General features: G+C 37.1%; 9 protein-coding genes across 16 annotated transcripts in view; 5 read left to right on the top strand and 4 right to left on the bottom strand.

Annotated features, from left to right (window-relative positions):
* Window positions 1-156013, top strand: part of LOC148065100 (protein sidekick-2-like) — a 190917-nt gene extending 34904 nt beyond the window's left edge. The window contains exons 1-46 of one of the 3 annotated variants that reach the window (XM_087808746.1): window positions 10058-10114; window positions 72429-72591; window positions 78004-78110; window positions 78234-78381; window positions 82555-82688; window positions 89796-89907; window positions 90260-90450; window positions 91871-91954; window positions 92065-92259; window positions 92515-92631; window positions 92790-92957; window positions 93993-94095; window positions 95805-95981; window positions 96232-96368; window positions 98349-98496; window positions 101346-101486; window positions 101826-102007; window positions 108598-108713; window positions 111031-111226; window positions 111334-111432; window positions 111533-111724; window positions 113625-113746; window positions 113837-113946; window positions 115919-116069; window positions 118200-118437; window positions 118511-118626; window positions 119285-119474; window positions 120090-120188; window positions 120558-120752; window positions 121033-121228; window positions 121294-121397; window positions 121483-121553; window positions 123234-123369; window positions 123447-123503; window positions 123966-124067; window positions 126053-126168; window positions 126234-126420; window positions 132068-132205; window positions 132770-132952; window positions 134523-134648; window positions 134718-134882; window positions 134974-135114; window positions 139759-139903; window positions 145558-145687; window positions 147200-147316; window positions 154411-156013. In XM_087808746.1, the coding sequence (XP_087664872.1) occupies window positions 10066-10114; window positions 72429-72591; window positions 78004-78110; window positions 78234-78381; window positions 82555-82688; window positions 89796-89907; window positions 90260-90450; window positions 91871-91954; window positions 92065-92259; window positions 92515-92631; window positions 92790-92957; window positions 93993-94095; window positions 95805-95981; window positions 96232-96368; window positions 98349-98496; window positions 101346-101486; window positions 101826-102007; window positions 108598-108713; window positions 111031-111226; window positions 111334-111432; window positions 111533-111724; window positions 113625-113746; window positions 113837-113946; window positions 115919-116069; window positions 118200-118437; window positions 118511-118626; window positions 119285-119474; window positions 120090-120188; window positions 120558-120752; window positions 121033-121228; window positions 121294-121397; window positions 121483-121553; window positions 123234-123369; window positions 123447-123503; window positions 123966-124067; window positions 126053-126168; window positions 126234-126420; window positions 132068-132205; window positions 132770-132952; window positions 134523-134648; window positions 134718-134882; window positions 134974-135114; window positions 139759-139903; window positions 145558-145687; window positions 147200-147316; window positions 154411-154827 (6711 nt within the window). In that variant the 5' untranslated portion in view covers window positions 10058-10065 and the 3' untranslated portion in view covers window positions 154828-156013. Of the gene's footprint in view, window positions 1-10057; window positions 10115-72428; window positions 72592-78003; window positions 78111-78233; window positions 78382-82554; window positions 82689-89795; window positions 89908-90259; window positions 90451-91870; window positions 91955-92064; window positions 92260-92514; window positions 92632-92789; window positions 92958-93992; window positions 94096-95804; window positions 95982-96231; window positions 96369-98348; window positions 98497-101345; window positions 101487-101825; window positions 102008-108597; window positions 108714-111030; window positions 111227-111333; window positions 111433-111532; window positions 111725-113624; window positions 113747-113836; window positions 113947-115918; window positions 116070-118199; window positions 118438-118510; window positions 118627-119284; window positions 119475-120089; window positions 120189-120557; window positions 120753-121032; window positions 121229-121293; window positions 121398-121482; window positions 121554-123233; window positions 123370-123446; window positions 123504-123965; window positions 124068-126052; window positions 126169-126233; window positions 126421-132067; window positions 132206-132769; window positions 132953-134522; window positions 134649-134717; window positions 134883-134973; window positions 135115-139758; window positions 139904-145557; window positions 145688-147199; window positions 147317-154410 lie in introns of those variants that run through there. The other 2 variants (XM_087808745.1, XM_087808747.1) reach the window with 2 other exon arrangements.
* An 8927-nt stretch (window positions 156014-164940) lies between these two features.
* On the top strand, window positions 164941-179575 carry LOC148065099 (cdc42 effector protein 4-like). Its single transcript, XM_087809978.1, has 2 exons — window positions 164941-165161; window positions 177291-179575. Exon 2 carries the CDS (start codon window positions 177385-177387, stop codon window positions 178429-178431), a length of 1047 nt encoding a protein of 348 aa, XP_087666104.1. The 5' UTR covers window positions 164941-165161; window positions 177291-177384; the 3' UTR covers window positions 178432-179575.
* Window positions 179576-211322: 31747 nt separating this feature from the next.
* LOC148065098 (peripheral myelin protein 22-like) lies at window positions 211323-213606 on the top strand. Its single transcript, XM_087809970.1, has 5 exons — window positions 211323-211484; window positions 212104-212193; window positions 212273-212366; window positions 212444-212584; window positions 212669-213606. Exons 2-5 carry the CDS (start codon window positions 212116-212118, stop codon window positions 212824-212826), a joined length of 471 nt encoding a protein of 156 aa, XP_087666096.1. The 5' UTR covers window positions 211323-211484; window positions 212104-212115; the 3' UTR covers window positions 212827-213606.
* A 2101-nt stretch (window positions 213607-215707) lies between these two features.
* hs3st3b1a (heparan sulfate (glucosamine) 3-O-sulfotransferase 3B1a) lies at window positions 215708-253171 on the bottom strand. 2 transcript variants are annotated; one of them, XR_015713425.1, is made up of 3 exons: window positions 252606-253171; window positions 234848-237437; window positions 215708-215763 (listed from the first exon to the last, which is right to left on the bottom strand). XR_015713425.1 is itself a non-coding variant. In XM_087809533.1 (2 exons), exons 1-2 carry the CDS (start codon window positions 253055-253057, stop codon window positions 236819-236821), a joined length of 1071 nt encoding a protein of 356 aa, XP_087665659.1. In that variant the 5' UTR covers window positions 253058-253171; the 3' UTR covers window positions 234686-236818. The 2 variants fall into 2 exon arrangements, 1 of the variants encoding a protein (XP_087665659.1); XM_087809533.1 differs by lacking the exon at window positions 215708-215763 and having other exon boundaries at window positions 234686-237437.
* Window positions 253172-272339: 19168 nt separating this feature from the next.
* Window positions 272340-310133, top strand: arhgap44a (Rho GTPase activating protein 44a). 5 transcript variants are annotated; one of them, XM_087808754.1, is made up of 23 exons: window positions 272343-272628; window positions 288415-288454; window positions 289912-290031; window positions 290096-290172; window positions 290249-290360; window positions 290442-290518; window positions 290586-290700; window positions 291723-291791; window positions 291862-291943; window positions 293220-293347; window positions 293483-293594; window positions 294999-295080; window positions 295140-295220; window positions 295290-295403; window positions 295469-295560; window positions 297291-297474; window positions 298866-298883; window positions 298986-299174; window positions 299978-300484; window positions 302141-302286; window positions 303628-304023; window positions 304597-304648; window positions 306595-306733. In XM_087808754.1, the coding sequence occupies exons 1-22, from the start codon at window positions 272576-272578 to the stop codon at window positions 304602-304604; spliced, it is 2802 nt and encodes a 933-aa protein (XP_087664880.1). In that variant the 5' UTR covers window positions 272343-272575; the 3' UTR covers window positions 304605-304648; window positions 306595-306733. The 5 variants fall into 5 exon arrangements, with proteins under 5 accessions (XP_087664881.1, XP_087664878.1, XP_087664877.1 ...); XM_087808752.1 differs by lacking the exon at window positions 304597-304648 and having other exon boundaries at window positions 272342-272628; window positions 290099-290172; window positions 306595-310133; XM_087808751.1 differs by lacking the exon at window positions 304597-304648 and having other exon boundaries at window positions 272342-272628; window positions 306595-310133.
* Window positions 310134-313075: 2942 nt separating this feature from the next.
* On the bottom strand, window positions 313076-316093 carry rnf222 (ring finger protein 222). Its single transcript, XM_087808674.1, has one exon. It carries the CDS (start codon window positions 314029-314031, stop codon window positions 313423-313425), a length of 609 nt encoding a protein of 202 aa, XP_087664800.1. The 5' UTR covers window positions 314032-316093; the 3' UTR covers window positions 313076-313422.
* Window positions 316094-316594: 501 nt separating this feature from the next.
* ndel1b (nudE neurodevelopment protein 1-like 1b) lies at window positions 316595-325657 on the top strand. Its single transcript, XM_087808673.1, has 9 exons — window positions 316595-316730; window positions 318493-318589; window positions 322015-322168; window positions 322616-322764; window positions 322832-322968; window positions 323056-323223; window positions 323291-323382; window positions 323463-323596; window positions 324693-325657. The coding sequence occupies exons 2-9, from the start codon at window positions 318504-318506 to the stop codon at window positions 324781-324783; spliced, it is 1011 nt and encodes a 336-aa protein (XP_087664799.1). The 5' UTR covers window positions 316595-316730; window positions 318493-318503; the 3' UTR covers window positions 324784-325657.
* Window positions 325658-325677: 20 nt separating this feature from the next.
* On the bottom strand, window positions 325678-504701 carry LOC148065093 (medium-chain acyl-CoA ligase ACSF2, mitochondrial-like). The gene is made up of 16 exons (XM_087808672.1): window positions 504643-504701; window positions 504371-504583; window positions 502631-502759; window positions 502483-502536; window positions 501327-501445; window positions 501103-501265; window positions 499799-499894; window positions 499583-499734; window positions 499429-499520; window positions 499292-499368; window positions 328611-328712; window positions 328400-328551; window positions 326789-326930; window positions 326559-326669; window positions 326424-326492; window positions 325678-325759 (listed from the first exon to the last, which is right to left on the bottom strand). The coding sequence occupies exons 1-16, from the start codon at window positions 504697-504699 to the stop codon at window positions 325709-325711; spliced, it is 1779 nt and encodes a 592-aa protein (XP_087664798.1). The 5' UTR covers window positions 504700-504701; the 3' UTR covers window positions 325678-325708.
* Window positions 504702-515626: 10925 nt separating this feature from the next.
* Window positions 515627-528968, bottom strand: metrnla (meteorin like, glial cell differentiation regulator a). Its single transcript, XM_087809161.1, has 4 exons — window positions 528631-528968; window positions 524479-524870; window positions 519092-519151; window positions 515627-517926 (listed from the first exon to the last, which is right to left on the bottom strand). The coding sequence occupies exons 1-4, from the start codon at window positions 528726-528728 to the stop codon at window positions 517613-517615; spliced, it is 864 nt and encodes a 287-aa protein (XP_087665287.1). The 5' UTR covers window positions 528729-528968; the 3' UTR covers window positions 515627-517612.
* Between the last annotated feature and the right edge of the window lie 47748 nt (window positions 528969-576716).

Below are 576716 nucleotides of genomic sequence, written 5' to 3'. Positions count from 1 at the left end.
TTTGGAATACTATGAAGATGACGACCACTGTGTTCCAGTCACATTAAATTAAAATGAACATAAAAGCGCTTTACAAACACAAATTACTTACTTTTTGCCTACTACAGATTACTTTGGGAATAATCCCAACCTTTAGTCGACATCATGGTGAGTAGACCATTTGTGAAATTTGAATTTTGGGGTGAACAATCACGTTAAGTTTTGCACCCTTTCAAGACTAATGAAAAGCAAGCTAACACCATTTTGGGCTCACAGCATCACCCTAATCTTGAATTACTCCAAAAACATGTGCATTTGTTAACAAGAAATGTTGTTTTTTCTTTCATGGAAGCTTCAAACAGTTCGGTCAAATGGAACCAAATGCAACTGCGATCGCGAGTGATCAGGGTGCACCAAGTGGTGAAGTTTCGTAGTAAAAAGCACTTTAAAATACCAAGCGACGTTAATGTCAAGTATACTTTCTTTGCTGAAGGCATTTTTATTTGTGTCATCCTACTACTACTAGTACTGCGTACTACTAACATTGTTATTACCAACAACACTAATAAGGGTTGCCATGTCAAGACAATTTCAAACCGAATGATTAATGGTGTTTCTATATTTTCTTGCCATATGACGCTTATATCCTTTATGATCCTAAGAAAGAGTCTCGGAAGAATAAGTGAATGAATGAAAGGTCAGTTTCACGTTCAACAATACGACTTTCTTCGCGACGCATCGGTGCTTCTTTCTGAATAGAAGTTTATCAATCTTCAAGTCCGCTTCAAAGAAGCGCTTTCTATCTCCTCTTTAGAAGCTTCAAATCCGATAATTCAATTGCCACAAAGTGCTATGTCTTTTGCCCGAGAGAGCCCCGCGGTCCCTGTCCACGTTTATCGATCACCATCACGGGGTAGTAATTTGCCCGGACTTGCAGGGACATGATTAAAGATCGGCGAGCTGAGCATGATGGCTCAAGTAGGTGCCGAGGTGTCATGTTGATGAACACGCCGGCGACACACATACATATAGAAGCGACTATAAACACGAGGTTGGGCGCAGGGGAAGCTCAGGGGAGAGAGAGAGACCATCTATGTGTTCCTCGTCACAGACGTCAATGGATTTAAATCTCCCGAGCTAACCTTTTAAAGCTCTCGGATCCTCATGGCCGGCCCTGCCGTAATTGATTGTGTTCGGTCTAATGGGATTAAGAGGAAGCGGTGGCCTTGGGCTGGACGTCGTGGCAGCGGCGAAAGTGGATTGGAAGCAGAGGAAAAAAAAAAACGAAGAGGAAGTTCGGAAACGGAAGGTGTGGTCAAGAGGGGACAAGGCCGCCGACGGTGCGAAGCCGAAAGATTGAAATAAAAAAAAGGCGGAGCGAAGAGGGAGGATGAAAACCGGGTGAATAGATAGCTCCGGGTCTGTTTCTCCGTCCATTCCTAATTAGCTGTGCGAGAGAAAAGCACGGGGCTGATGGTATCCCCATGTGGAAAGCTTGTTAGCGTAAGAGATGCTATCTGGCGGCTATTGGTTTTGGCTGTGTTTTGCTCAGCGGGTGAGTCACTGTGTCTGTGGCGTGCAGTGAGATGAAAGAGGGCGAAAAAAAATAAAAATTAAAGCCAAGGTGGGGAAGGGCCCATCCTCCCCTGTCTTATCGCCCCGGATTAAGCTTGTCCCGTTCGAACTTATCCGCCGCCGCTTCGGCTTCATCCCTTTCACCGGGGCTTGTTTGGATGTGTCAGTCTTTTTAGCAGCCCCCCCTTTTTTCTTCTCCAAATTATTTTTAACTTCTCCACTCGGGGCGAGATGAAAGCGGAAGTTTTGTGTGGGAAGAATGCTGAGGGACGTGGCCCCGTGATTGGTATTTCTTATGAAGCGTCTGTTCGGGCTGCCTTGAATCCCCGCCGGTCAACGATGCAGCTCATGTCTCCATCGAGAGTGTGTTCAGACAAGCCCAGAGCTGTCAACACCAGCCTCTCTCCTCTGTAACACACAGCGGCACCTACCGCTCACGTGGACGTTCCTTATAGCCGGGGAGCCGCTTCATAGCCGGCCGGGTTAACAGGGTCCGTCAGCCCTGGATTGCTATTCACAGGACCGGCCAGCCAGATCATGCCACAGATCCAGGTTTTGTCTCTGGTGAATAGAGAGGCTGCCCACCGCTCTTTCATACTCAGCCACATTGACACTCAGAATGTGCCAGGTCAGGGTAACTGTTGCCATTTGGGTGGGCGGCTCGAGGCATTACGCCAATTTCCTGTTGTGATTATTGTCAAAGGAATAGATGTGCTGGTTCACGCGTGTGTGTGTGTGTGTGTGTATGTGCGGCAAAATAAAAGACGAGGAAAGAATACAACAGGATGACTTTTTTTGGAACGCATTAGAGTGTTTAGTAGACCTTTTATGCAAACATTTTGGTCTGAATATCAGTAAAACTTTCAGGAACCTTGGACAGTAAACTGCATTCTGATTTCCTAGGATTGCACGATCTGTGGTTAACTGACAGATAGAAGGTTACTGATTCACCGAGGTAACATTTGTCCTTCGCATGGGTTGGCCCCGGGCACTCCGGTTTCCTCCCACCCTCCGAAAAACCTACAGAGTGACAGTAATCTTTATTGTCCGTAGGTGTGTTTGAATAGGTTTTTTTTCTCCGTTGACTTGACTGGCTGGTAACCTGGTCAGGACTTCTGCCCTAAATCAAATCTGGCCTTCCAAGTCATTTTTTTGTGGCCCCGACAGAGGGTTTACCCTAAATAAGATTAATGCTTATATTGGGTGTTGTGTTTAAGATAAGAAACAAATATTACTGATGTCTACAATCACAACAGTAAAAGTCATGTCAAAGAAAAGACATTTGTTTAGGAAAGGATATCAGATAAAAACATAATTCAGATAAATCGAGACACCAAAAATGAAGAGACAAGGAACTTCCTGTTACAGTGAGTTTTGATAAATATACATTTTATCTCTAAGAACAACCTTTTTTTTTCTCTTTAATTTCACAGTCTAACTGGAGACAATAAAGTTCACCATTATCTTAACCAGCTTTTCATTCCCATCGCTGCTCAAAAGTTACTCACTGGAATGAGGTTTTCTTTGATTAGATAAAAACTACATTAACACAACTGTATCTACTACTCGCACTACAGTACCGCTTTGGTTTCTGCACATAAATAGTGGGAATAGCAGTCGAGCTAATCAGAGAAAAGGAGGAAATGAAAAGGTAATGAGTCGTAATGACTATTTTTATCTCAGTGACGAAACTTGCATTTAAAAGAAGGAAACAATTGCAGAAGTGGCTGCTTGAGGTAAAAATGTTTTTTGGCTTTTGTATCCTTAATTAGTTTGTAATTCAAACCCTTAATGACTAATATGTAACTATATATTAAGTAGTAGTAGTGTAAGAAAATATTGACACAGCGATATCTGCCAATGTTGGTTTTTTCACGATACTGTATGGATATTCCACAGCACTGATTATTAAATAATGATTTACTTTTATGGGTTACAGGCTAATAAAGTGTATTAAAGTAAATTAATTAGATTTGTTTTCATTTATAATTAACATGCAAATATTACGAGCGTTTGTTCATTTTTGTGTAGCAATTTAACTTCCGGCCGCTAGATGGCAGCAGGCATTACTTTGTACACAACAAAAGGAGCAATGAAATCATGCGAGATCCCGGTGATGGACTGAGGACGAGAGGATACAGTCCACTTAAGCAGTTTTTAAAGCTGATGTTTGGACATGTTTTGGTTTCAAAACAAATGAAAACAGTTACGACTTCATCAAGAGTCATGTGGTCTGTAAAACTCGCAACACCAAGTTAAGCTGAACAATACTACAAATATATCCTGGTTACTACACTATCACAATATATAGCATCTTTCATAAAAGTCGCAGGAAAAGTCAGACTCAAAAAGGAAACAAGTTGCCTCAATCTGGAAACAATAACGCAAATTACTATTCCAATGTTCTCTGTGTTTTTCAACCAAATTACTTGTAACTTGTACTTGTATTTACTAAATATTAAATCATCAAAACTATGGCTTGTCATTAATTAATATTTGATTTTGTGTGCTGAGATGTTTTACTGTAATATAAATTTCCTCATTGACGTCTCCTCAAACTTTAATATTCATGTCAGGAATTTATTTCCATTGAAATATCTTCACAACTGCTGATGAATGAAATATGACCTTCAGAAAACTGGATTATCAACACACGTTTATGAAATCTAGTAAGCTTTGTTTGATGTTCTACGACAAAACGAGAGTTTATTGTTAATTAAAAACTATCAAATGAAAATATATTTAATTGCCAAGGACATTTTCATTTTGATGTTATTCAATAACTGACAATTTGTTTTATATAAATGTACACAAAAAAAATAAACGTTGCCATTTTTCCATATCATTTCCAGTTTTTCTTTCAACAACAACAAAAAAGAATGAAAGAAATAGCATTGTCTGGCCTCAAATTATCCTTTTCCCAAATAAAATACATTTAATTTCCCTTATTTGATTTTGTCTACTCAGATGTTTAACTCTTTTTTTTCTTAAGATAAATAAAAAACATTTAATAGAATAAAGTTGCTGTTCAAAGTTCAAGAATAAAATACTTTTAGATGAAAAGAATAATTGTCACCCTGAACTAGCTTTCGCTTGAGACAACAGGTGAAGCGTTTCCATGGCTACCGTGACCAGAGGTCACCATGAAATGAATGATTCCGTGCGGCGGATCAGGAAATCTCGCTCTGTAACCTTCAGGTATTGATTTTTCTTTTTTTTTCTTCATTTTTTTTACCAACGCTTCTACGCTCCACTTTTGTCGAGATGACAGGTGTGATAACGGCGCCACATGTGTGCGGCAGATGTTGGAAGTAGCCGAGAGCCATGACGGTGACGGAGAGAACCATCCGTCTGCCCGTTAGTGGTACCGTTGAGAATTCTCAGAGTTGTGTCGTCCCCCCACAATGGCCAGATGTTGCCTCAGATAACTCTGACGCCGCTCTCCCCACATCACACATTAACCATCCATTTCCCTCGCGCCCTTAAATCTCTATAATTCCCCGTTGAGGTTTGAGGAATATATAGTTTTCCGACTATAAATTCGTCCACGTTGGTGGCGAAGCTTCAGAAGTCTCCAAACGCTTCCGTCGCGCCGACCTGGACCACCGAACTTTGTCGTAAACTGATTCAAATGATACGTATTTTTTACTCACGCTCCTGTTGACTAAAGGTTGGGATTATTTTCAGATTAATGTGTTTCCTTATTGGAGTTAGAGGCCAAAATGTATCTCCATGCGAATGTAGCAACTAGCGCTAAGTTTTTATCGTCTTCATCTTCGTCCAAAAAGACAAACTTAAAAACCTCCAAATTCCTCCATATTGCTCGACTGTAACGTCCATCTTGTATTGAAGCCTAGACATGAGAAACTGTTAGGAATCTTTTTTTTTTAAGTCTATATTTTACGCTTTTTTTGTAGAAGAAGCTTAAAGGCTAGCATGCTACAATTACAGGAAGCACTCCAGTGTAGACAGTAGACGACATAACCACTGAGGTATTCGGATGTCTTTACTTGTGTCATTTTTGGACGAAGATAAAGGAAAAAAATGTATGTTTACTTTAACGTAGCAACTGATGCTCACTTGTCTTCATCTTCATCCAGAAAAAAAAACACTTGAAAAACTTAAGCAAGACTATATTTTAAGTTCCTTTTGTAAAAAAAAATTATCAGTCTGTGAGTCTCTTTTTACGTCTTTCCTCTTTGAAACGCATTGCAAGGGAGCTAGCCTAGGCAGCTAGCCTAGCAACGTCCACTAAAAACAAGCTCCGGTGGCTAAAATATAGACTTGGAAAAACAAAATTACGAACAATTCCTAATGTCGAGGCTTCAATACAAGAGGCACGTCACAGACGAGCAGTTTGGAGATATTTTTATGTTTTAAAGTGTCATTTTTGGTCGAAGATAAAGCTGGCCTAGCAGCTAGCCTAGCAACTTCCATTAAAAAACAAGCCTTGAATATAGACTTTTTCAATTATTTTGGAATAATTCCTCATGTCAAGGCTTTAATACAAAATGGACGTTACAGACGAGCAGTATGGAGGTGTTTTTATGTTTTTAAGTGTCATTTATGGTCGAAGATAAAGCTGGCCTAGCAGCTAGCCTAGCAATTTCCACTAAAAAAAAAACAAGCCTTAAAGATAGACTTGTTCAATTATCTCATGTCAAGGCTTTAATACAAAAAGGACGTTACAGACGAGCAGTATGGAGGTGTTTTTTTTATTATATTTTTAAGTGATTTTAGGAGGAAGAGAAAGACAGCTGAGCTCTAGTTGCTACATTAAAATTAACAAACATTTTTGCCCATAACTCCAATAAGGAACATAAAATAAATCCCAACATTTAGTCGATATAGTTTGAATTTTGGCCGACCTTTAATGACCGTTATCTCGCGACAACTCCATAAAGTTTAAAAACTAAATTATACAAGGTAGTTATCATCTAATTATATCCTTGTTTTCCACTGTAAAAACCTTGTCTCACGATCTGCAGTCTATATACGACGACCTGACATAAAAACGACATCTGGAAAAGGAAATCGTTTTCAAGTCGCTAATGTCTCCAGCCCCGGATTCCGTGGCTGCACGATATGCAAATTCCCAGCGACTTTTCGCCATAACTTTTACAGTGATTGCCGAAGCGTCTGCGTGGAGTTAATGACTTCTCCGTCTCTCCCGGTTGGAGTGCAACACCCACATGCAAAAAAAACAAAACAATGGCAGCACAATGACATGCAAAATAATTCTTCCATGCTGAATTATTCCCACATGAATTGTTTACATCGTTACAGCAACGATACTCGAGTCTAACCTGCTTTGGATTAATAGGCGGAAAGTTTTTTCTTATTGCCTCGTGTGGAGCGACGAGCCTCTTGAGATCAGTCTGCACGAGTGTCTACTCTTCACACTTAGTCGTGTCTTTTGGAGACGGAACTAGGAGATGCCGTGACCTCGTCTGACCTGCTTCGTATCCGTTTGAATGCAGCTTTATTCCTCCAGACTTCACTTCCTGCACTGCTTCATGGCTTAAGAGCATCATGTTCAACTGGATTTATTTATCTATTTATTACGGTTTGCTTACATTTCTTGGATGCTGAAAAACACGCTGATGGATTTTCCTGACTGGGATGTATTTTGTAATCTAGATTTCATCATTGACGTCTCCCTCAAACTTTAATATTCATGTCAGGAATTAATTTCCATCCGAATATCTGCGCAACCGCTGATGAATGAAGTATGACTGTTAGAGAACTGGATTATTTACATACGTCAATATATATTATAACAAGCATTTCTCAATGATATGTTACAAAAAATATGTTTTAATTGTTCATTAAAAAGCTCCCGAATGCAATGATTATTAATTTTCTTGTTTTGAACCAAGTACAATTCTACAATTTATATATATATATCTTGAACTAGTCACAAAAACACGTTTATGTCTTTGGTATTAATAAATGACTTAATCCATTCTGCAGGTTTCCCATGATATTCTCTCGGAAGAAAGTTAAACTTAAAAAGAAATGCAGTTAAAAACATTCTTTTAGCCTTAAATCATTGTTTCCCCAATTTATTTTTTATGCCATTTTGTTTAGTTTGCCCTCTTTTATCTATGTAACTACCAATACAACTTTTTAAAATCTATATAATTGTTTAATTTAAATGTTATAAATATACAGAATTTATATATATATATATATATATATATATATATATATTATATAGAATGTTGCTTTTATTCAAAATTTTCTTAATTAAAAAACTGTCTTTGAAGAAAATTATTTTAGATTGAAGAGTAACTAATGTGAAAACCAAACTCTCCTGACTTACAAATGTTGAAGTCTTCTTCTCCAAGATGCAGGAAGTCCCTCATCATGACCATGGTTTGAACTTATTACTTTTATAAAGCCCCTCCCTTGTCTGAAATCTCAGCGAACAAAAGGTTACGAGAGCGGAGTCCACTATGACGAAATAACGTCTTCACTCCTCCTGGAGCTAGCTGTAATCACACCCAGCTTTGTTTGTACAAAGAGTCCCATGGAGGTGGAGACTTCCGGGATTAATGACACGCGGTGAGAAACACTGATGCTAATAACGGGAGAGTTGCCGTGACTATGGTAAACAAAATGTTCTCAGTTGGCGGGGCTTAAACATATTTTCTATTGTCAATATTTCAATGAAAAGAGAGTTTTGTACAAACAGACACCGATGTTACAATAGAGTCCAACATCTATTTAAGACTCACTTGAATCAACACTTTAAACCATTTAAACAACTGATTTTTGTATTTAATGAAGTAAAAAAATGTTTATAGAGCATATTTATGTAATATTTCCGTATGTTATTGTGTAAAACCACCTTTTAAATGGTGGTTTTACATCAAGAATGTGTCGACAACTGACTCAGATCGTCACATGGTAGATGTTTCAATGTCAAGTGGTGTTAAATGGAGAGTTTAATGGAAAAGAACCCCTCCAGGTACATCCTTCATCCGGAGAGCGGAGAGCGCTAGCGCCTTTTTTTTCTATCCCTAAATCAAAGAAGGCGAGAGACAACCGGGTGGATTTTAGCGTCGTCCAAAGCGTCACCTGCATGGAAACGGGTCACGATGACTGTCGAGTGTGCCTGCGAGGAACAACACAACCCTCTGAACGACGATGAGTCACAGCAACTTTTTCCATCTGATCAAAACACAAACAAGCCTCTTCATTCCGTCCCATCGCTTCCGAGTATGCTTTTGTAGTTCCTGGCGAATAATTAAAGTGCTCTTGTCCTGCGTCTCCGCGATGGCGTCCGGGTTTAATAGGACGCTAAAGAGCTTGTTGTTCGAGGATAGAAAAAAAAAAAAAAAAAAGTCTTTTCCTCTATTTGATGAGATTATTATCAGTAAATAATCCCCGTCTACCTGTTTACCCCGCTATCTCGTTGGCGGCAGCCTATTCCCATCTGGGCGTGTTTTTTTTTTCCAAGCTGGTGTCTCGCTGACAAATACAAACACTGGTGGTGTTTGCGGTCCGGCCGGGTGTCAACAGCAGTGATGTCACTGATACGCCGTGTAACAAACACAACACGGCGTTGGATTAACAAGGGCCGCGGGGGTTGCCGGTGAAGTGCAGGACTGTGGATTAACAGATTAGATTAACATGATGCTGCTGTAAAAGCAAGGGTTTTGTGGTGAATGAGATTCTTGTTCGTGAGTGAAGGGAGGTTTAGTATGAGCCTCACTATTTTTGGCCCAAATCGACAAAATGACATCAGTTACCACTCAGTTAGTCCTGAAAGAGCATCATGGGTAGAACACAAACAATAGTACTAACGTAAATCTCCATAAAAACACAATGCTGTCTGGAAGTTTAGGCTAGTAAGGTTCAGCAAAGGTCAACTTTGTAGCGATTTGTTTACACTGAAGAAAAGGAACATATTTGAAGACATGGGTTGGACATGGGTGGACTTTAAAGACCCAATATGTAATCATTGAAAATATTAAAAAGGGTAAAAAGACAGCTGAACGACTATTTTGGTCAAGACATACTCTAATAATTTGAGGTATATATGCATCTCAACGGGTTCTATGTTGAAAATGAGTTGTTTATTATTTTAATTTATACTCGACACAACAGGTAGATTTGGCCAAAAATACCTCCCCAGGCTTTTTAAACTTCTGATGAATCTGTTAGAATCCCACATGGTACATTTCTGAACTTTTCACATAATAAGAAATGCAATTCATAGGTAAATATTAAACAAAAAATTCTACCCACCCACTGTCAATTTGGGTTGGGATTATTTTCAGAGTATAAAGCGGATATTTATGTTTATTTCAATGTATCTCATGGAGGTCAGTTGTCTTTATCTTCGTCCAAAAAGACACTTATAAACATCCAAATACCTCCAAACTGCTCGTCTGTAACATCTTGTATTGAACCAAAAGTGTTTCCTGTTTGTGTAACATGTTAGCATTTTAGCTACAAACAAACTGAAAATATATACTTTTTTCAGTTTCAGAACCATTTTTAATGTCGAGGCTTCAATACAAGAGGGACGTTACAGACGAGCAGTATGGAGGTATTTGGATGTTTTTAAGTTTGTCTTTTTGAAAATTGAGTTACCGTTGCTACATCAGAATGAACATATGTTTTTATACCTCTTAAGGAAAGGATTACTCCAGAAAATGGGCATTTCCAGAAGAAAATGAAGTGTGAATCTTGAATCTGCAAACTGAACTGCTTGAATGTATTAGTATTCAAAGTAAAAATGTGTGGTAACAGTTGAAATGAAGGCATACAGGAAAAAGACTGATGTGAAAACGTTGAAATAAAGTGAAAAAGGTTGAGAAGAATAAAAAAGAAGAAAAGGAAAGAAATCAAATGTAGAAGAAGTAGAAGTAAAATAAGTATTAGTAGTAGTTGGAATAGAAGAAGTAGTAGAATTAGTTGTAGCAGTAGAGTAGTTGGAGAAGCAGTAGTTTGAGAAGAATAAGCAGAAGAATTAGTAGTAGAAGTAGTCGTATAATTAGTAGAAGTAGTCGTAGAATTAGTATAACAAGTAGAATGAGTAGTAGTAGAAGTAGTAGTGGGAGTAGAATAATTATTAGAAGTAGAATAAGTAGTCAAATTAGTAGTAGAAGGAGAAGTAGTAGAATTAGTAGGAGAAGTAGATGGAGGAGAAGTAGTAGAATTAGTTGTAGATGTACAGTAGTTGTAGAAATAGTAGTGGGAGAATACTAAGTAGTAGAATTAGTTGTATAAATATAAGTAGTCATAGATTTAGTAGAAGTTGTAGAATTAGTAGTAGAAATAGAATGAGTAGTAGTAGAAGTAGTAGTGGGAGTAGAAGAATTAGTAGAATAAGAAGTAGAATAAGAAGTAGTAGTAGAATAATAAGTAGTAGAAGTAGAATGAGTAGTAGTAGAACTAGTAGTGGGAGTAGAAGAATTAGTAGAATAAGAAGTAGAATAAGAAGTAGTAGTAGAATAATAAGTAGTAGAAGTAGAATGAGTAGAAGTAGAAGTAGTAGTGGGAGTAGAAGAAGTAGTTGAATTAGTAGTAGAATAATCAGTAGAAGTAGTAGTACCTAGTAAAATAAGTATTAGAAGTATAATTAGTAAAAGAAGCAGTAGGATTAGTAGTAGAATTAATAGTAGAAGTAGTCATAGAATTATTAGAAGTAGTCTAAAAGTACAAGTGAAATTAGTAGTAAAAGTAGTCATACTTACTTACTTACAAGTTTCTGGGTGTAGTAGATGCTTTCAGCATTCACATAATAACTTAAAGAGAATGTAGTCGTACAAAGACTGGATGGAACGATGGTTGTTCTTAGTGTTGTCGAGCTAAGAAGTTTGAGTAACTCTCACCTCGAAGAAACTGTATTCCATTCAGTCTTCAATGACATTTTAGGAACATCTCTCAATCCCGTGGTCATCTGGACCCCCTGCTGTGTCCATTTAAAAAAAAAAAGCCCAGCCGTCCCTAATTGTACATCAGGAGTCGCGACTGTTTCCCCCCCTGAACGGATGAAGCCGTTTTCGCCGTCGTGCATCTCGCAGACAGCTGTCTCTCCACATGTCACCGTAATCCTTCCGACGCCGTCAACATACAGACGGGCATACATCGAGGAGGGGGAACCGTTGAGGTGCTGGATTACCCCGTGGTGTGACGAGACCCCCGTCTCTCGACAGCTCCTGGGGGGGTCGGATTAGAGGCTTGTAATCTGACTGAGAGGTGACACGTGTCAACCACGGAGAGTCACGTCTGGTGTAAATCGAATCGGACGGCGTAATCCAGCGTAAACTGGTGCCACTTGATTCCTGGTCCCGGGGTCCGCCATCCAGACCCGAGCCCCCCTTTGGGGCTTTTTTTTCCCCCCTGACATTACCACAAACCCCCCCCTGGGCCTGGGATTCCTGTCACATCCAAAACCTTTGGCACAACCTCATATTTTTTTCATTAACGCAAACCCAGCGGCGCCTTTTTCTTTTTTTTTCTTCTTCTTCTTCTCCCTCCTCATCTTCATCAGCGTGCCAATCATCACAAAGCTGTCAGTCAGGATCTGAGCTAAGCTGAGATCCAGACACACTTGAGAGACGCACTTGAAGTTGCACCATTTTTTTTTTTTTACCCCCCTTTACCTCTCAAAGTTTTCAGTGGAAATTGTTTTTCTTTTTTTTCATCTAATTTGCAACATTTCCACACATTAGATGGAGGCTGTACATGCGGAACAGAGTACACATGGCCGGGGAATTGAGAAGTGCAAATAATTCCCTCATGTGGAAAGGCTGCAATTAACTGGGGATGTCAGCCTTTGTAAAATATAATTGAGTTCAGGACGAAATGAACGTCTCTAATCCGGCCGACAGAGCGCTGTCAATCAGCCTTCCCCCCCAAAAAAAACTGTCATGTTTGTTGGCGTCTGGCGCTTTAGAGATTTTTTTTTTTTTTTTTTTTTGTTGGACTAATGCTCCGGCAGCAGCTTCCCATTAATACGTTGGTGACTTTGAGAATAAACAGCTTCACCTTTGGAGACGCCGGACATCTGTTTTTTTTTTTGTTTTTTTTTTGTCTTTCTCCGGAGCTCTTGATATCGCACTCGGGCCATGGAGCCCGAACACCTGTGTGATTACATTTCCTTCATTACTGAGGTGAAGATGGAAGTCTCTGGTGTGTGATATCAATGAAGGATGAAACTATTAGAATAGCAGTGGATCACCTTTTGCTGTTAAGGGTCAAGTAAACATTGGATATGAGCTTTTTTTTTTGGAAAGTTATACTGTTGCTGTTATTAGAGAGATTTTTCCTTAAGCCTGTCAGAGCTGGTTCTTTGGATACTTGAAATCTTATCTGGAAATAAAGTAAGTAAGTAAGTAATTTATATTTATAGAGTGCTTTTTCTAGACCAGGGTCACAAAGCGCTTAAACAATCAAAACAATACACAATAAATATATACTTTAAAAGTCAAGATAACACCAAGAACAACACAGGAGTTCCAGAAAATCAAGGAAAAACCTGTACATCTAAAAAAGGTCTTAAGATGTTTCTTAAAGGAGTCAGTAGATCATCAAACGCAAAGAGAGAGGAAGATCGTTCCAAAGCTTAGGAGCAACAGCCTGGAAGGATTTCTCTCCTCTGGTCCTGAACCGTGTTCAGGAACCATCAGTAGATTCTGATCCACAGACCTCAGAGCCCGAGCTGGGGTGTAAGGCTGGATCAGATCACTGATGTAAGTTCTGACCATGAATAGATCTGAAAGTAAGAACCAGAATTTTAAAGTTGATCCTGTAAGAAACTGGAAGCCAGTGAAGAGTTTTAAGGATCAGAGAAATTTAAGTTCTTCTACTAGAGCGGGTCAGAATTATTCGCCTTGTTTAAGCACCAAAATAAACTGTTACAATAGTCGAAAAAGGGAAGACACAAACGCATGCATTATAAGCTTCAGATCGTGTTGTGACATCATCCGAAGTGTGAAAGTCCTCTTTTTATGGGGCCAGATTTGGCCCCCGGTCCCGAGTTTGACTGGTGGTCGTCCAGTATTTTGTGTGTCCCACGTTCGACAATCCCCCGGATATTTTGTCATTAGCGAGTGTTTCAGTGTGTGAATATAAAACTATATAAACGAGTGAGTGTCGCATGAATCATAGAGTTTGTAGCACAAAATGCTCCGATGTTGGGGGAAAGAAAAGCGCATTAAAAAGTGTAATTATGCCGTAATGTTGAAAACATGCGCCGACAATTAAATTAAATCAGATTATACATTATTCAGGCGCCGCAGAATGTTGCTTGGTTCTGTTTTTCTATTGCTCATTCTCTGTGTCGAATTATTTCTTTGGTTCTGTACTTACACCACTATAAAAATCCCATGTTGTGTTTACAACACTTGTAATAAAAGTTTCTAATACTGATTTATTTTTAGAAAAAAAACAACTATTTATCTAAAGATTTCACTAAAATTATTGCTTGTTGAATTATTTAATATTGCAATATAAAATAGTAATTTTAGAGAATATTAAGTTCTTAATAGAAGAACTATAACAAGTTATTTAAATAAAAAGTGGTAATAATTAAATCAACTTTGAAATGATAATGAAAATAAAAGGAAAAGGAACAATTATTTACTTTCAAATGTATTTAAAAATCAATAAATTCTACTTGCTTTACATTTTTAAACTTTTTCTTTAGATTTCTTTATAAAATAAATACAGAAATAAAAAACATTTAAATAAAAAAAAAATTGTATCAATTCTTCCTTTTGACTTCATTGACTCATTAAACTTCACTAAAATTAAATATAAAATAAATATGAAAAAAAAAAATCTTATATCTTTTAACATTTTTCAATCCCAAAAAAAGTGTACTTGAATTGGATATGAATTTAAGTGTTCTTTTTTTTACTACATTTTAAAATTTAGATGGACAATAAAATAAAAAAATATTAAAGTTTCCATCGTAAGTAAGTCATATTTGAAGAGAGCTTTTCCAGACCAGGTTCACAAAGCGCTTAAACAATTAAAACACTACCCGATAAAATATATACTTTAAAAGTAAGTAAGTAAGTAAGTAATATTTATTTATATAGCGCTTTTCCAGACCAGGGTCACAAAGCGCTTAAACAATCAAAACAAAACTCAAAAAAGTACATACTTTAAAGATCAAGATAATACTGAGAACAACACAGGAGTTCCAGAAAATCAAGGAAAAGCTGAACAAATAGAAACGTCTTGAGATGTTTCTCAAGAACCTGAATTTAAAAGTTGATCCTGAAAGAAACTGGCAGCCAGTGAGGAGATTTAAGTATCGGAGAAATGTAAGTTCTTCTACTAGAGCAGGTCAGAGTTTTGTAGCAGCTGCAGGCGAGACAGATCCTTCTTGTTTAGACATGAAAACCACTATAAGTTAAGAAAAGTTGTCTACTATTTTACAATATCAATAATGCAAAAATAAGTGTTCAAGAGCGTATCCCAGCTACGTAGGGTATCCCGTAAGAATTCCCCCGTTATTAAACTCGCACAACGACTTTGACTCACAGCACAGAGGTCATTGAAGAAAGTAAAACCCTCGCTACCAATTTCCAGGAGGGAACAGCCTGAGATTAGATCCCGGACTCTCGCACAACACCTGAGAGCGATGCTTTGACGTTCCCACCGTTAAAAAAAAAAAAGGAAAAAAATTGCTTCCTAACGTCCTCTGTAAGGTCATCAATCCGGAAAGACTCGCTAACGTTTCAGTCAAAGCTCAGCAGGGCGTTGAGATACCTGACCTTTTACGTCGTCGCACGAGCTCCCGCCTGAAGAAGAGAAGAAACCACGGCAACAAATTGCAGGATTTAATTGCCGGCGTGTTGTAAACACTCTTGACTAGTCGGACTTGTCACTCACTCTGACCTAATTACCAGCGCCTGAAGTTGAAGTTTTCTCCACTCGGAGATTATTCTCCCGCCGTCCGTTCGCTTCCATCGACAGATGCCGGCGAGGACGAGCCGCCAGGGAAAATATTCGCATGAATGGTTCCTTTTTTTTTAAAAGTTTTTTTAGTTTTTTTTTTTAAAAGTGCTTAGCGAGGAGAGGGATTTGATAATACTTCTTTGACTGTTGTTGTTTTTTTTCCTTTTGGTCCCGCAACACAATCAAAGTAAATAAACGGTGACATTGAAGTGTTCAGTGAGTGTTCGCAATTCCAGCTGAGTCCGTCACACCTCGAGGTCGTCGTTTAGATAAAGAAACTACTTTAAAAAAAAGGTTCCTCATTATATAAAAAAAAAAAAGGATCGTCCTTGGAAGACATGGAGCTAACAGATCGAAGTACCGCAGTAGAGAAGTTGAATTGATGTGATTTGATGGGAAATCATTTGAAAGAATTTAATAAAAAATGTAACTGGGGGTATATTTTTGAAGATTGTCAATCAAAAGTGTGTACTTGAATTTACTAAACTTTAAAAACTTTTTTTTTTATGTTAAATAGTTCCCTTCGAATGTATTTTTTTTTTTATAATCATCAATAAATAGTGTTTATTTATGAACTAAACTTTAAAAACAATTTATAAAAGATGATGTAAATAAAGGGAATTTTCTTTTTAAATGTTAAATAGTTCCCTTCAAAAGTATTTGAAAGCCTTTTTATTAATAAATTCTTATAATTACCGATTCCGAAAATGACTTTTAAACTTCTTTTTTTTTTTATTTATTTTGATAACTCTACAGTTTGAGGTCATGGATGACGAAAAGTGGAATATAAATAAAACATATTATTCTTTTTTTTATTTTTTTTTTATTATTATTTAACAATCAATAAATGGTATGTTTTTGCATGTTTTAAACTTTTTGTGAGAATATTTCTTTCAAATTAATGCATAAATAAAGCAAATTTAAATACAATAAAATTATAAAAAGCATTGATTAGTTGATTTTTCTCAAATAACTTAAATAAAAATAAATAACTGAAACAAGGACTATTGAAGGCTTCATTTTAATTAAATTTATTATAAATTAACTTAACTTTGAAATTATGATGAAAATAAAAGGGACATCACTTTTTAATGTTAAATAGTTCCCTTCAAATGTATTTAAATATCAGTAAATAGTGGTATTTACTAACTTAAAGTTTAAAACAATCATAAAAATAGAATAAATAAAATAAAAGGAAAAGGTTTTTTTTAAATGTTAAATACTTCTCGTCAAATGTAAATGCTATATGTTTTAGAATTGTATCAATTTTTGTGAGGACATTTTTTTAATAAATAAATGCAAAAATAAAACAAATTTATCTCGAAAATTGTATCAATAATTTTTTCTTTTGACCCTCGAGCTTTGCTTTGTCCGAAAAAAACATAACACTTTTCTCCAAGAATTTTACTAAAAACAAGAACTATCAAAGGCACTCGTATGACTCATTATTTTGGTTTAATTGTGATAAAAAGTTCAGGCAAAAAAAAAAAAAAATCAATATTAATCTAATAAAAAATACATCTTGGCTTAACTAAGTAACTTTAAAATGAATTTTGCGCTTACCCATGATCCTTTGCTGCACCCACTCCTCCCCTTGCTTACCTCACGATTATGACTTTTGTGTTTTCTCTTGATAGATAAGCTCGGAATGTCATTCAACAACAACACGAAAAAAAAAAAGATATTTGTGGAACTGTTTATAACCTGCAGGGAGAAAATTGAACGAGCAAATCATTTCTCCCAGAGTTTGGAGTACCTCGGCGAAACATAAGTCGCGTCTCTGTCGAGGGAAATGATGGGAAAACAAGATGTCTGTGCTTGTGAAGTTCATTGAAGGAAGTTAATGTCGCCTCATGGGAGTAACATAATTATACGTCGGAGCAAATTCGATTTGGCAGCGCTTCTGTTTGAACACGAGAAGTTGATAAAAAAAAAAGTTGAGGAATGTCTTACCTTGAGATTCAAAGAAGTTATTTTACTGCGTCTGACTTTTTATGCATGAAAATGAAAAGATCCAGCTGCAGTTTCTCCAAAAATCAATTAACTTTTTTCTCTTATGATGTTATTGGTTCTCGCTCGCACAACACTCGCTCTGCCCTTTTTAGCTTTTTCAACAAAATACATGTATTAGCGACACAAGACTTTAAGCAACCCTCAGGTTTACTCCAGGAACTCCAGTTTCCTCCCATAGTTCAAAAGCATCTCGACGTGGATTTTTTCGTAGGTTTACGAGAACATGAAGGTTTTTTCTTCTTCTGTGTATGTTGCACCTTTCCAGGGTGTCCCCTACCCTCTCGCCATAATCTGATAGTTCACCCAAAACTCACTCATTTTTTAAGGTTTGGGATTACAGTAATCTGTTCCTGTTTAGAGATATGGACAAAAATGTATGTTTACTTTAATGTAGCAACTAATGCCCAGTTGTCTTTGTCCACATCTTTGTCCAAAAAGACACATTTAAAAACCTCTGAATACCTCCAATGCGACATTGTATGCAATTTATTTACATGTAAATGTGGCATGAACTTCAAGGCTTTGAGGCGCTAAACTTTTAAAACATTTTTTAAAATCAGATCACTGATGTAAGGAGGAGTCTGACCATGAATAGAATTTTAAAATTGATCCTGAAAGAAACTGGCAAAGTGAAGAGTTTTAAGGATCGGGGGAAATGTGAGTTCTTCTACTAGAGCAGGTCAGAATTCTCGCTGCAGAGTTTTGTATTAACTGCAGGCGAGACAGATCCTTCTTGTTTAGAGACGAAAATAAACTGTTACAATAGTCTAAACGAAAAGAAACAAACGCATGGATTATAAGCTTCAGATCGTGTTGTGACATCATTTTTCTAAGTTTAGAGATTTTTCTCAGTTGAAGGAAACCATTTGCGGCCCTTAAGCAGATTCCAATCGGCCCTTGAGGTACATTACAAACTATTATTCAACCAGAGTCAAAAGGAAATTGACACAAAGATTGTGTTGACGCTTATTCTTTGTTTCCGTCTGTGAATAATCCAGCAGTTCTGCGTTGAATGGTTTGATTGTATTAGGATTATATAGACTATTAATGGACGCCGCTATAGGGTCTCATGCAAACATGGTTGTCTTGTCTATAAGTGAGAAAACCTGCTGAGGAAATACATTTTGATCAGATAAAATTAGGGGAAAAAAAAAACGTGAGCTCAGCACAAAACACATCATTTATGTCGGTTACAGACTCTCATTCGTTGAAGCTTTAGTCGCTTTTTCTTGTTTTAGTTTTGAGATTTAATGTAAAATCCTTGCATTGAGATGAATGTTGAGGCCATATTGCACGTCTTCATTTCTCAAAGGTCCTCGAAAAAAAAAAAAAGCCGCCGAAATCTCATTTTCTTGCTCTCTCACCCACCATATGTTTGTTTAGTTCCCTGTCCGACACATCAAAATAACATACTGTGAATATTCATCTGAATATATTCACTTGCTTTTTTTATCAACTGCCTGCAGGGCTGTTTATGAATTCAAATTACCCTTAAAAAAAAAAGAAAAATGAAATGCAAATAGACGTTAGAGCAATGCCCTGATGTACTGCGAAGAATACCTTTGTAAGTCAAGGGAGGGGAGATGAGAGAAGGTTTCTGGGGGATGTTTGATCCCCTTGACTGAGATCCAGATCCACGGGCGAGTGGTCCACACAACACATGAAAGGACAACATGAAGTGGGAGTTGTTTTTTTTACACAAAAGATTCCACTATTATCTGGACTGTAATCGACTGTACCCCCCTTTAGAATGCTTGTTAACCGCAGGATACAAAACAAAAAAAAACTCCAAATAACAGTGTTTCTGGTCCGGGCTGGTGCTGCCAGCTTAAATCAACAGCTTGTAAACCGAATCCTGTGGCATACAGTCAAGTTTACAGTGTTCAGTGGAGCTTTGCCACTATCAACCAGCAGGCAGAGCGACACACGCTGACCCCGGGGCCCCCCCGACAAAACCTGGCGCCCGCTAACTTCATCACAGGCACGCGTCCAGTTTTTTTGTTCGGCGGGGGGTTGGGAGGAAATGTTTGTTTAACGGTTGTTGTTTTTTGATGTCGAGCGTGTTCTAATCACACTCGGTGGCACAAATGTTGAAATAAAAGCTGTTGTGACGACGCTGTTTTTTTTTTTAGCTTGTTTATCTTACAACTATAGTAACAGGAACTCACTCGGACATGGAGTGAATCTTCAAATGCGTTATGGATCCAGATTGTAATTTTAAAGATGTTTTAATTGAATGAATAAATTGTATTATTATCAAACCTTCACCAGTGACAAATACACGGGGAAGTGAAGTATTGTGTTGAGTTGAGATGTTCATCGTTCAACAATAGTTTTTCATTAGTAGCAAGTTTAAGCCTAGTGTTTTTTCTAATGTGTTTTTTCTCACTATTTAATAAAAATGTGATCATATCGTGAATGAATATGTTTAAAGTAAAACCAGCAAAAGTTAAGCCATTTATTTAAAAATAAATTAAATAAATAAATAATTCACTATAGTTAGTCAAATATATAGAAGGTTGCTTCTATTAACATGTATTTATAAGTATTATGTTAATTACAATAATTGAAATTATTTTGAAAAAAATTAAAATCCAAAAATCAAGGTATTTATATGAAACCAACATTTTATTATTCAATTAAATTTTGTCGCATAAAAAACCTTTCTTGGAAAAGGTGGCAAAAAAACAGTAAAAGTTAATCCATTTATTTAAAAATAAATCATGTGTTATTCAAATATATAGGAAGGTACTTCTACTGATCATGCAACGTGTTTTTATAATGATTATAGTAATTACAAATACTGAAATTAGTTTAAAAAAAAAATCCAATTCAAGTTTTTTACATGAAACCAACATTTTATTAGTAAAGTATGAGGAGTTTAAAAATGAGGTTTATCTTAAAAGGTTATTGTTAAGATAAGGGTAAAACGTTAAACCTTGTGAAAAATACTATGTTTAAGTTTTCCTGAGAGTTGAAAAGTGAAAATTTGACACATTTTTTGACAAAATGATTTACTTTAGATTGGAATAAATGTTGAACCACAGCTTACTTTAATCCAAGCTTAAATAGAAAAAAAAAGCGAAAGTGAAGGCATTAATTTAAAAAAAATTAATCCAAATAAATAGGAAGACACTTTTATAAATATATAAATATAAATATTTCTATTGAAATATGTTATCATTAAAATATAAAAAATAATGAAATTGAATGGGTTTTTTTAAGACGACATTTTATTGGGAAAATACAAGAATAAAAACAGGTTTATCATGAGATGGTATTGTTAATATAAGGGTCTTGTTTTGATGAGATTTCTTTGGAGAGAAAAAAGGGTAGATTTTGACTCATTTTAAAGTACTTACTCCAGGTTGTAACAAATTTTGAACCACAGGCTACTTAAAACTACACCAACTTGAACTACAGGTCAATATTTAAACGTATAAAAGTCATTGTTGAAGTCACTATTTAGATTCTTCCACGTATGACTTGACCAGACTTTGAAAATCTTACAAGGACATCACGAGATCCAGAGACAACACAAGGGATACCACATATGCACTTTGTTCTTGTTTTATGAATCTATCGTCTGTGTTGCTGTGTGCTGGTAAAACAAATAAAAAAACTATCTCCAGAGGGAACAATAAAGTACTATCTATCTATCTATCTATCTATCTAAATATCAAGGTATTTGTTTTGGGGCCGTCGGGTCACCTTGAATATGTTATGTGAATACGACCGACAGTGTTTTGTTTTCTGCGGGTAAGAGATGAAATACAGTTTTTTTTCTTATTTTGTCATAAAGCATTTCAGCCTCCACAGCTCGGCAGCATTGATTTAATCAAGCTCAAGTTCTTCGTGGACATCATGACACCGACGTCTATTTCTGTGCTCACCTCCGCGGCAGGTGATTCATCCCGGCGAGGATGAGTGAGAAAACACGAACTCGTCGGTCGAATTAGAGGATTCGCGGGCGACAAACAATCTCTTTAGATTCTGCAAACTGACCAGATGGAGCGTTCCAGTCGTTGGAGAATAAACTGTTGACTGAAGCGCTGATGAGATCAAGTCAACGTCGCCGGGTAAAAAAAAAAAAAAAAGAGTCAACAAGATTAGGCTTTGTTCCGAGATGTACGGTGGAGGAATAACCTAAAGGATGAGAGGAAATATCGTCTTCGTTTATTTCCACACGTCCTCCATCCTTCAGTCTCGGATGTAATAAAATAGGGATTATGATAGAGAGGCTCGCATATGGTCTGAGCTGCTCCCCATCCTAGCCGGGGATGCAATCCCACCCCAGCCCACCCCGAAACCGCCTGTCCCGCCTCTTATCAGATGGCGAGCATGTGCGGCACTATAATGCCACATTCCAGCACTATCTGTACCCGTCTTTCACCCCTTATCCCCGACTTCAGATCAACTTTTTTTTTATCGGTAAAATCTTTTTATTCACTTATCCTCCGCCAAGATTTTGTTCTTCTTTCTTTTTCGGAGGGTGGGTTTAAGAACGGACTTTTAGAGCGATTACAAAAGGAGTGGAAGTAGAACAACAACAATGTACGGATTACAGGCAGGATTTGTGTGATATTCACTCTCATCCTTTTATCAGATTGTGTGGCGGAGGCAGTGTGACCAAAGAGGAGAGGATTCATTACAGGCCCCCGTCCAAAGCTGCTCGGGATTCCATCAAGAATCACCTCCTGGTCCAGATGATTCTTTTCAATTGGATGGTTGGATAAAACCTGTGCTGTGTCTCAAATCATGCACTTCTCCAAGCGCACTGCTTTCAATTTCACTGTAAGACAGTGCACTTACTTTCGCCTCACTCAAATTTAAACAGGGTAGTACAGTCTCAAATCAAACACTGACGCTACACACTTACCGGAAATGACTCGACAGCTTCTTCTTCTACTACTTTTAAACGCTGATTGTAACCAGCCTTTATTGCCGACACTTGACGGTGATTTTCGCCAAATGAAACAAGTTATTAAGTTGTGTTTTTTTTGTTATTTTTGTTGTTTTGTGGTAATATTAATGTTTTCCCGAGACATTTGCGCCGGTATCTGCTCCAAAGACGCGTCGTCAGTGACGTAGCTTCCGTTTAGCGTCATCTACGTCGCTAAGATGGCGGCCGTTAAGGGAGGAAAGTGTGCACCAATTGAGTGGTCATTGCGCACTACATTTTAATACACTGCTCATTGTGTACCTCAAAATATTCAGAAGTGCTGTGTCTCAAATCACATACTTCTCTTAGTGCACTGGCGGTTAGTATGCATCAGGAAAGTGTACGTACGAACTAGTACGCAGATTCTCGACAGTACGTCTCAAATCAAACACTGCCGCTACCACTAACCGGACATGACGCGACAGCTTCTTCTTCTACTACTATTTAATGATGTAGGAACATTATCGTCGACACCTGCTGGCAGCACGTTTTGCAAGTTTGGATCTAGAAATACTCAGTTTTGTGGCCATTTAAATACACCACTTAAGTGTGCATGAGCACTAAATTTTGCATACTAAGTGTTGAGACGCACTTATGCACTAAAAAGTTGAAGTACGCAATTATGCGATTTGAGATACAGCTCAGGCGACATTGTATCGTGTAGCATATTCTGAAATGAATATCAAGCTTTGTAAGCAAGTTATTAACTATTAAAGTGCTCGTCTAAGAGGCTGGAATCAGAGGACTTACTGAACGTTGCAAGAGTCAAGGCGAGATGTGACGAAAGCATGAATAAAACACTCAAAATCCTTGAAAGACCTTTTCTTTCTTTTTTTTTGCTGGATGAAAGACAAAAGTTTGGCGGCTGACTTGATCTGAAGATAAAGAAACGAGTCCCAGACTTTGACAGTTGATCGGTCGCCGGTTTTGACCAAAAGCTTTGTTGAATATTGAACCGTGATAAGTCAAGAAAGACAACCTAGAACCTTTGATTAAAACAAGATTTGTACCCAAAAGTGAAGAAATCCATGCAGGAAAACACTTTTAAGATGAATTCAAGTAGCAAGACAGTAGATGTGACCTGAAAGTTTTCTTTCGTTGACACAAAGTAGTTTGAAAGAACCAAAAAAAATAGAATAATGACGGCGGCTGATAAAATAATCGTTGGAAAAATGTCATCAAATCACTTTAATTAAGACGATTTGGAAGAAAAAAAACGTTCACACCTGAATTAATTCCAATTAAAAATGGCAAAAATGTTTGTTTACAGAAGAAAAGAAGAGACTTTTCTGAGCATATCCAAGAGTAGATAAGCTCCTTTTTTCCAGCAGAAAACACTCACTGGATGAGATTTAATTAAGAAGGTCTCTGTTCAAAACTACCTTTAATGGAAATGCTTTCAAAACTTTTTTTCAAGGAATATCTGTTATATTCTATTTAGGGCTTGGTATCTATTGAAAATGATACTGGTACCTTCACTTCAATGTTGGTTCCTGAATGATACTTTTCCAGATGCAAATTTTATGAGATCAGTTCTTACAAAAAGAAAATGACATCAAACATAGTAAAGATCTTAAGTACAATTTTAAAATTTTGGTTAATTTTGAAAGTTTTCTGAACAGTACAAATAAATAACAAATTATGTCGAGTGCAAAAGACCACTGGCTAACAAGTGACACTATAATCTGATGTTTACCGTCTTTGCCACCCATCAGTTTTTGTTTCAGTTTTAATTTCAAAACTAACCGATACAGAAAGCTTGTTTCGTTCCTCGGTACTACTGGGGCATTTTAGTCGGTGCCTCAAACGAACCAAAGTTCGATACCCAGCCTTAATTCTATCACGACTTGTCCGTCCCGCCCTGCAGGGCCAAACCCTGGAGCCATTGAGGACCAAGAAGTTTCTAAACACATTTGTATTATTGGAAGCATAACAAGTCTGAATATGCGTAGGACCCGCGGGTAGAATCCATCAATCAAGAGTTTGTGTTTCAAGAAGTTGTGTGTACACTATGAAGATCTAGTGCCAAGTTGTACCGGGAAAAGCAGCAGCAGACATGGCTGTACCCGGTGGAGTTGGAATGCAAATTGTTTACTACTCGGTGTGGAAGCGACTGACGGCAGTGGGACTGACAGGAAGTGAGAGTGAGAGGCCAACACAAGGATTGGAGGAGGCAGCAGAGAGAGTGAGAGCCTCTTGCTGGATTTTGAGTAGGAGGTAGGAGTGGAGATGGCAGTCAGGAGGTAGTGAGCGGTGGGTGGACCTGCTGACAGTCGAGGGAATTGAGGGTTCAAGCAATCAATGACTTTTGAACGACGTCTGAAGACACACATTTGGAGCCTTTTTTTGGGAAGGGGTTTTGACCTATTATTTGATTTTGGTCATAAAGCCGCACAGTTCTTTACCCATGTGTTGCCTCTGGGTCAAGGTGAACCAGTTGCCCGAAATAAAAATGTGTTTGTGGTATCCCTCCACCTCCTCTATGGCTTCCAGAAATACATTTGCAGTGGCGGAAGTTGCTCACCTTTAACCAGAGACAACACAAGGGATACCACAAACACATTTGTTTCACATTAGTTTATTCACAAACTTATAAATATGTTCTCGTTCACCAAGCTGATGATCTTTATTTGTAAAGATAGATTTATATTGAATATTTTAATACGCTATTTCACGCTATTCAGAAAAAATGTAAAGGAATTATGAGCTTGTTTCTATAATAAAACGATCAGCGTCAAAACACAAGTCTTTTTCCACGAGAGTCACAGACGTTCTTGTGAAACAACATCATATCAGTTTGCAAAATGAAAGCGGCTGAAGTTTCCCTCATGTGATCATGTGATCGGAGCGATCTCCTTGAAAAACACACTTATATAAATATACCTTCACTTGATTTGTTCATTTGTTATTTAACGCTTTTATTTTATAAATGAAATAAGAGTTTGCGCTTGTGTTGCTACACACTGACATTCATATGAAGCTCAGACGATCAGACCATCTTCATCATCATTATCCCTAATCAGCACTTTAAGTTAATGATTTAAACTTTTATTCTTGTTAAACTCTATTTTAGGATGTTTCAAATAAGCCCCTGATCGTCTGTAAATAATGTATTCGCGTTAATATTCCTGAATGTGAAATATTAACTTTTTCACCAGAGCTCGTCGGCACTCATTTAAATTTAAGTATCTGATCCATGTCAGAAATGTTTTAAATGAACGAATATAAACTGTTAATCCAGTTTAAATTCATGTTTTCATTCATTTTTTTCTGATTGCGGAGAGAAAAATCAAGGACTCTGGTTCATTTTAATATGATTGAAATATGTAAATGAGGCAGTGGAAAGGGACGAAAAAGTCTGCGATTAATTCTACGTCGATTAGGATGAATGAAGTAAAAGTGCTTGTATTTGTGCGTACATTCATACCTCTTTAGATTTTTGTACATTCACCATTTTCTAGATTTAAAAGAACGACTGTTTTTAGTAGAAGTTCCAAGAACTTCTTTGTACATGAGGCCCCTGGACTCTCCCCTTGATTTGGTTCTAAACTGTAAATAGTGGATTTTAGTTTTGTGACACTAGCTGCCGAGGGAAAAAAAAAAAAAGTAAGTAAGTAAGTAAGTAATATTTATTTATATAGCGCTTTTCGAGACCAGGGTCACAAAGCGCTTAGACAATCAAAACAATACTCAAAAAAGTACATACTTTAAAGGTCAAGATAATACTGAGAACAACACAGGAGTTCGAGAAATTCAAGGAAAAGCCTGAACAAATAGAAACGTCTTAAGATGTTTCTTAAAGGAGTCAGTAGATCCATCAAGCGCAAAGAGAGAGGAAGATTGTTCCAAAGCTTAGGAGCAACAGCCTGAAAAGATTTCTCTCCTCTGGTCCTGAACCGTGTTCAGGAACCATAAGTAGATTCTGATCCACAGACCTCAGAGCCCGAGCTGGGGTGTAAGGCTGGATCAGATCAGTGATGTAAGGAGGAGCCTGACCATGAATAGATCTGAAAGTAAGAACCAGAATTTTAAAGTTGATCCTGAAAGAAACTGGAAGCCTCTTTTCTTTCTCCGTATGAATCAGTTTCTGTTTTTTCCTCCTTCTGTGTTTTACACACAGAGATATATTGGCCCTGGCCGGCAGAGGAACATGGCGTTCCCTGCTGAATTGATGTCCCCGGCGCGAGTGAAGGAAACAGTGCTACCATCAACCAGACAAGGATCCTGTCACTTGTCACACTCTGACACACCTTCTCCCAGTTCTGTCCACCCACTCCTTTCCCCTCTTCATCCCTTCCTTGTCTCGCTCCAGATAGCCACAGCATGCTTGCCATGCACAAAGTGAAGACATCATTTACACTTGATTCCCCTTTTGGACCGAGTCGGGGGGATGGGGGGGGGGGCATGATGGACGAAGGGATGTGAACCGGCACAGATGAGAAGATGCCAAGACAATTATGAGTTTAAAAAAAACAACATCTCTTTCTTCAAAGAGAAAGCTATATATATATTTCTTTTTTTGTGAGATGGCTATTCTTCCCAATGCGAGACTGTAAATACCTTGTTTCTGTCGTCGTCGCGGCCACAATGGAGGCCGTGATGAGGAGCACATGCAATTGCTCTCTCTTAATAAAATCTCACAGTTCCCATTACATGCACAATGGTTCCCTTGCCTGTCTGCTGATTGAGTTCCTGCTATCGAGGAGCTATAATAGCAGTGGCCGAGCAACTCCCCCCTCTCTTCGCTGCCATTTCCAGCTTCCTCTCTCCTTTTTACCATCCTTTCTTTCTACCAACAATCTTTCGATTGTTTACCCCTCCTGTCTGAACATGCGACATTTTCCCTCCCACGCCGGGGGCGGACCAGGTTTCTTTGGTTGATATCGATCTGATCGATAAGCGGCTACTTTTAGAAAACGTTCCCCCCCTATCCTGTCGATGTAAGACACACCTTTAGCCGGGGCGGGCGATGAAAAGCGGGTGTTGCTAGACAGCCCATTGAAGGAGAAGAGCCCAGGGATTTTTTTCAGAGCGAGGGATGAAGTCATGCCGCGTCTTAGAACAAGGAAAAGGGCAAACTTGTTTTCGCCATGCCTTTAGAGACGTCGATACCATTTTAACCGATGCCTCGATCACGACAAGGTGCTCATTGAGCATCGGTTGCTCAAAGTAAACGTTAATCATCTGCTTTATAATGTGAACGTTTTGGATAATAACATGTTTGCAGGAAAACAGAAGGGCTATCGAGCAGACACCCCTGTAATGTGGACGTGAGGGTACATTTCGAAGTGGTACTCACTCAAACAGTCGGACAGGATGGAAAAAGAAAAAAAGCCAAGGATGTAGGATTATCCTGAAAAATCTTTAGCTATTTTTTTATTTATTGTGTCCCTTCTTACATCTGCTGCTCATGGCAACTAGCAAATAAATGGACATTGTAACACTCCAGTACTGTTGGTTCTACAACACAATTCCCAAACTATGGAATTTGAAACAACCAGTTGGTCAAAAAGACAAGAGTTTAATTGTCCAACTGACAAAGAATTTTGGGTGTTTTGAATGGCGACACTTTTTACCAGATATGAACATAAAAAAACACGCAAGAACAAGCAGGACGTACAGTACAAACTAGCTTCGCACTAAGGGCTGTCTATACACCTTGTACATACAGTTGTAGCTCTTTTTTAAGCACACAAAACACTCACACTTTACTGCATATTCTTATGTTTAAGTTATTAAAATAAATTTGCACATTTGCTACAGAAGTATTTTGAAAACATATTTATTGCATAAGTAATTTAGTGGACGAGATTTATTCAATGATTATTTAGTGTAGCATGTTGCGCTGTTAAGCTAGCGCCTTAGCATTTCAAGTTTTCTTCATAGTTATATTTTCGTAATGAGGGGAAAGGGAATAAAAAAAAAATTAATTACAGCAAGAATAATTAAGGTTGTCATTTATATTATTATAGACAACATGTTTTTTTTCAAATCAATTTGTTACTTTTTGAAGCTTTTACAGTGAATTAAATTCAGCTTTACTTTGACAGAAACTGACCTCTCTCCCGACCTTTTGTAGAAAAAAATTAAAGTGTTAAAATCCAGCGTTGCTATAAAAGGCAAATTAAAGCACGAGCATGTGGGCGGGTGTTTTTTTTTGTGGTTTCACACTTCCAACTATGTTTGACACGGAAGGTCAGTGTGGATCAAGCTTAATTCAAATGTGTTATTGTTAATGAAATATTCATTGAAACACCGACGTGCGATTGAAAAAAAAAAATGACATCGAGTCATTTTGGCGAGTGTTGCAGATTTCGATAATTGGCTTTGACTTCACCTTCAATTTATTTAAAGACAAGAACAGAATCTTACCTCAGATAGTTGAGCGCTAAAAGCAAAACAATAAGTTGATTCATTTGACTTGTTTTTCTGTTTTTTATTGGCAGGATAAAACATTTATTTTAATATATATTTATTCAAGTGAATTATGGAGTATCTTTTATGTATTTATTAGACTTTTTATTCATGGTGATGACATACTTCTGTCTTACTTGCTTAAAAAAATGAATTAAATAAAAGCAGAAAAGCGATTTATAATCAGAAAATAAATAAATGTAAATTATAGTCAGTCTATAATCGACCTATAATAGATCTGTAATAATTAAAAGTAAAATTATAACAATAAAATATTACAATCATTTTTGTATCAGGAGTTAAAAGTAAAACTGCCAGTCTTTCCAGGGTGTCCCCTGCCTCTGCCAAAAAAAAAAATCATAATCCTCTAAACTTCTAGTCGAGAAGTTTAATTTTTTGCTTTAACGGCCAGAATAAGTGAAGAAAGAAGCACATTGTATGACCTCAAGATTTAAAAGTATGAATAAATCCATCAAATATTGGCCAAATATAAGTCAAACACAAGTCAATGTTCAAAAGTCCAACAAAAAGTGTCGAGAAGAAGTTCAGTTTTGAGGCAATTAGGGGGTTTAAAATCTTTCTAAGAGGCTTCATTTACACAAAGCAACGTTGAGTACTTCACAAAAAGTGGAGACAAAAGCAGATACTCAAATACCGACTCCTGAATTATTGAACCGTGTCCTTTACTTGGCATCATCTCTCGGTTTCTTCGCAATGAAATGAGCACAAAAAAAATAATTCTTTCAAGTCCAATAAGCTAAGTAACATATCAGTCATTTCAAGGTATTTTAAGTGGGAAATTGAAAATAAAACATATTTTTTTGGTGGTTCATCAATTATCGAAAAAAAAAAACCCTATGGTGGCGACAGAGTCTTGACCCGACGCCCACGTTTCCCTGCCAGCCCCGGGTAAACATAGATGCCCTTCTTCGCAGGTGGTTACCCATTAGAGACCTTTTGATTAGCTGTTTACAAGATGTGAGCCAGGTGAACGGGGGAGACCACCTGCCGCGGTGAGACGCTCGCAAAAGGTCAGCAGCTGGCGGTTTCGTCGCCCATTTGCATCACGCATTCCCCTTTTAGCAGCAACGACACCCTGGGTCGAGCAGGGAGCTGGGGGGGGGCGGGGGGGTAAAGAAGCATGTATCCTCTGGCTGGCATCCCGCAAGGGGGGACATGGATGTGTGAAAAAAGAGAAGACATCCAGGATTTGTAAACAAGTTTCTTTTTTTTTTCTTTCCCCAAGTACAAACACACACACACATGTGGTTGAGACTCACATAAACATCGTTTTGTGCTCCACGCCAGATAAGAGAGTGGCTTCCATATATCACTTCTCCTGGCACGGGTGTCTTTAGATTCCCACAGACTTGGCAGAGGGTGATAGCGGGGAGGAAAAAGAAATGGAGGGGGGGAAAAAAATAGACGTTTCCGTCTCCGTCCAATCTTCCCCGTTTGACTTTAACAAACTCTCCGGTGCACGGGGGTCGAAGAGGCCGTTCTGGAGCCACTGATGACGCTCCTTATAGACGCCGCGGGAAGCCTCCTCCCGATGCACATTTGATTTTTTCCCGAGTTACTCGCTCCGATTTGCCTCGGTCGGTTGACTCGTGGAAGTGTGCTGGGAGTGATACAGAGATGATGAGTGTCAGATCAGTCGGGGGGCCGCTCTATATTGCCCGCCGCCCCCCTTTCCCCCCCACGATCCAAGTTTCCTCTCGCTCATGAGTGCGTCGTTATGACAGGCAACAACAGGGAGGGGGGGGTCCGGCACCGAACACCGCCGCCGCCGTAGACAGCTCCTGCTGATAGTGATGCCACTGTTCATCGCGATAGATGAGGTGGAATAGAGTCAGAGTGACATCGACACTATTTTTCTGTTTTGGAACCTGTCAACGCTCCGAACGTCATGTTTGATTTAGGTCTAATGAAGGAGTTTCTCTTCATTCTACGCCTTAATTTGCCAACTTTCAATCCCTCGGAACAACCCCGTAAGCAACGGTGGCCTGAACAGCTACCTTTGTGCTTTGACGCCCAGCCATCCACAGCTGTCGACCACTTTAATCAAAGCAACGGGCATATCATTTAAAAGCAGTAGGTAGTATTGGGTGTGTACTGGCAATAGTCTGAACACGATATGTATCGTGATACACGGGAGGAAAGATATGATATATAGTAAGTAAGTAAGTAAGTAATATTTATTTATATAGCGCTTTTCGAGACCAGGGTCACAAAGCGCTTAAACAATCAAAACAATACTCAAAAAAGTACATACTTTAAAGATCAAGATAATACTGAGAACAACACAGGAGTTCGAGAAATTCAAGGAAAAGCCTGAACAAATAGAAACGTCTTAAGATGTTTCTTAAAAGAGTCAGTAGATCCATCAAGCGCAAAGAGAGAGGAAGATCGTTCCAAAGCTTATAGTGATACTGCTCTGCCGCCCAGCCGGCCACAGCTGTCAACCAATTTCGACAAAGCAACAGACATATTATTTAAAAGCGGTATGTAGTATTGGGGGTGTACTGGCAATAATCTGAACACGATATGTATCGCAATACACAGGCGGGAGATATGATATATTGTGATACTGCAGTAACAAGGATATATTTGTAGTGTTGTCGAGCACTTGTCATATTTTATTTTAAAGTTTAAAAGTCTGAACTTTGGCCACAAGTCAGAACCCAGATTTAATGGTGACATCATCAGGAAGAAGAAGCAGAAGTGTCATTAAAACCTGAACAGAGACTATGTCAGATAAGGGGCTTTGCCATTTTTGACGTGCCACTAATTTTCGACCCTTCACCAAATAGATTGACCTACTGTTTTTGAATGTTACTTGAGATGGTTTGAAGGTCTCCTGTGGTCAGAAACCAACACTGGAAACGGGTGCAAGTAGTGCAACCAAAGACACAAATTGGATTCTGCGGAAGCTGATGCTAAACTTATTTTTATTGGGCGTTATATAGGATAAAGTTTTCAGACAATGTGACAAAAGACATATTGTATGCAGTAGTTCAGGGGTCTCAAACTTGACTGGAAGGGGGGCCACCAGAGGTCAATACTCGTGGAGAGTGGGCCGCAGGTTCCAGTCCGTGGTGTCTGATTTTATTCCTGCATTATAAAAAAAATTTGGAATGTACTTCCTAGTCTATAAATAAAGATTTGAGGCTTGTGGATGTGGTAAAGGTGCAACTACAGAGACATTTATAGAGTTTTTTAGCTCCAAAGTTTGAAAAATTGGACAACCCCAGTAGGTTATATTTTTATATCAACCTGGATTTTTGTGAATACGACCCAAGTAAGTCATAAAAAAGTGTTGTTTTTTTCATGAACCAGGTCAGACCTTGATTCGTCATTATGTCTTTGAAGTTCTAATGAGCCATCATTTTAATTTCCTTCATTCTTCTGATGGCAAAATAGGCAACAATGAGTGTCTTTCACCCACTTTTTTTTTTAATAACGCCATGGAAAAAGATGGAAATCATTGTGTAAACGCGGAAGCTTGATATGCTCCTGGATTAAATTAGAGTGGATTACGGGAATAGTGGACGAAGATTGGTGGGAAAAGATCACCTAGATTGAAGAGGGATTTCTAACACTTCTGAATGAGATATGGGCACGCGTGTACTGATTAGACGTGGAGAAGAAAAAAAAAATGGGTCAATTGTTCTGTAGGTTTAGCGGGTGATTAAGAAGATTACGTTCCACCAGTGAACAACAATGGGCGGAAAGCATTCCGGCTGTACCCGTGAGCCCGTTGATCCCCCCCGTTTTCTCTGGCGTTCTGACTTTCATGTTCGGAGCAACGGGCCCGGAGTAGGGAGGCCGGGGCTCGTCAGATTTCCTGCTTCCACAGAACACAACAAAGCGCCGAACGACTCGCCTCGTTCCCTCGACCGCGGGCTGTTTATTTTGATAAAGGTTTAGCGCATTTCTGCCCACCTCGTCCTCCCCTTCTTTTTTTTTCAGCGCCGAGTGATTAGAGAGGGTCACTGAGAGCCAAACTGGTGGACAGGTATTGATCGATAGAAACCCGGTGGGTTCCTGGAGAAGTGGGAGGGTTTTTTTTTGTTTTTTTGACGTAGTCTTCTGTGCTAATGAAAGAGTGGCGAAGTCAGCTGCTTCCCTTTGATCCCCGCCAGAGTAAAATAGTGTTTCTTATGGCTGCAGAAAGGTCAGCGCTGTCTACTTCACAGTCCGTCTGTCTGTCGGAGATACCGCTGGGGAAGATAACCCGTCCTCCGCAGCCGGGGCTGAATTCCTTATTCAACTGCAGGGGTTTTTTTTTTGGTTCTTTTGTCCGTCAACGACTGTTTATCTCCCGAGTTTTAAATCACGGAGACCTTTGTCGTGTGACAAATGTCAGTCTTGTCATCGTCAAAGTGAGATCTCTGGAATGTCAAGATGTAACCAGTCGTGGTTTTGAAGTCACAATATAGACAGAGCAGCGTCGACGACCCATAGAAAGTACCGTTTATTTTTTTTTAATTATTAGTGCACGAATGCTCCTTCCATGATGCAACACAAATAGACTCAGGGACTCATTCATTCGTTGTGCTATTAGATTGTTTAATTTTGAATTTGGGGGCAGAAGTGGAAAGAAAAGATGATTCAAGTTAATCTTTGTATCCTTTTCATTAAGGTTATTTGCTTCGATCTTTATATTTTTGCTTTGTTCTTTTATTTTCTATATAATATAATTAATATTACTATTTCTTCTATGTTTTTCTAAAATTCCCAAAGGAGATCTCCACAGGGATCAATAGAGTTTATCCATCCATCCATCCATCCACCACTATTAACATCCTTTTTAAATGTAATCACAATCTCAATCACAATTTCATGTTTATTTTAAATAGAAATCCATCTCAATATGAACAGTTTCTGTAGTATTTAGTGCGAGAAAGTCACCAAAAAGCAAACCTATATTTTTGTCTGCTTCTCATTTTGCTGCTGCTTTTTAAGAACTTGACCTTCAAGGTTTTCCTGGAATGTTTGAAAAAAGCTAAAATGCTCTCACAGCCACCCTTTCCAGGATTGAGCTGCACAATAACACACACAACTATCTGGCAACAAATCCTGCCTACAAAGTTCAAATTTTAAAGTCTAGTCTACGCAGTTGGTAATTGAAAACATATCATTTTACCCTTTTTTTGTCACGTTTTTTTCCCCCATTTGTCTAAAAATGATAGTCCTGCTCCACTGACTGGAGGATCTTCACAATCACAGTTAGGAACAAGTCGAAGTAAAAAACCAATTTAAAATGAAAACAGTAATAAAGTTCTTGAATTATTCAAGTTGGTTTTCTTTCTTTTTTTTTCAAGGGAGCTGATGAGATGGAAGCTTTTGATACAGCCCAGAAGCCGTCATAAAAGTTTTAGGTGTTGAGAGAGTAATTGACGGGTTTTTTTTTTTGTTTTTTTTTCTTCCTCTCTCTCTCTCTCTCTCTCTGGTTGGCAGTCAGTCCTACATATGCTTTTGCCAAGTGGGCCCTCAAAGTTTCTGCAGCCAATTTCTTCCTGTATCACACTTCCATACACACTGGCCAACACATGCAACACATCTTTTTATTAAGTATTCCACCTGCAGCTTCTAGATTCAAGGATTCCAGACATGTGGCGAAGTAAAAATTGGATTAAAGGAACAAGTTCTTTTTCTGGATGTTGAGCAGCTGGTGAAGCCAACTATACTAATGTCGGAAATGTCTTAAAAGAAGAAAACAATTTTAAGACTGAAAGTATGATTTCAACGGAAATCGAATTAAATTAAATTTTATTTAAAGTGTCTACGTCTGTTTAAGTAAGACAATATTGGATAAAAGAGAAAATAGTTCTAAGCAACTCAACAATGAATCACAGTGGCAGTAGTGAGAAAACTTCCTTTTAGAAGGCAGAAACCTTGAGCAGAACCAGACTCAGTGTTGATGGCCTTATGCATCAGATCCTACCATATCAAACCACTTAATTTTTTAAAGGTTTAATTGTTAAAATCTCACAAAAAAACATCCTTATGGTATGTCCTCATTTTTACATTGATAACTAGAGAAATTAGTTCAAAAATATTGACTTTTTAAACCTATTCTTTGTGGTTTTTAAAACATTGCTTTTTATTTAATTAATCTACAGTATATTTATTTTTGTTTATTTATTATTCATACTAGTTTTTATATATGTATTTGTAAGCTGTTTTTGTTTTAAATATATTTAAAAAAGTGTATGACTTTATTATTTTTCCAATGCAAGTATGTAATATTTACTTGTTTCTTATCTTGATGGCACAAACTATTTCCTTGGTTCATCCCTTCATGTGATCCACAAAGTCAAAGAATACCGAAAAGGTAAAAAACAGTCCCAACAGATTGCTAGCAAAAAGCACAGCTGAAAAAATGACTCTTTTAGGCGAAAGTAAAAAATCAATAGAAATAAAACAGATTTAGATCAATTGGAAGGCGAGGATTTCTGTTATACAGACAATAGTAGCATCTAAAGGACACTTTCATTGTGAAATAACAGGATTTATTTAATCTTGAAAAGCTCACCTGAGCTGTTTTGAGTACAATTGTTGCAGTGAATTATGGTATATCTAGTAGCTGGAAGATGTACACAGTTAAGTACCTGAGGCTGGATGGAACTTCATGTGATATTAACTCATCTGATATCACATATAAAGAGTTTAAAAACAATACAATGTCGGACCAAATGCTATAAAAGCGAAGAGAAAACCAACCAACAACAACCCTGCTGTATTTTCTCCTCCCTGCTGCCTTGCGAGGCCGATTAGCGGAAGGTTGAACGGCGACTCCTTTGATTTGCACGGCACTCACCTCTTGCCAATTCGGGCTCCAACCGAGGAGCACCTCCAAGCACCGTGACACACATTTGCAAAACTCTCTTGCACAGAAATTTGAGAGGGAGTTATTAAAGCGTTGTCGATCGCCGCTGGCAGACAGTGTCGCTTCCCTCTGATAGCTGTCTAGGAGCGTCCCGCGAGTGAGGCCACACTGAGTGACAGCTCGACGGATGCATGTCTCAACTCTGGCGCGCATTAAGAATCATGTTGAGATTCATACTGGGATGGATATTCTTTAAAGTGGTGTTTGGATATGCAAGTTATTAGCCATGAAACTAGACAGTGGGTATTAATTGGAGCCTGCTACAACTTTATTTGGGAAGCTACTACCTGTTCGGTTTACTGATGGATTATTTAGTAAAGAACCAAACAACTCTAACCAGTGTTCATTAAGCAATAGTTCATAACCAATCGTTTGTGAACGATAGTCCGTATTTTGGACGAACATTAAGTGATTGTAGTGTTTTTAACCTGATGAATGTTACTGTGCCCTTGTTGATTCTGGGGTCTCCTTTAATTTTCACCCATTAGGTTGCCAGAATTCTACAGGGCCTTTCAGGCAGAAACCTTACGAAAACTTATGGTAAATGCTTTTTAATTTAAAGCGAAAAACACCAACCACCTAGTGGCACTTTATTTATGCGCCCACTTTAATGTCCGAGTCAATTATTTCATTGTACTTTATGAATCTGATTTAAGTTTATTTCACGCATTCTCTCACATCACTATGTTCCAAAACACCTTTGCGATCCCTTTCGTAACTTCTTTGAATAGTGTTTTTTAATAGTGAACTATAAGCTGAACTAGTACATTTTAAAATTGTAACTCTGTATCTGCAAATAAGACTTTACCTACGACTTCATCTTTTCGCATTTCCAACAAGGAGTTGCCACGAGCGTCAGCCACTCCTTTAACCAATCCTCCCTATGTGCACATTTATCGTACGTACCTTGTTTATTTTCGTCCCCTTTTTCCTACTACCCATCATTTCAAATGCCTTGTGTCCAAACCATCAGGCCACCTTTCACTCCGACATACCCCTTGACAGTCTTCTCCACTTGTTGCCATCTCTTCCTCACCTCCCTTGATCTCTGTCACTCGCTCTAAAGGATTCAAGACACTCTAGTGTAGCCATTTCCTCTGTTGTTTCCGCGAATCACTTGCCTTCAGCCAACCTCTCACTAAGTCCCTCTACTGCCTTTCATACCTCTTTTTATCAAAGGTACCAATCGGGAAAGTATTTTGGTTCTGTATCGACGAACGGTGCTGCTTGTAGGCCTCCTTCATCTTACCCTTAGCTTTCTTCTACGGCCGATTGTTCGGCTTGTTGTCCTCTGAAGCGCAACCAAACTTCACAATCTCAAGGTTTTTCCTTCATCCTTTGCTACTTCTCATATGTGGTCTGGTTTGAACGGTTTGGGCTTTGGTTTGACCCAAAGGGTTGCAGAATTTTTGTAGTGTACAAAAAGTTTCTTCTCGGTCTTCGGAGGATCGTGTTGCTACACATCTTGTCTGTCTCTTCTGCTATGCTGCTTTTACCAAAAGCTCAGTTGGAATATCCGCGAGCATCAAAGGGTTTTTTCTGAGCTTGTCAATACAGTCAAGTCAGTCACAAAAAAATTCATTAATAAATCAGCGTCGACTCTGGAAGATTTCGACTTCCTCGGCTTCCCGCACACTTTTATATGCTCAATTTGATGTACTTTTTTAGGTGCTGGGTGGATGTATTTTATCGAGCTAGTTACTACAGAACGTAAACTGGGTATTACCGCTGTGTGGTAAAAATCTGCCCATGAGAGAAATGAAAGTTTTTTAATATACCTTCTTCTCCTTTTCCTTCCCCACGCGTTCCTTTCCCATCACTCATTCTGCCTTTCCTGTTGCCCGCGAATGTATACGGAGACAGAGGAACATTGTTTTTTATATTCATTATCCAGAGATTTTACCTCGCTCCCTCCAAGCCTCGTGTTATTCCTCTATTTTACCTCTCAGTCTGATACAACTTCCTGAGGCAGCTGCTGTTATCTCGCGGACTTTCAACAGCCTGTCACATCCACTCGCTGCTCCTTTCTTCACCAAAAAAACTGTCTCCCACTACCTGGCTGGGTGTACTCCTTACAGTTCCCCCGGATCCTGCGGGGAGGCACAGCGGGCGATGTCAAACCCGGACGTCCATCAGAAAAAAAAAGACCCAATAGAAGGGAAAACCTTGTGAAAAGGAGAGAGAGAGTGACAGAGGAGGGTGCCACTGCGCACTAAGGTTATTTATTTTTTCTTTCTGTTTCTAAAGCCGACTTTTATCGATTCCTCCGACCTGACACAGAGCCACAGTAGAACCTTCCATGGACCCATAGATTGTAATTGATTGCCTTGAGGCTCCCTTGTCCTGTAAATATTTGCAAGGCTTTATCGATTCCATTAGTAGCTGGCAACAGTACATGGTATGTGACAGTGGTATGGATGGTTGCTAAGCCTCAGATTAAAGGGGCTGCTGGAAGGCGAGTGGTTTTTTTTCCCCCCCTTCTTTCTTTACTGCACTTTAAAGTCTTCCTTTACACATGTATTGTTGTATATGACCCGTCCTTGTGTTGATTATAAGGCTTCCACTTGATTTGTGTGCCACTTTGTTAAACAAGGCCGCTCGCAGAAGATGAAGTTGCTCACCCGCCCTCTTACGTCCCTCACGCATTTATACTGCTTAACTCAATTGAAATCCCTGTATACTGCCGTTTGGCTACAATAATTGTTATTCCAAGTATGACTCACGTCTAATGCTTTGTTGCGATGAGACCTTTTGTTAAGGCGATACGTTAATCCTACATTGGAAGCCTGTAAAACCCCAAAATGGAAAGCATTGAGAACTTTAAATTACGTCAAATTATGCTACTGAGCTCGGCAAGAAGCCCTTTGTCTTCATTTGGAAGGTTTTACAGGAGGTATTTGTATGGGTTTGGAAAAAAATAACTTGTTGGGTATCAAAGAGATTCTGGCTGGACCTTAAGGTAAAAGTTAAAGACAGAATAAACAATTGAAAAGGTGAAAGATGGCAACACATTATTAGTAGGAAGACAATGTATAGCAAGGGTGATAGCCTGGGTTACAAGCTGAATATCAGTCAAGTTAAGTGTCATTGGGGTAATGCAAGTCACTAGCTTGACGTACATACTCAGAACGTTCTCAGAAAGTTCTTCACTGAAGGTACTAGGCAATTACCCAAACCACCGTCAACTATACGAGAACCCTACAAGGAGGGACGACAGGTACTAAAGAACAAAGTTAGAAGGGACTTTAAAAGTATCAGATGGGTTATATGAGCGGTTGAGCCTGGAAATATATAGACAGTAATTAACCGAATGAGGTCTAAAAAAAGGGGTGGAACACTGTCTTTAAACAAAATCCTCACTAAGGTAAAATGAATCATGAAGTAATGTAATGCTATTGAATCATAACAATAATGCACCTGATTTTTTATTTTTATTTTTGAAAATACTTTAGATCTGGGAAACCTGCTTTAGTAGCTTATGACCCGTACAGGTAGTTTAACATAATTCGTTACAATAAAGCGTAAGTGTTAGATGCCCCTTTTTTGCCATAGTCTACGATATCAACGATTAAAATAATGTGAATTAGAATGATTGCCTTCCACTCTGCCATGAGGAGAAGCACAATACAATCCATTTTAGAAAACAACATAATTTACAATAATTTGTGATCGTTTTGGTGCCATTATTGCACGTTTAGTTGCATTTCTTCACTTTTTGAGTAATTATTGATGGATAATGTCTCAAGATTATAACCTCTAATTACAGTTTATGTTGAGTGCATTTTAAGAGCCAAACAGTTAATAGTCATTAAGGCCAACAGCATCAATTAAACAGCCTCTGAAAACTACCAAAGTGCTCAGTTTAGATTGCAAATATTCATACATTATTGTGCTTTGGTAATCATTAAAAAACACATTAATATTTCAAAGCAACAAAAGAAAAACTAGTATTTATTAAGGTTATGTATTGGAAAAGTCTGCGGATGTGATACGTTTTACGATACAGGGGCAAAGAGACGATATATTGCCTAGTACTTTCCTTACTGTCAGAATTTACAGACCATGTGACTCTTGACAAAGTCTTAACTGCTTTCATATGTTTTGAAACCAAAATAAGTCCAAACATCAGCTTTAAAAGCTGCTGAAGTCGACTGTATCCTCCCATCCTCAGTCTCCGTCAGGATGTTCCTTAGAGGCTAAAGACGTAATAACTGCTGCCCCCGGAGGATTAATTGCAACCCAGAAATGAACACGCCGTGAATACATGTTAGTGGTAAATAAAAAAGAAATTGTATAAATATTTTATTTCACACACTTAATTGAACTTACAAGCTTAAAATAACTTAAAAGTATATATAAATGTATAAGGCAAAAATATATTCAAAAAATAAATATAGTAAAGTATAATATCGATACAGTATGTTGGAAAAGCATATATCGCAATATCAATATCTTATTAAACCCCTAGTATTCATATCGGTTTGTGGTAAAATAATCAAAGAACTGAATATACTGCATGTAGCGTTCACAACCCTTGTATGAGTTTAAATTATATGAATTATGTATCGTTACGCTTGGTCGATGCCCACAGGGGTCCAGCGGATGAAGGCTAAGTTATAGCAACTAATCCGGGCAGGCAAGGGTAGAGTGGTTAAAAAGCACATGCAACGGCAACTACGTTAACCCCTTACCTGCTCAAACGCCCCCCACCCCTCAACTTGTGTGGTGAAAACAAAGACTATTTTCAGGGCGGGCCATACACGGCAGAGTAGGGGAAAAGCTGCTGAAGCTCCGCAAGCCCCTAAAAGCCTTCATGACTTTTTAATCGGTGGCTCAGGGCTCTGCGTCCGGTGGTTGGAGAGTGGACCCCACTGTCAGAGCTCCGCTGCATGGAGGGATCAAATCCCCCCCTGCCGAAAGTTTCAGGCCTGTCAAAGCAGTCAGGCATAGACTGGGTAGATGGGTGGCATCTGAGGATGAGGGAGGGCGAAGGGGGAAGCAGGCCTTGGAGCGGGAAAATACTGTTTTGCAGAATGCAGTTTGTTGCAGGGGAAATGTGAGGCTGCAGGGTGAGGGAATAACCCTGCCCCAAAAATAGCAACATCCAGATGAGAGGGAGGTTTTCCAGATGCAAGAGGAATATGTTAGGGGCACCACCATGTTTGGAAGTGATGGATCGTTCCGGCATAGATTGCTTGGGGTGGGTGGTGGATTTTTTACTGTGGCGCTGAAAAGGTTTTGTGATGAATAATAGTCATGAGTGAGCGGGTCATTGTCAAAACCTTTCGAGTGGAGATTGAATCAGCAAGGGTAAGGTTTCACAATGAGCTCCAGCTATGAAGATCGCCCTTTTGGGTCGTATCGGATGGAAAGTGAGTTGATGGAGGCGGGCGGTCGCGATAGATGGAGCCGGCACTCGCTTCCTGGAGCGGCGTTCCTCTCGGGGGGGGAATGGGCCCCTGGAGAGCCCCTGTGTTCCTCCCACACACTGTGCAGAGATCAGAGAGCCATGCAGATGCGTTTAATGATCATTTTCGTACATGCATACGCACCGTTGTATACATACGTCGAGGCTGTTTGCAGAGCAAACCCGCCACGAGTGTAGCGCGCCGAGCTAATGACGCCCTGTTGACCCATCACTAATGATTTCCCTCAACTCGAGCGAGAACATGATGAGCTTTGATCTGCTTGTCAAAAGAACCTGAGAAGTACACGCGCATCGCTTTAATCTGACACGGTATACAAACATCCGACTTCCCGGGGAAACTGGTAGACATCCGTAATTATACAAGGCAGAGACGGCACATCTGCATTTACAGTATCAGAACATGTGTCATGTCCTCAGTTTAGATTCGACATTTATTCGTACATCATAGTGCTTTGGTTAACCTAACAAAACTTTAATATTTAAAAGCCACAAAAGAAAAACTAGTATTTATTAGGGTTATGTATTGGCAACGTCTGGGGATATGATACGTTTTAGGATACAGGGGCAAAGATATGATATATTGTGAAACTGTAGTAACAAGGATATATTTGTAGTATTTTCGAGTACTTTCCTCTGGTGTTTCAGAATTTACAGACCACATGACTCTTGACAAAGTTGTAACTACTTTCATTTGTTTTGAAACATAAATATGTCCAAACATCAGCTTTAAAAGCTGCTGGAGTCAATTGTATCCTCTCGTCCTCAGCCAGAATCTTGCGGTATTTTATTGTTTCTTAAGATGCGCAGGGGCGTAACTACTGCTGGCAACTAGCCGCCATAAGCTGAATTGATATTGAAAAAAACAAAAATTGTTTTTTTTAGTTAATGAGAAACTTTTGGTTGAATAACTCAAAAACTGGTGATCAGATTTCAATTTTACAACTCTGAAAATGTGTTTAAAGAAACAAGTATCAGACGCTTAAAATAAGGAGCTTCTCCGATTTACCATCTGGATCCACTGATCTTTTGAAGTTTCAAGATGCAGCGTGAGCCCCTTCTTAATCCTCTGCCTACTCCGTAGCGACCACATGACTCTTGATGAAGTCTTAACTGCTTTCATTTGTTTTGAAATCAAAATAAGTCCAAACATCAGCTTTAAAAGCTGCTGCAGTCAATTGTATCCTCTTGTCCTCAGCCAGAATCTTGCAGTAGTTTATTGTTCTTTTACATGCGGAGGGCATAACTACTGCTGTCATCTGGCCGCCATAAGTTGAATTGCAATTGAAGAAACAAACAAATGATTTTTGTAGCTGCTGCTGGAGTCAACTGTATCCTCTCGTCCCCAGTCATCGCCAGGATCTTTTTGGTATTTCAATGTTCCTTTAGCTGCTACCATCTGAGGGATCAAGAAAGTTATACATCTCTATCGATCCAGCGGACAGAAGTGTAATCCATTTAGAAATAAAAACCGAATGTTGTAAATAAAATAAATGATATTTTATTTCTTGCTAACTTTATTGACCTATAAACCATCAAAGAACTGGATGTTTCCCTCAGCAAGGCTTACCAAACCATGACGCAGATTAACCATGTCATTAACGTTAAAGAAGCCTTAATAAATAATACAGATGATATATTACACCCCAGACTTGTAATCCACTGCATTATATGTGTATTAAAGCACATTACTAAGTATGGCAGGGAGAGAGCGGTAAAGTGCTTCTAATAAAATTCTCAAGTGCCTACGGGCACTTCAAAGCCGGTGGAGAAGATCTCCGAGCAGTATCTGCTCTGTGTCTTGCTAATGGGACTGATGTAAATATGTTCATTTGTGGGTCTTCTCTCCAATTTAGCACCACTCATAATGCAGATGGAGATTATCCAGGGATTATGAAGCTCCAGAAAGACAGTATTTCATGTGTATTTATTCGCAGCTTATGGATGTAGTAATATGGAATTAGGTCCCATCTCGGGTGCGATTTTCTGGCTCGCTGTCAAGCTTGTCGTTCACTGATCTCCGTTTTTTGAAAGAGTGGGAATTTATGATGCAAATCGCAGGCTCTAAATGGCAGTGGAGGACCGCGATAGCCTCTCATCCTCAGTCACTTGAAACAGCGGTCCATTTTTGGAAATGATTTCAATTGCAAGCCAGCGACTGTCGACGTGGGCTCTCAGGAGGTCCTCGGTATCGTACCGACAATTGTTCCTTTTTTTTTTTAAAGTTAAGAGTGGGAACGTTTTTGATGAAAAAAATAAAAATGGAATACATTAACTTTGATGGAAAATTGTGTTTCCATTTAAATGTATGTAATTTCCAACGATAACCTCCCGGATATACCTGACCATTATGTGAAGGCAAAAAAAAAAAAAAATTGCTTAGGTTGTAATTTCTTTTCCAAAGTGCTTTTGCATATGGATAAGACCATGTCACGAAAAAACAGAGATAACCTTGGGGTTTTAGGGATTACAAACCCGGTCACAGAGCTTCTCTTTGTTACGCCACAGACTTATTTGAGTGTTCGAGGCGAGAGTCCAAGTTGGGACGGGGTCAATTTTGGCCTTTAACAAGAGCCTCCCTAATCTTTGCTCTCGTCTCGCGAAAAAAAAAGAAGGAAAACAGCAGTGACAGCGACGTGCGCTCTGGTACCGGTTCAAGAATATAATTAAGAAAACATCACCAGCCTCATATTCTAGATGGCTTTGTTGGCACGCAGCACCGGGCGGCTGTCGGTGCCAGTCCAGCGAGCGCCGCTGACCGCCGGAGCAAGACGGCGGGCAATTTTGATGTCCAAACGACGGAGAACTTCACGTGGCCGCGGTATTAATCATTCACGAACGGATGGCTGGACTTTTTTTTTTTGTTGTTGAAAGGTGCCTATTATGTTTATTTAAAAATAAATCACTCTGTCAAACCAGATCGCTCAATTATCACACTAGTTATGGAAAAAAAAGGATAATCAAATTTCTTTATAAATCTTTACAATAGATGATTGATCCATTTCTTTTGGCCCTCTTTTACGAAATGTATTTTTCAAAGATCGAAATCACTTTGAATTTAAGTGTTGTGGAGTGCCTGCCATTATTACAATTACTTACCTTTATATACCTTTTAATATGCATTTATTTTATTCTTGAAAATCTTTCTCCTTCCAAACTCTAGCTATAAACTTTCCCGTGGAATCAAGCTAACACACAATTTGATTTGTTAGCTTCTTTTTTGATGGTTAGATAGTGTCCGTTAAAATTTACCTTAAAAGCCCTGTAACGATTTTAAGTAAATGTTAAATTACGGTATTGTTTCCTTGAATAAAGTTGGAACTGAATGGTTGACATGCTAGCTAGCTCCAAGTCTACCCATGATGCCTTGTATCCTTTATAGGGCAGCTAAGACTTCCGAGCTTGATGACGTTCAGTGACAAACCTCAATGCTTGACCAATTAAAACAGAGTCGGCGTGGTTGTAGTAAACAAGATTTTATCTCCAGATAAACGGAAAGCGTTTTCAGTGGGTGGGGCTTAAACAAATTTTCGAACAAAAAATACACAGAGGTTGATTGAGAACTTGGGTAAAATGTCCGTAGGTATAAGTGTGTGTGTGAATGGTTGTGTGTGACAGTCTGGCGTCCTGTCCAGGGTGTCCCAAGCCTCTTGCCCAATGAAACTGGGATAGGTTCCAGTCTTCCCTCGATCCCCCATAAGGGATAAAGACGTAGAAAATAAATGAATATTTCAATGAAAAGAAAGTTATTGATACATACTGATGATACAATAAAGATCCAGGATCAATTTAAAAGACACTTAAATCAACCCAGTAGTTTCCATTTACACCACAATTATGATACTTTATAGATTTGTCTTTTACACATTTTTGCCTATAATATATTATATTATATATTTATAATTCTTTTTTTACCTGACCAATAAAAGCTTCTTGACTTAAGGCCAAATTTACTTTCTTAGAAATGTTCTTTTTTTTTTTTTCAAAATAAAACACCATACAAACATTATTAATCACTTAAAAAATATATATGTACATAATTCTTTTTTTTTCTACCCATCCTGGTATGAAATAACTTAAGTACAAGTGTCTAGTCTAATGGTTGAGTATCTACTTCAAAGCTTATGAAATAGATCCAGAATTAAATAAAAATATACATATATTTTTATCTCATATCAAATTGTGGATGTCTTCATGACAGGAAAACAATGTTTTGACATGAATACAGAAATGTGACTCAATCTGTCCGTCACAGGGTGGCAAAGATGAATTCATCTGCTCTATATAGAAATACACTCTGGGCGTGTGTGCGTCGACGTCTTCCACTCTTTGTGAACAGAAGCACAAAAGCTTTCCTTATTGAAAACATAGCCAGCCCGCGAGCGAGATAAGGTGGAGAGTCAAACTCTTTTACCTTAAAAAATGAATTCATACCCGTCTCTATCCACATCAAAAAAGAAAACACACCGACTTCAGTCTCTCGGCTTTTTTTTTCCTCCTGGTAGTCGGGCTTTACTTCAAACAGAGGCAGGAATACAACACTGAAACATTTATCAAACACACCAGTCAAACACTTTTGTCGTTACGTTTCACCGTCATCTTGATAAGTTGTCACGTATTATCTGCACTCAGACGCTGTACTTGGGAGATTGTCCACCAGACACTTTTGTCGTCTTTTTTAAAAACGCTTGATAGACAATCAGATTTACTTGTCTGCGCCGACTGAAACAAGATGTTCGAGTGATTTAATCTTTCTTAAAGGGCAGGACTCTCTTTTTTTTATATATATATAGTATGCAGATCCGGACTGATGGACCGACTCCTCCATCAGCCTCAAAGGGCACATCTTAAAGAGCGACCTCGAATGGACCGGCCTCGACCCGGGTCATATTAAATTCACTCGCTCGGAACCTAATAAAGCTGCTGTCTTTTCCCCCTTAACTTAAGATGGATGAACTTTTAAATAGGTCTTTTTTTCCCTTACATAAAGTGAATGTTCTAAATATCCTTTTTACTCCTTATCTTTCCAGAGTGTTCCCCTTATCTTTTCTCTATCCACTGGCCTATTATAGGAACTGGGCAAACAAATGAAGGCAATGCTAAAATATGCAGTTCATCAAATGTCCACTAGAGGCTTGCTTCAGAAACACTGGAAGTCACTTAGAAACATCAGTTTAAAAAAACACACAAGTGTCACTATCAACACACACATTACGGGGTATTCATGATTTGAATTTAATTGTATCCCCCCCCCTTTATCTGTGAATTTGCATAAAAAGGGGCGTGGTTTGCTTCTCAACAAGTAGTAAAATAACTTAACTTTCATCGACCAATCATCGGCCCGCCCTAACTCCACCTCTTGACCAGATAATAGCAAAACTACGCTTCCAAAATGGCCGCCACAGGTGACTTCAGAGTCACTTTGTTCAAATCTTATTCAACCTATTAATACAACAAAATACAGACAACTTTGGTTTTCCTGGGTACAAGGTAACGATTTGTTAGCGCGCCATTTAAAAAAAATTAAACAAAATTTAATGGAATCTCCAAATTTGGGAAGTGCCAGGAGCTATACCGCATTTAACCCTTAGAAAACGGGTTCAATTATAAACGTGTTTTTAGTAGTTACTGCAGATGAGTTAACTCAGACGGAACTGATGAAAATCTGTGAATATAATGTAAAAAATATACTTCAAGAGTTTATTGAGAAGCATCATAAATAAAAGTTTTAATAAAAAAAAGTTTCACAATAGAAATGATTCTCTACCTAAACTTTTTATTAACTTTATAGTAATAAAAAAGCAATCTTTTTATGCGCAAGATCAATTGTTTTCTTGCTCCACCGTCATGGTTTTTCTGAAGGAAAATGGGCCGCAAAACAATCATAAATATCGAGAAGGATTGATCAATCCGTGTATAAAAATATAATAAAAAATACTTGTTCCGTTAGTTTCACTTTTCTACCTCAGTACTTCACAAACAGACTTTGGTCTGTGTAGAATCTTTATGGGTCAAGACCGTGGCCTTGTGGGCTGTAGGGTGGGTGGCTCCGCGGACACATCTAAGAAACAAATATCGAAGAGGTTATGTTGGTGGTTATGGCACCGTCTTAAAAGCCGAAAACTCGCTGCTGTGGCATGGCTTTTGGGGGGAGAAAATAGCGGTCAGAGGGCTCCTCTGTAATGTTCTTGAAAGAGCCTGTGATGGGACAAGCTCCATTCTGTCGGCTCTCACACTCCGGAGGTCTCAATTAGGAACAAGGACTCGCTGCTTCCATGAGCCGCTTTGATCACGAAGGTGACGACTTGCTGAGGAAAATCCCAGAATAAGGGAATGAGACAGAGTGCCTTATAGAGTGCTAGAAAAAAAAAAGGCTCTTGTTTTTCATGAATATATGGGTATTAAGCGTACTTCTATAGTAGGAATCAAAAGCTTTCTAGAAAATTGCATTTCAGATCCAGTGAGAAACAGGAAGTCCTCGACTTATAAGACACGTTGTTACAACTATTTGACAACCTCAAGTTAATCCGAAGGGAATTACAATTAGTGGTGGAATTCAGGCAGAATTATGAGCAGGCAGTTGCTACAGTACGCTGGACTTGGACTATCATCGAAAAACTAGCACTTGGTTCAGCCTTCAAGGACATGTTCTTAAGGCGTTTTTGGCACAATACACACAACGACAACTGTAAAAGCTTTAGGGATCAGTCCTTGGCTGGTATGCTGGGGTAACATGACCTCCTTCAATGAATACCGCAGACCAGGGGTCCCCAACCTTTTTTGTGCCGCGGACCTACAATAGCATCGCGTACAGAAAAATACAATTAAAATGCTGAGTCGGCAAGAGCTCTGGACTGGTTACAACAAGATTGTTATACATTTGATTGTATTCAGATGATGTGTTCTGTTCGTGTGCGTCTCCTAGCTTTTAGACTTAATTTGCAGTTTTTGTGTATTACAAATTTTAATAGTCATTAGTCACACACTAAAGTTATTACAAAGTGCGGCCCTCCAACGTTATCCATGTGGCCCGAATGAGGTCAAAAATAGTACTATAAAACTGACCGATGAAAGGTCTTTGAGAAAAATAAATAAAAATCTTTATTTATTAATTTTTTTTGCTAATGTTTTTAATTTTCAGAAAAAAAGAGCTTTTCTATCACAAATTAAAAATGGAATTTATATTAAATTAAATATTTAAAATAATTTTACCTTATACTTAATTTTAAATTTAAGAAATGTACTTCTTTTTGATCATTGAATAAAAATGCCTAATAAAATTGAATAATATAAAATCAGATTTACAATAAAGCTTATTTAAGAATTTCCCTTTATTTATTCTTTTTTGTTTGTTCTTTTTGCCTGGCGGCCCCTTATAAACAGTCACAGTATATCACGTGTATATCACCTGTTTTTGGCAGTATTAATAAATAGAACAAGCCATTCAACAGCACTGTATCAATAGCTTTTAATAATATTTTATTTTCATCATAGTTATTTTATTGTTTACATTCAAATAAAGTGTGTATAATATAAAATGATTCCTTTTTTTGTATTTACAATTTACATGCAAATATTTTTGTTGCAATTAAACTCCCAGTCGCTAGATGGCAGTAGTCATTAGTCTAGTCCACAGATAGAGGGTCAATGAAATCCTGCGAGATGACTGAGGACGAGAGGATACAGTGGACTCCAGCAGCTCTAAAAGTGGATGTTTGGACATATTTTACAAACTGAATTTTCATGTGAAAACTTTCATCCAAGGTGTTTTTTTTCAAAGTGTTATAAGTATTTTATGTGTTGCGGATCGGTACCGGTCCCCGGGCCAGGGGTTTGGGAGTCACTGGGCTGGAAAAATGCTTGCGACGTGTCAGTCAGAGAAGCCGAGATTACTTCCTGCCACATTCCTTATTTCAAGATCATTAATCATAATCATTCTCTTCTACACGCCTGGAATGAAGATGACTTTTGAAGTGACTCACTGAATTGCGTAGAGAAAAACAAAACAAAAAACTCTCCTTCAAACATCATTGAAAAAACATCAAGTATTGACTCAATTTCAAGAATGTTCCTTTTTTTTTTTAAACTTTTATTCTTGAGCATCTGAAATAGTTTTCGCGAAATCTGCAAATTTATATGGAAGCTTGAAGTTTGTGGTATTTCAACACGGAGGTCGTTTAAAAAAAAAAAGAAAAAAGGAGCCTTTTCACCTTCCATGGTTTCAAAGAAAAAAAAGCTTAAAAGTTTAAAAGAAGTTCTCCGCACGATTCTTCAAGAAACCCGAAGGGCTGTTGTCTCTTCATGAGCGAGTGCCAATCTGACTAACTCGCTGCTGAGTGCTCCTTATCATTCTAGGAGTGTCCTCTGGCTCCCTCGGCAGCTCCCACGTTTCAAAGCTCATACATGTGGGTCAACTGGAAAATTTAAAAAATGGTCCAAAAAAAAATGCCTGTTAGTGATTGTGGCTTTATATTGCAAAAAAAAGACTGATGACCGAAGTATCTTCTCTCTCACCCAGTGGCAGCCAACCATGACCTTCTTCTGGATAAGCAGGAGGAAATGAATATATGAATATTTTCATTTGCTTCTACTCTCCGCCACTTATGCCGGCAAAATAGTCCACCGTATATGCAATTAAATCCGTCTGAATTGAAAAAGCCGGTTTCTTGCTTAATGGTGCATTAATACCGGCGACGGTGTTTGTCTCCTGCAAAAGGTCAGTTAAGTAGCAACATCGGGGGGGAAATGAAGCCGGGGCTCTCCGACTGAGCCTGAAGGAAGGGGAGCTGAGGGAGTGACAGCCATGCCATATAAATGTAAAGAAGGGAAGATGATTTCTGCCATTAGTATTTACTCCGAGCTCCCACCATTCACACGTGTGAGGCTGATAAGAATCACAATCACCGGCTTTTCCACATGCCAGCATTAGCATAGCACGTGTCCTGGCACCTCGGAAAATACTCAAAACGGAGTGGAAGTCGTGGCGAAAACGACTCCAAACCAGTGTTTTTTCGACAAATTCCCGACCTTTTATGTGATGGTTAATGGAATTTGCTCGACAACTGTCAATGTTCTGTGCCAGCCAGCCTTACTTGGCCTTACTTAGCCTCACTTAGGCTCACTTAATATTCCTTAGACTTAATGCATCATAGATGGGAAATTACAGATCAAATCTGTTGGGTGAAAAATAATAAAAGTTGATTCAACAGTCAGATAGAAGCAGGTAGCTGAAGAGAATATACATTAGGGAACCAAAAATAGATGGAAAAGAGGGAAAATCTTTACTAATTGTTTTACAAAAAGGTGGAATTTCTAGACAGAGCTTGCAAAATTAATTTGTGCATTCTAGTCATTCCTGTCCTAGTGACCTTGGAAATATTGCAGATGGTTTTGAAAAATGACGAATTATACTCCAGAAATACATGACATCCAAATTAGAGAGTTAAGAGGGAGGTTTGGACTGTGTATGGAACGGCAGGGAAGTCTCATGGTAAGACACAAAGCTCCTTTTCCAAAACAACCCCAAAACTGAAACACCGTCAAATAGAACCGTGTCAAAAATTTTCATTGGGTTTGCATAAAGTCTTCAATACAATGATACATACTGTAATCCGGAAGTTGAAATTGAACCTTTGAGCAAATGGATCAAGGAAAGATCAACCAATGCAACGCATTCTTTTTATTGAACCACTGATGGGCAATCAGGGCAAAGGCAGTGAACAGTTGGAACATCTATCAACACTGTACGTAGAATCTAGAGTTTTGTATCCACCTCTTTATGTTTTTGGACTGTGGGAGGAAACTGGAGTTATCCTCATGCAAACCTCTGTTATGTGGTGTTGAGAACAAGACACACTCTCTCAAACTGGTGGCAGTAATATCACTCCATAGACGTCCGCCATGATGCAAGTAAGTAAGTAAGTCATTTGTATTTATATAGAGCTTTTCCAGACCAGGGTCACAAGCGCTTAAAAAATCAAAACAATGCTCCAAAAATATATACAGTGACTCAAGTCGTAAATCCCACCCTGTGATGATACAATCCCGCCCACGGCGTGTCGGCTCAGTCGGTGCAGAGTCATGTGAGTGTTTGTAAACAAGTCACCCACCAGGTAATGTTCATATACAAGACACTCCGGATTATAAGGCGCACTTATATTTGTCGTTTTTTGAGGAAATTAAAGGCTTATAGTGCGGAAAATACGGTTCTTTACTTTAAATCTGGTAGTTGAGAATGTTTTTTTAAATCACTACTTGATGAGTTACATCTGCTTCATACTGGAGCTTTTCAATAGCAAGTTGTACATTAAACACCTGGGAAAAGCATACAAATCTTCATGGAACAAATCAGTAAAAACAATACCGCCGACGCACATGTTGAGATCAACTCTGCGTCTGTGCCGATTAGAATCCTTGCATATCTTTTTTCTAGACTTGATTAAAAGTCAGTGGTCTGAGCAATGATCGCACACCCACTGGCATGAATTGGCACCGGGTACCGCCAGATGAATCCACCCCCCACATCTATATGATAATGACGGAACCTGGTTGATACCTGAACGCTATTCCTTCGGCGTCAAAAATCATACACTGATGGAAGTCCTCGATAGATTCAGTTGCGTCTCCATCAAGATCCTCATGAATCATCTCCCCAGCTATACCATCGACTAATTAGGATCTAATTATCCGCGCCAGTGTAAACAATCAAGGCAGATGGCACAGCGCGCAGTATTAACTCTAATGACCCAGGGCTCCAAGGAATTAACATTTCTGCGCGTTTGTTTATTTTCATCCATTAGACTTTGCCCTACTTTCAGATTTCACTTAGGCCACTTTCCAACCTTCTCATGCCTTGAGACTTAGCGCCGCCGCCGCCGCCTTGCGCCGAACGCTCGGCTGATTATTTTTCCCGTTTGCACTTTCGTCTCTTTCGCTTATCTGTTTTCATTTTGAAATATCAATTATCCTTTTGAGACTATCAAGAGTAAATGTGTTACTATTTTTCCCTCAACCTGCTACCATCCTTGCTCTCCCGGGTGAGCTACAAATGAAAGTCAGGAAGATGTTTTCTCCGGCACGGAGCCTCATTTCTGCCTCCAAATTGTCCAAGCCATCTGTTACATTTGGAAAAGAACGCTGTGAAGCCTGTCACGCACATACACAACAATGTTGTAAAAAAACTTTTGGCTCTATTCCCATGTTTTCTTCGCAAGAGGTCTTGTTCCCTTCGGGCGACTAAAAATTATATATCTTTAGAAAGTAAATAATCACCATCGGAGCTGGCGGCACGTACATTGATCTGTTTGCGCCAATTATATCCACAGATCCAGGCAGAGAAAGGAAATTCCGAGCCCTTTACATAAGCAGTCTCTGCGGGTTCGCTTTCATTACTCCGTCCACATCTCTCATACGTTTGATTCGTGTTGTTACGGCTCCTTATAGCGCTCGTAATTGAGCTAAGAACTCTACACAGAAGACCATTGTGGTGCCGTGCAGTCACAACTAATGATGTCATTGTTCACACTGAAACGGATTTATTGCTAAGGCGTCAAACACGTATGAACTTGGTGTCATGAACCAATTCTCTAAATGTACATTTCTCAATCTGAATGTAGCCAAAAGATTTTTTGATCCTTTATAAATATGAGTAAAATAAACTTTACTGAATTAGTAGGTGCTTTGGTATCAATATCATACATTGGTTTATTTTGTCCTTGAACATTTTTCAAGACAGCGTTGTCTTTGTCAAATGATCATGTTTTCTGTGTTGCGTGGGTTTACTTCAGGAACTCCTGTTTCCTCCCACAGTCCAAAAACATACAGAGGTTCATTGATAACTTTGGGGAAATTGTCCATAGGTATGAGAGTGTGTGTGAATGGTTGTCTGTCTTTGTGTGCCTGGCAACAGACTGGCGTCCTGTCCAGGGTGTCCCCTGCCTCTAGCCCTATGATACTGGGATAGGCTCCAGTCTCCCCCGCCACCCTGGTAAGGGATAAAGTGGTAGACAATGAATGAATTAATGTTATTTCTTTCTGCCATGAAAGACCATAGTTGGAGGTTGAAACAGGTGTTAATCTACCGTCGGTGAAAAATGGGGGCCGGAAGTACTACTGTGGTTCGGGGGGTGAGAATGGAGTTGGCTTTTTTTTTTTTACTAGTGATGGTTATCGGCACCAGTTATGAAGGTTCAATGAAGTAGTGTCAATATTTTGCCAGCCACCAGTCATCGACACGACTTCCAATTAAAGAAAGAAGAAAAAACACGCAAAAATGATGACTGTGTGTATATATATGTATATATATATATATATATATATATATATATATATATATAGCAGAGCCAGTAGAAACACAACACAACAGAGTAGTATCGAGTTTAGTCAAGTAGGGCTGGAACTGTGTAGTAGAAAAATCGCCAGACAAGCAGTTACGGCTCAGACAAGGTCAGGTATTCAACCATTGAATGGTGTCAGAACTGAGATAGAAGCTGAAATGTGTTTTTTATAGCATATGTTAGATCGGGTTACTAAGTACTAAGAAATGGTAAAGGAAAAAGTTCTTGAAGTTATATTCAAATTTTCTTGGCGATCCAACCGATTCAACTTCCGCTTGACAAACAGCTTCCAGAAACATAGCATCTGAAAGAGTATAACTTCATTACCATCAATAGATTGTTTACTTGTTATTTATCTTTATTATTTAACTGTATTTGTTATTCCTGGTAAGGCAACCGGATCAGGCGTTCACATTTTGATTTTTTTTTCATTCCAAACACGCTGGATTTATTCGTAAAGGTTTTTAAGTGAATCATTTTTCTTTCCATAAGATTGGTAAATGTGAACACAGTTGGTGAATTCAAGTTTTTTTTTCTTCAAATGTGACTTTTTCTCAAGCAAACTCTGCATATTGTAATATGTTTCAGTAGTTTAGGATAACTAACATCATGGTCTCCAGGGTTCAATAATAACCATTTTAGATAAATCGTACAATTAATGCACTGATTCATCTTTAACTTTGATCAATTTCTCCGCGACTGAAAGTTTTGGAAGCCGTTTAGAGCGAGGTTGGCTGACATTTAACAGCGTTGCGTTGAAAGCCCCAGTGGTGATTAATTTATCATTCCAATCTGGCAGCCGAGCACTTTTTGTTGTCGAACAAAACACAGGCGTCCGCCAAGTTTAATCCATGACCCGCAATCTAAACAAGTCTGGTTGCGATTCTTGAAATTTAAAAACGAGTATTTGTATTGATTTCTTTAAAAAGAGTTAGACGTGGAATTATTCATGGGAGAAGGAAGAAGCCCTAAAGCCATCCTATGAAAAAAAAACAAAAGTTGAACACATGATGAATATATATTGTAAAAGTTGAATTGCTGAGGGTGTAGTTATCGGAGAAGGTAATGTGACATCAGGAGCAGAAAGAAAGGAGACAATGGAACCATATAATAGTGAGATTAAATTAATAAATTTAAGCTGACAAAACTGATGAATAGTATTCATCTTAAAATTCCAGTCCAGAAAAAATAACGAAGGTAGGTCAGCGAACAAAAGAATGAAAGGGAATGCAAATATCTTCCAGAACGCTAAAACACAATAGAAAACAATGAAGAAAAATGACTTGCGCTAAAACTTGGCCACAGAACCAAAGTGACCAAAAAACAAATTCCAGAGAAGAGAGCCCAGACAAGCATGCTGGGAAGGTTGACGGTAACTGGGCCAGGACTTGCCGGTGATTGAGGGGATGAGGTGCGGCTGTGATTGCAACCAAGCCACACCTGACACAGGAAGTTGCTACACAAAATAAAATACATGGCTCAAATGTTCATCAGATTTTGTAATTTTTCCACAACATTTAATCTAAATAACGTGCAAGGGGCAGATGGTAGTGGTTAGTGCCTTTGCTGTGCAGGGAGATTTTGCGTCATTTTGCTGCTTTTGTGGGTTTTCTCCCAAGTTCTAAAAAACATACATAGGTTAAATGAGTTAAGATCTCATAGTTGTGATTGGTCATTTGTTATAGTGTGCCTTGCCCTTACCCTTTGTAGCTGGGATTAGCTCAATCCCCAGAATACAGGAATTGATATAGAAATCCAGAGAAGTAGTAGGGCTGAATTTGCGATACGATCGCCATATAAAAAAAATGGATTATTTTAATCGCAAAGGTTGCAATTTAAGTTAATTTAATTTCCGGGCTATCATTAAGTTTCGTGACCTACGAGCAGTGCCGAGCAAAACAAGCAAGAACCATAGAACCAAAGTGTTTTTAATATTTTTATAATAAATATAATTTATATCGGTTCGTAAATTTTCGTGTGCAGGAGTTTTTAAAGTATTTGCAGTGAATATATATACGTTTGTTTACAACTAAATAAGTAACTTAATAAACCTAAATTGATTTCAATGTATGCATAATTTCCCTTTATCTTAGAATTGGCTTTATAACTTTATCTTAACAAAATTACAAAGAAATATAGTTTACTGTAAATTGAAATATTTATTGTAATAGAGAAAAAAAAAATTGCATGTTTAATCGCGATCGAAATATTTAATTTAATCGCATCTAGATTATTTACAATAATCAAGTCAAGTAATGATTTTTCCCCAAGCTAGCCGGGGTTTTTACAGTGTAGGCTTTATCAGTTATTTACATCGTTTTTTTAGGCCCTTCTTACATAGAATATAATAGAAAACGTTTATTCATCACCAGAGGGGAAACACACTTTTACAACAGCAGCAGCAGGACAATGAAAATAAAGTGCATGGAAAAAAAGAAATAGTAAAGAGATAATAAAATAAAATAAAATAAAACGATCTTAAAAATATACAAATTATTTACAGTATTAGAAAATTAGCACTATTAACAGAATAAAATAAAGTTAAAATAAGATAAAAACACACGAGAAGAGTTGGACGCATGTTCTGAATTCCCCCCAAAAAAAGACACTTGACCAGGCCTCTTTAAGATGTAAAATACATACACAAAGTTGTACTAGACAGCCCCAAAAATGAGGACATTGTCCATGTGAAAGAGAACGTATGGTTACCCTTCTTTCGATAATATACTCTTGGTCAATCTCTAACCTAATAGGTATTAACTATCCTTCATACCATGTTGCAAGTACCAAGTTCATGAGCGATAAATTACCTTTTTATTGGCATGAACATGCGTCCAACTATGTAAGAAGGGCCTAAAAAAAACGATGTTATTTACATCGTTTTTTTTAAAAACCGATGTTATTTACATCGTTTTTTTAGGCCCTTCTTACATAGTTGGACGCATGTTCTGAATTCCCCCCAAAAAAGACACTTGACCAGGCCTCTTTAGGATGTAAAATACGTACACAAAGTTGTACTAGACAGCCCCAAAAAAGAGGACATGTCCATGTGAAAGAGGACGTATGGTTACCCTTCTTTCGATAATGTACTTTTGGTCAATCTCTAACCTAATAGGTATTAACTATCCTTCATCCCATGTTGCAAGTACCAAGTTCATGAGCGATAAATTACCTTTTTATTGGCATGAACATGCGTCCAACTATGTAAGAAGGGCCTAAAAAAAACGATGTTATTTACATCGTTTTTTTTAAAAACCGATGTTATTTACATCGTTTTTTTAGGCCCTTCTTACATAGTTGGACGCATGTTCTGAATTCCCCCCAAAAGAGACACTTGACCAGGCCTCTTTAAGATGTAAAATACGTACACAAAGTTGTACTAGACAGCCCCAAAAAAGAGGACATTGTCCATGTGAAAGAGGACGTATGGTTACCCTTCTTTCGATAATATACTCTTGGTCAATCTCTAACCTAATAGGTATTAACCATCCTTCATCCCATGTTGCAAGTACCAAGTTCATGAGCGATAAATTACCTTTTTATTGGCATGTTCTCAATTCCCCCAAAAAAAGACACTTGACCAGGCCTCTTTAAGATGTAAAATACATACACAAAGTTGTACTAGACAGCCCCAAAAAAGAGGACATGTCCATGTGAAAGAGGACGTATGGTTACCCTTCTTTCGATAATATACTCTTGGTCAATCTCTAACCTAATAGGTATTAACTATCCTTCATCCCATGTTGCAAGTACCAAGTTCATGAGCGATAAATTACCTTTGTATTGGCATGAACATGCGTCCAACTATGTAAGAAGGGCCTAAAAAAACGATGTTATTTACATCGTTTTTTTTAAAAAACCAATGTTATTTACATCGTTTTTTTTTAAAACCGATGTTATTTACATCGTTTTTTTAGGCCCTTCTTACATAGTTGGACACATGTTATGAATTCCCCCCAAAAAAGACACTTGACCAGGCCTCTTTAAGATGTAAAATACATACACAAAGTTGTACTAGACAGCCCCAAAAATGAGGACATTGTCCATGTGAAAGAGGACGTATGGTTACCCTTCTTTCGATAATATACTCTTGGTCAATCTCTAACCTAATAGGTATTAACTATCCTTCATCCCATGTTGCAAGTACCAAGTTCATGAGCGATAAATTACCTTTTTATTGGCATGTATTCTACTGGTGGTTCATGATCTAACTACCGTCCATGGGAAATCTGGCCCCTTAACAAGAAGCAGTGACCTTCTTAGTCGCGTCAGTTTTCTCATCATCGTGTGATCAAAAAAAAGCCAAAATGTGCTACGTCTTCCGGCATCACTCAGCGACTCTAGAGCTTGACTTGGAGACTCGACACTGCGGAAAAGGGGGGCTTGTAAACGGAGGCAGTGGGTTGCGCGAGGTCTCATTAATCGACGGCGGGGCCCGACGAAAACCCTCTGTTCCTCTGTGTGTCGTGTTTCCCTGCCAGGAGCCGGACTTGCTAATTAGGCTCCTGGATATCACAGACACGTCCCTTGGTGCCGCCACACAATATAGAGCTCGCCACTTTTTCCAGGAGTTGAAAGGGGTCGATGGAGAGACACGGATAAAGATGGAGGGGGAAAAAAAAACAACATTTCGACTGAGATCTCAGACGGTGGTGACACGGAGAAATGCTGTGCGAGAAAAATAAATGACAACTGATAAAAGTGCAGCTCTAAAGAGGAGAGAGTACAGCGGCGGCAATCAAGGCCACCTTGATATACTCTAAAAAAAATACATCTTTGAGGACGAATAGAGACGTTTTGGTCGGTGAAGATGTTGTCAGAGCAGGTGATACGGGGGCCAAGGCAGCCGCAGACGCATGACTTCCAAACAAAAAAAAGATCATGTTCACGATGCGAACCATGAATGCCCGATGCGTGTCCAAGATAATTCAATCCGCTGCCCATTGACTATCCGTCGTCACTCCTAATTAAATCTCCATTTGTTGGCGCCACTATACCGCCTCTAATTGTGTCGCCTTGGCATCACGGAGACGCACACCTGAAACGCGCACACAATGCCGTCTAGTTTGCTGACATGTCGCTGTCGCACATTACGCCTCAATTAATCACATCAATTACGCATCAATTAACCCGTGACCGGCCATTAAAAGTGGCAGCAAGGCGCCTTTTTTTTTTTTTTTCTTGTCTTCAATAACGCCGACCAGAGCAAAACATGCATTCAGAAAACTACTGCTATTGTCTAGAACGGAACATTGGACTGAGCTCCTCCACCTGAATAATCTTACAGGATGTTGTTTTTCTCTTCCTTGAAGCTTCAAAAAGTTAACTTTATGGAAATGAATGCAACTGACGCCACTTCATCAGGGGTGTCCATCCTTTTTTTTGGAGAAGGGCCACGGTTTTCTGACATGAAAAACTGTGCGTACAGTGACTTCCAAGATAAATCTCATTAACCAAATGTGTTGTCTCTGGGTCAAGGTGACCCGAGAAACAAATGTGTTTATGGTATCCCTTGTGTTGCCGCTGGGTCAAGGTGAACAACCTCCACTGCTGCATATTTATTTAGGGAAGCCAGTTCATCTTGACCCAGAGACAACACAAGGGATACCACAAATACATTTTGGCCACTGGGTCACCTTGACCCTGAGATGAAGCAAGAATTAAGTAAGTAAGTAAGTAATTTTTATTTATATAGCGCTTTTCCAGACCAGGGTCACAAAGCGCTTAAACAATCAAAACAATACTCAATAAAGTATATACTTTAAAGGTCAATATAAAACTGAAAACACAGCAGGAGTTGAATGTTATTTTCTCTACGAAATAGACGGATGAAACATATTCAAACAAAAGTTTTAATACTATTTAAAACATTTTATTTTATGATTTAGATATATACTTTTAAATTCTATGGTTGAATATTATAGTTTATAGTGAAGACCAGTGGCCTCATGAAATGTGCTTTAAGGGTTTGCTTGTGACACCAACAAAGGGTGTGTAGTTAATTAAATAATAAAATAATTGAAATAATAATCATTTGTTTTTTTTGGTCTATTCTATTGGACAGAAAGACGTCAAAACAATCACACTAATATTTAATATAGAGGTCTGTCACGTGTATTTTTAAGGCACAAAAAAAACAAACCGTTTCGAGAGACCAAACCCATACATTGAAACCGTTCACACAGGGTGTGTAGACAATGATGTTTGCTGATGATACTGTGATTTGTAGTGAGAGGGAAGAGCGGACACTGGAGTGAAGGGGAATGAAACGGATTCAGAGGCAACAGGAAGCCTATATCGATAAGCAAACAGTTCAGTTTGAGTTCAATCTGAGAACGGATGGATGGATGGATGGACCTTAATAATCCCTTGAGATCTTCGGGAAATTGGGTTTCCCGTACACAGCAGATGATAGTTTATTAAAACAAGAACAAAGTGCAATTAACGAACAAAGTGGAAGGGATGACAAAGATGGATGGATGAATAGACTAATAATCCCTCTTGAGATCTCCTTCAGGAAAATGGGTTTCCAGTAAACAGCAGACCATAGTTTCTTTAAAAAAGAACAAAGTTCAATTAAAGAACAAAGTGGAAGGGACAACAAAGATGGATAGATGGATGGAGAGACTTTAATAATCCCTTGAAATCTCCTTTGGGAAATTGGGTTTCCAGAACACAGCAGGTCAATTAAAGAACAAAGCGCAAAGGATGACAAAGTGCAAATATAAAGAACATGGAAAGGAAATGACCGAAAGAAAGGATTATCTGGTTTAGAAGCATTAAGTAGTTAAGGAAGCAGAACTAAAAAGGGGACTTGAAGAGGATCCTTGTGACTACGAAGGACGGTAAGGGAAGGTGACAACCCCAGAAGTAGAAGTTTGCGCCGCTATAATAGTCGAGGAACAACCACGAGGAGTATAAAAGAGACTGAACCTTGATAAACACGCCGCTAAGGTCGACTCCTTATTTCCCGAACCATGTCCAAATAACCATAAAGGTCCTTAAAAGCTTCTCATTTAGGTCATAAAGCCTCTAATGCCACAACATGGGCGCCAAAGGGAACTAATACGCCATACAGGCCTGTTGACGGCAGTAAAATATGATTTAGGGGCCATAAATAGGGGTGCCGGTGGAGGGGGACGTAAAGAGTGGGAACCACATGATGGATTCACGCAGGATGCAGATGCAGAATCATGAGCCGCCTCTTGAAATGAATGTAGGGGAAGGACGAGGCTTTCCATCTCGCAGACCCGGGTTGTTTGGCCCCCTTTTCGTAATGGGTCGCTTCACCTTGCCGCCTAGAGTTGGAGGACACCCCACTCCTCTCTCTTTCATTCCTCCCCTCCATGTCCCACAACTCACCCCGGCCTCTCCATCACTTCTTCATCTCTCATTGTTCCCCTTCTTTCTTTACCTCCTAATCTTTAAGCCGTATGTTTGTTTGTTTTTGTTTTGTTGTTTTTTTCTGGACCATCCGTTACAGCCGCTGCCCTCTCCTTCTCCACTCCGTCTCTCCTTGTTTGTTTTCCGTCTTAATCCCTCTCTTCATGTCCGACTGCTTTCCCGACTCACCTAAGTGATAGAGTGTAAATCAGTGGGTGCTTGTTGTCACGGCGACGGCAGCTTGTGACAGAGTAACAGATCATTCCGACCTTCAGGAGTGACAATGTTTGTCATTTCTGAACGCCCGGAAAAGTATTTAAAACTCTCCTTTTTTTTTGTTGTTAGCGAGTTCTTTCTGTACTCGATACTGACGATCAAATTAAATGAGGCAATTATAAATGAATATAAGTAATTAAGTTAAGTAAGTTAAGTAATTACTAACAATTAGTGGAATGATGCTAATCGTTTATTTATTAATTATTTAAAGGCTCATTTAAAAACCTCAACCTAGCTTGAAGTTATAAACTTCACTTTCAGGGGCGGATGATTGATTTTTCACCGAGGACTTGCACTTTATCATGGGATTGAAGCAAGTTGTCAGTTTGGAAATTGAAGAAAATCACAAGTAGAAAACGGAGCAAAAAAAAAGACAACTTGATACTCACATTGAGTATAAATAATGTAACGTTTCCCGAGAAAAATAATCATTCAAATAAAAGAACCGAGGATTAGTAATTTAAAAAATGTATTTTCAAAACGAATCAAAATGAGCTTATGAATCAATTACAAAACTTTTTTATCTTTTATAAATAATAATAAAATCCATGAATGTTGTTCCAAACCAAGAAAGAAAATGATTTAGAATTAAAGGAAACAAAAGCTTTAAAAAATCTAAAAAATACATGGCAAAATTGTTATTTAAACAAATAAACCAAAAAAATTGAGAAAAAAACAAATAATGTGAAATAAAATAAATAAGTTGACTAAATAACGAAATGTATCTTAATTTATTGATTTAGTATATATGTTTAAGTTATATTTACTGAATTATTGTAAAAAAAAAAAATAGATGCTAAGGTAAAGACAACATACATTTGCATCAAAAAAAAATGTAAGATACATATTTTTTTAATTTAATTTGAATATGATTTTAAAAAAATAACTTTGTTTTTCATAATCTTAATATTAACATCTAAAAATGTTAAATATTTGTATATTAGATAAATTTAAAGATGTTGACTATTGTTTGTTTCATCCCATATCTCCGAGTAAAATGTTGCTCAATCCACTCACGGCTTCCCCTCAAGTTCCTGCAGACGTTCCCCGTTGGAAACAACCAGAAGCCGGATTTTATTGAACTTCAGAAGGAGGGTCATCATCATCTTTTAAGACGCCGTTAACCTTCATCTCTGAACCGCCTCCCCATCCACCGACCCGAACCCTTTCACCGGCGCATTACCGGAGCCGAGGTCAACGGCGGTGACTGCCGCATCACCCCCGGTCGGAATGGCCGGCCGTGACCCGTGGCCGCGAGTTAAAGTCCGATTGCTGAGCCTAAACGACAGCTCTAAATTCCCTCGGCTGACATGGTCGCCCTCTGAAGATGACGCCGGGCGGTTGATGGAGCGGAGAAGTTTTTGTTTGGCACCGGCCCTGAAGCGGGGGAGGTTGATGAGAGGGGACGGCAGGTACCGAGAGTGACACATATTGAGGGCGAAAAAAAATCGTAGAATCGGGCGAGCCAAAATGGACGTGGTCGCCAATTTATCGCTAGATCTTCGGTTTACTTGTTAGCAGAGTCTGCGGTCGTCCTCACACCGGTGCCTCAAAGATTAAGGAGGACAGGTAGAGATCCTTGCTCCTGGAGTGGATGAGGTACAAATAAAAAAAGAACAATAGTCGGTGAATGTGACCACCGTCTGTGTGATTTGGTGCCAGCGTGGAGCAAGACAATGAGCTGGGGTTTTTTTTTTATAAAGCGGCCCCGGTGCTCCACTCTTTGTTTCACTGTCATTAAAATTCTGGGTGTGCAGCGGGGGTCCCGGTTGGAGACGCGCCACTATTCAACCTCGGCTGTCGGGTTAGCAAAAGGTTTGTTTTATATCTGCTGCGGAAAAAAAAAAGGATGCAGTCGTGGTACCCTCGGATTCCAGGGGGCCAGCTGTTCTGCACAGCAACCACTGGTCAAGAGGGAGATCTCGGTCGTTTGCTTTCCTGTCATCATCTCCCTTCTCTCTCTCTCTCTCGCTTTCTTTCTCTCAATTTCGGGAGCTGTTCGGCGTTTGCCGTGTCCGACCGCGCTCTGTGGCCAGTAATGCGATTATTTAAGCTCATGATGAAACACTGGGCAGATGTTTACACGACGACTTTCATTATTTCACGACCACCGTGTCGAATTAAAGGCCAGTGGACCTCAAATGGATGCTTTCGCGTCTCTTGCTGAAAGTCCCATAATGCACTGCAATAGCAGATTACAAATAGTCAAATTGAGTCAACATGTTTATTTTATTTCTTGATCACTTTTGAAATAGTTTGATGGACTTTGCCTTTCTTTGATGCCTATCTTTGCAAATCTCTCCATGAATTCATCCTCCTGACCTCTAGGGGGCGGTGTTGATCATTCTGTCACAAGATCACTTATTTCAACAGGAATGTTTGTCTTTGTAGTTCACGCTTTGAACATGTTATGTCGGCTGCAATTCCAACAAGCAAAAAGAGGAATGTATTTTTTAATTTAAACCAAATGCAAGACCCATAAGTAATTTTTTTTAACTATCCAAGGTCAAAACACAGTATAAAAGGTGAAAAGAGGGTTCTCAAAATCTGGGTCTCGATCAGAAGGTTCAATGATACCAGAGGCAGAAGTGTCCAAGGATAAAGGCGAAAGAAAAAGTTCAAAAAGTTATGAGTAGTGGTCAAGATTAAGGTCAAATGGACAATAAGGAAAAGAAGGTAACTAGATAATCTTGGTTATATCAGGTCTGGATTAAATAAAAGAAAGTATAATAAAGTTTTCAAAATTGTTTTAACAATCCTTGCAATAAATGTATTCTAAATTTGCTATCCTAAGTATTGCTGTTACTGTATAAACTTCTCCCCATCCTAAATCTCGGCGAATGAAAGGTTACGAGAGTCCATTATGACTTAAAGTTCTTCACTCCTCCTCCAGCCAGATGAAATCATGCCCTGCTTTGTTTATAAAACGATTCCCCTTTGATGTGAAAACTTCCAGGTTTGATGATGCACAGTGACAAACCTCAATGTTTGACCTATCACAGCAGAGTAGGCGAAGTTATGGTAAACAAGATGAATCCCCAGGAAAACTTTCCAGTGGGCGGGGCTTAAGATCATTTTCTAATGTAAATATTTCAATGAAAAGATAGTTTTGTACAAACAGACACTGATGATACAATAGACACACTTACATCAACATTAGTTGACCTTTAACTACTGTACATAGTATAAAACATTTTTTCCATCATGGTAGACTTTGTGTTGTTTTCTGTCAGTATTATTTTGGGATAAACTCGTGCATGCATGAGACGGTATCTGTGGCTATGCCCCACCAAACGGCACTAAAACTTTGTTAACGTCGTTATTTTCAGGAACATTTTTACCTTTAGCGATACAGTAGTTCCAGGTCCCATCGGCCTTCAGCGGGCATCAGGTACCTGCCCAAAGTAAGCCCAGAGCTCCTCCTTTCACTGTCCGAAAAAAAAACGAGATGTGACAGCACTACTTTCTTCTCTTTCTCTTCTGTCGCTTTTAGAAACTGTAGCAGGACGACAGTGATCAGTATTCAGTCGGACACGCTGTCACCGACTGCCATTGTGCTCTCGTCATGAAAAAAAAAAATCTATCTCCGCACGGCATCATTCTTTTTATCGGGAGACGCACAAGAAAGCGTCCAGGTGACAGAAGCCGCTCGGAAGGAAAAAGGTTAACCCGCAAAAAAAAAAAAAAAGGGACACCAGGGATCCATCAATAGTCTTAATCGAAGTGCTAAAAGCACATAAATCCCGCGCCCGTGGCACCACATGTGTAGCAGCAACAACACGCATCAGCGGTGTTTTTGCTGAGAGGTTCAATGACCAGTGATGAAAAGCAACACAGGAATGAGGGTCGAACAAGAGGTTCTCTGTTAGAAACTCATTAGATCCCAGAGACCAATGTGCAGCGAAATTGCTTCTGCCTTCACATCTGAGAACTGTTTGTGGTCATCAGTCATAGGAGTTCTCTCTAAGTCCAGAGGAGTCACTTCCAGTTTGGGAGTTTTTCATTATAGCGCCCGGGAACTAGATGTTGAATTCTCCATTCCCCCTCAGCGCCCCCGTTAAAAAATATAGCTCAGCTGTGAATTTTAAATTGGATAGGGAAATAGATAACCCTTGCTTCACGGCGGCGGATGCTGACCTTGCGCAGTTTTTTATTTTTATTATCATCACTTGAAAGCATCGACTTGTACAAATATGAAAAAGCTTTTTTTTTTATTATTACGATAAAATGTCACAAAAACCATTCAATCAAGGCAAATTGGATTTCATTAAACTGTTCATATTTGATTCAAAATGTGTAAATGTGTTCTAGGAACTGTACAAAATACTTCTAAAGTAACTTTATTGCGCTTAATTATGAGTTTTCTGAGGGAATTTTAGCAACCTTTTCAAGTGGTAAAGATGCGCATCTAAAGTACATACCTCTTGGACTGTTACTAACAATTTATATTTTGATATTTCTAGACAAAAAAATATTTCTGTATACAACCAGAACTCAAATAAGCGTATTTGTATTTACTTTAGTTGGTCATTTTAATTGCTTGTCGAGTGATACCAAACACTTGACTTTAATTTTGAGGCCAATTACTGAAGCATCCAATATCTCTGTGGTGGGAATAGTAAATAAACTTTTAATTAGGTTTTTAATTTACTAATTTGAAGTTTAATGTCCACTCAATACTATACAATTATTAATGTTGTGCATCTTTAAACAATTGGCTTAAACCTTTCCCCTTTTTTCCATGAGAACAGATTTTTTTATTAAAAGTATTTAATCAATTACTAAATGATTTTTACTATTACAATTAAAAGCTTGTTCGATAATTGTTTAAAAAAAAGGAAAAAAGTAGATTTTTATTTTTTATTATTCTTATATTATGTATTAAAAGCCTTTTTGAAACCCTCTCCAGGCTCTCCTGCCAGGCGTTTCACCGTTTCTACGATAGTCAGCATCTTTTCTGGTGCTTAGTCTCAGTGCCTTTGATTTAATGGGTTTCTTTGTTTTCAAAACAAAAGCCATATTTCAAATGTTTTGACAATATGTATTCAATCTGATATTTACTACTAAGATTGTAAAAAGTCCAGCAGGATATTGAATGTAGTTACTCAACTTTTGTTATTCTAAAACAGTGGTCCCCAACCCCTGGTACAGTAACTTATACCGGTCGATGAGACAGTCGTTACCCGGCCGCACAAAAAGCAAATCTAATTATCTTCTGTTAATTATTAATGCCTTAAAGGGATTTCATTTAGAAAAATATATATACATTTCTCTAAAGGAATGTGACTCTTGACTAGTGAAAATGAGTAAAACATAAACTCTAGTAAAGAAAACTTCTGCTTCAGAGTGCTCGTTCCATATAAATACTACTTAAACACGAATTGGTACAATTAAAGTATCTTAAGGCTAGAAGACGCACACATACACAACACCATCGTCAGCATACAATCAAACATACGTAGAAGCAAATCCACAAACATCTTGTTGTAACCAGTCCAGCGCTCTTGCTGAGATGTTATTTTTCATGCACTTAATTGTAGTTTTCTTGAGTTTTCTTCAGGTCATGCTATTGTTTATCTACTTTTTTCTATCTGAACGTCAGAATGTGAATATAATCCTGACATTAAACCGGTCCGTAGTACAAAAACAGTTCGAGTACAGTTATGGGTTCATGAATACTGGAGCCAAACTTATCTCAATTGAGTGAGAAATGTTGGACACTCTGGAAAGGTTGCCAGTACACTTCAGGGTAGTAATATCATAATGGGTTCAAACATAAATGGTACTAAAAAGACAGAAAAAGCAACAGAGTTAGCTGCGGTATTTCAGTATAATTTTAAATAGAATAATTATAAACTTTCAGCATGTATTAAACATTAAATATATAGTCGTGAAGTATATATGTATATATATGTATATATATATATATAATATTTGATTGTCATTTTATCATTATGTTTCTTGAAGTTGTTATACCAATTTTGCATTATTTCTTCAAGCATGGTTTTGGGTTCTGTTTAGTCCCGGTATTTAAACAAAACCTATATGAATTGCTTATTTTGTCATATCAAGTCAACCAAAAACGACTCCAACCTGCTGCTTAAAATGTCCGACAAAGCTTCTTCTTTACTCTCACAGTAGAACACAGAGGGTAATTGGCGACTAAGATGTGTTCGAGTGCTCGTCCGTCTGTCGGGGAATCAGAGACATGAAAATGAATGAGCGCCGTCACATTACATCTTCTCTCTCGAAAGCTACATGAATAAAGTCATAGCCAGAGGTTCGGCCTCACCTGGGGATGTGATCTGAACTTTAAAAATATGCTTTTGAAAAAAAAAAAAAATTGTTCGTAGCACATTGAGTGTGAAAAGAATGACAAGCGATTCCTTTTTTTTTTTTGCCATTTTCTTGCAGTGAGCAAGATGTTTGGGGTGATTGAATAGAGCATACCTGATGTAAGCAGAGTAGATCATGCATGACCTATTGTCGCGACATCCCGGTAGACATATGTCGGTAGCAGATGGTAACAAACTCAAGTCTGCGACTCTAAAAAAGCCGGATGATTACGTCGCACTAAAAAAAAAAAAAAAAAAACCTGTTCGGCAATTCAACACCAGCAAGTGAATCTTTAAGCACATTTCTTTCATCCGGGAGTCTCTTTGCCAGGTTTTGCATCTGTGAGTCTCTAATAGCTCCCAGTTGATGGAGCCACGTCGCTAAAGTGCTCGTAGCCAGCCAGCCTATAAAACAGCTGGGAAAAAAAAAAAGGGAAGTCGTGTGTTTCAGCAAATGTTTTTGGTGCGCTATGTGTGTCAAGTGCAAATGCATTTACTGGCGGATGGAATTACAGCAAAGCCAGGCGCTGATTCCCGCCTGGCAAAAATAGAAATGGCTCCTCCATTTGGGCTCAGACAGGAATCATTTTCAAGAGTCTTTGGAGGTTTTTTTTGGACAATAGATGTTGAAGCAGGGATGGCAAGTCGAGAAATCCCAAACCAGGGATCGAAAAAAAAACAATGTTGCTGCCTTTATTTTTAAACAACCCATATTCGCAGTATTTCTTTTTGTGTATGTTGGCACGGCTGCCGCGTCGATCTTGTATTCACGGCGTCAATCAGGCCGCCCTGACTTTCACCCAAAACGCAAGCCTGCCCAGTAAAAAAATGTTGGGCGCCAACTTGCATTCGGCACGAGGAGGGGAGGTGACGAGGCTTTAGCATTCAGGCGTGCGAGTGAGTCACCTTAAGTGAAAGGGCAAGAACTGAGAAAGCCTTCAGGCGAGTGGATGAGCAGGACAGTAAACACAGACTTGGAAAAAACAAAACAAACAATCAAAGCTGCTGTCACAGAGAAAGTGTTCGCCGTGGGATCCTAGCAGTGCCAACGTTTATAAACACACGGACAAACAAGAAGTAAATTTCCAGAACAATCACGGAATAAAACATACAAAGAAAGAAAATAAAATTCAACGTAGCAAAGTGAATAGTAAGGAAAACAAGGGATTAGGAAACTTAAATTATACAAATATAATTGGATCACAATAAGCATGGGTGTTTGAGTTGACACCACGGACTGGAACGACAGGGAATATGTAGCAGACAGCTCGTATTTAGTGCTTAGTGTTAACTGAGTGTTGTGCAAAATAAAAGGGTCAGAAACAAAATAAAATTACAAGCAAGAACACTTTCTTTATCTGAACATGTATTTAATATATAACACAAAAGGCTACAATACTTAATAAATAAGTACCTGTCACAGAGTAAACTGTGACACTCACGCATTGAAAGTATCATTTGCTTTTCTGTTAGTGTATCCTGTTGATGGGTCCGGCAACAACGATGCGTCGGCGCGTATCGCTTTAAGAAATTCACGTAACCGTTACCAGGAGTCTTTCGAACTGAATGTTGAGGCACCAAACTGTGTTTTTAATGAAGCGCATCGGTCAACGGGATGCGTCGATAAAAGGATTGTGGATCATTTGCGTGTCAAAACAAGAATTATAGAGCAGCCTCGAGCAGACACAATTGTATATTTTGGTATTAGCCACAATAAAATACATTATTTGGTGGTAGAACTAAACATTGAAGAATAGGCCAACTCGTTTTTGTTTAGACAGTATTTATATTCTTATATAATCGACACCACAGAGTTTATTCCGAACAAGGTACAACCTTCATATTTTTACAATTTAATTGAATTCCTAAAAAGACACTTGATCACTCATACAAGAATTAAGTTGTGTTAATTAAAAATGAATGTATGCATCCGATGCAATTCACAACAAATCGTATAATATGGCAATACAAAGTTCTGATTCTGAAGCATTTAAGCAAAATTATGTCAGAGATAAATACCTCACCATTTATATGTGCATGTATTGTTTCAAACAATCAGTCACGTACTCACCATGTCCTGGTTTGTGGAAGAAAACCAGAGGGACTAAACCACTCGGTTAAAATAGGGGGGTTTTAGGGTGTGGTTAGTGGCATGTTCCATTTAGACGGGGGTGTTTTATGAGTGATCTTTAATTTGTTGTTTGTTCTCCAACAGGAGGTGTTTTGTTTGTATTTTCTATGGCGTGGTATGGCTTTTTGTTTGCTTGTTCATTTACATTTGTCACTAAAAAAGATAATCTTTGGTTAATTTATTATTATGAAATGGATTTGTCCAAGGGTGGGTGGGGCTACAGTCTGGGCCAGGTTTGTCTTAGGTCACGACCTCTGTCAGTCCAGAGAAAGAGTTGCACAGGTAACAAGTGCCAAAATTGTCTTGTGAGGATTTTATTGAAATATAAACTTATTTTTTTTTGGAGAAAATTGTTTTTGATTTACTGAAAATAGAAAAATGAAAAGGATTTTCACTCTTCATCATCTGTCCAAGGTAAATATTTAATAAACACTCAAAACAATACATAATGGTCATGCAATGGTGACTGGCAGTGAGATCATATAAACATTTTTGCAATTATTATATGATCTTCTCATTGGAAACCATTAAATATTAACAAACTGTGAAGAGATAATTTGTGGTTTAATGAATTGATAATTTCACCTCGGGAGATGTTCAAAAGTTATTCATTTTTTAAAGTTTCTTTGAATGTTCAGAACCCGTGAATGGAAAGTAAATTTAATAGCGATATTCAGAGTTCAGAGAATCAGAAAAAAATCACGACGAGAAAGAAATGGAAGGCGAGAATAGAAGAAAAAAAAAACTGTCGTGAAACTCATGAAATAATGGAAGTGATTGTCACGTCGATGCTTGGCGAAAACACAAAGCGTTTAAGACGTTAAGGCGATCAAGGCGTACTACAATTCTTTTCGTTGTTATTCTGTGCGAGGGACTTGGGAAAGCGTTGAGGACATCTCTGTAGGAGGATGAAAAGAACGTCATCCCCCCCTCCTCTGCTTGCAGAAAGTTTTCCGTTCAATGACAAATGTGTTTACTTTTGGATTCATTTCTTCCGAAGCAACGATGTACATTTACATATACTTTCATCCCCGGACGGACCCATGACCTCACCTCCTTGACTTCCTTCATTTGGATATCAACACATTATTTTCATTATAGTTGATACATTAAGTAACATAACAAGAAGAAAATCTGATGTAAATTGACCAAACAAAGACACGTGATTCTTACTAGTGATGGTCTGATGCATCTTCACGAAGCAGTGTCATTATTTTCAGAATCCACTAGATGGCGGTCTCTGCACTATTTTCCTTTGTTTTGAACAACTGTTCTACTGAAACATTACATCATTTTTAAACTGATGGCGCCACCTACTGACCTCTAAACAACATGACACCGTTTCATGAAGCTTCATCAGACCATCACTAGTGACCATATGTAGACGTGGTTGTCGTTGAACATATGTCCAAATCGAACCTTGACTCGTCAACAATTTATAAACACATGGACAAACAAGACGTACATTTCCAGAACAATTACAGAATAAAACACACAAACAAAGAAAATATAATTCAAGATAGAATAGTTTATTGTAAGGTAAACGACAGACTAGGAAAACTCATATTACAAAAATCATTGGATTGCAAAAGCATAGATGGGTGTTTGAGTTGACACCACGGACTGGAACGACAGAGCTTATATAGCAGGCAGCTCGTCTTTATATTTTAACATATGTCCACATTGAACCTTAAAGACACCGACAGTAAATACTCTCGACCATCTTATGGGTCCCTCAATTATTATATCCATTAAACGCCTATAAGGACCAAGTCATCCCACTTCTGACACCATTGGTCACAGAGAGTTTAGACTCCCCTGAAAAGAGTTTGAAACCCCTTGACCAGCACAGGAACCTCTCAATGCCTCCACGGTAAATGCACATAGTTATGAACTCCTGTGTTCACTGAAATGAACTCCTCTGAAGTATTACCTTGTACCCGCCTCTTCTTGTTGTTTTTCCGATTCCAAGAAGTAAAACGTGTCCACTTTTCTAGAAACCTCTCAACCTCCGATGACCCGGTTGACTGAGAAGCGAGCACGGACATAACCCCCGCGTAAATGAAAGTGCTTTGTCAAAAAGCTCGCCAGTGGACCCCGATGTATCACCTTGTAGTCTATTTTTTTTTTCCTCAGGCGGCGGCGTGGCCGTGTGCACTGTTGCGGATGGGGCGTGTATAATCTGGCTGCATTAGGGAACTATAAAGATAAATGAAGTGAGGCATGGAGTATAACTCATCCTGTCAGAGAAAAAGGGGTTTAAGGCTGAGTAACTTTGTGTTTTCCAAAGCAGACTCGACCGCTCCACTCCCACCGGCTTTCTAGTTACTCACTCTCTCTTCTTCCTACTTGCCTGCAATCTTTTTCCTGAGAAATTGCTGTATTTTGTTCTCCATTTGCTTTTTTTTCTCAATTCCCCCCAACCCAGCTCTGCTCCTTCAGCTCCAGCTCCCTTCTTTGCATCCTCCAATCCTACTTTACTGATCGAGGGCTACGGAAGTGTTCATTTACACTCCTTTGCCACCAATCTCTCATCCACCTCTTTGCCAGCACATTTCAATTTGAAACGAAAGAGTTAGCTGGGTATTTTTCCCGGTGACAACTCGCCTCACGAGTCTATTTGGCAGGCCTTTTTTCGCTTGACCTTCAATCAGCGCCGGGGAGGAATGGAAATGGTTCACTCCCTGAGACTCGAATTGCTAAAAATCATGTTGTGTCTTCTCATAACTCAATTGTGGCCCCCCCCCCCAAAGCCACTCCCTTTTTAATCATGTACCCTAATCTCTGTCTTCACAGTGGAGGATGTCCCGCCTTACTTCAACATGGAACCTCCGCAGACTCAGGTCCATTTGGAGAGAAACCGTCTGGTCCTGACCTGCATGGCGGAAGGCAGTTGGCCACTGGAATTCAAATGGATCTACAACGGCACCGAACTCACTCGCTTCTCCTTGGAATACAGGTAGATATTCCCGCTTTCCCCCGCTGGATTATTATCATTTTTATTTTCGCTATAATGAGCTTCACACACAAGCTGCTCATTGAAGGTAATTGCTCACATCCTGCTTTTAATTTCAATCGAATTATTCAAGATTACGTTCCTCCCACGGGATGTTTGGGATTGTCACATGTATTTGTTTTGCCAACTCTCCCGTAAGGATGTGTTTTAATCCTCAGAGGTGTCGATTGCAGACTTTGTGTCCCCTGTGGATCTTTTACGTCCGTCCATCATCGGGATTGCATATCTTTTGAATAAATTAAGCCGTATGCATCTTCATACCGCTTCAAGGACGCTCGGACAAATCTCTCTGATAACGCCGGTCAGGGCCATGAATCCACTTCTGACAAGGTGTTTTATAAGGTCAAGAGTCACGGTGTGATGATATTGAGGGATTTCGAATAATGTCCGAGCTTACTCAATAGATCTCTGTGCGATTGCATTAGTCATTCAGATCAAGGCTAAGCTTTATTGTTTCTAACTACATTGTCTACGTGGAGTGTCGCTGGAGGCCATGGTAATGTAATGTGTTGAATGACACAACACTTGATAATACCTTCAATGAGAACTATCTAGAGGGCAAGCATGTCTTTATCCTCATCTCGCGGTTGAAGGATAAGCGTACGCCTTCTGCAAATTGCTCATCATCCGAAGCCGTGGCGAGATGAAATCATTATAAAAAGAATTAACACACCGATATCAAGTTTAATATGTTGCGAAGGAAGCCAATGAAATTCATAGATGATTACACATTTTCCTGCAAACCCCGGTGTCTGTAACAAGCATCGAATGATGAGCAGGACTCCTCAAGTTTCTCTTTTCTTAACATTCCTCGCACAGCCTGCCTCGCCCGATTCACCGGCTTCAAACAACATCTGAAAGTTGTGTATCTGTGTAATCTTTTGAACATTAAAGATGACAACCTGCCTGAGCGGCCATTCCTGTGAAGCAATATTAAATAAGTGATTCGTTGTTTTTTTTTCAAAAAACCAACAACTGTGAGACCTCTTAACTCAAACAAAACCAGAAGTGGACGCAAGTACTGGTAAACTTTGCAGCGTATCACAAACAAATGGTCTTATTCGTAAGGGCAACAAAGGTTGTGGTCAAGAACTGAGCAAAGTTGATGTTAGTTAAAAGGCAACTAATGTGAAAACTTTCCTGACTCACCCACATGTTTCAAATATTGAAATCTTCCTCTCCAAGATGAAGTAAGTCTCTCATCATGACCATGTTTTTAACTTACTATTTTATAAATTCTCCCCCGTCTAAAATCTCAGCGAACGAAAGGTTACAAGTGTGGAGTCCATTATGACGCACTAATGGCTTCACTCCTCCTCCGGGCAGCCATAATCACAGCCCGCTTTATTTATACAACGAGTCCCATGGACGTGGAGACGTGCTGTGAAAAAAAACCTCGATGCTTGACCAATCACAGCAGAGTGGGAATGGTTATGGTAAACAAGATTTAATCTCCAGGAGAAAAAAAAGAACAGAGACATGCTGATGAGTACAATAGAGGTCCAAGATCTGTTTAAGAGACACTTAAATCAACACATTAGTTGCCCTTAAAGTTCCAATGTACCTGAATGCATCAGTGTATGTGCCACAGAGCAGAGGGGAAGATGGACTGAGTGTTTTGGAGGTGGTTTGTAGTCAATGGCTGCCCATGTTTTGATGCTACCTGTCTATTTTGCAAGAGCTGTTTTCACTCTGCAAGTGCAGACTACCTGTCATCTCCCAAGTGGCATCTGAAAAAGTGGGTCTGTTGGGGGTCGGACCCAAAGTCAGTGGAAGTATAAAAATATTACAATTATTTTATAGGTACCTTCAGAGGCACTCTTGTCAACTGGATATTCACGTTCTGTACATCTCGGTAAAGATGTTGGCTCTGATTGAATAAACAAAGCTAAGATATGTTTAGTTCAGTGTTTGATACGAAAGATTATATATGAAATGTGTTGAAAGAAGCACATTGAGTTTGCTCCTTTTATTAATTGTCAATAACAATTTCTTATCCCGAATCACCAACGATTGAAAACAACATCTGAAACAAATTAGAATTAAGGTCCCAGTCTAAATTCAAGTCTAGTTTCGGATTAGATTTGCTCGTAAAACTGTGAAAAAGGAAGACAACCTTAATTGGCTCTTTTCCAGAAAGAAGAGTTAAGCTCTTCTGTGGAAGTTTATGTTTGACGCAGCTATGTGACAACTTCAAGTCGGCTTAAACATCCTTTTTTTTTACTCCACATCACGACACACAGTTCACGATGACAAGTACAAGAGTCCTATTTTTTCCTTATATTTTTAAATAGCCTTGTCACTGTGCAGCAAGTGGTAGTTCATTCATCTTCCTTCGGTTTTCATGAGATCATGATTTAGTATCATAACTCTAAAATGAACGAAGAGACAATTCCAAAGATTTTCTTCATTATGAGTATTAGGAGCTGAGCCAAGCTTCTCTCCAACAAAAAAAGTGTTGTTTTTTTTTGCACTTCACTGACTCCCTAGAAATTTTGGAGATTCTGTGTTCATATATTTCAAACCTTTGAGCCTTGGTGGTGCAATTCCAATTATTTATTTACCAAAATCTGTGAATTGAATAAGATAAAAATGAATCCCTATATGTGTAATTAATTAAACTTTTTCATTTTTTTAATGAAATGTCTTTTCTTTGAAACAAACAATTGGATTTTTTTTGTAGTTTATCTCAGAGTAGAGGTGAACGACCTTCCTGGCTTCCAGCAAAACATATGCCGATCACCTCGACCCAGAGACAACAACACAAGGGATAGCTCAAAACGCATTTGTTGTCGTGCCTTCACAATGCAAGGGCTAGGTGGTCTCTCATGGACCACTTAAAAAAAAACAACAGAGTACCATTCTTGGACCCATTGACTCAAATTTTAATGACAGATTCTTAAGTTTCTACACATACAACTCATCCTGGGATTTCTGGTACATTCTGCAGGATCCACTAACAAATCATCTGTGTGTTTGTGTGTATTCTCAGTTCACAGTCACCGACCGTAGTCGAGTCTTTTTCCATATAATTCCAGCTTCTTGTTGCTACTTGTTTGACGTGAGCAGACACTCTCAGGTGGCAGCGTCTGATTGCTACCTCTTCCCCACACCTTCGTCTCAATCCCTCGTCTCCTCCATCCTCCGAGCTGCTGTCTTCGCTCGGCATAGTCGCTGCTTTGCCTCGCAGGGCCGACCCCCTTTGCTTATTATTCCTGACCAGGCCTGATCAAAGAACAGAACTGGAATCTATTTAATCACACAGCAGCACCCCCTTAACTCCGGAGCGCAGTGCAGGGGGAACATGGCAGGGGCGGACTCCACACTCTTAAGTGGCTCCGGCAAACCAATTAAACAAAAGGCTCAGCTCTGGGGTTATCTAGTGTTTCACACACATATTAGACATTAATGTATGTCAAGGGAGTGGGGAGGTGGGGGGGCGAGCTCGCCCCGGACTTACGTACCAGTGTATGATTTGACTCGACTGACTGAAGATACAAGATTGCATTTGGGGTCCTTATTCAATTATGATAGTCAGAGGAGCAGAAGTGTGCGCCTTATTGAGTCTCAAATTGAAAACGCTGCTTTCATTTCACACTGACGATTATTACATTTGCCCTCATTCGCAAATCCTTTTGTGTTTGTAAAATGTCTCTTGGCCAGTTTATTTGCACTGGAGCACCAACAACAAAGTGCATTTTTCGATTAAAACGGAAATACATCATCTTCAGTGACGATAAACCTAAAAAAAAAAGAAGACCTCCACCGAGTCCCTCATTTCCACCAGCATACGTTTTTTATTCATAACCCTTTTTATCATTCGAAATATAATTGAGAAGCTTTTGTCAGTCCATTGAGTGGCCGTTTTCTTATTACAAACCACCCATTCGTAGAGCCCAGTGGGGTCCTTCTATGCCGCTCAGATTTGACAGGAGGCTGTGATTCACTTTGCTCTGGTACATACAGTAATTGCGATCGAATTCTCAAAACTATGTCCGATGTCTATAAATAAACTCTATCCTCTGTAGTAAGTAAGTAATGGTTATTTCCAGAGCGCCTTTCTAGACCAGGGTCCCAAAGCGCTTATACAATCACAAACATCACACAGTTAAAAAATTTACTTAAAAAAATCAAGACACTGGCAGCCAGAAATGTGAGTTCTTCTACTACAGCGGGTTAGAATTGTTGCTGCAGAGTTTTGTATTAACTGCAAGCGAGTCAGCTCATTCTTGTTTAAACACAAAAATAGTCAATTCAAGAAGACACAAACACATGGATTATAAACTCCAGATTGTGTTGTGACATCATTTTTCTATATTTAGAGATCTTTCTCAGTTGAAGGAAACAGTTTCTGGTTAGTTTTCTGCAGTGTCCCATACAACACCCAGGTTTCTCAGGCTCAGACTTTCCTAAATCACCCTAAACCCTGGAGATTTATCATCAGGCGTCCCCATTTAGCTACAAACGTTTTTTTACTCAGCCATTGTTTGATTTCTAGCAAACAATTGACCAAGCTGTAGTTGGTGGTACGGCAAGATGTATGCACTGAGGTAACTCTAAGGTAAAGCCTACTGTCCCAAAAGAATAGTTCATTCATTTTCTACCGCTTATTCTGAACATGGGGTCAGTCTGTCACATGGCACTTGCCCTATGGACAATTTCCCCAAGTTCTCAATCAACCTCTGCATGTTTTTGGACTGTGGGAGGAAACTGGAGTGCCTGCAGTAAACCCACGCAACCCAGGGAGAACATAGAAACCCCTCACAGAAAGGTCACGAATTGCCTCCCCCCAACTGGGAAGTGAACCTGCTTCCTTCTTGCTGTGAGGCGATTGCACTCAGCCACCATGCACTGGAAAGTACAAATAAAATATCCACTAAATAGACTGATAACTGTAGTAGCAAACAACATGTCATGTTAGGAAACGTTCTTGCCAACAAACCGTATCTCTACGACAAAGCGAAGAAGATTTGCCAAACCTGATGGTCTTTGAAATTCCAAAAGTAAAACAATCCGACAGTAAAAAGATATATTTGCTTGTAAACATGTCTAGGGGGAAATTAGGTGTTATGGGAAATCAAAAATCGCTACAAAGACATTATGTTCGTCGTTTTGAGAGCCAGAAATAACCACTTGCAGGAATGTTATTTGAGTTTATATCAGAGAAGGGAGATCAGAGAAGCATGGGGGAACTTCCACCAACCATATGCTCAGAAAACTTTCAGGGAATACTGCAAAGAAATGTGGTGGTACTCAAAAGAAAAAGCGACTTGAGAAGAGAAATGACTCTGAAGAACTGTGATGTTGAAAACCAAAAAGCTACTTTCATGCTAATCCTATTTCTGTTCCCATCAGGTACCTGATCCCGACCCTGGACCGATCCCATGCTGGCCACTACCGATGTATCGTCAGAAACCGAGTGGGCGCCATCATGCAGTGTAGCACCGAGGTTCAGGTCGCATGTAAGTCATTCCAAAGATGACTCACCGTGAATGGATTGGTTTTATAATATAGTTTTCAGCAAACAGATGCCCCCCGTCCAACGACTTTTACCACAAACTCTTTGTCTCCTTTTTGTCCTACAGATATGAGTGGCTTTGTGGAGGGTGAGAGGTCTCAAACTGTGTCTCAAGGGGAAGGCGCTCTCATCCAGGCCCCCCGCATCCTCAGCTTCCCGAAGCCACAGATCACCTGGTTCAGAGACGGGCGGAAGATTCCTTCAAGCAGCCGCATGTAAGTCTTACCTTGGAGCGAAAGTGGCATGTGCTCTTTTTTTTGTGTGTTAGAATCCTTGAGTTGTAGGTGAATGTGCCACTTTTTGCACTTCAGAAAGGAAGAAGAAGAAGTTCAATACCACTCTCAGATTTCTCTCCATTCCCCCTCCCGCCCTGCACACACACACACCGGGAGTGAAGTTGAGCAGAATAGTTGATGAGGCGATGTTGGTGCAGGCTCCATGTTCATCACTGAATCACCTCTCCGTGATGAAGACGGTTATTATATCACCCCTATTGACTGTGCAGGCGGAATGATTGAAGGGTAAAGATAAAGCAGGCAGCAGGGGAGCCAATTAGACAAAATTGGACAAAAGGCCTCAATTGATGATAGGTTTGAGTGACAGCGCTCACCCCGGGCGTGAAGGGTAGGGGGGGGCGGGGGGGTCGGGAAGTGATGTCGGAATGCATATGTTTCAGCAATCTTCGTTGTGTCATTTAAACATCTTTCAAATAAGCGGAAGACTGGAGAATGTTTTCTTTAATTGCTGTGACTCAGCTCTTTGGTTCGCTCCTAATGAATTCATGACATCACCCCAACTTATGTGAATCATAAGCAAGGCCGGTAATGAAACATCCTTACAAACTTCAACTCATATATTCGTCTATTATAGAGGATTTGATTATTTTATTCTACGCTCGACGCTTAACCGTTTTAATTGCGTTTCCATCAGAACGATACTCGGAAGTTAGTATTTTAGCCGGACTAAATGGGTGACGTCACTGACACGAACACTTTGATAATATCACATAGAAATTCTGAAGCACCAGGAAACACAAAAGAACAAAGATATGATTAACGTCACCAGCATAGAACTGTGTCTCAAATCACATACTTGCTTGCTTAAACTTTTTTTAGTGCATTAGTGCGTCTCAATTCTTAGTATGCGAAATGTAGTGCGCCATGCACACTAAATTGTCGTACTACAACACCCACAAAACTGAGTGTGGATCGATGGACACTTTCTATCCTATATGGCCGCCATCTTAGTGACGTAGACGTTGTAAACAAAAGTTACGTCACTAGTGTCAGTGCATTTTTAGGTGCATTTTCAGCCAGTAGTAGGAGGATGACACGTCTTCGGTGCTGTTACCGGCGTAAATATCTTGCAAATATTTCCTTTCTCGTATTTCTTGATCGTAACTTGCAAAACTGCTGCCAGCAGGTTTTCCTATAGCTGGTTGAAATCATCGTTAAATAGTAGTAGAAGAAGAAGGTGTCGCGTCATTTCCGGTTAGTGGTAGCGGCAGTGTGATTGATTTGAGACATACTGTTGAGAATTTGCGTACTAGTTAGTACGTACACTATCCTGATGCACACTAACCGCCAGTGCACCAAGAGAAGTATTCGATTTGAGACACAGCATTGTTTTCTACACATTTGGACTCAAAATGCTGGAACTGACAGGCTAATAAGCAGGTGGCAGGTGATTGAATGAATAGTTACAGCTGTATGTCGCTACCTGTCAAACAAAATGGATTCACTGAAGAGTTATCATTACAACTCCCAACACAAGAAGCAAACATGGCGTTTGTATGATAGTAGATTGTAGGGTTGGTAGACGTGAGAATGGCATGTTGGATCTGAAAAGTTCCAGTGGGAATTGGAAGGAGCCAACCTTAATGAAAAGGTTCACCAAGTCCTCCAGTGTTGTCTGAAATCGCACACATCTCTATAAGTGCACTGCTTTACAGTACACTTACTTGTGCAGTGCTCAAATTTCGACAAGGAAGTACCGACTCAAATCAAACACCCCTGGGCTGTGTCTCAAATTGCGCACTTCTGCACTTACACTTAATATTTTCAGTACACAAGTGTGTCTACATTGAGCAGTGTGCGAAAATGTTATGCGGCCATGAAATTGAGTGTGGATCGATGGACACTTTCCAACCTTAAAGTAGTGATGTGGATGACGCTAAAAGGAAGCTACGTCACTGACAAGGCGTCCTTGGAGAAGATACCGGCGTAAATGTCTTGAGAAAACATGAATTTTAAAACAAAAGTGTCTAGCAGGGCCAGTGGAAACATAACACAAACCCCAAACTTTTTCCTGTGAGGGCCAAAAAAAAGGCAATATATTTTTATTAAGCTCCTCAAAAAATGTAAATGTCATGCACTGTATATGAGGAAAAAAAATCAAAATGTGTCTGGTACTGTTCAGGAGGCAAGGCCAAATGTGGGGGTATATCTGGGCCATATCCTATTTCGTTCCTGATTTGACCCCACCTTTTTTACTTCTGCCTTGACTCGTCGAGACACTATGCCATCCTTTGCTTCGCCCCACAAACAATCAGGTGCGCCTGTGAAGGCCATTACAAGGAGTTAAATCTCCGTCATACGCCAGGTTTCTCCACTCAGCCCTAATAGAAGTAGTCAGTCCACGGCCGGTTGAGAAACCACCTCCTCATCTATTATTCAGCGGGAAGTGAAGAGCGCCATGTCCAAAACTGACATGAAGACTTTTACCTTGAGTTGCTTGTCAGAAGAATGATTCACTACAGGTATTAAAAGGGGGAAATCGCTCTCGGAGAGAAATTAGGATGAAACCACAACTGCTCCGTGAGAGCAAAGTCTAGTTGCTATTCAGCTCAGCAATCAGAAGTAAAGCTCGGACGCGGCGTTCAGTGACAATGAGCGGCACTGACAGGACACTCTGCATGTAGCGCTTGTTTGCTCGCTTTGTGTCAGGACGCATTGATATTCACAGGCGAGTGTGTGCGTTTTCGGAGATTGTGTACGTGCGAGTGTTTGTTGGTGCGGAGAGAGCCACAGCTCCTAATTGTCCAGGATTGTGTCTGTTTATCCGGCTCGGATCAGGCGGATGCTGTCAGATACAGAGACTAATCTGACCGTGTGCTTAATGTCAGCTCCGGTTTAATGGGCCCCTCTCTCACATGCGCCAGCCCGCCAGACGAATCCCAATCCGGCCATTCACACTTTAGATGGACAGCTTTTCGATGGTGCAAGGGCAAATGAACGGTGTTTTCGAAGAGGTGTTTGCCTTTGCGAGCTAAGTACTCCCAGTTCAATTAAAGGCTCCATGATATGCTAAATATTCAGAATTAAATTATCTTGTTTCCTCCACAAAATCTGTCTTGTTGCATTCAAATGCTAAATATATATCTGTTGCACTACGTGATATCATAAAGATCTTTTGGCTGATACTTTTATTTTCATATTAAAACATGTTCTTTTCTATATCAGCAAATAAATGTGGTTGCAAATCCAATTTTGCCTAAACTTCCGAGATCGCAATCTTTTTAAAATATTACACAAGTTGGACATCGTCATCTTTTCTACACTGCGACCATTTTAATGTGTATGCGGTTCAGCTGGGTTCAAAGAGAGAGAGGTGCAGGAGAAGGAGAGAAATACCGTGAAACAAAAACCTAGGGAAGAGTTGGGTTTTGGCTCTTTAGGCTTTCTACTTGTAAGTAAGCAAGTAATAGTTATTTCTAGAGCGCCTTTTTTACTTGTGTACACCTTAACTCTGTCATTCCACTGTCCTTATAGAATGTTATTGTCGAATTCTAGGAACTTTAAAGACAATAAGATGCTTCCGACATCATGTCACTGACTCTTAGAAGATAAAAAGTTCTGAATTGTGAAGTTAAAACTAGCAACATTTTAACTGCAAGACGCCTGCTGGACCCACAAACCAACACACACCTTTTTTGACATCCAAAAAGATGACTAAAACTCTTATAAGGGTCAAATGGTTGAGTTTTCCACAAATAACTTTTGTTTCAAAAGTTTTATGTACAGTATAGCCGAGCCGGAGAAATGTGTTTGTGTCCTGCTTCTCCTGCATCATTTCTCCCAAAGGGTTTTCCTTTTTTTCCGGCAAAAGTACGACTAATTACTTATATACATCTTGGTGCTCCTTTTTTGTTGCGTGGGTTTGTGTGTGTTGGGACTGATTCGGACGTGAGCACAGGTTTACTTGGGATCTCTATTTAATGAGCAGCCAAATCTGTTGCCACCACTTGATTTCCCAGCGCTCAACGCTAACTTGAGCGGTTAGTGTCTTTATTAGCGTGAGGTTAATTAAGTGTCCTGGGAGGGGGATGCAAGTTGGTTCTGCTACTTTGGAAGTTGTCAAACTGAGACGTGTGTTTGTGTATTTCCCAGCGCCATCACCCTGGACTACACCCTAGTCATCCTGTCCACCGTGGCCCCGGACGCCGGTCGCTACTACGCCCAGGCCGTCAACGACAAGAATGGAGAGAACAAAACAAGCCAACCTGTGATTCTCACGGTGGAGAGTAAGTAAACATCGTACTCTCAAGGTACCATACGACGGCATGAGGTGAATAAAGTTGGTAGCTACTTTGAATGTAGCTTAGCATAGGCTAATGCTAAACATCCATTAGCAAAACAGCAGGAGGGATTTATGTACATTGTAATAATGGATAGTTGGAGTTTAAGGTCTAAAATTGTGCAGACCAGTTGTGAATTCTCCAAATTGAAACTTATTATTGAGTATAATTTGGGGTTACTAGTGTAGGGTCTACTTTTACCGGGACATGTCCTCTTTTGGGGGGTTGTCCGGCTCAACTTTGTGATTATTGATCAGCATCCCAAGGTGGTCTGGTTGGGTGTCTTTTTGGTAATTAAGAATATGGGTTTAACTACGTAAGAAACGCAAAGAGAAAATCCTCAACCCAACCCGTAAACCCTCAAAATTTAGGGAAGAATTTACCCCACACAGTAGTGTCCTCATTTTGAGGATTCAGAATATGGATTTAACCAAGTAAGAAACCCAGAGAAAGCCCTCGATCTGACTCAAAAAGCCTCCCAAATTGTGTTGAAGACTTCCTTCTGCATAGTAGTGTCCTGATTTTGTTAATTTAGAATATGGTAATCCTTTTTTTTTAAACTTTTTGTTAGTCTTTAAAAAACATTGTCTTCCGTCTTCCACTGATTTTTTTCGAAGTCAGGTCAATGAGGCCCAGACTTTCATCTCCCTGGCTACTTATTCTACCCCTAATCCCTTCCCCTTCGTCTACACCTAAAAGGAGAGGGTCAAGGGCTAGGGGGTATTAATATCCGACTTAGAAATGGAACAGCCCTATACTTGCTACGTCGTCAGTCGTTGTTTCTGACTGAAGTCTCTTTAGCAAGTCCTGGTTCCTGAGCCTCTCTTCTAGAAAACAGGTGCAAACATTTGTCATTGCAAATTATGTAAATTATGTAGCGCAAAGTTACACCAAACAAAAGGTTATACAACTAGAACTGTAATTTATCTTTACTCATAACTTTATTCTTTGCAGCACGTTTTTTTTCCCCCCATCAATGTTTGACGTTCCTTTTGCACAAAATGTATTCCATTTTTTCCCTTCCAAGTAGATTTAAGTAATCTTTATTTACTGTGAGCACATACAGTCTTATGCCGAAACATTCTTTCAAGTTTTTTTCAGAGAAACCAAGATGTATTTGTCCTGTACGCCTCTCATGTTGTACTGTGTTAAGTGTCTAATCTTAAAGGGATTCAAGTAAAACACCAATATGCACTACAGAGCTCCCTTGAACACAGTTCCGGTTCCTCCCACGTCGCACCTTTATCCGTCAAATAAAGTGGAATACTACCAATTACTTGCCGTCTATGCAGAAGCCCTTTTGTTCTCTCACCTATGGCTCCTGCCGTAAATTACTGTGACTTTGCGCTCCACTTTGACCGACTACATGTACGGAACCATAAACCAGACCTCCGGTGCAATTGCTTCCCACAAAAGGCAGATTTAATAAGATGAGACTGCGATACGTGAAGGGAATAATCAAAGGAACAGCTATGCGAACTCTCACGGTGGAAAGGGCTCTCTCGCACACGGGGCGAGCTTTGCACGCAAGATCATTAGCTCCGCTCTCGACTTGGTGGTTCAAGTAAATACCATATGACAGTGTCTTTCGTCTGATTAGCATTAGCGGCTAATTGGAGGCTCTGTGGAATCAGTGGAGTTGAAGATGATATTTCACAGCGTTTGTGGGAGTAGATAAAACGCCTACACAATCTCTGCCTATGCATCAGTATGTTAAAGCTAGAAAACATTACGCCTGTTTTCTTTGACACGTTTTTTCATTAGAGAAACTCAACTTTGTTTATAGCAAATATGTGCTAGCTTACCTTAATCATAGAGGTGTGCAACAATCTTGGAAATATACAATCCGAGGCAAGACGCGGATTTCGGCCGGGCTGATTATGATTAAAAAAAAGTGTTTGCTCACTTTAACGTGGTTCAATTTGTGTGTGTTGTTATGTTTACACAACAGGGAATGCTATTGGCTCAACGACTATTTAGGGTATAAGTTCTAAGACGTGAATTACTTAATGAATAGGGTGCCGCTACTTCGCTAATTTTCACTTTTTCGCAAACTTTACCCCTGTGATTAAAGAGAAAACACTGTATACGCTAACTTTTTAGCTCTGTAACAATCTGTAACAATATTGAAATTAGTCTTTAAGACACAAAACCGACTGCCTAAAAGTTTATTTTTTCATACTTGCGTGCGTGACTTCAGGTCTTTTGGCAGCCCACCTCAAGTGGACACTCCATGAACTGCGGCTTCTTGCACTTCGGAATTAACTTCACCCACTAATCCCGGGTGTTTCCCCTTTTGTGCGACATTTTTTAACGTGATAACCTAAAGAGTAAATGTGTGAGTTGGCCAAATTCTATCGATAGGCTACGTATCACGATATAGGGACAAAGATACAATATATTGTGATACTGTAGTAACAAGGATATATTTGTAGTATTGTCAAGTACTTGACTCTGGTGTTGCCGAATTTACAGACCACATGACTCTTGACAAAGTCGTAACTGCTTTTATTTGTTTTGAAACCAAAATATGTCCAAAAATCAGCTTTAAAAAATGCTGCTGGAGTCAACCGTATCCTCTCGTCCTCAGTCATTGCCAGGGTGTCGCGTAACGGCTGCTGTAACAGAGCTCTCTCTCTCTTTTGAAAATGAAGTGAAAAAATAATGGAAAATGAGGCATTTTATTCTCTTATGTTGCTCGAATAAAATGTACTTAATCATTTATGTCTCAAAGAACAAACGCTCGGCGGAAAATCGTTCCGCTTTTCTAATAAACTGCTGTTGATTCAAGATGCGAGTCACTGCCCTCTGTTGGGAGCCAACATCTCGGAGTATCAGTGGACCCGACCTCGCCTGTTTACACGCCCGCATTATGCATCTGACAGTCAATAAGCGTTTGGTTGTTTATGTAGGAAAATAATCAAACATACACCAAAGGGAGTGAAGGAGTCAAAGCTGCAAGTCTCAGTGGGGAAAAAAATGTCTTTTGTTTTCTTGTAATTCACTTGTTTGTTGATAATGTATGTGAACAAGTCTGTGTGTTTGTTTATTATAACTTTGCCCTGCGACTCAAAATGTCATTTCTTTTAATAAAGAACTAGATGCAAAGAGTTTATAAACAGCTTTTCTACAGTTATTTTTTTTAAAAGTCTTGAAGTTTTTGACTTAAAAGTGGACACATCTTTCTAGTGAATCATTTATATATGATGTTTGATTTGGAAATTATGCCGCGAGTGACCTTGGCAACTCCTCAGCCTCCTCGACTTATTCGACTTGACTTTTCCGACTTCTTCTCCTCCTCTTCTTTCAAGTGATCGATCAGCTCTGCTCCTCCTTCTGTCTCCTCCACTTTAAGTCGTGGAAGAGATTCACCAAACAAACTCTGCTCTTAATCTTATTAGAGAGGCTGCGAAAAATACACCGGGAGACGATATTTAGTTGAATTTCTCTCTTTTCTCAAGACAAAATTGAAAGAATATAATGACAAAGATCAGATAATCAAGTAATGGCAACGTTAAAGAAAAAGTATGGAATCATTATTAACATATATTTATAGATATTAATAAAAACCGTTATCTATATATACCGTAAGTTTATATATTATGCAGATAAGCTTCATTTAAGAATTCAGTGTTTTTGCTGTGAGGGAATAAAAAGAAAACAGGCTGATTGTGTTAGATTGTGTTAGACGTTTTATTTTTGTTTAATGTTGGAGACTCAGCAGCTATTTGTGTTTTTGTCTTTTTCAGTTTTGAGTAAAAGACTTGATTAATGAAAGTATTTCTTTAACTGAAAATACACTTTCAGACTCAAGTGGAATTATTGATACTGTTTTCAGAGATTGTTTTGCCAAAAGATTATGAAAATGCTTTTGCTCATATTTATATTGTTTGCAGTCATATTAGTACAACTCTTTTTTACTATTAATTTAATCAAATTTTGTAAGGAAATTGTAACATTTCTGCCGTCATCACAGGGACAAATCGTGCTCCTTTATTACAAAACTGTTGTGTTGAAACAGTGTCATGTTGTTAAGAGGTCAGTAGGTGGCGCCATCAGTTTAGAAATGTTCAAAAAATAAGGAAAATGGTGCCGCCACCTAGTGGACTGTGAAAATAATGACACTGCTTCATGAAGCTTCATCAGACCATCACTAGTTGTTAATAATAATAATAATTATTATTATTATAATAATTAAGATAACACAAAAAACTTGTAATTGAGATTATTTATGACTGAGAAATCTGAAATATATTTTTTTTATAATGCAGTATTATTATTTACATTACCGTATTTTCCAGACTATAAGTCGCCGTTTTTTTCATAGTTTGGCCGGGGGTGCGACTTATACTCTGGAGCGACTTATGTGTGAAATTATTAACACATTATTACCGGTATATCATTTCACGTGTTATTTTCACACTAAACCACAAGAGGGCGCTCTAGGCCTGTGTTGATAATTTCGACGTAGAAGAGGAAGCGCCGCATCTTCTACCTCCGGAGTTAGCGGAGTTGTTTAAAAGTGACAAAGAGGATGAAGATTTCATTGGATTTTAGTTATTTGGAGTTACACGGATGGTTTAGTAAACTTCTTAGTTATTTATGCTATAGTTATCTGAATAACTCTTAATATGTTATGTTAACATACCAGGTACGTTCTCAGTTGTGTAACGTAAGCATACAATTATTCATCCCGTTGTTGCCTCTATTCTAATTTTATTTTAAATTGCCTTTCAAGGTGACATGTCTGTTCTTGGATTTTATCAAATAAATTTCCCCCCAAAAATGCGACTTATACTCCAGTGCGACTTATATATGTTTTTTCCTTCTTTATTATGCATTTCATGGCTGGTGCGACTTATAGTCCGGAAAATACGGTATAAAAAAAATAGGGAAAACAGAAAAACAGAACTGCTTCTTTAAATCTGAGTTTATCCTTAAATATTTGTATTTATTTATTTGCATCTATTTTTCTTGAATACATAAATACATATTTTAATATATATATTTTTTCCAGGGGTCTTATTTTTTTAATTTTTGTCCTGTTTATAAAATAAAAAAATAGATCAATCAATATAAAAATCAATATAAAATCAATCAGACAATCCTAATTCACACAAGAAAAAATGGATTGCATGAACCGACAAAACACAGCAAATATTTTTTTCGACGTTCTATAAATATAAATAGTATTATTTTGTCCAACCTCTTACAAGAGGTGAGTGAATAAAACTTTGTGTTTCTTATTACTAAAGTAATACATCAAAGGTTGTAATAACATTTTCAAGTTTGGAACTGAAACAAGATCGGTTAAATATAAAGTTCACCGTGTCAACAGAGCCTTTGAAACAAGCATCAGGTAAACAACAACAACAACAACAGAAAGATTATCGGGGGGGGGGTTTATTAACGGAGCCTCTTAACCGACGGCACTAAACTCCACTGATGAACCGCCGACTCTCATTGGCCGACACACGTGTGCGAACGCAACCACAGTCGCACTCAATCACTCCGGCACGTGGAAGCGCTCGGGCCGGCGCTGGTTCTCGGGGGAGGTGGCGGAAAATGAGATCAGATTCAGGGAGAGATCACTGATTGAGGGCAGTGAATCGATGGTTGGCTGGAGGCTCAGAGAAACCTGTGAGTGATGGCGCTGCATTTAATCGCCTTTTGTGTTTGTCTCAATTATGCTACATAATGGCTTCTAACACCTTGGATAACGGTGCGGCCAGTAAATGCAGGAGAGAGGAAAAAAAAAGAAAAAAAGGGGGGGTGGGATCTAAAGTAAAGACAGGGATGTTAATGGTGGGATAATAGCAATGCTCGGGCCCCGGCGCCGCCGCTGATGATGATGCTGACATGTTGTCGGACCCGTGTACGGATCCGAGCTCTAAAGTGGTCGTGGCAGGAGCTAAAGCAGGATCTTGTTCGGCGCCGGGACGGACGTGTTGTTTCCACTCATGCAACTGAGTTAGCGCGACATTAGTGCATAATGTACTTTTTTTAAATTTAATCCCCAACCCTTTTTTTTTGCACCACAGTGTTCATGGCTACGTTTAAAATGGTCTTAATGCAGAATTAAGATTTGTTTCTTTTGTTTGGCTTTTCACATTACAGTGTATTAAATATTTGTTGAATAAATATTTCTTTATTACGTAATGAAAAAATATAATAACATATTATTCATATAATATTTAAGCAAAAATGATTCCTAAAAACGATTTTTTTTAAAAAAAATAAAGATCATATTCAAAGTATTGTGTTTTTATATTTTAAGCCATAATTATTTTTAACAGGATTCAAAAAAATACTTGTAAAAGCATTAAAAAATCTAAGTTTATCTTATCTAAGTTTCATTTTTTTCATGACTTGGATTCTTAAAAAAGGTCAATTAAAAACTAAATATAAATTTATATATTATATATTTATATTAAATAAATATCAAAATCCCCCCAAAAAATTTGAAAAAGTTTGTAAATTATTACATTGTATTTTTAGCCATATATTTTTTTTTTTAAACGTGTAAAGCCTAGATTAAAAAAATAATAATAATCAAATATATTGGCACTAGCATGATATGAATAATTATTTAGAATTTTATCCTACATTTCAAAAATAATTTTAAGGTAATTTATTGAACTCTTTACACTGTCATTACAGTACTTTAAAAAACTTTTTTGAGCATAAAGTTCTTCACTACCTAAAACCCTACTCCAGATTCATAATAATAATAATAATAATCTCTATTTATATAGCATGAAGCACGTGAAGCTTCATGAAACAGTGTCATGTTGTTTAGAGGTCAGTAGGTGGCGCCATCAGTTTAAACATGATGTTTCATTAGAACAGTTGTTCAAAACAAAGGAAAAATAGTGCAGAGACCGCCATCTAGTGGACTCTGAAAATAATGACACTGCTTCATGAAGCTTCATCAGACCATCACTAGTACTAGATTTCATTGACTTAGTAGATCAGAACCATCATTTAAAACCGTATAGTGCCATCAAATCAACAAAATTCACCTGTCGTTCATCTATTTGCTTTGTGTTGTAGATGTCGGAGGCCCCGCGGACCCCATCGCGCCATCGATTATCGTCTCCCCGAGAAACACCAGCGTCACCGTGGGCAGGAACGAGGCCGTCATGGAGTGCGTCGCCAACGCGAGGTACTTCCTGCGCCGGTTCTTGCTTGTTATTGAAATGAATCGGAAAATCTTTTGTCTGAACATGACAGATCGGTTTGTACGGGCTCTTATTTTCGTAATGAAGCGATGTTCTTCTTCGTCTCCATTCAAGGCTTTACCCTCCCCCCCCCCCCGTGTCTCACGCCGTCTCACTTCTGAGATCCCGACTATTATCTTCGATTCAAAGAACTCCTCAGAATGACAGATGTATCCCATCGCTCCTTCACTGCCTTGTAACCTTGAAACAGAATCTGAATCTGTATTAAACACCGCCCTCCCCCCCCCCCCCAAAAACCTCCCTCGTTTTTTTTTTTCATCTCTTTCTTTGTCTCAGGCCGCTCGTCAAGATGAGCATCACGTGGAGGAAAGATGGAGTCGTCATCAATACGGGGATCCGGGATTTCGGGCGACGGTTGGTGATCAGCCTGCCGGCGGTCAGCGACAGCGGCTACTACGAGTGCGAGGCGTCGCTCCGCAGTAGCAGCGTCCCGTCGGTCACTGCCGGCGCCTTCCTTCACGTCCTGGGTAAGGAAATCCAACATCAATTACATTGTCGTCAGTGATGGTCTGATGAAGCTTCATGAAGCAGTGTCATTATTTTCAGAGTCCACTAGATGGCGGTGTCTGGACTATTTTCCTTTTGTTTTGGACAATTGTTGTTTCATGAAGGTTCATTGAAGCTACTTCACTTTGCTGGATCGGTTTTCTGTTTTTGTATGTTTTCCCTGCACTGTTTTTCTTGTTATAATCTTGATCTTTAAAGTGTATACTTTATTGAGTATTGTTTTGTTTGTTTAAGCGCTTTGTGACCCTGGTCTGGAAAAGCGCTATATAAATAAATATTACTTACTTACTTACTTACTTATATATACGAACGTCATATTGCAGTTACACCATTCCAACAATAGGGGTTGCCAGAAACTACGTTTTTAATATTATGTACTGGGGCTTTAAGAAAAAATGTTTTTTTTTAAATTAAAATAAGATATTTATTCTTTCCGTATTTAGGGAATTTGAGTAGAGATACCTCATAATAATCAAAAAAAATAAATGAAAAAGGACCTTTACTTTTACAACATTTATTATAAAGTTTGTCATCATTAATTTAGTTATTGTTTATTGTATACAAGTTATGTGAATGGTATCAGCAATTTAAATAAATGATATAAAGTTAAAAAAACAAACTTTAATTCAACAATAAACACAATGTTGATCTGAAGCTCATTTAATAAAATAGAAAAAGTAGTTATAAAAATTTCAAATAATTAACTTAATATCAAAGTTCTCTTTATTTTAAGTTTAAATGCAGTGTATTGAATAACATTGACAAAACTGTTGTTAAATAGATTTGAATTTGTAGTGAGAAAATGTCATTAACATAAGAAAAAAATATTCATAAAAGCAATTTTGAAAAAGTTGAAAGAATAACAAACGGGCAAAGTATTTTATTTTTATATGTTTAGCTTACTTTGTTTTTACATGATTATAAATACATGCGAAAGCATAAAAACACATCTTATTTTCATGTTTTGACATTCATTATTAAAAATAAACTAACATTTCAACTTTAAAAATGATACGTATGTATATATATAATATAATTATGTATATATATATATATATATATATAATAAATATAACTGGCAAAAGCATTTTAGAGTTTGAAGCACATTTAAAACTAAATTCTATGATAACTTATTGAACTATTTATGATCTAATTTTAGTAGATTTAAAAATATTTTTTTAAGCACAATTAAATTAAAGAAAATGTGTTTTATCAGAGGTTTATCTGACTTTCATTTAACATATCTTCATTATAATGTGACAAATGCTACTTTTGTGTTACTATTGTTTTTAAGATCAGTTTTAAGGACAACATTTGTTTATAATCGGTCAACAACGATGCTAACGCTAATGCTAACGCCCGTCCGCCATGTTGAAACAGAGCATCCCGTGTTCGTCAAAGAGCCGCCGACTCACATCACCGCGGAGATGGAGAAAGTGGTGGACATTCCCTGTCAGGCGAGAGGTCAGCGCTTCTTCTGAGTTTTCTCAAAGACACCATGAAATACAGAATAAAAAATAAATAAACTCGAATGCGACATAAGACAGAAACCGATTCCCCTTCCTTCTCCGCAGGAACTCCGCAGCCGGACATCGTGTGGTACAAAGACGCGGCGCCCATCAGCCCGGTGAAGATCCCGCGCTACAAAGTCCTGGTGGGGGGCAGCCTCCAGATCAACGGTCTTCTTCCCGACGACACCGGCATGTTCCAGTGCTTCGCCCGCAACCTGGCCGGCGAGATCCAGACCAACACCTACCTGGCTGTGACCAGTACGTATTTTTTTAATTTAATTTCTGGTCGTCCATCTTTTGTCGCCCCGGGAGATGAAGTTATCGGCTATTTTTTGAGTGAGACGAATAGAGAGACGGAGGCGCTTTGTCAGGGCCGCCTCGGTGAATGAGACCTGACAGATCCCCCCCCCAACACCATCGCCATCCTAGTTGCTTTATCAGGGGGGGGGGGCGGGGTCCGTCTCCGACCGCCGTTATCATCTGTGTTCCGTCTGATGTGTTGTTCCTCTCCAGGTATCGCTCCTAATATCACGGCCGGCCCGACCGACAGCGCCGTAATTGACGGCATGTCAATCATCCTGCACTGCGAGACCTCCGGGGCCCCCAGGCCGGCCATCACCTGGCAAAAAGGTACGTGGGTCAACAGCACGAAGCAATGCCGGGGTCGTTATGCAGCTATTTTTGTTTTATAACTTGGATGAAGAAAAAAAAAAAAAAAAATCCTCCTCGCCGCTGCCGCCGCTCTCAGCGCTGATTATCCTGACCATCAATCACGGTCGCCCCTGCAGGTGAGCGTGTTCTGGCCAGCGGTTCCGTCCAGCAGCCCAGATTCACGCTGCTGGAGTCCGGCAGCTTGTTAATCAGCCCCTCCCACCTGTCGGACGCCGGCACCTACACGTGCATGGCCAGCAACTCACGCGGCATCGACGAGGCCTCGGCCGACCTGGTCGTCTGGGGTAAGAGGCGGTGAAACGCCGACCGCGAACAATTTACGAACATTTTAAACTCTGTATAAATTCAAAAAATACTTGTATATGATTAAAAAAGGTGTACTCTTCATTGAACACTGCAATGAAATGATGATTATTATCATATAATATTAGAAGATAGAGTTCACAACCGAATCAGGTATTCATTTCAAATAATAAGTAAAATAATGAAGCTTTTTTGTTAGGAAAATGAGATGAAAGAATCAATTTAAATCTTGAAAACTTGAATACATTTGACCCAAAAGGTAAGAAATGATGTATTTAATATGATTATAAAGGATTTGTTTGATTAAAATGTCAGTATTTTTAAAAGTTTAACTGGGATTTTATTCATACTCTAAGTGATATAAGTTGATTTATATTAAATGTATATACATATTTACATGTTTGTTATAATTTATCAAACATGTAAGTATGCTTGGAGTCTAGAACAAAGTTTTTGGATTTGAAGCTTCTATTAAAAAGTAATCAACGCAATGTTGAAGACGACAGACGTCCATTGTCGATGAATTGGAACCCCTCTTTTAAACATCCCCATCTAATTACTCACACCAACTTTTTCAGAAATGTAAAAATAAAACCTGTTTTCGGATAATCCTCCTCAAAGGCGACTTCCCGTTCCAGTGATGGAAATAAGAATACTTAAAGTTGTCTGACACTGGTTGTTAATTGGCCTGTCAGATGTGTTTCTAACACTGTTAATTAAATCTGCTTCCTGTCCCTTATATGTGGGAAAACAGTGCAACTTGCAAGCTGCTACTGCAAAAAAAAAAAGAAAAAAAAGACATAAATAAAGAGACATCCTCTTTAAAATTCATGAGTTGTTTACTTGCGGGAAAAGCTCCGCCCGTGTGAAATAGTGCATGATTCAGCCTGATTCTGAGGGACGTTGAGTGAAAGCGGAGAGTCCAGGAGTTCAATCTGCTGTTCAAAGTCAGACTCATGAAGTGAAACCTGTGTGTGTGTGTGTGTGTGTGTGTGATTGTGTGTGTGTTCCAACAGCACGCACACGCATCACCAAGCCGCCACAAGACCAGAGCGTCATCAAAGGGACTAAGGCGGTCATGACATGTGGCGTGACTCACGACCCCAGCGTCACCATCAGGTAATTACGCTCGTATGAACCTGCTTCATGGAGTCTTTGACTTTTTTCTTCCTTAAGTTCTTCTCACTTCTTTTTTGTCGGTGAGTCGAGTAGCTTTTGGGGGGTTTCTTTGTGTTGCATCTCAAACTCTGACTGAATTTAGAATTCGAATCACCCACTTTTTAAAAAATATGTAAGTAAGTAGCGCTTACTGTAGCGCTTTTCCAGACCAGGGTCACAAAGCGCTTTAACAATGTTAGAATTATCTTATTTTTCTATTTGCATTGCTCTCTTTTTCTCATCTAAGTCCAACCTTAATTCATTCCCAATATTTTTGGTTCTCTTTAAAAGTATTTTATTATTATTTATATCAGAGATTTACCAGTTTGGAAGAATCATTTTTTAAATTTAATTTTAATTTAATTTAATTAAGTTTTGTTTTGTTTTGTTTTATATCATTGCAGACAATTACTAGTTTAAAAAAACATGACTTTTATTAACTTTTTTTAATCGATTGCTTAATTATAATACCTTTAGTAATTAAATAAATATATAATTTTCTTTTCTCTCTCTCCTTCTATCTTTTTTTTTCCCAATCCCTTCATTATTTATATTTTTTACAATTATTATTTGCCTGATCGTATGCAGTTTGTGAATATGTTATTTTAATTTTTATTAATTTTTGCATTTTTATGTTGTTTTAGGCTTTTTCTGTGTATTGTATTTTTTCATCATAAAAATGTAATTTCTATTAATATATTTATATTTCTTTACAGAATTTTTACAAACATGTGTTTTCATGTTTGTTTATTTTTCGGTTTCTTGTGTTTGTGTTCATTAAATAATAGACATATATTTGTTTTCCAATTAGTTTTTTTGTAATATTATTGAATTATTTTACAAAATATAGAGATTATTTAACTTTTTCTCAGTATTTATTTAATTTCAATATTATTAATAATTTTGATTTAAATTTCAATGTCCTGATCAACATTCCTTTAAAACGCCTTCCACAAATAACCCCATTTTATTAAGTATCCCATAATTAAAACCTCTCCCACGGTGAAGAACGCATAGACAGAATTAATGCTATTTCTAATTAGGTTGAGAGAAATGTGCACGAGACCTTGTTATATTTACTCACCCACAGATAAGATCCTCTGGGAAGATCTTTAAAGCCGTTCGGAGTCAGACCGAGGAATTAGAACCACGGCTTCTCCTCAATCCGTCTGGAGCAGTTCTAGCTCCTTGTGTTCATACATCTGCCTCCGAGGGCGTGGAAAGATGTCTTCGGAGCCCGGTGATTAGAGCGTCTTGTCACCTGTGGGCCCCCCGACATTGATCAGATCTCGGGGTAAACAGTGGAATATGTAAACAGAGTAATAACTTGAGACAGCGCCTTTAATTAAACGCGGCGCCGAGAAGATTAGCTGGAGATACCGTCGTAATTAATCACGCCGGCTTCTCGGTGCATGTTGGGAGTTTGGGTCCATTTTGTGCGAGTCGGGGGTACGTGACGGGAAGCGATGTATGCATAAGCATGTGGCGACGCGGAGTGATGGCTTCCAAGATGACGATCGCCTTCGCACGGGGTGCGTTTCATCTATGTCAGTGACCCCCTCCTTTATTTTCGCCCCTCGCACAATGGCCATGGATTTGCTGTCACCGGGTACCTGTTTTTTTCCCCGTGTAAAAACCCGTGTTGCCCCCCCCCCCCCCCCCCCCGCCAGGTACGTGTGGGAGAAGACCGGCGCCGTGATTGACGTGAACGCCTCGCCCCGCCTGAGGCAGGACCCCGACGGGACCCTGCACATCTCCCAGACCTGGTCCGGGGACATCGGGACGTACACCTGCAGGGTGACCTCCGTGGGTGGCAACGACTCCCGCAGCGCCCACTTGCGAGTCAGGTCTGGATCATCGTCGCCTTATCTCCCCCGTCCCCCGTCCCCCGTCCCCCGTCCGAAAAATCTTTTTTGTTTTCGTCCCTGACATGATGGATGGCTGTTTGCTCCGCTGTTGTGGTTTATCGGTACAATCCCCTTTAATCCATCACATATTATCATATTGCCAATGCGCTCGCCTCCTTCAGGGCTTCTCCGACTTGTAACTGATTCGATTTTATTTCGCAACTTGTTGTTTGTGATTGTGCACATGCAGGCAGCTTCCTCATGCCCCCGAGAACCCCGTGGCACTGTTGAGCGCGGCGGAGAGGAGGGCCATTAACCTGACGTGGGCCCAGGCCTTCGACGGAAACAGCCCGCTGATCCGCTACATCATGGAGGTGTCGGAGAACAGTGAGTCATTAGGAAAAGCGGGGCGTCTTTTTTTTTTAATGGCTTGGGTCCTGATGATTTTTTTGGTCATGTTAACGTGTGATTACACTTCGGTATTAGCGCGAACGGCGCTGTCTGCACTGCGGTGTCAACAGATCGGATTTAACTCTTCTCCGCTTGAATCCTTAGTGTGAGCACAGCGGTTACCGGACTTGTCTCCCGAAGAAGACTCTTTTTAAATTAGTTCCCCAGAGTTTCACCAAAGAATAAAAGCGCCGTCATGGTGTTGTTGTCGTAGGTGCTAACTCCAGACCAGTAAGGGGGTTACATTTATCAGCTTCGACTTACTCCCTATACTGGGTTTCAAGGGGTTGGAGTCTATTCCGGCTACTTGGTGGAAGAAAAACCCTAGACAGATTCACGCAGGAACTGAAACCCAAATGGTCTTTTTTAAGAAACCAACCGCACTACAAAGTTCTTTGATCTACAACCGGTGCGGTTGTGGATTATCAGAACTTTGCTTCCTATTGAACCAGTGCGCGTTCATACGAATTTAACCCTCTTGTGGCCCCTGGGTCAAGGTGATCTGGTTGGCAAAAACAACCTTGCTCCTGAGGCAACACAAGGAATACCTCAAACACATTTGTTTTCGACTTTCAGCTCACCTTGATCCAGAGACAACACGAGGGATTCCAGAAAGACATTTAATTTTGGCCTCTGGGTCACTTTGACTCAGATGCAACACAAGGGATACCTCAAACACATTTGTTTTTGTTCTCCAGGTCACCTTGACCCAGAGGCAACACAAAGGATACCACAAACACATTTGATTTTGTCTTTCGGGTTACCTTGACCCAGAGACAACACAGGAGATACCTTAAACACATTTTTTTTCGGCCTCCGGGTCACCCTGACTCAGATGCAACACAAGGGATACATCAAACACATTTGATTTCGTTCTCTCGGTCACCTTGACCCAGGGACAAAACGAATGATACCTCAAACACATGTGAGTTTGTTCGCTGGGTCACCTTGACCCAGGGACAAAACAAGTGATACCTCAAACACATTTGTTTTCGACCACCGGGTCACCTCGACCCAGAGGCAACACAGGGGATACCTCAAACACATTTGATTTTGTTCTTCGGGTTACGTTGATCCAGAGACAACGCAAGGGATTCCAGAATCACATTTAGTTTCGGCCTCTGGGTCACCTTGACTCAGATGCAACAGAAGGGATACCTCAAACACATTTGATTTTGTTCTTCGGCTTCCGTTGATCCAGAGACAACGCAAGGGATTCCAGAATCACATTTAGTTTCGGCCTCTGTGTCACCTTGACTCAGATGCAACAGAAGGGATACCACAAACACATTTGATTTTGTTCTCTGGGTTACCTTGACCCAGAGGCAACACAAGGGGAGCTGGCGTTAAGGCTAAGACTACTTCCTGTTCCTTTTTATCAGCAGAAAATAGGACAAACCTAATGATGATGTCAAGTCACGCAAGATTGTTTGTCAGATTTGAACTACTTTTTTTTTTTTAGCATCTGAACTCACCAGCTCTTCCAAATCACGGGAAAAGGCGTCAGAATGAAAACAATTAGCAAACGTTCATCCTTCGGTGTCAATGTTGAAGCAACTAAAAGTAATAGTAAGAATAACTACACAACGTACAATAAACAAAAAGCGCTTTTCTGGTGAATAACTCGTGCAAAGTGAGAGGATGACAATTCATCAAAGAAAAGTGAATTAAGGAACGCCGATGGGATCTACTCTGGGGATAATTGTGTTTCAACGTGATATCTGGGACCTTGTTTGCAAAAATAAATGAGTTGTTTATTCGATCAATTGTAGCAATATTCGCGAGAACGAAAGAAGCCGTTCGATGGCAAGACAATAAGGTTGAATTGAAATTGGGACGAAAGCGTTTTGAAGAATGCAAATGGATTTTGCCGTTCAATTATCTCCCCCCCCCCCCATGTTTGTGTGTCTTCATTAGACGCTCCGTGGACGGTGCTGCTGGCGAACATTGAACCAGAATCCACGGGCGTAACCGTCGGCGGCCTCATCCCGGCGCGCTCCTATCAGTTCCGCCTGTGCGCCGTCAATGATGTCGGACGAGGACAGTTCAGCAAAGAGACTGACCGGTGGGTGCCGCGCACACGGGCTGTTCTAATAAATATTTAAATCCCGCCTGGCGTTTGGACGGCGAGGACTTCTGAGGGAAGCCGCCGCCGCCGCCCAAGGGAGAGCGAGTTATCGCAAAGAGTCGCATGAGAGTCGAATGAGAAAAAGTCACTTATCGAACCCATAAGAAAATCAAAGGTGTTAAATAAGAAAGCCTTTGAAAAAACCCGCATTGAAATCTACTGGCTACTGGTGTTTATCTCTGAAACCGCTGTTGCCACATGGGGGCCCACAGATCCTTTTTTTTTGCAAGTCTTGTGCTGTGTCTCAAATCGCATACTACTCTTAGTATGCGAGAAGTTAGTATGCATCAGTTTAGTGTACTAACTAGTACGCAAATTCTCCACAGATAGTACGTCTCAAATCAAACACTGCTGCTACACACTAACCGGAAATCACATGACAGCTTCTTCTTCTACTTCTATTTAATGATGTTGCAACCAGCTGTTTGAACGCTATCGACACCTGCTGGCAGCACGTTTTGCAAGTTTGGAAAAAGAAATAAAGCAAAAATATGAGAATCAAAATATTCGCAAGATATTTAAGCTGGTATCAGCAGCGAAGACGTGTTTATCCTCCTACTGCTGCTGAAAATGCACCTGTAAGTATATTAATATATATGCATTTATATATGACGTAACTTCCGTTTAAAACGTCATTAAGATGGCGGACGTTTAGGGTGGTTAGTGTCCATCGAACCATGCTCAGTTTTGTGGGCGTGTTAGTACGCCACTTTAGTGTGCATGGCGCACTAAATTTCGCATACTAAGAATTGAGACGCACTAACGCACTAAAAATACTAACTTTTAGTACGGTAGTATGCGATTTGAGACACAGCACTAGTCCTATGTGGCGACATTTGTTAAAAGGAATTGCAGAAAGACAAAAAAAAAAAATGTATTGGCCAAATGTATAGCACTACGTCGTCGGCGTACGGTTACAGAATCTGAATTACCTCAGGATGATTTAGTAATGCTTGTGAATTCTTTAGCCCTCAGGAACTTGAATTATCCAGTGGATGTTGAGCTTCTTTTCTGGATCAGGATTTCTTCAACTTGATACGCTTCAGCCTTTTCTCTCTATAAGACAAAAATATTTGGAAATCCCTGACACCTTCACTGACCTCGACAGTGATTCACAGTTGAACCTTGACTCAGTCCTGCGGATACACAACGGATCTTGGTACTTTTGAGTATTTCCTTTTCATTGCTACTTGCTTGCTTTATGTTGGAGCCAAACAACCACAGTTGTAGTCTTAATTCCTCCAGTACATTGTGTATCCGTATTATTATTATTCATAACAGGCTGGTTCAGGCTAAAGCTACCATGTTGACCCATGTCCCATGCTGTGTCTTAAATCGCATCAACATCTGTAAGTGCACTGCTTTACAGTAAACTGTAAGACTACTTGCGCAGTGCTCAAATTCCGACAGGGTAGTACTGTCTCAAATCAAATACTGCAACTACACACTTACCGGAAGTGACTCTGCAGCTTCTTCTTCTCCTACTTTTTAACGCTGATTGCAACCCTATCACCGACACTTTTTGTCGATCAAACAAGTAAATAAGTTGTGTTTCATTGTGTTAATATTGTTGTTGTATGAGTGTTTTCTCGAGACATTTACACCGTTATCTGCTCCGAAGACGCCGGTGACGTAGCTTCCGTTTAGCGTCCTCTACGTCGCTAAGATGGCGGCCGTTACGGGTGGAAAGTGTCCATCGATCCCCACTCATGTTTCTGCTCATTTGAGTGCAACAACTGAGTGCTCATTTTGGCACATTGCTCATTGGGACGCACTTGTACACTCAAAATATTAAGTGTTTTGGGACACACCCCCAAAGACTTAGCCTGTACCACTTACCGACCGAATCCACTGGATTGTTTCGCATGATTGTGCTCTCCTAGAAAAAGTGAAATCAACCGCAAAGCTGTAGTACGTATGATGAATACTTCACTCGGGTCCATTTTACTTTTCACGACAAGCTTTGTCGGAAAATCATAAGCAAACCAAACCATTTTTCCTGATTGAGCTAAAATTGGTCTTTGGTGAGGCTTGATGGGAGCCATGACCCCTTGAGCTTCATATTTTCCTCCCTTGAATACGGTAAAAAAAAAAAAGCCTCCATGACCAGCAGACAAATCGCTCTTCAGAATTCCTCTCTGCTCCTACACCTGACCTTGTCCACGCGAATCAGCTCAGTCCATTTTCTGCCGGAGCCGGAGCCCGGGTCCTCCCTTCCCTCTGAAAACGCCTCGCAATCCACCGCACACCTTTTTTCTTTTTTTTTTTTTAGCCTGGCTCCTGCTACCGACTGAGAATGCCCAGACAAGAGTGCACCGCAGGAGGGTGACCGCACATCAGCGAGAGCGTAGGGCTCTTCACAGGCTTCTCTCCGGCACACCTCTTTGATCCTAAAGACTCTGCTTTATCTCTTCTAAAGCAGCGCTCCAGTGTACTGGGAAGAAATCAAGATGTCATCTTAAATCGACTTAAGGGAGAAGTCGGGCCCGCATCCCCCTTTTCTTGTTCCTTTTATATCGTTCCGTCTCCTTATTGCGCCGCCCCGTTCTCACCCAGGTCTCTTTGATCCTCGACAGAAAGACGTCTCTCCGCGGACAGTTGTTCTAGTGATTCGGATCAAACCGGAGTTCGGGTTTTGTGTCACTTATAAGAAAAAGAATACAAAATGCAGACTTTAGTGTGATATGATGTGTGATGAAATGGAATGGAAATATCAAGAAATGGGTCATAATTAATGCATGGCTTTTTTTTAATATTTTTTTTTGTCTCACACATAATGGTGGCAGACTGACGCTGCCCGAAGAGCCCCCCAGCGCCCCGCCTCAGACCGTCATCGCAAGCGGTCGCACCAATCAGTCCATCATGATCCAATGGCAGCAGCCTCCGGAGAGTCATCAGAACGGTCCTCTCCAGGGCTACATCATCAGGTTCGGAGACCTCGAATACCCCACCTCCCCCCTTCTCGGCGATAGCTGCCCGTCTGGGTCATTTAGACGTTGATAATAAGTCTTATGTCGGCTCCTTCTCTTCCCCTCGATTTCACTTCATTCTCACTCTCCGCCACAATAGAATAATTGGCACCAATTAAAGTCTCACCCCCTCTTTTTTTTTTCATCTGTCATCAGTCTCTCTCGTCTGCCTCTTATGACTAACATGGTCGCTCCCGACTATATCGGTCGAACAGAACTCAAGGTCTTACATGGCTCTTTTTCTGTTGTGTTTGTCTATTGATTTTTTTTTGTTCCCCTTCCTTCTGCTGCTGCCAGGTACTGTCTCTCAGGGCTTCCGGTGGACTGTCAAATGAAAAACATCACCAACCCTGACCAAACAAGTTTGATCCTCGAAGACCTCATCATCTGGACAAACTATGAGATTGAAGTGGCGGCGTACAACGGGGCGGGCAGGGGCGTCTACAGCCACAAGGTGACGGAGTGGACGCTGCAAGGCGGTAAGGAGAACATGGAACACGCTCTTATTCAAATAGTTCCCTTTTATAAGTAAGTTCCGGTGAAGTTTCTTTTGCGGCTCAATTCTTTAAGTTAAAATGTTGCAAAAAACATTTTCTACTCACCCATGTCGACTAACTGGCGAGATTATTTTCACAGTAATCTGTTCCTTTTTAGAGTTATAGGAACAAATGTATGTTGATTTTTATGTAGCGACTGGGGCTCAGTTGTCTTTATCTTCGTCCAAAAAGACACTCAAAAACATCCAAATACTGTACCTCCATATTGCTCGTCTTTTAAGCTTTCGATTAGCAAACGCTGCTAGGCTGGCTGCTAGGCCAACAGCCTACACAAACAGCCAACCTTTAATTTTCTCAAAAAACGACAGTACGCCTTATAATACGGAGCGCCTTATATATTACCTGGTGGGTGACTTGTTTACAAACACTTTCATGACTCTGCGCCGACTGAGCCCGGGTGGGATTTACGACGCACGTCACATCATGGCGGACGTCTATGGAGTGATATTACAGCCACCGGTTTGAGCGAGTGTGTCTTTGTTGTTGTACTCAGTCATACACGTGCGTTCAACATGTCATACACGCGCGCTCTAGCTGTCATACACGTGCTCAACTTCTCTGCTACGCGCTCAACCTTTGTCTGCTCACAACACCAGTCTCGTGCGCTGCTACTTAAAGCCTTTTAAACATAATTTGAACATCGTTACCATGGGAGTGAACAGAGTTCTCAGAAAGCTTAATAAAGATTGACTTTATCTGACTGTTTTGTTGACATTCCCTTTAGCACAACTTTAACTAGTGGATGTAGGAACGCAACCCCAGTCAAACGTTTGACTGTATCTTTTATTCTATGCGCCTTATAATCCGGTGTGCCCTATTTATGAAAACAGTTCTAAAATAGGCCATTCAGTGAAGGTGCGCCTTATAATCCAGTGCGGAAAATACGGTATTCCAGAATATCGCAGACGGTCAGTATTGAAGTATTTGGATGTTTTTAAGTGTCTTTTTGAACGGAGAGGAAGACAACTGAGCTCCAATCGCTACATTAAAATGAACAAACCTTTTTTGCAACCCCTAGTTGAGGGTAGAAAGAGTAGAAAATGAGTTTTAAATTGTGGTTTTCCTTCAAACCTGTAAGAACCACTGTGGTAACGTTGAAGTTTCATTTTAAAAATTATTACATGATTTTATTCATGCGCTGAATAATTCAAGACACGTCTCCATTGTAGAAGTGAGCGAATAATAAAATAAAAGTAGTCATAACTTTTTGCTTTTATTAGTCACATTTAAATGCCATTTTTTGTTATCGTCATGACGATGGTTGAGGTAGCTCAGATGAATAAATCCAGAGGTTTTATGAGTCAGTTGAATCAGGAGATTCAAGCGGAGTTGAAGTCAGAGAAAAAGGCCAAAGGCCACACACAAAAAATATATATTTGAAGTTTGTCTTTCAAAGTGTTTAAACCCCGAGATATTCTTTTTAACTCTTCCTTGGTATGTTAAGAGGTTCATCATTGCGGAAAAATGTACGATGTATAAATACTGGTGAGTCTCTTCAGGCGACACTTTGAACACTAAAATGTTTTCAAGATACAAGTTTAACTCCATTTGTGTTAGCTTCATTTTCTGTACAATTACTCGGCTAAATGTGATCCAGCACATGTTGTTTTTATTGATTAAAATTGAAACATCAACAAGTGTTGGATGTTAGAATAACAAATGGAGCCATTTAACACCAGTAGATCTGATACCCTGGCGACAATTTTTTTTTTTCAAAACCTCTACAAATAACAATATAAAAGGAACATATCAACAAATCTGAATCTAGATTTTGAATCCTTTTTTTAATTATAAAAATTATAACAGAAGTACAAAACCCATCCGTCGACTTCATGATCAAATCGTTCTTTTATGTGATATTGCCTTGATTTATGGGAATTCCCTTTGCCAAATTTGCCATAGACGTAGACTTGCGACGAAAAGGAATAGAGTAGAAGATTTTTCAAAAATCAAAATGGTTTGCCAGGAGATTCTCCATCAGTTACATTGCATTCATATATCAATATACATATTGAAATTCAAATTGAAAGAAATAATGCAATTTTAAAAGTGATAGCTCACCCAAAATTCAAAATTTTTAGTTGGTAATATTTTTAGTAATCTGTAAATTAAAACTTCCTGTCTGTGTAGCATGTTAGCCTTTAACTTCTGATACAAAACATCTTAAAATGTAGTCTTGTTTACGTTTTTCCGGAACAATTCCTCATTATAAGGCTTCAATAATAGCAGTATTTACATAAAGCTCCACTGATAGAGTGAAGTTAAATAAGTAGGCAACACTTAAAAGTAAGGGTGTCGAGTTTATTTCAAAAATGAAAGGCTATTTGCTGATTTGATTTATGTTTTGCTCCATAAGAGCAAGTAAGTTCATGCTAAAAAAAAATTGCCGCAGTTAGATCATTCGTTGACATCGTCTTTTTTAATAAATACCACGAGTTTCACCTTTTAAAAAATCACTTTATACTCGTATAACAGACCCTTTCTGCCATGAGTCAGTATTTAAGAACAGACAGTTTTTCTGCTTATCTTTTTTTGTCAGGTTTCCTTTGTTTAATGTCTTGTGCTTCTACTGTACAGCACTTGGCGTGTAGGCGTTATTTACCGAAGACTGATTCACTTAAGTCCATTTTTTTGGTTCTCAATCAATGAATTCACTGCTTTTATCTTTCCCTTTTTGGATTCCTGCCTCTCGACAAAATAAATAAAATAACGAATCCTTATGATTACGCTCAGAGACAGCACTTCAGAGCGTAGGGGGAAATATAATTTCCCACCTGGAGACTGGATGATATATTTAATTGGGTTTTGCGTGTGAAATACTCGGAAATGACGCTAGTCTGACTCGTGACATATCTTTTGATGTTTCCTGATGAAGCCGACGTGCTCGACTTCATTCCTCATTGAGCGTGCTCGTGAAAATAATTAGAACGCACATTATGAACGTCTCCGCCATGTGACACGCCGCAACATACTTCTGTCACGCTCCGTGATCCTAACACCTTTCGGTAGCTTGTTCAACGCTCAAGTCAATATATTTAGACGATGAAAGCCACCGGCTCGCAGTTGTTAACGGCTTCTGCTTCGACCGTGATGCATGTTTACGACTGAAGGAAGATGGCAACTCTGAGTAATTCTTTCAGTTAAAGACACTTGAGGTGAGTGGAAGTGTAGCTCACGCAAAATGCTTTGGAATAACCCGTTGTTTTTTTAATCTCATCTCAAAGAGACGTTGATGAATATTGGGTAAACGGCTGTGAGCGTTCGGGATATGATCATATTTCAACATATTTATCAGTACACAGCATTATTCAAGTTCAAATATAAGGGTGTATATGCTAATTGCGGATTAATTTATTTGAGGTTTGTTTGGTCTCTTTGCTTCACATTTTCTAATATCAGTACTTCTTACATCAGGTCGCTAATAACAGTGATAACAGTGACCTCTTTGCTTGACCCCTGGTTCTGTAGTTACTCAGATCATCTGACGATACAAACTTGTTCGAGGCAGAAGCAGATCTTGAAGAATCGATCAGTTGCATCACTTTTAAGCTTCGTCTTCATCGCTTTCCTTTCATCGTTCTGCATGTTTTTAGGAAACGACCAGGATTGTAAAATGTATACAACTCACTGAAGAACTTGAGCAAGAATTCTTTACAATAATGCTGTTGAATCATGTAATTGATCTGATTTTAACGATGCCAGTGAAAGTTTAGATGAAAAAAGACACATTTCTGTTGAGATTAATTAAATGTATAAAGTGCCTTATATATATATATATATATATATATATATATATATATATATATATATATATATATAATTAGGTTGGTGCAGCTGTTACACACCTTTTCAATCACTGTTATTAGCGACCTGATGTAAGAAGTACTGATATTAGAAAATGTGAATATATATATATATATATATATATATACATATATATATATATATATATATATATATATATATATATAGGAGGAGGGATGAAGACATTGACGGAAGAGGCTGATATTTGGGTTTTTTCCTGAAAGTGCTTTCAACACGGCAGTAACACGGCCAGATAAAAAGAAAAACTAAAAAAAACAACAACCAACCCCCCTCTGGACAGAACTATCTACTCTTATTACCTCGGAAAGATGTCCCCGTCTTTTCGCATCGAGTCCGTGCTTTACACTGCCGTCTCCGTATCGATTAATTGATCGATTAATTGATGCCAAGCTCGAACGTCCCTATTTACTTCTTCAACAGCCCCATCGATCACGCTCAACTTAAAAGCTCCGTCATGTGCATGTCTCTGTGTTTTCCATCTTGAGGGGTTTGTTCATGAAGCACTGGTCGACTGCACAAAATCAATTCTTCTTGTTGGCATCCAGCTTTTAGTGCATTAACGCCGACTTTTGTTCCAACAACAATTGGCTTCTTGTCGCGCTTTCTCTTACACCTGTCTTTTCACATATTTGCACTTCCTGCTAGAGCGGCTCTAAACAGGTAATAATCCATGGATTAGCCACAACCTTAAAAGGGAAACTAATGTGAAAAATCTCCTGACTCACTCACATGTTTCAAATGTTGAAGTCTTCCTCTCCAAGATGCAGTAAGTCTCTCATCATGACCATGTTTTGAACTTATTATTTTATAAAGTTCTCTCCCGTCCTGGCGAACAAGAGGTTACAAGAGCGGAGTCCATTATGACGTGATAATGGCTTCACTCCTCCTCACTATGCTCCTCACTATGTACTATTTCAAATATAATGTATTTATTCTATCTATAACATATTAGCACTATTGTAAACTTATTTGTATTTATACTTTATATACATTAATTATTATATACAATATATATAATGTTATTTTTTTATTCTGTTTATACTATATTGCACTCCTTTTAACTTATTAATATTTGTATTTATACTTTTTATATATACATCTCTCTGCTGTGTTTTTTATCGGTTTCCAAGCAAACAAAATTTCATTGCCAGTTTCACTGTGTTTTCTGTGCAATGACAATAAAAGAAAGTCTAAAGTCCAGCCAGCTGTGATCACGCCCCGCTTTGTTCATACAACGAGTCCCTTGGAGGTGAGGACTTCCTAGATTGATGACGCACGGTGACAAACATGCATGCTTGACCAATAACAGCAGAGTGGGCGTGGTTACGGTAAAGATTTTCTCTCCAGAAAAACAAAGTGTTTTCAGTTTGCGGGGCTTCAGCACATTTTCTAATATAAATACTTAAATTGAAATAGTTTTATACAAACAGACACATACTGAGGAGTACAATAGAGTTCCAACATCTATAGAAAACACACTTAAATCAACACATTAGTGTGAGAAGAAAGTCCAGGCTCGTAGTAATATCAATAGGTGAAATAATCTATACTCACTATAACATTTGTCACTGTGGTAAAACCATTGATCCCTGCATAAACCCATGGATTTTGAATAGATAATCTCATGTTTCAAAGCATTTATAACCCTTTTTTTTTGTGCCCACTTCAGTGTGTTCATTTTCAGAAAACACAAGTTTTTTATAATAGGGATTTGTTATGTTTACTGGTTTCGTACACACCACAATAAAGATACACTTTCGGCTATTTTTGTTCCCTCAGTGTGCGTTTAAACAAAGATTTAAAAAGGTCCCGCCGAATCCATAATCCTGTTTGTTGTACCCCATTAAAGGAACTGCACATATTCCCGGGAGTATTCATTAGAAAATGGGGATTTGACTAGTCACCGTGTTGGCAAATAGTTTGACAGCATCTAATGCTAATGAAGGCAGAATTCGGGGCATCATGAACATAAACTCTTCTTTTTTTTCCTCTGAGGAGTGAAACCATTTGATGGAGCTGCTAAAACCCACGAGCCTTCAGTCGATATAAAGCCATTCCTCTTTTGTCTCTTTGAAGTTTCTTTTGATGCAATTTAATAGTTAACCTTCGCGTTTCTGCAGCACGTATAATTCTTTCCTCACTATTGGTAAAAACTGAATTTGAATGGCAGACGGAGCAACTCAGGTTTTTGTTGTAATTATCTTTTGAAGATTTTATATAATTTTCATGATGAAACTCAAATTACTGGTTTTACCATTTTCATTTAATTCATCAGAGAATCCTCCAAAGCTTCTTTTTTTTTTTAATCTGACTCCAAATTGGATGTTTTGAGTCATAATAAATCCTGGTTCAGTCAGTCGACTTGATAATTGGTGGAGCAATTGAAACTTAACAAAAGAAAATAGCAGTGGTTTTTTTTCTCAATAAGGTCGGGCTTTTTCCCCTTGTTTTCAAGCAACAAAGCAGAACGCCGCTCAAATAAGTTGTTCACGGGTTCACCTGGAAGTTGCCCGAGGCGAGTTCTCGCACATCCGGTTTGATTGGCACGCTGCTTCCTCACCGGTGAGCAGAGAAGCGATTTAAAAATGCTTTCTTTCTCACAGAAGAAGGACAAGATTGTCTCATGGCTCCTTTTTTTTTCTTCTTCCTCTTTGGTCTCCATTAATCCCTGTGTCTTCGCTTTTCAGTACCGACTGTACCGCCTGGAAATGTTAAAGCCGAGCCCGTCAACTCCACGGCGCTGCGGTACACCTGGAGCGCCCCGAGTCCTCAGTTCATCAACGGAATCAACCAGGGGTACAAGGTGAGAAGCTCCGTCTGAGAAAACGTTGCCCTCTAGTTGTCAGACTGCGACGGAGTGGCTGTCGTTTCTCCCGCGAACGCCGTTATATTACCCGCGGACTGTTTTCTCCTTTACGCTCCTACTCGGTGGAAAAGTTTTATCCAAGTTGTCCCTAAAGATCCAAACTTTTTAGCAATAGTTGTGACACTTTTGGGAATTTTTAGGGTTAGATATATATGTAGACTGAAGACTGTGGTGGAAATTTAAAGAAATAAAAGTTGCTATTACTGTTTTTTAACTTTTGAGTAAAATGTATGATTATATATACAAGAAAGTAAGAAAATACTGTAATTCAAATAAAATAAAAAGAAAAGTTGCTTTTACTGTTTGCAACTTTTATAAACAAGTTGATGAAATGCATGGTTAGATATATATAAAGACAGATTAAATAAATAAATAAAAATACTACTTTAAATTACTGTTGCGACTGTTTTTATTTTAGTTATTATATATATATATATATATATGAAGACTGTAGTTCAAATGTGTAAATGTTATGGTATTTTTATTTTAGCTATTTAACTTGACACTGTATGTCATGGGGTTCAATATTTTAATGGAAAAAATGTAACACATTTTTTTGTTAAATTGAAAATATTCCAAAATATATTCTATAAATGTTAAGTTTTACCAACGGAACAATTTAAAAAAAAGTGTTAAGTAAAGGTAAAGGTGCGAGAACATGAATTGTATACTTAAAATAAAGTGTCAAATTACGTTGTTTTTCTTTTTAATCAAAGTTAATTGTTAAGGCTTTTATTGTACTACACATTCTTGTGTTCATAAATAGATCTAACTGTATTCAGTGTTTGACCGAGGCTGTTGGCATTGAAGCTAACAATCATTCTAAAACTAAAAATGCTAAAGCTTGTCCTAATGTCGTAATATTAACCAGACAATACCTTAATGTAAGCCGTACCAACTTAATTAAAAAAAATATTTGAACCGATATATCTCATGCTTTTAATGACCTGTTTTTTTGTTTATTTTTTCTTGTAATTGTTTGTTACACGACAGTAACACGACTAGATAAAATAAAGAAAATAAAACATCCGACAAGAACAATCTGTTTTTATCTTATTTATTCTTGAACATTTAGCCTTTTTTTCGCTTTAAGTCAGTACTTTTGTACTATTGTACTACACTTTTTTAAGTACATTAATAGATCTAGTTGTATTCAGTGTTTGACAGAGGCTGTTGGCATTGAAGCTAACAATCATTCTAATGCTAAAATGCTAATGCTTGTCCTAATGTCGTAATATTAACCAGACAATACCTTAATGTAAGCCTTACTAACTTAATTTAAAAAAAGAAAAAATATTTGAACCGATATATCTCATGCTTTTAATGACCTGTTTTTTTGTTTATTTTTTCTTGTAATTGTTTGTTACACGACAGTAACACGACTAGATAAAATAAAGAAAATAAAACATCCGACAAGAACAATCTGTTTTTATCTTATTTATTCTTGAACATTTAGCCTTTTTTTTTCGCTTTAAGTCAGTACTTTTGTACTATTGTACTACCCTTTCTTAAGTACATTAATAGATCTAACTGTATTCAGTGTTTGACAGAGGCTATTGGCATTGAAGCTAACAATCATTCTAATGCTAAAATGCTAATGCTTGTCCTAATGTCGTAATATTAACCACACAATACCTTAATGTAAGCCTTACTAACTTAATTTAAAAAAAGAAAAAATATTTGAACCGATATATCTCATGCTTTTAATGACCTGTTTTTTTGTTTATTTTTTCTTGTAATTGTCTGTTACACAACAGTAACACGACTAGATAAAATAAAGAAAATAAAACATCCGACAAGAACAATCTGTTTTTATCTTATTTATTCTTGAACATTTAGCCTTTTTTTTCGCTTTAAGTCAGTACTACACTTTCTTAAGTACATTAATAGATCTAACTGTTTTCAGTGTTTGACAGAGGCTGATAGCATTGAAGCTAACAATCATGCTAATGGGCGAACTGCAGATGCTAAAGCTAAACTAGCTCAGATAAGCTAGTTAGATGTTTTATGTATATATATATGTTTTTGCTTTTGTTTATGGATGATGTGTTGATTCTATGACACGCTTGTGCAACGTTGTGTTGCTTCACTTTTGACTTTTTATTTCCCAGTGGGCTCATCCTAATAGTCTTCAACAGCAAACGCAATTCGTCACTTAAATATAGGAGCTCGTCTTTAATGCGATACAACTTGAGATTCCATTTTTCTCCGTGACTCATGAATGTGATTAAACTTGTTGGATGGAATCACACAGCTGTTAGCATGGGAGCCCAACCACGCCGGCGAAGTCACCGCCGTCATGGTGCGGCCCAACTTCCAGGACAGCGTCCACGCCGGTTTCATCTCGGGCCTGAAAAAGTTCACCGAGTACTACACGTCGGTGCTGTGCTTCACCACCCCCGGGGACGGCCCGCGAAGCCCGCCTCAGCGTCTGCGAACCCACGAGGACAGTAAGTGTCTCCTGGCAGGGATTTTTATATGGTGTCGCCGTGTAATTACGTGTCAGGTTATTGTTACTGTTCGCTCACTCGCGCCCCATTGTTTATCACGTTTACAGCCCCCGGCGCGGTGGGACACCTCAGTTTCACTGACATCCTGGACACCTCGCTGAAAGTCAGCTGGAAGGAGCCGCAGGAGAAAAACGGTCTTCTGACAGGTGATTTTTTACAGCCGACGCCGACATTACTCCTCGTTGCATTAACTGGGAGCAAACGTGTAACGCTTCGGCTATTTGGAAACGTGTCACCTCCTCCCAGGCTATCGTATTTCATGGGAGGAATTTAACAGGACCAATACCCGGGTGACCCATTATTTGCCCAACCTGACCCAGGAGTACAAAGTGACGGGGCTCACCGCGCTCACGACCTACACCATACAGGTGGCAGCGATGACTTCCAAAGGCCAGGGTCAACTCTCCTCCTCCACCATCTCCTCGGGGGTCCCGCCAGGTGAGAGTCCAGAATCATAATAACCGCACTACACCTGCAAGCCGCAAATAAATGTTTTTCTTTTAAATGACTTGTAACACGACAGTAACACGGCAAGAAAAAAAAGGAAAAAAAAACTAACAGAATATCACAACAGAATATCTGCCTTTATCTTTATCTTTCTTTTCACTTTGAGTCCATTCTTTACGCTGCCGTCTCCAAAGTACAGATGAATCGTTGACAAGCTTACGTGCATTTGTATAGTAACTGTTATTTTGGAATATAGAAATAAATATAATTGAAAAAATATTATACATATTTATATTTAAAGATGGAAATTGTACGAGTATCATATTAACCAGAATGTATCTGACTATTAGCGGCAGCAACTAAATTAAAAAAAGAAAAAAATATTTAATAGGTCACAATTTTAATTACTGGTTTTATTTATTTTTTTGCTGAAATTGATTGTAACACCATGTGTATGTAAATATTTATTTATTTGCACCTATATAGTTCCCACCGATCTTATCAATTTAGTAAATGTGTTTTTTTCGGAAATGACCTGTACCACGACAGTAACACGGCAAGATAAAGAGAACAGATGAAAACAAACAGCATAAAAGCTTACGTGCATTTGTATAGTAACTAGAAGTAAACGTAAGTAAACGCAATTTAATAAATATTCAACTCAATTCACATTTAAAGATGGAAATGGTACTAGTATCATATTAACCAGACAATAATAGGTCACAACAACTAAATAAAAAAAGGTAAAAATGTCTGAACCTATATAGGTTCATACTTTTAATGAACAACCTAACTGTTTCTATCTTATTTACTCTTGAAGATTTAACTTTTTTCACTTTGGGTCAGTTCTTTACGCTGCCGTCTCCAATGTCCTACTATAGTTGAATTGATGCTAAGCTTACATGCATTAGTATAGCAACAGTTGTTTTGAAGTATAACAATAGATTGTATTTCATTGAATGAATTAATATTAAACAGTTCAATATTATATATATATATAAAAACAAAATCACATGTTCATTAATTGTATTACACTCAACAAGTGATAAAGCTTCATGAAGCAGTGTCATTATTTTCAGAGTCCACTAGATGGCGGTGTCTGCACTATTTTCCTTTGTTTTTAACAACTGTTCTAATGAAACATCGCATCATTTTTAAACTGATGGCGCCACCTACTGACCTCTAAACAACATGACACTGTTTCATGAAGCTTCATCAGACCATCACTTCTATCCATTCACCTTATACAACATAAAACATTTAATAAAACTGTTATTCCAGTTTCCTCTCAAAATTCTAAAACCTTCACACTGGTACTAAATTGTCCTGTTACCCTATCATGACCTGTCGACCCCCTGCCTTAACCCCTATGTAGCTGGGACACGCTCCAGAATGGCATGTTTTATAAAGACGGAGCTGATTTATTGACTCGAGTCAAAGGTGTTGGATGCATGACCTGAGCGAATACACAACGTGGGGTTACATGGAAATTAAGTATTGAATGATTCTGAAACACTTGGCAAGGATGATGAAAAGTTCTGGTCCACACATGATGTTGAAGACGGAGACAAGGAAGTAGTGGAGAAAAAAACAAGAATAATCATCACAAGATTCATCTCTGGGGTCATTATGTGAATCAGTTCTTTCAAGATGGAAGCTTAATGGATCCTCGCTGCCAACTCCTGAACCTCATTAAATCCATCTTTTTTTTTTTCTCTATTTGGGTCATGTTTGGGCTGTAGTGGAGCTCGGGAACTGTTACAGGTTGTTTTTTTTTTTTTGTTTTAACCGGGCCTGAGTCATCACATTTCTCGTCGGCTCCTCTCGAATTCAGGAGCGATCTCCTTTTTCAATTTTCCGTCTAATCACCGTCGTCCGCCGTCTCTCACAGAGCTGCCGGGACCGCCGACCAATCTAGCCATCTCCAACATCGGACCTCGCTCGGTCAACCTGCAGTTCAAGCCCGGCTACGACGGGAAGACGTCCATCTCCCGCTGGCTGGTGGAAGCTCAGGTGAGACGCCCGGGATCAACTCGTTTTTAGTTCTAGTGAGAGTGGATGTGATGATGATGATGATGATGATGATGTTTTTGTGGACTGCAGATCGGTATAATCGGAGAGAACGAAGAGTGGCTGACGGTTCATCAGCTGGTTAATGAACCAGACGTGAGATCAATGGAGGTTCTGGATCTGAATCCTTACACTTTTTACAGGTGAGCACACACTCATAAACCATATGATTCCCCATTAAGGTCATAGTCCACCCACTCATTTCCTACCTCATGTCGATTAAAGGTTAGGGTTATTTTTCAGAGTAATCTGTTCCTTTTTAGACTTGTATGTTTATTTATTGACACAAAAACAGCAAAAATATACTTAAAAACCCCCGTCAAGGTAATATATAGTTACCTTTTACCTTGATACCTTTTGCTATAAGTTTAATTTAAAAGTCAATTATTTTACTATTAAATCAACATCTACTATTGTCAAGAATCTGTCGATAGGATACATATCACGATACGATATATTGTGATACTGTAGTAACAAGGATATATTTGTAGTATTGTCTGAGTACTTGACTCTGGTGTTGCAGAATTTACAGACCACATGACTCTTGACGAAGTTGTAACTGCTTTCATTTATTTTGAAACCAAAATATGTCAAAACATCTGCTTTAAAAGCTGCTGGAGTCTAGTGTATCCTCTCGTCCTCAGTTGTCGCAATGATGTTGCGGGTTTTTACTGTTCATTTAGCCACGAAGGACTTAATGTATGCTGCTATCTAGTTTAATTGCAACAGAAAAATGGTACTTGTAAAAAAAAAGGTTACGCACGTTATTGAACTACAAAAAATGCATTTTCGATACAGTATCATAGAAAAGAATATCATGATGTATTGCCATAATGATATTGTCTAACACCCCTATCAATATTATAAATCTGGACAATAAATCAAAATGTGACCAATAAATATGAAGATACAATTTTAAATAATGAATTAAGTTTAATTATTATACAATTGTGTAACATCGTAATACTATTTGATACATTTTTGTCGTACACACATTCAAAAAGAAAAAACGATATTTGACCGGTATATTTATTTTAAATCACTGAATTTAAACAAAGATACATAGCAATTATTATTCAAGAAGTATTTTGTTAGAAGTTAATTAAATATGTTTCTCGATTGACAGAAAAACAGCAATATCATATTTAAAAAACCTCCATCAAGGTTACCCTTTAGTTACCTATTACCGAAAACTTTTGCCGCCGCTATAATTTAATATTGAATAAGTCTACTATTAAATCAACATCTATTAGGATACAATGACACACAAGGTTTAAAAAAAATGGGGGAAAAAAGCCTTGATTGTCCTCTATTATCGCCATTATTACCCTTGTTGTTTAAGGTAAGGTAAAACTTTATTGATTGTTTGTTTAAGTTGTTTATAACATGATATTATTTCTGCACTCAACCTACAGAAGGATTTTTGACCTGTGCATTTTGACACAAATGGATATAAACTAAAAAGAGATTTAGTAAAGATCACAAACCATATTGTATTAATTTATTATTATATTAATACTGCTGAGATCAATACAAAAATATGCCTTTTATACTGTTTATTGGGAGTTTATTGGCAAGAATAAAATTTGAGTCAATTTTCATGTAATTTCGTCTAAAAAGATAAACTTAAAAATCTAAATTCCTTCATGCTGCTCGTCTGTAATGTCTCTCTTGTTTTGAAGCCTCGACATGAGAAATTATCCCAGAAAAAAATTAAATAACTCTATATTTTAAGCTAGTTTTTAGCAGAAGCTAAAAGGCTAACATGCTAATATGCATATTCACCTGTCTGGGTAGCATGTTAGCATTTTAGCTTCTGCTACAAACAATATTAAAATATATATACTGTATATATATATATATATATAGACATGTTTATTTTATTTTTTCCATTTTTAAGTGTCTTTTTGGACAAAGTAGAGGACAACTGAGCGCTAGTTGCTACATTAGCATCAAAAAATATTTTAGCATCCAACTCCAATAAGGAATCGATTACTCTTAAAAATTTGAATTTAGGGAGAACTACTACTTCTTTCATATTGACTTTATTTTCTGTTCTTGCAGCGTGAAATCATGCTTAAATCACAGGAGCGACTTGTTTATTTTTGTTTCCAGGCTGCGGATGAGACAGGTCAACATAGTGGGCACCAGTCCCCCCAGTCAGCCCTCCAGGAAGATCCAGACCCTGCAGGCGCCTCCAGACATCTCCCCCGCCAACGTGACCCTGCGAACGGCCAGTGAGACCAGTCTGTGGCTCCGCTGGGTGGTAAGAAACCGGTCGAAAATAATCCATTTTACGCTCGTAATTAAAGCGTTAAATTCAATTGTTACGTTGTTAGTTTGACTTTGAGAATAAATAAATATAGAGAATGCAATAACCTAAAGCAGTCTGCGCTGACTTAACACTATTTAAAAAACACAGATGGGTATGTATGAGTATGGATGAAAATCTGCGTGAACTTTTCGCCTTCTGCCATAAACAGGGTTTGTGAGCAAATAAAAAGCCTAGATAATCCCAGAAAAAAAAAAGCGCTGTGACTCAGACTCACCTTAATGATCCGGGTCATTTTTATTTTTATTTTTTTTCAAACGCCGGTAAACGCAGGTGTAGCTTTAAAATGTGTGGAGGGGCCGGCTCAGGCAGCGACGCCGACAACAACCCCCTCCGCCTGATTCATGAGCGTAATAATTCTGAGAAAATTAACTTGTGCATTGATGCGACCACAGTAGGTGTATCCGTCTTGGAATTATGGAGGCAAATAAATTTGTGGAATTCATCACGCTGACATCCCCTGCCTGTGTTCAACGTAAAGTATCTATAAAACATACTAATTTTCCAGTGAAACAACTCATCAATTTTTACTAGTTATTACAATGCTGGTACCTGAAAAAAAAGTTTTTAAAAGTCTTTTTACTGGTGTCAATGTAAAAAGTCGTTAAAGTATGTTCGTATAATTTATTTATCCATTGCAACAGGTAGAAATAGTGGTTGGTGTTTAGTGTAGTATTGATACTGTATATATTTATTTATTTTTTCAGTTCAATAAAGTGTGTATAGAATAAAATAATTCCCTTTTTTTATTTACAATTAACATTCAAATATTGACTGTTTATTTCATGTTTTTGTTGCAATTAGACCTTCGGCCACTAGATGGCAGCGGTCCTGACTTCTACCACAGCTAAATGAAAATTACAATCCTCTGAACTCCAGGCAATGACTGAGGACGAGAGGATACAGTCGACTAAACAATACTACAAATATATGCTTGTTCCTACAGTATTGCAATATATTGCAATATACTTTATCGCTATCCGTGTATCGTGATACGTATTCCCAGATTTGTATTCCTAATAAATAGTAAAAAAAATGGCACTTTTATTTAATGCTGGCGATAATAGAAAACCAAAGCCTCGCAAAAGCATCCTTTGCTCCTGAAAACTGACACAATCAAATGTTTTATTAATAATATTTATGATATTTTTCAAACTATTGTCTCGTAATATATTTTAAATAAAGTGAATTAAGATGATGTAAAAATAAATAAATAAATACATTTTTGAAAAAACAAAAGCAAAACAATTATTTTATATTATAATTATAAATAATAAATTACTTAACATTTTATATTTATTGGTCACATTTTGATTAATTCAATAGTGCATATTTATAATTTTAACGATATTCATTTTTTAAGCTTTAAGTGTCATTGTAATATAGTAAATGTTAAATAATATAATTTTAAGTTAAAGGTATAGCAAAGATATCGAGGGACTATAGGTATCCTTGATGGACTTTATAAAATAAAATTCAAATTAAAAAAAATAATCACAAAACAAATGTGTTAACCGTTGAGTTATCTCAGGGTCAAAGTGACCCATAGGCCTGAAAACAAATCACAAAACTGTTTGTTCATCTTTTTGTTCTAGGGACAACACAAGGGATACCGCAAACACATTTGTTTTCAGGCCCTCGGGTCGCCTTGACCCCGGAGATAACACAAGGGTTAAATAATTGTATAATATGACGTAATTGTATGTTGTATAAAACATATTAAATTGTTAAAAAATATTATATTTCGATGTATTTATCACAATTTAAATTAAAAGATAAAGAAAAGTGCATTTTCAAAGCAGAAACCTCAAGCTAACCAGACACAAATTCCCTCCTGCTCTCCGTAAGAAATACAACTAGTGTTACAAAACTAAACGGTTTAATAGAAATAGATAAAGCGTGTAGCTCTCAACAGTTAGCCCTCGTCCGTAAGATACTCTTGAGAAAAATCTCTGTGCTCTGAAGCTGCTCTCAGCCTAATTGCTCCGTCCCACACACTTTTATTATCTCACTTTTATTGATCTCACTTCACTGAGTCACGACAGTAAACACAGTCTTCGACAGCCTCTGCCGGAGTGGGAGTACAACGGGAACCCCGACCTGGTGGGCTACCGGATCCAGTACTCCAAAGCCGGGTCGAGGGGCGGGGTCCTGTCGCACGTCATCATGGACCGCCTGGAGCGGGAGTTCACCATCGAAGACCTGGAGGAGTGGACGGAGTACGAGGTCAGAGTTCAGGCCATCAACGGCATCGGCTCCGGGCCCTGGAGCCCGCCGGTCCACGGCAGAACCCGGGAGTCCGGTGAGAGACGGAGAGACTTTTTTTCATAAATGAATCATGTCCACGAGATAAAGTATTTACCTTCTTCTCTCAGTGCCCTCCAGCGGACCCACCAACGTCTCCGCCTTCGCCACCACTTCCAGCAGGATCCTGGTTCGATGGGGGGAGGTCCCCGAGGCGGATCGCAACGGACTGATCCTGGGATACAAGGTCAGAGGTCGTGTGAGGGAGTTTGTTTGGACGAACCTTGAATTCCAATAAGATCCGACACAGCATTAGATCTAAAAAAAAAAAAAACAACAACAATAAACAGAATAAACTGGAAATTTTCCTACATAATTAATCAACATCCTTTAACTGATTTAAGTAACTAATATTAAGTATAATTACTTAAGGGGAATGCACCAGTTTTGAGATTTAGTTTGGATATTTTTGAATAATTATTGTATATTTCAGGCTAGTTAGTGAGATAAACAGTTATAATATAAATCATTTGGACGTTAATTAGACAGTAAACAATAAAACTTTAAGTATTTGCACAAATAATATCAGAATTTTAAAAAGAAATGTCATATAAAGACATCATTCCAGTTAAGAAAAACTACTTGGCTGCCACTTTACATTTAATATCCTTGTGTTGTATCTGGGTCAGGGTGACCCGGAGTCCAAAATAAACAAATGTGTTTGTGGTATCCCATGTGTTGTCTCTTGGTCAAGGTGAACGACCTCCCTGGCTTCCGTAAATACATCCACAGTGATGGAGGTTGTTCACCTTGCTCGCCAAAACTAACACAAGGGATACCGCAAACACATTGGTTTTCGGGCGTCCGGAAAAAACAACAACTTTCATTTACTTGCTTTTCCTTAGGTTGTTTATAAAGAGAAGGATTCGGACACCGCTCCCGACTTCTGGACCGTGGAAGGCAACACCAGTCACAGCGTCCAGCTGAGCGACCTCGGCAAGTACGTCCTCTACGAGATCCGAGTCTTGGCTTTCACGCGTATCGGAGACGGACGAGGAAGCCGGACGGCCATTTTGGAAAGGACTCTGGATGACGGTAGGGTTGACGAAGTCGTTGTTTTAGTTTAATAGTTTTAAAATATATAAAAATGTTTATACAGCTAAATAACGTATATTCAATATATAACATGAAGTTTTGATTTTGATGGTTTATATCTCGATAAACCGTTATATATATATATATATATATATAATTAAAATGCAACTATTCACAGCATTTGTTAATTTTTGTGTTGCAATTGAACTTCTGGTCGCTAGATGGCAGCATTCATTACATCCTCCGCAGCTTAAGGAACAATGAAATCCCAGTGACGACTGAGGACGAGAGGATACAGTCTACTCGAGCAGCTTTTAAAGCTGATGTTTGGACATATTTTGGTTTCAAAACAAATCAAAGCAGTTACGACTTCGTCAAGAGTCATGTGGTCTGTAAATTCTGCAACACCAGAGTCAAGTACTCGACAATACTACAAATATATACTCGTTACGACAGTATCACAATATATCGTATTGTTGCCCCTGTTACGTGATACAAATCGTGAAATCGCAAGATTCTTACTAATACACACCTCTAATAAGAAGTACAGATTTTTTTTTGTACGTTGTTGAGAGATGTTGACATTTTTTCATGAATACTTACTTTTTTTTTCAGTACCGGGCCCTCCGGTTGGGATCCTGTTTCCTGAAGTCCGAACGACCTCGGTCAGGCTCATTTGGCAGCCGCCCGCTCAACCCAATGGCATCATCCTGGGTATCGTGTATTTCTTCTACACCGCATGATTCAAAGTCAAGGCCCCTGGGGGCCAAATGTAACCCTGCCAAGTCATTTTATGTGGCCCTCCGGATGATTGGCTGGAATCCAACGTAGATCAATGTTCATGTTCATGTTCAAATATACTAGTAAAACTGGAGTTTGTTTAGTGAAGTAGGAAGATCATATTTATGATAGATTGAGCCTCAAAAATAGAAAAGGATGTAGCTCAAGATCTACTTCCTGTTTGGTAAATGTACATTTCCAGACCACGACTTGGACCGCCAAAAGATTTTGGCCCCTCGTCCGATCGAGTTTGCATCCCTGGATCCACACTATTGACTCATCAACCGACTCGTGTCTCCACAGCCTACCAGATCACCTTCAGGAGAAACTCCTCGTCCAACAACGCCGCCACGGTCGAGGTCCTGAGCCCGAGCGCCCGCCAGTACACGGCGGCCGGACTGAAACCCGAGACGGTCTACGTCTTCCGCCTCACGGCTCAGACCCGGAAGGGATGGGGGGAGGCGGCCGAGGCCTTGGTGGTGACCACCGAAAAACGAGGCAAGACAAACCTCTTCTTTTCCGTTAATCTAAAAGTTTTTGCGCCCTGAAGCTGAGCGATTATTAAACTTTGCCTAATTCAAAAATGATGTGTTGCTTTAGCGTCCTGTATTTTCTCGGCTCGCTCATGTATGAAATGATTTTCGCCGCCTCCGTAAATGTATTAAAACATCCCGCGAAGCGTCTAATCATAAGTATTGATCCCATACAAAACGTACACTAATAGCGCCATGATCTTAAAATCCATTGGATTTTTAATCGACGTGATCATCCGCCGCAGCTCGACCTCAGCCGACCAGCCGCCCGGTGGTTCCTCAGGAGGAGGTCCGGGCTCGGAGGGTGCTGTTGTCATGGGAACCGGGCAGCGACGGGCTGTCGCCGGTGCGTTACTACACGGTCCAGTACCGGGAGCTCCCGGACAGCAACTGGACCGTCCACTCGGCGTCCGTCCGCCACGAGACCTACGCCGTGGACAGGTTAAATAAAGTAGATCCTCCTGACAAACAAAGCTCCGTGACTTAAACCCTGTTTTTTGCCGCAGATTAAAGCCGTACACGTCGTACCAGTTCCGCGTCAAAGCCACCAACGACATCGGAGACAGCGAGTACAGCCAGCAGAGCGAGGCCATCACGACGCTACAGGACGGTAAGAAGTCACACGGATGTAGGTCGAGAAAAACCTCTTCGGTGTGTTATTAATGTCGCCGACATACGTGTTTTTATTTTCCCAGCGCCAGACAAAGCCCCGACTATTCTCTCCGTGACGCCGCACACGACGACATCTGTGCTGGTCCGCTGGCAGGTAGGAGGCGCGAGCAACTGGGATTCATAAATGAATCAAGGTCTTGTTTATTCATAGGTTGTTGAGATTTACCTGCAAGACTTACCAGATGAATACGCTTTAGAAAGTGTTCGTCGGAAAGAAAGAGGTCAGAGCTGTAAGTCGACGACGTCTAATGTCGTCACAAAAAAAACATTTTATTCAGTTTATTCACATCTTTTATAGAATAACATCTTGAAAGAAGCTTCACTTTAAAGTCTTAATACTTCATTGTAAGTAAGTAAGTAATATTTATTTGTATAGCGCTTTTCGAGACCAGGGTCACAAAGCGCTTAAACAATCAAAACAATACCCAAAAAAGTACATACTTTAAAGATCAAGATAATACTGAGAACAACAGGAGTTCCAGAAAATCAAGGAAAAGCCTGAACAAATAGAAACGTCTTAAGATGTTTGTAAGCCGTACATTATTATAAACAGTCTTTCTACTAAAAAGCCTCATAAATTATGCCTTTTGAATATAAACCAATGTACACTTTTTTATTTTCTTGTATTTGTGTTTTTATTTGTGTATTTTGTTGTTGTTTTTTTCCATTATAACATATTTTTAGACGGATTCTTTCCCTCAGCTATCTGACGTTGTAGTGATGGGTTGATGAAGCTTCATGAAACAGTGTCATGTTGTTTAGAGGTCAGTAGGTGGCGCCATCAGTTTAAAAAGGATCTGATGTTTCATTGAAACAGTTGTGGAAACAAAGGAAAACAGTGCAGAGACCGCCATCTAGTGGACTCTTAAAATAATGACACTGCTTCATGAAGCTTCATCAGACCATCACTAGCATTGATTGATTGATTGGTTGATTGATTTATATACTTAATAATTCTAAGAAAAAAGTAATACTAATACTTGGAAAAAAGTAATACAATTATAATAAAACAATAATTTAAATAAAAACTAAAATCAAGTAAATAAATAATTATAAAATATAATATAATGATAATTAAATGAAGCATAAAATTAACTCAATAATAAATAAAGTAATTATAAATATATCAACAACACTAAACAGTAGTACAAGAGCACACACTACTGAAGTACTATCTGAAAAAGAGGTTAATGAAGATTTAAAATATATTATTAATATTAATTGAAGGATTAGAAGTAGTAGAGGACGTATTATGTATTATTATGAGCGTTTGTGTTTTTATATTCCTCTCTTACTTGACATATTTTGCTCCATTCCAAGTGAATAGAATGATAATGTTTTTTTTTTTTAAATCCTTGAAATTATTGTGGTATTGATTATTCTTTATGAATATTGAACAAATAATTGGCTGAAAAATATGTATTTCCTGTGTGTTGCTTAATAAATACACATATATTAATTGTGTTTATTTTACTGTACTTTGAGTTGTGATGTTCTAATGAAGCTTCATGAAACAGTGTCATTATTGTCAGAGTCCACTAGATGGCGGCACTATTTTCCTTTGTTTTGAACAACTGTTCCAATGAAACATCAAATCATTTTTAAACCGACGGCGCCACCTACTGACCTCTAAACAACATGACACTGTTTCACTAAAGCTTCATGAATACATCCCTTATTTTACACAGTGATTCTTTTCTTCATCATAATATTTTCCAATAATATATTCAGTATCAAAACAAACCAGAGATGAGAAAAAAATCTATTTTTCTAGCCTCCGTCTGAAGAACACATCAACGGCGTCCTGCTGGGATTCAGGGTCAGATACCGGGAGCTGAACTACGACCGCGTTCGCACTTTCAGCGCCCACACGGTGAACAGTCCGTCCAACACCTGGGCCGACCTCACAGGTGAGCCGAGCCTTGGACCGCCGCCATCCGTCTGTTTACAACCCACGGATCTGACGCTCTCTCTCTCTCTCCTGAAGCTCCGTACAGCATCAGGAACTTGAGCCAATCCTCGCTCACCCAGCATGAACTGGACAGTAAGTTTTTGAAAATCCTCCTTTTTTCTTTTTTTTTCATAATATTTCCGCCTAATCTTTTTTTCTGCTCATTTGCAACTTTTTGTTTAGAAGTAAAAATGAAAAGATTCCAGGATCTTCCCACACGTTGGTATCCTCTAAGGAGGCTCGTCCATATGTACATATCTTTAATCCTCCCCGAGCTGCCCTGTCGTTATTTCTCTCTGTCTCTTTTTTAATCACGGACAAATCTACCCAAGAAGAAAAAAAAAAAACATCCTTTCATCTGCCTATAATTCCAGCCGACTGCCATTTTTTTGTTCAGTATGTGATATTGCCTTGCCACCGGGCATCACCATGACAGTGTCTCTCTTGAGTTAAATCCTTGTTTTTTTTCCAGTTTCTTTTTTTTTTTTTTTAGGACGGCCTTTTATCTTTAATCTTGTGATATAATGATGTTGTTTATTTCCCTCTCCCGTGCAGACCTGAGCAAACACAAGCGCTACGAGATCCGGCTCAGTGTGTACAATGCGGTGGGAGAGGGTCCCAGTAGTGCTCCGCAGGAAGTCTTTGTGGGAGAAGCAGGTGGGTTCCAATGATCCGGCTTTTTTTAATTGGGGTTTCTAGGAAATTTTGCTACGTGGATTATCCCCCCCCGACCTCCCACTCTTATTGGATAGTGATCTATAAAACCGGAGGGTCGATCGACCTTCATCTGGTCGACCTTTACATTTCAAAGTGCCAGTGTCAGGGGCCACATTTAATAGAAGCTGTTGTTAGGGGCCGTCAAGCGCAAAAAAAAAGGAGGGAAAAGTATAAAATCAAGTAATAAAATGAATCTAAATATGCTTAGATTATTATTGAATTTTATATTACTTTTGGAAAAATGTAATCTCAAATAAAAACGTTTTTTTCCCCATAAAATGTATTTATTTATTTTTATGTCCTGCTCAATTATAGTTATACACTCTTGCACTTATACAATAACGGGTAGAAAAACATTAAACATGTGTATCTATAAGGAATTAAGAGGACACAACACACACAAAAAGAAGATATGATCATGCAAAAATATAAATGAGAAGATAAGTAAACAATAGGAAATAAATATAAAAAAAACGAAATACATCTGGTATTCCTTCAAATAGTTATTATATTTACATTAACTCCTTTCTCAGGGGCAATAAATACTAAAAAAAAATGGCAAAATCCCTAAAACAAAAATCATCTTTTGACTAGTAATAAATAATAGAAATAGATACAAAATAAAAATGAACCTGTGACCTCATGAAGGCCACATAAATACAGTCAAAAGGCCACATGTGGCCCATGGGCCATACTTTTCCGAGGTCTGAGCTAGTACAGTAAGGATCTCAAACATGCGGCCCGCCACTAGGGGTCACTATTTAGCATAGTTACGGCCACATTTGTCGTTATGACCAGTATTTACAGCCAAATAAAATAACTCATTGATGTGAGAACAAACAGGTACAGTTTTTTAATAGAACCTTTTTTATCTCTACTGAACATTTATTTATCGAGTTACCTTCTGAAAACCCTTGCAATCAACGAAATCCGCGAAATTGCAACAGTTTAATTTTCCACAAATACAAGTTGAGGACTCATCATCCCTCCTGGAACTCTTTATAAACCTTTCCTAAACGTTTTTTTTATTATTTGTAATATAAAATCTGTAGTATAAAATATATTACAGCTCCTCTGATCGTGCTGCCTCCCCACCCTCGTCTATTAAGTCGTTTTCTTCTGTACCAAACATTTAGTGGAGGCTTAAAAAAATAAAATAAATCTAAATCATTGAATGAAAAGAAAAAAGTCTAGACTATCTTTAATAGCAAAAGTATTCAGGAATCAATATTAAAAATTGGTACCAAAATTTTTGTAAACAGTGTACGAAGAAACTTTGACCAATAATATCGTAGAATAAAGACATATATAATCGCAGACATAAATATTTGTTTTCTATATTTAGTACTGTATGTAAAAGAAAAATATCTGCGAAACAGAAACAGCACAGAACGGAACCGCGATATGGCGAGAAAACGGTGCATGTGTTTCTGGTGTTTCAGTAGAGTAGCATTGTCGTGAAAACTGAAGTGTCTCCAGCCCTCGTGCAACCGTCTGCAGTTTGTTTTTTAAAAAATTTGAGAATATGAGAATGTTGTCAGTTTTCGCTTATTGGAAACTTAAAAAAAAAAGTACTTTCAGTATCTAGTTAGCCATGATAGATATAAAATATATATAATATCCCTCCAAGTACTTTTCCATGATTTCTTAGTTTTTTCCAGTTTCTTTGTTGTCTTTTGTTCCATGGGTTCATGTGTGAAGTCGATAGTTGTATTCCTTTAATTGTATCTTTTATATTGGACAAATTTTCCTCATGGTATTTTTAAAAACAATTTTTAAACATGGAACCTTTAAATGTGTCATGACTGGTCAAAATTCAAACATCATCATTGCAAGAACCCAGAGATGATTCAATTTCGAACCCGTGACATTCAAGCTTTCCCGTGAGGTGGTCATAATGTTCCGATTCTCACGTCTTCCTTCAGTACCAACCGCTCCGCCTCAAAACGTGGCGATCCAGTCGTCCACCGCCACACAGCTGGACGTCACGTGGGACCCTCCACCCCTGGACGCTCAGAACGGAGACATCCAAGGCTATAAGGTTTTTTTTCCTCGTCAAACGTTCCCCAAGATTCCTGCGATCCTGAACCGTCCTTCTGTTCGCAGATCTATTTCTGGGAATTCCAACTGCAGAACGAGACCGAGCGTCTGCGGACCCTCTTCCTGCCGGAGCTGGGGGTGAAGCTGAAGAACCTGACGGGTTACACCACCTACATGATCAGCGTGGCGGCCTTCAACGCCGCCGGAGACGGACCGCGATCCCTCCCCACCAGAGGGCGCACTCAGCAAGCAGGTAATGGGAGCAAATAGTGTTTTTTCTAATTATGTTTTTATGTACTTATGATGGATATCGTAGAGATCCCCACAGATAGTGGTGCATTAGGGCTCATCAATTATTTTGTAGTAATCTCATATTTAGTTAATGGTTTTCATATTTTATTCAAATATTAACACCGTTTCTGACGTGTTTCTATTTCTAAATCTCATATATTTCGGGTTTTCTTTTTAATTGAGTTGTGTACGATTGTTTTCTTTTGTGTTTTCGTTATTATTGTGTTAACTTTAAATACAAATTATTTGTTAGGAACTATTTTTTCTTTGACCTTTTTCGCTTCATGCAAACTTAAAATATACACTTTTTTTTCCAAACAATTTCTCATGTCAAAGCTTCTATACAAGATGGACGTCACAGTTGAGCACCGTGGGTTATTATATTTGGATGTTTTTGAGTTAGCGCCGGTCGCTACATTAGCATGGACATACGTTTTTGTCTTTGCCTCTTAAAAAGTAAGTAAGTAATATTTGTAGAGCGCTTTTCTAGACCAGGGTCATAAAGCGCTTAAAAAATCAAGACAATACTCAATAAAATACATGCTTAAAAGGATCGGAGAAATGTGAGTTCTTCTACTAGAGCGGCTCAGAATTCTCGCTGCAGATTTCTATATCAACTGCACAATTACTATGAAAAATAACTCGAACCCTAAGTCGCCATGAGTGAGTAGAAAATGAGTGAATATTGGTCGAACTATCACCGTTAAAGGTCGCCAATTAAAGAGATGGAAAAACAAAAATAAAGCCACGTCTTCCAAATTGTAAAAAACTAGTTGAATTTTTACTATAATATCAACTTTCCAATCATGATCTTAACCTAATATTGTGCAGGTCTATCAAGCTGTTGCGAGACACGTCGTGATCCTGAACAAAAAAAAAAAAAAAAGAGCAAGATGGAAGATAAAGCGTCAACAAGGTCATCAGCAGCCGAGGCTCATTAATCTAAAGCTGCCCCCCCCCCAACACCCCCAACACCTCCTTGTCAGCTCTATCTTGAGACTCAAATTATCTTAAAAAAATGTAATATCCTGATGAAGAAAAGTGTCAGAACATTAAGATTTACTTCCGTCGTTTACTTAGCAAGCGACGCTTTATGGGCACGATACAAGAACAAGTTATTTTCGTGATAATTTAGGGTCTTGCCGTCACTTTTTACCTCTTTAATTACAAAGTTTGTAGACTTGAGAAAAAAACAGGCTTTTTAAAATACACAAACGATGGAATCACACCTGATATTTTGGTAAATACGAGAACATAAATGTCAGAAGTAACATGTTTATTCAGTGGCATTTAAAGACCAAGAGACTGTTTCGATATCATTTAACAACCAGCTCGAGCGCGTCTCTTTTTCCAGTCGTTTGAAACAGTCGCCCGCAAAAAAATGGAACCTGAGTGCTTTCCTACTATTACAGCTTTTTATTTATTTATTTTTTTTTTTCAAAATCACAAATCATGCCTGATAACGCAACTCAAATTGATTCTGAATAAACATTCGCAGCAAACTCAGGGAGACACTCGAGACTATGAATAAATCAGCCGGTGAAGCACAAATAAAATAACTGAGGGGAAATTGCCTTTCATGTATTTGATTATTTAATAAAAATGTAAAAAAGGGAGAGAATCGAATAATCGCGTAGAAGAAGTGAAGGGTTTTGGAATGAAAGCAGATTTATTCATTGATATGGGGCGTGTGTGACAACACGGAGGAAGCAGCGGTCGCTTTAAAGTCGAATTGTTATGAAGTCCTAAGAGGCGAATATTGTCTTTGGTGTGATACAAAAAACATTTGTACACACAATTTTGATCTGAGGAGACCGACAATGAATTCACTTTATGTCAGAGTTGATGGTTACATCAACAAATAAAACGAAAAATCATTTAATCCGTTTTTTTTATTGTGTTGGATAGTAGTTTAATTATTATATTGACTGTATATACGTCCTCCGGAGCTAAATGAACATTTGAATCTCACAAGATCACAGTGATGACTGAGGACAAGAGGATACAGGGGACTCCATCAGCTTTTAAAGCTGATATTTAGACATATTTTGGTTATTTTTGACATATGAAAACAGTTACGACTTTTTCAAGAGTCCTGAGGCCTGTAAATTCTGCAACACCAGAGTCAAGTACTCGACAATACTACAAATATATACTTGTTACTACAGTATCGAAATATATCGTCGTGATACCTTTCGTATCTCCAGATTATTTCTAATACACAGCGCTAGTGGTTAGTGCTGCGGATAAAGTTGCAAATTGGGTTTAAGATTATAAATAACTATATTTAAAATATATTACCAGTGATTTGCTGAAAAACACCAAATAATTAGATAAAAACTAACCCAATCATGGTTAATTTACATGTCAAGCATGAGGAAAATTTCAACAATTTCACTTGTTTTTTTCATTTCGTTTCCCCCCAAACGTGTCCCACTTGTTATTGCGCTGCACCGCCTATAGGGGGCGCGCTCTGACACAGTATTTACCCTCAGATGGCCAAAAGCGGCGTATTATTCAAGTTAGTAGTCCAAAATCTTTATTGTTTTGGACAATTTTTTTTTTTTGGTGAATATTTCTTTCCGCTGAAGATAATTACAATGAATATTGAGATCATCAGAAATAAAAGTTGTTTTATATATTTTTTAAATGTTCATAAATAGTATGCTTGTTTGTGCTTTAAAAACAAATAACTCCTGTTAACACAAGAATACGTTTTTATTTTTTTATTAGAGATTGGGGATCAAAATTGAATACATTTTAATTCAATTCAAAACAAAAAGTTTTGATGTCACACTAAACCCTACTCGTGTTCTCTTATAGAATACATAGTACATTTAAGTGTATTTTAATATTTGTGTTTAGGATTGTTACAACAAAGTATATTTAAGTCTAGTGTATTTTTATATTGGTGTGTAGGATTACTACAACAAGATACATTTAAGTGTATTTTAACATTTATGTGTAGGATTACTACAACAAAGTAGATTTAAGTGTATTTTAATGTTTGTGTGTAGGATTAAAACAACAAAATACATTTAATTGTATTTTAACATTTATGTGTAGGATTACTACAACAAAATACATTTAATTGTATTTTAATATTTGTGTAGGATTACTAAAACAAAATACATTAAGTGGATTTTAATATTTGTGTGTAGGATTATAACAACAAAATACATTTAATTGTATTTTTACATTTATGCGTACGATTACTACAACAAAATACATTTAAGTGTATTTTAACATTTATGTGTAGGATTACTACAACAAAGTACATTTAAGTGTATTTTGATATTTATGTGTAGGATTACGACAGCAAAATACATTTAAGTGTATTTTAATATTTGTGTTTAGGATTACAACAACAAAATACATTTAAGTGTACTTTAACATTTATGTGTAGGATGACTACAACAAAGTACATTTAAGTGTATTTTAATATTTGTGTGTATGATTACAACAACAAAATACATTTAAGTGTATTTTAACATTTATGTGTAGGATTACTACAACAAAGTACATTTAAGTGTATTTTAATATTTGTGTGTATGATTACAACAACAAAATACATTTAAGTGTATTTTAACATTAATGTGTAGGATTACTACAACAAAGTACATTTAAGTGTATAATTAAATGAATGTGCAGGATTACTACAACAAAGTACATTTAAGTGTATTTTAACATTTAAGCGTAGGATTACTACAACAAAGTACCCTTTATTGTATAATTAAATTAATGTGTAGGATTACTACAACAAAGCACATTTAAGTGTATGTATAAATGAATGTGTAGGATTAATACAACATGGTACATTTAAGTGTCTTCAATTGTTTATGTGTAGGATTAGAACAAAAAAGTACATTTAAGTATATTTTATTGTTTACATGTATGATTACTACAACATGGTACATTTAAGTGTATTTTATTGTTTATGTGCAGGATAAGAACAACATTAAAGTGTATTTTTGTGTAAAATAGAGCCAGGGCAGTGGATTTATCCATCAGTACTGGTTGTGAGTCTAACAAGAGCACGAGAGCGTCGGGACACATATCGATGAGTGTTTTGGCTTCACCACACAAAGACGTCTGTGTTTTCTCACCAGAGAGACTCCCTCGTCCTATACAGTGTAAACCTCTCCCGTTTGTTTCCTCCCCCGTGTGAAGCTGCGACACTGGCCACTGCGAGCAGAACTTTTTACGAAACACAGGCAACAATTCAAGTCTCTCTCTGCACCGCGGGGCAGCGCGGGACCTCGGCCAACATAAGCTTTTTGGGAATTTTCTGCACAACTGTGGCTAAGTCCCGACTCATGCCTTGGATCTGTTTTGGGTCAGGAGGCGGAATTCTCACAGCTCTTGTTCAAGGTCAAGGGAGTGACTTTATTTTACAGGCCTGTCGACTTTCGGCTTGATTCACACGAGCTCGGACGTGTGTTGACGTTTATTCGGTTCCAACATGTCGGCTCGGATTAGGAAGTTTTCATGAAAACGCCGTATCAGCATGAATCAAACATCCAGTTTTTCACTCGCTGATGATATTCATCTTGAAACGAAAAATGTATTGTTTTAAGAACGCGAGTTGAAATCTTAGACTCGGGAATGTTACTAAAAAGGCTGCTAGAAGTGGCTTTCAGTGAACGTTGTAAGGGTTTCAAGGACACACAGAAGATAGTTTGAAGGTTATTTAACTTCAGAAAATTAAAAAGAAGACTATTTGAAAAATGAAGGGCACTGAAAATTCCAGGTGAAAAGAAAAAAAGGAATTTATTAACGAAGAACAAAAAGCAGAAGAAGAAGAACCACGACAACAAAAAGCGATTGGAATGTTCCAGGGAGGTAAAAGATTGAAATCGGAGAATGACAAAAAGTAATGTAGATAATAAACGAGGACATGATGCAAGCACACGGGAACCCTATCAAAATAAAACAGGAAGTGACATGAAGGTGAATAAAACAATATATTTCATCAGATTTGACAAAACGTGAAAAGTTAAATCAGAGTTAAGAGTTGCTTGTAATGCGACTTTATGAAGATTATTGTCTTTTTTGTTGTTGTTGTTGATTTCTTCCCTAAAGAATATCCCTCGTACAAATGATACATTTAGTGTTATTAAGTCCCAGTCCCAGGAGTGGAAGATGAACTACAAAACACAGTTATGGATACCGAAAATACAATTTATACACAAAATCCCCTTAAATATACAACAAGCAATACTTAAGGTTTCCTGACAATGTCTGAAAGACAACAGGAAAGAGTCAATAAACAAAATAATACTCAATTAAAAGCAGTGACAGTAAAAAAAAGGAACTGGCAAAAGGTGTCCGGTAAAATCAGTAGGTCCAAAGAAAGCACAAATCAAAACATCCAATGTAGGACCGAGTAATGTGTCAAGGATTACCAGGTTGAACAGTAAGACAAGCTAACGCCGGTCTATTGAAAGTCCAGCGTAAATTAAGGGCTGATTCATTTCAGATTGCTGGCAGCCACCCACATGTAGATTGTCATATGATGATTTAAAATTGGTGGAAAATCAAGATATTAACCGTCTGATGATTGATCTGCATTCATGAAAAAGTAAAAAGCTCTATTTTTCTCCTCGAAGCTCCGACGGCCCCCGGCTTCATCCACTTCAGCGAGCTGACCACCACTTCAGTCAACCTGTCGTGGGGCGAGCCCAAGCAAGCCAACGGCATCATCGAGGGCTACCGCCTGGTTTACGAGCCCTGCACTCCAGTCGATGGTGAGAAAAACTCCGCCAGAAGCCTATTAACTCCGCCATGTCCCGACATTCCTCACCTGGTTTGCTCAGACTGGGATTTACAACCTTTAGCTTCCTTACCATATTGCTCTCCGCTCCCGCTGCTCCGACTTTGGATATAATCCCTTCCAGATGTGAACGGCTCCTGCATTTCTTATATTCACCGTGACTCTTGCTCTGATAAATGAAGTTTGGAAATCCTGCTAAGTCTTCGCACAGCTCCGTCTTTTCTCTGAGAAACTAATAGTGGGCTAAGTGTGATTGCCTGGATCACATTGTTAGGTAAATGGGAGCAGAGGTGACGTTCCCAGCTGAGGCTGCCGGAATCCCTCCGCAGCCTATTAACGGACTCAGAACAAACCCCGAAAAAGGAGCAGCGAAAGACGGAGAAAAATCAATTGGCATATAATAAAGAAAGCCCCGGGTGTTTTTTCTGAGTCTGGATTTGGACGAGCAAGTCTTGTTATCTCCCGAGTTACTGTGTTACAGCTTTGCCGTGTGTCGCTTGTAGGAGCAGCATCTCTAGTCTTAGTGTTTTCTTCACAGACTCCTCTCCTCGCACTCCAGGTGTCAGTAAGATAGTGACAGTAGATGTGAAGGGCAGCGCCCCCTTGTGGATGAAGATAAAAGACCTGGCCGACGGCGTCACCTACAACTTCCGCATACGGGCCAGAACCCTGACGTACGGGCCCGAGGTGGAGGCGAACATCACGACCGGTCCTGGAGAAGGTTGGTCATTCCCATGGATTTTTAATGTATATGATGAATCCAACATAATTGAGGAAGTGACTGGAGGGAGGATGCGGAGCAAGCTGGGCTCCATGAGGAGGAACTTGTCTCACCCTCTCCAGCACACACTGAGGGCATTGAGGAGCTCCATCAGTGATAGGATGCTCCATCCCCGGTGTGTGAGGGAGAGGTACCGCAGGTCTTTCCTCCCTGCTGCCATCAGACTCCACAACAAGAACACACCAAGATAACTATTTAACTGCACCTCTTGTTATTTATGTAAATATGATTGTGTATATATTATATAGCGCAGATTTATCTTTTATTCTATTTAGATTTTCTTTCTCGTTTTTATTTCTGGGTGTTTTTATTTCTCTTGCTGTTGTTAAACCGAATTTCCCCTCGCGGGACTAATAAAGGTTTTCTGATTCTGATTCTGATTCTGTAAAGTATAGAAGTAAATACATTTAGGAAGGGAGGAAAATACAACAGGAAAACAGGAAATAAATGGGAAAAGTAAGGAATAGGAGGAAGAAAAGAGAAGTTAAACGAAGAAGAAAGGAACAGGAAAAAGGGAAGACAAAAAAGGAAGGAGGTAAAGAAGACTACTGATGACAGAAAAGACGTTGACCGGATAAAGAAAAGAAAGAAAAGTCAGAGATGAAAAAAATGTAGAATAGAAATTAAGAAATAAAGGGAGGTAAGAACAAAGAATGGGTGGAGGAAGATAAACTAAGGAAGGAAGGACAGTAAAGAAGAAACTTATAGATATGCCAAGATAAAGATAATAGTAAGAGGGGACAAAAAAGGAAGAGACTGAGATAAGGAAGAAAAGAAGAGAAATGGAAATCGAGCAGAGTAAGTAAAAAAGAAAGTAAAAAGGGAGAAATGATGATGAAGTAATGACAGGAAAGAAGATCAAACGATGAAGAAAAAAAGACAAATGGAGAAGGAAGAGACAGAGATGAAGAGAAATTGACAAGTGAAGAGACGAAGGAAAAGTTCCATGGAAAGAGGGAAGAGAATTTAAAAGAAGAAAGAAAGAAGGAAGGAACAGACATTAGGAAATAAAGGGAAGAACAAAACAAACGATATCAAAAGGCAAGATAAACTCAAAAGAAAGAAAGGAAGACTAATAAAGATGACCAGGAAAAGGATGACAAGAAAGAGAAAGAGGAAACAAAGGAAGGAAGAAACTGATATGAAAAGAAAGAAGAGAAAATAAAGTTAAGACGACAAGAAACAAACTAACAATGGCAAAAGTGAATGAGGGAAGGAAGAAAAAAGGAGAATGATTAGGGATGATAGAAAACAAGGATGAGCAATAAAAGGAAGGGACAGGTATGGAGAAAGGAAAGAAGAAAAATTCAAAAATAAAGGGGGATACATGAAAAAATAGAGATAAGGAAAGAAATTTAAGATAGAAAGAGGAAAAGGGAAGGAATAAAAGATACAAATGGAGATGAACAGAGAAGGAAAGAAGGAAGGAAGGAGACAGTATAGATAACATTAATGAGAAAGAGGAGGGTAATGTAGGTAAATATTATCAACTCTTTCCCTCCATCCTCAGGAGCCCCGGGCCCTCCTGGAGAACCCTTCATATCTCGTTACGGCGGCGCTCTGACGCTGCACTGGACCAGCGGCGACCAGGGCCGCAGTCCGATCACCAGATACGTCATAGAGGCGAGACCGTCAGGTGAGGCCGACTCCCTTCCACCCCTTCAATCTTTAAAAAATATCTCACCAAACGTATGTCGCCACGTAGACGAAGGCCTGTGGGACATCCTCATCAAAGACATCCCCAAGGAAGTGACCTCGTACACGCTCAACCTGGACATGCTCCGGGAAGGGGTCACCTACGACTTCCGGGTCATCGCGGTCAACGATTATGGCTACGGGTCCCCCAGCGCCCCCTCGCCCTCCATCTCAGGTTTTTACCTCCAGACGATGTCGATTCACTTCCTGTTTGCTCGGCAGGCGGGGGGTCGCTCACCTGTCGTCTTCTCTCCGTTATTCTCCAGCCCAGAAAGTCTCGCCCTTCTACGAAGAGTGGTGGTTCCTGGTCGTGATCGCCCTCGTGGGTCTCATCTTCATCCTGCTCCTCGTTTTTATCCTCATCATCCGAGGTCAGAGTAAAAAATACACCAAAAAAGCAGACTCAGGTAGGAAGCAATTCCACTCCCTACTCACTGCTTCTGCCTTCCCTCCTCAAGGGTGCCGTTTATACAACCGCTGACCTAGCGTGGTCCGCAATAAGCCCCCCCCTGTCCAAACGACGAAGCCGCAATTTTGGGCGCGCTCTTCGTTGCCTTAAGGCCACGAATGCACTTGCTGTTGTACCCAGAATTTGCATTGTAAATGAGCTCAGTTTGGAGGGTTTTCTGTGTGTAACTGAAGGATTAGTACGAGTATAAGCTCCACTACCAAGGACAACGTGACAGTGGATGAGTTTTTGTTTTTTTTCGGGGTTGGCGTTATAGAAGGAAAAACTACCAGTCCAGAAATCAACAATGCGTAAACTCCTCAAATATATATTTATGAATCCAATGAGTAAATATCAAAAGGTTAATCTCTTGGAAAAGAACGGAGGGAAAGATAAGAAAAGCCGCTTTTCAGCATCTATTTTTAGCATTACGACACCGCTAGTAAAGTAGCCTTTTAAGATGTCTACGTTGTTGTTTCTTTTTTTCTCCCCAAACTTTTTTTTAGTAGCGTCTTATGGTCAAAGGTGACATTAGCAAAGACATTTTTATTTAACTACTTTTTTTTAGCACGGAATTCTGCTGTTTTAAGTCATTTTTAAACACGTAGTCAAGCTAATGCTACATGACAATCCCGCCAAGTCCATTATATGTGGGGCCCCCCAGATGGTTTGCTCAAAATCAACCTTGATTCATTGTCAGGAATTGCTTAACAAGGAGAAAATAAGGATGCAGAAATGTACAAAAAAACATTGACAATTTAATTTAATACCTGACAAAAGATTAATGCGGAAAAAACATTGACGAGATGGCGACAAAGTCTTTTTTTTTTCAAGCAACAGTTCCAAAGAGTCTGTTTCTTATAACAAACCAACCTATAGCAAAGATTTTCTAAAGATTTTGGCCCCTTGTGTGATTGACTTTGGTACTCCTGATCTAAAGCGATGGTCCCAAACCACTGGGCCACGGAGTACATGTCCCTGAGGCATTAGATAAGTTCTGTTGTAACGATTAATAAAGTCTAAAAGGTGTTTTTTTTATTTTGAGAAAATCCATATTTTTTTTGAGAAAAGACAGGTTTTTTGTACTGGCTGGCGACGCAGCAATATGCTTGTTTTGACCAAGTGTACTTACTCAGTATGTCCCCTGGGGCTCCCACGCGAAACATTTATTTTATTGATTTCTTTGGGATGTTAAACGAAAAGTAATGCAGAAATTAAACCTGTCGGTGGTGCAGAAATAAATTGGGGACCAGGGGACGAAATTGCGACCTATGTGGCCCCTTGACTGTATTTTAGTGGCATGAGGTCAAGGATTAACAATTTCCTTTTTTTTTATTTCTATATTTTATTATTTCATGGCTATATATTTTTTTGTTTTAGGAATATAGTTCTTTCTTTTTATATTGTGAGTATTTAATTATCCCTTAAAATAATTTAAGTGATTTAAAATAATACAAATATTTTAAAAGTTTTGAATAAAACTAATAATATTAATATAAATTCTTGAAAATACGATAAAATATTCATTTTAGAACACTTAGCTTGATTTTAATACTTATTTTCATACTTCTTCTTCTTAGTTGTATTGTAGAAATTCAAGTTTTAAAAAAGGGATTTCCCTTATTCCTCAGGGGCCACATTTAATAAAGCGACGGTAGGGGCCGTCACGCAAAAATAGTCTGAGACTGAAAAGTAGTGACGTTCTAATGAAGCTTCATGAAACAGTGTCATTATCTTCAGAGTCCACTAGATGGCGGTCTCTGCGCTATTTTCTTTTGTTTTGAACAACTGTTCTAATGAAAGATCATTTTTAAACTGTTGGTGCCACCTACTGACCTCTAAACAACATGACACTGTTTCATGAAGCTTCATCAGAGCATCACTACTTCTCAGTCTCAGACTATTTTTGCGTGACGGCCCCTAACAGTCGCTTTATTAAATGTGGCCCCTGAGGAAGGAGGGAATTCCCTTTTTTAAAACTTGAATTTCTACAATAGAACTTAAACTTAAGCTCAATTAAAAAAAACATACAAAAGGACTCATCAAGAGAGGAGGACAACGTTTGAATCTTTCAAAATCTGGAAAATTATTTTAAAAATTTGGAAATTGTTATAGAGTTTTAAACACTAGAAAGGTAAAAAGATTTGTTATAAATTGTTCATAATGGTTCCGATAAAGGTGCCATAAAACGTTTTATTTCCTGAAGCAGACATTTCCTGTCCATTGGTAATCATTCACAACAAAAAAAGGTAAAAAAGAAAAATCAATCCGGTTTCTGTCGACATTTCTCCGATAAAACTAACCGCTGTGTTCCGCTGCCAACAAACATTCCACTTCCTGGTCGACAGCCCTGTGGAGAATTACAGTTTGATTGCATAGCCGAGTCTATTTTTGCGAGGGAAAGTGCGAAAAGCTTAGACAATTAAACAAGATTGCTTCACGTTCCTTTGGCTTGGCGAGGGGGGGGGGGGGGGGGGGGAGATTAGAGTAAAAGGTCCACGGGAAAAAAAAAGTGAAAAGAGGCAGATGAATAAATATTATTGTTCGTGTTTAACTGCAGCGCGGATCAATGGCGGGATGAATGGCTTGGCAGCACTTTAATGATCGGGTCATTAGTCAGCGTGAGAGCTACACCACTAGTTGCTCTCGCAACACTGTATCAAGGAGCCAATTTTCACGATCGTGAATTATCGCGGGTGACATCGCGGCTCCTCCGAACTCTTTGTCAACGTTATTCTTTCTCCGGTAAAAAGCATACGGGAAGTTAATCAGCGGGTTTTTGGAGCCTCATTGTTAATTTCACAATGTCTTCGTCGTGGCGAGTAATCGCCCTCCGGGCCCCCGAGACAATTATGGGCCGGACGGCGTTTTTTTGGCTCGGGAAAAACCGTCGGACGCTGAGGGGCGAGCGAGAGAGAGAGAGAGAGAAAGGGAAAAGTCCTGTTAGATTATCGCAGCCATGACTTTTTTTTGGCTTCGTCAGCATTTCGCACAGCGGCCGGGGGTCGCAGGGGTCGGTAAACAAACCGTAGGAACCCAGAGCGCTTCTGCCCTCGCCGTCTACTTAAAATCTGCCGCGACTCACTCGCGCCGGCCGAGGACGGCTCATACATAACATGTAGAGCCTGTGAAAGAGTTGTGAAAATATTCCCGTCGATTCTAAGACAGGAAAGATGGGAAGTCTTTATGTACTTAGAGCTTTACTGTAGATAGAAAAACTGATTTTTAACAGGGAAAATTAGAAATTCCATCTTGTTTAATTGGAAAATTAAAGTCAATTTAATTCATTACACACATATACTGTATATTAATGCAATTTTTCAATTAAATTAATTTAACATTTATTAAAGGATGTAGAGTTACTTGACAAAAGAGAAAAAAAAACTTTTGAGACAAGAAAATATGTTCGTAGAAAACTATTGAATAAATTCAATTTATGTAGATTTTTTATGATATTTTTTTTAACTTAAAAAATATGTATTTAGGTAAAAATGTAACACATATGCATACCTTTATTTAAACACAAATAATCTGTACATATCGGAATTAATACCTTATGAATAGAACATTTTTCTTTTTAAACCGTCACCCTCTAAAAGTTGGGGTAGATATTCTCAAAATGTTGTTAGCAAGCTAAATGTCAAATTATCAAAAATTCCCTATAGGTTTTAAATGATGATTTTTCCTGTTTTCTTCTAAATTCTTCAACATATTCTAGATAGAAAATAGTTTTATATTATTTCAAAGAGGTGTAAAAACATTCCTGTCATTTTTAAAGTCTTTATGTACAAAGTAAAAATGTTTTTCTTTACCTTGGACATAAGATTTGATGTTTAACATCTTAACATTAATCTTCCAGTTAAGCCAGATGGAATTACTACTAAATAAAACTCATTATTTTATTTATTTTTATGTATTTTTATCTCATAAAAATAATTAAACATTTTTTAAAGGACGTTGAGTTATTTGACAAAAGAGAAACAAACAAAGACAATATTTTCATAGAAAAGTATTGAATACATTCAATTTATGTAGATGTTTTACATTCTTTGACATGAAAAAAATATATATTTAAGTAAAAAATAAGTGCATCCCATGCGTACTGAAATCAATACCTTAAATTAAGAAATGTTTTTAGAACCGTCAACTTCCAAAAAGTGGGTAAATATCAACATTTTGTCACATCAGAGTGGAAAACTATTACATATTCTCCTGACTATTTATTATCTTTTTTTTTTTAAATAAATGTTTTTTCATTAATACCTTATAATCGCTGTGTTAAGGTGAGTGACGTCAGCGCAAAACAATATTTTTTTTAATAATATGGATACAGTATCGTGAATAAAAATATGGCGATACATCCTTATATACAGTTATAAATTAATTCCTATCAGCTATATTTTGTCTACATTTCCCAACATTCCTATTCCTTAGAGCCTCCCTCTGAGTAGAGTTCCTCAAAACATTTCATCAACTGTAGTTTCCTGCCAGACATTTTCCTCTGAAGTCCGAGTTTAATCTGAAGAGAGTTTGAACCTTCAACTCTACACCCCAGCATTGATCCTTGATGGTTTGTTTTTTTTCCCTGTGTTTTGTCTTCCAGGCTCCCACTCCAACTGCACATCGCTGCCTCTGACCCACGGGGAGATGGTGCGTCTGGACGAAGGACGCTTCCCGTCTCTGGAACTCAACAACAGACGCCTCTCTGTGAAGAACTCCTTCTGCCGCAAGAACGGCATCTACACCCGGTCAGTTCCGACTCCAAAGTTTTAGATCCTGCAGACAAGAATCCATTACACGATTCCTTGAGCTTGAGATTCCTCTTACCCAGTTTGCTTTCTATTGAGAGTTTGGACGTAGCATTGACGACACACAATGGCTGTTAATTAGCATTCATGAGCGTCTGCATGTGCTCTTTGTCTGTCCATCGCAGCTCCAGATAAAGAGCGTAGCCTCCCCTCTTGTGCAGTCTGTTTGGACTGCGCTCTTATCTCTGGATGTCCTTGGACGCTACAGTAATGAAAGCATCTCTGGTGCATCAGAAAAAAAAAAAAAAACATGCAATATGCCTTAAACTTTAGATGCTGACTCGGATTTCTGCGCTCTCCGTCGGCCCTTTGTCTTTTATCTTTTTGTTTTCTTTTTCTGGCGTCAGCCGTTCTTTGAGTTTTCAAGGATTTATGCTGCATCCTTATGAGTCCATTAGGACCATCATTCATGTCTTCATTAGTTACATAACGTTCAGCCTTCAGATACATTTTTGGTTGAAAATGACTTGGTCGTCTGAAAGACTGAACTTAGGGCCCAGAGTTTCTTCTCCCTGGCACTCGCCTAGCACTTCCTAGGGGATCCTAGGTGTTCCTGGGCAAGCTTAGGGACATAGTTTCTCCAGCGATTCCTTGGTCTACCTAGTGGTCTCCTACCACTGGGACATCCCCTAAAAACTTACTAGCAAGGCTTTTAGGAGATCATCTACTGTCTTTGCTAAATACATAAGAGCAGTGGACCTACTATTATTCTACCATCATGACCAATGAATGATTTATGTCTTAAATAGTTGAATAAAGTTGAAACTTCAGGTACATTTTTGGTTTAATATGACCGGATCGTCGGCAAAGATTGACAACTTAGGGCCCAGAATTTCTTCTCCCTGGCTACATCGCCTAGCACTTACTAGGGGATCCCAGGCTTTCCTAGACGAGCTAAGGGACATAGTCTCTCCAACGACTCCTGGGTCTACACGGTAGTCTCCTACCAGTGGGACATCCCCTAACAACTCACTAGCAAGGCTTCAAGGAGATCATCTACTAACTTCTCTAAATACATAAGAGCAGTGGACCTACCATTATCCTTCCATTATGACCAATGAATGATCGATGTCTTTATTAGTTGCATAACGTTGAGCCTACACATACATTTTTGGTTGAATATGACCTGGTCGTTGACAAAGATTGACAACTTAGGGCCCAGCATTTCTTCTCCCTGGCAATCGCCTAGGATTTCGTAGGGGATCCAAGGTGTTCCTAGATAAACTGAAGGACACAGTTTCTCCAGCGATTCCTGGGTCTACCCAATGGTCTACTACCAGTGGGACATCCCTTAACAACTCATTGGAGAGTCTTCCAGGAGATCATCTACTGACTTCTCTAAATACATAAGAGCAGTGGACCTACTATCATCCTTCCATCATGACCAATGAATCATGCATGTCTTAAATAGTTACATAAAGTTGAACCATCTGGTAAATTTTTGGTAGAATATGACCAGCGAGCTAAGGAATATAGTATTTCCAACGAGTCCTGAGGGTCTTCTACCGTTGGGGGATGTCCTGAACAACTCACTAGCGATGCTTCCAGGTGTTATAACTACCCTGACTACTTTAAGTACATAAGAGCAGGTGCCTTACCATCAGCCTTTCCTGGATGACCATGCTTTTCATCCTACATGATATGGAAAGGCTCAACCTCTGAAGAAAGCCAATTTCGGCAACTTTGACCCACTATTTTCTTCTTTCGGTCACCACCCACCGTTCGTGACTATAGAAGAGGGTACGTAGAACTTCCGGGATTTTTTTTACTTCCGTCCAGCAGAAGACTGAGATCGATACGGACCAGAACTCTTTTACCCAGAGCTTAGCCAAAAGTCCAAGCGAAAGATTTACAACTTATTGTCCGTTTTCATATCTATAAAAATCATTTCATTTCTTCTGCCCTCTACCTACTGAGGTGTCGGGGTGATGGACCTATTCCTAAGGCTAAGGCTAGGGACACCCTGAACAGGTTGACTGCCGAAGAAAGATTAACGTTTGTGGAAACCCATGCCAGGAAGAGAATTTATATTTTATTGTATTTTATTCTTATGCACCAGAATATAATTTGAACTCCATCCATGTTTTAAAATGGTTGTTTTGAATTGTTCTTAAATACATCTGAAAAACTGAAGAGCCATTTTGTCCTAGTTGCTAAAACAACGCCTTTTGTAGGGAATGATTTCAAAGGCCAAGGAAGCCACCATATTAGATTCCTTACCCTATAGAGTTTTGTTTTTTTTAGCTTTACCTCAAATGGTAATTCATTCTAAGATCTCAGTCTGAAAATTAGCAATTCATCATTAGACAGTTTTCCTGGGTGGCTTTTAAACCCTCTTTCTGATAATCAACTTTATTAAAATAAATAATTGTGTAATTATCTCTTGATTAGTTGTTTGCTAAAAAAAAATGTGCACATCCTTGACCAAGACAGCAAAGAGGAAAAAAAGGGACGATCAAAGGGTCCTGAGATGATCCGTCTCTTTGAAGAGCTCCATTTGGGCCCTGTACTCCCTCCTAATGATCTGTTGGCTAAGGAGGAAGGGGCCTCCCGGTGGGATATTTGAAAGGATGAGGGATGAATTAGACGGATAAGACGAGGGAAAATAGTGTTCTCCTAAATAATTCAAAAGCTTGCTGGCAGTATTTGAGAGTGTGATCCAAGGCAGAATCCGTTGCCCCTCCCCATTGCTCACATGGTCTCATCCTTTTAATGTCTGACTTAAACTTGTCGGAATTTTAAGTAGAAGTCGGGGTTCTTTTTTTTTTTACAGTCCACCCCCTTCCCTTCATCCATTTAACCCAGAAGAGATTGTTTTCTTCACAGCTTCCATGATCTTCCATTCCACACTTTTTATTTAAGAAGCTTGTCTGCGTTACGCCTTTAATATCGTACTTGACAATCCTCAGCGCTTTATAGCTTCCTGGGGGCCCCATGTAACGTTCCAGATCCGTTTTTTAACTCTTATCCTCGCAGAAGAATCTCTTCGCGTGGAAAACGTTCGCTACTTGTTGCTCGCCGAAGCCGCTCAACCAGCGATCCAACGTTAATCTGAGTAAACCTCGAACCGTCGGGAGAAACGAGAATAGTCGCCGTCGCCGATGTCTCTCTTTCTTTCTTTCTCTTTCCATTCTACTTTATGAACTCGAAGCCTGGAGAGAATAAAGAAGAAAATGGTCTTTTTTTTTTTTACTTGACCTGCTCTCATAAAAGAACTCCGTAATACGCCACTCAGGGTCAGGGCCGTGCAAGTTATGGCTTCCTTTCATCTTTCTACTCTCCAGGTTGTTAAACATTAAAAAAAAAAAGAAAAGAAAAGTGTGTTAAAGACACTATTGAGTCTATAAGTGTCTGAAACATTTCTCTCTTCTGTAGGTCAGACGTTGTTTCCGCTCTTTCCTATTAATGAACAGACTAATAAGAAGTCCAAAAACTTTATTATTCAGGTCCAACCGTGGGGAAACAATAATCAATAATCGCATTTTAAATACATTTAATTTAAATCATTAAATGAATATTGGGGGAACCTAAACAAGAACCTAAAGAATTTTATTTTCAAAAGTATTAGATTTAACTTTTATATATACATTTTTTTTAGAGAGAAAAGTAATCATAGAATTGTTTTATGAAATAATAAAATACATTTTAAAAATAAAACTAGTGAGAAATAATGATTTAGTGTCTTGAAGGAATGTAAAGTGGAAACTAACAACTAAAGTCACATAAAATGTTGTGTATTTAGGTAATTTATTTTAAACGTAATATGTATTTTAGATAGTTGTTGTTCTTTTTTTTGTCCTCTGGGGCCACCGTAGTTTTTCCATGCAGCACATAAAATATTAGCAAAACATTTATAACACTTATAAATTCCAAATTTTTGTTTATTTTAATTTATTTCTTGAATATCTCATTTATATTTGTTCCTGTTCCACTCATAAACTTCCTGTTCCAAAGACACTAAGCTACTTCCTGTTCTACAGACACACAGCTACTTCCTGTTCCGATGACACTAAGCTACTTCCTGTTCTACAGACACACAGCTACTCCCTGTTCCGATGACACTAAGCTACTTCCTGTTCTACAGACACACAGCTACTCCCTGTTCCGATGACACTAAGCTACTTCCTGTTCTACAGACACACAGCTACTTCCTGTTCCGATGACACTAAGCTACTTCCTGTTCTACAGACACACAGCTACTCCCTGTTCCGATGACACTAAGCTACTTCCTGTTCTACAGACACACTGCTACTTCCTGTTCCGATGACACTCGGTTACTTCCTGTTCCAAAGACACTCAACTACTTCCTGTTCTGACAACATCTGCCTACTCCCTGTTCCAATTGTATTATAACAGAAAAATAAAAACGTATAATCTTCGGCAACCCAAGTTTTAAAAAAGATTATTTAAAAAATTATATAAAATAAACCATAGAAAACTAAAAAATGCTAACAAATCAAACATTATCAAAAAGATAAACAGCATTATGATGGAATAAGCATGTTTTAAAACCTTAAAATAAAATATCAGTAAAATAAACCAGTTCATTCTCAAGTGTTTGTTTCACTTCAACCGTTGGGAAATGGGTTCAATAATCGCATTTTAAATACATTTAATTTCGTTTTAAATCATTAGATAACTTTTGGGGGGACCTAAACAAGACCCTAAAGCATTTTATTTTCGATTAATTTTTTTTTAGAGAGAAAAGTAATAACCGAATGAAAAAATGAAATGCATATTAAAAATAAAACTAGTAAGAAATAATGATTTAGTGTCTTGAAGGAATGTTAAGTGGAAAATAACAACCAAAGTCACATAAAATGTTGTGTATTTAGGAAATTTGTTTTAAACGTAATATGTATTTTATATAGTTGTTCTTCTTTTTTTTGTCCTCTGGGGCCACCGTAGTTTTTCCATGTAGCTCATAGGAGATTAGCAAAACATTTAAAACACTTTCCAAATATTAGTTTATTTTAGTTTATTTCTTGAAGATTTAATTCATATGTGTCCTAAATTGTATTATAACATAAAAGTAAAAATGTATAATCTACGGCAACCCTAGTTTTAAATTAGATTATTAAAAAAATAATATAAAATAAACCTTAAAAAAACAAAAAAGGCCAAAAAATGAAATGCTATTGCCAGAAAAATAAACAGCATTATGATGGAATAAGCATGTTTTGAAACCTTAGAATAAAATATCAGTAAAATAAACCAGTTCATTCTCGAGTGTTTGTTTCACTTCAAACCCTCTTAGTGTTTTCATAAACACTCTCCCGTCTTCCTTATTATTTATATCCACCGTCACAGCAGCACCAACATCTAACATCATCTCCAAACGCCTTCATAAGTCATCCACTGAAGTTGTTTATTCGAAATCACTATTTTATGAAAACGATTTTGGCGCACTTTAAAGCCGACTCAGCGGAATTGTTCTCCCGGTATAAGGAAAAAGCATCTCCTTTAAAAAAAGAAGCCAGATCTGACGTGGATATGCTGGCGTTTTTTTGTTTTTTTTCCAAGAGGGAAATATCAAACTGAGCTTCCTGTACTACCGTCAGATTGACTCTTTCTCTCTCTCTCTGTCTTGACAGCTCTCCACCAAGACCCAGTCCTGGGAGTCTGCACTACTCAGACGAGGATATCAGCACAAAATACAATGACCTCATACCGGCGGAGAGCAGCAGCCTGACCGAGAAACCTTCCGAGATCTCCGACTCGCAGGTACACGGCGACCCTTCGTCCTCCTCGTGTCTGATTCTGCTTTTATCAAACGAGCCGCCGCATCCTTCTCTGTCTGGGATGATCTCGAATGGTGTTTGGTAGCGGGAGAGTTTGGAGCGTAACTATAAAAAGAATACTATAAACATACACGCACATGAAGGAAGAGAGGTTTTACTTCTTTTAAAGACGTCAAAGGTTGGTATTTTGAATCACTGCAGAAGGTCCAAAGGATAGTTATTGTGCTAGAACCATTCATACCTTAAAAAAATATTATTATAATACTATTTTCTTGCATCTTATTTTGATTAGTTTAACAACTAGGGGTTTGTATTAGCGAGAATCTGTTGATACGATACGTATTAACAACATTAGATGAATTGTAATACTGTAGTAACAAATATATATTTGTAGTATTGCCGAGTACTTGACTCTGTTGTTGCAGAATTTACAGACCACATGACTCTTGACGAAGTTGTAACTGTTTTCATTTGTTTTGAAACCAAAATATGTCCAAACATCAGCTTTAAAAGCAGCTGAGGACAGTGTATCCTCTCGTCCTCAGTCTTCACTTGGATCTGGCAGGATTTAAGCCATTTTGTCAATAACACAAAATTCCAGTTCACTGAATATTTGCACGTTCGGTTTATTTGAATCCCTACTTTATTTAATTATAAACCATAAATTAAAAAAATAAAAATGTAATTGATCAGTCATCATCTTGCCTGTTCATTTTGTTCCTTACGCTTAGGAGAACGTAATGACTGTTGCCATCTAGCGGCTGGAAGATAAATTGCAACAAAAAATTAAAATGTGGTGAATATTTATGTTCATTATAAATCAATCATCGACATTGTCAGTCTCTCTGGGATTTGATTGTTCCTTGACCGAAGATGTAAAGAAAAGTTTAATTGCTATACAAAATTAAAATTCAGGAAAAATGTACATGTTAAATATCACAATCAAAATAAAGTTTTAAAATTAATTTAATTTTAAAATTTTAAAATTTTAAAAATATTTTCTTCTTTATATCGATCGATGTTTCTTTAGCTGCGGAGGATGTAATGACTGCTGCCATCTAGCGGCCACAAGTTTAATTGCAACTCAAAAATGAACAAACACTGTCAATATCTGAATTTCAATTTTTAGTTAAAAAATGGTATTATTTTATTCGACAACAGTCTTTTTAAAACATAACCCATAAAAAATACAATAGGGAAGCAAGACACTAAAAAGAAAAATAATTGTTGTTATATAGTAGTGTATCAATATTTGTTCATGCACCTATTAACAAGTTAGTGCCACGACTATAATGGTTACCTGTCAACTAGTTAGAACGGGTTGATTCCAGGCCTTTGTAATTGTCAATTAATGGGCAATAAATGAAATTAATATAATTTATTTTGGCTAGAAAGTTCATAAAACTTCTAAATCTGAAGGAAATCATAATGTCATCCATGCCTCCATCCAATAAACCCACAATCCATTTCTTTCTATATCACTTATGTTAAACAGGGACACCGGAGAGCCAATCTGGAACCAATCCGAGCTTGGACAGGTTGCCAGTCCAGCTCAGGGCTGACCCTGAATGACAATCAACCGTTAACACACACATTCACGCCAGTGGAAAATGTAAGACTCGCTCACACTCTTGTCTTTTCCTAATGTAAAAATAAAATGTTTTTTTTACTAACACGTCTTATAGCGAAAGACCTGCCAGCACCGACATTATGTTGATAACCTTTTTATCTTTATCTGTTGGAAATAGAGTTAAGAACTCAATCATTAAACATTTTTAACAATTCAATATATTTAAAAAACTTTAACTCAATTAATGTTTGTTTATGTTTTAATGACTAAAACCTTCATACAATTATGGATTAAACCATAACCTACACCTGTTGACGTCCTTTATTCAGTATAAAGACAAGTTTTGATCATTTCTCTGGCCTGAATGTTCAACTATTTCTAAATCATGTGGGTTTTCCTTTTTTTAGTTTTTCTCTGGTGGCTCTTTATGACATTTTTCATTTAGTATCTGTTTCCACAGCCATTATAACTCATTAGCACCTACATCAGGGAAGTAAAAATAAAGTGAGTTTAGCAGAATAATAATCATCAAGTAGTTTTTTTTCGTAGCGTCTTTAAATGTTGTTGTTTCAGTGTAAATTCTTCATTTTTTGTTATAATTTACTAAGTATTTTACTATCAATTTGAACCAGATAATCAAAGCTATACAATTGACTTTTTTTTTTTAATTTCTTAACCAATTGACATTGTACAAAGATGTGATTCTTAATAAACCTAAGGGCCGCATGATATAATGGAACAGGCCGCAAATGGCCTGCGTACCGCATGTTTAGATCTCTGATAAAGAACAGGAAGTTCAAGTGGCACTGTTATATTGAATTAAAAATGCTATGAATTAAAAAAAAAAAAAGATTATATTTATTAAAATATGTTTTTCAATTATTGGAATTAGAATATCAAATTTTACGTGTCAAACAAAAAATGTAATTGATTTAATCCAACTATTCAATGATTACAAATTCAACAATGTGATGCTTAAAAACATACAACATGTAAAACAATTTGAAATGTTTAATTTAACCATTTAATATTGTGATGGCACCGATCTACTTCCATACAACACAATCTATTTGCACATTTAAACATGATTACCACATTGCATTTAGCCAATAAGGATTTTTCGCAAGTTTATTATTAAATTAAAAAAGCAACTTACTAATAACCTCAGCCCTTGTTCTCTTGATATGGGGATAAAAAACCATGCGTTATAACTGAAGAACAATATCTGAATACATTTTCTTTATTGTATTAAAAGATGAATTATAATGAAAGTGAAATCCTTATAGAAAATCAGCATTTAAACTGATATTTTTTCATTTTAATTCTGTACTTATTTGTGTAAAATGTTTTACAATTTAAGACTTTGACTAAATGTTATGACGGTCTGATGAATCTTCATGAAACAGTGTCATTACTTTCAGAGTCCACTAGATGGCGGTGTCTGCACTATTTCCTTTGTTTTGAGCAACTGTTCTAATGAAACATCACATCAATTTTAAACTGATGGCGCCACCTACTGACCTCTAAACAACATGACACTGCTTCATGAAGCTTCATCAATAGCTCCAGATTCTATTTGTCGAGTCTCTCGCATTTAAACATAAAACACGTAGAGCGTCTGCGCCGAGAACGTTGATTAGAATTCAACCCGGGACCCTCTCATATTAAGTGCTATTACAGCTAAAAGCTCTTTCTCCCGATATAAGTATTTAATGAGGCGGTAAACAAAGAGAAATCGACCTTGTTTCAATAAAGATGCTGATCATGTTCAGCTTGTTATTGTGGAGATAAATAAAATTAAGAAAAAAAACAACAAAAAAAACTTCCCCCCTGTGAAAACTGAACCATTTCATTCTTTTTAATTTCATTCCACTTCATTTTCCAGCAATCACAGCCACCAATTATCTGTTTTTAATCACAATGTCTGAGTTGCTGGAATGCATAAAATCCAGGCAGATGTTAAATCATGGTTGCATTATTGACGCAAGCGAATCGCAAAAAAAAAACAAATTAATAAATAGAAATCCTCTCGTTGGGGAAAAGGAAAGTGCGACGGACTCTTTCCCGTCTCTGATGCGACGTCTGATTGGAACAGGAAGTTGGTGGCGTCTCGCGATCTAATCTGGAGCGCCACGGCGTGATGAGAAGTGATACAAAAGAGAGCGAAAGTGATCATGAGGGATCATGGAACATCTGTCTTCCTGCATCTCGTCTCGGGCTCCCCGGCCAATTTATCTGGTACCAGCGCAGGCAAAAACATTGTTCAACCCAGTTTGTGTCTCTCTCTCTTACTCTCTCTTACTCTCTCTCTCTCTCTCTCTCTCTCCGGGGATTCAAAACCGGTGTTATTGTTCGACGCCGGCAGAGCCTCCCACTGTTTACCCGACACTTGTGCAAATAAATGGTGCTTCAGCATCTGTTAGCCTTGACAAGAGCAATAAAAGGCGAGCACTTGTCAGTCATACAAATGCACACCGGGTTGTGTAACGTTTTCGGCGAAGTAATTGCTCACTCGTTTTCAAAAATGTTTGTGTTTCTCAACAAGTACAGTGCCTGGGAGACAATGAGGCTCACATAAACAAGACTGATGGTTTAATAGCAGCGAACGAGCTAATAAATCCTGGATGCGCTGTCACCGCCCCAATCGTGGGGACGGCTCTTTTTATCGCATCTTTTTTTTTTATCCTACGCTGTGAGACGGCGTGTTATGGATCCCGGCGTCGATGTTTATTAGCTTCCTTGTCCTTGTGCCGTAGCGTCTTATAGAATTTTAATTATCTAGATACTATTCTTGGTAGCAACAACGTATTCGGTATCTATTTCATATAAAGGGCACCTAAGGTGTTGATTTAAGTGTATATTTAATTGTTTTAGGACCTCTATTATACTCACCAGTATGTTTATTTTTCCCCAAAATCTCATTTAATAAAGATATTTACATTATAAAATAGGCTCTAGGACCTCTATTATACTCATCAGTAAGTTCATTTTTCCCCAAAATCTCATTTAATAAAGATATTTACATTATAAAATAGGCTCTAGGACCTCTATTATACTCACCAGTATGTTCATTTTTCCCCAAAATCTCATTTAATAAAGATATTTACATTATAAAATAGGCTCTAGGACCTCTATTATACTCATCAGTAAGTTCATTTTTGCACAAAACTCTCATTTAATAAAGATATTTACATTAGAAAATTTGCTCTCGGACATCTATTATACTCATCAGTAAGTTTATTTTTGCACAAAACTCTCATTTAATAAAGATATTTCCATTAGAAAATACGCTCTAGGACCTCTATTATACTCATCAGTATGTTTATTTTTGCACAAAACTCTCATTTAATAAAGATATTTACATTAGAAAATACGCTTAAGCCCCGCCCACTTAGAATGCGCTGTTTTGGCTGTAGAATAATGCTGTCTCAAATCACATACTAGCGTACTCAAAGTTAGTATTTTTAGTGCGTTAGTGTGTCTCAATTCTTAGTATGAAAAATTTAGTACGCCATGCACACTAAATTGGCGTACTAACACGCCCACAAAACTGAGTATGGTTCGATGGACACTAACCACCCTAAACAGCCGCCATCTTAGTCACATTTTAAACGGAAGTTACGTCATATATATGTGCATATATATGCTTATATATATATATATATATGCATATACTTACAGGTATTTTCAGCAGTAGAAGGATGACAAGTCTTCGCTGCTGATACCAACTTAAATATCTCGCGAATATTTCGATTCTCATATTTTTTCTTTATTTCTTTTTCCAAACTTGCAAAACGTGCTGCCAGCAGGTGTCGATAGCGTTCAAACAGCTGTTTGAAATGATCGTTAAATAGTAGTAGAAGAAGAAGAAGCTGTCGCGTCATTTCCTGTTGCGTAGCGGCAGTGTTTGATTTGAGACATACTATCTGTGGAGAATTTGCATATTAGTTAGTAGTACACTAAACTGATTAATACTAACTTCTAGTATACTAAGAGAAGTATGCGATTTGAGACACAGCATAAATCTTGTCAAAGCAACCACGCCCACTCTGCTCTGATTGGTCACAAAAAGTTGCATTCAAGGACTCTCGTAAATTTCAAATTCACCCCTAAAACTCCTGTTTTGTGCATCAAAAACGAATAATTAAAAATAAGGTTTGCTGCTTAATGTACACATTACAAATCGCCTAAAGGCAGAAGTAACACCACATATTACACCATATTTACGTAAATAATTATTTAGTTTCACGATTAACATGTAGATACTTCACTGATTTAGGGCTTCTAGCGGGGGGACACAGGAATTAACTTCAAACTACTGCATGTTGAAGAGGACGACTTCAAAATTTTGGGTTTTCACATTAGGTGCCCTTTAAAAGGACATCTTTATTCCGCGTTCAAATTGGAACGCCTGAATAAGGGAGCGGCAATTTTTGCAAAACTTGCACCCGGCCAAAAACAAGAAATACGAGTCATATTCAGGAATTAGTTTGACGAATTCTCTCTCGCGTCCAAGTGACTGAAAAGCATTTGAAAATTACTCTATTTGATTGAAGCAGGTTTTCTTGCCGGTGGTATCAGAAACTACTCCAGCAAGTCAAGACTTCTGTTTTGAGTCCAATTTGCCTCAATTACCTGCCGTTTGTTTTGCACTTTAAACCCTCATTTTTCCATTTGACTGCCAGTCAAATATCAGCATCCAGCAATATACCCATGAAGTTACTCTTTGGTTTGGCTAAGCTAGTGTTGACTTTCCATCAGTTCCCAGCGACTGAAAACTTGCAACTGCTCCCGGCTGTGTTTCTGCTTGACTTGGACTGTAACTTTTTAACCCTTGTGTTATATCAGGGTCAAGGTGACCCGAAGGCCGTAAAAACAAATGTGTTTTTGTGGTATCCCTTGTGTTGTATCATTGTCAAGGTGAACGACCTCCCCGGCTTCCATAAATGCACTGGTGGAGTTGTTCACCTTGACCCAAGGACAACACAAGGGATAGCGTAAACACATTTGGTTTTCGGGCCACCTTGACCCTTGAGGTTAACCCAAAGGTTAAAAAACAGTGCCATAGATTAGTCTCTCTTATCTTTTAAGGCCAAATGTCGTCGTCGGTAGAGTGTGAGATTAGCTCTCCAACTTTGGCTTTTCTTTCACTATAATGAGCAGCAAACTATCGTTTGTACCCTTCGAGAAAAAAGTAAATATATGTCCACGGTCAACAGACTGAACTTTTATTTCCACGAGGCGACCTAAGTTTGGTCTGAAAACAAGTGTTGCCGACTGTCTTGCTAAATCTGGTGACTTTCCATTTACTCTTGGAATACTTTAATTATGAAAACCTACAATTGTAGCCACTTTTTTTTGACAGAAAGTACAGAATTATTGGGGTCTTTTAACTCCTCAAAGGAGTTGCAGTTTTGCACGTTTTTGTTCCAACCATTCAAGCACAGTTTGTTTGAACTAATCTGACCTTCAGACCTGATTCACTAAAAGGGAACACGTGGAACACCCTTGTGTCTACCACGTTCCTTCCCCCATTACAAAGCATTCAAAGGGGGTCAATGACATTCCTGGAAGTGTAGCTCCTTCCACGCCCCCTAAAGGCTGCCAATGTATTGCACACGTGTTAAACTAATTATGCAAACCGGGGAATTACTGCGTCTTTGACTATTTATTTCTAAGCCAGACGATAGTGACTCTCCTTTCTGAGGAGTTGGCAAAATCATATAGGGTAGGGGGAAAAGGGACGGGTTTGGGTGGAGGTTTTCGTCGGTTGACTGGTTAGAACCAAAAACCTGCGTCCACTGCGACCCTTTGTGGAACACTTGGTCCGGACCCGGGTATAGGGGATCTCTTTTGGCAAGTCTCTTTGTTGATGAAGTTGCCATTTTTTTTCAAGAGCTAAAGCCCTGATGCCTCTTTAGTTAGTGTCCTTAACTTTTTGTATCGTTTTCATAAACACCAGGGGCCTCATGTACTAAGAAGTTCGTAGATCTTCTACTAAATATGTCCTTAAGCTGAAATTCAGAAGATGACGCAGCACAAAAATATTCAGATTGAATCTGTGCACGACAAGAATGTACGCACTTTTTCTTCGTACATCCCAATCAAAGTAGAATTAATCGCAGACTTGTTCGTCCCTTTCCACGCCCTCATTTACATATTTAAATAATATTTAAATTAAGCAGAGTCCGTGATTTTCCTCTCCGCGATCATAACAAACAAATTAAAACATAAATGTAATCTGGTTGAACCGTTTAGATTTGTTCATTTATAAATTTCTGACATGACCACATACTTACATTTAAATATTACAGATGAGCTCCGGTGTAAATATTTACATTTTATATACATAGTTATTAACACAAATACTTTATTAACAGACGATCAGGGGCTTATTTGAAATGTTTTAAAATAGGGTTTAACAAGAATAAAAGTGTAAATCAGTAACTTAAAGTGTATTGATGATGAAGATTGACATCAGTGAGCAGAGAAGCAGAATGAGTGCACGAATGCTCCTTCCCAGGTGCAAAACAAATAGACTCAGGGACTCATTCATTCCTCGGGCTATTAAATTGTACAATTGTGAGTTTGGGGGCAGGAGTGGAGTGAAAGTATAATGATGTTCTGTTCTATGTTAGTCTTTGTATCCTTTGTCTTTGTTGTTTTTTTTTTTTAATCTATGCTTTATCTTTAGACTTAGATTGTATCATCTTGTTCTTTCTCTTTATGTTCTTGTTATTATTTTATTTAAATTTATTTTTTATGAAAAATTGCTGTATTTTCTGTGGCTATTGGGAAAAAAACAATTTCCCGAATTTACCTCCTGAGGGATCAATAAAGTTTTACCTTACCTTACCTTACCTTAAAATGAATGACCGAGCGGGAATTATGAACGTTGTACCACTCTTTCCAGTGCTGATACATACGGACTTTGACGTGGAAAGGTTGCTTAGCAATTCTTTTGTGCGTAAAAACCCTTAGTACATCAGGTTCCTTCATCTGTAGGTGCCTTTACGGACCATAATAATAATAATAATAATGTCTATTTATATAGCGCCTTTCTAGACCAGGGTCACAAAGCTAACTCCTAAGTATCAAACTCAGAGTCTTGGATTTGCTTTATCTGTCCATCGCAGGGGAGCGACAGCGAGTACGAGGTGGACCAGACCCGACCCAAGACGCACTCCTTCGTCAGCCACTACATCAGCGACCCCACCTACTACAACTCGTGGCGGCGGCAGCCGAAGGGGGTCAGCCGCCCGCCGGCCTACGGCTACTCCCAGCCCGACCAACTGGTGGAGCAGGAGTCGAGGCAGCACCCGCCGCCGGTGCCCCCCTTGCCTCCGCTTCCTCCCCTGCTCCCGCAGAGCGCCGCGTCCCCCCAGCCACAGCAGGGACAGGGGACCCTCTTCAGGCCCAAGGGAAGCCGGACTCCCACCCCGTCTCTGCTCTCCTCTGAGCCGCCGAGTCAGCACGGCACCCTGTACAGGCCTCCCAGCAGCCTCGGCTGCGCCGCCCAAGCCCCTACTGCTGGCTTCTCCTCTTTCGTTTGACCCCCATCTTTCCTTCTGTAAAAAAAAAAAGGACCTTTTAATTTTTTTGGTTTTTACATCTTATTTACCGCGTATTACCCAAGTGTGTGGATGTGTGTACGGCTGTGTGCAGTGCGTATGACTGAAAATGTGACGTGTATTTTATCGAAAAAGACAATCATTTGGAAGTTTAAATCCATTGCTTGAACACTTTTTTTTGTTGGCTCGCAAACAAGGGGAAGGAAAGAAAACGTGGTTCTCTTTTCTTATTCGTCACGTCGAGAGAGCTTTACGAAGGACCTTTCGTTGACCCACCAGGAGCACGGACTACTTTAAAAACTCTTCAGATTGATGGTGGATGATGGGAAAATAGCCTCTCCGGCTGGAATAATGTCACGTTGGGAAGAAGAAAAAAAAGACTAATAGAGAGAAATGGACTCTGACCCAAGAGCCGAGGCACCCACGGTCACTGTGGCCCCTTCGACTGCCTTCCACTTTCCCGGCTCTACTTAATCATCGTTGGAACTGCATTCTGTGTTGACTGTACGTACTTGTCTCATATCGTTTTACCGGATATTTATACCGATCGGCTTGAGGCTCGACATCTCCAGAAGATTAAAAAAAAAACCGGAACTTTTTTCGCGATCACTTTAAAGCATCGTGGCACTTTTTCGACGGTAGTTTCTGGGGGATTTCTGTCGACGGTGTGCAGTGAAGACGACGGATCTGTTTTTTTTCGGTGCGAACTGTAGAAACACTACACAAGAAAAGCACAACTATACTCACCGTCACATCCACTCGCGAAATGAAAAGTACGGAGGCCGCTGTTGAGAAAATCATAATGTAAATCTGACAAAAAAGAATAGTATGTACAAACCAATTGGTGTGCAGGTTACATCACGAGAAAAACTGTTTACATGTGTTCGACACAACAAGCTGCAGTGAAACTGTACGATATCATGAAGTGACAACGATGCGTTGAAATGTGATGATGTTTTTTTTGTTGTTTTTTTTAACCTCACTTTCGTTGTTACTTTGACGAGGAGTTGAGGTGGGGGGGGGGGCGGCGGCGACATCGTCCTGTAGCATCCCTGCTGTACAAACACATTTGTCAAAACTTCAATGTGATCATCACTGTGTACATGATGAAGAAAAACTATGGATCTACTCATGATAGCGCTCTTGAATAAATTATTCTATTTTGTAATGCCTTTGCTTGGTTAGTTTTTCTCTGGCTTCCAATGTACTTTTTCAGCTGTAGTATTCAAGGGGTCTCAAATTCAACTGGCCAGGGGCAATCAGAGGTAGTTCTTTAGACTATTTTAACAGTTTATTTTCTAAACAAGAAGGATTTGTCTCGCCTTCAGTTACTACAAAACTCAGCGAGAATTCTGACCCGCTCTAGTAGAAGAACTCACATTTCCCTGATCCTTAAAACTCTTCACTGGCTGCCAGTTTCTTTCAGGATCAATTTTTAAATTCTGGTTCTTACTTGCATCCTGTGTTGAATCATTTATTTATTTTGCTGTGATGCTAAGATTCATTTTTATTTAACGAAATACAGTCGTTTGTTTTTGCGTGCAAATCTTTCAGAAAAACTCACACTCACACATTTGTTGATTCATAGTGACAATCATGTTGTATTTTTCTTATTTACTTTTTTATTAATGTATAATGATTACTAATAATTATTTACTAAAGCTAACTTTACATTTTTATTTCCCATTATTATATATTCATCCGATGGCAGCTGAAAAAGTTTAATTGTTCTGTGTTTTGACAGTTCTTACAGCAAAAAGGTTGCAGGTTAGATTCCATTTTAAGCCAACCTGCACAATATAAAAGTAATGGTTTTCATATTAGCGTAACTAAGACACATGTTTAACAACAAACACGAGTCAGTTCCTGACTTTTTCTTCCTTTATTTGTATGGATTTATAGCCAAAGTTTGGAAGCAGGTGTTTACTCCACTTTTTAAATCATCATGAATAATCATTTCATTTATTTATTTTGCGGAGATTCATTTATATTTTAGGTAATTCCTGTGTTTTATTCTTTATGCAAACATTTCAAATCAAACATTTAAAAATAATATATTTTACGACTCATATTGCTACATAATTTATTGTATAATAATGTTCTTTTTTACCTTCATTTTTATAGTTATCCTCCGGCAGGTGAGGTGATGGAAAACATTTTAATTTTCACTATGTTTTGAGCTTCTTTACAGCAAGAAGGTTGCAGGTTCGATTCCGTGTCAAAAGCAACCGTCTGTCTTACTAGAGAACAGTATGTTCGCGAGACACTCCGATTTCCTCCCGGGGTTTCAAAATCATACAGCGAGGATTCACTCGTTCAAGTGGCAAATGTCACGCAGAGCTGCCACTAAAAGCTGTACAAAAGAGCAAAGTTTCACGCTACAAGAATCAAAGTGAAATATAAATGACATTTGATCCTCTGCCGGCGCTTGAATAAATGACCTGATTCCCAGACACCTTCCGACACCCGGATCATTAGGATGCACAGAGGCATGAGAGACTTACAAGTCAAATTTTTCTTTTTTTTGGAGACGAACCTGATCCAGCGCAAGCATGCTGAAAAGCCGAGGGAGGGGAAGAGGGGGTGTCTGGGTAATCTCCTTAGTCCAGGCCGGGAAAACATTGATCTTTATAAAGAGGACTGGGAGGAGACAGAAAAGGAAAAAAAACGAGGAGGAAGTTAAGCGTTTGAAACATCGCCCGAGACGGCGGCGAGGGATTTAATAGTACAACTAGAAACGTCAGAGCTTGTTTTCGCCATTGTCGGCGCTGCTATGAACACCAACACAAATGGAATTACCAACCGAATAACAGTTTTCCAAATTAGCGGCCCCTTGTTTTCCCGTTCTGGTTTCCCCCGACGACAAGGAACGCACACATCAGCTAATTTGTCCAAATCTCAGTTTTGACGTCCGCTCTCGGGACCACGTGGAAAACAAAGCTTGTCCTCATTCCGATTGTGGGAGATTGTCGTTCGCGGAGGAAGTCAAATGGAAAATTGGAAAAAAAAAAAAAACGCATAAGAAAACTAAGGGGCTTAGATAATTATCTGTGATGTCTTGGTGGTTCAGAGGAAACTCAAAAGGTCAAAAAGTAAGGAATAAGGAGAGAAATTGTACACAGAATTGTTATAAAAGGTTATTGAAATGTCATAGAAGTAAATAATAATTTGTATTTACTGTAGAAAGTAGAAATAAATACAAATATTCTGGGATTAAAATGTGATCGAAATAAATAAACATTTGTTCTTGAAAAAGTAGAAATAAATACAATTATTCTGGGATTCAAATGTGATCGGAATAAATAAACATTTGTCCTTGAAAAAGGAGAAATAAGTTTAATTACTCTGGGATTAAAATGTCATAGAAGTAAATAAAGAAAATTGTATTTAAAAAGTAGAAAAAAAAATACAATTATTCTGGGATTAAAATGTTATTGAAATAAATAAACATTTGTCCTTGAAAAAGAAGAAATAAATACAATTATTCTGTGATTAAAATGTGATATGAATAAATAAACATTTGTTCTTGAAAAAGTAAAAGAAATACAATTATTCTGGGATTAAAATTTCATGGAAATAAATAAACAGTTGATAGAATTATACAGAGAATATAAGGTAAGGTAAGGTAAAACTTTGTTGAAAAATTGTTTTTTTTTCCAATAGCCAGAAATTTTTCATAAACAATAAAAAATAATAAATTAAAAATAAGATAAGAACAAGAAAATAAAGAAAAAGAACATGATGACACAATGTAAGTGTAAAGATAAAGACAAAGAACATAGATCAAAGAAAAACAACAAAGACAAAGGATACAAAGACTAACATAGAACAGAACATCCAGATACTTTCACTCCATATATAATGTTTAATGTCCAATTAATAGAATTATGCTAATAATACAATTTAGAATATGTATATATATAATATAGAAATATTTGTCTTGTAAATGTAAAACCATTTTCCTGAGATGAGTAAATAATAATAATAAATTGTCATGAAAATGAATAAATATTTCTCTTTGAAAAAGTCGAAATAAATAACATTATTCTGAGAGTAAAATGTCATTGAAATTAAAAATTATTTGTCCATGTAAAAGTACAGATAATTATAACTACTGAGAATAAAATGACTTTTACGGACATGAGCCCCCAAAAAAATGAACGGCGTAATTATTAATAGACTTGTTAACAATAAATTGAACCGGCAATTGCAGGCCAACAGTCTAGATACTTCCTCTGATGCCCAAGACTGACATGAAACAAGAATGATTGACCAAGAACTAAGGGGTAAAATCTGGTTTTAAAAAAGTTAGCCAATGAGGTAGAACAAAAAAGAAATTGCAGGAAGCAGGAAGACGGAAAGCAATTTAAACAAAGAGCTGAAAGAAAACAAATCAAATTAAAGGCCTGGTTTTGAAAAGCATCTTAGGTATAAATTTACCTTTTTTATTTTATTCCTGTTAGCAGTTTTTGTGAATTCTCATAATAAGGGTAGTGGTTGACACATATTAGCGACATCATCTTTGAGATTAATAGACGTGGTTTTAGCGCCCACACGTAGTTCAGCCCCCACTCTTTCAGACCAAGAAAAAGTGTTTTCGCAAAGTGCCGCAGTTCATGAAATGTCCACATGGGGCTGGTTTCAGTAAGACCGGAAGTCATGTAAACACTTAGTCTCTTAGATTGAATTTGTTTTGACTTTTCCCTTTTAATTATATTTCCGTTCCACAGAAAAAGTCTCGAGTTTTTGCAAATTGAAACAAATTGCAGTTCATTGAATGTCCACTTGAGGCTGGCTGCGGGAAGACTTGAAGTCATGTTCCTTTTTATTACATTCCTGTTCATCAATTTTCCTAAATAACCATCTTAAAGCGGTGTGGCTTATCACCCAATTATAATAGAACCTGCTAAACCTTCCTCTCTTTTTTTCTGAAGTATGGATAAACCTGCCATTTCCAAGATGGCCGCCACAGCAAATTTGCACCAAACCCAAAATACTGTAACGGAGTGATGTCACAGACGCTACCTCCTTTTATGCAGTCTATGCCAAGACCAAGAAAATGTATTTCTTGTGTAGTTGCAGTTCATTGTGTGTCCACTTGAGGCTGGCAGAAGACACACAAAAAAAACGAATTTACTGCCTGGTTTTAAGGAATATCTTGGGTCTTTGATATAATTTAAAAAAAACCTATCTTTTGATTATATTCATGGTCATCAGTGTTGCTAAATTTGGATAATAAAGGGAGTGGTTTATGAACCAATCATACGTCAACCTGCCGAAGCTCCGCCTCTTTCCCGGCGTCACCACAGCAAATTACAAATCAAAACACTTTTCAGTTAAAAGTGTTGACTTAAAGCGAACGAGTCACACATGACTTTTTATGTCAAATTCATCGACGAATCAAACATATTTAAGGAGGCAAAAATTCCCACAATGCCCCTCAGCGATGTTGTTTACCCCGAACCGTAGACGGCACAGAGGTCTCTCGGAGGTCATCTCTGTTTCTCGGTCTCGTGTTTAGCATTCAGTCGCTAACTCGCCGGCTTTAATTGGATCTCTGGTGTCCAGCCACGTCCACGGACTGTCTCCTTTGATGACGCTGGCACACACTCCGGCTGTGATTTGTGTCTACGTTTCTGGCCTCGCTCAGCAGATTTGGGCACTTTCTTGAATTCATTGGAAATGGGTCACAAGGGCGGTGTTGAAACTTTTTTCCCCTTGGGGCCGAGAAACAAAACTTTTCCAAAGTTCTCTTCAGTCTCCAGGTGAGACCCCCCCCATCGCCTTCACTGTGTCTTCCTCTTGTCCCAACATGGGTTTAGTCGTGTCCATCATGAAGTCTGAGCATCTGATGTAACAAACTGAAATGAAACATTCAGATGTTTATGAGCACGTCTGATCACTGCATAATTTACACCTTGTTTGGTTTGTTAAATAAATGGGACACAACAGCAGCTTCTGCTCGTGATGCTCATTAAAAATATTGTTTCTGATAATGAACCAGACAAACATTCAGATGTTATTAAATGAACATGAGTTCAGTGAGGCAGCGTGAAGAGAGGTTTCTACAACTTCGTGTTGTTGAACACAGTCCAAGATGTAATGTTTAACATTTTAAAGAAATGTATATATATATATTTATTTTTAATCTAATGCTGTGTCTCAAATCGCATACTACTCTTAGTATGCTAGAAGTTAGTATGCATCAGTTTAGTGTACGAACTAACTAGTACGCAAATTCTCCACAGATAGTACATCTCAAATCAAACTCTGCTGCTACACACTAACCGGAGATCACATGACAGCTTCTTCTTCTACTTCTATTTAACAATGTTTCAACCAGCTGTTTGAACGCTATCGCCGCCACCTGCTGGCAGCACGTATTGCAACTTTGGAAAAAGAAATAAAGAAAAAATATGAGAATCTAAATAATCGCGAGATATTTAAGCTGACATGTTTATCCTCCTACTGCTGCTGAAAATGCACCTGTAAGTATATGAATATATATGCATTTATATATGACGTAACTTCCGTTTAAAACGTCACTAAGATGGCGGCTGTTTAGTGTGTTTAGTGTCCATCGAACCATACTCAGTTTTGTGGGCGTGTTAGTACGCCAATTTAGTGTGCATGGCGCACTACATTTCGCATACTAAGAATTGAGACGCACTAACGCACTAAAAATACTAACTTTTAGTACGCTAGTATGCGATTTGAGACACAGCATAAGAATTTGAAAATAATTGAAAGTTATTTTCTATGTTGGACCTGGAATTTAATTATTATTTTAACTCGTTTTTTAAAAAATACAAATACATTAATATTATATTAGAATTATTTATTTTTCACTGAATTTGCTTCTTACATAAAATCGCAAATTTAAAATAATGTGCCATTTTTAAAATTTATTTTTTAATAATACATTTAATAACACAAACAAATATTTCACAAAGCTATATCAAATATAAGGCTGACGCAGACATTATTATACAATGACATATGTAGCAATATAAGTATTACCACCACCTTTTAATCTTAAAGCTCACGTGGCTAATGTGTTAGCCACGCCCCTTATTATGCAAATGTTCAACCTCTGATATGAATACCTATTGTTTTAACATTTTCATTTAACTGTGAAAATTAAATTAAATTATTTATTCATGTAATTATTTATCACTTTTATGCAGTATCTTGCTTTATTTTTCATTAATTTATTGAAATACTTTGGAAAGATTTACCTTTTTAAATCAAGTAACAAATTGTATTTTTTTTATTGTAAATACTCTAGTTAAACTGTTTAAATTAAAATGTGAATTTTAATTTGATTTAATTCTTTAAATATTTCACTATTTGACAGTATTGTGCTTTATTTTATCAGTTTTATTTTTAATTTAATAATTCATCCTAAATTGAATTAAAGTTTTAGTGCAACACATATAAGGTAAAGGTAAGGTAAGGTAAAACTTTATTGATCCCTCAGGAGGTCTCCTTCGAGAAATTGTTTTTTTCCAATAGCCAGCAATTTTTCATAAACAATAAAAAATAAAAAATAATACATACAAATAAAATAAGAAGAAGAACATAAAGAGGAAGAACAAGATGAAGATGATGATGATGATGATGATGATACAATCTAAGTCTAAAGATAAAGACAAAGAACATAAATCAAAGAAAAACAACAAAGACAAAGGATACAAAGACTAACATAGAACAAAACATCCAGATACTTTCACTCCACTCCTGCCCCCGAACTCAGAATTGTACAATTTAATAGCCCGAGGAATGAATGAGTCCCTGAGTCTATTTGTTTTGCACCTGGGTAGGAGCATTCGTGCACTCATTCTGCTAATGCTATATGTTATCCTTATATATTGATTTATTTACCCAGACAAAAAAGACACTATAAAATAAATACATTTGATTTTTAAATGATTTAAAAAAATGACAAAATAAAGACGTACGATTCAACACAATAAATAAAAGCGCGACAATGCAAAACATTTTACTTAGAAGACAAAATACTATTTTATACGCAAGCTTGTTTTTCATAAACACAAAAACAATATTATGGTGAGGAAACAATACAAGTTTACAAAAAAGTATCTAGAATCTCAACTGAAATTACATTTCTGTGTCTAAAAAGCAAGAATCGCTTCACTTTACATAACAATGCAGTTTAAACTCAAGACAGGAAGTGTTTGTTTTCTTCTCCTCACACTTGCTGTGACCAGATTAGGGAGTAACATGAACTCACTGACCAGTAACTTGGACACTGGAGTGAACAGGAAGTTCATTTTTTTGTTGTATGGTAGCTTAAATGATTTACAGCCAGATCTTGTATTAGAAATGACTCATAAAAACTTGAGCGCGGCTCGATCCGGGACGAAAGGTCACGGCAATCAAAGTCCCATCTCGGAGCGGTCATCAGCTGTCTGGGCCGGGCTGGGAAGCCGGCCAGAGGCAGGAAATGACTAGAGTCGGACACTCCTGTCGGAGAAGGAAGAGATTAACACGCTTGTATCGACACGTTGGCGGTCGTCGGGAGTGATTAGTGATTTCACTGGACACTCCACACGTTTGTCCTCGGATCAACATCAAGCGTTCTTCTCTCCTGATAAGGCGATGATGGAATGAAAACTGTCCATCAAATCATTTAAAACCTTTTTTTTTAGTTTCTACTGGTTTCTACGTGTCACTTATTGATTTAATATCATCAAAAAACCTACAATGAATAAATATTTTAGCAGTATATTCTAGTCTGAAAGTACAAAAGTGAGAATTTTGCAAATCATTTTTGTAATGTTTTTTAAAAGTAAGTAATTATTATTAATAAAGTGCTTTTCTCAGGCCAGGTATTTTAATTCAACTATAATTTATCATCTAAAAGATAAATTACATTGATTTGAACTACAGTACTTTGTTAATACAAATGGCAGGTTTCTTAAAAATAATGTCGTAGATCATTATTTTAGTCAATTTATACATGTATTGCATAAAATAATTGTTTTATATAAAGATATGCCAAAGTGATTATGGGTGAAAAATTATATCCATTTAATAATAAAAATGTCAAAACAATTTTTGTATTAATATTTTTACCATTATTATTTGTATTACTGTATTAAATGATCAGAGTTGAAGAGGTTTATTTAGTGTTTTTATCTATTTAATAAGAAACAAAAGCATAATAATACAGTGTAAAGTAAAGTAAAGTAAAGTAAAGTAAAGTAAAGTAAAGGTTATTTGTAAAGCGCCTTTTTCTAGGCCAGAGTCACAAAGCGCTTTAACAAACAAAGGCAATATACAGCTAAAATACATACTGGATGAAAATGAACATGTATCTCCCATTCTAGTTTAAGTTATAATGATTTTACATTTCAGAATCAGAAACCATTTAAACTTAAAATCTTACGTATAATAACAACAACAACAACAACAACAACAACAACAACAACAACCATAATAAAAAGAATAATATTTTATTTAAGATGAAAACAAGTCATACAAACATTGATCATGTACAAAATAAGATGCAAGTAAATAAGTCATCTTTATTTGTAAAGTGCCTTTCACAGACAACCAGGTCAAAAAAAAAGAGACATATAACTTAATTATAAACATATAATTTTTTTTAAATGTAAAAAATAATAACAAAATATTTTATTACGTTGTTCTTTATTAACATTTCGTTACATTTATTAACATCAACATATACTTATATCAATCAATTGAACATTCAATATATCAATATATATTAATATATTCTTAATTCACAATTGACAATTTAACTACCAGGAGTTTTATTTTTTTTATTTTTTATTTGTGGATGTGAGTTTTGCTTATATGCTGAAAAGATTCATACGATTTTCGAATTTAAAATGAAGATTCAAAATCAAAATGTATATTTATAAAAAAAAAGTCCATGTCCTCCACGTATTTAAAAAAAAGAAAAAAGTGGTGAATATTTTTACAATTCTTTCTCAAGTCTCTCTTTGTGACGTCACGGTGACGTCGCGGCTCCCTTTTTGCCCCCCACGCTGTGCGCCTGCGTCTTTAAGGGGCGCGTGAAGGGGGCGTGTCCACACGTTGCTGAGGCAGGAGTCTTTGTACTTGACTCTCCGGCGTCACAAGCAGCCGCGGCGCTTCACGGGGCGACACCAATATTCCTTTTTTTTAAAAAAGAAATCTTCTCCTCCTTCCATTCATCCTTCCTGCCTTTCTTTTCTTCCTGTTTTCGGTGTGATGAGAGAACCCCCCGCTGTGAACCTGCTGGGGGCCTAAACGTGGAGCCGGCTTTCATGAATGGGGGATGCTCGGTGAGTCTATGCTCGCTTTATCTCTTTTTTTATTTTAATATATATTTTCTTATTCTTCAAGAATGAAATGTGACATTTTTATCTCCATTGTTTTTAAATATATCTGCTTTGAGCAGCTGTTTTTGTTGTGTAGTATTGTTCTGACCCACCCACTATCATTGATCAGATTAGCACATGCTAATGCTACTTAGCCAGTGGATTAAACGGGTTTAACTGCCAAATTGAAGGTGAAATTTTTTAAAGGGAACAAAAAGCTCCAGTAAATGCCCACAATTTCAAGTCTCCCCAAAGAGGTTTTCTCTTATCAGGGCTTTGTTTGCTTGTTGCTTTATTTATTAACCAGTTATGGTCTAGCTAGCCATGTTTTTTTTGTCAAATATTGACAATGTTAGCTATTTAGCTTCACACTTTTTTTTAGATGAAATGTTAAACCAATTTAAATGTATAACTATTTACAAAAGCAATAAATAATGGTCTTACTATCAATTTATGATTATTTTGCAACCTGAGGCCCTTGAGCCATTTGCTTGGTTATGATATTTTGTGGCCCTCTGTTTAATGTCACATGTTTAAGGATAAAAGGTCATCAAATGTTATGCATTTATGCATCTTTGATTATAAAGTAAAGATGGAGTAGTTAAATTAAACCAAATTCAGAGTAAAACCACACAACAATCCATAAAATGGTCAAAGGACAACATAATAATATGTAAAAAAAAACGTTCATTAAAAACACAAGAATTGAACTCGAGTAAAAAAAAAAAGGGGCAAGCAGACTTGAATTTTTAACACTTTAAGTGCTTTGAAAATTGGCACCGATTTCCTTTCTTCGTATCAAAGGCACCATTTGTCCTCACTTCCTCCCGATGAGTACCTCATTATCATTTTTCTACCTTTGCATTCACTTCAGTTGAACAGAACGTTTCAACTTCCCACGGTGTATCGATCAAGTTAAAAAGGCTACTTCCTGTTTCATTTTGCTTTGTCTATCTATTCAATGTTCTCCAGGATCTTCTGGTCTTTTAGTGGGATTTGTGGATCGACTCCATTCGCCGTCACACAATCACTTCTGTGGCTGATAAGAACATTTCCAAAGGGAGACAATGTTATCAGTGATCCCATCATCTCGCATTTTGGGTGGCTTCTTTTGTTCTTTTTTTTGTCAGATTTCAGGTGTGATACCTCACCCGGGATAAGCCGGAAAAAAAAGTGTGTGGCTTTTAGTTTTAACTGAAAGCCAGAGTACTATCAACTTTAAGCAGTTTTTTCTCAGGAGCGTTGCGAGGTGAGACTCTTTTTTTGAAACCAGCCTGCACAGGTCTCTCACCTTTCTTAAATTACAAAGCACCTCGCCCGCAGGAGACGTGTGTTTATCGCTGAAAGGTGAAAGTTATCCTTCTGTCTTTGTTGTCCTGACGCCGAAACAAAACACTCGCTTATGTGAGCGCTCTCTCAGCATTGTTTTTGTTGGTCACCTCTCACGGTTACTAGCTTAGATGATACTTTATTAACTCCTGAGAAAAGAAAAAAAAAAGGTTCCTGAAAACGGGTCTTTTGCTCAAAACAACTTTTTTGAGGCCACGTCCAAGTTGGAACGTGTCTGCTGTAGTTTTGTGTGCACATTTTGAGGCAATGTGTGTGTCCTGTCCGGCCCCCCTTTACATTCCAGGAAATGCCAACATAAACTGCTATTTGTTATCCTGGAATGCTTCAGAGATTTGGATGTTGGAACTGCCGGCCATGACAGCGACGGTGAAGGTTGTTTATTTAGCAACATGGTTAGTTATTATATCTCAAACACAACCACATGGTGCACGTAAACACCAGATTTTGGCTAGTACAACTAATTGGTTACATTTAATCCTGACAACGCATCTGTAAGATGTAACAAGAAAGTGAAAGTTGTGTGCGTTTGTGTTTTTGGAAGTATTGTCTCTTCTTTTTTTTTTTGGTTGAATTGCGATCACGAGAACTGAGGTTGTTAACTAAAGCCAAAGAAAATGTTGATTCTCTTGTCACATCCTGTTTCTTTGTCACTTAAGTAAATATTGAGTTTTTAGTTCTCACAATTGTGGGAAGAAAACCGCTTTGCTTCAAAATTGAATCTCAGTTTCTTCAATGTATAGCTTCTTCGTTGACCTTAACGGTGTTTTGTGTTCTACATTGTGTCGCTTATACAATTGACCGAGATCAATAATGTACCGGTTTAGATGTACTTACAATTGGTCCAGAATGTTTCAAATTATTAGGTTTTTGTCTTCTACATTTCCTAAGGGCGTCCTTCCGGTTACCCATAGAACTCTATAATAGTTGGCGTGCTTTTAAAGCTACTCTGGGTAGTTTCGGTACCTTTAATATTTTTCTACTAAAATATTTTCATAAAACTTTTGATGACACATCAACTTAAAACTGGTTGAATGACTCGTATACCGTGACTTTAAGGTGTTTTGTGTAATTATTATTTTCACTCTAAAAGTATATTTATAGAGCGCATTTCTAGACCAAGGTCACAAAGCGCTTAAACAATTAATAAATAAATAAAATTATATACTAAAAAGTCTGCTTAAGTAGAAGAACTCGCATTTATTTCTCCGATCCTTAAAACTCTTCACTGGCTTCCCGTTTCTTTCAGGATCAACTTTAAAATCCTGGGTCTTACTTTCAGATCTATTCATTCTATAATTACAGTACAAAAACAAAGTTAAAGTTATGTTATTTACAAAGCCGTCATAACGTATATCATATTTAATTATCCACAATCTGATTTATTACCCCATCGGTATCCATCCTTCATTCAACCAATGGAAGTCTGGAAACAGAAAATTCGTCCAACTGCTGCAAACCAGGACATGGCAACTTTTGTGACATTTAGCAGGTGCTCATGGGAAATGTGGTCTCCCGTCGGGCTAAACACTACCACTTTAGTCCACTGGTGTCGCTCGACTTCAAATCGCTTTAATTTTTAGCAGCAGATTGATGATATATTACATTTTTTAATTAATTTTTCCATAATAAAATACTATAAATTAAAACAAAATAAGCCACATAACACCATAAAATGGCATATAAATAGTGAATAATTCATAAACATAAAATACATAACATTAAACAATATTTATGATCCAGACAGCAGAAAGATCATGATTATTGTTTAATTTAATGTATCCTTAACGTCAAGAATTTGGAATGATCCCTCAATGTTATTTCCTTAAAGCTTTTTAATATAAAATACTTCTCTCACACAATCATTTAAAGAAAAGACGATTGATTCAATGTTTTAAAAAGCATAATCGCACCAATCCTCATGTCTACATTGCTTTTCTGATGATTTGCACGAGTGTCTAGTTATCGTTTTAACTGGCAAATCGTACCATCTGCTCTGTTTACTATGCAATAACAAGTGCGTCATTATCTGATTTGTTTGTATTGTTTTGCAGAAATAATGTACTGTTACTAGAGTAGCAGTTCCAACACTACTACTCTGTTTTATATTTGGTACTCCAGTCGCTAAAGAAAAGGGTCATCAGAGTTTTATCTTTCCTGAGTTTGTCATGGTTTGTTTTGCTCTCATCACAGTGATAGAAAGTATGATGGGGTGATTCTAGCGTTGGCTTTTTCTGCTGCTGTGATTAAGTAGCTGGAGCTGCAAAGGTTTCTGGGGCATGACATAGTTTGGGCTTTTGGAATGAGAGTGTGTGTCGAGAGAGCAAGAAAAACCCAACATTTATTTCACTGCACTCCGCAAGCGTGATATACCATACAGAGGGGGAGAAAAAGCTGTTTTTAAAAAAAAAAAAAAACCTGACGTGTGACTTCCTGAATTTCTCTGTTAATTCCTGTCACTTGCTCAGCACTATCATTACCTCCTCGAGTGTGCGATTATCGATTCCTTTTCTGAATCACAATCTCTGATCGATGGGTTAAGTGGATTCTTGTCTTTTATTGAATACTTCAAAGCCAAATATTGAAGCAGGTTTTTCTTCACTTCTCTGGCTCATCCCTCTATATTTTGTTGCCTTTTCGACAGCTCCCCCCCCCCCTATAATTATGGCACTCTCACACTTTGAAGCGAAATTCTCCGGCTCCCATAATTTTGCCGCATTCTTTCCATGGAGGCAGGCAGGTTTTTTTTGCGCTCAGGCAAGTCTTCAGACCGTAAATTTCTAGATGTGACTCAAGCAGCTACATGGTAGCAAAACTGTGGTCAGGCACATGGATACACTAGTGGCCCTGCAGTGTCATTAAACTGTAGATGGAGATATGAGCCGTGTTTGTTTGCCTGGGCCATCAGTACACAGCGTGATGGAGCACAGCCTTGTTTGGAGAGGAAGGGCAGGCTGGAGTCATTTCCGGAGAGATGGGAGATCATTTCCCCCCCTCCTGCCCTTCCTGTGGACATAGCACCCCTCGCCGTTTATCCATGAAACATCTTGCATGCAGCTATCCAAAAACATAAAAGAAATCTTTCAAAATACAAGAATCCATTTTGAATTTTTCTTATTAAGTTTGGCCGTTTTGACTATTTTCCCCCCCCCCTCATAGGTTGTAGCGTTTGACCCAACATTTTATTTATTTTAACCTTTTGAATGTGTTTAAAGGTTGAGTTTGTACCAGAAAGAATAACATGTCTGGAGGCCGCGCTCGGTCCGTAAACAAGAAGAGTGGCTTTTCTCGCGGGTATCAAAAGGGCATCGAGAATCACACGCTCTCGCTGAAGGCTTGTTCTTGTCCCAGGAACCATAAGCTAACCGGTTGCTATTGGAAGTCACCTGTGCTTTGCTCGTAGTCGTGGTCGCTGTTGTAAACCGATACAGACGAGACGGGAAGAAGTTCTTAAGAGTCAGAAAGCTGGCACTGGTTCAACTTAACATTTGAAAGGAGGGCATTAGCTGCCCAGAGCTCTTTTGTCCTTCACCACCACAGAGAAGCTTTTCAAAGTGCAACGAATGCAATCTGATATTTTAATGGATTTTTGGTATCTTTTGGATGCTCCCTAACAAGGTTTGAATCGGTTTTCGTGGCCCCCCTAAATTAAACAATGGCTTCCATTCTCTTTCAGCTCAATGGCTTTTTACAATGTTTTCGTCCCCTTTGGCCCTCTGATGTTCATTTATAGCTTTCAAAACACTTGTATCTTGACTATTAAATGTGTTAGAGAAGATAAGCTTTGACTCCATCAGATGGATTATTACTGTGATGCTTTATAGACTTCATCCCGCTTGTATTATTCTTGTTTTCAATGGGCGTTTCCAACCTAATCTTCGCTGTTTGTTTGGCAGGAAATTTGGTTAAGAACAATGTGGATTACTCGATCAGTGATAATAGGAGTGTGGTTTTATTTATCGTAGGACTCCGTTCATTTCCTAACCAGATTGTCTGACTTGTAACAAAGTTGAGTGATATACCGTCTTCAACAGCCTTAAATTTTGCAGCTTTGATCCAAAGGTGAGAAAAGGTGGTCCGTTCACACCTCACTGAGGGTTTTGACATGAATATGTGATGGGCAACGCCTACAAATGAGAGACTGCTTTCTTTCAGGGCTGCGACTTACAACACCAACGCTAGCTTATTGGATATTTAAACGGTACATTTTTATCTCAATTCTATTGATTGGCTCGCCATTTTTGTGCCATTGTTTTTCTGTGGTTTAGGCTAGTTTTTTCCAGTTCAAGGTAGGTTAACTGTCAATTTGGCGATATGCGAAACACATACAAAAGGTTGAAATAACTGTATTCAAAAGCCAACGATGATACGAAACAAGTAAAATAATAAGAAAAGAAACAAAATGTATCTAATATCTACTAAATAAAGGGCACGAGGTTTAGCTCAGTTACCCTCTCACAGGCATACTTACTCTTAGCTAAGCCTGATTTTTCAGTTTTTTGGCCTTATTTGACCGCAAAGGTAGTTAAGGCCAATAATGGGCAAATGCCAACTACTCCCTTATTATTAGTGAATGGGATACATTTCTACGTCTAATTTTCAAAGGTGTTTAAAGCAAGTCCACCAACCTTCTAGCCCTCTTTTACCCCTTTGCAATGTTTTTCAGTCTGTTGCGATGTTAAAAAAAAATTAAAGAGAATTAAAGGTTATTTCTGTGAATGCGGAAAAAAGGAAGAAACTATATTTTGTGTGGAGCTCTTTCATAATCTCCCCTTAACTTGTGCCTGCTTTGATTTCTTGGTGTTGGACTATGTTCATTTAAAAATAAAAGTCTGATGTTTTGGCGACGACAACGAACCGCTGTGTCGAAGAAAAAAAAAATTCCCTTTGAAGCTGAAAGGTCTGATTTGAAAGCATGTGAACAAGAAGCAAGGGCAGTAGAATGTACTGGAGTCTATTACAACAAACTCTGCATGCCCTCCATATTTCACAGCTACAGATTTTGGATTAGCTCTGCTTCTTAGACCACTGAGGATTTACACATATTGAAAGAGCCCCTGGCATCACGGCCCGGAGGAAAGCGTGGAAAATGGCCGGACATTCCTTCAGGTCAAGCTCTAAAAATTGGACCCCAGGACAGGCTTGTAGAATCCCCCCGCCCCAAAAAAAAAAGGTTCTTAAAAGACCTTCACGTAAAATAAGACTTCTTCTTCTTCTTGGTCTCCGGCTTGAAAGTCTGTTGTTCACTCCCTGCTTGATGGAGAGATAATGTGATTTGGACTGTGTGTCCCCGAGCTGCTCCCTCCTAAATGAGACATCCAGGTCTGCTAACCGAGTTGTGTGACAGATACCCATCTCAGAACCGGCCATTTGTCTCCTTAATTACTGTTGAGCGTGTGCTGCCGCCCGGGACGACGACGGTGCTGTGTGTGTGTGTGTGTCGCCCTGTTTTGAAATCTGAAAAGAATCATTTAAATGTCGAACAAGGATTTAAAATATAAAAAAAAGTCTTTGTAGGTCAAAGCAGGCCCAGTCGTTCTCATGCTCGCTCGGATTGTAAGTACACGTGGCGTCTCGCAGCCCAATGTCATTTCACCCTCGGGGTCATTCACTCCTCTCTCTCCAGGTCAATGACTTTGAATAGTTGAGACACAGAGCTTCGTCCATCACATCTCCACCACCACCTCCCCCCTCACGACACACAGGAAGAATTAAGAACAAGGCCGACGCATCAATACTCAATTAGGGAAATGGGCCATTAGTCATTTTTAAGAGCGTGTTTTTGTCTTTATGTATCGCCGTCGAGCGGCTAAGTGTGAGAGTATTGACAGGGGTTGAAGTGTTGCGGCGGGCGAGCAGTAGGTCAATATTTATTTCGCTCGTGTCCGGCGAGGGGGGGAACGTCCCTCTGATGGATTCAGGTGGTGTTTATGTGCCCGTCGAGCCGTGAAATTAATGGATGCATGTTAATTATGGGATTGTTTTCCGACGCTCTCTCGCTGCGTTTGATGAGGAATCTGGTTTTATATAAATCACTGCAGTTTAACTTTCCGTGAGATGTACGTAAAGTCATTCGCTAGTTACAAAATGGTATACAAATCTATTTAGATGAAAAAAAAGTCACTACAGTTTCTTCAATTAAACATTTTATTACAGTGTATAGTAAATAAAAGTTTTTGTTTGTCTCTTTTATTCGTATATATATATATATATATATATATATATATATATATATATATATATATACTAAATTCACTATTAATAGTTTTGTCTAGTTCAAGAACCGCTGTACTTTTAAATTAAAATACTTTTTTGGTCAATCTTTTTGATGTTGAAACTTTCAGAGGCTACTTGTAAGTCTTAGTTGACACTTATGCAAAATGGTATACAAATCTATTTAGATAAAAAAAAACTCACTATTTGTTCAATTTAACTTTTTTCTTTTAGTGTATAATAAGTAAAAGTTTTTTTTTATATCTCTATCTCTGATAAAGTTCATTTTATTCGAATGTTTATTTATATATATATAAATATATATAATAATTCACTATAAATAGGTTTGTAAAGTTCAAGAACTGCTGTACTTTTAAATTAAAATACTTTTATACTTTTTTGATGTTGAAACTTTCAGAGACTTCTTGTAAGCCTCAGTTGATACTTGGTTATGCTGATGGTTTGTTTTTGTTAACTTGTTTTTCAACTTGCAAGGGAAATATAGCAATTTCCACCGATACATTTAGCAGATGCTTTTCTCCAAAGCAACTTTAGCAATTTTACCCAGTCACACACCGGTGGGAGTAGGCTGTGACGCGCCACCAGCCAACCCCTTTACCACCTGAGCGACTTTAAATTTCCTAGTTCGCCTGGGAATTTTATTGTGGTTTTATTTTGATGCAAAAGATCGGGAATTTAAATGTGATTTTTAAGATAAGGACTTGGAAATCGGAGCAAGAATGGTTCGATTTGTCTAGACCTAAATACAATTGGGGGACCCCCTTATCAGATGGTTTGTTTTCTACTGCAATAAAAAGTTAAGTTGTTATGATTTTCCAACTTTCCTTGGTTGAGGATCATGCTTGTTGATAAAGTATTATCGCAGTATCCTGGGAATTTGCATTGAAAACGAGTTTTCCCCTTTATATCATTCCTAGAAGTCTGTTTCATCATGTGATACGTGGTCAACTATTTCTCTTTCTCTGCTTCTATAAAACTTTAAAAGTTCCATATTCATGAAATGTCCATTTGTGTTAAAAAATATAAGGGGAACTTAAATCACTTGGAAGAGGGAAGTGAATGACAATCTGTGGTTTGGAAGTACACTCCAGTTTGTCTTTTCACAGATTTCATAGTGCCAACTCCGGACTGTGTGAACAGGAATCTGAATCTTTTTAAATTTGCGCCCGATGAGAACTTCATCTGATCCATCCTTGAAAGTCGGGGGGGAAAAATGTGGCCGTGCATGATTTGCATCGTTTCCGTCCCCAGTGGTCCCAGTGCTGCAGCCAGAAGTGTTTGTGAAAAGTCTGTTTTTAAAGCCAATCCCTCCACTTGTGACCCTGTGGTTCCCACGCTAAACGCTGCCTTCTCAGGGCCCGCATTCAATTCATCGCCGTGCGCACCCACACGTGCGCTGTAAGGCTATAAATACTCTCGCGTTGTGAATTTTGCTTCATTTTACTACTTAATGCCGGGGACGCTGTCGGACATGTTTTGAATTCTGCTGAAGAAGAACAGCATGCCTGGTGGTCTGTAGCACATTTTCGGTGGAGAATATCAATGCGGTTCCGAGCTTGATCCTGGCCTGAAGGGGGTTTGGGTGGAGGAGTGGGAGGCGGGTTTTTTTTTTTTTCACCAGCCTCACTTTCTTCTTTTGTTTTCTGCTTGTTTTGTGTTTTCCCTCGTCTATTTATGCCACCCGGCGCTAACCGTCGAGGGCGGAAAACAATTTAGGCTTCGGCGCGTTAATGGCCGGCTGATAAAATATCTGAACGTATAGCCGCAATAACAAACGGGGCTCCTGAGAGGAGTCATTGTGTTTGTGTGTTCTGCGGCGGAATTAGTCCAGAGTTCATGGAAAGTTTGAGCAAAAGTATTAGAGATTCATGCCACCAGGAAAACTGAAATGGTGTCTCGGTGAACATGAACTCAAATGACACTCTTTTCAATCGTTTCTCGCTAAATCGTGCCCGAGCAAGACTTTTTTCTCAGACCAGGGGAGTCTAACTAAATCAAACAAGGGGCCACAATTTTTTAGTAGGTCAAGGTCACTGACCAAAACTGTAACGGCAAGTCCATGAGTCAGTCCATCTTGATTATTTCTGTGTTAGTCCTCCTTCATCGGACAGTACTTTCAAATAAGTTGTTCTCTTTAAGAAATATCTGTATTGTTGTTGAATGTATAATCTTTCCCTAAATTAAACTCTGGCCTCGTGATAAGTTATCAACACTCGCCACGAGCCATCAATCTGGTGGGCCACATAAAATTACCTGGCCGAAGAATTAGGCATGAGCTTGATGAATGTGGCTTAAACCATTGTAGCAGCGCAACTTAAAATTCGGGTTAGTTTCAACTGTCATGACTTGCAAATTGAACTTTTATTTTTATTTTAATGGAATGTTTTGATAAGCAACAACCAAACTGCGTTACAGCAGTGGGTTGGTTGCATTTATTTCCATAATTTCTTAAGTACCAAGGGTATTTTGAACTTCAACTAGAGTTGGCCTGCTTTATCCACTGTAATAATGAAGTTTGTACAACATTGCAAAAACATCTTTTAACACTTACTATAATTGCTTTTTACTTTTTAACTGTGTCTTTTAATTACATTAAACTTCTTTTCATTAGATACATTAAACTAAGACATGTGAATATCAATCAAAATCAATTAATATTATTTTTTGGAATTAACTTTTGTCACTTTTAACACCTTGTTTAGCATCTTTGAGCTTAGGGAGAAACTGAAAGTTAAAAATCTTTTTGTGTTTTATAACATTTTTGCAAAACTTTTTAGTACATTTCCTGCTGTTAACATCCGTGGACTGGTTATGTCAGTTAGGCAGCGTCGCCACACGTCAGTCGGATATACTGTCATTTTTTTTTTTATTCTTTAAAGGTGCGCCATGTTTGGCGGTTAGATGGGTGCAGAAAAAAAAAAAAACCCTCTTAATCTTTTTCAAGTCGCAACCCTGTCAACGCTGCAAAGATTGACACAGACGGCGAGCATGTGTTGCACGAGTCTCGAAACCTCCTGCGGGGACTGACAGGAAACGCTCGCCGGCGTGCGAGGATGGCGTCTCCATAGAAACCAGAGCAGGTGACGGCAGTCGCTCGAAGAAACCAAGTCGAGGCTCAGCTGGCACAGGCCTGACGGGAGGTGGCGGCAGATGAATGAGGTCGTGGTTTGCTAATAAATGTTGAAATAGTCAGAATATCAAACGGCCATCTTGATTTGAGGTGTACGTTTTCTGGCTTGTGGTTGGCCGCGATTGTTTTTTTTTCGAGGCGACTAAAGAAGGTAAGCGCCGTCTTCAGGTCCGGACGTGCTTTGTGCTCTTAAAAAAAAAAAAAAAAAAAATCACGGACCACCATGATGGCCCCGCTTTTTTATGTGTGTGTGGTTATAAGTCGGGGTGTAATGAGCTTCACTGCAGCACCTGAGGAAGCGCCAGATTCTGTCTGGCAGTCTGGAGTGAGGTTTTCCTGTCTGGGCTTCATGTTTAAGTTATGCAGGAGACGTCAGTCAAAGATGGCCGAGCTAATGGAGATTCATGGAGTTGTTTTTTCTGATTCACGTCAGCTGAGACCATATCTGTTGCACTTGTAAGATCCTTTTCTTCGCGTTGGATTTGTACGACATTTCTGTGATGTGTCCAATATGAGTTTTTCTTTCTGTTGTATCTTCTGGTGTCTTAAGTCCAAATGATAAGCATCTTAAACATGATAAAGTCCACAAACTAACCATGATCAGTTGCTGTTTGACCTAAAGACTTGTTGGTGTTTTGTGCTTAAGCTGAGCACAATAATTGTTTATCAATTACTATTTAATCGTGCAGCACTTTTGAGACACATTTACAGTTTAAAATCAAGATGTTTTCCGCCTCAAGTAAGACACGCTAAAGTGCTACAAATAACTGCACCGTGAAGTCCAATTCGTGCCTTTGGAGGTCTTCCAAGCATGTCCAGCTGGTAGTGGACCGCAGGGCAGACCCCGGGCAAGAGACCGACATTAAACCTCTAGTTTTGGATTGTACCACATTGTTCAGTTAGATCTGGCGGAAAAGGGGGCTTGGAGGCATAATTTTGCTTGAAGGGGAAACTCCCTTATATCAGATATCTTTTTAACAAATTGATATCGATGCTCTTTTCAAGGGATTTTCCTGATCATTGTGAAAGTTCCTAATGGTTGAGCACCTGAAGGAGATGGATAAGCGAAGGCTCTGATGGCCTCGTACTGTATATGCCTGGTTGACTTTGTAAAGCAGGGGTATCGAACTCAGACAAGGGGGTCAAAAATCTTTTGGTTTCGTCTTTTGACAGGGAGTATTGGATTCCTTTCCTTTAACCTCACTTTTACTTTAATTGGAAGATGATCTGAGTCAGAAAGGTCAGGATATCAACATGAACATTTATCTCGTTTGATTTTGAGCAAAACCATCCAGTGGCGCATAGAAAGTTTGCAGGGCCTTGACACGTGTTGTAAAGGTTGACTAAATGTCATTGACTAATGGGGGTTCTTTTCTTTTCAGGTCGCCTCACTGACGAAAATTGATTCAACTCCACGTCTCCTCCACACCTTTGGACTCCCTCGTTCGGCGATTTCCCTCCCGAAGCCGCCACACCATGCCGATCCTGAAGCAGCTGGTGTCCGGCTCCTCGCACGCCAAGCGGCGCTCCCGCCTGGACCTGACCCGGGAGATGATCAGCGCCCCCCTGGGCGACTTCCGGCACACCATGCACGTGGGCCGGAGCGGCGACGCCTTCGGCGACACGTCCTTCCTCAGCAGCCGGTCAGGTGAGCCTCCGCCCGAGACCACGTCGTCGCCTCGCTCCCCGCGGCCGGGCCTCCTCTCCCGCACCTTCAGGAGCAGCAAACGCTCCCAGTCGGTGACGAGGGTGGACCGCGACGACTCCATGATGGTCTCCGGCGGATCCGCCGTGAAGAACGCCATGTCGTTACCCTTCCTCAACGACGAAGACCGGGAGGACTGCATGGTGTCGAAAAGTCTCTCCTCGAGTCCCCTCAAGCAGCACGAGGAGCTGGACGGAAGGGGGGCGACGGGTCCCACTCAGCTCCTGGAGCTGGAGGAGCAGAAATTTGGAGACCTCACCGACCTGCCGGAGAGCTACCGCAACTACGGAGGTGGGATGAAGCACGCCGAGTCTGTGATGTCCTTCCACGTCGACCTCGGACCCTCCATGTTGGGCGACATCCTGGGCGTGATGGAGAAGGACGACGATGACCTGGGATACGAGGAAGGGAAGAGCAGCGAGGGCCGGGCCTCGCCACCCCTTAGTACTCACGGGGAGGACAGCATGGAAAGGGGGAAGGAGGAGATCTCTGAGGAGCAGATGGATGCAGGAGAGGAGCAGGAGGAGGAGGAGGAGGAGGAGGAGGTGTCAGCGGACCTGCATCCTGCCAGCACCACGAACCCCGAGAACGGCGGACCCTACACCCCGGAGTACACCCCCGAGACACGACCCAAACACCTGCAGCATCTCGACAGCTGCTCCGTGTCCAGCACCAGCTCGGTGGCCACGGACGAAAAGCCGAACGGCCACTTCTACCCGGGAGACACGGACAGCGCCACCTTCAGCGCGCCGCCAGAGGAGGAGAGCAACTTCTCTTCGTTTCTGGACGAAGACGAGGACGACGAGATTCACGTCTGAGATCCTTCCAAATGTCAAGGGTTTGACGCTGAAGGACGCTTGGTGAACATTCCCAAAAAGTTGAAGTGGCGTTCTGGAATGGGTAGAAAAGAACTCACTCAAAAACACTTTCCATAACTAAAGCTCTCGCCTCGCTTTTTCATCTCCCGTCTCCCTTGGCTCGTCACTTGTTTTGCTTTCATTTGGGTTCCTCTCTCTGGCTGTGGGAGACTCTGAACAGAAGGCCTCTGTCGTTGCGAGATCACTGCTGGATCTCTTGTCGGGGAATGAAAGAGGGACTGAGCGATGTCACATGAGTCTTCACCCAAAATCGCATCAAAAATCATCCAGTCAAGTGCCACAAAGCCATGTAACTCAGGGTGATCTCTGCAGCTGCCGCTTCGATCCTCTTTGTCATTCAACCGCTTGTGATTTAGATGAATCATTTTGGAAGTTCTTGTTTTCAGTCAAACACTTTCATCGCCTCCAACTTCCTTCCTGGTTGCTGTAGAAACCAAAACCACAATTTCAGTTGTTGACATCCCTACAGGTGCGGCTTTTCGTGCGACAAAAAACTCTACCACTACACTTTAATTATCTAACGCTTGAAGTCTCCCCCACAGGCCAGAAAAAGTCACACACTACTTCTATTTGATGTACTATTTGAAAAAAAAGAAATGAAAAAGCCTTGATATTCCGGTCGAGAAGCGTGGATGAAAAAAAGGACATGGGGAGCTTTAGGAAAAGAAACATTTTTTTCCGCAAGTTGTCGTTGCAGCTTTGACCGCATCTGTTGCATCATGGGTCCAGAAGTGTTGCGGCGCCTCTGATGATTGATTTCCCTGCCTTAACCGAAGCTGATGGACTCGTGACACTTTGGGAGAGTTCTTGTGTATCTCGCTTTTTGAAAAAAAACGTAATGTAATAAATGCTTTTTTTTTTTTTAAATACCTTTTGAAAACAGGAATTTATAAGACTGGATATTTATGATTCCATGACTTGACACTATTAATATATTTAGGTTATTTTCACAAATGTTGAAAAAAAGGGGATGTTGTCTTTTTTTTCTATGTCGTCATTTGCTTGTCCTAATTGTAATTACCGCTTTTGTGTTTTCCAAAAAATAACCTATATTTTTCAATAAAATAAATCTTGGAATATCTTACTAGGATGTTTGTTTGTGTGGATCAAAAGGCGGTAACAATGGAATTCCTCGAGCGTCGGCTGTTTCCCGTCACCGTTGTTTAGTTCTCCCTCAAGAGGAAGGAAGGAAGGAAGCAATCGAGGCTGATTTGGATGCGTATTTAACCGTTTGCTAATTCACTTAAGTGTCTGCTCGATGGTGACGTCTGGCTTTGATTTTCAAGCGAACGGCCTCGTCTAGGTGTTGGATCAGTTACAAGCTTTTGGTTGTAAATCGGCAACAGCAATTTAAATACTAATGAATAAAGGGATCTTAAGCTTTTAAAACACCAAGGAAACCACTGGAAATAAATGTTTAACCCACGCTCTACCACTCCCTCTAGTGGTTGGGTTGAGTGTTGCAACATTTAAGACACTTCTTCTTGGGTCATCTTAACCATAATTCACAAAATCTCTTGCTGGAAAGTTAAATGTCGCTGCTCATTAATGCTACAACACTGAGCATTATGGTAGGATTTGATATTAGTAAGAAAGAAACTTGAGAAATCTAAGGGATCATGGATCATAGTGCAATAAATATGAATCGTCAGTTCCTTAATTTGTTAATTATTTCCATATAAATTCATGCATTTGGTGGTTAATTAATACAAATATTGGAAGTAATGTATGTATAACTAATACATCTTATACATGTCGACTAGAACATATATTAGAAGAAATTAAAAAGGGAGAACATTCTCATACTGCGACTTCTCGTACTCAGTCAATCATCTTAAAAACGCACGTATAATACGGTAGGAATTGTTATAAATTGTGTGCTGAAAGTTGTAAATCTATTCTTTTTTCCTCTAATCTATGAATATTTTTCTGCTCCTCTTGTTTTTTAATGACCATCTATTTATGCATTGTGACCACTTCACCGCAGGCCGACATTAAGAATACGTCGTGGGTGAAAGTTGTGATTTCTGCTCTGGAATTAACATCCCCTCGTGTCTCCTGCAGCGGCACATACGATGCAAAAAATAATGACCTTCATCACCCATTACTCATCCTACTATCTGCGCCGCTTCAATACGCTTCTGCTCTTTTTCTCGCTAAATAATTCATTTTCCGGCCAAAACCGTTGACGGCAAACGTAACTTTTCCGCAACAAAGAATACTCGTGGCTCCTCCTCAGGTGTGTCTACAGGGATTTGTCGAAACTTACCCACGATTCATAGCATTTTTACCATCTTCAACTTCCTCTACAGAAGGGACGGCCAAACTTTTTTCAGTGGCGACAAATTGTGAACATCATGCACAGAGTTATTGGTCAGAGAATTAGTCCGTATCAGGGGTGGGTTATTGAATTTTACATGGATTTCCACATTATATAGTGTGACCTTTTTTAAGTGGGCCATCAAGCCAGAAGAAATGAGCTAAGAGCCATATTGATGGAGGGAAAAAAAGAGCCAAAAACTTGTATCTAAACTAAATACCAAGTGTAATAATGTAAAACTAAACCAAATAAATGAAATGGTTTTTTTTTGTACTTAATATTTTTCTTTTATAAAAAAAGACGTGAAAGTAACTCAAATTTCTTGAGGGGTTCCAAAAATTGTCCTCTTTAGCAAGTTATATAGAAGTTTAACTAGTGATTATTTATATTTTCTTTAATGAACATACCTTCACATGTGACAAATAGTGTATCATAGTATTGTGGTCATCATGTGGTCAGGTATCCATAGTACTGGTAGTTATTAATACAAAATAAAACTCAAACATTTATTCCTTTTTCATCATTTCTAGTGTTATTTGTTCAGGCTTTTCCTTGATTTTCTGGAACTCCTGTTGTGTTATCAGTTTTGTCTTGACCTTTAAACTATATACTCTATTGAATATTGTTTTGATTGTTTAAGCGCTTTGTGACCCTGGTCTGGAAAAAACTCTATACAAATAAAAATAACTTACTTACTGAAACCATACTTTTCCCATGTCATGTCTATATCATCAACTAGTTCTAGACAAAATAACTTATTCATGGACAGACTGTTAGAAATAAGCATTAACACTTAGTGACGTTTCCATTTCAATATAAGGATCTTGTCATGATCCTGTGTGCAATTAAAAAACATTATTTAAATGTATTTTTAAATGTGTATTTACTTACTTAGTTTGGAGCTCAGACTATAGATGTGTATTGGGAATAATCTAGTGATACGATACCTATCAAGATACAGGTCTTGCAGTATGTTGCGATACTGTAGTAACAAGTATATATTTGTAGTATTGTCGAGTACTTGACTCTGGTGTCGCAGAATTTACAGACCACATGACTCTTGACGAAGTCGTAACTGCTTTCATTTGTTTTGACACCAAAATATGTCCAAAAATCAGCTTTAAAACATGCTGGAGTCGACTGCATCCTCTCGTCCCCAGTCATCGCCGGGATCACACAGGATTTCATTGTTCCAATAAAATCGATTCATTTTTATTTTATACACACTTTATATATAAATAAACCATAAAAAAATCTATGATAAACAAACATTATTGTGAGTTATTTACTCCTCCAAAAGAAATATGTGTTTTTTCTACCATGTTTCTAATACATACTTTACTGTGCAACTGTGGAAACCATTGAGCTGCAAAATGTAACTTTAACTTGTGGTCACAAAATGGCATTTCCTTTCACGGAATCTATTACTCGGGGGTTATTTAAGGTCGTGGGATTGAGAAGAAGTATCGTATGAGGCAAAAATATAAGTATCTTAACTTTTTCTTTTTTTTAAAAACAGCTGACAGGTAATTCTCCATCCTGCTGATTAATCCTCCCATGATGCCACCACTGCTGCATCAGTTGTCACTTTCTTCCCCTCGACCTGTTTTGTCAGTTGAAGGTTCTACTCCCCGCGCGTTCACAAAGTATCACATCGTTTATTTTTATTTTTTAAGGGCAATTCTATTTTCACTTTCAATGCCATTTTTCACTCTCGCATTATATCGGCCACGGCGGTTGAAAGTGTCATTACTCCCGGACGAGGTCTCGAGGTAAGGCAGACCCCCCCCGACCCCCCAATATCGATCGCAGTGGTCAATACAAACCAGGGCCTTGTGTTTTTCTCAGTTTAAAGTCATTACTCCTTTCTCGGCTGTCGCTTATTTTGGTTCATTTGAAAAGAGGGAAATGTGGAATTTTCACTCTTGCAAATGTTCAATTAACTCCTAATTGTGTTTGTTTGAGGTAAAGTTACATCGATCCAACCTCAAGGGGGGGCCCAAGTTTTGCCAAATGTGTGTGTGTGTGTGGGGGGGGTGGTTTTCAAATCTTGAGCTCTACTCCCATCTAGTGGCCGAGCGCGGTACTACACGGTGGGCGTGGTGAGTCTGCACTTCTTTTCCCCCCTGTTTTGAGTCACACCATCTAAAGTGGTGACAGAGACTATTCTCGCTCGTCCTTCGGCTCGTCACGTTGATTTGTGGGCGAGAGAACGACACCCGAGATTTGGGTCCCACCACAAAAAAAAAAAAAAAATCCTCCCCCAACCTTGGAAACCCAACTGTAACGTGAGTCTTCCATGCAGCTGTTGCTCCTTCTCAAACACTTGAGGAGACATTTTCTCACCGTTGCCTGACACATTTATCTTCCCTTGTTTTTTCCCCCCCAAAAAAAGGGACATTTTCTTAACTCCACCACCAACGGGAGGCGCTCATTGCTTTTTCTTTTTTTATATATATATGTCAGGAGATCCAGGCTGGGATCTACAACCTCATCTGCTAAAATTCCATCAGCAAGTCTTCAGGCAAAACTGAAATCTGGAACGTATTAAGCAAACCTGCTGGTCGAGCGGGACGGAGGACGAGAAGTATAGGGGGATTGGGGGGGGAATAAAGGAAGTTTAAAGGGGGGATGGGGGAAGAAAAGAAACAGAATACAAAATTGTTCATAAACCGCCCTTTGCTTTGGCGCTGCTCCCCCTTCCCCGCCCACATACACATTTACGAGTGTGTGTGAATTCTCTAAAAAACTCAGACCACTCCCCGAGCAGCATTTTCCTTTTATGTTTAGAGCTTTTTCTTTTTTCTTCTTCCCTTGAAAGCCCTTTTCATCAACAAACAACTAATTCAACTTTCTACACTGGGTGAGGGGCGCTAGTGTGTATGAGCTTCGGTCGACAACTTCTTCCAAAAAAACTTCAACCACTCGTAGAAAATAAAGGACTTGTTACATGTATTTTTTTGTTGACTTACCTTCACGTTTTCAGTGCTTACTCCACCCAGATGGGGGCGCTATAGGCACCTTGGTTGTAAGATAGCAGATCTTATTTTAAGACTGCGTTTTTGTAGTAGGGATTTTCAGTTAAGCCGGCTCGACCGATGACTTCCTGTCTCCGGCTCGTCGCCACAAAATGGACTTCATCCGAGTCCTTTGTCTGACCAGTTGTGGCGGCGTCTTCGGTACCGTTGTGGTCGGAGTGAAGCCGTAAATAGTAAAAAACAATCGTGACTTCATCTGTTGCGATGATTCCCCCAGTGAGGCAACAAAGGTGATTGTTCCAAGCGGAATGAATGGTCGTGGATGGTTTATGGTCATGCTTCGGTCTGTTCGTACCAGTTTTAGCGCCACCACCGCCAGGACTAAGATGAGATGGTCCAGATTGGGGGGGGGTCTCTAGACCAGGGCGATAAAATTTCCCCTTCGCTATAGCATCAATATTTCATGTCCTATCATCATTTAATTGAACTGGAGTGAAATACAACTTCCATAACCTCCACTGCAATAGATGCTACCGCCAATCTACAAAGCTTTATGTCTTTGACACATTTTCGGAGTGAACTGGTAATGATCGCAAATATGGCCGACAATATAAAGGGTATCAGAGGTCAGAGTTCAAAGCCGGCCTGTGAGATGTGACCCCCTCGTGATCCCTCACTTCCTGGTCCGACTGTTCAGCTTCACAGTAGAACTTTATAAAAACATACAGAGGTTGATTGGGAACTTGGGGAAATTGTCCGTAGGTATAAGGTGTGTGTGAATGGTTGTGTGTCTTTGTGTGCTGTCCAGGGTGTCCCCTGCCTCTCGCCCGAAGAAACTGGGATAGGCTCCAGCCTAAAGTATTTTCTTTACTGTGTAGTATTTCGCAATAGATCCAAATGTTGTGATATCGTGATACTATTGTATCATGAGCCTATATAGTAAGTAAGTGGTTCTTGCAAAAGTCCGCATGCTCAAGTGGTTTTAGGAGTCTTTGGGACATTACCATGTCAATATGGAGGTCTTTGTTAGGTGTTCTCTGGATGTCATAAGTCAAAACCTTCTGCTCTACCATGTATAAACACAACAAGACGGTATCATAAAAGATCCTAATAGCATTGTAACCGTCAACCTCTGGCTTTAGCAAGTAAAAGCGTACGACCCCAAAAGTAAAGTTCCTTTTTATGTCCCCCTCAAACTGGAGATTTTCAATTTCCCAAACTGGAAGAAGGAGAAGAAGCTATAACCGTGATTTAAAAGTGGCTTCTTCCAATAAATCTCCGAGAACCTCTTCAAGCATTACATCAGTTCTACTTTCAGAGAATTTCGCCGACTCAGCTGTAATTCGCCGACAAGTGATGGATGTCGCAGTTCATTATCTTTGTATTTCAATAGATTTTCCTCGATGATGATTCCAGCTTTCGCAATATCAACCGCCGTCGTGGTCGTCACTCAAATCGACGAGAGACCGACTCATTTCTACGACGTTCATTCCGGACGCCTCTTCGATGTGGTCGCGACTGAGGGATTTATGGATCCCAAGATTTACAATTATTTGTATTTATCTCTCTGTGAACAGAACCGTTGAAGGAGCTGTAATCGGACCTGCCCGTCCCAGATAACTTCCTTTTGTCCCGCGAACAAACAACCCGTAACTCCGGTTTCACTGAACCTCACTCATCTGTGGCGCGTCTGTTTTCCACTGTACTACGCTTAACCACAAATCTGTCTTTCTGTCGACGGAAGGGAATTTGCTTCATGTTGAGTTTTTTTTTAACTTGGATTTAGTTCTGAACAAATATTTGCCTAAATTGACTTTAAGAGGTTAAGAGGACATGTCATACTGTGGAGCAGACCAGGGCAAAAATATGGCCTGGGGGAAATGTATGGTGTCTTTTCAAATTCAAAATGTATTTATATTATATAAACATACTTCTCTTATTGATGTTTTATACTTGTGTTTTGCGAATATTCTTTTATCAACACTAACAAAAGTCATCGTTTAACGGTAACTGTTAAGGGCTAAAAAGAACTGCTAAACTAATGGTCCTCAAAGCCGATGCTAATTTCATGAAAAACGATACAACAGACGATGTCATTATCGTCAACAATACGATACATTGCAATCCTGTAGAATATATCTGTAGTATTGTCGAGTACTTGACTCTAGTGTTGCAGAATTGACAGACCACAGGACTCTTGATGAAGTCGTAACTGATTTAATTAGTTTTGAAAACAAAATGTGCCCAAACATCAGTTTTAAAAGCTGCTGGAGTCAACTGTATCCTCTCGTCCTCAGCCATCGTTGGAATCTCGCACAATTTCATTGTTCCTTTAGCTTCGGAGGACGTACTAACTGCTGCCATCTAGTGGATGGAGGTTTTATTGAAACACAAAAATTAAAAACATAATATTTGAATGTTAATTGTTAATTTAAATCAAATTATATATTAACCCATACTATCTTTAAACATTAACCATTAAAGAACTATGATAGAAATACAAAATAATTTTGAAACCTCCCTCCCCAAAAAATGGATACAGTGATGTTGAATATCGATTCTGTATAGTGAAAAATGTGTGACAACTCAAACTAAGCCACGGGACGAAATGGTAGTGATGGGCTGATGAAGCTTCATGAAGCAGTGTCATGTTGTTTAGAGGTCAGTAGGTGGCGCCATCAGTTTAAAAATGATGTTTTATTAGAACAAAGGAAAATAGTGCAGAGACCGCCATCTAGTGGACTCTGACAATAATGACTCTGCTTCATGAAGCTTCATCATACAAAATAGATGGAGTCCAGATAAATAATACATAATGATAATATTCAAAACATACTGACTCGAGGCGAAACAACTTGTTAAACATCATTATTATATAATATTCAATAGCAAGCTATTGCTGGCCAAATAAAATGACTTTGTGGGCCAGATTTGGCCCTCAGTTTGACACATTATACTGTCAACGATCCTCATGTAATCTCACGGATTGTGTCACAATCGAAGGAGCAAAAAGATCTGGGAAAGCAACACTTCTTTTCCATCCTGTCAGGAGCTTCAAAGCGTCCCTACTAAAACTTAACTAGGCCCTAAAGACCATCTATCTTCCACTCAGTCGGCCATGTCATCTCCCGCCACTGTTCCACGGAGATTTCTTATTCAAATCCCCCCATCAGTCTACCTGCTGCTCTCTGCCAGGAAACCACCCGATATATATATATATATATATATATAAAACCCGACTGCATTATAAGTGTTATGACACAGATTTCGCCTCGGCTGACTCGCCATCGATTAGATCTCAACGCCGCGCCCGCGGTCATTTATCTTCGCCTGCTTTCGAATGCAGCGCAGCTGTTGGCCTGCCGCGCCGCCAGTTGCCAATACAACAAACTTTATGTTGGAGAGGAAGGTAAAGGCCAGATGGAGACACCAGGAGCACGGATATTAGTGTTAACAGGAGGAGGCGAACATAAACATTCCAGTGCCCAGATCTGGCCTTGTGACCCCCCCCCCCCCCCCCCCCAACAACCCCAGAACCCAACAGGAGACCACACACACTTAAAGGGAGGAGGAAACACATCTCCGGTGTCAACTCCTTTTTTTTATATTTTTTAAAAGGACCATCAGTAAGGAATGTGAACAATGAACACATCTGCAGAGCATCAGAGGTGACCACTCGTATCGTACCCCGAGTCTACCTCTTTTTTTTTTCCCCGCTCTACACTGTTTGTGTTGGTTATTTTTAAGAAACAATTGTTCGTTTATTTGCACACAATGATTCTCGTGTTTCTTTCTTTTCCGTCAGAAGGATTTGCCGCGGGGGGTCCGGTCTGGACGCCGTTCAGCCATGACCACGGAAGATGGAATTTGGGGGCTCGACCACTTTTCTGTGCTCTAGGGCCTGACACTTCAGGAAAGGAGGGACCTACACTTATATATATAAATATATATATATATATATATATATATATATATATATATATATATATATATACTTCCTTCCGTACATGTTCAAGTCGTGCACTCACTTCACGCCGGTGAACCCCGAAAAAAAAAGTCTTCGCAAAAAACGTTGGAACGTTCTGCCAACGTAGACTTGGCTGAGGCCCCAGCGAGCGGCTGTTCGCCTCAACAAAGCGCTCCTTGTTTGACAGACAGTGCGTGCCCACTGTGAGGCTGAACAGTCGGACCAGGAAGTGAGGGATCACGGGGGGTCACCGCTCGCAGGCTCGCTTTGAACTCTGACCTCCGATCCCCTCTTTAACTTTTTCTATTGAAATCATTGTTTTACAACTCTCGCCCTGCAGGAACGGGAGAGCGTCTTTTCAGTCTCACCTTAAGATCTCTTGATTTCTTGCTACTGACTCTTGAGATCTCACTCTCTGCTCCCGACTCTGATTTTTATATTTGCAAGAGTATGACCTCATTATTCTTTTTCCACTGTCCACAAGTTTTTATGAACCCTTGAGTCATACATTTGAATCTCCTCTGATCTTTTTCATGGCTTTTTGGTCTTCCAGATACATGACGAAAAACACATTGTGTTTGTTACTAGATTGTATATAAAGTTTATGCTGAAATTGTGTGTTCAATTACAGGCCTGCACTAGGGTCCACCTAGTCACAAAAGCCCCTTACATTCACAAATAAAAGAAGGACTAAATTGGACAGTAAATTGTCTTAAATCCAAATTTCAAAATTCTTTAAAATGTAAAGACCTCATAAGTAATCTTATATATATATAATATTATTATTATTATTAATCATATTTGAAAATTTAGATTTCCAGTTCACAGCAGATGATAGAAGGTACAGAAGAAAAGCCAGAACAAGAACAAAGTGCAGATAAAAGAAAGAAAGTGCAAATAGTTGAAAGGAAATAACACAAACAGTATATACTGTATGTAGTGTGTGTATGTGTATTAATGTTATGATATGTTTATCTATTGATAGATAGATAAAACTTTATTGATCCATTTTATCCATACTATTCCTTCTGTCTATCATATTTAGCAGCCATTATATCATTATATCCATCCATCCATCCATCCATCCATCCATCCATCCATCCATCCATCCATCCATCCATCCATCCATCCATCCATCCATCCATCCATCCATCCATCCATCCATCCATCCATCCATCCATCCATCCATCCATCCATCATACAACAGTATATAACAGTAATTACGAGTCTTAATAAATACTATTTTTTGTGTGTTCGCCTCTATCAAATGCTTAGCAAGCACATTATTTTCCTTCAACTTGTTTACATGGTTTACACTGTCATTTGAAGTCGATAATCCTTTGCTTGTATTAAAGCACGTCCATCATTACATGTCACGATATCAACTTGGACACTAATCTACTTTGATTCAAGCCAACCATTCCGTGGGCCACATAAAATGACTCGGCGGGCCGTATTTGGCCCTCGGTCCCTGATTAAAACGTAATTTTAATTTCCATTGTACTATTTGCAACGACAATAAAGAGATTCTGATTATAGAGTTGTAGTACAGCAAAACGGCAAGCGAGCATCTCTGGATCTCGTAGATCAACATAAATATTCAAGTTGCTCATGATTCTAGCCGGGTTTAACTACGCCTGTGCAAAGATACACAGCATCAGTTTAAACCAGACTGAAGCAACAACATATTTATGGAAGTACATAAATAACCAAAGTGCAGGTAAACAAGCCTAAAATAGTGTGTTTGCTGATGGATATTTTCGACTCACCACATGCGGGTCACCGTGGTACCTCCTGCCAGTCCTGTGCTGACTCGGACCAGGGGCCCGCGAGCTTGTTATAAGTAATTTATTGAAATGGGTTTTTGGCATGAAACGTTGAGTAAATATTTGACCTCCGCGTCACACATCAGCCGTTCATTATAACACGATGTTGTTTTTTTTTATCTTCGACATACTTCATCGTTTTGACTTCCCTGCTCTTCATGCTGGCCGGTTTTTGTGGACCCGGATTTGTTCCGTCCGGGCGCATTCCTCTGTTCAGCCTCACAAAACCGCAGTCCCTCACGTGGACTGTGATTTCATACGCTGACTAATATCAGCTCCGGCCGAGCCCACTTTCCATTACACACTCGTGTTCCGTCGGACAAACATCTCGGAACAAAAAACGCACACCTTTCAGTGGAAATGATGTGTTTTCAACGCAGGAAAGTAAGCCGCTACATAAATTTAGGGCGTGTCGGGAGATAGAGAACAACACGGGTGTGATGCATCCCAGAGCTCCTCTGTGTTTTGAAGCATTCGGTTCTGGGTGTTGGTCCATTCCGTCATCCTTGTTTTGCTCCCCTCCCTCTGGCCACGATTCCCGCCGGGGCCGAGCTGGAGGACAAAAAAAAGGGGAAAATGTTAAAATACGTCTGAGCAATCCTTCCTTTTCTTTTTTTTTTTCGCACCCACGCCCTTTTTGAGCCCGAACCGTGTCTAACTTAAGGTGTCGGGTCAGACTTTTTAAGGTATCTGTAGCATTTGACCGTCTTGACCCCCTTTAGACAATCACGAGACTCGCAGAAGGCTTGAAATCTAGATCTTTCTTTTTTTATTATGAACGTCCATCGTGATGGTTTTCATGTGATGTCACAGCATTCCGCGCATTAGTGTCGCTGTAGATTCGCTCCCTCTAGTGGCGGAGAGATGCTAGCTGTCGGTAGCGTGGTCACCCCCCCACCCACCGCCCCCCCACCCGGTAATGTTGACATGTTGACAGAATTATTAGCTTTTTATGGCGTGAAAACACTGGAGACGTTTGAAGATAACGCGGCTAATAGATCCCTCGTAGATTGTTCCACGGTCATGATGTGAGCGTTTGATAAGACACTGTGTTGCCATGGGAGACAAACACAACAACAACGACTTCGCTTCAGTCCAGGATGTCAGACTCAATCATGAAAGGGACCACATTTTTCAAAACAAGATGTGTATCTTGTTAATTTTCCAGTGACTTGTTTTCGAAAACTGACTGTCAAAAGTTTTATCACTGATGGTCAATGGTTAGTAATCTTGTTTTTTTTAATCACTTTATTTTCAAAGGTCTTACATTTAATGACCTAAAGGAACCCAGGCCTTGAGTTTAAAGGTCAACTTACATGTTGATTTAAGGGTATCTTAAATAGATCTTTGACTCTATTGTATCATCATTATGTGTGTGTTCGTACAAAAACTATGTTTTCATTGAAATATTGACATTAGAAAAAACTAAAAAACACCTTTCTCTGGAGCTAAAATCTAGTTTACCATAACCATACCGGCTCTGCTGTGATTGGTCAAGCATGGAGGTTTGTCACCGCCCGTCATCAATCCCGTAAGTCTCCACCTCCAAGGGACTCATTGTATAAACAAAGCGGGGTGTGGTTACAGCTGGGTGGAGGAGGAGTAAAGCCCATTATTACTTCATAATGGATCCATCCATCTGTCCATCCAACCAACAGTTATCCAAAAATCCAGACATTTTTCCACCATCCATCCAGACATTTTTCCACCATCCATCCATCCATCCATCCATCCATCCATCCATCCATCCATCCATCCATCCATCCATCCATCCATCCATCCATCCATCCATTCATCCATCCATCCATCCATCCATCCATCCATCCATCCATCCATCCATCCATCTGTCCATCCATCCATCTCTCCATCCATCTGTCCACTCAATGATCCATTATCCAAAAATCCATCCATCCATCCATCCATCCATCCATCCATCCATCCATCCATCCATCCATCCATCCATCCATCCATCCATCCATCCATCCATCCATCCATCCATCCATCCATCCGTCCACTCAATGATCCATTATCCAAAAATCCATCCATCCATCCATCCATCCATCCATCCATCCATCCATCCATCCATCCATCCGTCCATCCGTCCATCCGTCCATCCGTCCATCCATCCGTCCATCCGTCCATCCGTCCATACATCCGTTATCCAAAAATCCATACATTCCTTCACCAATCAGTCCATCCATCCAGTTTCTTTCCCTTATTTCCTTTATCGTGGTTGCAGAGGGACTGACGCTTATCCCAGTTTCTTCAGGTGAGAGGCAGGGGACACCCTGGACAGGACACCAGTCGGTCACAGGGCACACAACGACACACAACCCTTCACACACACACACACTCATACCTACGGACAATTTCCAACCCCAAGCTCCCAATTTTTTAGCAAAACATTATCCTTTTAATTTTCTTCTTTTTCGTGTTCCCTCCCACAACTATATCATCTGCCTTTTATCTAGACAGCGTTGAAAGGCGGACGTCAAGGTCAGGGCTTCATCAACGACAACAAGCAGGCTAGCCAGAGCGACAGGTTTTACGAGAGCTAACAGACCGGAGCGTGTCGATAAATAAAAATTGTGAAATCTCTTAAACCGTAAGCCAAAAAAAAAATGAAAACATCAGAGGCGAACAATGGAACTAGTAAGTCCACCTCCATTTGTGATCGTGCACGAGGGCACACCGGTCCGGACCGACTGGATTCAGAGCAGGGGTGGAACAAAAAATCACGAAAAGCCTGCTGAAGTAATCACACTTTTTTTTTGTTTTTCTTCTTCTCCTCCTCCCGCTGCATGCTCCAGCTGTGCTGCAGCTTCAGGCCCAGGCCAGGAAGTGTTGGAAGGGGGGAATGTTTTTTTATTTTCGGGGGGGGGCGGAGGCAAGGGGTGAGGTCACTTCGCTGTCGGCCCCTTGGGAAGGGAGGATAACGGAGAGTAGACACACCACGGCAACGGCTCCATCTATTCGTCCTTAATCGGATTTATCGGACATTCCCGGCGCTCGAAAACATCTGGATCCGAGAAAAAAACGCCGAGCGGCCATTTTGAAAAAAAACTCTGACCTTCCAGTTTTCTACACATGTTGTCCACGGACACGAATAGTGAGAGTGAGTCACCCACAGCCAGGCCGCCGGGCATATTTAGAGACCACTATGTGAGCGCCTGCGTGCCTGGGATGCCTTGGGTGTGACCAGGGTGGCCTCCAGTGTGTGTGTGTGTGTGTGTGTGTTTGTGTGTGTGTGTGTGTTGCTCCAGCTGCCTCCAGTCTGTCCCGTCAATGAAAGAACTTGAGCAGAGCCACGAGAGGGAAGGAAGCGACCTCATGGAAATAACTAGTAGTAGTTTGGAAATTCCTCCTCATCAGCATCGTCATCTGCGTCGGCTTCTCCGGTGGATTGGAAATGTTGCATCAGCGCGACCTGGGTCGTCGTCACACCTTTAAAACCCACCGTCGGTGAATAGAGAAACTGAAAGCATCAATACCTGTTGGATCAGAACCGGTTCCAAATTGCTGACGAATGGAGGTTTTGTTTAAACTTGCAGGACGACCTGAGCCTGGTTTTATTTTCTTACCAGACTTTAATAAACACAAGTAAATCCCATATTGCAGTACAACGATTCATAAGAAGAAAAGTCATTTTAATGGCTGCTTAATGTTATGAGTAAAATGAGAAATGACTAGTCTTTTATTTCAGTCTATAAAAATCAGAATATTTTGTATAACAAATGTTGTATAACAGTTCATCCTTTATTTATAATGTCATAAAACATACAGGACAAATAGGTTTGGTCCGCCTTCAACAGGAATGAATCCATCCATCCATCCATCCATCCATCCATCCATCCATCCATCCATCCATCCATCCATCCATCCATCCATCCATCCATCCATCCATCCATCCATCCATCCATCCATCCATCCATCCATCCATCCATCCATCCATCCATCCACCTACCTACATTCCTACCTATTCACCCATCCATCCATCCATCCATCCATCCATCCATCCATCCATCCATCCATCCATCCATCCATCCATCCATCCATCCATCCATCCATCCATCCATCCATCCATCCATCCATCCATCCATCCATCCATCCATCCATCCATCCATCCATCCATCTACCTACCTACCTACCTATCCATCTACCCATCCATCCATCCGTCCGTCCGTCCGTCCGTCCGTCCATCCACCCATCCATCCATCCATCCATCCATCCATCCATCCATCCATCCATCCATCCATCCATCCATCCATCCATCCATCCATCCATCCATCCATCCATCCATCCATCCATCCATCCATCCATCCATCCATCCATCCATCCATCCATCCATCCATCCATCCATCCACCTACCTACCTTCCTACCTATTCACCCATCCATCCATCCATCCATCCATCCATCCATCCATCCATCCATCCATCCATCCATCCATCCATCCATCCATCCATCCATCCATCCATCCATCCATCCATCCATCTACCTACCTACCTACCTATCCATCTACCCATCCATCCATCCGTCCGTCCGTCCGTCCGTCCGTCCATCCACCCATCCATCCATCCATCCATCCATCCATCCATCCATCCATCCATCCATCCATCCATCCATCCATCCATCCATCCATCCATCCATCCATCCATCCATCCATCCATCCATCCATCCATCCATCCATCCATCCATCCATCTATCTATCTACCCTTCGAAATGTTGCATCAGCGCGACCTGGGTCGTCGTCACACCTTTAAAACCCACCGTCGGTGAATAGAGAAACTGAAAGCATCAATACCTGTTGGATCAGAACCGGTTCCAAATTGCTGACGAATGGAGGTTTTGTTTAAACTTGCAGGACGACCTGAGCCTGGTTTTATTTTCTTACCAGACTTTAATAAACACAACAAGTAAATCCCATATTGCAGTACAACGATTCATAAGAAGAAAAGTCATTTTAATGGCTGCTTAATGTTATGAGTAAGATGATTAAAATGACTAGTCTTTTATTTCAGTCTATAAAAATCAGAATATTTTGTATAACAAATGTTGTATAACAGTTCATCCTTTATTTATAATGTGATAAAACATACAGGACAAATAGGTTTGGTCCACCTTCAACAGGAATGAATCCATCCATCCATCCATCCATCCATCCATCCATCCATCCATCCATCCATCCATCCATCCATCCATCCATCCATCCATCCATCCATCCATCCATCCATCCATCCATCCATCCATCCTTCCATCCATCCGTCCGTCCGTCCGTCTGTCCGTCCATCCATCCACCTACCTACCTTCCTACCTATTCATCCATCCATCCATCCATCCATCCATCCATCCATCCATCCATCCATCCATCCATCCATCCATCCATCCATCCATCCATCCATCCATCCATCCATCCATCCATCCATCCATCCATCCATCCATCCATCCATCCATCCATCCATCCATCCATCCATCCATCCATCCATCCATCCATCCATCCATCCATCCATCCATCCATCCATCTATCTACCCTCCGAAATGTTGCATCAGCGCGACCTGGGTCGTCGTCACACCCTTAAAACCCACCGTCGGTGAATAGAGAAACTGAAAGCATCAGTACCTGTTGGATCAGAACCGGTTCCAAATTGCTGACGAATGGAGGTTTTGTTTAAACTTGCAGGACGACCTGAGCCTGGTTTTATTTTCTTACCAGACTTTAATAAACACAACAAGTAAATCCCATATTGCAGTACAACGATTCATAAGAAGAAAAGTCATTTTAATGGCTGCTTAATGTTATGAGTAAGATGAGTAAAATGACTAGTCTTTTATTTCAGTCTATAAAAATCAGAATATTTTGTATAACAAATGTTGTATAACAGTTCATCCTTTATTTATAATGTGATAAAACATACAGGACAAATTGGTTTGGTCCACCTTCAACAGGAATGAATCCATCCATCCATCCATCCATCCATCCATCCATCCATCCATCCATCCATCCATCCATCCATCCATCCATCCATCCATCCATCCATCCATCCATCCATCCATCCATCCATCCATCCATCCATCCATCCATCCATCCATCCATCCATCCATCCATCCATCCATCCATCCATCCATCCATCCATCCATCCATCCATCCATCCATCCTACCCAACCACCCACCCGTCCGTCCGTCCGTCCGTCCGTCCGTCCGTCCGTCCGTCCGTCCGTCCATCCATCCATCCATCCATCCATCCATCCATCCATCCATCCATCCATCCATCCATCCATCCATCCATCTATCTTTCTATCTATCTATCTATCTATCTATCTATCTATCTATCTATCTATCTATCTATCTATCTATCTATCTATCTATCTATCTATCTATCTATCTATCTATCTATCTATCTATCTATCTATCTATCTATCTATCTATCTATCTATCTATCTATCTATCTATCTATCTATCTATCTATCTATCTATCTATCTATCTATCTATCTATCTATCTATCTATCTATCTATCTATCTATCTATCTATCTATCTATCTATCTATCTATCTATCTATCTATCTATCTATCTATCTATCTATCTGTCTTTCTATCTCTCTATCTATCTATCTATCTATCTATCTATCTACCTCATCCATCAACATCTTTGCTATCACTGTTGGAATTACACACGACTGCAGGCTAATAAGTGTTTCACTGATTCAAAGAGCGATTATCTGGCAACTCTTCACCTACTAATATACTGTATAACTGTGACTGGGATCGGTCGCATGTGCAAGTTTCAACTGGTTTTTAAATGTCAAGGAGGAACTGATTTTTTAAACATGTGCAATTCATCAGAAATTCCACCTCGCAACACTCGGCAATCATCCTGATTGAACCCCGCCGTGTCGAAACAGCGCTCCTGATATGCTACCTTGAACCCCACCCGCCCCGGTCTCTGTTTCCGTCAATAGTAAAACCTCAAGTGATTCTTTTAGCGTTCCATATGGTGCAAAGACACCCAAAAGCCATTTAAATGCAAAGAATTATACATATTTTGAATGGTGCAGCCATTAACCCTTTGTTACCATGACACCCAAGACATTTATATAAAATTTTACTTTCACTTTTTATTCATCATCAAACACTTCACCATTGGGTTTATTTATACATAATAATAATAAACTAAGGTTTGGGATTATTTTCAGAGTAAACCATGTATTTTTGGAGTTAGAGGAAGATTGTAAATCCATATGACCAAAGCCCACTTTTCTTTGTCCAAAAAGACCCTTAAAAACATCGTCATCTCGTCCATCTTGTATTTAAGCCTTGACATGAGAAATTGTTCCGAAAATAAGTTTGTATTTTTAAAGGTTGTTTGTTGTTAAAAGGTTAATATGCTACACAGAGAGAAAACACTCTTTAAGTCTCAGTTCTTAAAAGTGCGGTAGCCGAAAGGTGCAAAACAAAATGAACAAATTCAAAAATAAAACACACAAAGTCACTAAAAAAAACAAAATTCACAGAACACAAAATCAATGAAACAAGTTCACGGAACAAAACACCATTGTTTCACAGTCGAAAGAGCAGCTAGCATTAGCGGTTGCTAACTTTTAACCATCATGGTGGCGACATTGTTTTGTTCCGCAAATTTGTTTTATTGATACTTTGTTTTGTGAATTTGTCATTTGTTTTCAGTGATTGTATGTTTTATTTCTGAATTTGTTTATTATGTTTTGCACCTCTCAGCCACCGTATACAAGAGTAAAAAATGATTTTTAAAGACAAAAAAAACACAACATTTTCTAAGAATCAGAATCCAAAAACTTTAATCACCAATGGAAGTTTTTACGGTGATGACAGCACAAATAAAAATAATGAAATAAGATGAGATGAATGAATACAATAAAATACAAACACAATGGTAAAGTTCCAAAATGTAAAAATACAAATCCTATTTGAATCTTCCTTATTCAACCGTTTCTACTTCAAGCGCTTCAGAAAAACCGATGAATATTTGAGGTAAATCTACTTGTTGTGACTGATTTAAAGTCTGCGTCCTTCATCCTTCCGTGAACCTTCCCGTCATTCCGTGTGTTGCGATTACACCCGAGCTCGTCTGGTGATTCTCAAGGATTCTGCCCCCCCCCCCCCCCTCGACCCATGTGGGCCACTTTTACGGACCAGGGATCTACAAAAACCCAACCTGACCTCTGAGAATAAAATACTTTCCCCCCCTGAGTCCAAACTGTGGCGTTTGTCAGCAGCATTTTCTCTTCCACCAGCTTCAAAAATACGACTTTTCCATGAGCGTCAGACTTTTGTGAAAGTGTAACAAGAAGTAATTGTAACTTTATAAAGGAAAATATATATATATAAAAAAAACAACCACTGCTTTCAATTAAGTCTTTCCATCCCATCCCCCAGCAGCTCTGGCACTTCAATCCCTCGTATTTTCTCGACGCTTTCAGAATGTGTTTGTTAAAGAGTGAAGGAGTTGACGCCGACTTATCGTTCCCCGTGTGCGTGCGACCACGCCCGTGACTTTCTTCGCTCGCGAACGACCATTACATAAAGCAGCGGAACACATGTTCTCCAGCAGTCGTTTCGGAGGGTGGGGGGAGTGGGGTTCTGAGGTCTCATCTGGAATGCATAAAGCATAACAATACGGCCCAGAGTCTCTCATCGGGGCTGGATCCAGAGCCGGGTCAGGCCCGGGCTCGGAGCAGGAGGGGATTTGCTTCGTCTTAAATCCTGCTAAATGGCTTTTCTGCTCATCCAGTTTATTTTTCTTACAGGCTTGAAAAAAGAAACGCAGACGGATATTTATCTTCTCGGCTAGTCGAGATGATAGTTCGTTCTTGATAGGGAACCTTCATGTTGATTTAAGTGTGTGTTAAATAGATGTTGGACTCTATTGTATCATCAGTATGTTTATGTTTGTACAAAACTCTCTTTTCATTAAATATTTACATTAAAATAAAATGTATCTTGAGCGTCGCCCACTGAAAACACTGTTTTTCTGGACATTAAATCTTGTTTACCATAACCACACCGATTCCGCTGTGATTAGTCCAACATTAAGGTTTGTCACCCAGCGTCATCAATCCCGAAAGTCTCCACCTCCAAGGGACTCTTTGTATAAACAAAGCGGGGCGTGATTTCAGCTGGCCAGAGGAGGAGTGAAGCCATTATTTTGTCATAATGTAACATCTTGTTCGCTGAGATTTCAGACGGGGGAGAACTTGATAGTTCACCCATAATTCAAACTTCACTAATTTTCTACTCCCCCTCATGTCAACTAAGGGTTCGTATTATTTTCAGGGTAATCCGTTCCGTTGTTCATTATAATGTAGCGACTGGAGCTCAGTTGTCTTCATCCTCGTCAACTTATTTAAGTTTTTTCTGAACAATATAGAATTTTGAGGCTTCAGTACAAGATGGACTTTACAGAAGAGCAGTATGGAGGTATTTGGATGTTTTAAAGTGTCTTTTTGGATGAAATTTGAGAGAAGAATACTTCAGGGGATCAGCCAGATGAAAGTAAGGGAAGCTCTGAAGAGTGCAAAGATATTTGGTCCAGACCTTCATCTCTGTAGGACCTGTGGGTAGAAACTCACCCAGTACGTCTACAACAATTAACAAAGTTGCCTAAGAACTCTGGGTAAATATCAGTTGGAGTCTTCTCCACAGTACCATAGTGGCGCCAATACCGACATCAAGACGGAAAAACAACATAAATATTCAAGTCTACTTTATGTAATAAAAATGTGAACCTCAAAACGTTTCAAGATAAAGTTACTTCAAACGCTTCAAAAGTTTGACACCAGTACCGGAATTTTAAACCCTTCCCTTCATGGGAATATGTTAATCCTCTTTAGATTTTGTTGATTTGCTTCTCTTACTTCTTGTGTTATCTCGGGGTCTAGATAGCCCGAAGGCCCGAAAAGCAAATGGGTTTGTGGTATCCCTTGTGTTATCTCTGGCTCCAGGCTTCCATAGCCTACATATGCACTGGTGGAGGTCGTTCACCTTGACCCAGAGACCACACAAGGGATAGCACAAATCCCTTGTATTTTCGGGCCTACAGGGCACCTTGACCTTGAGATAACAAAATGGATAAATCGATCTGTCAGGATCAACTACTGGATTATTCTTTAAGTTCATCCAACAACTGACTTTTAGAACACTCATCATTTAATTGATGGAGTCTACTGACTTCTTTAAGAAACATCTTAAGACGTTTCTATTTGTTCAGGCTTTTCCTTGAATTTCTCAAACTCCTGTGTTGTTCTCAGTATTATCTTGATCTTTAAAGTATGTACTTTTTTGAGTATTGTTTTGATTGTTTAAGCGCTTTGTGACCCTGGTCTCGAAAAGCGCTATATAAATAAATATTACTTACTTACTTACTTAATGCTGATCATAACAAATGTTGCTCAAAAGCATCTCAAAACGGAACATACACTTTTTTCTAACTTGTGTTGATATCGTTTCACCTCATTTTTGTGTGTTCCTAGTGTTATTATCTGTTCATTTCGCTTCTCTTTTGTGAGAAGTTTTTTGTAAACATTTTCCTTTTGTTGCTGCTCCACCGAACCATTTTTTACCAGCAAGTTTTTTCTGAAATTACTTTCCCCTGAATCAGATGAAATAATCGACCCAGGATGTCTGGGTAGAAGTAAAAATGGCTTTGGTGGAACCTCTCTGTAAAATGAGTATTAACAGTGATTTCCTTGCAAGAATGTGGTCTTTGGTTTGTGTCCTTAATACATTGCGAGTTTTAATTATTTTCAGGGGGTACTTTTCGCCTTGAAATGGGGTCAAACAATGGGAAATATTGGCTTTTTACTTTCCCTACGGAAATGATAAAAAAGCGAAACAATGATTTATTTTCTCAACAATTATTGTCATGTTATAACTGATAAATAAACATGGATGCGAACTTGCTGTGTCAGGTCGAGGTCGGACAAAAATCCCACGCAGGGCCCGTAACCATCTTTTTGAAATCTCCTCACAGGTCATAAACGGACCAGCGCCAAGCGTTCCTCCATCCGTCCTCGCCCTCCCTCGCTCCGTCAGCGAGACGAGCTGCCAGTCGCTCCGAGTGGCTGCTTCTGGGCTTCGGTCCAGACGGATGATGATGCTCTCCTCCGCAGGCCAGCGACGGCCACAAGTTTCCTCTGGGCAGGCCACGATACGGGCACTAGGTTAGAACACACATGCACTATATTACCACACGCTCCAAAACAAACCATGTTTGACCAAACAGAGTCTGCTCCGCGGAGAAAGACCAGCAGCAGCGTTTTGGTTATGAAATTTGTTTGGACGCTTCTACGCAAACAGAAGGACAGAAGTGCCAAAATACAGACTGGACACGAGTAAACACAGCTTCCACTGCAGCGATGGGAGACAGATGCTAAGTTAGTTGTATGCTAATAAGTTGACTAGCAAGTAAAAGTTTGTGGTTTATCGCGTCTTTTTTACGAGCGTTGTTGAGCAAACCCTGAGGTTGAGTCACAACTTGGCAGAGCTGGAACTGTGTTTGGATCTTAACTGTATTTCGGGATAAGATTTCAAGCTAATCTTTCTTTATTTAGGTCAAATGTTTGCTAACAATACTTCAGATGACAGTCTCTGGACATTCATTTTATTTTTCTCTTATCGCGACCATAGCTGAATGACTCTCTGTCTGATGTTAGCATTAGCATGTTAGCACTCAATAAGAGTTTAACCTCAAACCTTACCACTTGTAAATGTACCTGAAAATAACTATATTTTAACCTTTGTGTTGTCTCTGGGTCAAGGTGACCCGATGACCCAAACAAAAAAAAGTGTTATCCCCTATGTTGTCTCTGGGTCAAGGTGAACTGGTGGCCCAAAAACAAATGTGTTTGTGGTATCCCTTGTGTTGTCTTGGGCTCCAGGATTCTAGAAATACATATGCACAGGTGGAGGTCGACAACACAAGGGATACCGCAAAGACATTTCTTTTCAGGCGTCCGGGTTCCCTTGGCCCCGAGATAACACAATGGTTAAAATGCATTTAATGTGAAAAATACATTTTTTTTGTAGTACACATCGTGAACAGAGCACCGATGGCTAATAGCAAAAAGAGGAATAGTTATAGATTAAATTAACATAATTGTCCACGTTAAACTGTCCTTTCTTTTGTAAAACTGTCACAATGCATTTTTAATTTGGTCAATAGGACGCTTGGGTCGGCGCCGTGGTGTAAATAAAGTAGGAACACAAAGCGTCGGCTTTGTTGAATTGTGCGAAAATCCATCACGCTTTTGCACAGACGAACTTGTAGAGCAAATATTTGAAGTGCGTGGGAAGCAACTTTTTCAGATATGTGATGCTGGCAAAGTGATCCGTTGGGCTTGCAGCTGTGCCAAAAAAAAGGAAAAGGGCCACTCTGTGTGTGAGGCGGAATGATTTAAGTTCAAGAAGTTAGGTGGAGAAAAAAAACAACATTGATTGAAAGCATTTCTGCAGGTTGCCCAAATGAAAAGTCCCCAGGATGTCCCTTTTGAATTTTGGAATAACAAAAGATAACTTGGTACCTATAAAAAGATGATGGTGGTGTTGTTTGGGGCGGCGCCCAGCTAGTTAGGGACAAGGAGTCGGAAGGGCTGAATTAGGATTGGGCACTGAAACCGAGGCCATTTAGTTGAGGCTAATACCCCTTAAAATATCAGACATTTTTAGTTTGTAAGTACTTTTTAAGTACTTAAAAGTATATTTCTTTATGGGTATGTACGTGACTTCATGGCTTCCTTCAGCCAGCCTCATTTGTGCAGTCGGTGATCCCGCAAACTTTCAACCGCCGTGCTGTAAGCCACAACAATACTCCCTGCTGCCAAAAAATAAAATGAGAGCCAGTTTGTTTCTGTTCTCAAAAGAGGGAATAATTCAGATACAACTAGTCATTTTTTAATCAGGATGAAACAATTATTTGGGTAAAAATAAAGGCATATTGGTCACTAATTTGTCCAAACTTCAAACGTGAGCGCCGAAATCCAGCCAAGCTGGAGTCGTTTCCAAGTCTGGAGAGACAGTAAATATTTAATTTTAGTGAAGAGCGTTTTGAAGGAGCGCAATAAAGCATCCAGCGTGAAGTAACTTTTAATCAATTAAAGTTATTTTGCTTGTTCACAAGGAAGTACTCCCACTGAGTAAACAAACTATAAACCATTCTGAAAGTGTTGTGGCAACTCCAACAGCCTAAAATAGATGCAGTTGTACTCGTCGAACGTTTCTCCTCAACTTCTTCAGACAATTCCACGCTTGGCTTAAATACCATTAGCCGCCTGAAGTTGGTTTTCCTGGTGTGTTTTCTTTTTTGAAGAACTAATTTATAAACTCTTGGCGACTCTTGAGAACAGAAAGCATTCGCTGGCTCGCACTTCTCCTCCCCATCAAATCTCATCTGCTCACCACAGTACAGGAAGTTCTGCTCTTTTCGCTGCCAAACCCCAAAAGAAGGTGCGACAAAAGAAACTGAGAATTTTGAATTAACTGCACCGATAGAAAATTGAACTTTTTACTTGGATATCTTTGACGGGAATTGATGAATCATAGAGTTTGATTCCGCTTGTTTAAAATGTATATACACGTGGAAGACGCAAATTAGAGCAAGCAGTTCCAGATAAGTTGCTTCATTCCTTTCCCCTGAAGGCAGAATCCCTCCGAATCCAACAGTTTGTGTGCCGCTCCTGCCTGGTGGGATGTGTGCGCTGATGACATCGACTCCAACAGGAAGCCAGCGGCTAATGATTAGCACATGTTTAGAATCACTAGGGTGCCACAATCTGGACCTCCTCTCGCCGTATGTCTCTGATTTATTTGCTTGTTGTTGCTTCGGAAGGGGTGGGGTCCGGCCTCCTTTTTTTTAAAGAGTCTGAAACTAAGCCTCCTGCTCCGGAATTTTTCTCCCCTCCACGTTATCTGATTCAGCATCCAGCCAATGGAGATCTGCAACCCCCCGGTCACGGCTCATTAGAGGGCCTCATAGTTTCTAATGGAGGAGGGCGAGATGAAGCGTGGAACGTTTAGATAGTAGAATGTGTTGCTTCTCTTTTCACACATGATTAGAGGTTTGATAGTTTCACAATAACCTGCAGCTGAATTACAAGTCTACAGTGAAATACCGGAGTGGGAACTGTCTGCTATCATCATAAAGAAAGGATGGTTCACGCCCGTCACAGTTTTATTTTCTTTTAGTGACTCTATAGGTTATGTAAATACCAGTAGGTGCCAGAAGAAGTAATAAAAGGCACATTTCCTTGAGATGCTTTAGGCTCAAGCCAACTCATTAAGCAAAAGTTATATTCTATGAGGATGTATGCCAGGTGTCGAAGGAAAAGGAAGGGTAGGTGTTAGAGGAGAGGCTTGGGGAGGGAGAGAAAGAGCAAGAAAGCTAGTATAGACCGAGAGATATACATGTTTAAAGGAGGTAAGGCGGGATGGTTGGATGGATGTAGGGAGCAATAGCTAGGGATGGTCGGGCGGAAGGGATTGATACGGCATTGGGACGACTCAATACTGGATCTTTAGAGTCTCTCTCTCCCGATCCTACCTGACAGTTTACCATCTTCAACTCAAACACATTATACACAAACTTCCTCCCACACCTCCCAACTCCCACTTGCTGACGCTCCAAACAGGCCGTGAGAAAGAGAAGGAACAGCTGTACAGCTGCTGTGAAGCTATGGTTCGGACAAATGAAGAATCCAGGAATGTGTTATTCAGATTCCAGATATGGCCTTTTTGGTCCTTATTAAACCCATCACCAATCCAACAATATGGAATTGGACAATCCTTACTGTAGTGTGGTATTGATTGATGGTGTTGATGGGTTGGTAGCTGTGGGAGTGGTAGGCTATAGATAGAGAGGTGATAGATGGATGATTGGATGGTTGGATGGATGGATGGATGGATGGTTGGATGGATGGATGGACGGGTGGGTGGGTGGGTGGATGGATGGATGGATGGATGGATGGATGGATGGATGGATGGATGGATGGATGGATGGATGGATGGATGGATGGATGGATGGATGGATGGATGGATGGATGGATGGATGGACTAGAAAGACTAAGATTTGGTAAAGGGGAGGTGGAAGGGTGGTTGGTTACCCCAAATTTGTATCTATCCCTATTCTAAAAGAATAGCTACAGAATACTTTCTTTTCTTTTAAGAACTAGGTATTAGACGTAAGTACGGAGGTGAAAAGGTTGGTTGGTTGTGATGGCGGAGTCGTGGGGGCTAGTTTTCTTGCTTGATCCCTGCTTCAGAGGTCGTCCTTGAGCCAGACACGTCACTCATGGCTTAGATGCCGCTGGTTGTCACAGCCTACTGGCACCAGTGTGTGACCTGAGGGGTGGATTGACAGAATGACCCAATAGATAGATAGAAGGAGGGATGGTTTGTCACTGTTAAAATGCAAAGCCATTACAGATATCAGTGTTCCGACATAGAAACGCTGAAGAGTGAACAAGAAGGTGCTTCTTTGATCGGGTGTGTTCAAATTCTTTATAGTCATGTGCGAAAGGTTTGACATGGACTTGGTAAGTGCGCAGTCCTGGGACACGGATCCGTTGCCCTCCTCGGCAGCCTGCAGCTCGCGGTCTTACCAGCGTTATCTGATAGTCGCTAAGTGGCGAAACGCAAACACTGAGAGGAGCACGGTGAGGCCAGCTAAAACCCCCGAGGAATAGCGGCCCACGGAAAGAGACCGACACATCCTGGAAAAGCTTGCATCTGTAAAACGGAATGTCCAGGTCTGTGGTTTCCAGCAGGAGCGGACCCTTGACTTAAATCACAACTATGAGGTTTGGAATGCGGCTGTGACGATCGACGGCGACGACTGGCGACATCTGATACCGCTGGCAGGGGAGCTTTAGTGTTCTCTATTGTTTTGGCAGCAGCTTCCACGGATGAGGAATCGCTGGGGCGTTTCATCATTCCTCTGTTTTCCCAAAAGTCAAATTGACTGTCCAGCTGCTGCACCAGGGCGTGCTCAAGCTAATGAGCTCATGTCCAACATCATAAACTTAAAAATCCCAACTCCCAGGCTGCTATTGAAGCCGTTCCCCCGCAGGTGATGAAGACGAGGGGATGAACTGAGGAAGAGTTCAGGCACATTCTGCTGGAGATTTCCAGAAAAGCATTCCAACTGTGATAAAAGTCCTGATATGGCTTTCCAAAGAAATGCGGTATCTCTGGAGAGCATTTAGGAAACATAAACATCCTCTCTTCACCACCTTTATCCGGGGAAATTCCCCCAAATATGTTAAAGGAAAATCACTTGATGGGTCTGTTGAGAGACACAATTCAAATGTAGAACATTGTCCATGTTGGTGAAATTCTAATTTAAAAGGAATTGTGGGTGAAAATAGCCTTCCAGAAACTGACAAGCACACTGGAGGAAAGTTCATAAAACTCAAAGTTCATGTTGCCTCTACAAGATCTAGATCAGGTATGTTCAAATTCTTGCCAAGGGACCTTTTGTGGACCATAGTCAGATTTAAGAAGGGCCTTTGCCTGTTATCAAATACTGAATTTGTTGCTCAACGGCACTGGTAATGAGAAAATAAACATTTTCCCTAAAAAGGTAACCTGAATGTACCCAAAATTGTGCCACAAATCGTGAGGCTAACGTTTTTTGGAGAAAATTCCTTCTTGGCAAAAAATACAGTTAACAGTATGGTAGGAACAAAATGAATTAAAAGTTTACAGGTTTTACTCAAAGGTTTTTTTTTATGATCGACAGCAATCATTTCATAAATAACTGTTAACAGTACAAAATGTTAGGAACAAAATTAAATAAAAGTTTAAAGCTTCCATTAAAATCTGACAAAATTTTACCTTTTCTTCATGGTGGATGGGGATAATTTCAAACCAAGTTAACAGAACAAAATTTAAGGAGAAATATGAATAAAAAGTTTATAAAAAAAAAATGCTTTGCTTTTTTTTCATGGTGGACGGGAAACAATGTTGTTGGCGACAAGGAAATTGACCCAGTTTGTATATTGTTTTTTTGTTTTAACTTCTGAATAATACAACTTTATGTACATTGTTCTGTTTGTTTATTTTGTCCCTTACGCTTTTGCCCAGTATTTGATCTGGACTTATCTGCAAAAAAAATAAATAATAATCAATCCCCATAGATTGTGGTATGAAAAACCACAAAAATGTAATGATGTGCTCTTTGATCAATTATCAACATTTCCTGAAATAATTCTTAAAATTTGTTCTTAACTTTTTACGTCAGTCTGATGAACACCCAGAGGAACATGATGAGCTAATAATGGACCAAAATGAACTAAACCTGACTACACCTTTAATATAAAGCTGAACAACAAAATGAAATTGTTTTCATAAAACCCGGTGTCATCTTTCAAAACTGGCAGAACCCTCATCAGAGCGAGGCGTGTCCGCCTTCAAGCGTCCGCACAAAAGGGGCCAAGAGTCGAGTTACCGGAGTTGAATTACTCGGTTTGTTTTGAAAGGGCTTTTAGTAAACCTCTTTACCGAGGTGATGGCACTTTTGGTTGGTTCCGAGTCACCTGAAACCACGTAAGAAATCTCGACACACCTCCGGGATCAAGTTGACATCGCGAGGTAATCAATCAGAGAGATTGGTCAAAGCAGGTGAAGGAAAACATTTTGTTGTGAAAAATGACCCACATCAATACTTGGTAAGAATTCTCGGCTCCTACGGGACGAGGTCCAAGTGTTGCTTGTTGTTTGTATTATTTCTCACAGAATACTTGATTCTGTCATTCTGCCTTGATGCAAAATGTGCCTGTATGTGTTTTGGGACACATTTAGTATGACAGTTTTTGTTATTTTTTTGGCATATCTAGCTTCTTAAGATTAGTTATCATCGTCATGTCACTCTAAGGTCAGCAAAAAACACAACCTTCACCTTGTCAAGCAAATCTTATACACATTCTTGACTTTTAAAACTGTTTTTCTGAATAAGATAAAGGGAAATGTTTACAAATGCATCACCAGATAAGCACAGAGACTGTACATAGCTCATTTCACTCACTTGATATATTTCACAACCCACCTCCAACTCAATTCCCTTTGTCAAGGAAATCTTACCTTATGTGTCCTATCACCAAACTTTTGGTCACTTCTGAAAAGGAAATGCAAGTTAAAGGAAATATATTTGGTTCTTTTAAAACAAATCTTCCATTATTTTTCACTTGTTTGTCCCTCATATTAAGTATCATATCAGATTGGATTGAAAAATCCCTAGAAAATGTTCCTATTCATCAATGGAATCGAGTGAAATCTATAGAAAGCAGCTTAAGCTTAAGCTTACCTTACCTTACCTCAAAGACACATGCTTGCCTGCAGTTCGACTAATGTAAAACTCCGGACAACTAGAATTTATACTAAAATCAGTTGAAATAAAACCCATTTTACAAAACATTTTTCTTATGTTCAAGTGACAGTTCACCCAAAATTAAACTTTCACTCATTTTCTACTCACCTTCATGTCGACTAAGGAGTGATTTGTGTATTTTTGAAGTTAACGGCAGAAGTTTATGTTCATAGGACGGTCGAAAAACCTCCAAATACCTCCATACTGCTCGTCTGTAACGTCCATCTTGTATTGAAGCCTCGACGTGAGGAATTTTTCCGAAAAAACTCTAATAAGTCTATATTTTTTTAAGCTTGTTTGTAGCAGAAGCTAAAATGTTAACATGCCACACTGACAGGAAACACTCTTGGTAAGTATTCTCCGCGAGCACCCAGTGTATTTTATCTACACTATTTTTTTCCGAACAATTTCTCATGCAGAGTCTTCCATACACAAGGGACGTTACAGACGAGCTGTATGGAGGCATTTTCATGTTTTTGGACGAGGAGAAAGACGAAAATTTGCGACATTCGCGACCATCATATGAACATAAATTTCCGCCTGTAACTCCTTAAAGACACTGAAAATAATCCCAACTCTTAGCCGACATTAGGGTGAGTAGAAAATACATCAAATTTTGGGTGATCTATCCCTTTAAGTACTGTGGTACCAAACAAAGAAGAAATTGCCTAAAAAGAGACCCTTTTAAATACCGGATGTTTTATACTCTTGGACCACGATTATGTATGAATGCGACACGCTTGTTTCACTGACACACTTAGTTAAAACTCAATCTGTTAATTATAAATAGACAAAGTTTTTTTCCGACTCAAAGCCATTTGTATGTGGTTTCGAGGGCTGCGCCAAAAAACTTTGGGAACCCCTGACTTTTCCCATGGTATGCCCGGGCTCCTAAAAAAAAAGGAGTCGGTGATAATTCGCGGAATGTGCACACTATACGTCGTGAACTATACGTGGTTGAAAAAAAAAACGCTCCTGGATTGACTCTTCACCCTGCAGCTGCCGGTCGGAGAACTCACGCCTGACCCCTGCAGCCTGGTCCATTTTTAAACAACCAGCACAGCCAGCAGTCCCACTGGTCTCCCTATCTGTTACTCTATCGTGTTATCTTTCTGCCCCCCCCATCCCACCACCAGGACACACAGCCCTGACTCCCACAGTGAGCCCGGCCTTCGCTCCACGAGTCCTCCCCTTCTGTGTTTACTAACAGACCACAGGAATCCCACTGGAGAGCCAAGTGTGGGGAGAGCGGAGTGGGGCACGAGACTCCGAACTCTCATCGTCCGTTTACTCTCGGCGAAGGAATCGTCGGCCGGCGTAATGAGGGGTTAGCGGGAACACAGCCATCTTTGTCGGGAAGCCTCCGGTGTGCACATGCAAGCTCGCTCCGTCATTAAGAGCGCGACCGTAACATCGCAGGCAGGTTTCACTCCCTTTTTTCGGAGCTGGAGACAAACTCTCCCTTCTCCGGAGTAAACAGGAGGCCGGCTTCACACTCGCACGCATTCTGGGCATTCCAAAGCGGGGGGCCTCCAAAAAGGGCAGGTCTTGTTCTCATGATGAGGAGTGGACGGTTGAATGTCTGTCCGTCCCGGAGGTGTCGGTGGAGACTGGCCAGAGTTTTTTGGAGACATCTGGAGCGAGTCACTGACTGTCCTAGACAGGTGTGGGCGCCTCCACTCGACCGTCCCTGCTACAGAGTCATAAAACATACCGTGAAGGAAATATGGACAGGAGCTCCAACCGGGTCCTGAAAGAGGTCAACCAGGTGGTTTCCTTCACCATATCCAGGCACATTTTTTGCGCCAGCATGTGTACATTCTGCTGCGGTATTTCATTCAAAAGCTACGATGATAGCAGGAAACGCTGGTCAGTATCCTGACCTCTGATTGGCTCAGTGAGGTAGCTTTCACGATGCTACTTTGTTATCATTCAACACTCTGGTGTTGAAAGTCAATTTGTAGGTTTTTTTCTTTTAAAATTTCTACGCTTTTTCAAGATTCAAGATTCAAGAGCAGCTTTATTCGCCAGTACATACATGGAATTTTATGTGGTTTTTGGACGACTGCGGGATTGGTAATAAAATGAGAATAGGGATAAACAATATGTAGAAAATATACAAGAGAAATAATAACAATAATAATATCAAACACAGTGCAATGAAGTATAAAAGGCAGATGCTAACTGTCATGGAAACGATTAAGGTCTTGTCAGACATGTCAAGGGAAAATTGGTGCCAGGTTATTAATGAGGCTTTTAAAAGGCTTTAAAAAACAAAACAAAAAAAGGTTTTGAATTTGTGACTTGATTTCCCCTATCATGGTCATGTTCCAAGGTTTTATTTCTGTTTTTATTTAACAGAATTTTGTAGAGTAATTTGAACATAATATAGTGTTTTGTTTATTCATTTAATTTGTCTTATCTGAAAATATAAATATTTTTCTAATTATAAACTGTTGCTTTCATTTTTTTGTTTGTTTTTATGAAGCATCAATTAGAACCCTCTCCATTTTTTAAAGAGTTTTTCTGTAGATTTGTGTCATATATACTTGGTGAATAAAGTTGTTTCTGATTCCAATTTGAATCGTCTAGAACAAAACTTTCAAAGTTTTTTATTTTGTGATATTTTTTGAACATATTTTTAACCTTCAACTGCTATTTTTTCATACCTTTACCAGTGTATCGTTTACTTTTCTGTTCACTAAACCACTTAAAAAATATTTATTAATATGTGTTGTATAGGCGTGTCAATAAAAACTACTGCTTCCTGCTGTTCCATTGAACTCACTACTATTAATGATCTTATTTTTTTTTAGAGATTTGATACATTAGTGTTGATAAAATAAATTCTGAGAATAAATAAATAAGCAATAAAGAAGTTAAAAAAGCTTAGGGGAGGTCTGCACTCTCTGAGTACTAATTCTGTGGCGCAAGATATGTTATAAATGTTAAAATATTCCTTTTTAAATATATGTTTGCGTAAGAACCACTTCTTTTTACGTCATTAATGACACTTAACATCAATGACTCCAACAGTTTTATTATGATAAACTGAAGTGTTAACACTCGTGTGACGTCACTGGAAGGCAAAGAATGTTGTCTGGTGAAAGATTCAAAGATTAAAAGCAAGTAACTAATAAACACAACAGTTCAAGTGGACCATAAATGAAACTTAAAAAAACAATATTCTCTCTCTCTCTGGAAACCAAAGGTCTTTGCGCAATAAACGACCTAAGTAAAAATAACAATCAGAAATCCCCGAGATTTCTCTGAGTTTAGTCAAATCCAGACGATGACGGAGGGGGAAGAGGAGCCCACGGTGACGTGTGGCCCGCAGGGCGGTGTTTCTCAGGCGGGGAGAAGAAGAAGAAAAAAAAAGTGGGAGTGGGGTGTGGGAGCCACATCTGGAATAGTAGCCAGAGAGAAAAAGAGTCGAGAGGCGCAGAACCTCGCTGATAAATCCGCAAGTGTCCACCTCAGCACTTCATTTCCACGGGAACAACTTTGACGCTTTGTAAGTTGGACTAAAACTTTGGAAGTTCACTTTTTTTTTTTTTAGTTATCCTTGGTCAACTTTTCTATTTTTTCTCCTTTAAGAGAAGGATTTCCTCACTGGATTTATATCGCTTCTGGATTATTTCGAAACTTTTTTTTTTCCTGTAGTTGCTACTGCGTTTGGTGTTGCGTTCACGGACCGCGTCGATTAAATCAGTTAAGAAACAAACAGTGGCGGATGTTGCGGACACATGGCGACATAACGGTGAAGGCAGATGCGTAGACTTTAAAAACGTATGTTTTCACTGTCGTCCCGCCTTTCCTGGAGTAATCTCCCGCCTTTATTTATTTAATTTAAACATGTTATTTTATTTCCTAAAGCATGATCCCATTATTACGTGTTTGTGTGTTGAATTCTAAAATAGAATCGTCTCGGTAGTTCGTCCGACGTTCCTCAGGGAAGTCAGTCGCTTACTTCTGTCTTTTTAACATTCGGGTGTAAGTTGATACTTTCACATTGAGGTAAACATTGCGGTTTTTTAAATCAGAAGTGGTGGCGCGCTGACCTCTAGCGGTCGAGACCGGTATTACAGGTTGTAAACGCTCATTTCTCCAACTTTTTTTTTCCTTCTCCTTAGAAATACTTGAAAATGCTGCTCGTCTTGCTCGGAGTGCTCATCATGCACTTAATCATCCTCCTCCTCCTCATTATTTCGACAGCAGCCAGTGTAAGTGAAAAACTTTCCCCTTTTCTAGTTTTAGTTTGTGGTCATACGTGAGCTATAAATGTTTTTTTTGTTTCTTCAGACTTGGACCGTGTCTGCTGACACAAGCACGGATCTTTGGTACTCTTGTGCAATCACAAATGGAGGTTACCACTGCAAGTCGGCTAGTAATGAAGGTTTGTGTTAAACTACTATTATGGTGGTGAGTTCAGGGTCTTTTTTAAAATTGACGTGTAAATATGTCTCCTTCCAGACTGGATCCAGGCAGTGCAAGCCCTCATGATCTTGTCCGTGCTCTTCTGCTTCTTCGCCCTGATCGCCTTCGTGTTCCAGCTCTTCAAGCTGGTCAAGGGTGGCCGCTTCTTCTTCACCGCCATCTTCCAGATCTTGGCGAGTGAGTATAGTCGCACCCAGAGATCCCAAAAAAGAAAAAAATCCTTCTGTTTTCTTCACGCCGTCTTCCCCTGATCTTCTCCAGGTCTGTTCGTGATGTGCGCCGCCATCATCTACACCGTGATGAGCCCGGACAACGTGTCCGGCGCCAGTTTCGGCTACGCCTACGTGCTGGCCTGGGTGGCGTTCCCGCTCTGTCTCATCAGCGGGCTGATTTATATCGTCCTGAGGAAGAAGGAATGAGGGGGAACACCACGGAAAAAAAAAAAGGGGGAAGCCCGAGGGGTAGTTAGGAGACCCTTAAATCGAAACACCGCACTGTGCCTACTGCCCACAGACCACGGACTGACACTCAAACAATTTCTTATCATTCCACGATGCATTTTCACTCTTCAAGTTTCCTTAGAATTCGATTTAATTTAGCATTTTGTCATAAAAAAAAAGTCAAAGATCATCCAGTTTAGAACCTGCAACTGTCTTCCAGCTCTTCCATCCTGTGTTTGAAATATTCCCGCCTTGCTCCAGTACAGTTTGTACATAGCGTCTGTGGTTTCTAGACATATTTATAACATTTTTACCTTCATTTTGTACATAGAGTTGTCATGTTAACATTGTCATGCCAATGTATGTGATAGAGTTTGTGTCTCTCACCCATCATGCAGCTGTGCCAAAGAAAAAATGTAACTTCATCAGAGTATAAAGCTGTTTGCGTCTCTTCTTTTTTTTTTTACTGTCAAAAGCTTTGAACTATGTGCCTTAACTTTGCGTCCTTTTTCCTCATGGAAAACAAAACAAATAGCTTGAGAACAATGAAGGTCTGTACTTGATATTCCAAATTAAAGCAAAAAAAAAAAAAAATTGTATTGTAGTTTTGAAAACGGTGCTTTTTTTTGTTCTTCTACTCCTCTTGAAATATTAGCCTATGTTGTGTATCTGTGTTATGTGCTGTGATAAAGTTGCTTTGTACAAACACATATTGTCATTTGTTGTCAGTATTCTTCTAAATAAACCTTTGAAAATCGACAGCGCGACATTTTTGCACGTTTAAAAAACATATATATGTATCTATAATATATATTTTCTCTTCTACGTTTGTGGGCGTTTCCTGTAGTAGCATAAATCTACCACTGGGAGGTGCTGTTTACAAACGATGGCGTTAAATAAAAATCAAACGACGAACCAAATTCTTTTCTGTTAGTTATCATCACACAGCTTGTCCAGTTCAACACAAATAAAACTTTGCATTCGAAAAAACTTGACTTTTTTAAATTAAATCCTGCGTAGATATGTTACATACCTGCGATTTCGTTATTTGTACACGGGGTGGCGCGCGAGTGCTTGGCTCCAGGTGAAGCAGAGGAGCTGCATGTGATGAGCAACAGGTGTGTGCGTTTTTTTTTTCCGTTTTTTTTTTGTGTAAACTTACAAAACGTGTAAGAGAATAAAGATCCTGTTCAAAAGTGTGGAAAAAGGGAACAATGAGGCCATCGTCGCACCTGACGAAGTTCAAGGTCTGTATTTTGATCATTCCCGTTTTCTGCTCGATTTTTTTAATGGAAATACTTTTGTTTTATCTGTTGCTTTTACTTTTATCTCCTTCTATGCAACAACACAAACAAACACATGTTTAATACACATTTATTATTGTAACGAATAGAGTTTAAATGAATGTTTTAATTTATTTATTTTTGTTTTTTGGGGCGTTTTCTTTTGTAATGACAAAAAACATTCATCATCCAAATTTTGGACAAAACGATCATAAAACTGTTTCAGTGACTTTCAAAAACTAAAATAATTACGAAAAAGGTCACAAAACACAACGGATAAAACGTATATTGCTCATTTATCGGTGAAACATCATTGTCAGTTGAGCATTGAAAAAAATCGTTCTCTTCTACTATTGATAATTTTGTGTGTTTTCTTATTAAGTTTTAATGTTCTGTTCCGTCACCGCAAAAAAAAACAACAAAAAAAACGTGTTGTGTTTACAGGACTGGCAATAAAAGTTTCTGATCCTGCTTGCGTTTTAAAATGCAATTCCTCTATTGTCCACTAGATGGTGACAACCGCGCACTTATTAAGTTCAACAAGATGAAAAACTTTTTTGACGTATTATAAGTGTTTCTTACTTTTTATCAAACCATTTTCCTCTCATTTACGCCTCAATACTAAACAGATCCTAACGCTTCCTGTACCACAAAGATTGTAAAAATGTTGAATCATAACTATGAATGAATAATTGGTCTTTTTTTAAATTCATAAATAGCATAACCGTTTTCAACACAATGTATCTGCTGAATGTAAGGCGTGATATTCCAGATATTTTGGTCAAATGCATAATTGGTATTTATGTTTTTCGAAAAAAAAACACTCATAGTAGCATGCTAGCAGTCAAAAGCATATGAGTAAGGATTGAGGATGAGCTTATATATATATATGTATATATATATGTATATATATATGTATATATATATATATATATATATATATATACGTGCTACACTTCAAATTAAAAGTTTACACTTGGAAGTACAAGATCACACCAGCGGGATCAACGCCTGGCATTTTTTAGCCTCACCAGACACTATACAGCAACATCTTATAGGCCGACACCATCTGTGCATGCACTCATATCCTCTGTGATCTTCTCACAGATGGAAGATGCTTTTGTTGGTTCCTGCATCGTCTGTCGCACAAAGAGGAAGTGGTTAAAAAAAAAAAGGGTGAAATTCCCAGGATGTGAATATAACATATTGTTTCTGTCAAAAAAAAAAAAAGAGTCTATCGGCCTCATAGCTTCATTTCAAATGTGGTTAACCTTAAGGGTTATTTATCGCCGCACGGGTCACTGGGGGGCACTCAGGATTTACTGCAGGAGCGGGGGAGCGAGGACGGAACGGGAAGGCACCTTCATCACCGCTCGACTGGGTGCTTACTTTGGTGGCGTTACACATACATCAACCCTGTTGTCTCCGCCCGGGAATATTTCACTGTAACGTTTAGCTCCGAAACAAGGATGTTTAGGCGTCGGTATCCCAGGAACGCTTCGGGATCAGTGGCCGTCGTTCCGCTGTTAATGCTTGTGAAGCGGTGGTATACAATAGACCCCGGGCCAGATGATGACGGGTCCCCCTCAATGGGACTCGTGAGGACTTCAGAGAGGGTTAAAGTGCCTCTGCTCTTAAAGAAAAAAAAAAGATTTGCTGCCTTTATGCCCCGAGCGTCTGACTCCCAGAACAGACCCCGGAGCCGTCTGATGTTTGCTAAACGATAGAGAAAATGGTGCAAGGCCACTTCATTCAGAGCTGATTTCATCACGGCTATAAATCTGAGGGGAAATCAAAGGCCATCTTGGGCCGGCCCCTCTCCGCCCTCATTGTCTTGCTAATACACATTAGAGTGTGGCTGGCTGCCCGCTTTGACGGCAGCTCCGGACAGGATCCGGGTAAAGTTGCAGATGTGGAAACCTGGAGGGCACCTTTGACCCACGACCCCATGCGGTTCGGTCCCCGCTGCTAGTGTCTGGAGTCGTGCACAGGCATCTTAAAGTTCCGCTTCCTGCTTCCAACGGCACACACAAAATCCATCTTTGGTTAGTTAATATTAGCTGTGACTTGTTGCTAGCCAAAACATATCCCATCCTCTTGGTAAGTCATGACTTTCCACGTCTGTTATTCCTTATAGCAACGGCTAACTATGGCACCTAGGAGCGCTAATTAGCTATCAAGCTAGGCTAAGGTGCTATTGCGGAAAGCCCTGAATTCAAACTAAGATAATGCATATGCAAACATGCCTATTTTTAGCAGTGATAACTTTAGATAGCTCAAGATCAACTGTAGGTTGTTAATAATTTAGTTAAAACAGATTGATTAGAGCGCCACTTAGTGGGGGAATAAATTATTCACAGCTGTAAACAGACTTGGGGGAAACTTCCTAATCGAACGCTGAAGGCAATCTAAAGCTAACAATGCTAGTGGAAGAATTATACAAAAAGGTTTCTTTTATTCAGCACCTTTTCGGATACAGGTGCTGACAGTGCGAATGTGTAATCGGGCATATGTGGCTACAGTGATTGAATTGAAAAGGAGATGTTTTAAATATGATGGAACTTTTCCAAATATAAAACACTTGTCTATATTCTTACCAAATATGGACTTTTAAGCTCAGATGTACAAATTATAAACTGTATATACATCAATGTATTCCTACAGGTAACACTAAGTATCAACAAACATCTGTTTGGAGCTATGAAGGCAAAAATGTGATAATAAGGTGCAATTTATTTTTGTCGCTCTCTCACTTTTTTTTTGAAGGCGTTAGATGCATGCTTTTATTTTCTAGGACATGCAGTATTTGTTCAGCTGCTTTGTTTGGCAACTTTTGCTTAAACTTTGATCGACGTGAAGTACTTTCGGAAAAGGAGACTCTTCTCGATAATATTCTTTCACCTGATTGATTTTTCCGACAACATTACTTGTGTCTATTTAAAGCAGGGGCCATTCGCGGCCCTATGAAATTACATTCTGGGGCCGAACTAAAAGCCATTACTTCGCTATTCAGATGCTTTGAATGCTGCGGCTAATACAGCGATGTAGCTAACATTTAGATTGATATCCGTCAACAGCCTCCAGGAGGCGCTAGAGCAAAAGTCAGCAAAAATAGTGCGACACAACCTCACCATGGAAATGGCATCAGGGAATGAATAATGAGACGCCTGAGACAGCAGCATAAAGAACATCCTCAATCCAAAGAATACAACAAAAGCGTGAACGGGGAAATAAAAGCAGCAAACTTTATTTATTTTTTCTTCTATCTTGCTGTGTTAACGTTGTGCAGAAACTCATGCATTTAATTAAATTTTAAAAAATAATGTCGCGTGAGAATATCTCCGGTTAAAACATGGACACTATTTTATATATAAATTAATATATTATATGGGTGGTCTATATATGTACATCTTATTTGGAGATTTTGAATTGTATGTGTATTTTGTTGATGTCGGGAAAATTCTTGTATATTGGTCTAAAAATTACACGATGAGGTAGATGGCGTACACTATCCTAACATAAACCTTTTAGATTCTTTTTTGTTCCTCAAGTTCTCTCTTCGGTACGAACTCATTTAATTTCATCAATTTCATCATAAATATACAATTCAAAAGATAAAGATTGTAAGAAAATTGTCGCCTTTTCAATTACTATAGCAATGTTAGCATTAGCTAGATAAACTTTATTGAAAATTCACGAAAGATAAAGGTTTTAAGAAAATGGTTGCCATATCAATTATTTATCAATGTTAGCATTAGCTAAATAAACCTTATTTAAAAGTGTACAAAAGATAAAGGTTGTAAGAAAATGGTAGTGTTTTCAATTACATTAGCAATGTTGGCATTAGCTAGATAAACTTTATTTAAAAGTTTACAAAAGATAAAGATTGTAAGAAAATGGTCGCCTTTTCAATTACTTTAGCATTAGCTAGATAAACTTGATTATAAAGTTTACAAAAGATAAAGATTGTAAAAAAAATAGTAGCCTTTTCAATTACTTTAGCAATGTTAGCATTAGCTAGAAACACTTTATTTAAAAGTTTACAAAAGATAAATATTGTAAGAAAACTTTAGCCTTTTCAATTACTTTAGCAATGTTAGCATTAGCTAGATCAACTTTAATTAAAAGTTTACAAAAGATAAAGATTGTTAGAAAATGGTAGCCTCGGACTCGGAGTACACCTACAGGAATTGGTTACCATTCTTCTGCTTAAGAATTTCTGCTTCGTGAATTTCTCTAAGGAGATGAATAAAGTATCTATCCATCTATCTTAAGAGGAAATGCATTTAACTGATTTATTGTTGGTATCTTGCAAGCTAGCTGTTTTTAAACCAATTGTTGCTAGCAGGTAGAGGGAGCCACTTGTATCTCCGTCTCGGCTGTGATTCCATTCATTTTGGGGGGGGGATTATCCGAAGTCACGGACCGACTTGAAAGGGCCTGAATGGGTCTCGTATCTGCTGCCAGATCAAGTGAATGATCGCGGTCGCGGCCTATCAAAGGTCAAACCAAAGTACCGGCGGCCGTTTCAACCCCGCTGACCCGAGTCGACGGCTCCAGACCCCGTGGTCGGACACCGAGGTGTTTGGAGTGCCTTTGTTTGACTTCCCCGGCGCGGGGACGTCCCTCGCTCTAATGACTGATGATGAGAGTCCTGATGGCCGCCGAGGATGCTGGGAAGGTGGGATTACACCTTTGGCAAACACAGAGTTCAGGAGAAGGCGAGCGGGATTGTTGCTTAGCGGAAAAAAAGTTTCCACGGGGGAAGTCTTAAACTATATAACAGGATCCCTTCAGGAGGTTTTTTCCTCTTCCTGAAATCAATATCCCTTTGTTGCATCCTGTGATTAATATTTTATTTGCCGCTAATTGATTTAGCTTCGTGTGTAATATGTCTATTACAGCAAAGGATAACAGTTTTCGTAGCGAGAAAAGTTAGGTGTTGATGTGTTTTCGGTTCTTATAATAAATTATCGAGACACATTCGTCTTTTCTGTCGCCTAGAAAAAGTTATTCCACAGATGTGAGCGGATAAGAAGTGCAAAGAAAAAACGCTTTGTTACAAAGTTCTGTCACTAGCCCCGAGTTATCCCTCAACCCTGACAATGTTCCAAACATCAGGATCCGAAGCCAAGGAGATCTGGACGCCCCGGCGAGCCCTGGATTCCTGGGTTCAGACGGGGGTTAACAAGTTCTTCCCGAACGTCTGCGTAACGCAAATATTGACAGTGACTCTCATCTTACGACCCGGGTCCACGTCTGATCTCGGCGGCCCGTCACGTTGTCGGCGCGCCGGAGAGGCTCGACAGCTGCTCGCCTGTTACGCTGCTGATCCCGGGGCCGGGTTCTGTTGACCCACTGCGTTAATGATCAGCTAGAGAGGGCTGGAAGTTCAAGGATTGGACTTGGAATGATGCAAAAGCAGGGGATTAAAAATTTTAAAAAAAATGGTCCGTCCAAGTTTAAATCCTTTTTATAACTGATTTTAAACCGTTGCAGTGTAGTATGGAACTCAACTAGTAAGTGGTGAAAAAACAGTCTAGATGAGCTTCAAGATTCTTAAGATGAAAAACGATTCGTCTTCTAAAAAAATAAGCATTTTACTGACGCATCGGTCACTTGAATAGAATTGGTTAAAACATTTATTTCATTGTTAAATTGGGATTTTCCTGGCAGAAAATTATTGATATTAAAAAGGTTGTTTTTTTTTTTAATTTTTTTTTTTTTAAGCATGGTGGGTTAGGTTTTTACATTGTACTCGCATGTTTTGACTGCCATGTGTATTTTTTCATACATCATTATATTGGTATAGCTTTTTTATTTCTTACTCTTATCCTCCAAACACTTTGGTTCTTTCCTGAATGGATTCCCATTTTAAAAAAAAAACAACCCGACAACAAATGAATAAATGGTCTTAATAATTGAAGGCAGACAAATGGATAATTATGAGAAAAAACGGCATGTCATTGTCGTTTAACTTGACAAAACGCCAAAAATAAATGGAACTTGTAGTGTTACATTGTACAAAAAACAATCAAATTTAAGCTTTTTTTATTTTTTTAAAGGGCACCTTTTATTTGTCACATTTTATTTATTAAATTATAGTGATTTAGTGATGAAGCTTCATGAAACAGTGTCATGCTGTTTAGAGGTAAGTAGGTGGCGCCATCAGTAAAAACAATTATGTGACGTTTTATTTGTTTAAAACGGAGGAAAATAGTGCAGAGCCCGCCATCTAGTGGGCTCTGAACATAACGACACTGCTTCATGAAGCTTTATCAGACAGTCACTATTTATTAATTTATAAATTTATCTGTGAGATTAATAAACTGTGATTAACAATTTTAAAAAAATCCTGAAGGAGACCTGAGGGATCAATAAAGTTCTACCTTACCTTAAACTATTGTACAGCGCTAAGAAATTATTTCAGTGCCCATACATTGAGCTTTGGCAGTTAGAATCAAAAAGACATGACAGACAAAGACGAAAATGTACTTTAGAAACGCTGAATGACGCTGAATCCTTCACCATAAATGTCGCCGTGAGTCAAACTTTCAGCTCGTGCTCCGTCGTCAAGTCGCGCCTGCATGGATTAGTGTCAGGTGTTGTAATAACCGAAGCTCGAGGGACGCGGGTTAATATCTATTACACTGTCTTCAATTTAGATTAAGAGCGAAAAAAAAAAGCTGGTTCTTGTCCTAAGAAGCTTTTTGAAAGATTAATTACTTGAGAGCAAACTCGTACAATGTAGGTCAGATATTGGACTTTACTTTACCCATTATTCCGCCGGAGAGAGGCTTTATGAAGGCAAACTTTCTGAACTTTTAATAATGGAAAGTGCTGTGAATTTTGGATGACGTGCTTAAAGGTTGACTGTTAACTTTAAGGAAGTTATGTGGCCCTTTCTCCTGTACTTTTGTGGCCCTCATGAGGTGGGAAATGTTCTCTTTTGTTTGCAATTACAATTTAAATTAAAAAAGAAATGCCTGCTCGAGTTTCTTTCTAAGGTAATTTTCTTTAATATATTATATTTCATTTACCAACGCTTATGTTTAAATTATCTATTATATACATTTTATCTTAACATTGTAGTAGAATATGGAAACAAGTGAATTAGTTTGTAACATTAACATGTTTTTCAGACTAACTTATTCCAAATGTCTGCTTAAATTAAATTGATTTTGTGAAATTGTATTTTTTTTTAAATAAAATAAAATGAACAATAAATACATCTAAATGTACAGTATATTTCCGGGGAAATAATTTATAATAAAAGCACATTTTATTTAATAAATCTGATATTGTGTTGTCATCCTGCTTTTTATTACCATCCTGGACTATTTTTTTTCCTACTAGTCTCTTTACATTAGGTTTATTTTTTCAAATATATTTAACATGTTTTTAAGCTTTTTTGAGCCACTTTGGAAAGACTCCAATTGAACCTCTGCTTCCTTCCCCTTTTAGATTTAAGTGACATTAAATCAGAATGTTGGTGAGTTAATTAGAAAAGAAATGAACATTTTATTAACCTGTATCACATTACTTCACCTTCACATCAACCATTGAATGATCTCCCATAATGCAAAGCGGCTAAAATGATGTTATGAAACCTTAAACGTGGTGTAGTTTTAGATTTGGCGTAAGAAGTTGACTTCGCATCCTTCTCCTTCATGATAGTCGAGATAATTGAATTAGCCGCTCTGTCTCCTCTGATACCCAGCGAGTCTCGTCAGCGAGCGGCGGGTCACTGGGTGGTGCGGTTGCTTCAGCGAGAGGCCAGACAGTAATGCGACGCTGTTTAAGGGAGTTAAAAAAAAAAAATGAAGCGAGCAGCGATAATGTCCCGGTTGACTTGATCTGTGATGACACGAGTGTGTGTTTGTGTGTGTGTGAAAGTGTGTGTTGCAGCGGCAGGGGGTTGATGCGAGTCGGGAGGAATGAAACTCATTTTAAAAGTGAAGTTCAAAGTTCAATCTTGATTGTTTTGTTTTCTTAAATTGAGTTTTTAATGCGTCATCATAAGTGACGATTTCTATCAGTTCATTCAAGTCTCTCTTTTGATTTTTATTTCAGGTCGTTCTTTGTGTGTGTCGACTGTCCATGCGAGGAGAGGTTCTGGTTCCGTGGTGAGAGTTGTGTTGTATAGTCAGGTGGAGGAGTCCGGACTTGAGACAGTTGGTTTCGTGTCACCTCGGGCTTCTCTACAACCTTCCTTCTCCTTCCCTTCCTGAAACGAGTTTCCACGTCTGTGCGTTCATGTTTCAATTTGTGCGTCTATGATGCAACACAAACCATTTGTGGCCTTGGTCTTGTTTATGATGGTCTTGTTTTGGTCTTCTTAATGTTGCAATCATTTTTGGTCTATGGTCTGTTTTGGTCTCTGCTGTCTTGTCTTTGTCCCAGAAATGTATGGTCTTGATCCATGATCTTGGTTCTATAGTCCTGTCTTGGTCTCTGCTGTCTTGTCTGGGTCCCAGAAATGTTTGGTCTTACTCTGAACGGTCTATGGTCTTGGTCTTGGTTCTATAGTCCTGTATTGGTCTAAACGGTCTATGGTCATGACTTGGTCAGAACCACCTGTGGTGTTTTCTTCTCTTGAGTTGGTCTTTTTATAGTTGCAATTATTCTTGGTCTATGGGTTTTTCTTGGTCTCGATGGTCTTGGTGTCGGAAGTCTTGCAATCTTTATTCTTGATCTTGTCTCGGTCTGAAAGATCTGTCGTCTTGTCTTGATAGCTTTGTCTTGGACTGAATGGCATCTGGTGGTGGCCTTCGGTCTTGGTCTTCATGGTCCTGTGTTAGTCTTGGGTTATCTCCATCTCACCCAGTATTGGGCCTCATAAATGTTCTTGAAGTTCCTTTAAAACAAATGTAGGAATGCCCCAAAAGTTCAAGTTACTGTAGGTATATCGTGCATCCATTTTCTTCATCTTGGTGTCAGGAATAGTCTTGGTCTGGACTTGGTCCCGACCTTTTGTTCTTGATCAGGAGAAAGACTTTGTCTTTTCTCGGTCTCGACATTCCTGGTCTTGCAATCGTCTCGGTGTCCGCTTAGGTGGTACTGACTACTGTTTTCCTTCTTCACAAGCATTTTTGAGAAATAATTTTGTGTAGATCCACATCCACTTCCCACCTGGCCGAGAAGGCGCCAGTATCCATCTCATGAGCTCCTTCCACACTCTCTGACAGGTGAGAAGAACGTCCTCGGCGAGGGCAGGCGGCGGTGTGTATTTTTTTTAAGCAAAATCAAGTTTGATCAGTTGTGAAATTCACCTTTTTTCCTCTTCACTCTCGCTGATGTTGACTGGGAAGCTTAATAGAAGATGACATGGGAAAGAGATGATCTAGTGGTGCTACCCCGGGGTCAGTTCAGGCCAGCGTGGAGAAGGACGACCTACTTACCGTTAGCATCTTGCGGTGAGGTCCGACTTCGATCGCGTAATTTCAAAAACCCTCTCGCCCTAAAGGTCTGGGATTTCGGGTGAAAAAGCACGTCTTTGGACTTTTAAAAAACAACGTGATTCAAGTGTGGAGTTGATTTAGGATCCATGGAGAAGCTTCCAGAAGCATCGTCATACCGGTTTCTCTGGGTGATGAGCCAGCGGCCGACATGTCGGGCTAATGGCGACGCAACTGGAAGGAACTCTGCGAGTAGATCAGACAAAGCTCAGTCATCGTTCCTTCCACATAACTCCCACCAGCTGCCGTCTCCAACCACAGAATCCCCAAAGAAACCCGTCTCGTTGTCTCTCGATGTGCAGAATGAAAGTCATCAAAGAGCCCAGCAGTGGAGATTGAGGTTTGGAGTGAATTACCGGATAATTGCGGCGCGTTTTTTTAGATGTGGCGGAGCTTCGGCTTGGAAGAAGAATGGGACGGAATCGGGGGAAGATTCTTAGAATTTGGGGAGGATTCGCTGTTTTGATAAATACTTGAGAGATTGAAAGATACAAACATCAGTAATGGAAGCTTTGGAGAAACGTTGAAGCTCCAAGTACCCGGAGGACAAACCATAGAACCAATTTTTATTTCTCTTAGTCTTGTAAGAATTTTTTTGACAGCGTGTTTCAAAAAGGAATCAATGAAAAGGGATCTGATGCTTCACTTCTATCCTAAAGAAAACAACTTTCTTTTACTGTTCCCAGAGGGCGGAACCGTATCGTAAGATCCTCTTGCAGCTCCTGAACACCTACAGGAAGGAGAGAATGTCTGTTTTTGCTGATTTTTATTGTCGGCTTCTTGAAAATAAACATAAGAAACGACACAATGTCGGTATTTTCGCAGCTACGACTGTTCTGCTGAGTATTGTTCTTTTGCAAGAGTAAAATCCAAGCGGTAAAGTCAACATATGTTAACCCAGGTGTTTTTTCTTAAACTATTTTTCTAAGATAAAGTTAATTCATTCATTTTCTACCGCTTTATCCTTTTATGGGGGTCCCAGTTTCATTGGGCGACACCCTGGACACACAAAGACAGACAACCATTCACACACACACTCATACCTATGGACAATTTCCCCAAGTTCTCAATCAACCTCTGTTTGTTTTTGGACTATGGGAGGAAACCGGAGTGCCCGGAGTAAACCCATGCAACACAGGGAGAACATACAAACTACACAGAAAGGAAACACTAGTTGGCTTGGCCCGGAAGCGAACCAGCAACCTTCTTTCTTGCCGTGAGGCGACTATGCTAACCCTCTTGTAAAGTTAATTTATTTAATTTCTTAAACTGTTGCAGTGCGTTATGAGATTGTTGTGAGCGGTTTTACAGGCAAGTCATCGATAATATACACTAAAGAGTTTGAATTTGAAGATGTGAAGAAAAAAAAAGATATTTTTAAGATGATAGCAACTTGATTAGCAACTTTGTGTTTTTGCATCCATTTTCAAGTTTATCCTTTCCTTTTTCTATTCTTAGTAATCCAAGAACGGTTCCTGCAAATAGCCGGCTGAAGTTAGCTAGTCTGTGTGTGTTCTTCTGGAAGATACTGGTATCGGTGCTGAGATAAAGGGAGGAAAAAGATAAGGATGCTAAAAAAGATGACGGCGTGTTGTCCAAAAGGATGAGCAACCTTTATTTGAAAAGAGTTTTGAAGACCCTTTCTTTTTTTAACCTGTTTCACTATCTGTCAATTCTAAAGCTCTACCTAGAAAGTACTTTATTATAAATATTTCAAATGTACCATATTAAGTCACTTTGCAAGATCTCTTGGCTTCTTGCTCAAAATTCCACACAAGACTGATATCACGACGTTTTTTTGATGCCGTTCTTTTGTTTCATGCTGTCGTGGTGTCACTCGAGCAACCGTTGCCAGATATCACCCCCGACAGTTGTCACACCTTGTTAAGCACCGTTGTGTAGCGGTGAGTGTCATGTTTTCTCACGACAGGGAGGTCACAGGTTTGAGTCCCGTTTTAGCTAGAGCCCCCTATGTTTGCACCTGGTCCACATCTACTGTTAAAGATCTTTTTACCTCCTGTTTTTTGTTTTTGTTTTGGTTGTTCACATTGACCTCTAAGTGGCGCTGTAATGAAAGAGTAAAGAAGAAATGGTGCACGAGTTCACAAGCAAATGTATGATCAAGTGAAGTGTTTGCTGCTCATTATAATGAAAAACTACAAAGTTTACTTCGTTGTTCTTGTAAAAAGACAATATTAATGTTTATACGAAAAAATAAATCCTCAAAAGCAACTGAAAAACACGATCCTACAACAAGGTTTTTTTTTTCTTTGACATTTTTGGGGCCAAAAGTCAAACACTTTACTGAACAGTCTATAACAAGAACGCCATTGAACTGGAAATAAAAGTCTGAATTTTTTTATTGACTAGTCTTAGCCTCGAGCATTTTCCTTTTTACCTAAAACACAACATGCGTTCACTTTTATCTCTTTTATCAAAACACCGTTCCCTCCATCAGTATTTCGTTCATTTAAAGGATACAGTATTTCACAAGTCATAGCTCAAGTCTTTAATATCCAAACAAAGGTTGTACTTTACATTCATATTACATTTTGAGCATAACAATTGTATTTAAAGCTCTTGTGGGCCACATTAAAATGCCTCGGCGGGACATATTTTGGCCCCTCTGCCTCTGAGTTTTGGCTGTTATTTAAAATGTTTATTATAATTAACCTTTTTTTATTATTTAGAAAATAATCATCAACAATGTTCATTTTGTGTATTTGTAGAAATCTTCACATTGATAAACTATATTTTCATGGATATACGTTGGTTTGTGTCGTCGTGTCCGTCTTTCTTGGGGTCGCTTTTTGAAAAGCCCTTCAGTGACGTCACGTTCATTTAACTCGGCCAATCACGCGCCGCAAAATTAGTGGAGAAGAATCGAGTTGGAATATGATTTTGGGGCGCTGGAAAAAGCGACCATGGCAGTTGAAATATTAAATGGTAAACTTTCGCACTTTGGCAATAGCTTGGTTAGCTCGCATGGTAACGTGTAGTATTTTATTTACTACTCTAGTACTACTTTAAATTTGTAAGTTTTTTCAAAAGTTACTTTTTCTATTATTAGCATAATAAACCAGATTATTCATCTTTAGCTTATAAAGTGTTGATTTCTACAGGTAATTAATATTGTCTAAGTTTAATACAAGACTATTTCCCACTGATACTTTCAATGGTACAGGCAGTAAAAATGTACTGGAAAAGAGAACCACCAAGAATATATTCCTTCAGCAGCCACTGCGGTTAATCTCTAAATAGATGAAAGAAAACACCTTCTTTTTTTTTTTAATCCCCCACCAGTCGACGGTGAACCATATTACTCCAATTAACAGTGATTTAATATCGTTTTAATGCATGTAACAGTAATTTCATTCACCGTGACTCGGCTCCGGCGTCCATGAGCAAGTCCCGGAGGAAGATATTAGAGATGAACACATTATTAAAAATTAATATCTGCCGGCAACACCGTAAACATCTCATGAATTATCTCAAATTGGCGTAAAGTAGTATTTTTTTTTTTTTTAAACGAGAATCTGAAATGTCCTTCAAAAAGAGCAGGAAAAAAAATGGCAGATAAGCTGCGTGTTTATAAAGATGAGAGATAAACGCGGCAGAAGTCGTCCTGGGAAATTCACGGATTCATTCTTCTTTCCGCGTCAATCCCAGGAGCGAGAGTTTAACGAAGCAATTAATTGGAAAACCAGATTAAATTCCTGGACGCCGGGAAATTATCTCAAAGTGCTTCCTCTGGTGCTCCGGGGCAAGAACGAGATGCTTAATTGTTTTTTTTCCAAGTCAACAAGTCCTTGGATTGACTTTTATTTGGTAAAACTGAGTTATTTATTCCATCAATTGTGACTTGAGAGCGCAGCAGTGGAAGTCTGGTTTTAAAAATACCCTTATCTTAGAAACACCTACTCAAAGATGCCACTGGAGGTTGTTTTTTTTCCAGACGCTCGTCTTCATCTTGCACTTCAGATTATCTGTGGTTTAAAAGCAAAGCTCCCCCTGCTCTGCCTTTTCTGGACAGACAGTCTGAAGCAGAAGATCCGAGCTGTAATCCCACCGAAGGGTCCCTCTGAACCCCCCCAGCCCTCCTCTTCTTTAAGAACAAATCTTGGATTATGAAGGTGATGTCGGTGTATATGGAGTAGGGGGCTCTGCACACTTCATTAGGGTGAAAGCAGGATAAGTCTGGCCGGCGATTTTGGGGGGTCAAGAGAAGGGGTGTTAGAAATAGCAATAAAATCACAATTTCATTTTTTACACGATATTTTAATGTTATTCAACAGCACTGTATTGTTTTAAAAACATATATTATTGAATCATTTCTTTGGCTTCCAAATCACATTTTATTTTTTAATACCATTTTTCTTTATGGTTTACAGTTTAATAAGGTGTTTTCAAATAATTCGATTTATTTTTATTTATAATTTTTCTAGCAACCTTTTTAACAGTGAATCTTTTGCTGCTCATTATAATGAAGGACTAGCAACAACAAAGACCAACTTTTTGGACTAACATTTTCCTTCAGTTTTGGATGCAAGACGATAGTGATGTGTCTATGACAAAGTTTCTGTAAAAGTGAGAAAAAAGGAACTCCCTTAAACTGGAGCTGAAAGTCCGACATTTTTAGTCGTTTCTTTTTCAGATTTTTATTTTTTTTAATTTTTTTTTACATTTAAGATGCACATTTTCACAGCATTTGTTTGTTTTTGTGTTGCAATTGAACTTCCGGCCGCTAGATGGCAGTATTCATTACATCCTTCAGAAGAATGAATTCCAGCAATGACTGAGGACGAGAGGATACAGTTGACGCCAACAGCTTTTAAAGCTGATGTTTGGACATATTTTGTTTTTCAAAAATGAAAGCAGTTACGACTTCGTCAAGAGTCATGTGGTCTGTAAATTCTGCAACACCAGAGTCAAGTACTCGACAATACTACATGTATAACCTTGTTACTACAGTATCGTCAGATATCGTATCGTTGACACTGAATAGTCAAACCTATCGTACCAACAGTAAAAATAAATGCCTCTAGTCACAAGTGTGACTTATTAACTTTTTTAAATTGCTTATTAAAATCAAATTTCCAGCCCAAACAAGCGTCTTAATGTTATTTTGAAATGGTTCTGTTGATGTGAGCCCTGATGAGGTGAAGTCGGACCACTGGGATCATCAGAGGACCTAATGGCGGGGGTCCAGAAAGTGGTACCGGGCAGGCGGGCGACTCCGACAAACGCAGACGAGGGACCACAGAACGAGCATTAGGATCCGAGGGCTGTAGATTGGCTGTCGGTCTCCGCGGGTCCCTCGTCCTCCCGAGGGAATCTCTGGTTACAGCGGCGCCGCTGATGCAAGTCCGAGCTTTTGCAGCATCATGTGTTGTTTTCTCTTCACAGGCTCTGAAATCTGATGAGAAGAAGTTGCACAAGGACGGAGCCTGGAGGTGCATGAGCTCAGCAAAATATCATTTTATTCATCAGACAAATGAACTTTTACTAATTCTCTCTATTCCTGGTTACGTTTGAAATCAAATACTTTTAGAATATTTATATTTATTCTGCTGTTGTTGGAGATCCAGTATTCTCCTGAGGACACAACTTTCATCTTATTTTTATCTAGTTATACATAGATTTATCTCATATTTACCTTTAAATATAAATTATGTTTCATATAAATAATGTGTTCATCTCATTGCATTTATAATATTAATTATAAGTCGTAACTCAATAATGGTTCATAAAAAGTAAATATTTTTAAATATTTTTTCATTTAAAGTATGCATTGTTTTTTTTACCGTCACATTTTTATGTTATTAATATTTTAATCTATATATATTTTGCTTTATTCTATTGATTTTAAGTTTTATTAAAGTTTTTTTTTAGTATTCAAAGGTAATTTTATTAATATTAGTGTTCCTGCTATTACTGTTATTATAACTTTTTTTTCAAAGTAATCTAGTTTATTTTGCATTTAAGGTCATTTTTCTACTTGTTTTTATTATTATTATTAAGCCCGTACCTTGATCTTTAAAGAGAGGGCTCAAAAGTTTGAAAAATAATACTGAATTCATTTATTCTACATTTTTGGGGCACGTTTTTTTGTGTCTAATTGAAAAATACTATGACATGAATTCTATAATTGTATATAATACATATATTATAAAGTCATCTAAATGAAATAAAAGTCCATGAAAATACAAGTTATTTCGTAGAAATGAGTCTCAACTTGCTGCTGATTCGTCCATAAATCAAATTGTAAAGTTTCCTCTCAGACGGTTTGAAACTTTTCACCCACTTTAAGAAATGAATCCTCGTCATTTCAGCGCCACATGAAGAAGTTGTTATTCCACATGACGTCTCTCTGGCGAACATCAATAATTCATCTCGCTTTGACAAGTGCACACAAACACCGTCGGCGCTAATATCTGACCCGACAAGCCCGAGGCGTGGCCCGCCATACTTCCTCGATCCCCCCCCAACATTCACGGACTCCATCTTGGAATATGAAAATAAAATAAAATAAAAAAAAGTCACCTGGTCGCAGCAGGAGCACTTAAGGAACGTCTCGCTGCAGGATTTAGATCGGCTCTGTCAGCACTTGCATGTCAACCTGGATTGTCTGTCTCGGATTAATGCTTGCCCTTCCAATCGGATTAGGATTAGGAGCTGGTACAATGTGGCATTAGAGGGAGACACAATTGTCTTACAGAGATCTGGAGCCGGGTTTGTTTAAGATTATTAAGTTGCTCTTTTCTTTTCATGGCTGTTCGGACGCACGATAGTCGGAAGAAAACTGAAGAAATTATCCTTTTTTTTCCCCACTTCCTCCTCTGTTGATTCAGACCCTTCACACGCTCGTCGTCCATCTTGTTGATTGACATGTGATTTGCCCAGGGTCACCTTGAGAAGATAGGATAGGCTCCGCCCACCTCTACACATTAATACGGTGGTGTCTTAACCTTTTTTTCGAGGAGGGTCACATTTGTAAACTTATCCACAAGTTCAACATGTAAAGGATTTTTTCTTTTTTCTTGTTCGACACAAGAACTTCTTCACAGAGATAACTATCTTAGTATTTATGAAATGGCAACAACATGTTAAGTGTTTTATAGTGTCTAGTTGATTTAAAATGAAACTTACAGGGGCCACATGATATCTTCTAAAGGGCCACAATGGCCTCCTGGTCCGAATTGGTTTCAATCTTTTTCTAAGGGGCCTAGATTTGTTGAAGTGTATGCAAACAGGGGCCAAATGTATGTATGAGTGTTGACATCATAGCAGTTCGTTTTCTGATTCAAAAAGTTCAAAATAAATGCAAATATATTTTTACTTAAACACAACATTGAGAACATTGTGTTCAGGAATTAGCATCGACTCTTTCTGCTATCCGTCCGTCCGCGCTAGCCGTCCGTCCGCGCTAGCCGTCCGTCCGCGCTAGCCGTCCGTCCGCGCTAGCCGTCCGTCCGCGCTAGCCGTCCGTCCGCGCTAGCCGTCCGTCCGCGCTAGCCGTCCGTCCGCGCTAGCCGTCCGACCGCGCTAGCCGTCCGACCGCGCTAGCCGTCCGACCGCGCTAGCCGTCCGACCGCGCTAGCCGTCCGACCGCGCTAGCCGTCCGACCGCGCTAGCCGTCCGACCGCGCTAGCCGTCCGACCGCGCTAGCCGTCCGACCGCGCTAGCCGTCCGACCGCGCTAGCCGTCCGACCGCGCTAGCCGTCCGACCGCGCTAGCCGTCCGTCCGCGCTAGCCGTTCTGAACACCCCTGTTATAATGAAAAGATGGTTGCCTACTTCGAATCCTACTCGGATGTGTTTTGGGAATATTGGAAGGATGATCGTTATCACGACTACAGTCGTAGCGACTCCGTTGATCAAGATTATTATCCGTAAAACTCTTTAGAACGACTTGAATCGTTATCTTCCTGTAATTGATCTAAATCTGTCGGTAATGTTTTACATCTTGATTCCCCGGAGCCTCTTGCCAAGTGGAAGCAGCTCCGATCCACCAGGTGTCTATTTTTCCCAACCTTCAAATAACAGCCCGCGGGGATGCTTGCTAACAGCTACACCCCCCCTCAGGAGCCTGACAATTACAGCTCCTGCTCGTACGCCTGTAATTGCAGAGGGAGACGCTTGCTGAGCCATTCCTGCCACCAGGGAGAGTCTCTTTCTTCTAGGGCCGCCTCAGGTGTGTGGAGTTAAATAAAGCTTGTGTCCTGATCGAGAGCCGTGACTCGTATCCCGCTTGAACCTTGACCTCCGAGCCGCGATGCCCGATGGACGAGGACGCTCGCCCGAGGACACGACGAGATGGACTTGAACTTTGAATGTTCCTGACGAAGTGTGTCGGAGAACGCTAGTATCACTAGGATTGTTGGGCGGGAACGCAACATTTGGTGTCACAAGTAGGATAGAAGTCGGTGTAATAGATGTAAATATTTGGTATCACAAGTAGGATGGTAGTTTGTTATAAATGTATATATTTGATGTCACAAGTAGGATGGTAGTTCATGTTATACATATATATATTTGGCGTGACAAGTAGGATGGTAGTTTGTGTTATAAATATATATATTTGGCGTGACAAGTAGGATGGTAGTTTGTGTTATAAATATATATATTTGGCATCACAAGTAGGATGGTAGTTTGTGTTATAAATGTATATATTTGGTGTCACAAGTAGGATGGTAGTTTGTGTTATAAATGTATATATTTGGTGTCACAAGTAGGATGGTAGTTGTTATAAATATATATATTTGGTGTCACAAGTAGGATGGTAGTTTGTGTTATAAATGTATATATTTGGCGTGACAAGTAGGATGGTAGTTCTTTCTATAAATATATATATTTGGCGTGCCAAGTAGGATGGTAGTTTGTGCTATAAATGTATATATTTTGTGTAACAAGTAGGATGGTAGTTCTTGTTATATATATTTGGTGTCACAAGTAGGATGGTAGTTCTTTCTATAAATATATATATTTGGTGTCACAAGTAGGATGGTAGTCGTGTAATAAATGTAAATATTTGGTGTCACAAGTAGGATGGTAGTTCTTGTTATAAATATATATATATTTGATCTAAATGTATATAAATAAAACTTTAATTTCCTAAAATGAACTTATATTGCTTTTAAATTTCATATATATTTTTTTATTGATCTCCAGCTGGGAAATGTTTTTTTTTTTTATTGCGTGACCTTCGTCCATTTATTATCCCATCAAAATCATAAACGTGGAGATAATAACTGTTGAGACTCTCTAGGAAAACACAAACACGTATCAAATGTTTTCAGATCCAGTGATCGATGACGGATCGAAACCCGACCTTCATATTGTGAGGCAGGAGTGTCGAGTGTCTCCGGGGGGAGAATAGTTTTTTTTTGTTTTTTTTCATAACGTGTCATCTTGTGTGCACGTGAGAAACCTGACACTCTGTTTACCAGTTTGACTCGCGGGGGTCATGGCAACATCGTCGGCGACTCATGTCCTGAGACGCCCTCGGATAGCATTTAGCAGCTTCGTGCTAATTAGCTCGACGACTTTATGTCGGATTGTAAATCACACAGCGGAGCGTCATCGCCTGCAGGGAGACGCACACTTGTGTTCGCAACCACACAACAAACATTGTGTTATTACTTCCAGGAAATCATTTTGATGGATGCATGAAAATATTTCAGGTTTAAAAATAAAGCTTATTTATATACATTATAGCATTATTTCAAATGCAAAAAACACATTTATTTTGTTTAAAGGATGTTTAAAAATGTGTTAAGATTTATATTTGGCGGAAAATTAGAAACGGGAAACACACATGTATAAATTCAGTTTTACTGCTTTGGGCTTGAAACCTGTCCAAAATAAATCACTCTAAAACAATATATTCATTAAATCTTTTGATATAAGCATATGTTTCATCGTTTACTTCAATGTATTGAAAGTATAAACACAAACAAAATGTAATGTTTATACATAACATTTAATAATTAATAATTAATAATAAAAATAACATAAATTATAAGCCATACTTATCATTATCAGGAATATATATGAGACAGGAGAGAAATCTTTTCAGGCTGTTGCTCCTAAGCTTTGGAACGATCTTCCTCTCTCTATGCTTGATGGATCTACTGACTCCTTTAAGAAACATCTTAAGACGTTTCTATTTGTTCAGGCTTTTCCTTGAATTTCTTGAACTCCTGTGTTGTTCTCAGTATTATCTTGATCTTTAAAGTATGTACTTTTTTGAGTATTGTTTTGATTGTCTAAGCGCTTTGTGACCCTGGTCTCGAAAAGCGCTATATAAATAAATATTACTTACTGACTTACTTACATATTTGAAAAAACATAACGCACAATTCCCCTTTTATTTTCTATTGTTTTAAAAATATATTATGTTTATAAGTGAGTAAATACAAGTTCTCAACTCGTATAAAACAAATATATTCTGTATAAACAAGAATATAAATAAATCAAAAGTGATATTAACTTGAGTTAAGATGATGATGTAAAATGTGTTGGAGAATAATATGTAGGAATTATAAGAATATTTTCAAAAGAAAAACAATATGAAGACCTTAATATTATATTTAATATATATTTATTTTCTTACCTGAACCTCCCTCCCCTCCCCCTAAAAAAAAAAGTCATTACCTTGAGCTAACAACCTCTAAAAAATTTCGAAAATAAGTTTTTGTGTAACGTTAATATTTGTATCATTTATTTGTATTGTATTTTCTTAAAAGTTTTTGTTTGTTTTGCCAAATTAAACTTGAAGTTTTGTTGTAAATTGGATTTTCTGAATTTGAATAAATATCTAAACGTTGATTTAAATAGTATCTTTTGTAGACAAAAGTAAAAAGGAAAAAAAAAACACGGTACAAAAAGGTTTTGTATCATAATTTCCTCTTCACCATCTTGATTTATCATTTTCCTGGCTAGTGTTAAACTATAAAACATGTTTTATGTTCATCCATATATTTGGTGTCACAAGTAGGATGGCAGATCAATAACATCATAGACCGGAAACTAGTGATGGTCTGATGAAGCTTCATGAAACAGTGTCGTGTTGTTTAGAAGTCAGTAGGTGGCGCCATCAGTTTTAAAAATGATGTTTCATCAAAACAGTGTAGTATAGAGACCGCCATCTAGTGGACTCTGAACATAACGACACTGCTTCATGAAGCTTCATTACAACATCACTGAAACACTTAAGAAAAGACACATCAGTCTCTCGTAGAATAATTTTATTCCTCACTTCATTAAAAAAAAAAAAAAAACCCGACACGACTGTTAATCTCTGCCTTAATCGATCAAACCTGCTTCGTCCGGAGCGACGCACGACATTATCTTTACCTCGACATTCATCCCGCTCGTAAATTCCGAAGGGCTGATTAAAACTCAGCCGTACACGACTTCGCCTTTGAAGAGGAATCTGAGAACGTATATGAAGGGCGTCGCTACATTAATACCACGTGTGATGATGCATTAGATCCGTGTCTCTCCATGACTCGGATACAAAAAGAAGAAGGGATGAAGGGATGTCGTACAGCAGATCTATGGGACCAAACATGTCGAGAAACACCTGGAGAACGTTTTTTTTAAATCCTTCAAAAAAAAACAACAACATTCCAGCGGAGGATGAATTTGATCAAGATGGCCGCCGGGGGTCAGGCGTAATCTCGCCGCCCGTTAATGGATCCGTGTTTTATTGCGGCGCTTGAGAGCGCGAGGCGGTGCCATCCGTCAGGTCTAATTGACATGATGAGCAGCCATTACGGTATTGATCCACCTGGCGAGTGACACCGGATCAGCTGACGCCCGCATCGACCCGACTAAGTGAGTCCACGGGACCCCCCGTGTGTGTTGGGGGGGTCACCTTCGTGTCCTTTGGATTTGGTTCGTGTTGAAGCAGCAAATGATTGAAAATGAAAATACCCGTAAAATTTTGTGCTTTTTTTTTTTTTTTTTTTTGTCAGACGAGGAAATGAAAAGTGATCAAGAAACCGTCAGGCAGCATCGTGAGCTCATCGAAAAATAAATTATCATAAAATAGACTTCTTAAAATTTGTACACATCTAACAAATACTATACACTCTCTCTCTGTGACGCTGGGCCTCGTGCGCCGACCTGTCCTGAGCGCAAAATGTCTTTTTTAAATAAAAAAAACAACTAAATAAACTCATAAAAATGTACTTTGAAACATATCCTTCAACTCATGGCAACATTATAAACTACACGCCTAAACTATCTTAGGTATTTTTGTGTCAAATATTTTTTAATATATAGAATATTTTTTTTACTTTAAAATGTATTATCTATTGATATTAACACTTGACATACAAGTAGGGAAATATGAATAAATCAAAAGTGATATTAACTTTGTCGAAAGTTTTTTGTTTTCTTTGTGTTTGTAACCTATTTAATGCAGACCTGAACAAAAATAAGCGAGGCCCGGGGGCCACATTCGGCCCTTTGACTGCATTCATATGGCCCTCAAAAGCAAAACCCATCAGACAAATCACGTAGACCCTTAAATCTCTAAATATGACGATCAGGATTTTGTTTGAGATCTTTTGTCCTGTTTTTGTCAAGTATTTAAGTGAATAAAATATTGTGCTTTAACATCAAATGTAAAAAAGTTATATACATTTATTATTTTAGTGCTTTATCTAGATTTTATTAGATTCGTTTTTGTAACTTACGTTCTTTTTTTTCCCCATAATTTTCTTTACTTGATGGCCCCTCATGAGAGCCACGGTATAAAATGTGGCCCCTGAGGAAATAAAACTCCCAACCAATGACCTGATGTAACCTTTTGCTTAAAAAATGTAACAAAAAATGAGAAACATGAAGAAACTAAATACATTCTTGAAAAAAACTGCCGTATTTCATGAATTGATGAAAAATAATGAATAAAATACATATTTAAAAATGGCATTAAGTTACCTCAGGGTGTACCAAAATCAAAATACAACATTTTCGGAGATGTATTACCTCGTCAAAAATGTTTGGATGCTTTCCAAAACATTACATTTTTTTGTCTTTTTTTCCCCCCTCAATTTCAGGTCTTTGACCCTAAAAGTCTAAAGATTTTTGACCGTATTTATCCACCCATTTATGTTCCAGGGTGGCCGGGAGACGCTAATGTATAACGTGGTTAGGAGAACGAGGTAAACAGGAGACCCAACGTCATCAGAGTGTGATCTTTCAACTAAGACCCCTCCTCTCAGTCCCAGCCGAAATCGTGGCCGGTCATCTTGTAGAACTTCCTGTTGAAGGGTTTATAGAAGTCCCGGAGTCTCTGCACCACCTCTGGGTGGATGTTGGGATGAGTCCGGCCTTTGGTTTTCCCGAGGCAGTGCGGCTTGCTGTTCCCGTCGGGCCTCTTCAGGCAGGGGAAGCCCTTGGCCGGGTTAAAGTGAAAATGCTCCTCCGTGACGACCCTCCTGAGACCCAGGAAGTCCTGCACGCGAGCCACCTGTCCCGCCGGGTCGCTGATCAGCCGCTCGCCGCTGACGAACAGCAGCTGGTCGGCGGGGAAGAACAGCAGCCATCGCTCCAGGTGTTTGGCGTACATCCCGATCTGGACGGCGCTCCACGAGGTGTCGATGAGACCCGCCGACTTGTTCTTGAACGTGAGGCTCTCGAAGGAGGGGATGTCGGGTTTTTTGGAGCGGGTCTGGGTGTAGTCCGAGATGGCTCGGGTGACCGGGTCCCGGACCACCACGATGAGCTTCGTGTCTTTGGACATGTTGTGGATTCGTGCCGGGACTTCCTTGGTGACGTAGTAGCTCGGCGTCTTCTCCATGGTCAGCTGGCCGTCGGAAGATTTGGGCATCAGCTCCCTGCGAAGAAGATAAAAGTTAAAGACCCTCAGCTTGCGTTTATTCAACCCTTATTGATTACTTATCAAGTTAAAATATCTGATGCAAAAACATATGCATTTAAACTCTTTCAATTTAAAATTGACGTCATAATTTCCCTTTTATTTTCAATTGTTTAAAGAAATATTATTTTATAAGCTAATAAACATGTTCTTCTCCATCATTTATATTGATTTTTATTTAAAAAAAAGAAGGTTAACATTTTTGGAATTTTTAGTTCTAAGTCTTTAGATAAATTAGAAAAAAGTAAAAAATTACATGTTTGGACATTTTACAAACGTTATTGGGGTAAAAAAAAAAGTCCACTATTAAGAAAATAAATTCCGTATTTGTAGCGAAAGATTTAAAATATGAATCTTATTCTTTTTTTTATTTGTATACATGAATTTAGACAATTATTTTTGAATTATTCTTTCATTTTAATTTTTGAAGACATTTATTTTACAAGTAAAAAAGTTATGGTCACGAGAAAAGTCTTTATAAAACACAAACTATAGACTTTAAGTCACAATTGATTTATTTTATTTTTTACTGAAGTCGTGTTTAGACATATTCAAGTTTATTTTTTACAGCGGTAAACAACAACTTAATTAGCATTTATTCACTTTTAAGTTATCTTAAAAGTCTTTGTTTTATCATATTGATTTATATTAATAGACCATTAATTTCAATGATTATATATAAAGTGTTTCGTTTTTTCTTCCTCAGTGTATTAATTATTTTGATTAAATATTAAAATTGTATCTAATTTAATCATATACAAAATATTTGATTTTCTAATGTTTAATATTTTTTACATACTACCCAATATTTCCCACACAATATTTATTAAATTACTTTATTTTGAAAACAATATACTGTAAAACAACTATACCACTCTTAAAACACCTTATTTTAACTTATATATTTGTTTCTTCCTGTTAATATTTATTTATTTTTGACATTTACACAAGATTTGTGCATATTTTTTACTCATTTAGATGTTATTTTAATTTTATGGATGATGCTATGAGAACAATAAAGTATATATTTAAAAGGTAGAAAGAAAAGTCATACATGGCATCAGTATTATACTTTTAAAACCTTATCTATAGTCGTCTATAAAACGGTTATGCTTTGATAAAGATTTGGGACATATTTTTGAACTGATTCTTGGAAGTGAATCACTTACGGTGGTGTAAAGTATACTTTGATTTGTTGGTTACGTCGTCTATTAAAAGTGCTGAGGTTGAAGCGGAAGCCATCTTAAGTGAGTCCTTAAGAGACAAGCGAACGCTTGCATTAAACGCCAACACACACACACGGGAATCAAAGTTGAGATGTTTAGCAGCTGTGAATGTATCAATTTGTGTTTTGCGGCTCCTTTTATATGAAAGTTTTGATTGGCCTCTTCTACGGTGAATGGAATCGAAGCGAAAGCTCCTCTGTATCAACATCTCAGGGCTTATTAAAACACATGAATTACATCTTCAGCCGAGCTATTCCGTCACTGGCAGGTTAAGCCGGGGTTCGATCACCCGTACAATTGCGTGAGAGCGCAATAAACACTCGCTGACATCTTCATAATGCACGCTTGATAGAAGACATTCATCTCCGTCTGCTGCCTTAAGACCTCAATCTTCCCTCCAACCTCTCGCAGGAATATTCCACTCGCGGGTCACAAAGGAAGATTTACCAGTGAATACGGAAGTATTTCTATCCCTTTATTGTCGGGGCCAATACTTTCCCCGGCACCTTGATTATAATTATTCCTAACGTCTGGAGTTTTTTTGGAAGGTGTTTTCGAGGAGGGGAAAAATCTTGTCTTTTTCCATATTTGTCTTGACCCCGGATGGCTGGAGTTGATCATAATGCAGCCAGTTAACTGCAGCGCTGACTGGATAATGGCTGAAGTGAGCCAAGAGGGATTAGGACTAAGCCAAACACACTCAGGAGCATTATGGGGATGGTTGACTGCCTCCAACAGGAGGGGGCTGTTTTTTCATTTTTTTTTCATTTTAATTTTTTCTTAAAGTTCTCATATCCTACAAGGACCTTATGATTTCTATGAAACGAGTAATTGCCCTGGAATACGTTCATGTCTGGGGAAGCAAAACTGCATGACGACAGGATGAGCCCCAGTGTTGCCGGATGTACGATAGTTGTAATATTTGCACGATATTTTCGCCCTCTTCACGACCAATAATCCACTAAAAGGCAACGTATACGATAATTTGGCCATTCTGCCAATGTATGGTTGTATTCGGACCTATGCAATTATCTGGTGTACAATGTCAATGGAGCTTGATTAGCTAAAGGGTTAGCTTCGTCAACCAAACTTATTCCAAACATAGACATCGAACACTAGAAGTCTCAATGCTTTTACGTTTATTTATTTTTTAGGATGACTCTTGGGTCTACTTATCGAATGATAATCGAGCATGAAAATAGTATAATTTTGAGTCTCTCTGTTGAGCCACTGACTCTCAAACAACACATTGAAAACATGGGCGAAAATTATGTTGTCCATAATTTAGTTTTTTTCAATGGTTTAACATGGTTTGTTTTTTGGCACTTTAATGTTATCTCATAAAGATCTTGTTGCGCTTTTGATAATTTGGCTTCTATTTTGAATTGTTTACATTTTTGGCTATATTTTTTTGAAATATATATTGTCCTACCCAACTTGCAAAACGTTAAAGACCGGGCTGGACACAAAGACTAGCATTTAACCTGCGTACGTTTCGCACTGTAGGAAGAAACCGTTTTAGTTCCAAGCTAGCATAGCTTGTCATTGAGATAAGACTTTACTTCTTCTATTGTTGACGGAAATATTTATAGTTTCTGACCTGGCATCCTCGACATCACAAGGACAAAGTAAGCATAAAACGTATGCTTGCAGTTTTTATAAACGGGTATCGAAATTTCGCACCGACCATAATACTTCGATAGTACTGTGTATCGAAAGGTGTTTATTCGGCTAAATGGTTAGCTTCGTCCACATCACAAATTCCGCACAAAGACATCAAACACGAATCTCAATGCTTTTTAAACGTTTTATTTTTTGACTATGAATCTTTCGTAAACTTATAACTTATCTTACGATAGTCAAGTATAAAATACGATCATTTGGAGTCTCTGGTACAAATGATCTCCTGGCAAAACCGTTGAGCGGTGACTCTTAAATAAAATTAAAAAAATATTTAAAAGATTGTCTAAAATGATGCCGATGTTTTCGTTCATTTTTTCTGCTTTTGGAACTTGTAATATTATCTTGTAAAGATGCCGTCATGCTTCTAATAATTTTAATTCGCCTTCAATTTTACAAAATATACAGACTAGCAGTAAACCCGTGTACGTTTTGTACTAAAAAAGAGTTGAAAAATAGACTTGTTTTAATTTTTCCTGGAACAATTCTTCACGTTGAGGCTTCAATAAAAGAGGGAATTGGTATGTTTTTAAGTGTCTTTTTGGACGAACTTGAAGGTGAAAGACGGGGCCTTGACACAAAGACTAGCATTCAATCCGTGTACGTTTAGGACTATAGAAAGAAATCATTGATTTTAGTTCAAAGCTAGCATAAAACAAGACTTTGCATAACGTCGTCTTCTGTGATTCGCATCCATATTTTGAGTTGCTCGACATCACAAGGACCAAATAAAATACTTAAAGCTTGCCAGTACTAAAGTCATGTTCCCATGGCGAGCGCTTCGTCAAAGTCAAGCAGAGGAAAAGTCGAGCAGCCATGTCATCAGCGCGATCACCATAATTTCCTGCCATCTGTTGAACGCTAGCGAAGCTTCAAATGCTCTTTCTTTTCGACGGCTGCAGCTCCTCGAAATGAGCGCAGTGGAAACATGCCCCGAAAAAAGGCTCTTGAGCGTTGAAGAAGAGTCACGGTAATTATGGGAAAAGGAAGTATAATCGCTTGTTGCTGGCACGCAAACGCACACGGGGAGGTTATGTGTGTTACACAATTCCCTCACCCAATGTCACCTCGCTTTCTCCTGAGAGCGCTAATCTTGTATTCCTTCGCTTGTTTGTGGTGGAAGAACCAACAACCTGCCCTCGGGAAGAAAGAAACAAACCTTACCTTTAACCTACTTTCTTTATGTCAGGGTGCTTTAGGGGGACAAATTTAGGGCCTGGAATTGAACTTCGGTTCTTTTTTAGTACAGATCGAAACATGCTTTGTCTTTTGGTGTCCACGTCTGATCAAAACTTGTTAATGTGTGGATTCTTCTGAAGAAAAATCAAGTGTTATTTTGCACTGGTTAATATTTTTCCATTTCTTTCTTCTGTAAGAAAACGGCTTGTAGTGGTAATTTGTCAAAGTGGAAAAAATGTCACTTGATTTGTACTTTGTATATCCCTAAAAAACTTCTTTAATCTTATGAAATTGGTATCAAAAAAAGTACCCAGTAGACACCGGTATCAAGTGAAGGTTTCAGTATCAGTACCGACGTTGAACATTTCCGATCGATACCCAACCCTAGAAACATTTCATGAGGTGAAAATGGTCCAAAAATCCTGCCTAAACTTGAGGAAATGACTTTTGTAAACGTAGTAGTTGAACCTTTGATGTTGACACCCAAGTTAAATGACGAAACCAGAAAAGCACTGGGGCCCCACATACCTTCGCCAAGGACACCCTTTTCACACGACTTCACGAAACAACGGGACACGATCAATTAAAAAAATGGATGATTGATTCACGAAAGAAAAAAAAGTTTCCCACATTTCAGGTTCGAACCAGCACCTCTGGGTTATAGGTATAGGATTCTAAGTATATGATCATGTGTTGTTTTTTTTTTGTATCTAGCAACAAAAAATGACCGCTGAAGATGTTTAAATATGTTAATTAATAGATTCATGCTGGCAAAAGTCCCAATATGCACTGCAACAATTAAAGCACTTGTAACATTTAAACGTATTACAAACAATAGTTTTGTACAAATGTGTATTCCTATGACTTAACAAGCTGTTGCTAACGGTTAGCATGTTACTGAGTCCTGTCCATTTATCTCGCAGCGACACAAGTCGCCACCTCTAACCACATCAACACGACTTTTTATCATGTCAGGCGCGGCGTGTCTGATAATCTGCTTGTTTTGTCTGCTTCCCAGTCAGGCGTGTCGATGACGACCCAGGCTGCCGTGGAGACGCCGCAGGAACACGACTGTTTTGTTTAAGTACGTACGCCGGGGCTATCGCTGAAACAGGTTCAAAGGTAGGAATTTATAACGCCTGCATGTGTTTGTCTACGGATTTGTGTGGAGTTCATTGGAAAGTTGCGTTGTCGGGTTAATCTGCAGACTCTAGATCAGTCCTGTGCAACACACGGTTACATCATTGCTAGTTATTATTAACTTATTAATGTGTAAAGTGAGCCACGTATGCAAGAAACTGCACTGAACAATCTTTCATTTTTGTTTTGGTCTTGTCTAACCTTTGAACCACTCAGAAGAACTTAGCTGACTTTCTAAAAATTGTGTTTAATTTAGTGGATCTGTATAAGCTCGAAAAACTGTCAAATCAAAATAAGGTTTTCTTTAAACACCAACAAAAAATTCTCCAATAGAAAGTGCAGATGCAGATTAAAAAAAGTCTATTATAAAGGGTAAAATATCATTGTATTGCGTTGAAGACAAACGCATATAACTGTATCAAATCTATTCTATGATGTTTTTTAAAAAGTGTTTGTATTTGCTTTTATTTTCTTAACTTCCTCCAATGTCCGTCCACTTTATGGTTCCCCTTGACGGAAAACAAAACCCAGTTGGAACAATCAACGCTCCTGAAGCTGGTGGTGTGGCCAAAATGTAGCACTTCTGTACTTACTTAATATTTTGAGTACACAAGTGCGTTCACACTGAGCAGTGTGCGAAAATGTAGTGTTCCATGCACACTCAAATGAGGCTAAGCGGAATCTACGTCACAGTAAATACGTCTTCAGAGCAGATCCCTGCGTAAATGTCTCGAGAAGACACTAATTTTACCACAAAACAACACAACAACAATAATAATAACACAATGAAACACAACTTAATAACTTGACACAATATTTCGCCAATTGAAACAAGTGTCAACGTGTTTCAGCTGCTGGTTGCAATCAGTGCTAAAAAGTAGTAGAAGAAGAAGCTGTCGAGGAATTTACGGTAAGTGTGTAGTGGCAGTGTTTGAAACTGTACTACCCTGTTCGAATTTTGCGTACTGCGCAAGTAAGTGCTCCGTCTTACAGTGTAGTATAAAGCAGTGCACTGCGATTTGAAACGCAGCACAGTTCTTAAGTTTCCGTGTTCCAGTCCGTGGTGTCATATCCTCCCATCCAACACATGGTATGTCAACCTCTCTTGTGTTCTCTCGTGTATTTCTCTTATGCATTGATCTTTTTTAGATTTTAGTGTTTTGAGTGTGTTTTTGAAGCAGGTTTCTTATTAAGCTAATATGATCCTCTTGCGATACATGTCTATTTTACGCTCCAGCAAACTAATTGTTCAATTACACACTGAGTCCAGTCACTACACGCACTACATTCCTAGCTTCCACAATTTAGCCCTGAACTAATAGAACTTAAAACAGACACAATGTATTACAATCTAAACACATTTAAAGTACATTTTTCTTTGTCAATATGTTTGTTCAGTTTCCATTATTGTTGTTATAAAGCACATAAATACACACGAAAACACATGGTTTCTCGCACCAGCACTATTTTAAAATGACCTGTTTGGCAAACTATTGGATTAATCGTATGATTTAAAAAATCAATCTTTTTCAAGTCAATGTCTTTATAATTTACTTGTCTACAGTGAGTAAAAAAAACACCTCATAACTCTCTTTAATGTGGCTTATTCCTGTCAGAACTGAACCACCTGGCAGTCAGACGGACCCAGCTTGTAGAAAAGAAGAGGTGGAAGAACAGTGTGTGTGTGTGTGTGTGTGTGTGTGTGTGTCAGCCTGGCTTCAGTCGAACAACTGCTATCTCTTCTTTAACATGTATATATGGTGGTTGCTTTCAAAAGAAATCGGCCTTCTGGTTCTGTCTTTTTGCCCAAATTTCTGGACTTTAACCTTTCAGTAGTTTAGAAGACTTATCAGAAAAAATAAATTGGGGGAATTTGTGTCTATATGTACGTATTTTTGTGGACAGATGTTGTCTGAGTCCCTGGTGGGTGACTGAGCTCCCGACCATATCTTCATCAAACAAGCCAACATTCCTATTTTACAAGGATAAAGAAAAGCTCATCACAAATGTACAGTATTTAATGATTTCATTAGAAATGTAATCAACATGGTCGACTTTACCATGTGGTAGATGGGACGACGTGACACCACGGACTGGAACCAGTTACATTTGAAGTGGAATCAATGAAACCCATTTGGATATTTTTCATTAATCTTGGGGGTTTTACGCGACATTTTCACGAAGCTGGATGTCTTTTCGATCACATCTAAAAAAAAACGGAATTAGTTCTTCAAGTTCTAAGCGACTTACATCACTCAATTCATTTCAAGGATAAGTGGGGTTTTTTTTTCCTCTCTTCAAGCACTCAAGTACATTTGTGTGTGTTCCAGCAGAGTTATTTCTATGACAAACAAGTGTCATTATATCATGTTGAGGAGCTTGTTTTTCTTTCTGCAAAAATTTGTGTAAAATATTAATTTGACATCAACCGTCTGTAAAATAACCTTTTTTCTTTACCGTTTAATAAATTCATAATAATCTTAAATAAAACTTGTCTCAATATTGATAAGAAAAACTCTCTAATCCTTTATTTATTAAGGATAAATCTGACTTTTTTTTAAATAATTTTATCGGACTGGTATTTCCTCTCCCTTTCAGGAGAAACTCATCCGGGATCAGAAAACGTTGGTTAATTTTTCTTTTTTTTTTACCATTATTGGAAGTCTCGGTATGATTGTTGACATTAATAACTACTGTTCCTTAACTTATCTTAAACACTGGCATCATTGGGGCACTTTCTTTTGAGCCAATGATCAAAAACAACCTGGCTTTTGCACGTCCTCTACTCTAGAAACGTCTTTGAAAAAGGTTTATTCAATTTCGTGAATAATAAATGCTCATTCTTAATTGGCGGAATCCAACGCCAACAAGTTTTGGTCAATATTTCTTTTAGTTTCAACGGAATAATGGATAAAACTCCAACAAAGCAGACCCTGGCCGTCTCCCAAGCTTCACTCCCTGACTGTCTCGGCGGCGAGCGAAGTGGCAGGAAACGACATCTTCCCTCTTGAAGATGGAACCAAACCGAGGAGATGAGGAAGCCCACAGCTCCGGGGGATATATCGGAGTAAAACTTGTTTTCGAAGCCGTTGTTTCCAAAGTGCCGTAATAAGTGGTACGGTTTGACAAATTGCTTCCAGCCCGGCCCCCGGGGACTATTGTGGCAAATGAAATCTTCAATCCTCGTAAAAAGGGAGGAAGGATGCACATTACAGGCGTTGGCAGTCTGCAGGAGTGTTGTGTCACTTGGATAAAAAACACATTTTAGACTCTTCGAAACATCGTAGGAATATTAAATGGTAGCATCTAGTGCTGGGTGGAGCGACCGAAGTATGACTTTATTGTACGTAATTCTACACGAGTACTGTTGTCCAACAATTCCTTCGATTTATTTTTTTCAAACCTATTATTTCCCGTAGCCTAGTTTGCCATGGGCAAAATATCACACCCCTGCTGCCAGTAGTCTGGGGTAAAATCGAAAGTTTCCAAAGACGGATTTTTTTTTTTTTTTTATAGTTTTAAGCAAAATGGATTTCATCACCGCCTGAAGTGTGAGCATCATTCACTCAGTTGCCTTTTAGCTCAGCTCTTTCTCAAATAAGTCAAACTTGTGTAGTGCTCTTATCAGGAACTATCCTTTAAAATCTACATTTTCGGATTCTTAATCTCCGCTCATTGTCTTTTAGGTTTTAAATAAATAAACCAGATCTATTATATCATTATATCAATTGTTTGATAATATTAATAATTTAGAAAAGAAAATGGAAATATTGACATATATATATATATATTCCATCCAAATCTTTTTTATTACATATATGCATAAATATTTACAAAAATAAATAACTAAAGGTTATTTATAATAAATCTATAAATTATTTAATTATTAATCTCACCTAAAAGAGCTAAGAGAAGCCCTTAACTTGATGTTTTTTATTCTTCATTTAAATTAATTATGGTGGCTGGTATAAAAGAAAAAGCATCTTCATGAAGTAAATGTATTATTTTTAGTTCTCACTGTAGAAGTTTTATTCTATGATTATATAAAATATTATAATATATAAAGAAACAGCCCATATAAATCATAACATGTATTTAATTGATAAAAACAATCAAATGACCTAGAAAAGACATCAACATAAGTTCAAATGAAAAAAGAAAACATGTTTGTTTGGCAGAACAATATGAGAAAAGTGTCTTCATGAAGTCATTTTATTGTTTGTAACATGTTATCACTGTGTAATGTGCCACATGTGTTTTTATTCTATATTTATATAAATATTTATAATAAAGAAAACTGATTAATATTGAAGAAAAAAACAGTATATATAATTTAATTATAACCTGTAATTAATTGATCGAATCATTTATTACATCTCACCATAAACGGCCAACATTCAAAACAGTTATAATAAATCATATGCGTTTTAACTGAAAAAACTGATTTCAGACATTAATAATCAATAGAGCAGTAATTACATAAATCGTTTTTTGAGTTAATTTGACTTAAACCAGTGTCTTGATGTGTCACAGGATAATGTTAGTTCAGAGAAAATATGATTTAAAAAAGAAAAAAAAACATATACTTTTCAGACCATAATAATGAATAAAAAAAAGAATATTCAAATTTATTATATTAATATTAATTATTTTTTCCTTCTGTGAGGCCCGGTAACAAATGCCTCTTGGACCATGAGGTGGTGATCAATGTATTAAATAACAAGAAAACATCAAGTCTTTATAAAGTTCTGTAAGTTTGCAACAAGCCAAGTTAAGTAGTGACAAACGCACACACAAAAAAAGAAAACTAGCTTATTAATTCATTATCATTAAAGGATAGATTCATGTGATTAAAAAGATAAAGTATTTATAATGACTTGATTGAAATTAATCGCATCATTTGAAACCCTTAACATGTGGATCCTGATGTTCTCCATGATCTGCTCGAAATGAATCATCCATCACTTTTTCCCTTCTTCCTTCCCTCCGATAAACTCCATCGAGCTGATTGATACCTAAACAGACGGCCTGCTGGTTTGGAGCGATGATGAAAAAAGAAAAAAAAAAAAAAAAGTCGAGTAAGCGAAAAACCAACAGACTTCCCGAGACTCATGGGAAATGCAAGTTTTCCGCACAGGAATCTGTGAAAGTCAAACTCTATGAGGGCTTGAAAGTCTTTTCTCGGGCAGATCCCAGTGAATGCTCTCCGCGATGAACTCCCGCCGAGCGCCGTCAAAGGCCACTTTCACCCTTCTGAGCACATTTGCATACAAAGTGAAGCCAGAGAAAACATGTTTCACACTAATTGTCTCCTCTTTTATTGTCGGGGTTAATGCAGACCTCGGGGGGGTTCCTCGGCGTCCCCTCATTCAGCTCCTCTAATGCTGTTGCGCTTTCTGAAGTTTAAAATTTACTGCCCTCTATCTTCCTCCGGCCGGCGGTAAGCTTCCTCGGATTACGCTGTCGTCTCCCTCGGTGGGTTATGCTAGAAGGCAGCTCATTATTTCATACGTCGGACCCTGGAGAGGAGGGAAGTAGCTGCTGTTAAAAACTCCACTAGAACATGATTCGAGAGTCGCGAAAAACAAGGAGTCGTTCCCACGACTTCTGAAGCCGCCGTCTGAGCAAGTGCGCTACAATCGTCCGCCCCGGTTTGGAAACGTGATGCATTGTGGTCGGCGTCCTGCTGGGCGAGGACCTCCCGCGGGATGGAGACGCGCCACTCACTGCAGATAAATGGTGTGGGCACGACTCAATGCCACAACAGGAACTGATAAGCCCACCCAGTGCAGAGCGGGTGTGAAGGGAAACATATGCTGGAATAAATCAGCAGGAACTCGAGTCGGTTGCCCAACATCTTATTTTCCAGTGGACGACTGAAGCACTTTGGAAGGGAAATGAATGCTATTAGCATGTTTAGCTTTTAGTCGTTGTTTAGCAGAGATAACAGATAGTGTGGGTGTTCAAAAAGTTTTGATACGTTTAACTTTAACTTAATACGTTTAATTATCGTGATTTTTTTATTTTTTTTTCGGGATACCTTCTCTGGACTTTATACTTTAAAATCAACGATTATCCAATATTCACTTGGTTTTACGTGTTAAATATAAATATAGATTTCACCAAAAGTTCAAATTTCCAAGCGTTGTGTTTGGAGTAATCTGTTGCTTTTTAGAGTAAAAGGCAAAAATAAGTATGTCAATGCTGATGTAGCGACTGAGTGTCCAAAAAAGACACTTAAAAACATCAAAATACCTACATACTTCCATCTTGTATTGATGATACATTTTGATCCAAATCAAAACTTTATTTTAGTTAGTTTAGTTTTAGCAGACTTGAAGCCTTTGCAATGACAATATCATAATTTAAAAGAAACTCTACATAGGTTTGTTCCTTTAGTATCGCAATGTAAAGTTCAATATAAATAAATATATTATTATTATTATATCGTGATTGATATCTTACCGTCAGATTATTAAGTGGATAGATACAAATCTAAAATATTGTGCTCCAAACATTCAATAACTGATTGCAAAATAAGAAATTCCAAGTTAAAACTAATCTATATCATTTATCTTTGAATACTGATTAACAAAATAAAAGCGCGGGGTTAGCACCATTAAGCAAATTTAACAAGGATTCATTAAACACGATCCAAATGTGTCTGTGATTCAAGAATTTTGTTGGCTCGTGGTAATAAAATGTAAATCCTATGATCCAGAGACTCTAAGAGTGTCTGAGTTGGGATCTTACTGCGAAATCACTTGTATTCCCGAATGCTTATCTAGAAAACATACAAAAATAGTAAATAATTATGATGTCTTTTGTGACCACAGTCACAAAAACAATGATTTAATTTAGTGATTTTCCTAGTGTAAAATAATGTTTTGCTAGTTCGGAACGTAGCAGGAGGTGCGAACAGAGGCCATACAAGTGAACGATTATGACTTTGACACTTTACAAATAAATAGATAATTTTTATGTAAAATATACATATTATTCTATTTTTATTTCTATTTTATCTCTTTTTGTTATTTTCATTTTGTTTCCTCTTTGGACAAAATACAAATTCCTAACATCCGAAGGAAAAATTCTTTGTATATTGTCATTATATTTATACTTGGCTAATGAAGCTGATTCTGTACTGCCAACATTTGATCAATCTTTTTGAATCTTTGGTCAAAAAGTATTTAATTTAAAGTTTAAATGATATCGTGACCGAAACAAACAAAACACCAACGTCAATGGTACAAGTAAAAAAAGTTGGTATATTAGCCCAGCATTTACTTCTTTAAGATAATAAGAAACTTTTATTTTTTCTTAAATTAGCTCACTATGACAGGAGGTGGCAGTAGTGCGAAAGAATCTGCTCGCAAAACACATTAAAAAAAGAAAAAGGAATCTGTTGGAGATCATATTGCACTTGAACAATTCTTCAAAAAAATGTGAGGATCCAGATGGTACTCCGGAAACAAAAACCCAGATATATAAACACTGAATCACTTCCTTGAGAGACTTAAATATATATATATATATGTGGTGTTAATTGTTGAGCTCATCCTTCAATAGTCGCCTCTACTTGCTCTCTCAGTGAAGATGGACAAAAGACGACCATCCACAGACGTGATCATCCAAAAAAAAAAGTGCTCAGAACCTGTCCGGAAATTCTCGTGGAGCTTAAAGCAGAAAGTCCTTTGAACGAACGCTTCACTTCCTCTATTGTGGCGCTCAGGAGCCGACGCCGAAGCTGCCGGGTAATCCCCGAACTCACTCGCATGGACTTTTTTAAACAGCAGCATCTCTCATTATTAACAATGTGGCCGCTCAGATGTGAACCTGTAGGCGGAACTTCTTCTTTTTTTTCGGGCGGGAAATTAAAGGGCGTCAATCATTTCCACGGATGACACTTACGATGTTTCAACATTTAGATAAAAAAAAAGAATTTGTGGCGTTGAATCAAACAGTTCAAATAGTTTCTTGGAAAGACCAAGGTCGCGTTCAAGCTAAAAATCAATAGTTCTCAAACGGTTGTGTCGGTTGGAGAGAGAAAGTTCAGGTCGCCCTGTGTCAGACTTTCATAACATTTGAACACACTCAAAACTAGCTCCTTCAAGAAGTGCAGTAAGATCAGTGACCACTAGTGTTTAGCTGTCGAGCTACTTTCACAACAACTACCCTAGTTGCGACAAACAGACGAACTTCTGTGACTTCTTTAGTTAGAGCTAGAGTGATAAATTATTTCATTTAAGCATTTAAAATACTTTTTAAAATGTTTTTTTAATCTACTTTAGCTACCTAGGATCGAGATGGATCTACTCCAGTGTAGCGGAAATAGCAATATAATTAGCTACATCCAATTAGCTTGTTGGCTATGCATGTATTTGCTGAAAGATTCACTTTATTTACTACGAATAAAACAAAACAAAATGCCAATATAGAGTTGCTGATCCTCATCCCTGCTGCTTTGTACATTATACACGCACTGGCAATGATCAATTTAAATATTTTAAAAGGTCAATTCTGGTTACTAACTACTAGGTAAACATGCAAGGTGTTATTTATCACAAAATACTTGATGCGCGATAAAATGTATAAAAAAACCAACATATAATGACATTAAAGAAACTTAAACACATCACTTTATATTTAAAACAAATATAAGCAATTAAAAAGAAAAATGACTTTTATATTTTCTGTCATCAGTCAGAAATGTACTTGTTGTCAACTAGTAGAGAATAAAAACATCCTAATATGTATCGATAACTACTTGTTTTCTATATATAATGATTGAAAACTGAAATAAGGAGTAAATCAATGGTAACATATGTTCTCTTATCTTACAAAAAGTTTTAAAATGTTCATGTTAGCAGTTCCACAGTTGCATCAGAGTCCATTTAAGTGACTCAGTTTAGAAAAAGAACAAAACAAATCTAGAAAGTAACTTTTTTTTTGTTTAATAGTTGTTTAATTTTACTCGTTCATTTTATAAATTAAAACAACTCTTTAGGTACGTATCAGATTTCATTTTCAACTACATAATTCAACCAGAAAATGCAAAATACTTCTTCTTAATTTAAAAAACAAGTGTTTTAAACAGAGCGAAGCTAATAATGCTAACTCATAAATGCTAAAAATGTGTCTTCCTGTGAAGAAGTCGTCAAAGTTGTGAAGAAATGGATGCTTTTAATTTTAAACATTTGGATAAGATAACCAAGGTTCACATTTGACACCCGTGATACATCGAATAAATAAATAAATAAAACTGAAAATAAAGTAAAATACGATTTAAAGAACAAGTAACGGCTGCAAATATACAGCAAAGACCACAATGTTCATTTTTTGTTTTGTTTTATGTGTCACAATATTCACTCCTTTAGTTACAAAAAAGAAAAAAAAGCAACTTAAATACAATTTATTAGTAGCAACAGTATTATAAATGGTAAAGAAATATATATAAGATTAGTTAAGTAAAGGGAAACATTCGTTTTTATTAAAAATGTTTGAAAAAGTTCTTAAAGTTGTGTTGAACTGGTTGAAGAAAGACAAAAAAACGTGGCCCTTGTCGACAAATGTTTCGGACACCCCTGGTATATGTATTAAATAAATAAATAAAACTGAAAATAAAGTTACAAAAAGAAGATTTTAAGAATAAGTTAAGGTTCAAAAATTGATGTGCGTCACTTTTTGCTTTTATATGCGTCATAATGTTCGCTTTTATTCATGAATAAAAACGCAAAATGCATTTTTAAATACAATAAATGATAATTATTTGTAAATATAAATGGGTCAACATTTGTAATGTTTGTTTGTAGTTCAACATGTTTATATTTGCTTCTACTATCGAATCCCTAAAGTCGCACATATTTTCCCTAAAGCGGGTGAGAGGAGCAGCGGGTCAGTACCTGTACCAGTCCAGCCCCTTGTCGTAGTTGCGGTCAAAGAAGTGCGGCTCCGCGCCCACCGCCCTGATGTCCGGGTGCAGGCGCAGGAACTCCAGCAGCGCCCGGGTCCCCCCTTTCTTCACCCCGATGATGATCGCCTGGGGCAGCTTCTTACTCTCCGTCTCGTTGAAGGGGGCTTCCTCCCTCGCCTCCCCTCGACCCTCCTCCCAGTCCTCCGCCCGGCTGTCCGGGTCGTTGTTCAGCAGGTCCCTGGACGCGCCCTGGGACTCCGGTCCGGACTCCGGGTGGTCGCGCCCGTAGGTGCTGAGGTCCGGCAGGGTGGCGCAGTATCCGACACAGCAATAGATCATGTAGACCCACAGGGACAACATGATACAGAAGACCAGGAGTCTGTTCTTCACGTGGGGTGATGGCAAGACATGGAGGGTGTGATGAGGCGGACTATATTCCATAGAAGCTCCGGGTCGATGTGTTCCTGCGCATGTTAGCGATCATCGAGTCTGGTCCTCCGCTGCAACATCACCAGTTTTCACTGTGAGGAGTCCGGAGTGACGCTGACACCAGGAGGAACCTCCGCTCCCATCACTTGTTCTCTCTGGGAATGTGCGCGCACACGCCCGCGCCAACTTATCTAGGAGGAGAGGCGCGCGTCAAGAGAGCGTCGATAAAACGGCAACTTCCGGGCCAACCTTTCAAAGTAAAGCTAGTCACGTCACGAAGGTGCGTGTTTCCTTTTAAGTGATTTTTTTTTTCTTTCAAATATTTTTAGTCAATTTAACGTAAACCAGAGAATTGAAATAAATGTTTCAAATGTTAACTACGAAATTCTCTGTATATTATTTTATCTTAAAATAAATATTTATGTTCTTTATCTTTATCTTTAGACTTCGATTGTATCATCTTGTTCTTTCTATTCATTTATCTTTGTTCTTGTTCTTATTTTATTTTGATTAATTTTCTATGAAAAATTGCTGTATGTTCTGTGGCTATTGGAAAAAAACAATTTCCCGAATGAGACCTCCTGAGGGATCAATAAAGTCTTACCTTACCTTACCTTATCTGTATTCAAATATTACTGTTGTTTAGATGACTCCATATCCACTGTTTATGACTTTAATCTCATAATGAAGTATTTTGTTGTCTTTTAATCTCGTAAAAAAAGGTGTTTTTGTTGTCAACTAGTAGAGAATAAAAACATCCTAATATGTATCGATAACTACTTGTTTTCTATATATAATGATTGAAAACTGAAATAAGGAGTAAATCAATGGTAACATATGTTCTCTTATCTTACAAAAAGTTTTAAAATGTTCATGTTAGCAGTTCCACAGTTGCATCAGAGTCCATTTAAGTGACTCAGTTTAGAAAAAGAACAAAACAAATCTAGAAAGTAACTTTTTTTTTGTTTAATAGTTGTTTAATTTTACTCGTTCATTTTATAAATTAAAACAACTCTTTAGGTACGTATCAGATTTCATTTTCAACTACATAATTCAACCAGAAAATGCAAAATACTTCTTCTTAATTTAAAAAACAAGTGTTTTAAACAGAGCGAAGCTAATAATGCTAACTCATAAATGCTAAAAATGTGTCTTCCTGTGAAGAAGTCGTCAAAGTTGTGAAGAAATGGATGCTTTTAATTTTAAACTTTTGGATAAGATAACCAAGGTTCACATTTGACACCCGTGATACATCGAATAAATAAATAAATAAAACTGAAAATAAAGTTAAATACGATTTAAAGAACAAGTAACTGCTGCAAATATACAGCAAAGACCACAATGTTCATTTTTTGTTTTGTTTTATGCGTCGATAAAACGGCAACTTCCGGGCCAACCTTTCAAAGTAAAGCTAGTCACGTCACGAAGGTGCGTGTTTCCTTTTAAGTGTTTTTTTTTTTCTTTCAAATATTTTTAGTCAATTTAACGTAAACCAGAGAATTGAAATAAATGTTTCAAATGTTAACTACGAAATTCTCTGTATATTATTTTATCTTAAAATAAATATTTATGTTCTTTATCTTTATCTTTAGACTTCGATTGTATCATCTTGTTCTTTCTATTCATTTATCTTTGTTCTTGTTCTTATTTTATTTTGATTAATTTTCTATGAAAAATTGCTGTATGTTCTGTGGCTATTGGAAAAAAACAATTTCCCGAATGAGACCTCCTGAGGGATCAATAAAGTCTTACCTTACCTTACCTTATCTGTATTCAAATATTACTGTTGTTTAGATGACTCCATATCCACTGTTTATGACTTTAATCTCATAATGAAGTATTTTGTTGTCTTTTAATCTCGTAAAAAAAGGTGTTTTTGTATGACTTAAGTCAGGTAAAAATGTATTTTTGTAAGATTTTAATCTCGTAATAAAATAGTTTGTACTACTTTAATCTCGTTACAAAGTATTTTCGTATGACAAATCTTGTTAATAAGTATTTTTGTATGACTTTATTACCGTGATCGAAAGTATTTTGAACGACTTTAATCTCGTAATAAATCAGTTAGTAAGTAAGTAATATTTGTAGAAGTAAGTAAGTAAAGGTAACTTGTAAAGCGCCTTTCTAAGTATTTATGTATGAATAATATCGTGATAAAGTATTTTGTACGACTTTAATCTTGTAATAAATAAGTAAGTAAGTAAAGGTTATTTGTAAAGCGCCTTTCTAAGTATTTATGTATGACTAATATCGTGATAAAGTTTTTTTGTATGACTTTAATATCTTGATAAAGTATTTTGTACAACTTTAATCTCGTAATAAATCAGTTAGTAAGTAAGTAATATTTGTAGAAGTAAGTAAGTAAAGGTAACTTGTAAAGCGCCTTTCTAAGTATTTATGTATGACTAATATCGTGATAAAGTTTTTTTGTATGACTTTAATATCTTGATAAATTATTTTGTACGACTTTAATCTCGTAATAAATAAGTAAGTAAGTAAAGGTTATTTGTAAAGCGCCTTTCTAAGTATTTATGTATGACTAATATCGTGATAAAGTTTTTTTGTATGACTTTAATATCTTGATAAAGTATTTTGTACGACTTTAATCTCGTAATAAATAAGTAAGTAAGTAAAGGTTATTTTTAAAGCGCCTTTCTAAGTATTTATGTATGAATAATATCGTGATAACATTTTTTTGTATGACTTTAATATCTTGATAAAGTATTTTGTACGACTTTAATCTCGTAATAAATAAGTAAGTAAGTAAAGGTTATTTGTAAAGCGCCTTTCTAAGTATTTATGTGAACTACTTTAATATTGTAATATAGTAATATTGTATGACTTTAACTTGTGATAAAGGATTTTTGTATAACTTTAATCTTGTAATCAAGTATTTTTGAATGACTTTAATCTTGTAATAGAGTACTTTAATCTCTTAATATAGTATTTTGAACTACTTTAATCTCATAATATAATACTATTGTATGACTTTAACTCATGATAAAGTATTTTTGTACAGCTTTAATATCTCAATACATTTATATTAAAACTGATGTCCAAGTAAATAAAATAATAAGACAATATAGTAAACAGACATGCACTTCCTGTCACTGATATTTTGGTAAATATAACATTTCTGGGTCCAGCCACTCAAACTGTTCCCTGTTGTGATGAAAACCTTTGAGCCAAGGTCTCAGGAAGGAACATTTTCTCAATATAACAACTATAATGCAGATATTAAAACCAACAGGTTATTATATCATATCATTTATTATTAAAAAGTATTTAAATCAATATGTTTTTTTCTTTTTCCTTAACAATAGTGGTTGTCAAATAACATTATAGACTTCCAAGTGTGTCGCTCCCAAAAGAGGAAACTGGGAACACAGTTATGGGTTTCAAAATAAAAGCTGCTCTATGGCAGTGATACTTGTTTCTCAAACAACTTCGAAATCATTCACCAAAAATACTAACTATGGCTTAATCTTCACTGAAATGTCTTTTTTATTTTGAATTTTCCGTATGTTTTTTTCCTCCCTTGAATTCCTCCAGCACGTCATAAATCTTAATGATTACCTTCATTTATTGTTTTATCGCCGACATCTTTGTTATGAGCCTCAGACGTCTCCATATTTGCGTCTGCGAGGCGATTATAAAAGTGTCATCGTTATCGTTACGCTCGTGACAGTCGACGACGTCGGATCAGCTGCTCGCCAGGTTCTCCTGCTCGAGTCAATCACGGTTAATCAGCCTCATAATCCGACCTAATGACTCGGGAACGACGGGAAAACTCAAACATGGTTTGCACATTTCTGCCCTCCTTAGAAGTCAATGATTGACTTTTTCTGGGTTTTTTTTGGTGTGTTTGAGGTGTGTGTCAGAGGGGATACAAAGTGTGCGGAGTGTGTGTTAGCACCTCGGTGTGGTCCAGGGTCAGAGGCCTCCAGTTCCTCGGCACCCCTGAGCTAGGAAGGAGATTAGCAGGATTACCCCCGAGCTGCCATGTCAGTCAGAGTTCCAGCCGCCCCCCCCCTCTTTCATCTAAGCCCCTTATCTCATCTCTCACACACACTGCTGTATATGATGTGTGTGTGTACTTCATCCTGATAAAAAGGTGTGCGTTGATGTGTTTGCTTTGGGCCTCGTAGAGTGTGTTTGTTCTGGGTTGTGGCTCTTGTTGATTTGAATAATTTCCCCATTAAAATGTTGCTGTTGTGACATGGAAAAATGCAAACATAACAACAACAATGACAATCGACGGCTTCCAATTACACCTTGTCGCACTTCATACTACACAAAAGTGTTACTTTACAGTTCGACAGGTTTCCCCCGAGCTGGAGTCGAGCCAGAGACTTTCAGGTTGTGTCAGGTCACGTTTGGATTTGTACTTTATATGGCTTCTTGAAAAATGCTAAAAAAAAGGATGGATTTATTAAGATTGCTATAAATAAATACATTTTCATCAAACTATTTTTTCATTTTTGTAGTTTTTTCAAAGTGTCGAATTTCAAACTTTTTGCCTTTTTTTTGGCAGCAAGAGACTTTAGAAATAACTTTATAAAGATTGTTAAACATTACCCAATATTTTGGTTTGGTTAAGTAGTTTAATAGGCCTTTATTTGTATTGAATTTGTCAAGAAAAAAAACAATATATATATTTGGTTGTTTTTTTTGGGTGTTTTTTTTTTGCAATATCCCAGGTCATCCCTATGTCATTTTTGTAAATTTACCTTCTTTTTTTTTTAAACTAACCAGACATCACTACGGCTTGAACCTTTGGTCTTGTTATTGTTGTTTTTACGCTATCTTTATTTTAGTGTTTTGAGGATTTAGCTTTTTTTTTCTGGCAGGAGTCCAAAAGTATTTCTTTCCACAACATTGACAAATTTTTTGCTAAACCTTTAGAATAATCTGTTTTTCCATGTGTTCTTCTTTCACCAAACGGGGCAAAAACCAACAACATTAGTTCTAAAACAAGGATTTTATTTTTTCTTATCATGCCATTTTAGTTTTGGATTAGTTTTGGAATAAGGTTTGCATGAATTTGTTCTTTTACAATAAGAACATTAAAAAATGATATAATAAATACACTGCATGTTCATTATTTAATCCATTTTTTAAACTTGTATTATTCCCTATTAACTATTTTTTGCCATTAAGAAATGGTTTAAAACCTCAAAAAAAACATTTTCTTCAGTCCTCACATTAAACAAATTGACTATAACAACAATTTAGAATTTAAAAACTAAGAATAATACATCATAAAAGCCTTAAACTATAAGACTATTTAACACACGAGTCAGTCACAAGAACATTTCCTCTCATTTTCTTGCAACAAAGGTGTGAAAAACAGGTATAAACATCTTTTGACATGTTGATAAAAAAACGCTTTTGTTTCTGTTTCCATCTGCTGCTGTTCGCATGTTTTCTAAAAAGCCACTTCTCACTGTGTCAGCAGGTGAGTCAACAACGTGAGAATCAGATGAATGCGTGTGTGAGTGTGTGTGAGTGTGAGTGTGTGTGTGTGTGTGTGTGTGTGAGTATGTGTTCGTGTTCGGACCTGGTCGACGTTGAATTTGGATTTAGAAACATTAAGGCAGAAACAAACATGAAGTGCGATGGTGATGTCAGAAGTGGACTGACAAGTGATCTCACCTGCTGCTCCGACAACAAGCTTGACCGGCATCTCACACACACCTACACACACACACACACACACACAAAGCCTAATGACAGGGTTATTAAGCGAAGCATCAGGCAGATCCAGACACAGCTCTGATGCTTAACTGCAGCTACAAGATGCTTTACTCTGACTCTTAACTCTCCGAAGAGCAGCTTGAGAAGCTCTATTCTCTCCCAAAGAAGCACCTGAGCCGATTTACCTGGACCTGATCTCGTAGAAAAGATCTCATCCCACGCTCGGGTCCACCTGGCAACAAACACTCGGACAGGTCAGAGCGGCTCAGAGCGGCTCAGCTGTTTGTGTCTCAACTCTGTCAAGAATTCCCCTCCCTGCTGCGAGGCCTTTAATCAGAGATGAACGCTGGATCTCTGGCGATCTGGGGTTGACACGAGACACGCTCTCGCTGCGTTGTCAACACGTTTGTGAACGGACCGAAATCTGAAAGTTTCAATGAATCAAAGAAAAGCAGACAGTCGTCTGCATATTGAGACGTTTGTACATATTATTAACCTCAATTTAACAAAGATGGCATAAAACAATGGTGTCAAATGTACACAAAGCGGCAAAAAATGTATAGTATTCGTAGCCAGACATTGGTAAAGTGTGGTTCAGGGGCCACAAGTGGTCCCTTTGACCCCTTTGGCCCTCATAAGTAGGTGCTGCATAATGGCTGCCTTGATGCTTGGTTCTGTTTCCTATTTGTTATATTGTGTTATCTTAATGAATTACTGTATTGAATCCACAAAATAATCCTATATTGTTCTTGTTCTTATTTTATTTTGATTATTTTTTATGAAAATTTGCTGTGGATAATTTGGAAAAAACAATTTTAAGTTTAAGTTCTACCTACCTACCTACCTACAACACTGACAACAAAAGTTTCAGATTCTGACAATATCAAAGACACAGCACATGAAGAATTTAACAGTTTTATTTTGTATGTATAACCAGTTAAACTCTCAATATGACTAGTTGGCTTTTGTGAAAATGTATTGCCTCTCAATATTGTATTACAACAATATCAAAACAATTTTTGAACAGATGCTTTTACATCAAATTTAAAATTCTATTCAGATGTAATTTTATCCTAGTTATAGCTTGATTCTATATGTAACTTGAGGTTTTATATCCAGGCTTTTAGCTCCTTTATTTCACTTGACAAGAGTCACTGTAAAAATGTGGCCCCTAAGGACATTGAATAGCCCACTATTGGTCTAAGTCAAGGGTCAAACGAAGTTAAGTGTTAGTGTAAATATAAGTATTATAGCGATTTTATGTTTTAAATGTTGTATTTTAAATCATAGCATAACTTCATTAGCTAAAATGCTGCCTCTAGGTTTGTTGGTTTTATTTCAGGAAGTTCAATGAGCTCCTTAGCATTATAGTACGTTCACTTTTTTTATCATTGGAAATATGAAAGATTTATATTACTAGTAAAAATTCCAATCGGCTTATTTACATTGCAGAAGTCGCGCTCACAACTCACTAAACTAAGTTGAGTGCCTTTTTTTGTACTGGAGTAAGAAATCCTTCAGAAACTTTTGAAGTCCAGATGCAGGACATTACCCTTTTTTTTTTCACTTGCTATTTTATCAAATTTCCTAATTTTTATTTTTTAACCTGATCATTGTTGGTTTGAGTTACTTTAAATCAAATCAAAGGACATTTCTTTGCATTATTTCCTTTGATCCATGTTCTTTATATTTGCACTTTGTCATCTGTTGCACTTTGTTCTTTTATTTGCCTTTGTTCTTGTTTTTATAAAACTATCGTCTGCTGTGAACTGGAAACCAAATCAGATAATCGATTAAAAAAAAAAAAAAAAAAAAGGCAATCTAATCTAATTTACATTAGACTACTCTGAAACCCATTTGTTAAACTCAAGGTAAAAATTCTGCTTTTTTTTCTTTTTGTGAGATCTTGAAGTGAGCAAAGTTGGCTTAAAATGTTTTTTTAAAACTCTTTCAAAGTGTCCAAAATCTGGAATTTTGAGACATAATCTGACCAGTAGATCAAACTGGCAACCAGTGTCCGATTAGTTAATACATATTGCTACAAATACAAGAGACATACATTTTCCCTCCGTCTGTCAGTTTGGGCTAAAAGGCATCAAAGGAAAGCAGACTAGTCACCGAACACATGTCGTCTGGGACGGTTCAAAAGGTTGCTGTGGGCAAAGACCGGCGACGGCCGCAACTAGATATCCTCGAACCTAAAGCCCGGAGGCCGAGGCGTCCCTCAGGGAGTATTTCCTAGATGAAAACCTCGGCCATTATTCCAACAGGTGCCTCCACCAAAATAAAAAAAAAAGTGCACCTTTATGGTCCGGTGGGAGAAATATCAGAGGTTTAGAAAATTCTTCAGCCCATGTCTTTTTACAACCCAGACGGGGCCGACGACCCACCTATGAGTCGTTGCATATTTATGAAGTTATAATTCATGTTTTCACAGAGCTAGTGTTTCAAACGTCGGGTACTTGGACGAGTGAGAACGAGCGGGAAGACCGTGAAGGAATTTCTAGAGACTAAAATATGAATTCTTCAACGCAACATGAACTTCTTTCGAGTTTGAATCCGCTCACGATTGTGTTGCGGTTTAAGTGGATTCTAGTTTATCTGGAGGTCCTGCACATTCTTGTCTTGATCAGAATTCAGTCTTGAACTTTTCTGATCCTTTTTTTTAAACTTGAGTTTTTTCCAAAATCCGTGTTTTCAGGCTCCATCCAGGGGTCTTGACTTCTGTTGCGTGTCTTTGATCTTGGCAGAAATGACAAGGTTGTTTGGTCCCTCAACCCCCCCAGGCCTCCTCTGTCACCACCGCCGACACATGACAGGGTCACGCCAGGCGAAGGCATCGAGCATGACGCCACGGTCTACCTTCGTGACAGGAGTCTGAAGCGAAACAGCGTTTTATTTCAGCGTCTGGCACTGGTTCCCCCGATTGATGAAAGGACATTTTATTTTGGAAAAATACCCAACTCAACATTAATATTAGCCTCTGGCTTTTGACACGTCAAGTTTACACAAACAAATCATCTTAAAAACTAGCAAAAATGAGTGAAACAAACTATAAAGGGGACTATTTGTTGCAGCGAAACCAGTCCAGAGTTCACGCTGAGTCAGCGTTTATGTATTTTTTAGGGCCGTTTCTGCCTAAATAAGCCTGAAACTATTACCACAGAAATATATTTTTATTGTATCACTCGTTAACAAGTGTTTCATAATTATAAGTTTTACATTTTCTAAGTTGAGATTTAAACAAATATATGTGTTACAAACTAAAGCTGATGCTAAAGGTGTTAGCATAACATACTTTGAAAAACATTGAAAACTACTTTTGAATTCACCATTGGGTTTTCATATAAAATGCGATAAATCTTTATTAATCAAACTATCAATAACATTTTTTTTTTTAATTGCCCAGCCCTAGTATTTTTCATGTTTTATTTGTATAAGAAAAAAATATTTGCCACACAAATAAAAAATAATGCCAACCTTTAACCGTTCTGTGTCGCAAAAAAAATAAAAAATCTGGCTCCTGCAAGGGTCAGAGGGATTAATAGTTGGCAAAATTTAGCCAGAAGATGTAAGCGTAACTATGTGTTGATTTATTTCCTTCATTAGAAATTCAATATTTTGTTAAGTACCACTTTTATTTTGGCTTTTACTTTTTCTTTCACTTCCTGTTTCTCCATTTCTATTCCCTTTAGCTTGACTAATGGCCCTGGATTGGACCTCATCTGCAATCAAGACCCAGATTACGGAACATCGTTGTTCTTTTTGTTGAAATTCTGACTTTTTTGTTTGCTTTTTTTTTGCTGTTTTATGCTCCCATGCTTAAGTGCTTTCATTCTATTCCGGTTTTCTTTGCAGGTGTTTCCTGTTCTTGTTTTTTTCTTTCTTGTTTTCTTCTCTTGTTTGGTGGACACACCTTATTCAGACCAAGACCATTTTCACTATAAAAAGAAAAACATGTATAGTGTAACATGAATGGCATAATCTTTGGTATGTAATTTTAATCTTTAATATGCACTAAGTCTATTTGTTTGTAAAGTTGTGGGTCATAAAGAGTAGATTCCCAACACTTTACTCAACCTTTTGGATTATTTAAATCCACAACCACAGAATGATTAAATGATAAAAAATTATATCGAAGACCAGCCTTCAGACCATGACCAGCTTTAAGTGCGAGAAAAATACATCTCAACATAATTCTGAATCCGCTGGAGTCGTGGACTGGTTTCTCTGCTTCATGATGGTCCCATATAAACTGATTTTTGCTAGTTTACGAGCTTATATTTTGAGTCAATTTGATCGCAACTAGTTTCTTGACTCATCAAGATAATTTTGGCATTATTTCTACATAAAAAACTGTAATAATTCGATAGAAATGATAGAGATTATATTATTTTCTTTGACGTACAGTATTAAATACCTCATGTACTAGTCCTGGCCCCCATGAATCTATTGGGTTGTTTTAAAACGCACTGTACTAGTAGTGGGTACTATCCTTATAACAAAGCTTATGCCTAATGTATTTGTAAGGCACTCCTGTTTCCATAATCCCACTTAACCGGTTGCTCAACCATCCATAAACTTTAGGTGATCTTTTGCGTAGTTGTCTGTTTTTGTACTTATCGTAACATATCTTTGTTTCTAAATTTGCCTTTTTCTTTTAAAGTATGTTAGTCCAACAATCCATTCATCGAGTCATATTGAACTAATAATCTCAAGTATCAAAGTACAACTTTTCGTGATATCTTTTAGTATAATTGTGTGGAAATATTTATCTTTTCCATCTACTAAAGGGCTCCTAAGAGTCCCGACAAAAAACCCGGCGATGACGTTTATATCAAAAACACATTTTCATCGATTCTAAAAGTCCTAGTTCCTGTCGTCGGCACGTACATTTTTTTTTGGTCTTTTGCGGACGCAAAGTCAAACCCTGAAGGTAAAGAGCAGACAAACATGATAATCGTCGGTTGGTGAAATTACAGAGTGCGTGCAGCCGCTAATGGAGTTCAGCTCCGGGTTGGAGGGAAGTCGGGTCAGTCTGTCATCGACGCTGACTGACATTCCACAACACCAAACAGGAACCCGCCGAGGAAGACGTGTACTGTACTGGAGGAACACACATCCATCAACCCGGTGTTATCGTTGCATAAAATAGTGGCTCCGAGCCCACACAAGGAGGATGATAATCCGACCTCTCCTCTGGGTCGACTTTTATCTATTAGCATTAGACAAACATGACCCAGAGCCGGCGACGCTAATGTATATTTCATTAAAAAAAGGTATCGAAAAACTTTGACCTCGTCCAGATTCCCAAACAAACGGCATCAACCACAGAAACCGCGGGGCTTATACATTCCACCGGGTCTGGACGTTTGATTTACGGCTCCTCCGTCGTTTTCGCGGAGCGTTTTAGGAGTCGTGATTACTGCGAGAGTATTTACGTTCGCTCGCTTCTTTTCCTGCGGTGTCCGAGCTGCTCGTATCCTGCCAGGAAGTGTTTCCACCACGAGCAGTTGATGTGTCGCACAGACGTTGGTTTGGTTCGTTGTTCAGCTGATATCTACCTTTCCAAACCTTACGAGTGGAATCTCTCCACATCAATGGTACTTGTAAAGGTAATAATAAACAGTTAGCTAACGAGCTAATGAGTTGCTAACACAGTATTAGGCTAGCAGTGCAAAATATTCCAAAATTTTACTTCAGTTTTTTTGTTCATTAAAATGTTTCCCTCTTTACAATATAACATGTCCTTCAGGAAATTTTGCCAATATTTTCGGTGCAAAGAAATTCCATTATGCCATTCTTTTCTGAACTCTTAAAGCACCTTTTCAAAGGTACAATTTTGGCACCGTCGTTCATCATGTGCCAAAAACTCAAAGTAGTACAACAAGAACCTTAGGGAAAGTAGGATAAATTGTCTCAGTTTTAATTGTAATTTTTCAGAAATGTTTACCTTTTTTCTGGCAAGTTTATCTGTAGCTTCATCAGCTGTTATAGATGTATAGAGTTGGTGAGCCGACGGGTTGATGGATACATGGATGGTAGGATGGATGGATGGATGGATGGATGAGTTGGTGGACTGACGTATGGATGGATGGATGGATGAGTTGGTGGACTGACGTATGGATGGATGAGTTGGTGGACTGACGGATGGATGGATTGATGGATGAGTTGGTGGACTGACGGATGGATGGATGGATGGATGGTCAGATGGATGGACGGATGAGTTGGTGGACCGACTGGTGGATGCATACATGGATGGATGGATGGATGGATGGATGGATGGATGGATGGACGAGTTTGCAGACTGACGGATGGATTGATGGATGAATGGATGGATGGATGAGTAGGTGGACTGAAGGGTGGATGCATACATGAATAGACTGATTGATGGATGGATGAGTTGGCGTACCAACTGGTAGATGCATAGATGGATGGATGGATGAGTTGGCAAACTGACAGATGGATGGTTGGATGGATGAGTAGGTGGACCGAGGGGTGGATGCATACATGGATGGATGGATGGATGGATGGATGAGTTGGCAAACTGACAGATGGATGGTTGGATGGATGAGTAGGTGGACCGAGGGGTGGATGCATACATGGATGGATGGATGGATGGATGGATGGATGAGTTGGCGGACTGATGGGTTGATGCATATGACGAGTGGATGGATGGATACTTTATTGATCCCCAGAGAAGTTTCTTTCAATGGACGTTTTAATCTGATTTTTAAGATGGATTTTAGTTTTTGTTTCTTGAAGCAAACTTTTTATTAAACTATACTTTTTTTTTAAAAATCTTTTCATCCAATGAGAAAGCCACAATCGGTCACATGCTTGCATGACAACCCTAACATCCTCGTTGACCTTCACTAACGGGCTTAAATATCTGTTGAATCACTTCCAAACCCTAATAAAAGGAAAGTTAAATAAAATAAAAATCAATCCCTGAGCGACGACAGATCCAATAAAAGAGGAAACAATTATTTTCCTGCACAATAACTGCACGTGTGACGTTGAGTCAACATTACCTCCCGACAATGTCAGATCCACACAATCGGTCACTTTCCTCTCAGCAAATATATATTATGCTAGCATGTGTGCACACGTCTCCTGCGATGCAGCTGCAGAGCAGCCGCGCCCGACGTCGAGGAAGCTGGTGAAGTGAAATCCTCACATTTAACGCGTCGGCGGGTTTTTTTTCCACGCCACGGGCTCAAAGTTGTCGCTCCACGTGATCATCTCGCTCGAGACGATATAGAACACCTGAAGATGTGAAGCCTGAACTCGTGGATCAAAGGAGGTGTATAATAGGATGATGACATAACGCAACAAGTTACGACATCCATGACCCTCATTGGTCGTCGTCCTCTTCGGAAAAGAAGAGGACGAATATATATATATATATATATATATATATATTTTTGTCTCTGCCAGCATTGTTGCTCCAGGTACCATTTACACATCGGAGCAAGTGGAGCGAACGACACACTGGGTGTGAAAGTTTACACCCTGATAACTCATACGGAGGCAGTTTCTAATTGTGATTTCTCACACCTGAGATGTGGATTCAGACAATACAAGAACATACTAGTTATTGCAAGTCAAATTAACTTCATGTTTAAATGACCAATACGAGTAAATAAAGCTGTGAAAGTAAGAACCAGAATTTTTAAATTGATCCTGAAAGAAACTGGCAGCCAGTGAAGAGATTTAAGGAGAAATGTGAGTTCTTCTACTAGAGCAGGTAAGAGTTTTGTATTCTCTATTTAACCGTTATCAGGTTTAATTGCCATCTATTAATAATACTTTTCTTTTAAGAAAAAAAAAGAAGTATATATACAGTATACCAGTATTAATATCCATTAAACAATTACCTAAAAAATAAGTGTTTGTAATTGTGAGGATGTATGGTAAATAGGATGCTGGAGATAAGTAGAAAAATCATGTTTCATCAACCTTATAACTGTCAAGTACTTGTGAATTGAGTATAAATATATTGCCACTTTACAAAAAACACCATACACATATAAGGGGTAAATAGAGAGAAGTTAGTTTTTACCAAAGTTTATCTTTAACTAATTTTTTATTTCCTGTTAATAATCAATAATTAAGGCAAGTAAGTAAGTAAGTAATATTTATTTATATAGCACTTTTCGAGACCAGGGTCACAAAGCGCTTAAAAAATCAAAACAATACTCAAAAAAGTACATACTTTAAAGATCAAGATAATACTGAGAACAACACAGGAGTTCCAGAAATTCAAGGAAAAGCCTGAACAAATAGAAATGTCTTAAGATGTTTCTTAAAGGAGTCAGTAGATCCATCAAGCGCAAAAGGTGTAGTTAATATCATGCCATTTAGGGTAGGATATAGTCACAATGAACAAGGTGAGAATAGATCTGAAAGTAAGAACGGGAAATTAAAAATTGATCCTGACAGAAACAGTCAGTTTCAGAAGAGATTTAAGCCGAAATGTGAGTTCTTGTACTAGAGCGGGTCAGAATTCAGGCAGCAGAGTTTTTAATTAACATTAACAGTTAACTTTTGTGAATTCAAAAATGTATTTTCCCTTCTTTTTTTGTAAAATTTATTTTTTTGGACTTTACTTGTTATAATACTTTGGTATAATTTAATCTAGTTCTTCTTTGAAATATATATTGTCATATTTTTTGTAATTTCATGTTAGTCCGTATTTAGTTTTACGTAAAGGAATTTTTTTATTGTTCATTGTAATTTTCCTTTCTTTTTTGGCGGGTATTTCCATGTTATTAAGTGTTTATATAATTGCTTATAACGACATATAGGAAACTTTGTATGGTTATTTGAAATTAACGTTGTTAATTAAGTTCCAGGTTATTCAGTGTTTATTTTCTCATAGTTAAAGTGCAACAGACACTTTGTGTAGTAAATTTAAAATTAACTCTGTTTGATGAACACAGAGACACTTTCTTTTTTTCTAGATTGAATAACTGTTTGAATTGTAAAAAATATATAATTTTTATTCATGTATTTATTTGCCTTTAAATACTTTTAGTAGATATTTTAACATTCATTCATATTCATTGACTCACATTGAAGACATTTGTGTCTTTTTTAAGTTAATTTTTTCCTTCATCTTCATCACTGATGTTAATCTTTTTAAATCATAAACATGTTAATAGGTTTGAAAAACCCCTTCATTTATAGTTAGACATGTGTTTTATCACCTTTTAAAATCAAATAGTTGTTTATTTTCCTTGTGATTATGAACAAACATGTAATAATATCTCAATAGAAAAGGTGGGAAGTGACTCCCTCGACAAAAGAAAAGAACGTGTCGGATGAAGTGAGGACCTGTTGTTTCCGAACCTTCTCTGAAGTCTCAGACGTGGCTCGTCCTGCTTATTATGACCTTGGACAACCTTTGAAAAGACAACAAACAAAGCTCCTCAATAACCCTCATTGAAAATATTCACCCTCACATCCTAAAAGAAATGATAACAACTTCTCAACTCACTCTTTCATAAAGTGGTTGATTATACTCGTTTCTCCATCTTTTCTCGACATGACGACGACGCAGAGTAGTGTTTGTCGCGACACACACCTATTTAATGAACGTGCCTCACTCGTCTTTAAATCACAGACCTCAGGTCTGCTGGATCCCACCCTTCACACCCAGACTGACTGATCTGGTAATATGACGCTGCACGTCTGAAGATAAAACACACACATGATCTCCTCTGTGTCCCCCGCTCACCTTTGAACTCAAAACATGCCATTTGATCCCGCCCTGGACTTGTTTGGTTGAACACACACACACACTCACACACACACACTCACACACACACACACACTCACACACTCACACACTCACACACACACTCACAAACACTGTGTCATTTAGTGTCAAGTCCTGGAATGTGTCACTTTTTGTTTGTTTTACACACCATAGTGAGAGATTTAAAGCAGCACTAAGTAACATTTATACTTTTTCCATCCATCCATCCGTCCGTCCGTCCGTCCGTCCGTCCGTCCGTCCGTCCGTCCGTCCGTCCGTCCGTCCGTCCGTCCGTCCGTCCGTCCGTCCATCCATCCATCCATCCATCCATCCATCCATCCAAAAGTAATCTACAGAACACACTAATAATTAAATTTTATATCAACCCGAAAAACATGTTCCATTGGCCTCATTTGGCCTGTGAACCATGAGTGTGACGCACATGTTTTAGCACCATTATAAACTTCTTTTTTTCTATTATTTGTACGGATCTACATCTAAATCATTTTTTACGTGGACCTCGGGGCGAACATGCGTCAGCCCCTCACCTCCACTTATCGGCAGCAGCAGCAGGTCATCAGGTGGAAAGGTCGTGACCTCAGAGAGGGCCTCATTAGACAAACATTTGGGCCCGGGTCACCCACCGATGGAGAATTAAGAAGGAAAAAAAGAAAGAGCGATCGTCATCGACTGGGTGACAGAAACAGCCGGACGCCAGATGACAAATCTTCATTCGAGACCACCCCCTCCTCCATCCCCCCCTCCCTCCTGCAGCTCTGCTTGAAACCTCTGGGATGTGAACATGATTTTTACCAGAGTGAAATATGGGCTCTTCCTGAGTCACAGCAGGGGCCGGTCCAGTCAGCTGTGCAGGAATCATCCATGCTGATTTAGAAGTGTCCCGAGATCCGCAAGAGCCGGAAGCTGCCGTGTCGGGGGAATCCCCACCCAGACTAGAGAGGGGGGTCGGGTGTGGGGGTGTCTGGAGTTGACCAGTCTGAGTACGGACTAATGAAAACAAATGATCTGACGAGGTCAGAAGGTCGAGATCAAGGCTGAGGGATCCCTCAGACCTCTCTAGACGTCCATCCCCAGATGATTAATGACAGCAGAGAACAGGCTTTTTCTCTGTGAGATTCGCTCCCCGAGGGCCGTGGACCCACCTGTTGGAGCGTCAGGACCCGGTGACACCGGGCCAGAGGACGTCCTTCCTAACCCTTGTTAATGATCAGCTTTATTGGACTGATGAGATTTATTGGCGCAGAAATTGACCAAACACAACCTTTTCTGTACCAACCAGGAGGCCCAGAATCAACACTAGTGGCCCATATGATGATAGTTTAAAAAATTACTTTAAAAAAAAGAAAAGAATACAAACAAAATACAGGAGACACAAAAAATAAAAAAAATGTTTAAATAGAGAAAGAGAAACTAAAAAAAAACATACCTTAAATGATCTTTATTGACTTTACTGATTCTAAAAATATCAACATTTATTTTGTTGAAAAGTGGAAAATTCCACTTTATTTTATTTATAATTATTTATTTATGGTATTAAGTATTATTTTAATACATTTAAATGGTGCAGGTAGTGTGTGTTTTTTTGTACATTTTTGTTATTCCTAAAGCGTCATCAGTGGAACAATATGAAACGTGTGTTTTTCCTCAAGTATTAGTGATAGTAAAATACTTCGTATTTGGCTTTGACTAACATACACTGAAAAAATGATGCACGACTGCCCTCTGCTGGACACTAAATATATAGAGATGAAAAAATGTATCTATTGAAAAATGAAGATCTTATTTTGATAAAAGGTAAGGTAAGGTAGAACTTTATTGATCCCTGAGAAACACGTTTTAGTTACAGTTATAGTAGTTTTAAAATCGAATTAAGATATTCTTGTTTTCTATATAAAACATTATATCGAAATAATAATTCATGGAGATAACATTAAGCAGATTTTTACAGGAGAGAAATTACAACAATTCAGAAGTTACAGAAGCTATATATATATATATATATATATATATATATATATATATATATATATATATATATATTCTATATATGTAAAACAATGAGGGTCTCTACTTTCCGATTTTCCGTTGCATGAACACATTAAAGCCACTAGAGGGCAGTGTTGTCAAGTAGCGTGACTGTTAACCAATAACCAACATTGAAAATAAACGAGTTATTATTAAATGTTCTACTGACTCATTACGTTGTGATTATGGTTCACGATCTGAACTAAATTAGAAGCTGAATTAAACACGTAATGAAATGTCATTGCTGCACTGGCTCGTAAATAAAATAACACAAAGTCAGTAATATCATTTATTGCATCGAGAAAATACACTGACTTTTTAAGTAGATACAAACAAGACACATTTCAAAGCCTATTTTCTGTTGCCGCAAAGGAGCTTTGTGTCAGGAAATATCTTGAATAATATAAGTTGTTGTTTTTATAATGTATCTCTAGCTATGTTTATAGCTTTATTAATATTATTTTTATTTATTTAGATATTAATTGACCACTGTGTGATGGTTGTGTGTGCAACACACAAAAAAATATATATATTATATATCTATTACAAAGAGATTTGGGTGATAGGCATATCGATACAGGGGCAATGCTAAAAAAAATATATTGTCGAGTACTTGACTCTGGTGTTGCAGAATGTACAGACCACATGACTCTTGAAGAAGTCGTGACTCCATTTGTTCTGAAACCAAAATATGTACAAACAACAGCTTTAAGAGCTTCTGGAGTCGACTGTATCCTCTTGTCCTCAGTCATCTGACAGGATTTAAACGTTCATGTAGCTGCAGAGGCCGTAATGACTTCTGCCATCTAGTGGGTGGAAGTTTAATTTTAACAGAAAAATTAACAAACGTGTGAATATTCGCATGTTAATAGTAAAACATTTTTTTTAAACACACATTATTTAACTATAATCCTCTCAGCACTGTTATCAGTGAGCAGAGAAGCAGAATGAGTGCACAAATGCTCCTCCCATGATGCAACACTAATAGACTCAAGGACTCATTCATTCCTCGGGCTATTAAATTGTACAATTCTGAGTTTGGGGGCAGGAGTGGAGTAAAAGTATCATGATGTTCTGTTCTATGTTAATCTTTGTATCCTTTATCTTTTTTATTTTTCTTTGATCTATGTTCTTTATCTTTATCTTAAGACTTAGATTGTATCATCTTGTTCTTTCTCTTTATTTCTCTTTGTTCTTGTTCTTATTTTATTTTGATTTATTTTTTGTGAAAAATTGCTGTATTTGCTGTGGCTATTGGCAAAAAACAATTTCCCGAAGGAGACCTCCTGAGGGATCAATAAAGTTTTACCTTACCTTACCTTACCTTAACCCGAAGAAAAAAAGGTTGCTAACACATAATGTCATAAATAATCGATAATATTACAATATGTCGCCATAACAATATTTTCACACACCTAGTTATAATCTATAAACAGTACACATGTAAATATTGAGTCATATATTCGCAATCCGAATATAAGTTTTATATTTTTTATTTAAAATCGATTAAAAAGCCTGTACCCATTATATAAGAAAACAAATGTTTTACAATTTATTTTTATTTAATTTCATTCTTTTTTTTTTTTTTTGCAATACGTTTATCAATGTAAAATGTATCAATTGAATAATATTATTTTAAACTTTTAACCCCGATTCAATCAAACGCGATCGCACCTTCCCAGCAAGTTTGAACTACATTACCCACAATCCCTCCGCGCGCAGCCGCGACTTGTCGCCCTCGCTGTCGCTCTCTCCGCCTCAGCGAGAGTCTCTCCAGCATCCCTGGCGCAGCCTGGTGTAGAAAGTGCGTGAGAGCAGAGACCGCGCACCCAATAAAATGTGATCGTGGAATAAGTTCTCGCCGGCGGAGGGGAAAAAAGGATCACAATGAAGCTCGGGGAAAGATGGCAGAATGGATTTCTCGCTGCGCCTTTTTTTTTTCTGGGACCGCGGAAGCTTTTTTTTTTTTATTCACATATAATGCGGAATATTCCCTCGTGTAGGTGTTAACGTCAATCTCCAAGATGAAGAAGCAGTTCAACCGGATGCGACAGCTCGCCAACCAGACGGTGGGGAGGTAAGAAGAAAAAAAAAAACCTTCTTTGAATTATTGAATGGACGCTTTTATTTCTAAGGGGTTTATTCTAAGGGAAAGACTGCAGCGTGTAGGCGCGTCACCAGCCCACGGAGATGCATTAAATATAGACCCAGCCCCATCAGTCGAGCCCCCCTGCAGCACCGGCGTGTCCCCCTGGAGTCTGCTAGAAATGCTGAGGAGGAATCCACGCACTCAGGAGGGGATGCGGCAGGATGGAGGGGGAAAAAAAGGGGCGCAATGTTTTCATTATATCAGCTGTTGGGTTGGAGGGACGCACCTCCCGGGCGTGGGTGTCAGATCCACGAAGGTCGTCCACCCGAGAAGTTCATTAGATGGTTGACCTTTTAACGGGGTCCCGTGGATTTGTAGTGCGTGTTTAGTCGAAGGAGGGTTGGACTGGGGGAACACCTCGGTGATCTAGAATCTATGACTCATTGGTTTGTGGGTGTGATTCCAGGGTGTTGCTCATGTTGGGTTTTTTTTTTATAGTTTTGCAGCATTCAGAGGGAGGTTTTTAGAAAAATGCATTCTTGTTTCACAGATTCCATAGTTAGACATCTAGTTGTGACCCCAGGTCCGGGGGACCAGGACCCGTCAATAAGACACTTGCTATAGGGGCCACAAAGATGGAAAAAAAAGTTATCTTAATTATTATTACTACATAAAAAGGTGTTTCATTTAGAAGAAGAAAACATATTTTCTGTTTGTGAAAATTAGAAAAACACAAACTCCAGAAAAAACAACACCATCGTCGGCATACAATCAAACATACATAGATGCAAAAACACCAACATCTTGTTGTATCCAATCCAGAGCTTTTGCTGAGATGTTAATTTTATGCACTTTTTTGCATAATGTTTTCAGTGTATGTTAGTCAAAGCCAAATATGAAGTATTTTACTATCACTAATACTTGAGAATAAACAAAAGTTTCATATTGTTCCACTAATGATGGTTTAGGAATAACGAACATGTAAAAACACCCCAAAAAGACCGCCATCTGCACCAGTTATTATAATAAAAACAATACTAAATACTAGAAATAAATAATATAAATGAATTAAAGTGGAATTTCCACTTTTCAACAAAATAAATCTTTTTTTAATCAGTAAAGTCAATAAAGATAATTATGTTTTTTTTCGCAGGTCATGCTACTGTATTTTAAGTCTTTTTTTTTCGATCTAAATGTGGCCCAGGGGCAGATCAAATTTAGCCCGTGACAAAAAGTATTAACCGAACATAGAGTTGTAAAAATAAAAAGGGTTTGAATACAAAAAAAATAGCTTAGATAATGATTCCAATGGAGAAAAAAAATGCTAATGCTGATTCCTAAATATATATTTTTTGTCTGTCCCTGGTAAAAAACTTTTTATTTTGTGTTAGGTCAAAGGTATACACGCTTATTTACTTTTTGCTTCGGAATGAGATAACTCTTATCTTGAACTTAGTGACATTTGGCCCCCAGTTACTTCTAAGGCAAAATTGGGGCAACGTTTTTATATTATTATTATTTTGATCTTAGGGACATTGTCAGCATCTTTGTTAGCATCTTTGTTAGCATCAGTGTTATCATCAGTGTCAGCATCAGTGTCAGCATCTGTGTTAGCATCAGTTTCAGCATCCTTGTAAGCATCAGTGTCAGCATCCGTGTTAGCATCAGTGTCGGCATCAGTGTTAGCATCAGTGTTGGCATTCGTGTTAGCATCCGTTTCAGCATCAGTGTTAGCTTCCGTGTTAGCATCAGTGTCGGCATTCGTGTTAGCATCAGTGTTGGCATTTGTGTCAGCATCTGTTTCAGCATCAGTGTTAGCATCTGTTTCAGCATCAGTGTTAGCATCCATTTCAACATCAGTGTTAGCATCCGTGTTTGCATCAGTGTCGGCATACGTGTTGGCATCAGTGTCGGCATTCGTGTCGGCATCAGTGTCGGCATCAGTGTCGGCATACGTGTTAGCATCAGTGTCGGCATACGTGTTAGCATCAGTGTAGGCATTCGTGTTGGCATTAGTGTCGGCATCAGTGTCGGCATACGTGTTAGCATCCGTTTCGGCATCAGTGTCAGCATCCATGTTAGCATCAGTGTTAGCATCAGTTTCAGCATCCTTGTTAGCATCAGTGTCAGCATCCGTGTTAGCATCAGTGTCGGCATCAGTGTTAGCATCAGTGTTAGCATCAGTGTTAGCATCAGTGTCAGCATCAGTGTCAGCATCTGTGTTAGCATCAGTTTCAGCATCCTTGTTAGCATCAGTGTCAGCATCCGTGTTAGCATCAGTGTCGGCATCAGTGTTAGCATCAGTGTCGGCATTCGTGTTAGCATCCGTTTCAGCATCAATGTTAGCATCTGTTTCAGCATCAGTGTCAGCTTCCATGTTAGCATCAGTGTCGGCATTCGTGTTAGCATCAGTGTTGGCATTTGTGTTAGCATCTGTTTCAGCATCAGTGTTAGCATCTGTTTCAGCATCAGTGTTAGCATCCATTTCAACATCAGTGTTAGCATCCGTGTTTGCATCAGTGTCGGCATACGTGTTGGCATCAGTGTCGGCATTCGTGTCGGCATCAGTGTCGGCATCAGTGTCGGCATACGTGTTAGCATCAGTGTCGGCATTCGTGTTGGCATTAGTGTCGGCATCAGTGTCGGCATACGTGTTAGCATCCGTTTCGGCATCAGTGTCAGCATCCATGTTAGCATCAGTGTCGGCAACAGTGTTAGCATCAGTTTCAGCATCAGTGTCAGCATCCGTCTTAGCATCAGTGTCGGCATCCGGCTTAGCATCAGTTTCAGCATCAGTGTCAGCATCCGTCTTAGCATCAGTGTCGGCATCCGGCTTAGCATCAGTTTCAGCATCAGTGTCAGCATCCGTCTTAGCATCAGTGTCGGCATCCGGCTTAGCATCAGTGTCAGCATCCTTATTAGCATCAGTGTCGGTATTCGTGTTAGCATCAGTTTCGGCATTCGTGTTAGCATCCGTTTCAGCATCCGTTTCAGCATCAGTGTTAGCATCAGTGTTAGCAAAGGTTTTAGCATCACAAACCTTTGTTCTAATCAACGTTTTAAGTTAACTTTTAAGTTTTATTTATACAGAAAGGTTGATCAACATATGAAACACCTAACACTTCAATTCTTCATGACAAACATGCATGAACACACACCCCACGACAAAAACAATTTCATGTTGCTACAACACACCTTTTTACATGTATTTGTAGCCTTTTTTAAAACATAATAGCAGATGTTTTGTCGTTCTCTATCATGGAAGAACAACAGTGTTAAATTCCTGGACGCTTGACTCCCATAATAGCTCTACAATCAACGCAACACACAAACATACAGCAACATGATTCATCTTCTGGAAATAAACGCCGGCTTCTCCAGGATTTCATGCATTTTTAAAATAAACGCAGTGATCCAAGTTTGAAATGTATTTATGGCTGCTCATTAAACATCCTGTTTTCCATGCATATAGGCGTCTGCGAGAAGAATGGCTGGGTGGAGTCGGACAAATGTTTGTGTGCGCAGGTTAATGATGCGACTTAATGGAACAGTTCACACAACAAACTCCCCTCCGATCTTCGCAATGGGATTCCTTTTTCTGCACATTTGTCTTCCCCACAGGGAGGACGGTGTGTTTTTCTTTTTTTGGTGGATAATCCCAGTGGAGTCGCACAGAAAATGTGTAAATGTTGACTTAAATCTTCTCGCTGTGTCTAATGAGTTCCTCGCTGAGGTGCAGTAATTGATTGTTTAACCAGATTTAAAAAAAAAAAAAGGTTTGGAAACAATGATAAAGTGAGCAGAGAATTCTGCGCAAAGTTTCATTTAAAAATACATTTAAACAGCATTTATCATTTAGTATTTACAAAATTGCAATACACAGTTATTTTGTACATTTTTATGATTTTACATTTAAAGAAAATAATAATAACAATGATTAAAAAACAATTTAGAAGTAAAAGTAAGTATAAAAAACTTACCTTACCTTACCGTAAAAACTGCCATGTAGACATTTTTCTTACAACAAAATAACTTAATTTAATAATGTTCTTTTTTTTTTTTCACCTTAATTTAATATAAATAATAAGAAAATATTTTTTTTATATATCATTACACAACTGTTGTTTTACCCTTACTGTAATTTTCTTTTTTAATGTATTATTTTCTAATATTTTATTTTTTAATTACTATAATCACATGTAGGAGTGTGAGAATATATCGGATATATTCAGGATACTGTATTGAATTGTAATCATATTTGTATTTTTATATTTCAAATTTTCTTTTTATCATAGTTCTTATTTGGTTTATATTTCGATAAAGTGTGTGTAGAATAAGATTATTCGTTTTTTTATTTTTATTTCATTTGTTCATTTTTGTGTTGCAATTAAACGTACGGCCGCTAGATGGCATCAGTCGTTACGCCCTACGCAGCTAACGAAAAAAAACAAACACGCAAGATGATTCCAGCTATGACTGTGGACGAGAGGATACAGTCAACTCCAACAGCATTAAAAGTTGCCGTTTGGACACATTTTGGTTTCAAAACAATTGAAAGAAGTTACGACTTCGTCAAGGGTTGCTCGACAATACTACAAATAAATCCTTGCTCCTAAATTTACGCAATATATCGTATAGTATCGCATCAACAGTTTCTTGCCAATACGCACCCTGATCTGATGCTTTATTTCTATTGAAATTGAAAAATTATGATGCATAAGAAAAATGCATAAATGTTAATAATGTAAAAATGATAAAGGCACAAGTTTCCATTTCTAATATAAGATTATCTTCAGTGTTGAATAATTATAATCCGAATCTGGGATGGAAGGTCGTGGCACAGCAGGGCGATCAGGTGTGCTGTGTCAACATTCCTTCCGGGCCTTTTTTTAAGTGTGGGTTTGTGCTTCCGCTCCCCCGGGCGACATCCATCTCGCGTCACGTGACCGAAGGTCCGACCAATCCTGGCGCTCGCCCTTCCGTCCGGAGGACGTGCAGCCATGCGTGGTCCGAAAGAAAGTGTTCACGGGCTCATCGGAGGAGACAACAGAATCTGCTGCTCCGCGAACATGTGACATGTGACGTCTCATCGGGAACGTCGGTTTCAATGTCAGTGACGTTTACTTCGAAGCCGTTTGATCCATAACCCCCCCCTGGTGGATGAAACAGATAAATTAGTTTTGCCCTCCCTTTTGTCCCTTCTTGACCCACTTCTCAATTCCCGGCTGTCTTAACATCTAGGTCTGCACATGGAGGTTTAAACGAACGTTTTTTTTCCAAACCTGTTATGTGACATTATCGTTTGGCGCGGCTCTGACCTCGAGGCCCTCGCTCGCCACTCAACAAGGCCATTATCGGAATCTGCAGCCATTTGCAGGTTGGCTTCTGAGCCCGAGATGCTTTTTTTTTTTTGCTTTTTTTCCCAGCAGCGCTTTGCTCGTTCACCCATCTGCCAGTCCTGGCTCTGCATGTCCGTGCACAGGAATTCATCAAAAAAATCAAGTTAAAAAAAAAGAGCCAAGAATGACGATAAGAAGGTTTTTTTCTAGGTCTTTTATTTTAAGAATAATATCTTGAAGATCCATGAAGCAGTGTCATTATCATCAGATCCCACTAGATGGCGGTCTCTGCATTATTTTCCTTTATTTTCAACTATTGTAATAAAATTTCACATCATTTTTAAACTGATGCCGCCACCTACTAACCTCTAAACAACTTGACACTGTTTCATGAAGCTTCGTCAGATCATCACTAGTTATCTAGTGAAATAGTTAAATATAGTATATGTGTCGACAGCTGCGAAAGCTGAAGGTCATTCAGCACCACAGAGATTTGCGAAACCTTCAAATGATTTGTGGATCCAGATGGTAATATGTATAACCACCAAAATTAAATGATCTATTCCTTGTCCATTTATTTCCAAAGTCCAGCAAGATCCTGATTATGACTGAGGACGAGAGGATACAGTGGACTCCAGCAGTTTTTAAAGCTGATGTTTGCACATATTTTGGTTTCAAAATAAATGAAAGCAGTTACGACTTCGTCAAGAGTCATGTGGTCTGTAAATTCTGCAACACCAGAGTCAAGTACTCGACAATACTACAAACGTATACTTGTTCCTACAGTATCGCAATATATCATATCCTTGCCTCTTATGCCTCTCTCTTATACAATCCCTTAACCTACTTAGCGAATGTAAACAAAAACATCTCTCCACTATTTAAAAAATGTCAACAGACAGACAAGAAAGACTTTTTACGTTGTAATCTTGTTCTTAATATTTAATCTTTTTATTATTAGTATTATTATTAATATTACTCTCCGTTGAGTTCTCTATTTGTGTTTCAAATGTATATACTTTTTCCCTTACTTACCTCTTTTTTAATTGTTCAATTCAAACTATCATTTACCTTTATTATATTATCTACGTTAATGTTTTTTAACTTCATTTTAATTATTACTTTTATTGTCATTATTGAAAGTTAAAAAAGAAAACTATCTGCAAAAGAACCATTTATTGTGGTTTTGTTAAATAGTCAGTGATTACTGTTAAATCTTAAATTAAAACTTTTTTTTTTATTCAGTCTTTTTTTATGTCTTATCTAATTACTTAGATCTAAATGCTTTACAAGGACATATGCAATTATAATATTAGATTTTATTAGCTACTATATGAAACTAGCTCAGTATATATACACAATTCAACCTTGTGTGAGTGTGCGTTAGAAAGAAGAATAAAAGGAAATTATCGTGATGCAATTAAAAAAAAGAACAAGATAAAATGCTACACAAATGAGTAATAGTAAGACTTCCTAAGCTTTGGAACAATCTTCCTCTCTCTCTGCGCTTGATGGATCTACTGACTCCTTTAAGAAACATCTTAAGACGTTTTTTATTTGTTCAGGCTTTTCCTTGATTTTCTGGAACTCCTGTGTTGTTCTCAGTATTATCTTGATCTTTAAAGTATGTACTTTTTTGAGTACTGTTTTGATTGTTTAAGCACTTTGTGACCCTGGTCTCGAAAAGCGCTATATAAATAAATATTACTTACTTACTTACTTACTTAAAAAGCGTAAAAAACAACTTGTAACTAACAATAAACACATCCTTTTTTCCTCATTTGTTTTAGTGAGGAAACTAGACAGTTTAGAGACGCCAATAACACACTTGTGTGTGTATACACTCAGGTTTCCTCCCGTACCTCAAGAACATACAGAATAAAACTTTAGTTTTATGTGCTGCCAGATAATAGCTAGCGTCTTTTACGTCAGCGGTCTTTGCAAAGAAACCCTGGGATCTGAATCTTAGACTGATATTATCACATGTAAATGATAATAATCCTGCTTAATATTACGCCGCCTGTTACGACCGCGAGTCAGAGGGAACATGTGGTCGGTGACGGATACCCCAGGAAACCCCACTGAATACAAATGAGGCACTTTTTTAAACCCCCCCTCGAGATGTTGCCGTGTCAGCAAGTAGTAGAATCTTCTATTAACAACTAGATTTGATGCCATAGAATCCATGTCGACGAGGCCTGTTAGCGCGCCGCAGAGACAACGGCGGCGGTTCTAAAGAGCCTTTGTTCTCGGGGGCCATCAAAGGAAAGATGATGCAATAACTGACACTTACCACGCCACAAGACGACGGATCTCTGGAACAGAGGAGCGTTTGAAAAGGGTCGACGTGGCTAACGACGGGCGTTCAGGACGTAGCGGAGTCATTCGGTCTTGGGCTCGATCATGGGACCAAAATGGGGGGAAGATCATCAGGGTTCAAAAGGGTCTCCTGGGGCCATGACCTTAGACACAGATGACTTAGTTAAAAGGTTAGTTCAGTCGTTTTATTTTCACCCTCAAGTCGATTATTTTCAGAGTAAACATGCGTTTTTCGCTGGTAGAAATGTACTTTTCTTCCTCCAAAAATACACTTAAATACCTCCATGACGTCCCTCTCGTATTGAAGGCTGGACAAGAGAAATTATTCCGAAAAAAAATTAAACAAGTCTATACTTTACGCTAGTTTGTAGCCGATAACATGGTATCATGCATATTCAACTGTCTGTGTGGTATGTTAAGTAAGTAAGTAGGTTATTTATATTTATACTTGGGTGACTTGGGTCGGTCTGTCAAACTGAGCCTGAGAGACCTGGGTGTTGTATTGGACAAAGACATGTCTTTAGTTCAAAACTGCAGTAAACTGACCAGAATCTGTATCCTTCAACTTAGAAAAATGCTAGCCTTTTAGCTTCTGCTAATAACAATGTTAAAATATGAACTTGTTTAATTGTTTTTCGAACAATTTCAAATGTCGAGGCTTCAATACAACAGAGACATACGTTACAGACGACCAGTACGGAGCTATTTGGATTTTTTTAAGAGTCTTTTTGGACGAACAAAATTTACAGTTAGCACCGTTCGTGGACCTTAATTTCTTCCTGTTACTCCAAAAATACATGAGTTACTCTGAAAATAATCTCAACCCTTAGTCGACATGAGGGTGAGTAGAGAATAAGTGAAATTTGGGTGAACTATCCCTTTAAGAAAACGTGAACGAAGGGTTGGGGGGGGATCGTATACATCACGCGTGGTGGCTAAAGCTTCTCTCCACGTTGCCTAGCAACTCTCGCTTTCGGTGTTAGCGGTTTCATCAGAAAACGTTGGCGTCTCCAGCCCACGTTTTCCCGCAGGATCTCGTCCCACCATCAAGGTCGCGGCGAGGTTGAGATTTTTTTGTTCCTTCCTGGCTTTTTTAATCGACTTCACACCAGTGTGTGTGTGTGTGTGTGTGTGCAGATGTCAACACGAAGTCTTTCAGCCTGAATGAAGTTATTAGAGAAAACGCACATACTTGTGTTTCTCCCTCCCTCGCCGGACACTAGTGTGTGTGTGTGTGTGTGTGTGTGTGTGTGTGTGTGTGTGTGTGTGGGGGTGTGTGTGTGTGTGTGTGTGTGTGTGTGTGTGTGTGTGTGTGTGTGTGTGTGTGTGTGTGTCCTCTCGCAGTTATTCTTGCATACTTAACGGAACCGTGACCTAGTTAGCCGGACCACTACAGTAAGTGGGTTTTTCTGTTTTAGCGCCCCCGTCGTCCTCGCCGCTCCATCCTTCTCCTCCAGGAGGGGCCGAGGCCGTGAGCGGCGTTTCCATGGTGAAGGTCTGGAGGAGAGAGGGGGGGGGGGGATATTCATATTCATGTTGCTAGCGTGAGCTACACTCTTGTTGCGTCGCTGCCGACTGTTGCTCTCATGCCAGTTCTCCGGGGCCATGTGCTGTTCTGCCGAGGCCCCGGGGCCACCGTTCTGCTCCAGTGCCCTCTCTCCACGCCGCCTTGGAACTAGCATGTAGCACAGACCCGCCGGGCTTTAGCGGGAACTTTTGTAGCATCCATTTGAATCACTTTGACCTGTTGAAGGAATGATATGATATGATATGATATGATATGATATGATATGATATGATATGACATCCATCCATCCATCCATCCATCCATCCATCCATCCATCCATCCATCCATCCATCCATCCATCCATCCATCCATCCATCCATCCATCCATCCATCCATCCATCCATCCATCCATCCATCCATCCATCCATCCATCCATCCATCCATCCATCCATCCATCCATCCATCCATCCATCCATCCATCCATCCATCCATCCATCCATCCATCCATCCATCCATCCATCCATCCATCCATCCATCCATCCATCCATCCATCCATCCATCCATCCATCCATCCATCCATCCTAAAATAGGCGTGTATATTGGCAAGAATCTGGTAATGCGAGGCGACAATTACGGCATATTGTGATACTGTAGGATATATTCGTAGTATTGTCGAGTACTTGACTCTGGTGTTGCAGTATTTACAGACTGCATGACTCTTGACGAAGTCGTAACTGCTTTCATTTCTTTTGTAACCAAAATATGAACAAACGACAGCTTTAAAAGCTGCATGAGTCCACTGTATCCTCTCGTCCTCAGTCATTGCCAGAAGGCAACTAGATCTTAATATCTTCATTCAAAGTTTGTCAGGAACAGACTTTGCTTTTGACTTGTTTAAGTAGAACAGAAAAGGTTACTGGTAAAAACTATTCCAAAAATAATAAAGTTAACTTTAAGAAAAAGTATAAGTGATCCAAAATGACAAAACAGGAAGTAGTTTAACAAATAAAAAACAAATTAAGAGTGGGTCCTGACATCAAGCTAATCTCTTTTTCAAATAGAAAGAAACAAAATCAACATTCACTTTTCAGAAAACATAAATAAACGCTAATCCTGTTTTTGTTATGAATTCCTATGATGTTTTGTTTTTTTTCCCACTAATTATTTAATCCCTACTTTTCTTCTTCACTTAGTGGTTTTTATTCACGGTACTACATTAAATGACAGGGACTGAAGTTGTAAAATAAGAGATGAAGTAGAATACTCACTCTATATACACAAACAAGTTATCTTATTAGCACTTTTTGATTGTTGCCGTACAAGATGGAGAGTCATTGGACAGAGAAGCTTCCACTTGAATTACGTTATGGATGTGTAACACGAACAAAAACACAGGACGTCTTGGAGTATTTTAAACTGTTTCAGGTAAAAAAATAAAGTGGCAGATGTTTGCAGAAATGACCACATGGCCGACAGACAAGCCGCACGTGTCTTCCCCTTTTCCCAGGATGCATCTTGTTCCGCTGGACTCGGTCAACCTTCACAATGTTGATTTTTGAGTCTGGATTCTTCTGTTGACAACAAACGTTTCCGAATTAATACAGTTCATCTTCGTCGTGGTCTGATGATGTTTGATGCGCGGAGGAGGAAATACCAGCCTCAGGAACACAAACACGAAGACAGTCGCTTGTTTTTCAACAGATTCGTGCAGATAAACTCGTCGGGCTTTGAAGCTCAGGGTCATGAATCTGAAGAAATCACGACGATAAATCTCAGAGACTTCTAGTTTTCATCTCATCCCCCTTGTTTTTCATGTAAACGTTGCTGCTCTCCTGTGTTCCACTGCAGGAAGAACACACTTACCGCACTAAGAGAAGGATTAAAAAATATTAAAAGCTTGTGTACTTGTTTATAAGTCGTCTGTGTTACCAAATGAAGAGAGAGTTTCTATACTTTGATGAAGGTTCACATGAGGATGAAAATTCCACAAATTTTCTACCTTTAGTTTCGCTTTTAAATATATCACAGTTGTTGATATTGAGGCCAGTGGAAGCTCCTCTATAGGGCGCCGCCTGGCAACATATTATTTTATATATTTCACTTATTTAAGTTTGTTTTTGAGTCTATAAAATATCGATATCGTGATTTATCGCAATATTTATTTCATATCAATATTCAATAGCACTGTATGGTTTAACAAATAAATAAATAGATTTTTGGGGCTTTTCAAATAGTACTTTATTTTTTTACCATGGTTATTATCCACAGAGTTTGTTAATTTTCATTTTGTTTCAATTAAACTGTCATTACGTCCAACGCAGCTAGAGAAACATTGAAATCCGGCACGATGACTGAGGACGAGAGGATACAGTCGATTCCAGCAGCTTTTAAAGCTGACGTTTGTTCATATTTTGGTTCGAAAACAAATGAAAGCAGTTACAACTTCTTCCAGAGTCATGTGGTCTGTAAATTCTGCAACACCAGAGTCAAGTACTCGACAATACTGCAAAAATATACTTGCTGCAGTTACTACAGTATCACAATGTATTGTATCGTTTTCCCTGTATCGTGATACGTATCATATTACTAGATTCTTACTAATACACGCACCTAATGTTTGTATATATCTGGGTTGTTGGTCTAGAAAACAAGCTATTCACGTTAATATATAAGTTATAAACTTACAAATATTTAGTTTGTTAATAAACCTGTTTGTTTAATAATTTAAAAAATATATATATGTTTTGAAAAAAAAATAACATCATCAAATATTATCATTTGATTTTTTTTCCCCTTCAAAATTATTTTGGTATAAATAATCGAATTATTTATATATATAAATTATGTGATGATAATTATATATTTAATATTATACTGCGCCCTCAATAATAATATGTCATTAAATCCATAAAATAAATTTAATTTGTATTGCAGAAGCGTAATCTCACATTCAAATATTTACAAAAATGTAACTTTCAACTTAAGTGAATTTTATGATTTCTTTATTTCTTTATTTAGTTTTAAATGAAATCACATGTTTCACAATAAAGTATATATATCATTTTGACAGTAGTTTACGAAGATGATCAGAGTATCATGAGTTATTTATTATTATTATTAATGAATCACAATAAAAAATAAATGGATGAAATAAACAAAATAACATAACATGAATGAATAAGAAATAAATATAAACTTGAGAATTTGTTCATATTAACGCTATACTCCTTAAATTCACTTTTATATATTCAAAATTAAACATTAAACTATGTTTTAAAAATACAAGCTTGACTTTTTAAAACAGACTATTATATTTCAAACATTTATTTGGCTTTTGAAATCAGTTTTTGTCTTCAAGGCGAATTTAGCATTAGCTTTAGCATCTATCCTCAAATAGATTCAACAATATCTTTAAACTTATACCAATCTTCCCTTTAATTGTGTTCTTATCTGGTATATTTAAGGTTTAACTGATGACATTCATAGACGCAAAACACATAGTTGAAATACTACGTCTCGAGGACCACAAGAAACGAGATCACTGTCTCGAAGCTGAATGTATTTCTGATCCTTCCTGTAGGTCACGGAGCCAACATCCTCCAATCAGAGTCATCTTTAGCAAACCATGCCACTTATCTCCTCCATCACTCTTTCACACATGTTTCCTGTAATTTCCCCAAAGCTCTCCTCGCTCACAGTGTGATTAGATCCAACGCTACGTGGTTTGACCCAATTCCCAGCGACCGTGAAAACACAGCTCACTTTATTACGGCATCACTTGAACCTACAGACGTGAGAGAAGAACTACTTTGTATATTTAAATTAAAGAAAGTTATGAAAGAAAGTTGGATCAATAGCTCGGTATTGTCTGGTGGCACTTTTATACCAGCATGTATATATTGGATTAGCCGAAGTACTCGTTGTTACCCAAGGATTTTCAGAAGTAAAACCGCGAAAATTCTGAAAATCATGCAGAAGCTGCTCGGGGCTAAAAGAAGGAGATGAACGTTGAGACTTTAAAAGGCTGTGACTTGTTAAATATTTCAGCCGCAAAGAGACTTAATTTAGTTTAAAACACTCCTTGGAATGTGACGGAGAAAATGAAGCTGGCTATTGTAACTATAAGGGAGTAACGAACGCACAATTGTTGTCGGTCTCTTTGGCCTTTTTCGAAAAATCAGAACACAGTAGTTCATGGGGCCATATTGATCCCAAGATCTATATAGATATACTGTATATATACTGTTTATTTTTACTGTTTTTACTGTTAGTATACATGTGCGTTTGTATAAATTAATTATTGTCCAATTATTGAGTAAAACAATTAAACTTTCAATATTCAAAATATTGAATTCAATTGTTTAATTAAAAGAAAATTCAACTTTCATCCTTCAAAATAGTGAATTCTAGTTTAAAAAAGCAAACAATTTAACCTTTCAAAATTATTACAAGCCAATTCCAACTTTAAATATTAAAATTGTTCAGTTATTAATCAAAGACCAAGTTAACCGTTAAATAATCAAATGATTGAATTAAATTATTAAATAAAGACTAAGTTAACTGTTAATTAATCAAATTAAGGAATTAAATTATTGATTAAAGACTAAGCTAACCATTACAAAATCAAATTATTGAATTCAATTATTAAATAAAGAATAAGGTAACCTTTAAATATTCAAATTCTTGAATTTGATTTAAAAAAAATTGAAACTTGCAATATTAAAATTCTTAAATTGAATAATAAAAAACAAATTAAATTAATTTATTAAAATAAAATAAAAAGTTTTAATAAAATGTAAAAAAAAGTAGTTAATAACACATTTGATTCCATCAAGTTCAAATGTATGATCTTCATGTAATAATAAATAGATGTTTTTTATTTTTTCGCAAACACATTTCTTTCTCCCAACATAAGTTTTACTTTTAACCAAAGTCTCTGTATAATCTTTAACATCAATCATCTGTGTCTCTTATCTTATCTTAAACACACCAAATGTATCTACCAAACCAAAGCCTTAACTTTGAATCCCGTCTCTTGTTGTTTCTCGTGACATTTAAGTTAATCTAAGCGACACATGTTGTCGGCAGGAAGTGATGCATCTCGTTGGAACCGAGTCGAATTAGTCTCACTCCTGCATTCACCGCTGGTCACGTAACTGTCCTGAACTGTCTGAGATCATGGCGAGGAAGGACATGAACGAGCAAACACCAGGGCAGGTGCAGCTCCCCTCGAGCCCTCCTGTTATATATCAATGTCAGATTAATGGCGTGTGAAGATCCACTGAATCTCTCTGGAGCTACGAACATGTGTGTCCACCGACCGTGAAACTGTTTTGGCAGAGACGCTCTTAATGCACCGAGATCTATGGGTGTCGGAACACGACGTGTCATCAGAGCCTCGTAACAAGTGTTTTACGGTGTGTAGACATTAGCGATGGGTTCGACCGATGTTCACTGTTCTGCTGCTCCTGAGCACATAATGTGGGTTTTTACAAACCTTAAATGTGTAATTACACTTGATTTTACCAACTTTTATTTGTAGTCAGTTTTAAGATGACCTTTTTGTCTCCCTTTTTCTATGTTTGTGTTTTTATAGAGCTTTTTTGGGTACCTTGAAAACCGCTATAAAAAACGATGTATTATTATTAATAAAAATGTATGTAAATATTTATTTATTTATTTAATATTTTACTTTTGTTAGAAAATGTAATTGAAATATACTGTTTTACACTTTTTATTAAATTAAAATTCTCCAATAGTTACACTTAATGGTTAATATACTGTATAGTACATGTAAATATTTAGTTTTTTGATAATTGCATCTTTTGTTTTTGTTTTAAAAAAAAAAACGGTTTTCAAAGATCAATATTTAAGTCATTTAATAATACATTTTAATTTTCAGAATTTCAGAACATGATAATCGTTCCACTCCTTGTTTTTTTCTTGTGTTTTTGAAACATTTTTGTTTTAGCATTTAAAGATTTAATTTAATCTTTTTGTATCATTTTTTGTTCATTGTCTCTGTTTGTTTTCGTGTTTTTAAAAAGCTTTTTGTCTAACTTGTAAAGCGCTATTAAAATGTATGTATTATCATTATTAATAAAATGTAAGTAAATATTTATTTATTTACAAGTTTACTTTTGTTAGAAATTTTAATTAAAATGTACTTTTTTACACGTTTTATTTAATAAATGGTTGATATATACATAGTACATGTAAATATGTAGTTTGCTGATAATTGCATGTGTTTAATCATTAAAAAAAACTTCGATTTAATTACATATTTTATTAGTTTTGTTTGTAAAAAAAGTTCATTTTTTATAGACCGATTACTTTCTTTTTAAATTATTTAACTATAAATGATATTTAAAAGTAAACATTCAATTAAAAAACTTCCAAATGTGTGTAGGTTTTATATTTGAACATTCTGTATTCTATTTAGTACTTTTCTAATATTGAACTTAATGTGTTTCTCCTCGATTCCAGGCTTTGTTTTTGTGCGTACGATACAATATTTTTCCCATAAAAGCTTCCATAACATAAATCATCTCAATGTATCTTCTTTTCTTGAGAGTTTATTAATCTTCTTTTTTTCATTTTTCTCTCCAGGGCTGAGAAAACAGAAGTGCTGAGCGAGGATCTTTTACAGGTAAAACAAATAAAAACCTTGTATTTCCTCTTTGAGAACAAATGTATTTAGTTGAGCTTCAAGGTCGAAAAACAGACAAAACTTAATTATAGTTTAATATCCTGTTTTCTGGAGCATTCTTGTTGTTGAACCGGCTTAAAGATGGAGTGAAGTTTAATAAGAGTGAATTAAAACATGCAGACGAGAAATAATCTTGTCCAGGAAGTAAGAAATGTTTGATCATTATTTATCACAAAAAACTTTTAATTAACTTTATTAACACCACTTACAAGCCTGGCTTTGTCTGCTTTAATCCTCAAATCATTTTTGGACATTAACACATTAATAAAAGTCCCTGAAGGCAACACTTTGTCTTCTTTTTTTGAGTTCTATGGTTATGACCATTTTTGTGGATCCTAAATTTAACTTTATTACTACGTTTCTTCATTTTATTTTAAATACGTTTCCTATTGTATGCCCTTATTTTTACGCTCTTGAAAAAGTTTTATTTTATTTTATATATATACATATATATACTGTATATATATATATATATATATATATATATATATATATATATATATATATATATACGTATATATATATGTATTTATATATATATATGTATTTATACTCTAACCATTAATTCCATGTCCATTTTGATTGTGAACATTTTTTTGGTTTGAACTTTTTGGTCTAAAACTGAAATATTTTTGGAAAATTGTGAAGTAATCTTTAAGATCAGGACTGACTTAGACTTAAATAATAATAGAATAAAATTAGTTGCAAAAATTTAGGTTAAGGATGGAGGAAAATATGCCTTTATTTGTGTTTTTTGGACCAAGGAAAAAGAAAAAAAAAATCCTGTTGCTCATCATCGACTGTTTAAGGCTCTTTTTTATTGTCTTTTCACGTGTATTTTTCCACATTTAGAAAATCCAGGCTATAAAAAATGCTTTAACCCCTGTGTTATCTCAGTGTCAAATTCGGGTCACCTTGACCCAGAGACAAATGTGCCTGTATTAAATTTAAGAGTTTTGGGGGTTTTTTTTGTTGAATATTTGAAATTGGATTCAAAGATTTAATATTCAATATTCTAATGATATGTAATATGTAATGGTTGAATTTAACATAAAAAAAACATTTTTAAACATTTTTTTTCTTTACTGAAAATTTCTCTTATAAAGTGCTGTCTTTTGTTGAAATTGAACTTAATCATTTCTTTATTGAAAGGTTGAATTTGTTTTTATTGAAAAATGTAATTTAATCATTTCTATATTGAAAGGTTGAATTTTTTATTGTAATGTAAGTAAAATATTTTCCAAATAAACTTTTATACATTATACACATATACTTTGATATTATAACGACAATAATCCCCAAATAAATGAACTAAATTTTAAAAAAATAATAATTTGTAGCCTTTTAAACTCAACATAAAATTCCGACGATGATTGACGTCTTGCGATCCATCTCAGGTGGAGAAGCGTCTGGATCTGGTCAAGCAGGTGACACACAGCACTCACAAGAAGCTGACGGCGTGCCTGCAGGGACAGCAGGGCGCCGACGTGGAGAAAAGATCCGTCAAGTCACCGTCGGTAAGTCATCCATCATCCTGTCTGACGGGGAAAAAAAAACTATCACTGACGCCTTTTGTCGCAGAAGAAGCTGCCGCTCGCCATCCTGGCTCAATGTATGGTGGAGGGAGCTGCCGTGTTGGGCGACGACTCGCTCCTCGGGTGAGTTCATGCTGGAGATGAGTGTTTTTTTTTAAACATTTTTTACTTTAAAGTGTTTTTTTGTTTTACTTCACAGGAAGATGCTGAAGATGTGCGGCGAGACGGAGGAGAAGCTGGCGCAGGAGCTCATCCAGTTCGAGTTCCAGATCGAGAGAGACGTGGTGGAGCCTCTTTACCTGCTGGCCGAGGTGATTTGCAGCCGTTCCCGCCCTTAAAAAAAAGGGTTTTAATCAATTTAATAACTTTTTCTTTCTTTTTTTTTTTTTTAGGTCGACATCCCAAACATCCAGAAGCAACGAAAGCACTTAGCCAAACTAGTCTTGGACATGGACTCGTCTCGCACAAGGTGGACAGAAATAAAAATAAACATTTTTTTTGTTAAATGACAACCTTTTTTTAATTTTTTTTTATAGATTTCACCAAGCGTCCAAGTCTTCGAGTCACCCCAGCACACTACAGCCGGGCGCCAAGTCCGAGTCTCTCAGAGAAGAAATGGAAGAGGCTGCCACAAGGATGGAGATTTGCAGGGTGAGAAGCAAATAAAAAGAAAAACATTTAAAAAATGATTTCTAGGGTAAATCGTAGGTGGCCCGCGGGCCGAAATCTGGCCGACAGAGTCGAGTTCTGTGGCCCACGATGATTTTTGAATTGTGTTTTGTTTAAAAAAAATTTAACAAGAAATACTCACGAAAAGGGCAAACTAAAATAGGGGGGAAAAAACTAAAAATTTAGTTAAAAACATAAATAAAAGGAATTGGAGCACATTTGTTTTTATTATAGAAAATAATTAATTCAAACATTTTTTACTTTTTTCTATATTCTCTATAAATTGTATTTTCTGTTGTTAAAAAGGGCAAACAAAATAAATAAGGTTCAATTTAAATTTAAATTTAAATGTTATTAATATCTCACAAGAGAACATTCAAAATGTTGTCAGTTAATCTGGAAACTTGTACCAAAAAATTGATGATTGTATTTAAAAAAAAAACACATTTCAATATCCTTATGAAACTTAAAGAATATTTTCAAAATAAAATTATACGCACACTGCTTTATTAGTTATTAATTTTACAATTTAAAGGGTTAAACTTCTCACACTCTGACATTAAAGGAATACTCCAGAATAAACACAAAATTGTGAGATTTTTTTCTTTACAAGGAAAGTCTACACACAAAATATATCTTATAACAAATTAAAGAGTGAAAATTAATACTTTTTACTTTGATCTTTTTTATTTTATGACGTTTTGCACCTTGAGTTGTTGCGTTTTATCTAAAATATAAAACTTTAAAGTCGAATTATAAAATTAAAAAATAATGTAAAACCAGGTAAAACATTTCTTGTTCTGTTAAAAATGTGTTTTGTTGAAATAATAATTATTTTTCAGATACTAAGTATTTGTTTTTTTATTCCTATGAAAGATTTATTCAGGTAAAAAGGACATTTAAGTCTCCGATACAAGAACATTGACCTGGATACAAACTCTTTAAATCAAGATGTCGCTTTAAGATCTTCTGGCGTCTCTGATCAAAGTTCTTTCCTCCTCCAGGACCAGTTGTCGGCAGACATGTACAACTTCGTGGCCAAAGAAATCGACTATGCAAACTACTTCCAGACGGTGAGTGTCTCGCGTCTCTTTCGGCGACGGTTTTTTCCTTATCAGGACGATCTTATCTCGTCTTCCACAGATGATAGAAACACAGTCCGAGTATCACAGGAAGTCTTTGGAGATTCTGCAGAACATGCTGCCGCAGATTAAAGCTCAGCAAGGTCAGTAGAATCTGTTCGTACGACAATTACCCAAAATATAGTGTGAATAATTACTATTAAATCATGTTATATTTCAATATGAATCACAAAAGTCCTATAATAAAGGCCTTTACAGTAACGTTCAAAAATAAATAAAAATTAGCAATACATTTATTACTTTTTTATTATTTATTTTGCGTTTGATACGTACGTACGTAATATTATATATAATATAAATATATATAATTATATACAATATAAATTGTATTTTTTATTTTAACGAGACGATGTTATATTGAGTTAAACCAGTAATAATAAAATAAAATATAAACTGATTTGCTGATATAACATTTTCAATTTCAAAATAAAACAACATCAAAACGATAATCAAATAATGATATTTTTATTTGAAATTAAACAACATAGAAAGAAAAACTCGCATTTGGTGGTCCCTAAATATTGTTTTCGTTTAAAAGAAATACTCACAAAAGAGGCAAATGAAAAGTTCAATTAATCTCTTAATTCCCTTAATTATATTTTGTTTGAAATCATATATATATATATATATTTTTTTTTCAGCAAGAAAGGGCAAACAAAACAAAAAATGTTAAAAGTCCTGAAACAAATATCTTTACGACAAATTATATTTTTAGTTAAACCAGTTTAAAAATGTAGGAAATCAATTCATCATTTTAAAATTTTCTACATTATGAAGCTTCCTAAATTATTTTTCGTTTAATTTTTTTAAATAAAAATTATACAATATTGACGATAATTATAATTTATTTAAACAAGAAATACTAAAAAGGAGAAAAGTGAGAATCACAGATTTATATTTTAGTGACACAATTAAAAAACTAACCTACAAAGCCTTAAAAACAAATTTAAATTGTTCATTTGAAAAATCATTTCCGACCTGCTCTAGTAGAAGAACTTACATTTCCCTGATCCTTTGAGGCTACTGACTGCTTCATGTCACCTTTGGTGCTCCCTTAATTTAGTTTTTAGAAAAAAAAAAAAAACTTTTTCTTAGAGAAAAACTGACAAATAATGTAGCTTCATGAAACAGTGTCATGTTGTTTAGAGGCCAGTAGGTGGCGCCATCAGTTTTAAAATGATGTTTCATTGGAACAGTTGTTCAAAACAAAGGAAAATAGTGCAGAGACCTAGTTGACTGTGAAAATAATGGCACTGCTTCATGAAGCTTCATCAAACCATCACTATGTATGAGTATATCATCCCAATAAGTGACTTTATATAATATATTTATATATGGTGTGTACGTGTGTGGTTGCAGAGGCGTGGGTGGAGAAGCCGTCGTTCGGCAAGTCTCTGGAGGAACATCTGAACATCAGCGGCAGAGAGATCGCCTTCCCGGTGGAGGCCTGCGTCACCATGCTGCTGGAGTGTGGCATGGAGGAGGAGGTGAACGCTCGCTGTTGAGGAAACACTCACACATGAAAATACATCTTTTTATATCTGCTTTCATGAAGCCATTTCACCCACTGTGACGTAAAACAAGAATTCATTTCCCCCCCACTCGTTTGTGTTTTCCTGCAGGGTCTCTTCCGAGTGGCTCCGTCGGCTTCGAAGCTGAAGAAGCTGAAAGCGTCGCTGGACTGCGGAGTGTTGGATGTGCAGGAGTATTCGTCCGACCCGCACGCCATCGCAGGTGAACGTCTGTGCCCACGTGCACGCCCACGTGCACGCCCACGTCACAAAGACTGTGCAGAGAAGATGCTTAAACCGCCATCATTCTCTTATTCAGATGAACGTCTCAGCATCGGATTAGCATCTTATGTTTTTTAAATGAGTGTCTTTTAATGTTCGGTGTGTAAAATTGTTTTTTTTTTCAAATAGGAAGCACAATTATTCTTCATTTAAAATAGTTCACGTACTTTATTTAATTACAGACTAATTTTTTTTTTTTATTAATTAAATACTATTCAACAGTGATGAAGAGAATTTATTTTTAGAAAAAAACTGTTAGAAAGAAAAAGATATAAATAATAAATATATATATATATACTGTATATATAAATAATATAAATAATGTATGTTATATTTTAACATAGAATATATAATAGTCTGTGTTTTTTTTTTAAATTAATTATTCAATTTCATTAAACTTTGTGTAGTGATGGTGTGATGAAGCTCCCTCTGGGTCAAGGTGACCCGGAAACCAGAAAAAAATGTGTTTTTGGTACAACTTGATTCAGAGGCAACACAAGGACTAAAAAAGCTAAATAAGTAATAATGTAAAAAAAATAATTGTGTCTTTATTCTGTATTTTTTATGTAAATTTCTGCAGTACTAGTATCATTTTTCAACATTTTAACAAAGTATGTGTTGCATAAATACATTTTGATTTAAACATTTTTTTTGCAATAATATCTATAATTTGACACACAATCAGGTGTCATATTATTAGTTTTGCTAGAAATTATATTCATTAAAAATGCATGATAAAAAAAAATTAATAATAATAAAAATGTAATTTCATATTAAGTTGTATTAATTTATATTAATTCCATAAGTCTTAATTCTGTATTTTCATATTTTATACGAAAGGAAAATGCAAAAATATTAATTAAATTTTTTTAAATGATGACGACAATTTTAAAGTAATTTACACACTTATAATTAATGATTTAAATATCAACAAAAATGTCCACAAAAAGTTGGTAATTTCAAGTTTTATTTATAAAAACATATTTAAAAAAATGTTAATCTGTTTTACACTAATATTTAAAATTGCATAAAAATGTGTTTTGTTCTGTGTAATATTTCAGTGAATAATTATCAAATTTAATTAAGAAAATTATAATATTAATGTAAAAAAAAATGTTTATTTCAAAATCTTATTTCTGTATTTTCATATTTTGTATTTAAAGAAATTACAAAAATATATACTGTATATTTTTAAAAAATGTATAAAATTCATTTTTTATACGTTAATTATTTAAGCATCTACTTATTTTAAAATGTATTTTGTAATATTTTTATAAATTGAAAAAATACTCAGTACTTAAAAATGAATATATTATATATAATACATCGTACATTATATTCACAGGAGCTCTGAAGTCGTACCTCCGAGAACTTCCAGATCCTCTCATGACCACTGAACTCTACGACGAATGGATCCAGGCGTCAAAGTGAGTCTTTTCCTAGATTTGAATCCACACTTGAGTCATTTTATCACGTTTTTTTTCAGCGTTCAAGACACAGACAAGCAACTCCAGGCGTTAATGGCTGCGTGTGAAAAACTCCCGACAGATAATTTAAACAACTTCAGGTCGGCAGCATCTTGATTGTGCTCTTGTTACGACTGTTGCAGTGCGTTATGGATTTTCTTTTTCAACAGATACCTGATCAAGTTCTTATCCAAGCTGACGGACTATCAAGACTCGAACAAGATGACGCCCGGAAACATAGCGATCGTCCTCGGCCCGAATCTGCTCTGGACGCACACGGAGCCGTAAGTTGTTGTTTTGACTCTTGGAAAGTGTGCGACGTATTTTTTTTCGATGTCGTTCTTTCCAGGAACATGACGGAGATGATGACCACCCTGTCGCTGCAGATCGTCAGTGTGGTGGAGCCCATCATCCAGCACGCAGACTGGTTCTTCCCTGGAGGTGACGAACACAACTCTTGTGTGTGTCTGTAACGCACAACTGTGGCATGAATGCAATAATTTTTCTAGATTATTTTCTTCCATAACTGCACTGCAACCACTTCTCATATAGTCCCAGACAGAAACTTCTGATTGACTTTAGATAGTAAGGGATCACAGAAGGACCATAAATCACAAAATAAATAGTAAGTAAGAAAGTAAATAATAGTTATTTGTAAAGCGTTTTCTAGACCAAGGTCACAAAGCGCCTTAACAATCAAAAACAATACACAGTTAAAATATATACTGTACTTTAAAAGATCAAGACACATAAGACAAACACAGGAGTCCCAGAAGATTAGGAAAAAGTCTGCACAAATAAAAAGGTCTTAAGATGTTTCTTGAAGGAGTCAGTAGACTCCAAGGATCAGGGAAATGTAAGTTCTTCTACCAGAGCTGGTCAGAATTCTCGCTGCAGACAATAAAGGTGAAAAAACAAGTTGAATTTTTTCCTAAATACTTATTTATATGATATTATAGGGACCGATTTACCTATTTTGACACTGCTTTAACTGGTTACAACTTGAATGAACCCCAAAATTAGGTAAACTCATAACAAGTCAAAGATAAGACGAGACAGTTCAAGGAAGATTTGATGAATACCACTGCCAAGGAGGTTCTTTTATCATCCCATTTGTATGTTAACACAATAATGAAGAAACGGATGAATGGATTTGTAGTTTTTCTTAATTTCCCAAACTAATTTTCCCAATGGATCAATAAAGTTTTATCCATAGAGGGGCAGTGATACGATATATATCGTGATACTGCCATGACTCTTGACGAAGTCGTAGTTTTGAAAACAAAATATGTGCATACAAAAAACTGGAGTCGACTGTATCCTCTCGTCCTCAGTCATCACCGGGATCTCGCAGGATTTCAGTGTTCCTTTGACTGCGAAGGACATAATGTCTGCTGCTAGCTAGTGGCCAGAAATCTAATTGCAACACAAAAAGTAAACAACGCTTTTGAATTATTTGGATGTTAGTTCTACACTCTAAAAAATATTATTTTCATTTTTATAATTATTATTTATTATTAAAAAATAAATAAATGTAATGTTAAATAAAAGAAAAAAATATACACTGCTGTTAAATAATGATACAGTATTGTAAAACCTAACCATCCATCCTAAGATCTGTCCGTCCGACTCCATTTTGTCTTTCTATTTATCCATCCATCCATCCATCCATCCATCCATCCATCCATCCATCCATCCATCCATCCATCCATCCATCCATCCATCCATCCATCCATCCATCCATCCATCCATCCATCCATCCATCCATCCATCCATCCATCCATCCATCCATCCATCCATCCATCCATCCATCCATCCATCCATCCATCCATCCATCCCTCCCTCCCTTCCTCTCTCTCTCTCTCTCTCTCTCCATCCATCCATCCTGCAATATCAACATAAGGAACATGAGGATATCATGTTGCTGGTATTTTCAATCACCATCTGGACCCATGAATCATTTGAAGAATAGGAAGCATCTGTTCACTTTAACGTGTGTAAGGGAGCTTTGAACGCTACTGCCACCTGCAGTCCCAATGACCACATTAATATTTCAAATGCTGAAATAGGTTATATAGATAAATAACACATTTTAAATGCAATAAAGATGTAAAAAAAAAATGAGAATTGAAATTAATTTTTATGCTTTTTTTCCCCAAACATTCCCTCAGACATCGAGTTCAACTTGACCGGCTGCTACGGGAGCCCCGTGCACACCAACCACAACTCCAACTACAGCTCCATGCCCTCCCCGGACATGGAGCAGGCCGAGCGCAAGCCGGCGCACGACCAGAGCCGACGCCCCCTCAGCGTCGCCACGGACAACATGATGCTGGAGTTCTACAAGAAGGATGGGTACGACGCCAACCGCATCCTTGTGCCGCCCACTCCCTGCTCCTCGCCGTCCGCCCACGGCCTCGCGTCCGACCATCTGAGGAGAGAAAGAGTCTCATTAGAGCCTCATTTTAAACATGATCCTTCCTCGGCGTCGACACTGTGTTGTTGTCGCCGTGGTAACAGGAATCCGACGAAGATTTTCTTCCTTTTCTTCTTTTCTTCGCATGAAATATTTGCTTTTGCCTCCTCCACCCACTCGCAGCTCCTCCTCCGCAGTCTGGCGACCGCGTCACCTGGCCTGAGTCACTTCACCAGCTGGTGGAAAATCACTGGAAAGTAGCAGAGAAATGTCAAAACTAGACGTTAAAAATGGGCAGTAAATGATATTAATATAATGTTTGTGCAGCTCTCGTGAGTACAGTTTTATATCAGTGCTTGATTTTTCTTTTAATTGAACCCTAACATGTAATTTTATAGTGACGGTGTGATGAAGCTTCATGAAACAGTGTCATATTTAGAGGTCACATGAGGTTTTATTAGAACAGTTGTTTAAAACAAAGGAAAATAGTGCAGAGACCGCCATCTAGTGGACTCTGAAAATAATGACACTGCTTCATGAAGCTTCCTTAGAACATCACTTCAAATTTAAGTCACTTAATTTATTTCCTTTTTATGTTTAATAATTTGAACAAATATTCAGAAGGCCACTTTTAACAACATTGACAGTTTCTTTCTGATTTCTGGTCCCTCATTGATTGATTTTCAAATGCCTAAAAGGAAAAAAAAAGTCCTTGTTTATATTCATTTAAAAAAAAACAATACTTTGGAAGATTTTTTTAATTTTTAATTGAATTGTATTTACAGACATCAATTGAGTCATATTGACAGTTTATATTTCATTTATAGATTATTTCTTATTAAAAAAATAAACTTCTGTATTAACTTTATAACCTGTTTTAATATATATTTTCCCTATTTTATTGTTATCATTAATTATGGTATCATAAAAACAAATAGTTATCTACAAATATTATCCATTTTTGACCGTCCCTGAAAACACTTCTCCTTGAATTGAAATTGTCGTCCCCTGGTGTGAAACGAAAAGACATATGGATCAAAGTGTGGAAAGATGAAGTTTATTTTAAGACAACATTTTGCTTTTTTCACAGATAAGATTACACTTTAATGCTTTAACTATTTAAATAATATAAATCAGCAGCTAAAAATTAAGGGTTTAGTTAAAAAACATATTAAACTAAGGGGCTATTTTCCGCTAAAACTCATTCCCTCTCTTCTTCCCTCAAAAGTATTTACACTCATTTTCCTTGATTGCACTTTCCTTGAAGTCTTTTTCGGTGATTCACTTCTGACATCATGTTCCTTCTGCCTGTGTCGCCCTACTAACGCAGCATTAGGAAAATCCAAAGGTACCGTGTCATTCCTTTTCTTTCCTCCTCCTCCCTTCCTGTGACACGCTCACTACCTTACGCATCCCTGAACGGTTCCTCGTCTGCTCTTCTACTTTTTAGCATGGGGGTCCGAGTCATGGATACCAACTGGGTGTCACGCAAGGGCTCGTCCACGCTGGCGCGCAAGACTTCCTCCACGCCACCGGGCTTGCAGGGCCCCGGCTCGCCCGCGGACTCGCTGATACCGGAGCAACCGGGGGAGTTCGTCATGTCCCCGTCGGCGACGCCGCCGCTCGGAGAGAGGGTTTGGTAGGTTTCGCCGCAGAGTCCCGCGTTTCCGAGTTCTTCTCACGGATTTCAGTTTACACCACCATCATCAACCATCCTCGGCTGTGGGTCACCCTTTTTTTTTTTAACCGGTCACTGGTCACACGCCCCTTTAATACACCATCGGTGGCTTGGCTTTCTTTTTTTTTCCCCAGCTTTGCGTGTGGATTTTTTCTGTTTATCTGTTGACACTGAGTGATTTCATCGTTCATTTTCATGTGGTTATCATTCTCCAACACATGAATTATCACCTCGTGGTTGCTGGCTCTGCCTGTGTGGCAGACAAGAGATAAAAAAAAAAGAACGCTTCTAGCTTGGCTGGCTTTGCTCTCCTCTCCTGTGGCTCTTTCAGCCAGTGAAAGGGTTTTGTGTCTGATACCCACTGCCTAGAGCTGCTTCCAGGACCCCTAATGCACACAAGACATATAGGATTAAAGCTGAAAAACGCGTCCTATATGCAGATGACTCGCTAAACCTTAAGCTAAGCGTGGTAGCGCTAACATGTCCGGCTCCGTCGCAGTGTGCAGACACAAGTGGCTCACAGGAGGAGACCCACATCCCCTTCTTTTTTGCAATCAAATGCCTTCTGTTGCTTTTTCTTTGTGCTTCTTCATGTATTTGCACTGAGTGTGTGCAAAGGCAGGTGCCCACCCCCCCCTACACTTCTTTGATTTCTTCTTTGTTTCGTGGTGGACCCACTAACACCCGCACAGCAGCCGATGCCGCCGCGATGTCCCTGTTCAATCACCGGAGCTGTCTTTTGTGCTGTCTCTTAATATCTCCAGCTCAGACAACGTCTCGCCCCACCGGCCGGACACCTCTCATGCCCACCCGCCCCCCGGGGACGACCGCCCGCCCCCTCCTTACCCCGCCACTGCCCACCACCATTTCTATCCCAAACCTCCCCCCTGTGCCCGCCCCGTGGCGCCGGGTCCAGAATCCCAGCCCCCTTCCTCCCCACCGCCCCCGCTGCGCTGGTCTGGCTTCGTCCCCCCTGCTCCGGTGCCGTCCTCCTCTTCCTCTTCCTCCTCTTCGTCACTTGACATCAATTCGAACCCCAAGCCCAGCTGCCTGCACTTCCCTAAGCACAGTCCGCCCAGTGAGTTGTCGCATGCCGCGCCACCAGATACTAACGCTTCCCCGCTCTACGTCAAAACGCCCCTGGTACTAACCCGCCACGACCCGTCCCTTGTCAATCCACCTAGCAACCCTTCCTCAACGCCTATTCCCCCAGCCCCGCCGTGGGCAGCCTGCCCATGTGCCAGAGAGAGAGGACCCCCCAGGCTGACTAGGTAAATACCACACACCCATGGCGAGTGGCAGCCACTACCTCCTTTTCCGCTACCTCGACTCTTTTTTCGCTCTTGTTTTCTCTGACCCTTCAATTGTGTATCAGATTCCGCTTTTCCACGTCTGCCTGTCATTCGGTTGCCTAGCAACTGTATCTTATAGAGAGCCTGATAAACAGAATGGGAAAAATACATCGGTGTCGCTGCAGTTATCTATCATGGCTTGCAAGAAGCGGGATGTGAATGAATGGGAACAAAAACTTGCCGTATGCGATAATGCATCGTTTGGGGTATATTTAAGAAGTAACCTCACTTTAACTATGTTTACTGGTTTCTGATGGCATTCTCTGAACCAGTTTGCTGTAGCTTTTCTCTAGAAAAATCTTTAGATAATAGTGTAACTATGGCCCGGGTTTATAAATATCTCTATATGTTCCCTGCAGCAAGACCGATACTCGGGATTGTGAATCGAACAACTGTGGCAGTTTCCTGACTCATACGTCTCAGTGTTACAACCAAACGGGACAGCGTGAATCATTACCGCAATTTTTTCCGACAGCAGTCAGGATCGGGCTTGGCCGGAGACGAGATAGCTCTCCCTGGATTTCCCTTTAAAACGTTTGTTTTGGCGAAAAAGTTGCATCGGGGGAATGACCACATTAAGTAATGTGTCGGGGCAATTTGTGGACGATGTCCACTGAGACAGCAAAGAGCTTGTATTTGTTTTGGTTCTTGCCCCCAGGTAGATGGGACCCTCTTGGTCCCATGAGGAGAATAAGTGGAAACTAAAAGGAGGGATCAATAGGTGGACAGATGGATGGAAGGATGAATTAACAGACAGGTGAATGGACAGCTGGATGGTTGGATAGATGGATGGATGAACTGACAGGTGGATGGACAGCTGTAGGGTTGGACGGATGAATGGATAAACAGACGATGGATTATTGGGCAGCTCAATGGTTAGATGGATGGATGAATGTATGGATGAGTGTAAATGGAAAACCTGATGGTTTGATTGATGGATGGAATATCAGAAAATGATCGCCATTAGTTATGTGATAATAAACAATGCACTAAAGAGTCTCGCTTTATTATGTCCAGGTCATAAATGTAATTTATTTTTTAATCTTTTAACTATTCATAAAACTATAATAATTGAATTTCATTGATCACATTAATGGTCAGGTTGTTGGACTAAATGTGTAGTATGTTGGTTTGTGTCTTCTAAATGACCACATTGGGTAGTTATTTGTAGAATTTAAAACAAGTACCCTTTTTTCTTTCTTTATTCAAGCTCAAAAGAAAAATCTGCCAATATGCTATGATGGCATTGCCGTGTGAAGAAGTCTAAATTATACTGCCGTCTTGCCTGCGGGGCGCTTATGAAATCATGCTGGGCTTGTAAAACATCTAATTCATCAACGTAATAAATTGATTTTAAATCACGTTTCTTTCCACGAACGCATCTTTGAAACACAATTTTTGATGTATTGCACTGCACTCAGTGACTATGTGGAATACATTAGTAACCTTGGTAACGGAGCTTTTCAGCAAAAAAAAAAAAAAAAGGTTGCACAGTCAATTGTGATGATGGTGGTGGTTGTCGGTGATTCTGTTCAGAACGTTCACAGTTTTACGATGTCTGTCTGTCTTTTCCAGTTCCTTGAAGTGTAAAGAACTCTCTCCTGTCATCGGACACAAAGCCATTCAAGTGGCCAGTCCAACGGTCCCTCTAAACTGTAGTCCTCAATGCAGCGGTCAGTCCCCCCACTCTGCAGAGCACAGTCCACTCACTCTTCGCAAAGGTCAGCTCATTTTCTAGTTTTCTGGATTTTTCATTATTCTTTTTCACTTTATTAGGCTCAGTCCTTGACACATTGGTCTCGCTCAGAATGCTTTCCTTTGGTGATGAACTATGAAATCAGAACTCCCTTTATCAAAGGTTGTGTGCTGTTCCCTAAGGTTACTATTTGCTTTAAGGGCCTATCTCATCGGCCTGGAGACTTGAGTCTCCGTGACGTCTCCAGGGAGTTGCAGGGAATTTGGAAACTTTAAAGTCTCTATTGGGTCCCTGAGTTGTCTCAATTCAGTTGCGGCGATGTTGCAGAGACTTACTTGTCCTTGCTCGGGGAGATGGGTCCGCAACCTTCTTGACACCAACAAGAGCGAGGGTACCTCTCCAAGAAGTTGACTTTGCCGATGAAGCACTGTCAAGGATATGTCTCGTGACAAGGTGACAACCAATTCGTACAGTAGTCGCCATGACTTCTCTGAGATGTCCCAGAGACGTTATTGTAGTTTCTGTAATGTCTCTAGTAGTCACTACTGGTAAGATACTTCACTTAACCACTACCCATCTCCATCTCAAAACGAATTGCTAAAGCAATGACCTTCTTATTCTATAGGACGATGATGAAATAGGAGATCCGTGACTCCGCCAGCCCTCAACTAAATCCAAAACAGCCTTCAAAGAAAACCATTATGTTATTTTTTACAAGATGCCTTAGATAGCCACAGGGGTTGCAATCAAGAAGTCACATGGATGACAACACCAGGCATGAGTCATGTTAAAAAGGAGTGGTTGGCCCTTACAAATGACTGCTTCAAAAACTCTGAACCTCTCTGGAAGTTTGGACGACCCTGATGAACAAATTTTATGTTAAAACCTTGCAAATTTGAAATGTTAAAATTAATTTTCCTGTATACCACCTTGGAAGTCAAATTATTTGAAAATGGTGTCACATTTGCAAAAGTCATAATTAACTATAAATTTGTCCAAAAAGTCCTCTTAAACTTTCCTATTTGTGCAACCTGCCGTTTGCTTCCCAAAAGAAAATTTTGTCGGGTGTCAAAGTAGTCACTACCTATCACCAGTGATAAAGGAAGGAAATGCAATCAACCAAGAATGGCAACCAAAAATATAGTGGCACATACAGATAAAAAGGAATTGGACACATGCTTTGGTTTTAGACATGTATTAGAAAGCATTTGGCTTGCCGTCACCCTGTGACCAGTGCACAAATTGGACAAATCCTTCCTGCAAATGACCACAGGCAAAAACTATTAACAAAAATATACGAACATCCCACTCTGATTAACTTTGTAAAATGACTTTAAACCATTGTAACTGTCAAATCTCTTTCCAGGTTCCAAAAAGCTTGCACCGGTGCCCCCGAAGGTACCTTATGTCCAATCTGGCGCAATATCCGACCAGTCGACAGGTCAGCCATCACCAGTGAGCCTGTCCCCTACACCTCCTAGTACCCCTTCTCCTTATGGACTGGTCTGCCCTCCCGGGCAAATGCCTCCGCCGTCCCCAGGGCAGAGTTCCTTAGGGACGCCTCACTCTCTTTCTTCTCCTCCCTCCCTGACTGGGACTCTAACCAAGTCACGGCCGGCCACGAAGCCGCGGCAGAGACCCAGCCTGCCCCCTCCGCAGCCACCCCCGGCTCCCCCGGGGATCGGCGGCCCAGCCCCGGTACCCCAACCCCTGGAGCAAGGCCTTCAGGACGGACTGTCTCCAGGAGAGAGCATGTCAACAGGTAATCCTCAGTCCTTGTTAATAACTCCTCCGCCACAGGCGGGGTTACAGCGGCCCACTCTCCGACTTGCTGTGGCTCTGTCAAACGGGGACGGAGGACGAGTGTAGGACTGTGAATTTAAAGCATCTGTCCCTCATGAAACCGAATGCCTCAATCAAAGTAGTAACCGTGAGAGAGAGACAGGGTAAACTTCCATTTTGGAGCTTCTCAGAAGAGCACTCATTGCTTGTGTTATGTGATGATGTTTCCGAGGGTAATGGTTGGAAACATCAGCGAGACATAGCCCGTCCTGCTTGTATTGAAGTCCCCATTAGACTCATCATGTGCTCTCTGTTTATCTGTGTCACCCAGACCCTCACGCAGCAAGAGGTAGGTAGGTCAACAAAAAAAAAAGGCGCCTCAGTCCACACCAGTCCAGTCTCTCTAAATTCAGCCGTGAACCCATTCGGAACCAACTATATAACATGTGATGTTCTGATGATGAGGTGTTCTGTCAATATACCTATCATCCTGTTATTTTTTGTTATATTTATCGTTCTCTTGTTCCCCTTGCTACTATTGTGTACCTTGCAGCTGTGTGAGGCCAGGGATTCATTGTGGGCTAGGTGTGAGGGGGACTTTTAGGGTAAGCCAGACCGCCCCCGCCCCATGCACTCCATCTCACTGCCTGGCCTCGTGGTGTGGCTGCCTCTGGGGTTTCCTGCAGCCTGGTGCAAACATCTGTCAATCCGACACAATTCTTTTTCTAGCCGATATATTTCGACTTTATCGTGCATGGCGCAAGGATTTCCCAGAGTGCACCACACTGCGCTCTTGTTGCAGACTTTGTGCTTCCAGAGATCCATCTTAACGCTCCCTTTTGTTCTTTGCGCTATCAGACATCTCCCTCTAATGCCCCTGCCGGTGGTTCAGGGGGACTCAGGTAACCCCTGCTCCTCCTTTGACAGGGTCCATCGCTTTTTTTATTTTTAACTTTTACTCAGCCACACTTCATTCCATCATAGGTGGAAGCCATCCGTCTCTACTCGGAAATGTTAATATTATGACGATCGGAACTCGAAATAGAAAAAAAAAAAAAGTATTGTGGTCCTCATCGATTTCCATTGATGCCTCAAGCCAATGTGGAGTCTTGGTGCCAGTCCCTCGCACATTGTGTCGCCTTCTGTGTTGATCTATCTGCCCATTGTTATGAATGGTGTGCAGTAGTTGTGTCATTGTGCAACCATTTCTGACTTGTGATTTTCTGTTCTAAAAAGACACCAAAACTCTCGACACGATCATACTGGTCGATATCTTACCTTCTCTGGTGTTTAACGCAACCCGACTGTGTTGGATTTAAAGGGACCATAGAATGGAAGACGAAATTATTGTTGTACAAATGGGATTTACTTCACAACAAATGTATCCCCTTGTGTTGTCTCTAGGTCAAGATGACCCGGTGGCCAGAAAACAAATGTGTGTGTGGTATCCCTTGTGTTGTCTCTGGGTGAAGGGGGAACGACCTCCACCACTGCATATGTATTAATGGAAGCCAGGGAGGTTGTTCACCTTGACCCAGAGACAACACAAGTGATACCACAAACACATTTGTTTTCGGGTCACCTTGACCCAGAAGCCACACACAAATATTTCCCCTCTCAGACATCTTTATAAATAGTTAATAACTCTTTATTATTTTCCGCCAGGGGGTCAAGTAACCCTCCATGTAAGAAGTAATGCATATTTTGTAATAAACTGTTTTTGACTAGCTAAACAAAAACAAAAGCATATCAATCTTACAAAGTTTGTGGGAACTTGCCTGCTTAAGACCTTGGCTCCTGAAGGGGTGGGAGTAATGTAATCTACTATTGATGTAAAAAATGTTAAAACATTGCTTGACAAAAAATAAACGCATAGGTATAATACTAGTGAATAATTTAGACAATAAAATTGGTTACAAGTTTTAAAGAATTTAGTTAATTATTTGGTGCAAATTATTTTTGGAATATTAGGATTTTTTATTTATAAAAATGACATAAAAGTTAATATGCATTTACAACAAGGTTCTCCAAGTCACTCAAATTAGTTTACCTTTAAAATAACGTCGACAAATGCACTTTTAAGACACACATTTTTAATTGTTTTTTCTAGAACTTCTAGAACTTGTGTGAAAGCATAAAAGGGTGAAAAGTGTTTAGTCCTGTTTCTTTTCAGGCTGTGAACAAAAAAAAAATAGCTGGCTCAACATTTTTGGAAAGCGAAGAAAGAGTCACTAAAACAAGCTGCAGCAAATTTAGTGTTGAGCTAAAAAATGCTGCGGCTAAAAGGTGAAAAAGTACTGACATCACCGGCAAAAAAAAAAAGCTGACATTCTATGGACCCTTTAAAGCACAAGTGCTGTTACTTTACTCAGCTATGATGTCCTGCTTCATATGATTTCCAACCTCTAAAAAATTAATTTTATTTCTGCTCTCTTTACACCTCATTGTCATCATCATGTGCCCTCCCTCGTCTCCTCCCTCGTCTCCTCCCTCGTCTCCTCCCCTTTAACAAACCGTCCTCCTCTTGCTCATGAACCTCACCCCCCCTCAGATATCTTCAATTATGAAATCCCCTCCTTCAATGTTAATCTGGACAGCCTCATCGACGAGTTCAGCGGCGCCCCCTGCAGGAGAGCCCTGGCACTGACTGACTCCCCAGAAAGGGACGCCGAGGAGGAGCCCCAGAGCACGACTCTATGACCTGCGAATGCACAAGCGATAACCTTCCCTTTCCTTTTCGTCCCCTGACCGCGGATCTCTTCGCTGCAACCATCGCTCGCTAACTAAAAGAACACCAAAATTGCCATATTGGAGGAGCAGCTGCCTTTAAGGAGGAAAGACTGGGAGCAGATTTCTTGGCTTTGATCGTCGTCGCTGTGGTATTTTTGTGCTTTCATTTCTATTTGCCTTATTAGACTTTCTTTTTTTATTTTTAAAGGAATTGCTGAGAAGCTAGCAGGGTATTCAAGCTTTGTGCACATTTAAAGGAGAGCGACGAGCCCCCCGTCCCCTGAAGAAAAAAAAACAAAACAACCCTCACGTCGTACCAGCACAGAGTCGAAAAAGAATGTCATTGTAAATTACGACTTTTTTCAACCCCCGAAGACCATCTTGCATGATGAAGCCAATGCCGCTCGAGCCGTCTTTGGAGAGTGAACTTTGACCCTGTTTGATAATGATGAATGGATGACTCCACTGCCTCCAGGTTTTTTCTATGCCGTCTCTCGACCTTGTTTAAGTGCTACAGGTTCAACGACCTTTGAAACCCGCCCCCGCCCGACCACCCCCGCCCTCGGTGTAAAATCAAAGACTGTACATAGATAAATGTATATAAATATAAGAGGAGATATATGTAAGATGCATATTGAATATAAGATATATAATAATATATGTGCTGATATTTATCATGTGACCACGATGTTGTTTTGGTTTGTTTTTCCCCCTTGCACAAGATGAACAGGTATCATGTTGCATTCTGGGTCGTCATAGCGGATCGAAGGTCGATTTAATAATGGTGGACCAAAAAGTCCCATAATGCAATGCAACAGTTCAAGCAGTTATAACTGTCGTAAAAGCTAGTTTGTTTTTTTTCTTATTATTTTTGTTCCAATATCGATACACCATAGATTAGTTTTCAAAAACATTATGACCAGCCAAAAGTGCGTAATTCTTGTGTAATTCCAGAGTTTTCATGTGCACATAATTTTGATTTTTAATATCGTTACAATAACTTAAAAGATTACCAATTACAAGTATACATAAAAAAAAAAGGAAAATACATTGTTGTAATGTGCCGATTAATTTCTTATATAATTTAATTCTGTTGTGTTTTAAAAAAAAATGTTGAAATTGATATAAAGTAATTTTGATGTACTTAAAGTCTCAACAGTAAGAGTAAATATATGGTTTCTGGCTCCCCCTGATGTCAGAAAAGTGTACCTAAAGCGCTGTAAGAACATCTAAATTGCACCAGTTCATATACATTTGTTTACAGAGTGAGAGGAGGTTGTTGTCTCTTGCTTTAATGTTTAATATTGAATCAACCGTTACCTTAAAATGTGAAAATTATAATAATACTAATAATGTCTACGTTTTGTTTACTGCAGCTTAAAAGATGTCGCCGTGGTAATTATACCTGAGGAGAATATTTTATTACTCTTTTCACTATAATGTTGATAACAGTAACACTGAGGATTTGTGTGTTTATCATTTATCAGACGTCGTTCAAGTGGCAGCTAACAGTCGTCGAGTCTCTAACTGCTAACTTAGCCGCCTTTTTTTTGCACTTTCTCTGCAGTTATTTACGCCTCTACTCTCAGTTTCTGCCTTTCGTCGCTAAACAACAGGTCAGGTGTAGAAATTATAACCCTTGACGTACTTAATAAAGTAATATTTGACTTCAATTTTTTTTTAATTCATCAAGAAACAAAGCAGTAATTAGAAATAAAAGGTTTCTACATTAAGGAAACTAGCTTATAAGTCATGTTTCAATTCAATATCATGATAAAAAAAGTAATAATTCTAGGCCAGTTGCTGGTTTGGATCACATTCTTTGAGCCAAGCAAGGGTTTGAAGTGATTTTTTAACTGAAAAAAACACTTAAATTTGCCCAAAAAATGTTAACACGTGATGGTCTGATGAAGCTTCATTAAGCAGTGTTGTTATTTTCAGAGTCCACTAGATGGCGGCCTCTGCACTATTTTCTTTTGTTTTGAACATTTGTTCTAATGAAAAATCACATCATTTTTTAACTGATGGCGCCACCTTACTGACCTCTAAACAACAAGACACTGTTTCATGAAGCTTCATCAGCACATCACCACTGTTAACCAAACAAATATCTTAACATTAAACCAGAAAATATATTTTAATCAGACTTGCAGAATATAAACAATTAATAGAAATTGATTCTTAACAATTTATAAATTACAATTTTGCAAATCTGAACCCCAGTCTTTATCTTATTTCACTTTATTATGCTGTATTTTCTAGTGATGTGCTGGTGAAGCTTCACGAAACAGTGTCATGTTGTTTAGAGGTCAGAAGTTGGCGCCATCAGATTAAAAAGGTTGTTTCATTAGAACAGTTCAAAACAAAGGAAAATGGACTGCAGAGACCGCCATCTAGTGGACTCTGAAGATAATGACACTGTTTCATGAAGCTTCACTAAAGTTTTTAGTGAATCTTTGATCACGTAATATTAAAACAAATACCCTTCGACTCACGTTTGTCTGTAACCACTACTAGTTGCCATTAATTCTTTATTTTCTTTTAATTTCAAGTGCAATTATGACTTCTTTCTCACTTTTGAATCGCTGTGCGCTTTTCTGTGTCTTCACTGGATCTGATGGTTGATTATATTGTTGGTTGTGGTGATTTTTAAAGTGCCCTCACTATATTAGAAGTATTCGCTTTTAAGTACGTTATGAAAGCTTTTTTTTTTTTTTTTTAACTTATTTATTTTATTTTCTCTCTGCTGGTTCCAGAGGAGGTCGAGTCATGTGATGGAAGAATTCAAATCTACCTGATTGTGATGTTTGCTCGCATGTGTCACGACAAAAGTATTTCAGTGATTACCACGGAAAGTACAGCCAAGTCCGAGTATTTCTTTTGTCACGATGATACGATACAGCTCTGGCTGAAGGGTCGATCGGTTTACATTTTTTGTGGGTGGGTTTTTGACAACAAGAAGAAAAAAAAAAACGTGCATGCAACTATAGTCTTTTAAAAAAAAAAAAAAGGAAAATCCACGTTTTGTGTCAATCATTGTCTTTTTAAGGGATTGTAAAGAGGTCACAGGAGGGGATACTCAGTACGGGGCTAACTCTGGAGAATGTGGATCGTGACTAATGGTCCTTTGAGCAATACAGTAGAGGAGGTGTCGCCTCAATCACCACCGAACGTTTAAAAAAAAAAAAAAAGCCGCTCATCCCCAAACAACACCTGCCCACCAACCCTCGACCCCTTCCTCCTCTGCTTAGCATATCAAGTGGAACACGGTGTGTACTGTGACGCCGACCTGCTCTCCTTATCAGAATGTCAGAAAATATAAAAATATATATATTAAACTCTACATTTTTAATAACCTCATGTTGTGTCTGTTTTTGTGACGAGAAATGTTTGACTGATCTTCACACTTTGAAGCACCTATTGCTGACTTTCATTTAGAGTATATTTATTCAAATATATGTACAGTATACATATACATATAGATATAACGTGACATTATGAGGGACCGTAAAGCTAAATGGGAGGATTGAGGAGTCAAAATATGATTTTAAAACCTCTAAAGAGCAAGGGGAAATAGATTAGAAAAATAAAAAAATCCCAACGTTTCCTATAAAATATGTAGTGATGGGCTTGTTGTAGCTTCATGAAACAGTATCATGTTGTTTAGAGGTCAGTAGGTGGCGCCATCAGTTTAAAATGATGTGATGTTTCATTAGAACAGTTGTTTAAAACAAGGAAAATAGTCCAGACACCGCCATCTAGTGGACTCTGAAAATAATGACACTGCTTTATGAAGCTTCATCACTTAAAAATATGTATCATTCTTTTATAAAATAGAAAATATAACTCATCTTTCTTAATAGGATCTCAATATTATACTAATACCCCAAATGGACAAAGAAAAATAAACAAAAAGGTTCTTAACAAAGAACTTTCGCAAGTTGTATTGAGAGTTAATACAATAATAATAATTTTTTTTAGTTGTCAAGTTTCTACTTGTTCTTCATGGATTAGTTCTATTCTGACATCATTGGGGCCTCATAAGGGCCAAAGGGCCGCCCCTTGCCACTTTCTATTCTAGTATCATGCTTGAGTTTGACCAACCAAACCATTTTTGTACAAATGTTTTCAATTTTTTTTCTTATTTCTTAATAGTATGAATCTCACAGTCACTTTCCGAAAGCTTTAAAAAAAAGAAAAAAAGGATTCGCAGAGATATTGTTGGTTTGGTCGTGACTGCAACAATAACATTCCTAGTTTTTCTAGTTTGACACAGGTTATTTAAACAAGTTGGTGCTTGCTATGAATGTAATTTTTGGAATGTGTGAACCACATGACAAATGCGATCATAAATAGTCTTCATTCTGATGAAGTCAAGCAGCAGATTTACGCGAAAAATCAATTAAAAATAGTCAATAAATACAATATAAACAAAGAAAATTGTCATTTTGCCTGTAGTGTCAAAACATTTTTTTTTTTTTTAATGAAAATTAATAAGAAATACATGTTTTTTTTTATTTGATATGAAAAGAATGAATTTAATGCCATTTGTTTTCAAAATAAAAGTTACATTTCCTAAAGAAAAGTCGTTATTTTTTCCCAGCCCAACCCATAACGCTTGCATATTCTAGCTATTACAAAGACATTGTTTCTTTAAGATACATAAAGGAAAAAAAAACCCATCAGGATTCAAGATACTAAGCTGGCAAGTACCTTCACCATATGATTAAACAGATGATTTTGGTAGTTATATTGGGTCACGCTTATCACCCTGTAACACATCCTAGAGAAACTGTTGTCATCTGGTGTAATATATAAACCCGTAACATTGATCGATTTTTTATCAGAATTGAATTGTCCAATTAAATAACAAGACCATGTTACCTGACTGAACGACAATGAATAAAAAAAATGCAAAAACATATAAACAAGATCTTATGTCTTGTTGACGATCATTCAGATTGGATGCATGTATATATATATTTGAACGTATGTATACTTGTAGGGGTTCAATTATATTTAATTAATGTCTTTTCTACGGATATAATTATTTTTTTATTATTATTATCATTGTTATAAATATTGTTGCTTTTCTCTCAATCATTGTTATTTTCCTCCATCCCTATCTACACAAGTTTTTTTGTTATGAGAGAAAAAAGGATTGATACTGTACCAATGTAAGCATGATTGTAATATTATCAATAATCATATTTTAAAAAAACTAAGCTTTCAATATCGACTTGATGACATTTAATTCAACATTTCTAAAAGTTGATGTACTCATTCTCACTCTAATGTAGTCTATCTCGCCCGTAAAGAGGAATTCTTATCACAAAAATATGATATTAATATGGATTTATGCATTTCCTATGTATCAGACTATGTAGTTATTACTATGTAGTAAGTAAATATTGTCTAAAAATGGCTTGTTGGACTTTTTATTACTATTTTTTAAAGGAATTTGTTTCATGGGGTGACCCAAGTAGTCCTTTATGGTTGTGAACAAGAGATCCCAAACCTTTTTTTTTTTCACAGAGGACAGGTTTTACATCTCCATTATATATTTAAAGGCTAATGTTGCTTCAGAGAGAAAAACACATTTCATACAGTAATAATCAATAGAAGAGAAATAATATAGCAGTTGTGTTCAACCCAGAAACAAATGCCTCTCAGACCGATACCGTGGTTGGCAGTCCCCCAAATTAAAACCTTTTTTTTTTCACATTTTAAAAACCTTTATTCTTATTAAATCACATTTACTCTTCCTCGTGGACAGGGTGGCAGGAACTGACAATGAGTCACACACACAGGGATTAATAGGAAAAAATGTATTGTTTATGTTTTTTTCTTCTTCCTCCTCCTCATGTATAACCTGCACGACTGGATGAGCAGGACGGCCGAAAGCCATCTACGCAGGGAAACTAGGAGTGTACGAGTCAAGGTGGTGACTCGACGAGAGTTCTCCTTAACATTATGACCAGTTCAAGATCACTCCAATGAAAGCAGTTTTATATAACATTGAGTAACACGACGCTCTTGGATCTCCTTACAACGGTCGGCTCATCTTCACCAGCGAATCTGTTTCTTTCACATCCATAATTTATTCTTATCTTGACTCTCTTTTACTTGAATATCCTGCGTACACACTCCATGTCTTTTTAACAACAAAAAATGTAAACCCCTCCCTTTAGTCTCCTGAGAATAGAAGCATGATGTTGTTACAAAAGTTTTACAGCTTTGGTTCAGAAAAAAAAAGTGCTGCTTGGAAACACGTATCTAACAACACCAACACAACAATGAACGACTGAAAAGTGCATTTATTACAATTCTTATGCTGAAAGAATGTTTGTTTTTTTTAAAAGGTAGGTCCCATGTTAGTTCAGTGTATTTCAAACTATGACAACTATTTTCAAACACAGTCATGACATGTCGCATTCAGGAATGCCAAACAAAACGTGGCTCTTTAACCTTATAGGGGTCTGTTGCTATGGTGATCAAGAACCACACATGTTTGCTCCAATTTGTTGAATCCGGAGGTGAAATGATGGTTGAAAAGAACATTCAGAGTACAAAATATGTCACCTTTGACTACAAAAAATATAAGTTTTTGTGTTTTTTTTGTTATATAAAATCCTGGAGGTGGTGGAGGCTACGCCAGTAGAATCCAGGGTAAAGTCGCAGCCACCAGGGCGAGGATGGTGAAAGTCGACAGTAAGACCAGCAGACACCGCGCGGTCGTGCAGAACTTGCGTCTCCTCCTGCGCGGCGCCTGGACCAGAGTCTCCACCGCGCCGAGCGCATCCTCCTCCTCCGCCATGGGTCTCCCCTGAGAGCTGATGACGAAGATCTGGGACGCCTTGTGGCTCGGGCTGATCGTCCTCTGCCGCCGGATCCGGTCGGACACCCCTCTCAGGCAGCGGGACGCCCAGCCGGGCGAGGCGGCGGCGGCGGCGGCGGCGGCGGGCGTCGAGTCCCGGGTCGGCTGCGGCGGCGGCGGAGGAAGAGGAACCTCCAGGGTCTGTCCTTCTTCCCCGGGGCTCCTCTCGGGGGCCTCCAGCTTCTTGGTGACGAAGGTGAGGTGACGACACACGGGGCACACGATCGAGTCCCGGACGGTGCCATCGCGGGCGACCAGGGTCCTGACCAGGCAGTCGTGGCAGAAGACGTGCCCGCAGCTCAGGGTCCTCTCGGCGCCCGACAGACCCTCGTAGCAGACCGGACACTCCCGAGCCTCCTCCGGGTCTTTGTAAAATGCCATATGAGGGGGAAGAAGTCACAACCTCCTGAAGAAGAAGAAGGAAAAAAAAAAAAGTTGTGTCAAGTGGAATGAGCTGTGAGTGGGTGGAGGAGCGAGCGGTAGAACTGGGTCTGCGGCTCGTGCTGCAGTGATTGGTGTCCCTGCTGAGGAGGACGAGCGGGTTTTGCTATATAGTCTCAGATGTGGGTAAGTCGACTAGAACAAGTGGAGAAAAACCCTAGTGGAATAACCGCTTTAAATTTCCCCTCCAGTACTCGGTAAACACCTCGAGCAGTGAGCAGGGCCAGATAAGGATAACTTGGGGTTCTGGGCAATGAGTTGGGTCTATTTATACATATTCCTTTCGTTTCATTTACAACCATATTTATAAACAGAGACAGCTTAAGCAATAATGGGGCTTTGAGTTAAAATTTGATTTGGGGCCCCCCTTCATAGCATCTCTAGATGCTTTATCATTATAAATGCTATACAGTGTTTTCGGTGAATAATCTTTATATATTTATATTTACACGACACAGTAGGTTTTGACCTTTATTCAGTTTTCCTTAAAATGTACAAAAACAGAACAGTTTAAGGACAATAGCATAAAAAATAATATTTGACAATATTGCCTCTCTCGATGGAGCCAATAATGCTGAATGGGCCCTTGAATGAAGTTGGGCAAATGCCTTGGTATTTTTTTAACCAAACTATTGGTTTTCTGTCCATTCTTTTATTATATTCAAGTGTTTGTCATGATGTTTGATAGCAACAAAACTTAAAACTTCTCCCTGCCTTTAGTGTCAACATTTTTTATGAAAACATTGAATTAAACAGTCCCACATGAGCATTGTATACAATTCCTGAAAAAGTATCAACATTTTTTATAAATTGATATTAAAAAGCCAACAGGTTTACACACCACCCGATAATGCTGGCATTGTACCGGCTATTACGAAGACATGGTTTCCTTAAGGGGCATCAGGAAAAAACCCCAGCATGAGCCAAGACGTTAATCTGGCAAGTACCTTCATTTATATAAATCAACAGAGGTATTTCCAACCAGGATATGATTGGAATATTCACACCAACTTGTGCACGTGTGCGTCTATGTTGTGTTGTTCTTTTGTTGTATTGTTTCTGATCACGACTTTCAAGAAACGCTCTTCTAGCTCTGCAATTACAACAATAATCTCTCATATAACAATAGATCAGAAGATACAAAAAGAACAAAAACAATAATCGGAATAATGTTCTGTTATGAAACCTGGATTCATTGTTACATGTAATAAACAATCTAAAATGTTATGACTGGTTCTTAGATTAAATGTTTTTGTATGAAGTTTAAGTTTAGTATTATTCATTTATTTTATCCTAAATACTTATTTCGCTAATTTAATTTGTTTTTAAAATAAAATAGAATAAATAGTGATTTAAAATCCCATCATATTTGTTTTAGAAGGTAATAACCATTAAAAAAAAATCTAAACATATTTCAAGAGACTCGAGAAAAGGTCGACAAATAACTATAAACAATAAATATTAAATGAATGAAAATGAATGTATACTGGAAAATACAGACGTGTTGAATTAGAACCAGTATTGACTGAATATTAACAACAATTAAAAACATAGATTGAAATAATAAATGTGACTGTGGCTTTTAATCTTTTAAATCTGTTTTAAAAATATGTGATATCAACTCTCAAATAAATTCATAAATGGGTTCTTCCTTCTTTCAATCATTTACTACCATTAAAATACGTTGTTTTGTTATTTGAATTATCTATATTTGTGTTTTACTGCTGTATTTAATGTACTGTTCCAAATGAATGATGTTTGTTTTTATTTAAAGCACCTATTTTTTGTTGTTGTTATTATTATTATTATAATATATAGCATGTAGTTTGACAAATCCGATATTTGTCTTTTCATTTTCAGATCAATAACCTTAAATCTGGTTTTAAACATTAAATCCGAACATTGGTGTCTCCTCTTAATATCTCAGACAAACATATTTTCTTTGGAATTAGTAACAGATTCAGCATCTAGATTAAAAATGAGAAGTTCTAAAGTGGGTAATAATCGATGTATTATACTTTCATGACACAGACACTGTGTCCTCCCTTGTGACGCTACCTCAGCTGATCGACTTGTCCTGTTTCTCAGTGTGAAAATAGAATATCTACGGGCAGTGCCACAAAAAAAGGAGGGGGGAAATGAACGACACATTATTAAGAAGAAGTTTTTATTAAATAAAGAAGAATAATATAAATCTCAAATACTGTTTTATAGATCTAGTGCAGCGTTTCGAGAATGAACATAGAAAAACGAATCCTTATCTTAATATTCTCCTTTGTTTATTGTTTTGTAATGGAAATCACACGCCATCATGCGGTGAATACAGTAAACACGATTAAGATCCATTTAACAACAAACATTAAAAAAAAAAAATGAAAGGTGCGTCAGTTTCTATGTCGTCTAGCTCTAGGACAGACCCGCCCTGGGTACTGACGCAAGCGGCGTGACGTCAGCGCGCACGTCCACGTCGAGGCGGGTGTTGACGTCGCTTCCGGGAGACGCGTTGGCAATTTCCTAAACACGGCAGTGAGTCTTCAGTTCGGCGGTGGGAGCGAGTTCGAGGGACTCAAGACTTGCGGGCTCGCTAAGAGACGGAGATACTGACCCCCCATCTTTGGACGTTTGTGTGACATGAGCAGGTACAGTCGCGTTATTTATTAGTATGGGTTTTAAATCAGTTTTTTCTCTAGTAAGGCGTCGTTGAACAGTCATGACTAATCGACCCCCGTCAGAAATGAGCTGTCACGTCAGCTTTACTCTTTCAACGTATTTTGTATTATCAAATTAAATGAATATATATTTACAGATAGTGTCTTCTTTTTGTTTAACGTTTATTTATTTTAATTAAAAGCTAATAATGTAGCATTGTTAAGCTAAACCTTCTCGAAAATGCAGTCATATTTGTAGCTAGCATGTAGTAGCTTAATCGATCCCAGAGCAAATGTCAGTTTTTTTGTTTACATTAAATGGTTTAATACTAACTTAAGGTTAACACCGAAATAGCCATGATGCTTTTTTTTTCCTTCATAAAAGAGGATGTGAAGAGTAGCTTGTTAAACAGGAACTAATTCACTACGTTCTCTGTTGAATGTAGTGAAACCCATTTTATCTCTTTATCATTTATTTAAAAACAAGGATCAAATGATAAAACTCACATTAAAGAATATTAAGATGGGATTAAAAGCGATAAAAAGTTCATGAACCCTTTAAAAACCTGCATGTTAACTGTCACAGCATCCAAGACCTTATTGCTATAACAAAAAAAACAATAGTGTGTTATTTGTGTCGTTTTATATTTAATAAAACTGAAAAAAGACTTGCTAATACTCATAATTATTCACCAATTATAATAGTCAAGCATGAGTTAAATCCCTTTTCTTACTAATCTACAAAAAAAAGGATCCATAAATAAAGGTATACAATTGTGACTCTTAAAGTTTTCAATGACACCTTCCCTTCCTTTTTTTTTCTTCCTGGTATTTTGGTCCCTGCTTTCCCCTCATGATGGTGGAGATCAGTGTCGAGACACGTGAGAGGCCTGTCAGAAAAAAAGTTGTTGACGCCAGAACCTAAGAATGTTCTACAGCCCATGAGTGTAAAGCAAAGGGAAATGCCGTCATACGAGGCAGTCGTCCTACTTAGGAAGTGGGTTCCTTTGTTCCTTCACGATTTTCTTCTGTAATGTCACAGGAAATCCTAATATCATGTGTTCGGCAGAAATGAATCCGCCTCCCGCCCACCTACTTCAGTCACAGGCTTTACTTGTAGTTTTATAGTTCAGAGAGATCATTTAATCTGGCCTTGTTTGAATTAACACAAAAAAAGTTGTTGCATGTTTTAATGGAAGTTTAAACACAGATGCTTGTCTTTTGGTTAGTCTGCCCACATCGTCTGAGACCCACTTCCTCACTGACGCGATTCCCCAAATGCAAAACATGTTTTCAACTTCCAAAACAACTAAGGGTTGATGTCATGGTGGTCTTCTTATTGTGGGTATGATCTTGTCCCACATGACTGGAGATATAGATGCTCTTGGAAGACTTGATCATCATCAGGAGTTTCAACAAGTTTAATGTTTTTACAGCAAGCAAACCCTGATGTTTTGAACATGACTGTCACTTAGTGTTGTGACATATCCAGACATGTAGAGAAGGATCATTAAAACCTTGCAAAGCAGACGCCCTTAGTTTAATGAGTTTAATTGTTTTCAGGTATGTAACCCTTTATTTATCGTAATGGATTTCTGTCCAAAGTTATGCTTCACTTCACTTTTAATGAGATGATTTAGATTTAAAGGGATTGTTATCAAATGAGAGTGTTTATTGAATTAGAAAAGTGTAAACAGATTGTCAGGAACCTTATTTTTTACAGAGCAAATCATTTTATTTCATTTTTCCTCAGTGCGCTCTGATATGGACACAGAGATGATTCCAAAATTTTCGACAAAGGACGAGGAAGTGGATTACTGGAAGTCACAAGCCCTCAAATACAAGAAAAGGTAAGATTTAGTTTTTTCAATATTTGAACTAAAGCACCACCTGGCTTGGATCTAAAAGAGGTTCATTAATAGTTTTTTTTTTTTTTGCTTATGCAACATTATGGAAAAGTCACTCATGACCTTTGAACGAAAAACCAAAACATAACTTTTCCATGTTATGTCGACAACAAGTTGGCAAAACTAGTTTTATTACCCAATATAGTTTTAAGGCCAAAAATGTGTTTTTGTTCCAAAATAAAAACATAAAAGATTTGTTTTCTTATAATTTTCACGGTCCATTTCCACTCAAAAATGTGTATTTTCTCGGAAAGGAAAAACCGTGTTGACTCAGTTTTTTTGCAGTGACCACGTCTCAGCCGGTAGACAAACACGTGAAGGGTTATGTAAATCTTGGATTATTTAGACATCTGCACTTTCTATTCGTGGGTTGAGGCCCCGCTCTGCTCTCGGGTGAAGGTGACACGTCCCAGCAGTGGGTTAATATCCCAGTGGGTTTCCAGGAAATTCTTCTAGTGGGCACACACTGTCATGGAAAAAATGTTTCACTGGTTTGGTAGCCATGACTCCTACCCACAAGTGTTTTGAGGACTGCACTTTCACAGAGGGTTTTTAAATACGTGCTGATTTGAAGTTTTACGAAAGGTCAGAGAGGAAAAAATATTAGCTAGAAAGCTTAAATGAATGGAAAGAAAGTGATTTATTTATAGTTTTATACTGTGAGAACAGGTACAATCGTACAATAATGATGATCTGACGCCAGAGGATAAAACCTCATCGGCTGTCAGCAACAGGCCGAAAGAAACCAAAGATGCTGACTCGTCGTTTAGTAGGTACTGAGGTTCTTGAAGGAAGTCAGTTTCCAGCTGGAAGACATGGGTAAACTGAATTTAGATATAATTGAACGTTTCTGAAATGACAGGAAAGTCCTTCTGTGTCCTTTTTAGCCGAGCTGTGTAGTTATTGAGTAGTTTCCTCTGAAGTATAAATAAGAAGCTTACTATTGAGTTGTGTTGCATAATCTTGAATACAAGTTGAAAAGTCCAGATTAGGTTCCTTGTAGAGGTGAAGCTAATACTTTTATTCCTACCGAAAATGTCCTGCCTTGAGTAACAATTTATTTCCTGGAACACTTTTTAAGATATTTCTTAAAATCCCCTTCTTCACACCGAGTATTTAAATACTATGATTATAGGAAAGTTGAAATGTTGGAGTTCCCAAGGCTACGGACTCTTCCGAGAGTTTTCTTGAAGAACTAGTTGGGGAAAGATTCCCCGAACATGGATTGAATTCTGTCTTAAAACCTGGTATGAACTTTTTATGTGAAGCCGTTGAGATGGAAAGTTGAAGCATCGCTGTCGTCCATGTTTTATTTTTTGTAACATCGTATCCAGACATTGATTCTAAAATGTTTTTTTCAGAAATTCCAGTTAACCGTTGATGTTTAATGTTGCTGCAAGATACATTTTGGGGGAAAACACTTGGGTAGTTTTGCCCATTAAACCAGCAAAGAGATAGTTGGTTTTTTTTTTGGTGATGTACTCAAGTTGGGGTCGGAGAAACGGCCAGCGTGCTGATGAGGCAGCCTTCTTTCTGTTCTGGTATGTGTGGAACGACGGGGCACAACAACTGATTCATGAATTCCAGCTCTCTGTACTGCCATTATGCCCGCGGGAGTCAGCTGACCTCCCCGTTAACAACTATGTCATCATGTGTGTTCGCCTCAAATACTGGAGCGTCAAGGTTAATTGGATCCGTAGATTAGCGCATTAGATAATGACTTTTTCCGCGGCTGTTTGGGTGTGTTAGGACACATTCTCTCCGGGGCTCATGTGGTCTCGGCAGTGTGTCGTCCACTTCCTGTTCCTTCTGGCCCCCCCCTCATTTTGTCTTCACGTGTGACCTCTGACCTTTCACAGCTGCAGCTTACGAGTGAACCACCCATGGTTATGATTCAGCTGTGTCCTCCGAGCTGTATATTTAGCCTTGGTTGTAAACGGTGTCTTGTTTAGGGCTCAGCTGAAAGTTGGACATCTCAAAATATCTCGCATTTGTTGAGTTCGGCTGATTCTGGAGGATGTTGGTATCGTATACAGTTGTCCCTCAATGTATTGCAGTTCACAGGGTCTTGCTGTGTCACAGATTATTCCTTTTTTTTTGCACTTGGGGCTGGATATTTCAGTATATCATGGACACTTTTTTTAAAATTATTGTTTTTTCAGTATTTGATGGGTTTTTTTCATGCAAGAGAACATATTGTCTCTAATTTTGAACAAGATTTCTTCAGTTGATTTACTTTAAAAGTATTTAATAATGATTTTTTTTTGCCATGAGTAACTAATAATTGGTTATTATGTTATTCCACATTTATATTAAACATATTGATCACTCTAACTATATACTGTCTTGTATATAACCAGACTTAAATTGGCAGAAAAGTATTTCACAACCAACCAGGTACAACACAAGCAATTTATTATTAAGTAAGTAATTTTTATTTGTATAGCGCTTTTCAAGACCAGGGTCACAAAGCGCATAACCATTCAAAACAATATTCAATAAAGTATATACTTTAAAGGTCAAGATAAAACTGATAACACAACAGGAGTTCCAGAAAATCAAGGAAAAGCCTGAACAAATAAAAACATCTTAACATGTAAATAAATAAAACAAAATAAATAAAATTAGTAAAACAATAAAAAAAAACAAGCATCAAAAGACGGACGTCCACCCCGTGTTAACCTCGTGCGTCGTCTTTCAGCCACTTTAAATTTAAATGTATTTATTTTGGTCGTAACAGTTTAAAAGTGTGCTCAGGTCAGTTGCTATGTCAAAGTGATCGACAGCTGTGCTTCATTGGCTGGGCGGCAAAGCACTACGGGAGCTTTTCAGTTCCCCATTACTGAGAGCGCCTCATATGTTGTATTTGTTGACTGTACTTTCTGAGGAGGCTTCGATCATTTAACATCTGCAAGAAGCTCCTCTGCATGTTCTACCAGTCTGTGGTGGCCAGTGTCATGTTCTATGCTGTGGTGTGTTGGGGTGGGAATGTGTCCAAGAGGAGTGTCAACAGGTTGGACAGGTTGATCAGGAGGGCTGGTTCTGTGGTTGGAATGAAGCTGGACTCACTGGTGACAGTTGTCTTTATCTTTAGACTTCGATTGTGTCATCTTGTTCTTCCTCTTTATGTTCTTCTTCTTATTTTATTTTTTATATATTATTCTTTATTGTTTATGAAAAATTGCTGGCTATTGGTAAAAAACAATTTCCTGAAGGAGACCTCCTGAGGGATCAATAAAGTTTTACCTTACCTTACCTTACCTTATATGCAAGTTCTAGTTTTCAAGTTAACCAAAAAAAAACAATTTAAATCGCTGGTGTCGCAAAACCGTGATTAATTCTTGACCCAAACGTTTCCGTCCGTCCAGCTGCCATGACGCCCAGGAGGAGCTGCAGGAGTTCCAGGAAGGGAGCCGGGAGCTGGAGGCCGAGCTGGAGGCCCAGCTGACGCAGGCCGAACACCGCCTCAGAGACCTGCAGACGGAGAACGAGCGGCTGAAGAACGAAGTGTCGAACCTGAAGGTACCTGGCCGCCTGCCAGCGTTTCTTTTTTATTTTTAGGACTCGTCTCTCCCGGAGCTCAGCTCAATAAAGCCATCAGCGGTTACTTAAGAGGTTATCCGATCTCAAGGTCCAGCGCCGTGGATGCTGTAAGGGGGTGTTAATGACACGACGGCTCATCCGTCTCGCTTTAATGTGGGATAAAAACCGGGAGAAAATAGCAAACAGACGAGTCTAGAACGACCGCGAGCACAAACTGTACTCGATCAATAGTCTCCGTGGTAAATCGTGCTCATCACATGGCCACTAAAAACAGCCGAGTCAGGTCGTTCCGCTGCAGAAGCGTTTGAGGCCAAACCAGCCTCGGCCTGGAACAAAGAGGTCCTTTTTTTGAAATGAGCGTCACATGATCCCCTTTCTTTTTCTGCAAACTTTTATTTTGACCTTTTTTTTTTTGTGTCTCTGCAGGAGAAGCTGGAGCTGCAGTACGCTCAGAGTTTCAAACAGATCTCGGCACTGGAGGACGACCTGGGTCAGACGCGCAGCATCAAGGAGCAGCTGCACAAGTACGTGCGGGAGCTGGAGCAGGCCAACGACGACCTGGAGCGAGCCAAGAGGTATAGTGTGACCCGACGAGGAGTCCAGGACGACGAGGGTTACATTTTTGCCGTCTTTTTTGTCCAGGGCGACAATCGTGTCCCTGGAGGACTTCGAAGGCCGTTTGAACCAGGCCATAGAGAGGAACGCCTTCCTGGAGAGCGAGCTGGATGAAAAGGAGTCTCTGCTGGTGTCGGTGCAGCGGCTGAAAGACGAAGCACGAGGTGAACACGGGGTGGACGCCCGCCTTTTGATTCTTGTTTTTTTTTTGGTTTTCGTTATTGTTTTACTCACAAGTCTACGCCCCGCAGACCTCAGACAGGAACTGGCCGTCCGGGAAAGGACCACAGACAGGATGTCGGCTCCCAGCTCTCCCACATTAGACGTGGACAAGATGGATTCCGCCGTCCAGGCGTCGTTGTCGCTCCCCGCGACCCCCGTGGGGAAGACCGGGGAGCTTCCCTTCATGAGCCCCAAAGGTGAGTCTCCGGGTTCACACACACTTTTTGGCGACAATCCACTCACACCTGGGATCATGTCCGGCAGCTCTTACCAACGGGTGTGGAAGCTCGTCGCTCACGCCCACCGCCAGGATCACGGCGCTCAACATCGTCGGGGATCTGCTCAGGAAAGTCGGGGTGAGTCGAAAAAAAAAAAACGCCTCTAACTTAATCAATACTTGATCAATACTCACCCCGGTTTCTTATCCTCTCACAAGGCTCTGGAGTCGAAGCTCGCCGCCTGCAAGAACTTCTCCAAAGGTCAAGCGGCCCGGAAGAACTTCGCCAGCGACAACGGCGCCCTCATCAGCAACAACAAATTCTCTCTACACACCACTTGTTACGACAAAACGTGAGTCACTTGTGGGTTGTTTGTGTGTTTTGGTAAAAATCGGGCGATACGCGCCACGATAGAGGGACAACGATACTATTTATTGTAATACTGTAGAAACTATATTAGGAGTACTTTCTGCTGCCATCTTGTGGCCGGAAGTTTAATCGGGACACAAAAATGAAACTAACGCAAATCGTAAATATCAAATTATTCCATTTTATACACAATTTACTGAAGTATAAACAACAAAAACTATGATAAGCTTTAAAAGCTGCTGGAGTCGACTGTGTCCTCTCGTCCTCAGTCGTCGTCGGGGTTACCTTGTTCCCGTAGCTGGGGAGGACTTTGACTGTTGCCATCAAGTGGCTGGACATTTAATTGCAACACAATAAAAACGCAAATCATAAATGTCGCATATATATAAAATTATTCAATTTTGTACAAACTTTACTGAAATAAACAATAAAAACTCAATCAAAAGAAAACTGTATATGTAAGAAAAATGATCAATACTGATACAGTACAGTGATATTTAAGTTTATGGATATTTTTTTCACTGGACTAATGTTGTTACTACTAAGTAATGTAGTGATGTACTGATGAAGCTTCAGGAAACAGTGTCATTTTGTTCAGAGGTCAGTAGGTGGCGCTATCAGTTTAAAAATGATGTTTCATTAGAACAGTTGTTCAAAACAAAGGAAAATAGTGCAGAGACCGCCATCTAGTGGACTCTGAAAATAATGACACTGACCATCAATATTACAACATATCATGATACTGTAGTAACAAGGATATATTTGTAGTATTGTCGAGTACTTGACTCTGGTGTTGCAGTATTTACAGACCACAAGTCTCTTGATGAAGTCGTAACTACTTTCATTTGTTTTGAAACCAAAATATGTCCAAACATCAGCTTTAAAAGCTGCTGGAGTCGACTGTATCCTCTCGTCCTCAGTCATCATTGTTGCTTTATCTGCTAAGGACTTTATGACTGCTGCCATCTAGTGGCCGAATGTTTTAAGAGCGACACAAAAATGAACAGATGCTGTGAATATTTTCAAGTTTATTGTTGATCAAATATTGATAATTGATACATATGTGTTTCTCCTTGCAGGACCTTAAACGGGTTGGACCCGAGCACCTTGACCTCCATGGCGTCCACCAGAACCGTGTCGCCGGCGGGCCTCCTGCCCGTGAGCGTGTGAGTCCGGCCAACGCCGCCCGCGAGGCGCCTCTCGATGAATGTACGCGCGTTTTGTGTGGGAGTGTCTTGGACGACCGTACGACAAAAAAAAACCTGGTCCGCAGCTCTCACGTCCCCGATACATACTTGCATGTGTTGAGACTAACACGACTGAAGGTCACTTAATACGACCTTGACCCTCCTCTTATTTCCTTCTTCAATTGCACACCTTAAGCTAATTTCTATTCCGAATGTATTATATTGAAAAAGAGAAAAAAAAGAAAAAAGGGATCTGTCGACGCTAATTTAAGATGCAGTATTTTCTTGTGTTGACGCATGTTTGCCGAAGCCTCACTCTCTGAATGACTGAAGTGAATGTTGAACGTTCAGAAGCCATGACGTGTGTGGCTGCTTGTTATCAGCTGGTTCTGTCCCCGAAAGGTCAAACCTGGACGGATGTTCCAGGGGGGTTTTGACCCTTTTTTTTTTTTTACGGTTAATTTTTGTGCTTTTATTGTGACAGAAACGCGTTAAAATTGAAAGGCCTCGTTTGAACTTGAGCTCCGTGGTTGCCTTTTTAGTTTCTGTCTCTCAGCACCAGCGTGACCCACAAATATATATATATCGTTGATTTTAACAGGTCCGGATGTTTTGCAATCTTACTTTTTTTTTTTTTTTTTTTTCGTTTGATATTATTTGGGGTCACAGCAGAAGCCTGTTACCGACCAGACTGGAGTCTGTACATAGTTTGTATTGACGGTCAATTTGATAAATTTGTACATACTGACATTAAAGTCCTATTTATTTCAGAATGTGTACGGCACGTGTTCAGGCGCCGCCGTTATACGATGTTTGTTGGAATTGTTTCACTAAATAAAGATTGACATTAAAATATACTCGGTTTTCTTTATCGTTAATCGTTTAATCGTGTGATTTTAAAAAATGGATTAAAAACCTAGTTTCTTCTCAATTTCTTCTCTTAGTTTGTTTTTCTGGATCTGTGGACAGAGAAAAATAAAAACAATTTCCAGTAAATATGAAGTTCAAATATTTACACATTCGATTGAAATTGAGGTATTGAGATACAAAATGTGCAGAAAAAGATTTTTGTACTTTGTGAAATTGCATTTATTATAAAGCCAGTTTTTTTTTCTTTTTTAACATTTTTTTGTAATATGAACTAAATAACTCCCTGTGTCGTCACATTTGTGCATGATTGCTGCGCTAATGGCTACACAAGGATTATTTATTTGATTTATGAATTTAAGGCAGTTGAAACTGAGTTGAAACCCTCACATGTAGCCATTAGCGCGGTAAATCCACCAAAGTGTATAGTAAAACTAGACAGATTTTTTTTCATCTATGTTGCGAAATATCTCGATAGCATAGAAGTAATACATGTGACAGGTTGTCGGTTTAAATCTCAATTAGTTATTACTAGTGACGGTCTGATGAAGCTTCATGAAACAGTGTCATTATTAAAAGTTTTGTGTTGTTTAGAGGTCAGTAGGTGGCGCCATCAGTTTAAAAATGATGTTTCATTAGAACAGTTATTCAAAACGAAGGAAAATAGTGCAGAGACCGCCATCTAGTGGTCTCTGTAGATAATGACACTGCTTCGTGAAGCTTCATCAGACCATCGCTAGTTATCACATTCCGTACCTTTCCAGAGGTGGTGAGAGGGAAGCTGTCCACGAACATCACATAGTGTGGGATCTTGAAGTGAGAGATCTGTGGAGCAGAGAAGCTGTTTAACAATATTTTATTTTGAGACTCAGGACTCGTGTAATGGTCCACCTGGCCTCTGCAGAACTCCTTGATCTGGTCTGGACTGGTCGTCTGTCCGTCTTTCAGTCTTACGCAGGCGCACACCTGCTCGCCCAGCCTCTCATCTGTCACCCCGATCACCTGCCGGACACAAATATTCTCCTTTTTTTATCTCATGTTTAAATACTTGGTTTTGTCTCGTTTATAAAGGAGTTATAGGATTCTAAGCAATGCCGCCCTCTGTCGGTCGTGAGTCTCACCTGCACCTCCTTTACTTGAGGGTGTAGGTAGAGGAATTGTTCGACTTCAGCAGGATAAATATTTTCCCCTCCTCGAATGATCATGTCCTTGATACGACCTTCGATGCTCAGATAACCCTGGCGGTCCAGACTCGCCGTGTCGCTGCAGACAAATGGATTACATGTCAATAATCCTTCACAAAGTTAGATATAGATGTGCATAACTGTTTTGAGTATTGTTTTGATTGTTAAAGCGCTTTGTGACCCTGGTCTCGAAAAGCGCTATATAAATATATATTACTTACTTACTTACTTACTTACATGTGTTTAAGTCCCAAAGTTATATGTTTTTTTTAAAGACAGATGATCGAAAACATTTACTATTAAACTGATGTTTTTATGCAAACATTTAAACTAATATGGGGTCAATTTTGTATTTATGTTTATATTATTGATGAGTATTGTGTTTTCTTCACGACTTGTACGAATCTAAAGATAGAAATTAATCAAAATGTCTTGTTATCGCAAATAGCTAGTAAAGAAAAAATCTAGTTAAAAGAGAAAATTGCATCAAAAATATAATCTAGTTTTAGTTTCCATTGAGTAACACTCAGTTGTAGTGATTCATTGTGTGAACAGAACACGAGGGTCAAGCGTGACCTGAAGGTAAACATTAGTTCCGCGGAACATGAGTGACAATAAATCTTTAACGTCTTCACGTAACATGTGGAAAAAGAAGCCTCAAGTGGTTGAAGAAAAAATATAAAATGGATCATGTGGAAATGTAAGATAACAAAGCTTTTTATTTTAGCTGTATTTTAACTATAGACATGTTTTTCAACAGAAAATAAAAAGTCTTAAAAATGTACTTAAAATCATATTTTCCCATTTTTCTGTTATTTATTAAATTATATATAAACGAAATGATAAAGGAAATAATCACCTTCTGGTTTATTTTATAATGCTTGGACATAATTAAATTTTAACTAAAAAATCAAACAAGTAACTCAAATCTTTATATGTTTAACTTAGCATAGTGACTATTGCTAGCATGCTAATGCGCTAGCGATTTTAGCTAATGCTATAGTTAGTCAATGAAGTTCTTAATTTCTTAAAAATACTCTTAGCAATTATTAATTATTGTCCACTAGATGGCGGTCTCTGCACTATTTTTCCTTTTTTTTGAACAACTGTTCTAACGAAACATCATTTTTAAACTGATGGCGCCACCTACTGACCTCTGAACAACATGACACTGTTTCATGAAGCTTCCTCAGACCGTCACTGATAAGGTTAGCCAGCTTTATTGAGATATAAGGGTGTTCTTTGTATTTCTGTAATTTTATTTAAGCAAAAAAAAAAATTGTATGTATTGATGTTATGTCTATTTCCATGTTAATAAAACATTAAAATAAAAAAGCTTTGACAAGCAATACAATCATATATTTAGCTAATGCTAATGCTAGTGCTAACATTTCTTTCTGTAGCCCGTGAGGCTAAATAACATTTTTCAAGGCCTTTTTTCTTCATATTCTAATACCTTAAAAAGGGATATATTTGTGTATCGACGCGTCTACTACCGTCATGATATTTCCAACGACACAAATAAAGTGTTAGCGTAGCATTTCCTACCCAGTTTTGTACCAGTGATCGAGGCCTAACACCTCCCTGGTCTTCTCCTCGTCGCCCCAGTACCCGTGCATCAAGCAGCTGCTTCGGACCATCAGCTCCCCCGTGGCCCCCACAGGAACCATCTCCCCGGTGCTCGGGTCCACCACTTTAGCCTGTTTTTTAAAGCCAGTCACTCACGGTTTAACGTGAATCGTCGGCAATAAACGTTTACCTCAGTGTGATGTAATATGTGTCCGACGCTGTCCTTGTCGCTGGTGTCGTTGAGGTGCGTCGCGAAAGACAGTGGACCGCTCTCCGTGGAACCGTAGCCCACCTGTTGGCACACACCGGGTAATGACTGCCTGTGACACACGGTTGATTTTAACAATTTCAAATGTTGAAATTTTGAATTTTTTTACTTTAGTGTTTTTGTGAATTTGTTTAAAAAGTGGATTATTTTCAAATGAAATTTTATTTTGCAGAAAATCATGTTATTGAATGTTAGAAATGTCATGTTATTGCATGATAAGAAAAATGTCATGTTATTGCATGATAAAAAAAATGTCATGTTATTGCATAAAAAAAAAAAAAATCATGTTATTGCATGTTAAAAAGGTCATGTTTTAGCATGATAAAAAATGTCATGTTATTGCATGATAGAAATGTCATGCTATAGCATGATAAAAAATGTCATGCTATTGCATGATAAAAATTTCATCTTATAGCATGATAAAAAGGTCATGTTATAGCATGATAAAAAATGTCATGTTATTGCGTGATACAAAATGTCATGTTATATAGCTTGATAAAACATGTCATGTTATAGCATGATAAAAAAGGTCATGTTATTGCATGTTAAAAAGGTCATGTTATAGCATGATATAAAATGTCACGTTATTACGTGATAAAAAATCATGTTATTGCATGTTAAAAATGTGATGGTATAGCATGATAAAAAATGTCATCTTATAGCATGATACAAAAGGTCATGTTATTGCATGATATGAAATGTCATGTTATTGCGTGATACAAAATGTCATGTTATATAGCTTGATAAAGCATGTCATGTTATAACATGATAAAAAAGGTCATGTTATTGCATGTTAAAAAGGTCATGTTATAGCATTATATAAAATGTCACGTTATTGCGTGATCAAAAAAATCATGTTATTGCATGTTAAAAATGTGATGGTATAACATGATAAAAAATGTCACGTTATTGCATTATAAAAAATGTCATCTTATAGCATGATACAAAAGGTCATGTTAATGCATGATAAAAATGTCATGTTATAGCATGATATGAAATGTCATGTTATTGCGTGACACAAAATGTCATGTTATATAGCTTGATAAAACATGTCATGTTATAGCATGATAAAAAGGTCATGTTATAGCATTATATAAAATGTCACGTTATTGCGTGATAAAAAAATCATGTTATTGCATGTTAAAAATGTGATGGTATAGCATGATAAAAAATGTCACGTTATTGCATTATAAAAAATGTAATCTTATAGCATGATACAAAAGGTCAGGTTAATGCATGATAAAAAAGGTCATGTTATAGCATGATCAAAAATGTCATGTTATTGCATGTTAAAAAGGTCATTTTATAGCATTATAAAAATGCCATGTGATGCACAATAAAAAATGTCATTTAATAGCATAATAAAAAATGTCATGTTATAGCATGATATAAAATGTCATGTTATAGCATTATAAAAAGGTCATGTTAATGCATGATAGAAAATGTGATGTTATAGCATGATAAAAATGTCATGTTATAGCGTGATAAAAAATGTCATGTTAAAGCATGATAAAAAATGCCATGTTATTGCACAATAAAAAATGTCATGTTATAGCATGATATAAAATGTCATGCTATTGCATGTTAAAAATGTCATCTTATAGCATGATAAAAATGCCATGTTATTGCACAATAAAAAATGTCATGTTATAGCATGATATAAAATGTCATGTTATAGCATGATAAAAAATGTCTTGTTATTGCATGATATAAAATGTCATGTTATAGCATTATAAAAATGTCATTTAATTGCATGATAGAGACATGTTATGTTACAGCATAATAAAAACTGTCATGCTTTTGCATGTTAAAAATGTCATGTTATAGCATTATAAAAATGTCATGCTATTGCATGTTAAAAATGTCATCTTAAAGCATGATACAAATTGCCATGTTATAGCACAATAAAAAATGTCATGTTATAGCATGATAAAAAATGTCATGTTATAGCATAATATAAAATGTCATGTTATTGCATGATTAAAAAAATGTCACGTTAATGCATGATAAAAAGGTCAAGGTAATGCATGATAGAACATTTGATGTTATAGCATGATAAAAAATGTCATCCTATTGCATGTTAAAAATGTCATGCTATAGCATTATAAAAAATGTCATGTTATAACATGATAATAAAAGTGATGTTATTGCACGTTAATAAGGTCAGGTTATTGCATGATAGAAAATGTGATGTTATAGCATGATAAAAAATGTCATGTTATTGCATGTTAAAAATGTCATGTTAATGCATGATAGAAAATGTGATGTTATAGCATGATAAAATGTCATGTTATAGCATGATAAAAAATGTCATGTTATAGCATGATATAAAATGTCATGTTTTAGCACTATAAAAATTGTCATGTTATAGCTTCATATAAAATGTCACGTTATAGCATTATAAAAATGTCATGCTATAGCACGATAAAAATGTCATGCTATTGCATGTTAAAATGTCATCTTAAAGCATGATATGAAATGTCATGTTACAGCATGATACAAAATGCCATGTTATTGCACAATAAAAAAAATCATGTTATAGCATGATAAAAAATGTCATGCTATTGCATGTTGAAAAATGTCATGCTATGGCATTATAAAAAATGTCATGTTATACCATGATAAAAAAATGTCATGTTATAACATGATAAAAAAAGTGATGTTAGTGCATGTTAAAAATGCCATGTTATTGCACAATAAAACATGTCATGTTATAGCATGATATAAAATGTCATGTTACAGCATGATAAAAAATGTCATGTTATAGCATAATATAAAATGTCATGTTATTGCATGATTAAAAAAATGTCACGTTACTGCATGATAAAAAAAATGTCATGCTATTGCATGTTAAAAATGTCATGCTATAGCATTATAAAAAATGTCATGTTATACCATGATAAAAAAAGTGATGTTATTGCATGTTAAAAATGTCATGTTATAGCATTATAAAAAGGTCATGTTAATGCATGATAGAAAATGTGATGTTATAGCATGATAAAAATGTCATGTTATTGTATGATTAAAAAAATGTCACGTTAATGCATGATAAAAAGGTCATGTTAATGCATGATAGAACATTTGATGTTATAGCATGATAAAAAATGTCATCCTATTGCATGTTAAAAATGTCATGCTATAGCATTATAAAAAATGTCATGTTATAACATGATAATAAAAGTGATGTTATTGCACGTTAATAAGGTCCTGTTATTGCATGATATAAAATGTCATGTTTTAGCATTATAAAAATGTCATGTCATAGCATGATAAAAAATGTCATGCTATTGCATGTTAAAAATGTCATCTTATAGCTTGATAAAAATGCCATGTTATTGCACAATAAAAAATGTCATGTTATAGCATGATATAAAATGTCATGTTATAGCATGATAAAAAATGTCTTGTTATTGCTTGTTAAAAATGTCATGTTATAGCATTATAAAAATGTCATGCTATAGCACGATAAAAATGTCATGCTATTGCATGTTAAAATGTAATCTTAAAGCATGATATGAAATGTCATGTTACAGCATGATACAAAATGCCATGTTATTGCACAATAAAAAAAATCATGTTATAGCATGATAAAAAATGTCATGTTATAGCATGATATAAAATGGCATGTTATTGCATGATTAAAAAAATGTCACGTTAATGCATGATAAAAAGGTCATGTTATAGCATGGTAGAAAATGTCATGTTATTGCATGATAAAAAATGTCATGTTATAGGACGATAAAAAAATGTCATGTTATAGCATTATAAAAATGTCATGCTATAGCACGATAAAAATGTCATGCTATTGCATGTTATAAAATGGCATGTTATTGCATGATTAAAAAAATGTCATGTTATTGCATGATAAAAAGGACATGTTATAGCATGATTAAAAAATGTCATTTTATTGCATGATAGAAAAATGTTATATTACAGCATGATAAAAACTGTCATGCTATTGCATGTTAAAAATGTCATGTTATAGCATAATAAAAATGTCATGCTATAGCACAATAAAAATGTCATGCTATTGCATGTTAAAAATGTCATCTTAAAGCATGATACAAAATGCCATGTTATAGCACAATAAAAAATGTCATGTTATAGCATGATAAAAAATGTCATGTTATTGCATGATTAAAAAAAGGTCATGTTATAGCATTATAAAAATGTCATGCTATTGCACAATAAAAATGTCATGCTATTGCATGTTAAAAATGTCATCTTTAAGCATGATACAAAATGCCATGTTATAGCACAATAAAAAATGTCATGTTATAGCATGATAAAAAAATGTCATGTTATAGCATAATATAAAATGTCATGTTATTGCATGATTAAAAAAATGTCACGTTAATGCATGATAAAAAGGTCATGTTAATGCATGATAGAACATTTGATGTTATAGCATGGTAAAAAATGTCATGTTATACCATGATAACAAAAAATCATGTTACATCATGATAAAAAAAGTGATTTTATTGCATGTTAATAATGTCATGTTATTACATGATAGAAAATGTGATGTTATAGAATGATAAAAAATGTCATGTTATTGCATGTTAAAAATGTCATGTTATAGCATTATAAAAATTTCATGTTATACCATGATAAAACAAATGTCATGTTATAACATGATAAAAAAATGCCATGTTATTTCACAATAAAAAAGGCATGTTATAGCATGATAAAATGTCATATTATAACATGATACAAAATGTCATGTTATAGCATTATAAAAATGTCATGCTATAGCACAATAAAAATGTCATGCTATTGCATGTTAAAAATGTCATCTTAAAGCATGATATGAAATGTCATGTTACAGCATGATACACAATGCGATGTTATAGCACAATAAAAAATGTAATGTTATAGCATGATAAAAAATGTCATGTTATTGCATGATAAAAATGTCATGTTATAGCATGATAAAAAATGTCATGGTAATGCGTGATAAAAAGGTCATGTTATAGCATGATTAAAAAATGTCATTTTATTGCATGATAGAAAAATGTCATCTTATAGCATGATAAAAATGCCATGTTATTGCACAATATGAAATGTCATGTTTTAGCATAATACAAAATGTCATGTTCTAGCATGATAAAAAATGCCATGTTAATGCATGATAAAAAGGTCATGTTAATGCATGATAGAAAATGTGATGTTATAGCATGATAAAAAATGTCATGTTAAAAATGTCATGCTATAGCATTATAAAAATGTCATGTTTTACCATGATACATTTTTTTTTGTTATAACATGATAAAAAATTGATGTTATTGCATGTTAATAAGGTCATGTTATTGCATGATAGAAAATGTGATGTTATAGCATGATAAAAAAATGTCATGTTATTGCATGTAAAAAATGTCATATTAATGCATGATAGAAAATGTGATGTTATAGCATGATAAAAAATGCCATGTTAATGCATGATAAAAAGGTCATGTTAATGCATGATAGAAAATGTGATGTTATAGCATAATAAAAAATGTCATGTTATAGCATTATAAAAAAATGTCATGTTATTGCATGTTAAAAATGTCATGTTATAGCATTATAAAAATGTCATGCTATTGCATGTTAAAAATGTCATCTTAAAGCATGATACAAAATGCGATGTTATAGCACAATAAAAAATGTCATGTTATAGCATGATAAAAAATGTCATGTTATTGCATGATAAAAAATGTCATGGTAATGCGTGATAAAAAGGTCATGTTATAGCATGATTAAAAAATGTCATTTTATTGCATGATAGAAAAATGTCATCTTATAGCATGATAAAAATGCCATGTTATTGCACAATATGAAATGTCATGTTTTAGCATAATACAAAATGTCATGTTATAGCATGATAAAAAATGCCATGTTAATGCATGATAAAAAGGTCATGTTAATGCATGATAGAAAATGTGATGTTATAACATGATAAAAAATGCCATGTTAATGCATGATAAAAAGGTCATGTTAAGGCATGATAGAAAATGTGATGTTATAGCATAATAAAAAATGTCATGTTATAGCATGATAAAAAAATGTCATGTTATTGCATGTTAAAAATGTCATGTTATAGCATTATAAAAATGTCATGCTATTGCATGTTAAAAATGTCATCTTAAAGCATGGTACAAAATGCGATGTTATAGCACAATAAAAAATGTCATGTTATAGCATGATAAAAAATGTCATGTTATTGCATGATATAAAATGTCATGTTATTGCATGATTCAAAAAATGTCACGTTAATTGATATCATACTTAAGTATTCCGACCTTTTTTTCCATTTTCGGACACGTGGATTTTTGCCCATTTTTTAAAGTTTGAGAAAAAAAAATGGGTCGAAATAGACCTTTTTTCGAGCCTTCAAAAAACAACATTTTAAGCATTTAGGCAACAATTTTCTGCGCTCACATGGTGCGTCTGATATCATACTTAAGTATTCCGACCTTTTTTTCCATTTTCGGACGGGTCGATTTTTGCCCATTTTTTAAAGTTTGAGAAAAAAAAATGGGTCGAAATAGACCTTTTTTCGAGCCTGTGAAAAACAACATTTTAAGCATTTAGGCAACAATTTTCTGCGCTCACATGGTGCGTCTGATATCATACTTAAGTATTCCGACCTTTTTTTCCATTTTCGGACACGTCGATTTTTGCCCATTTTTTAAAGTTTGAGAAAAAAAAATGGCTCGAAATATACCTTTTTTCGAGCCTTCAAAAAACAACATTTTAAGCATTTAGGCAACAATGTTCTGCGCTCACATGGTGCGTCTGATATCATACTTAAGTACTCCGACCTTTTTTTCCATTTTTGGACGCGTCGATTTTTGCCCATTTTTTAAAGTTTGAGAAAAAAAAATGGGTCGAAATAGACCTTTTTTCGAGCCTTCAAAAAACAACATTTTAAGCATTTAGGCAACAATTTTCTGCGCTCACATGGTGCGTCTGATATCATACTTAAGTATTCCGACCTTTTTTTCCATTTTCGGACACGTCGATTTTTGCCCATTTTTTAAAGTTTGAGAAAAAAAAATGGGTCGAAATAGACCTTTTTTCGAGCCTTCAAAAAACAACATGTTAAGCATTTAGGCAACAATTTTCTGCGCTCACATGGTGCGTCTGATATCATACTTAAGTATTCCGACCTTGTTTTCCATTTTCGGACGCGTCGATTTTTGCCCATTTTTTGAAGTTTGAGAAAAAAAAATGGGTCGAAATAGACCTTTTTTCGAGCCTTCAAAAAACAACATTTTAAGCATTTAGGCAACAATTTTCTGCGCTCACATGGTGCGTCTGATATCATACTTAAGTATTCCGACCTTGTTTTCCATTTTCGGACGCGTCGATTTTTGCCCATTTTTTAAAGTTTGAGAAAAAAAAATGGGTTAAAATAGACCTTTTTTCGAGCCTTCAAAAAATTTTTTTTTAAGCATTTAGGCAACAATTTTCTGCGCTCACATGGTGCGTCTGATATCATACTTAAGTATTCCAACCTTTTTTTCCATTTTCGGACGCGTCGATTTTTGCCCATTTTTTAAAGTTTGAGAAAAAAAAATGGGTCGAAATAGATCTTTTTTCGAGCCTTCAAAAAACAGCATTTTAAGCATTTAGGCAACAATTTTCTGCGCTCACATGATGCGTCTGATATCATACTTAAGTATTCCGACCTTTTTTTTCCATTTTCGGAGGCGTCGATTTTTGCCCAATTTTATAAAGTTTGAGAAAAAAAAATGGGTCGAAATAGACCTTTTTTCGAGCCTTCAAAAAACAACATTTTAAGCATTTAGGAAACAATTTTCTGCGCTCACATGGTGCGTCTGATATCATACTTAAGTATTCCGACCTTGTTTTCCATTTTCGGACGCGTCGATTTTTGCCCATTTTTTAAAGTTTGAGAAAAAAAAATGGGTTTAAATAGACCTTTTTTCGAGCCTTCAAAATTTTTTTTTTTAAGCATTTAGGCAACAATTTTCTGCGCTCACATGGTGCGTCTGATATCATACTTAAGTATTCCAACCTTTTTTTCCATTTTCGGGCGCGTCGATTTTTGCCCATTTTTTAAAGTTTGAGAAAAAAAAATGGGTCGAAATAGATCTTTTTTCGAGCCTTCAAAAAACAGCATTTTAAGCATTTAGGCAACAATTTTCTGCGCTCACATGGTGCGTCTGATATCATACTTAAGTATTCCGACCTTTTTTTCCATTTTCGGACGCGTCGATTTTTGCCCATTTTTTAAAGTTTGAGAAAAAAAAATGGGTCGAAATAGACCTTTTTTCGAGCCTTCAAAAAACAACATTTTAAGCATTTAGGCAACAATTTTCTGCGCTCACATGGTGCGTCTGATATCATACTTAAGTATTCCGACCTTTTTTTCCATTTTCGGACGCGTCGATTTTTGCCCATTTTTTAAAGTTTGAGAAAAAAAAATGGGTCGAAATAGACCTTTTTTCGAGCCTTTAAAAAACAACATTTTAAGCATTTAGGCAACAATTTTCTGCGCTCACATGGTGCGTCTGATATCATACTTAAGTATTCCGACCTTTTTTTCCATTTTTGGACGCGTCGATTTTTGCCCATTTTTTAAAGTTTGAGAAAAAAAAATGGGTCGAAATAGACCTTTTTTCGAGCCTTCAAAAAACAACATTTTAAGCATTTAGGCAACAATTTTCTGCGCTCACATGGTGCGTCTGATATCATACTTAAGTATTCCGACCTTTTTTTCCATTTTCGGACGCGTCGATTTTTGCCCATTTTTTAAAGTTTGAGAAAAAAAAATGGGTCGAAATAGACCTTTTTTCGAGCCTTCAAAAAACAACATTTTAAGCATTTAGGCAACAATTTTCTGCGCTCACATGGTGCGTCTGATATCATACTTAAGTATTCCGACCTTTTTTTCCATTTTCGGACGCGTCGATTTTTTGCCCATTTTTTAAAGTTTGAGAAAAAAAAATGGGTCGAAATTGACGTTTTTTCGAGCCTTCAAAAAACAGCATTTTAAGCATTTAGGCAACAATTTTCTGCGCTCACATGGTGCGTCTGATATCATACTTAAGTATTCCGACCTTTTTTTCCATTTTCGGACGGGTCGATTTTTGCCCATTTTTTAAAGTTTGAGAAAAAAAAATGGGTCGAAATAGACCTTTTTTCGAGCCTTCAAAAAACAGCATTTTAAGCATTTAGGCAACAATTTTCTGCGCTCACATGGTGCGTCTGATATCATACTTAAGTATTCCGACCTTTTTTTCCATTTTCGGACGGGTCGATTTTTGCCCATTTTTTAAAGTTTGAGAAAAAAAAATGGGTCGAAATAGACCTTTTTTCGAGCCTTCAAAAAACAGCATTTTAAGCATTTAGGCAACAATTTTCTGCGCTCACATGGTGCGTCTGATATCATACTTAAGTATTCCGACCTTTTTTTCCATTTTTGGACGCGTCGATTTTTGCCCATTTTTTAAAGTTTGAGAAAAAAAAATGGGTCGAAATAGACCTTTTTTCGAGCCTTCAAAAAACAACATTTTAAGCATTTAGGCAACAATTTTCTGCGCTCACATGGTGCGTCTGATATCATACTTAAGTATTCCGACCTTTTTTTCCATTTTCGGACGCGTCGATTTTTGCCCATTTTTTTAAGTTTGAGAAAAAAAAATGGGTCGAAATAGACCTTTTTTCGAGCCTTCAAAAAACAACATTTTAAGCATTTAGGCAACAATTTTCTGCGCTCACATGGTGCGTCTGATATCATACTTAAGTATTCCGACCTTTTTTTCCATTTTCGGACGGGTCGATTTTTGCCCATTTTTTAAAGTTTGAGAAAAAAAAATGGGTCGAAATAGACCTTTTTTCGAGCCTTCAAAGAACAGCATTTTAAGCATTTAGGCAACAATTTTCTGCGCTCACATGGTGCATCTGATATCATACTTAAGTATTCCAACCTTTTTTTCCATTTTTGGACGCGTCGATTTTTGCCCATTTTTTAAAGTTTGAGAAAAAAAAATGGGTCGAAATAGACCTTTTTTCGAGCCTTCAAAAAACAACATTTTAAGCATTTAGGCAACAATTTTCTGCGCTCACATGGTGCGTCTGATATCATACTTAAGTATTCCGACCTTTTTTTCCATTTTCGGACGCGTCGATTTTTGCCCATTTTTTAAAGTTTGAGAAAAAAAAATGGGTCGAAATAGACCTTTTTTCGAGCCTTCAAAAAACAACATTTTAAGCACTTAGGCAACAATTTTCTGCGCTCACATGGTGCGTCTGATATCATACTTAAGTATTCCGACCTTTTTTTCCATTTTCGGACGGGTCGATTTTTGCCCATTTTTTAAAGTTTGAGAAAATAAAATGGGTCGAAATAGACCTTTTTTCGAGCCTTCAAAGAACAGCATTTTAAGCATTTAGGCAACAATTGTCTGCGCTCACATGGTGCGTCTGATATCATACTTAAGTATTCCGACCTTTTTTTCCATTTTCGGACGCATCGATTTTTGCCCATTTTTTAAAGTTTGAGAGTAAAAAATGGGTCGAAATAGACCTTTTTTCGAGCCTTCAAAAAACAACATTTTAAGCATTTAGGCAACAATTTTCTGCGCTCACATGGTGCGTCTGATATCATACTTAAGTATTCCGACCTTTTTTTCCATTTTCTGACGGGTCGATTTTTGCCCATTTTTTAAAGTTTGAGAAAAAAAAATGGGTCGAAATAGACCTTTTTTCGAGCCTTCAAAAAACAACATTTTAAGCATTTAGGCAACAATTTTCTGCGCTCACATGGTGCGTCTGATATCATACTTAAGTATTCCGACCTTTTTTTCCATTTTCGGACGGGTCGATTTTTGCCCATTTTTTAAAGTTTGAGAAAAAAAAATGGGTCGAAATAGACCTTTTTTCGAGCCTTCAAAAAACAACATTTTAAGCATTTAGGCAACAATTTTCTGCGCTCACATGGTGCGTCTGATATCATACTTAAGTATTCCGACCTTTTTTTCCATTTTCGGACGCGTCGATTTTTGCCCATTTTTTAAAGTTTGAGAAAAAAAAATGGGTCGAAATAGACCTTTTTTCGAGCCTTCAAAAAACAACATTTTAAGCATTTAGGCAACAATTTTCTGCGCTCACATGGTGCGTCTGATATCATACTTAAGTATTCCGACCTTTTTTTCCATTTTCGGACGGGTCGATTTTTGCCCATTTTTTAAAGTTTGAGAAAAAAAAATGGGTCGAAATAGACCTTTTTTCGAGCTATCAAAGAACAGCATTTTAAGCATTTAGGCAACAATTTTCTGCACTCACATGGTGCGTCTGATATCATACTTAAGTATTCCGACCTTTTTTTCCATTTTTGGACGCGTCGATTTTTGCCCATTTTTTAAAGTTTGAGAAAAAAAAATGGGTCGAAATAGACCTTTTTTCGAGCCTTCAAAAAACAACATTTTAAGCATTAAGGCAACAATTTTCTGCGCTCACATGGTGCGTCTGATATCATACTTAAGTATTCCGACCTTTTTTTCCATTTTCGGACGCGTCGATTTTTGCCCATTTTTTAAAGTTTGAGAAAAAAAAATGGGTCAAAATAGACCTTTTTTCGAGCCTTCAAAAAACAACATTTTAAGCATTTAGGCAACAATTTTCTGCGCTCACATGGTGCGTCTGATATCATACTTAAGTATTCCGACCTTTTTTTCCATTTTCGGACGCGTCGATTTTTGCCCATTTTTTAAAGTTTGAGAAAAAAAATTGGGTCGAAATTGACCTTTTTTCGAGTCTTCAAAAAACAGCATTTTAAGCATTTAGGCAACAATTTTCTGCGCTCACATGGTGCGTCTGATATCATACTTAAGTATTCCGACCTTTTTTTCCATTTTCGGACGCGTCGATTTTTGCCCATTTTTTAAAGTTTGAGAAAAAAAAATGGGTCGAAATAGACCTTTATTCGAGCCTTCGAAAAACAACATTTTAAGCATTTAGGCAACAATTTTCTGCGCTCACATGGTGCGTCTGATATCATACTTAAGTATTCCGACCTTTTTTTCCATTTTCGAAAGCGTCGATTTTTGCCCATTTTTTAAAGTTTGAGAAAAAAAAATGGGTCGAAATAGACCTTTTTTCGAGCCTTCGAAAACAACATTTTAAGCATTTAGGCAACAATTTTCTGCGCTCACATGGTGCGTCTGATATCATACTTAAGTATTCCGAACTTTTTTTCCATTTTTGGACGCGTCGATTTTTGCCCATTTTTTAAAGTTTGAGAAAAAAATATGGGTCGAAATAGACCTTTTTTCGAGCCTTCAAATAACAACATTTTAAGCATTTAGGCAACAATTTTCTGCGCTCACATGGTGCGTCTGATATCATACTTAAGTATTCCGACCTTTTTTTCCATTTTCGGACGGGTCGATTTTTGCCCATTTTTTAAAGTTTGAGAAAAAAAAATGGGTCGAAATAGACCTTTTTTCGAGCCTTCAAAAAACAGCATTTTACGAATTTAGGCAACAATTTTCTGCGCTCACATGGTGCGTCTGATATCATACTTAAGTATTCCGACCTTTTTTTCCATTTTTGGACGCGTCGATTTTTGCCCATTTTTTAAAGTGTGAGAAAAAAAAATGGGTCGAAATAGACCTTTTTTCGAGCCTTCAAAAAACAACATTTTAAGCATTTAGGCAACAATTTTCTGTGCTCACATGGTGCGTCTGATATCATACTTAAGTATTCCGACCTTTTTTTCCATTTTCGGACGCGTCGATTTTTGCCCATTTTTTAAAGTTTGAGAAAAAAAAATGGGTCGAAATAGAACTTTTTTCGAGCCTTCAAAAAACAACATTTTAAGCATTTAGGCAACAATTTTCTGCACTCACATGGTGCGTCTGATATCATACTTAAGTATTCCGACCTTTTTTTCCAATTTCGGACGCGTCGATTTTTGCCCATTTTTTAAAGTTTGAGAAAAAAAAATGGGTCGAAATAGACCTTTTTTCGAGCCTTCAAAAAACAGCATTTTAAGCATTTAGGCAACAATTTTCTGCGCTCACATGGTGCGTCTGATATCATACTTAAGTATTCCGACCTTTTTTTCCATTTTCGGACGCGTCGATTTTTGCCCATTTTTTAAAGTTTGAGAAAAAAAAATGGGTCGAAATAGACCTTTTTTCGAGCCTTCAAAAAACAGCATTTTAAGCATTTAGGCAACAATTTTCTGCGCTCACATGGTGCGTCTGATATAATACTTAAGTATTCCGACCTTTTTTTCCATTTTTGGACGCGTCGATTTTTGCCCATTTTTTAAAGTTTGAGAAAAAAATATGGGTCGAAATAGACCCTTTTTCGAGACTTCAAAAAACAACATTTTAAGCATTTAGGCAACAATTTTCTGCGCTCACATGGTGCGTCTGATATCATACTTAAGTATTCCGACCTTTTTTTCCAATTTCGGACGCGTCGATTTTTGCCCATTTTTTAAAGTTTGAGAAAAAAAAATGGGTCGAAATAGACCTTTTTTCGAGCCTTCAAAAAACAACATTTTAAGCATTTAGGCAACAATTTTCTGCGCTCACATGGTGCGTCTGATATCATACTTAAGTATTCCGACCTTTTTTTCCATTTTCGGACGCGTCGATTTTTGCCCATTTTTTAAAGTTTGAGAAAAAAAAATGGGTCGAAATAGACCTTTTTTCGAGCCTTCAAAAAACAGCATTTTAAGCATTTAGGCAACAATTTTCTGCGCTCACATGGTGCGTCTGATATCATACTTAAGTATTCCGACCTTTTTTTCCATTTTCGGACGGGTCGATTTTTGCCCATTTTTTAAAGTTTGAGAAAAAAAAATGGGTCGAAATAGACCTTTTTTCGAGCCTTCAAAGAACAGCATTTTAAGCATTTAGGCAACAATTTTCTGCGCTCACATGGTGCGTCTGATATCATACTTAAGTATTCCGACCTTTTTTTCCATTTTTGGACGCGCCGATTTTTGCCCATTTTTTAAAGTTTGAGAAAAAAAAATGGGTCGAAATAGACCTTTTTTCGAGCCTTCAAAAATCAACATTTTAAGCATTTAGGCAACAATTGTCTGCGCTCACATGGTGCGTCTGATATCATACTTAAGTATTCCGACCTTTTTTTCCATTTTTGGACGCGTCGATTTTTGCCCATTTTTTAAAGTTTGAGAAAAAAAAATGGGTCGAAATAGACCTTTTTTCGAGCCTTCAAAAAACAACATTTTAAGCATTTAGGCAACAATTTTCTGCGCTCACATGGTGCGTCTGATATCATACTTAAGTATTCCGACCTTTTTTTCCATTTTCGGACGCGTCGATTTTTGCCCATTTTTTAAAGTTTGAGAAAAAAAAATGGGTCGAAATAGACCTTTTTTCGAGCCTTCAAAAAACAACATTTTAAGCATTTAGGCAACAATTTTCTGCGCTCACATGGTGCGTCTGATATCATACTTAAGTATTCCGACCTTTTTTTCCATTTTCGGACGGGTCGATTTTTGCCCATTTTTTAAAGTTTGAGAAAAAAAAATGGGTCGAAATAGACCTTTTTTCGAGCCTTCAAAGAACAGCATTTTAAGCATTTAGGCAACAATTTTCTGCGCTCACATGGTGCGTCTGATATCATACTTAAGTATTCCGACCTTTTTTTCCATTTTTGGACGCGTCGATTTTTGCCCATTTTTTAAAGTTTGAGAAAAAAAAATGGGTCGAAATAGACCTTTTTTCGAGCCTTCAAAAAACAACATTTTAAGCATTTAGGCAACAATTTTCTGCGCTCACATGGTGCGTCTGATATCATACTTAAGTATTCCGACCTTTTTTTCCATTTTCGGACGCGTCGATATTTGCCCATTTTTTAAAGTTTGAGAAAAAAAAATGGGTCGAAATAGACCTTTTTTCGAGCCTTCAAAAAACAACATTTTAATCATTTAGGCAACAATTTTCTGCGCTCACATGGTGCGTCTGATATCATACTTAAGTATTCCGACCTTTTTTTCCATTTTCGGACGCGTCGATTTTTGCCCATTTTTTAAAGTTTGAGAAAAAAATATGGGTCGAAATAGACCTTTTTTCGAGCCTTCAAAAAACAACATTTTAAGCATTTAGGCAACGATTTTTTGCGCTCACATGGTGCGTCTGATATCATACTTAAGTATTCCGACCTTTTTTTCCATTTTTGGACGCGTCGATTTTTGCCCATTTTTTAAAGTTTGAGAAAAAAATATGGGTCGAAATAGACCTTTTTTCGAGACTTCAAAAAACAACATTTTAAGCATTTAGGCAACAATTTTCTGCGTTCACATGGTGCGTCTGATATCATACTTAAGTATTCCGACCTTTTTTTCCATTTTCGGACGCGTCGATTTTTGCCCATTTTTTAAAGTTTGAGAAAAAAAAATGGGTCGAAATAGACCTTTTTTCGAGCCTTCAAAAAACAGCATTTTAAGCATTTAGGCAACAATTTTCTGCGCTCACATGGTGCGTCTGATATCATACTTAAGTATTCCAACCTTTTTTTCCATTTTCGGACGCGTCGATTTTTGCCCATTTTTTAAAGTTTGAGAAAAAAAAATGGGTCGAAATAGACCTTTTTTCGAGCCTTCAAAAAACAACATTTTAAGCATTTAGGCAACAATTTTCTGCGCTCACATGGTGCGTCTGATATCATACTTAAGTATTCCGACCATTTTTTCCATTTTCGGACGCGTCGATTTTTGCCCATTTTTTAAAGTTTGAGAAAAAAAAATGGGTCGAAATAGACCTTTTTTCGAGCCTTCAAAGAACAGCATTTTAAGCATTTAGGCAACAATTTTCTGCGCTCACATGGTGCGTCTGATATCATACTTAAGTATTCCGACCTTTTTTTCCATTTTTGGACGCGCCGATTTTTGCCCATTTTTTAAAGTTTGAGAAAAAAAAATGGGTCGAAATAGACCTTTTTTCGAGCCTTCAAAAAACAACATTTTAAGCATTTAGGCAACAATTTTCTGCGCTCACATGGTGCGTCTGATATCATACTTAAGTATTCCGACCTTTTTTTCCATTTTTGGACGCGTCGATTTTTGCCCATTTTTTAAAGTTTGAGAAAAAAAAATGGGTCGAAATAGACCTTTTTTCGAGCCTTCAAAAAACAACATTTTAAGCATTTAGGCAACAATTTTCTGCGCTCACATGGTGCGTCTGATATCATACTTAAGTATTCCGACCTTTTTTTCCATTTTCGGACGGGTCGATTTTTGCCCATTTTTTAAAGTTTGAGAAAAAAAAATGAGTCGAAATAGACCTTTTTTCGAGCCTTCAAAGAACAGCATTTTAAGCATTTAGGCAACAATTTTCTGCGCTCACATGGTGCGTCTGATATCATACTTAAGTATTCCGACCTTTTTTTCCATTTTTGGACGCGTCGATTTTTGCCCATTTTTTAAAGTTTGAGAAAAAAAAATGGGTCGAAATAGACCTTTTTTCGAGCCTTCAAAAAACAACATTTTAAGCATTTAGGAAACAATTTTCTGCGCTCACATGGTGCGTCTGATATCATACTTAAGTATTCCGACCTTTTTTTCCATTTTCGGACGCGTCGATTTTTGCCCATTTTTTAAAGTTTGAGAAAAAAAAATGGGTCGAAATAGACCTTTTTTCGAGCCTTCAAAAAACAACATTTTAAGCATTTAGGCAACAATTTTCTGCGCTCACATGGTGCGTCTGATATCATACTTAAGTATTCCGACCTTTTTTTCCATTTTCGGACGGGTCGATTTTTGCCCATTTTTTAAAGTTTGAGAAAAAAAAATGGGTCGAAATAGACCTTTTTTCGAGCCTTCAAAGAACAGCATTTTAAGCATTTAGGCAACAATTTTCTGCGCTCACATGGTGCGTCTGATATCATACTTAAGTATTCCGACCTTTTTTTCCATTTTTGGACGCGTCGATTTTTGCCCATTTTTTAAAGTTTGAGAAAAAAAAATGGGTCGAAATAGACCTTTTTTCGAGCCTTCAAAAAACAACATTTTAAGCATTTAGGCAACAATTTTCTGCGCTCACATGGTGCGTCTGATATCATACTTAAGTATTCCGACCTTTTTTTCCATTTTCGGACGCGTCGATTTTTGCCCATTTTTTAAAGTTTGAGAAAAAAAAATGGGTCGAAATAGACCTTTTTTCGAGCCTTCAAAAAACAGCATTTTAAGCATTTAGGCAACAATTTTCTGCGCTCACATGGTGCGTCTGATATCATACTTAAGTATTCCGACCTTTTTTTCCATTTTCGGACGGGTCGATTTTTGCCCATTTTTTAAAGTTTGAGAAAAAAAAATGGGTCGAAATAGACCTTTTTTCGAGCCTTCAAAAAACAGCATTTTAAGCATTTAGGCAACAATTTTCTGCGCTCACATGGTGCGTCTGATATCATACTTAAGTATTCCGACCTTTTTTTCCATTTTTGGACGCGTCGATTTTTGCCCATTTTTTAAAGTTTGAGAAAAAAAAATGGGTCGAAATAGACCTTTTTTCGAGCCTTCAAAAAACAACATTTTAAGCATTTAGGCAACAATTTTCTGCGCTCACATGGTGCGTCTGATATCATACTTAAGTATTCCGACCTTTTTTTCCATTTTCGGACGGGTTGATTTTTGCCCATTTTTTAAAGTTTGAGAAAAAAAAATGGGTCGAAATAGACCTTTTTTCGAGCCTTCAAAAAACAACATTTTAAGCATTTAGGCAACAATTTTCTGCGCTCACATGGTGCGTCTGATATCATACTTAAGTATTCCGACCTTTTTTTCCATTTTCGGACGCGTCGATTTTTGCCCATTTTTTAAAGTTTGAGAAAAAAAAATGGGTCGAAATAGACCTTTTTTCGAGCCTTCAAAAAACAGCATTTTAAGCATTTAGGCAACAATTTTCTGCGCTCACATGGTGCGTCTGATATCATACTTAAGTATTCCGACCTTTTTTTCCATTTTCGGACGGGTCGATTTTTGCCCATTTTTTAAAGTTTGAGAAAAAAAAATGGGTCGAAATAGACCTTTTTTCGAGCCTTCAAAAAACAGCATTTTAAGCATTTAGGCAACAATTTTCTGCGCTCACATGGTGCGTCTGATATCATACTTAAGTATTCCGACCTTTTTTTCCATTTTCGGACGCGTCGATTTTTGCCCATTTTTTAAAGTTTGAGAAAAAAAAATGGGTCGAAATAGACCTTTTTTCGAGCCTTCAAAAAACAGCATTTTAAGCATTTAGGCAACAATTTTCTGCGCTCACATGGTGCGTCTGATATCATACTTAAGTATTCCGACCTTTTTTTCCATTTTCGGACGCGTCGATTTTTGCCCATTTTTTAAAGTTTGAGAAAAAAAAATGGGTCGAAATAGACCTTTTTTCGAGCCTTCAAAAAACAACATTTTAAGCATTTAGGCAACAATTTTCTGCGCTCACATGGTGCGTCTGATATCATACTTAAGTATTCCGACCTTTTTTTCCATTTTCGGACGCGTCGATTTTTGCCCATTTTTTAAAGTTTGAGAAAAAAAAATGGGTCGAAATAGACCTTTTTTCGAGCCTTCAAAAAACAACATTTTAAGCATTTAGGCAACAATTTTCTGCGCTCACATGGTGCGTCTGATATCATACTTAAGTATTCCGACCTTTTTTTCCATTTTCGGACGGGTCGATTTTTGCCCATTTTTTAAAGTTTGAGAAAAAAAAATGGGTCGAAATAGACCTTTTTTCGAGCCTTCAAAAAACAACATTTTAAGCATTTAGGCAACAATTTTCTGCGCTCACATGGTGCGTCTGATATCATACTTAAGTATTCCGACCTTTTTTTCCATTTTCGGACGCGTCGATTTTTGCCCATTTTTTAAAGTGCGTCTGATATCATACTTAAGTATTCCGACCTTTTTTTCCATTTTCGGACGGGTCGATTTTTGCCCATTTTTTAAAGTTTGAGAAAAAAAAATGGGTCGAAATAGACCTTTTTTCGAGCCTTCAAAAAACAGCATTTTAAGCATTTAGGCAACAATTTTCTGCGCTCACATGGTGCGTCTGATATCATACTTAAGTATTCCGACCTTTTTTTCCATTTTCGGACGCGTCGATTTTTGCCCATTTTTTAAAGTTTGAGAAAAAAAAATGGGTCGAAATAGACCTTTTTTCGAGCCTTCAAAAAACAGCATTTTAAGCATTTAGGCAACAATTTTCTGCGCTCACATGGTGCGTCTGATATCATACTTAAGTATTCCGACCTTTTTTTCCATTTTCGGACGCGTCGATTTTTGCCCATTTTTTAAAGTTTGAGAAAAAAAAATGGGTCGAAATAGACCTTTTTTCGAGCCTTCAAAAAACAACATTTTAAGCATTTAGGCAACAATTTTCTGCGCTCACATGGTGCGTCTGATATCATACTTAAGTATTCCGACCTTTTTTTCCATTTTCGGACGCGTCGATTTTTGCCCATTTTTTAAAGTTTGAGAAAAAAAAATGGGTCGAAATAGACCTTTTTTCGAGCCTTCAAAAAACAACATTTTAAGCATTTAGGCAACAATTTTCTGCGCTCACATGGTGCGTCTGATATCATACTTAAGTATTCCGACCTTTTTTTCCATTTTCGGACGGGTCGATTTTTGCCCATTTTTTAAAGTTTGAGAAAAAAAAATGGGTCGAAATAGACCTTTTTTCGAGCCTTCAAAAAACAACATTTTAAGCATTTAGGCAACAATTTTCTGCGCTCACATGGTGCGTCTGATATCATACTTAAGTATTCCGACCTTTTTTTCCATTTTCGGACGCGTCGATTTTTGCCCATTTTTTAAAGTTTGAGAAAAAAAAATGGGTCGAAATAGACCTTTTTTCGAGCCTTCAAAAAACAACATTTTAAGCATTTAGGCAACAATTTTCTGCGCTCACATGGTGCGTCTGATATCATACTTAAGTATTCCGACCTTTTTTTCCATTTTCGGACGCGTCGATTTTTGCCCATTTTTTAAAGTTTGAGAAAAAAAAATATGGGTCGAAATAGACCTTTTTTCGAGCCTTCAAAAAACAGCATTTTAAGCATTTAGGCAACAATTTTCTGCGCTCACATGGTGCGTCTGATATCATACTTAAGTATTCCGACCTTTTTTTCCATTTTCGGACGGGTCGATTTTTGCCCATTTTTTAAAGTTTGAGAAAAAAAAATGGGTCGAAATAGACCTTTTTTCGAGCCTTCAAAAAACAGCATTTTAAGCATTTAGGCAACAATTTTCTGCGCTCACATGGTGCGTCTGATATCATACTTAAGTATTCCGACCTTTTTTTCCATTTTCGGACGCGTCGATTTTTGCCCATTTTTTAAAGTTTGAGAAAAAAAAATGGGTCGAAATAGACCTTTTTTCGAGCCTTCAAAAAACAGCATTTTAAGCATTTAGGCAACAATTTTCTGCGCTCACATGGTGCGTCTGATATCATACTTAAGTATTCCGACCTTTTTTTCCATTTTCGGACGCGTCGATTTTTGCCCATTTTTTAAAGTTTGAGAAAAAAAAATGGGTCGAAATAGACCTTTTTTCGAGCCTTCAAAAAACAACATTTTAAGCATTTAGGCAACAATTTTCTGCGCTCACATGGTGCGTCTGATATCATACTTAAGTATTCCGACCTTTTTTTCCATTTTCGGACGCGTCGATTTTTGCCCATTTTTTAAAGTTTGAGAAAAAAAAATGGGTCGAAATAGACCTTTTTTCGAGCCTTCAAAAAACAACATTTTAAGCATTTAGGCAACAATTTTCTGCGCTCACATGGTGCGTCTGATATCATACTTAAGTATTCCGACCTTTTTTTCCATTTTCGGACGGGTCGATTTTTGCCCATTTTTTAAAGTTTGAGAAAAAAAAATGGGTCGAAATAGACCTTTTTTCGAGCCTTCAAAAAACAGCATTTTAAGCATTTAGGCAACAATTTTCTGCGCTCACATGGTGCGTCTGATATCATACTTAAGTATTCCGACCTTTTTTTCCATTTTCGGACGCGTCGATTTTTGCCCATTTTTTAAAGTTTGAGAAAAAAAAATGGGTCGAAATAGACCTTTTTTCGAGCCTTCAAAAAACAGCATTTTAAGCATTTAGGCAACAATTTTCTGCGCTCACATGGTGTGTCTGATATCATACTTAAGTATTCCGACCTTTTTTTCCATTTTCGGACGCGTCGATTTTTGCCCATTTTTTAAAGTTTGAGAAAAAAATATGGGTCGAAATAGACCTTTTTTCGAGCCTTCAAAAAACAACATTTTATGCATTTAGGCAACAATTTTCTGCGCTCACATGGTGCGTCTGATATCATACTTAAGTATTCCGACCATTTTTTCCATTTTCGGACGCGTCGATTTTTGCCCATTTTTTAAAGTTTGAGAAAAAAATATGGGTCGAAATAGACCTTTTTTCGAGCCTTCAAAAAACAACATTTTAATCATTTAGGCAACAATTTTCTGCGCTCACATGGTGCGTCTGATATCATACTTAAGTATTCCGACCTTTTTTTCCATTTTCGGACGCGTCGATTTTTGCCCATTTTTTAAAGTTTGAGAAAAAAAAATGGGTCGAAATAGACCTTTTTTCGAGCCTTCAAAAAACAACATTTTAAGCATTTAGGCAACAATTTTTTGCGCTCACATGGTGCGTCTGATATCATACTTAAGTATTCCGACCTTTTTTTCCATTTTTGGACGCGTCGATTTTTGCCCATTTTTTAAAGTTTGAGAAAAAAAAATGGGTCGAAATAGACCTTTTTTCGAGCCTTCAAAAAACAGCATTTTAAGCATTTAGGCAACAATTTTCTGCGCTCACATGGTGTGTCTGATATCATACTTAAGTATTCCGACCTTTTTTTCCATTTTCGGACGCGTCGATTTTTGCCCATTTTTTAAAGTTTGAGAAAAAAATATGGGTCGAAATAGACCTTTTTTCGAGCCTTCAAAAAACAACATTTTATGCATTTAGGCAACAATTTTCTGCGCTCACATGGTGCGTCTGATATCATACTTAAGTATTCCGACCATTTTTTCCATTTTCGGACGCGTCGATTTTTGCCCATTTTTTAAAGTTTGAGAAAAAAATATGGGTCGAAATAGACCTTTTTTCGAGCCTTCAAAAAACAACATTTTAATCATTTAGGCAACAATTTTCTGCGCTCACATGGTGCGTCTGATATCATACTTAAGTATTCCGACCTTTTTTTCCATTTTCGGACGCGTCGATTTTTGCCCATTTTTTAAAGTTTGAGAAAAAAATATGGGTCGAAATAGACCTTTTTTCGAGCCTTCAAAAAACAACATTTTAAGCATTTAGGCAACAATTTTTTGCGCTCACATGGTGCGTCTGATATCATACTTAAGTATTCCGACCTTTTTTTCCATTTTTGGACGCGTCGATTTTTGCCCATTTTTTAAAGTTTGAGAAAAAAAAATGGGTCGAAATAGACCTTTTTTCGAGCCTTCAAAAAACAGCATTTTAAGCATTTAGGCAACAATTTTCTGCGCTCACATGGTGCGTCTGATATCATACTTAAGTATTCCGACCTTTTTTTCCATTTTCGGACGCGTCGATTTTTGCCCATTTTTTAAAGTTTGAGAAAAAAAAATGGGTCGAAATAGACCTTTTTTCGAGCCTTCAAAAAACAACATTTTAAGCATTTAGGCAACAATTTTCTGCGCTCACATGGTGCGTCTGATATCATACTTAAGTATTCCGACCATTTTTTCCATTTTCGGACGCGTCGATTTTTGCCCATTTTTTAAAGTTTGAGAAAAAAAAATGGGTCGAAATAGACCTTTTTTCGAGCCTTCAAAGAACAGCATTTTAAGCATTTAGGCAACAATTTTCTGCGCTCACATGGTGCGTCTGATATCATACTTAAGTATTCCGACCTTTTTTTCCATTTTTGGACGCGTCGATTTTTGCCCATTTTTTAAAGTTTGAGAAAAAAATATGGGTCGAAATAGACCTTTTTTCGAGACTTCAAAAAACAACATTTTAAGCATTTAGGCAACAATTTTCTGCGCTCACATGGTGCGTCTGATATCATACTTAAGTATTCCGACCTTTTTTTCCATTTTCGGACGCGTCAATTTTTGCCCATTTTTTAAAGTTTGAGAAAAAAAAATGGGTCGAAATAGACCTTTTTTCGAGCCTTCAAAAAACAACATTTTAAGCATTTAGGCAACAATTTTCTGCGCTCACATGGTGCGTCTGATATCATACTTACGTATTCCGACCTTTTTTTCCATTTTCGGACGCGTCGATTTTTGCCCATTTTTTAAAGTTTGAGAAAAAAAAATGGGTCGAAATAGACCTTTTTTCGAGCCTTCAAAAAACAACATTTTAAGCATTTAGGCAACAATTTTCTGCGCTCACATGGTGCGTCTGATATCATACTTAAGTATTCCGACCTTTTTTTCCATTTTCGGACGCGTCGATTTTTGCCCATTTTTTAAAGTTTGAGAAAAAAAAATGGGTCGAAATAGACCTTTTTTCGAGCCTTCAAAAAACAACATTTTAAGCATTTAGGCAACAATTTTCTGCGCTCACATGGTGCGTCTGATATCATACTTAAGTATTCCGACCTTTTTTTCCATTTTCGGACGGGTCGATTTTTGCCCATTTTTGAAAGTTTGAGAAAAAAAAATGGGTCGAAATAGACCTTTTTTCGAGCCTTCAAAGAACAGCATTTTAAGCATTTAGGCAACAATTTTCTGCGCTCACATGGTGCGTCTGATATCATACTTAAGTATTCCGACCTTTTTTTCCATTTTTGGACGCGTCGATTTTTGCCCATTTTTTAAAGTTTGAGAAAAAAAAATGGGTCGAAATAGACCTTTTTTCGAGCCTTCAAAAAACAACATTTTAAGCATTTAGGCAACAATTTTCTGCGCTCACATGGTGCGTCTGATATCATACTTAAGTATTCCGACCTTTTTTTCCATTTTCGGACGCGTCGATTTTTGCCCATTTTTTAAAGTTTGAGAAAAAAAAATGGGTCGAAATAGACCTTTTTTCGAGCCTTCAAAAAACAACATTTTAAGCATTTAGGCAACAATTTTCTGCGCTCACATGGTGCGTCTGATATCATACTTAAGTATTCCGACCTTTTTTTCCATTTTCGGACGGGTCGATTTTTGCCCATTTTTTAAAGTTTGAGAAAAAAAAATGGGTCGAAATAGACCTTTTTTCGAGCCTTCAAAAACAGCATTTTAAGCATTTAGGCAACAATTTTCTGCGCTCACATGGTGCGTCTGATATCATACTTAAGTATTCCGACCTTTTTTTCCATTTTCGGACACGTCGATTTTTGCCCATTTTTTAAAGTTTGAGAAAAAAAAATGGGTCGAAATAGACCTTTTTCGAGCCTTCAAAAAACAGCATTTTAAGCATTTAGGCAACAATTTTCTGCGCTCACATGGTGTGTCTGATATCATACTTAAGTATTCCGACCTTTTTTTCCATTTTCGGACGCGTCGATTTTTGCCCATTTTTTAAAGTTTGAGAAAAAAAAATGGGTCCAAATAGACCTTTTTTCGAGCCTTCAAAAAACAACATTTTAAGCATTTAGGCAACAATTATCTGCGCTCACATGGTGCGTCTGATATCATACTTAAGTATTCCGACCTTTTTTTCCATTTTCGGACGGGTCGATTTTTGCCCATTTTTTAAAGTTTGAGAAAAAAAAATGGGTCGAAATAGACCTTTTTTCGAGCCTTCAAAGAACAGCATTTTAAGCATTTAGGCAACAATTTTCTGCGCTCACATGGTGCGTCTGATATCATACTTAAGTATTCCGACCTTTTTTTCCATTTTTGGACGCGTCGATTTTTGCCCATTTTTTAAAGTTTGAGAAAAAAAAATGGGTCGAAATAGACCTTTTTTCGAGCCTTCAAAAAACAACATTTTAAGCATTTGGGCAACAATTTTCTGCGCTCACATGGTGCGTCTGATATCATACTTAAGTATTCCGACCTTTTTTTCCATTTTTGGACGCGTCGATTTTTGCCCATTTTTTAAAGTTTGAGAAAAAAAAATGGGTCGAAATAGACCTTTTTTCGAGCCTTCAAAAAACAACATTTTAAGCATTTAGGCAACAATTTTCTGCGCTCACATGGTGCGTCTGATATCATACTTAAGTATTCCGACCTTTTTTTCCATTTACGGACGGGTCGATTTTTGCCCATTTTTTAAAGTTTGAGAAAAAAAAATGGATCGAAATAGATCTTTTTTCGAGCCTTCAAAGAACAGCATTTTAAGCATTTAGGCAACAATTTTCTGCGCTCACATGGTGCTTCTGATATCATACTTAAGTATTCCGACCTTTTTTTCCATTTTTGGACGCGTCGATTTTTGCCCATTTTTTAAAGTTTGAGAAAAAAAAATGGGTCGAAATAGACCTTTTTTCGAGCCTTCAAAAAAAATTTTTTTAAGCATTTAGGCAACAATTTTCTGCGCTCACATGGTGCGTCTGATATCATACTTAAGTATTCCGACCTTTTTTTCCATTTTCGGACGGGTCGATTTTTGCCCATTTTTTAAAGTTTGAGAAAAAAAAATGGGTCGAAATAGACCTTTTTTCGAGCCTCCAAAAAACAACATTTTAAGCATTTAGGCAACAATTTTCTGCGCTCACATGGTGCGTCTGATATCATACTTAAGTATTCCGACCTTTTTTTCCATTTTCGGACGCGTCGATTTTTGCCCATTTTTTAAAGTTTGAGAAAAAAAAATGGGTCGAAATAGACCTTTTTTCGAGCCTTCAAAAAACAACATTTTAAGCATTTAGGCAACAATTTTCTGCGCTCACATGGTGCGTCTGATATCATACTTAAGTATTCCGACCTTTTTTTCCATTTTCGGACGGGTCGATTTTTGCCCATTTTTTAAAGTTTGAGAAAAAAAAATGGGTCGAAATAGACCTTTTTTCGAGCCTTCAAAGAACAGCATTTTAAGCATTTAGGCAACAATTTTCTGCGCTCACATGGTGCGTCTGATATCATACTTAAGTATTCCGACCTTTTTTTCCATTTTTGGACGCGTCGATTTTTGCCCATTTTTTAAAGTTTGAGAAAAAAAAATGGGTCGAAATAGACCTTTTTTCGAGCCTTCAAAAAACAGCATTTTAAGCATTTAGGCAACAATTTTCTGCGCTCACATGGTGCGTCTGATATCATACTTAAGTATTCCGACCTTTTTTTCCATTTTCGGACACGTCGATTTTTGCCCATTTTTTAAAGTTTGAGAAAAAAAAATGGGTCGAAATAGACCTTTTTCGAGCCTTCAAAAAACAGCATTTTAAGCATTTAGGCAACAATTTTCTGCGCTCACATGGTGCGTCTGATATCATACTTAAGTATTCCGACCTTTTTTTCCATTTTCGGACGCGTCGATTTTTGCCCATTTTTTAAAGTTTGAGAAAAAAAAATGGGTCGAAATAGACCTTTTTTCGAGCCTTCAAAAAACAACATTTTAAGCATTTAGGCAACAATTTTCTGCGCTCACATGGTGCGTCTGATATCATACTTAAGTATTCCGACCTTTTTTTCCATTTTTGGATGCGTCGATTTTTGCCCATTTTTTAAAGTTTGAGAAAAAAAAATGGGTCGAAATAGACCTTTTTTCAAGCCTTCAAAAAACAACATTTTAAGCATTTGGGCAACAATTTTCTGCGCTCACATGGTACGTCTGATATCATACTTAAGTATTCCGACCTTTTTTTCCATTTTCGGACGCGTCGATTTTTGCCCATTTTTTAAAGTTTGAGAAAAAAAAATGGGTCGAAATAGACCTTTTTTCGAGCCTTCAAAAAACAACATTTTAAGCATTTAGGCAACAATTTTCTGCGCTCACATGGTGCGTCTGATATCATACTTAAGTATTCCGACCTTTTTTTCCATTTTCGGACGGGTCGATTTTTGCCCATTTTTTAAAGTTTGAGAAAAAAAAATGGGTCGAAATAGACCTTTTTTCGAGCCTTCAAAGAACAGCATTTTAAGCATTTAGGCAACAATTTTCTGCGCTCACATGGTGCTTCTGATATCATACTTAAGTATTCCGACCTTTTTTTCCATTTTTGGACGCGTCGATTTTTGCCCATTTTTTAAAGTTTGAGAAAAAAAAATGGGTCGAAAAAGACCTTTTTTCGAGCCTTCAAAAAAATTTTTTTTAAGCATTTAGGCAACAATTTTCTGCGCTCACATGGTGCGTCTGATATCATACTTAAGTATTCCGACCTTTTTTTCCATTTTCGGACGGGTCGATTTTTGCCCATTTTTTAAAGTTTGAGAAAAAAAAAGGGTCGAAATAGACCTTTTTTCGAGCCTTCAAAAAACAACATTTTAAGCATTTAGGCAACAATTTTCTGCGCTCACATGGTGCGTCTGATATCATACTTACGTATTCCGACCTTTTTTTCCATTTTCGGACGCGTCGATTTTTGCCCATTTTTTAAAGTTTGAGAAAAAAAAATGGGTCGAAATAGACCTTTTTTCGAGCCTTCAAAAAACAACATTTTAAGCATTTAGGCAACAATTTTCTGCGCTCACATGGTGCGTCTGATATCATACTTAAGTATTCCGACCTTTTTTTCCATTTTCGGACGGGTCGATTTTTGCCCATTTTTTAAAGTTTGAGAAAAAAAAATGGGTCGAAATAGACCTTTTTTCGAGCCTTCAAAGAACAGCATTTTAAGCATTTAGGCAACAATTTTCTGCGCTCACATGGTGCGTCTGATATCATACTTAAGTATTCCGACCTTTTTTTCCATTTTTGGACGCGTCGATTTTTGCCCATTTTTTAAAGTTTGAGAAAAAAAAATGGGTCGAAATAGACCTTTTTTCGAGCCTTCAAAAAACAGCATTTTAAGCATTTGGGCAACAATTTTCTGCGCTCACATGGTGCGTCTGATATCATACTTAAGTATTCCGACCTTTTTTTCCATTTTCGGACGCGTCGATTTTTGCCCATTTTTTAAAGTTTGAGAAAAAAAAATGGGTCGAAATAGACCTTTTTTCGAGCCTTCAAAAACAACATTTTAAGCATTTAGGCAACAATTTTCTGCGCTCACATGGTGCGTCTGATATCATACTTAAGTATTCCGACCTTTTTTTCCATTTTCGGACGGGTCGATTTTTGCCCATTTTTTAAAGTTTGAGAAAAAAAAATGGGTCGAAATAGACCTTTTTTCGAGCCTTCAAAGAACAGCATTTTAAGCATTTAGGCAACAATTTTCTGCGCTCACATGGTGCGTCTGATATCATACTTAAGTATTCCGACCTTTTTTTCCATTTTTGGACGCGTCGATTTTTGCCCATTTTTTAAAGTTTGAGAAAAAAAAATGGGTCGAAAAAGACCTTTTTTCGAGCCTTCAAAAAAAATTTTTTTAAGCATTTAGGCAACAATTTTCTGCGCTCACATGGTGCGTCTGATATCATACTTAAGTATTCCGACCTTTTTTTCCATTTTCGGACGGGTCGATTTTTGCCCATTTTTTAAAGTTTGAGAAAAAAAAATGGGTCGAAATAGACCTTTTTTCGAGCCTTAAAGGACAGCATTTTAAGCATTTAGGCAACAATTTTCTGCGCTCACATGGTGCGTCTGATATCATACTTAAGTATTCCGACCTTTTTTTCCATTTTTGGACGCGTCGATTTTTGCCCATTTTTTAAAGTTTGAGAAAATAAAATGGGTCGAAATAGACCTTTTTTCGAGCCTTCAAAAAACAGCATTTTAAGCATTTGGGCAACAATTTTCTGCGCTCACATGGTGCGTCTGATATCATACTTAAGTATTCCGACCTTTTTTTCCATTTTCGGACGCGTCGATTTTTGCCCATTTTTTAAAGTTTGAGAAAAAAAAATGGGTCGAAATAGACCTTTTTTCGAGCCTTCAAAAAACAACATTTTAAGCATTTAGGCAACAATTTTCTGCGCTCACATGGTGCGTCTGATATCATACTTAAGTATTCCGACCTTTTTTTCCATTTTCGGACGGGTTGATTTTTGCCCATTTTTTAAAGTTTGAGAAAAAAAAATGGGTCGAAATAGACCTTTTTTCGAGCCTTCAAAGAACAGCATTTTAAGCATTTAGGCAACAATTTTCTGCGCTCACATGGTGCTTCTGATATCATACTTAAGTATTCCGACCTTTTTTTCCATTTTTGGACGCGTCGATTTTTGCCCATTTTTTAAAGTTTGAGAAAAAAAAATGGGTCGAAAAAGACCTTTTTTCGAGCCTTCAAAAAAATTTTTTTTAAGCATTTAGGCAACAATTTTCTGCGCTCACATGGTGCGTCTGATATCATACTTAAGTATTCCGACCTTTTTTTCCATTTTCGGACGGGTCGATTTTTGCCCATTTTTTAAATTTTCAGAAAAAAAAAGGGTAGAAATAGACCTTTTTTCGAGCCTTCAAAAAACAACATTTTAAGCATTTAGGCAACAATTTTCTGCGCTCACATGGTGTGTCTGATATCATACTTAAGTATTCCGACCTTTTTTTCCATTTACGGATGGGTCGATTTTTGCCCATTTTTTAAAGTTTGAGAAAAAAAAATGGGTCGAAATAGACCTTTTTTCGAGCCTTCAAAGAACAGCATTTTAAGCATTTAGGCAACAATTTTCTGCGCTCACATGGTGCGTCTGATATCATACTTAAGTATTCCGACCTTTTTTTCCATTTTCGGACGGGTCGATTTTTGCCCATTTTTTAAAGTTTGAGAAAAAAAAATGGGTTGAAATAGACCTTTTTTCGAGCCTTCAAAAAACAGCATTTTAAGCATTTAGGCAACAATTTTCTGCGCTCACATGGTGCGTCTGATATCATACTTACGTATTCCGACCTTTTTTTCCATTTTCGGACGCGTCGATTTTTGCCCATTTTTTAAAGTTTGAGAAAAAAAAATGGGTCGAAATAGACCTTTTTTCGAGCCTTCAAAAAACAACATTTTAAGCATTTAGGCAACAATTTTCTGCGCTCACATGGTGCGTCTGATATCATACTTAAGTATTCCGACCTTTTTTTCCATTTTCGGACGCGTCGATTTTTGCCCATTTTTTAAAGTTTGAGAAAAAAAAAATGGGTCGAAATAGACCTTTTTTCGAGCCTTCAAAAAACAACATTTTAATCATTTAGGCAACAATTTTCTGCGCTCACATGGTGCGTCTGATATCATACTTAAGTATTCCGACCTTTTTTTCCATTTTCGGACGCGTCGATTTTTGCCCATTTTTTAAAGTTTGAGAAAAAAAAATGGGTCGAAATAGACCTTTTTTCGAGCCTTCAAAAAACAACATTTTAAGCATTTAGGCAACAATTTTCTGCGCTCACATGGTGCGTCTGATATCATACTTAAGTATTCCGACCTTTTTTTACATTTTCGGACGGGTTGATTTTTGCCCATTTTTTAAAGTTTGAGAAAAAAAATGGGTCGAAATAGACCTTTTTTCGAGCCTTCAAAAAACAGCATTTTAAGCATTTAGGCAACAATTTTCTGCGCTCACATGGTGCGTCTGATATCATACTTAAGTATTCCGACCTTTATTTCCATTTTCGGACGCGTCGATTTTTGCCCATTTTTTAAAGTTTGAGAAAAAAAAATGGGTCGAAATAGACCTTTTTTCGAGCCTTCAAAAAACAACATTTTAAGCATTTAGGCAACAATTTTCTGCGCTCACATGGTGCGTCTGATATCATACTTAAGTATTCCGACCTTTTTTTCCATTTTCAGACGGGTCGATTTTTGCCCATTTTTTAAAGTTTGAGAAAAAAAAATGGGTCGAAATAGACCTTTTTTCGAACCTCCAAAAAACAACATTTTAAGCATTTAGGCAACAATTTTCTGCGCTCACATGGTGCGTCTGATATCATACTTAAGTATTCCGACCTTTTTTTCCATTTTCGGACGCGTCGATTTTTGCCCATTTTTTAAAGTTTGAGAAAAAAAAATGGGTCGAAATAGACCTTTTTTCGAGCCTTCAAAAAACAACATTTTAAGCATTTAGGCAACAATTTTCTGCGCTCACATGGTGCGTCTGATATCATACTTAAGTATTCCGACCTTTTTTTCCATTTTCGGACGGGTCGATTTTTGCCCATTTTTTAAATTTTGAGAAAAAAAAATGGGTCGAAATAGACCTTTTTTCGAGCCTTCAAAGAACAGCATTTTAAGCATTTAGGCAACAATTTTCTGCGCTCACATGGTGCGTCTGATATCATACTTAAGTATTCCGACCTTTTTTTCCATTTTTGGACGCGTCGATTTTTGCCCATTTTTTAAAGTTTGAGAAAAAAAAATGGGTCGAAATAGACCTTTTTTCGAGCCTTCAAAAAACAGCATTTTAAGCATTTAGGCAACAATTTTCTGCGCTCACATGGTGCGTCTGATATCATACTTAAGTATTCCGACCTTTTTTTCCATTTTCGGACACGTCGATTTTTGCCCATTTTTTAAAGTTTGAGAAAAAAAAATGGGTCGAAATAGACCTTTTTCGAGCCTTCAAAAAACAGCATTTTAAGCATTTAGGCAACAATTTTCTGCGCTCACATGGTGCGTCTGATATCATACTTAAGTATTCCGACCTTTTTTTCCATTTTCGGACGCGTCGATTTTTGCCCATTTTTTAAAGTTTGAGAAAAAAAAATGGGTCGAAATAGACCTTTTTTCGAGCCTTCAAAAAACAACATTTTAAGCATTTAGGCAACAATTTTCTGCGCTCACATGGTGCGTCTGATATCATACTTAAGTATTCCGACCTTTTTTTCCATTTTTGGATGCGTCGATTTTTGCCCATTTTTTAAAGTTTGAGAAAAAAAAATGGGTCGAAATAGACCTTTTTTCGAGCCTTCAAAAAACAACATTTTAAGCATTTGGGCAACAATTTTCTGCGCTCACATGGTATGTCTGATATCATACTTAAGTATTCCGACCTTTTTTTCCATTTTCGGACGCGTCGATTTTTGCCCATTTTTTAAAGTTTGAGAAAAAAAAATGGGTCGAAATAGACCTTTTTTCGAGCCTTCAAAAAACAACATTTTAAGCATTTAGGCAACAATTTTCTGCGCTCACATGGTGCGTCTGATATCATACTTAAGTATTCCGACCTTTTTTTCCATTTTCGGACGGGTCGATTTTTGCCCATTTTTTAAAGTTTGAGAAAAAAAAATGGGTCGAAATAGACCTTTTTTCGAGCCTTCAAAGAACAGCATTTTAAGCATTTAGGCAACAATTTTCTGCGCTCACATGGTGCTTCTGATATCATACTTAAGTATTCCGACCTTTTTTTCCATTTTTGGACGCGTCGATTTTTGCCCATTTTTTAAAGTTTGAGAAAAAAAAATGGGTCGAAAAAGACCTTTTTTCGAGCCTTCAAAAAAATTTTTTTTAAGCATTTAGGCAACAATTTTCTGCGCTCACATGGTGCGTCTGATATCATACTTAAGTATTCCGACCTTTTTTTCCATTTTCGGACGGGTCGATTTTTGCCCATTTTTTAAAGTTTGAGAAAAAAAAAGGGTCGAAATAGACCTTTTTTCGAGCCTTCAAAAAACAACATTTTAAGCATTTAGGCAACAATTTTCTGCGCTCACATGGTGTGTCTGATATCATACTTAAGTATTCCGAACTTTTTTCCATTTACGGATGGGTCGATTTTTGCCCATTTTTTAAAGTTTGAGAAAAAAAAATGGGTCGAAATAGACCTTTTTTCGAGCCTTCAAAAAACAGCATTTTAAGCATTTAGGCAACAATTTTCTGCGCTCACATGGTGCGTCTGATATCATACTTAAGTATTCCGACCTTTTTTTCCATTTTCGGATGGGTCGATTTTTGCCCATTTTTTAAAGTTTGAGAAAAAAAAATGGGTTGAAATAGACCTTTTTTCGAGCCTTCAAAAAACAGCATTTTAAGCATTTAGGCAACAATTTTCTGCGCTCACATGGTGCGTCTGATATCATACTTACGTATTCCGACCTTTTTTTCCATTTTCGGACGCGTCGATTTTTGCCCATTCTTTAAAGTTTGAGAAAAAAAAATGGGTCGAAATAGACCTTTTTTCGAGCCTTCAAAAAACAACATTTTAAGCATTTAGGCAACAATTTTCTGCGCTCACATGGTGCGTCTGATATCATACTTAAGTATTCCGACCTTTTTTTCCATTTTCGGACGGGTCGATTTTTGCCCATTTTTTAAAGTTTGAGAAAAAAAAATGGGTCGAAATAGACCTTTTTTCGAGCCTTCAAAGAACAGCATTTTAAGCATTTAGGCAACAATTTTCTGCGCTCACATGGTGCGTCTGATATCATACTTAAGTATTCCGACCTTTTTTTCCATTTTTGGACGCGTCGATTTTTGCCCATTTTTTAAAGTTTGAGAAAAAAAAATGGGTCGAAATAGACCTTTTTTCGAGCCTTCAAAAAACAGCATTTTAAGCATTTGGGCAACAATTTTCTGCGCTCACATGGTGCGTCTGATATCATACTTAAGTATTCCGACCTTTTTTTCCATTTTCTGACGCGTCGATTTTTGCCCATTTTTTAAAGTTTGAGAAAAATAAATGGGTCGAAATAGACCTTTTTTCGAGCCTTCAAAAAACAACATTTTAAGCATTTAGGCAACAATTTTCTGCGCTCACATGGTGCGTCTGATATCATACTTAAGTATTCCGACCTTTTTTTCCATTTTCGGACGGGTCGATTTTTGCCCATTTTTTAAAGTTTGAGAAAAAAAAATGGGTCGAAATAGACCTTTTTTCGAGCCTTCAAAGAACAGCATTTTAAGCATTTAGGCAACAATTTTCTGCGCTCACATGGTGCGTCTGATATCATACTTAAGTATTCCGACCTTTTTTTCCATTTTTGGACGCGTCGATTTTTGCCCATTTTTTAAAGTTTGAGAAAAAAAAATGGGTCGAAAAAGACCTTTTTTCGAGCCTTCAAAAAAATTTTTTTTAAGCATTTAGGCAACAATTTTCTGCGCTCACATGGTGCGTCTGATATCATACTTAAGTATTCCGACCTTTTTTTCCATTTTCGGACGGGTCGATTTTTGTCCATTTTTTAAAGTTTGAGAAAAAAAAAGGGTCGAAATAGACCTTTTTCAGAGCCTTCAAAAAACAACATTTTAAGCATTTAGGCAACAATTTTCTGCGCTCACATGGTGTGTCTGATATCATACTTAAGTATTCCGACCTTTTTTTCCATTTACGGACGGGTCGATTTTTGCCCATTTTTTAAAGTTTGAGAAAAAAAAATGGGTCGAAATAGACCTTTTTTCGAGCCTTCAAAAAACAGCATTTTAAGCATTTAGGCAACAATTTTCTGCGCTCACATGGTGCGTCTGATATCATACTTAAGTATTCCGACCTTTTTTTCCATTTTCGGACGGGTCGATTTTTGCCCATTTTTTAAAGTTTGAGAAAAAAAAATGGGTTGAAATAGACCTTTTTTCGAGCCTTCAAAAAACAGCATTTTAAGCATTTAGGCAACAATTTTCTGCGCTCACATGGTGCGTCTGATATCATACTTACGTATTCCGACCTTTTTTTCCATTTTCGGACGCGTCGATTTTTGCCCATTTTTTAAAGTTTGAGAAAAAAAAATGGGTCGAAATAGACCTTTTTTCGAGCCTTCAAAAAACAACATTTTAAGCATTTAGGCAACAATTTTTTGCGCTCACATGGTGCGTCTGATATCATACTTAAGTATTCCGACCTTTTTTTACATTTTCGGACGGGTCGATTTTTGCCCATTTTTTAAAGTTTGAGAAAAAAAAATGGGTCGAAATAGACCTTTTTTCGAGCCTTCAAAGAACAGCATTTTAAGCATTTAGGCAACAATTTTCTGCGCTCACATGGTGCGTCTGATATCATACTTAAGTATTCCGACCTTTTTTTCCATTTTTGGACGCGTCGATTTTTGCCCATTTTTTAAAGTTTGAGAAAATAAAATGGGTCGAAATAGACCTTTTTTCGAGCCTTCAAAAAACAGCATTTTAAGCATTTGGGCAACAATTTTCTGCGCTCACATGGTGCGTCTGATATCATACTTAAGTATTCCGACCTTTTTTTCCATTTTCGGACGCGTCGATTTTTGCCCATTTTTTAAAGTTTGAGAAAAAAAAATGGGTCGAAATAGACCTTTTTTCGAGCCTTCAAAAAACAACATTTTAAGCATTTAGGCAACAATTTTCTGCGCTCACATGGTGCGTCTGATATCATACTTAAGTATTCCGACCTTTTTTTCCATTTTCGGACGGGTCGATTTTTGCCCATTTTTTAAAGTTTGAGAAAAAAAAATGGGTCGAAATAGACCTTTTTTCGAGCCTTCAAAGAACAGCATTTTAAGCATTTAGGCAACAATTTTCTGCGCTCACATGGTGCTTCTGATATCATACTTAAGTATTCCGACCTTTTTTTCCATTTTTGGACGCGTCGATTTTTGCCCATTTTTTAAAGTTTGAGAAAAAAAAATGGGTCGAAAAAGACCTTTTTTCGAGCCTTCAAAAAAATTTTTTTTAAGCATTTAGGCAACAATTTTCTGCGCTCACATGGTGCGTCTGATATCATACTTAAGTATTCCGACCTTTTTTTCCATTTTCGGACGGGTCGATTTTTTCCCATTTTTTAAAGTTTGAGAAAAAAAAATGGGTTGAAATAGACCTTTTTTCGAGCCTTCAAAAAACAGCATTTTAAGCATTTAGGCAACAATTTTCTGCGCTCACATGGTGCGTCTGATATCATACTTACGTATTCCGACCTTTTTTTCCATTTTCGGACGCGTCGATTTTTGCCCATTTTTTAAAGTTTGAGAAAAAAAAATGGGTCGAAATAGACCTTTTTTCGAGCCTTCAAAAAACAACATTTTAAGCATTTAGGCAACAATTTTCTGCGCTCACATGGTGCGTCTGATATCATACTTAAGTATTCCGACCTTTTTTTCCATTTTCGGACGGGTCGATTTTTGCCCATTTTTTAAAGTTTGAGAAAAAAAAATGGGTCGAAATAGACCTTTTTTCGAGCCTTCAAAGAACAGCATTTTAAGCATTTAGGCAACAATTTTCTGCGCTCACATGGTGCGTCTGATATCATACTTAACTATTCCGACCTTTTTTTCCATTTTTGGACGCGTCGATTTTTGCCCATTTTTTAAAGTTTGAGAAAAAAAAATGGGTCGAAATAGACCTTTTTTCGAGCCATCAAAAAACAGCATTTTAAGCATTTGGGCAACAATTTTCTGCGCTCACATGGTGCGTCTGATATCATACTTAAGTATTCCGACCTTTTTTTCCATTTTCGGACGCGTCGATTTTTGCCCATTTTTTAAAGTTTGAGAAAAAAAAATGGGTCGAAATAGACCTTTTTTCGAGCCTTCAAAAAACAACATTTTAAGCATTTAGGCAACAATTTTCTGCGCTCACATGGTGCGTCTGATATCATACTTAAGTATTCCGACCTTTTTTTACATTTTCGGACGGGTTGATTTTTGCCCATTTTTTAAAGTTTGAGAAAAAAAATGGGTCGAAATAGACCTTTTTTCGAGCCTTCAAAAAACAGCATTTTAAGCATTTAGGCAACAATTTTCTGCGCTCACATGGTGCGTCTGATATCATACTTAAGTATTCTGACCTTTATTTCCATTTTCGGACGCGTCGATTTTTGCCCATTTTTTAAAGTTTGAGAAAAAAAAATGGGTCGAAATAGACCTTTTTTCGAGCCTTCAAAAAACAACATTTTAAGCATTTAGGCAACAATTTTCTGCGCTCACATGGTGCGTCTGATATCATACTTAAGTATTCCGACCTTTTTTTCCATTTTCAGACGGGTCGATTTTTGCCCATTTTTTAAAGTTTGAGAAAAAAAAATGGGTTGAAATAGACCTTTTTTCGAGCCTTCAAAGAACAGCATTTTAAGCATTTAGGCAACAATTTTCTGCGCTCACATGGTGCGTCTGATATCATACTTAAGTATTCCGACCTTTTTTTCCATTTTTGGACGCGTCGATTTTTGCACATTTTTTAAAGTTTGAGAAAAAAAAATGGGTCGAAATAGACCTTTTTTCGAGCCTTCAAAAAACAACATTTTAAGCATTTAGGCAACAATTTTCTGCGCTCACATGGTGCGTCTGATATCATACTTAAGTATTCCGACCTTTTTTTCCATTTTCGGACGCGTCGATTTTTGCCCATTTTTTAAAGTTCGAGAAAAAAAAATGGGTCGAAATAGACCTTTTTTCGAGCCTTCAAAAAACAACATTTTAAGCATTTAGGCAACAATTTTCTGCGCTCACATGGTGCGTCTGATATCATACTTAAGTATTCCGACCTTTTTTTCCATTTTCGGACGGGTCGATTTTTGCCCATTTTTTAAAGTTTGAGAAAAAAAAATGGGTCGAAATAGACCTTTTTTCGAGCCTTCAAAGAACAGCATTTTAAGCATTTAGGCAACAATTTTCTGCGCTCACATGGTGCTTCTGATATCATACTTAAGTATTCCGACCTTTTTTTCCATTTTTGGACGCGTCGATTTTTGCCCATTTTTTAAAGTTTGAGAAAAAAAATGGGTCGAAAAAGACCTTTTTTCGAGCCTTCAAAAAAAATTTTTTTAAGCATTTAGGCAACAATTTTCTGCGCTCACATGGTGCGTCTGATATCATACTTAAGTATTCCGACCTTTTTTTCCATTTTCGGACGCGTCGATTTTTGCCCATTTTTTAAAGTTTGAGAAAAAAAAATGGGTCGAAATAGACCTTTTTTCGAGCCTTCAAAAAACAACATTTTAAGCATTTAGGCAACAATTTTCTGCGCTCACATGGTGCGTCTGATATCATACTTAAGTATTCCGACCTTTTTTTCCATTTTCGGACGGGTCGATTTTTGCCCATTTTTTAAAGTTTGAGAAAAAAAAATGGGTCGAAATAGACCTTTTTTCGAGCCTTCAAAAAACAGCATTTTAAGCATTTGGGCAACAATTTTCTGCGCTCACATGGTGCGTCTGATATCATACTTAAGTATTCCGACCTTTTTTTCCATTTTCGGACGCGTCGATTTTTGCCCATTTTTTAAAGTTTGAGAAAAAAAAATGGGTCGAAATAGACCTTTTTTCGAGCCTTCAAAAAACAACATTTTAAGCATTTAGGCAACAATTTTCTGCGCTCACATGGTGCGTCTGATATCATACTTAAGTATTCCGACCTTTTTTTCCATTTTCGGACGGGTCGATTTTTGCCCATTTTTTAAAGTTTGAGAAAAAAAAATGGGTCGAAATAGACCTTTTTTCGAGCCTTCAAAGAACAGCATTTTAAGCATTTAGGCAACAATTTTCTGCGCTCACATGGTGCGTCTGATATCATACTTAAGTATTCCGACCTTTTTTTCCATTTTTGGACGTGTCGATTTTTGCCCATTTTTTAAAGTTTGAGAAAAAAAAATGGGTCGAAAAAGACCTTTTTTCGAGCCTTCAAAAAAATTTTTTTTAAGCATTTAGGCAACAATTTTCTGCGCTCACATGGTGCGTCTGATATCATACTTAAGTATTCCGACCTTTTTTTCCATTTTCGGACGGGTCGATTTTTGTCCATTTTTTAAAGTTTGAGAAAAAAAAAGGGTCGAAATAGACCTTTTTTCGAGCCTTCAAAAAACAACATTTTAAGCATTTAGGCAACAATTTTCTGCGCTCACATGGTGTGTCTGATATCATACTTAAGTATTCCGACCTTTTTTTCCATTTACGGATGGGTCGATTTTTGCCCATTTTTTAAAGTTTGAGAAAAAAAAATGGGTCGAAATAGACCTTTTTTCGAGCCTTCAAAAAACAGCATTTTAAGCATTTAGGCAACAATTTTCTGTGCTCACATGGTGCGTGTGATATCATACTTAAGTATTCCGACCTTTTTTTCCATTTTCGGACGGGTCGATTTTTGCCCATTTTTTAAAGTTTGAGAAAAAAAAATGGGTTGAAATAGACCTTTTTTCGAGCCTTCAAAAAACAGCATTTTAAGCATTTAGGCAACAATTTTCTGCGCTCACATGGTGCGTCTGATATCATACTTACGTATTCCGACCTTTTTTTCCATTTTCGGACGCGTCGATTTTTGCCCATTTTTTAAAGTTTGAGAAAAAAAAATGGGTCGAAAAAGACCTTTTTTCGAGCCTTCAAAAAAATTTTTTTTAAGCATTTAGGCAACAATTTTCTGCGCTCACATGGTGCGTCTGATATCATACTTAAGTATTCCGACCTTTTTTTCCATTTTCGGACGGGTCGATTTTTGCCCATTTTTTAAAGTTTGAGAAAAAAAAAGGGTAGAAATAGACCTTTTTTCGAGCCTTCAAAAAACAACATTTTAAGCATTTAGGCAACAATTTTCTGCGCTCACATGGTGTGTCTGATATCATACTTAAGTATTCCGACCTTTTTTTCCATTTTCGGACGGGTCGATTTTTGCCCATTTTTTAAAGTTTGAGAAAAAAAAATGGGTTGAAATAGACCTTTTTTCGAGCCTTCAAAAAACAGCATTTTAAGCATTTAGGCAACAATTTTCTGCGCTCACATGGTGCGTCTGATATCATACTTACGTATTCCGACCTTTTTTTCCATTTTCGGACGCGTCGATTTTTGCCCATTTTTTAAAGTTTGAGAAAAAAAAATGGGTCGAAATAGACCTTTTTTCGAGCCTTCAAAAAACAACATTTTAAGCATTTAGGCAACAATTTTCTGCGCTCACATGGTGCGTCTGATATCATACTTAAGTATTCCGACCTTTTTTTCCATTTTCGGACGCGTCGATTTTTGCCCATTTTTTAAAGTTTGAGAAAAAAAAATGGGTCGAAATAGACCTTTTTTCGAGCCTTCAAAGAACAGCATTTTAAGCATTTAGGCAACAATTTTCTGCGCTCACATGGTGCGTCTGATATCATACTTAAGTATTCCGACCTTTTTTTCCATTTTTGGACGCGTCAATTTTTGCCCATTTTTTAAAGTTTGAGAAAAAAAAATGGATCGAAATAGACCTTTTTTCGAGCCTTCAAAAAACAGCATTTTAAGCATTTGGGCAACAATTTTCTGCGCTCACATGGTGCGTCTGATATCATACTTAAGTATTCCGACCTTTTTTTACATTTTCGGACGGGTCGATTTTTGCCCATTTTTTAAAGTTTGAGAAAAAAAAATGGGTCGAAATAGACCTTTTTTCGAGCCTTCAAAAAACAGCATTTTAAGCATTTAGGCAACAATTTTCTGCGCTCACATGGTGCGTCTGATATCATACTTAAGTATTCCGACCTTTATTTCCATTTTCGGACGCGTCGATTTTTGCCCATTTTTTAAAGTTTGAGAAAAAAAAATGGGTCGAAATAGACCTTTTTTCGAGCCTTCAAAAAACAACATTTTAAGCATTTAGGCAACAATTTTCTGCGCTCACATGGTGCGTCTGATATCATACTTAAGTATTCCGACCTTTTTTTCCATTTTCAGACGGGTCGATTTTTGCCCATTTTTTAAAGTTTGAGAAAAAAAAATGGGTCGAAAAAGACCTTTTTTCGAGCCTTCAAAAAAATTTTTTTTAAGCATTTAGGCAACAATTTTCTGCGCTCACATGGTGCGTCTGATATCATACTTAAGTATTCCGACCTTTTTTTCCATTTTCGGACGGGTCGATTTTTGCCCATTTTTTAAAGTTTGAGAAAAAAAAATGGGTCGAAATAGACCTTTTTTCGAGCCTTCAAAAAACAGCATTTTAAGCATTTAGGCAACAATTTTCTGCGCTCACATGGTGCGTCTGATATCATACTTAAGTATTCCGACCTTTTTTTCCATTTTCGGACGGGTCGATTTTTGCCCATTTTTTAAAGTTTGAGAAAAAAAAATGGGTTGAAATAGACCTTTTTTCGAGCCTTCAAAAAACAGCATTTTAAGCATTTAGGCAACAATTTTCTGCGCTCACATGGTGCGTCTGATATCATACTTACGTATTCCGACCTTTTTTTCCATTTTCGGACGCGTCGATTTTTGCCCATTTTTTAAAGTTTGAGAAAAAAAAATGGGTCGAAATAGACCTTTTTTCGAGCCTTCAAAAAACAACATTTTAAGCATTTAGGCAACAATTTTCTGCGCTCACATGGTGCGTCTGATATCATACTTAAGTATTCCGACCTTTTTTTCCATTTTCGGACGGGTCGATTTTTGCCCATTTTTTAAAGTTTGAGAAAAAAAAATGGGTTGAAATAGACCTTTTTTCGAGCCTTCAAAAAACAGCATTTTAAGCATTTAGGCAACAATTTTCTGCGCTCACATGGTGCGTCTGATATCATACTTACGTATTCCGACCTTTTTTTCCATTTTCGGACGCGTCGATTTTTGCCCATTTTTTAAAGTTTGAGAAAAAAAAATGGGTCGAAATAGACTTTTTTTCGAGCCTTCAAAAAACAACATTTTAAGCATTTAGGCAACAATTTTCTGCGCTCACATGGTGCGTCTGATATCATACTTGAGTATTCCGACCTTTTTTTCCATTTTCGGACGGGTCGATTTTTGCCCATTTTTTAAAGTTTGAGAAAAAAAAATGGGTCGAAATAGATCTTTTTTCGAGCCTTCAAAGAACAGCATTTTAAGCATTTAGGCAACAATTTTCTGCGCTCACATGGTGCGTCTGATATCATACTTAAGTATTCCGACCTTTTTTTCCATTTTTGGACGCGTCGATTTTTGCCCATTTTTTAAAGTTTGAGAAAAAAAAATGGGTTGAAATAGACCTTTTTTCGAGCCTTCAAAAAACAGCATTTTAAGCATTTAGGCAACAATTTTCTGCGCTCACATGGTGCGTCTGATATCATACTTACGTATTCCGACCTTTTTTTCCATTTTCGGACGCGTCGATTTTTGCCCATTTTTTAAAGTTTGAGAAAAAAAAATGGGTCGAAATAGACTTTTTTTCGAGCCTTCAAAAAACAACATTTTAAGCATTTAGGCAACAATTTTCTGCGCTCACATGGTGCGTCTGATATCATACTTGAGTATTCCGACCTTTTTTTCCATTTTCGGACGGGTTGATTTTTGCCCATTTTTTAAAGTTTGAGAAAAAAAAATGGGTCGAAATAGATCTTTTTTCGAGCCTTCAAAGAACAGCATTTTAAGCATTTAGGCAACAATTTTCTGCGCTCACATGGTGCGTCTGATATCATACTTAAGTATTCCGACCTTTTTTTCCATTTTTGGACGCGTCGATTTTTGCCCATTTTTTAAAGTTTGAGAAAAAAAAATGTGTTGAAATAGACCTTTTTTCGAGCCTTCAAAAAACAGCATTTTAAGCATTTAGGCAACAATTTTCTGCGCTCACATGGTGCGTCTGATATCATACTTACGTATTCCGACCTTTTTTTCCATTTTCGGACGCGTCGATTTTTGCCCATTTTTTAAAGTTTGAGAAAAAAAAATGGGTCGAAATAGACCTTTTTTCGAGCCTTCAAAAAACAACATTTTAAGCATTTAGGCAACAATTTTCTGCGCTCACATGGTGCGTCTGATATCATACTTAAGTATTCCGACCTTTTTTTCCATTTTTGGACGCGTCGATTTTTGCCCATTTTTTAAAGTTTGAGAAAAAAAAATGGGTCGAAATAGACCTTTTTTCGAGCCTTCAAAAAACAGCATTTTAAGCATTTGGGCAACAATTTTCTGCGCTCACATGGTGCGTCTGATATCATACTTAAGTATTCCGACCTTTTTTTCCATTTTCGGACGGGTCGATTTTTGCCCATTTTTTAAAGTTTGAGAAAAAAAAATGGGTCGAAATAGACCTTTTTTTCGAGCCTTCAAAAAACAGCATTTTAAGCATTTAGGCAACAATTTTCTGCGCTCACATGGTGCGTCTGATATCATACTTAAGTATTCCGACCTTTATTTCCATTTTCGGACGCGTCGATTTTTGCCCATTTTTTAAAGTTTGAGAAAAAAAAATGGGTCGAAATAGACCTTTTTTCGAGCCTTCAAAAAACAACATTTTAAGCATTTAGGCAACAATTTTCTGCGCTCACATGGTGCGTCTGATATCATACTTAAGTATTCCGACCTTTTTTTCCATTTTCAGACGGGTCGATTTTTGCCCATTTTTTAAAGTTTGAGAAAAAAAAATGGGTCGAAAAAGACCTTTTTTCGAGCCTTCAAAAATTTTTTTTTTAAGCATTTAGGCAACAATTTTCTGCGCTCACATGGTGCGTCTGATATCATACTTAAGTATTCCGACCTTTTTTTCCATTTTCGGACGGGTCGATTTTTGCCCATTTTTTAAAGTTTGAGAAAAAAAAATGGGTCGAAATAGACCTTTTTTCGAGCCTTCAAAAAACAACATTTTAAGCATTTAGGCAACAATTTTCTGCGCTCACATGGTGCGTCTGATATCATACTTAAGTATTCCGACCTTTTTTTCCATTTACGGATGGGTCGATTTTTGCCCATTTTTTAAAGTTTGAGAAAAAAAAATGGGTCGAAATAGACCTTTTTTCGAGCCTTCAAAAAACAGCATTTTAAGCATTTAGGCAACAATTTTCTGCGCTCACATGGTGCGTCTGATATCATACTTAAGTATTCCGACCTTTTTTTCCATTTTCGGACGGGTCGATTTTTGCCCATTTTTTAAAGTTTGAGAAAAAAAAATGGGTTGAAATAGACCTTTTTTCGAGCCTTCAAAAAACAGCATTTTAAGCATTTAGGCAACAATTTTCTGCGCTCACATGGTGCGTCTGATATCATACTTACGTATTCCGACCTTTTTTTCCATTTTCGGACGCGTCGATTTTTGCCCATTTTTTAAAGTTTGAGAAAAAAAAATGGGTCGAAATAGACCTTTTTTCGAGCCTTCAAAGAACAGCATTTTAAGCATTTAGGCAACAATTTTCTGCGCTCACATGGTGCGTCTGATATCATACTTAAGTATTCCGACCTTTTTTTCCATTTTTGGACGCGTCGATTTTTGCCCATTTTTTAAAGTTTGAGAAAAAAAAATGGGTCGAAATAGACCTTTTTTCGAGCCTTCAAAAAACAGCATTTTAAGCATTTGGGCAACAATTTTCTGCGCTCACATGGTGCGTCTGATATCATACTTAAGTATTCCGACCTTTTTTTCCATTTTCGGACGCGTCGATTTTTGCCCATTTTTTAAAGTTTGAGAAAAAAAAATGGGTCGAAATAGACCTTTTTTCGAGCCTTCAAAAAACAACATTTTAAGCATTTAGGCAACAATTTTCTGCGCTCACATGGTGCGTCTGATATCATACTTAAGTATTCCGACCTTTTTTTACATTTTCGGACGGGTCGATTTTTGCCCATTTTTTAAAGTTTGAGAAAAAAAAATGGGTCGAAATAGACCTTTTTTCGAGCCTTCAAAAAACAGCATTTTAAGCATTTAGGCAACAATTTTCTGCGCTCACATGGTGCGTCTGATATCATACTTAAGTATTCCGACCTTTATTTCCATTTTCGGACGCGTCGATTTTTGCCCATTTTTTAAAGTTTGAGAAAAAAAAATGGGTCGAAATAGACCTTTTTTCGAGCCTTCAAAAAACAACATTTTAAGCATTTAGGCAACAATTTTCTGCGCTCACATGGTGCGTCTGATATCATACTTAAGTATTCCGACCTTTTTTTCCATTTTCGGACGGGTCGATTTTTGCCCATTTTTTAAAGTTTGAGAAAAAAAAATGGGTCGAAATAGACCTTTTTCCGAGCCTTCAAAGAACAGCATTTTAAACATTTAGGCAACAATTTTCTGCGCTCACATGGTGCGTCTGATATCATACTTAAGTATTCCGACCTTTTTTTCCATTTTTGGACGCGTCGATTTTTGCCCATTTTTTAAAGTTTGAGAAAAAAAAATGGGTCGAAATAGACCTTTTTTCGAGCCTTCAAAAAACAACATTTTAAGCATTTAGGCAACAATTTTCTGCGCTCACATGGTGTGTCTGATATCATACTTAAGTATTCCGACCTTTTTTTCCATTTTCGGACGGGTCGATTTTTGCCCATTTTTTAAAGTTTGAGAAAAAAAAATGGGTCGAAATAGACCTTTTTTCGAGCCTTCAAAAAACAACATTTTAAGCATTTAGGCAACAATTTTCTGCGCTCACATGGTGCGTCTGATATCATACTTAAGTATTCCGACCTTTTTTTCCATTTTCGGACGGGTCGATTTTTGCCCATTTTTTAAAGTTTGAGAAAAAAAAATGGGTCGAAATAGACCTTTTTTCGAGCCTTCAAAAAACAGCATTTTAAGCATTTAGGCAACAATTTTCTGCGCTCACATGGTGCGTCTGATATCATACTTAAGTATTCCGACCTTTTTTTCCATTTTCGGACGGGTCGATTTTTGCCCATTTTTTAAAGTTTGAGAAAAAAAAAAGGGTCGAAATAGATCTTTTTTTCGAGCCTTCAAAAAACAACATTTTAAGCATTTAGGCAACAATTTTCTGCGCTCACATGGTGCGTCTGATATCATACTTAAGTATTCCGACCTTTTTTTCCATTTTCGGACGGGTCGATTTTTGCCCATTTTTTAAAGTTTGAGAAAAAAAATGGGTTGAAATAGACCTTTTTTCGAGCCTTCGAAAAACAGCATTTTAAGCATTTAGGCAACAATTTTCTGCGCTCACATGGTGCGTCTGATATCATACTTAAGTATTCCGACCTTTTTTTCCATTTTCGGACGCGTCGATTTTTGCCCATTTTTTAAAGTTTGAGAAAAAAAAATGGGTCGAAATAGACCTTTTTTCGAGCTTTCAAAAAACAGCATTTTAAGCATTTAGGCAACAATTTTCTGCGCTCACATGGTGCGTCTGATATCATACTTAAGTATTCCGACCTTTTTTTCCATTTTCGGACGGGTCGATTTTTGCCCATTTTTTAAAGTTTGAGAAAAAAAAATGGGTCGAAATAGACCTTTTTTCGAGCCTTCAAAAAACAGCATTTTAAGCATTTAGGCAACAATTTTCTGCGCTCACATGGTGCGTCTGATATCATACTTAAGTATTCCGACCTTTTTTTCCATTTTCGGACGCGTCGATTTTTGCCCATTTTTTAAAGTTTGAGAAAAAAAAATGGGTCGAAATAGACCTTTTTTCGAGCCTTCAAAAAACAACATTTTAAGCATTTAGGCAACAATTTTCTGCGCTCACATGGTGCGTCTGATATCATACTTAAGTATTCCGACCTTTTTTTCCATTTTCGGACGCGTCAATTTTTGCCCATTTTTTAAAGTTTGAGAAAAAAAAATGGGTCGAAATAGACCTTTTTTCGAGCCTTCAAAAAACAACATTTTAAGCATTTAGGGAACAATTTTCTGCGCTCACATGGTGCGTCTGATATCATACTTAAGTATTCCGACCTTTTTTTCCATTTTTGGACAGGTCGATTTTTGCCCATTTTTTAAAGTTTGAGAAAAAAAAATGGGTCGAAATAGACCTTTTTTCGAGCCTTCAAAAAACAACATTTTAAGCATTTAGGCAACAATTTTCTGCGCTCACATGGTGCGTCTGATATCATACTTAAGTATTCCGACCTTTTTTTCCATTTTCGGACGCGTCGATTTTTGCCCATTTTTTAAAGTTTGAGAAAAAAAAATGGGTCGAAATAGACCTTTTTTCGAGCCTTCAAAAAACAACATTTTAAGCATTTAGGCAACAATTTTCTGCGCTCACATGGTGCGTCTGATATCATACTTAAGTATTCCGACCTTTTTTTCCATTTTCGGACGCGTCGATTTTTGCCCATTTTTTAAAGTTTGAGAAAAAAAAATGGGTCGAAATAGACCTTTTTTCGAGCCTTCAAAAAACAACATTTTAAGCATTTAGGCAACAATTTTCTGCGCTCACATGGTGCGTCTGATATCATACTTAAGTATTCCGACCTTTTTTTCCATTTTCGGACGCGTCGATTTTTGCCCATTTTTTAAAGTTTGAGAAAAAAAAATGGGTCGAAATAGACCTTTTTTCGAGCCTTCAAAAAACAACATTTTAAGCATTTAGGGAACAATTTTCTGCGCTCACATGGTGCGTCTGATATCATACTTAAGTATTCCGACCTTTTTTTCCATTTTTGGACACGTCGATTTTTTCCCATTTTTTAAAGTTTGAGAAAAAAAAATGGGTCGAAATAGACCTTTTTTCGAGCCTTCAAAAAACAACATTTTAAGCATTTAGGCAACAATTTTCTGCGCTCACATGGTGCGTCTGATATCATACTTAAGTATTCCGACCTTTTTTTCCATTTTTGGACGCGTCGATTTTTGCCCATTTTTTAAAGTTTGAGAAAAAAAAATGGGTCGAAATAGACCTTTTTTCGAGCCTTCAAAAAACAACATTTTAAGCATTTAGGCAACAATTTTCTGCGCTCACATGGTGCGTCTGATATCATACTTAAGTATTCCGACCTTTTTTTCCATTTTCGGACGGGTCGATTTTTGCCCATTTTTTAAAGTTTGATAAAAAAAAATGGGTCGAAATAGACCTTTTTTCGAGCCTTCAAAAAACAGCATTTTAAGCATTTAGGCAACAATTTTCTGCGCTCACATGGTGCGTCTGATATCATACTTAAGTATTCCGATCTTTTTTTCCATTTTCGGACAGGTCGATTTTTGCCCATTTTTTAAAGTTTGAGAAAAAAAAATGGGTCGAAATAGACCTTTTTTTGAGCCTTCAAAAAACAGCATTTTAAGCATTTAGGCAACAATTTTCTGCGCTCACATGGTGCGTCTGATATCATACTTAAGTATTCCGACCTTTTTTTCCATTTTCGGACGCGTCGATTTTTGCCCATTTTTTAAAGTTTGAGAAAAAAAAATGGGTTGAAATAGACCTTTTTTCGAGCCTTCAAAAAACAACATTTTAAGCATTTAGGCAACAATTTTCTGCGCTCACATGGTGCGTCTGATATCACACTTAAGTATTCCGACCTTTTTTTCCATTTTCGGACACGTCGCTTTTTTGCCCATTTTTTAAAGTTTGAGAAAAAAAAATGGGTTGAAATAGACCTTTTTTCGAGCCTTCAAAACATTTTTTTTAAGCATTTAGGCAAAAATTGCGTCTGATATCATACTTAAGTATTCCGACCTTTTTTTCCATTTTCGGACGCGTCGATTTTTGCCCATTTTTTAAAGTTTGAGAAAAAAAAATGGGTTGAAATAGACCTTTTTTCGAGCCTTCAAAACATTTTTTTCAAGCATTTAGGCAACAATTTTCTGCGCTCACATGGTGCGTCTGATATCATACTTAAGTATTCCGACCTTTTTTTCCATTTTCGGACGCGTCGATTTTTGCCCATTTTTTAAAGTTTGAGAAAAAAAAATGGGTCGAAATAGACCTTTATTCGAGCCTTCAAAAAACAACATTTTAAGCATTTAGGCAACAATTTTCTGCGCTCACATGGTGCGTCTGATATCATACTTAAGTATTCCGACCTTTTTTTCCATTTTCAGACGCGTCGATTTTTGCCCATTTTTTAAAGTTTGAGAAAAAAAAATGGGTCGAAATAGACCTTTTTTCGAGCCTTCAAAAAACAACATTTTAAGCATTTAGGCAACAATTTTCTGCGCTCACATGGTGCGTCTGATATCATACTTAAGTATTCCGACCTTTTTTTCCATTTTCGGACGCGTCGATTTTTGCCCATTTTTTAAAGTTTGAGAAAAAAAAATGGGTCGAAATAGACCTTTTTTCGAGCCTTCAAAAAACAACATTTTAAGCATTTAGGCAACAATTTTCTGCGCTCACATGGTGCGTCTGATATCACACTTAAGTATTCCGACCTTTTTTTCCATTTTCGGACACGTCGCTTTTTTGCCCATTTTTTAAAGTTTGAGAAAAAAAAATGGGTTGAAATAGACCTTTTTTCGAGCCTTCAAAACATTTTTTTTAAGCATTTAGGCAAAAATTGCGTCTGATATCATACTTAAGTATTCCGACCTTTTTTTCCATTTTCGGACGCGTCGATTTTTGCCCATTTTTTAAAGTTTGAGAAAAAAAAATGGGTTGAAATAGACCTTTTTTCGAGCCTTCAAAACATTTTTTTTAAGCATTTAGGCAACAATTTTCTGCGCTCACATGGTGCGTCTGATATCATACTTAAGTATTCCGACCTTTTTTTCCATTTTCGGACGCGTCGATTTTTGCCCATTTTTTAAAGTTTGAGAAAAAAAAATGGGTCGAAATAGACCTTTATTCGAGCCTTCAAAAAACAACATTTTAAGCATTTAGGCAACAATTTTCTGCGCTCACATGGTGCGTCTGATATCATACTTAAGTATTCCGACCTTTTTTTCCATTTTCAGACGCGTCGATTTTTGCCCATTTTTTAAAGTTTGAGAAAAAAAAATGGGTCGAAATAGACCTTTTTTCGAGCCTTCAAAAAACAACATTTTAAGCATTTAGGCAACAATTTTCTGCGCTCACATGGTGCGTCTGATATCATACTTAAGTATTCCGACCTTTTTTTCCATTTTCGGACGCGTCGATTTTTGCCCATTTTTTAAAGTTTGAGAAAAAAAAATGGGTCGAAATAGACCTTTTTTCGAGCCTTCAAAAAACAACATTTTAAGCATTTAGGCAACAATTTTCTGCGCTCACATGGTGCGTCTGATATCATACTTAAGTATTCCGACCTTTTTTTCCATTTTCGGACGCGTCGATTTTTGCCCATTTTTTAAAGTTTGAGAAAAAAAAATGGGTCGAAATAGACCTTTATTCGAGCCTTCAAAAAACAACATTTTAAGCATTTAGGCAACAATTTTCTGCGCTCACATGGTGCGTCTGATATCATACTTAAGTATTCCGACCTTTTTTTCCATTTTCAGACGCGTCGATTTTTGCCCATTTTTTAAAGTTTGAGAAAAAAAAATGGGTCGAAATAGACCTTTTTTCGAGCCTTCAAAAAACAACATTTTAAGCATTTAGGCAACAATTTTCTGCGCTCACATGGTGCGTCTGATATCATACTTAAGTATTCCGACCTTTTTTTCCATTTTCGGACGCGTCGATTTTTGCCCATTTTTTAAAGTTTGAGAAAAAAAAATGGGTCGAAATAGACCTTTTTTCGAGCCTTCAAAAAACAACATTTTAAGCATTTAGGCAACAATTTTCTGCGCTCACATGGTGTGTCTGATATCATACTTAAGTATTCCGACCTTTTTTTCCATTTTCAGACGCGTCGATTTTTGCCCATTTTTTAAAGTTTGAGAAAAAAAAATGGGTCGAAATAGACTTTTTTCGAGCCTTCAAAAAACAACATTTTAAGCATTTAGGCAACAATTTTCTGCGCTCACATGGTGCGTCTGATATCATACTTAAGTATTCCGACCTTTTTTTCCATTTTCGGACGCGTCGATTTTTGCCCATTTTTTAAAGTTTGAGAAAAAAAAATGGGTCGAAATAGACCTTTTTTCGAGCCTTCAAAAAACAACATTTTAAGCATTTAGGCAACAATTTTCTGCGCTCACATGGTGCGTCTGATATCATACTTAAGTATTCCGACCTTTTTTTCCATTTTTGGACGCGTCGATTTTTGCCCATTTTTTAAAGTTTGAGAAAAAAAAATGGGTTGAAATATACCTTTTTTCGAGCCTTCAAAAAACAACATTTTAAGCATTTAGGCAACAATTTTCTGCGCTCACATGGTGCGTCTGATATCATACTTAAGTATTCCGACCTTTTTTTCCATTTTCGGACGCGTCGATTTTTGCCCATTTTTTTAAGTTTGAGAAAAAAAAAATGGGTCGAAATAGACCTTTTTTCGAGCCTTCAAAAACAACATTTTAAGCATTAAGGCTACAATTTTCTGCGCTCACATGGTGCGTCTGATATCATACTTAAGTATTCCGACCTTTTTTTCCATTTTCGGACGCGTCGATTTTTGCCCATTTTTTAAAGTTTGAGAAAAAAAAATGGCTCGAAATAGACCTTTTTTCGGGCCTTCAAAAAACAACATTTTAAGCATTTAGGCAACAATTTTCTGCGCTCACATGGTGCGTCTGATATCATACTTAAGTATTCCGACCTTTTTTTCCATTTTCGGACGCGTCGATTTTTGCCCATTTTTTAAAGTTTGAGAAAAAAAAATGGCTCGAAATAGACCTTTTTTCGGGCCTTCAAAAAACAACATTTTAAGCATTTAGGCAACAATTTTCTGTGCTCACATGGTGCGTCTGATATCATACTTAAGTATTCCGACCTTTTTTTCTATTTTCGGACACATCGATTTTTGCCCATTTTTTAAAGTTTGAGAAAAAAAAATGGGTCGAAATAGACTTTTTTTCGAGTCTTCAAAAAACAACACTTTAAGCATTTAGGCAACAATTTTCTGCGCTCACATGGTGCGTCTGAAATCATACTTAAGTATTCCGACCTTGTTTTCCATTTTCGGATGCATCGATTTTTGCCCATTTTTTAAAGTTTGAGAAAAAAAAATGGGTTGAAATAGACCTTTTTTCGAGCCTTCAAAACATTTTTTTTAAGCATTTAGGCAACAATTTTCTGCGCTCACATGGTGCGTCTGATATCATACTTAAGTATTCCGACCTTTTTTTCCATTTTCGGACGCGTCGATTTTTGCCCATTTTTTAAAGTTTGAGAAAAAAAAATGGGTCGAAATAGACCTTTATTCGAGCCTTCAAAAAACAACATTTTAAGCATTTAGGCAACAATTTTCTGCGCTCACATGGTGCGTCTGATATCATACTTAAGTATTCCGACCTTTTTTTCCATTTTCAGACGCGTCGATTTTTGCCCATTTTTTAAAGTTTGAGAAAAAAAAATGGGTCGAAATAGACCTTTTTTCGAGCCTTCAAAAAACAACATTTTAAGCATTTAGGCAACAATTTTCTGCGCTCACATGGTGCGTCTGATATCATACTTAAGTATTCCGACCTTTTTTTCCATTTTCGGACGCGTCGATTTTTGCCCATTTTTTAAAGTTTGAGAAAAAAAAATGGGTCGAAATAGACCTTTTTTCGAGCCTTCAAAAAACAACATTTTAAGCATTTAGGCAACAATTTTCTGCGCTCACATGGTGCGTCTGATATCACACTTAAGTATTCCGACCTTTTTTTCCATTTTCGGACACGTCGCTTTTTTGCCCATTTTTTAAAGTTTGAGAAAAAAAAATGGGTTGAAATAGACCTTTTTTCGAGCCTTCAAAACATTTTTTTTAAGCATTTAGGCAAAAATTGCGTCTGATATCATACTTAAGTATTCCGACCTTTTTTTCCATTTTCGGACGCGTCGATTTTTGCCCATTTTTTAAAGTTTGAGAAAAAAAAATGGGTTGAAATAGACCTTTTTTCGAGCCTTCAAAACATTTTTTTTAAGCATTTAGGCAACAATTTTCTGCGCTCACATGGTGCGTCTGATATCATACTTAAGTATTCCGACCTTTTTTTCCATTTTCGGACGCGTCGATTTTTGCCCATTTTTTAAAGTTTGAGAAAAAAAAATGGGTCGAAATAGACCTTTATTCGAGCCTTCAAAAAACAACATTTTAAGCATTTAGGCAACAATTTTCTGCGCTCACATGGTGCGTCTGATATCATACTTAAGTATTCCGACCTTTTTTTCCATTTTCAGACGCGTCGATTTTTGCCCATTTTTTAAAGTTTGAGAAAAAAAAATGGGTCGAAATAGACCTTTTTTCGAGCCTTCAAAAAACAACATTTTAAGCATTTAGGCAACAATTTTCTGCGCTCACATGGTGCGTCTGATATCATACTTAAGTATTCCGACCTTTTTTTCCATTTTCGGACGCGTCGATTTTTGCCCATTTTTTAAAGTTTGAGAAAAAAAAATGGGTCGAAATAGACCTTTTTTCGAGCCTTCAAAAAACAACATTTTAAGCATTTAGGCAACAATTTTCTGCGCTCACATGGTGCGTCTGATATCATACTTAAGTATTCCGACCTTTTTTTCCATTTTCGGACGCGTCGATTTTTGCCCATTTTTTAAAGTTTGAGAAAAAAAAATGGGTCGAAATAGACCTTTATTCGAGCCTTCAAAAAACAACATTTTAAGCATTTAGGCAACAATTTTCTGCGCTCACATGGTGCGTCTGATATCATACTTAAGTATTCCGACCTTTTTTTCCATTTTCAGACGCGTCGATTTTTGCCCATTTTTTAAAGTTTGAGAAAAAAAAATGGGTCGAAATAGACCTTTTTTCGAGCCTTCAAAAAACAACATTTTAAGCATTTAGGCAACAATTTTCTGCGCTCACATGGTGCGTCTGATATCATACTTAAGTATTCCGACCTTTTTTTCCATTTTCGGACGCGTCGATTTTTGCCCATTTTTTAAAGTTTGAGAAAAAAAAATGGGTCGAAATAGACCTTTTTTCGAGCCTTCAAAAAACAACATTTTAAGCATTTAGGCAACAATTTTCTGCGCTCACATGGTGTGTCTGATATCATACTTAAGTATTCCGACCTTTTTTTCCATTTTCAGACGCGTCGATTTTTGCCCATTTTTTAAAGTTTGAGAAAAAAAAATGGGTCGAAATAGACTTTTTTCGAGCCTTCAAAAAACAACATTTTAAGCATTTAGGCAACAATTTTCTGCGCTCACATGGTGCGTCTGATATCATACTTAAGTATTCCGACCTTTTTTTCCATTTTCGGACGCGTCGATTTTTGCCCATTTTTTAAAGTTTGAGAAAAAAAAATGGGTCGAAATAGACCTTTTTTCGAGCCTTCAAAAAACAACATTTTAAGCATTTAGGCAACAATTTTCTGCGCTCACATGGTGCGTCTGATATCATACTTAAGTATTCCGACCTTTTTTTCCATTTTTGGACGCGTCGATTTTTGCCCATTTTTTAAAGTTTGAGAAAAAAAAATGGGTTGAAATATACCTTTTTTCGAGCCTTCAAAAAACAACATTTTAAGCATTTAGGCAACAATTTTCTGCGCTCACATGGTGCGTCTGATATCATACTTAAGTATTCCGACCTTTTTTTCCATTTTCGGACGCGTCGATTTTTGCCCATTTTTTTAAGTTTGAGAAAAAAAAATGGGTCGAAATAGACCTTTTTTCGAGCCTTCAAAAACAACATTTTAAGCATTAAGGCTACAATTTTCTGCGCTCACATGGTGCGTCTGATATCATACTTAAGTATTCCGACCTTTTTTTCCATTTTCGGACGCGTCGATTTTTGCCCATTTTTTAAAGTTTGAGAAAAAAAAATGGCTCGAAATAGACCTTTTTTCGGGCCTTCAAAAAACAACATTTTAAGCATTTAGGCAACAATTTTCTGCGCTCACATGGTGCGTCTGATATCATACTTAAGTATTCCGACCTTTTTTTCCATTTTCGGACGCGTCGATTTTTGCCCATTTTTTGAAGTTTGAGAAAAAAAAATGGCTCGAAATAGACCTTTTTTCGGGCCTTCAAAAAACAACATTTTAAGCATTTAGGCAACAATTTTCTGTGCTCACATGGTGCGTCTGATATCATACTTAAGTATTCCGACCTTTTTTTCTATTTTCGGACACGTCGATTTTTGCCCATTTTTTAAAGTTTGAGAAAAAAAAATGGGTCGAAATAGACTTTTTTTCGAGCCTTCAAAAAACAGCATTTTAAGTATTTAGGCAACAATTTTCTGCGCTCACATGGTGCGTCTGATATCATACTTAAGTATTCCGACCTTTTTTTCCATTTTCGGACGCGTCGATTTTTGCCCATTTTTTAAAGTTTGAGAAAAAAAAATGGGTCGAAATAGACCTTTTTTCGAGCCTTCAAAAAACAACATTTTAAGCATTTAGGCAACAATTTTCTGCGCTCACATGGTGTGTCTGATATTATACTTAAGTATTCCGACCTTTTTTTCCATTTTTGGACGGGTCGATTTTTGCCCATTTTTTAAAGTTTGAGAAAAAAAAATGGGTCGAAATAGACCTTTTTTCGAGCCTTCAAAAAACAGCATTTTAAGCATTTAGGCAACAATTTTCTGCGCTCACATGGTGCGTCTGATATCATACTTAAGTATTCCGACCTTTTTTTCCATTTTCGGACACCTCGATTTTTGCCCATTTTTTTAAGTTTGAGAAAAAAAAATGGGTCGAAATAGACCTTTTTTCGAGCCTTCAAAAACAACATTTTAAGCATTAAGGCTACAATTTTCTGCGCTCACATGGTGCGTCTGATATCATACTTAAGTATTCCGACCTTTTTTTCCATTTTCGGACGCGTTGATTTTTGCCCATTTTTTAAAGTTTGAGAAAAAAAATGGGTCGAAATAGACCTTTTTTCGAGTCTTCAAAAAACAACATTTTAAGCATTTAGGCAACAATTTTCTGCCCTCACATGGTGTATCTGATATCATACTTAAGTATTCCGACCTTTTTTTCCATTTTTGGACGCGTCGATTTTTGCCCATTTTTTAAAGTTTGAGAAAAAAAATGGGTCGAAATAGACCTTTTTTCGAGCCTTCAAAAAACAAAATTTTAAGCATTTAGGCAACAATTTTCTGCGCTCACATGGTGCGTCTGATATCATACTTAAGTATTCCGACCTTTTTTTCCATTTTCGGAGACGTCGATTTTTGCCCATTTTTTAAAGTTTGAGAAAAAAAAATGGGTCGAAATAGACCTTTTTTCGAGCCTTCAAAAAACAACATTTTAAGCATTTAGGCAACAATTTTCTGCGCTCACATGGTGCGTCTGATATCATACTTAAGTATTCCGACCTTTTTTTCCATTTTCGGAGACGTCGATTTTTTCCCATTTTTTAAAGTTTGAGAAAAAAAAATGGGTCGAAATAGACCTTTTTTCGAGCCTTCGAAAAACAACATTTTAAGCATTTAGGCAACAATTTTCTGCGCTCACATGGTGCGTCTGATATCATACTTAAGTATTCCGACCTTTTTTTCCATTTTCGGACGCGTCGATTTTTGCCCATTTTTTAAAGTTTGAGAAAAAAAAATGGCTCGAAATAGACCTTTTTTCGGGCCTTCAAAAAACAACATTTTAAGCATTTAGGCAACAATTTTCTGTGCTCACATGGTGCGTCTGATATCATACTTAAGTATTCCGACCTTTTTTTCTATTTTTGGACACGTCGATTTTTGCCCATTTTTTAAAGTTTGAGAAAAAAAAATGGGTCGAAATAGACCTTTTTTCGAGCCTTCAAAAACAACATTTTAAGCATTAAGGCTACAATTTTCTGCGCTCACATGGTGCGTCTGATATCATACTTAAGTATTCCGACCTTTTTTTCCATTTTCGGACACCTCGATTTTTGCCCATTTTTTTAAGTTTGAGAAAAAAAAATGGGTCGAAATAGACCTTTTTTCGAGCCTTCAAAAACAACATTTTAAGCATTAAGGCTACAATTTTCTGCGCTCACATGGTGCGTCTGATATCATACTTAAGTATTCCGACCTTTTTTTCCATTTTCGGACGCGTTGATTTTTGCCCATTTTTTAAAGTTTGAGAAAAAAAATGGGTCGAAATAGACCTTTTTTCGAGTCTTCAAAAAACAACATTTTAAGCATTCAGGCAACAATTTTCTGCCCTCACATGGTGTATCTGATATCATACTTAAGTATTCCGACCTTTTTTTCCATTTTTGGACGCGTCGATTTTTGCCCATTTTTTAAAGTTTGAGAAAAAAAATGGGTCGAAATAGACCTTTTTTCGAGCCTTCAAAAAACAAAATTTTAAGCATTTAGGCAACAATTTTCTGCGCTCACATGGTGCGTCTGATATCATACTTAAGTATTCCGACCTTTTTTTCCATTTTCGGAGACGTCGATTTTTGCCCATTTTTTAAAGTTTGAGAAAAAAAAATGGGTCGAAATAGACCTTTTTTCGAGCCTTCAAAAAACAACATTTTAAGCATTTAGGCAACAATTTTCTGCGCTCACATGGTACGTCTGATATCATACTTAAGTATTCCGACCTTTTTTTCCATTTTCGGAGACGTCGATTTTTTCCCATTTTTTAAAGTTTGAGAAAAAAAAATGGGTCGAAATAGACCTTTTTTCGAGCCTTCGAAAAACAACATTTTAAGCATTTAGGCAACAATTTTCTGCGCTCACATGGTGCGTCTGATATCATACTTAAGTATTCCGACCTTTTTTTCCATTTTCGGACGCGTCGATTTTTGCCCATTTTTTAAAGTTTGAGAAAAAAAAATGGCTCGAAATAGACCTTTTTTCGGGCCTTCAAAAAACAACATTTTAAGCATTTAGGCAACAATTTTCTGTGCTCACATGGTGCGTCTGATATCATACTTAAGTATTCCGACCTTTTTTTCTATTTTTGGACACGTCGATTTTTGCCCATTTTTTAAAGTTTGAGAAAAAAAAATGGGTCGAAATAGACCTTTTTTCGAGTCTTCAAAAAACAACATTTTAAGCATTTAGGCAACAATTTTCTGCGCTCACATGGTGCGTCTGAAATCATACTTAAGTATTCCGACCTTGTTTTCCATTTTCGGATGCATCGATTTTTGCCCATTTTTTAAAGTTTGAGAAAAAAAAATGGGTTGAAATAGACGTTTTTTCGAGCCTTCAAAAAACAGCATTTTAAGCATTTAGGCAACAATTTTCTGCGCTCACATGGTGCGTCTGATATCATACTTAAGTATTCCGACCTTTTTTTCCATTTTCGGACGCTTCGATTTTTGCCCATTTTTTAAAGTTTGAGAAAAAAAAATGGGTCGAAATAGACCTTTATTCGAGCCTTCAAAAAACAACATTTTAAGCATTTAGGCAACAATTTTCTGCGCTCACATGGTGCGTCTGATATCATACTTAAGTATTCCGACCTTTTTTTCCATTTTCAGACGCGTCGATTTTTGCCCATTTTTTAAAGTTTGAGAAAAAAAAATGGGTCGAAATAGACCTTTTTTCGAGCCTTCAAAAAACAACATTTTAAGCATTTAGGCAACAATTTTCTGCGCTCACATGGTGCGTCTGAAATCATACTTAAGTATTCCGACCTTTTTTTCCATTTTCGGACGCGTCGATTTTTGCCCATTTTTTAAAGTTTGAGAAAAAAAAATGGGTTGAAATAGACGTTTTTTCGAGCCTTCAAAAAACAACATTTTAAGTATTTAGGCAACAATTTTCTGCGCTCACATGGTGCGTCTGATATCATACTTAAGTATTCCGACCTTTTTTTCCATTTTCGGACGCGTCGATTTTTGCCCATTTTTTAAAGTTTGAGAAAAAAAAATGGGTCGAAATAGACCTTTTTTCGAGCCTTCAAAAAACAACATTTTAAGCATTTAGGCAACAATTTTCTGCGCTCACATGGTGTGTCTGATATTATACTTAAGTATTCCGACCTTTTTTTCCATTTTTGGACGGGTCGATTTTTGCCCATTTTTTAAAGTTTGAGAAAAATAAATGGGTCGAAATAGACCTTTTTTCGAGCCTTCAAAAAACAACATTTTAAGCATTTAGGCAACAATTTTCTGCGCTCACATGGTGCGTCTGATATCATACTTAAGTATTCCGACCTTTTTTTCCATTTTTGGACGCGTCGATTTTTGCCCATTTTTTAAAGTTTGAGAAAAAAAAATGGGTTGAAATATACCTTTTTTCGAGCCTTCAAAAAACAACATTTTAAGCATTTAGGCAACAATTTTCTGCGCTCACATGGTGCGTCTGATATCATACTTAAGTATTCCGACCTTTTTTTCCATTTTCGGACGCGTCGATTTTTGCCCATTTTTTTAAGTTTGAGAAAAAAAATGGGTCGAAATAGACCTTTTTTCGAGTCTTCAAAAAACAACATTTTAAGCATTTGGGCAACAATTTTCTGCCCTCACATGGTGTATCTGATATCATACTTAAGTATTCCGACCTTTTTTTCCATTTTTGGACGCGTCGATTTTTGCCCATTTTTTAAAGTTTGAGAAAAAAAATGGGTCGAAATAGACCTTTTTTCGAGCCTTCAAAAAACAAAATTTTAAGCATTTAGGCAACAATTTTCTGCGCTCACATGGTGCGTCTGATATCATACTTAAGTATTCCGACCTTTTTTTCCATTTTCGGAGACGTCGATTTTTGCCCATTTTTTAAAGTTTGAGAAAAAAAAATGGGTCGAAATAGACCTTTTTTCGAGCCTTCAAAAAACAACATTTTAAGCATTTAGGCAACAATTTTCTGCGCTCACATGGTGCGTCTGATATCATACTTAAGTATTCCGACCTTTTTTTCCATTTTCGGACGCGTCGATTTTTGCCCATTTTTTAAAGTTTGAGAAAAAAAAATGGCTCGAAATAGACCTTTTTTCGGGCCTTCAAAAAACAACATTTTAAGCATTTAGGCAACAATTTTCTGTGCTCACATGGTGCGTCTGATATCATACTTAAGTATTCCGACCTTTTTTTCTATTTTTGGACACGTCGATTTTTGCCCATTTTTTAAAGTTTGAGAAAAAAAAATGGGTCGAAATAGACCTTTTTTCGAGTCTTCAAAAAACAACATTTTAAGCATTTAGGCAACAATTTTCTGCGCTCACATGGTGCGTCTGAAATCATACTTAAGTATTCCGACCTTGTTTTCCATTTTCGGATGCATCGATTTTTGCCCATTTTTTAAAGTTTGAGAAAAAAAAATGGGTTGAAATAGACGTTTTTTCGAGCCTTCAAAAAACAGCATTTTAAGCATTTAGGCAACAATTTTCTGCGCTCACATGGTGCGTCTGATATCATACTTAAGTATTCCGACCTTTTTTTCCATTTTCGGACGCGTCGATTTTTGCCCATTTTTTAAAGTTTGAGAAAAAAAAATGGGTCGAAATAGACCTTTTTTCGAGCCTTCAAAAAACAACATTTTAAGCATTTAGGCAACAATTTTCTGCGCTCACATGGTGTGTCTGATATTATACTTAAGTATTCCGACCTTTTTTTCCATTTTTGGACGGGTCGATTTTTGCCCATTTTTTAAAGTTTGAGAAAAAAAAATGGGTCGAAATAGACCTTTTTTCGAGCCTTCAAAAAACAGCATTTTAAGCATTTAGGCAACAATTTTCTGCGCTCACATGGTGCGTCTGATATCATACTTAAGTATTCCGACCTTTTTTTCCATTTTCGGACGCGTCGATTTTTGCCCATTTTTTTAAGTTTGAGAAAAAAAAATGGGTCGAAATAGACCTTTTTTCGAGCCTTCAAAAAACAACATTTTAAGCATTAAGGCTACAATTTTCTGCGCTCACATGGTGCGTCTGATATCATACTTAAGTATTCCGACCTTTTTTTCCATTTTCGGACGCGTTGATTTTTGCCCATTTTTTAAAGTTTGAGAAAAAAAATGGGTCGAAATAGACCTTTTTTCGAGCCTTCAAAAAACAACATTTTAAGCATTTAGGCAACAATTTTCTGCCCTCACATGGTGTATCTGATATCATACTTAAGTATTCCGACCTTTTTTTCCATTTTTGGACGCGTCGATTTTTGCCCATTTTTTAAAGTTTGAGAAAAAAAATTGGGTCGAAATAGATCTCTTTTTCGAGCCTTCAAAAAACAACATTTTAAGCATTTAGGCAACAATTTTCTGCGCTCACATGGTGCGTCTGATATCATACTTAAGTATTCCGACCTTTTTTTCCATTTTCGGAGACGTCGATTTTTGCCCATTTTTTAAAGTTTGAGAAAAAAAAATGGGTCGAAATAGACCTTTTTTCGAGCCTTCGAAAAACAACATTTTAAGCATTTAGGCAACAATTTTCTGCGCTCACATGGTGCGTCTGATATCATACTTAAGTATTCCGACCTCTTTTTCCATTTTCGGACGCGTCGATTTTTGCCCATTTTTTAAAGTTTGAGAAAAAAAAATGGCTCGAAATAGACCTTTTTTCGGGCCTTCAAAAAACAACATTTTAAGCATTTAGGCAACAATTTTCTGCGCTCACATGGTGCGTCTGATATCATACTTAAGTATTCCGACCTTGATTTCCATTTTCGGATGCATCGATTTTTGCCCATTTTTTAAAGTTTGAGAAAAAAAAATGGGTTGAAATAGACGTTTTTTTGAGCCTTCAAAAAACAGCATTTTAAGCATTTAGGCAACAATTTTCTGCGCTCACATGGTGCGTCTGATATCATACTTAAGTATTCCGACCTTTTTTTCCATTTTCGGACGCGTCGATTTTTGCCCATTTTTTAAAGTTTGAGAAAAAAAAATGGGTCGAAATAGACCTTTTTTCGAACCTTCAAAAAACTACATTTTAAGCATTTAGGCAACAATTTTCTGCGCTCACATGGTGCGTCTGATATCATACTTAAGTATTCCGACCTTTTTTTCCATTTTCGGAGACGTCGATTTTTGCCCATTTTTTAAAGTTTGAGAAAAAAAAATGGGTCGAAATAGACCTTTTTTCGAGCCTTCGAAAAACAACATTTTAAGCATTTAGGCAACAATTTTCTGCGCTCACATGGTGCGTCTGATATCATACTTAAGTATTCCGACCTTTTTTTCCATTTTCGGACGCGTCGATTTTTGCCCATTTTTTAAAGTTTGAGAAAAAAAAATGGCTCGAAATAGACCTTTTTTCGGGCCTTCAAAAAACAACATTTTAAGCATTTAGGCAACAATTTTCTGCGCTCACATGGTGCGTCTGATATCATACTTAAGTATTCCGACCTTGATTTCCATTTTCGGATGCATCGATTTTTGCCCATTTTTTAAAGTTTGAGAAAAAAAAATGGGTTGAAATAGACGTTTTTTCGAGCCTTCAAAAAACAACATTTTAAGCATTTAGGCAACAATTTTCTGCGCTCACATGGTGCGTCTGATATCATACTTAAGTATTCCGACCTTTTTTTCCATTTTCGGACGCGTCGATTTTTGCCCATTTTTTAAAGTTTGAGAAAAAAAAATGGGTCGAAATAGACCTTTTTTCGAACCTTCAAAAAACTACATTTTAAGCATTTAGGCAACAATTTTCTGCGCTCACATGGTGCGTCTGATATCATACTTAAGTATTCCAACCTTTTTTTCCATTTTCGGACGCGTCGATTTTTGCCCATTTTTTAAAGTTTGAGAAAAAAAAATGGGTCGAAATAGACCTTTTTTCGAGCCTTCAAAAAACAACATTTTAGGCATTTAGGCAACAATTTTCTGCGCAAACATGGTGCGTCTGATATCATACTTAAGTATTCCGACCTTTTTTTCCATTTTCGGACGCGTCGATTTTTGCCCATTTTTTAAAGTTTGAGAAAAAAAAATGGGTCGAAATAGACCTTTTTTCGAGCCTTCAAAAAACAACATTTTAAGCATTTAGGCAACAATTTTCTGCGCTCACATGGTGCGTCTGATATCATACTTAAGTATTCTGACCTTTTTTTCCATTTTCGGACGCGTCGATTTTTGCCCATTTTTTAAAGTTTGAGAAAAAAAAATGGGTCGAAATAGACCTTTTTTCGAGCCTTCAAAAAACAACATTTTAAGCATTTAGGCAACAATTTTCTGCGCTCACATGGTGCGTCTGATATCATACTTAAGTATTCCGACCTTTTTTTCCATTTTCGGACGCGTCGATTTTTGCCCATTTTTTAAAGTTTGAGAAAAAAAAATGGGTCGAAATAGACCTTTTTTCGAGCCTTCAAAAACAACATTTTAAGCATTAAGGCTACAATTTTCTGCGCTCACATGGTGCGTCTGATATCATACTTAAGTATTCCGACCTTTTTTTCCATTTTCGGACGCGTTGATTTTTGCCCATTTTTTAAAGTTTGAGAAAAAAAATGGGTCGAAATAGACCTTTTTTCGAGTCTTCAAAAAACAACATTTTAAGCATTTAGGCAACAATTTTCTGCCCTCACATGGTGTATCTGATATCATACTTAAGTATTCCGACCTTTTTTTCCATTTTTGGACGCGTCGATTTTTGCCCATTTTTTAAAGTTTGAGAAAAAAAATGGGTCGAAATAGACCTTTTTTCGAGCCTTCAAAAAACAACATTTTAAGCATTTAGGCAACAATTTTCTGCGCTCACATGGTGCGTCTGATATCATACTTAAGTATTCCGACCTTTTTTTCCATTTTCGGAGACGTCGATTTTTGCCCATTTTTTAAAGTTTGAGAAAAAAAAATGGGTCGAAATAGACCTTTTTTCGAGCCTTCAAAAAACAACATTTTAAGCATTTAGGCAACAATTTTCTGCGCTCACATGGTGCGTCTGATATCATACTTAAGTATTCCGACCTTTTTTTCCATTTTCGGAGACGTCGATTTTTTCCCATTTTTTAAAGTTTGAGAAAAAAAAATGGGTCGAAATAGACCTTTTTTCGAGCCTTCGAAAAACAACATTTTAAGCATTTAGGCAACAATTTTCTGCGCTCACATGGTGCGTCTGATATCATACTTAAGTATTCCGACCTTTTTTTCCATTTTCGGACGCGTCGATTTTTGCCCATTTTTTAAAGTTTGAGAAAAAAAAATGGCTCGAAATAGACCTTTTTTCGGGCCTTCAAAAAACAACATTTTAAGCATTTAGGCAACAATTTTCTGTGCTCACATGGTGCGTCTGATATCATACTTAAGTATTCCGACCTTTTTTTCTATTTTTGGACACGTCGATTTTTGCCCATTTTTTAAAGTTTGAGAAAAAAAAATGGGTCGAAATAGACCTTTTTTCGAGTCTTCAAAAAACAACATTTTAAGCATTTAGGCAACAATTTTCTGCGCTCACATGGTGCGTCTGATATCATACTTAAGTATTCCGACCTTTTTTTCCATTTTCGGACGCGTCGATTTTTGCCCATTTTTTAAAGTTTGAGAAAAAAAAATGGGTCGAAATAGACCTTTTTTCGAGCCTTCAAAAAACAACATTTTAAGCATTTAGGCAACAATTTTCTGCGCTCACATGGTGTGTCTGATATTATACTTAAGTATTCCGACCTTTTTTTCCATTTTTGGACGGGTCGATTTTTGCCCATTTTTTAAAGTTTGAGAAAAAAAAATGGTTCGAAATAGACCTTTTTTCGAGCCTTCAAAAAACAGCATTTTAAGCATTTAGGCAACAATTTTCTGCGCTCACATGGTGCGTCTGATATCATACTTAAGTATTCCGACCTTTTTTTCCATTTTCGGACACCTCGATTTTTGCCCATTTTTTTAAGTTTGAGAAAAAAAAAATGGGTCGAAATAGACCTTTTTTCGAGCCTTCAAAAACAACATTTTAAGCATTAAGGCTACAATTTTCTGCGCTCACATGGTGCGTCTGATATCATACTTAAGTATTCCGACCTTTTTTTCCATTTTCGGACGCGTTGATTTTTGCCCATTTTTTAAAGTTTGAGAAAAAAAATGGGTCGAAATAGACCTTTTTTCGAGCCTTCAAAAAACAACATTTTAAGCATTTAGGCAACAATTTTCTGCGCTCACATGGTGCATCTGATATCATACTTAAGTATTCCGACCTTTTTTTCCATTTTTGGACGCGTCGATTTTTGCCCGTTTTTTAAAGTTTGAGAAAAAAAATTGGGTCGAAATAGATCTCTTTTTCGAGCCTTCAAAAAACAACATTTTAAGCATTTAGGCAACAATTTTCTGCGCTCACATGGTGCGTCTGATATCATACTTAAGTATTCCGACCTTTTTTTCCATTTTCGGACGCGTCGATTTTTGCCCATTTTTTAAAGTTTGAGAAAAAAAAATGGGTCGAAATAGACCTTTTTTCGAGCCTTCAAAAAACAACATTTTAAGCATTTAGGCAACAATTTTCTGCGCTCACATGGTGTGTCTGATATTATACTTAAGTATTCCGACCTTTTTTTCCATTTTTGGACGGGTCGATTTTTGCCCATTTTTTAAAGTTTGAGAAAAAAAAATGGGTCGAAATAGACCTTTTTTCGAGCCTTCAAAAAACAGCATTTTAAGCATTTAGGCAACAATTTTCTGCGCTCACATGGTGCGTCTGATATCATACTTAAGTATTCCGACCTTTTTTTCCATTTTCGGACACCTCGATTTTTGCCCATTTTTTTAAGTTTGAGAAAAAAAAATGGGTCGAAATAGACCTTTTTTCGAGCCTTCAAAAACAACATTTTAAGCATTAAGGCTACAATTTTCTGCGCTCACATGGTGCGTCTGATATCATACTTAAGTATTCCGACCTTTTTTTCCATTTTCGGACGCGTTGATTTTTGCCCATTTTTTAAAGTTTGAGAAAAAAAATGGGTCGAAATAGACCTTTTTTCGAGCCTTCAAAAAACAACATTTTAAGCATTTAGGCAACAATTTTCTGCCCTCACATGGTGTATCTGATATCATACTTAAGTATTCCGACCTTTTTTTCCATTTTTGGACGCGTCGATTTTTGCCCGTTTTTTAAAGTTTGAGAAAAAAAATTGGGTCGAAATAGATCTCTTTTTCGAGCCTTCAAAAAACAACATTTTAAGCATTTAGGCAACAATTTTCTGCGCTCACATGGTGCGTCTGATATCATACTTAAGTATTCCGACCTTTTTTTCCATTTTCGGACGCGTCGATTTTTGCCCATTTTTTAAAGTTTGAGAAAAAAAAATGGGTCGAAATAGACCTTTTTTCGAGCCTTCAAAAACAACATTTTAAGCATTAAGGCTACAATTTTCTGCGCTCACATGGTGCGTCTGATATCATACTTAAGTATTCCGACCTTTTTTTCCATTTTCGGACGCGTTGATTTTTGCCCATTTTTTAAAGTTTGAGAAAAAAAATGGGTCGAAATAGACCTTTTTTCGAGTCTTCAAAAAACAACATTTTAAGCATTTAGGCAACAATTTTCTGCCCTCACATGGTGTATCTGATATCATACTTAAGTATTCCGACCTTTTTTTCCATTTTTGGACGCGTCGATTTTTGCCCATTTTTTAAAGTTTGAGAAAAAAAAAGGGTCGAAATAGACCTTTTTTCGAGCCTTCAAAAAACAACATTTTAAGCATTTAGGCAACAATTTTCTGCGCTCACATGGTGCGTCTGATATCATACTTAAGTATTCCGACCTTTTTTTCCATTTTCGGAGACGTCGATTTTTGCCCATTTTTTAAAGTTTGAGAAAAAAAAATGGGTCGAAATAGACCTTTTTTCGAGCCTTCAAAAAACAACATTTTAAGCATTTAGGCAACAATTTTCTGCGCTCACATGGTGCGTCTGATATCATACTTAAGTATTCCGACCTTTTTTTCCATTTTCGGACGCGTCGATTTTTGCCCATTTTTTAAAGTTTGAGAAAAAAAAATGGGTCGAAATAGACCTTTTTTCGAGCCTTCAAAAAACAACATTTTAAGCATTTAGGCAACAATTTTCTGCGCTCACATGGTGCGTCTGATATCATACTTAAGTATTCCGACCTTTTTTTCCATTTTCGGACGCGTCGATTTTTGCCAATTTTTTAAAGTTTGAGAAAAAAAAATGGGTCGAAATAGACCTTTTTTCGAGCCTTCAAAAAACAACATTTTAAGCATTTAGGCAACAATTTTCTGCGCTCACATGGTGCGTCTGATATCATACTTAAGTATTCCGACCTTTTTTTCCATTTTCTGACGCGTCGATTTTTGCCCATTTTTTAAAGTTTGAGAAAAAAAAATGGGTTGAAATAGACCTTTTTTCGAGCCTTCAAAACATTTTTTTTAAGCATTTAGGCAACAATTTTCTGCGCTCACATGGTGCGTCTGATATCATACTTAAGTATTCCGACCTTTTTTTCCATTTTCGGAAGCGTCGATTTTTGCCCATTTTTTAAAGTTTGAGAAAAAAAAATGGGTCGAAATAGACCTTTTTTCGAGCCTTCAAAAAACAACATTTTAAGCATTTAGGCAACAATTTTCTGCGCTCACATGGTGCGTCTGATATCATACTTAAGTATTCCGACCTTTTTTTCCATTTTCGGACGCGTCGATTTTTGCCAATTTTTTAAAGTTTGAGAAAAAAAAATGGGTCGAAATAGACCTTTTTTCGAGCCTTCAAAAAACAACATTTTAAGCATTTAGGCAACAATTTTCTGCGCTCACATGGTGCGTCTGATATCATACTTAAGTATTCCGACCTTTTTTTCCATTTTCTGACGCGTCGATTTTTGCCCATTTTTTAAAGTTTGAGAAAAAAAAATGGGTTGAAATAGACCTTTTTTCGAGCCTTCAAAACATTTTTTTTAAGCATTTAGGCAACAATTTTCTGCGCTCACATGGTGCGTCTGATATCATACTTAAGTATTCCGACCTTTTTTTCCATTTTCGGACGCGTCGATTCTTGCCCATTTTTTAAAGTTTGAGAAAAAAAAATGGGTCGAAATAGACCTTTTTTCGAGCCTTCAAAAAACAACATTTTAAGCATTTAGGCAACAATTTTCTGCGCTCACATGGTGCGTCTGATATCATACTTAAGTATTCCGACCTTTTTTTCCATTTTCGGACACGTTGATTTTTGCCCATTTTTTAAAGTTTGAGAAAAAAAAATGGGTCGAAATAGACCTTTTTTCGAGCCTTCAAAAACAACAATTTAACCATTTAGGCAACAATTTTCTGCGCTCACATGGTGCGTCTGATATCATACTTAAGTATTCCGACCTTTTTTTCCATTTTTGGACGCGTCGATTTTTGCCCATTTTTTAAAGTTTGAGAAAAAAAAATGGGTCGAAATAGACCTTTTTTCGAGCTTTCAAAAAACAACATTTTAAGCATTTAGGCAACAATTTTCTGCGCTCACATGGTGCGTCTGATATCATACTTAAGTATTCCGACCTTTTTTTCCATTTTCGGACGCGTCGATTTTTGCCCATTTTTTAAAGTTTGAGAAAAAAAAATTGGTCGAATTAGACCTTTTTTCGAGCCTTCAAAAAACAACATTTTAAGCATTTAGGCAACAATTTTCTGCGCTCACATGGTGCGTCTGATATCATACTTAAGTATTCCGACCTTTTTTTCCATTTTCGGACACGTCGATTTTTGCCCATTTTTTAAAGTTTGAGAAAAAAAAATGTGTCGAAATAGACCTTTTTTCGAGCCTTCAAAAAACAACATTTTAATCATTTAGGCAACAATTTTCTGCGTTCACATGGTGCGTCTGATATCATACTTAAGTATTCCGACCTTTTTTTCCATTTTCGGACGCGTCGATTTTTGCCCGTTTTTTAAAGTTTGAGAAAAAAAAATGGGTCGAAATAGACCTTTTTTCGAGCCTTCAAAGAATTTTTTTTTAAGCATTTAGGCAACAATTTTCTGCGCTCACATGGTGCGTCTGATATCATACTTAAGTATTCCGACCTTTTTTTCCATTTTCGGACGCGTCGATTTTTGCCCATTTTTTAAAGTTTGAGAAAAAAAAATGGTTCGAAATAGCCCTTTTTTCGAGCCTTCAAAAAACAACATTTTAAGCATTTAGGCAACAATTTTCTGCGCTCACATGGTGCGTCTGATATCATACTTAAGTATTCCGACCTTTTTTTCCATTTTCGGACACGTTGATTTTTGCCCATTTTTTAAAGTTTGAGAAAAAAAAATGGGTCGAAATAGACCTTTTTTCGAGCCTTCAAAAACAACAATTTAAGCATTTAGGCAACAATTTTCTGCGCTCACATGGTGCGTCTGATATCATACTTAAGTATTCCGACCTTTTTTTCCATTTTTGGACGCGTCGATTTTTGCCCATTTTTTAAAGTTTGAGAAAAAAAAATGGGTCGAAATAGACCTTTTTTCGAGCTTTCAAAAAACAACATTTTAAGCATTTAGGCAACAATTTTCTGCGCTCACATGGTGCGTCTGATATCATACTTAAGTATTCCGACCTTTTTTTCCATTTTCGGACGTGTCGATTTTTGCCCATTTTTTAAAGTTTGAGAAAAAAAAATTGGTCGAATTAGACCTTTTTTCGAGCCTTCAAAAAACAACATTTTAAGCATTTAGGCAACAATTTTCTGCGCTCACATGGTGCGTCTGATATCATACTTAAGTATTCCGACCTTTTTTTCCATTTTCGGACGCGTCGATTTTTGCCCATTTTTTAAAGTTTGAGAAAAAAAAAATGGGTCGAAATAGACCTTTTTTCGAGCCTTCAAAAAACAACATTTTAAGCATTTAGGCAACAATTTTCTGCGCTCACATGGTGCGTCTGATATCATACTTAAGTATTCCGACCTTTTTTTCCATTTTCGGACGCGTCGATTTTTGCCCATTTTTTTAAGTTTGAGAAAAAAAAATGGTTCGAAATAGCCCTTTTTTCGAGCCTTCAAAAAACAACATTTTAAGCATTTAGGCAACAATTTTCTGCGCTCACATGGTGCGTCTGATATCATACTTAAGTATTCCGACCTTTTTTTCCATTTTTGGACGCGTCGATTTTTGCCCATTTTTTTAAAGTTTGAGAAAAAAAAATGGGTCGAAATAGCCCTTTTTTCGAGCCTTCAAAAAACAACATTTTAAGCATTTAGGCAACAATTTTCTGCGCTCACATGGTGCGTCTGATATCATACTTAAGTATTCCGACCTTTTTTTCCATTTTCGGACGGGTCAATTTTTGCCCATTTTTTAAAGTTTGAGAAAAAAAAATGGGTCGAAATAGACCTTTTTTCGAGCCTTCAAAAAACAAAATTTTATGCATTTAGGCAACAATTTTCTGCGCTCACATGGTGCGTCTGATATCATACTTAAGTATTCCGACCTTTTTTTCCATTTTCGGACGCGTCGATTTTTGCCCATTTTTTAAAGTTTGAGAAAAAAAAATGGGTCGAAATAGACCTTTTTTCGAGCCTTCAAAAAACAGCATTTTAAGCATTTAGGCAACAATTTTCTGCGCTCAAATGGTGCGTCTGATATCATACTTAAGTATTCCGACCTTTTTTTCCATTTTTGGACGCGTCGATATTTGCCCATTTTTTAAAGTTTGAGAAAAAAAATGGGTCGAAATAGACCTTTTTTCGAGCCTTCAAAAAACAGCATTTTAAGCATTTAGGCAACAATTTTCTGCGCTCACATGGTGCGTCTGATATCATACTTAAGTATTCCGACCTTTTTTTCCATTTTCGGACGCGTCGATTTTTGCCCATTTTTTAAAGTTTGAGAAAATAAAATGGGTCGAAATAGCCCTTTTTTCGAGCCTTCAAAAAACAGCATTTTAAGCATTTAGGCAACAATTTTCTGCGCTCACATAGTGCATCTGATATCATACTTAAGTATTCCGACCTTTTTTTCCATTTTCGGACACGTCGATTTTTGCCCATTTTTTAAAGTTTGAGAAAAAAAAATGGGTCGAAATAGACCTTTTTTCAAGCCTTCAAAAAACAACATTTTAAGCATTTAGGCAACAATTTTCTGCGCTCACATGGTGCGTCTGATATCATACATAAGTATTCCGACCTTTTTTTTTCCATTTTTGGACACGTCGATTTTTGCCCATTTTTTAAAGTTTGAGAAAAAAAAATGGGTCGAAATAGCCCTTTTTTCGAGCCTTCGAAAAACAAAATTTTAAGCATTTAGGCAACAATTTTCTGAGCTCACATGGTGCGTCTGATATCATACTTAAGTATTCCGACCTTTTTTTCCATTTTCGGACACGTCGATTTTTGCCCATTTTTTAAAGTTTGAGAAAAAAAAATGGGTCGAAATAGACCTTTTTTCGAGCCTTCAAAAAAGAAAATTTTATGCATTTAGGCAACAATTTTCTGCGCTCACATGGTGCGTCTGATATCATACTTAAGTATTCCGACCTTTTTTTCCATTTTCGGACGGGTCGATTTTTGCCCATTTTTTAAAGTTTGAGAAAAAAAAATGGGTCGAAATAGACCTTTTTTCGAGCCTTCAAAAAACAACATTTTAAGCATTTAGGCAACAATTTTCTGCGCTCACATGGTGCGTCTGATATCATACTTAAGTATTCCGACCTTTTTTTCCATTTTCGGACGGGTCGATTTTTGCCCATTTTTTAAAGTTTGAGAAAAAAAAATGGGTCGAAATAGCCATTTTTTCGAGCCTTCAAAAAACAAAATTTTATGCATTTAGGCAACAATTTTCTGCGCTCACATGGTGCGTCTGATATCATACTTAAGTATTCCGACCTTTTTTTCCATTTTCGGACGGGTCGATTTTTGCCCATTTTTTAAAGTTTGAGAAAAAGAAATGGGTCGAAATAGACCTTTTTTCGAGCCTTCAAAAAACAACATTTTAAGCATTTAGGCAACAATTTTCTGCGCTCACATGGTGCGTCTGATATCATACTTAAGTATTCCGACCTTTTTTTCCATTTTCGGACGCGTCGATTTTTGCCCATTTTTTAAAGTTTGAGAAAAAAAAATGGGTCGAAATAGACCTTTTTTCGAGCCTTCAAAAAACAGCATTTTAAGCATTTAGGCAACAATTTTCTGCGCTCACATGGTGCGTCTGATATCATACTTAAGTATTCCGACCTTTTTTTCCATTTTTGGACGCGTCGATATTTGCCCATTTTTTAAAGTTTGAGAAAAAAAATGGGTCGAAATAGACCTTTTTTCGAGCCTTCAAAAAACAGCATTTTAAGCATTTAGGCAACAATTTTCTGCGCTCACATGGTGCGTCTGATATCATACTTAAGTATTCCGACCTTTTTTTCCATTTTCGGACGCGTCGATTTTTGCCCATTTTTTAAAGTTTGAGAAAATAAAATGGGTCGAAATAGCCCTTTTTTCGAGCCTTCAAAAAACAGCATTTTAAGCATTTAGGCAACAATTTTCTGCGCTCACATAGTGCGTCTGATATCATACTTAAGTATTCCGACCTTTTTTTCCATTTTCGGACACGTCGATTTTTGCCCATTTTTTAAAGTTTGAGAAAAAAAAATGGGTCGAAATAGACCTTTTTTCAAGCCTTCAAAAAACAACATTTTAAGCATTTAGGCAACAATTTTCTGCGCTCACATGGTGCGTCTGATATCATACATAAGTATTCCGACCTTTTTTTCCATTTTTGGACACGTCGATTTTTGCCCATTTTTTAAAGTTTGAGAAAAAAAAATGGGTCGAAATAGCCCTTTTTTCGAGCCTTCGAAAAACAAAATTTTAAGCATTTAGGCAACAATTTTCTGAGCTCACATGGTGCGTCTGATATCATACTTAAGTATTCCGACCTTTTTTTCCATTTTCGGACACGTCGATTTTTGCCCATTTTTTAAAGTTTGAGAAAAAAAAATGGGTCGAAATAGACCTTTTTTCGAGCCTTCAAAAAAGAAAATTTTATGCATTTAGGCAACAATTTTCTGCGCTCACATGGTGCGTCTGATATCATACTTAAGTATTCCGACCTTTTTTTCCATTTTCGGACGGGTCGATTTTTGCCCATTTTTTAAAGTTTGAGAAAAAAAAATGGGTCGAAATAGACCTTTTTTCGAGCCTTCAAAAAACAACATTTTAAGCATTTAGGCAACAATTTTCTGCGCTCACATGGTGCGTCTGATATCATACTTAAGTATTCCGACCTTTTTTTCCATTTTCGGACGCGTCGATTTTTGCCCATTTTTTAAAGTTTGAGAAAAAAAAATGGGTCGAAATAGACCTTTTTTCGAGCCTTCAAAAAACAGCATTTTAAGCATTTAGGCAACAATTTTCTGCGCTCACATGGTGCGTCTGATATCATACTTAAGTATTCCGACCTTTTTTTCCATTTTTGGACGCGTCGATATTTGCCCATTTTTTAAAGTTTGAGAAAAAAAATGGGTCGAAATAGACCTTTTTTCGAGCCTTCAAAAAACAGCATTTTAAGCATTTAGGCAACAATTTTCTGCGCTCACATGGTGCGTCTGATATCATACTTAAGTATTCCGACCTTTTTTTCCATTTTCGGACGCGTCGATTTTTGCCCATTTTTTAAAGTTTGAGAAAATAAAATGGGTCGAAATAGCCCTTTTTTCGAGCCTTCAAAAAACAGCATTTTAAGCATTTAGGCAACAATTTTCTGCGCTCACATAGTGCGTCTGATATCATACTTAAGTATTCCGACCTTTTTTTCCATTTTCGGACACGTCGATTTTTGCCCATTTTTTAAAGTTTGAGAAAAAAAAATGGGTCGAAATAGACCTTTTTTCAAGCCTTCAAAAAACAACATTTTAAGCATTTAGGCAACAATTTTCTGCGCTCACATGGTGCGTCTGATATCATACATAAGTATTCCGACCTTTTTTTCCATTTTTGGACACGTCGATTTTTGCCCATTTTTTAAAGTTTGAGAAAAAAAAATGGGTCGAAATAGCCCTTTTTTCGAGCCTTCGAAAAACAAAATTTTAAGCATTTAGGCAACAATTTTCTGAGCTCACATGGTGCGTCTGATATCATACTTAAGTATTCCGACCTTTTTTTCCATTTTCGGACACGTCGATTTTTGCCCATTTTTTAAAGTTTGAGAAAAAAAAATGGGTCGAAATAGCCCTTTTTTCGAGCCTTCAAAAAAGAAAATTTTATGCATTTAGGCAACAATTTTCTGCGCTCACATGGTGCGTCTGATATCATACTTAAGTATTCCGACCTTTTTTTCCATTTTCGGACGGGTCGATTTTTGCCCATTTTTTAAAGTTTGAGAAAAAAAAATGGGTCGAAATAGACCTTTTTTCGAGCCTTCAAAAAACAACATTTTAAGCATTTAGGCAACAATTTTCTGCGCTCACATGGTGCGTCTGATATCATACTTAAGTATTCCGACCTTTTTTTCCGTTTTCGGACACGTCGATTTTTGCCCATTTTTTAAAGTTTGAGAAAAAAAAATGGGTCGAAATAGACATTTTTTCAAGCCTTCAAAAAACAACATTTTAAGCATTTAGGCAACAATTTTCTGCGCTCACATGGTGCGTCTGATATCATACATAAGTATTCCGACCTTTTTTTTTCCATTTTTGGACACGTCGATTTTTGCCCATTTTTTAAAGTTTGAGAAAAAAAAATGGGTCGAAATAGCCCTTTTTTCGAGCCTTCGAAAAACAAAATTTTAAGCATTTAGGCAACAATTTTCTGAGCTCACATGGTGCGTCTGATATCATACTTAAGTATTCCGACCTTTTTTCCATTTTCGGACACGTCGATTTTTGCCCATTTTTTAAAGTTTGAGAAAAAAAAATGGGTCGAAATAGACCTTTTTTCGAGCCTTCAAAAAAGAAAATTTTATGCATTTAGGCAACAATTTTCTGCGCTCACATGGTGCGTCTGATATCATACTTAAGTATTCCGACCTTTTTTTCCATTTTCGGACGGGTCGATTTTTGCCCATTTTTTAAAGTTTGAGAAAAAAAAATGGGTCGAAATAGACCTTTTTTCGAGCCTTCAAAAAACAACATTTTAAGCATTTAGGCAACAATTTTCTGCGCTCACATGGTGCGTCTGATATCATACTTAAGTATTCCGACCTTTTTTTCCATTTTCGGACGGGTCGATTTTTGCCCATTTTTTAAAGTTTGAGAAAAAAAAATGGGTCGAAATAGCCATTTTTTCGAGCCTTCAAAAAACAAAATTTTATGCATTTAGGCAACAATTTTCTGCGCTCACATGGTGCGTCTGATATCATACTTAAGTATTCCGACCTTTTTTTCCATTTTCGGACGGGTCGATTTTTGCCCATTTTTTAAAGTTTGAGAAAAAAAAATGGGTCGAAATAGACCTTTTTTCGAGCCTTCAAAAAACAACATTTTAAGCATTTAGGCAACAATTTTCTGCGCTCACATGGTGCGTCTGATATCATACTTAAGTATTCCGACCTTTTTTTCCATTTTCGGACGGGTCGATTTTTGCCCATTTTTTAAAGTTTGAGAAAAAAAAATGGGTCGAAATAGACCTTTTTTCGAGCCTTCAAAAAACAGCATTTTAAGCATTTAGGCAACAATTTTCTGCGCTCACATGGTGCGTCTGATATCATACTTAAGTATTCCGACCTTTTTTTCCATTTTCGGACACGTCGATTTTTGCCCATTTTTTAAAGTTTGAGAAAAAAAAATGGGTCGAAATAGACCTTTTTTCGAGCCTTCAAAAAACAACATTTTAAGCATTTAGGCAACAATTTTCTGCGCTCACATGGTGCGTCTGATCTCATACTTAAGTATTCCGACCTTTTTTTCCATTTTCGGACGCGTCGATTTTTGCCCGTTTTTTAAAGTTTGAGAAAAAAAAATGGGTCGAAATAGACCTTTTTTCGAGCCTTCAAAATACAACATTTTAAGCATTTAGGCAACAATTTTCTGCGCTCACATGGTGCGTCTGATATCATACTTAAGTATTCCGACCTTTTTTTCCATTTTCGGACGGGTCGATTTTTGCCCATTTTTTAAAGTTTGAGAAAAAAAAATGGGTCGAAATAGACCTTTTTTCGAGCCTTCAAAAAACAGCATTTTAAGCATTTAGGCAACAATTTTCTGCGCTCACATGGTGCGTCTGATATCATACTTAAGTATTCCGACCTTTTTTTCCATTTTCGGACCTGTCGATTTTTGCCCACTTTTTAAAGTTTGAGAAAAAAAATGGGTCGAAATAGACCTTTTTTCGAGCCTTCAAAGAATTTTTTTTAAGCATTTAGGCAACAATTTTCTGCGCTCACATGGTGCATCTGATATCATACTTAAGTATTCCGACCTTTTTTTCCATTTTTGGACGCGTCGATTTTTGCCCATTTTTTAAAGTTTGAGAAAAAAAAATGGGTCGAAATAGACCTTTTTTCGAGCCTTCAAAAACCAACATTTTAAGCATTCAGGCAACAATTTTCTGCGCTTACATGGTGCGTCTGAAATCATACTTAAGTATTCCGACCTTTTTTTCCATTTTCGGACGGGTCGATTTTTGCCCATTTTTTAAAGTTTGAGAAAAAAAAATGGGTCGAAATAGACCTTTTTTCGAGCCTTCAAAAAACAGCATTTTAAGCATTTAGGCAACAATTTTCTGCGCTCACATGGTGCGTCTGATATCATACTTAAGTATTCCGACCTTTTTTTCCATTTTTGGACGCGTCGATTTTTGCCCATTTTTTAAAGTTTGAGATAAAAAAATGGGTCGAAATAGATCTTTATTCGAGCCTTCAAAAAACAACATTTTAAGCATTTAGGCAACAATTTTCTGCGCTCACATGGTGCGTCTGATATCATACTTAAGTATTCCGACCTTTTTTTCCATTTTCGGACGCGTCGATTTTTGCCCATTTTTTAAAGTTTGAGAAAAAAAAAATGGGTCGAAATAGACCTTTTTTCGAGCCTTCGAAAAACAGCATTTTAAGCATTTAGGCAACAATTTTCTGCGCTCACATGGTGCGTCTGATATCATACTTAAGTATTCCGACCTTTTTTTCCATTTTCGGACGTGTCGATTTTTGCCCACTTTTTAAAGTTTGAGAAAAAAAATGGGTCGAAATAGACCTTTTTTCGAGCCTTCAAAGAATTTTTTTTTAAGCATTTAGGCAACAATTTTCTGCGCTCACATGGTGCATCTGATATCATACTTAAGTATTCCGACCTTTTTTTCTATTTTTGGACGCGTCGATTTTTGCCCATTTTTTAAAGTTTGAGAAAAAAAAATGGGTCAAAATAGACCTTTTTTCGAGCCTTCAAAAACCAACATTTTAAGCATTCAGGCAACAATTTTCTGCGCTTACATGGTGCGTCTGAAATCATACTTAAGTATTCCGACCTTTTTTTCCATTTTCGGACGGGTCGATTTTTGCCCATTTTTTAAAGTTTGAGAAAAAAAAATGGGTCGAAATAGACCTTTTTTCGAGCCTTCAAAAAACAGCATTTTAAGCATTTAGGCAACAATTTTCTGCGCTCACATGGTGCGTCTGATATCATACTTAAGTATTCCGACCTTTTTTTCCATTTTCGGACGCGTCGATTTTTGCCCATTTTTTAAAGTTTGAGAAAAAAAAATGGGTCGAAATAGACCTTTTTTCGAGCCTTCAAAAAACAGCATTTGAAGCATTTAGGCAACAATTTTCTGCGCTCACATGGTGCGTCTGATATCATACTTAAGTATTCCGACCTTTTTTTTCCATTTTTGGACGCGTCGATTTTTGCCCATTTTTTAAACTTTGAGAAAAAAAAATGGGTCGAAATAGCCCTTTTTTCGAGCCTTCAAAAAACAACATTTTAAGCATTTAGGCAACAATTTTCTGCGCTCACATGGTGCGTCTGATATCATACTTAAGTATTCCGACCTTTTTTTCCATTTTCGGACGGGTCGATTTTTGCCCATTTTTTAAAGTTTGAGAAAAAATAATGGGTCGAAATAGACCTTTTTTCAAGCCTTCAAAAAACAACATTTTAAGCATTTAGGCAACAATTTTCTGCGCTCACATGGTGCGTCTGATATCATACTTAAGTATTCCGACCTTTTTTTCCATTTTTGCACACGTCGATTTTTGCCCATTTTTTAAAGTTTGAGAAAAAAAAAATGGGTCGAAATAGACCTTTTTTCGAGCCTTCAAAAAACAACATTTTAAGCATTTAGGCAACAATTTTCTGCGCTCACATGGTGCGTCTGATATCATACTTAAGTATTCCGACCTTTTTTTCCATTTTCGGACGGGTCGATTTTTGCCCATTTTTTAAAGTTTGAGAAAAAAAAATGGGTCGAAATAGACCTTTTTTCAAGCCTTCAAAAAACAACATTTTAAGCATTTAGGCAACAATTTTCTGCGCTCACATGGTGCGTCTGATATCATACTTAAGTATTCCGACCTTTTTTTCCATTTTTGCACACGTCGATTTTTGCCCATTTTTTAAAGTTTGAGAAAAAAAAAATGGGTCGAAATAGACCTTTTTTCGAGCCTTCAAAAAACAACATTTTAAGCATTTAGGCAACAATTTTCTGCGCTCACATGGTGCGTCTGATATCATACTTAAGTATTCCGACCTTTTTTTCCATTTTTGGACGGGTCGATTTTTGCCCATTTTTTAAAGTTTGAGAAAAAAAAATGGGTCGAAATAGATCTTTATTCGAGCCTTCAAAAAACAACATTTTAAGCATTTAGGCAACAATTTTCTGCGCTCACATGGTGCGTCTGATATCATACTTAAGTATTCCGACCTTTTTTTCCATTTTCGGACGCGTCGATTTTTGCCCATTTTTTAAAGTTTGAGAAAAAAAAAATGGGTCGAAATAGACCTTTTTTCGAGCCTTCGAAAAACAACATTTTAAGCATTTAGGCAACAATTTTCTGCGCTCACATGGTGCGTCTGATATCATACTTAAGTATTCCGACCTTTTAATCCATTTTCGGACGCGTCGATTTTTGCCCATTTTTTAAAGTTTGAGAAAAAAAAATGGGTCGAAATAGACCTTTTTTCGAGCCTTCAAAAAACAGCATTTGAAGCATTTAGGCAACAATTTTCTGCGCTCACATGGTGCGTCTGATATCATACTTAAGTATTCCGACCTTTTTTTTCCATTTTTGGACGCGTCGATTTTTGCCCATTTTTTAAACTTTGAGAAAAAAAAATGGGTCGAAATAGCCCTTTTTTCGAGCCTTCAAAAAACAACATTTTAAGCATTTAGGCAACAATTTTCTGCGCTCACATGGTGCGTCTGATATCATACTTAAGTATTCCGACCTTTTTTTCCATTTTCGGACGGGTCGATTTTTGCCCATTTTTTAAAGTTTGAGAAAAAATAATGGGTCGAAATAGACCTTTTTTCAAGCCTTCAAAAAACAACATTTTAAGCATTTAGGCAACAATTTTCTGCGCTCACATGGTGCGTCTGATATCATACTTAAGTATTCCGACCTTTTTTTCCATTTTTGCACACGTCGATTTTTGCCCATTTTTTAAAGTTTGAGAAAAAAAAAATGGGTCGAAATAGACCTTTTTTCGAGCCTTCAAAAAACAACATTTTAAGCATTTAGGCAACAATTTTCTGCGCTCACATGGTGCGTCTGATATCATACTTAAGTATTCCGACCTTTTTTTCCATTTTCGGACGGGTCGATTTTTGCCCATTTTTTAAAGTTTGAGAAAAAAAAATGGGTCGAAATAGACCTTTTTTCAAGCCTTCAAAAAACAACATTTTAAGCATTTAGGCAACAATTTTCTGCGCTCACATGGTGCGTCTGATATCATACTTAAGTATTCCGACCTTTTTTTCCATTTTTGCACACGTCGATTTTTGCCCATTTTTTAAAGTTTGAGAAAAAAAAAATGGGTCGAAATAGACCTTTTTTCGAGCCTTCAAAAAACAACATTTTAAGCATTTAGGCAACAATTTTCTGCGCTCACATGGTGCGTCTGATATCATACTTAAGTATTCCGACCTTTTTTTCCATTTTCGGACGCGTCGATTTTTGCCCATTTTTTAAAGTTTGAGAAAAAAAAATTGGTCGAAATAGACCTTTTTTCGAGCCTTCAAAAAACAGCATTTTAAGCATTTAGGCAACAATTTTCTGCGCTCACATGGTGCGTCTGATATCATACTTAAGTATTCCGACCTTTTTTTCCATTTTTGGACGCGTCGATTTTTGCCCATTTTTTAAAGTTTGAGAAAAAAAAATGGGTCGAAATAGACCTTTTTTCGAGCCTTCAAAAAACAGCATTTTAAGCATTTAGGCAACAATTTTCTGCGCTCACATGGTGCGTCTGATATCATACTTAAGTATTCCGACCTTTTTTTCCATTTTCGGACGGGTCGATTTTTGCCCATTTTTTAAAGTTTGAGAAAAAAAAAATGGGTCGAAATAGACCTTTTTTCGAGCCTTCGAAAAACAACATTTTAAGCATTTAGGCAACAATTTTCTGCGCTCACATGGTGCGTCTGATATCATACTTAAGTATTCCGACCTTTTTTTCCATTTTCGGACGGGTCAATTTTTGCCCATTTTTTAAAGTTTGAGAAAAAAAAATGGGTCGAAATAGACCTTTTTTCGAGCCTTCAAAAAACAAAATTTTATGCATTTAGGCAACAATTTTCTGCGCTCACATGGTGCGTCTGATATCATACTTAAGTATTCCGACCTTTTTTTCCATTTTCGGACGCGTCAATTTTTGCCCATTTTTTAAAGTTTGAGAAAAAAAAATGGGTCGAAATAGACCTTTTTTCGAGCGTTCAAAAAACAACATTTTAAGCATTTAGGCAACAATTTTCTGCGCTCACATGGTGCGTCTGATATCATACTTAAGTATTCTGACCTTTTTTTCCATTTTCGGACGGGTCGATTTTTGCCCATTTTTTAAAGTTTGAGAAAAAAAAATGGGTCGAAATAGACCTTTTTTCGAGCCTTCAAAAAACAGCATTTTAAGCATTTAGGCAACAATTTTCTGCGCTCACATGGTGCGTCTGATATCATACTTAAGTATTCCGACCTTTTTTTCCATTTTCGGACGCGTCGATTTTTGCCCATTTTTTAAAGTTTGAGAAAATAAAATGGGTCGAAATAGCCCTTTTTTCGAGCCTTCAAAGAACAGCATTTTAAGCATTTAGGCAACAATTTTCTGCGCTCACATGGTGCGTCTGATATCATACTTAAGTATTCCGACCTTTTTTTCCATTTTTGGACGCGTCGATTTTTGCCCATTTTTTAAAGTTTGAGAAAAAAAAATGGGTCGAAATAGCCATTTTTTCGAGCCTTCAAAAAACAAAATTTTATGCATTTAGGCAACAATTTTCTGCGCTCACATGGTGCGTCTGATATCATACTTAAGTATTCCGACCTTTTTTTCCATTTTCGGACGGGTCGATTTTTGCCCATTTTTTAAAGTTTGAGAAAAAAAAATGGGTCGAAATAGACCTTTTTTCGAGCCTTCAAAAAACAACATTTTAAGCATTTAGGCAACAATTTTCTGCGCTCACATGGTGCGTCTGATATCATACTTAAGTATTCCGACCTTTTTTTCCATTTTCGGACGGGTCGATTTTTGCCCATTTTTTAAAGTTTGAGAAAAAAAAATGGGTCGAAATAGACCTTTTTTCGAGCCTTCAAAAAACAGCATTTTAAGCATTTAGGCAACAATTTTCTGCGCTCACATGGTGCGTCTGATATCATACTTAAGTATTCCGACCTTTTTTTCCATTTTCGGACACGTCGATTTTTGCCCATTTTTTAAAGTTTGAGAAAAAAAAATGGGTCGAAATAGACCTTTTTTCGAGCCTTCAAAAAACAACATTTTAAGCATTTAGGCAACAATTTTCTGCGCTCACATGGTGCGTCTGATCTCATACTTAAGTATTCCGACCTTTTTTTCCATTTTCGGACGCGTCGATTTTTGCCCGTTTTTTAAAGTTTGAGAAAAAAAAATGGGTCGAAATAGACCTTTTTTCGAGCCTTCAAAATACAACATTTTAAGCATTTAGGCAACAATTTTCTGCGCTCACATGGTGCGTCTGATATCATACTTAAGTATTCCGACCTTTTTTTCCATTTTCGGACGGGTCGATTTTTGCCCATTTTTTAAAGTTTGAGAAAAAAAAATGGGTCGAAATAGACCTTTTTTCGAGCCTTCAAAAAACAGCATTTTAAGCATTTAGGCAACAATTTTCTGCGCTCACATGGTGCGTCTGATATCATACTTAAGTATTCCGACCTTTTTTTCCATTTTCGGACCTGTCGATTTTTGCCCACTTTTTAAAGTTTGAGAAAAAAAATGGGTCGAAATAGACCTTTTTTCGAGCCTTCAAAGAATTTTTTTTAAGCATTTAGGCAACAATTTTCTGCGCTCACATGGTGCATCTGATATCATACTTAAGTATTCCGACCTTTTTTTCCATTTTTGGACGCGTCGATTTTTGCCCATTTTTTAAAGTTTGAGAAAAAAAAATGGGTCGAAATAGACCTTTTTTCGAGCCTTCAAAAACCAACATTTTAAGCATTCAGGCAACAATTTTCTGCGCTTACATGGTGCGTCTGAAATCATACTTAAGTATTCCGACCTTTTTTTCCATTTTCGGACGGGTCGATTTTTGCCCATTTTTTAAAGTTTGAGAAAAAAAAATGGGTCGAAATAGACCTTTTTTCGAGCCTTCAAAAAACAGCATTTTAAGCATTTAGGCAACAATTTTCTGCGCTCACATGGTGCGTCTGATATCATACTTAAGTATTCCGACCTTTTTTTCCATTTTTGGACGCGTCGATTTTTGCCCATTTTTTAAAGTTTGAGATAAAAAAATGGGTCGAAATAGATCTTTATTCGAGCCTTCAAAAAACAACATTTTAAGCATTTAGGCAACAATTTTCTGCGCTCACATGGTGCGTCTGATATCATACTTAAGTATTCCGACCTTTTTTTCCATTTTCGGACGCGTCGATTTTTGCCCATTTTTTAAAGTTTGAGAAAAAAAAAATGGGTCGAAATAGACCTTTTTTCGAGCCTTCGAAAAACAGCATTTTAAGCATTTAGGCAACAATTTTCTGCGCTCACATGGTGCGTCTGATATCATACTTAAGTATTCCGACCTTTTTTTCCATTTTCGGACGTGTCGATTTTTGCCCACTTTTTAAAGTTTGAGAAAAAAAATGGGTCGAAATAGACCTTTTTTCGAGCCTTCAAAGAATTTTTTTTTAAGCATTTAGGCAACAATTTTCTGCGCTCACATGGTGCATCTGATATCATACTTAAGTATTCCGACCTTTTTTTCTATTTTTGGACGCGTCGATTTTTGCCCATTTTTTAAAGTTTGAGAAAAAAAAATGGGTCAAAATAGACCTTTTTTCGAGCCTTCAAAAACCAACATTTTAAGCATTCAGGCAACAATTTTCTGCGCTTACATGGTGCGTCTGAAATCATACTTAAGTATTCCGACCTTTTTTTCCATTTTCGGACGGGTCGATTTTTGCCCATTTTTTAAAGTTTGAGAAAAAAAAATGGGTCGAAATAGACCTTTTTTCGAGCCTTCAAAAAACAGCATTTTAAGCATTTAGGCAACAATTTTCTGCGCTCACATGGTGCGTCTGATATCATACTTAAGTATTCCGACCTTTTTTTCCATTTTCGGACGCGTCGATTTTTGCCCATTTTTTAAAGTTTGAGAAAAAAAAATGGGTCGAAATAGACCTTTTTTCGAGCCTTCAAAAAACAGCATTTGAAGCATTTAGGCAACAATTTTCTGCGCTCACATGGTGCGTCTGATATCATACTTAAGTATTCCGACCTTTTTTTTCCATTTTTGGACGCGTCGATTTTTGCCCATTTTTTAAACTTTGAGAAAAAAAAATGGGTCGAAATAGCCCTTTTTTCGAGCCTTCAAAAAACAACATTTTAAGCATTTAGGCAACAATTTTCTGCGCTCACATGGTGCGTCTGATATCATACTTAAGTATTCCGACCTTTTTTTCCATTTTCGGACGGGTCGATTTTTGCCCATTTTTTAAAGTTTGAGAAAAAATAATGGGTCGAAATAGACCTTTTTTCAAGCCTTCAAAAAACAACATTTTAAGCATTTAGGCAACAATTTTCTGCGCTCACATGGTGCGTCTGATATCATACTTAAGTATTCCGACCTTTTTTTCCATTTTTGCACACGTCGATTTTTGCCCATTTTTTAAAGTTTGAGAAAAAAAAAATGGGTCGAAATAGACCTTTTTTCGAGCCTTCAAAAAACAACATTTTAAGCATTTAGGCAACAATTTTCTGCGCTCACATGGTGCGTCTGATATCATACTTAAGTATTCCGACCTTTTTTTCCATTTTCGGACGGGTCGATTTTTGCCCATTTTTTAAAGTTTGAGAAAAAAAAATGGGTCGAAATAGACCTTTTTTCAAGCCTTCAAAAAACAACATTTTAAGCATTTAGGCAACAATTTTCTGCGCTCACATGGTGCGTCTGATATCATACTTAAGTATTCCGACCTTTTTTTCCATTTTTGCACACGTCGATTTTTGCCCATTTTTTAAAGTTTGAGAAAAAAAAAATGGGTCGAAATAGACCTTTTTTCGAGCCTTCAAAAAACAACATTTTAAGCATTTAGGCAACAATTTTCTGCGCTCACATGGTGCGTCTGATATCATACTTAAGTATTCCGACCTTTTTTTCCATTTTTGGACGGGTCGATTTTTGCCCATTTTTTAAAGTTTGAGAAAAAAAAATGGGTCGAAATAGATCTTTATTCGAGCCTTCAAAAAACAACATTTTAAGCATTTAGGCAACAATTTTCTGCGCTCACATGGTGCGTCTGATATCATACTTAAGTATTCCGACCTTTTTTTCCATTTTCGGACGCGTCGATTTTTGCCCATTTTTTAAAGTTTGAGAAAAAAAAAATGGGTCGAAATAGACCTTTTTTCGAGCCTTCGAAAAACAACATTTTAAGCATTTAGGCAACAATTTTCTGCGCTCACATGGTGCGTCTGATATCATACTTAAGTATTCCGACCTTTTTTTCCATTTTCGGACGCGTCGATTTTTGCCCATTTTTTAAAGTTTGAGAAAAAAAAATGGGTCGAAATAGACCTTTTTTCGAGCCTTCAAAAAACAGCATTTGAAGCATTTAGGCAACAATTTTCTGCGCTCACATGGTGCGTCTGATATCATACTTAAGTATTCCGACCTTTTTTTTCCATTTTTGGACGCGTCGATTTTTGCCCATTTTTTAAACTTTGAGAAAAAAAAATGGGTCGAAATAGCCCTTTTTTCGAGCCTTCAAAAAACAACATTTTAAGCATTTAGGCAACAATTTTCTGCGCTCACATGGTGCGTCTGATATCATACTTAAGTATTCCGACCTTTTTTTCCATTTTCGGACGGGTCGATTTTTGCCCATTTTTTAAAGTTTGAGAAAAAATAATGGGTCGAAATAGACCTTTTTTCAAGCCTTCAAAAAACAACATTTTAAGCATTTAGGCAACAATTTTCTGCGCTCACATGGTGCGTCTGATATCATACTTAAGTATTCCGACCTTTTTTTCCATTTTTGCACACGTCGATTTTTGCCCATTTTTTAAAGTTTGAGAAAAAAAAAATGGGTCGAAATAGACCTTTTTTCGAGCCTTCAAAAAACAACATTTTAAGCATTTAGGCAACAATTTTCTGCGCTCACATGGTGCGTCTGATATCATACTTAAGTATTCCAACCTTTTTTTCCATTTTCGGACGGGTCGATTTTTGCCCATTTTTTAAAGTTTGAGAAAAAAAAATGGGTCGAAATAGACCTTTTTTCAAGCCTTCAAAAAACAACATTTTAAGCATTTAGGCAACAATTTTCTGCGCTCACATGGTGCGTCTGATATCATACTTAAGTATTCCGACCTTTTTTTCCATTTTTGCACACGTCGATTTTTGCCCATTTTTTAAAGTTTGAGAAAAAAAAAATGGGTCGAAATAGACCTTTTTTCGAGCCTTCAAAAAACAACATTTTAAGCATTTAGGCAACAATTTTCTGCGCTCACATGGTGCGTCTGATATCATACTTAAGTATTCCGACCTTTTTTTCCATTTTCGGACGCGTCGATTTTTGCCCATTTTTTAAAGTTTGAGAAAAAAAAATTGGTCGAAATAGACCTTTTTTCGAGCCTTCAAAAAACAGCATTTTAAGCATTTAGGCAACAATTTTCTGCGCTCACATGGTGCGTCTGATATCATACTTAAGTATTCCGACCTTTTTTTCCATTTTTGGACGCGTCGATTTTTGCCCATTTTTTAAAGTTTGAGAAAAAAAAATGGGTCGAAATAGACCTTTTTTCGAGCCTTCAAAAAACAGCATTTTAAGCATTTAGGCAACAATTTTCTGCGCTCACATGGTGCGTCTGATATCATACTTAAGTATTCCGACCTTTTTTTCCATTTTCGGACGGGTCGATTTTTGCCCATTTTTTAAAGTTTGAGAAAAAAAAAATGGGTCGAAATAGACCTTTTTTCGAGCCTTCGAAAAACAACATTTTAAGCATTTAGGCAACAATTTTCTGCGCTCACATGGTGCGTCTGATATCATACTTAAGTATTCCGACCTTTTTTTCCATTTTCGGACGGGTCAATTTTTGCCCATTTTTTAAAGTTTGAGAAAAAAAAATGGGTCGAAATAGACCTTTTTTCGAGCCTTCAAAAAACAAAATTTTATGCATTTAGGCAACAATTTTCTGCGCTCACATGGTGCGTCTGATATCATACTTAAGTATTCCGACCTTTTTTTCCATTTTCGGACGCGTCAATTTTTGCCCATTTTTTAAAGTTTGAGAAAAAAAAATGGGTCGAAATAGACCTTTTTTCGAGCGTTCAAAAAACAACATTTTAAGCATTTAGGCAACAATTTTCTGCGCTCACATGGTGCGTCTGATATCATACTTAAGTATTCTGACCTTTTTTTCCATTTTCGGACGGGTCGATTTTTGCCCATTTTTTAAAGTTTGAGAAAAAAAAATGGGTCGAAATAGACCTTTTTTCGAGCCTTCAAAAAACAGCATTTTAAGCATTTAGGCAACAATTTTCTGCGCTCACATGGTGCGTCTGATATCATACTTAAGTATTCCGACCTTTTTTTCCATTTTCGGACGCGTCGATTTTTGCCCATTTTTTAAAGTTTGAGAAAATAAAATGGGTCGAAATAGCCCTTTTTTCGAGCCTTCAAAGAACAGCATTTTAAGCATTTAGGCAACAATTTTCTGCGCTCACATGGTGCGTCTGATATCATACTTAAGTATTCCGACCTTTTTTTCCATTTTTGGACGCGTCGATTTTTGCCCATTTTTTAAAGTTTGAAAAAAAAAAATGGGTCGAAAAAGACCTTTTTCGAGCCTTCAAAAAACAGCATTTTAAGCATTTAGGCAACAATTTTCTGCGCTCACATGGTGCGTCTGATATCATACTTAAGTATTCCGACCTTTTTTTCCATTTTCGGACACGTCGATTTTTGCCCATTTTTTAAAGTTTGAGAAAAAAAAATGGGTCGAAATAGACCTATTTTCGAGCCTTCAAAAAAGAAAATTTTATGCATTTAGGCAACAATTTTCTGCGCTCACATGGTGCGTCTGATATCATACTTAAGTATTCCGACCTTTTTTTCCATTTTCGGACGGGTCGATTTTTGCCCATTTTTTAAAGTTTGAGAAAAAAAAATGGGTCGAAATAGACCTTTTTTCGAGCCTTCAAAAAACAACATTTTAAGCATTTAGGCAACAATTTTCTGCGCTCACATGGTGCGTCTGATATCATACTTAAGTATTCCGACCTTTTTTTCCATTTTCGGACGGGTCGATTTTTGCCCATTTTTTAAAGTTTGAGAAAAAAAAATGGGTCGAAATAGCCATTTTTTCGAGCCTTCAAAAAACAAAATTTTGTGCATTTGGGCAACAATTTTCTGCGCTCACATGGTGCGTCTGATATCATACTTAAGTATTCCGACCTTTTTTTCCATTTTCGGACGGGTCGATTTTTGCCCATTTTTTAAAGTTTGAGAAAAAAAAATGGGTCGAAATAGACCTTTTTTCGAGCCTTCAAAAAACAGCATTTTAAGCATTTAGGCAACAATTTTCTGCGCTCACATGGTGCGTCTGATATCATACTTAAGTATTCCGACCTTTTTTTCCATTTTCGGACACGTCGATTTTTGCCCATTTTTTAAAGTTTGAGAAAAAAAAATGGGTCGAAATAGACCTTTTTTCGAGCCTTCAAAATACAACATTTTAAGCATTTAGGCAACAATTTTCTGCGCTCACATGGTGCGTCTGATATCATACTTAAGTATTCCGACCTTTTTTTCCATTTTCGGACGGGTCGATTTTTGCCCATTTTTTAAAGTTTGAGAAAAAAAAATGGGTCGAAATAGACCTTTTTTCGAGCCTTCAAAAAACAGCATTTTAAGCATTTAGGCAACAATTTTCTGCGCTCACATGGTGCGTCTGATATCATACTTAAGTATTCCGACCTTTTTTTCCATTTTCGGACGTGTCGATTTTTGCCCACTTTTTAAAGTTTGAGAAAAAAAATGGGTCGAAATAGACCTTTTTTCGAGCCTTCAAAGAATTTTTTTTTAAGCATTTAGGCAACAATTTTCTGCGCTCACATGGTGCATCTGATATCATACTTAAGTATTCCGACCTTTTTTTCCATTTTTGGACGCGTCGATTTTTGCCCATTTTTTAAAGTTTGAGAAAAAAAAATGGGTCGAAATAGACCTTTTTTCGAGCCTTCAAAAACCAACATTTTAAGCATTCAGGCAACAATTTTCTGCGCTTACATGGTGCGTCTGAAATCATACTTAAGTATTCCGACCTTTTTTTCCATTTTCGGACGGGTCGATTTTTGCCCATTTTTTAAAGTTTGAGAAAAAAAAATGGGTCGAAATAGACCTTTTTTCGAGCCTTCAAAAAACAGCATTTTAAGCATTTAGGCAACAATTTTCTGCGCTCACATGGTGCGTCTGATATCATACTTAAGTATTCCGACCTTTTTTTCCATTTTTGGACGCGTCGATTTTTGCCCATTTTTTAAAGTTTGAGAAAAAAAAATGGGTCGAAATAGATCTTTATTCGAGCCTTCAAAAAACAACATTTTAAGCATTTAGGCAACAATTTTCTGCGCTCACATGGTGCGTCTGATATCATACTTAAGTATTCCGACCTTTTTTTCCATTTTTGGACGCGTCGATATTTGCCCATTTTTTAAAGTTTGAGAAAAAAAATGGGTCGAAATAGACCTTTTTTCGAGCCTTCAAAAAACAGTATTTTAAGCATTTAGGCAACAATTTTCTGCGCTCACATGGTGCATCTGATATCATACTTAAGTATTCCGACCTTTTTTTCCATTTTTGGACGCGTCGATATTTGCCCATTTTTTAAAGTTTGAGAAAAAAAATGGGTCGAAATAGACCTTTTTTCGAGCCTTCAAAAAACAGCATTTTAAGCATTTAGGCAACAATTTTCTGCGCTCACATGGTGCGTCTGATATCATACTTAAGTATTCCGACCTTTTTTTCCATTTTCGGACACGTCGATTTTTGCCCATTTTTTAAAGTTTGAGAAAATAAAATGGGTCGAAATAGCCCTTTTTTCGAGCCTTCAAAAAACAGCATTTTAAGCATTTAGGCAACAATTTTCTGCGCTCACATGGTGCGTCTGATATCATACTTAAGTATTCCGACCTTTTTTTCCATTTTTGGACGCGTCGATTTTTGCCCATTTTTTAAAGTTTGAGAAAAAAAAATGGGTCGAAATAGCCCTTTTTTCGAGCCTTCGAAAAACAAAATTTTAAGCATTTAGGCAACAATTTTCTGAGCTCACATGGTGCGTCTGATATCATACTTAAGTATTCCGACCTTTTTTTCCATTTTCGGACACGTCGATTTTTGCCCATTTTTTTAAGTTTGAGAAAAAAAAATGGGTCGAAATAGACCTTTTTTCGAGCCTTCAAAAAAGAAAATTTTATGCATTTAGGCAACAATTTTCTGCGCTCACATGGTGCGTCTGATATCATACTTAAGTATTCCGACCTTTTTTTCCATTTTCGGACGGGTCGATTTTTGCCCATTTTTTAAAGTTTGAGAAAAAAAAATGGGTCGAAATAGACCTTTTTTCGAGCCTTCAAAAAACAAAATTTTATGCATTTAGGCAACAATTTTCTGCGCTCACATGGTGCGTCTGATATCATACTTAAGTATTCCGACCTTTTTTTCCATTTTCGGACGGGTCGATTTTTGCCCATTTTTTAAAGTTTGAGAAAAAAAAATGGGTCGAAATAGACCTTTTTTCGAGCCTTCAAAAAACAACATTTTAAGCATTTAGGCAACAATTTTCTGCGCTCACATGGTGCGTCTGATATCATACTTAAGTATTCCGACCTTTTTTTCCATTTTCGGACACGTCGATTTTTGCCCATTTTTTAAAGTTTGAGAAAAAAAAATGGGTCGAAATAGACCTTTTTTCGAGCCTTCAAAAAACAGCATTTTAAGCATTTAGGCAACAATTTTCTGCGCTCACATGGTGCGTCTGATATCATACTTAAGTATTCCGACCTTTTTTTCCATTTTCGGACACGTCGATTTTTGCCCATTTTTTAAAGTTTGAGAAAAAAAAATGTGTCGAAATAGACCTTTTTTCGAGCCTTCAAAAAACAACATTTTAAGCATTTAGGCAACAATTTTCTGCGCTCACATGGTGCGTCTGATCTCATACTTAAGTATTCCGACCTTTTTTTCCATTATCGGACGCGTCGATTTTTGCCCGTTTTTTAAAGTTTGAGAAAAAAAAATGGGTCGAAATAGACCTTTTTTCGAGCCTTCAAAATACAACATTTTAAGCATTTAGGCAACAATTTTCTGCGCTTACATGGTGCGTCTGAAATCATACTTAAGTATTCCGACCTTTTTTTCCATTTTCGGACGGGTCGATTTTTGCCCATTTTTTAAAGTTTGAGAAAAAAAAATGGGTCGAAATAGACCTTTTTTCGAGCCTTCAAAAAACAGCATTTTAAGCATTTAGGCAACAATTTTCTGCGCTCACATGGTGCGTCTGATATCATACTTAAGTATTCCGACCTTTTTTTCCATTTTCGGACGCGTCGATTTTTGCCCATTTTTTAAAGTTTGAGAAAAAAAAAATGGGTCGAAATAGACCTTTTTTCGAGCCTTCAAAGAATTTTTTTTTAAGCATTTAGGCAACAATTTTCTGCGCTCACATGGTGCATCTGATATCATACTTAAGTATTCCGACCTTTTTTTCCATTTTTGGACGCGTCGATTTTTGCCCATTTTTTAAAGTTTGAGAAAAAAAAATGGGTCGAAATAGACCTTTTTTCGAGCCTTCAAAAACCAACATTTTAAGCATTCAGGCAACAATTTTCTGCGCTTACATGGTGCGTCTGAAATCATACTTAAGTATTCCGACCTTTTTTTCCATTTTCGGACGGGTCGATTTTTGCCCATTTTTTAAAGTTTGAGAAAAAAAAAATGGGTCGAAATAGACCTTTTTTCGAGCCTTCGAAAAACAACATATTAAGCATTTAGGCAACAATTTTCTGCGCTCACATGGTGCGTCTGATATCATACTTAAGTATTCCGACCTTTTTTTCCATTTTCGGACGCGTCGATTTTTGCCCATTTTTTAAAGTTTGAGAAAAAAAAATGGGTCGAAATAGACCTTTTTTCGAGCCTTCAAAAAACAGCATTTGAAGCATTTAGGCAACAATTTTCTGCGCTCACATGGTGCGTCTGATATCATACTTAAGTATTCCGACCTTTTTTTTCCATTTTTGGACGCGTCGATTTTTGCCCATTTTTTAAACTTTGAGAAAAAAAAATGGGTCGAAATAGCCCTTTTTTCGAGCCTTCAAAAAACAACATTTTAAGCATTTAGGCAACAATTTTCTGCGCTCACATGGTGCGTCTGATATCATACTTAAGTATTCCGACCTTTTTTTCCATTTTCGGACGGGTCGATTTTTGCCCATTTTTTAAAGTTTGAGAAAAAATAATGGGTCGAAATAGACCTTTTTTCAAGCCTTCAAAAAACAACATTTTAAGCATTTAGGCAACAATTTTCTGCGCTCACATGGTGCGTCTGATATCATACTTAAGTATTCCGACCTTTTTTTCCATTTTTGCACACGTCGATTTTTGCCCATTTTTTAAAGTTTGAGAAAAAAAAAATTGGTCGAAATAGACCTTTTTTCGAGCCTTCAAAAAACAACATTTTAAGCATTTAGGCAACAATTTTCTGCGCTCACATGGTGCGTCTGATATCATACTTAAGTATTCCGACCTTTTTTTCCATTTTCGGACGCGTCGATTTTTGCCCATTTTTTAAAGTTTGAGAAAAAAAAATGGGTCGAAATAGATCTTTATTCGAGCCTTCAAAAAACAACATTTTAAGCATTTAGGCAACAATTTTCTGCGCTCACATGGTGCGTCTGATATCATACTTAAGTATTCCGACCTTTTTTTCCATTTTCGGACGGGTCGATTTTTGCCCATTTTTTAAAGTTTGAGAAAAAAAAAATGGGTCGAAATAGACCTTTTTTCGAGCCTTCGAAAAACAACATTTTAAGCATTTAGGCAACAATTTTCTGCGCTCACATGGTGCGTCTGATATCATACTTAAGTATTCCGACCTTTTTTTCCATTTTCGGACGGGTCGATTTTTGCCCATTTTTTAAAGTTTGAGAAAAAAAAATGGGTCGAAATAGCCCTTTTTTCGAGCCTTCAAAAAACAACATTTTAAGCATTTAGGCAACAATTTTCTGCGCTCACATGGTGCGTCTGATATCATACTTAAGTATTCCGACCTTTTTTTCCATTTTCGGACGGGTCGATTTTTGCCCATTTTTTAAAGTTTGAGAAAAAAAAATGGGTCGAAATAGACCTTTTTTCAAGCCTTCAAAAAACAACATTTTAAGCATTTAGGCAACAATTTTCTGCGCTCACATGGTGCGTCTGATATCATACTTAAGTATTCCGACCTTTTTTTCCATTTTCGGACACGTCGATTTTTGCCCATTTTTTAAAGTTTGAGAAAAAAAAATGGGTCGAAATAGGCCTTTTTTTCGAGCCTTCAAAAAACAAAATTTTATGCATTTAGGCAACAATCTTCTGCGCTCACATGGTGCGTCTGATATCATACTTAAGTATTCCGACCTTTTTTTCCATTTTCGGACGGGTCGATTTTTGCCCATTTTTTAAAGTTTGAGAAAAAAAAATGGGTCGAAATAGACCTTTTTTCGAGCCTTCAAAAAACAACATTTTAAGCATTTAGGCAACAATTTTCTGCGCTCACGTGGTGCGTCTGATATCATACTTAAGTATTCCGACCTTTTTTTCCATTTTCGGACGGGTCGATTTTTGCCCATTTTTTAAAGTTTGAGAAAAAAAAATGGGTCGAAATAGATCTTTATTCGAGCCTTCAAAAAACAACATTTTAAGCATTTAGGCAACAATTTTCTGCGCTCACATGGTGCGTCTGATATCATACTTAAGTATTCCGACCTTTTTTTCCATTTTCGGACGCGTCGATTTTTGCCCATTTTTTAAAGTTTGAGAAAAAAAAAATGGGTCGAAATAGACCTTTTTTCGAGCCTTCGAAAAACAACATTTTAAGCATTTAGGCAACAATTTTCTGCGCTCACATGGTGCGTCTGATATCATACTTAAGTATTCCGACCTTTTTTTCCATTTTTGGACGCGTCGATTTTTGCCCATTTTTTAAAGTTTGAGAAAAAAAAATGGGTTGAAATAGATCTTTATTCGAGCCTTCAAAAAACAACATTTTAAGCATTTAGGCAACAATTTTCTGCGCTCACATGGTGCGTCTGATATCATACTTAAGTATTCCGACCTTTTTTTCCATTTTCGGACGCGTCGATTTTTGCCCATTTTTTAAAGTTTGAGAAAAAAAAAATGGGTCGAAATAGACCTTTTTTCGAGCCTTCGAAAAACAACATATTAAGCATTTAGGCAACAATTTTCTGCGCTCACATGGTGCGTCTGATATCATACTTAAGTATTCCGACCTTTTTTTCCATTTTCGGACGCGTCGATTTTTGCCCATTTTTTAAAGTTTGAGAAAAAAAAATGGGTCGAAATAGACCTTTTTTCGAGCCTTCAAAAAACAGCATTTTAAGCATTTAGGCAACAATTTTCTGCGCTCACATGGTGCGTCTGATATCATACTTAAGTATTCCGACCTTTTTTTTCCATTTTTGGACGCGTCGATTTTTGCCCATTTTTTAAAGTTTGAGAAAAAAAAATGGGTCGAAATAGCCCTTTTTTTGAGCCTTCAAAAAACAACATTTTAAGCATTTAGGCAACAATTTTCTGCGCTCACATGGTGCGTCTGATATCATACTTAAGTATTCCGACCTTTTTTTCCATTTTCGGACGGGTCGATTTTTGCCCATTTTTTAAAGTTTGAGAAAAAAAAATGGGTCGAAATAGACCTTTTTTCAAGCCTTCAAAAAACAACATTTTAAGCATTTAGGCAACAATTTTCTGCGCTCACATGGTGCGTCTGATATCATACTTAAGTATTCCGACCTTTTTTTCCATTTTGGGACGCGTCGATTTTTGCCCATTTTTTAAAGTTTGAGAAAAAAAAAATGGGTCGAAATAGACCTTTTTTCGAGCCTTCGAAAAACAACATATTAAGCATTTAGGCAACAATTTTCTGCGCTCACATGGTGCGTCTGATATCATACTTAAGTATTCCGACCTTTTTTTCCATTTTCGGACGCGTCGATTTTTGCCCATTTTTTAAAGTTTGAGAAAAAAAAATGGGTCGAAATAGACCTTTTTTCGAGCCTTCAAAAAACAGCATTTTAAGCATTTAGGCAACAATTTTCTGCGCTCACATGGTGCGTCTGATATCATACTTAAGTATTCCGACCTTTTTTTCCATTTTTGGACGCGTCGATTTTTGCCCATTTTTTAAAGTTTGAGAAAAAAAAATGGGTCGAAATAGCCCTTTTTTTGAGCCTTCAAAAAACAACATTTTAAGCATTTAGGCAACAATTTTCTGCGCTCACATGGTGCGTCTGATATCATACTTAAGTATTCCGACCTTTTTTTCCATTTTCGGACGGGTCGATTTTTGCCCATTTTTTAAAGTTTGAGAAAAAAAAATGGGTCGAAATAGACCTTTTTTCAAGCCTTCAAAAAACAACATTTTAAGCATTTAGGCAACAATTTTCTGCGCTCACATGGTGCGTCTGATATCATACTTAAGTATTCCGACCTTTTTTTCCATTTTTGCACACGTCGATTTTTGCCCATTTTTTAAAGTTTGAGAAAAAAAAAATTGGTCGAAATAGACCTTTTTTCGAGCCTTCAAAAAACAACATTTTAAGCATTTAGGCAACAATTTTCTGCGCTCACATGGTGCGTCTGATATCATACTTAAGTATTCCGACCTTTTTTTCCATTTTCGGACGCGTCGATTTTTGCCCATTTTTTAAAGTTTGAGAAAAAAAAATGGGTCGAAATAGACCTTTTTTCGAGCCTTCAAAAAACAGCATTTTAAGCATTTAGGCAACAATTTTCTGCGCTCACATGGTGCGTCTGATATCATACTTAAGTATTCCGACCTTTTTTTCCATTTTTGGACGCGTCGATTTTTGCCCATTTTTTAAAGTTTGAGAAAAAAAAATGGGTCGAAATAGACCTTTTTTCGAGCCTTCAAAAAACAGCATTTTAAGCATTTAGGCAACAATTTTCTGCGCTCACATGGTGCGTCTGATATCATACTTAAGTATTCCGACCTTTTTTTCCATTTTTGGACGCGTCGATTTTTGCCCATTTTTTAAAGTTTTAGAAAAAAAAATGGGTCGAAATAGATCTTTATTCGAGCCTTCAAAAAACAACATTTTAAGCATTTAGGCAACAATTTTCTGCGCTCACATGGTGCGTCTGATATCATACTTAAGTATTCCGACCTTTTTTTCCATTTTCGGACGGGTCGATTTTTGCCCATTTTTTAAAGTTTGAGAAAAAAAAAATGGGTCGAAATAGACCTTTTTTCGAGCCTTCGAAAAACAACATTTTAAGCATTTAGGCAACAATTTTCTGCGCTCACATGGTGCGTCTGATATCATACTTAAGTATTCCGACCTTTTTTTCCATTTTCGGACGGGTCGATTTTTGCCCATTTTTTAAAGTTTGAGAAAAAAAAATGGGTCGAAATAGCCCTTTTTTCGAGCCTTCAAAAAACAACATTTTAAGCATTTAGGCAACAATTTTCTGAGCTCACATGGTGCGTCTGATATCATACTTAAGTATTCCGACCTTTTTTTCCATTTTCGGACACGTCGATTTTTGCCCATTTTTTAAAGTTTGAGAAAAAAAAATGGGTCGAAATAGGCCTTTTTTTCGAGCCTTCAAAAAACAAAATTTTATGCATTTAGGCAACAATCTTCTGCGCTCACATGGTGCGTCTGATATCATACTTAAGTATTCCGACCTTTTTTTCCATTTTCGGACGGGTCGATTTTTGCCCATTTTTTAAAGTTTGAGAAAAAAAAATGGGTCGAAATAGACCTTTTTTCGAGCCTTCAAAAAACAACATTTTAAGCATTTAGGCAACAATTTTCTGCGCTCACGTGGTGCGTCTGATATCATACTTAAGTATTCCGACCTTTTTTTCCATTTTCGGACGGGTCGATTTTTGCCCATTTTTTAAAGTTTGAGAAAAAAAAATGGGTCGAAATAGACCTTTTTTCGAGCCTTCAAAAAACAGCATTTTAAGCATTTAGGCAACAATTTTCTGCGCTCACGTGGTGCGTCTGATATCATACTTAAGTATTCCGACCTTTTTTTCCATTTTTGGACGCGTCTATTTTTTTCCCATTTTTTAAAGTTTGAGAAAAAAAAATGGGTCGAAATAGCCCTTTTTTCGAGCCTTCAAAAAACAACATTTTAAGCATTTAGGCAACAATTTTCTGCGCTCACATGGTGCGTCTGATATCATACTTAAGTATTCCGACCTTTTTTTCCATTTTCGGACGGGTCGATTTTTGCCCATTTTTTAAAGTTTGAGAAAAAAAAATGGGTCGAAATAGCCCTTTTTTCGAGCCTTCAAAAAACAAAATTTTATGCATTTAGGCAACAATTTTCTGCGCTCACATGGTGCGTCTGATATCATACTTAAGTATTCCGACCTTTTTTTCCATTTTCGGACGGGTCGATTTTTGCCCATTTTTTAAAGTTTGAGAAAAAAAAATGGGTCGAAATAGACCTTTTTTCGAGCCTTCAAAAAACAGCATTTTAAGCATTTAGGCAACAATTTGCTGCGCTCACATGGTGCGTCTGATATCATACTTAAGTATTCCGACCTTTTTTTCCATTTTTGGACGCGTCGATTTTTGCCCATTTTTTAAAGTTTGAGAAAAAAAAATGGGTCGAAATAGCCCTTTTTTCGAGCCTTCAAAAACCAACATTTTGAGCATTCAGGCAACAATTTTCTGCGCTCACATGGTGCGTCTGATATCATACTTAAGTATTCCGACCTTTTTTTCCATTTTCGGACGGGTCGATTTTTGCCCATTTTTTAAAGTTTGAGAAAAAAAAATGGGTCGAAATAGCCCTTTTTTCGAGCCTTCAAAAAACAACATTTTAAGCATTTAGGCAACAATTTGCTGCGCTCACATGGTGTGTCTGATATCATACTTAAGTATTCCGACCTTTTTTTCCATTTTTGGACGCGTCGATTTTTGCCCATTTTTTAAAGTTTGAGAAAAAAAAATGGGTCGAAATAGACCTTTTTTCGAGCCTTCAAAAAACAGCATTTTAAGCATTTAGGCAACAATTTTCTGCGCTCACATGGTGTGTCTGATATCATACTTAAGTATTCCGACCTTTTTTTCCATTTTTGGACGCGTCGATTTTTGCCCATTTTTTAAAGTTTGAGAAAAAAAAATGGGTCGAAATAGACATTTTTTCGAGCCTTCAAAAAACAACATTTTAAGCATTTAGGCAACAATTTTCTGCGCTCACATGGTGCGTCTGATATCATACTTAAGTATTCCGACCTTTTTTTCCATTTTCGGACGGGTCGATTTTTGCCCATTTTTTAAAGTTTTAGAAAAAAAAATGGGTCGAAATAGACCTTTTTTCGAGCCTTCAAAAAACAGCATTTTAAGCATTTAGGCAACAATTTTCTGCGCTAACATGGTGCGTCTGATATCATACTTAAGTATTCCGACCTTTTTTTCCATTTTTGGACGCGTCGATTTTTGCCCATTTTTTAAAGTTTGAGAAAAAAAAATGGGTCGAAATAGACCTTTTTTCGAGCCTTCAAAAAACAACATTTTAAGCATTTAGGCAACAATTTTCTGCGCTCACATGGTGCGTCTGATATCATACTTAAGTATTCCGACCTTTTTTTCCATTTTCGGACGCGTCGATTTTTGCCCATTTTTTAAAGTTTGAGAAAAAAAAATGGGTCGAAATAGACCTTTTTTCGAGCCTTCAAAAAACAACATTTTAAGCATTTAGGCAACAATTTTCTGCGCTCACATGGTGCGTCTGATATCATACTTAAGTATTCCGACCTTTTTTCCCATTTTTGGACGCGTCGATTTTTGCCCATTTTTTAAAGTTTGAGAAAAAAAAATGGGTCGAAATAGACCTTTTTTCGAGCCTTCAAAAAACAACATTTTAAGCATTTAGGCAACAATTTTCTGCGCTCACATGGTGCGTCTGATATCATACTTAAGTATTCCGACCTTTTTTTCCATTTTCGGACACGTCGATTTTTGCCCATTTTTTAAAGTTTGAGAAAAAAAAATGGGTCGAAATAGACCTTTTTTCAAGCCTTCAAAAAACAACATTTTAAGCATTTAGGCAACAATTTTCTGCGCTCACATGGTGCGTCTGATATCATACTTAAGTATTCCGACCTTTTTTTTCCATTTTTGGACACGTCGATTTTTGCACATTTTTTAAAGTTTGAGAAAAAAAAATGGGTCGAAATAGCCCTTTTTTCGAGCCTTCGAAAAACAACATTTTAAGCATTTAGGCAACAATTTTCTGAGCTCACATGGTGCGTCTGATATCATACTTAAGTATTCCGACCTTTTTTTCCATTTTCGGACACGTCGATTTTTGCCCATTTTTTAAAGTTTGAGAAAAAAAAATGGGTCGAAATAGACCTTTTTTCGAGCCTTCAAAAAACAAAAATTTATGCATTTAGGCAACAATTTTCTGCGCTCACATGGTGCGTCTGATATCATACTTAAGTATTCCGACCTTTTTTTCCATTTTCGGACGGGTCGATTTTTGCCCATTTTTTAAAGTTTGAGAAAAAAAAACGGGTCGAAATAGACCTTTTTCGAGCCTTCAAAAAACAACATTTTAAGCATTTAGGCAACAATTTTCTGCGCTCACATGGTGCGTCTGATATCATACTTAAGTATTCCGACCTTTTTTTCCATTTTCGGACGGGTCGATTTTTGCCCATTTTTTAAAGTTTGAGAAAAAAAAATGGGTCGAAATAGCCCTTTTTTCGAGCCTTCAAAAAACAACATTTTAAGCATTTAGGCAACAATTTTCTGCGCTCACATGGTGCGTCTGATATCATACTTAAGTATTCCGACCTTTTTTTCCATTTTCGGACGGGTCGATTTTTGCCCATTTTTTAAAGTTTGAGAAAAAAAAATGGGTCGAAATAGCCCTTTTTTCGAGCCTTCAAAAAACAACATTTTAAGCATTTAGGCAACAATTTTCTGCGCTCACATGGTGCGTCTTATATCATACTTAAGTATTCCGACCTTTTTTTCCATTTTTGGACGGGTCGATTTTTGCCCATTTTTTAAAGTTTGAGAAAAAAAAATGGGTCGAAATAGCCCTTTTTTCGAGCCTTCAAAAAACAACATTTTAAGCATTTAGGCAACAATTTTCTGCGCTCACATGGTGTGTCTGATATCATACTTAAGTATTCCGACCTTTTTTTCCATTTTTGGACGCGTCGATTTTTGCCCATTTTTTAAAGTTTGAGAAAAAAAAATGGGTCGAAATAGACCTTTTTTCGAGCCTTCAAAAAACAGCATTTTAAGCATTTAGGCAACAATTTTCTGCGCTCACATGGTGCATCTGATATCATACTTAAGTATTCCGACCTTTTTTTCCATTTTCGGACGGGTCGATTTTTGCCCATTTTTTAAAGTTTGAGAAAAAAAAATGGATCGAAATAGACCTTTTTTCGAGCCTTCAAAAAACAGCATTTTAAGCATTTAGGCAACAATTTTCTGCGCTCACATGGTGCGTCTGATATCATACTTAAGTATTCCGACCTTTTTTCCCATTTTTGGACGCGTCGATTTTTGCCCATTTTTTAAAGTTTGAGAAAAAAAAATGGGTCGAAATAGACCTTTTTTCGAGCCTTCAAAAAACAACATTTTAAGCATTTAGGCAACAATTTTCTGCGCTCACATGGTGCGTCTGATATCATACTTAAGTATTCCGACCTTTTTTTCCATTTTCGGACACGTCGATTTTTGCCCATTTTATAAAGTTTGAGAAAAAAAAATGGGTCGAAATAGACCTTTTTTCGAGCCTTCAAAAAACAAAAATTTATGCATTCAGGCAACAATTTTCTGCGCTCACATGGTGCGTCTGATATCATACTTAAGTATTCCGACCTTTTTTTCCATTTTCGGACGGGTCGATTTTTGCCCATTTTTTAAAGTTTGAGAAAAAAAAATGGGTCGAAATAGACCTTTTTTCGAGCCTTCAAAAAACAACATTTTAAGCATTTAGGCAACAATTTTCTGCGCTCACATGGTGCGTCTGATATCATACTTAAGTATTCCGACCTTTTTTTCCATTTTCGGACGGGTCGATTTTTGCCCATTTTTTAAAGTTTGAGAAAAAAAAATGGGTCGAAATAGCCCTTTTTTCGAGCCTTCAAAAAACAACATTTTAAGCATTTAGGCAACAATTTTCTGCGCTCACATGGTGCGTCTGATATCATACTTAAGTATTCCGACCTTTTTTTCCATTTTCGGACGGGTCGATTTTTGCCCATTTTTTAAAGTTTGAGAAAAAAAAATGGGTTGAAATAGCCCTTTTTTCGAGCCTTCAAAAAACAAAATTTTATGCATTTAGGCAACAATTTTCTGCGCTCACATGGTGCGTCTGATATCATACTTAAGTATTCCGACCTTTTTTTCCATTTTCGGACGGGTCGATTTTTGCCCATTTTTTAAAGTTTGAGAAAAAAAAATGGGTCGAAATAGACCTTTTTTCGAGCCTTCAAAAAACAACATTTTAAGCATTTAGGCAACAATTTTCTGCGCTCACATGGTGCGTCTGATATCATACTTAAGTATTCCGACCTTTTTTTCCATTTTCGGACGGGTCGATTTTTGCCCATTTTTTAAAGTTTGAGAAAAAAAAATGGGTCGAAATAGACCTTTTTTCGAGCCTTCAAAAAACAGCATTTTAAGCATTTAGGCAACAATTTTCTGCGCTCACATGGTGCGTCTGATATCATACTTAAGTATTCCGACCTTTTTTTCCATTTTCGGATGCGTCGATTTTTGCCCATTTTTTAAAGTTTGAGAAAAAAAAATGGGTCGAAATAGCCCTTTTTTCGAGCCTTCAAAAACCAACATTTTAAGCATTCAGGCAACAATTTTCTGCGCTCACATGGTGCGTCTGATATCATACTTAAGTATTCCGACCTTTTTTTCCATTTTCGGACGGGTCGATTTTTGCCCATTTTTTAAAGTTTGAGAAAAAAAAATGGGTCGAAATAGCCCTTTTTTCGAGCCTTCAAAAAACAACATTTTAAGCATTTAGGCAACAATTTTCTGCGCTCACATGGTGTGTCTGATATCATACTTAAGTATTCCGACCTTTTTTTCCATTTTTGGACGCGTCGATTTTTGCCCATTTTTTAAAGTTTGAGAAAAAAAAATGGGTCGAAATAGACCTTTTTTCGAGCCTTCAAAAAACAGCATTTTAAGCATTTAGGCAACAATTTTCTGCGCTCACATGGTGCGTCTGATATCAAACTTAAGTATTCCGACCTTTTTTTCCATTTTCGGACGCGTCGATTTTTGCCCATTTTTTAAAGTTTGAGAAAAAAAAATGGGTCGAAATAGACATTTTTTCGAGCCTTCAAAAAACAACATTTTAAGCATTTAGGCAACAATTTTCTGCGCTCACATGGTGCGTCTGATATCATACTTAAGTATTCCGACCTTTTTTTCCATTTTCGGACACGTCGATTTTTGCCCATTTTTTAAAGTTTGAGAAAAAAAAATGGGTCGAAATAGCCCTTTTTTTGAGCCTTCAAAAAACAACATTTTAAGCATTTAGGCAACAATTTTCTGCGCTCACATGGTGCGTCTGATATCATACTTAAGTATTCCGACCTTTTTTTTCCATTTTCGGACACGTCGATTTTTGCCCATTTTTTAAAGTTTGAGAAAAAAAAATGGGTCGAAATAGACCTTTTTTCGAGCCTTCAAAAAACAGCATTTTAAGCATTTAGGCAACAATTTTCTGCGCTCACATGGTGCGTCTGATATCATACTTAAGTATTCCGACCTTTTTTTCCATTTTTGGACGCGTCGATTTTTGCCCATTTTTTAAAGTTTGAGAAAAAAAAATGGGTCGAAATAGATCTTTTTTCGAGCCTTCAAAAAACAACATTTTAAGCATTTAGGCAACAATTTTCTGCGCTCACATGGTGCGTCTGATATCATACTTAAGTATTCCGACCTTTTTTTCCATTTTCGGACACGTCGATTTTTGCCCATTTTTTAAAGTTTGAGAAAAAAAAATGGTTCGAAATAGCCCTTTTTTCGAGCCTTCAAAAAACAACATTTTAAGCATTTAGGCAACAATTTTCTGCGCTCACATGGTGCGTCTGATATCATACTTAAGTATTCCGACCTTTTTTTCCATTTTCGGACGGGTCGATTTTTGCCCATTTTTTAAAGTTTGAGAAAAAAAAATGGGTCGAAATAGACCTTTATTCGAGCCTTCAAAAAACAGCATTTTAAGCATTTAGGCAACAATTTTCTGCGCTCACATGGTGCGTCTGATATCATACTTAAGTATTCCGACCTTGTTTTCCATTTTCGGATGCGTCGATTTTTGCCCATTTTTTAAAGTTTGAGAAAAAAAAATGGGTCGAAATAGACCTTTTTTCGAGCCTTCAAAAAAATTTTTTTTAAGCATTTAGGCAACAATTTTCTGCGCTCACATGGTGCGTCTGATATCATACTTAAGTATTCCGACCTTTTTTTCCATTTTCGGACACGTCGATTTTTGCCCATTTTTTAAAGTTTGAGAAAAAAAAATGGGTCGAAATAGACCTTTTTTCGAGCCTTCAAAAAACAGCATTTTAAGCATTTAGGCAACAATTTTCTGCGCTCACATGGTGCGTCTGATATCATACTTAAGTATTCCGACCTTTTTTTCCATTTTCGGACGGGTCGATTTTTGCCCATTTTTTAAAGTTTGAGAAAAAAAAATGGGTCGAAATAGACCTTTTTTCGAGCCTTCAAAAAACAGCATTTTAAGCATTTAGGCAACAATTTTCTGCGCTCACATGGTGCGTCTGATATCATACTTAAGTATTCTGACCTGTTTTTCCATTTTTGGACGCGTCGATTTTTGCCCATTTTTTAAAGTTTGAAAAAAAAAATGGGTTGAAATAGACCTTTTTTCGAGCCTTCAAAAAACAACATTTTAAGTATTTAGGCAACAATTTTCTGCGCTTACATGGTGCGTCTGAAATCATACTTAAGTATTCCGACCTTTTTTCCATTTTCGGACGGGTCGATTTTTGCCCATTTTTTAAAGTTTGAGAAAAAAAAATGGGTCGAAATAGACCTTTTTTCAAGCCTTCAAAAAACAACATTTTAAGCATTTAGGCAACAATTTTCTGCGCTCACATGGTGCGTCTGATATCATACTTAAGTATTCCGACCTTTTTTTCCATTTTCGGACACGTCGATTTTTGCGCATTTTTTAAAGTTTGAGAAAAAAAATGGGTCGAAATAGACATTTTTTCGAGCCTTCAAAAAACAAAATTTTATGCATTTAGGCAACAATTTTCTGCGCTCACATGGTGCGTCTGATATCATACTTAAGTATTCCGACCTTTTTTTCCATTTTCGGACGGGTCGATTTTTGCCCATTTTTTAAAGTTTGAGAAAAAAAAATGGGTCGAAATAGACCTTTTTTTTGAGCCTTCAAAAAACAGCATTTTAAGCATTTAGGCAACAATTTTCTGCGCTCACATGGTGCGTCTGATATCATACTTAAGTATTCCAACCTTTTTTTCCATTTTTGGACGCGTCGATTTTTGCCCATTTTTTAAAGTTTGAGAAAAAAAAATGGGTCGAAATAGCCCTTTTTTCGAGCCTTCAAAAAACAACATTTTAAGCATTTAGGCAACAATTTTCTGCGCTCACATGGTGCGTCTGATATCATACTTAAGTATTCCGACCTTTTTTTCCATTTTCGGACGGGTCGATTTTTGCCCATTTTTTAAAGTTTGAGAAAAAAAAATGGGTCGAAATAGCCCTTTTTTCGAGCCTTCAAAAAACAGCATTTTATGCATTTAGGCAACAATTGTCTGCGCTCACATGGTGCGTCTGATATCATACTTAAGTATTCCGACCTTTTTTTCCATTTTCGGACGGGTCGATTTTTGCCCATTTTTTAAAGTTTGAGAAAAAAAAATGGGTCGAAATAGCCCTTTTTTCGAGCCTTCAAAAAACAACATTTTAAGCATTCAGGCAACAATTTTCTGCGCTCACATGGTGTGTCTGATATCATACTTAAGTATTACGACCTTTTTTTCCATTTTTGGACGCGTCGATTTTTGCCCATTTTTTAAAGTTTGAGAAAAAAAAATGGGTCGAAATAGACCTTTTTTCGAGCCTTCAAAAAACAGCATTTTAAGCATTTAGGCAACAATTTTCTGCGCTCACATGGTGTGTCTGATATCATACTTAAGTATTCCGACCTTTTTTTTCCATTTTTGGACGCGTCGATTTTTGCCCATTTTTTAAAGTTTGAGAAAAAAAAATGGGTCGAAATAGACCTTTTTTCGAGCCTTCAAAAAACAACATTTTAAGCATTTAGGCAACAATGTTCTGCGCTCACATGGTGCGTCTGATATCATACTTAAGTATTCCGACCTTTTTTTTCCATTTTCGGACGGGTCAATTTTTGCCCATTTTTTAAAGTTTGAGAAAAAAAAATGGGTCGAAATAGACCTTTTTTTCGAGCCTTCAAAAAACAACATTTTAAGCATTTAGGCAACAATTTTCTGCGCTCACATGGTGCGTCTGATATCATACTTAAGTATTCCGACCTTTTTTTCCATTTTCGGACGGGTCGATTTTTGCCCATTTTTTAAAGTTTGAGAAAAAAAAATGGGTTGAAATAGCCCTTTTTTCGAGCCTTCAAAAAACAACATTTTATGCATTTAGGCAACAATTTTCTGCGCTCACATGGTGCGTCTGATATCATACTTAAGTATTCCGACCTTTTTTTTCCATTTTCGGATGGGTCAATTTTTGCCCATTTTTTAAAGTTTGAGAAAAAAAAATGGGTCGAAATAGCCCTTTTTTCGAGCCTTCAAAAAACAAAATTTTATGCATTTAGGCAACAATTTTCTGCGCTCACATGGTGCGTCTGATATCATACTTAAGTATTCCGACCTTTTTTTTCCATTTTCGGACGGGTCAATTTTTGCCCATTTTTTAAAGTTTGAGAAAAAAAAATGGGTCGAAATAGACCTTTTTTCGAGCCTTCAAAAAACAACATTTTAAGCATTTAGGCAACAATTTTCTGCGCTCACATGGTGCGTCTGATATCATACTTAAGTATTCCGACCTTTTTTTCCATTTTCGGACACGTCGATTTTTGCCCATTTTTTAAAGTTTGAGAAAAAAAAATGGGTTGAAATAGCCCTTTTTTCGAGCCTTCAAAAAAAAAATTTTTATGCATTTAGGCAACAATTTTCTGCGCTCACATGCTGCGTCTGATATCATACTTAAGTATTCCGACCTTTTTTTCCATTTTCGGACGGGTCGATTTTTGCCCATTTTTTAAAGTTTAAGAAAAAAAAATGGGTCGAAATAGACCTTTTTTCGAGCCTTCAAAAAACAACATTTTAAGCATTTAGGCAACAATTTTCTGCGCTCACATGGTGCGTCTGATATCATACTTAAGTATTCCGACCTTTTTTTCCATTTTCGGACGGGTCGATTTTTGCCCATTTTTTAAAGTTTGAGAAAAAAAAATGGGTCGAAATAGCCCTTTTTTCGAGCCTTCAAAAAACAGCATTTTATGCATTTAGGCAACAATTGTCTGCGCTCACATGGTGCGTCTGATATCATACTTAAGTATTCCGACCTTTTTTTCCATTTTCGGACGGGTCGATTTTTGCCCATTTTTTAAAGTTTGAGAAAAAAAAATGGGTCGAAATAGCCCTTTTTTCGAGCCTTCAAAAAACAACATTTTAAGCATTTAGGCAACAATTTTCTGCGCTCACATGGTGTGTCTGATATCATACTTAAGTATTACGACCTTTTTTTCCATTTTTGGACGCGTCGATTTTTGCCCATTTTTTAAAGTTTGAGAAAAAAAAATGGGTCGAAATAGACCTTTTTTCGAGCCTTCAAAAAACAGCATTTTAAGCATTTAGGCAACAATTTTCTGCGCTCACATGGTGTGTCTGATATCATACTTAAGTATTCCGACCTTTTTTTCCATTTTTGGACGCGTCGATTTTTGCCCATTTTTTAAAGTTTGAGAAAAAAAAATGGGTCGAAATAGACCTTTTTTCGAGCCTTCAAAAAACAACATTTTAAGCATTTAGGCAACAATGTTCTGCGCTCACATGGTGCGTCTGATATCATACTTAAGTATTCCGACCTTTTTTTTCCATTTTCGGACGGGTCAATTTTTGCCCATTTTTTAAAGTTTGAGAAAAAAAAATGGGTCGAAATAGACCTTTTTTTCGAGCCTTCAAAAAACAACATTTTAAGCATTTAGGCAACAATTTTCTGCGCTCACATGGTGCGTCTGATATCATACTTAAGTATTCCGACCTTTTTTTCCATTTTCGGACGGGTCGATTTTTGCCCATTTTTTAAAGTTTGAGAAAAAAAAATGGGTTGAAATAGCCCTTTTTTCGAGCCTTCAAAAAACAACATTTAATGCATTTAGGCAACAATTTTCTGCGCTCACATGGTGCGTCTGATATCATACTTAAGTATTCCGACCTTTTTTTTCCATTTTCGGACGGGTCAATTTTTGCCCATTTTTTAAAGTTTGAGAAAAAAAAATGGGTCGAAATAGCCCTTTTTTCGAGCCTTCAAAAAACAAAATTTTATGCATTTAGGCAACAATTTTCTGCGCTCACATGGTGCGTCTGATATCATACTTAAGTATTCCGACCTTTTTTTTCCATTTTCGGACGGGTCAATTTTTGCCCATTTTTTAAAGTTTGAGAAAAAAAAATGGGTCGAAATAGACCTTTTTTCGAGCCTTCAAAAAACAACATTTTAAGCATTTAGGCAACAATTTTCTGCGCTCACATGGTGCGTCTGATATCATACTTAAGTATTCCGACCTTTTTTTCCATTTTCGGACACGTCGATTTTTGCCCATTTTTTAAAGTTTGAGAAAAAAAAATGGGTTGAAATAGCCCTTTTTTCGAGCCTTCAAAAAAAATTTTTTTATGCATTTAGGCAACAATTTTCTGCGCTCACATGCTGCGTCTGATATCATACTTAAGTATTCCGACCTTTTTTTCCATTTTCGGACGGGTCGATTTTTGCCCATTTTTTAAAGTTTAAGAAAAAAAAATGGGTCGAAATAGACCTTTTTTCGAGCCTTCAAAAAACAACATTTTAAGCATTTAGGCAACAATTTTCTGCGCTCACATGGTGCGTCTGATATCATACTTAAGTATTCCGACCTTTTTTTCCATTTTCGGACGGGTCGATTTTTGCCCATTTTTTAAAGTTTGAGAAAAAAAAATGGGTCGAAATAGCCCTTTTTTCGAGCCTTCAAAAAACAACATTTTAAGCATTTAGGCAACAATTTTCTGCGCTCACATGGTGTGTCTGATATCATACTTAAGTATTCCGACCTTTTTTTCCATTTTCGGACGGGTCGATTTTTGCCCATTTTTTAAAGTTTGAGAAAAAATAATGGGTCGAAATAGACCTTTTTTCGAGCCTTCAAAAAACAGCATTTTAAGCATTTAGGCAACAATTTTCTGCGCTCACATGGTGCGTCTGATATCATACTTAAGTATTCCGACCTTTTTTTCCATTTTCGGACGGGTCGATTTTTGCCCATTTTTTAAAGTTTGAGAAAAAAAAATGGGTCGAAATAGACCTTTTTTCGAGCCTTCAAAAAACAGCATTTTAAGCATTTAGGCAACAATTTTCTGCGCTCACGTGGTGCGTCTGATATCATACTTAAGTATTCCGACCTTTTTTTCCATTTTTGGACGCGTCTATTTTTTTCCCATTTTTTAAAGTTTGAGAAAAAAAAATGGGTCGAAATAGCCCTTTTTTCGAGCCTTCAAAAAACAACATTTTAAGCATTTAGGCAACAATTTTCTGCGCTCACATGGTGCGTCTGATATCATACTTAAGTATTCCGACCTTTTTTTCCATTTTCGGACGGGTCGATTTTTGCCCATTTTTTAAAGTTTGAGAAAAAAAAATGGGTCGAAATAGCCCTTTTTTCGAGCCTTCAAAAAACAAAATTTTATGCATTTAGGCAACAATTTTCTGCGCTCACATGGTGCGTCTGATATCATACTTAAGTATTCCGACCTTTTTTTCCATTTTCGGACGGGTCGATTTTTGCCCATTTTTTAAAGTTTGAGAAAAAAAAATGGGTCGAAATAGACCTTTTTTCGAGCCTTCAAAAAACAGCATTTTAAGCATTTAGGCAACAATTTGCTGCGCTCACATGGTGCGTCTGATATCATACTTAAGTATTCCGACCTTTTTTTCCATTTTTGGACGCGTCGATTTTTGCCCATTTTTTAAAGTTTGAGAAAAAAAAATGGGTCGAAATAGCCCTTTTTTCGAGCCTTCAAAAACCAACATTTTGAGCATTCAGGCAACAATTTTCTGCGCTCACATGGTGCGTCTGATATCATACTTAAGTATTCCGACCTTTTTTTCCATTTTCGGACGGGTCGATTTTTGCCCATTTTTTAAAGTTTGAGAAAAAAAAATGGGTCGAAATAGCCCTTTTTTCGAGCCTTCAAAAAACAACATTTTAAGCATTTAGGCAACAATTTGCTGCGCTCACATGGTGTGTCTGATATCATACTTAAGTATTCCGACCTTTTTTTCCATTTTTGGACGCGTCGATTTTTGCCCATTTTTTTAAGTTTGAGAAAAAAAAATGGGTCGAAATAGACCTTTTTTCGAGCCTTCAAAAAACAGCATTTTAAGCATTTAGGCAACAATTTTCTGCGCTCACATGGTGTGTCTGATATCATACTTAAGTATTCCGACCTTTTTTTCCATTTTTGGACGCGTCGATTTTTGCCCATTTTTTAAAGTTTGAGAAAAAAAAATGGGTCGAAATAGACATTTTTTCGAGCCTTCAAAAAACAACATTTTAAGCATTTAGGCAACAATTTTCTGCGCTCACATGGTGCGTCTGATATCATACTTAAGTATTCCGACCTTTTTTTCCATTTTCGGACGGGTCGATTTTTGCCCATTTTTTAAAGTTTTAGAAAAAAAAATGGGTCGAAATAGACCTTTTTTCGAGCCTTCAAAAAACAGCATTTTAAGCATTTAGGCAACAATTTTCTGCGCTAACATGGTGCGTCTGATATCATACTTAAGTATTCCGACCTTTTTTTCCATTTTTGGACGCGTCGATTTTTGCCCATTTTTTAAAGTTTGAGAAAAAAAAATGGGTCGAAATAGACCTTTTTTCGAGCCTTCAAAAAACAACATTTTAAGCATTTAGGCAACAATTTTCTGCGCTCACATGGTGCGTCTGATATCATACTTAAGTATTCCGACCTTTTTTTCCATTTTCGGACGCGTCGATTTTTGCCCATTTTTTAAAGTTTGAGAAAAAAAAATGGGTCGAAATAGACCTTTTTTCGAGCCTTCAAAAAACAACATTTTAAGCATTTAGGCAACAATTTTCTGCGCTCACATGGTGCGTCTGATATCATACTTAAGTATTCCGACCTTTTTTCCCATTTTTGGACGCGTCGATTTTTGCCCATTTTTTAAAGTTTGAGAAAAAAAAATGGGTCGAAATAGACCTTTTTTCGAGCCTTCAAAAAACAACATTTTAAGCATTTAGGCAACAATTTTCTGCGCTCACATGGTGCGTCTGATATCATACTTAAGTATTCCGACCTTTTTTTCCATTTTCGGACACGTCGATTTTTGCCCATTTTTTAAAGTTTGAGAAAAAAAAATGGGTCGAAATAGACCTTTTTTCAAGCCTTCAAAAAACAACATTTTAAGCATTTAGGCAACAATTTTCTGCGCTCACATGGTGCGTCTGATATCATACTTAAGTATTCCGACCTTTTTTTTCCATTTTTGGACACGTCGATTTTTGCACATTTTTTAAAGTTTGAGAAAAAAAAATGGGTCGAAATAGCCCTTTTTTCGAGCCTTCGAAAAACAACATTTTAAGCATTTAGGCAACAATTTTCTGAGCTCACATGGTGCGTCTGATATCATACTTAAGTATTCCGACCTTTTTTTCCATTTTCGGACACGTCGATTTTTGCCCATTTTTTAAAGTTTGAGAAAAAAAAATGGGTCGAAATAGACCTTTTTTCGAGCCTTCAAAAAACAAAAATTTATGCATTTAGGCAACAATTTTCTGCGCTCACATGGTGCGTCTGATATCATACTTAAGTATTCCGACCTTTTTTTCCATTTTCGGACGGGTCGATTTTTGCCCATTTTTTAAAGTTTGAGAAAAAAAAACGGGTCGAAATAGACCTTTTTCGAGCCTTCAAAAAACAACATTTTAAGCATTTAGGCAACAATTTTCTGCGCTCACATGGTGCGTCTGATATCATACTTAAGTATTCCGACCTTTTTTTCCATTTTCGGACGGGTCGATTTTTGCCCATTTTTTAAAGTTTGAGAAAAAAAAATGGGTCGAAATAGCCCTTTTTTCGAGCCTTCAAAAAACAACATTTTAAGCATTTAGGCAACAATTTTCTGCGCTCACATGGTGCGTCTGATATCATACTTAAGTATTCCGACCTTTTTTTCCATTTTCGGACGGGTCGATTTTTGCCCATTTTTTAAAGTTTGAGAAAAAAAAATGGGTCGAAATAGCCCTTTTTTCGAGCCTTCAAAAAACAACATTTTAAGCATTTAGGCAACAATTTTCTGCGCTCACATGGTGCGTCTTATATCATACTTAAGTATTCCGACCTTTTTTTCCATTTTTGGACGGGTCGATTTTTGCCCATTTTTTAAAGTTTGAGAAAAAAAAATGGGTCGAAATAGCCCTTTTTTCGAGCCTTCAAAAAACAACATTTTAAGCATTTAGGCAACAATTTTCTGCGCTCACATGGTGTGTCTGATATCATACTTAAGTATTCCGACCTTTTTTTCCATTTTTGGACGCGTCGATTTTTGCCCATTTTTTAAAGTTTGAGAAAAAAAAATGGGTCGAAATAGACCTTTTTTCGAGCCTTCAAAAAACAGCATTTTAAGCATTTAGGCAACAATTTTCTGCGCTCACATGGTGCATCTGATATCATACTTAAGTATTCCGACCTTTTTTTCCATTTTCGGACGGGTCGATTTTTGCCCATTTTTTAAAGTTTGAGAAAAAAAAATGGATCGAAATAGACCTTTTTTCGAGCCTTCAAAAAACAGCATTTTAAGCATTTAGGCAACAATTTTCTGCGCTCACATGGTGCGTCTGATATCATACTTAAGTATTCCGACCTTTTTTCCCATTTTTGGACGCGTCGATTTTTGCCCATTTTTTAAAGTTTGAGAAAAAAAAATGGGTCGAAATAGACCTTTTTTCGAGCCTTCAAAAAACAACATTTTAAGCATTTAGGCAACAATTTTCTGCGCTCACATGGTGCGTCTGATATCATACTTAAGTATTCCGACCTTTTTTTCCATTTTCGGACACGTCGATTTTTGCCCATTTTATAAAGTTTGAGAAAAAAAAATGGGTCGAAATAGACCTTTTTTCGAGCCTTCAAAAAACAAAAATTTATGCATTCAGGCAACAATTTTCTGCGCTCACATGGTGCGTCTGATATCATACTTAAGTATTCCGACCTTTTTTTCCATTTTCGGACGGGTCGATTTTTGCCCATTTTTTAAAGTTTGAGAAAAAAAAATGGGTCGAAATAGACCTTTTTTCGAGCCTTCAAAAAACAACATTTTAAGCATTTAGGCAACAATTTTCTGCGCTCACATGGTGCGTCTGATATCATACTTAAGTATTCCGACCTTTTTTTCCATTTTCGGACGGGTCGATTTTTGCCCATTTTTTAAAGTTTGAGAAAAAAAAATGGGTCGAAATAGCCCTTTTTTCGAGCCTTCAAAAAACAACATTTTAAGCATTTAGGCAACAATTTTCTGCGCTCACATGGTGCGTCTGATATCATACTTAAGTATTCCGACCTTTTTTTCCATTTTCGGACGGGTCGATTTTTGCCCATTTTTTAAAGTTTGAGAAAAAAAAATGGGTTGAAATAGCCCTTTTTTCGAGCCTTCAAAAAACAAAATTTTATGCATTTAGGCAACAATTTTCTGCGCTCACATGGTGCGTCTGATATCATACTTAAGTATTCCGACCTTTTTTTCCATTTTCGGACGGGTCGATTTTTGCCCATTTTTTAAAGTTTGAGAAAAAAAAATGGGTCGAAATAGACCTTTTTTCGAGCCTTCAAAAAACAACATTTTAAGCATTTAGGCAACAATTTTCTGCGCTCACATGGTGCGTCTGATATCATACTTAAGTATTCCGACCTTTTTTTCCATTTTCGGACGGGTCGATTTTTGCCCATTTTTTAAAGTTTGAGAAAAAAAAATGGGTCGAAATAGACCTTTTTTCGAGCCTTCAAAAAACAGCATTTTAAGCATTTAGGCAACAATTTTCTGCGCTCACATGGTGCGTCTGATATCATACTTAAGTATTCCGACCTTTTTTTCCATTTTCGGATGCGTCGATTTTTGCCCATTTTTTAAAGTTTGAGAAAAAAAAATGGGTCGAAATAGCCCTTTTTTCGAGCCTTCAAAAACCAACATTTTAAGCATTCAGGCAACAATTTTCTGCGCTCACATGGTGCGTCTGATATCATACTTAAGTATTCCGACCTTTTTTTCCATTTTCGGACGGGTCGATTTTTGCCCACTTTTTAAAGTTTGAGAAAAAAAAATGGGTCGAAATAGCCCTTTTTTCGAGCCTTCAAAAAACAACATTTTAAGCATTTAGGCAACAATTTTCTGCGCTCACATGGTGTGTCTGATATCATACTTAAGTATTCCGACCTTTTTTTCCATTTTTGGACGCGTCGATTTTTGCCCATTTTTTAAAGTTTGAGAAAAAAAAATGGGTCGAAATAGACCTTTTTTCGAGCCTTCAAAAAACAGCATTTTAAGCATTTAGGCAACAATTTTCTGCGCTCACATGGTGCGTCTGATATCAAACTTAAGTATTCCGACCTTTTTTTCCATTTTCGGACGCGTCGATTTTTGCCCATTTTTTAAAGTTTGAGAAAAAAAAATGGGTCGAAATAGACATTTTTTCGAGCCTTCAAAAAACAACATTTTAAGCATTTAGGCAACAATTTTCTGCGCTCACATGGTGCGTCTGATATCATACTTAAGTATTCCGACCTTTTTTTCCATTTTCGGACACGTCGATTTTTGCCCATTTTTTAAAGTTTGAGAAAAAAAAATGGGTCGAAATAGCCCTTTTTTTGAGCCTTCAAAAAACAACATTTTAAGCATTTAGGCAACAATTTTCTGCGCTCACATGGTGCGTCTGATATCATACTTAAGTATTCCGACCTTTTTTTTCCATTTTCGGACACGTCGATTTTTGCCCATTTTTTAAAGTTTGAGAAAAAAAAATGGGTCGAAATAGACCTTTTTTCGAGCCTTCAAAAAACAGCATTTTAAGCATTTAGGCAACAATTTTCTGCGCTCACATGGTGCGTCTGATATCATACTTAAGTATTCCGACCTTTTTTTCCATTTTTGGACGCGTCGATTTTTGCCCATTTTTTAAAGTTTGAGAAAAAAAAATGGGTCGAAATAGATCTTTTTTCGAGCCTTCAAAAAACAACATTTTAAGCATTTAGGCAACAATTTTCTGCGCTCACATGGTGCGTCTGATATCATACTTAAGTATTCCGACCTTTTTTTCCATTTTCGGACACGTCGATTTTTGCCCATTTTTTAAAGTTTGAGAAAAAAAAATGGTTCGAAATAGCCCTTTTTTCGAGCCTTCAAAAAACAACATTTTAAGCATTTAGGCAACAATTTTCTGCGCTCACATGGTGCGTCTGATATCATACTTAAGTATTCCGACCTTTTTTTCCATTTTCGGACGGGTCGATTTTTGCCCATTTTTTAAAGTTTGAGAAAAAAAAATGGGTCGAAATAGACCTTTATTCGAGCCTTCAAAAAACAGCATTTTAAGCATTTAGGCAACAATTTTCTGCGCTCACATGGTGCGTCTGATATCATACTTAAGTATTCCGACCTTGTTTTCCATTTTCGGATGCGTCGATTTTTGCCCATTTTTTAAAGTTTGAGAAAAAAAAATGGGTCGAAATAGACCTTTTTTCGAGCCTTCAAAAAAATTTTTTTTAAGCATTTAGGCAACAATTTTCTGCGCTCACATGGTGCGTCTGATATCATACTTAAGTATTCCGACCTTTTTTTCCATTTTCGGACACGTCGATTTTTGCCCATTTTTTAAAGTTTGAGAAAAAAAAATGGGTCGAAATAGACCTTTTTTCGAGCCTTCAAAAAACAGCATTTTAAGCATTTAGGCAACAATTTTCTGCGCTCACATGGTGCGTCTGATATCATACTTAAGTATTCCGACCTTTTTTTCCATTTTCGGACGGGTCGATTTTTGCCCATTTTTTAAAGTTTGAGAAAAAAAAATGGGTCGAAATAGACCTTTTTTCGAGCCTTCAAAAAACAGCATTTTAAGCATTTAGGCAACAATTTTCTGCGCTCACATGGTGCGTCTGATATCATACTTAAGTATTCTGACCTGTTTTTCCATTTTTGGACGCGTCGATTTTTGCCCATTTTTTAAAGTTTGAAAAAAAAAATGGGTTGAAATAGACCTTTTTTCGAGCCTTCAAAAAACAACATTTTAAGTATTTAGGCAACAATTTTCTGCGCTTACATGGTGCGTCTGAAATCATACTTAAGTATTCCGACCTTTTTTCCATTTTCGGACGGGTCGATTTTTGCCCATTTTTTAAAGTTTGAGAAAAAAAAATGGGTCGAAATAGACCTTTTTTCAAGCCTTCAAAAAACAACATTTTAAGCATTTAGGCAACAATTTTCTGCGCTCACATGGTGCGTCTGATATCATACTTAAGTATTCCGACCTTTTTTTCCATTTTCGGACACGTCGATTTTTGCGCATTTTTTAAAGTTTGAGAAAAAAAATGGGTCGAAATAGACATTTTTTCGAGCCTTCAAAAAACAAAATTTTATGCATTTAGGCAACAATTTTCTGCGCTCACATGGTGCGTCTGATATCATACTTAAGTATTCCGACCTTTTTTTCCATTTTCGGACGGGTCGATTTTTGCCCATTTTTTAAAGTTTGAGAAAAAAAAATGGGTCGAAATAGACCTTTTTTTTGAGCCTTCAAAAAACAGCATTTTAAGCATTTAGGCAACAATTTTCTGCGCTCACATGGTGCGTCTGATATCATACTTAAGTATTCCAACCTTTTTTTCCATTTTTGGACGCGTCGATTTTTGCCCATTTTTTAAAGTTTGAGAAAAAAAAATGGGTCGAAATAGCCCTTTTTTCGAGCCTTCAAAAAACAACATTTTAAGCATTTAGGCAACAATTTTCTGCGCTCACATGGTGCGTCTGATATCATACTTAAGTATTCCGACCTTTTTTTCCATTTTCGGACGGGTCGATTTTTGCCCATTTTTTAAAGTTTGAGAAAAAAAAATGGGTCGAAATAGCCCTTTTTTCGAGCCTTCAAAAAACAGCATTTTATGCATTTAGGCAACAATTGTCTGCGCTCACATGGTGCGTCTGATATCATACTTAAGTATTCCGACCTTTTTTTCCATTTTCGGACGGGTCGATTTTTGCCCATTTTTTAAAGTTTGAGAAAAAAAAATGGGTCGAAATAGCCCTTTTTTCGAGCCTTCAAAAAACAACATTTTAAGCATTTAGGCAACAATTTTCTGCGCTCACATGGTGTGTCTGATATCATACTTAAGTATTACGACCTTTTTTTCCATTTTTGGACGCGTCGATTTTTGCCCATTTTTTAAAGTTTGAGAAAAAAAAATGGGTCGAAATAGACCTTTTTTCGAGCCTTCAAAAAACAGCATTTTAAGCATTTAGGCAACAATTTTCTGCGCTCACATGGTGTGTCTGATATCATACTTAAGTATTCCGACCTTTTTTTTCCATTTTTGGACGCGTCGATTTTTGCCCATTTTTTAAAGTTTGAGAAAAAAAAATGGGTCGAAATAGACCTTTTTTCGAGCCTTCAAAAAACAACATTTTAAGCATTTAGGCAACAATGTTCTGCGCTCACATGGTGCGTCTGATATCATACTTAAGTATTCCGACCTTTTTTTTCCATTTTCGGATGGGTCAATTTTTGCCCATTTTTTAAAGTTTGAGAAAAAAAAATGGGTCGAAATAGACCTTTTTTTCGAGCCTTCAAAAAACAACATTTTAAGCATTTAGGCAACAATTTTCTGCGCTCACATGGTGCGTCTGATATCATACTTAAGTATTCCGACCTTTTTTTCCATTTTCGGACGGGTCGATTTTTGCCCATTTTTTAAAGTTTGAGAAAAAAAAATGGGTTGAAATAGCCCTTTTTTCGAGCCTTCAAAAAACAACATTTTATGCATTTAGGCAACAATTTTCTGCGCTCACATGGTGCGTCTGATATCATACTTAAGTATTCCGACCTTTTTTTTCCATTTTCGGATGGGTCAATTTTTGCCCATTTTTTAAAGTTTGAGAAAAAAAAATGGGTCGAAATAGCCCTTTTTTCGAGCCTTCAAAAAACAAAATTTTATGCATTTAGGCAACAATTTTCTGCGCTCACATGGTGCGTCTGATATCATACTTAAGTATTCCGACCTTTTTTTTCCATTTTCGGACGGGTCAATTTTTGCCCATTTTTTAAAGTTTGAGAAAAAAAAATGGGTCGAAATAGACCTTTTTTCGAGCCTTCAAAAAACAACATTTTAAGCATTTAGGCAACAATTTTCTGCGCTCACATGGTGCGTCTGATATCATACTTAAGTATTCCGACCTTTTTTTCCATTTTCGGACACGTCGATTTTTGCCCATTTTTTAAAGTTTGAGAAAAAAAAATGGGTTGAAATAGCCCTTTTTTCGAGCCTTCAAAAAAAAAATTTTTATGCATTTAGGCAACAATTTTCTGCGCTCACATGCTGCGTCTGATATCATACTTAAGTATTCCGACCTTTTTTTCCATTTTCGGACGGGTCGATTTTTGCCCATTTTTTAAAGTTTAAGAAAAAAAAATGGGTCGAAATAGACCTTTTTTCGAGCCTTCAAAAAACAACATTTTAAGCATTTAGGCAACAATTTTCTGCGCTCACATGGTGCGTCTGATATCATACTTAAGTATTCCGACCTTTTTTTCCATTTTCGGACGGGTCGATTTTTGCCCATTTTTTAAAGTTTGAGAAAAAAAAATGGGTCGAAATAGCCCTTTTTTCGAGCCTTCAAAAAACAGCATTTTATGCATTTAGGCAACAATTGTCTGCGCTCACATGGTGCGTCTGATATCATACTTAAGTATTCCGACCTTTTTTTCCATTTTCGGACGGGTCGATTTTTGCCCATTTTTTAAAGTTTGAGAAAAAAAAATGGGTCGAAATAGCCCTTTTTTCGAGCCTTCAAAAAACAACATTTTAAGCATTTAGGCAACAATTTTCTGCGCTCACATGGTGTGTCTGATATCATACTTAAGTATTACGACCTTTTTTTCCATTTTTGGACGCGTCGATTTTTGCCCATTTTTTAAAGTTTGAGAAAAAAAAATGGGTCGAAATAGACCTTTTTTCGAGCCTTCAAAAAACAGCATTTTAAGCATTTAGGCAACAATTTTCTGCGCTCACATGGTGTGTCTGATATCATACTTAAGTATTCCGACCTTTTTTTCCATTTTTGGACGCGTCGATTTTTGCCCATTTTTTAAAGTTTGAGAAAAAAAAATGGGTCGAAATAGACCTTTTTTCGAGCCTTCAAAAAACAACATTTTAAGCATTTAGGCAACAATGTTCTGCGCTCACATGGTGCGTCTGATATCATACTTAAGTATTCCGACCTTTTTTTTCCATTTTCGGACGGGTCAATTTTTGCCCATTTTTTAAAGTTTGAGAAAAAAAAATGGGTCGAAATAGACCTTTTTTTCGAGCCTTCAAAAAACAACATTTTAAGCATTTAGGCAACAATTTTCTGCGCTCACATGGTGCGTCTGATATCATACTTAAGTATTCCGACCTTTTTTTCCATTTTCGGACGGGTCGATTTTTGCCCATTTTTTAAAGTTTGAGAAAAAAAAATGGGTTGAAATAGCCCTTTTTTCGAGCCTTCAAAAAACAACATTTAATGCATTTAGGCAACAATTTTCTGCGCTCACATGGTGCGTCTGATATCATACTTAAGTATTCCGACCTTTTTTTTCCATTTTCGGACGGGTCAATTTTTGCCCATTTTTTAAAGTTTGAGAAAAAAAAATGGGTCGAAATAGCCCTTTTTTCGAGCCTTCAAAAAACAAAATTTTATGCATTTAGGCAACAATTTTCTGCGCTCACATGGTGCGTCTGATATCATACTTAAGTATTCCGACCTTTTTTTTCCATTTTCGGACGGGTCAATTTTTGCCCATTTTTTAAAGTTTGAGAAAAAAAAATGGGTCGAAATAGACCTTTTTTCGAGCCTTCAAAAAACAACATTTTAAGCATTTAGGCAACAATTTTCTGCGCTCACATGGTGCGTCTGATATCATACTTAAGTATTCCGACCTTTTTTTCCATTTTCGGACACGTCGATTTTTGCCCATTTTTTAAAGTTTGAGAAAAAAAAATGGGTTGAAATAGCCCTTTTTTCGAGCCTTCAAAAAAAAATTTTTTATGCATTTAGGCAACAATTTTCTGCGCTCACATGCTGCGTCTGATATCATACTTAAGTATTACGACCTTTTTTTCCATTTTCGGACGGGTCGATTTTTGCCCATTTTTTAAAGTTTAAGAAAAAAAAATGGGTCGAAATAGACCTTTTTTCGAGCCTTCAAAAAACAACATTTTAAGCATTTAGGCAACAATTTTCTGCGCTCACATGGTGCGTCTGATATCATACTTAAGTATTCCGACCTTTTTTTCCATTTTCGGACGGGTCGATTTTTGCCCATTTTTTAAAGTTTGAGAAAAAAAAATGGGTCGAAATAGCCCTTTTTTCGAGCCTTCAAAAAACAACATTTTAAGCATTTAGGCAACAATTTTCTGCGCTCACATGGTGTGTCTGATATCATACTTAAGTATTCCGACCTTTTTTTCCATTTTCGGACGGGTCGATTTTTGCCCATTTTTTAAAGTTTGAGAAAAAATAATGGGTCGAAATAGACCTTTTTTCGAGCCTTCAAAAAACAGCATTTTAAGCATTTAGGCAACAATTTTCTGCGCTCACATGGTGCGTCTGATATCATACTTAAGTATTCCGACCTTTTTTTCCATTTTTGGACGCGTCGATTTTTGCCCATTTTTTAAAGTTTGAGAAAAAAAAATGGGTCGAAATAGACCTTTTCTCGAGTCTTCAAAAAACAACATTTTAAGCATTTAGGCAACAATTTTCTGCGCTCACATGGTGCGTCTGATATCATACTTAAGTATTCCGACCTTTTTTTCCATTTTCGGACGGGTCGATTTTTGCCCATTTTTTAAAGTTTGAGAAAAAAAAATGGGTCGAAATAGCCCTTTTTTCGAGCCTTCAAAAAACAACATTTTAAGCATTCAGGCAACAATTTTCTGCGCTCACATGGTGTGTCTGATATCATACTTAAGTATTCCGACCTTTTTTTCCATTTTCGGACGGGTCGATTTTTGCCCATTTTTTAAAGTTTGAGAAAAAAAAATGGGTCGAAATAGACCTTTTTTCGAGCCTTCAAAAAACAGCATTTTAAGCATTTAGGCAACAATTTTCTGCGCTCACATGGTGCGTCTGATATCATACTTAAGTATTCCGACCTTTTTTTCCATTTTTGGACTCGTCGATTTTTGCCCATTTTTTAAAGTTTGAGAAAAAAAAATGGGTCGAAATAGACCTTTTTTCGAGTCTTCAAAAAACAACATTTTAAGCATTTAGGCAACAATTTTCTGCGCTCACATGGTGCGTCTGATATCATACTTAAGTATTCCGACCTTTTTTTCCATTTTCGGACGGGTCGATTTTTGCCCATTTTTTAAAGTTTGAGAAAAAAAAATGGGTCGAAATAGACCTTTTTTCGAGCCTTCAAAAAACAACATTTTAAGCATTTAGGCAACAATTTTCTGCGCTCACATGGTGCGTCTGATATAATACTTAAGTATTCCGACCTTTTTTTCCATTTTCGGACGGGTCGATTTTTGCCCATTTTTTAAAGTTTGAGAAAAAAAAATGGGTCGAAATAGACCTTTTTTCGAGCCTTCAAAAAACAGCATTTTAAGCATTTAGGCAACAATTTTCTGCGCTCACATGGTGCGTCTGATATCATACTTAAGTATTCCGACCTTTTTTTCCATTTTTTGACGCGTCGATTTTTGCCCATTTTTTAAAGTTTGAGAAAAAAAAATGGGTTGAAATAGCCCTTTTTTCGAGCCTTCAAAAAACAAAATTTTATGCATTTAGGCAACAATTTTCTGAGCTCACATGGTGCGTCTGATATCATACTTAAGTATTCCGACCTTTTTTTCCATTTTCGGACACGTCGATTTTTGCCCATTTTTTAAAGTTTGAGAAAAAAAAATGGGTCGAAATAGACCTTTTTTCGAGCCTTCAAAAAACAAAAATTTATGCATTTAGGCAACAATTTTCTGCGCTCACATGGTGCGTCTGATATCATACTTAAGTATTCCGACCTTTTTTTCCATTTTCGGACGGGTCGATCTTTGCCCATTTTTTAAAGTTTGAGAAAAAAAAATGGGTCGAAATAGACCTTTTTTCGAGCCTTCAAAAAACAACATTTTAAGCATTTAGGCAACAATTTTCTGCGCTCACATGGTGCGTCTGATATCATACTTAAGTATTCCGACCTTTTTTTCCATTTTCGGACGGGTCGATTTTTGCCCATTTTTTAAAGTTTGAGAAAAAAAAATGGGTTGAAATAGCCCTTTTTTCGAGCCTTCAATAAACAAAATTTTATGCATTTAGGCAACAATTTTCTGCGCTCACATGGTGCGTCTGATATCATACTTAAGTATTCCGACCTTTTTTTCCATTTTCGGACGGGTCGATTTTTGCCCATTTTTTAAAGTTTGAGAAAAAAAAATGTGTCGAAATAGACCTTTTTTCGAGCCTTCAAAAAACAACATTTTAAGCATTTAGGCAACAATTTTCTGCGCTCACATGGTGCGTCTGATATCATACTTAAGTATTCCGACCTTTTTTTCCATTTTCGGACGGGTCGATTTTTGCCCATTTTTTAAAGTTTGAGAGAAAAAAATGGGTCGAAATAGACCTTTTTTCGAGCCTTCAAAAAACAGCATTTTAAGCATTTAGGCAACAATTTTCTGCGCTCACATGGTGCGTCTGATATCATACTTAAGTATTCCGACCTTTTTTTCCATTTTTGGACGCGTCGATTTTTGCCCATTTTTTAAAGTTTGAGAAAAAAAAATGGGTCGAAATAGCCCTTTTTTCGAGCCTTCAAAAACCAACATTTTAAGCATTCAGGCAACAATTTTCTGCGCTCACATGGTGCGTCTGATATCATACTTAAGTATTCCGACCTTTTTTTCTATTTTCGGACGGGTCGATTTTTGCCCATTTTTTAAAGTTTGAGAAAAAAAAATGGGTCGAAATAGCCCTTTTTTCGAGCCTTCAAAAAACAACATTTTAAGCATTTAGGCAACAATTTTCTGCGCTCACATGGTGTGTCTGATATCATACTTAAGTATTCCGACCTTTTTTTCCATTTTTGGACGCGTCGATTTTTGCCCATTTTTTAAAGTTTGAGAAAAAAAATGGGTCGAAATAGACCTTTTTTCGAGCCTTCAAAAAACAGCATTTTAAGCATTTAGGCAACAATTTTCTGCGCTCACATGGTGCATCTGATATCATACTTAAGTATTCCGACCTTTTTTCCCATTTTTGGACGCGTCGATTTTTGCCCATTTTTTAAAGTTTGAGAAAAAAAAATGGGTCGAAATAGACCTTTTTTCGAGCCTTCAAAAAACAACATTTTAAGCATTTAGGCAACAATTTTCTGCGCTCACATGGTGCGTCTGATATCATACTTAAGTATTCCGACCTTTTTTTCCACATCTTCGGACACGTCGATTTTTGCCCATTTTTTAAAGTTTGAGAAAAAAAAATGGGTCGAAATAGACCTTTTTTCAAGCCTTCAAAAAACAACATTTTAAGCATTTAGGCAACAATTTTCTGCGCTCACATGGTGCGTCTGATATCATACTTAAGTATTCCGACCTTTTTTTTCCATTTTTGGACACGTCGATTTTTGCCCATTTTTTAAAGTTTGAGAAAAAAAAATGGGTCGAAATAGACCTTTTTTCGAGCCTTCGAAAAACAACATTTTAAGCATTTAGGCAACAATTTTCTGAGCTCACATGGTGCGTCTGATATCATACTTAAGTATTCCGACCTTTTTTTCCATTTTCGGACACGTCGATTTTTGCCCATTTTTTAAAGTTTGAGAAAAAAAAATGGGTCGAAATAGACCTTTTTTCGAGCCTTCAAAAAACAAAAATTTATGCATTTAGGCAACAATTTTCTGCGCTCACATGGTGCGTCTGATATCATACTTAAGTATTCCGACCTTTTTTTCCATTTTCGGACGGGTCGATTTTTGCCCATTTTTTAAAGTTTGAGAAAAAAAAATGGGTCGAAATAGACCTTTTTTCGAGCCTTCAAAAAACAACATTTTAAGCATTTAGGCAACAATTTTCTGCACTCACATGGTGCGTCTGATATCATACTTAAGTATTCCGACCTTTTTTTCCATTTTCGGACGGGTCGATTTTTGCCCATTTTTTAAAGTTTGAGAAAAAAAAATGGGTCGAAATAGCCCTTTTTTCGAGCCTTCAAAAAACAACATTTTAAGCATTCAGGCAACAATTTTCTGCGCTCACATGGTGTGTCTGATATCATACTTAAGTATTCCGACCTTTTTTTCCATTTTCGGACGGGTCGATTTTTGCCCATTTTTTAAAGTTTGAGAAAAAAAAATGGGTCGAAATAGACCTTTTTTCGAGCCTTCAAAAAACAGCATTTTAAGCATTTAGGCAACAATTTTCTGCGCTCACATGGTGCGTCTGATATCATACTTAAGTATTCCGACCTTTTTTTCCATTTTTGGACTCGTCGATTTTTGCCCATTTTTTAAAGTTTGAGAAAAAAAAATGGGTCGAAATAGACCTTTTTTCGAGCCTTCAAAAAACAACATTTTAAGCATTTAGGCAACAATTTTCTGCGCTCACATGGTGCGTCTGATATCATACTTAAGTATTCCGACCTTTTTTTCCATTTTCGGACACGTCGATTTTTGCCCATTTTTTAAAGTTTGAGAAAAAAAAATGGGTTGAAATAGCCCTTTTTTCGAGCCTTCAAAAAAAAATTTTTTATGCATTTAGGCAACAATTTTCTGCGCTCACATGCTGCGTCTGATATCATACTTAAGTATTCCGACCTTTTTTTCCATTTTCGGACGGGTCGATTTTTGCCCATTTTTTAAAGTTTAAGAAAAAAAAATGGGTCGAAATAGACCTTTTTTCGAGCCTTCAAAAAACAACATTTTAAGCATTTAGGCAACAATTTTCTGCGCTCACATGGTGCGTCTGATATCATACTTAAGTATTCCGACCTTTTTTTCCATTTTCGGACGGGTCGATTTTTGCCCATTTTTTAAAGTTTGAGAAAAAAAAATGGGTCGAAATAGCCCTTTTTTCGAGCCTTCAAAAAACAACATTTTAAGCATTTAGGCAACAATTTTCTGCGCTCACATGGTGTGTCTGATATCATACTTAAGTATTCCGACCTTTTTTTCCATTTTCGGACGGGTCGATTTTTGCCCATTTTTTAAAGTTTGAGAAAAAATAATGGGTCGAAATAGACCTTTTTTCGAGCCTTCAAAAAACAGCATTTTAAGCATTTAGGCAACAATTTTCTGCGCTCACATGGTGCGTCTGATATCATACTTAAGTATTCCGACCTTTTTTTCCATTTTTGGACGCGTCGATTTTTGCCCATTTTTTAAAGTTTGAGAAAAAAAAATGGGTCGAAATAGACCTTTTCTCGAGTCTTCAAAAAACAACATTTTAAGCATTTAGGCAACAATTTTCTGCGCTCACATGGTGCGTCTGATATCATACTTAAGTATTCCGACCTTTTTTTCCATTTTCGGACGGGTCGATTTTTGCCCATTTTTTAAAGTTTGAGAAAAAAAAATGGGTCGAAATAGACCTTTTTTCGAGCCTTCAAAAAACAACATTTTAAGCATTTAGGCAACAATTTTCTGCGCTCACATGGTGCGTCTGATATAATACTTAAGTATTCCGACCTTTTTTTCCATTTTCGGACGGGTCGATTTTTGCCCATTTTTTAAAGTTTGAGAAAAAAAAATGGGTCGAAATAGACCTTTTTTCGAGCCTTCAAAAAACAGCATTTTAAGCATTTAGGCAACAATTTTCTGCGCTCACATGGTGCGTCTGATATCATACTTAAGTATTCCGACCTTTTTTTCCATTTTTTGACGCGTCGATTTTTGCCCATTTTTTAAAGTTTGAGAAAAAAAAATGGGTTGAAATAGCCCTTTTTTCGAGCCTTCAAAAAACAAAATTTTATGCATTTAGGCAACAATTTTCTGAGCTCACATGGTGCGTCTGATATCATACTTAAGTATTCCGACCTTTTTTTCCATTTTCGGACACGTCGATTTTAGCCCATTTTTTAAAGTTTGAGAAAAAAAAATGGGTCGAAATAGACCTTTTTTCGAGCCTTCAAAAAACAAAAATTTATGCATTTAGGCAACAATTTTCTGCGCTCACATGGTGCGTCTGATATCATACTTAAGTATTCCGACCTTTTTTTCCATTTTCGGACGGGTCGATTTTTGCCCATTTTTTAAAGTTTGAGAAAAAAAAATGGGTCGAAATAGACCTTTTTTCGAGCCTTCAAAAAACAACATTTTAAGCATTTAGGCAACAATTTTCTGCGCTCACATGGTGCGTCTGATATCATACTTAAGTATTCCGACCTTTTTTTCCATTTTCGGACGGGTCGATTTTTGCCCATTTTTTAAAGTTTGAGAAAAAAAAATGGGTTGAAATAGCCCTTTTTTCGAGCCTTCAATAAACAAAATTTTATGCATTTAGGCAACAATTTTCTGCGCTCACATGGTGCGTCTGATATCATACTTAAGTATTCCGACCTTTTTTTCCATTTTCGGACGGGTCGATTTTTGCCCATTTTTTAAAGTTTGAGAAAAAAAAGTGTCGAAATAGACCTTTTTTCGAGCCTTCAAAAAACAACATTTTAAGCATTTAGGCAACAATTTTCTGCGCTCACATGGTGCGTCTGATATCATACTTAAGTATTCCGACCTTTTTTTCCATTTTCGGACGGGTCGATTTTTGCCCATTTTTTAAAGTTTGAGAGAAAAAAATGGGTCGAAATAGACCTTTTTTCGAGCCTTCAAAAAACAGCATTTTAAGCATTTAGGCAACAATTTTCTGCGCTCACATGGTGCGTCTGATATCATACTTAAGTATTCCGACCTTTTTTTCCATTTTTGGACGCGTCGATTTTTGCCCATTTTTTAAAGTTTGAGAAAAAAAAATGGGTCGAAATAGCCCTTTTTTCGAGCCTTCAAAAACCAACATTTTAAGCATTCAGGCAACAATTTTCTGCGCTCACATGGTGCGTCTGATATCATACTTAAGTATTCCGACCTTTTTTTCTATTTTCGGACGGGTCGATTTTTGCCCATTTTTTAAAGTTTGAGAAAAAAAAATGGGTCGAAATAGCCCTTTTTTCGAGCCTTCAAAAAACAACATTTTAAGCATTTAGGCAACAATTTTCTGCGCTCACATGGTGTGTCTGATATCATACTTAAGTATTCCGACCTATTTTTCCATTTTTGGACGCGTCGATTTTTGCCCATTTTTTAAAGTTTGAGAAAAAAAATGGGTCGAAATAGACCTTTTTTCGAGCCTTCAAAAAACAGCATTTTAAGCATTTAGGCAACAATTTTCTGCGCTCACATGGTGCATCTGATATCATACTTAAGTATTCCGACCTTTTTTCCCATTTTTGGACGCGTCGATTTTTGCCCATTTTTTAAAGTTTGAGAAAAAAAAATGGGTCGAAATAGACCTTTTTTCGAGCCTTCAAAAAACAACATTTTAAGCATTTAGGCAACAATTTTCTGCGCTCACATGGTGCGTCTGATATCATACTTAAGTATTCCGACCTTTTTTTCCACATCTTCGGACACGTCGATTTTTGCCCATTTTTTAAAGTTTGAGAAAAAAAAATGGGTCGAAATAGACCTTTTTTCAAGCCTTCAAAAAACAACATTTTAAGCATTTAGGCAACAATTTTCTGCGCTCACATGGTGCGTCTGATATCATACTTAAGTATTCCGACCTTTTTTTTCCATTTTTGGACACGTCGATTTTTGCCCATTTTTTAAAGTTTGAGAAAAAAAAATGGGTCGAAATAGACCTTTTTTCGAGCCTTCGAAAAACAACATTTTAAGCATTTAGGCAACAATTTTCTGAGCTCACATGGTGCGTCTGATATCATACTTAAGTATTCCGACCTTTTTTTCCATTTTCGGACACGTCGATTTTTGCCCATTTTTTAAAGTTTGAGAAAAAAAAATGGGTCGAAATAGACCTTTTTTCGAGCCTTCAAAAAACAAAAATTTATGCATTTAGGCAACAATTTTCTGCGCTCACATGGTGCGTCTGATATCATACTAAAGTATTCCGACCTTTTTTTCCATTTTCGGACGGGTCGATTTTTGCCCATTTTTTAAAGTTTGAGAAAAAAAAATGGGTCGAAATAGACCTTTTTTCGAGCCTTCAAAAAACAACATTTTAAGCATTTAGGCAACAATTTTCTGCACTCACATGGTGCGTCTGATATCATACTTAAGTATTCCGACCTTTTTTTCCATTTTCGGACGGGTCGATTTTTGCCCATTTTTTAAAGTTTGAGAAAAAAAAATGGGTCGAAATAGCCCTTTTTTCGAGCCTTCAAAAAACAACATTTTAAGCATTCAGGCAACAATTTTCTGCGCTCACATGGTGTGTCTGATATCATACTTAAGTATTCCGACCTTTTTTTCCATTTTCGGACGGGTCGATTTTTGCCCATTTTTTAAAGTTTGAGAAAAAAAAATGGGTCGAAATAGACCTTTTTTCGAGCCTTCAAAAAACAGCATTTTAAGCATTTAGGCAACAATTTTCTGCGCTCACATGGTGCGTCTGATATCATACTTAAGTATTCCGACCTTTTTTTCCATTTTTGGACTCGTCGATTTTTGCCCATTTTTTAAAGTTTGAGAAAAAAAAATGGGTCGAAATAGACCTTTTTTCGAGTCTTCAAAAAATAACATTTTAAGCATTTAGGCAACAATTTTCTGCGCTCACATGGTGCGTCTGATATCATACTTAAGTATTCCGACCTTTTTTTCCATTTTCGGACGGGTCGATTTTTGCCCATTTTTTAAAGTTTGAGAAAAAAAAATGGGTCGAAATAGACCTTTTTTCGAGCCTTCAAAAAACAACATTTTAAGCATTTAGGCAACAATTTTCTGCGCTCACATGGTGCGTCTGATATAATACTTAAGTATTCCGACCTTTTTTTCCATTTTCGGACGGGTCGATTTTTGCCCATTTTTTAAAGTTTGAGAAAAAAAAATGGGTCGAAATAGACCTTTTTTCGAGCCTTCAAAAAACAGCATTTTAAGCATTTAGGCAACAATTTTCTGCGCTCACATGGTGCGTCTGATATCATACTTAAGTATTCCGACCTTTTTTTCCATTTTTTGACGCGTCGATTTTTGCCCATTTTTTAAAGTTTGAGAAAAAAAAATGGGTTGAAATAGCCCTTTTTTCGAGCCTTCAAAAAACAAAATTTTATGCATTTAGGCAACAATTTTCTGAGCTCACATGGTGCGTCTGATATCATACTTAAGTATTCCGACCTTTTTTTCCATTTTCGGACACGTCGATTTTTGCCCATTTTTTAAAGTTTGAGAAAAAAAAATGGGTCGAAATAGACCTTTTTTCGAGCCTTCAAAAAACAAAAATTTATGCATTTAGGCAACAATTTTCTGCGCTCACATGGTGCGTCTGATATCATACTTAAGTATTCCGACCTTTTTTTCCATTTTCGGACGGGTCGATTTTTGCCCATTTTTTAAAGTTTGAGAAAAAAAAATGGGTCGAAATAGACCTTTTTTCGAGCCTTCAAAAAACAACATTTTAAGCATTTAGGCAACAATTTTCTGCGCTCACATGGTGCGTCTGATATCATACTTAAGTATTCCGACCTTTTTTTCCATTTTCGGACGGGTCGATTTTTGCCCATTTTTTAAAGTTTGAGAAAAAAAAATGGGTTGAAATAGCCCTTTTTTCGAGCCTTCAATAAACAAAATTTTATGCATTTAGGCAACAATTTTCTGCGCTCACATGGTGCGTCTGATATCATACTTAAGTATTCCGACCTTTTTTTCCATTTTCGGACGGGTCGATTTTTGCCCATTTTTTAAAGTTTGAGAAAAAAAAATGTGTCGAAATAGACCTTTTTTCGAGCCTTCAAAAAACAACATTTTAAGCATTTAGGCAACAATTTTCTGCGCTCACATGGTGCGTCTGATATCATACTTAAGTATTCCGACCTTTTTTTCCATTTTCGGACGGGTCGATTTTTGCCCATTTTTTAAAGTTTGAGAGAAAAAAATGGGTCGAAATAGACCTTTTTTCGAGCCTTCAAAAAACAGCATTTTAAGCATTTAGGCAACAATTTTCTGCGCTCACATGGTGCGTCTGATATCATACTTAAGTATTCCGACCTTTTTTTCCATTTTTGGACGCGTCGATTTTTGCCCATTTTTTAAAGTTTGAGAAAAAAAAATGGGTCGAAATAGCCCTTTTTTCGAGCCTTCAAAAACCAACATTTTAAGCATTCAGGCAACAATTTTCTGCGCTCACATGGTGCGTCTGATATCATACTTAAGTATTCCGACCTTTTTTTCCATTTTCGGACGGGTCGATTTTTGCCCATTTTTTAAAGTTTGAGAAAAAAAAATGGGTCGAAATAGCCCTTTTTTCGAGCCTTCAAAAAACAACATTTTAAGCATTTAGGCAACAATTTTCTGCGCTCACATGGTGTGTCTGATATCATACTTAAGTATTCCGACCTTTTTTTCCATTTTTGGACGCGTCGATTTTTGCCCATTTTTTAAAGTTTGAGAAAAAAAATGGGTCGAAATAGACCTTTTTTCGAGCCTTCAAAAAACAGCATTTTAAGCATTTAGGCAACAATTTTCTGCGCTCACATGGTGCATCTGATATCATACTTAAGTATTCCGACCTTTTTTCCCATTTTTGGACGCGTCGATTTTTGCCCATTTTTTAAAGTTTGAGAAAAAAAAATGGGTCGAAATAGACCTTTTTTCGAGCCTTCAAAAAACAACATTTTAAGCATTTAGGCAACAATTTTCTGCGCTCACATGGTGCGTCTGATATCATACTTAAGTATTCCGACCTTTTTTTCCACATCTTCGGACACGTCGATTTTTGCCCATTTTTTAAAGTTTGAGAAAAAAAAATGGGTCGAAATAGACCTTTTTTCAAGCCTTCAAAAAACAACATTTTAAGCATTTAGGCAACAATTTTCTGCGCTCACATGGTGCGTCTGATATCATACTTAAGTATTCCGACCTTTTTTTTCCATTTTTGGACACGTCGATTTTTGCCCATTTTTTAAAGTTTGAGAAAAAAAAATGGGTCGAAATAGACCTTTTTTCGAGCCTTCAAAAAACAACATTTTAAGCATTTAGGCAACAATTTTCTGCGCTCACATGGTGCGTCTGATATCATACTTAAGTATTCCGACCTTTTTTTCCATTTTCGGACGGGTCGATTTTTGCCCATTTTTTAAAGTTTGAGAAAAAAAAATGGGTTGAAATAGCCCTTTTTTCGAGCCTTCAATAAACAAAATTTTATGCATTTAGGCAACAATTTTCTGCGCTCACATGGTGCGTCTGATATCATACTTAAGTATTCCGACCTTTTTTTCCATTTTCGGACGGGTCGATTTTTGCCCATTTTTTAAAGTTTGAGAAAAAAAAATGTGTCGAAATAGACCTTTTTTCGAGCCTTCAAAAAACAACATTTTAAGCATTTAGGCAACAATTTTCTGCGCTCACATGGTGCGTCTGATATCATACTTAAGTATTCCGACCTTTTTTTCCATTTTCGGACGGGTCGATTTTTGCCCATTTTTTAAAGTTTGAGAGAAAAAAATGGGTCGAAATAGACCTTTTTTCGAGCCTTCAAAAAACAGCATTTTAAGCATTTAGGCAACAATTTTCTGCGCTCACATGGTGCGTCTGATATCATACTTAAGTATTCCGACCTTTTTTTCCATTTTTGGACGCGTCGATTTTTGCCCATTTTTTAAAGTTTGAGAAAAAAAAATGGGTCGAAATAGCCCTTTTTTCGAGCCTTCAAAAACCAACATTTTAAGCATTCAGGCAACAATTTTCTGCGCTCACATGGTGCGTCTGATATCATACTTAAGTATTCCGACCTTTTTTTCCATTTTCGGACGGGTCGATTTTTGCCCATTTTTTAAAGTTTGAGAAAAAAAAATGGGTCGAAATAGCCCTTTTTTCGAGCCTTCAAAAAACAACATTTTAAGCATTTAGGCAACAATTTTCTGCGCTCACATGGTGTGTCTGATATCATACTTAAGTATTCCGACCTTTTTTTCCATTTTTGGACGCGTCGATTTTTGCCCATTTTTTAAAGTTTGAGAAAAAAAATGGGTCGAAATAGACCTTTTTTCGAGCCTTCAAAAAACAGCATTTTAAGCATTTAGGCAACAATTTTCTGCGCTCACATGGTGCATCTGATATCATACTTAAGTATTCCGACCTTTTTTCCCATTTTTGGACGCGTCGATTTTTGCCCATTTTTTAAAGTTTGAGAAAAAAAAATGGGTCGAAATAGACCTTTTTTCGAGCCTTCAAAAAACAACATTTTAAGCATTTAGGCAACAATTTTCTGCGCTCACATGGTGCGTCTGATATCATACTTAAGTATTCCGACCTTTTTTTCCACATCTTCGGACACGTCGATTTTTGCCCATTTTTTAAAGTTTGAGAAAAAAAAATGGGTCGAAATAGACCTTTTTTCAAGCCTTCAAAAAACAACATTTTAAGCATTTAGGCAACAATTTTCTGCGCTCACATGGTGCGTCTGATATCATACTTAAGTATTCCGACCTTTTTTTTCCATTTTTGGACACGTCGATTTTTGCCCATTTTTTAAAGTTTGAGAAAAAAAAATGGGTCGAAATAGACCTTTTTTCGAGCCTTCGAAAAACAACATTTTAAGCATTTAGGCAACAATTTTCTGAGCTCACATGGTGCGTCTGATATCATACTTAAGTATTCCGACCTTTTTTTCCATTTTCGGACACGTCGATTTTTGCCCATTTTTTAAAGTTTGAGAAAAAAAAATGGGTCGAAATAGACCTTTTTTCGAGCCTTCAAAAAACAAAAATTTATGCATTTAGGCAACAATTTTCTGCGCTCACATGGTGCGTCTGATATCATACTTAAGTATTCCGACCTTTTTTTCCATTTTCGGACGGGTCGATTTTTGCCCATTTTTTAAAGTTTGAGAAAAAAAAATGGGTCGAAATAGACCTTTTTTCGAGCCTTCAAAAAACAACATTTTAAGCATTTAGGCAACAATTTTCTGCACTCACATGGTGCGTCTGATATCATACTTAAGTATTCCGACCTTTTTTTCCATTTTCGGACGGGTCGATTTTTGCCCATTTTTTAAAGTTTGAGAAAAAAAAATGGGTCGAAATAGACCTTTTTTCGAGCCTTCAAAAAACAACATTTTAAGCATTTAGGCAACAATTTTCTGCGCTCACATGGTGCGACTGATATCATACTTAAGTATTCCGACCTTTTTTTCCATTTTCGGACGGGTCGATTTTTGCCCATTTTTTAAAGTTTGAGAAAAAAAAATGGGTCGAAATAGACCTTTTTTCGAGCCTTCAAAAAACAACATTTTAAGCATTTAGGCAACAATTTTCTGCGCTCACATGGTGCGTCTGATATCATACTTAAGTATTCCGACCTTTTTTTCCATTTTTGGACGCGTCGATTTTTGCCCATTTTTTAAAGTTTGAGAAAAAAAAATGGGTCGAAATAGCCCTTTTTTCGAGCCTTCAAAAACCAACATTTTAAGCATTCAGGCAACAATTTTCTGCGCTCACATGGTGCGTCTGATATCATACTTAAGTATTCCGACCTTTTTTTCCATTTTCGGACGGGTCGATTTTTGCCCATTTTTTAAAGTTTGAGAAAAAAAAATGGGTCGAAATAGCCCTTTTTTCGAGCCTTCAAAAAACAACATTTTAAGCATTTAGGCAACAATTTTCTGCGCTCACATGGTGTGTCTGATATCATACTTAAGTATTCCGACCTTTTTTTCCATTTTTGGACGCGTCGATTTTTGCCCATTTTTTAAAGTTTGAGAAAAAAAAATGGGTCGAAATAGACCTTTTTTCGAGCCTTCAAAAAACAGCATTTTAAGCATTTAGGCAACAATTTTCTGCGCTCACATGGTGCGTCTGATATCATACTTAAGTATTCCGACCTTTTTTTCCATTTTCGGACGCGTCGATTTTTGCCCATTTTTTAAAGTTTGAGAAAAAAAAATGGGTCGAAATAGACATTTTTTCGAGCCTTCAAAAAACAACATTTTAAGCATTTAGGCAACAATTTTCTGCGCTCACATGGTGCGTCTGATATCATACTTAAGTATTCCGACCTTTTTTTCCATTTTCGGACACGTCGATTTTTGCCCATTTTTTAAAGTTTGAGAAAAAAAAATGGGTCGAAATAGCCCTTTTTTTGAGCCTTCAAAAAACAACATTTTAAGCATTTAGGCAACAATTTTCTGCGCTCACATGGTGCGTCTGATATCATACTTAAGTATTCCGACCTTTTTTTTCCATTTTCGGACACGTCGATTTTTGCCCATTTTTTAAAGTTTGAGAAAAAAAAATGGGTCGAAATAGACCTTTTTTCGAGCCTTCAAAAAACAGCATTTTAAGCATTTAGACAACAATTTTCTGCGCTCACATGGTGCGTCTGATATCATACTTAAGTATTCCGACCTTTTTTTCCATTTTTGGACGCGTCGATTTTTGCCCATTTTTTAAAGTTTGAGAAAAAAAAATGGGTCGAAATAGATCTTTTTTCGAGCCTTCAAAAAACAACATTTTAAGCATTTAGGCAACAATTTTCTGCGCTCACATGGTGCGTCTGATATCATACTTAAGTATTCCGACCTTTTTTTCCATTTTCGGACGCGTCGATTTTTGCCCATTTTTTAAAGTTTGAGAAAAAAAAATGGTTCGAAATAGCCCTTTTTTCGAGCCTTCAAAAAACAACATTTTAAGCATTAAGGCAACAATTTTCTGCGCTCACATGGTGCGTCTGATATCATACTTAAGTATTCCGACCTTTTTTTCCATTTTCGGACGGGTCGATTTTTGCCCATTTTTTAAAGTTTGAGAAAAAAAAATGGGTCGAAATAGACCTTTATTCGAGCCTTCAAAAAACAGCATTTTAAGCATCTAGGCAACAATTTTCTGCGCTCACATGGTGCGTCTGATATCATACTTAAGTATTCCGACCTTGTTTTCCATTTTCGGATGCGTCGATTTTTGCCCATTTTTTAAAGTTTGAGAAAAAAAAATGGGTCGAAATAGACCTTTTTTTGAGCCTTCAAAAAAAAATTTTTTAAGCATTTAGGCAACAATTTTCTGCGCTCACATGGTGCGTCTGATATCATACTTAAGTATTCCGACCTTTTTTTCCATTTTCGGACACGTCGATTTTTGCCCATTTTTTAAAGTTTGAGAAAAAAAAATGGGTCGAAATAGACCTTTTTTCAAGCCTTCAAAAACAGCATTTTAACCATTTAGGCAACAATTTTCTGCGCTCACATGGTGCGTCTGATATCATACTTAAGTATTCCGACCTTTTTTTCCATTTTCGGACGGGTCGATTTTTGCCCATTTTTTAAAGTTTGAAAAAAAAAATGGGTCGAAATAGACCTTTTTTCGAGCCTTCAAAAAACAACATTTTAAGTATTTAGGCAACAATTTTCTGCGCTTACATGGTGCGTCTGAAATCATACTTAAGTATTCCGACCTTTTTTTCCATTTTCGGACGGGTCGATTTTTGCCCATTTTTTAAAGTTTGAGAAAAAAAAATGGGTCGAAATAGACCTTTTTTCAAGCCTTCAAAAAACAACATTTTAAGCATTTAGGCAACAATTTTCTGCGCTCACATGGTGCGTCTGATATCATACTTAAGTATTCCGACTTTTTTTCCATTTTCGGACACGTCGATTTTTGCCCATTTTTTAAAGTTTGAGAAAAAAAAATGGGTCGAAATAGACATTTTTTCGAGCCTTCAAAAAACAAAATTTTATGCATTTAGGCAACAATTTTTTGCGCTCACATGGTGCGTCTGATATCATACTTAAGTATTCCGACCTTTTTTTCCATTTTCGGACGGGTCGATTTTTGCCCATTTTTTAAAGTTTGAGAAAAAAAAATGGGTCGAAATAGACCTTTTTTTTGAGCCTTCAAAAAACAGCATTTTAAGCATTTAGGCAACAATTTTCTGCGCTCACATGGTGCGTCTGATATCATACTTAAGTATTCCAACCTTTTTTTCCATTTTTGGACGCGTCGATTTTTGCCCATTTTTTAAAGTTTGAGAAAAAAAAATGGGTCGAAATAGCCCTTTTTTCGAGCCTTCAAAAAACAACATTTTAAGCATTTAGGCAACAATTTTCTGCGCTCACATGGTGCGTCTGATATCATACTTAAGTATTCCGACCTTTTTTTCCATTTTCGGACGGGTCGATTTTTGCCCATTTTTTAAAGTTTGAGAAAAAAAAATGGGTCGAAATAGCCCTTTTTTCGAGCCTTCAAAAAACAAAATTTTATGCATTTAGGCAACAATTTTCTGCACTCACATGGTGCGTCTGATATCATACTTAAGTATTCCGACCTTTTTTTCCATTTTCGGACGGGTCGATTTTTGCCCATTTTTTAAAGTTTGAGAAAAAAAAATGGGTCGAAATAGACCTTTTTTCGAGCCTTCAAAAAACAACATATTAAGCATTTAGGCAACAATTTTCTGCGCTCACATGGTGCGTCTGATATCATACTTAAGTATTCCGACCTTTTTTTCCATTTTTGGACGCGTCGATTTTTGCCCATTTTTTAAAGTTTGAGAAAAAAAAATGGGTCGAAATAGCCCTTTTTTCGAGCCTTCAAAAAACAACATTTTAAGCATTCAGGCAACAATTTTCTGCGCTCACATGGTGCGTCTGATATCATATTTAAGTATTCCGACCTTTTTTTCCATTTTCGGACGGGTCGATTTTTGCCCATTTTTTAAAGTTTGAGAAAAAAAAATGGGTCGAAATAGCCCTTTTTTCGAGCCTTCAAAAAACAACATTTTAAGCATTTAGGCAACAATTTTCTGCGCTCACATGGTGTGTCTGATATCATACTTAAGTATTCCGACCTTTTTTTCCATTTTTGGACGCGTCGATTTTTGCCCATTTTTTAAAGTTTGAGAAAAAAAAATGTGTCGAAATAGACCTTTTTTCGAGCCTTCAAAAAACAGCATTTTAAGCATTTAGGCAACAATTTTCTGCGCTCACATGGTGTGTCTGATATCATACTTAAGTATTCCGACCTTTTTTTCCATTTTTGGACGCGTCGATTTTTGCCCATTTTTTAAAGTTTGAGAAAAAAAAATGGGTCGAAATAGACCTTTTTTCGAGCCTTCAAAAAACAGCATTTTAAGCATTTAGGCAACACTTTTCTGCGCTCACATGGTGCGTCTGATATCATACTTAAGTATTCCAACCTTTTTTTCCATTTTTGGACGCGTCGATTTTTGCCCATTTTTTAAAGTTTGAGAAAAAAAAATGGGTCGAAATAGCCCTTTTTTCGAGCCTTCAAAAAACAAAATTTTATGCATTTAGGCAACAATTTTCTGCGCTCACATGGTGCGTCTGATATCATACTTAAGTATTCCGACCTTTTTTTTCCATTTTCGGACGGGTCAATTTTTGCCCATTTTTTAAAGTTTGAGAAAAAAAAATGGGTTGAAATAGCCCTTTTTTCGAGCCTTCAAAAAACAAAATTTTATGCATTTAGGCAACAATTTTCTGCGCTCACATGGTGCGTCTGATATCATACTTAAGTATTCCGACCTTTTTTTTCCATTTTCGGACGGGTCAATTTTTGCCCATTTTTTAAAGTTTGAGAAAAAAAAATGGGTTGAAATAGCCCTTTTTTCGAGCCTTCAAAAAACAAAATTTTATGCATTTAGGCAACAATTTTCTGCGCTCACATGGTGCGTCTGATATCATACTTAAGTATTCCGACCTTTTTTTCCATTTTCGGACGGGTCGATTTTTGCCCATTTTTTAAAGTTTGAGAAAAAAAAATGGGTCGAAATAGACCTTTTTTCGAGCCTTCAAAAAACAACATATTAAGCATTTAGGCAACAATTTTCTGCGCTCACATGGTGCGTCTGATATCATACTTAAGTATTCCGACCTTTTTTTCCATTTTTGGACGCGTCGATTTTTGCCCATTTTTTAAAGTTTGAGAAAAAAAAATGGGTCGAAATAGCCCTTTTTTCGAGCCTTCAAAAAACAACATTTTAAGCATTCAGGCAACAATTTTCTGCGCTCACATGGTGCGTCTGATATCATATTTAAGTATTCCGACCTTTTTTTCCATTTTCGGACGGGTCGATTTTTGCCCATTTTTTAAAGTTTGAGAAAAAAAAATGGGTCGAAATAGCCCTTTTTTCGAGCCTTCAAAAAACAACATTTTAAGCATTTAGGCAACAATTTTCTGCGCTCACATGGTGTGTCTGATATCATACTTAAGTATTCCGACCTTTTTTTCCATTTTTGGACGCGTCGATTTTTGCCCATTTTTTAAAGTTTGAGAAAAAAAAATGGGTCGAAATAGACCTTTTTTCGAGCCTTCAAAAAACAGCATTTTAAGCATTTAGGCAACACTTTTCTGCGCTCACATGGTGCGTCTGATATCATACTTAAGTATTCCAACCTTTTTTTCCATTTTTGGACGCGTCGATTTTTGCCCATTTTTTAAAGTTTGAGAAAAAAAAATGGGTCGAAATAGCCCTTTTTTCGAGCCTTCAAAAAACAAAATTTTATGCATTTAGGCAACAATTTTCTGCGCTCACATGGTGCGTCTGATATCATACTTAAGTATTCCGACCTTTTTTTTCCATTTTCGGACGGGTCAATTTTTGCCCATTTTTTAAAGTTTGAGAAAAAAAAATGGGTTGAAATAGCCCTTTTTTCGAGCCTTCAAAAAACAAAATTTTATGCATTTAGGCAACAATTTTCTGCGCTCACATGGTGCGTCTGATATCATACTTAAGTATTCCGACCTTTTTTTTCCATTTTCCGACGGGTCAATTTTTGCCCATTTTTTAAAGTTTGAGAAAAAAAAATGGGTTGAAATAGCCCTTTTTTCGAGCCTTCAAAAAACAAAATTTTATGCATTTAGGCAACAATTTTCTGCGCTCACATGGTGCGTCTGATATCATACTTATGTATTCCGACCTTTTTTTTCCATTTTCGGACGGGTCAATTTTTGCCCATTTTTTAAAGTTTGAGAAAAAAAAATGGGTCGAAATAGCCCTTTTTTCGAGCCTTCAAAAAACAACATTTTAAGCATTTAGGCAACAATTTTCTGCGCTCACATGGTGCGTCTGATATCATACTTAAGTATTCCGACCTTTTTTTTCCATTTTCGGACGGGTCAATTTTTGCCCATTTTTTAAAGTTTGAGAAAAAAAAATGGGTCGAAATAGCCCTTTTTTCGAGCCTTCAAAAAACAAAATTTTATGCATTTAGGCAACAATTTTCTGCGCTCACATGGTGCGTCTAATATCATACTTAAGTATTCCGACCTTTTTTTTCCATTTTCGGACGGGTCAATTTTTGCCCATTTTTTAAAGTTTGAGAAAAAAAAATGGGTTGAAATAGCCCTTTTTTCGAGCCTTCAAAAAACAAAATTTTATGCATTTAGGCAACAATTTTCTGCGCTCACATGGTGCGTCTGATATCATACTTAAGTATTCCGACCTTTTTTTTCCATTTTCGGACGGGTCAATTTTTGCCCATTTTTTAAAGTTTGAGAAAAAAAAATGGGTCGAAATAGCCCTTTTTTCGAGCCTTCAAAAAACAAAATTTTATGCATTTAGGCAACAATTTTCTGCGCTCACATGGTGCGTCTAATATCATACTTAAGTATTCCGACCTTTTTTTTCCATTTTCGGACGGGTCAATTTTTGCCCATTTTTTAAAGTTTGAGAAAAAAAAATGGGTCGAAATAGACCTTTTTTCGAGCCTTCAAAAAACAACATTTTAAGCATTTAGGCAACAATTTTCTGCGCTCACATGGTGCGTCTGATATCATACTTAAGTATTCCGACCTTTTTTTCCATTTTCGGACGGGTCGATTTTTGCCCATTTTTTAAAGTTTGAGAAAAAAAAATGGGTTGAAATAGCCCTTTTTTCGAGCCTTCAAAAAACAAAATTTTATGCATTTAGGCAACAATTTTCTGCGCTCACATGGTGCGTCTGATATCATACTTAAGTATTCCGACCTTTTTTTCCATTTTCGGACGGGTCGATTTTTGCCCATTTTTTAAAGTTTGAGAAAAAAAAATGGGTCGAAATAGACCTTTTTTCGAGCCTTCTCAAAACAACATTTTAAGCATTTAGGCAACAATTTTCTGCGCTCACATGGTGCGTCTGATATCATACTTAAGTATTCCGACCTTTTTTTCCATTTTCGGACGGGTCGATTTTTGCCCATTTTTTAAAGTTTGAGAAAAAAAAATGGGTTGAAATAGCCCTTTTTTCGAGCCTTCAAAAAACAAAATTTTATGCATTTAGGCAACAATTTTCTGCGCTCACATGGTGCGTCTGATATCATACTTAAGTATTCCGACCTTTTTTTTCCATTTTCGGACGGGTCAATTTTTGCCCATTTTTTAAAGTTTGAGAAAAAAAAATGGGTCGAAATAGCCCTTTTTTCGAGCCTTCAAAAAACAAAATTTTATGCATTTAGGCAACAATTTTCTGCGCTCACATGGTGCGTCTAATATCATACTTAAGTATTCCGACCTTTTTTTTCCATTTTCGGACGGGTCAATTTTTGCCCATTTTTTAAAGTTTGAGAAAAAAAAATGGGTCGAAATAGACCTTTTTTCGAGCCTTCAAAAAACAACATTTTAAGCATTTAGGCAACAATTTTCTGCGCTCACATGGTGCGTCTGATATCATACTTAAGTATTCCGACCTTTTTTTCCATTTTCGGACGGGTCGATTTTTGCCCATTTTTTAAAGTTTGAGAAAAAAAAATGGGTTGAAATAGCCCTTTTTTCGAGCCTTCAAAAAACAAAATTTTATGCATTTAGGCAACAATTTTCTGCGCTCACATGGTGCGTCTGATATCATACTTAAGTATTCCAACCTTTTTTTCCATTTTTGGACGCGTCGATTTTTGCCCATTTTTTAAAGTTTGAGAAAAAAAAATGGGTCGAAATAGCCCTTTTTTCGAGCCTTCAAAAAACAAAATTTTATGCATTTAGGCAACAATTTTCTGCGCTCACATGGTGCGTCTGATATCATACTTAAGTATTCCGACCTTTTTTTTCCATTTTCGGACGGGTCAATTTTTGCCCATTTTTTAAAGTTTGAGAAAAAAAAATGGGTTGAAATAGCCCTTTTTTCGAGCCTTCAAAAAACAAAATTTTATGCATTTAGGCAACAATTTTCTGCGCTCACATGGTGCGTCTGATATCATACTTAAGTATTCCGACCTTTTTTTTCCATTTTCGGACGGGTCAATTTTTGCCCATTTTTTAAAGTTTGAGAAAAAAAAATGGGTCGAAATAGCCCTTTTTTCGAGCCTTCAAAAAACAACATTTTATGCATTTAGGCAACAATTTTCTGCGCTCACATGGTGCGTCTGATATCATACTTAAGTATTCCGACCTTTTTTTTCCATTTTCGGACGGGTCAATTTTTGCCCATTTTTTAAAGTTTGAGAAAAAAAAATGGGTCGAAATAGCCCTTTTTTCGAGCCTTCAAAAAACAAAATTTTATGCATTTAGGCAACAATTTTCTGCGCTCACATGGTGCGTCTAATATCATACTTAAGTATTCCGACCTTTTTTTTCCATTTTCGGACGGGTCAATTTTTGCCCATTTTTTAAAGTTTGAGAAAAAAAAATGGGTTGAAATAGCCCTTTTTTCGAGCCTTCAAAAAACAAAATTTTATGCATTTAGGCAACAATTTTCTGCGCTCACATGGTGCGTCTGATATCATACTTAAGTATTCCAACCTTTTTTTTCCATTTTCGGACGGGTCAATTTTTGCCCATTTTTTAAAGTTTGAGAAAAAAGAATGGGTCGAAATAGCCCTTTTTTCGAGCCTTCAAAAAACAAAATTTTATGCATTTAGGCAACAATTTTCTGCGCTCACATGGTGCGTCTAATATCATACTTAAGTATTCCGACCTTTTTTTTCCATTTTCGGACGGGTCAATTTTTGCCCATTTTTTAAAGTTTGAGAAAAAAAAATGGGTCGAAATAGACCTTTTTTCGAGCCTTCAAAAAACAACATTTTAAGCATTTAGGCAACAATTTTCTGCGCTCACATGGTGCGTCTGATATCATACTTAAGTATTCCGACCTTTTTTTCCATTTTCGGACGGGTCGATTTTTGCCCATTTTTTAAAGTTTGAGAAAAAAAAATGGGTTGAAATAGCCCTTTTTTCGAGCCTTCAAAAAACAAAATTTTATGCATTTAGGCAACAATTTTCTGCGCTCACATGGTGCGTCTGATATCATACTTAAGTATTCCGACCTTTTTTTCCATTTTCGGACGGGTCGATTTTTGCCCATTTTTTAAAGTTTGAGAAAAAAAAATGGGTCGAAATAGACCTTTTTTCGAGCCTTCAAAAAACAACATTTTAAGCATTTAGGCAACAATTTTCTGCGCTCACATGGTGCGTCTGATATCATACTTAAGTATTCCGACCTTTTTTTCCATTTTCGGACGGGTCGATTTTTGCCCATTTTTTAAAGTTTGAGAAAAAAAAATGGGTTGAAATAGCCCTTTTTTCGAGCCTTCAAAAAACAAAATTTTATGCATTTAGGCAACAATTTTCTGCGCTCACATGGTGCGTCTGATATCATACTTAAGTATTCCGACCTTTTTTTTCCATTTTCGGACGGGTCAATTTTTGCCCATTTTTTAAAGTTTGAGAAAAAAAAATGGGTCGAAATAGCCCTTTTTTCGAGCCTTCAAAAAACAAAATTTTATGCATTTAGGCAACAATTTTCTGCGCTCACATGGTGCGTCTAATATCATACTTAAGTATTCCGACCTTTTTTTTCCGTTTTCGGACGGGTCAATTTTTGCCCATTTTTTAAAGTTTGAGAAAAAAAAATGGGTCGAAATAGACCTTTTTTCGAGCCTTCAAAAAACAACATTTTAAGCATTTAGGCAACAATTTTCTGCGCTCACATGGTGCGTCTGATATCATACTTAAGTATTCCGACCTTTTTTTCCATTTTCGGACGGGTCGATTTTTGCCCATTTTTTAAAGTTTGAGAAAAAAAAATGGGTTGAAATAGCCCTTTTTTCGAGCCTTCAAAAAACAAAATTTTATGCATTTAGGCAACAATTTTCTGCGCTCACATGGTGCGTCTGATATCATACTTAAGTATTCCGACCTTTTTTTCCAAATTTCGGACGGGTCGATTTTTGCCCATTTTTTAAAGTTTGAGAAAAAAAAATGGGTCGAAATAGACCTTTTTTCGAGCCTTCAAAAAACAACATTTTAAGCATTTAGGCAACAATTTTCTGCGCTCACATGGTGCGTCTGATATCATACTTAAGTATTCCGACCTTTTTTTCCATTTTCGGACGCGTCGATTTTTGCCCATTTTTTAAAGTTTGAGAAAAAAAAATGGGTTGAAATAGCCCTTTTTTCGAGCCTTCAAAAAACAAAATTTTATGCATTTAGGCAACAATTTTCTGCGCTCACATGGTGCGTCTGATATCATACTTAAGTATTCCGACCTTTTTTTCCATTTTCGGACGGGTCGATTTTTGCCCATTTTTTAAAGTTTGAGAAAAAAAAATAGGTCGAAATAGACCTTTTTTCGAGCCTTCAAAAAACAGCATTTTAAGCATTTAGGCAACAATTTTCTGCGCTCACATGGTGTGTCTGATATCATACTTAAGTATTCCGACCTTTTTTTCCATTTTTGGACGCGTCGATTTTTGCCCATTTTTTAAAGTTTGAGAAAAAAAAATGGGTCGAAATAGACCTTTTTTCGAGCCTTCAAAAAACAGCATTTTAAGCATTTAGGCAACAATTTTCTGCGCTCACATGGTGCGTCTGATATCATACTTAAGTATTCCAACCTTTTTTTCCATTTTTGGACGCGTCGATTTTTGCCCATTTTTTAAAGTTTGAGAAAAAAAAATGGGTCGAAATAGCCCTTTTTTCGAGCCTTCAAAAAACAAAATTTTATGCATTTAGGCAACAATTTTCTGCGCTCACATGGTGCGTCTGATATCATACTTAAGTATTCCGACCTTTTTTTTCCATTTTCGGACGGGTCAATTTTTGCCCATTTTTTAAAGTTTGAGAAAAAAAAATGGGTCGAAATAGACCTTTTTTCGAGCCTTCAAAAAACAACATTTTAAGCATTTAGGCAACAATTTTCTGCGCTCACATGGTGCGTCTGATATCATACTTAAGTATTCCGACCTTTTTTTCCATTTTCGGACGGGTCGATTTTTGCCCATTTTTTAAAGTTTGAGAAAAAAAAATGGGTTGAAATAGCCCTTTTTTCGAGCCTTCAAAAAACAGCATTTTAAGCATTTAGGCAACAATTTTCTGCGCTCACATGGTGTGTCTGATATCATACTTAAGTATTCCGACCTTTTTTTCCATTTTTGGACGCGTCGATTTTTGCCCATTTTTTAAAGTTTGAGAAAAAAAAATGGGTCGAAATAGACCTTTTTTCGAGCCTTCAAAAAACAGCATTTTAAGCATTTAGGCAACACTTTTCTGCGCTCACATGGTGCGTCTGATATCATACTTAAGTATTCCAACCTTTTTTTCCATTTTTGGACGCGTCGATTTTTGCCCATTTTTTAAAGTTTGAGAAAAAAAAATGGGTCGAAATAGCCCTTTTTTCGAGCCTTCAAAAAACAAAATTTTATGCATTTAGGCAACAATTTTCTGCGCTCACATGGTGCGTCTGATATCATACTTAAGTATTCCGACCTTTTTTTTCCATTTTCGGACGGGTCAATTTTTGCCCATTTTTTAAAGTTTGAGAAAAAAAAATGGGTTGAAATAGCCCTTTTTTCGAGCCTTCAAAAAACAAAATTTTATGCATTTAGGCAACAATTTTCTGCGCTCACATGGTGCGTCTGATATCATACTTAAGTATTCCGACCTTTTTTTTCCATTTTCGGACGGGTCAATTTTTGCCCATTTTTTAAAGTTTGAGAAAAAAAAATGGGTTGAAATAGCCCTTTTTTCGAGCCTTCAAAAAACAAAATTTTATGCATTTAGGCAACAATTTTCTGCGCTCACATGGTGCGTCTGAAATCATACTTAAGTATTCCGACCTTTTTTTCCATTTTCGGACGGGTCGATTTTTGCCCATTTTTTAAAGTTTGAGAAAAAAAAATGGGTCGAAATAGACCTTTTTTCAAGCCTTCAAAAAGCAACATTTTAAGCATTTAGGCAACAATTTTCTGCGCTCACATGGTGCGTCTGATATCATACTTAAGTATTCCGACCTTTTTTTCCATTTTCGGACACGTCGATTTTTGCCCATTTTTTAAAGTTTGAGAAAAAAAAATGGGTCGAAATAGACATTTTTTCGAGCCTTCAAAAAACAAAATTTTATGCATTTAGGCAACAATTTTCTGCGCTCACATGGTGCGTCTGATATCATACTTAAGTATTCCGACCTTTTTTTCCATTTTCGGACGGGTCGATTTTTGCCCATTTTTTAAAGTTTGAGAAAAAAAAATGGGTCGAAATAGACCTTTTTTTTGAGCCTTCAAAAAACAGCATTTTAAGCATTTAGGCAACAATTTTCTGCGCCCACATGGTGCGTCTGATATCATACTTAAGTATTCCAACCTTTTTTTCCATTTTCGGACGCGTCGATTTTTGCCCATTTTTTAAAGTTTGAGAAAAAAAAATGGGTCGAAATAGCCCTTTTTTCGAGCCTTCAAAAAACAACATTTTAAGCATTTAGGCAACAATTTTCTGCGCTCACATGGTGCGTCTGATATCATACTTAAGTATTCCGACCTTTTTTTCCATTTTCGGACGGGTCGATTTTTGCCCATTTTTTAAAGTTTGAGAAAAAAAAATGGGTCGAAATAGCCCTTTTTTCGAGCCTTCAAAAAACAAAATTTTATGCATTTAGGCAACAATTTTCTGCACTCACATGGTGCGTCTGATATCATACTTAAGTATTCCGACCTTTTTTTCCATTTTCGGACGGGTCGATTTTTGCCCATTTTTTAAAGTTTGAGAAAAAAAAATGGGTCGAAATAGACCTTTTTTCGAGCCTTCAAAAAACAACATATTAAGCATTTAGGCAACAATTTTCTGCGCTCACATGGTGCGTCTGATATCATACTTAAGTATTCCGACCTTTTTTTCCATTTTTGGACGCGTCGATTTTTGCCCATTTTTTAAAGTTTGAGAAAAAAAAATGGGTCGAAATAGCCCTTTTTTCGAGCCTTCAAAAAACAACATTTTAAGCATTCAGGCAACAATTTTCTGCGCTCACATGGTGCGTCTGATATCATATTTAAGTATTCCGACCTTTTTTTCCATTTTCGGACGGGTCGATTTTTGCCCATTTTTTAAAGTTTGAGAAAAAAAAATGGGTCGAAATAGCCCTTTTTTCGAGCCTTCAAAAAACAACATTTTAAGCATTTAGGCAACAATTTTCTGCGCTCACATGGTGTGTCTGATATCATACTTAAGTATTCCGACCTTTTTTTCCATTTTTGGACGCGTCGATTTTTGCCCATTTTTTAAAGTTTGAGAAAAAAAAATGGGTCGAAATAGACCTTTTTTCGAGCCTTCAAAAAACAGCATTTTAAGCATTTAGGCAACAATTTTCTGCGCTCACATGGTGTGTCTGATATCATACTTAAGTATTCCGACCTTTTTTTCCATTTTTGGACGCGTCGATTTTTGCCCATTTTTTAAAGTTTGAGAAAAAAAAATGGGTCGAAATAGACCTTTTTTCGAGCCTTCAAAAAACAGCATTTTAAGCATTTAGGCAACAATTTTCTGCGCTCACATGGTGCGTCTGATATCATACTTAAGTATTCCAACCTTTTTTTCCATTTTTGGACGCGTCGATTTTTGCCCATTTTTTAAAGTTTGAGAAAAAAAAATGGGTCGAAATAGCCCTTTTTTCGAGCCTTCAAAAAACAAAATTTTATGCATTTAGGCAACAATTTTCTGCGCTCACATGGTGCGTCTGATATCATACTTAAGTATTCCGACCTTTTTTTTCCATTTTCGGACGGGTCAATTTTTGCCCATTTTTTAAAGTTTGAGAAAAAAAAATGGGTTGAAATAGCCCTTTTTTCGAGCCTTCAAAAAACAAAATTTTATGCATTTAGGCAACAATTTTCTGCGCTCACATGGTGCGTCTGATATCATACTTAAGTATTCCGACCTTTTTTTTCCATTTTCGGACGGGTCAATTTTTGCCCATTTTTTAAAGTTTGAGAAAAAAAAATGGGTTGAAATAGCCCTTTTTTCGAGCCTTCAAAAAACAAAATTTTATGCATTTAGGCAACAATTTTCTGCGCTCACATGGTGCGTCTGATATCATACTTATGTATTCCGACCTTTTTTTTCCATTTTCGGACGGGTCAATTTTTGCCCATTTTTTAAAGTTTGAGAAAAAAAAATGGGTCGAAATAGCCCTTTTTTCGAGCCTTCAAAAAACAACATTTTAAGCATTTAGGCAACAATTTTCTGCGCTCACATGGTGCGTCTGATATCATACTTAAGTATTCCGACCTTTTTTTTCCATTTTCGGACGGGTCAATTTTTGCCCATTTTTTAAAGTTTGAGAAAAAAAAATGGGTCGAAATAGCCCTTTTTTCGAGCCTTCAAAAAACAAAATTTTATGCATTTAGGCAACAATTTTCTGCGCTCACATGGTGCGTCTAATATCATACTTAAGTATTCCGACCTTTTTTTTCCATTTTCGGACGGGTCAATTTTTGCCCATTTTTTAAAGTTTGAGAAAAAAAAATGGGTTGAAATAGCCCTTTTTTCGAGCCTTCAAAAAACAAAATTTTATGCATTTAGGCAACAATTTTCTGCGCTCACATGGTGCGTCTGATATCATACTTAAGTATTCCGACCTTTTTTTTCCATTTTCGGACGGGTCAATTTTTGCCCATTTTTTAAAGTTTGAGAAAAAAAAATGGGTCGAAATAGCCCTTTTTTCGAGCCTTCAAAAAACAAAATTTTATGCATTTAGGCAACAATTTTCTGCGCTCACATGGTGCGTCTAATATCATACTTAAGTATTCCGACCTTTTTTTTCCATTTTCGGACGGGTCAATTTTTGCCCATTTTTTAAAGTTTGAGAAAAAAAAATGGGTCGAAATAGACCTTTTTTCGAGCCTTCAAAAAACAACATTTTAAGCATTTAGGCAACAATTTTCTGCGCTCACATGGTGCGTCTGATATCATACTTAAGTATTCCGACCTTTTTTTCCATTTTCGGACGGGTCGATTTTTGCCCATTTTTTAAAGTTTGAGAAAAAAAAATGGGTTGAAATAGCCCTTTTTTCGAGCCTTCAAAAAACAAAATTTTATGCATTTAGGCAACAATTTTCTGCGCTCACATGGTGCGTCTGATATCATACTTAAGTATTCCGACCTTTTTTTCCATTTTCGGACGGGTCGATTTTTGCCCATTTTTTAAAGTTTGAGAAAAAAAAATGGGTCGAAATAGACCTTTTTTCGAGCCTTCTCAAAACAACATTTTAAGCATTTAGGCAACAATTTTCTGCGCTCACATGGTGCGTCTGATATCATACTTAAGTATTCCGACCTTTTTTTCCATTTTCGGACGGGTCGATTTTTGCCCATTTTTTAAAGTTTGAGAAAAAAAAATGGGTTGAAATAGCCCTTTTTTCGAGCCTTCAAAAAACAAAATTTTATGCATTTAGGCAACAATTTTCTGCGCTCACATGGTGCGTCTGATATCATACTTAAGTATTCCGACCTTTTTTTTCCATTTTCGGACGGGTCAATTTTTGCCCATTTTTTAAAGTTTGAGAAAAAAAAATGGGTCGAAATAGCCCTTTTTTCGAGCCTTCAAAAAACAAAATTTTATGCATTTAGGCAACAATTTTCTGCGCTCACATGGTGCGTCTGATATCATACTTAAGTATTCCGACCTTTTTTTTCCATTTTCGGACGGGTCAATTTTTGCCCATTTTTTAAAGTTTGAGAAAAAAAAATGGGTCGAAATAGACCTTTTTTCGAGCCTTCAAAAAACAACATTTTAAGCATTTAGGCAACAATTTTCTGCGCTCACATGGTGCGTCTGATATCATACTTAAGTATTCCGACCTTTTTTTCCATTTTCGGACGGGTCGATTTTTGCCCATTTTTTAAAGTTTGAGAAAAAAAAATGGGTTGAAATAGCCCTTTTTTCGAGCCTTCAAAAAACAAAATTTTATGCATTTAGGCAACAATTTTCTGCGCTCACATGGTGCGTCTGATATCATACTTAAGTATTCCAACCTTTTTTTCCATTTTTGGACGCGTCGATTTTTGCCCATTTTTTAAAGTTTGAGAAAAAAAAATGGGTCGAAATAGCCCTTTTTTCGAGCCTTCAAAAAACAAAATTTTATGCATTTAGGCAACAATTTTCTGCGCTCACATGGTGCGTCTGATATCATACTTAAGTATTCCGACCTTTTTTTTCCATTTTCGGACGGGTCAATTTTTGCCCATTTTTTAAAGTTTGAGAAAAAAAAATGGGTTGAAATAGCCCTTTTTTCGAGCCTTCAAAAAACAAAATTTTATGCATTTAGGCAACAATTTTCTGCGCTCACATGGTGCGTCTGATATCATACTTAAGTATTCCGACCTTTTTTTTCCATTTTCGGACGGGTCAATTTTTGCCCATTTTTTAAAGTTTGAGAAAAAAAAATGGGTTGAAATAGCCCTTTTTTCGAGCCTTCAAAAAACAAAATTTTATGCATTTAGGCAACAATTTTCTGCGCTCACATGGTGCGTCTGATATCATACTTAAGTATTCCGACCTTTTTTTTCCATTTTCGGACGGGTCAATTTTTGCCCATTTTTTAAAGTTTGAGAAAAAAAAATGGGTCGAAATAGCCCTTTTTTCGAGCCTTCAAAAAACAACATTTTAAGCATTTAGGCAACAATTTTCTGCGCTCACATGGTGCGTCTGATATCATACTTAAGTATTCCGACCTTTTTTTTCCATTTTCGGACGGGTCAATTTTTGCCCATTTTTTAAAGTTTGAGAAAAAAAAATGGGTCGAAATAGCCCTTTTTTCGAGCCTTCAAAAAACAAAATTTTATGCATTTAGGCAACAATTTTCTGCGCTCACATGGTGCGTCTAATATCATACTTAAGTATTCCGACCTTTTTTTTCCATTTTCGGACGGGTCAATTTTTGCCCATTTTTTAAAGTTTGAGAAAAAAAAATGGGTTGAAATAGCCCTTTTTTCGAGCCTTCAAAAAACAAAATTTTATGCATTTAGGCAACAATTTTCTGCGCTCACATGGTGCGTCTAATATCATACTTAAGTATTCCAACCTTTTTTTTCCATTTTCGGACGGGTCAATTTTTGCCCATTTTTTAAAGTTTGAGAAAAAAAAATGGGTCGAAATAGCCCTTTTTTCGAGCCTTCAAAAAACAAAATTTTATGCATTTAGGCAACAATTTTCTGCGCTCACATGGTGCGTCTGATATCATACTTAAGTATTCCGACCTTTTTTTTCCATTTTCGGACGGGTCAATTTTTGCCCATTTTTTAAAGTTTGAGAAAAAAAAATGGGTCGAAATAGACCTTTTTTCGAGCCTTCAAAAAACAACATTTTAAGCATTTAGGCAACAATTTTCTGCGCTCACATGGTGCGTCTGATATCATACTTAAGTATTCCGACCTTTTTTTCCATTTTCGGACGGGTCGATTTTTGCCCATTTTTTAAAGTTTGAGAAAAAAAAATGGGTTGAAATAGCCCTTTTTTCGAGCCTTCAAAAAACAAAATTTTATGCATTTAGGCAACAATTTTCTGCGCTCACATGGTGCGTCTGATATCATACTTAAGTATTCCGACCTTTTTTTCCATTTTCGGACGGGTCGATTTTTGCCCATTTTTTAAAGTTTGAGAAAAAAAAATGGGTCGAAATAGACCTTTTTTCGAGCCTTCAAAAAACAACATTTTAAGCATTTAGGCAACAATTTTCTGCGCTCACATGGTGCGTCTGATATCATACTTAAGTATTCCGACCTTTTTTTCCATTTTCGGACGGGTCGATTTTTGCCCATTTTTTAAAGTTTGAGAAAAAAAAATGGGTTGAAATAGCCCTTTTTTCGAGCCTTCAAAAAACAAAATTTTATGCATTTAGGCAACAATTTTCTGCGCTCACATGGTGCGTCTGATATCATACTTAAGTATTCCGACCTTTTTTTTCCATTTTCGGACGGGTCAATTTTTGCCCATTTTTTAAAGTTTGAGAAAAAAAAATGGGTCGAAATAGCCCTTTTTTCGAGCCTTCAAAAAACAAAATTTTATGCATTTAGGCAACAATTTTCTGCGCTCACATGGTGCGTCTAATATCATACTTAAGTATTCCGACCTTTTTTTTCCGTTTTCGGACGGGTCAATTTTTGCCCATTTTTTAAAGTTTGAGAAAAAAAAATGGGTCGAAATAGACCTTTTTTCGAGCCTTCAAAAAACAACATTTTAAGCATTTAGGCAACAATTTTCTGCGCTCACATGGTGCGTCTGATATCATACTTAAGTATTCCGACCTTTTTTTCCATTTTCGGACGGGTCGATTTTTGCCCATTTTTTAAAGTTTGAGAAAAAAAAATGGGTTGAAATAGCCCTTTTTTCGAGCCTTCAAAAAACAAAATTTTATGCATTTAGGCAACAATTTTCTGCGCTCACATGGTGCGTCTGATATCATACTTAAGTATTCCGACCTTTTTTTCCATTTTCGGACGGGTCGATTTTTGCCCATTTTTTAAAGTTTGAGAAAAAAAAATGGGTCGAAATAGACCTTTTTTCGAGCCTTCAAAAAACAACATTTTAAGCATTTAGGCAACAATTTTCTGCGCTCACATGGTGCGTCTGATATCATACTTAAGTATTCCGACCTTTTTTTCCATTTTCGGACGCGTCGATTTTTGCCCATTTTTTAAAGTTTGAGAAAAAAAAATGGGTTGAAATAGCCCTTTTTTCGAGCCTTCAAAAAACAAAATTTTATGCATTTAGGCAACAATTTTCTGCGCTCACATGGTGCGTCTGATATCATACTTAAGTATTCCGACCTTTTTTTCCATTTTCGGACGGGTCGATTTTTGCCCATTTTTTAAAGTTTGAGAAAAAAAAATAGGTCGAAATAGACCTTTTTTCGAGCCTTCAAAAAACAGCATTTTAAGCATTTAGGCAACAATTTTCTGCGCTCACATGGTGTGTCTGATATCATACTTAAGTATTCCGACCTTTTTTTCCATTTTTGGACGCGTCGATTTTTGCCCATTTTTTAAAGTTTGAGAAAAAAAAATGGGTCGAAATAGACCTTTTTTCGAGCCTTCAAAAAACAGCATTTTAAGCATTTAGGCAACAATTTTCTGCGCTCACATGGTGCGTCTGATATCATACTTAAGTATTCCAACCTTTTTTTCCATTTTTGGACGCGTCGATTTTTGCCCATTTTTTAAAGTTTGAGAAAAAAAAATGGGTCGAAATAGCCCTTTTTTCGAGCCTTCAAAAAACAAAATTTTATGCATTTAGGCAACAATTTTCTGCGCTCACATGGTGCGTCTGATATCATACTTAAGTATTCCGACCTTTTTTTCCATTTTCGGACGGGTCGATTTTTGCCCATTTTTTAAAGTTTGAGAAAAAAAAATGGGTTGAAATAGCCCTTTTTTCGAGCCTTCAAAAAACAAAATTTTATGCATTTAGGCAACAATTTTCTGCGCTCACATGGTGCGTCTGATATCATACTTAAGTATTCCGACCTTTTTTTTCCATTTTCGGACGGGTCAATTTTTGCCCATTTTTTAAAGTTTGAGAAAAAAAAATGGGTCGAAATAGCCCTTTTTTCGAGCCTTCAAAAAACAAAATTTTATGCATTTAGGCAACAATTTTCTGCGCTCACATGGTGCGTCTAATATCATACTTAAGTATTCCGACCTTTTTTTTCCATTTTCGGACGGGTCGATTTTTGCCCATTTTTTAAAGTTTGAGAAAAAAAAATGGGTTGAAATAGCCCTTTTTTCGAGCCTTCAAAAAACAAAATTTTATGCATTTAGGCAACAATTTTCTGCGCTCACATGGTGCGTCTGATATCATACTTAAGTATTCCGACCTTTTTTTCCATTTTCGGACGGGTCGATTTTTGCCCATTTTTTAAAGTTTGAGAAAAAAAAATGGGTCGAAATAGACCTTTTTTCGAGCCTTCAAAAAACAGCATTTTAAGCATTTAGGCAACAATTTTCTGCGCTCACATGGTGTGTCTGATATCATACTTAAGTATTCCGACCTTTTTTTCCATTTTTGGACGCGTCGATTTTTGCCCATTTTTTAAAGTTTGAGAAAAAAAAATGGGTCGAAATAGACCTTTTTTCGAGCCTTCAAAAAACAGCATTTTAAGCATTTAGGCAACAATTTTCTGCGCTCACATGGTGCGTCTGATATCATACTTAAGTATTCCAACCTTTTTTTCCATTTTTGGACGCGTCGATTTTTGCCCATTTTTTAAAGTTTGAGAAAAAAAAATGGGTCGAAATAGCCCTTTTTTCGAGCCTTCAAAAAACAAAATTTTATGCATTTAGGCAACAATTTTCTGCGCTCACATGGTGCGTCTGATATCATACTTAAGTATTCCGACCTTTTTTTTCCATTTTCGGACGGGTCAATTTTTGCCCATTTTTTAAAGTTTGAGAAAAAAAAATGGGTCGAAATAGACCTTTTTTCGAGCCTTCAAAAAACAACATTTTAAGCATTTAGGCAACAATTTTCTGCGCTCACATGGTGCGTCTGATATCATACTTAAGTATTCCGACCTTTTTTTCCATTTTCGGACGGGTCGATTTTTGCCCATTTTTTAAAGTTTGAGAAAAAAAAATGGGTTGTAATAGCCCTTTTTTCGAGCCTTCAAAAAACAAAATTTTATGCATTTAGGCAACAATTTTCTGCGCTCACATGGTGCGTCTGATATCATACTTAAGTATTCCGACCTTTTTTTTCCATTTTCGGACGGGTCAATTTTTGCCCATTTTTTAAAGTTTGAGAAAAAAAAATGGGTCGAAATAGCCCTTTTTTCGAGCCTTCAAAAAACAAAATTTTATGCATTTAGGCAACAATTTTCTGCGCTCACATGGTGCGTCTAATATCATACTTAAGTATTCCGACCTTTTTTTTCCGTTTTCGGACGGGTCAATTTTTGCCCATTTTTTAAAGTTTGAGAAAAAAAAATGGGTCGAAATAGACCTTTTTTCGAGCCTTCAAAAAACAACATTTTAAGCATTTAGGCAACAATTTTCTGCGCTCACATGGTGCGTCTGATATCATACTTAAGTATTCCGACCTTTTTTTCCATTTTCGGACGGGTCGATTTTTGCCCATTTTTTAAAGTTTGAGAAAAAAAAATGGGTTGAAATAGCCCTTTTTTCGAGCCTTCAAAAAACAAAATTTTATGCATTTAGGCAACAATTTTCTGCGCTCACATGGTGCGTCTGATATCATACTTAAGTATTCCGACCTTTTTTTCCATTTTCGGACGGGTCGATTTTTGCCCATTTTTTAAAGTTTGAGAAAAAAAAATGGGTCGAAATAGACCTTTTTTCGAGCCTTCAAAAAACAACATTTTAAGCATTTAGGCAACAATTTTCTGCGCTCACATGGTGCGTCTGATATCATACTTAAGTATTCCGACCTTTTTTTCCATTTTCGGACGCGTCGATTTTTGCCCATTTTTTAAAGTTTGAGAAAAAAAAATGGGTTGAAATAGCCCTTTTTTCGAGCCTTCAAAAAACAAAATTTTATGCATTTAGGCAACAATTTTCTGCGCTCACATGGTGCGTCTGATATCATACTTAAGTATTCCGACCTTTTTTTCCATTTTCGGACGGGTCGATTTTTGCCCATTTTTTAAAGTTTGAGAAAAAAAAATAGGTCGAAATAGACCTTTTTTCGAGCCTTCAAAAAACAGCATTTTAAGCATTTAGGCAACAATTTTCTGCGCTCACATGGTGTGTCTGATATCATACTTAAGTATTCCGACCTTTTTTTCCATTTTTGGACGCGTCGATTTTTGCCCATTTTTTAAAGTTTGAGAAAAAAAAATGGGTCGAAATAGACCTTTTTTCGAGCCTTCAAAAAACAGCATTTTAAGCATTTAGGCAACAATTTTCTGCGCTCACATGGTGCGTCTGATATCATACTTAAGTATTCCAACCTTTTTTTCCATTTTTGGACGCGTCGATTTTTGCCCATTTTTTAAAGTTTGAGAAAAAAAAATGGGTCGAAATAGCCCTTTTTTCGAGCCTTCAAAAAACAAAATTTTATGCATTTAGGCAACAATTTTCTGCGCTCACATGGTGCGTCTAATATCATACTTAAGTATTCCGACCTTTTTTTTCCATTTTCGGACGGGTCGATTTTTGCCCATTTTTTAAAGTTTGAGAAAAAAAAATGGGTCGAAATAGACCTTTTTTCGAGCCTTCAAAAAACAACATTTTAAGCATTTAGGCAACAATTTTCTGCGCTCACATGGTGCGTCTGATATCATACTTAAGTATTCCGACCTTTTTTTCCATTTTCGGACGCGTCGATTTTTGCCCATTTTTTAAAGTTTGAGAAAAAAAAATGGGTTGAAATAGCCCTTTTTTCGAGCCTTCAAAAAACAAAATTTTATGCATTTAGGCAACAATTTTCTGCGCTCACATGGTGCGTCTGATATCATACTTAAGTATTCCGACCTTTTTTTCCATTTTCGGACGGGTCGATTTTTGCCCATTTTTTAAAGTTTGAGAAAAAAAAATGGGTCGAAATAGACCTTTTTTCGAGCCTTCAAAAAACAGCATTTTAAGCATTTAGGCAACAATTTTCTGCGCTCACATGGTGTGTCTGATATCATACTTAAGTATTCCGACCTTTTTTTCCATTTTTGGACGCGTCGATTTTTGCCCATTTTTTAAAGTTTGAGAAAAAAAAATGGGTCGAAATAGACCTTTTTTCGAGCCTTCAAAAAACAGCATTTTAAGCATTTAGGCAACAATTTTCTGCGCTCACATGGTGCGTCTGATATCATACTTAAGTATTCCAACCTTTTTTTCCATTTTTGGACGCGTCGATTTTTGCCCATTTTTTAAAGTTTGAGAAAAAAAAATGGGTCGAAATAGCCCTTTTTTCGAGCCTTCAAAAAACAAAATTTTATGCATTTAGGCAACAATTTTCTGCGCTCACATGGTGCGTCTGATATCATACTTAAGTATTCCGACCTTTTTTTTCCATTTTCGGACGGGTCAATTTTTGCCCATTTTTTAAAGTTTGAGAAAAAAAAATGGGTCGAAATAGACCTTTTTTCGAGCCTTCAAAAAACAACATTTTAAGCATTTAGGCAACAATTTTCTGCGCTCACATGGTGCGTCTGATATCATACTTAAGTATTCCGACCTTTTTTTCCATTTTCGGACGGGTCGATTTTTGCCCATTTTTTAAAGTTTGAGAAAAAAAAATGGGTTGAAATAGCCCTTTTTTCGAGCCTTCAAAAAACAAAATTTTATGCATTTAGGCAACAATTTTCTGCGCTCACATGGTGCGTCTGATATCATACTTAAGTATTCCGACTTTTTTTTTCCATTTTCGGACGGGTCAATTTTTGCCCATTTTTTAAAGTTTGAGAAAAAAAAATGGGTCGAAATAGCCCTTTTTTCGAGCCTTCAAAAAACAAAATTTTATGCATTTAGGCAACAATTTTCTGCGCTCACATGGTGCGTCTAATATCATACTTAAGTATTCCGACCTTTTTTTTTCCATTTTCGGACGGGTCAATTTTTGCCCATTTTTTAAAGTTTGAGAAAAAAAATGGGTCGAAATAGACCTTTTTTCGAGCCTTCAAAAAACAACATTTTAAGCATTTAGGCAACAATTTTCTGCGCTCACATGGTGCGTCTGATATCATACTTAAGTATTCCCACCTTTTTTTCCATTTTCGGACGGGTCGATTTTTGCCCATTTTTTAAAGTTTGAGAAAAAAAAATGGGTTGAAATAGCCCTTTTTTCGAGCCTTCAAAAAACAAAATTTTATGTATTTAGGCAACAATTTTCTGCGCTCACATGGTGCGTCTGATATCATACTTAAGTATTCCGACCTTTTTTTCCATTTTCGGACGGGTCGATTTTTGCCCATTTTTTAAAGTTTGAGAAAAAAAAATGGGTCGAAATAGACCTTTTTTCGAGCCTTCAAAAAACAACATTTTAAGCATTTAGGCAACAATTTTCTGCGCTCACATGGTGCGTCTGATATCATACTTAAGTATTCCGACCTTTTTTTCCATTTTCGGACGGGTCGATTTTTGCCCATTTTTTAAAGTTTGAGAAAAAAAAATGGGTCGAAATAGCCCTTTTTTTGAGCCTTCAAAAAACAACATTTTAAGCATTTAGGCAACAATTTTCTGCGCTCACATGGTGTGTCTGATATCATACTTAAGTATTCCGACCTTTTTTTCCATTTTCGGACGGGTCGATTTTTGCCCATTTTTTAAAGTTTGAGAAAAAAAAATGGGTCGAAATAGACCTTTTTTCGAGCCTTCAAAAAACAGCATTTTAAGCATTTAGGCAACAATTTTCTGCGCTCACATGGTGCGTCTGATATCATACTTAAGTATTCCGACCTTTTTTTCCATTTTCGGACGGGTCGATTTTTGCCCATTTTTTAAAGTTTGAGAAAAAAAAATGGGTCGAAATAGCCCTTTTTTCGAGCCTTCAAAAAACAACATTTTAAGCATTTAGGCAACAATTTTCTGCGCTCACATGGTGTGTCTGATATCATACTTAAGTATTCCGACCTTTTTTTCCATTTTCGGACGGGTCGATTTTTGCCCATTTTTTAAAGTTTGAGAAAAAAAAATGGGTCGAAATAGACCTTTTTTCGAGCCTTCAAAAAACAGCATTTTAAGCATTTAGGCAACAATTTTCTGCGCTCACATGGTGCGTCTGATATCATACTTAAGTATTCCGACCTTTTTTTCCATTTTTGGACGCGTCGATTTTTGCCCATTTTTTAAAGTTTGAGAAAAAAAAATGGGTCGAAATAGACCTTTTTTCGAGTCTTCAAAAAACAACATTTTAAGCATTTAGGCAACAATTTTCTGCGCTCACATTGTGCGTCTGATATCATACTTAAGTATTCCGACCTTTTTTTCCATTTTCGGACGGGTCGATTTTTGCCCATTTTTTAAAGTTTGAGAAAAAAAAATGGGTCGAAATAGACCTTTTTTCGAGCCTTCAAAAAACAGCATTTTAAGCATTTAGGCAACAATTTTCTGCGCTCACATGGTGCGTCTGATATCATACTTAAGTATTCCGACCTTTTTTTCCATTTTTAGGACGCGTCGATTTTTGCCCATTTTTTAAAGTTTGAGAAAAAAAAATGGGTCGAAATAGCCCTTTTTTCGAGCCTTCAAAAAACAACATTTTAAGCATTCAGGCAACAATTTTCTGCGCTCACATGGTGCGTCTGATATCATACTTAAGTATTCCGACCTTTTTTTCCATTTTCGGACGGGTCGATTTTTGCCCATTTTTTAAAGTTTGAGAAAAAAAAATGGGTCGAAATAGCCCTTTTTTCGAGCCTTCAAAAAACAACATTTTAAGCATTTAGGCAACAATTTTCTGCGCTCACATGGTGCGTCTGATATCATACTTAAGTATTCCGACCTTTTTTTTCCATTTTCGGACGGGTCAATTTTTGCCCATTTTTTAAAGTTTGAGAAAAAAAAATGGGTCGAAATAGCCCTTTTTTCGAGCCTTCAAAAAACAAAATTTTATGCATTTAGGCAACAATTTTCTGCGCTCACATGGTGCGTCTAATATCATACTTAAGTATTCCGACCTTTTTTTTTCCATTTTCGGACGGGTCAATTTTTGCCCATTTTTTAAAGTTTGAGAAAAAAAAATGGGTCGAAATAGACCTTTTTTCGAGCCTTCAAAAAACAACATTTTAAGCATTTAGGCAACAATTTTCTGCGCTCACATGGTGCGTCTGATATCATACTTAAGTATTCCCACCTTTTTTTCCATTTTCGGACGGGTCGATTTTTGCCCATTTTTTAAAGTTTGAGAAAAAAAAATGGGTTGAAATAGCCCTTTTTTCGAGCCTGCAAAAAACAAAATTTTATGTATTTAGGCAACAATTTTCTGCGCTCACATGGTGCGTCTGATATCATACTTAAGTATTCCGACCTTTTTTTCCATTTTCGGACGGGTCGATTTTTGCCCATTTTTTAAAGTTTGAGAAAAAAAAATGGGTCGAAATAGACCTTTTTTCGAGCCTTCAAAAAACAACATTTTAAGCATTTAGGCAACAATTTTCTGCGCTCACATGGTGCGTCTGATATCATACTTAAGTATTCCGACCTTTTTTTCCATTTTCGGACGGGTCGATTTTTGCCCATTTTTTAAAGTTTGAGAAAAAAAAATGGGTCGAAATAGCCCTTTTTTTGAGCCTTCAAAAAACAACATTTTAAGCATTTAGGCAACAATTTTCTGCGCTCACATGGTGTGTCTGATATCATACTTAAGTATTCCGACCTTTTTTTCCATTTTCGGACGGGTCGATTTTTGCCCATTTTTTAAAGTTTGAGAAAAAAAAATGGGTCGAAATAGACCTTTTTTCGAGCCTTCAAAAAACAGCATTTTAAGCATTTAGGCAACAATTTTCTGCGCTCACATGGTGCGTCTGATATCATACTTAAGTATTCCGACCTTTTTTTCCATTTTCGGACGGGTCGATTTTTGCCCATTTTTTAAAGTTTGAGAAAAAAAAATGGGTCGAAATAGCCCTTTTTTCGAGCCTTCAAAAAACAACATTTTAAGCATTTAGGCAACAATTTTCTGCGCTCACATGGTGTGTCTGATATCATACTTAAGTATTCCGACCTTTTTTTCCATTTTCGGACGGGTCGATTTTTGCCCATTTTTTAAAGTTTGAGAAAAAAAAATGGGTCGAAATAGACCTTTTTTCGAGCCTTCAAAAAACAGCATTTTAAGCATTTAGGCAACAATTTTCTGCGCTCACATGGTGCGTCTGATATCATACTTAAGTATTCCGACCTTTTTTTCCATTTTTGGACGCGTCGATTTTTGCCCATTTTTTAAAGTTTGAGAAAAAAAAATGGGTCGAAATAGACCTTTTTTCGAGTCTTCAAAAAACAACATTTTAAGCATTTAGGCAACAATTTTCTGCGCTCACATTGTGCGTCTGATATCATACTTAAGTATTCCGACCTTTTTTTCCATTTTCGGACGGGTCGATTTTTGCCCATTTTTTAAAGTTTGAGAAAAAAAAATGGGTCGAAATAGACCTTTTTTCGAGCCTTCAAAAAACAGCATTTTAAGCATTTAGGCAACAATTTTCTGCGCTCACATGGTGCGTCTGATATCATACTTAAGTATTCCGACCTTTTTTTCCATTTTTGGACGCGTCGATTTTTGCCCATTTTTTAAAGTTTGAGAAAAAAAAATGGGTCGAAATAGCCCTTTTTTCGAGCCTTCAAAAAACAACATTTTAAGCATTCAGGCAACAATTTTCTGCGCTCACATGGTGCGTCTGATATCATACTTAAGTATTCCGACCTTTTTTTCCATTTTCGGACGGGTCGATTTTTGCCCATTTTTTAAAGTTTGGGAAAAAAAATGGGTCGAAATAGCCCTTTTTTCGAGCCTTCAAAAAACAACATTTTAAGCATTTAGGCAACAATTTTCTGCGCTCACATGGTGCGTCTGATATCATACTTAAGTATTCCGACCTTTTTTTCCATTTTCGGACGGGTCGATTTTTGCCCATTTTTTAAAGTTTGAGAAAAAAAAATGGGTCGAAATAGACCTTTTTTCGAGTCTTCAAAAAACAACATTTTAAGCATTTAGGCAACAATTTTCTGCGCTCACATGGTGCGTCTGATATCATACTTAAGTATTCCGACCTTTTTTTCCATTTTCGGACGGGTCGATTTTTGCCCATTTTTTAAAGTTTGAGAAAAAAAAATGGGTCGAAATAGACCTTTTTTCGAGCCTTCAAAAAACAGCATTTTAAGCATTTAGGCAACAATTTTCTGCGCTCACATGGTGCGTCTGATATCATACTCAAGTATTCCGACCTTTTTTTCCATTTTTGGACGCGTCGATTTTTGCCCATTTTTTAAAGTTTGAGAAAAAAAAATGGGTCGAAATAGCCCTTTTTTCGAGCCTTCAAAAAACAACATTTTAAGCATTCAGGCAACAATTTTCTGCGCTCACATGGTGCGTCTGATATCATACTTAAGTATTCCGACCTTTTTTTCCATTTTCGGACGGGTCGATTTTTGCCCATTTTTTAAAGTTTGAGAAAAAAAAATGGGTCGAAATAGCCCTTTTTTCGAGCCTTCAAAAAACAACATTTTAAGCATTTAGGCAACAATTTTCTGCGCTCACATGGTGCGTCTGATATCATACTTAAGTATTCCGACCTTTTTTTCCATTTTCGGACGGGTCGATTTTTGCCCATTTTTTAAAGTTTGAGAAAAAAAAATGGGTTGAAATAGCCCTTTTTTCGAGCCTTCAAAAAACAAAATTTTATGCATTTAGGCAACAATTTTCTGCGCTCACAAGGTGCGTCTGATATCATACTTAAGTATTCCGACCTTTTTTTCCATTTTCGGACGGGTCGATTTTTGCCCATTTTTTAAAGTTTGAGAAAAAAAAATGGGTCGAAATAGACCTTTTTTCGAGCCTTCAAAAAACAACATTTTAAGCATTTAGGCAACAATTTTCTGCGCTCACATGGTGCGTCTGATATCATACTTAAGTATTCCGACCTTTTTTTCCATTTTCGGACGGGTCGATTTTTGCCCATTTTTTAAAGTTTGAGAAAAAAAAATGGGTCGAAATAGACCTTTTTTCGAGCCTTCAAAAAACAGCATTTTAAGCATTTAGGCAACAATTTTCTGCGCTCACATGGTGTGTCTGATATCATACTTAAGTATTCCGACCTTTTTTTCCATTTTCGGACGGGTCGATTTTTGCCCATTTTTTAAAGTTTGAGAAAAAAAAATGGGTCGAAATAGACCTTTTTTCGAGCCTTCAAAAAACAGCATTTTAAGCATTTAGGCAACAATTTTCTGCGCTCACATGGTGCGTCTGATATCATACTTAAGTATTCCGACCTTTTTTTCCATTTTCGGACGGGTCGATTTTTGCCCATTTTTTAAAGTTTGAGAAAAAAAAATGGGTCGAAATAGACCTTTTTTCGAGCCTTCAAAAAACAGCATTTTAAGCATTTAGGCAACAATTTTCTGCGCTCACATGGTGTGTCTGATATCATACTTAAGTATTCCGACCTTTTTTTCCATTTTCGGACGGGTCGATTTTTGCCCATTTTTTAAAGTTTGAGAAAAAAAAATGGGTCGAAATAGACCTTTTTTCGAGCCTTCAAAAAACAACATTTTAAGCATTTAGGCAACAATTTTCTGCGCTCACATGGTGCGTCTGATATCATACTTAAGTATTCCGACCTTTTTTTCCATTTTCGGACGGGTCGATTTTTGCCCATTTTTTAAAGTTTGAGAAAAAAAAATGGGTCGAAATAGACCTTTTTTCGAGCCTTCAAAAAACAGCATTTTAAGCATTTAGGCAACAATTTCTGCGCTCACATGGTGTGTCTGATATCATACTTAAGTATTCCGACCTTTTTTTCCATTTTCGGACGGGTCGATTTTTGCCCATTTTTTAAAGTTTGAGAAAAAAAAATGGGTCGAAATAGACCTTTTTTCGAGCCTTCAAAAAACAGCATTTTAAGCATTTAGGCAACAATTTTCTGCGCTCACATGGTGCGTCTGATATCATACTTAAGTATTCCGACCTTTTTTTCCATTTTTGGACGCGTCGATTTTTGCCCATTTTTTAAAGTTTGAGAAAAAAAAATGGGTCGAAATATACCTTTTTTCGAGTCTTCAAAAAACAACATTTTAAGCATTTAGGCAACAATTTTCTGCGCTCACATGGTGCGTCTGATATCATACTTAAGTATTCCGACCTTTTTTTCCATTTTCGGACACGTCGATTTTTGCCCATTTTTTAAAGTTTGAGAAAAAAAAATGGGTCGAAATAGACCTTTTTTCGAGCCTTCAAAAAACAGCATTTTAAGCATTTAGGCAACAATTTTCTGCGCTCACATGGTGCGTCTGATATCATACTTAAGTATTCCGACCTTTTTTTCCATTTTCGGACGCGTCGATTTTTGCCCATTTTTTAAAGTTTGAGAAAAAAAAATGGGTCGAAATAGACCTTTTTTCGAGCCTTCAAAAAACAACATTTTAAGCATTTAGGCAACAATTTTCTGCACTCACATGGTGCGTCTGATATCATACTTAAGTATTCCGACCTTTTTTTCCATTTTCGGACGCGTCGATTTTTGCCCATTTTTTAAAGTTTGAGAAAAAAAAATGGGTCGAAATAGACCTTTTTTCGAGCCTTCAAAAAACAGCATTTTAAGCATTTAGGCAACAATTTTCTGCGCTCACATGGTGCGTCTGATATCATACTTAAGTATTCCGACCTTTTTTTCCATTTTCGGACGCGTCGATTTTTGCCCATTTTTTAAAGTTTGAGAAAAAAAAATGGGTCGAAATAGACCTTTTTTCGAGCCTTCAAAAAACAACATTTTAAGCATTTAGGCAACAATTTTCTGCGCTCACATGGTGCGTCTGATATCATACTTAAGTATTCCGACCTTTTTTTCCACATTTTCGGACACGTCGATTTTTGCCCATTTTTTAAAGTTTGAGAAAAAAAAATGGGTCGAAATATACCTTTTTTCAAGCCTTCAAAAAACAACATTTTAAGCATTTAGGCAACAATTTTCTGCGCTCACATGGTGCGTCTGATATCATACTTAAGTATTCCGACCTTTTTTTTCCATTTTTGGACACGTCGATTTTTGCCCATTTTTTAAAGTTTGAGAAAAAAAAATGGGTCGAAATAGACCTTTTTTCGAGCCTTCGAAAAACAACATTTTAAGCATTTAGGCAACAATTTTCTGAGCTCACATGGTGCGTCTGATATCATACTTAAGTATTCCGACCTTTTTTTCCATTTTCGGACACGTCGATTTTTGCCCATTTTTTAAAGTTTGAGAAAAAAAATGGGTCGAAATAGACCTTTTTTCGAGCCTTCAAAAAACAAAAATTTATGCATTTAGGCAACAATTTTCTGCGCTCACATGGTGCGTCTGATATCATACTTAAGTATTCCGACCTTTTTTTCCATTTTCGGACGCGTCGATTTTTGCCCATTTTTTAAAGTTTGAGAAAAAAAAATGGGTCGAAATAGACCTTTTTTCGAGCCTTCAAAAAACAACATTTTAAGCATTTAGGCAACAATTTTCTGCGCTCACATGGTGCGTCTGATATCATACTTAAGTATTCCGACCTTTTTTTCCATTTTCGGACGGGTCGATTTTTGCCCATTTTATAAAGTTTGAGAAAAAAAAATGGGTTGAAATAGCCCTTTTTTCGAGCCTTCAAAAAACAAAATTTTATGCATTTAGGCAACAATTTTCTGCACTCACATGGTGCGTCTGATATCATACTTAAGTATTCCGACCTTTTTTTCCATTTTTGGACGCGTCGATTTTTGCCCATTTTTTAAAGTTTGAGAAAAAAAAATGGGTCGAAATAGCCCTTTTTTCGAGCCTTCAAAAACCAACATTTTAAGCATTCAGGCAACAATTTTCTGCGCTCACATGGTGCGTCTGATATCATACTTAAGTATTCCGACCTTTTTTTCCATTTTCGGACGGGTCGATTTTTGCCCATTTTTTAAAGTTTGAGAAAAAAAAATGGGTCGAAATAGCCCTTTTTTCGAGCCTTCAAAAAACAACATTTTAAGCATTTAGGCAACAATTTTCTGCGCTCACATGGTGTGTCTGATATCATACTTAAGTATTCCGACCTTTTTTTCCATTTTTGGACGCGTCGATTTTTGCCCATTTTTTAAAGTTTGAGAAAAAAAAATGGGTCGAAATAGACCTTTTTTCGAGCCTTCAAAAAACAGCATTTTAAGCATTTAGGCAACAATTTTCTGCGCTCACATGGTGCATCTGATATCATACTTAAGTATTCCGACCTTTTTTTCCATTTTTGGACGCGTCGATTTTTGCCCATTTTTTAAAGTTTGAGAAAAAAAAATGGGTCGAAATAGACATTTTTTCGAGCCTTCAAAAAACAACATTTTAAGCATTTAGGCAACAATTTTCTGCGCTCACATGGTGCGTCTGATATCATACTTAAGTATTCCGACCTTTTTTTCCATTTTTGGAGGCGTCGATTTTTGCCCATTTTTTAAAGTTTGAGAAAAAAAAATGGGTCGAAATAGATCTTTTTTCGAGCCTTCAAAAAACAACATTTTAAGCATTTAGGCAACAATTTTCTGCGCTCACATGGTGCGTCTGATATCATACTTAAGTATTCCGACCTTTTTTTCCATTTTCGGACGCGTCGATTTTTGCCCATTTTTTAAAGTTTGAGAAAAAAAAATGGTTCGAAATAGCCCTTTTTTCGAGCCTTCAAAAAACAACATTTTAAGCATTTAGGCAACAATTTTCTGCGCTCACATGGTGCGTCTGATATCATACTTAAGTATTCCGACCTTTTTTTCCATTTTCGGACGGGTCGATTTTTGCCCATTTTTTAAAGTTTGAGAAAAAAAAATGGGTCGAATTAGACCTTTATTCGAGCCTTCAAAAAACAGCATTTTAAGCATTTAGGCAACAATTTTCTGCGCTCACATGGTGCGTCTGATATCATACTTAAGTATTCCCACCTTGTTTTCCATTTTCGGATGCGTCGATTTTTGCCCATTTTTCAAAGTTTGAGAAAAAAAAATGGGTCGAAATAGACCTTTTTTCGAGCCTTCAAAAAAAAATTTTTTAAGCATTTAGGCAAAAATTTTCTGCGCTCACATGGTGCGTCTGATATCATACTTAAGTATTCCGACCTTTTTTTCCATTTTTGGACGCGTCGATTTTTGCCCATTTTTTAAAGTTTGAGAAAAAAAAATGGGTCGAAATAGACCTTTTTTCAAGCCTTCAAAAAACAACATTTTAAGCATTTAGGCAACAATTTTCTGCGCTCACATGGTGCGTCTGATATCAAACTTAAGTATTCCGACCTTTTTTTCCATTTTCGGACACGTCGATTTTTGCCCATTTTTTAATGCCCAAAAAACAGCATTTTAAGCATTTAGGCAACAATTTTCTGCGCTCACATGGTGCATCTGATATCATACTTAAGTATTCCGACCTTTTTTTCCATTTTTGGACGCGTCGATTTTTGCCCATTTTTTAAAGTTTGAGAAAAAAAAATGGGTCGAAATAGACATTTTTTCGAGCCTTCAAAAAACAACATTTTAAGCATTTAGGCAACAATTTTCTGCGCTCACATGGTGCATCTGATATCATACTTAAGTATTCCGACCTTTTTTTCCATTTTTGGACGCGTCGATTTTTGCCCATTTTTTAAAGTTTGAGAAAAAAAAATGGGTCGAAATAGACATTTTTTCGAGCGTTCAAAAAACAACATTTTAAGCATTTAGGCAACAATTTTCTGCGCTCACATGGTGCGTCTGATATCAAACTTAAGTATTCCGACCTTTTTTTCCATTTTCGGACACGTCGATTTTTGCCCATTTTTTAATGCCCAAAAAACAGCATTTTAAGCATTTAGGCAACAATTTTCTGCGCTCACATGGTGCATCTGATATCATACTTAAGTATTCCGACCTTTTTTTCCATTTTTGGACGCGTCGATTTTTGCCCATTTTTTAAAGTTTGAGAAAAAAAAATGGGTCGAAATAGACATTTTTTCGAGCCTTCAAAAAACAACATTTTAAGCATTTAGGCAACAATTTTCTGCGCTCACATGGTGCGTCTGATATCATACTTAAGTATTCCGACCTTTTTTTCCATTTTTGGAGGCGTCGATTTTTGCCCATTTTTTAAAGTTTGAGAAAAAAAAATGGGTCGAAATAGATCTTTTTTCGAGCCTTCAAAAAACAACATTTTAAGCATTTAGGCAACAATTTTCTGCGCTCACATGGTGCGTCTGATATCATACTTAAGTATTCCGACCTTTTTTTCCATTTTCGGACGCGTCGATTTTTGCCCATTTTTTAAAGTTTGAGAAAAAAAAATGGTTCGAAATAGCCCTTTTTTCGAGCCTTCAAAAAACAACATTTTAAGCATTTAGGCAACAATTTTCTGCGCTCACATGGTGCGTCTGATATCATACTTAAGTATTCCGACCTTTTTTTCCATTTTCGGACGCGTCGATTTTTGCCCATTTTTTAAAGTTTGAGAAAAAAAAATGGGTCGAAATAGACCTTTATTCGAGCCTTCAAAAAACAGCATTTTAAGCATTTAGGCAACAATTTTCTGCGCTCACATGGTGCGTCTGATATCATACTTAAGTATTCCCACCTTGTTTTCCATTTTCGGATGCGTCGATTTTTGCCCATTTTTCAAAGTTTGAGAAAAAAAAATGGGTCGAAATAGACCTTTTTTCGAGCCTTCAAAAAAAAATTTTTTAAGCATTTAGGCAAAAATTTTCTGCGCTCACATGGTGCGTCTGATATCATACTTAAGTATTCCGACCTTTTTTTCCATTTTTGGACGCGTCGATTTTTGCCCATTTTTTAAAGTTTGAGAAAAAAAAATGGGTCGAAATAGACCTTTTTTCAAGCCTTCAAAAAACAACATTTTAAGCATTTAGGCAACAATTTTCTGCGCTCACATGGTGCGTCTGATATCAAACTTAAGTATTCCGACCTTTTTTTCCATTTTCGGACACGTCGATTTTTGCCCATTTTTTAATGCCCAAAAAACAGCATTTTAAGCATTTAGGCAACAATTTTCTGCGCTCACATGGTGCGTCTGATATCATACTTAAGTATTCCGACCTTTTTTTCCATTTTCGGACGCGTCGATTTTTGCCCATTTTTTAAAGTTTGAGAAAAAAAAATGGGTCGAAATAGACCTTTTTTCAAGCCTTCAAAAAACAACATTTTAAGCATTTAGGCAACAATTTTCTGCGCTCACATGGTGCGTCTGATATCATACTTAAGTATTCCGACCTTTTTTTCCATTTTCGGACACGTCGATTTTTGCCCATTTTTTAAAGTTTGAGAAAAAAAAATGGGTCGAAATAGACCTTTTTTCGAGCCTTCAAAAAACAAAATTTTATGCATTTAGGCAACAATTTTCTGCGCTCACATGGTGCGTCTGATATCATACTTAAGTATTCCGACCTTTTTTTCCATTTTCGGACGCGTCGATTTTTGCCCATTTTTTAAAGTTTGAGAAAAAAAAATGGGTCGAAATAGACCTTTTTTCGAGCCTTCAAAAAACAGCATTTTAAGCATTTAGGCAACAATTGTCTGCGCTCACATTGTGCGTCTGATATCATACTTAAGTATTCCGACCTTTTTTTCCATTTTCGGACGCGTCGATTTTTGCCCATTTTTTAAAGTTTGAGAAAAAAAAATGGGTCGAAATAGACCTTTTTTCGAGCCTTCAAAAAACAACATTTTAAGCATTTAGGCAACAATTTTCTGCGCTCACATGGTGCGTCTGATATCATACTTAAGTATTCCGACCTTTTTTTCCATTTTCGGACGCGTCGATTTTTGCCCATTTTTAAAGTTTGAGAAAAAAAAATGGGTCGAAATAGACCTTTTTTCGAGCCTTCAAAAAACAAAATTTTATGCATTTAGGCAACAATTTTCTGCGCTCACATGGTGCGTCTGATATCATACTTAAGTATTCCGACCTTTTTTTCCATTTTCGGACGCGTCGATTTTTGCCCATTATTTAAAGTTTGAGAAAAAAAAATGGGTCGAAATAGACCTTTTTTCGAGCCTTCAAAAAAAAATTTTTTAAGCATTTAAGCAACAATTTTCTACGCTCACATGGTGCGTCTGATATCATACTTAAGTATTCCGACCTTTTTTTCCATTTTCGGACACGTCGATTTTTGCCCATTTTTTAAAGTTTGAGAAAAAAAAATGGGTCGAAATAGACCTTTTTTCGAGCCTTCAAAAAACAGCATTTTAAGCATTTAGGCAACAATTTTCTGCGCTCACATGGTGCGTCTGATATCATACTTAAGTATTCCGACCTTTTTTTCCATTTTCGGACACGTCGATTTTTGCCCATTTTTTAAAGTTTGAGAAAAAAAATGGCTCGAAATATACCTTTTTTCGAGCCTTCAAAAAACAACATTTTAAGCATTTAGGCAACAATTTTCTGCGCTCACATGGTGTGTCTGATATCATACTTAAGTATTCCGACCTTTTTTTCCATTTTCGGACGCGTCGATTTTTGCCCATTTTTTAAAGTTTGAGAAAAAAAAATGGGTCGAAATAGACCTTTTTTCGAGCCTTCGAAAAACAACATTTTAAGCATTAAGGCAACAATTTTCTGCGCTCACATGGTGCGTCTGATATCATACTTAAGTATTCCGACCTTTTTTTCCATTTTCGGACACGTCGATTTTTGCCCATTTTTTAAAGTTTGAGAAAAAAAAATGGGTCGAAATAGACCTTTTTTCGAGCCTTCAAAAAACAAAATTTTATGCATTTAGGCAACAATTTTCTGCGCTCACATGGTGCGTCTGATATCATACTTAAGTATTCCGACCTTTTTTTCCATTTTCGGACGCGTCGATTTTTGCCCATTTTTTAAAGTTTGAGAAAAAAAAATGGGTCGAAATAGACCTTTTTTCGAGCCTTCAAAAAACAGCATTTTAAGCATTTAGGCAACAATTTTCTGCGCTCACATGGTGCGTCTGATATCATACTTAAGTATTCCGACCTTTTTTTCCATTTTCGGACGCGTCGATTTTTGCCCATTTTTTAAAGTTTGAGAAAAAAAAATGGGTCGAAATAGACCTTTTTTCGAGCCTTCAAAAAACAACATTTTAAGCATTTAGGCAACAATTTTCTGCGCTCACATGGTGCGTCTGATATCATACTTAAGTATTCCGACCTTTTTTTCCATTTTCGGACGCGTCGATTTTTGCCCATTTTTAAAGTTTGAGAAAAAAAAATGGGTCGAAATAGACCTTTTTTCGAGCCTTCAAAAAACAAAATTTTATGCATTTAGGCAACAATTTTCTGCGCTCACATGGTGCGTCTGATATCATACTTAAGTATTCCGACCTTTTTTTCCATTTTCGGACGCGTCGATTTTTGCCCATTATTTAAAGTTTGAGAAAAAAAAATGGGTCGAAATAGACCTTTTTTCGAGCCTTCAAAAAAAATTTTTTTAAGCATTTAAGCAACAATTTTCTACGCTCACATGGTGCGTCTGATATCATACTTAAGTATTCCGACCTTTTTTTCCATTTTCGGACACGTCGATTTTTGCCCATTTTTTAAAGTTTGAGAAAAAAAAATGGGTCGAAATAGACCTTTTTTCGAGCCTTCAAAAAACAGCATTTTAAGCATTTAGGCAACAATTTTCTGCGCTCACATGGTGCGTCTGATATCATACTTAAGTATTCCGACCTTTTTTTCCATTTTCGGACACGTCGATTTTTGCCCATTTTTTAAAGTTTGAGAAAAAAAAATGGCTCGAAATATACCTTTTTTCGAGCCTTCAAAAAACAACATTTTAAGCATTTAGGCAACAATTTTCTGCGCTCACATGGTGCGTCTGATATCATACTTAAGTATTCCGACCTTTTTTTCCATTTTCGGACGCGTCGATTTTTGCCCATTTTTTAAAGTTTGAGAAAAAAAAATGGGTCGAAATAGACCTTTTTTCGAGCCTTCGAAAAACAACATTTTAAGCATTTAGGCAACAATTTTCTGCGCTCACATGGTGCGTCTGATATCATACTTAAGTATTCCGACCTTTTTTTCCATTTTCGGACACGTCGATTTTTGCCCATTTTTTAAAGTTTGAGAAAAAAAAATGGGTCGAAATAGACCTTTTTTCGAGCCTTCAAAAAACAAAATTTTATGCATTTAGGCAACAATTTTCTGCGCTCACATGGTGCGTCTGATATCATACTTAAGTATTCCGACCTTTTTTTCCATTTTCGGACACGTCGATTTCGGGCCATTTTTTACCAATACATTTTTTACCGTGCAATAACATTACTTTTTTATCATGCAATAACACGACATTTTATATCATGCTATGACATGACATTTTATATCGTGCTATAACATTACCTTTGTATCACGCTATAACATGACATTATTAACATGCTATAACATGACATTATTAACATGCATTAACATGACATTTTTTTTATCATCCTACAAGTAAAAATGTCACGTTATTGCATTATATAAATTTCATGTTATTGCATTATATAAATGTTATGTTATATCATGATATCAAATTTCATGTTATAACATGCTAAAAAAAATGTCATGTTATCACATGATAAAACATGTCAAGTTATAGCATGATAAAACATGTCATGATATAAAATGTCATGCTATTGAATGATAAAAATGTCATGTAAAGCATGATCAAAAATGTCATGTTATAGCATAATGAAGAAGATTACATATAACAATGCCAAGCTATTATATATTACATTTAGAAGGCTACATACTGAATTTAGAAAATGTGTTCATTCATTATTGGAATGAGAATATAAAACTCTACGAACTTTAAGTCAAAAATGTATTTATATATTTTTTATTAAATTATAAATCTATAATAAAAAAAAAATGTAATCAAAGAATTAAAAGTTCCAACATTTGAAAATCGCTAATGTCGACCATCCAAAATTTGTGATGTTTTGATATACTTTTGTTCTTTGAACAAGACTAGCATTAGCATTGTTTCCTTGGTTAAGCTAACGACCACTTACCGTTAGCCCTCTTATGTTCAAGTCTGTTTTGATCCGCCTCACAATTTCGGGGGGGCAGGAAGACCCTCCTATCAGTCCTGAAACAAAACCATTAGTCGAGCTCTTGTCACGAGGGCAGAACCCCTGAAAGTATTCACCAAGTTCAGCCGTGGACAAGTCGAACTTGTGCAGATCCTTGTGCGTCAGCATGTCGATGAACATGGTCGGGGTCCCGTGGACCATGTTGCACCTGGAGAACAAAGTTCAAAATCAAATAGAAGTTTTTTGAAAAAGGTTTTTTTTGGGGGGTACTTTTCGTCCTGTATGGCTCGCAGGTTAGCGACGCAGTTATACGTGGGCGACGGAAAGACCAACGTGACTCCATGAACCGCCATCGCCATCCCCCCGAACACGGAGCCGAAGCAGTGGAACATCGGGACGGGGAGGCACATTCGGAAAGATCGCTGCGAGGTCAGAAAAGTTCTTTACTGTCATTCTTTAGTAATTAATAGTGGATTAGAGACTTACGTCCGAACTCAAACCAGATCTCAGGCCCACAAAATAGCTGTTGTTGACGACGCAGAAGTGAGAAAGAGTCGCTCCTTTGGGATTCCCAGTCGTTCCCTGTTGTCATTCACAGTTAAAGGGAAAATATGTGAATATCAGAAAATTCAATTGTTGAATTTTATTGATTTTTTTTATTATTTTTAAAGAATTCAATTATTTATTTAGAATACTTTTTTTTTTAATAACAATTAATTATTCTTTATATAGAATTTTTCTTTTAATAACTGAAATCAAACAACTGAATTATTATGTTTAAAAAAAACAAAAACAATCATTTAAAAATAATATTTTATAAATTAAACGTTTTTTTAATTCCTAGACATTTAAATTCAATATAAAAATGATGGTATAATAAGACTGTTCAATTTAAAAGATTTAAATTATTTCCAATAAAATTTGATTAAAATATTGGAGTTAGAATATCAAATTATATGTTTAGTTTCTTTATTCATTTTAAAAAATGTAGAAATGTGTTAACCCTTGTGTTTTTTCTGAAGGTCAACATTTTTAAAACAATCTTTATTTTACACTTAGAGTTTGATAATATTAATCAAATATCACAAAAATAAATGATCTAAATTTTAAAAATATATATATTCGTAGCCTTTTATATTCAATATAAAGATTGGTATAAATGCATATTGAACTAAAAAAAGACACAAATCGTTTCAAAATGAATGCGCTTTTTTTTACACAGTTTAATCTAATTCTAATCATTCAAAAATACATGTTAGAAATTCAATTCAACTTTTAATATCAATATAAAAATGATGGGAGAATAGTTTAACCCGGATTTAATAAATGAATTTAGACATTTTCATTTTTTAATATTAGACTTAGAATTTCAAACTCTAGGTTTCTTTATTCATTAAAAAAAAACATGTAAAGTTTGACAATATTATTCACTTATCACAAAAAAAAATTCTAAATTCTATACTTTTTATTCAAAGCCTTTTAAATTAACTTTAAATCAAAGTGTTTAATTCAATATAAAAATATGTAATTGTTTCGAATTTTTTTAATTTAATTTAAAAGGCTACATATTAATAATATTGAATTTAAATGTATTTTTAAGTTATTTCAATAAGAATATCAAATTCTATGTGTATAAAAAAAAAATTAATAATTAAATTAAATTAAATGTCAATACACAAATTATTGAATTGAATTATTCAATAAAATGTCATTCAAATCATTATTAATAAAAACAGAAAACCAATAAAAACAGTTTCACTCTCGTGGAGGTTCATTCGAAGTGAACTCACTGAAGTGAACTGGATGTTGATCGGCTCGTCTGGGATCAGTTTGCCGTGCAGCTCCTGCAGCTCCCTGTGGTGTCGACTCTCTCCGGCCTGAACCACGTCGTCCAAGTGCAGCGACCCCGACCGTCGAGCGTCCGTGAGGATCACCAGTCGCAGGTCGGGCAACCTGTCGCCCACAAAGGGTGTCGGTCCGAGTTCACGGGGGTTCAGCCTCTCTGCCTTCTCACCTGGAGCTCTTCAGCGCCCCCGCTGGCGACGTGTCGATCTCCGGACAGATTCTTCTGATGATGTCGTAGAATCTTTGACCTCGGAACGAGGACGGACACACGATGGCTTTACACTGAACCTGAACACAGTGACGGGTTGATGAAGCTTCATGATACAGTGTCATGTTGTTTAGAGGTCAGTAGGTGGCGCCATCAGTTAACAAAGGAAAATAGTGCAGAGACCTCCATCTAGTGGACTCTAAAGATAATGACACTGCTTCATGAAGCTTCATTAACCATCACTAGTTATAAGAAATAATCAGCTTAAACTTTACATTTACATCAATACATATTGAAAAAAGGGCTTTTTTTCTTTAACGTTTGATGAAACTTAAAATACTTCTCGTTTTTTTAAGCATACAACTTTTCAAAAATAATAACAATTTTTATAATTGAAATGTTGTATTTTGAAAGGTTACCTTTTTTTTATGATTTAACAAACATAAAAAAATTGAATTCGTTTTTTTACCCATTGAGTTTGATATTCTTATTCCAATAATTAAAAAATAAAATGTATAAAAATCAACATTTTTAAATCCGTAGCCTAAGATTTCTATGTTGAATTTAAAAGGTTACAACTTGAAAAATATTGAATTTGATTTATTTATTATTTCATTTTTGGAATTTCAATATTAAACTCAATGTGTACACATTTTTTTAATTCAAACAAAAATTACAAGGCTCAAAACAAATAATGAAATGCCTAAAAGAAAGTTTGTATAAATTGTTAAATTCAATAATTCAGTTTTCCACTTAAAATGATATACTTCCATAAAAGTAGGGTCCGCTTCCACATGCCGCACCTCGACTGTCTTCAAGTGGCCCTTTGTGTAAAACCGATCAAAAAACACTTGATTGTGTAGTGATTGTGACATTTTAAAGTCTTTAGTCTAAATTATTTAAAAGTTTAATGTGTACCTTTTTAACTGGTTGTTCTTTAAAAAACACAAAAGATGTTTATATTTTCAATAAATAAACTTCTACATGTATCTAAAGCTTTATTTGAGTGGACATAAATGAAAAAAACACGTGTTAGAGTGAGCACCATTAGTTAAGTCGAGTTAATATTGTGTGTCACGTTAACTTTTCCTCTTGTTTAGTCCACTTAATAACTCACCTTCTTCAGGGTAAACTCAAGCTCCTTCTCCTGGTACGCTGTGTTCAAAGACACCTGGACAAAAACACGACAGACTCACAGATCAATCCGACGGTTTGTTACATCAACTGGTCAACGACGATGTAGCGAATGAATCTCAAACACCGACCAGTATGACTCCAGCTTTGGCCGTGGCGAACTGGAAGAGAATCCACTCGAAAGAGTTCGGCGCCCAAACGCCCAAACGCTCGCCACGTCTCAGGCCCAGAGCGATGAGACCAGCGGCCACGTCGTCCACCTACGACAAACACATCCGAAAATGAATCAAACTTTTACCCGTTTTCTTTTAAAGGTTAGTGAAGGTAGGAGGTCATTCTTTACAATATCTTTTTTTTTTTAAATAAGCCATGAAGCTTCATGACTTAACTGTCGTTCTTAGCTCAGTAGGCGGCGCGCTTGAGTTAAATGTTACGCTGCCATCTAGTGGGCTCTGAGAATTAACACTGTTTCATGACACTTTATCAATATAATAGTGATGTTCTGGTGAAGCTTCATGAAGCAGTGTCATTATCTTCAGAGTCCACTAGATGGCAGTCTCTGCACTATTTCCCTTTGTTATGAACAACTGTTCTAATGCAACATTATTATTAAACTGATGGCACCACCTACTGACCTCTTAACAACATGACACTGTTTCATGAAGCGTCATCAGACCATCACTACGATCTAATAAAGTTAGTTGTTATAATACAACATATAGTGACAAAATCAAGGCATGATGATGATTTAACTTTTTAAAGTAATAAAAGAAAAAGAAATGAGAACAATTCATATAATTATATTTGTTTAATTCATTTGTATATACTACTTTTATGAATTAATGTAAAATATGAAGTGTCTGGTTTAATTTATGTCAATTTATATATTAATTATTTGTTGTTTGTTTTGTGTTTTGTCCTTTTTTTTGTCATTCTTTTCTCATTAACAAATACTAAAAAGCAATACAATAAAAATAGCGTTTCAAAGAAATAAATAAATGTGTATTATTATTTTTTTTTAAAAATTTAATAATTTAAATCCCAAGCGGTTTGTATAAATAAATCCAGGTAAAAAATGTTCTTGTTAATTTCTATAGAATCAACATTCATTCTAATAATAATAATAATAATAATAATAATAATAATAATAATAATAATAATAATAATAAATCACAAGCCTTCTGTATAAATCCAGGTCAAATAATCTCTTATTATTTTTCTTTAGAATTCAGAATAATCAACAATAATACTAATAATACTACTGCTAATAATGATAATAATAATAATCACCATCATCAGCGTCATAATAATATTAATAAATCACAAGCCATCTGTGAATCCAGGTCCAATAATCTCTCATTATTAACTAATAAACTGCCTGAACAGAGCCCACAGAATTCTGTCCGACTCCACCGAACCCCTCTATGGACTGTTCTCTCTCATTCGGCAGAAGGTTCCGCAGCATCTGCTGCAGAACATAAAGCTTTAGCAACAGCTTCTTCCATTTGGCCTTCAGACTGTTAAATGCAATATAACTTTGAGCAATGCACTATTTAAAACGTTATTTATTTGTTCTATTTATCTATATATTGCACTATTTTTGACTTATATATATATATATTTATACTTTATTTACATTAATTATATGCAATATTTGAAACATTTATTTTTTCTGTTTATATTATAGTGAACTATTTACAACTTGTTAATATTTATATTTATACAATCACCCCATGCTGTGTTGTTTTAAACGGTTGCCAAGCAACGGAGTTTCGTTGCCAGTTTCTAACTGCTGTGTTCTTCTGGTCGTTGCACAATAAAGCAAGTCTAAAGTCTAAACATATAGGATAAACAACACGTCTGCTTCTCACGTCTTGCTGAAACTGTGCAAAAGTCTTTCGTATTCCATCCTCCATGAACACCAGCGCCTCCCTCTCGGGCGAGCGCCGGACCCTCAGCTCCAGACTCTGGCCCACGGTGAGCGAGAGAAAGGGGGTCGAGGAGGTCCCGTGGACGTAGCTGCCGCTCAGAGTCCCGCCTGGGGTCCAGGCGTCGGCGTTGAAGCTCCTGACCGACCTCATCCTCTGAAACACAGTCGAGGTATAGACTCACGTCCACATGAACCCGCCTCACGCTCACTCACCCATCGGAGGGTCTGGACGCACGACCTGGACCAGGAGGAGAAGATCCGGGACGCCATGGTTTTGCCAAGAGGAGCCGGAGTCTGGAGACGAGACCTGTTGGACTCCCGTTATAATTAACCCACAAAAAGATTAGTCAAGACCCAGAGTCTCTTAAACATTGACCAGAGTGAGGAGTCGAAAACTTTTGGGGAGATTTCTTGACTGAATATTTGTCAAATACCTTGATTGATAAACTGATAACGTTAGAAAGTGACAATGATTTGAGTCAACAGTTTACAGTCAAGATAAGAAGGATCGTTTGTTCCTCATTGATTTGATTATTATTTCAGCTTTAAAAAAAATGTAAAAAACAGATCAAATGTGACGTGAAGAAAACTTTACACTGAATGCTACATGTGCTAGCTTAGCTCGTTGATATCAGTGCCATCAGAATATTGAATGTTTGAACGTTAAAACTTTCTTAATATGTTTCACGTTGAGTGAGAAAAAAAAATATATATATATTTAATGAAATTCTTTCTATATTAAATGGTTGAATATGCTTCGTTAAAATACATTCGAAATCATTATAAAAATCTTGATATATTAGTTCCAACATGCATTTGATCATTTAATTTTAATAATTAAAAAATACATTTTCCAAATTCAAGATTTTGTCATTTGTAGCCTTTTAAATTCAATATAAAAATGTTGGTATAAAAGTGCCAACATGATATATACATATGATTATTTTTACACATGGCATTTGATATTCTAATTCCAATAATTAGAAAATACATTTTCTAAATTCAAGATTTTGTCATTTGTAGCAATTTAAATTCATAAATTTAAAAATTATATTGAACTTGAAACGCTATAAATTAAAAAATGTTAAATTTATGAAATTCATTTTTAAATTTTTGGAATCGCAATATTAAACTCAAAAAAAAAGTTCACTTTGAAAATGTTCCAGCTTTTTTGTATTAAATTATTAAATCTTTAAATATACTTAAAATGTTGAATTCAGTTTTGACAAATAATACTTGAATGCTTTAAACTTGAATAAACATAAATAAATCAAAGTTTCAACGTTTAAAATTTAAAATTCAATATTCTGATGATACTAACAATACTTTATACATTCGGGACTTTATCTTATGTCAGGAAAAAAGTACTATGTAAGTTTGTATCATGAATCAAACTACTGTTACAGGGTAGTAGAGATGAATCCATCTGCTCTATTAAAAATTCAACATTGGTCTAATATTACCCATCGCGACCGCACGGTGGCGGTATTAAGCGCCATCTAACATCTATATCATTTAAAATGAATTTGTTAATCCCCTTAAACATATTTAAAACCTGGAAGGCAACTAAGAAGTGTTATATCTTTATTTATATTGAAAGATAAGGAAGAACTCACCTGTAAAAATTAGATAAAAATAATAAAGTGAACCTTTGAGAGGTTCATGATAAAAGTAACTTTGTTATTTATATATCGTGTGCGTTTTAAACCTATTATATTTTATTAATGTTTAAACACTTGAGTCAATGTGTGTGTTTGTATTTTTGTGTTGTATATCACAGTAACAATAGTGATCAGTCGATGAGGTATCGTGATACAGTGTCTTAATTTCGAAAGGCCACTAGATGGCACTCTAACTTTGAAGGTAATGCCATGTTAATTAAATTAGTTTAATTTTTTTAATAATAAAGCTGGTTTCCAAATTGTGTTTGATGTATAAAAAAATAGCTTTAAAGTATATACAATGTGTGATGAAGCTTCATGAAGCAGTGCCATTATTTTCAGAGTCCACTAGATGGCGGTCTCTGAACTATTTTCCTTTGTTTTAATGAAACATCACATCATTTTCAAACTGATGGCGACACCTACTGACCTCTAAACAACATGACACTGCTCCATCAGCCCATCACTATATACAACGCATGTATTAAATATCGCCAAACACCGCCACCCTGCGGTCCTGAGGGCGGAGTTTGTACCGATAGTGTGGTTTTATTATTATCATCGGGTCAATTTCGTTCCGCTAAATAAAAAATAATGTTACGATTCTTTACAAATTGTAAAAACGCCTTCAAACCTTTTCCCCTTTAGTTTGACTCAAGTTCATATTTCTGATGATTTCACTCACGAGTTTAAATCTATTTTCATTCCATCAAGTCGATGAAGAAACTGTTGTTTTATTACTGGATCTCCTCCCAGAACTCAACCTGATCTCTTTGGCTCTGTTTGACTTTCTATATTTTTAGCCCCAAAAAATGTCGTCCAACAAAATGAAAATCAAGCCCTTGTGGATCCACTGGTGGCTTTTTAACCACGTACTCCCAGAGTGTGGTTTTACTTCCCTCGCAGGGGCCACTCTTGTCTGGGTGACCCCTCCGCGGTAAGTTCATGACTCTCTTGTTTAGTCGCTTTAATAAGTAGTGGTCGTGTAGCTGCAGCACTTTTGGGGATTCAAAAGTGACGTGTTCTTGGCAACGATGGGAGATAAACGACTGAACTGTGTTAAAAAAAGAAATTGAGTTTTTCTTTTAAATAAAGAAAAAGTTAAAAAGGATCCAACAAGATCGTTTTAAATGTGTAAATATTAATCAGTTGCTAAAGCAAATTAAAGTTAATGAAAAAACGAATAATAAATATATCATATTGTTTTTTTTGTAAAAGAAATGTAAATTAAATGTATTGCGTTACCGCCCACTTCCTGAGGAGGGCAGCAAATTCCTCAAAAAAATGTGTTATAAAAAAAAGAAACGATACAAAATCTATTTAATAAAATAGAAACAGTGAATAATTTATATTTCCAGCGGTTAAAATGTATATAGATAAATAAAAAAAATAAAAAAAATAAAATTTATTAAAATTTATTAAAATTAAAATAAATTATTCCGTCATATGATGAAATAAAAGACCAGAAAATAAAATAAAATAAATATATATATTATACAATTATATTATTCAATAATCCACAGTTTTAATGTTTCACAACAAAAAGATCATCAGATCACTCTTTTAAGAAGAGAAAATCTTAATATAGTACATAAAAATAACTAAAAATCTGATTAAAACACAAATAAGTAAATATTAATAAACATGGAGGCATTTAAACAAAATAAACATCGTTTTTTCAGGGGTTTTTTTAGTTTTCTTTTGAATAAAGAGTCAAGTGGAAAAGTATCATTTTTAAATTAAATGAAAACGTGTCTTAATAATTTAAATCTTTGGCCGAAACCTTTTTTCTTTTTTAAAAAATTGGTCTTAAAATGGAAGATATATATTTAATCCAACACTTAAACTTTCGTCCTCACTAATCTGCACATCAGAACGCACTTGTTTCTTTTTGCGAGTCCTTAACTAGATGTTGTGTAACAGGACTCGCATATCTTCGACTTAATCAATCAACATTCTGGACATTCTAAGACCACATTTAAAGACGGTGTGTGTGCATGAGCGAGACCCCCCTCCTGTCCTCCCTGTACCCCCTCAGATCTACTTTCCCTTGGCTCAGCCATTCTCGTCCCAGCTGACTGTTCAGCTGTTGCCAACACTTGTCCGCTTGATAACTGTTGACATAGCTTAGAGGCCGACGCGCTGGTTCACAACCAATAATGGTTTTAATGAAATCCCGGCTCCTCCGCCAGAGACACGCACTCGGATAATGAGCAGAACATGTCGCACAGGAAAAGTCAGTAGAAGAAAAAATGGCCTCAAAAAACAAAAAAATGTAGGGGTTTTTTGGGGGGTAAAGGATGGCGTGCGGAAAGGGGAGAGAATGGCATTCTGGGACATGTGGCACCGTGGATACGACACGTGCGGAACTTAATTTCGATAAGATCATTTGATGTTTCATTTAGTTGTTGCTACGACTTCCTTCGACTCATTCCCTCAAGAATTTTGATTGATTTTGACTCAAGATCTTAGTTTGTGTCTCAACGTTTTTACTCTTTAAATGTACGACTGAACTATTTCATGAAGTCAATTCTTTACGACTCCTTCTCCCCTTTCCTTGAACTCTTGACCTGCCATGAGGTTTATTTTTACCACTGCTGTTACCTTGTTCGCTGCGTTCATTTCTTTTTAGTCCGTAAGAAAAGCTACTTAAAAGTTGGTTTAACAAAAACTGAATTTATTTTCAATTGATATTCTCGTATTCCATCTGGATCCATGAGGTTTTTGAAGTATTTTTTGGAGGTAAGATGTAAAAATATAAACTGTATGTAGTTTTATTTCGGTTGAGATTAAGCGCCACCACAGTGAGCCAGAAACAATTGTTTGCAAATTTATCTTTTAATAGTAAAATTTAAATTCATATATTTTTCAAAGTCAATAACAAATTCTGGGTAAATACAGCGTGGAATCTGTAGTTTTTGTTCACCTGAAATTGTTTCGGGTTTGTTCGCCACATCCATTTTTTCGGTCTGTTAGCAAAGCAACTTAAAAAAAAAAGAATATATTTAAATTGAATGCTCAGATGTTTATCAAAAACAGTATTTACTTATATGCGTTCCATCTGGATCCACAAGGTTGTTGAAGTATTTTTTGGAGGTAAGATGTAAAAGTTATAAACTGTACATTTTTTTTTTTTGGTTGTGATTTAGCGCCACCACTGTGAGCCGAAAACAAATTGTTCGCAAATTTGTCATTTAGTAGTAAAATTCTAATCCGTACATTTTTCAAAGTCAATCAAAAAACACAAATTCTGGGTAAATACGGCAGCAAATATGTCGTTTTTGTTCATCTGACATTAGGTTCGATTCCTATTCAGGGAAGTTAATGTTAAGCCATCAAAACATGGATGTTTTTTTTTTTTTGTTTTCTAAAAAGGGTGTGAAATGAGCTTCTTGGCAGAGGTCTGCGCACTTCAACTGCTACCTTAAATAAAGAAGTTACTTGTTTATCTTTATTTCAACCTATTAGGATCTTTTTTTATTATTATTTCCTGACACTAACGCTAGCAAAATCTTATTTCCGTGGTCAGTTCTGAGGTTCCTCAAGGGTCTGCCCTTGGAACACTACTGTTGGTACGCCAAGAAAACATCCAATTCAAGGGCTCCGCTGCAAACATCTACATTTTCTTAAAAGATTTGACACAGGAAATAACTAGTGATAAAGCTTCACGAAACAGAAACAACGTTTAGTTCCGGCGTCACGTCCTTCCAAGTCAATCCATCATCCAGTGACCTGAGCGTAAACAAGCTCACATCCGATCCTGTGAGGACGTCTAAGTGTGGGTTTCCTACCTATCCATCACGGGCCCTATTAAGACCCTCACCCGGACAGGCCTCAGACGTCACTCCTTCAATTACTCGATCCATCACCCTCTTTTTCTACCAGGAGATCGCCCGATGATCTCGGTCGCCCCAACAATGGCGGACGATGTGTGTTTTCCCTCCGGCGGACGCACAACCCCCAACTCGTCCTGACTTAATAGCCAAAGTTTTTTCTTTTCTTTTCTACGAGGTCAGAGGTTAAAGAGGGTTTGAACTCCTGGACACGGTGGATCTTCTGGTTGGACCGTGACGTCTCAGAGACGCACAACCACGTCCACCAAAAGTTCCTCCGTTGGTGTGTGTTTTGTGTTTTTACGTTGATTTAAAAGCTGGGATAGCGACTGATACATATAGTGCTGATTATCATGTCATGAGAAAGTTTCCCCTCGGTTGACAAGACCTCTGTTGCCATGGCAGCCTCCATTGAATAAAAAGTTGGGGGAGGGGACGTAAGAGTTGAGAAATAAAGGACTGGTTTAAGTGTAGACCCCCCCCCACACACACACACACACAGACTCACACTCACATACACACACAACATATTAAATTTGGTGAGAAGAGCAGCCATTTTGTAGCAATAAATGTGTAGAAATACAAGAATTTGAGTGCGGCTTGGGCGCCACATTTGGCCCTTTGACAGTATTTATGTGGCCCTAATGAAGTCAGTGTAGAACGGATCCATGTTAAAACATTCATTGGCAACTAAAAAAAATGTGTTTATTATTATTGTATTAACTCTCAATACAACCTGCTGACGTTCTTAGTCTGTTTGCTTAATTTTTCATTCCACTCAAAATAATTTGATTGACTATTGAGATCATTTTTAGGTAAATACATGTTTTATAGGAGTAGCTAGGATTTTTTAATGCTTTTTGGTAAAACTTCAACACACTTTTGGTAACACATATTAACTATTAATGAGCTACGTATTTATATTTGTAATGATAGGAAATTAGCCACTTATCATAAAGTACTTACTTACATCTTTGTTACCATTTTCTATCATTAATAACACATTAATGCTGAACAACCCCTTTATTACCGATAATAAGAATTTGTAATTATGTAAAAAATAGTGAATATATTCACAATTACAAACATTTATTTTTGAGTTAAGAAGCTGTTATAATAGTATTTATTTATAGTAGTACTTTTACTTTAAACGTATTATTAATAGTGACTTTATTCTCTTATGGTACTTACACTGAATACGGGTAAATAGAGAGAAGCTAGTGTTCACCAAAGTTAATCTTTAATTAAATATTTTCTGTTTATAATCAGTAATAAAGTCTTTGTTCAGCTTGAACACCTTAATATCATGTTATTAAGGGTAGAATATAGTCACCATGAACAAGGTGTGAGTTAGTACTTTATGATGGTTAATGAGTGGTCAAGTGTTGTTTATACAGGTATAAATAAGTAGCTTATTAATGGTTAATATTTGTTCCCCATTCTAAAGGGTTACCTGCTTTTTCCACTGTTATTTTTTTTAGTTTTTTACATCATATTTTGGCTCTTGGCTCTACTCACGGCCCCTCACAATAATCCCAGCATAAAATGTGGCCCCCGACGGCATTAAATAGCCCACCGTTGTCTAAGATAAAACCTGCTATTTTAGTGACTTTTAGGCGACAAAAGAAGCTAAAAGGCCAAAAAAAACAACATTTTGTAAGCAAAAATAAGTGCAATTGTTTGTTCTTGAAACACAAATTCTTGTGATCTTTAATGAGCACCTATGAACCTTCAGATGGAAATAACTGAAAGCTAATACTTTTTTGCGCAACCATCGTTTGAGAGAAACTCTTTAGTCGCTGAAATTCCTTCAGGGAAACTAAACTACAGATGATATTTTTGCTTCGTAGACTGTAATAGTTCAAAAGTATACCCCGGACTTTTAGTTAATCAGAGAACCGGGTTTTCAGAAAACTGCCTTTAGTATTCGCCTATCGAAGAGTAGATTTCTCCTGAAAATCTAAAAATCTTTGCTTCAAAGTGGCGCTAGAGAGTTCCCAAATTGGGCGTATATATCGCAAATACAACTTTGAGAAAAATAAAATACTTATCTTGGACAAACTTCTGGTAGAAGTGCTACTTTAGGTACTTTTATGCAACAAAATAGCAGAAAGAAGATACGCGTCAAAAAAAACAACAACCTTTCGGAAAATAATTTCGAAAGAGGAAGTCAACGTTAGGTGCCCTTTTAAGTTGCTAAACTAAAATAATGCCAATAAGAAAACCTGGGTTTTCAGAAAACCATCTTCACTTTTTGCCGATTAAAGAGTGGATTGTAACCAGCAGGAGGGGTTTTTAACAGAAATTGGGAAGAAAAATGTAGGGGTTTCTAAAGGGAGAGATGGACCAGTACTTTTCGGCCAATCCGAGAACTCTTTGGAGACGATTATTTATTTTCAATCAACGAATCAGAGAGCTCCTTAAGTCACTCAAGAAACTTCCGCCTCTTGCCTATGCTATTAGCTTCGTACACAAAGATCTTCTTATCTACGTTTTAAGGCAAGAATAGCCCTTTTTGCGGAAAAAAAGAAATAAAAATCTGGGTCCAAATTATTACCAAAAGAAAAGCTCTCCACTCAAACCCATCTGTATACCCCAACAGTCCTATCCCCGAAGACGTCCGCCCCCCCAAAAAAAAGAAGTAGGAATCTGCATTTGGCCGCCGCTACTGTACAGTCCACGCTCCGTGATTAAACGCCCGTCCTGACAAGTCCCTGATCTCTTCCCCAACCCGACGAGTCCGCCGACCGAGCTGGACGCCGCGGCTCCCACGGGGGCCCTTTGATACCCGATATTTTTGACGTGCCTGACCCTACGATCACTTCTTGCCGCTGATACCCAACACCCTTAATCTGGCCACGGCTCGGGGTAAAAAGGGAGGCGGGGCCGGGTGAGGGGAGGGAGGCCCTGGAAAAAACTCATGACCCTCCGGGGATTAATGACTATTCTAGGAGCCGCCCTTTTTTAGCTTTTTTTTCTTAAAAAAAAAACCTCTCAATTTCTAACAGGCAAGAAGGGAAGTCGGAGGCGGAGAGAGAGGAATTCCGAAAAGGTGACGGTTGTGAAGAACCATCTTAGAAATGTGACGACTTCATTCCAGGAGCGTCTGGCTCAGTGTGGGTGGTTGATATCCAGCCTCAGCGCCGGAGCGGTGTGTTTATGTGTGCTCGGGCCATGAGCGCACACACTCACAAACACACTCACAAACACACACACAACACAGAGACTCCATTGATTCCGGCTAATCAAGTCCAGGGGGGTGAGGGGAGTAGGCCGTGCACGCGCAACGGCAACACGTTCCCGACATTCCTGCGCTTCCCTAAGAGGCATAAAATATTAACCAAGACTTCGAACGACTTTCTTTTCTCCCGGCCGACCCCCCCCTGCCCCCCACCCCGATCCATTATCCTGGCCATGACCCTGACTTCTGACTGGATCACACCGGCAGGACAAAAGACGTCTGGTGCTGAGCGTCCACGGGATTACGGGAAAAAAAAAGATCAAGCCCCTTTATACGCGGACAACAATGTCACATGACCGTTTTTTTTAACCGATCGAGCGTCTGAAATCGTCGTTTTTTTTACAGGAGCCGCGTCACGATTGATGTCGTGGATGTCGACGCCGTTTTTTTTCCCCACGAAAAATCCTTGGCGTTCAAGGTCATGTTGTTAGAACTTCCACAGAAGCCGAAGCCATGAGAAGAAGGAATGAACAGGAAGTGGATTTATTTAAACGTACTTCAAGTCTGGTTCTACTTCAGGTTTCTGCCAACAAAAATAGATAGTTGTGTTGTTTTTTTTTCACGTCTAACATGGACTTGGCATTGAACAAAAAATATTGGCTGAAAATATATTTATATTGGTTGAAAGAAAACTTTGAAATGGCAATTAAAAGTTGTCAGAACATGTAGCAGCTGAGACAAAACAAATAAATACATTTCTTAAAATTTTCATTATTTTTAAATTTTTGTGTATTTTTCCTTTTTTAGTACAATACAAATTGGATCCATTTTTTTTTCTGGAGCCAATTCTTTTCACTGTCAATTTAAGATGGAACTATTTAACTCAGAAATATAACTATTACATATAAATATTGCAAATAAAAAGAAAGAAAAGAATAACACAATTATTTTAGATCAATAGAAGACTTTGATGAATCCGTGTATATAAATTATAAAATAAAAAAACAACATGTATTGTGCTACATACTGCTACTACAAAAATTACTCAAAAATGATAGTGAAGTTTAGACTTGATTAGAAAAGTGAATAAACAAAAAAATATTTTATTGATTCATTATTCAATATTGAATTAAAGTAAATACACTTTTAAAAAAAAGTTAATGTTTATATAAACAACACAAAATAAAGAATAATGAGCTAAAAAAATAAATGTATCAGTTAATGAGGTATTTCTTCTAGGGCTGAGGTCTCCACTCTGGCGGGGGAACATATCATAATGCATTGAGGTGAGTGGTCAAAAGGAACCAAAAATTCAACAAAATGTAAGTGAAAGTATTAGTGAAATGTAGATAATCAAAGCAGGAAATAGACAGAGTAGATGTTGCTAGTTAGCGGTAGCTGAGACAAGACGATATCACTACAGTTTGGGTTTCACTCGTTGCTAAACAGTTTCAAAACTTCCTAAACGTACGGCAACAGTCGTACACCGCTGAAGAGATTTGAATCCTCCAGAAAGCACCTGATTTAACAAGAACCCCCTAAAAGCCCCTTCACCCCTTTATGCTCGCACCCAGAGTCAAAGGGTTCAGAGTCGAGCGTTGTCGCCATGGATACGCTGTTTGACTTTCCCAGTGAGCGCTTCTGGGGCGACCGGCTTTCAGCTGGAATTCCGACGTCCCAAGTGAAAGCCGTCTGGACGGACAATAGTCCACGCGGGACATTCTAGGTGCGACAAGTGGAGCGTCTTCGCCATGAATGGAGGACGCAGGTTCTCAGGCTCTTCGGACGCCATCTTGAGAAAATGTTGTTTTTTTTCAAATCTAAATAAAAATGGTTAGTTTATCCTGAAAACATTTGACAATTCCTGGAGGATAAATCTATCCTAAATATCTAAACGTTTACTTTTCTAAAAACTTCTGTCAAAATCCTTAAATTTCAGGTTATACATATATATATATATATATATATTATTTCTTGCGTTTATTGACATGAATTTTCAGTTACTTATCTTCACTTAAACACTTTATATCTTTAATAGTCACAATATGAACTACTATAGAAGGAAATCTCGTAATTGTCAACTCATCAAAAATTTTATATAGAAAAAAAGATTTCAATGCAAACAAATGTCAAGTATTTTCAATTGAAAAATAGTTTGAGTAGTATTTTTGTGTTTAGGACATTTGTTTCCAAGTTATTTAATCCCAAAAAAGTTGCTTATTTTTTGGGGTGAACATTTTTTTAAAATTAATAATCTAGGCTTTTTTTCAAGAAGCAACCTCTTTCTTTTTTTTTTTTACATTTATTTATTCTAAAAAATATTTTCAACAAAAATTATGTAAATTATTTGTACTTACGAAATAACAAAAGAACAATTAAACAAAAAAAAAAAAAACATCATAAAAAAAGAAAAGAAAACTTGTCAAATTTGAAACAAAGCTTTCAATTGTTTTTTGTTTGAATTTTTTTTAAATAAAGAAAAAAAAAAATCTATCTCACAACAAAACTCAAACACCCGAAAATGCTAGAAATTATTTTTATTTGTATCAAATCAACAATGGACAACATTTGGCATAACAAAAAAATAAAAATCTAATTTTTTTTCAACAGTTGGATTTACTTACGAAAAGCAAATCACGCAAAAAATATATCCCATGAATATGTACATTTGTCGCAGTCGTCAGCGGAGTTTTCTTAACAAAAATAAATAAGGCGGGTTTTTCGTCTATGGCCATATTTGATCAAAAATAAAAAGAACAAAAAAGGTTGTAACTGCTGCTAACACAAGTGGTTCCTACATTAAGGTTTACTGTACAAGTACCTTCAGGAAAATAAACTAATTCAACTCTGACTTTTTTCTTCTTTTTTTTGCCAGATTATATTTATCAGTCAAAATATTTTTCTCAGTCCGGCTGCTGCACCGGAACAAAGAAGTCTTTCACGTTGACCTTGACACACGTGCTGTGTCTCAAATCGCATACTAGCGTACTCAAAGTTAGTGTTTTTAGTGCGGAAGTGCGTCTCAATTCTTAGTACGCCAATTTAGTGTGCATCTAAAACACCCACAAAACTGAGTATGGTTCGATGGACACTAACGACCCTAAACAGCCGCGTCATATATATAAGTATATATATATACATATACTTACAGGTGTATTTTCAGCAGCAGTAGAAGGATGACACGTCTTCACTGTTGATATCAGCTTAAATATCTCACGAATATTTCGATTCTCTGATTTTTTCTCTATTTTTCTTTTTCCAAACTTGCAAAACGTGCTGCCAGCAGGTGGCGATAGCGTTCAAACAGCTGATTGAAACATAGTTAAATAGAAGAAGAAGCTGTCGCGTCATTTCCTGTTAGTGTGTAGCGGCAGTGTTTGATTTGAGACGTACTATCCGTTGAGAATTTCCGTACTAGCTAGTATGCACACTATCCTGATGCATACTAACTTCTAGTACACTAAGAGAAGTATGCGATATGAGACACAGCAACAGAACCAACGCAGAGGAATCATCCTCCAGACACAAATCTCCACCAGCCACGACGCGAAGGTGACGATCACTTGCTTTTTTTTTTTTAACCGGAAAATATTTGCCTCCTTATTTACACGATAAATACAACAATACTTTGTAGTACGTTCCATTCGACAAAGTGTTCTAGTCTTGAACAGCAGTGTCCGACTAGATTTCCCCCCCGCCCCCGAAAAAAAAACAAACAAAAAAAAAGTGCCGTTGCTTTTCGCTGGCCAGCTCAGGCGATTTAGGATCCTTAGTAGTTCCTCATCCAGAGTGGAGCTTAAACCTCGTAGCTCTACTCCCCGAGTCCCTCGTGGATGACTCCGCTTTTAGGCATCACATAAGGAATCTCTTTCAAAGTCGTCTCGGCTCTTTTTTTGGTTGCTGAAGAGTTTTCGATCCTCGTCACTTCCTCGTTCCACCGTCCCAACATTTCTTTTCCTTCCGATCGATCTCCCGACTTTTGATGACATCACACTTCATCCAAACTCCCGTCTTGTCTTTCCATCTTCAACTTTTCCCTTCTGCTTCCTTCCATGTTCTAAACTTGATTTTTCACTCCCAAGTCTAGTTTTCAACTCCGCCTCGTCCGCACTCTCTTCTTCACCGCCTCTTTGTAGCGCTCACAGTATTTTTGAAACATTTCAATCTTTAAAACATTTTTTTTTGGTTGCAGCCTGATATGCACCAGACGTCAGGCAAACATTTCCAATCGTTTAATTAAACAAAATAAAAATTAAAAAGCTTTTCGTCTTGAGACCAAAAAAAAAAAAAAACAACTGTACACCGAGATTTCTCTTTACAAAGATCTAGAGCTTTCACATTTCAAACATCTTAAACCTGCTACATTGAACCACTGTGATTCCTGGAGTCGTATTCGGAGAAAATTCCTGCTCGCTCGGCGACACTGACAAGTGTCGGTCTCTTCGGGAGAGTCCACCTGCCCTTCGAGCTCCGCCCAAACCTGTGGGCTCCGGTTTTTTTAAGTCCCCTCAGTCCGTGTCCACGTGACAAGGGTTGGCGTCCTGACGCTGGGCCTGGCGATAGATCCTTAAGAAGTCCTTGTAGCGCGGGGCGCAGCCCATCCAGGCCTCGCCGAACCTCACCGTCCCGGTGAACAGGAAGTCCCCGTCGCCGGACTTGGCGCCGCACAGCGAGGGCATGTTGATGTAGCCGATCCAGCTCCGCACTCTCACGCCCCCCGACACGAAGACCTGGGTCTTCTGCCTGTAGAGGCGGCTGATCTCCACCGTGAGCCGGGACTGGTCCTGGTCCTGGTCCACCTTTCGGATTCTCCCGCGAGCAGCTGTCGACACCAAACGGGAAGTTAGATGATGACGACGAGTTGCCGGGTTCAGTTGGAAGCGAATTAACACTTGTTGTTCACAGTTTTACATAAAAGTTTTTCCAAAAAAAAAGGGGTTTTTTTTCGTAGTGATGGTCTGATGAAGCTTCATGAAGCAGTGTCATTATTTTCAGAGTCCACTAGATGGCGGTCTCTGCACTTTTTACTTTTATTTTGAACAACTTCTAATGAAACATCACATCATTTTTAAACTGAAGGCGCCACCTACTGACCTCTAAACAACATGACACTGTTTCATGAAGCTTCATCACCTTTTTTCTTTTTTTAGATAGTTTTATTTATTGCTACAACAAGTTTGAGAACTAACAGAAGATTTTTTTTGTATATATATACATATATATATATATATGTATATATATATTCAAACGATGCGCCAATGGCTACATTTTTGGTTCAGCTACTCAAAGATGGGTAAAGACATTCGGTACCATATTGGAATTTATTCACACTGAAGATTAATTCAGATTTTCGTGCCTTTTTTCGTGTTTGCTGCTCATTTGCTGCCCTTGTTACTATTTTTTTTTTGGTCTAAAATAAAAACATTCAACACATATATAAAATAAAGTTGTGACAGTGATATACACAACCTCTCACGTAAACACAATCTAGTCCCTAGATTAGGCTGAAAGAACGTAACTTAATATGTAACAATTTTAAAATGAGGCCCTTAATGAATAAATACAAAGCACGACCCAGAAAAAAAGGTGCGTTCAGTTCATCACTAAAACCTTTAGAAATATTGCTTATTTTTTAACTTTTGAATATGTTTTGCATTCAGTCTTTAAGTACCGTTCAAGCATCATTAATATTTCAAAAGTACCAGTTACGGTATCAGATAAACACCATCTGTATAGTTAACAGTTCAATAATAAACAACGAAAACCTGTGTTTTAAATGAAACGCTTTAAGTGAATTAAGTAGAAACTTTCCTCGACCATTTCTGGAACACATGAAAGACAGTCGCGCTTCCGCAGAGTCGATCAATTTATGTTTCCACCAGATGCTGTGAAACACTCGGTGTGAGAGTGAACTGAGTAAAGTGCATTTTTTTCTGCAGCAGATGTCATCGATGAAAAGGAAAAGAGGAGAATCTAAGAAAACTCACCAAAGTCGTTGGTGCAGACGGCGAGAAGTATCTCTGCGTCACTGCAGGGTTCACAGGAAGCTGCAAGAAAGGAAGAAAAAAAGGGTTAAAAACAAATGAATGAGGGGGAAAAACGACAATGAGAAGGTTCTAAAGAGAAGACAAGAAAAAAAATAAAACTTTAAACTTGCGAAAATGAAACTAACACCGGTAAAGTCTGCCGAGTCATGAACTCTTCATCATGGGAATGATCAGTCACTTCCTCAACTTTAAATTTCGATTTTTTAAAGTTAAAACAAGTATTTTTAATACGATTTGAAATTAAGTTAAGACCAACTTGACAATCAACCTTGAAAAAAAAACAAAAAAAAAACATTACATAGTTTTAGGGACAATTCTTGCCATTTTTTAAATTCATTTTAACATAAATTAAACATGGTTGTGTGTTAACCATGTTTAAGACTTTGATTTAAATCCAAGATGATCTTATTTTCACATGTATTCAATCCTTTTAAGACTTTTTAAGAATCTGTGTAAAGTTCGAACTAAGGTGGAGAAAAACAGTTTCTAGCACAAAATATATAAAGTTCTTTAGTTTGCAAATAGTGCGAGATGAAAAAGAAAAAAAAAAAGTTTCAGTTGCGACATCAAGATTACAAAAATGGTGAAGTGCCTGCGAGTTGAGGGCACTCTCCGGTCATCTGGAGGAAACGCCCTCGATTCTCCATGACAAAGCAGGACCAGATGAGGAAGACGGGGGTGAGCCTCGTGTGCGTCGTCCTCACTTGAAACCATTAAAAAAATCTCAAGTAGGATCTGAACCAACATTTATTTTTGTCTTCGGAACCAGAGGTTGAACAATGTTTAAAAAAAACAAAAACAAATAAATGTTTAACAGCAGAGGCCCGAGGCAGGGAGTCTGCTGGTGGATTTACAGCAGGAGAAAGGAGCCTGTGATTAGTTGACTCAGGTGGTTCTGCCGGACCTGACTGACCAGAAGGCGTTTATGAGCCCAAGACTTCAATTTGGCAGCGAGGGGCAGGTGAGGAGGAGGGCGGGGGTGTCGAGTCAGCAGCAGGCCGAGGGTGGACGCCAAATGTATCTTTTGTGCTCAAGTGAACCGAAGCCGTCGGAAAGTTGGAAAACATGAGGAGAGGATTCTTTATACTCAGCTCTTTTTACGACGAATTAAAGAGAAACGCAAATGTTTATTGAATGTATCCATGCTTGGATCTTACTTTTTAACTGTTACTTGATATTTAATATCAACTAAATCTCAATGAATAATACTGGTTTACATTGAGCTAATCTCCCTTGGAAATGTTTGGACGGATTGTATCTTAATGTGCATTAAAAGCCCCAATAAGCGTGATTGAAAGTATTGTTTCTGGCTCCCTCTAGTCTTGAAACAGTGCAACTCCAATGTAAGTAACTAAGTAATTTTTATTTGTATAGCGCTTTTCTAGACCAGGGTCACAAAGCACTTAAACAATCAAAACAATATTCAATAAAGTATATACTTTAAAGGGAAAGATACAACTGATAACACAACAGGAGTTCCAGAAAATCAAGGAAATGTTGTGGCTTCTCCTTTTCTAATTTCCTGTGTGCATTTACCAAACGCGATTGAGGTTCTTGTTGTTGTTTAAGTGACTGAAATACTGACTGAAAATGTTGCTGGTTTGAAACCAAACCTTAAGGTTGTAAAGATAATTGAGATTAGCTAAAACAAAATTGATGACTTTATTGTTTGTCGGACTCTTGTAATTAAAATGTCAAAAGTGAAAGTCACAGGTGAGACGACGAGGCTCTAAATGTACGAAGGTAAGACGTTAAGCTGCAGGGATGGCGGGGGGTTGGTTAAGAAAGTATTAGAGCGACTCATGGAGCAGCACAACACGATGCCGCATCAATGGAGGGATCACAGGTCAAGCACCCACAAGCCCAGGCAGCTCAGGGAACAGCTGGAGAGCCCGCTTGACCTGGCCCAGGGCCGGGAACCCAGACCCTCACCTCTTTGAAGTGATCCTCGCAGGTCTAGAGCCCTGCACCGCCTTCCTGCTCCTCCAGAGCACCAGGCTCGCGTGTCTGACTTGAAACGCTAACCACAGGAATGAGCTCGCTCGCCGAGTCAGCATCTCGGGACCCAAGAACGCATGCAAGCTCCACTCGGGTCAGAACCACTTCACAAGAGAGGGATGAAAGATGGGAGAAGGGATGGGGGGGGGAGACGGGGGTAAGTGGATGATGTAGGGTTCGGCAACATCTGGACGCTGATGAATTCCAGTGTATTGCAGCAAACTTGCTAATGCCACATCAAGTAACTGGGAGGGAGCGCGAAGGAACGACAGATACTCAGCAAACAGAAAGAGAGGCCTTTGTTTAAACTTGATGGAAGTAAGATTTATCAATAAATACAGTATTTTACAGACCATAAGGTTAACTTTGAATCCATTCATTTTCTCATAAATCGATAGCTCCCCTTTTAATGCGGTTCACCTTATTTATCGAGTATGGTTGTACTTGGTGACCTGGAACAGATTTCATGTGGTACAATGTACACAGAAATCTATAATAATGTTAGCAACTACAAAGCCGCACCAAGGCCTCAGTTATTAGCTTAGTTTGATCAGTCAGCGTTGTATTACGCCATTTGTATTGCTCAGCAAAGAGGTGTAATATTTATATGTGAGGGGGCGTAGTATTATCTCGCCAGTTGCCGTAGTATTACACCGCCAAATGTATCGCTTTGCAAGGACGTGTAGTTTTACTACGAAAGGAGACGTCGTATTACCCTGCTAGCCGCTGAAGTATTACTTCGCCAATGGTACCACTTCACCAATGGTACTAGCCTGTTGTAGTATTACTATCTGAGGAGGCGTAGTACCCCGCTAGCAGCCATAGTTCTACCCCGAAATTGGACTCGCCTGCGGTAGTATTACTCTGCCAACTGTAATATTCTGTGAGGAGGCGTAGTATTGCCCCTCAGCTGCAGTAGTATTACTCAGCTAATGGAACTAGCCTCCTGTAGAATTACTCCGTTAACGGTATTACTGTGATGAGGCGTAGTATTACCCCTCAGCCGCCTTAGTATTACTCCGCCAATGGTACTAGCCTCCTGTAGGATTACTCGGTTAATGGTATTACAGCGAGGAGGCGTAGCATTACCCCTCAGCCGACTTAGTATTACTCTGCCAATGGTACTAGCCTGCCGTTGTATTACTCTGCTAACCGTATGACTCTGAGGAGGCGTAGTATTACTCTGCCGGGCCATCGTAGTATTTCTAAGCATTGTATCAATCAGAATAGGATTATCTTGCCAACCCAGTACTATTACTCTGCGAGACGTAGTATAATTGCGAGGCGCCATAGTATTACGCAAAATAATACTCAGAGCTGCATCTAAGCCAACTGTACAAATTAAAATGAACCCGTTCATTGCACCTTATAATCCTGTGCACCCTATACTGTGAAAAAATACGGTACAAAACTAAAAAGAATAAATCAAATCCAATCAGAACTCATACAAATCACGACATGCAGATACAAAAAAACGCTCTTCTAAGGAAAAATAAGTGAAATCAGTTTTGAAAGACTAAAGAACGGAAAGATAGTTTGACAGATAAAACGACGAGTAGAAGCGAGGAAGTAATTAATGCATCATTTCCAAACCTCAGATGACACGAGACCACCGTCTTTGTGACTCGAGCGAGGCCATCTGAGGCCACATCAGAGCCGCCAGACTCCACGACGTAGCCAAGCGCGGCGCACGAGTGCGGTGGAAACAAGTCCGCGCTCACTCTGATCTCTACTTTTAACCCGAGGTCTGCTGCGCAACATAATGATGCAGGATGTGGATACGTGAGCCCAGAGAGCCGTAAAGACAGATGTGATGCCTCTCTACGTTTTTTTGGATTCAGGCGGAAATATACAAAACATTTGGCCCCGAGAGTGAGATAGTGTTGAAACTATGCAGGTTTGGCAGGTGAGAATCTACAGTTGTTTTTCCAACGGAGGCCCCAGTTTTCTGGCTTTCACGACAAGTTGAAGCCGATTCTGGATAAAAAACTCTTGTGAAATAGAGTGAAATCTATTATTCTTGTCACATGTTGCCGTTGTGACCTTTACATTTTAAGCTCCCCCGCCCCCCTCTTTCTATCAAAAGATTGATGGAGCTTGAACTTGGATACGAGCATGTGCTGGGGTTTGGAGCGACATGTCAGTTTCCTACAATTTAAGTCCAACCGAATCAAAGTTTCCACCAGCAGATGGCTCCATCCAGAGGAAATAAAAAAAGGAAAGAAAAACGAGGAAGCCGAGCAGTGACAATTGTTAAGGTTTAAGACACCGAACGTTTGAGTTGCGGCCGACTTGAATCCTCCTCTTCCCTTCGTCTCACATTCTGGGGTTTTCATCTAATGTTGCCCATCATTGCATCTACTGACTGAAAATCCAGTTAAATTCTGGGATAGGCTTTCAGAGTTCAATAAAACAAACCGCATGGACCACTTGCCAGAGTTAATTCTAGTAATCCAGCCAAGCTCAGAAAGCTCTGCTCAATCATGCAACGCGCAACTCCAGTGGACCAGAAAAAGAAACAAACGAATACCATCCACGTCAAGAGAGGACCGGTAAAAACCGTCCAAAATAGACGCACAAGAAACGGGGTCTACAAGGTGTCAACGCTTAGCAATTTTGTTTTACAAGTTAATCGAGGTCATCAACGTATAACCTGTTATACACAATGTTAAACTAGCGGATTCTCTCTCCGTTAAATAACCTCCTAATCCCATTACGTCAAAGCCCTTCCAGTAGTTGTCAGACAAAAAGTATTCTTGAAGTACCGTATTTTCCGGGCTATAAGTCGCACCAGCCATAAAATGCATAGTAAAGAAGGAAAAACATATATAAGTCGGAGTACAAGTCGCATTTTTGGGGGAAATTTATTTAAAATAAAAATAGAATAGAGGCAACAACAGGCTGAATAATTGTACGGTATGCTTAAGTTACACGACACAACTGAGAAAGTGCCTGGTATGATAACTTAACATTAAGAGTAAATAAAAAAACTATAGCATAAATAACTAAGAAGTTTACCAAACCATCCGTGTAACTCCAAATAACTAAAATCCAATGAAATCTTCATCATCGGTGTCACCTCCGCTAACTCCGGAGGTAGAAGATGCGGCGCTTCCTCTTCTACGTCGAAATTATCAACACAGGCCTAGAGCGCTCTCTTGTGCTTTAGTGTGAAAATAACATGTGAAATGATATACCGGTAATAATGTGTTAATAATTTCACACATAAGTCGCTCCAGAGTATAAGTCGCACCCCCGGCCAAACTATGAAAAAAAACTGCGACTTATAGTCCCGAAAACACAGTATTATTTAGCCACATGAATCTCACCTCTCACTGGAAGCACTCCCGCGCCCGGCACGTTGCTGATCAGCTCGTACTGGAACGACGTGATCCGCCGGCTGATGTCCGTGTGCGGGACGGCCTCGATGAACAGCGCCCCCTCTTGGATGTTGAAGCAGTGCACTTTGGCCTGAGCCTGGTCCTGGTCCTGCAGCAGGAGCCGCAGCTTCCCGTTGCGGTCCAGGTACATGTTGGTGCCCGAGGAGTCGGAGAAGGGCTTGATGCAGACCGAGAGTTGGCTGCCGCTGCCCACCGGCACCGTGTTGGGTCGGAGGTTGACGATGATGGCCCCCGTGGGGTAGAGCCACTCCAGGGAGCCTTGGGCACAACGCAGGTAAACCTGCTCCACGTCCCGCGTGTGACCCTCGTGAGTGAGACCACTAGGAGAAAGAAGTACAGTTAGTGGACAATGGTCACGTTTACACGTTTCATCGCTGACCTGAAGGATTATGTTTAGGTACCTTATTAAAAACCAGGAGTTTCTAAGGATAAATAAACCATGATTGTTAAATTGTCTTTTTTATTCTTGGAAGCTCTATTTATCCAAATCATCTCTGGGTTCTACTTCCTCTATAAAACACTCATCAAGTAAATTCCATCTTAAACATTCACATCTTTATACAGAGGGGTGATTAGCATTCTGATGAATACTTGTTTTGTTTTTCAAGTACAACTGTGACATGCTTTATTAAGTACTTAAAAACATAATAGTAGGAGTTAGAAAAGTTTATCGACATTTTCTCAATTATATGATATCGATATTAAAATAGCCCTTTGTCTATTTTCATCATAGTTATTGTACGGTATATATTTCAATAAGTGTGTATAAAATACAATTAATTGTTTAAAATGTTCTTTTACCAATGAACATGAAAATATCCAGTGTTTTTGTTTAAATTCAAATTAGTCATTACGTCCCCCGCATTTAAAGTAACAATGAAATCCTGCAGAATGACAGGGTATGAGAGGATACAGTCGACTCCAGCAGCTTTTAAAAGATGTATTTGGACATATTTTTGGTTCAAAACGAATCAATTACGACTTTATCATGAGTCATGTCTGTATATTCTGCAACACCAAAGTCGAGTACTCGACAATACTACAAATAAACAGACAAACAGTATCGCAACATATGGCATCGTTGACCGTGTATTATGATACATAGCATATCACCAGATTTCTTCCAATACACACCCCTATTTATAGGTCATGATATGACTTTGACACAAGAGAAAACTTCTTAAAAACCTCTAATACTCCATGTTTCCCTGAAGTCCCTTTGCTTTCGACACGATGGCCGATAAAAAAGTTGACAAAAATATGTTCAGACAAACGCACTCTTTATCACTCCCCGCTGCAAGCGAGGACTTGACCTCAGCGAGTTAAAAAATGTAGTTGTCGAAACAAAGGTGACGACCTCGGGGAGACGGTCGACCACATTCCTCCTAAAAAGCATCGCGGGTCCGCCTGCGCACAAGACCGGCTGCATGACCGGTCACGAGCCAGAGCAGCCAGTACAACCTCGGCTCCAACACACTCCTTCCCCCCACAAACGCCCGCCCCCCCCCCAAAAAACGCATTGTTCCTCACACAGCTTTTTGGCAAAACACACCGCAGCACTGGCAGGAAGCCTTTGGGAAGAGTTTTGGAGGCAGAAACGCATGAATAGCGGGACACAGGGGCCTCTAAGACGGGACAACGGCAGCAACAGTAGCTGGGCCGACTGCATGCAAGTGCAAATGCAGGTCACGCACCGAACCTCCCCTGGCTTTTAAGGAGCCGAAAAGAGTGGAAGAGACTTGTCCGGGCAGCACTTCGGACCATGGCGCCAGTGTGACCAACTGACTCTCCTCTAGAACTTAATGCCTGGTCAGGGTTTTTTGTTTTTTTTCAAAAAAAAAAACTGGGGGCCCCGTCAGTCATTCTGTGGCAGAGCCAGAGGCAGGAAGCCATCAGCGGTGCTGCTCCATGCCAAGCCGGCGGTTAAAGCTCGTGGGTTTGGAGAAACACCCTCTTTCCTTAAAAAACAAGAACTTGGGATTCGCCAAAAGTAAACCCGCGACACATGCTGAGCAGATGCAGCCGAGGCAGAATTCTGACCCGGCTTCGGCTCAGCACGCCTTTAATTACCGGCCTTCGAATTTCATCATCTCTCCGTGCAATTACCAGAGATTAGTCGACAGTGCAACAAATGAACAACAGATTATGGATGTGGAGGGCAACAGTTCTGAAGTTCCTCTTAACTGAAGGGTAACCACAAGAGTTGAGGCATTCAAGCACAAAACTAAACGCACAAGGTGCTTAATGACAAAGCTTCCTAAAAAGAACGAATGAATCCTGGTTTGAAAATACCCAAAAATATAATAACAATAGGGGTGTTAAATATCAATAATCCAATGTATTACGATGTTATTTTTCCATGAAACAACACCGATATTCAACTGCAATGTCGTTTATTATGCTTTATATTTCAGTTCAAGTGTGTCCGTTTTATTTTCGTGATCATTTTCTCGTTGCAATTAAACTTCCAGCCACTAGATGGCATCAGTTATTACGTTCTCCAGAGCTAAGGGAACTATAAAAATTGGCAAACCGGCGATGACTGAGGACGAGAGGAGACATATTTTGGGTCGACAACAAACGAAAGCATGGTTGTACTCGACAATACTTCCGTTTCTGCAGTTTTGCAGTATATCGTAACGCTGACCCCCTACAATGATACGTATCGTTTCTCCAGATTCTTGCCAATACCGAAATGCACACGGGTGTGCTCTACATGACCCACGTTTTGTCTGCAGAGAGAATTTTTTGTTGCCAGATTCTTGCCAATACACAGCCATAATAATTTTGAGGTTACAGCCTTTTATCCAATAGAAAGTGCTGCAAAGACTTTCAAAATAAATGGGAAAAAATAAACTAATCAAAATGAAAATATCATTTTAATAGACATATATTACCCTCATGAACAACGTAGGACACAGTTATTGTTATTACCTCAAATTTGTGTTATATAATAAATTCAAACAAGTAGGGGTGAGTATTGGCAAGAAGAAACTGTACTGTATATTACGATAACAAGGATATATTCGTAGTATTGTCAAGTACTTGACTCTGGTGTTGCAGAATTTACAGACCACATGACTCTTGACAAAGTCGTAACTGTTTTCATTTGAATTTGAAACCAAAATATGTCCAAACATCAGCTTTAAAAGCTGCTGGAGTCGACTGTGTCCTTTAACTGTGCAGGACATAATAACTTCTGCCATCTAGCGGCCGGAAGTGTAATTGCAACACAAAAATGAACAAAAGCTGTGAATATTTTAATGTTCATTGTACATTTTTGAAAGAAAAATTTGATTTGATTTTATAACACTTATAAATAACATGACTTGAAAGCAAATAAAAACAATACAAAAGAAGTAAGTTGTACCAAAGAAATGTAAACACAGTATTCATATTCAACAGTACTGTATTTAAAAAATAAAAACAATAAATTGCTGAATCAAAATTGTATAGCAACCCTACAACACAAATATATATTTGTCAGGTTAAATTTAAACATAAACCGCTGCAAAGAAAAACAAAATAAATGAGCAAAAGAGTAAAAAATGAAGAACAATTTCCTTGTAAAGAATTTCAAGAGAATCACGAGACAACAAGGAATGTTGTTTCATTCGCAATGTTGTTTTATACAAACAACATAGGACCCAATTACTGCTGTGAATTCATGTTAAAATAAGTTAAACTAAGTTGTTAAAGTCGTTTTAAAGCACTGGTAAGTTAAGACGACAAACAAAACGAGTATAAATCAGATTTATTAATGAAAGTTTCCTCTAGCATTATGAACGCAAGGATCCCTTTAATGTTAAAAAAAAAATGCTATCTCGTTTGAAATCTTATTATGGACGAACAAAGCAGGTGAAAAAAAAAGGGAAACCAAGTTTATTATTATATCGAAAAGCAAAAGTTTAAAGCCAGCGTTTAAAACGCCAATGAGTTGTAAAAGTCGGCCATTTTCTTTACAACTTTATTAATACTATATCGGTAACAGGTTGTTTCCGTTGCGAGAGACCAGGTTTTTTTGGCGCTGTTTAAGTTCTTTTAAATAATATTTATTTAAAGGAAGAAGATGATGCTCACCTGCCCTTCCAGCTGCACTGGTCGCTGGAGTACTGGGCGCTGGAGACTCTCCAGAGCAGCAGCAGCAGCAGCAGCGAGGCGAGCCCCGGGGTGAGCATGTTTGTCTGGCCGCTCACTGAGCCTCCTGCGCTCGCGTCAAACTCTGCTCCGGTCCGCCGTGTTTGCAGCTACATGTCGTGTCCATGAGGCGCCGCTACTTTTCCAAAAGTGATCCAAAGTAAAGTTTTCCTTCTTTTTTAAAATCCCGGGAGGAGAAGTTTCTTTTTTTTTTTTAAGTATTTACGCGCTCGTTCACAGGTCCGTCTCTCTGCGCTGACAGCGTAAGAATGCGGAGACTTGAACGCGTCCCCGCTGATCCGAGCGAGCTCCACGTCACACCCAGTTCATCAGCGTGGGGCGTTCACGGACTCGCATCAGGCTCGGAAATCTGAGGGTCGGGAGGATTAAGTGATTTAAAACTATTTGAATCAAAGTTTTTGTCACTTTTACAAACACGAGAGGAAATAATTTACTTTTTTTATGCATTCAACCTCTATTTCCTGTTTAAATAAATGACCTAAAAGCCATGTAATAACTATAATTAATTATAGTTAATTTTATATAATTTTAAGCCACAGGTCGAATAAAAAGGTAATGTTACTGTTCACAGTTTAACAGAACAATAATTCCAGAACAAAATAAACCAAAATTGCCTACTAATGAATAAATCTGCGCTCAAAAGTACAAAATAGCTTTTAAAAAATAATATATTAATTAAATTGAATAATCGTTTTTATGCTTTAATGTTTATATTTACGGTAACACTTGTGTATTTACATGGATATATGCTTATTATATGCATATACATTATACTTTATCATGTGTTATTTTGTGTTGTAATATATATATTTTTTAAGAAAATGTGTGGAATAATTTATTAAAACATTTTATTTTATGTTCAATATATATATGTATGTAGTGTATATTTGCTGTGTATAGATATATAGAACTATTTGGCAACACACTGAAGAATAGTTTTGAACAAAAAAGGGTAGGAAATAAAAATAAAATGATTTAGTTTTGATTTCTTGTTCTTATATCGAATATCATTGAGTAGTTTTTCCTTTCTCAAAACATCAACATCAACTTCAACGCACAAGCTCAATCTACATTATCGCACAGGTTTAGATTTTTGAATCGTTTAAAAAAAATATAAATGGATAAAGAAAATAACAAAAATATGTAAAAATGGCAGAAACTTCTGTTAAAAATAGTTAATAATTCATTGTTATGTTTACATTGAACCAGTGGGTCATACATGTTTAAAAACATTTATTAAAAACCAGGAATAAGCAACAGTAAGAAGAAGACTTTTTGAGAAAAATATCCCAAAACTGCACAGAGTTGCCAAACAAAAAAGTCTGTTACACATCCACTCATCACTTACATAAGACCTTTAAATTGTGAAATATTCCTTAAAAACAAATGATGTCACGAGTGAAACACAAAACCTGTCTGACGAGGTGAACCGCGGAACTTTGTAACTGTTTCCTGATCTTGTTTCTGGGGAGTTGGGATTAGCCGTGGCTGGTTGAAGAGGGAATGGTGCGGATCACTGACCAGACTACATGTCCTGGCTCGAGTCCTCGTCACGACGTGCCACTGGCCTCAGAAGCTAGTTTTAAACAAGGTTTTTTTCTGAGTGAATTTCATCACATTTTTCATAGGATTTTTTGTTGCTTATGGAATATTTGAGAATAATACACGGAAATATAGGTTTTTATATTCATTTATAATAATAAATGTATATTTTACATTTAATTAAATGTGTATTTACACTATAAATTGCATTTTTGAATGTATTTATTTCCAGATTTAAATCAGAATTATGGCATACCTGATATTATTGTGTCATTTAAGACTAGATTAAGGACCGGTTAAGATCTTTGGATGGAAAACCCTAAACACCTAGTGGTTTTCCCGATTTTTTTGCAGGAAGGTGGCGTTGAAAAATGACTTAGGAACGCTTCAGGAACCTACACCTATAGCAGGCTTGGACAATAAAATATCCTTGGGGGCCACAATATAGACTCTGGTTATAGTGAGGGGCCGTCAAGCTAAAAGAAAGGAACATATACAGTAAGAAAAGAAAAACATAAATGCAAAATAAACCTAAATATGCCATTAAAATATTTATTTAAATTATATTTAAAACTAAATTAATACATAATATATATAACATTACTTTTTTCTGAATATGTTTTCAATATTGACTTTGATAATTTCGATTGTAAAGAAATATTCATAGAAAGGACAAAGGAAAAAAGTGAAGTAGTATAGAGAAGAAATGTATATTTAGAGTTAATAGATAAAAATGTCATCTTTCACTGTCAGAAACAATTTCTACATGTTCTACTCTAGAGGCTAAAACAAAATGGTAGCTTAATGATGATAAAAAACACATTGATTTATGTTCTTCCGAGAAAAACTTTCTCATTCATTTCTCCAGAGACTCGACCTGAGTCTGTTTTCCTCGTATTTTTCCAGTTGCCGGATCCTTGTTTATTTTCTCTAATAATGGCGGCTTCAGAGGAAACAGGTTCAGCTCTCACCCCTTCCACCTGTTGGAGGTTTCACTTCTGGTGAAGCAAATCAGGGGTGAGGGAGTGAGGGATGGGGGAGGGAGGGAGGGAGGGAGGGAGGGAGGAATGGACGGATCGATGACAGACAGCGTGAGGCTGAAAGACTTTTTAATGACGTGGTTCCCATGTTGGATTTAGACTGAAACTTGGCAACAAGGGAGGGCGAGAGGGCTGCTGTAAGAGGATCAGGAAGGTGAGGTGTAACTCGAAAGGGGGAGTAAAAGGGGGGGGAGTTCAGAGGCTTGCTGACGTCCTCAGGGGGGTGGGGGGGAGGTTTGTTGTTTTTGCCAGGCCTGTTGTCCCAATCTCTTGCTGTGTGTGTGTGTGATTCACTTTTATGCCTCGAGTCGAGCTCCAGGTGAGAAAGCGGCCATAAAATAGATGACTCTGCCGACAGGAAGTGATCTTTACGAGCGTCCCTTGTTCTTTTACGTCAGTATGAGCGCCGAGGTAAACTGGCAGTTACAGCCGCGAGCAAACAAAGTAGTGTCTGATTCATTTTCTATGAAAACAGGTTGATTTACATGTTGAAGTATTAAAACATTAATGACATTAATTAACATAAACCACACACTTTTTCGGGGGTTTGACCCAAGAATGTGGACAATATTACCATAATTATAACATAAAAATCTTTCAAAAATGCGTAACTTTGAATTAACACAATTGATACAATAACAAACGCAATGACAATGATGTTTTTTTAAGTATCTTTTATTTTAGAAAATCCTAGATTTTTCCTGAAGTTTCATGACACCCATAAATGATCACATGACACCTATATTTTTTACATGTCAAATAAATGATCACATAACACAACATGTGCAAATGACACCTAAACTTCTCACATAACAAACAAATGATCACATTACAGACAGCAAGTGGACATGACAACGATACTTCTCACATGACACACAACATGTGCACATGACACCTATAATCTTCAAATTACATGATGTGGACATAACACTTAAACTTCCCTCATGTAAAATAAATGATCACATGACACACAACACGTGCACATGACACCTATGATTTTCACTTGACAAATAAATGATCACACAACATGTGCAGATGACACCTATACTTCTCAAATGACACACAACCCTTGCGCATGACACCTATGATTTTCACATGTGAAATAAATGATCACACAACACACAACATGTGCACATGACACCTATAATTTTCACTTGACAAATAAATGATCACACAACATGTGCACATGACACCTATACTTCTCAAATGACACACAACCCTTGCGCATGACACCTATGATTTTCACATGTCAAATAAATGATCACACAACACACAACATGTGCATATGACACCTATGATTTTCACTAGACAAATAAATGTTCACACAACATGTGCACATGACACCTATACTTCTCAAATGACACACAACCCTTGCGCATGACACCTATGATTTTCACATGTCAAATAAATGATCACACAACACACAACATGTGCACATGACACCTATGATTTTCAAATGTCAAATAAATGATCACACAACACACAACATGTCCACATGACACCTATACTTCTCACACGACAAATAAATAATCACATGACATGCCACTCGTGCACATGACACCTATAATTTTCACATGACACAAAGAAAGGATCATATGACACACAAAACAATGACATAAAAACACATGGCATACATAATGCATTCTATAATCATGAATGAATGATTACATGACAGACAAAACACTCACATACCTAATCACATGACAAACTTTTGTTGTATAATGTTATTATAACCCTGTGATAGAGGCTGTTATCGAGACACCGTTTGATAAATGTCACAGACGGTGAAGGATGTCGCACAAGCGTCAAGGTCTCAGATTTGCCACAACAATTACTGATGCATTTTTAAAATGTAAACTGAACTGTACACTTGCTAGCTTAGCCTTTGGAAAACACTGTTAGCTTCAGTCCTTAAGAGCCAAAATGTACCGACTCATAACACTTTGCATGTATTAGAATCCAGATATTAAAATCTCATTTAATCTAGAAACCTATAATCTCTATAAAAACATTAAAGAATATTAACATGTGGACATTGTTTTCTTAAATAACGGCATGTTTTTAAATTGACTGACTCTAAAACATGTCTGTTAGCCAATCAATAGGAGCTCACTCTTTTACATAATCATCTTCATAAGTTATATTGAATAAATGAAGCCGATAAAACACTCCATGACCTCGGTGGTGACGGCATGGCGGAAGACAAAAAGTACATCCGAAGCCAATAAATTCATTCGATCATCATTCTACGAAAGGAATTCGAAAGCAACATTCCATCATAACAATAGCCATAATAACAACTTTTTATAACTAACCGTCATTTATCGCGATTGTTTGTGTTCATTGCTACACTTTACTAAAGATATCACTTTTCATTATCAATCTGATTCAAACTGAACCATCTTCCTTGGACTATTTAAAGATTTCTTGGCAATAAATGGTGAATTAATTCATGTCGAAACAATTTTTTAAAGAGTATCTTCGCAACCACTTTCCCCTCATTAGGTCGTCCTGCACTCTTGTCTTGTCTCAACCTGCAAAGGGGTTTGTGTGTTACTATCTCCAGCAGATAAACAGTCACACAAGCATGACCGATATCTTGTGGTATGCGCTCGGGCCAGATTGGAAGACGCTGATAGCGTGGAGAGGCCGTCCGCCTGTCAACACCCGGCTCTGGCTCGCGTCCAGGCCGTCAGAAAATGCAGCCGATCTATCGTCCGCATACCTCGCGCTCGAACCGGAACCCTCGTCTTGGAAGTGGCCGGTTGTATCTCCAGAAAGTCGTGGCGTTCGTATCTCAGCGGACACCTCGTCGCTTTTAACGCAGATAGCGCCGCATAGCGAACATTGCTAGCTTTGTATTTTTTCCAAACGGTACTGCGTATCTTACTCCAACATTCCAAGGATTTTTCTCCGGTAAGAGGAACTGTTGTTTCCAAACCCTGGCGAGGCAAGAGAAAACACCAAAACCTGATATCAAGGAATACAGAGAAACTTTCTGGGCCTAAATGACAGGAAACCAGAAAGGAAAACAAGCATTCCTCCTGCTGGTTATATTACACGCCATGTGGAGGCTGGCAAGGGGAGATTAGATGCTGGCAAGGGCCTCATCAGTCCAGGGATTAGACCTTGATGTTTTCAAGCTGTTCTTAACACTCGTGCTATCATCTCCTTCATACCTTCTCTGTGTCAGCGACACTACAAATCAGGAGGCTCAAGGAATTCTGGGTCAAAGATTGTCGGAGGGAGAGATGAACTAATGTTAGGGGGTGCGTGTTGAATCTGGCGATCACGATACAGGGGGCAACGATACGATACTGTAGTAACGAGGATATATTTGTAGTATTGTTTGAGTACTTGACTCTGGTGTTGCAGAATTTACAGAACACATGATTCTTGACGAAGTCGTTACTACTTTTCGTTTGTTTTGAAACCAAAATATGTCCAAACATCAACTTTAAAAGCTGCTGGAGTCGACTGTATCCTCTTGTCCTCAGTCATCGCCGGGATCTTGTGAGATTTCATTGGGCCTTTAGCTCCGCTGGACATAATGACTGCTGCTAATCTAGTGGCCGGAAGTTTAATCGCAACACAAAAATGAACAAACAACGTCAATATTGGCATGTTAATTGTAAAACTGATTGAGTTATTCTATTTTACATACACTTTATTAAAATATAAAACATCAGTGTTAAAAATGTATTTTAATTCGGAAGCCTACCCCCCCAAAAAGTGTGCACATATCACGCATAGCAAACATTGCTAGCTTGTATTTTTGCAAAAGGTACTGCGTATGTAACTCGATACAATACATGGCAATACTGTAGGAACAAGGATATATTTGTAGTATTGTTCGAGTACTTAACTATGGTGTTGCAGAATTTACAGACCACATGACTCTTGACGAAGTCGTTACTACTTTTCATTTGTTTTGAAACCAAAATATGTCCAAACATCAACTTAGAAGCTGCTGGAGTCGACTGTATCCTCTTGTCCTCAGTCATCGCCTGGACCTTTTGAGATTTCACTGGGCCTTTAGCTCCGCTGGACATAATGACTGCTGCTATCTGGTGGCCGGAAGTTTAAGCGCAACACAAAAATGAACAAACAACGTCAATATTGGCATGTTAATTGTAAAACTAAAATAATTGAGTTATTCTATTTAACAAACACTTTATTAACATATAGAACAGTGTTAAAAATGTATTTTAATTCGGAAGCCTACCCCCCAAAAAAGTGCGCACATATCACGCATAGCAAACATTGCTAGCTTGTATTTTTGTACTGCGTATGTAACTCGATACAATACATGGCAATACTGTAGGAACAAGGATATATTTGTAGTATTGTCGAGTACTTGACTCTGGTGTTGCAGAATTTACAGACCACATGACTCTTGATGAAGTCGTTACTACTTTTCATTTGTTTTGAACCAAAATATGTCCACACAAAGCTGCTGAAGTCAACTGTATCCTCTCGACCTCAGTCTTGTGCGATTTCATTGTTCCCTTAGCTGCGGAGGACGTAATGACCGCTGCCATCTAATGGCCAGAAGTTTAATTGCAACACAAACATGAACAAACGCCGTAAATGTTGATTGTAATAACAAAGGATCGAGTTATTCTATTTTAGACACTCTATTAAAATATAAAACATCAAAAAACTATGTTAAATATAAATTATTATTTGGAAGTCCACCCCAAAAAAGTAAATGTTGATACAGCATTGTTAAAAAAAAACCTAGCGTATAATTTTCGAGAAAGACCTGGACCTGTATGTAGATATTCTTAGATCAGTTTCCGGGCAGGAAAATCCAGGTCATCTTGGAGATCTCGGGAATAAGTCATTGAAGCATCTGCTCTTATTGGTCCCAACGAACCCAGTGGTTTGGACTGTAAATCAGAAAAATGTTCTTTTAAACCAAATGTTTCAACCAATCGAATGGTTTATAAAATATAATGATAGGTTCCAAATCAGCGGCATGTTCCGTAGCTGCTGTCCAAATACAACAATGGATGACCACGTCGCTCCGAAGACCGCCTGCACTGGGACTTTCAACCAAACCCCACTGGGGTATTTTCAGTGTGGTCACAGTAATATCAACAACTGCAAACATGGATTAAAGAGAAACACTTAACTCAGCACACAAAGATAGAATTGACATGTGAAGTATCATAACACAATATTTCATGGGTGTTAAACTCAATTACACACAATTAATTATCTCTGTGTCTGTCCTACTTTATAAAACACGAACCAAGCTAATTATTTCCCTTTAACACCATTTAAAAACTTTTGAAACACATTTACAATGTTTTGGAACAGGTTGACAAAGTCTTGAAAAAAGTTGAAAAACACTAACAAATTTACAAAGTTTTTTAACAAATTTACAAAGTTTTTTAAATTTACAAAGTTTTTTAACAGATATTCAAACTTTTGAAACACATACAAACTTTTGAAACACATTTACAAAATATGAAACACCTCTACAAAGTCTTGATAAAATTTGACAAAAACTGTAACAAACTGTACAAGAAAAATTCCAAAACTGTAGCAAACTTTAAAAAAGTGGAAAAATTCTGAAACCAATTTACAAACTTTTGAAACATGATGTTTTGAAAAAGGTTTACAAACCTTTCGCAACAGATTTAGAAAGCCTTAATAGAAGTTGAAAAACACTAACACATGTACAAACTTTTGAAACATTTACAAAGTCTTGACAAACGTTGACAAACACTGTGACACATTTAAAAATTTCTTTGACACTTTTTCAGACTCTTGAAAAACGTTGAAAAATCTCAAACAAATAACTAAAAATACTTTTTCTTTTAAATAGATAAACTCTAGATGCAAATTTACAAACTCTTGACAAAAGTTTACAAACTTTCATATGGTTAACATAATTTTTACTATTATAGGAAGCCTTTGTATAATTATAATCCATGTCCCTTATTTTTTATTAAATACTTGTATCTTTAAAGGTCAAAATATCAACATGAACATTAACGTAGTTTGATTTGAGGAAACCATCCAGCAGACTAGATTGTTTTACACATTTTAAATAGTTTAAAAAAAAGTATTTCAATTTTAGGAGATTAATGAGATAATAACATTTAAACATGTCTGGGTATTTAGAAGAAAAAAACAAAATATGTGGAAAAAAGTCATGTTACTTGCATGAATGAAGTGTATTAAATTAATTAAAATGTTGTTGAGGTTTTGGTTATGGAAACTGGAAACTATCTATCAAGTCTTCCAGTTAATTTTCAAGAGCCTAAAAAGCTTTTTTTTACCAGTTCACAAAAGAGAAATTACAAAGAAAAATAAACCAAGTTTTCAGAAATTTCTTTTTTTTCTAGAGACTAATCATTTCTGTGATGAAAAAAAATACTTATTGTGTAAATTAGAGGTTTAAACGGATTGAAATATCGACTTGTGTAAACGATACATAAGGGCAACTACCGAAAAGGTCAAACCCACCAAGAAAAACATGACATTCTTTGGCTGTTTACAACGAAAATCATTCTAATACATGCATTTTTAGCTCTTAAGAGAGGAATTAACCTTCCAAACAACGATCAGCTTAACTTTCCTGGCTAATATTTAGCTAGTGAGCATCACACTGTATTCAAATTGTACGTCAATATTTGTCCCGGTGATCAAGAAGTTGAGCAAATATTAGGAGCAAGTAGATGAAAACAGTAAATACGTCAACATCTGCGACAGGTTTTCATCGGGGTAAATAATCTGTTGCTACGACAATGGCACATAACACAATTTATTTGCGATACTTTGTTGTTTTTACAAACAAGAAGTTGCTCTTGGTTCGATCTGGTTCTTGTTTGTATCTGATTGATCCCATGATTCAGCTGGTGCAGTCGTTTTAACTGGAATCACAGTGTGTCCTGTTCCATTAAGGAACATTTTTGAAACTTCCACTCACGATCTTGGACGCGTCGTAGCACTCGTGTTTCGATTTAGAGCTCAAATACAAAAACACATGGCACACATTGAAACCATACACATTTTTGATCAGCATTATTTAAAACGTCATTTAAGTTGAGTTATTTTAGACATTAATTGGAAGCTGCGTTTTTATTAGTTATTTTTCCAGTCGTGGCGCTTAGACAAGCTTTAGATGAACGACCAAACCTTCAAGATATTCCCGAATCCAGATGAATGTTTGTTTATCCGTTTTTAAGTTGTTGTTTTTTTTCAACTTTAGTTGAGAATTTTTAATTTTAAGGTTTGTTCATTTTTCATCTTTAAAATCATACCAAAAAACTTCTGTCAAGAGTTTGACTTTTTTTTTCAGTTTAAATACAGATGAAAGTTCAAGCATCAATTTTTTAGTTTTTTCCTTCAACAAAAAAACAACAAATGACACAAACCTACATTACAACAACAATAAAAATATGTATCTTAGGCGTTTTTGTAAACCAATTAGATTTGAGAATGTCGACTTAAAACTCGCCAAACAAATGTGTTTTAATCAGAAACACACTTTAGTTTTATACCAACGAAAGAAATCTTTGCACCAATTCTTTAACTGTTGTCAATCTTTTTTCAAGTTTAAGTCAATAACCAACTACAATTTCATCAATGTTTTTCCAATCAGTTTTCAAATCTATTGAATCTTGTTCCGGTTTCAAAAAGCTGCCATTTTGGTGACAATTGTTTTGCCTATCAAACACAAAACTTGTGCGAGGACTAGCGTCACAATCTTAACGTGGACTGTTCTTAAAGACCCTATCCGTTAAATTCAGATTGTGTTTCTGGCACCCCCTAGTGTCTGAACTGAAATATTTATAAATAGCAAAGAGGTGTAGCAAAAAACGAGATAATGGCTTTTGTTGTGGTTGTTTTATTTGTGGGCTGGTTTTATCTTCCTAGTATTTAGAAAAATTCCCTCACACATGTATAAAGTAGCTCATTAAGTGGAAATTTACACATCTTTATTTCCGTCAAGATTTTGTACATTCGTTTTAAATTGTGGTAAATTTGTTTCTCTGAAAGAGTTTGTAAGTTTGCGCACGTTTGTTAATATTTCTTATTTGTTGGTTTGAAAAGTTTGGAAAATTTTGTAAAGAATTTGTAAATATTTATTTATTCTTATAGGTTTTTCTTTTTACTTTTTTCAGATTTGCAAATTACTTTTACATTTTTATAAATTTGTAAACTTTTGTCATGAGTTTGTAAATTTATTTAACTTTTGTCAATTTGTTTCAAAACATTGTAAATGTGTTTTGAATGTTTGTAAATTTTACTACAGTTTTTGTCAACTTTTGATAATTTGTTTCAAAACGTTGAAAATGTGTTTCAAAAGTTTGTCGATTTTACTACACTTTTTGTCAAATTTTGTCCATTTATTTCAAAACGTTGAAAATGTGTTTCAAAAGTTTGTAAATGTTATTACAGTTTTTGTCAACTTTTCTAATTTTTTTTTAAAAACGTTGTAAATGTATTAAAAAAGTTTCTGAATTTTACTACAGTTTTTGTCAACTTTTGTCAATTTGTTTCAAAACTTTGAAAGTGTGTTTCAAAAGTTTGTCGATTTTACTACACTTTTTGTCAAATTTTGTCCATTTATTTCAAAACGTTGTAAATGTGTTTCAAAAGTTTGTAAATGTTTTTAAAGTTTTTGTCAACCTTTCTTTTTTTTAAAAAAAACGTTGTAAATGTATTAAAAAAGTTTCTGAATTTTACTACAGTTTTTGTCAATTTGTTTTCGAAACGTTATTAATGTGTTTCAAAAGTTTGTAAATTTTACTACCTTTTTTCTAAACTTTTGTCAATTTATATCAAAACATTGTAAACGTGTTTCAAAAGTTTGTCAATTTTACTACACTTTTTGTCAACTTTTGTCAATTTGTTTCAAAACGTTGAAAATGTGTTTCAAAAGTTTGTAAATGTTATTACAGTTTTTGTCAACCTTTCTTTTTTTTTTAAAAAACGTTGTAAATGTATTAAAAAAGTTTCTGAATTTTACTACAGTTTTTGTCAACTTTTGTAAATTTGTTTCAAAACTTTGAAAGTGTGTTTCAAAAGTTTGTCGATTTTACTACACTTTTTGTCAACTTTTGTCCATTTATTTCAAAACGTTGTAAATGTGTTTCAAAAGTTTGTAAATGTTTTTACAGTTTTTGTCAACCTTTCTCAATTTAAAAAAAAAAAAACGTTGTAACTGTATTAAAAAAGTTTGTGAATTTTATTACAGTTTTTGTCAATTTGTTTTCGAAACGTTGTTAATGTGTTTCAAAAGTTTGTAAATTTTCCTAACTTTTTGTCAACTTTTGTCAATTTGTTTCAAAACTTTGAAAGTGTGTTTCAAAAGTTTGTCGATTTTACTACACTTTTTGTCAACTTTTGTCCATTTATTTCAAAACGTTGAAAATGTGTTTCAAAAGTTTGTAAATGTTATTACAGTTTTTGTCAACCTTTCTATTTTTTTTTTAAAAACGTTGTAAATGTATTAAAAACGTTTCTGAATTTTACTACAGTTTTTGTCAACTTTTGTCAATTTGTTTCAAAACTTTGAAAGTGTGTTTCAAAAGTTTGTCGATTTTACTACACTTTTTGTCAACTTTTGTCCATTTATTTCAAAACGTTGTAAATGTGTTTCAAAAGTTTGTAAATGTTTTTACAGTTTTTGTCAACCTTTCTCAATTAAAAAAAAACAAAACGTTGTAACTGTATTAAAAAAGTTTGTGAATTTTATTACAGTTTTTGTCAATTTGTTTTCGAAACGTTGTTAATGTGTTTCAAAAGTTTGTAAATTTTACTACCTCTTTTCTAAACTTTTGTCAATTTATTTAAAAACATGTTAAACGTGTTTCAAAAGTTTGTCAATTTTACTACACTTTTTGTCAACTTTTGTCAATTTGTTTCAAAACGTTGAAAATGTGTTTCAAAAGTTTGTAAATGTTATTACAGTTTTTGTCAACCTTTCTAATTTTTTTTAAAAACGTTGTAAATGTATTAAAAAAGTTTCTGAATTTTACTACAGTTTTTGTCAACTTTTGTCAATTTGTTTCAAAACTTTGAAAGTGTGTTTCAAAAGTTTGTCGATTTTACTACACTTTTTGTCAACTTTTGTCCATTTATTTCAAAACGTTGTAAATGCGTTTCAAAAGTTTGTAAATGTTTTTACAGTTTTTGTCAACCTTTCTCAATTTAAAAAAAAAAAAACGTTGTAAATGTATTAAAAAAGTTTGTGAATTTTATTACAGTTTTTGTCAATTTGTTTTCGAAACATTGTTAATGTGTTTCAAAAGTTTGTAAATTTTACTACCTTTTTTCTAAACTTTTGTCAATTTATATCAAAACATGGTAAACGTGTTTCAAAAGTTTGTCAATTTTACTACACTTTTTGTCAACTTTTGTCAATTTGTTTCAAAACGTTGAAAATGTGTTTCAAAAGTTTGTAAATGTTATTACAGTTTTTGTCAACCTTTCTAATTTTTTTTTAAAAACGTTGTAAATGTATTAAAAAGGTTTCTGAATTTTACTACAGTTTTTGTCAACTTTTGTCAATTTGTTTCAAAACTTTGAAAGTGTGTTTCAAAAGTTTGTAAATGTTATTACAGTTTTTGTCAACCTTTCTATTTTTTTTAAAAAAAACGTTGTAAATGTATTAAAAAAGTTTCTGAATTTTACTACAGTTTTTGTCAACTTTTGTCAATTTGTTTCAAAACTTTGAAAGTGTGTTTCAAAACTTTGTCGATTTTACTACACTTTTTGTCAACTTTTGTCCATTTATTTAAAAACGTTGTAAATGCGTTTCAAAAGTTTGTAAATGTTTTTACAGTTTTTGTCAACCTTTCTCAATTAAAAAAAAAAAAAACGTTGTAAATGTATTAAAAAAGTTTGTGAATTTTATTACAGTTTTTGTCAATTTGTTTTCGAAACGTTGTTAATTGGTTTCAAAAGTTTGTTAATGTCTGATTGCTCAAAAATCGAACCAAAATAATTGAAGAAAATGTGAAAAGATAAAAAACGTTCAAATGTTACGTATTGTTGCTTTAAAGTACAGATAAAAATGGCCTCCTCGCCCGACCTCGGACCCTGTGCTTCAAACATTCCATCACTGTCGTCAGGATGACTTCCGTTGGCCTGGATTAGCTCCGGCGAAGTGATTCTCATGGTTTCCTGCGGCGTTCGCTCCGTGGCGTTCGCCTCCTTCACGATCCTACTCGCTCTCCCATTTGTCGGGGGTCGGTCCAGGATGCTGGAAACAAAAAACCTTCAGCCATTCACCTCGCTGATGCCGTGTGACAACCATGGTGGATTCAGACACCGTGGGGGGAGGAGGTTCTTTTGTTGACTCTCGAGTTTGTCTGGCGAAAGAGAAGGATCTGCTTCTTTTTCATCAACCCACAGACTCTGGAATCCACTCGCTTCATCGCTGCGGCTTTTCTACTTCGGGGAAACATTTTCTGATGGACCGTCCAAATAGTATCGGTTTCATAGGAAGTTTGTCGTACAAATGGACGTAATGCGAAACATATTTAGCAGGGATTTGTTGTGTAATCATTAGAACCTTCATTTTTTCATGGGTTCACATTTCTTGTGGTTGTAAGAGTACGTGCACACGCTTATGGTCACGTGTTCTTTGAAATAACGCACTTTCTCTGCTGACATAACCCGGCAACAGCATCTCTCTGAGAACACTTCAGCATTAATGGCCTCATGTGTTGACTCAGGCAGAGCGAGCGGATCAGACGGTGTCGGGACAAGAAAAGGAAATGCTGGCGTGAAACACAGTTGCTGCTTTGTAAACACACTCTTATGCTAGCGTACGGACTGTTTCCACCAGAACAGTTTTCGGTCTTGAAGGATGATTTATCGCAGGTAACAACGAAGCATTCATTGAATATCGCTGCTCATATGTTTGACCTGAATAAACTGAAACCAAATTAAAATGAAGGTCCGTAGAAGTGATGGAACTAATCCATGCGTTTGTTTCTTCTCGTCTGGACTATTGTAACAGTTTGTTTTCATGTTTTAACAAGAAGGATCTGTCTCGTCTGCAGTTGATTCAGAACTCTGCAGCGAGAATTCTGACCTGTTCTAGTAGAAGAACTCACATTTCTCCGATCCTTAAAACTCTTCACTGGCTTCCAGTTTCTTTCAGGATCAACTTTAAAATTCTGGTTCTTACTTTCAGATCTATTCATGGTCAGGCTCCTCCTTACATCACTGATCTGATCCAGCCTTACACCCCAGCTCGGGCTCTGAGGTCTGTGGATCAGAATCTACTGATGGTTCCTGAACACGGTTCAGGACCAGAGGAGAGAAATCTTTTCAGGCTGTTGCTCCTAAGCTTTGGAACGATCTTCCTCTCTCTTTGCGCTTGATGGATCTACTGACTCCTTTAAGAAACATCTAAAGACGTTTCTATTTGTTCAGGCTTTTCCTTGATTTTCCGGAACTCCTGTGTTGTTCTCAGTATTATCTTGATCTTTAAAGTATGTACTTTTTTGAGTATTGTTTTGATTGTTTAAGCGCTTTGTGACCCTGGTCTGGAAAAGCGCTATATAAATAAATATTACTTACTTACTTACTTACTTACTACAGGCAAGCTTGTGACCTGAGGATACTCTCTCGTTGGTTCTCTAGGCAGCTGGAAAGCGAGAAAAAAAAAAAAGTACAAACTCCAAAAGAAAGAAGTCAGGAAAGAACATACAACCTAGAGAAACTTTATTTATAGTTCGTTCTTGAGATTAGATTAGATTGATTTCATTAATCCCTCTGGAGATCTCCATCGGGAAATTGGGTTTCCAGTTCACAGCAGACGATAGTTTCATAAAAGCAATCACAAACTGCAAATAAAAGAACAAAGTGCAAGGGATGAAAAAGTGCAAATAAATGAACAAAGGTCAAAGGGATGACAATGTCCAAATAAAATAACAATGTGCAAGGGATGACAAAGTGCAATTAAAAGAACAAGGTCAAGGGATGACAAAGTGCAATTAAAAGAATAAAGAACAAGGGATGACAAAATGCAATTAAAAGAACAAAGTGCAAGGGATGACAAAATGCAATTAAAAGAACAAAGGTCCATGGATGACAAAGTGCAATTAAAAGAACAAAGTTCAAGGGATGACAAAGTGCAAATAAAAGAACGAAGTTTAAGGGATGACAAAGTGCAAATAAAAGAACAAAGCGCAAGGGATGACAAAGTGCAAATAAAAGAACAAAGGTCAACGGATGACAAAGTGCAATTAAAAGAACGAAGTTTAAGGGATGACAAAGTGCAAATAAAAGAACAATGTGCAAGGATGAAAAAGTGCAAATAAAAGAACAAAGTTCAAGGGATGACAAAGTGCAAATAAAAGAACAAAGGTCAACGGATGACAAAGTGCAATTAAAAGAACAAAGTTTAAGGGATGACAAAGTGCAAATAAAAGAACAATGTGCAAGGATGAAAAAGTGCAAATAAAAGAACAAAGTTCAAGGGATGACAAAGTGCAAATATAGAAGATATAAGAACATAGACTAAAAAAAGATTTGTATCATTTTGTTTTTCAACTTCTGTCTGACTTTGTAATCCTGTTCCAAAACGCTTTAAATGTATTTCACATTTTGTAAAAGTTTTTATAAGTGTTTCAAAAGTTAGTAAATTTGTCAAAAAAAGTTTGTAAATTTGTTACAGAGTTTTTCATCTTCTGACAAGACTTTGTAAATCAGTTTCAAAGCGTTGTTAATGTGTTTCAAAAGTTTGTAAACGTTTCAAAAGTTTGTAAATTTGTTTCAAAAGTTTGTAAATTTGTTACAGTGTTTTTCATCTTCTGTCAAGACTTTGTTAGTCTGTTTCAAAACGTTGTAAATGTGTTTCAAAAGTTTGTACTTTTTTTTTTAAGTTTGTAAATTTGTTTAAAAAGTTTGTATATTTGTGAGTGTTTTTCAACTTCTGTCAAGACTTGGTAAATCAGTTGCAAAGGTTTGTAAATTTGTTTCAAAAGTTTGTAAATGTGTTTCAAAAGTTTGTATATGTTTCAAACTTTGTAAATTTGTTTCAAAAGTTTGTAAATTTGTTACAGTGTTTTTTAACTTCTGTCAAGATTTTGTTAGTCTCTTTCAAAACGTTGTATATGTGTTTCACATTTAGTAAATGTGTTTCAAAAGTTTGCAATTTTTTTTTTGAAGTTTGTTAATTTGTTTAGAAAGTTTGTACATTTGTTAGTGTTTTTCAACTCCTGTCAAGACTGTGTAAAACGTTGTAAATGTGTTTCACATTTTGTAAACCTGTTTCCAACTTTATTGCATAAAACAAGTCAAAAAAGGTCATAAAGGAAGTGAACTGTGGTTGGTTCGTGACACAGAATGAGAAACTCATCACCTGCCATCAACAATAACAAACCTCTGAGCAAGCTTTAGTGAACGTGGCACAGACGTGATTGACAGCTCAGACAAACCCGTGCATATCTCGGGTTGAAGGGTCGTCGGCGCCCACAGGAGGAGCACCTGGAAAGTTTCCCGTTTGTCCAGAGAAGATATTTATCTACGTCTATCCAGTTGATCTTAATCGTCAGATGTCGACGTCTCAGATTCGGAAATAATTGATCATTAGTTTCCTCTTGTTAACGAGGAACAGGACGTCTCTCTCGGGGCCTCGAGGTGGAACTGATTAAATCACTCTTTTGTTTTTTTTTCGGCCCTTAAAGCGAGACAAACAATGCAGGCGGGTCGAGACACGAGCGGCGCTGAGAGACACAAATAACCTGTTGGGTTTGTATCCTGCTGCATTCATCATGAGCTCATGTCAGGCAGAATGTCAAGGCGGCCTGCAGGTTGTTGGGGGGCTGGAGGGGGTTATTTCTAAGCTCTTTTGAGATGTTTTAATACGTTAAAAAGACCCGAGTCATGAGGGACGGTGAGAAAAATCTTGGACTCAAGAAGATTAAAAATTCTGAGCAAATTAAACGTCAGATATGTCTTTAAAAAAGGCACACATTAGGTTTAGGTTCACGTTAAAACCCTTCAAGTGCCGACGAAGTGGATCAGCTGAGCGCTCTGTGATCGTCTGGTTCTGCCTAGCGTCGCGCCGAGCGGCACGCTAAGGTCGTCCGGCCGGTTTTCGTCTTCGCACACACACACACTCGCACACAAACACACACACACACACACGACTCGAGGCGAGTTCACTCCAGCAAAAAAAAAAAAAACACGCCCTGAGTCACATGTCGCATGGCGCTGACACGCTCCGGCGGCTCGCGGGGTCATGTGATCCTGCGTGTGGAGACGTATCAGATGCGCCGGCGGCAAACGCTCGGAACTAATCCGTTAAAAAGTCGTGAAAGTGCGAATATTTTTAGCTGCAACTTCTTGAAATAACGAGGAAAAAAAAAATACTTGATTTAATGTAGATGAAGTTAACAAAAAAAGTTGAATGTTGAAAAAAAGGTTTTGAATGATGCATAAAAAACATAATTTATAACATAACAATCAATAAATAATAAAGGATATACTTCACTAGTTTGCAGCAGTCAATAAATCATCCGTATTTAGGAAGAAATCCTACGAGATCTTGGCGATAACTGAGGACGAGAGGATACAGTCCTCTAGTTGGCAGCATTTAATAAATCCACTGCAACTAATAATTAAATCCCTGCAGTATCCTGGCGATAACTGAGGACGAGAGGATACAGTCCTCTAGTTTGCAGCATTTAATAAATCCATTGCAGCTAAGAATTAAATCCCTGCAGTATCCTGGCGATAACTGAGGATGAGAGGATACAGTCCTCTAGTTTGCAAAATTAAATAAATCCTCTGCAGCTAAGAATTAAATCCTGCGAGATCCTGGCGATAACTGAGGATGAGAGGATACAGTCCTCTAGTTTGCAGCATTCAATAAATCCTATGCAGCTAAGAATTAAATCCTGCGAGATCCTGGCGATAACTGAGGACGAGAGGATACAGTCCTCTAGTTTGCAGCATTCAATAAATCCTCTGCAGCTAAGAATTAAATCCTGCGAGATCCTGGCGATAACTGAGGACAAGATGATACAGTGCTCTAGTTGGCAGCATTCAATAAATCCTCCCTAGTTAAGGATGAAATCCTGCGAGATCATAGCGACGACTGAGGACAAGAGGATACAGTGCCCCAATTTTGCAGCAGTCAATAAATCCTCCGCAGCTAAGGATGAAATCCTGCGAGATCCTGGCGATCACTGAGGACGAGAGGATACAGTCCTCTAGTTTGCAGCAGTCAATACATCCTATGGAGCTAAGGATGAAATCATGCAAGGTTCTGGCGCTGAGGACGAGAGGATACAGTCCACCCCAGCTATTTAAAGTTTTATGTTTAGTATGCTATGATATATTTTTTTAAGAAAATAAAACAAACAAATGAATGAATAAAAAAAACATTTTCAATTCATTCAAGTGTAAATAGCTGTTGACAATCAAAATCAACACACAAATGACAATTAATGAAAGAAGAAAAAAAATATTATTAAATAATATTAATAAAATATTATATTATATAAACAATATTGATTATAAAAAAAAAGCTTTTGTTATGTTGTTATGATAAAAAATAATGCTCAGTAAAACTGGAAATTATTAATTATAATTAATTTAAAAGTAAACAGAACAGGTTCGATCAGGACACATGACGGACGAGTGAGTGACTTGTCGTGCCGCGGACGACAACATGAGCAGACTTGCTGCTGCAAAGTAACACGTTATGAGCAGCAGATATTCCTCTTGTATGATATAATCCTGGGATACGTCTTCCAAACAAAGCCCGCGATTCAGCTCAGACCTTTATCTGCACCTCCACTCTCCCCCTCTCTCTCTCTCCCCCTCTCCCTGCCAGGCCTCAGATCCACCAGCGACCAGTTGTGCGTCACACAATGAGCCCATTGTGCGCGTCAAGGTAAAACCATAATTGTAACACTCGTCCCATTCAGGTGGAAACACACCCACGTCTGACTCGTGGTCTGCAGGGTTCTCTGGACTCTGTGGACGGATCCTGAGCGAGGTTTTGCGAGTTCAAGTCAAGACAGCGTTGTTTATTTGTGGCATGATATTTGTCAAGAGATTAACCGGTAAATAGTGACACCCGGGGTGTGTGTGTGTACGAAAAGTACAGCTCAGGGGATAATCAAACATGTATCTAATGCCGTCGGTAAACTGATACACACTTTCTCTGTCACAAGAATATAAACTAGATCCAAAACAAAAGTATTTCATCATTAATTCTTCAATTTCTGACAAAAAAACAAAAACATTTTGATGCGTTCTCCTTCATTGTGGGTCATGCGATTTTTCTGCGTAATATGTCTGAATTCAATTATCTAAACTTTATTTAAAAAAACAGATGGAGCTTAAACTCAAGAACACTGTAATGTAAAAAGAAGGCTGGGAGTTGTTCAGTGTAATAAAATAAAAACAGATTTGAAAATAAAAAAATCGAAATCAGATTTTGTTTCTGTGACTAAAAGGAAAGAAATTCTTCGGGCTGTTTTCCTGTTGTTGTGCTGTCACAAGATTGTTGTTGTGGTATTATGATCACAACAAATGTCAAACTCTAGGCCTGGGGGCAATAAAGGCACCAATAGGTTGTTAATTAGGGAAACAAAAATAAACTACTCAAGCACTTCAAACTCAGAAACTAACTTAAGATGTATTACGCAAACACATTAGTATTACGCACCTTTACAAACTATGTAAGTGCAATTACAAGCTCATAAAGAAAAACTACAAATTACTTATCCACATTTATATGTAATCATAGGAAAAAGTGGATAAATTATCAGATATTTTGTTTTGTTTGTAAATTGGTTTTAAAAGTTTGAAAATGTGCTTAAATATTTTGAAAATTTGCTTAAATATGTAAATATGGTTTAAGAGTTTGTAAGCTTTTTTTTTTTAGATTTTGGAAATGTGGTTCACTACTTTGTAAACTTAGTTTCAAGATAATTAGTTTCATAGTTTGAAAATGTGCTTAAATATTTTCTAAATATGCTTTTTGATTATTTTTTTCTTCTGAAGTTTGTTTGATAGTTGAAAATGTGCATTGATATTTTGTTAATTTGCTTTATGAGTTGTTGTTTTTTTTTAAATATTGTTTCTAATGTTTCTACTTTAGTTTCAGAGAAAATGTGTAGTTTGTAAATTTTCTTTATTGGTTTTAATTTGTTGTTCAATTATTTTTTACATTAAATTTAGAGTTTGAAAATGTCCTTCAATAGTTTGCAAAATTGGTTTATTGGTTTTAATCTTTAGTTCAATTGTTTTCAAAAATTTAATTCAGAGTTTGAAAATGTCCTTCAATAGTTTGTCAATTTGGTTTATGAATTTGTAATGTTTTTTTCTATATTTCGTAAATGTGTTTTAAGAGTTTGAAAATGTGTTTACAAATTTGAGTTTGACATTTCTCTTCAGGGTTAGCTCTTGCTTTTGGGATTAAAAAATAAAAACTTCTTCCTGCTTTTCTTGTTCTACTGATAAGGAAACAGTCGACAACTTAAACTTTGGTTAGATTTTGGATTATTGTGTGATTAAATCTAACACTCTTGCTTTAAGGTTTTCTAAAATAATCTAAAAAAAAACAATAACAATTGAAGTTACTACAAAAACAAATCCCTGCCGTTTTTGCATCATCACCACTTTTTTCTTCTTGTTAACTCCCACTTATCAAGAGGCTTTTGAATGTCAGCCCTTGATCCAGCCCACGCGCCTCCAACATCCCGGCGAGATAAAGCTCGACTCCAGGTCCCTCGATGCGCTGGTCTGGGTGGATCCAGCTGGTTTGTTTCCGACTCTTAGTTGAGTCTAACGAGGGTCTACGCTGAGCTTCCCTGCCTTTCATCCGTTTAGGAAACATCTGGAATCATCTGCCGGTTGATTGAAAGTTTGCACGTGTGCGTCTCTTCCCGGAGTTCTGCCAAGAATGTTATCATTGTGTGAAGGGCAGAACCTCGCTGTCCACAACATAAATGTAGGAAACTCGCTGGTTCAAAGCCAATACATGTTTTGTCTTTGACATCGTCTGTCAAGGTCCGATTCCTGGTTACAGGCCGGAAAGAAAGTGGGCACATTTATTTCAGCGTTTGAAAATGTGGTGCAGTTTGTAAATTCCTTGGACTTTGTTGATCTGTTTGTAAATATGTTTTATATAGTTAGTAAATGTGTAACTTTTGTCACAAAAGTTTGTACATTAGTCGTAAATAAGTTTGCAAATGTGTTGAATTTGTAAATGTGTTGCAGTTTGTAAATTCCTTGGACTTTGTTGATCTGTTTGTAAATATGTTTTATATAGTTAGTAAATGTGTAACTTTTGTCACAAAAGTTTGTACATTAGTCGTAAATAAGTTTGCAAATGTGTTGAATTCGTAAATGTGTTTTGATAGGTTTTCATCTTTGTGTCTTGTAAATTAGTATCAGTAGGTCCTACATTTTTTTGGCACAAAGCATGTAAATTTGCTTTATGAGTTTGTACATTTAGTCAAAGATTTTGTCAATTTATTTAAGAGTTAGTGAATGTGCTTCAATAGTTTGCGAATTGGTTTGAACAGTTTGTAGAGTTGCTTCGGGGGTTTCTGATTTCATCACTCAAGTTTTTAAATGTGCTCTATTATAGTTTCTTGATGAATTTTTCTTTTTTTTTTCCCTTTTAATAGTTTGTAAATTACCTTCAAGAGTGTCTTTGGATTTTTTTTAAAGAGTTTAAAAATATGCTTTCGTAAATGTGTTTTAAAGTTTGAAAATGCATTGCCGTTTGTAAATTTACTTTACAAGATGTTGAAAATTTGCGGGGTTTTTTTGTAATGTACTTTTGCATATTTGTTTCAGATTTTGGAAATGAGTTCCAATGTTTGATAAGGTATTGTCAGATTTTTACATTTGTTTTAGAGTTTGTAAATAAGAATCAAAATTTGGTAAATGTGTTAAAAGTTTGTAAAGGTGTTTGAATATTTAGTAGATTTGGTTTAGTTTTTAAATTAGTTGTAGGGTTTGTAACTTAGAATCAAGATTTTGTAAATGTGTTCAAAGTTCATAAGGGTGTTGCAGTTTATAAAGGTATTTTCAAAAGTTTAGTAGATTTGATTTAGATTGTAAATTAGTTGTAGAGTTTGTAAATTAAAATCAAGATTTTGTAAATGCATTCACATTTCGTAAATGTGTTGCAGTTTGTAAAGGTATTTAAACATTTAGTGGATTTGATTTAGTTTGTAAATTATTTGTAGAGTTTGTAAATTAGAATCAAATTTTTGCAAATGCATTAAACGTTTCTAAAGGTGTTGTTGTTTGTAAAAGTATTTAAATATTTAGTAGATTGTATTTAGAGTTTGTAAATTAGTTGTAGACTTTGTAAATTAGAATCAAGATTTTTTAAATGTGTTAAAAGTTTGTAAAGGTGTTGCTGCTTGTTAAGGTATTTAATTAATTAGTAGATTTGATTTAGTTTGTAAATTAGTTGTAGAGTTTGTAAATTAGAATCAAGATTTTGTAAATGTGTCACAAAGTTCATAAAGTTGTTGCAGTTTGTAAAGGTATATAAATATTTAGTAGATTTTATTTAGTTTGTAAATTAGTTTTAAAGTTGGTAAATTAGAATCAAGATTTTGTAAATGTGTTCAAAGTTCGTAAAGGTGTTGTAGTTTGTAAAAGTATTTAAATATTTAGTAGATATTATTTAGAGTTTGTAAATTAGTTGTAGAGTTTGTAAATTAGAATCAGGATTTTTTAAATGTGTTAAAAGTTTGTAAAGGTGTTGCCGCTTGTTATGGTATTTAATTAATAAGCAGATTTGATTTAGTTTGTAAATTAGTTGTAGAGTTTGCAAATTTGAATCAACATTTTGTAAATGTGATAAACATTTGTAAAGGTGTTGCAGTTTGTAAAGGTATTTCAATATTTAGTAGATTCGATTCAGTTTGTAAATTAGTTTTGGAGTTTGTAAATTAGAACCAAGATTTTGTAAATGTGTGCAAAGTTTGTAAAGGTGTTACAGTTTGATTTAGAGTTTGTAGATATGCTTCAGGTGTTTTAGTTGTTTTTTAATTCCCCACAAAAGTCAGTAAAATTGTTTCATGAGTTTTGTTTGAGCAGTTTTCAAATTTTGTCACAAAAGTTTGTAAATGTGCCGAATGATCGGTCGCCTGGATATTATAGTATCTTGCGCTGCAGGTGAGCAGACAAAAGCTGAGCAGGAGGAACAAGTCGCTCCATGTCTGAGTCAAAACATCGCTTCCAGATGTGTTGACAGATGCAGGCGGAGGGTCAGGAGTCACACCTGTCGAGAAAACAAACCGCCAACACTCGACAAACACAAGGATTCCCTTTTTTTTTTTTTCCTCTGCGACACGTCGGTGGCGTTTTTGGCCGAAGGGCGCGGTTCTGTTGCCGCACCAGCAGGGGATGTGGTTCTGGGTCACAGTGTGGAGGATGTTTGTCCTGCTGTCTGATGACTCCTGACCCGTCCCATCCTCCCAGAACCGGCCTCACCTCCGTGTTCCTCTGATCAAATCACCGACCAGCGTACGCTGAGCTCCGAGATAAGAGCGTCTCTGTTCTCGGTATTGTTTTCGGAGTCGTCCGAAACGAACCTCTCGCTGTGACCCCGGGTCCAGTATCTGAAGCGGCACCGCTTCCTATCGCTCGATACTGTTTCTCCACCTCTCACCTGGTTATCTAGGCAGGAAACCGACAGCTTTTCATGTTGACATGCTACCTTTTTTTTTTTCCAAGCATGCTAAAGCTACGCTAACCACGCCACCATTAATCGACTCTTTTTAATCCGTAGCTTCTCGTTAAAGTTTATTTTTTGATACTGGATAACTGACAATAAATAATGGTGAAGACATTATACATGAATCGTTTTTTTTTTTTACTTATTTTTTCCAAATATAATGACAAAGTAGCATGCTAGTTAGCATTTATCAATTAGCTTTGTTGTGTTTATTCATTTATCAACCATTATAACCAACCAGTAAAGCAAGTTTCCAGTTAAGTACTGTATTTTAAACAGATAATAGTATCATTCATATTTATGTTTTTTTATTTTTTATTATTTTTTCATTCAAGTAGCTATTTTGTGAGTCAATGAACGATGTTTTTTTTGTTTTTTTCTCTTCATGGAAGAAAAAAACTTGTGTTGGTTTATAATTTAATCCAAATTCTTTCTGCGTTAAACTTCTGAATAATAAAACTCTTTTTTAACCTTTTTTTTTTTACCAAAAAGTGAATAAATAACAAATCTACCGAGGATCCCAGAAGTTGAAAATCCAAAGCCTGGCTTAGGGGCAATTTGTGGCCACAGATCAGATTAGAGTTGGCCGTCGCCTTTATTTTGTTTTGTTTATGGGTAAACTTTAAAAAAATATATATATAAAAAAATATATTGTTATACATATCGGGGAAGAAAATGTTGGTGTTCAAAAATTAAATAATAAATTTGAATTTCTTCGGTTAAAACAACTCTTGTGATGAATTTGTTAGAACTGTGCGCAGATCTGGACATATTTTAAAAAAAACACCAAAAAAACAAGGATTTATCATATTGTGTTAATGTAAATATTACAGTTACAATTACATATTTAATTTTCCTTTTTTTTGGGGTGATTTATTTTGGGGTGACTTAATTTTTTTCAATTTTTTTCAACCATCAACCAGACATGAACAATGTAAGTTGTAATAATTTAATGTCACTTCCTGCTTTGTATGAGAAGCTATTTTCCTATTTATCGGCACATGGTTGTGATTTGTTAAAGGATTAAAAAAAAACATATTCAAGAATATTTTTCTAATTTAAAAAAATAAAATCAAGATAAAAGCAATAACCTCAGGTTATGAAATAACGACGTCAACATTTTTTAAGGGCGTCGCTTGTAACTATTTCCTCTCAGGACCCCCGACATTTGGTTTCCTCATTTACAAAAGAATCTGTCAAACGCTAAGCAGTTTGTCTCGACACTTTCCTGCGTCTTTGAAGACGTGATCCAGTTAAGACTGCGTTGGAGTCGACGGCGACAGGTGTGAGTCGACAGGTGCGTTTCCATTTGCTCAGCATTTGAAAAAGCTGGCGAGAGATTATGAAAGAAAAAAAAAATTGAAATCTGTGTCAGACTTTCTCCTCTGGCCCACAACGGTTTTGCTGCTGCATGACTGCCACCGCCCGCTAAGACAACACCATGTGCTGGCGAGGGCCCGGCGAGGCCCCTGACGAACCCTCGCTAACGCACCCTGACACGAGGCTTTGAAGTCATGAGGAGCGGCGTGGACCCGGGACAGGTCCAACAAAAGCAAAACTGATCCTCGACTGATGTGTTCAAGCGAGGGTCTGTCCCGGGGGACAAAGGGCCAGGACAGCAGGGGCCCCCACGGCAACCTCTGTGTGTACCTAAGAGCGAACCTATACAGGTCGTTCACAGGGAGTTGAAAACGCCTGGATGACCAGCGAGTGATGAAGACGAGGGTCGGATCTCTACGGAATGATGTCTTTAGTTTTGAAAAAGTTTCAGGTGCTGATGACAAAATAATGTCTTTTTGGCGTCAAAACTGCAGGCAAGCATGTGACCTGAGGCTGCTCTCCTATTGGTTTATTAACAAGGGTTTATTTTGCTATTAATTTATCAGAGATTTACTGAAAGGACTGTTGCTATTGGAATGAATAAAGAACATTATAGTTTATTATTGACCCCCCCAACACCCCTTTATAGTTTATATTTTTTACATAAAAAAAGTAAATAATATACTTTCTATATGCGATGTATAATTTGGCCCCTACCGGGAACTCACCACTGGTATATAATGTATAGATGAATAAAGAAGGACCAAAAATCTGTATTTATTTTTACTTAAAATGATTTTTTTTTTTTTAATATTGGAGAAATGTTATGAAAAAGATGACCTTTTTTCTTTTATATACATATTTTAAAGTATTTTATTTATCACATGACTATGTTCTTATAATGTCACATCTTTTTTTTCTCTCTCTTTTTTTGTCCTTTTTGTGAGTATATCTTTAAGTTTTTAATGGCTTTTATCATCATATTTTATATTAAATTATATATATATGTATATATGTATGTACGTATGTACTTTTAATATATATGTACATATATATATATTTAAAGCAACTTATTTAGCCCATATTTTGCTTTAAAATCTCATGGGATAATCTTTTTTCTCTCTCAATTGTTAGGGTTCACCATAACATTCAAAAATAAAAAAAGGAAAAAAAATAATATTTATATGGTTTCAAGCATTTTTTCCTTTTTTATTAATTGTCCTTTTGTTAGTACTTTCTTTTCAAGGTTAATTGAAGGATGGCTGTAAAAACATGACCTCTATTATAATAGTATTTATTTTTGTTTAAAGTAGCTTATTTACCTCATAACTTGGTTTTTATTTACCTCTTATTCATCTTACTTATTAAATAATGCCCCCCTATCCTAATCCCACTCAAACATACTGTTCATCTTTTTCCATCTAGTTGTTCTTCAGGTGTTACAAGACACGTTGTGTTAACACAACCACATGAATCATTATTGTTTTTAAACATGAGGTCAGTGCGATGGTTCTATTTTAGAAAAACTGATTTAATGGAATCCTTATCATCAACATATGTTTCGGTGCCGCACCTTTGGACGCTGCACAGCTTCACGAAAATAGTCCTCGATGAAAGATCGTGACTCACTCACTCCGACCGGAGGAAATCAAAAAACCTGTTTCTCAGATATCCCGCTCAAAAGTACCGCCTCGCTGCCAGGGACGCTGCGGTCGCGGGAAACTTCCAGCCCCGGCCGAAAAAACATTTGCATTTGTTTGTTTCTACTTTGGAGAAAAAAAAAAAAAAAAAACGTCTCCCACACCTGCTGAAAATAACAGCTTCTTACGTTCAAAACGCAAATGATTATTTGGGAGTTTTCTGCTCCGCGAGTGACCTCAGCGCGAAGCAATCCTGCTCCACATCTGGTTCACTTTATCTGCTACAGCAACGAGCGCTCGCGCTCACAGCACGGATCAATCCTAGAACGACTCCACCTCGGGCTCCATGTTTATTTCATGAGGCCATTAGACAGTGTGTTATTCATTCGTAGTGGATTGTTCGAGGAGTCTGAGCGCCGCACAATGGATCCGGACTAGCATGATTCCTGGATTAGCATATCTAGAGATGGCGAAGCCCCTCGAGCGTCTCTTTTATGCTCAGGAGGGGTCCATTCATAGAACCCGGGCCCCGGCGATGTCGTGTGAAAGAATTTTTGCGTTAATCATGCAGTGGAATTTCTTAGCATGACAAATATATCACGCGGACGACCCGGCGGGGGCCGTCGGTGTCGCTCGTAAAATCCTCGTACGAGTAAATAAATCTTTATTAACGTCGGTAGATAAAGATTCATCATATTTGCTCAGTTCAAGAAGATAAACGGTGAAAAAAAACTTCCCACACAAACTGGCCAATAGACCTTCGGAAAATTCAAAACTACTTAGGTATTTTGAGGGTCGCCCGGGGCTGGATGAAGTGTTTTTTTTTACTTATTAAAAAACTTAACAGATAGTACACCTAGAAATGTGTTATATTATTTTTAGAGTAATGTGGGTCTTTTTTAAGGTAATCAATAGAAATACAAGGTTCAAAACAACATTTCTCTAACGTTTTCTTTGTCCTTTTTGTGAGTATTTCTTTACGTTTTTAATGGCCTTTCATATACTTTTTTTCCAAAAAGACAAACTTAAATTTTCAAACGTTCCAATTTGAAGTATTTAATTTTTCAATTTTAATATATCTTAAACTAATCCCTACCCTTAGTCGACGCGAGTAATACATGAGTAAAGTTTGAATTTTGGGTGAAGTATCAAATTAAAACGCCTTTTTCTAAATGCTGAAAAAATACCTTGTTGCGCCGGCACAGCTATCCACAGTGCTAGCATGTTAGCATTATCATTAGCGGTAAAATGTTGTTTGTTGATGAGTGAGGAGTATTTGTGCAAAAGTTTGTTTAAACAAAAGTAGTTTTATTTGTTGTCATAAAGTATAAAGATCAGTTGTTGTACTGACAAACATAATAAGTTGTCAACGTATACCTTGTCGTTTTTAAAGCTAGGAATAATAGCAGCACTACTTGGAGAGAACAATACTAAGAATAAAACTTTGTCTTGAAACCAAAGTAATAAACGTTAACGAAAAAAGAAAATCTATCAACAAAAAAGTAATAAATGAAAAAAGTAATTGCAATGTAGTAAACAGTAGCATTTATAGCACCGTAAAGAACAAAAAATGCAGCCATTTTCAGCTCCAATCAGTACATTATTTAGCTGATGAAGTAGTATCATTAGAAGTGAACTAAGTAGCATTAACCGTTGTCTTATCTCAGGGTCAAGGTGATCCTAAAGGCCCTAAAATAAATGTGTTTGTGTTATTCCTTGGTCAAGGAGAACGTTGAGCAATAGACCAACACAAGGGATACCACAAACACATCTACTTTCAGGCCTCCGGGTCACCTTGACCCAGAGATAACACAAAAATATAATGGATAACGAAAGGAATTGTTATAGAACTATTGGATCAAGAGGTGAAGAAGAGAGTGCAGGAAGGGCGGAACAGAAAAGTATCAACTTGATGTTGTTATAGTAGTAGTATTAGTTACGAAAAAAAAGTTTAGGTAGTAAAAAAAACAAAAACACGAAGAACAGTCGTAGTTTTGTATTACCGAAAGTATGACAAAAAAAGTCGTAATAAGGACAGAAGTTGAAGTTGCAGTCAAGTTGAAAACAAAACTGCTTATTGTAGCATTAGCACGTGTAGAAGTAGCAGCAGTACCACTCGGGGCTAGTAGTTAGCAATTGCTACTTTCTTTTGGTTGTAGTCGTAGTAGTACTTGTATTAAAAAAAACAACAACAAATGAAAGTAAAATAGCTTCTTTGTTTCTGTTCTGAATATAGTTTATAGATGAAAAGCAGAAGGTGGGAACTATAGCACAGTGTTGGGAAATAGAAACGTCCTGGGACTAGTGTGGGTCGATGTTGCCAAAGGATCCACTGTAGCAAGAAAAAACAACAACTCCCTGGCAGATTGGTGGACTGTGAATAAATGTTAAACTTCCTCCAGAGGTTTGGACGTGTTGGAAAATCATCTTTCAACATCGAGAATGCATCTGGAACTCACTAGCGCCCTAACTGTACCCAGGCGCGGAGTATGTTCAGGAGAAAAGTACACATCCTCTCTCCGAAAACCTCTGGAAACCTGCTTTTGAGTAGCGGCCCGTTGCTGGAACAACTCGCTCTTTGTTCTCCGTCAGATGAGTGGAAATCGAAGGAGACCGCGGAACCCGCGCTGCCTTCAAATCATCGCTAACTCACTGGTCCAACACTGGAGCTAGTTAGCTTAGCATAGGCTCTACTCTGAGTCTCAAAGAGGGATAATACACATTTTGGTACTGCAAACATATCATGTTTCTTCACATTCTTTAACTTCTTGCTTTGCTAATGTTTTCACTAAGTGACATTACGCGAGCATGCACTGAATGGTATGGCTAAGCTATTAGCTTCATTTAGCGTGTGAGTGAGATTAATCCTTTTATTTCTCGAAAAAGTGAGTGAGTAATATGAATTTAAAAAAGGTAGATGGTACGGTGCACTCACTCGCTCCTTACAACCTACATAAGCAACTAAGCTCACATAATGCTAATACATGCTATTAGCATTATGGTCTTGTAGATTAACTGTTCTCTCTTTTGTTGTTGCGTAAGAAAAATGTATAATTTAGGAGAAAAAGTAATCGCTTTTTTCTGCCCGTTTTCTTTCTACAACTGAAATTATTTAAATGATGTTACCTCGTGGTGAGCTGACGCTAGTTAGCATCATAGCTAAAGCTAACCTCAACAGTCCTGTGATTTTTTAAAACTAGGTGCAAAAAAGTATAAACCTTCGGTATTAAAGGCCAAAAGAAAGAAGGGATGACGTAAAAAGACCTTAATGTTATTGGAAAAAAATATAAATAAAAAAGAGAAATATAGAATTTTTGTCTTTTTTTTGTTTTGTTGTCATTTTTGTTATCCTTAATCACATTTTGTGGTTATTTTTAACATCATTATTCTAATAATTTTCTTTAAGGACAACAATTACTTGCAAAAATAAGTAAAAAATACATTGAAAATATTTGAAAAACAGTCTTTAACAAAGCGTTATATTTAAAATTCAACTAGTCAATAATTAACTTAAAATTAAATATATAAAAAAGGTAACTAGCTGTCACAAAAAAACAAAAAAAAACTCATTTACACATTTAAAGATCAGTTTTATCACAGACATGACCAAGACCTAGTTTTTGTAGAAACAATTTGACTTTTATCACATTTGTTACTGCTTGGCTCATTGAGCTAATGGCTACAGGATGCCTATTTGAGCTATAGACTGGGTTAGCTGGGAGATAAGAGGTTATTTTTATAAACTAATAGTGCATCCAAAAGGATCAGCACCTCTTTTTGAGATGACATTCACTCGGATTGTTGTTTTTGAGAATTCCCCCCCACACCCCCGACGAACTGCAGGTGTTTCAACCGGTCGACCCTGAAGACAAGCGAGATGATATCAGGAGACTGGAAAAATAAGAGCGTCACAGTTGGACGGAGTGGAAACGACAACAACCGAAAGCCGAACAGACGAGCGGAGAAGTCATCGATACATCTTCATTTGCGGAGCTGTCAGTGGGCGCCGCGTCAATCCAGTAAAAACAGACTCTAACAACGTGATAAAACCTTTGGAGTTAATAACCAATGTGTTGGTGGATTTCTGGGAAAGGATGGACATGAAGTAGTAATTAACGAAGAAGAAGGAAGAAAAAAAAAAGGGCAAAGAAAAGTGAATCAATAGCAACATTCCTGAGCCAGCTGTGGGTTGGAGGGGAATTCTGACTAAATCCCTGAAAAATAAAATAAGAGTATCGGAGTATTCCACGCCGGGGAAAAAAGCGCCAATCGAATGGAAACGAGAGAGGGGAGATTTTGGAAGGAAAAAGAAACAAACTAATGACAGAACCAGCAGTGGTCCGGCAGGTCGGGCCCGAAACCGCAGAAGCCCGGCGGTTAACCTCTCCCTGCGTCTCCTGTCTCCTGCAGGAGTAAAAAAAAAAGAAATGGCAGGAAAAAAGAAAAACAGAAGACATTCCACACGCTAGGACAGGTGGAGGGGCTGTTTAATAAATACAGGATTTGATGAAGGCAGCGAGGCAGGGGAGGCGGCCGAGGTCACGGCGCTCTGTAAACAGCAGAGTCGAGAGCAGGCAAAATAAGACTACCGCTCCGCCGGGACGCCGACCAGGACTCGTGACTCCTTGTTAATGACTCACTCTTTCAACTGAAGCGCGGCTCAATCCAAACACCATTGTTCTTGGCCGGTGACTAACTGTACTAAAGTTCAAGAGTTTTGAAACGCCGCCAAGAGTTTGTCGTTTGAGTTTTTTTGTTTTTTTTCCCCTGTCATGTGACTTCTCACCTTCTACGCTAATGCGCTACCTGTGCTCTTGATTGACAGGAAAGGAGTGGGCGTCGATAGTGTCGGGACAAATTGTGGTCACGGGTCAAAATCAAGACCAGAGGGACAGAAAACTAGGTCATGACGAGACCAAAAAAAAATGTAGCTTTGCAACCTTCAACTCATTTAGTTTTTCTTTGGAACCGTTCTTAAGTTGATCCTTGATTTGGAGCGCAAATGTTTTCATACGCTGATGACTCACTGTTCTCCTTCACAGATACACAACACTAAACCTAAATAAAACCGGTGTTTTGTGCTTATTGTAGCAGTAGCATTTGTTGTACTAGTAGCAGTAGAAACTACTTTCTTTTGGTTGTAAAAGTAGTATTAGTTTATAATGTTGAGTGCACTGGAAAATAGATCGTGACAAGACCAAAAGGTTCTAGTTTTGCACCTTCAACTTATGTACCTTTTTTTTTTGGAACCAATCATAAGTTGGTCCTTATTTTGGGAGGCAAATGTTTTTATTCGCCGATGACTTACTGTTCTCCTACACAGATACAAAACAGTGAACCTAAATATTATTTTAGCACTAGCATTTGTACTACTAGTAGCAAAAGTACTACTTAGGACCAGTAGTTAGTAATTGCGATAAGTATTGCGTTCATAAGTTTATCCCTGATTTGGAGCGTTTGCATTTGTAATACTAGTAGCAGCAGTACCACTTTCTCTACTTTCTTTTGGATGAAGTAGTAGTATTTGTTTATAATTTACAATTTCAAGTGCACAGGAAAAAAAATCATGACAAGACCAAAGAGTTCTAGTTTTGCACCTTCAAGTTATGTACTTGTTTTTTTTGGAACCGTTCATAAGTTGATCCTTGATAAGGAAGACAAATGTTTTCATACGCTGATGACTCACTGTTCTCCTTCACAGATACAAAACAGTAAACCTAGATAAAACCAGTGATTTCTATTTATTGTTGCACTAGGATTTGTACTACTAGTACCAAAAGTACTACTTAGGACCAGTAGTAGTAGTAAGTAGTAATTGTGGTTAGTATTGCATTCACAAGTTGATCCTATGGAGTGCAAATGTTTTTATTCGCCAATGACTTATTGTTGTTCTTCACAAATAAAAAAAAAGGTAATTTTACCTATTGTAGCATTAGCATTTGTTGTACTAGTAGCAGTAGTAACTACTTTCTTTTGGTTGTAGTAGTAGAAGTTGTTTTTACATTTTAAATCTCAAATTTCAAATGCACAAGAAAATATATCATGACAAGAGCACAAAGTTCTATGTTTGCGCCCTAAACTCAATTACTTCATTTTTTATTTGGATCAATTCATAAGTTGATCCTTGATTTTTGGTTTGCAAATGTTTTCATACGCTGATGACTCACTGTTCTCCTTTAAGGATAGAAAACAGTAAACCTAGATAAAACCGGTGTTTTGTACTTATTTTAGCATTAGCATTTGTAGTACTAGAAGAAAAAAGTACCACTTGGAGCTAGTAGTTGGAAATTGCTACTTTCTTTTGGTTGTAGTAGTAGTACTTGTTGAAGTAGTACTGATTCACAGAACGTTTACAGTTATCCTCGATGCAATTCTTCTTTTCGTCAATGTACAAAGTTTCAAGCTGCTTCTTGATAGGCTGTCGACGTCCAATGATATCGCAAGTATGGAAACAATGCCTGCATTTAGGATTATATAGTCGACTAGCAACCCTAAAACAGTGGTCCGTGAGTACTGGTCTGGAAAGCACTGGTTACTGGGCCTTTTATTTTGAAAAAACCCTTGCCATAAACGTAGCCCATGCGTCTTTACAAGTCAAAAATATTGTTCTTGGTAAGTTTATCTACTAAATAAACATTTAAAATTGTGAAAATTAGTAAAACACAAACTCTAAATGGGACAATCTTATTTCGGAAAAACCTGTGCAATATATTTTTTATGTACTTAACAAAAAAGTGCAAAAAAGTTTTTTTTTTTTTTCTCTCCTTGTTACCCTGAACGCACCACTGCACTGCAACTATCTATTTTTACAAATTCTTCAAAAAGAATCCTGGATCCAGATGGTAATCCGATAACCAATATGTAATCATTCATTATGACCAGCTCTGAGTAGAATTTACTACACAAACCGATGTTAAAAAATCAAACAACAGTCGTTTCCAAGAGAGTGTTGGATTAACAAACGTTGTTATTGTTTTCAACTCTCCCGCCTGCACAGACTTGTCTCCAACCGACAGAACCTCCAGAGCGTCAGAGATAGGATTGTGTGAAAAGGAGTGTGTTGGGCCGACGCCACGACAACTTGTGTGCGTGCACCTGTAGTGAGGCGATGACATAATGGATGGTTTGCAAACGACCTGTCGAGAGTCGTGTCCTTCTATCCTCCTCAGGAGAAACAATAACAATCCATCAGACGTGTCAGAGAATCGTCCAAAGTCAACACCTCGCGTCGCTAATTCCAGGTTGTGTTCGGCGAGTTGCTGTGCGAGTCATTTGGAAGTAAATCAGTGCCATCCAAATATTGAACGGTTAAATATAAACCTAGGATTTGATTGAATAATTGAATTGAATTACAATATTTAAAGGTTGATTTTTTTACTTTAAATAATAACCTTTAAAAATTGTGTACTTTTCTCATTTTTAAGGCGGGGCTATATTTTAATACAACTATAATCATGTAATAAATGTATTTTTGTATGACTTTGATGTCGTATAATTGATGTTTGTACGCCTGTTATCTCTTAATATATATAATTATTTATTTGCTCAATTTAAATATGGTAATAAATTACTTTTTCGTGTGACTTAAATATCCTAATTATTACTACTGTGATTAATTATTTTTCTTTAATCTCGTAATAATTTTTTTTGTCCAACTTCAATCTCTTGATAAAGTATTTAGTCCAACTTTAATCTCTTGATAAAGTATTTTGTCCAATTTAAATTTCGTCAAAGTATTTTGTCTGACTTTAATCTCGTAATAAAGTATTTTGTCCAACTTTAACCTCGTAATAAAGTATTTTGTCCAACTTTAATCTCGTAATAAAGTATTTTGTCCAAATTTAATCTCGTAATAAAGTATTTTGTCCAACTTTAATCTCGTAATAAAGTATTTTGTCCAACTTTAATCTCGTAATAAAGTATTTTGTCCAAATTTAATCTCTTGATAAAGTATTTTGTCCAATTTAAATCCCGTCAAAGTATTTTGTCCAACTTGAATCTCGTAATAAAGTATTTTGTCCAAATTTAATCTCGTAATAAAGTATTTTGTCCAACTTTAATCTCGTAATAAAGTATTATGTCCAACTTTAATCTCGTAATAAAGTATTTTGTCCAACTTTAACCTTGTAATAAATTATTTGTCCAACTTTAATCTCGTAATAAAGTATTTTGTCCAAATTTAATCTCGTAATAAAGTATTTTCCTACAACTCTAATCTCTTAAAAAAATATTTTGTTCAACTTCAATCTCGTAATAAAGTATTTTGTCCAACTTTAATCTCGTAATAAAGTATTTTGTCCAACTTTAACTTTGTAATAAAGTATTTTGTCCAACTTTTATCCCGTAATAAAGTATTTTGTCCAACTTTAATATCGTAAAAAAGTATTTTGTCCGACTTTAATCTTGTAATAAAGTATTTTGTCCAACTTTAACTTTGTAATAAAGTATTTTGTCCAACTTTTATCCCGTAATAAAGTATTTTGTCCAACTTTAATATCGTAAAAAAGTATTTTGTCCAACTTTAATCTCGTAGATTTTTGTCAAACTGAAGTAGAAACTCACACTAATGACAAACATGGCCGAACACACACGTGTATGATCTAGAAAAACACAAGTCTACGTCTGTGATGTGGTTTCACCAGCAACAGGTCAACGAACACGTTTCCTCCGGCGTGTCAGGAGTCACTTCCTGCAGCCGCTCACGCGACACCACGACTGCTGGTGAAACCACCGCGACCACCATCCACCGTCTCCTGCTCGTCCTCGAACCCCCCTCATGTCTTTGGGGGGTCACAAACTATTGGGCGTCATGTGTCGGATGTGGAGCAGCTTCTCCAGAACAGACCCCGGAGCTGCTGCTCCACGTCCCCCTGATGGGAGCGATTAAGAGTAATTCCAGCCCCTTCCGTGCGCCTCCCGAAATAGACGTTTCAACTCCACAAACTTGTTATTAGCTTGATTTCCAGGCATCTTAGGGGACCCCCCGCCCCCCCCCGTACCCCTTCAACTCGTGGTTTTTCAGACTCTGATTGATTTCAAAGACTGTAAACACGTGCAGGAATCTCCACCAATCAAGAGTTTCATTGGAAACACATGTTGGGCTCCACATGTGTGAGATATTGCTCATGCTAATGGGCAGCACACGTCTGACGCGGGAGGAAACGAAGCGGTCGAAGCGTTTTAAAGGAAACAGACGCTGTAAGACGGAGCGTTAACCACCTGAGAGGCTTCAGCACAAGCCTGTCATTTGCAGCCACGAGAGCAGACGACGGCGGCTTCGCTGACGTTTGAAGAGCAGAGTTAGCTTTGAATGTGTTTTTTTTTTCTGTTTCAAGTTAATTTGCTTTACATCTGCAGCTTCAAAACGTTTTTACAGGCTCGTGTCAAAATGACATAATAATTGGACGTTACCTCACGAATGAAAGTCACAAAACTAAAGATTCAAATAAGATAATGTTATGAGATTTGCTTATTAAAACTATTAAAACCTGGTGAATAAAAACTCCACTTACATATGAAAAACAATAACAAAATAAAATATAAAATACATAAATAGAATCCCAACAACTTTATAAACTGTTTTTGGCTTAAAAAATTCACACAAAAAAAGGATTAAATGGTAAAAATGAAAATGAATTAAAATCGGGATATAAGAAAAAATGTAAGACAGTTAAAAAAAAAATAAATAAATAAAAAGACAAACGACTTTATCAAATGTTATATGCTTAAGAATTCCCATGAAAAACATGATTACATTACATAATAAAAAAATAAAAATAACAAATGTGTGAAAACAAGAGAAAAATAAAAAATCCCACTAACCTTGTAATTATTGAGGCATAATAAATAAAATAAAATCACATTAAATTAAAAATAAATAAAGATCAAATGTTATAGTAAAAATTAAAAATCGAAATAATACATGAAAAAAGGAATCTAAGAAAATTAAAATAAATAAAAATAAAAAATCTAAGAACATTTAAATAAATACAAAGAATTCTAAGAAAATTAAAATCTAAGAAAAACGAAATATATGTGAAACAGGAAGAAAAAATACAAATAAAATCTCACAAACTTTGTAAACATTTTTTTGCCTTAAAAATGCACATTTAAAAAATAAGGAGAATTAAATTTAGACATATAGGAATCCAAGACAAAAATAGGAAAAAATACAATAATATAATTCCACCCACTTTATAAACTTCTATTGACTTGATGATTAAATAGGAAATAAAGACAACTTTGAAATAAAAGAGGTCATAAATAAAAGTTCATATTTGACACCATTCGGATAAATTATCAACTTTTAACTTGCTCTCGTCTAAGCTCTTGTAAAAATGAGCTAGCTTAAATGCTAACGCTAATCTATCGCCATTTTTCACGCTAATAACAATGATGCTAACCTGGCTACGTATGAAGGTAGATCTGTTTTTTTTTTTATTGTTTTTTGATTAAATTGATATTGTTTCAATGCAAAATATATTTTCATTAAAAACTAAGATGCTCAAAAAAAAAGTTTCTTCAATCCAAATGTTTTAAAAGAAAATGTTTGCTTCAAATAAAAATATATTTTCAATAAAAATAAAAAATAGATTAGTTCAATTAAATTAAATATTTTCAATAAAAAAGTGTCAAACAAACATATTTAAATTGTTATATAAAACATAGTTTTCTTTTTAACTACCTGTTGAGGTAGCTTTTAATGCTAATGCTAATCTTTTCAGGTATAAATCGGTAATAACAGAAAGTTTTTTTTATTTTTTATTCAATTCAAAAAAAGAACTGTTGCTTCAATCCATAAATGCATTTTTTAATCAAAACAAAAGTTGCTTCAATCCAAAAAATGCATTTTTAAATAAAAATAATTGTTGCTTCTATTAAGTAATCCAAGAAAAATGTATTTCAAACGAAAGAAAAGTTGCTTCTAACATGTTTTAATTTGAAAATGTTGATTTATTATAGCAACTTTTTTGACTGAAAATATTTAATGGGATTGAGGAAATCTTTTTTTTTTAAGCAACTTTTTTTACATATAACTTTTTTTATTAAAGCAACTTTTTGAATTATTATTATTTATATTTTTTAAATTTGATTATATATATATATTTTTTTGTTTTTGAAAAAAAAAAAAAAAAATCGAAGCAACTTTTTTCCTTTGAAGTTTTTCTTCGACCCAAAAAGCTTTTTCTCTTTTGAAGCAACTTTTTTGACTGAACAGAAACACGTTCACAGCTCAGTAGCGAACAAACCACTTTAAAGTCACTCCTCTTACTTTTCTTCCATCTTAACTTATTCTGACCTCGTCCGACACGAGGCTGCAAATCAGGCGTAAAAGTGCCGACTCAGCGCGAGGGAGCGACGCTGGCAGCAGGTGAAACAAAACAAGTCGACGTCCAAAGATGTCAAACGCAATTCCAGTGATGAGTCATGAACCCGAGGCTCCTGCAGCTGCTGCTCATTACATATCGCAATAAAGAGCTGCTTAGTCGCCAGCTTCGCTCATGCGACTGAAGGTCAAAGGTCGCTCAGTGCTCGAAGATGACTTCTCTATCAGATGGAAAAACATATGAAGGTGGATTTGCTTCTTTATTATTCAATCCAAAAAGTTGCTCGAATAAATAATAAAAATAAAGATTCAATGAAATGTGAACATTTTTTTTATAGTTTTATAATTAAAAAGTTTATTTAATTAAAGGAAAATTCTATAATAAATGATAGAAAACAACTAAAAATAAATAAAATACAGTTTTTGATTGAAGCAAATTTATTTCATTAGAAATATTTTCTGGGATTGAAGAGCGATTTTTTTAATTGAAATTTGACTTTTTAAACATTTCTTTTGTTTTGGCAGGATTGAAGCAACTTCTTCTTAAAGCAACTATTTAAAAATTAAAAAATATCTTTTTTCTATAATTAAATTTGCCAATATGTTTTTGAATTGAAACAACTTTTTAAAAATTGGAAATATATATTATTTATTTCAATAAAGCAATTTTTAAAAAATCAAAATTATATTGTTTATAATTGAAAAAAACTTTTTTTGAAACTGAAGCAACTTTTATTTTATTTAAAAATATGTTTTTGGATTAAAGCAACCTTTTTTTATTTATTTGATAATACAATTAAAACACAAATCTCTCTTCATAACTTCTGACCCGAGCACGACGACCTGGACCAAAGGTCACGGTTTGTCCAGCTGCAGGACTTGTAATTGGAGATTAAATGCTTTGCTCAAGGGTAACAGAGGTTCTTTCAGGAAATTGAACCTGACACTGCTCGACAACTCACGTGCAAGGATAGAAATGACAAAATAAAGCATCAACGATCGTTCGAAACGGCAAATAATCTTGTATTTTATGAATATTTTCGTCTTGTACTGTGACTCTTCAGAAGACCCGCCTCCAGGGAGGGAGAGCAGCTGTCAATCAGAGCAGGAGGAAAATCACTTCCAAATGTTGAGTGAGAGAAGCAACATGTGACCAGGAGGAGGAGGAAGAGGAGGAGGAAGAGGAGGTGGAGGAGGAAGAGGAGGAGGAAGAGGTGGAGGAGGAGGAAGAAGAAGAGGTGGAGGAAGAGGAGGAGGAAGAGGTGGAGGAAGAGGAGGAGGAAGAGGAGGTAGAGGAGGAAGAGGAGGAGGAAGAGGTGGAGGAGGAGGAAGAAGAAGAGGAGGAGGAGGAGGAGGAAGAGGTGGAGGAAGAGGAGGAGGAAGAGGAGGTGGAGGAGGAGAAGGAGGAGGAAGAAGAGGTGGAGGAAGAGGAGGAGGAGGAGGAGGAGGAGGAGGAGGATCTTTAAACGTTCGTATAGTTAGTATTTATTAAATTAACTCAGCGCTAACAAAAATAAAGCGTTAGCTTGATGCTCTACTCGTAATCATTTATCTTACTTTGTACAGTTGATGACATCAATAAAGCTGGATTTAAAACGAATAAAACGTTTTATTATTTTGACAGTTGCATAACTTAGCTTGAATGTGTAAAAGTCACCAATATAATCGACTTGGATTAAGGTAGTCCTTAAAAGTTAAATAAAAAAGGTCAATATAAAGAAAACAAAATAATGTAATTGGTGTAAAAATAATTTTAATTGCACCATTAAATTATTAAAAAAAAAAAAACATTATTTAATTTGTTTCGTATTATATACATTTTATCAAAATAAATCATAAAACTATTAAAATAAACATGTAAATATGATACTAAAGCCTTATAATTTATTGATTATTAATTCGTTTTTAACAGATAAACAAAAAATCTAAAAAGTTAACTTGGGAGTAAACCAGAGTGTCTGGAGGAAACCTCGGCAAGCAAGTGCAGGAAAAAAAAAGGTCCATTGGCATTAATTTAATTATTGTTTTAATTTCATTCATCGTTCACTATCCCACTTGTGACGCCACTGTCAGACATAGATAATAGAACACAGAGCGGCCACTACACTCTCAATCCTTATCCTCAAAGTGCTGATTGAATTTTCCGCACCAGGTTTCTACGAAATATTACACTGACCGCATCACATGACCATCCCACTTGTGACGCCATCATCAGACATTGATAATCGAACCCAGAGCACAACGCTCTGGCTCATTCTCCACTGAGTGCTTATTGAAATTTCTGCACCAGTTTTCTCAGAGAGATCGCTCTAATCGTTACACATGACCATCCCACTCGTGACGCCATCGTCAGACATTAATAATCGAACACAGAGTGGGCACTACGCTCTCAATCCTTTTTGTCAAAGTGCTGATTGAATTTTCCACACCAGGGTTCTCCGTAATATTACACTGACCATCCTACTTGTGACGCCATCGTCAGACATTGATAATCGAACACAAAGCGGGCACTACGCTCTCAATCCTTATCCTCAAAGTGCTGATTGAATTTACACACCAGTTTTCTCCGAAATATTACCCTGACCGCGTCACATGACCATCCCACTTGTGACGCCACTGTCAGACATTGATAATCGAACCCAGAGCGATGGCTCCACGTTCTCAGAGTGTTTATTGAACTTTCTGCACCAGTTTTCTCAGATGGATCGCACCAATCGTTTCACATGACCATCCCACTGTTGACACCACTGTCAGACATTGCTAATCGAACCCAGAGCTCCACCTCCACAGAGTGCTAATTGAATGCTCAGCAACCCGAGGTCTTCAGAAGAAACAGCTGAACGAGTGATAATCTTCCCCGTGTTGTCCTCCTCCATATTCCCAGGACAGGCAGTGGAACCCGACAAAGAGATCTTAGACTCGAGGGCTCAAGCGCTAACACAAAGACAATAAAATCACACCAAAGCTAAACAGCAGCTAATCACGCTGGCTCCAAACACATCACTGCGAGATCCACACACACGGACAGCGAGACCACCCCAGAGGAGCTGACCTGGACATGCCCCCCCTCCGAACCCCCTACGCCTCCTTCTTCTTCTTCTAGCGCTGGCGTGCGTCCAGAACAAACCAAGAGTCTCCGTAGGGAACCGAGCGAGGCCTGAGGCCCGGCTTGCCGAGCAGGCGCCGAGGGGGCGGCGGACGGACGGCGGTCAGTCAGTCGCAGCAGAGGCTTCTGGGAAAAGCCAGATGGATCTCCGGACCCTGAACTATAGCGGGTCACTTTCGTGCCGTCTCACCCGCTTATTCAACTCAAGAGTCCTAAAACATACACCCATGATGCCTTTCTACGCACTGCAATACTTAGTGGCGACCGATTGGTCGCTGCAATACTGTATTTGAATTCTACGTTGCTATGTCAACAGTGATCGTTCGACTGGGCGGCAAAGCATTATGGGAGCTTTTTCAGGTCATCGTTACTGAGAGGTTAGTTAAGAGAGATGGTACCGCATGTGCAAGGTTGAGTTGTTCAAACTTATGTTGTTAAGCTAATCATTATTTATATTATTATTATATTACTATAATTTCATGTTATTATTAGTATTTATGCAAGAGTATTTACTTAAATAGTGGAAAATTAAATGGTCGGTATTTCAAGGATTTCCTTTATTATGGTTTGTTTTTAACGAACAAGAATTAAATATTAAATTAAAGCGCACACAATAAGAATAACTCCACTACACATTGCTAGCGTACCTAGCGTCTTAGCAAATAAAACTATTTGAAAGTAAATAATTGAATGGTAAATTGAAGTTTGATGGGATTTCTTTTAGGTCATAAGCAGGATAACTTATTTGTTGTGATAATTTAAAATTAGCATTAGCATGTAATTGAGTTTAACGGTCGTGTTTTTGGTAAATTTGTATAAGTAGTTGTCCGTCAAAGTGTTTCATCGGATAGACTTGGAGACATTCTTAAAGTGGAAAAAAAAAACAAAATATGGAAATTACGAATTTACCCTACTTTCACCGTCAGTACTTGACTTGTCCTGTTTGTGCTGGTCACGTAAAGAACAGTATAAACGACGTAGAAAGTGTCGATTACAGTACGGTACACTGAAAATACGGAAAAGAAATCGGGAGTCCCGGTCCGTAGTTTCCGATCTTAAGTGTGGAGGTACTTTAACGAAACAGAGGACTTCGGAACACCGGATAAAGAATTTGCAATATGTTACGTCAACTGTTTTCGCAAATACGAATCTGCAATGCGATCTTCTTCGCTATCAGAGTGAATTTTATTAACGCACTTTAATGTGTCTTAATATATTTATTCACTTGTAAATTGTATGAAGTTTCGGAATAAATAGGACAGTATCCTACTTTCTTGCAATATATCCACTATTGCAGATATTGTGATATCAACATCAGTCGGTAGTTTCCGATCTAAAGTGTGGACGTACTTTTACGAAACAGAGGACTTAGGAAAACTGGATAAAGAATTCGCAATATGTTATGTCAACTGTTTTCGCGAAAGGAAACCGTCCGAATCTGCAATGCGATCTTCTTCGCTTTTAGGGTGAATATTATTAACGAACTTAAATGTGTCTTAATTAATGAATTTATTTGTAAATTGTACGAAGTTTCCAATAAATAGGACATTATCCTAATTTCTTGCAATACATCCACTATTGCAGATATTGTGATATCAATATCAGTAGGTAGTTTCCGATCTAAAGTGTGGACGTACTTTTAGGAAACAGAGGACTTCGGAACACTGGATAAAGAATTCGCAAAATGTTACGTCAACTGTTTTCACAAACAGTACGAATCTGCAATGTGATCTTCTTCGCTATCAGGGTGAATTTTATTAACGCACTTTAATGTGTGTTAATATATTTATTTATTTGTAAATTGTACAAAGTTTTGGAATAAACTGGACATTATCCTACTTTCTTGCAATATATCGATTATTGCAGATATCGCGATATCAATATCGAGGGCCAAGTACTGACTCGTAAATAACCTTTATCGTCGCTAACTCGTGTATCAGGGACCGACCTAAAAGTTTGACCAAGAGTAAAATAATAAAAGTTAACTACACAACACAGTACATTTCGTACTACCATTGAACGCACCGCAGCTGGAGCCTTATCGGCCCCCGGAGCAGGAACAATCTCATCAGACTCGAGGGCCTTGACAGCTTCAAGTGATGCCGACCCCGAATCTATCATCGACTCCAGACGCTACAAAGAAGGAGAATGCGGCGAGAACCTGGAGGAACCTGCCGCGTTATCTCACCCGAACCTACACTGAGACAAATAAACACACTTGAAAAGTTTACTTAAAGAAAACTCTTTTCTCAGATTAACTCGATTGAGGGCGAAAGGAAATAGCTTAACGACTAAATCACATTTCCTGTGAGCCGGTTTTAAATTTGCAAAAATAGCAGGGCATTAAAAAGCCTCTCGATAATCAGATGGTGGCGATAGCGAGACACACTCGGACCATTAACCGGCGCAGGAACGCCGACTCCGCCATCAAAAGCCGCAATCCCAGATTTATCCAGCTGCCCTCGCTTTGCTATCGTCTGTAATTCCCAACTACGTGGTCATTTGCCGGCGGCTGCGTCCTCGCTGCAGATTATGGCTTTTCGGAGAAAGTTATGAAGACTCGGGTTTCCTGCGGGCGAACCACATCAGCTGTCATATTTATAATCCCAGTACTTCTTCTATTTCCATCAATCACATAATGATTATATCGCTGCCCCTGCTGGCTGTAATTACAATTACCGCCTCAAGGATCCGCTTTATTTTTAGCCATCGAAATATATATATTTGAATCTGACTGGGTTTTTACTCCTTTATATTAATAAGGTTAAGATAAGGATGACTTAAGTCACTTGAGTAATGGATATATTTAACTATATAAATGTACTGTGTGTATTAAAAATAAGAAACTGTGGAATCTATCAATATTGCAAAACAAAACATTATTAATACATATTAATAAATACATGAAAGTTTGTCCGATAGAATGGTTGAAAAAAAAAAGTTTAATGGTAGAATTTAATAATTTATATATTGATTGGTTTAATAAGGCTTTCTTTTAAATAATTGAATTAAAAATATATATATTTTCATTTTTTTTACAGATAGAATTTGATATTTTTACCCCAAAAATGTACGTAGCAGCTTTTTTAATTCAATATTATCTACACACATTTATACACACATTTTAAATGTGCATGTAAAAGGCTACACATTAAACATATTTTAAGAATTATCAGAATTAGGACATCGATGCATTTATTTTGAAAATATTACTACTTTAAAAGATTACATTTTCAAATGAATACAATAAAATGTATTCAAGGCATGTAAAAAAAAAAAAAAAATCTTCAAATATTTTCTTTTTTTATACTTTTAATTTAATACGTTTCAAAGGGAAATAAGTAATTAAAATGAATCAATAAAAAATAAAGAGAAAAACTTTGTTCCCCATAGATCCTGGTATATTTACGTTATGTGACTATATTTTTACACTTCAAAACCATTTTTAAAACATGATATTTTGGTTGTACTTTGGTCAATTTCTATAAATACGACTCATTATATGAGGCACCCGAGGGTAGCAGTATAGAGCGTTTTATGAATAATAGAAGAAGTGTTAGCCTTAAACACGAGTCTTATAAGTAGTTATTCTTGCTTGAATATGAACAAAGTAAACATTAAGTCGATATTTTGAATCGTACATTATTACACGTGTTGTTTTTTAAAGGAGCCATTAACGCAGAGGTCTCAGGGTAAAGTGTCCAACAGACGTCGGTTGGAAAAGTACTTTCAGCAACATCGCATGAAGGTGCAACCCACTTCTAAACCCCCCACACAGCACCCCATAAATCCGGGGCAGAGCAATAAGGAACCTGGATGGTGGGTCTCGTCCACACCAGGTGTCGCCGTCGCACACACAGGAAGTCCAGGAGGGAGAAACAGCTGCTTCTAATGATGGCTCTGAGGAGACAGTGGCCGCATGTAATATCAGTCACTAGAACAGTTGCAGCAGAGTGCCAGACGGTGATAAAAAGACACTAACCTTGATATGGAATGCCATCTGTGATTGGTTTTTCACTATAGGTATTCGTTTTTGATGATGTTTAACAATAGGAGTTGCAGCTGAGCACCAGGTGGTGATAGGATACGTTTAAAACTTGATAATCAAACTATTATTTTGAGAGGTTTATCATCACACGTATCCGCTTTTCATGATGTTTAATAGATGTTGCAGCAGAGCGCCAGGTGGTGATGAAAGACGTTCAACTTCTCTGGGATTGGTTTATTAATAAATAATCAATTAAGACATCAAAATTGATATTATCATTTTTCTTGTGATAACTTTTCCTGAATGGGTAATAGCTTAACAATTTTCTTAAAAAATAGAAGTTGCAGCAGATTGCCAGATGGTGATTGAATTCAATGCAGCAGGGTCTAAACCTGCAGGGAAACTTCTTCTCTTTTGTTTTCTTTCTTAATTGTATAGCAAGTATTTGCATATGGACTTTGTATTATATTGTACATGCATTGTGATTTTTAAATAAATAATAATAATTACACTGTCCCCTTTTCAATAAACTAATTCGAATTTAATTTGAAACGGCAGTAAAAAATTAGAAACACCTAAATATTCAGATATCGCCAAATTGTGATTTTAACAATTTTATACACAATTACGACCAACGAAGTGCAAGGTACCTAAAGTAGTCACATGACCAGGTCACTTTGGAAAAATGCGTAATTTGTCCGTAAAATCCTTTTCTTTGCATAATTTCCTTTGATCTATGTACTTTTTATTTGCACTTTGTCACCCCTTGCACTTTATTCTTGTATTTGCACTTTGTTCCTGTTTTTAAGAAACTACCATCTGCTGTGAGCTAAAAAACAGATTGACAGGAGGAGAGCTCCAGAGGGATTAATAAAGTCAATCTAATCTAATCTAATCTAATTTGGACCTTCTTAAAAAACACACTTTAAACAAAAAAAAAGGTTTCATCCAATGAAAAAAATGTCATAAGAATTCAGCTAATGACTCTGTTACCTGAATCCAAAATTCATATTTCCTGAAAACTCACACTTAAATCAATGAGTAAAATCTTAAAATAAACGTTTTTTTTGTGAGATCAATGTCAAGATAAGCCTGTACTGAAACAACTTAAGCAGAGAAAACGTGTGAGCTTTTAACCCCGACCTGACCCGGAGCGAGTAAATAAACAAAAGGTTATCCTGGAGCCCCGTCCCCCACAGACCATCCATTGACGGGAGACGGGAAGTGATTCCGAAGCCTCCGTGATGTTGATACCGATCTGTGCATCATGAGGGGAGACGGCCAAACACAGTCACAATTGTCCACGTCCGACACGCAAAACACACAACCAGGAAGTGGCCTTGAAGTGCTCGTCGTCGCCGCCACGTGACGGAACATCTCACAAGAACTTCTAGAAGGTCTTTCTAATATCACCCCCTCCTCCCAGCTTCACCTCTCCTCCCGACCACAATGGCCGCCTTTGTACTTGAAGTATCGCCATGGCTACTGCCGGTGAACTGTAAGCCTGTTGGAATTATTCCTCGCCGCACTTTAACGTCAATCCAGCGCACGGGAAAAAAACACAACGTCTCTTTCATTAGCAGCTGCAAGAATCTCACCGGGCAGAGAATTAATTAAAGTCGAATTATGGGCGAATATTTGGACGGAGGGTAAAAAAAAATACACAACACTTAAAGGGGAAGAAGGATCGACGGCTGTTGTTATGCAAACTCAGCAGGTAATTAGACGTATGGGTTGAAGAGTTTACAAAACATACTTGTGTCTTCATTATATTTAGTGCATTTTACAGTTTCTCCAATAGAAGATAACAACTTGTTTAAGTTGCAGCAGAATTCCAGATAGTGATTACATTTTTATTTTACATTGTTTTATTTGTAGTTTCAGCTGATAAACTACAAATATTTTTCTTTTTTTCTTGTGACATGACATTCTCGCTAAAATGGTTGCAGCAGATTCCCATGCGGTGATGCAAAGAACAAAATACAATTATTAATGAAAGAAATATTAGTTAATAAAAAGACATATAACGATCTTTGGCCACAATAGTTGCAGCAACATGCCAGATAGTGATGAATGCCTTCTGTATATTTTTGGAAAACTTATGTTGTTGAGAGGATTTAGATGCTTGGGGAACGTAACGGGGGAAAAGTCTGGGCTTCCTCGCTGGGTCTGCTGCCCCCACGACTCCGAATAAACGTTAATTTATAATCATTCTGCCGCCAATAGCACCTCAAATAAACACAAATATTTGGTATATAACCTTTAATAAGCACCTTTTTCTGTCCTTTCAGATAAAACGGTAATTCCTGTGTGTTACCATCACATATGGGGAACCACAGGGCT

This window comes from Callionymus lyra, chromosome 15 (assembly GCF_982586985.1).
Source record: "Callionymus lyra chromosome 15, fCalLyr1.hap1.1, whole genome shotgun sequence".
NCBI classification, from domain to species: Eukaryota; Metazoa; Chordata; class Actinopteri; order Syngnathiformes; family Callionymidae; genus Callionymus; species Callionymus lyra.
This window is presented reverse-complemented; position numbering and strand designations above follow the sequence as displayed.

Coding starts and splice junctions, on each gene's coding strand:
- LOC148065099 (XM_087809978.1), top strand. CDS start 177,385: ATGCCGATCCTGAAGCAGCTGGTGTCCGGCTCCTCGCACGCCAAGCGG.
- LOC148065098 (XM_087809970.1), top strand. CDS start 212,116: ATGCTGCTCGTCTTGCTCGGAGTGCTCATCATGCACTTAATCATCCTC. Junction 212,367..212,443: donor CAAGTCGGCTAGTAATGAAG/GTTTGTGTTAAA, acceptor GTCTCCTTCCAG/ACTGGATCCAGGCAGTGCAA. Junction 212,585..212,668: donor CATCTTCCAGATCTTGGCGA/GTGAGTATAGTC, acceptor GATCTTCTCCAG/GTCTGTTCGTGATGTGCGCC.
- hs3st3b1a (XM_087809533.1), bottom strand. CDS start 253,057: ATGGAATATAGTCCGCCTCATCACACCCTCCATGTCTTGCCATCACCC. Junction 237,438..252,605: donor AAGGGGCTGGACTGGTACAG/GTACTGACCCGC, acceptor TCTTCTTCGCAG/GGAGCTGATGCCCAAATCTT.
- arhgap44a (XM_087808751.1), top strand. CDS start 272,576: ATGAAGAAGCAGTTCAACCGGATGCGACAGCTCGCCAACCAGACGGTG. Junction 288,455..289,911: donor TGAGCGAGGATCTTTTACAG/GTAAAACAAATA, acceptor GATCCATCTCAG/GTGGAGAAGCGTCTGGATCT. Junction 290,519..290,585: donor ATGGACTCGTCTCGCACAAG/GTGGACAGAAAT, acceptor TTTTTTTTATAG/ATTTCACCAAGCGTCCAAGT.
- rnf222 (XM_087808674.1), bottom strand. CDS start 314,031: ATGGCATTTTACAAAGACCCGGAGGAGGCTCGGGAGTGTCCGGTCTGC.
- ndel1b (XM_087808673.1), top strand. CDS start 318,504: ATGGACACAGAGATGATTCCAAAATTTTCGACAAAGGACGAGGAAGTG. Junction 318,590..322,014: donor GCCCTCAAATACAAGAAAAG/GTAAGATTTAGT, acceptor CCGTCCGTCCAG/CTGCCATGACGCCCAGGAGG. Junction 322,169..322,615: donor ACGAAGTGTCGAACCTGAAG/GTACCTGGCCGC, acceptor GTGTCTCTGCAG/GAGAAGCTGGAGCTGCAGTA.
- LOC148065093 (XM_087808672.1), bottom strand. CDS start 504,699: ATGGCGTCCCGGATCTTCTCCTCCTGGTCCAGGTCGTGCGTCCAGACC. Junction 499,735..499,798: donor GATCTGGTTTGAGTTCGGAC/GTAAGTCTCTAA, acceptor CTGACCTCGCAG/CGATCTTTCCGAATGTGCCT. Junction 326,670..326,788: donor CTCAAGTAAAGGAGGTGCAG/GTGAGACTCACG, acceptor TGTGTCCGGCAG/GTGATCGGGGTGACAGATGA.
- metrnla (XM_087809161.1), bottom strand. CDS start 528,728: ATGCTCACCCCGGGGCTCGCCTCGCTGCTGCTGCTGCTGCTGCTCTGG. Junction 524,871..528,630: donor CAGTGCAGCTGGAAGGGCAG/GTGAGCATCATC, acceptor TCTTTCTCCTAG/TGGTCTCACTCACGAGGGTC. Junction 517,927..519,091: donor CGTCTGCACCAACGACTTTG/GTGAGTTTTCTT, acceptor TGGTGTCGACAG/CTGCTCGCGGGAGAATCCGA.